A 465,936-nucleotide genomic window follows, 5' to 3' on the forward strand; every position below is an offset into this window, starting at 1 on the left:
TTGAATGAACTCGAAAGCACACATACTCTTCACCAGTCCTGTGGAAGACAAAAGCTGGTGTCCAGGCAGCCAGGACACATAACAGGCAGAAGTCTATGGGGGTACTGCCTCCCCTCCCTTTAGCATCTATTTGCCTAGTATCTTAATTAATTTGCTGCAAGGAGAATTTTCTCTCCTTTATACCATAACTACCCTAAGATTGTTTTCATGGCTGTGTCTTTTTTTTTTTTCTTCTTCTTTTCTCTTTTCTGTTTTTAACCAAAAACAAGAACACACTGTTTCTAGCACTGTGGACAGTGATTCCAGACCAGGGAAAACCAAAGGGTTTGATGACTCAGGAAGAGCAGTCCCCGAGGGGCCCAGGCTGTTTCTTTCTTGTATCCTCCCCCGTTACCATTCTCTGAATCTCTTCTTGATTATTTTTTAAAAAATTTTGCAACTTGCCCAGCCACATTTCTCACTTTCTCTTTGCGGTCCCTTCTCTGATCTCCCCCTGGTCTCTTTTCTGTCCTCTGTGGCTCTGCACTTTGGCTGGCCTGGTTTTCTCACATTGACTCAAAAGCTCATAATTATTATTATTGTTTTCTAGTGGGTAAAAAATGAGCAGAATACCCACAGCATGGTTTTTTTTTTTTTTTTTTAAGGGAAACTTCCCAAGTGCCCACTCCTGACGGGGTGGAGCCTGAGGAGGCGAGCTCGCTTGATTGACAGGGCATTGTGTGCAATCTGTCCTTCAGTCCTGACTCCCTCGGCCTTTAAATTGTGCCCTTTTCTATGAAGATGTCACCAGCACAGCTGGATAGAACAAATGTTGAATGGGGAAAAAAATTCTAAAGTAGATATTCCTAAGATCCATCCTAACATCACTAGGGTTATCACTGCCAAAACTGGCATCTGGTAGTAAAATCTTTCTTTTTCAAAAATTGATGTCTCCAAAGAACTATCCAGAAGTTGCTACTGTGTGAAGGCTCTTTAGCCATTTGTATTTTGTGGTTTTTAACAAGCGTGTCTTCAGGCAGACTGGTCTAAGCCGTCGCCCATCACTCAACGGGCACAAAATTCTGATGAGTTCATGACATTTGGCCTAAGAAATTACCTGTGGCCAAGGATTGTAATTGACATGACTAGAACATTTTACCATATGGTATGTGCTATCTCTGTCCCCGCCATATGCAATTCTTATGGTGTGACAAATTGTGGGACAACACATATTATGGACCAGACAGCCAGACAAAACACCTCTTTGGAGTTGAAACCACAGTCTATGGCCCTGAATAAGAAATATGCAAAATCACACCTGCCAGCCAACATTGCTACTTGTGTTTCCTTCTTCTTTTTTTCAACTTTCCCACAAAGAAAATTAAATGTAAAATGAATATATGTTAAGAAACGGACCTAGGGTGAGGTTCCCACATCAACTTAATTTGGACATTGATATTTTGCATCGCCTGGCTATAGATAGCTGGTGTGGTATGCCTGAGTTTAAGGGCTTTGTGATTTGGCCTTGAAACCCTGGTGTTTCATTGTCACCAGACTGAGGCAGCAGACAAAGGCCGGCTGCAGAGCAGATGTAATTGAAACAGTTATCTGTGGTTTGGGCCTTGTGATCTTTCAAAGATCAACATAGTCTAACAAAAAATTCTTGCTGCAGTTAAATTCTCATGCATTCTGCTGTTCATACCCAGTATTTATGATACTTGAAGGTAGGAATTTTTCCATAGGTGCAAGATGAGATTATTGGGAGTGGAATAGGGATGGAGGGGGCTTATTTTTGGAATTCATTCTGACATGAAAAAGTCTTAAGATTATTAAATTTCAAAACCATTTTCCCCCCAAGGGATAGATTTTCCTGATGATGTAGCAAGATGGGAATGTTCTTATGGTGACTTTAGTAAAATTTGTGGTATTTGTGTCTGCTGGGTATTAACATGTGTTATGTGCTTTGGAAGCATGGGTGCTTCCTATATTTTAAGCTATGAGAAAATGTCTACAATTTTATAGGCTAGATGTATATGTAATCTATATAAATATAACAAAGGATATATGTGACATTAATTTCTCTGTTGTTTTCACTGGGAGTATCGTAAGTTTCTATAGCAAGGATTTATTGGTGGCTGTGACAGGGTTTACACCTGCTTACAGTTTAAGAATTGTGCCACATCCAAAGCCTATTTTCTGGAGTTGGTGGTAGACCTGCAGCAGGGAACTGGTGCTTGACACATGTTTTTAGGAGCTCTATCATCATCACGGAATCAAATGCAGCTGTAGTCTTTCCAGTCCAGCCGGTCAGCTCTGTCCCAGGTTCTATTTTGCAGCCTCAGGCAGTCATTCAGTGCCTCTCAGCCAAGTCCATTCTTGGATATTCAATCCATCAGTAAATTATGTCTCTGTTACTTCAAAAGCATTTTGAATGAATTTCTCTCCAACCCAACTCGGTGCCCTCAGATGGCACCAGGCCCACCTCTCCTCTAGAGATCATAATAGCTTCCTGTGGAACCACAATTTGACCCAGTTATCCCGCTCCTTGGTATGTACCCAAAGGACTTAAAATCAGAAATACTACAGTGACACAGCCACAACAGTGTTTATAGTACCTCAATTCACAAAAGCCAAGCTATGGAACCAACCTAGGTTCCCCTCAACAAATGAATGGGTAAAGAAAATGTGGTGTGTGTGTATATGTATATATATACATATATACATATATATACACATACATACACTCCCTCTCTGGCCCCTCACTGATCCAGTGATTGCAGAGCGGTTGGAGTGATCATCAGATCGTATGCATCCGTCATGTGACTTCCTGGTGCAAAACTTTCCATGGTTTCCCACATCTCTCAGAAAACATTCCAAGTTCCTTAGAATGGTGGCATCTTATTCCCTGATTCCTGTCTCTCTCTTCCGCATTCCTCTTTCTTCCTCATCAAATCTATCATCCTGGCTCCTCTCAGTTCCTAGAACAAATCAAGCTGTTTCTAGTTGCAGGGCCTTTGTGTCTGCTGTTCTCTGTGCCCCAAAGTGTTCACATAAGTCAACTGTTGTTGTCATACAAGTCTCAACTCAGATGTCACCTCCTCCCAGTTTTCCCTCACCATTTTAAAAATTGACACTTGCTGTCATCCTGTCTGTGCCCTATTTTTTCCTTTCTAGCTCTTGCTAAATGTGTGATTATGTTACTTGTTTTCTTGTTTACTGTTTTCCCCATAACTTCATAGATCTCATGACAGTAGGAACAATATCTCCCATGTATCCTCAATGCTTAGCACAGTGTTTGTCACAAAGCAAATGCTCAACACATGCTTGTTGAGTGAATGCATGAACAGAAGATTCTTTAGAGCCTTGAAATTGGCCTCCTTACAATACCTGCTCTTTGTTCTGGCTGTTTTCCAAAGCAATGTAAGATAGTTCTACAACTTTGTGTATGTGGTCATATATCAACTCTTTGATATCCTTCTTAGGGCACCTTATTTCTTTTTTAAATTAATTTTTAATTAATTTATTTTATTAGGTATATATGACAGCAGAATGTGTTTTGATTCATTGTACATAACTGCAGCACAACCTTTAGTTTCTCTGGTTGTACATGATGTAGAGTTGCACCATATGTGCAGTCATACGTGTACCTAGGGTAATGATGTCCATCATATTCCACCATCTTTCCTGACCCCGCACCCCCTTACTACCTTCCCTCCCCTTTGCCCCAACAAAGTTCCTCCATTTTTTTCCCATGTCCCCCCGCCCCATTATGGATCAGATCACTTATCAGAGAGAACATTCGGCCTTTGGTTTTTTGGGATTGGCTTACTTCACTTAGCATGATATTCTCTAACTCCATCCATTTACCATCAAATGCCATAATTTTATTCTCTTTTAATGCTGAATAATATTTCATTGTGTATATATATCACAGTTTCTTTATCATTCATCTATTGAGGGGCATCTAGGTTGGTTCCACAGTTTAGCTGTTGTGAATTGAGCTGCAATGAACATTGCTGTGGCTGTGTTACTGTAGTATGCTGATTTTAAGTCCTTTGGATATAGACTGAGGAGTCGGATAGCTGGGTCAAATAGTGGTTCCATTCCCATTTTTCTAAGGAATCTCCATACTGCTTTCCAGATTGCCTGCGCCAATTTGCAGTCCCTCCAGCAATGTATGAGTGTGCCTTTTCCCCCATATCCTCACAAACACTTATGGTTGTCTGTATTCTTGATACTTGCCATTCTGACTGGAATGAGGTGAAGAGACAGCCTACATTTTTGGAGCAAATTTTGCAACATGAACATCAGATAGAGCACTAATCTCTAGGATATATAAGGAACTGAAAAAACTTAGCTCCAAAAAAGCAAACAACTCAATCAATAAAGAGGTGAAGGAGCTGAACAGACACTTCTCAGAAGAAGAAATACGTTCGATCAACAAATGTATGAAAAAATGTTCAACATCTGTAGTAATTAGAGAAATGCAAATCCAAACTACTCTAAGGGCACCTTATTTCTGTGCTGTGTCCACCTCACAACCTCTGCTTGAAAGGAGGCTTCCAATGTTCTCATCCTGGAAATCATTCTTTTGAAAGACTCCAGTTTGGCAACAGCCCTCATAAAAAATCAGGTATGTTCTGACCACTGCAGAGCCCAAGAGGACTTATCCTCTGGATCTGTAGTTTGCAGGGTCTATTGTTTTTTCCCCCCAACACCCTGCAAAGTAGAACATTTCCCAGGGTTCTGAGCAGCGTTCCCATTGTCCATGATTTCTCAAACTTAACTGCTAGTGGCTCTGAGATTACATCTGTGAATTTCTTTTGTACTCTGCCCTGTAATTTGTCTGCAGCTAGGGGTTTGAAATAACTTTTGCTTAGTTTTTTTCTTATCCCCTATCTTATTGTGGGCTCCCTTTTCCCCTTTTTCTGGTCTCCTTTGCTGCACATTTAGAATTCAGATTATACTGTCCTTGCTGCAGAGGATGGAATTTGAGTGTTTGGTACTTGGGGCATTTCTCACCTGCTGACATTAGATCCTCTTCTTGAGCCTGTTCTTCTCTTCTTTCTCCTTTCCTTCTTTCATTTTTCTTCTTTCATTCTCTCCCCTGTCCCTCCCTCCTTCACTCCCTTCTGACCTCTCATACCCTATTCTCTTTTAACTGAACTTACCATAAAGCACCTTGTTAATCTTCCTTGTTTCTTGGGTTTTCCATTAGCTGTGGCTTTAGCCCTTCCAGAAAAACCTTCATTTTTTTAATTTGGTTTTGGGATATGTGTCCTTCATCATAGATTGTGAACATGTCCTTTGAAATCAGGAGTTCATGAGAAAGTTCTCTGCGTGGCCACACTGGCTTATGAGATTTCTGATCCTTCTCCTTTTCACTGGGATTGTTCATTATTACATTGCCTTGGAATTCGTGTAATGCTGCCTTTCCTTGCTCTTATGGACTCCCAGAAGACCTGGTCACATTCTCCCAAGGTCCCTATAATTTCTATATTGAAACCAGTTCTTTCTCATTGGTTAAAATGATATCCAGAATACCAGTTTCTCCTTTTATCCAAGAGCTGATATTGTTAGCTAGGAATGTCAAAATTCTTTTTATAAGCGACTCTATCCATTTTTATAAGCTAAACTATTCGTTGGAGGTTAGCAAACTCTAACCTCCAACAGATAGCTAAGTCCTTTTCCCTGTCACTGCCTGCTTGGAGTTATATGCTCTCCTTCAGGAAGCTAGTCCACCCCTGGACATCTTTGGCAAACCCTCACCCTAGAAAAACTCTAGTTTATGTCACACCTGCAATTCTAGCCCGCTTCCACCTCCATTGAGATACTCTCTATACAGGAGCCTGATACCTTTGACATCCATTTTTCACATACAAGAATGCTTCTTCCTGTTTCTTTGTCTGCAGGAGTCCCCTCTCAGCTCCCCGAGAGTGCCACACTTCTTATGTTAATATCCCAATTTTTTTCCTTGCATCTCATGCTTTGTGAATCAGTGTTAGATTTTGTTTTTTGGAGGTGGGGGTGGGGGACCAGGGATTGAACCCAGAGGTGCTTACCCACTGAGCCACATCTCCAGGCTTTTAAATTTTTGAGACAGTATTCTTGCTAAGTGCTCAGGGCCTCACTAAGTTGCTGAGAATGGCTTTGAACTTGTGATCCTCCTGCCTAAGCCTCCCAACCTGCTGGGAGTACAGGTGTGTGCCACTGTGCCCAGCTAGTGTCAGGTTTTTTAGTGTGTAAGGGGTTTTCCCTGATGAGTTTCTTTCAGTTTCAACTAAGAACCGCATATGAGGTAATCCTCCAGGTTCTCATTCCTCCCATGTTTGACTATCATGTTCTCTTATCTTTGAAAAGACTGATATATTAGTGTTCCATCCTCTAAAATGTCTTTATTTATTTTGCTAATCTTGTGTATGGAAAAACCTTCCTCTTGGGCTTCATCTGCTCCTCTGCCAGCTAACAACCAAAATAACTGGTGATCACCTCAGGGCCAAATATAATGCCTCCAGCTCAAGATGGCAGGAAAAAGATCTGTAGATATCAGTTTGGCTGATGGTGTGATTTTGATAAAAAAAACCACACAACACTATAGACACAGGAAACTAACTATAGTAATAGCCGCATGCAGATTGTAACGTGGCCCCCTTCACAGTATAAAAAGAAGCTTCTGCTTTGTCCTTGGAGTAGAGAAAGTGGCTGCGGAGTAGGTGAGAAGCAGGTCCTAGGGAGGAAGAGGGATTGGAAGAGAGATGGTGGGGTGTGCAGAGGGCAGAGGCCCGCAGGTTCCCCCTCCACCATCTTGTCCATCAGATGAACCTCATTGTCCCTCTGGCTCCCTTGGGGTCAGGAGGGAAGTCCTCTGCAGATGCTCTGACACGCCTCCCCTCTGCCTGCAAGGGTTATGTCCCACCCATATGCATCCCATATCCTGCTCTACCCACCTTGGTGGCCTTCCCAGGGACAAAACTGCTTCACCTGCAAGTTGCCCAGGCCTGTGTCCACTTCCCTGCCACTCCCACCCAGTCTCCTTTGCTCCTCATGAGTCCTCTCTGGCAGCCATGTTTGTCCCACCTTGCCTCATAACCTACACCTGAGGATGCAGAACTAGGGGGTGGCAGATGCTTTTTGAGGCTCATTAAAGGCCCATTTGAAGACAGTGGGATGTGGGCAGTCACAACTAGAGGCCAACCTGGGTACTGATCCAAAAATTTCCACTTTTCCAACACTCATTTAATCATTCGGAGTCTCAGGGTCCCTGTGTACAAAATATGGATAATAAACTTCAGTGTGCATACAGACAGCACACACACACACAGACACACATACGTGCACGCGCGCTTCCTGACACTCAATGTATGCTCAACAGATGTATCAATGTTTCCTCATTTATAAAAAGGATAAAATGGCATCTACTTTTTGAATTTATTTAGAGGGAAGATCAATGGGAAAAACGAAGATGAAAAATTGCATTCATATTTAACTGCTGTTGTGGGGGAGCTGTGTGGGGTTTTTGAGGGTTGTTGGTTATGATGATTAACTTTGGAGTCAGATTAAGTTTGAGAGTGGTTCTGTCACTAACGAGTTGTGTGATGTGGGGAAGATACTTTACCTTTCTAAGCCTCGTTTTCCCCAATGCTACAATAGGGTCAATTATAAACCCACAATATAGGATTGTCAGTGTGAAACCGGCTGACCTGTGCCAAGTGTCCCATCCTCCCTTTGGTGAGGGCTTCAGAGTTGTTGTTACTGTTACTAGTGGTGTGGGTCATTTTATTCTTCCTGCCTCTCTCTCCAGCCCTGGATCAGGAAAGACTTTAGTTGCCTGGTGGGGCAGAGAGGAGGACAGTGAGCAGAAGAATCCAGGAGGCGAGAGAGGGAAGGGCAGAAAGGTCCAGGTGGGAGAGGAAGTGGCTTAGTCGGGGTAGGGTGAGCATCTGGCTGATTCTTGTCTTAGGCCTCTGCATCACGGTTCTGGGCTGAAGACGTTTGCTCCAGGGCTGTTCCACCTGGATCGCATTGAGATTGTGCAGCCTTTGCCTTCACTCAATGTTTTTCTGTCCCAGTAACTATATAAATGTTCCATTTGTGATGTAATTGTTCTGCTTCAGATTTTCTTTCCTAAACTAAAAACTTGGGTTATCCAAAACATGCGCAACAATGGCTTGACTGTAACACTTGTGTGATGAACTTTTTATTTCCTGTGGTTTACATTTCTTTTTCCTCTAGAGTCGCCTGATTTCCGATTCTAGGTGGAGGCTCCAAAGGGCAGGGGTTGCATTGAAGAGGATGGAAAGATGCAGAGCATTACTTTTGTAAAAAAAAAAAAAAATTTCCACTTTCTGGAGAGAACTGGTAAGCATAAGCTAAACAGAGGCAAATTTTACTCATTTGGAAATATAATCATGATCCTTATTTTGGTCATTTAAAATTCTACAGAGAATAACCAGATTCTGCCAAAATCACTTTATTTTGGCGAAAAAAATCTATGGCATTAGCTGCTTATGGCAGTGACTTCTCCTAGGAGCCGTTGAATTCACCTCCTACTTCTTGACTCTGCTAAATAACTGCATGGGGGAGGGGGAAGGAATCAGGAGTGGGGCAGAGTTTAACTCTGGCATTTTAAACAGAAAACAGATTGTATCTTGTTCAATGAGGAGATGAGTAGAGCATTAAATTATGTAGTGTGGTGAAGTGAAGGGGAGCGCTTTCAAAGCCCAGGGTGTGGGGTCAAGCCCCATGTATCTCTCTATTCACTTATTTTTACGAGGTGTAAGTCTCAGTGTTCTTGACCATACAATGAGAAGATAATGCCTAGATAGTAGGAGTGGCCGAGGCTTGGCAGACACTGTCGTGCAAGTGACTCTTCTCTTGAGCTATTGGTATGTGTGTGACAATATATATGAGAATTTACTTTTTCTGGCTGAAAGAAAAAGAGGCCTTTCTGGCTGTCCTGGAATTAGGGGGCCAGGAGAGGTGACAGGAAGGGCAGGAGGGCATCTGTGTCCATGTCCTTGTTCCCATCCTGAGTAGATGTTTCTGTGTTCCTCCTCCCAAGTCTGATAAAGTGAGGTTTGGAGTAGAGCACAGCCTTGGGGCCCAGGTGACAAAGTCTCTCCCAAAGATGGGGCAGAACCACTATCCCCCGATCCACCACAATCCTGTGACACCCAAGGGCTCATGGCCAACACTAGCAGTAAAGTGCTGCTGTCCAGTGGCTTGTGGGCCACTGATGGATAGTGAAGAATACAGGAGACAGAACACCATGTGTGGACTTGTTCATGTCTAATCAGAGACACCTCCCAGGACACAGAGAAGGCCCTGGAGGGATTTTAGGTAATGGGGTGGTGGGGAATCAAGGCTCTCGAGGGCCACCTACACTTTTAGTCCTATAGGTGGAGCCTGATCGTAATGGGACCTTGTGAGTCGGTGAGGCCTGGGGTCACTTAAAATACTTGTACCTTATAGGGTTTGCATGTGGCTTAAAATAGGGCAAGTCCACGGGAAAGTACTTTGCACATATTAAAGTGCTGTAGAAAAGTGAGGGATTGGTATAAAGGATGGGACCCCCTGGAACCCAGTGAAACCTGCCGGTAGGGTATCCCTGGTGGCTCTGCCAAGCCAGATACAGGTTGGAGGTAGCAGGTCTGCAGGACACAGAAATGCCTCCCAAGGAAACCTGAGAGTTTTACTGTGCACTTGCTATGCCCGTTTAGGTTTTGAAGACAAATAAGTCTCAGTCTTTGCTTTTCAGGAGCTCACAATCCAAAGAGGGTCTCTGTTTCCAGACTCCCACATTCTAAGGCCTGTGGATGTGAGTGAGAGACAGACCCCAGCCTTGCCAGGTCCAGGTTGCGGGGAGATCGCTGGGTCCAAGCAGTCGAGGTAGGAGGAGCACCATTGCCCGCTGCAGCTACACCAGCAAGGCTGCAGCTACACCCCATCAGCAGGATGCAGGTGGCAGAGCAGAGTTTACAGTCACTAAAGGGCCACCCACACACTTTTAGCTAAGATAATTTATCTTCTCAGCTTCAGACCCTCATTGTGGTTGCCTAACCTTTCTACAGAAAATCACCAGCTTCTGCCAAAGTTGGTTCATTAATACAATGAGCTGTCCAGCAAGTATTTATTGAGCAGCTCTTGGCAGGGTGATGTGTCATTCTTCAAGCTCATCACACACAGTCTGGACATGATAACTGTCCCCAGTGGCCATCAGTTGGTTCAGGGATTCTTATATTAAATTGGAGCCCCCAGAGAAGTTTGTTAACTGGATGCCTTGAGTCAAGGATGCTACAGAAGGGCCTCTTCCTGAACAGGAACACACCTTTATCAGCCTTTCAGAGGGGAATGATGGTTCTGTGTTCCCTGTGATCACTAACATGCAGAGACCTGTGGGACATCTCAGAGGAGGCCTTCAACCCAATTTCTCAGGCATAGTGAGCAAGCGAGCGAGAGGCCCCAGGCATGCGTGGGCAGATCCAAAGGGGAAAGAGTTGCTGCTGTCGGGAGCTCATAGCTAGCTGCAGGGGTTAGCAAAGTCCGGCTTGTGGATCCAATTTGGTTTACCACCTATTTTTGTAAATAATGCTTTATGGGAATCCAGACAGACCCATTTGTTTATATGTTGCTTATGGCTGCTTAGCATCCACTCTAAGGGTAATCTTAAATAGCTGAGACTGTGTGGCCCACAAAATTTAAAATATTGACTCTACTGAAAAACTTTGTCAACCCCTGGTCTGTGGAGAGAACAGTCATGCCTAGTTAACTTTAATTGTTGTCTGAAACATTTTGAAGAGGCTCCATGGTGTTGGTGGTGGTGAGTGGGGTGATGGCTGGTGGCCACCTAGAGGCATTGATAATGATGGGCAGGCTAGCCCTCGACCTTGTAGGTCCAGAAACTGGACTGTAAATTTACCTGACAGAGACCATCATGAACTAACTGACACTCAAATCACAATGATGTACAAGCTAGAAAGGCATGAGCTGTGGGTTTGCCCTTTCAGGGACCGGCATGATTTCTATGGGGCTTCCCATTGGACATCTGTGGCATGTACCCAAGTGTGGTTAGTTCCCTTAAGATTCTGGGATAAGCCCAACAGACAAGAAGCCTCCAAGATAGTTCAGATCAAGGTGAGAGCTGAGGACAAAATGGCCCCATGCCTGGCTGGATGATACCACTCCAGTGCCTAGAATCTTACTACCGTCAGAATAAAGCCCATGCCACCTTTTACATTCTGATCTACTTTCCTGTGTCACTTCCTATAATGCTTCTGCATAGCCCCCACTCTGCTATCCTCTGACCTTCCATCTCTGTCCCTAAGGGCCCCACCAGGCTTCTGGCTGGTCAGCCCTCCCCTTCAAGCTGCCCAGGACTGCTCATGACCCCCAGCAGCACGGTCCTCTCTTGAAAAAGAGGGAAGTGCTAGAACCTCCTTCTTTGGAGCCCAACCCCAAGCTTTTGCAAAAGCAGCTTTTCTGAAGCCACAGCCTTTGCTAAGGGCCACAGCTGGGGCTGGTAAAGGTGTTGTTCCGTGAGCCTCGCAGGTGCTTGTTCTTTTCCATTACATGCTGTTTTTATGGGTTCTCTCTAGGAGGGAAACGGTGCCTCCCTTGGGCTCAGATTCCCTAGGGCCACCTCGTTGTCTCCCTTGTCCACCCACCTGCACCTGTTAGCCGTGGGCTGTGCTCTAATGGAGGCTGGTCAAGATGCTATCAGACCCAGAGGAGAGGGACATTCATCCTGACTGAAGGTTTGGGGAAAGGGTTCTCACAAGAGGCGATACCAGATATAGGCTCTGCAGGGGAGGAGGGAGGCAGTCACTGGGCAGGATGACAGGAGTGTTGACCCACCAGCCAGAAGCCAGTGGGGCCCTAAGAAACAGGCACAGAGGGTAGCAGAATGGGGCTCTGGGGAAGGGAGGCGAAGTGGAAAGATCAGACTTGGAGGAGCCATGTCTGCAAGGAGCCTGGTGCGCTTGGGCTTAATTCTAAAGGCAACGGGAACATTACAAGTGTTTTTTGTCAGGAGGGAAAATATTGAGTTCCAAGGCTTAGAAAATAAATCCATCAGTCAGGGGGAAGTGCAGATTCACACAAGGAAATTGCCAAACTCCCAGGGTTTGGCAGTGGTCATGGCAAGAAGTAGATCAGGTGAGCCGTGGGAATGGAATAGAAAAGAGGGATGTGGTTCCTGAGATGGCAACACCAGGTAGGAAGCTAAGCTGCGGGGAGTCAGGTATCCTCTGAGCTTGTGTCTGGAACATTGAGGGCGTGGCACTGGTGTTAATTGAGTTGGAGCTCATAGGAACACTGACTGGGAAGAATATGATAAGTTTGCTTTTGGACAAGTTGACTATGAAGTGCCTGCAGGTCCAGCTGAAAAGCAGTTGGAGGTACAGATGAGAAATAAAAGATGAGGTAGTGTTGAAAAGTTGGGCTCATTTTCAAATGAGTGTTAGCTAAAGCAAAGGAAAAAAAGGTCATCCAGGAAAGAAGTCCAGAATGACACACCAAGTAACTGAGAATGTCCTCATTTAAGGGTGAACAGAAGAAGAGGAGCCCTCAAATGAGACCGAGGAACTGTTCATTTGTTCATTTATTCATTCAACAAATGTTTATTGGGCACCTTGTATGGACAGGTCCTGGCACTAAGGGTGCCCTGCCCTCCAGAACCTAGAGTGCAACCCTGGAGAGAGACCAGGAAAAGAGGGGAGTCAGCAGAACAGGATCTGATGCTGTTGACTGCAGGGGAGGCTTAGAAGTGGGGAGGAAGAATTGGGAAAGGGGGAGACAAATGGCAGGGGAGAGAGGACAAAGGCACAAAACGGCTCTTGTGTCTGACTCAGCCCTGAGTTCTGTCCCCTCACCCCAGAAGGGGGAGTGAATGCCCACCCAGTCAGGTGTACCTCCATCTCCATAGCAACCTCTGAGTTTTTGAAACTTTAGTGAGAAAGTTACTGTATATAAATAACCTACTAACTCAGGCTGGTGATTTTCCTTCTCTTAGAACATCCTCTAAAAGGTTTGAGGTTTTCTTTTTCCAGAATTCATTTTTCACACAATTTTTTTTTCATTTATTGGGATTCTGGACCAAAATTCATATAAATGCATACAGTACTAAAGACATGAAATTATTCTGTTATCCGATTATAAAAGTACTCATTGTAAAAAAAAAACAAAAAACAAAAAAACTGAGAAAGTAGAAAATACAAATCACTGCCTTCCCCATCACTGTTAGTATTCTGATATTTTCTCTCCTTGCTAGGCAATATATTTACTACTGTGTATTTAGAATTTTGTATTTATTTTGTTTGCTGATTATATCATGGGCATTTCTTTACCTATGTCATTCAAATAGTTATAAAACCACTTCATGACACATATGCTTCATGTTTTGACATTCTTCTATTTTAATGCAATTGTTCACTTTGATGCATATTTTTTTTGTCCCTGAATCTTAAAAATAGATCCATTCACACTTCAAAACTATCTTTGTATTCACTTTTCCTAGAATCTTTGTGTTTAATTTAACAATGTCTCATACATTTCGAAGGTATGATTAAAAGCATCTCGTCTTTTATCTCCAAATGCAAGTTATTTTGAATTATTATCTGATTATCTTATAAACTCCATTATTAAGAAATTTGACTCAAACTTAAGTAGTGACAAATTGCATTTATTTTTGTACCCAGGCTTAGTGTTTCCTTAAATTCCACATGTATAATACTGCTGGAACTCTTTTTTCTGAGTTTCAGATTTGTCTGAAATTATGAATTTCCAACTATTTCTTTTCTTGTTTCTCTCTTCACACTGAAATCTTTGACTTAGTTTTATTATGGTATATCATTTTTTTTATGAGGATTCAGTGGTTATACCAGAAAGCAATCAGGAAGTTATTTATTTATTTTGCTTGTTGGAAAAATTCATTTGCCTTCTGTAGTTTTTTCCATTGTTTGATTTTCCAACATTTGGTGTACTTCTGTTTAAAGCATGTTTCTTGTAAGAAAAATATGGTTCAAATGTTTAAAAAATCATACTTTAACTGGTAAGTTTAACTCATTTTTATTTATTATGATCATTTATGTACTGTATTTACTTATTTTTTTGATATTTGTTTCATGCTATTGTCCTATAGAATTCTTATTCCATTTTTCCCTCTAATATTTTAGAACTTATAGCTGCCAGCCTTTTTAAAAAATTTTATTTTCTCTGCTTTATTGAGTTTATATTAACAAATAAAAATTGTATATATTTAAGGTGTACAAAGCAATGCTTTGATGTAAAAATACATTGTGAAATGAGTTAATCAAGCTAGTTAACATATGAATCACACATATGGTAGGAGCATGTAGGAGCATGTAAGATCTATTTTCTTGGCAAATTTCAAGTGTACAGTGCAATATTCGTAAGTTACCTTGCAAGATTCTTACAGTTACCATAGTATATGTTAGGTCTCCAGAAACTGATATTAAAATAGGAAGTTTGTCCCCTTTGAACAACATCTTTGTCCCCACCCCCTGGTTCCTAGTAACCACCTTTCTACTCTGTGAGTACAACATTCTAATTACTCTGAGTTTGTCTGCCAGCTTTTTAATGGTTAAAGATATTCCCTTCCTCCTAAAACTTAGCATTTTAACTCTTTTGCCTTTTATGGGATATTATTGTCCAGTATTTTATTTCTATTAAAAGTGTCCTGTGAAAATATGTCATATTCAGAAGAGTATACAATATGGAAATGTCTACCAGAATGTGACTTCTACCTTAGAAGCTCAGCTACTCCACCTCTAATTTAAAGAACTTCACAAGTTAGATACTATTATTAGTGTTTCTCTTTATTTAATTTATCCACAAGGTTACTATTCTCTTTGACCACATGGTTATCATCTTTCTTGCGTATGACATCTTCTGAAGTCCTTTTCCTTAATTCTGAGGTATATATCCCTCAGTGAAGGTGTCCTTCAATGAGGATCTGTTGATAATAAATTATCTTGGCTTTTATTCATATGAAAATATTCTGTTTCATCTTCACTATTAAAAGGTAACTTTTGCTAACTATGCAATTATAAATTACCAATTATTATTGTCTCATTATTTTGAAGACATTATCATGTAATCTTTTTGACAGATTTTTGATAAGAAGTTAGATATCAAGCAGAAAGCTGTCTTTTTCTTTTCTTTTTTTTTTTTTTAACAATTTTTAATAGATTCTAAAACTTACAAAAGTAATTTTTGAAAATTCAGTGGTATTAATTTAGAAATAAACAAATAAATTTGGAAAATCTTGAATTTTTGGAAATTAAACAACACATTGTTGAATAACTCATAAATCAAAGAAGTCGTCATGTGGAAATTAGAAAATATCTTGAAATAAGTTAAAGAGAAAATACAATCTATCAGATTGGATTCATGGATGCAGATAATCTTGATGTTTATTTTTACATTATGAACTTACAGCTTTTAAGCCATACCTTTTGTACTTTACGTTGTTCAGTTTTGCCTGGAGAATAGATGTGAATATTTTCTGGATTTTTTTTAGATTCATAGAAATTATTTTATATTGTTTCAATCTAATTCTCTCTAGTCACTCTTCTAGAACTATGATCTGATGAATCTTAGAAGCTCTCAAACATCTCTGAACCTCTCTTTCATGATTTCCTCCTCTCTCTCTCTCTATATATAGGATATTCTAAGTAGTTTTTTATACACAACTTTAAATTTATTAATAATATTTTTCTGTTCTAATCTGTTCATTAACTCATATTGTTGAATTTTTAAATTTCCACTATAAGCTGGTCATGGCGGCGCAAACCTGTAATCCTAGCAACTTGGGAGGCTGAGGCAGGAGGATCCTAAGTTCGATGCCAACCTATGCAACTTAGTGAGACCCTATCTGAAAATAAAAAATTAAAACAATATATGTCAAAATAAAAAAATTTAAAAACATATAACATATATGTATAGGGCCTGGGGACTTAGCTCAGTAGCTCAGTGGTAAAGTCCTCCTGGGGGTTCTATCCCCAGTACCAAAAAAAAAAATTTTCACCATATATTTCATTTCCAAAACTTAAGGATCTTCCTTAATATTTATGACAGTATTTTGTTCTTTGATTTTGTTTTATATATTATAGCCTACTGGTCAAATTTGTCACACTTCCTTTTTTTAAAATATAGTTTGCTGGGAACCCAGGCAAGCCCGTTCATTTTCATACTGCCTATGGCTGCTTTCACACTAGCACAGTAAAGCTGGATCTTTTTGACAGAGACTATAGCTTGCAAAGCCCCAAATATACACGTCTGGCCCTTGAGAGAAAAGTTTGCCAAGCCCTGCTCTAAGTAATAATTCCCAGATCCAAAGCCTGTGTGTCTGATTCCCTGCTTGATGTTTCTGCTAACTTGTCTGATGATATCTTACTCCATGAGTGGTCTTGTGAGTTTTTATTATGAGCTCGTTTCTTTTGTTGGTGTATTATGTGTGAGAACTTTATGAAGCTTGCATTAAGAGAATATTCTTCTGTTTGTGTTTACATTTGCCAAGTGCATGGCCATTTGAAATTAATTTGGGGGGGGGGAGGGTGTTAGCATGGTTTCAGAATGGGCATAAGATGAACTGGAATCTAGCTGGAGGCCTGATTTGTGGTTATTTATTACCTCTGGTAGTTGGTAGACACTTTCATATTTTCTTCCAACTAAAATCAAGGTTGAGACACAATTTTTTTCTAGTTCCCATTGCATGGCAAATATTTTCTAGTTCACTCTTTTACTGGGAATGTAGGCCTTTGGGGGCTCATTCCAAAATTTCCATGCTGACACTGCACTACCTTGTCCCCTACACCCCCAGGCCTTATTAAAACTGAAAGCTCCAATTTACAAAACACCAGAAAATGCCCTTAGGGTCCCCTGTCTGCTTGAGCATTTACCATACTCATTTTGGATCCTGGCTTCTACCTTTTTTTTTTTTTTTTTTTGGCTTAAGGGGTTAAGATACTTTAATTTCTTACTAAGTCAACTACTCATTTTACCCAGCATTTTAAAGGTGCTTTTTAGAGGTGGATTTTCAGGAGATGGAGTCTGTCATATTGCTGGGAATAAACATCAGAAAAATTTTAAATTAAAAAAATATACAGTTAAGTTTGGGGATATAGCTTAATGATAACCCTAGCATGCATAGGGCATTGGGTTTGATTCCCAAAGCCAAAAGGAAAAAAGGAAGAAAAAAAAAAAAAAAAGAAGAAGAAGTACAGGAACAATCAGAGAAATGGAAATAGAAAAGTTGCATAACACTCTTCTGATTTATGAGTGTTGTCTCTGGAGACAGATAACCTGGGTTTGGAACCAGACTTTGCCACTTATTGTTACCAGGGATGACAGTAGACAAATGTTTTCTTTTTTAAAATTTTTTATTTTGTTATGAGACAGGGTCTTGCTAACTTATCCAGGCTGGCCTTGAACTTGTGATCCTCCTGCCTCAGCCTCTCAGAGTTGCTGGGATTACAGGCATGCACCTGTATAGCTCACTAGGCAACCCTTTCCTATAAGGGGCCAAACAGTGAGTGTTTTCAGGCCACATGCAGCTACTCAGCTCTGCCACTGTATCAAGCAGACAGCCATGATTACATAATATGTAATGAATGGATGGCTGTCTCTGTGTTCCAATAAAACTTTATTTATAAAAGCAGGCAGTGAGTTGGGTTTTAGTTTGTATATCCCAGGTCTTGGGCAAGTTAATGAACCTCTTTCAGCATCATTTTTCTCATCTCTAAAATGAGAACAATGATAATACTGTTTCATGTATAGATTGTTGTGAGCATTAAGTTAGTGAATTTATGTCAATGCTAGTGTCAGTTTTGAGGCTGCTGATGATGGTAGTTTCAAACAGTTCCTGACTTCCTAAGACTATAAGGGTGTGTCCTCAGAACATTTGGATATGTCCAATGTAGTGTCTGCAGCAACTGATGTCTCATAATAGAAAGTTAATGTTCATTAATAGGAACAAACAACCCCCAATCTCAGTGGTTTGAAAAACACAGATTTAAGTCTTGTTCATATTGTATCCATCACAGGTTGATGGGAGGCTCTACTCACTGCGGTTCCTCTAGAACCCAGGCTTATGGAACAGCCGCCATCTTGGAATTGCTGGGCCCTACAATTAAATGCTTGGTCTGCAAGTGATGTGTATTATTATTATTTTTTTTGTGCACAATTCATGGTTGGGATTGGTCACATGTTCCTCTCCCACCAGTTTTTGCCCCAGTTGCTACATGTGCTGTCAGTAGAAGCCTTTGTGATCATCCCATCCAACAGTGCTGGAGCTACAGAGCTCTCTCACCCGAGACCATGCTCATTCAGGGCTGTTCCAGGTGGAAGCATAAAAGCCCAGCCATTTCAACCCAATGTGGGACAATTCTGGTGGCCATTTGAGATCCAGATATTCCTGTGGATTTGGCTCAGTCTGGTGGGCCACTAAAATTCTCTTCTTTCCAATCCACAGAGGTGGTTCTCAAGGACACTCTTTATAAACATCCTGTACACTACACTCCATTTCAGGGTTCTTTTCAGATCACCCTACCTGTGACACTCACCACATGCCCAAGAAAAGGAGAGCTGGAAATGTCTCCTGAGGGGCACTAAGGATTGTCTCACTGAAGGGAACAAAGGTTGAAGATACAGAGAGGGGAGTCTAAAGTCAGAAAATGATAATAGCTAATTAATTGAGTACTTACTTGCTCTATACCATATTAAAATGTGTTGCTCGGATTAACTCAATCCTCACAAAACCCTATGTGTTAAAATAGCAGGTTAGACCAAATCTGCTCACACCCATTCCTTTATGTATTGGCTATGGCTACTTTCATGCTACAATGGTAAAGAGATTGTGTTATCTACACAGCAAAAATATTTACTATCTGGCCTTTTTTAGAAAAAAATTGCTGACTCCTGTTAGATATTATTTCCATTTTATAGATAAGAAAATAGAGGATTACAGAGGTATGTGGTTTATTAAATCTCAGAATGCCATTTTTTGGTTATGAAGGCAAAACATTTACAGAGCGGCTCCTTCTGCGATGGCAGGTGCAGAACCCCCCTGCCCCACACCTGGCCATTTATGGGCCTTTGAAAGTACTTGTGAATAAATATGAATGATTTTCTTCCCTTTCTACTTCCCATGATCCCCCTTAATAAAATTGGGGCCTCGTCTTCCATCTCTGTTCTTAATCCTCTCACAGTCTGGTTCTGTCCTTTACAGCTAAGGGTGTTTTGCAGTTGTGACACTGTGACCTCTCCACCAAGTGAAGAACACAAGAGACTTTCCAATTTTGATATCGTTGAGTGTAAAACTCCCAGAGGATGCTCCATTTTCCCAGAAATGGCTTTCTCTTACTGGAAGAACTAGAGCAGTAAATTGTAGAGGCTGAGCTGGCTACTAGGAAACCCTTCATGATCACTGAGAAATGATTCTGTGTGCTGAACCATAAAGTGATAAAACGAAATGGTAGCCTTGACAGATCCCTTAGACTCGAAGGCTGAGATCTTCTATTTCTAACTACTCTGAGCTGAGACGTGGTTCCCAGAAGAGCTCTGAGTAACTTAAAAACATTCCCTCATAAAAGTGATTGTTTGAGCGTGACTCAAGAGTTTCATTTCTAAACGCCCATCCAGCTGCTTACTAGATTCATCCACAACATGGATGCTCTCAAGTTCACTTCCATGCTTAAGGACCCTACGGGGAGCGGAGGCCAAGTTGTTTGAGTTTGTTCTTCCCCAAGCCTTCTACTCCCTCCTGGTACATGGATATTCAGGGTTGCGTGTTTACACTCTATAGTTGCTGTTATCTGTGCTCATGTAGATTTTTTGGCAATGATTCTTTGGCCATTAGTTACAAGAAGACTGTAGAAAGAAATTCTGCTTTTCCATCTCTTTCTCCTGTGCCTTTTTTTTTAAAAAAATATTTTTTTAAGTTGAAGATGGGAACAATACCTTTATGTTATTTTTTAAATTTTTATGTGGTGCTGAGGATCTAACCCAGTACCTCTCATGTGTGAAGCAGGTGCTTTGCCGCTGAGCCACAACCCTGCCCATCTCTGGTGCCTTTGAAAGACCCTTTTCCATGCTCTCAGAGAGAATCCTTGAATCTAATCAGGAATATTAGACCCCTAAGCAAACATGTCTAAACTTCTTTCCTTATATTGGGGAGAGAAAAGGGGAAGGAGAGGTACTGGGGACTGAATTAGAACAAGATATATTCCATGCTTGTATAATTATGTCAAAATGGATTCTACTGTTACGTGTAACTAAAAAGGACCAATTAAAAAAAAAATACTTGAAGACCACCTGTCTGCATCCCTGTCTGATGAAAAGAAAAAAGAAAATCAATTGGCTCTAAAAAATGGCTAGCAAATGGTGCATGGATGAATGAACAAGTCAATAGTCAAATGAATGAATGAAGGGAGGACTCCATCTCCAGACTCTTAAGGCTCTGAGGGCAAGGTTTGTGTTCATGATGAAGAAAAGGTAGTTGGTAGTTTTTTATTTCTTGACTCCCATTGCAATTAGGTGCCCAGAGCGACAGAATTGTTCCTTTAACACACACGGAGAGTTTACTCTGAATTGCATAGTGTGTTGCTCTGGAGATAGGAAGCACAGACCTCCGGAAGTGGGGTTAAGGCATGGAAATCAATGTGGGCAGAGGCAGCTCCACCTGGAACTTTAGCAGGTTCCTTGTACTTACAGAAGAAAACACAGGGGGAACTCTAAAGATGGACGGTGCCCTTTTTGGAAATAGAAATGAAGTGCCACATTGAGGTGGGGGATTGGAAAGGGTTAAGTGTAAAGTTCCTGGCAGCTGGCAGATGTAACCTGATCCCTCACAGCAGTAGCTTTTTAAACCTGGGCTTTAAAACCGGGAAACCTGGTGGAATCTCAGACGCTGGGCTGGTTTTACTGGTCTGCCTCTCTGTTTAGCAAATCAGGCCTTTTTTTTCTTGAGCTGTTATTTCTTTGGGGGTGTGAGTTTCCTCTGTGTATTGCTCAGTTTCATCCATATTATGTTGAGTTTTACTGGGTGCATTCTCATTCTGTCCAGGTCTCCAATAATCCTGTAAGTTGAGAAGACAACAAAAAATGTTATAAAAGCAGGGACTATTTTAATGAGATAATTCTGTCAATCTAACAGTGTTTTAATACAAATAAAAAAAAATTCTTTCTGCGTAATTTTGCAAACCATTAATTCAGGGATAGAAAACTTTTCCCCACCCTGCAGAGAGCCACTGCTTGATTTAGTTGAAGCATCTTAATTTAGGTAGGGGCAAACCTTCTCAGCAGAGCCTGAATGCAAAAATGCTAAAAACAGTCAGAATGTCTTGACCAAACCTCAGCAGTTATTAACCATATCTTGCCTCCATTCTGACTTATCTTACGAGGACCATGAATGGAAAAAACATTTTTTCATTCACAAGAAGTGTGTGATCACAAAGCAATGAGGTGCCCAGAGCGACAGAATTGTTCCTTTAACACACACTGAGAGTTTACTATGAAATGCGTAACTCCAGTCCCTGAGATGGATACTATGGGCTGCAAGAGTTCAGAAGAGAAGGTGATAGGGGTTTAAGGTAGTCCAAAGAGCTTCGTGGAAGTAAAGGATCTTGAAATCTATTTTGAAGGAGGAGGACTTGGTTCAGCAGATGAGGGTATCTGAGAATGAAGGAGCAGAGGTTTGGAAGCAAAAGTAGTTTTCTTATGTATTTTCTTCTTTTAAAGAAACAAAACAAAACAAACAAACGAACAAACAAAATTAGTGGATGAATGGAGTTGGAATAGAAGGTTTGCTTGGGAATAGCCCAAGGTTAAAATAAAGGAGGAGTCGCCCTGTGAAGGGCTTTGGGTCTTTAAAAAGCAGATAAGGCTAGGAGTTGATATATGGAGATGAAGTAGTGACCTCATTCCTTATTTTCTTCTAGTTATTTTTAAATTATTATTCTCCAGATAGTGTCTTCATCAATTTGATGGGAGGCAGCGTATATTTTTGGGAAAAAAATATTATCAGTTGTTAACGCAGGCAACATTATGTTCTTAGTGCCATCAGGTGAAGATTTCAATGTAGATACAAGCAATAATGTCAGCGATTCTCACTAGTAATGTCCTGAAACTCAAGGAAGCAATTTCCACAACCTGGACAGCATTGAAGCTGAAGCAAAGCAGGAGTTTCCTTTAAAAATTGGATCACGATTTATAAGTAGCTGTATCTGAGTGGAGAGAACATTATTGCCCATCTGGTTCTCAAACAATCTTGCAGGTGTCTGGACATCTTTGAACGTAAGCAGGGAAACTAGGAAAAGTTCCATCGACTGAATGAAAAGTCAAAGAAGTGTTTAAAACTGAGATACCAGAGTGAAATGAAAGTCATCTGGGGGACTTCTGTGATCAAAAGACCAATGTTTTATAGATTTCTTTGTTGAAGTGCATCTAGGTCCTGTACACCTCCAAGGGTTTTCCAACATACAAACTCTTTGACAGCAGGGGCAAATTTTCTGTATACCTCCTTGGCCCAGTGAGGTTTGGAGGGTGTGAATGTCAAGTGTAAACCAAGTTGCTCCAACAGCTATTTAATTATTAGGTAGTTTCACGTCAAATGTTCAGAAGTTCTGAATAAATGGACATGAAAAAAATCTCAGCAAAAGATAAATCATGGAACAGATATTGGCTGCCTGCAGAGGTGTTTTGTTGACTTCAGAACTTCATCGTGTTCTACTTAACCTTGATTGTGCAGAGGGCAAGTGACATGGGCAACAGAATAACCAGAGTGGGAAACTGGTGTACCCCAAACTTTATTCTGAGTGAGGCCCTTTTTTTGGCTCCTCTAACCTTGTAGGAAGGCAGATAACCCTTTTTCTTCTTATGGGTCTCATTTCCCACCCACAGTCCTTTCTCAATACTTGCCATGCAGGTCTTATTTACTCAGGATCTCTCTGCTGTGCTTTGTGTGCACAGAGTCTGTGTGGCCGTAGCCAGGCAATCGGGGTGCTCACTGGCCCAGGGGCTTCACTCCAACAACATGTTTAACTCTGCACTGGAAATGGAAGTCTGTTCTGAACTTGCTGCAAGGCTTTACACCATCTAACTGAAGTCCCTTTTGTTATTCAACAACCAAAGATGCTGTAAAGGAAGGGAAATGCTGGGTTGTGCCCCAGTTCTCCTTGTTCCCCTCTCCTGGGGTACACCTCATGTCTTTTCACAAGGCAGACCTACAGCTTGGCAGACAGGTCCTGGATCTTCATTGGACGAGTCCCTGTTTGAATTCTTTATCTCTAAAGCTTCATTTTATTTCTATGGAAGCTGAGTCAGTCAGGAGGAGGTCCCAGGCTTCGCATCTCTCTCATCCCTACTTTTTGATGAAATCATTGGAAGTTCAAGAGAGAGAGAGCACTCTGAAAGTGAATGGGGTATCCATCTGGGAGCCGCCTCAAGCTGAAGATTGCATCTCAGAGAGCGTGGGACTTCCTTTCTCTGCCACTTGGTCTGAGAATTGGGCAGCCAGCCACACTGTGAAGGCACAGGTTTCATTCTGGTCCAAACCTGGACAAGCAGATGTCCAGGCCAGAACTAGCTGATGTTCAAAAAACAAAACAAAACAAAACCAAAAAACCCAAAACAAAAAAACTCCCAGAATGAGTAGCCTGAGAAAATATAGCTGCATATTTGAATTCTTCTTCTCTCCCTATGTTTCCTTATTCCCCTCCCTCTTCTCCCTCCCTGTATGCTTCCTGTGTCATTGATTTCTCCTTCCTTTCCCCTTATTCCAGTTCGTTCCTCTTCCTTCCTTATGTCTACCTACCTTTTTTGCCCCTCCTTCTACTGCATACCTGTTTCCTTGAAGCCATCTCTCCTGCTTTCTACCTTGGATCAGTCAGCTTTCTGTTGCTATAATGAAATACCTGAGGCAGTCAACTTATTTTTTTTTTAATTTTTTATTGTTGGCTGTTCAAAACATTACATAGTTCTTGATATATCATATTTCACACTTTGATTCAAGTGGGTTATGAGCTCCCATTTTTACCCCATATACAGATTGCAGAATCACATCAGTTACACATCCATTGATTTACATATTGCCATACTAGTGTCTGTTGTGTTCTGCTGCCTTTCCTATCCTCTACTATCCCCCCTCCCCTCCCCTCCCCTCTTCTCTCTCTGCCCCCTCTACTGACATTCATTTGTCCCCCTTGTATTATTTTTCCCTTTCCCCTCACTTCCTCTTGTATGTACTTTTGTATAACTCTGAGGGTCTCCTTCCATTTCCATGCAATTTCCCTTCTCTCTCCCTTTCCCTCCCACCTCTCATCCCTGTTTAATGTTAATCTTCTTCTCATGCTCTTCGACCCTACTCTGTTCTTAGTTACTCTCCTTATATCAAAGAAGACATTTGGCATTTGTTTTTTAGGGATTGGCTAGCTTCACTTAGCATAATCTGCTCTAATGCCATCCATTTCCCTGTAAATTCTATGATTTTGTCATTTTTTAATGCAGAGTAATACTCCATTGTGTATAAATGCCACATTTTTTTTTTATCCATTCATCTATTGAAGGGCATCTAGGTTGGTTCCACAGTCTTGCTATTGTGAATTGTGCTGCTATGAACATCGATGTAGCAGTGTCCCTGTAGCATGCTCTTTTTAGGTCTTTAGGGAATAGACCGAGAAGGGGAATAGCTGGGTCAAATGGTGGCTCCATTCCCAGCTTTCCAAGAAATCTCCATACTGCTTTCCAAATTGGCTGCACCAATTTGCAGTCCCACCAGCAATGTACAAGTGTACCCTTTTCCCCACATCCTCGCCAGCACTTGTTGTTGTTTGACTTCATAATGGCTGCCAATCTAACTGGAGTGAGATGGTATCTTAGGGTGGTTTTGATTTGCATTTCTCTGACTGCTAGAGATGGTGAGCATTTTTTCATGTACTTGTTGATTGATTGTATGTCCTCCTCTGAGAAGTGTCTGTTCAGGTCCTTGGCCCATTTGTTGATTGGGTTGTTTGTTCTCTTATTGTCTAATTTTTTGAGTTCTTTGTATACTCTGGATATTAGGGCTCTATCTGAAGTGTGAGGAGTAAAGATTTGTTCCCAGGATGTAGGCTCTCTATTTACCTCTCTTATTGTTTCTTTTGCTGAGAAAAAACTTTTTTGTTTGAGTAAGTCCCATTTGTTGATTCTAGTTATTAACTTTTGTGCTATGGGTGTCCTATTGAGGAATTTGGAGCCCGACCCCACAGTATGTAGATCGTAGCCAACTTTTTCTTCTATCAGACGGCGTGTCTCTGATTTGATATCAAGCTCCTTGATCCATTTTGAATTAACTTTTGTGCATGGCGAGAGAAAGGGATTCAGTTTCATTTTGTTGCATATGGATTTCCAGTTTTCCCAGCACCATTTGTTGAAGATGCTATCCTTCCTCCATTGCATGCTTTTAGCCCCTTTATCAAATATAAGGTAGTTGTAGTTTTGTGGATTGGTTTCTGTGTCCTCTATTCTGTACCATTGGTCCACCTGCCTGTTTTGGTACCAGTACCATGCTGTTTTTGTTACTATTGCTCTGTAGTATAGTTTGAAGTCTGGTATCGCTATACCGCCTGATTCACACTTCCTGCTTAGCATTGTTTTTGCTATTCTGGGTCGTTTATTTTTCCATATGAATTTCATGATTGCTTTCTCTATTTCTACAAGAAATGCCGTTGGGATTTTGATTGGCATTGCATTAAACCTGTAGAGAACTTTTGGTAATATCGCCATTTTGATGATGTTAGTTCAGGCAGTCAACTTATAAGAGAAAAAGTTTATTTAGTTCATGATTTTGGAGATTCCAGTCCATCATAGAGCAGCCCAGTTTCTTTGGATCTCTGGTAAGGCAGCACATCATAGAGGGAGTGTGTGGTAGAGCAAGCCACTCCTCTCAGGAGCCAGAAAGAAAGAAAGAAAGAAAAAAAAAGAGCAACAGGAAGAGACCAGCGTCCCACCGTCCCCTTTGAGGCCATGCCCTCAATGACCTAAGGACCTCCTTCAAAGGCCCTTCTTCTGAAGAGTCCAGCACTCCAGTGGCACCACCCTGGGGAGCAGAACTTTAACAATGGACCTTAGGGACCACAGCAGCCCCGTGCTCTCCTCCCCACCCCTCAACCTCTCTCTTTCATGCTCCTTCTTCTCTTCCTTTGCATGCAACCTCTTAGGTTCCTGCTGCCTCATTCTGTCCTTCTCCCCTCCCTTTCTCTTTCTAAGAATTTCTTGATGAAACTAGAAAGAACCAAAAGGGTCTCCGTGAAATCCTTGGCTGGAAGAAAACATGGGTAGAAGCTGCTCTGATCATAGGCAGCCACTAAATTTGATTTGTAGCTGATCTTAAACGTAGGAAAAGATTTTCAATTACAAAACTCATAAAGTGTAAAGATGAGGGAACCTGGCTGCATTCTGAGTTGGACTAATGGTCTCAAAGTGCTTTAAAACGTTTGGCATTTGCCAGCCTGTCTTTCTTCCCCTAATCCTCCAACCCAGGAGTTTTTTTTTTTTTTTTTTTTATGGGAAACATAATCCTCTTTTCTGATTCATTTACACTTAGCTCATCTGAGTATTGTTTTGTGAAAACCATCTGAAGTCCAAGAAGTTTTATGAGATCTTTAAAGACTTGGTTTTTGAACCAGGAAGTTGTGGACTGCCAATATAAATGGACCCTGAACCCTAGGGGGGTTTGGGTCCGGGATCCATGGCATTAAAGTGGGTCTAGACTTGGCAAAGGCTGGTCCCCATGCCTGACAGAAACTGGGCTTTCACTTTCAAAATTACAGCAAATTCAGTGTCGTAGATGAGCGACCGTCTCATATGATAGTATGTGGGGAGCAGAGAACATTTTTCAAGGATTATCTTGCTTAGTTTTGTAAATGGCAAGAGGCTTATTTGGACAACTGACTTTGCTGCAGTCTCCCAGCTAGAGCGGGTTGCTAGCTCTCCTGCATGTTTCCATGTTAATGGCTCACAGGGGATGGTGTTTTAGGGATGGGGTTAACATTCACACTATATGTTTTGCAGATGATCAACTGTGATAGACAACAGTCTGTCATAAAGAGGGTGGTAACGGGCTAGAAAGATCCACCTCTGCACTGCTGTGGGTCAAGAGAAAGGAAAATCGCACTGGATTTTTGTTGTTGTTGTTTCAGGGATTGAACTAGGGTACTTAACCACCAAGCTGCATCCCAAGCTCTTTTTATTTTGTTTGGTTTTATTTTAAAATTTGAGACAGGGTCTTGCTAAGTTGTTTAGGACCTCACTAAGTTGCTGAGGCTGGCTTTGAATTTGCAATCCTCCTGCCTCAGCCTCCCGAGTCACTGGGATTATAGGTGTGCATTATTGTACAGGCTTGTGCTGTGTGTATGTACATGTGTGTGTGTGTGTATGATATATATATCTCATAACACACATACATATATACACATATATATTTATTTATTTATTTAAAATTTTAACTATTTTTATTTACATAAAGGGAGCACAGTTTCTAATTTCTCTGATTGTACATGATGTAGAGTCACACCATTCATGGAATCATACCCGTACATGGGGTAATAATGTTCATCTCATTTCACCATCTCCCACCTACTCCCTCTCCCCTACTCATCCTCTCCTCTACCCAATACAAAATCTCTTCATTCTTTCCTTGCCCCTCCCCCCATTATGGATCAGCAACCACTTATCAGAGAAAACATTTTTGGGGGTGGGGTGGGGAGAGGGGATTGGCTTACTTCACTTTAGTATGTATTATCCAACTTCATTCATGTACCTGAAAATGCTATAATTTTATTCTTCTTTAAGGCTGAGTAATATTCCATTGTGCATATATACCACAGTCATACTGTCCTTTACTATTGCCAGAACTTTCACTTATCTGACACCTCCCTTCTTCTCTCCTGTCTCTTCATTAATTTGTTAACTCTGCTAGACACCCTCTCCCCACTCCCACCTACTTAAATTGCTGTGGTATAATCCTTAACTGAGAGGTAAAAATCTTTGTGGATTGATTTGAGTAACAGGTGGAAAATATTTTCTCTGCATGATGTGAATTCTCCACAAGCTGTACTATGATCCAGGACCACAGAAATCCCGTCCTGCCTTGTTAAGAATTCTATTTTCTCAAAGTATTACTTCATTGGGTTTTTGTTTCTGTTTTTACACCAGATAGGAAGTTTCTCAAAGACAAAGGCATTATGCTTTATGATACTTTGTATCTCCAGAGGCTCTGCTTCTGTGTCTTCTTCAGAGCAGGTGCTTGGTGGATATTTATTAGTTTGTCTTGTATTTTTCATACAGAACCAGGTGTCTTCTTGACCCTCCTCCTTCCTTAATTTTTCTCAGCTGGTTCACTTTGGCTTAGCTCAGAGACTGACCTAGAATGATCCTGTCCAGAGGGACCCTGGATGTTTTCAGAGCTGTAGACTGTTAGGGCTGGAAGACAATTTTATTTTTATTTGTTGTTTTATTTTTTTTCCATATTTTTATTGATGCATTATACTTGTACATAATGGTGGGATTTATTGTTACCTACTCATATATGCACACAATATAATTTGGCCAATATTATTCTCCAGTATTTCCTCTCACCTTCTCCTCTTCCTACTGTCTGGTCTCTTTCTTTTACTGTTCTCCCTTTGATTTTCATAAGATCCCCCCACCTTTATTTCCCCTTTTTCTTCTCTAGTTAAAGACACCAGGAGGAAGCTGAGCTGCAGTGAGGAGAGGTGAAGTGCCCGTGGTCATTCAGCTAATCGTCAGCAGCAGTCTTAGACTGGAACTGAGTGAGGTCTCTTCCCTCTACTGCCTTTATTTATTCCATGACAGAGGCTCTCAGGACAGTGTTCTCACAGGAAACTGATGTTCAGGCATTTGTACTGAGGTCCCCTTATGCCAAATCAAATACTGGAGTTCTTCCTCCAACGTACAGAAAAAAAAAATTAAATACAGTTGCTCAAAACATTAGAATGATCTTGACATATAATACATTTGATTCAAATAGGGTATGAATTCTTATTTTTCCATGTGTACAGATTGCAGTATCACATTGGTTTTACAGCCACGTTTATACATACAGCCATATTAGTATCTAAAAAAATTTAAAAAAAAAGAAATTAAATACAGATGAATGGATTTTTATCAATTTTAAATGTCTTTTCCATTGATATTTCTTAAACAATTCTCACCTGCTACCAATTGTCTACTGGCCACTGTAGGCAGACAAGAAAGCAAAGGGAAAACGACACATAAACATGAACAAAAATCAAAGACTTGGAAATGCACAATTCTTAGAACAAAAAACACCAACAAAATACTACCCCCCCAAAAAAAAACCCAAACCCCAAACAAAGCAAAAATTGTTAAGATCAGGCTTTTCTCTTGCATTCATATAGTAAAATCATGCATTCTGCTGGTGACATCGTTTTTAATCCAAGTGTGAGAAGTAAAGATGGTATTATTTCCTGGTTTTCCCCAAAGAGCAACTCTGTCCCCTGGAACATTCTGCCTTCTCCCTTAATGTGATCTTGGATCACCTCCAGGCTGAGTGATTCTTTTGGACTGAAGTCCTGTAAATTGACCTAACTTTGAAAAATTAAAACACCAATAATGGCTTAGGGGTTCTCAGGGATCCTAAATTCTACATTCCCATCCTGCAGGACCAAGGGCAGGGCTGCCTCTGCGGTTTTCCCCATCTGAGCGGGCGCCCCCTGCTGACCACCCTGCACTATTGTACCTGCCGAGCGAGTAGTAGGGTACCAGACAGAGGTTGCTGACCATAAACTCAGTTACCGGGAATTTACAATCCCAGAGAGGACCATCTAAATGCTTTCCGATGGAAAACTCGGCGCACCCCGGATAAGCTTTTTCTGGGGCTAGAGTTGGCATTTTTAATCCAACTCCCCGTAGCAAGTAGTTGAGGAAACACGGATAAGAAAGTGCCAGGACTTCCAAACAATATCAAACGAATCCTATAGGACTTCTAGAAGGAAAGGACCATTCAGTAACTTGGCTGAGACCTTAGTCCGGTCCCGGGGCACAGACCGGGGACGGGGGGCCTCTGCCTTTCCGACCCACAGTCACAGTCTCGGTGGATGTGGAGGGTGGCGGCGTGCGCTCGGGCTCATCTCAAGCGCTCCCCAATTAGGATTTACTGCCTGACGTCACGTCTGCCGGAGATTGGCTGCTCCGATCTGACACTCGGCTCCAGCGGAGAGAAACTTTTTAAAGACTCTGCGGCGGGGTTGCCTCCAAGCGTCCCGCGCGCTCACGCTCGCCCGCTCTTGCCGGGTCCCAGGCGCGGCGCCCACCGCACCCTCCGCTGGGCGGGCGGACCCTCACCTTGCACAGCTCCCCTCGCCCCTCCCCTCCCGGCTCCGCGCTCCCCACCCCCACGCCCGCCCCCTCCTCCCAGCCACTTTCGGCTGGGGTCTGGGGCTGCTCCGCGGTCCACAGCACTTCCTCTCTCGCAACCGAGTTGGCCTTCTCCCCACCTTTCCCGGGCTCTCGGCAGCTCTCGGTGGAGCCGGAGCGCGCCGGGAAGGGCGAGGGTTGCCGCACCAGGCGAGCCGCACGGCCGGGGGCGGGGGCCCGGACGCGATCGGTGGGTCGCGCGGGCTGGGGCCCGCGATGGCGGGGGCCTGGCTCAGGTGGGGGCTCCTGCTCTGGGCAGGGCTACTCGCGTCGTCAGCGCACGGCCGGGTACGGAGGATCACGTACGTGGTGCGCCCGGGCCCCGGCCTGGCGGCGGGCTCCTTGCCCCTGGGCGGGCCCCCGCGCCCAAGGACCTTCAACGTCGCGCTCAACGCCAGGTACAGCCGCAGCTCCGCGGGCGTCGGCGCCCCCAGCCGCGCCTCGATCGGGGCTCCCTCGGAGCGGACTCGGCGCACGAGCAAGCCCGGTGGCGCGGCCCTGCAGGGGCTCCGGCCGCCTCCGCCACCGCTGGAGCCCGCGCGTCCCGGGGGCCCCAGCGCGCAGCTCTACCCCAAGTCCGGCGGTCATCCGGCGGCCGCCCAGTTCACCAAACAAGGCAGGCAAGTCGTGCGCTCCAAAGTGCCGCAGGAGACCCAGAGCGGCGCGGGCTCGAGGCTGCAGGTTCACCAGAAGCAGCAGCTGCAGGGGTAAGCCCACACCCCCGCCTAGCGCGCGCCGGGACCGCGGGGTCAGGGCCACTCGGAGCCCTGCGGTGGCTGAGGGCGTCGTGAGCGGTGGGTAGACTTTCTCTTTCCCGCCTGGAGAGCCCGGAGAAGCGCGGGGTGCGGGGAAGCCCTAGCACTTTTACTGAAGTTAAACTCGGAGTGCATTGTTACTGAGCTGCGGGCAAACACAAAAGGCATGGCTGCCCGGGGCGTAACCTCCCGTGCGCAACCCGAGCTACTCCTAGAAGATGGGCGTAAGCATGAAGTCACTACAGCTTAATCCCATAGCATCAATTAAACGTCTCTGCACTCAGTTTCAATTTTGGTCTAGTTAATGAAAATAAATGTTTTGAGGGAGGACTGGCTGTAAAGATCCAGCTCCTGTTCTGTGGCCTAGAACTTTTGGGCATCTCAGAAATTGTGACCTTGCGCTTCCCTGCACCTGTGGGGTCTGCTCTGCTGGGGTGAGGGTGGAGTCTTAGCATCGACAGAATTTTGGTTTGGAAAATTTCTGTTACTGGTTGCTGGAAGTATCCGCCCTGTACTGCCGATCCTCCTCATTAATCACAAGTTGGGATGGGGAAAACTTTTTGCTTATTTGACTTTTTTCCTTCAAGGATGATTCCAGGTGGTGTGACCTCACTCTTTTTTTGACACTTCTTTCTGAAACTGTTTCAAATTGGCCCCATATAATATGCAGAATGTTTGGCTCTACTTTAATTTTGGGGTTAACACAACCATTTTTTTGGACCTTGCCTCCTCTCTGCATAGCTCAAAGTGAAGCAGGCCTTTTGATTCTTCTACCCTTCTCTGATATATGGTCTTTAACTTTCTACTTGGGCAACTTTGAGCTGGTCATCCTGGAAACCCACTAGGAGTGTGGTAGCAGGAGGCTGGCCTTTTAGGAACCTGTTGGAAACTTGGGTACTTGGGAAGGGAGTATTACTGCTGCTGGACTCAGGGGTCTTGCTTTGTTTCAGGGTCAATGTCTGTGGAGGGCAGTGCTGCCATGGCTGGAGTAAGGCCCCTGGTTCCCAGAGGTGCACCAAACGTAAGTTGCAATGTCCACAGCAGCTCTGCACAAAATGGGTCAAAGTTGGGCTGTCCACATAGCGGGTGGAGCCCACAGGGGCCACTTGAAGGGACTGATGCTCTCCTGGGGAAGTTGAAATCTGAAATGCAGTTCACCTCTTACCTGCAGCCTTCATTGGCATTTGGGAAGGGCTGACTCAGAGTAACAACAGTGTCAGTGCCCATATCAGAGTGTTGTACAGAACCATACTGTGCATCCAAGATTTCCCTGTACTCAGCTGAGGTATTAATTACTTGGTCACACCTGTGAATCAGGAACTAGAGAAAAAATTCCAATTTGAGCTGCCCCATATGGCAGAACCTATGTAATTAATTTACACATATTATCAACAAATGAAAAACATTCTTTAAAATGATAGTAAGAGAGGAATGGGAAGTAGGAGTTTTGTTCTGGAGAGAGAGAGAGAGAGAGAGAGAGAGAGAGAGAGAGAGAGAGAGAGAGAGAATACACACACACACACACATTTTATTTAAAATTAAATAAAATATTTAATTTTTTTTTTGGTGATTCTGGGGATTGAACCCAGGATCTCAGGCATGCCAGGCAAGCATTCTGTCACTGAGCCACATCCCAGCCCAACATTAATAGTTTTTAAATCTTTCTGAAAATAGCAATCAGAAGTCTCCATCCTTGAGGCCTGATTGTTTTCTAGAATACTCTGGGGCTTTCTGTCTTGCTTCTCCAGTTAATATGCAGGCTTAGCAGTGTTTAAGAACATCTATTAATGATGTATATAGGTTTGAGAACATTGGAAGTTATTTCCCCTATGCATTGTGAAGTTAAGCATTAAATTAAACTTACCTCATCTTCTTGACAGGTGGATGCTAAGTCTGATCCTAATTGGAGATAGTTTTATTCCCTTCCCCCAAATTTAAATCCCAGTAGATGTTCTCCACACAGAGCTAGAACCATTACCATATGAATTGGAATCGTCCAAAATTTCAGCTGCTTCCCAGTATGTAGCATAACAAGTAAAATGTTACATGTAGTTTGGATTTTTAAATACTGATGGGTAAATAAAAAGAATTTCAGATACTGTCATTTGAATGACCTTATTTTTTGGAAAACACCTTCAATCCTTGGAGATAACAGGGGCTTTGGCATCATGACTTTAATTTTGTAAAAAAGAATGTCCACATGTTTTATGATTTGGCTATGATCAAGGAGTAATCGCTGATACAAACCATGAGATCAGAAATACTCAGGATTGTAGCATTTTAGATTAAATCATTATTTTTTTCAATTCTTAGCTTCTTAGATTACACTTGACAGAAATGTGCCAGCATTTTCCTGAGAATGGCTCCAGTCAAATGGTACTCCCTCCCTTCTCCCCAGTAACTCCATCTGCTCAAACCTGATGTGATATGGTCTGCCTGTAACATGGGGGTAGTCTATCTGCGATAGCACCATTCCGGTGGGCTATTGCGGTGTAAAGGTTAAACATACAGGTCAGGGTTTCAGAGACCGGCAATGTTCCTTGATGCCTATTGGAGAGAGTGTTCCAAGGTTTAACAAGTTTGCTTGGCAAAAGATATAACTGAGCGCACTCTCTGAAAAGAAGATTGTCTCTTAGTCTCTGGTTTTCTGAGGATTTGGGACTTCAAGCTGTTTAGAAGACTCAAAGATGCTCTAGAGGTGAACATCCAGATGTTGGGCATTACCTCTTGGCTTCCTGCTTCTCCAGGCAAGGGAGGCAAAGACACCCGTGTGCCTGTGTTTAGCTGGGTGTGCCCCCTGGTGATCCAGAAAGAGAAAGGCCACAGAAGACCTTGGGTCAGAGAGTTAAGGTTGCAAGGTTACTCAAGTGCCAGAGAAGGTTGCTATATTGAATTAATCTCAATACCTGCAAATGCCTGTAGCTTTTGGTTGGAAATTTCCTTCCAGCTCCTAGGAGGTAGTTCGTGGACAGCACTGGGATCTAAGCAAAGCAACATCACTTCTCTGTGATTTTCAGCATTCAAAAAACTGGCCTTTCTGACAAATGAATTCAGACCCTAATGCTGGAAACCTAAGTCACAACTCCCTTCAGGAATTATTGTATTTTAAAAAGAGCTGCTAGGATAGGTCAGTGCTCAATCCAAAGTAATATATCTATAAAGTGGGTATTTTTAATGGGGGGCTTATTTCATGTGTATCTGGTAAATCCAAAAAGATGTGGGGGACTTCCTCCTTTAGACTGGACCACTGATACTAAGAAGCTTGTGTCCATGGCTGGGCAATGTGAGGCCAGGAAGGACTGCCGACCTTAGGTTCAGAAGACCAGATTTCAAATGCTGAAGTTCTCATTAACTGCATGGCTTTGGAGAATTCACTTGACCTTGCTACCCCCATTCCATCCAGAAATGACTGTGCCAAAACCTTGCCTTCTTTGTAGGATTGTTGTACCAAGGTAAAAAAAGAGTGGATATGAAAACTTGATAAAACCAGAAACATTCTTAAGAGTTTGTATTGGTTCAAGCCAAGTAAACCCTATCTCATTTATATATTACTTAGTTTTCTTCTTTCCCTATGTTTGTATTCCTATTGGTCTTTTATTTTTCTCTTAAAAATGTAGATGTGGATAACTTTTTACTTTACAGGTTGAATATCCCTTATCCTAAATGCTTGAGACCAGAAGTGTTTTGGATTTTGATACTTTATTTTTGAATTTTGGAATATGTGCCATTACATAATGAGATACCAACCTTAAGGATGAAACCCAAGTCCAACTATGACATTCATCTATATTTCACATATACCTTATACACATAGCTCAAAAGTAATTTTATGTAATATTTTTAGCATGCCTATGCTTTCACTATGACCTATCACATGAGATCAGGTGTGGGATTTCCCTCATGGATGGCTTGTTGAAACTCAAACACTTTTGGATTTTGCAGCATTTTGGATTTTGGATTTTTTGGATTAGGAATGCACAATCTGTATAGCTTTGAAGTTGTTTGGGTTGTTTGTACCCTTGAATGACTTATTTTAAAAGAATTTTAAGAGACTAAATATATGCCTCTAGTTCTCTTTGTTTTAAAGCTTTCCACTTAGAGTAAAAGTACTCCCTGGAGTATCCATAAATTGAATGGGGGAAAAAAAAATCTCATCACCAGTGTGTGTCATTGTAATTATTTCAGTAAATAGCAGTGCTATTTAGTTGGCAAAATAAATTGATATGTTATCTCCTTCCTTTCCCTTGTCCTTAACGTGTCAAGATTGAATAGTCATCCTTGAGATGACTTATTACATGTGAGAATACAAAAATTAATGATATGTCAACATGAAGTTCCTCCTTCATAAAATTTGCATGCACATTTCAATGTACAACCTGGACTAATTAATACTAAATAATACTAATTAATTATATTTTAAGGATAATTTAAAGAGTCTGGCTGAAGAAGTTCAGTTAATATAGCTTGTCCAATTGATGCAAAGATATTTCCGCATAAGAGATTGGATATGTTCATGGTGTTCAGTACTTGATTAACTCCAATGAAGAAAATAACATGTCTCTTTGAGCCAGCTTGGATGGTTTTGAGTTGATTGAAACTTAATTTACATCTGCCATGGGCAAATGCTTCTGAAGACTGAAGATTTAGTGAACCTTAAATTGCAAATCAGAGATGTGAAACGAGCAGGCAGCAGACCCACACAGGGGCAAAGAATGTCTACGAGCATCTACCAAGGTGGTCTCAGGGCTCCAGCCGCCCAGTCCCTATGTAGAGATGCCCAATTGCATTTTAATATTGCTTTTCCAGACACCCTTTGTGTGTGGATCTCTAGGAGTAGAAATTATAGCATGGGTTATGTTTTTTCTAGTTATTAATATTGGCTGGCTGTGGATGGTGATACCTGTTTAGGGCAAAAGAGATGTTACCACCTTTGTTCTCTTTCCAAAGACTTAACATTTGTTGGAGGATTTGTGGTTTAGGGACTTTGTCTTTTGAGTGGGGCATTAAACCCCTGGTGTGTATAACATTTTTGCCACCCCCCACCATTTTTTTTCTCTGTTCATAATGGATCCCCCCATTCCTGCCTTTGGCTCTTCTAGTCTTTTTGTCCTCCTTTCTGGTAAGTGCAGATTGGAGTCATTGCCAGTGGGCTCGACTTTAAAGAGGAGATTGGACATGGGAACAGAAAACACAAAAGAATAATGGAGAGAAGAGAAGGAGGCCAGGCTGGCAGAGTGAGGTGGAGGGAAGATGGCAGATGTGAATCCAAAGTGGGTGCCTGGCACGTCCCAGGCCTTCATAAATGCATGCATGGTTCTTTCATTTATTTAACGGATATCTGTTTAGCTTTTACCATGTGCCAGGTTCTATGAATAGAGGAGAAACTCAGCCAGCTGTAGGGAGTGCAGGGTCTGTTTTTACTCATGTAACTCATGGCACATCAAATGACTTGTTCTCTCCTTAGCAAGGAACAGAAAATCGATATTCCATTGCTTTTCCACTGGCATTCAGCCCACACTGCTTTGGAAAAAAAACAAAAGCCAACCCTAGAAATGTTCCTAGAGTTATACGCAAAGGAGACCTGAACTTTTGTATCCTTGGTGATAGTAGGTGGCATCATCCAGGAGGGTGTAACACGACTGGAGCTCAGTTGACTGAGAGGACCCTCTTGGGCTATCTTCCACCCCTTTTGGCTGGGTATTGTGCGGGCCAAGCTTGGGTGAGGCCCAGGAAGAGTACACATTTTTTTTTTTTTTTGGTACGCCTGCTATTGACATTGACGGCAGATTTGCCAATGTTCTGCAGTCGGCCTACCATGGCAGCTGGTGGGAGGGCTGCCCTGACCCCATCCCTGGCCCCACTGCTGGGAGCAGGGGTGGGAGGGACTGCTGGAAAATCTTGTCATACAGCACAGACAGCTTGGGGAAGGGAGAGGGACCCAGAGGTCAAGTTCACACTGGGTCGAATATGTGTTCTCAACACTAGTTAAAACAAACATTTAGGAATCATAAATTCTGTGTTGCGATAATACTTAACCCTTCCCAGTGGAGCCCTCCCCAGGCCTGGGGGCCAGACTGAACACTCTGCTTGTCCTGGCCTGGTCTGCTTTGTCAAGTTTTTGCGGCCCAGTGAACCCTGGGCTCTTAGGAAGCCTGACTTGTCCATAAAAGCATCTGCAACAGCCTTTTGTTTGCTGTGGTTGATGTTCCAGACATACTCAGATGTGTCTGGGAGTTCAAATTAAATTTTCCTAGAATGAAGATTTTACTTCTAAGTGCTTCCTAGCAAGGGTGGGAGTGACCCAGTATGAGGGCTGTGTCACCTTCTTCACCTGACCCACATCAGCTCATACAGGAAGAGCTGCTGGTGGGGAGAGCGCAATATTCGTGGGGCTTCAGAGCTTACAGAGAGCAGCTCTTGATCTCCGTATCCTGCAAGAGTAATGGAGGCAGGCATGATTTGTCACCCTTTTCATCAGTAGGGGTCATTGCTCAGACACTGGTGCAGATTGGTGACTTTTTCTCTGGCCCTGAGCTGTCTGATGTCCAGGCTGCAACATTTTCTCTCAAGGTTTAGGTCTTTTCTCTCCAGAAAGCCCCAGCTCACCTGGGTTGCCTTCACTAATTTTTTGCTTCAAAATTTTCCAAGCTGAATTAGCTGCCATAACAACAACAAGAAGTGTACCACAACTTGGTGGCTCAGAAAATGGAAGTTTCTTGTCTCATAGTTCCGGAGGCCAGAAGCCCCAAATCATAATGTCAAGAGGGTTGGTTCTTCTGAGGGCTGTGAGAGAAGGCTCTGTCCAGGCCTCTCTCCTTGCCCCAGAGGTGGCCCTCTCCTCCCTGTGTCCCTTCACGTTGCTTTCATTCTGTGTGCATCTGCCTCCGAGTCCAAATTTCCCTTTTGTATCAGGGCACCAGTCATTGGATAAAGGCTCACTTGCTTGGCCTCCTTTGAACTTGATGACCTCTGTAAAGACCCTCTCTCCAAATCAGGTCACATTCTGAGGTACTTGGGAATCAGAATTCCTACATATCTTTATATGGGATATGGCACAATTAAGCCCATTATACAAGCCCAGGGGTATCATGCCCATGTGCTGGAGAGGTAGGCTACTCAGAGCTGCTCCTCCCAGGGCACTTGGGATTCCCCAGATTCCTGGGAGCTTGATTGGTCTCCTGCCACAGTCTGTGGCTGGATCTGACTTGGCTTCTCCCCTACTGCAAGAACTCTGGCTGCTCCAGGGAGTGTTGGGAGATATAAGGAATTGGCCACTGATGATTATAGTTTTGCCTCTGGTTAATTTTTTTTGTCCTGTTTTAAAAGAGGTTCTAGATGGGTGATGCTTAAACATGAACATCTAGCAGAATTACAGTTAAAGCACTTTAAGCACTTAACTGAATCAGAATTCAGAATTTCTGGGGCTTAAACTAGATGTCCCCTCCCCCATCTCTTATACCCATGTAGAGGTAGATGAACTGCATTTTGACACCTGGATCCAGGAGAAACCCAGGCCTAGGCAATACTTATGACAATTTTTAATGGAAAATTCAAGACCCATTTTAGAGAAATTTCTAAGGCAGGAGCAACCCTAAATATTGGATTTGCTCATTTGTGACTACTACATAGGGTTCAAAGTAGCTGCATGTGGAGTATTTCCATCCAATTTTTCTTTAGATGATTGAGCATTTGCTACATAGGTATCATTTTGTAAGACTTTGAAATTTGCAAAATTTGTTATGATACATAGATGATTAAATAATTTTTTAAAAGATTTAAACACTTTGGAACATTTGGATGTTTTTTCCACTAAATATTCTATTTTTAATTATGAAAATTTTAAATATACAATATATAGCAAATAAAGTATCTAGCAGCTACCCTTCAGGGTTATGTTTTTAAAAGCTCCCTGATGTAATAATTAAACAATGATTTATACATAAGGGACAAACGATGTCTTATCTTGCTCTAAATATATATTTTACTAATGATGGTTCCTACCTTTTCAGTGTAGAGAAAATAATACATAATTTGTTGGTGTGACACAAATTGGTTGTTTTGGTACATATGGAAAAATACATCAGAGCTATATTTATATGTATCTGCTTCTGTGTACCTATTAATTTGCCCTGGTTCTTATGGATTGAACATTTCATACACACAGTGGGTTGGGTTTGGAGACTGTGTTGTAGTGTAGACCCCAAACCACTTGATTATGAGAAGGCAATGTTCCTAGTTATTTCTGCTTCCTCCTGGTATCTGACCTGCGTTTGTGACCTTTCTCCTCTTCCTCCCCTTACTGGGTCTCAGTTTGACTTTCCCTGAACTAGAGGCAGTGTGGCTCAGTTATGTATTTGGAGTTAGAATTCAGGGCTTTTCTTTTGACCTTAATATTTCCTCATGCCATGACTTGGGTAGACAGTTGTGAGACCCTGAGTAAGGTTGAGTTAACGCTGTTTGCTAAATAGTTATCATGGCCATCTGGATGGGCATGTGGACTCCTGTCGGGGGCCTGCATGAGGTAATACAAGAAATATACTTAGAGAGCAGGGCCCCTGCAGAACCAAACTTGATAAAAATGGCTCTTGGGGGCTCTTGTTTGGTCAGGACTCCTCCCTCCTGGGCTCTACTGCCTTACACACCCTCCTCAGAGCCCTGGTGAAAATTGGGTTCTTTTTGTTGCTCTCAAAGCAGGCTCATTTCACCCTTTCTTGGTGTGGACGCAGCTTGGGCCAGGTGGAAGAGGCCTCTGTCTCCTCCTGAGTGTTGAGCTCTGAGATGCAGGATTTTCTTTGCAATTGTTTTAAGTACTTGGCCCCTCCTGCTAATTGAATTGGAATAGAATTGAACAGATCTAGCTTCTCCTATTCTGCTGTATGGTAAATGCTGTCCTCTGAATAACTAGATAAAGAATACTGCCTTCTTTCTTTGTTGTCTGTCATCTGTTGGCAGCAATCTCCATTCGTGTTTCTCGCGGCCACAGTTTCTGTGTGCTTTTCCTGGCCCACGAGACACTGCTGCTTACAACAGCTTTCCGAGGCACACACCTTACTCTGTTTTCTTCTGCCTTCTTTTGGCGAGGCTGCCCTGGCATGGCCCAAACTTTAAGATGACTTTTCCTTGCTCCCTGCCAATTTTAGAATCTTTCTGCTCAACATCATCTGATAGAGATTTGGGACTAAGTAAAATGAATGTTGTATGATTTTCCCCTGTAATTTTAGATCCCCAAATACTGCTCTTGGCCAACTACACTATTCCCTGTGGCTTTTTCACTCCACCGCATTTGAGTAATATTGTTGGCAGGGACATAAGTAAACAGTTTGCGAAACGTCATGTTTTGTAAATTAGAAGATGGATGGGCTGGTTTTCTCATACACGCTCTTGGTTCTCCTGGGCCAGAGAAGCCATGAGCCTGGACAGGGGATGGGAAGACGGGGTGAAGGGGGGAGAGTTGATGAGGTCGGCCCTCCTGCACTGATGGGATCTGTTATTTAGAGGTGAGAACATGTGAGTGGAGGGAACCCTTTAGAGGGATTTTGGTAATGAATTAAAGGAGAATCCTCACAGAGGAGATAAGAGGTAACCAGTAAAAGTTACCAGAGGAAAATAATGATTAAAAAAAAAAAAAGGTAAGGAAAATGGAACGATAAGGATCATTTGTCTTTGTAGACTTGGACAGGTTTTATTTCTCATAGGATTACCCAATAACTTCAATGTGATTTCAACCCTGTGTGAACCTGTTTTATTATTGTTTTCAATTAAAAGGTAAATCTCTGTGGCTTTCATCCATAAGCCAGATGTACATCATTTTAACTTTGTGTCAGATGGGTAGTTATGAGCTGGCATCTTCAAAACTGTTTCACAAGTTGTTGGAATTGTCCAAGACATATCATCTCACCTTGATAAATCATTTGTTGCATTGATTCCACAGTGGAAAGACTTCTGCCTCTTGATGGCTGTGAAACTTAGAGCAGATCAATTTACTCCTCTGATATTTTCCCCATCCTTCTCATAGGGGAGAATACCATGCATTTCCCACCCTGTTGGCGTCACTGTTGTGAACATCGGGCATACAGATCTTTTTTTTCTTAACACTTTTTACATTGTATCACAGTCATTGGTAAGTTTGGCTTCTCAGCTTAAAAGGAAGTTCTGTGATACTAGGGATCTGGCCATAGCTATCTTTTTATGCTTAGTACCTGTAAACACACAGACCTTTATGGTATAAATGAATGAATGAATGGATTCATTTATGGCACTTTTCTGAGCTTCTATGTATTAGGTCCTGGTACAGAAGCTTGTTAATCACTATGAAGAAAGTAAAACAGGGTAATAGGTTAGAGTGATGGGGCTGGAGTTGGGGGTAGGGGAGATCAGGGAAGGTCTCTATAAGCAAGTGACATGTGAGAACTGAGTGACATGAGAGGGACTGGGAGAGGAGCATTTTAGGCTAATAGAATAGCTAGCATGAATGTCCTGGGATGGGGCTAAGCCTGGCCTATTGCAGGGTTGTAAGGCAGTACAGGAGGGTTGTCAGCAACAGGTGACAAGATAAATAAAAACTATTTCATCTTGGGGCTGGGGTTGTGGCTCAGCAGTAGAGTACTCGCCTAGCATGTGGGAGGTACTGGGTTCGATCCTCAGCACCACATAAAAAATAAAAAAGTATAGTAAAGGTATTGTGTCCAACTACAACTTAAAAAACAAACAAAAAATATTGCAACTTGAACAAGTCTAATTAGTGGGGCTCCTCACATGGTACTAGCTAAAAGGCAAATCTTTCAAAAACTAATGGTAAAAAAATCTCATTTTGATGATCATAGAAAATTCTCAGACAGCAAATAGGATGTGTAGAAGTGGCAGTTAGACAATTTTGGAATATATTTGAATGTTGTTCTGAAGTTTGTTCACCTCCCTCAGGATATAATTTACAAGTAGGGTTGGCTGTTGGCTCCACCTCTCATCTTGTGGTAAAGACCACATAACGAGATTCATGGAAATGTTTCACCAAAGAGCCATGTAAACATAAGGTGAGATTATTAATAAGGTTTTTGTGGCTGTTCTGTGAGCATTTTTTTCTACATTGTCTTGTGTATTTTTTTTTTTTGTCTTGAAAAATAGAATGCATAAAACCACCCAATTCCAGTGGGTTTTTGACGATTAAAGAGATTGTGTCTCACTCGGGTCTTTATACTGATCATTAAGGTTACCAGCGGGTGACTCTGGGTCATCTCCTGGAAACTGGTATGAAAATAAGCCAAAACTCCTAGATGTCCACTCTTGTCCTCCACCCCTGCAAACTTGCTTTATTCTCTAAAAGTAGAGGGCAGGCAAAGACAAGAATCTTTTCGAGAAAGCCCTGTTCCTTTCTTTGTTTTTGGTAGTGAAAAGATTAAGTTAGTCCAGAATTTCTTAGTGATTGGAGGTAAAATAATACAGACGATAAGTGAATTAAAGGCAGGGACTGTGCTTTTGTTTTACTCTTTTATCTATTATGAAGTTGGCCTACCCAGAATTTTGTGTATACAATAGACCCCTCAGTAAGGTTTCTTGATTAATAAACCCTACAAGTCACATTTGTTTTTGAGTGGAAAGCCAGCTGAAATTCATTTAAATCAACGGATACTGAGATTATGTCATTAAACAGTTCTTTTTGTTTAAGGGAATGTATATTACAGCAAACTTCCTCATGCAACAGTTTGAAATGTCCTGTTTTAAGTGTTAGAGGTTCTTTTGATGGCAAAATTTCTTCATGCCTTCCTTTACTCTTTTCCACATTTTTAAATTGGTGCATTCTGCTTGTACATAGTGATGGGATTTGTTGTTACATATTTCTACATGCACACAATATAACAATATAATTTGATCAATATCACTCCCCAGCGCTTTCCCCCTCCATCTCTACCTTGGTCTGTCTCCTCTACTGATCTCCCTTTGATTTTCATGAGATCTGTCCCCATCTTTCCTTTCCTTTTTCTTTAGCTTCTGCATATGAGAGAGAAAACATATGACCTTTGAACTTCTGAGTTTGACTTATTTCACGTAACATGATGATCTTTAGTTCTGTTCATTTTCTTGCAAATGACATAGTTCCATCTTTCTTTATGGCTGAATAAAACTCCATTGTGTATATATACCACATTTTCTTGACCCATTCATCCATTAATGGACATCTAGGCTGGTTCCATAGTTTGGCTGTGTGAATTGTGCGGCTATAAACATGGGTATGTCTCCCTGTAGTATGCTGACTTTAATTCTTCAGGATAAATATTGAGGAATGTTATAGCTGGGTCATATGGTGGTTCCATGCCTAGTCTTTTGAAGAACCTCCATACTGATTTCCATAGTGGGTGTATTAATTGACAATCCTGCCAACAGTATAAAAATGTTACTTTTTCTTCTCATCTTCCAGTATTATAATAGGCAATTATTTAATAATATGTAAATAATTTATTATTATTTATATATGTTTATATATTTTTGGGGGTGTTATCTGGGGTTGAACTCAGGGACACTCAACCACTGAGCCACATCCCCAGCCCTACTTTGTATTTTATTTAGAGACCTGCAAAAACACCTATAAATGGGAGCTTCATGTGGTTAAGTCTTTCTAATTCTGTTCCTTAATATAGAAGATGCTTAAAGCACACTTCTTTATATTCTTAAAAAACTGTTTTTATCAAGGTCTGGTACTCAAGCCCCATGCATCAAAACCAACCATGGGATGTGTACCAAATGCAGTTTTTGGGGTCCTACCACAAATCTACCTAAACAGAACCTCCACGGGTAGATCCTATGACCCTTATTTTCATAATCATCCATCTGACTGATCCACCCTGAAGCTTGGGGACCCTGAGTTTAAAGTGCACATGCTCGGATAAAAGATGATAAAGACAAGGAATGATGAGAAAAATATTAGGCAGTTAATAAAAGCAACAAAAGAGTGATTGGGACATTTTATTTTAGAGGCAGTTCCTCTTTTTTAAAATAGTTTAAAAGTGAAATGAAGAGCAAGGCAGTAGCATTCCCTCACCAATAGCAGGGACAGTGCTTCCTTGTTTCAATTTCAGGAAATTCCAGCAGAGGAGAGGTGAAGAGTGGGTGCTGCTGGGTTGTTCCTTGGGATTATGCTGGTTCAATCCTGGAAGTTGCCGGAGGAAGGCATTGGATCTTTGAAAATGGTCCAGTTAAGAATTTCAACAGTGACATACTTTTACTAGATGTATTTTTAGGAAAATAATTGCCTATTACAAGACTAGGACTCTTTGAAGAAACAGTTGATGAAGGAGCTGGTATGCTTCTCCTGTGAAATGGGGAAGATTTTCCTCCTTATATATCTTTTTCTCCCTTTCTTTAAAATAAATGGATGCACAGATGTTGTGCCTGAGTATTGAAAAAAAATTTAGGTTTTTTACCTCTTTAGGTAGAAAGGTACATTTTTGGGGAAGGCTTATTTAAATCATTAGTTACTGTAGTAAAGGCTGTATCTCATTAAAAGTATTTTAATGCGAGTGGCATGTAGCTATTTCCAAATATCTGTATTTTTTAAATGTTTTAATTGTCAATGGACCTTGAGAATTGAACCCAGTGCCTCACACATGCTAGGTAGACCAGTGCTCTGCCACTGAGCCACAACCTCAGGCCCTGTAGGTTTCTTCTCATAGGCATCCAAATGTTTAAATATCATATAAAGGCCACAGTCCAAGAAAAAATTTGAAAAGACTCAGATATGAGGTATTACTTAAAAATATGGGTTTAAAAGCTGGGCATGGTGGTGCACGACTATAATCCCAGGGATCTTGGTGAATGATCTTTGTAAACTTGAGAAGCATGTGTTCTGCTGTTGTTAGATAAACTAGTAGACAGATGTCAGTTATAGCTGGTATAATTGATGGTGATGTTGAATCCCAACTGTGTCCTTACTAATTTTCTGCCTGCTGAATGTGTCTTTTCCTGATAGAGGGTGTTGAAGACTCCAGATGTAATGATGGATTCATGTTTCTCCTTGCAGGACTGCCATTTTTTTGCCTCACATATTTTGATGTTCTGAAAGTAGGTGTGTATGAACTAAGGATTGGGATGTCTTTTTAGAGAATCTTCCCCTTTACCATCATGTAATAACTATCATTGATAACTTTGTTCTGAAGTCAACTCTGTGTGAAATTAATGTAGCTATTACTGCTTTTTAAAAATTAGCATTAGCATTATATCTCTTTCTCCAATCCTGTCTTTATATTGAAAATTTTTTTTGTAGACAATGTACGGTTGGGTATTCTTTTTGCCTCACTCTGACAACCTCTGTCTTTTTTTTTTGATATTTATTTTTCAGTTTTAGGTGGACACAATATTTTTTCATGTGGTGCTGAGAATCGAACCCCGTGCCTCATGCATACCAGGCGAGCGTGCTACCACTTGAGCCATATTCTCAGCCCATCTCTGTCTTTTAATTGGTGTATTTAGACCATGGATGTTTAAGGTGATCATGAATATACTTGGGTTAATATCTACCACATTTGTTTTTATATTCTATTCATTGTCTTGTTCTTTGTTCCCATTTTTGGCTTCCATTTTTTCCCCCTGTTTTTGTGGCTTTGATTGAACATTTTACATAAATGCTCTCCTCTCTTAGTAGCTATGCTTTCTTTTATATATATTTAATTATATATAATTACCTTTTTTAGTAGTTGCAGTATATATTTACAGCTAATCCAAGCCCACTGTCAAATAACACTATGCCTCTTCATTGGTGGTGTAACTGACAACAAAATAATCCTAATGCCTGTCCTGTGTATCGCTACTGTCATACATTTCATTTATACCTATGCACATATATACATATACACACATGTATAGGTAATCAAATACATTCTTTCTATTAGTATTTTGGATGAACTCTTTTCTGTTAGATGAATTAAGAATGAGAAAAACAAAGCTTTTTTTTTTTTAGAGAGAGAATTTTTTTAAAATATTTATTTATTTTTTTTTTAGTTTTCGGCAGACACAACATCTTTTGTCTTTTTTGTATGTGGTGCTGAGGATCCAACCCGGGCTGCACGCCTGCCAGGCGAGAGTGCTACCGCTTTAGCCACATCCCCAGCCCCAAAGCTCTTCTTTATTTAGATCTGAGTTTCAAGACCTCTGCTTTTTTTTTTTTTAAAAAAAAAAAAAACTCTTGCAAGAAAGATCTACCCCCAAGAAATTCCCCCTATTTTTGTTTCTCTGACAAAGTATTTTATGACCACCACTTCCTTTATTTATTTATTTATATTTTATTTATTCTAATTTGTTATATATAACAGCAGAATGCAATTCAATTCATATTATACAAATAGAGCACAATTTTTCATGTCTCTGGTTGTACACAAAGTAGAGTCACACCATTCGTGTCTTCATACATGTACGCAGGGTAATCCGTCTCCTTCCACTGTCTCACCCCCACTGCTGAAAGATAATTTTGTAGGGCACAGAATTATTAGGTGGTGCTTTTTCTTTCCCAACCAGCTGTTTTAACTCTGTCCTGCCACCGTCTTCTTGCTGCATGGTTTCTGAGGAGAAATCAGATGTAATTCTTATCCTTGATCCTCAGTAGGGAGGGGGGCCTTCTTCTGGCCTCCTTCAAGAGCTTTCCCTTTATCTCTGATTCTCTCCAGTGTAAATATGATATGCCTTGGTATAGCTTTTTTGGCATTTATCCTTGGTTGTTTCTGAGCTTCCTGGATGTGTGGTTGGGTGGCAGATGTTAATTAGGGTGAATTTTGCTCATTTCCCTTCAATATTTCTTCTGTTTCTTTCTCTCATCTTTTTCTAGAATTCCTATTACTCACTGGTTAATCCTTTTGTAGTTTTAAGTCTTTTTTCTCCTTGTTTTTCTATTCTGAAAGTATCTGTTGACATGTCTTCAAGCTCAGAGATTCTTATCCTAATCATGTTCAGTCTGTTAATGAGCCCATCTGTCATATTCTGCATTTTGTTATCACGTTTTGGGTATGTGGCATTTCTTTTACATTGTTAGGATTTCTGTCTCTGCTTACATTGCTCACCTGTTCTTGCTTGCTGTCTACTTTATCCTTTATATCACTTAGCATATTGGTCATAGTTAAGTTCCTGGTCTGATAATTCCAATATCCCTGTCCTGAGTTTGGTTCTGATGCATCATTGGTCTCTATAAACTGTATTTTTTTCTCTTTCAGTATGCTTTGTGGTTTTTCTTGATAGCCTAATCATTATATAGTTGATAATGGTTTCAGTGGAGGTTTCTGCTCTGATAAATTATTTTTCTTGACATTTCCCCACCAGTCTCTCCATCTGTGACTTCACTTCTCTGACAGACTTAGGAAGATTGTTGATTTTCCAGGTTTTGTTCAGCTTGCTGGTTGTTAGGACGGAATCATGACTTCTAGGCTCCTGGCTTGCTGGACTGGAGATTGGAAGTGAAACTGTTATTTTACAGATAAATTACAAGTTGTAAGACTTCTAAAGCATCTCCTGATAATCCTTCCCTTTTATTCAAGTCCTAAGTTTGACCATTGGATCACAAAGCCAGATGGTCAAAATAATCCTTAATATTTTTCTTCTAAGTTGTTTGTTTTATGGTATATTTTTTCTATGGAGGGGAATTTAGGATTATGAAGACATATTTTTATATTTGTGAGTGCTTTTAGCTTTTCAGGGCAGTCAAAGGAGGGCCCCCAAGAATACCATACACAGAACCACCTACCATATAATAAAATGGAGACAGTGACTGAGCGGCTCCACACTCAGCTCAGAGCCATATGCCAGTAGACAGAGACACCAGGGTGACACTTTGCCAGATGTACCTGGACAAGCCCAAGGCTATTTCTGCTGGGTTCATTTTATTCTACTGCTGTCACTATAAGTGGTTTTGGCTATGTCTCTTTTTTCAGACATGAATAAATTTCAGATTCACCTTTCATCTTTCTGACATTTCTCATCACTCAGTCCATGGTAAAAAGCGTGCCTTTGAAAGGCCCTCTGATCTTGTGAAATCTCCCTTTTTTTTTCCAGAACAGGAGAGCAATCTCTCAGCTCAGCTGTACCTGGAGCAGTGGGCTTGACCTGTGGGCCTGTGGGTCAGGATGAGAGACCTGAGAGTCTTTAGAGGTCACGTTTTCATGTTTTCTCAGCCTCCCATTCTATAGAGGAGGAGAGTAAGTATTCAAAGAAGAAAAGTGACTTTCCAGGTTTTGTGGATTCTGGTTGGCTCTTTCTAGAGAGTTTAAAAAATTCTGCCTGTCATTTGATAACAACACATAGATACATTTTTAAATTACTTGAATTGACTTGAAAGGAAAGTGCTATGTAAATGTTGATTGCAATTAGCCTTATATTTTGGATCTTTTCATTTTGTTAAAAGAGCATTGACATAACTATTATTACTACAAATATAGAAAGACAAAGCAGTTATCATCTGGGAGGCAAGAAGACCCTGGCTTGAGAAAAAGTGGGTCCCTAAAGGGTCTTCATCAGCTGGTGGTTGGTGGTTCCTTTTACAAGAAACGTTAGCCTATAGTGAGTCTTCTTTGTGTCAGGCTCTATGCTAGATGCTGGATGTAGATTACTTTAGACATGCCCACAGTAAGCCCATGACCAGCTACCTTTTTTTGGGGGAGTACTGGGGATTGGACTCAGGGGCACTTGACCACTGAGCCACATCCCCAGTCCTTTTTTGTATTTTATTTAGAAACAGGGTCTCACTGAATTGCTTAGCACCTTGCTTTTGCTGAGGCTGGCTTTGAACTCTTGATCCTTCTGCCTCAGCTTCCTGAGATTCTGGGATTACAGGGGTGTGACACTGTACCTGGCATTAACTTCCATTTTATAGATGAGCACACTAAGGTGTGCAAGGGATGAATTCTCATAGCAGGATGCTTATCCAGAACTGGTCCATCTTCATCTTTGTGTTCCAATTGCCTTGTGGGGGAGTGATCCAAAGGTCACAGACGGTGTTTGCCCTAGCTTAGGGTCCAGCGGCCATGCCTCGACGTTACTATGGGAAAGTGAGCTTCAAGTCCTTACTTGGATTCCACTTGGGTGGAATATGCCCTCCCATCCTCTTGGGATTGAGCAATCTCATTTGGTTAATCAGGCATTACAGTTGTCCTCACAAAGATCCAGATCTTTCTCTAGAAGCTGGATGTGTAAATGCTCCCGGGGACCCCTCTTTCTCTCAATATTAGAGGCTGCTGGTAAGGTGTGTCTGAAATTGTTGAAGGGTGGGAATTGGGACTATCAGGGATGGGAGGGGCCCTGTGTACCACTCCAGGACATTTCCTGATTTTGTATGTGCTCTGTTCTTTTCTTCTGGAAACTTCAGGGAAGGCTTCAGTATTCTTTTTTCTACCCTTTCCATCTCTGACTTAGGATTGGCTTCTTTTCCCACTTCTAAGCTTCTCTGCCTGTGTGATTCTGAAGGAAAAACATGGATACTTTGAAGTGAAAAGGTTTCTTTTATCTTTTCCGTGCCTGCTACATGGTAGGTACTCAGTTAACATTTTTTGAGTGAATAAATGAATCTCTCATGTCTCCTGACCTTGTTGAGTCAATTAGGTGAGTCTTGTAAACATATAGATGGTTGAATTAAGAATTAAGAGTTATTTGTGTTCTCTAGGAAATCTAGACTCTCAGCTTCTAGGGCAGAGGAAGCCAGAGCTTTTAAGAAGATGGTGAGGAAATAGAGTGGCTGAAGGCTACTGGAGAGGCAGCCAAGGCTGAGTGCAGTGGGTTTCTGCAGGGTGTGGTTGGACGGTGGATGGTCTTGGAGGTGGTGATAGGTGGACCTGTTGATTGTGAGTGGATGATACAAGTAGCCTGGCTTTAGCAAAAGAAGCTATCTGTTGACTGATAACTAGGAGTCCTAGGGTTTATGCTGGCTTAGGGCCCCATGGGTATAGAAGTTCAAATGGTGATATAGGATTAGAACCAGCTACTTTATATGCAGGGACCAGTGAAAATTAAGGAAGCCTTGTAAAAATATTTTAAATTTCTTTCTTTCTCTCTCTCTCTTTTTTTTTTTTTTTTTTTTGTGGTGCTGGGGATTGAACCCAGGGCCTTATGCATGTAAGGCAAGCACTCTACCAACTGGGCTATATCCCCAGTCCAATATTTTAAATTTCAAGATGATGATAGCAGAGCATTTGATCAAGCACAAGGCCCCTCTAAACCCAGCACCTTGCATGACTGCCCAGATCGTGGGCCCATGAAGCTGACCCTGATCAGAATCCTGTCTCCCTCAACAAGTCTTAGCCCTGTCAACCTGTAATTGTTTTGTTTTCAAACAGGTTTTTTCCATGTAACATCAAAACAATACCAACAACACATAATCTGCATTGTCTTTAGAACTAATGATCTCAGAGGAAGACAAAATACTGCCCCTGTCTGCAGTGCTCTGATATAAGTCCCAGAGAGAATTCTGATGGGTGATTGGACAAGCTTGGTTCATGTCACCATCCATGAATGAATTGCATGGCCAGAGGCGCAGAGGGCTCTGATTGGCTCAGGTTGTAGTGATGGGCATGAGATGAGGAAGCAGGGCCAGCCCCACTGAGCTCTTAGGTATTAGGTGGGAGCATTTGGGAATAGGAGGGGAAGGTCCTTCAAAGAAGAGAGGCTGGATGGACAGAAAATTAGGCCAGCTACAGTTGGAGAGGTGGGAGACAGAAAAGTAGCTCCACATCATCACCCATCTATGATTAGAGGGCTGGGGGTGGGTACACATAAGGACGGGGGGAGGGGTAAATTGGGGAAGATGTGGTTCTTCATGAAAGGTGGGTAGAAAGATATAGAAAAATGGGAATGGAGAAGGGAATGAAATCCTAGAATTAGGCAAAGAGGAAGGAAGGAAAGTCCCTCAGGACCTCTGTCCTACAGCTCAGGGTGGCTGTTCTTGGCTGCTGTTTCCATGAGGGCATCACATCAGTTGGGACCAACATATTGTCGCCCTGGGTCAGGTTTTAGGAATTCCTATAGTTATTGGGTTTGAGGAACCAGCAGCTTCCCTTCAATTTTCTTCCTCTGGGAAGTGGAAGGAGCTCTGGAATAATTTCCCTGTCACTTACTTAGTAATCTTGGATTAATGATACTGTCTAAAATTAAACCATTAGTTTTGTCATCTGTCAAATGGGAAGCTTGATAATTCCATCATAGCAGCAGCAAACTATTAAGGTGCCTGGTTTAAACATGAAGCAGGAGTTTAGGAAATACTGTTGTTATTGCTCATGTTTGTTTCAGGATGTGAAGGTTGCTGCTACGTCAGATGCATCATTACATACTCCTCTGGAATGGCTCTGTTCATATTTACAGTGGAGAGCTTGACAGTCCTTTTGTGCTGGACAGAATGGTCCCTTCAAATACATCAGGTCCTAATCCCTGCAACCTATAGATGATAAGGGCTTTGCAGATACGTTTAAGTTAAGGATCTTGAGATGGGAAGATTTTCCTGGATTATTCAGGTGGGCCTAAAATACCATCACAAGTGTTCTTACATGAGAGAGACAAAGGAGGATTTGACGTGTATGAAGGGCAAGACAACGTGGAGACCCAGTCAAAGATGGAGTGTTGCAGCCACAAGCCAAAGAATGCTGGTAGCCACCTGTGCTTGGAAGAAGCAAGGGGCAAATTCTCCCTATGAGCCTTTGTAGGTATTGCACCTCTAATGACCCCTTGATTGTACCTAAGTGATAAGGCTGTCAAACTGTAAGCTTTGATAAATATGAAAGCATAAATTTCTGTTCTTTTAGGCCAGCCAGTTTGTGGTAATTCATTAAAAGCAGCCACAAGAATACCTCTGAAATTGTCTTGTTTAAACTGAGGAGTCAGGCAAGACCATTTCAAGATGGCAGGGGCCCATGCCATTTCTATCATACTGGGCTCCTGGGAGCTGAGAGAACCCCTGGATCCAGGCTATGTGGAAGCTCTTTGCCTCTGAGATAGTGGACCAATGGTGCAATTACTACCTGAGATGATGTACTTAATGTGAGGGCTCAAGATTGAGTGAGGGACAGATGCTCCTAAGTTTTAGGAGAGCAGTAATCTATTCTTACCGTTCAGATTTAATAGACATTATTGGTGGAATATGAGTAAGGGCATGGGGCTTATTAGTTCCTGATTGCTCAGTATTCGCAAGCATGAACACCTTTCAAGACCCTCTGTCCCACCTCCCACATACAGCAGCACCCACCCAGCCCTGCCACACACTCACTAGTAGCTGCAGTGATGGTGTTGTTTATTCTGCCATTCCTAACAAGAATAGGATTATCAGGCTAAGAGTAAATAAAATGACACTTGAGTCATTAGGTCTTTTCTTTGTTTGGGGTTGATATTTATAATTTCTCCAGAATGCTTAGAGGATGACTTTGATTTCCCCTTCCTTTCCTCCTCCTCCTCAACCCCCAACACCACCATCATCACCACCACCACCACCACTTCCTGCTCCTCTTCCTCCTTCTCTTTCATCCTTCTCATTTTCTCTCTCTTTCTTTTTGATTTAACACTTTTGTGCCACAATCAAACTTTAAATTCTAAAAGAACAGCACAATTTTGGTCCGAGATTCTGATAGTAAGATCATTCGAGAAAGACGGTGTTTGAAATGGGATGACAGTCAGGTGTCAGAACATGGCTCTGGTTTCTCATGGAACTCTAGGTTATTCCTTTTCTCAGAAATCCATGTTAAAGGTTATTTTTTAAAAAGAGGGTAAATTCATGACTTTTACAGATAGAAAATGAACATGTGCTAGAGATTTTATTTAGTGTACTAATTGATTGTGGGGTGAGATATTACAGTTGGTTCAAAGGAATGCTGGAATGAATTTATAAATAGATGCAAATGAGGCTACCCATAGGGAATACTCAGTTGAATTTTAAAGACACCTTTCATATGCATTTTTAGGATCACAAACATTTGCATCAGTATCAGTTTTCTACAATTTATGGGGCTGTTGCTTAAAGGCAGTGAGAGGCAGAGGTAACCTGAAGGAGGGTGTGGGGGTGTACTTCCAAAGTCTTTCATAGGCTTTTCTAACAGGCGATATGCTCTTTTTTCTGATCTTTGGATCAGATTGTACTTGGAATAGTACCACAGCCAGGACAAAACGTGCTGGCCAGAGGTGTCTGGGAAAGGAAGTCTGTCCCTTTTTCTTCTCTGCTGGGAGTTGCCAGTTGCATAGGTTCTGAGGAACCAATGACAGTGTATCCAGTGGTTTCCATCTCACAGGATGGTAGGTAACTAAATATTCATTATTTGGTATAGGAGACTGAATAAGTTAACATCTGTAAGGCAATTGATAGGACCTGGCATGTGCCCAGCACTAGGTATTTGTTGACTATTATTAATTTTCAATCAAGAATAGTTTTTAATGTGCTATTTCTGTAACTTTTCTATAAAGCACTATGGAGTTCCATTTAAAAATTAGCTTAGACTCGCTCTGGGTGCATTTCCCAAGGCTTTAGGTAGTTGGGTGAGAATCCTGTTATTCTTACTCTGCCTACTTAGGTGGTTTACATGAAAACTGATTTCAGGGAATACCTGTATCTGGATGATTAACCAGATACATTTGAATGTTTTTCTTTCTGTTTCTCAAAGACCCTTTTTTGATGACTGTTTTAGAAACTTGAAATGATCTTCAAACTTGAAATTTGAATGATCTTCAAATGACCTTGATTGATTCATAGCACAGCATTGCAAGGCAGCTATGTGGAGAGAAGTTACATGTTTCGTTAGTAATTTTTATGACTCAGCATGGTATTTGGAGCCACCTGTGTGCAGTGTTTTCATCTGGGTGGGAGGTGATTTACATGATGTGTGGGTCACACATAAAGGTGGGTGTAGAAGTTTTCTATGAAGAACTCAGTGCTCTACCTGTTCAGGCTGTTGCTGCTGTTCCTTCACCAGAGAAGCATGTGGCATTGGTTCATTGTCACAGATAAGCAGTTTACTTTTCAAAGATTATAATAGCTAAATACCCCGTAGTCCTAAGGATGAATGCACAGTTACTAAAGATGGCCATAGCAGATTTTTGAGAGTGTAATGACAAAATTTTAACCTGGGGAAAAAAGAAAAAAAGAACAAGCTTATTTTCTTTTGCTTGAATTTGTTGCTCATTTCATTTTTATCTCATATCCCAGAACTTTTTGCAAAAAGGTCATGAAACAGAATTATGATCTTATATTACTTTATCTTTATTAATATTTGCCCTCATAAATACCTGCAACTGCAGAGGTTTTCAACCAATACTTCTTTATAATGGACCTTCAGTGTCCTGAATGGGAGTCATCATACTTCTTGGTTCATTGTACCAAATCGTTATTATTTAGGATTCTGATTTTTTTTTCCCTGAATTATAGTTGTATAACTTAACTTTTCACTAAATTTTGCAGAATAATTGCCACTCACAATATCTAAATATTAAGATAGCTTTTGGCAGTTTTGGAAAATGTTTTAAAAAATCACAATGACTTTCGTGATAAAAATAAGGGTTTGTGATCAGAGGATGAAGTCATCTGCTTGTTTGACTTTTGACTGTTGCATAATCTCAGAGATAAGTGATACATGGATGCTTGGTTAAGTGATGTGGGGTAAGGTTTCAGTAAACTGTTCTTAGTTGTTAGAACATGACAGGACATGCTAGTCATCTTCAGTGAGTGTCCTCACAACAGGAAATGGGGAGCTTTAGATCTGATTTGGAAATAACTTAAAAAGACATCTACTCTAGCAGCCTTGTCTCTGCTCCAGCCTACGAATCCTCTGGGTACCTCTGCTACCGATCACTTAACCTGGATTTGAATCCTTCCAGGGACAAAAAACTCACTTCCTCATGAGCAGCCTGCACTCTTTTCTTTTTGGGGAAAACTTTATGAAAAAAGAAAATGGGTTTTCTTGAGCTTAAATGGGCTTTCTTAAAACTTGCGCTTTTAAAACCCACTGGTCTCTACTTGGAGGTGACAGAGTCCTCATACTCAGCAAATTCTTTAAAAAAAATCAATGAGGTAGGACAATTGCATATAATTTTGGGCTCCTGTATTTTCTTGGCATGCTTCTCTTTGATAGAACTTCCTGTGTTTGCTCAAGGCAGCAGCCTTCTGTGAAGGGACAGTAAGTCACATGCAAGGTGCTCTCCTTAGTGCTGCTGTGGGCTTCAGTGGGAAATGCGTCAGAAAGCACACAGGGATGCAGGAGGGAGACCAAGTGCCATTTGGGTTCAAAGGAGAGAGACTGATACCAAACTCAGCTGTGTTACAAACATTTCCAGATCAGGAGGCCATAGGTAGGCAGGATTTTTTTTTTTTTTCTTTCTAGAATGCACTGGGAAAAGACCATTCCAGGCAGAGACCAGGGTGGACAAGAGCCCAGAGCCCATTGAATTGTGTCCTTAAGGTGGGGATGGGGGTGTCCTGTTTGCTCGGCTTCTGGGAGGCGTGTAGAGGAAGGGAAGGTGATGAGGATGAAGCAGCAGGTTGAGCCAGGAACTGGGGCAGGCTCGATTCTCCACCTCGGCCGTTTGTGCAGCAGCACCATGACTCTGCTGAAAGAGCACAAACTGGGACTTCAATGGAAGTGTTGTCACAGAGCCTCAGCTTACTAATCTGAAAATGGAGAATTGAGTTCATTCTAAGGATTACAGGACATGTCAGTGAAGAATCTAGCACTCTGCTTGGCCCACTCCCGAGGCTTACGATTGGCAGTCATTATTACTGAATCTGAGAGGCTCAGAGAAGTAGGGGAGCCATCAGAGCAGCTTCTGCAGTGGGGTGCAGGTTAATATTGTAGAGGAAGACTGTGGCAGAGGCCACTCCTCCTGGGAGGAAAGGAGGACGTGAGTGACATCACTAGGGAATGGAGAAGACTGAGGAGGTTGAGTTGGCAGAACTGGAAACAGATTTAATGTCTGGAGGAGGAAGAGGAGATCATCTCAGCTTTGTGTGGGGGAAGGAGGGCTAGGCCAGATGGGAGGTTTGGCGTTGGGACATTGGGGTAGAGAGCAGGTAGAGAGCCCAGAGCAGCTGAACATGGGAGTCTGGGCCTCACTAGTTCCCTGAGGAGGATTGCCAGACCCAGGCAGCCAGCTAGGAACGCAGGCCAGGGCAAGCTGGGGAGGAGTGTGGAGGAGGAGCCGTCACGCCAACAAGGCCCATCTGGAAGCAGAGAAAGGAATGAATTCAAGAGACACTGTCAGAGGAAAACTGTGGAGACACCCTGACAAATGGCTCCCGGTATCTCAGAATTCTCAGGAAAACAAAACAAAACCCTTCACTTTTGTGTGTGTGTGTATACACACTCACACTCACATATACAGGGTCAATCAAAACACCCTCTATTATTTAGGCCTGTTAGTTTCCTCAGAAAAACCCTTCAGGAAATCCTCTGTGCTCCCAGGCAGTGTGTCTATATTTAGAAGATCTGGAGGGAAAGCCTATTGTTAAATTTTCATTTACTGGTAACCCCCAGGCAGCCATGGAAATGTAACCCTCACGTCAGCCCAGCCGAGTGGGCCTTTTGTTCTGTTGAAGACCATGAGGTAAAAACACGACTGTGACCTTGGTGGGGCTTCTTCCTGGCACCACGATCACGGGAACCTGAGAAGGGAGGCACTGAGAGGGACCATGTGGTCTGCCAGGTCTGACCTTCTGGGTAATGAATGAGGAAACTGAGGCACAGAGCAGTTGAACTGGTTGAACATCACACGGGGTGGAAGTGACCCACTCATTCAAGGCCAGGGCCTCTGGGCTCATGAACAAGTAGAGGAAACTCCTGTGTGTGTGTGTGTGTGTGTGTGTGTGTGTACAGGGGTTATTCAAGGACAGTCCATCTACAGAGCGTGACTGTGGGAAAGAGCAGTGGGACCTAATTGATTATTGTAATGCCCTTGTTATTTGTTAGAAGTTCTTTCTAACAACCATTCTACAGGGGAAAGTGCTAAAACAGGAAGAATGAAATCCTCGCCATTGAAATCTTTGTGTAAATTCGAAACATCCACCCATTCAAACTCCCAGTAGTTAACCTTCACTGAGGACTGACGGCGAGCCTGGTGCTAGTGTGTCTTCTAGGGATTTTGTCTCATTTTATCCTTTCAGTATCTTTATGAGGTAGGCACTATTATTATACCAATCTGACAGATGAGGAAACTGAGGCACCGAGAGGTTAAATAACGTGCCCAAGGTGACACAGCCAGAAAGTGTAGAACCAGGATTACACTCATTCTCTGGCCCCACGGTCTTTGTGCTTGATTTACTCTAGTGGTTCTCAACCTTGCTGCATGTTAGATCTCTTGGGACAATTAAAAAAAAAAAATTCCAGCTCTCAAGCTGCACCCAAAACTGGTTGAAACAGCCTCCTTGAGGGTAGGATTTTGCATTAGTGTTGTTCCAAAGCTCTTCAGAGGATCCCAGCTCCCAGCAAAGTTGAGAACTGCTGATGTCTACCACAGCTGGTGGAGATGTGTTAGGACAGCAGTTCACAAACAAATGTGCACAGGAATCTCCTGGGGGTCATTTTAAAGTGCAGATTCTGATTCAGAAGATTGGGGTGAACTGGTGATTCTGTTTTTTTCTTTAGATCCAGGTGAATGGCATTACTGGTCTTTGGGTTTCCTGTCCTGGTTGAGGGTTAATTCTCAAGATCACTTCCAACTCCTAGATTTTGTAGCTCTACCGATACTTGGAAGAACTGTCATGTACCTGTGATTGTCCTGTGAGTCAGCCTTTGGCTAAGAATGCTACAGACATTGTCTCCTGTCCCCTCACCCACCTCTGCAAGAGGCTTCATTCCCCACCATTTATAAATAAGGAAATTGCAGCTTACCGAGCTCAGCCGATTCCTGACCTGAGGCCTGCGAACCTGATAACTGTGGGATCAACTGCCCTGCTACATTGCTTTCCTCTACACACACAGGTCTTGTCACTAATAAGAAAATCTATGGCTTTGTCTTTTATAATCCATGGATTAGATTTGGAACCGTGTTAGTACATTCATGCTGCATATCATAAGGACAGTGGCTCATAAACAGCACAAATTTATTTCTTGTAGTTCTGACGGCTGGGAAGTCCAAAATCAAGCCACTAGCAGGTGAGGGCCCACTTCCTATATGGCTGTCTTCTCTTGTTACCTTACATTGTACAGGGGCAGAGGATTTTTTGGCAGTCACTTTTTTTTTTTTTTTTTTTAATAAGGGCACCAATTCCATTCCTAAGGACTCTCTCAGGACCTAGTCACCTCCTAAAGGTCTTACCTCCTAATACCATCACCTAGGTGATTAGGATTTCAGTGTAAGAATTTGGTGGGACACATACGTTCAGACCATAGTAGAAATCCCAGATCCCTCGTCCCAGAAAATCTAGCAGTTATTTAGGACTCTTCTGGCCCCAGGTATCCTCCTTCTCTTTTCCCTCAGTGTTGGAGCTGGTGATCACCCATGAGAACATTTTAGGACTTCAGTGATGGCACCTAATGAGTGGCATTTATGAAGTTCAGACTGTTTCCAGTAAAGTTTGCTATCAGTACCAGAATGTCTTATTGCATTATTTACAGGATGCAAATTCTAGGTTTGAGTGTAGTCCATACATTAGTGGTCCAAGCTAGTCCCTTGAGACGCTTGCTGAGTTATAATTCTCGGGCTTCTTCCCAGACCAGGCAATCACATGGATTAGGCCTGGTGACCTCTGTTTTTGAAAGCTCACCAAGCTGTTTTAAAGTGTGCATTAATATTTAAAAATAATGGTTGTTATTGATTGGATGTTTGTATCCCTCCAAAACACACCTGTTGAAACCTTGTTCCTCTGTGTGGCGGGGTATTTGGAGGTGGAATTTTTAGGGGGTGATTAGGGTTGGGTAAAATCCTGAGAATGGAGTACTCATGAACGGGATTAGTGGGGGATCCCAAGAGAGCTTGCTCCCTGCTCTGCTTTCAGCCATGTGAAAATACAAAGAGATGTCAGCTGTCTGCAGCCCAGAAGAGGACATTCACCAGGACCTGACTGTGCCTAGGCCCTAATCTTAGACTTCTAGATCTGTGGAAAATAAATGTCTGTTGTTTATAAGCCACCTGGTTTATGCTATTTTGTTATAGCAGCCTGAGCTTAGACAGTAATCTGGACCTGTGGGTCTAAAATGTGGTCCTAGGACCATCAGCATCACCTGAAAAGTTGTCAGAGATGCAAACTGTGGGGCCCCACCTCAGACATTGAATTAGAAACTGTAGGGTTGAACCCAGTCTTCTGTTATAACAAGCCCTTAAGGTGATTCTGATACATGCTAACAAAAATTCGATCCATGGACCAGTAGTGTCTGCGCCATTTGGGAGCTTGTCAGTAGTCAGCACCGCCAGCCCACCTCCATCTGCTGAATCAGAGTCTGTCCTAATGGGACCTGTGCACATACACAGGGGAGAAGCTGCAATGGAAGTGCATTTGAGCTGGAGAAACCATCAAAAAACTACCAATGTCCTGCCTCTAAGGCAGAATTGGTGAGGTCCCGTTAGGCTAGGCATCTAAGTTTTAAAGTTTCTTAGGTGATTTGAATTGAGCAGCCCGCGATGAGCCCCCCACCCTGTGTAAGTGTTGGTGTCTGGTTGTCAAGATCTCTGCTCTGATACTTAGGGGGAAAGGCTGTGAAAGCAGTCAGGACCCCTAAGAAGAGCCAAGATAGCCCCTGCTCTTCCCCCAGCTCAGGATGTGGCTCCAAGAGATCAGGAGGGTCAGTTCTCTTTATACCAAAGATGGAGGAGGAGGGGAGCGTGGGAATGGCAGAGGGTACTCCATCTTTTGGCCTCAGGCCACAGTGTTTCTCCTGATGTTTGCATGATGATGTGTATGTGATGATGTGTGTATGACCTCAGCAAAGCAGATTCCTGGGCTCTTATCTGTAGAAGGAATTTGCATTGTTAAGAAGCTCCCTGACATGGTTCAGATACAAAAGTCCAGGATTCTATTTGAGACAGGCATTGCTCAAGGGTTGTGATCTGGCTGATTATTAGAATTACCTGGAGAAACTAAAAAGAAATACAAGTTTTTGGACCCTGACCCCAGCTCTTGTCATTCAGCAGGCCCAGGAATCAGCATTTTTAATAAGTAGCCCAGGCTTTCCTGACTGTGTCCTCAGAAACCCTCAGGATTCCACTGAAGTACACCAGGGCCTACCAAAGGTGGAGGTGGCTCAAACCCTCACTCCTGCTTCATCTGCATCTTCTATAAAGCTTCAGTGTAAAATTCTGTTTCCACCTTCTAGAAAAAAATTTGCAAGTGAGTCCCAGTTGTCCATTGATGCAGGCCCAACTCTGAAGTTGGCAGTGTTCTCATATTTTGAGCTGCAGTTTTGAGGACAGGCTCTTTACTTTGTGACCTCTATCCTTCTTGGCATGTTGACCTTAATCCCCTGAGCTGCCTGGTACCCTGCCCATGATGCTAACCATCCTAAATAACCTGACCCTACTCACATTATGGGGTTGCTGGACTCTGCCTTTTTCCAAATTATTTTGTAGGTAACAGAATGCTGGTCACCCCAGGGATGCCCTTTGCACACCTCATGGTACCTTAAGACAGTGACTCTCTCATATGGCTGTGGCTTTCATCATTTTTGTGTGCCAGAGTCATCTGGAACACTTGATACAGTATAGATTGCTGGGCCCTGACCCCCGAGTCTCTGTTTCCTGTGTCTGAGGTAGGGCATGAGAATTTGTACTTTTAGTAAGATCCCAGCTGATGCTGCTGGTCCAGGGACCACAGGTAGAACCAGAGCCTTAAGACTGCATGATGTTGGACACATCTGGGGTCCAAACTCCTGCTAGACATAATTTGCTTGCTTGGGAAGTCCTTCCTTTGGTGATGAAATATAGGAGGAGAGAAAATATCTTTCCTCCAAAGTAAACAGTAACTAGAAGGAAGAGTCCAGTAAATTAGGATTGTGACTTAGTCCCTTATGCACACGTTAGCTCTGGCTGGGCTCACCTGCCAGGCCAGTGACCATGTATGAACTGTTTCCATGTATCGTGTTCCTTTAGATGCTAATCACATAGACCCTGTCCAGATGTGACAGTGATGAGAATCTGGCCATGGCTTCTTACTGCCCAAGATGTGGTCAGCATGTGACAAACCATTGCTGAGTACTGGATATCAGAAAGACAAATATTTTCTCCTCCCTGGGACAAATAGTAGAAGGATGAAAGTGTCCTCTATTAAATGTTCTTTTATGGACTCCATAGTCGCATGCTCTGGCTTAAAGCTGGGCACAATGATGAGGCAAACACAGGCCCAGGGTTGCCATGGTTGGAGGCAGAGGACTTTGGTCAGGTGCTGTACCAGTCACAGGTTGGAAATCCCCCTGGATTGTCCCTTCAGTTGTTGAATGTTTTAACCAGGTAAGTGACTAAATTATTTTTATATTAAAAAAAATAGTCCTCTGTAGTAGTTCAGCTCTGTGCTGGTGTATATTGAATTTCAGTTTTCATCAGTACACCTGGGCAACTCTAGTAACGGTCCTTGAGCAAATGCAGAAGTTTTGGTAATAAGGTAATTACATTTGTGCAGGTGAGGGTGCAGGCATCTGTGGATGGTGAAAAGAAAATGTGTGCATTTAATGTTCTGCAGGGTGGGGTCAGGCAAGCCCACTCTTCCCTGGAATGTGAGGCTGAGTCTTGAGCTATCTGAGAATTAGGCTAAGTATACCCAGGTGAGTGTGCACATGGCCACTGACAGGCACCGTTTGGGAGTACTTGGAAGGTTCGGCCCAGGTCTGTTCTCCACAGTGCTCTGGTGGGTGGATTTTCTAGCCCTTTTTATCCTACCTGTGGAGGGGAATTGCAGATAATAAAAAATATAAACTGTCTTGAGCGTGATATCTTCAATCTGCCATTCCTGGCATTGTCCCACATGTTGCTAGCAATTGTGGTGGGTCTCCTGGGCTCCAGGCCCTGGGCTAGCGGCTTACCATTGAGGTGGGTTCTGTTGAAATGGAGTCATCATATCAGATGTGTTGAATGAACTTGAATTACTACATGTGCTTGGCAGAGACAAAGAGATTGTATTTTAACAAAGAAACAGTGAAGTGTCATACGTAGAAGGATGTTCTAAGAGCCAGTATGTTAGTCATCCTAAGTAGACTTGCAAGAGTAATTTTGACTACTAGGGATTTTCATCTTAGGCAATGACTTTCTCACCTCTGCTCTACCTGCAATTTACAGATGTTGCAGTTCAGGCTGAAAAGGGCTCAATAACTTGTTGAAGTTCACATGGCTAGTTAGCAGTGGAACTCAGCTTTAGTGCTGAGTTCAGCACTATGCTCCTCAGCTGCTGGGCCATATAGAAGTCCCACAGAGCAGTACCGACAGTGCAGTTATCATCCTGGGAGGAGCAGCTGCAGGATTGGCTATATTGAATCAGAAGAATAGAAGTTGCAGGCAGGGGGAGGAGCTTTCTCCTCACGGTGGGAAGGGAGGCAGTGAATGGAAGCTATAGGAGGACAGATTTCAGCTTGATAAAAGGTTTTTTTTTTTTTTTGAAAGAGCTGTTCCAAGATGACCCAGGTTGTTTGAGGAGTGAAATATTTATTGGAGGAACTTGCCTTAGGCAGAGAGTCTGTAGGGGGTTAAAATCCTTGGACACGAGCTCTCAGGTTCACCCTGAGAGCCTATGACTTAAGTGTTGGCCACGGCTGGGCCAATTTGTTAGCCTCTGTCTGCATAGACTTCCTTAAGCTTCATGATAAGATATTTGAGGAAATCATCTCATGTGGGCATGATGATTTAAAAAAAAAACAGTTTTATATTGAGATACAGTTCACATGCCATGCAATTCACTGGTTTAAAATGTACATTTTTTTTTGTATATTATCTAAAAATTGTGACAATATTTGTAGAACAGTACTCAACTGTGGCTAGCAGTATCAAAGATGAGAATTTTTGTGTACTTCTTTGGTCAGGAAATCATTAGAAAGTTGTCTTTAGGTTGGATCATTTGCAGTGCTTAAAAATGCAGAAATATAGAGGCCTGTGCCAGATCTTCTCTTTGCTTCATTGGATTCCTGAGGTTATTAACCACATCTCTGGTCATTTTTATTTGAAAGACTTGCTCATACAACCTCTGTGTGTGAGTGCAGGAGACTGAGCATGGTGGAATCAGCAGAAGCCCTGGAGGGAAGGATGGTAACTTCTTCAGGAAGGCTGGGTTACCTATTCCTGCAGGACAGACCACCCTGATACTTAAAATGATATAAAATGATATAAAACAAATGCAATTATATTTGCTCCTGATTTTGCAATTTGGACAGAACTTGGTGGGGATGACTTGTCTCCTCCATGTGACATCAGCGTGAGAGGCTTGACTGAGACTGGAGGATTTATTTCCAAGGTATCGCACTCATGCAATTAGCCAGATAGTGCTGGCTGTTGGGAGTTCAGTTGGGCCTTTTGGCTGTGGGCCTCAGTTCTTTTCCATGTGGAACTGTCCATGTGTGTAGTTGTGCTTCTTCATTATATGGCAGCTAGATTCCAAGAAGAACGAAATGTTTCTGTCTGACCTTAATGCCTGGGCTTGCAAGTCTTGGGACGGCACTGCTGCATGTCATTGATTGGAACCATCCCCAGCTCAGCTCAGATTCAAGAGTGAGGGAACTGTAAACTCCGCTCTGTCTTTTGATGGAAAACACAACCTCAATTGATAGGGAGGGGTGGAATTATCTGAGGTCATCTTTATAGCCTAGTTACCACAAAGAACCCCAGTAGTCTTTTTCTCTTTTCTCCTCACTTTCACTCTATAGAAGCCTGCTCCTAATCATGATATGAGCCAATGGGAAGGAATCCAAGAGAAAAGCAATGGGTACTAGGAATACATCGAGGGGATGGTGCTTGAGAGTCAATCACTACATGCTCAGTCTGTTACAAGTTGTGAGATTTGTGATTATTGATGGATTTTTCATGGCTTTATTAAATCTTGACTTCCAAAATGGTGTAGCATTTCCTTATTGTCTTTCTCTTAATTTATATTTTCTAGCATTGATTAGGTAAAATTTAGCAGTTCTACTTTGTAAATAAAAGGACAAATAAAAGCACTATTAAAATAAGTCAGTTCATCATGACTTATTTTGAATAAGAAAAAAAGAATTATGTAGATTAAATCTTTAGAAACTTGTCTGACCATTTATTTTCTTGGAAAATATAAAAACATGAAGAGTTTGGAAATAGTAATGCCCAATTATCATCGTTATCCATTACTGAACAAATTTGGCCGCATGTTTTAGAAGGAAATAGTTCATTTATTTGAAAGTTGGCGATTTCCAACAGAAATAATTTTTGTCCTAATGATTTAAATTTCTGTTGGTATACAGAGATTATAGAAGGAGGGGTCATAGAGATCAATTAATTTAAAAATTTAAATGCATATGAAAAGCTCAGCTCAGTATATGGAGAAAAGGAACATTTTATTTATTTGGTGCTTGGAATTGAACCCAGGGCCCCTCATGGGTTAAACTAACCTCATGTTTCTACCACTGAGCTTAGCTCTCAGCCCCAAAAGGAAAATTTTAAATTCATAGTATTTACTGGGATAATTTTTTATTCAGAAGGATGTCAGAAATAAGAAAACCTATATAAAAATTTCAGATTGTACTTATTATTGTTTTGAAAACAGAGCTTTGGTCATTCCTTTCAACTCTCCCCTAGTGGGCCCTTGAAGACCACCGTTGAATTTCAGCTTAATTTCCAAAAATGGCTGTATCACATTTTCACAACAAGAGAGCTAGTGGCCCCCGGATTAGTTGTTTGCAAATGCATCCTCTGCTATTCAGCTTCATTGGCGATACTTCAGCTTTGGGGTATAAAAGTCTAATAATCCCAGTCTTTGTCCAATGTTTCCATTTCGTGGTGACACGAGGGCCATCAGTGACATTTGAGAGCATTTTTATTTCCTCAAGGAAGATTCTTGGCACGACCCGGGTTGCATTTCTTTCAGAGTTCTCCATCCTTGGTCGTACAATGTTATTAATTTACATTAAGGAAAGCTGTTAAAATAAATGGTTATTTTAAAAGTCTCTGTCTCACTTGGCTGTTCTTCCTTATTCAATTACAAAATTAGTTTGGAAATGTGAGTCTTGAATATGAGAACACTCATGTAGGGGTTTACTTAGTTCAGTGATCTCCTCTCCCATTTTTCTGCAGCCTGCATTTTACTCTGAATGCTGAAGCATGGAAAGAAAGGAAAAAAAGGTGGCTTACGTTTGATTCAGTGAGAAAGGCTGCTGTTGTAGGTTAGTGTAAAATTCCATTGGTAGAAATTGAATTCTATCCCAGATATTAAAAGTGACCTGCTTCTCCAGTGCTTCCTCAGAGTCTATTTTGGTGTGTATGTGTGGGATGAATTTGGTGCATGGGATAATAATATTTGACACCTGTCTGGCCCTACTCTGAACAGAAACTGTCCTAAGTGCTTTAAATATAATTAATCTGCAAGTAAGTCCTCTTTTTAATCATTCCCATTTTATAGATGGGGAAATTGAGTCACAGAAAGATAATAGAAAGGTATCCAAGGCCACACAGCTAGTCAGTGGCTTGATTTTGGCTGCCTGGCTGCTGTGGACTCTGGCTTGGAACCACTGTATGACCGTCCCTAATCAAAAGTAAATTGTGTTTTCTGTCTTTTGTCTTTTTTCTCCTTCATTTTAAACCAAGTTTCAGATACTTGATTCTCAAGTTGGCAGTCACTTTGGTCCTAATAAAGCTTATTTTTTTATTGCTCCGATTTTCAAAGAAGATTTTCTTATTTAACATTTTTGAATGATGAAAATAAAAGAAGCCAGCTTTTCAACCAGATTAGACATGTTGACGAGAGTGCTAGACATATTAACCAATCGCACTAAGTTTCCAAAGAAAAATACTGGAAGTTCCAATGGAGTGTGGTTGCCATAAAACCTGGTATACAGTACTCCGTCTCTCATATTGTTTATGTTGTAGGAATTATAGCCTTTAAAATTTTAACTACGTTGAAACCAGCCTTTTAAGTGACTTAACATCTCTTTTCAAAAAAAAGTATTATTGATTTTTGCTGTACTATAAAAGTACTAACAGAATATTCTAGAAAATCCGGAAAGTATAATGTAGTATAAGCAAAAAATGAATAATTTGTACAACTTCCCCACCGTAGGTAAATCATTCATGTTAGCATTCAAATAGATTCTCCTTCCCGACTTCACGCATAACACTCACTGCCACAACCATCACTTCTCGTCTTCTGGGAGCCAAGTATTCTAGGCCCAATAGCAAAAACAGCCCTTGTCTCTCCCTGTGGAGCTCATGTCCTTGATGGAGAGGCAGACGGGGACTGGATAAACAGGTGACATAAGGTCAGGGAAAAGTGCCTCAGAGGAATGGAGGCAGGGAAAGAGGACAGAGCCACAGAGTCTGATCTTTTGGAGAGGACAGGCCCAGAAAAGGCTGAGTGATGGGAACAAGGGAGGCTGTGACTATCTGGCCAAGGATATTAAGGCAGGGAGAACAGCCAGGGCAAAGGTCCTGTGGTGGAAGCGAAGTGGGCATATCCAGGGACCAGCAAGGAAGCCAGTGGGATAGGTGTGTAGAGGAAATGACAGGGGAGGAGTCGCAGAGGTGTGCAGACAGTAGAGGTGAGGGTTTCGAATTTCACAGGAGGGTTTGGAGCTGAACCACCACATCATCTGACTTTGGGATGGTTGACCATGTGGGACAAGGTGGCCAGGAAAAGGGTTTGGGGGGATGTGGTAAGAAAAATGGTCAGATTCCATAGGTATTTAAAACAGAGCCAATGGAATGTGGAGAGGAATTGGCTACGAGATTCGGTATGAGAAAAAGAGAAGAATCAACTATGATGACAGCTTGGTCTTCATTATGTGTGGAAATCCCACTGTCTCCTCCTCCGTTGAAGTCCTAACCCCAGTGCCTCCCAGCACTGGGTCCTTGTAGGTGTGATTAGTAAGGATGAGGCCGTGTGTGTGTGTGTGTGTGTGGTAGGAAGACTCATGTCCTTGTGAAGCTGGGCTCTAAGTCACAGGCAGAGGAAGGGCACGTGGAGACAGAAGTAAAGCATCCAGCGAGGACGCCTCCCGCCAGAGCCTCCGAGGGAGGAATGGAACAGACTTGCTTGCTGGTTCGGAAGGAACCAGAGACCCCTGGGTTTCAGACTTCTTGCCTCCACAACTGTGAGCCGAAGCATATCTGCTGTTTAAGCCACTCACTGTGTGGCTGTGTGACCGCAGCTCCTGCCCATGAATATACCCTCGTGCCATTAGGGAGATGCTAGGAGGGAGCAGGCCTTGGGGTCTGGGGTGGGAGAGGTTTCCTGAGTTTCAGAACATGTTAGACACCCACATGGAGATTCAACGAGACAGCTGGACCTGGAAATCTGGACTTCAGAGAAGAGGAAAAGGCCAGACATCTAAATTTGAGCACAGTCTTTTTTTTTCCCCCCTTGATACTGGGGACGGAACCCAGGGGTACTTAACCACTGAGCAACACCCCCAGTCCTTTTTATTATTATTATTATTTTTTATTTTGAGACAGGGTCTTGATAAGTTGCTTAAGGCTTTGCTGTGTTACTGAGGCTGACCTCAAACTTGTGATCCTCCTACCTCAGCCTCCCGGGTTGCTGGGATTACAGGCCTGTGCCACATGCCTGGCTTGGGCACAGTCTTGATGGAAATCAAAGCCGTGGCATTGAATGAGATCACCCAGCAAGGTGTCCACAGAGCAAGCCAGACTGGGAAGTCTCAGTGTTTAGAGGCTGGGACGAGAGAGAAGAGCCAGAAGAGACTGAAACAGCTGGCGGTATGGTAGGAAAGAGGAGGGTAGGTGCAACCTCAGCAGCCAAGGAGGAAGTGAGGAAGGAGAGACGGACAGACCCACTGGGCCAGGAGAGAACTAGAACCCTCGCTGGATCTGCCAGTCTCAGGGCCCCTGACGACTCTGACGATGTCAGAATCAGTGGAAAGGTGGGTGGCCAAGGCTGATTGGAGTGAGTTCACAAGGAAGTAGGAAACTTTTTTTTTGCATCATAAGCATTATTTCATGTCATTGAAGTCTTTTTAAACATTGCTTTTACGGACTATCACATTCTGTGATTTTTATCTCTTCTCTATTTGTTTTATGGGCAGGACGATTCTAACTTTTACCTCTACTTTACATGTAATACTGCAGTGGACATATTTGGACATAAAATTTCCTGTGTTACAAATGATAAGACACACGGGATGTTTTTAGGGCTTAATCCTAACAGATGGCCCACTGTTTTTCAGAACATCTGTGCCAGTGCACACCCCCCTCCACAGTGAGATTGTCTCACTGCACAGTTTCTTCTACATATTACCCCCGGTTGACCAGAACATTCTGAATGGTGATGATAGATGTTAGGGGCAGAATTACGTTGCCCCCAAATCCATGTTGGAGTCCATGTTAGTCCATTTTGTGTTGCTATAACAGAAAGCTGAGGCTGAGTAATGTATAAAGAAAAGAGGTTTATTTGACTCATGGTTTTGAAGGCTGAAAGTCTAAGATTGGGTGGCCCCATTTGTTTGGTCTCTGGCAAAAGGCCTCATGGTGCAGGTATGAGAGGGCCAGAGAGCAGGGAGGAGCTCTTGTGGGAACTAAGGAAGGTTCTAAGAGAACTTCCCTTCTAGGGTGATGCCCCGCCCACTTAATGACCTCCTTCCAGGCTCCACCCCTTAAAGGTTCTGCTGGGTCTCAGTGTCGCCACCCTGAGGACCAAGCTTCCTACATATGGACCTTTGGGAGACACACTCCAACCATGTTCAAACCACAGCAAAGTCCTAGTCCCCAGGACCTCAGAATGTGACTGTTTTTGGAACAGGGTCTTTAGAGAGGTAGTTAAGTTAACATGAGTTCACTGGGGTGGCCTTGGTTTAATATGACCGGGGACTTTATAAGAAGAAATTTGGACAAAGACAGACACAGAGGAAAGACTGAGGGAAGACAGGGAGAAGATGGCCACATACAAGCCAAGGAGTGAGGCCTCAGAAGAGACCAAGCCTGCCAGCAGCTTGACCTTGGATGTCTAGCTTCAAGAATTGTAAAAAAAATAGCTCTCGTTATTGAGTCACTCTGTCCTTGGTACTTTGTCATGGCAGCCCTGGCAAACCAATATGGTGGGCATCAATGTGGGTTTCCATTTTACAGAATAGTGTTCTTGTGGTCACGCTAAACCATACTGTACCAGATTACTAGACTCATTTCCCCCATAAATTTAGATCTCATTTATATAATGTTTAGAGGTGTCCAAATCTAATTTATACTTACACACATATTTGTAAGAATATTATCCTGCCTCCCACCCTGATCTCTTAAGAAACATAAATCTTTAATCATTTTGTGGCAGGATTTTTTTGCTCCTGGGGATAAATCCACAGCCTTGTTCATGCTAAGCAAGTGCTCTACCCCTGAGCTACATCCCCAGCCCTTTAAAAATTAAAAAGATTTTTTTTTTTTTGCAACAGGATCTTTTTTTTTTTTTTTTTTTTTAAAGTTCTAATCAGTTATACATGACAGTAGAAAGCTCTTCAATTCATTGTACACAAATGGAGCAGAATTTTTTGCTTCTCTGGTTGTACATGAAGTAGAGTCATACCATTCATGCTATCATACATGTACCTAGAGTAATGATGTCCATCTCATTCTACCATCTTGCCCCCTCCCCCACTTCCTTTTGCCTCATCCAAAGTTCCTTCACTCCCCTCCCCCTTGTATGGATTAGCATCCACTTATCAGAGAAAACATTTGGCCCCTGCTTTTTTGGGATTGGTTTATTTCACTTAGCATGATGTTTTCCAACTCCATCCATTTATCTGCAAATTCCATATTTTTATTCTCTTTTAATACTGAGTAATATTTAATTGTGTATATGTACCACAGTTTCTTTATCCATTTATCTATTGAGGGGCATCTAGGTTGGTTCCACAGTTTAGCAATTGTGAATTGAGCTGCTGTTAAACATTGAAGTGGCTGTCACTGTAGTATGCTGTAGTCCTTTGGGTATAGGCTGAGTCAAATGGTGGTTCCATTCCAAGTTTTCTAAGGAATCTCCATACTGCTTTGCAGATTGGTGCAACAGATTCTTAACTAAGTTATACAGACTGGCCTCCCGTGGGTGATCCTCCTGCCTCAGCCTCCTTGGTAGCTGGGGTTACAGGTGTGTGCCACCACCCCCGAATACTTTTGCAGTTTTTACTACTAATTTTTGGCCTCATGTTCTGAGGCCAGGTCTATATGTTATTTCTCTTGTCTCTCGGGTCTCTTTGTTAAGTTCAGAGTCTTAGGTCTTCTCTAACACCCTAAGCCCCGCTGCGCGCCATTATGCACTGTTCTCTTTCAGAAAGCCTCATCCTAGTTATGATCACTTCTCGCTTGGTCTTCTAAGCTGGGCTGTGAGGTCATAGGATAGAGAGGTTGTTTTCCTGTCTCCAGTTCTACCCTCAGGGCAAAGAGTTTTGTTGAATGGCTGACTAAGGCACAAGTCAAACTTGGCAATTTGCCCAAGAGCACAGAGCTGGGGGTGGGGGAGTGAGGTTGGCCTCAGACTCAGACCTGTGCTCCCCAGAGCCCAGCTCCATCTCACCCCTGCCTGCTCCTGCAGATGCGCTTGGGCAGGTTGGTGGATGGTTACAGTTTTAGATTTTCTGTCTTCAACTAGGTAGTAGTTCTTCAAGGAAGCAAACCATTTCTAATGATTCTTCGTATCCTTTTTGAACTCTTGAATATAGTAATTAACAAATATTGGTTGATTGTCCACTTAGGGCCCATCATTTCTCCTTCTAAACCTTCCTTATTACAACATGTTTTTTCCCCTATAACATTTTTCCCTCTATAACTTTTTTTTTTGTTTTTTTGCCTTCTCTAATGGACTCTGATCTTCAGATCAAGAAATTTGCCTCCATCTTTTTATCCTCAGTTCTTGGCATAATGCTAGTATTTAAGTAGAGCCTCAATGTGTGCATAATGAATGAAGATAACATAGATGGTACTAAAGCAAATTTAAAGATGAATTATTTGGGAATATATTCTCTTCCTTCCAATGAGCTATAAGGATATCAGATATAACAATACTGGCCTTGTGATAATAGTTTAGCCTGTAAAACCTAAGATTTGCCAAACACTTGTATTCCTCATCCACCCGTGTACGTACTAACGTGCATACATGAAGTACAATTATACTGCTGTTAGTGTTAAAATCAAAACAGATGAGTTCAACTTAGTTAAGTTTAATTGTGTGAAGAATGATTTGCAAATCAGACAGTCCTCAGAATCAGCACAACTTCTAAGAACTGTCTGCAACACGGGCAGGCAGCCTTTGTGGACAGAAAGCAGAAGTGAGGTACAGAGACAGCTTAATCGGTCCAGCTTGGCATTTTGCCTCATTTGAATCAGCTGCCTGTGATTGAAGCCCAGCTCCTGTCATTGACTGAGACTCAGCTCTTGGCTTCAAGAGTCTCCTCCAAAATTAGGCTTTTAGTTAAGTTTGTGTACAGGGTGAGTATCCCTTATCCAAAATATCTGGGACCAAAAATGTCTTGGATTTTGGCATTTTTCAGATTTTGGAATGTTTGCATATACATAATGATACACCCTGGGAACTGAATACAAGTCTAAACGTAAAATTCATTTATGTTTCATATATGCCTTGTACACATACCAGAAGAAATTTAATACAATATCTTTAATGCATAAAAGTTTGTAATTCAGTTTGTAATTCTAATTTTGAATGGGTATAAAACACCATATTTTGCTCCACCCGTGTGGTTCTTTTGAAATTTTTTTGTTGGTATGCTGCTGTGGATGCCTGGACCTGTATATGTGCATAATTGTTTCCTTTTTGATTACTGGGATGCATTTCTGGAAATTAGGCTACTGAAATATTAGGAGCATATGGTTAAAATGCTTTCTAAAAGGCTTGTATCATTCTACTCCTACCTTGGTGGCAATTTGTATTAATATTTTTACATGTTTTTTTAAAAAATCAAGTAGTCATAAGGTATCTTCTTGTTTTTAGGTTGTATTTCTTTGGATGACTTCATGAATATGGACATTAGTGTACATATTTATTTACTAATTGCATTTTTCTTTATTTTAACTGTCTTTTTAGTCCTTTTTTCTTTTTTGATTTTGGTCTTACTTTGTTAAAGGCAACTTTATTAATTTTCTTCTATAGAATAGCATTTTTTTTCTGGTTTATTTTTCCCTTCTTACTTTTGCTACTTTTAAAATTAAATATTCAATGTTTAAATACTCAATGTTTATATAGTCTTAACTGTAGATCTTTAACTTTGTTTTTTTTTTTTTTCATTAACTTTCTGTGACTTTAAAAAAAAGGAAACTTTGTAAAAGGGCCAGAAACAGAATCCAGAAAAATTGTTGGTTGTTTTTCATTACATGACATGATTTAATTATGTTATATTCTGTGAGTGATTTTACAGTTGTTGATGGCATCTTGTTTGGCCCCAGCTGACTGCCTACTTTAAATTAAATCACATGGTAATACTCCTGCTGAGCTCAGGCTTAGAGAACCTCAGCCTTCCAGAACACAGATCTTGGAGAATTAGGTAGATGGGGGCTGAGCACTTGACATAAAGGCTTTAAACTCCTGCATAGAGCCATAGCTTCTGCACAGGACCTTTGTGATGTGTATTCTATGTAATTCATGCTGTGCTCAGCCATTTGCTTGGTGAAATCATTACTGTAGATTAGAAAAGCAAAAGGTATAGAAAAAAGTGGTAGAAAGTCTAATTTAGAGGAAGAAGAAAACAATGAAAGTAAACACCCCCATACACCCCCATACCCCTAAAGTATTTCAAATGGATTTTTATAATGATCAAAACCCCATAAAGGTTATTCAGTGCATAATAATCAAAACCCCATAAAGTTATTCAGGCATAGTTGGTCTATCTAGAAAATTCACAAATGTGGAATTCTTCATTATTCCGGGAGAAAAAACTACCAAAATATCACAATGCCTTTTCCGTCCAGTCTTCTGGAATAATGAACAATTTGTTTTTCTCCATGGGGGTTTTGGAGGAAGCTGACCAAGAGACAGCTACAACACAAGTACAACATTTATTTGGGTTTGCCACAAGGAGCGGACAGTTAAGAGTAGATGCAATTGTGTGACCTCATGCTCTGTCTCCTGTGATCTGATATCACTCTCTTGTTATTGAGTAACTTCAAAGGGCAGCTGGGCATTGCTGTGAAGACCCGCACAGCAGAGCCGTTTCTCACCTGCTGTCTCTGATCATGGAAGACACAGCTCGACTCACATTTCGCCCCAGGACACATGTGGTAGACATGCTGCAACTTGTTTGGAGAGAAAGGCAAAGGGCAGAGAGTCACTCTGTTTTCACTGTGTGGGCTGGGACAAGTTTTAAATATAACCAAGGGTTACGTTTTTAGAATTAAAAGCGATGGAGGCTGAGCTTTAGGGCATGGGTTGCTTCCTAAAAATACAGTCACTGAACTTTTAAACAACTTTCGGATCAACTTGTCAAACTGGAGTAGATTCAAATGGGGAAGAAATCTGAGATTGTTTACCATTTGGGGCAAAAAATAGAGAATTAACTCTTTTTTTTTTTTTTTTTGGTACCAGTGATTGAACCCAGGAGTGCTTAACCACTGAGCCACATCCTCAGCTATCCCCCTTTTTTATTTATATATGACAGCAGAATGCATTAGAATTCTTATTACATATATAGGGCACAGTTTTTCATATCTCTGGTTGTATACACAGTATACTCACACCAATTTGTGTCTTCATACCTGTACTTTGGATAATAATGATCACCATATTCCAACATCATTAATTACCCCATACCCCCTCTCTTCCCCTCCAACCCCTCTGCCTTACCTAGAGTTCGTCTATTCCTCCCATGCTCCCGCTCCCTATCCCACTATGAATCAGCCTCCTTATATCAAAGAAAACATTCGGCATTTGGTTTTTTGGGATTGGCTAACTTCACTTAGTATTATCTTCTCTAACTCCAACCATTTACCTGCAAATGCCATGATTTTATTCTCTTTTATTGCTGAGTAATATTCCATTGTGTATATATGCCACATTTTTTTTTATCCATTCATCTATTGAAGGGCATCTAGGTTGGTTCCACAGTTTAGCTATTTTGAATTGTGCTGCTATATATTTTATTAGAGACAGGGTCTCACTAAGTTGCTTAGGGTCTTGCTAAGTTGCTGAGGCTGGGTTTTAACTCACATGATCCTTCTGCCTCAGCCTCCCTAGTAACTGGAATTATAGGCCACTGCACCTAGCTGAGAATACATTCAATTTTGACTGTTTCAAATGATGAAAGAATGTTTTCATATGGCTAGCCTGGTAGATCGGGATGGAACAGGATTTTGTTGCCAAATCTGCAGGGTCTTCATGTCAGTGTTTTTCTGCAAGCCCTGTGGGTACATCTTCTTAGTGGCACTTTCTACCACTTTCGGCTGACCCCATTGCATTATTACACCTTCACCCTGTGATGAGGAACAGGGATTAACTCCTGCATTTCCAATTTGCTTTTTATTTGATTACTTAAAAAAAAAGAATTCTTTTTTTATTTTGAAAAGTTGAAAAGTACAAAAGATACAATAGTAGCCATCCGTGTATCTATGGCCCATAGTTAATGGGTGTCTTCTTATCATATTTGCCACCCATTTTTTTAAAGAAACAAATATGCTCATACAGTGTCATCTTTTCTTTGCATCATTCTGCTTCCTTCCTAGAGGTGATTACTGACATAAACTTGGCGGCTTCAGTACATATTTTTTATACTTCTGTTGATTTCATAAGTATTTGTAAAAACACATGGTATTGTTTTTAAATTGGTGAGGGCAGTTACTATAGTATAAATAAGAGTATTATAAAGTAGCATCCTATAATTTTCTTTCCTCAGCCAGCATTATTGTCAAGATCTCTCCATGTTGCTTGGTACAGACCTGGATCATGATTTTAACTACTGTGTGAACATATGACGGTTTGTTCATATTTTCACTGACAGGTGCCCATATTCGTCATTGTATCCAGATGAATATTTCTGTGTATGTCTTCTTGAGTACATGCCGGCTTCAAATTGAAATTGACAGTTTCACTTGATGACTACTAGATTCTGCCACATTTTTTTTTTGCAGAGGTGGACAGAGTAGTATATAAATGTTCCCATTTCCCTACATCTTTGCTAACACTTGATGGAAACAGACTTTTTGCCAGTCCCTTGTGTGGAGCATGGGAGGAACTTTAGATAGGGCAAAGGGAAGAGAGGGCAAGGGAGGGGCATGGGGGCAGGAAAGATGTTGGCATGAGATGGACTTCATTACCCTAAGTACATGTATAAAGACACCAATGGTGTGACTCTACTTGTGTATAATGAGAGACATGAAAAATGGTGCTGTATATGTGTACTATGAGTTGAAATGAAGTTAAATTGTTTTAACTTCATAATAGATCTTAATATTTGGCAGGGCAGACTTTCCCCATGATCTTTTTTTTTTTTTTTTTTTTTGGCATTGTTTTGATCATTCTTAGCCTGTGAGTGTGCCATTATTAATTTTAGGATTGGCTTGTTAATTTTTCTGAGAAAGTCATTAAGATTTTAATTGGAATTCAAATTTATAGAAAGATTTGGAGAGACTTGTGTCTGTCAGAATTAAATCTTATAATCCACATATACTATACCTTGGTATTTATTCAGATATTTTTTGTGCTTAAATGCTTTGTAATTTCTTTCGAAAGTCTTGAATATCTTTTGTTAGATTTATGTTAGATACCTATAATTAGTGTTGCCCTTGGGAATTGTGTCTTTTTTTCCCCCACTACATACATTTAATTGCATATTCATTGTTACAGGAATAATATTATTTTTTCTAGGCTAATCCAGTAATCCAATAGGTGGGAACCTTGCTGACTTTTTTTTTTTTAATCAGCTATAATTGTTTGTAGGCTTTTTTGGTAAATATGTAGAAAATTAGGAGAATTACACCTAAGGATACATTTGTTTTTTCCTTTCTAGCACTTAGGCCTTTTATTCTCCTTGTTGTGTCCTGTTGCCTGGGACCTACAATGCCACATGGACTATTAGAGGTTATTATGAGTATTTAGATTTGTTTTCAACTTTACAGGGATTTTTCTAAGCACTTTATAATATTTGCTATTGTAATATTTGCTGTGGGTTTTTTTTGTGGGGTTTGCTGTAGATACTGTTTATCAGGAAGGCCCTTTGTATTCATAGTTGGCTAATAGTTCTTATTTGCTATCATGAATAAGTGATGAATTTTATTGGAAGCTTTTTCTGCATTCCTTGAGTTGAATTCTCATCTGCTTTTTTAACATGGGGAATTACACTGATATATCTGCTAAGATTAGAGACATATTTGTATTTCTGGAATAAATTCTGCTTGCTTTTCTGTTAAATACTGATATATCCAATTTACTAATGTTTTACGTGGATATTTTGCACCTGTATTTGTAATTTTAATTTTGTGTGTTCATTTTCTTTCTGGGCACTGTTCTTGTCTGATTTTGAAGTAATACTATGCTTTGGAAAGGTGGTTACTTCTGGGCCCTCTCCTACGTGTCATGACCCCAGCTGCTCAGAACTAGGCCTGTGCCCTGGAGTAGCTGTGGGAATTTGCAGCCCCCAGGTCCTGGGTGGTGGTTGCCGGACCTTACCTGGTGCCTCTGTTGTTTCATATCAGGCAGAGACTCATGGAGATGCTTTGCAGGTGTTGGGCTGCCTCTGCCTCTGCCTCTGCGTGCAGGTCCCTTCTCTCCAATACTCAGCCCTGCAATTCCAGCTGCTTAGCCTCCTGAGGCAGGTCTCTGTCTCCTCTGCTGGGCGAAGCCATTGCGCTCCACCCGGGTCTGTGGTCCACAGAGTGCTCTTCTGCATCTCATGGATTCCTTTCTCTTGGGAATCAGTCTTGTGCTGCCAGGTGTCCAGCGTTACAAACAGATGTTTTCTATCTTCCATCTAGCCTTCTTGCTGTGTATGACAAGAAGACTTGTTTGCGACAGTTATTCCATCATGACTTTTTACATGTAAAACTATAATTTTGCCATTGCTTTGTGTTTGGGAGGGAGGAAGGCAGTGAGGGGGTTAATTCTCTGTGGTTTCTTGAGCAGAAGTCCTGGCCTAGGATTGTCCTCTGAATTAATTGTTGGTTTCCCCCTCCTTTTCTTGTTCATGTCCACAAACTGAGTATTTCTCAGAAGCTCTCTCGTTTTTTCTGCTGCACTGAACTTCTCAGGCTAGCTCCCTCAAGGTGCTTCTGTATTGGAGGTTTAGTAACCTGTCACGGCTCCTACCAGTTAGTTATGATGTTCTTTTCTCTTTGTCTTTAACCAGTTTGTTCCCCCTTCAGAGTTCTTCTGGAACACATTGGAAATGGGCTTCTGAAACTGTTTCTATAATAAGTAACTGTCATATACTGTTAAATTTCACTGCAGACCTTGTGTGTTTTTAGTGTATATTTGAATATTAATTTTGTTGGAAAACATCTGCTTTGGATTGGAGAGTGTTCAAGTGAGTACCATGCAAACCACATCTGGAGGTATAGATCTTATTATATAATGAAATAAAAGTCATTGACTACCATTCCCTTGGCCATGCCTTGAAATCCCAGCATCATTTGGAATTAGTCAATAATGAATCTCAGAATCCTATCCTAGGTACAGAATGTTCTGCCATTTAATTGACCTCACACTTGATAATCTAGTTGGTAAATAAGAGATAACTGTAAAAAAAAAAAAGATTTAACATGCCACAGCACATGTGAATGTGAAATGAATGATAAAAGTGGGACAGGAGCTCAGATGGTGCCAAGATCCTGGTAGGGGTGGGCAGGCATTTGGGAAAAACAGAGAAGAAAAGCACTTGGGGACTGGAATTGAAGGGCATGTGTTCCTGAACAGGGCACCCTGTCTGCAGAGACAAGGAGGCAAGAATTCTAGAGCACCTGGGCGCTTATGCAGGGGTGAACCAGTAGAAGTGAGGGTGGAAAGGGTTTTTGAGTCCAGATGTATAGGACTTTGAAATTATCCCATGGTTAGTAAAAATGTAATATAAGTTTTTGAGAAAAAAAAACAAACATGATTCAAAGAGCATTTTAGGAAGACCTGTCAGCAGGTTTGGGGTAGGATTTGTTCCCTAACTACTGCTTCTCAGACTTGGCTGAAGATTGCAATCATCTGGGAGTTTAAAAAGTGCCTGGGACCCTCCCCCCAGAGACTCTGATTTAATTAATCTGGAGTTAGGCCTGGGTTTGGGGAGTTTTTTAAAATGCCCCAGATGATACTAACATGCAGCATAGCCTGGGCAGTGTGTGCCCAGCCTCACCATAAGACCTTGATGTAGCCCCAGCTGATTGTGCCTAAACACAGCTGACCAGGTATTTGCAGAATCAACAGATAGGGAAAAACTCCATTTAAAAAGTACTTCTGCGACATCACTTATAATATTCTTTATAGTTCAACACCTTAGTTATAATATAACAGTTTTCTTGTAAATACCTACAAATTTTTGCATTGGCCACAAAGTAGATGTGACAGATGTATAGACTTTTGGAAAGGACCCATAGAGATCCTGGGAATTTGATCATTGAGGAGGTATTCCCTCTTTTACATTAAAAATAAAAGGGTCTGACAAAACACACACATTTATCATAGCCAAGAATGTAATAAAATAAGAGCAATTCTAGTGCAAAAACACTAAACTCGCAATTATAAAAATATAAGTCCTCAAAACTGCTGGAGGAAGATCATCAGTTTCCAAATGTTGTATGCCAGTGGTTCTCAAACTGGAGGGTGCATCTGAATCACCTGGAGGGGACTCACAGACTCCTGGGCTCCAGGTTCGGATTTAGGTGGCCCTGGGGCAGCCCAGGACTGTGTATTTCCAAAGTGTTCCTAATGTGCTGCTGGTGGTGGTGGTCTGGGCACTGACTTTGAGAACCACCCATCTTTCTGCCCTGTAAGTAGCACTAAGGCCTGGGGGGCAAAGATTTCAGGAAAAATGGTGTGATTGGAGGACATGAGTTTTGCGCTCTCATGTCAGATAAGGGGCTTGTCTTGGCACTTAGGGCTTCTGTCACCTGTGCCCCTGTTCAAGCCAAACCCTATTCATCTGCATGCTCCAGGGGCATCCTGCCTGAGCCTGGGTGGCAGAGGTGGAAGAGAAAATTCTCTTCTCATTCTTCTTCAGAACTTTCCTGCAGAAGGGTGGCATAGCCATTCCGTTATACAGCATGTTCTTTTTCTTCAGTAGCAAACAGTGAATTTTGGGTATTTTTTCCCCTTTTATTACTGTCCTCCCTGCCCCATTACCACAGGCAGAATTTGAAGAATTAAAAAAAAAAAAAAGACTCCCCTTTACATTTCTAATCCATTTACATCCTTCTAAAGACATGTCCTTGGCACATTGAGTGGCATGTTGGATGATTTTAGTCACTGGCATCCACCCACCTAGGTGCCAGCCTCTGCAGGCTGCTCTGTGCAGATTTCCTGGTAGATTAGTAGACATTTGCAGTACACCTTGGGAGGGAGGAGAAGCGGAAATCATTCTCAGATGTTAAACTGAAACGTGTTTCTAATTGAAAGTATGAAGGGAATGTACACAGGGAATGCCTGGGGGGTGATCTCTGGCAGAAGCACAGTGTTGAAAGGGTGGCCCAGTCCTTGCTCCTGGCCGCTTCTGTTTGCTTGGGTGGAGTTCATCCGTAAATAATCATGGCTGAGCAGGGACCCCAGCATAGTATCTCAGATCCTGCAGTAGGGTTTGCTTGGTCAGTTAGAAAAGCATCTTGAATTCTGGAAATACATAGCTTTTGAATTTGAATTTGAATTCTGGAAGTCTAATATGGGGACCGTTTTAGAACAAGCAGCTGCTGTCCTTGTGATGCCCCTAAACACACACAGGTGCAGGGGCCAAGGTTAATTGACTTACTCCAAGGTCACCTAGAGAGCTCGCTGCAGTTAAAACGTTGTTTTTAAATCCTTCCCAACATGTTGAAAATTTGTCACACTGGTCTTGTGACACTCAAGGGCCATTTCTTATTGTTTGTTATAACTAATTGGAATCATACTGTAGTAAGATGGGAAAAGTGTCTTCTCTTTTATAGAAAATTTCAGGGTTAAGTTTTGGTGATTTGGCTTTTAATAACTGAGTCTCCTGTGGTTCACATCCCTTACATATTTTGTAATTGTTTTGTGGACTGTATCTGGTGTTGAATTCTATGAGAGATTTTGTAGTGTGACTTCAGGACTAAGCGCTTAAGTCAGAGGTAGACTGATAAGAGAGGGTAGTAATACATGTATTTGAACAAACAGAGAAGGGGCCTGAATATGCCCAGAGAACTGTGGCGTTACCTAATAAAACTTAAGTCAGCAACATTTAAGCTCCAAGGGATCTTGCCTATGATCAAATCCACTAACCTTGCCTATGACACATGGTCCTGCTAACTTTATAGCTGCTTGGCCAAAAGTCTGGTGATTCAAAGTTCAGGCATCTTAGCAAACGGGAGATGAAGAAGTTGTTTCTTTTTGGCTGCCTTTTGTTATAAAATTAGGGATGGTGTACAGTCCACTGGATTATTATGTAAACTAGTGGGTACCTAGAGGTGATTCTCCATCTTTCTGCTTTTTTGTTTTCTCATATGTCAAAAGAGTGGGTTGAAAAATTTAAAATAATCTCTCCAAGCTCTGATGGCCTGTGCAAGTCTGTTGGAGAGCACTATTGGGGGTTGGTAATTTTTTTTTTTTTTAAGTCTAGGCAAAAGAATTTAAACTTAAAAATTTAAAAAGAAATTTAAACTTAAGCCACAGAACACAATTTAATAATAGCAGAACATTTTCTAAAAATTTTCTTGTGTTTTCTGATGTGTTTCTGGGAGGTGTTGTAGTAAGATGATTAAACAGAATGGCTTTGGGGTCTGCTCACTTGGGTTTGAGTCCCATCTCTTCTTCTATTTACTAGCAATCCTGTGATCTTTGGCAAAATACTGAATCTTTAAGTCTGTTTCTTCATTTGTAAAATGGGCAACAGATATCTTCTAAAATCAGCTTCTGGGGAATCAAATTTGTTGGTATATGTTTGAGTGGTGCTGGGTACCCAGGCCACCATTAATAGATATTAGCTGCCTTCATCTTCATCATCATTGTCGCCATCATCATCATCATCATCATCACTGCTTAAGGTTAGCTCTATTTTATTGAAGAGCATCAGGATGCTACAGTTAACCCTTGAGAAGAATTAGTGAAGTCTACTGTGAATTAGTGAAGTCAAAGCTGTGTCTCCTGTTATCTTTTTGCAGCAAGCTGTGTTCCACCATGCCAGAATGGAGGGATGTGTCTCCGGCCTCAACTCTGTGTGTGTAAACCGGGGACCAAGGGCAAAGCCTGTGAGACGACAGTTGCCCAGGACACCTCGTCACCAGTCTTTGGAGGGCAGAATCCTGGGGTTGCCTCCTCTTGGGTTCCTCCTGAGCAAGCAGTAAAGCACACTGCATCTAAGAAGGCAGACCCTCTACCAAGAGTCAGTCCTGTGGCCCAGATGACCTTGACCCTCAAGCCAAAGCCTTCAGTAGGAGTCTCCCAGCAGATCCATTCTCAGTGAGTGTTTTGTTCTTGCCTCTGGATGAGGGACACCTTAATCACTCTCTTTTTCCTGCAGTTTGCAGAGATCACTTGAATAACAATGTCTTTCTTTCCTTTCCTCAAGGGTTTACACATCAGGCTTACATATCAAGACTCTTAAAAAAATTATTTGATATGTGCATTTAGCTTTTGCAGGGCAAATTTACCGTAAGTATGAACCATAGCAATAAACAGGATAACCAGTGTTGGAAGAGAATAATAAGGATACCTGACTATGGCAGAGTTGTGAGTTTGAAATTCTTTTTTTTTAAGGGGAGAGTGTTGTGCTGTAATGTTTTGAAGTAATAATCTGAGAAAGAGAAACTATGATTATTTTTTAAAGATAATGGGAAAGGTAGGAACACAGCTTTGTACAGAGAATGTATTCAAGTGAATGTGAGTCCTTGGAAGGAAATAATTCCTTAACCTCAGTAGCAGGTTCAGTGTATCTTCTTTTAACACCGTGCTTACCTCCCAGTTGCCACGCAGGGCAGGTCCATTTTTGGTGAATGAGCTTGCTTTCTATTTATGGAATGTGGTTTTTTTCTTAGGGTTAGGGAGTAAGCACTGTGCTGATTAAGATGAGAACTCTGGGGAAGAAAGATCATCCCTGTCCTTCTGTGAGCAGCATGAGAAACAGCCCTTTGGACGCATGGGGTCCTTACACAAATTGTCTCCTCTTGATGGGCTGCTCTACGTGAATAATAAGATGCAGATTTTACTGCAACTATCACTTGTCCTGTCTAGGAATGTAAAATACAGGAAGTCCCCTTCTTAAAAATGGACTGACCCAACAGTTCATGTGTAAGTCACTTGCTTGGAATTTCAAATGCTCTTCCCCACATAGAGACAATTTCCACAGGGTGTTTAGTATTCAGTGAGCCCACAGAGGTTATTTAATCTGGTGCTATAGATGAAATTATCCTAATTGATACTTCCCCTTCGAACTGGCCACCTACTGTTCCTGCTCAGTGGGGTCCTTAGAACTTTTTCCTTTCTCCTTTTATTCATCCCGTGGTTCTCTCTTTTTTTTTCTGTTGTTTTCTTCATTTTTGTCTCATTTCTTCTTTTCTCATAGCACTTCCGTTCTACTGTAATAAATGAATTTGGGGGCTAGATGGAAGTCTAACCACTTTGCTGGCATTTCAGTTGGAAAACTCATCCTGGAGCTCTTAAGAGAAGGAATGGTAGGTCTAACTAAAACTTAGTAAGAACATTCTATATGAGAGGGACTGTTTTAAATACTCCACATGTATTAATAATTTGCAGTTTACAATGACCCTGTAAGGTAGGTACTGTTATCAACCCTTCTTTACAGATGAGAAAACTGAAGTTCAGAGTGGGTAAGTGGTTTGTTTCAGGTCACATAGGTAATTGATAAGTGATAGTGTTAGGATTTGAAGATGGGTAGTTTGTCCTAGCATGTAGGCCCTATTGGAGAGAGTTGGCAAATATTTTCTGCAAAGAACTAGATAGTAAACATTTCCAGATTTGTGGGACCCATGGTTTCTGTTGGAGCTACCCAGTTCTGCCATTGTAGCAGAAAAGCAGCCTAGACAATGCTAGAGAAGGACATTGTGTATGGTGTTCCAAAAAAAAACTTCACTTATGGTCAGTGAAATTCGAATTTCATATAAATTTCACATCATGGAATATTATTCTTCTTTTGATGTTTTTCTTGGTCATGTAAAAATCATTCTTAGGGGCCATACAAAAACAAGCTGAGGGCTGGATTTGGCCCATGAACTGCAGTTGCTCACCCTTTCTTTAAAGGATAATAGTGCTTTTTTTGGTGCCAGATTATGAATATAACTGTGTGTCCTTGGAATGATATAAAGCTTTGATTATATCATAGCCAGACATCTCCCTTCCAGCATTGTTCTGATCTTAAAAACAAAGAACAATTCTATGTTGAACTATGCTTTGGCGATCAAGAGAGTCAGATTACTGTGCATTGCAAGTATTTTTTCTACCGTTATTACTTACATAAACTGTGAAGTAATTTATAGCAACATTGTCAGTCTCGAGTATCACCATCTACTCTTTGAATCTGCCCGTCTACTATGTGTGTGTGTGTGTATATATGTATATATATGTGCAATGTGTATATATATATATATATATGTATATGTACATGCACAATGTGTGTGTGTGTGTGTACACACACATATACATACATATATATATATATATATATATATATATATATATATATATATAAATATGGATTGTTAGTAAGAACCATTTCTTAGATAAAAGAACAACATTTCTTCTCTTCCTCCTCTTGCTTTTCTTTCTTTTCCTCCTTCTTCTTCCTGCTCTTCTTTCTCCTTTTCTTCTTCCTCTTCTTTCTCATCCTCTCCCTTCTCCTTCTCCTTGTTTCTAGCAACGTTGTAGTTTGGACAAGAATGTTGTGAGTCAAAGAGGCCAAGGTTTCAGCTCTGACTCGGCTTTGGTAAAATAAAAGTCATTAGGTAATTTGCTCTGGAGACTTCGTCTGCTGAATCAAGATGCTTTTAATGGTACTGGATTGTAGGCATGAGTACATGGGCGTGCCTGCTGTGTGCTCTTGGGTAAGAAGAGATGCCTAAGATGCTATCAATTCTGATTTACTTAATATGCTTTTATAGATTACAGGTCTTTATTTGGTCCCTGCAGGGAGAATTAAATCCTATTCTTAAGGAGATTTTGAAATAAGTGATCTATAACCTTAGAGGAGCACAAAGGAATCGACAATGTTGGCCCATTGATCAAATTAGGTAATGACACAATCATTTCAAATCGTATTTAATCAAACTGCCAAGGAGTCCCTAGGATAGGCCCATTTTGGCCACTTTTTCTTCTATTTAAAAAACATTGCCTATTTTAGGGTTTTTCAAGGTGTTGTTTATTTTAACAAAGGGAAGATTGATTAGGCCTCTTTAAAATAAAGTTGCTTAAAATGCCAGAATGTCAGTGCTAACATTCATCCCGTGGCATGTGAAGTGCTTTGGTCTTGACCATTGGTTCAGCAAGTTTTTGTCACGTATTTCCCTGTAGAGTGGGTGCTGTTCCAGGGCCTGGGGACCACTGAGCAGCCAGACGCAGTGCCTGCTTTCCTGAAGAGCACAGTCTACAGAGGGCCAGACCACTGACAAGTGATGTCATTAAATTCACGTCTGGTTGTGTTATGTGCTGTGGCAGTGGAGGCCGGAGAGTGCTGGGTGGGTGTCAGGTGGAGAGGGGCAGTGGCTTAAGACAGACTGTGAGGAATGGCGCTGATGACAAGTGGCATTTAAGGAAGAGCCTGAAGGAGGGAGGGCAGGGACCATGCATAAAGAAGAGCTGGAGAAGAGGCCTGGCATGTTGGAGAGGCAGCTTGGGCTGGTGAAACTGGATTGTTAGAATAACACATATTAGACGGATTGGTTTAACCCTTGGCTAATTTGGTTGTAGGTGCTTGACTTAAAACAGAATACTAGCAAAGTTCTGTAGGGACTCAAAGGAAGAAGTGGCTGTTTCTGGATTTTGGAGTGTTTGGGAAGTGGAGGTTCAAGGAGAGGCCTCTGGAGAAGGTGGTTTATGAGCTTGAAAAGTCAGCTGAATTCAGACACAGAATCGAGCAGTGCATTTCTGGAGGAGGCAGCGATGTGAGATCACAGCACGGGCTGTATTAATTATCTCCTGTATAACAAATCAGCTCGAAGCTTAGCAGGCAGCATTTACTGATTGACAGTCTGTGTGTCAGGAATCCAGGAGGCACATGGTTAGGAGCCCTGGCTCAGAGTCTCTCCCGAGGTTGCAAGTCCAGCAATCAGCAGGGCAGCTGTCTTCTGGAGCTCTGCTGAGCTGGGGGTCCACCACAGCACGGCTCACACCCTTGGTTTTCAGAAGGAGGCCTCAGCTCCAAGACTGGCTATTGGAACGAAGCTTCCCCTTCTCTCTGTGTGGACCTTTCCGAATGGCTGTTAGAGTGTCTTCATGACATGGCTGCTGGCCCCTCCCCAAGTCAGTGATCCCAGCCTAGGAGCGCCAGGGGAAAGCTACAGTGACTATGTAGTTTGTGGTCCTGTTGAAGGCACACCCTCACTGCCACAATATTCTGCTCATTAGAAGTGAATCACTAAGTCTGGTCCACATTCAGAAGGACTAGCATTGTAGGGAGAAATATCAAGAAATCTGTGAACATATGCACATTTAGGATATGATTCAATTGGAGCTTGATATAAATGAAGACTAGTGGTAATATAGGCATGAAAGATTGGTTGAAAACCAGGGTAATGATAAACACACACACACACACAAAATAGAAAATAAAAGCAACAGAGGGAGAACTTGTAGTTTTAAAAAAAAGCTTAAGAAACTCATTAACCGATTCCAATAGTTTTGTGCAAATGCTAAAGTTGGTTAGAAACTTGATGGTCTGAGCGAATGATGGTTGGTTTTGGCGGGTTGTGGTGATTGCACTGTGGTTGTTTGGAAGGAGGGGTATTTACAGATGAAAGTGTGTGATGTCTGAGATTTAATTCACAATAGTGAAGTGGGTTGAGGTACAGAGTAATGAGATCATCTGTGAGGTGATCATTACTGAAGCTGGATAAGGGGGTTTCTTACAAAACACTCCCTTTTTATATTTTTGAAATTTTCTGTAATAAAGACTAATAAAAGGAAGTTTGAAGTAAAAGAATCCTGCAATTTTACTTGGGCTTTGGAAGATTAGTCTCATTGTGGGATCTAAAATGGTCTTAGAAGATGGCTCTGAATCAGGTACAGTAGAGGTAATAATGCAGAGGAGGGAAATGACCTTGAGTTAGAGTCATGAAAAACCTTGGCACCTAATTGAACTTGGAAAGCAAAGGAGAAGAGAATCAGATAAGGACCTGGCTTGTGACTATGAGAGAAAGGAAGGATGTGGAGGCCTTTACATTTTGCTGGTTTTTGAGGATTGCTTCAGTAGGATCATGAATCTCCAGGGTCTTTGAAGGTATTTGGTACTTGATGAATGGTGTGGTCTTTGACAGAGCCTTATATTGGAGTAGTTGGTCATCCTCTGTACCTGACTAGAGAGTAAGGCAGCTAGGTATCAGTAGTACAAAGCTGGTTACTTGGTCAGGTACGGGTTTGGAAGGACTTTGACCAGTAAATTCTGGCATTAGTCATTAATGTAGTTGGTAATTTCATTCATGTTTTTCATTGATGTTTATTATTATCGTGTTACTTTCCTAGTCTCCTGGGCCACATCACGAATATTCCATGAAGAAGAGATCAAATATACTTATCTTGCTGTACACAAACATTTGCAGACACTTCTCTGATTCTTTACATTTTATTCTACTTCACAATACTGGAATACTTCTAGAGCCCATGTTAGCTTCAGGTTGCTATCATACTTGCCTTCTGCCAGGGGTAGCTGTCAAGGTGGTCATGCATGTCTGCTTACAAGAGCATCCCAGGTCTGTCTTTGTTTTTATATATAAAAAGATGTTAATGCTTATAAATTATGGCCAGAAGAATCCACAAAAGGGCAAAATTCAAAAATTTCCAGCTTTCTGGAGATTTTTCATTCTGTTACAGCCATTTTGACTCTCGGTGCTGCTAAATGAGGCCGTCTAGACTTGTGTGAAGTGCTCGTTTTTATCCTTGTTCATCATGATGGGTGTCACAGACACTTGACCATGGGAGCACGAGGTGAAGGTCAGAAGGGACATTCTTCAGCTGCTATGGTCTTCTGGTTGTTTAGGGAATGTTGGTACAGTGATCACTGCTTTGCCATATGGGGGAGCCGTTATCTGAACTGTGTAAGGAGGAAGCACTTTCATAGGAGAAAATGTGCCCAGTCTCCTGTCTTTGAGCTCCAGCAGGAAGTCTGGTTTTACTCAGGATGTGGCTGTCAGATCTATCTGGAGAGCTCACATGTAGCCAATCTTTCTTCCCAGGATGGCCATTTTCGTCATCTAATGGTGTCCTGATGTGGCAAAGGAGCCCTTAGTTCCTCTGGAAAATCTTTTTTTTCCCCCCTGTCTCAATCCATATGAGAGAACTAAATTTACTTAATGGCATTGATCATTTCTCTTTTCTATCATCTTCCCAGAGATGTGGCGAAGATAAAAGAAGCACATTAGAAAGTGTTCTTTTAAAAAGTGGGAATAATTAAAATGTGTTCTGTATTTATCAAATGAGTTTATAGTGTGCCAGATATTTTCTAAATATAGAGAAGGCCCTTTGAAACCCACACAGAGACGATGGGGTCTACTTTCAGAGTTCTCGAGAATCAAGTACTTGACGTTTATTCTGGGTCAGTTGATAGGAGGGGTGATGAGTGATGTCCATCATGATGAGAAGAGGGTGTGGCGCTGTGCTTTTTCTCTGCCTGGTTCTTATCTTTTAGTCCCTGTGGTTGTGAGTCTTCAAGAAAGACTGCATGCTGTGCTACCTACAAGAATGGAAGACCTTGTGGAATGTTCCTGGAAGTATTTGCCAAAGCAGATGAACTTTGAAAAGTTCTGATGAACAAGAAAACTCAAGCTCATTCCCTTTATTTGGATTTTTCACAAAAGAAAAAAAAAAAAATAAAAGCCCATTATAAAGCTAAATCAACAGTTAAAACTTCAGGGAGTGTTCAGGGTTTTTTTTTTTTTTTTTTTTTCCAGCATGAATAGTTCATATTGGGACCTTCAGGGAACTTGTTAAAACAGCTAAGGAGCTCTGTGTGGTGGCATATGCATGTAATCCCAGTGACTGAGGAAGCTGAGGCAGGAGGAACACAAGTTTGAGGCCAGCCTCAGCAACTTAGCAAGACCCTGTCCCAAAACAAAACAAAAGGGCTGGGATATAGCTCATTGAGAAAGCACCTCTGGGATTAATCCCCAATAACCCACTCACCCCCAAATTAATTCTAGAAATTAGCCAGGGAATTGGTCATCCCTCAAGTAGATGATTTCCCGAAATGGTCACTCTCAGACACAGGGAGATTCTGCTCAATGAAGAGCCCTCACCTTGGCCTCCTGACCCTCCTCTAGGTTTCTTCTCTGAACTTTCCTGTACTTACTCTGAGCTCTTATTACACAGTCTCTTCTTTCCTTATCCACAGAGAAATACAGAAGAACTTCAATAAATGTTTGCTTAACAATTTTTTTTTTCAAGTTTTGACAGTATCTAAATCCCTGTCTGCAGGAGTGACTTTTTCCCCTTTGGGATAATGCCATTTGCCTTTGTAAAGCAGGGAATACTTTGCAGGCTACTGTGCATTCCTTATTGTATATGATCTGTCCAACAAACCTATGAGGAGGATGAAGGTTTGATCTCTATGAGGTGTGGTGGGGGGAAAGACAGCAATTAGAAAATTGAAGAAAAGGAACTTAATCTAAGGACTTCATCTCTCATTTCATGATACCTTCAAGATGGGGTAAGAACCAAAATTCTGAACCAATGGTTGATTTTATCATTATATACAAATTTTAGAAAACTTTTTAAAACTAGAAATTAAATGGAAATTACAAACAAAAAAGTATAAAAATCAAAAGTGCACACAGCCTAATGGTTATTCCAAAGTAATACCAAACTCAGGGAGGTACCATCCATGTTACAGAACAGAACATTACCAGCACCACACATCCGTGTTCTAGATCCACCTTCTCCCTCCTCCTCAAAAGGAGCTGCTTTCTTGACTTTTAGCACCAGAGGTCAGTTTTGCCTGACTTTGAACTGTATGTAAGTGACACAGCTTATATTTTTCGACTTAGCATTATGTCTGGGATTCATCTACGTAGTTCTCTCTGTAGCTTGTCCATTTACTTTGCCAAAGATTATTTCATCATATGAATATACCACAATTTCTTTTTAAATATTTACTTTATAGTTTTCGGTGGACACAACATCTTTATTTTATTTTTATGTGGTGCTGAGGATCGAACCCAGCACCCCCATGCATGCCAGGCGAGCGTGCTACTGCCTGAGCCACATCCCCAGCCCACCACAATTTCTTATTTATGCTGCTCCTGAAAGATGTTTGGATTTTTTCCAATTTTTTGACTTTTTTTTTTTAAACTTCTAGCTATACTGAGGAATAATTGACAAAAATTGTCTATAATTACAGTGTGAAATGCGATGCTTTGATATACGTGTACATGGTGAAATGAGCACCATAATGAAACTAATTAACATATCTATCATCTCACATAATTACCATCTTTTGTTGTTTGTGGTAAGAACATTAAAGACCTACTCTTTTAGTAAGTTTCAGGGATACAGTAGTATCAGTAAGTATTGTCATCATGCGGGCTGTTAGATCTCCATAACTTATTCACTCAGCGTAACTGAAATTCTGTACCTTTTGGCCAATTTTTGGCTCTTGTGAGTACTGCTGTGCCAATGTGTACATGTGAGAATTCCAGAAGGCCTCTTCACTCATTAGAAAACCAACCTCTGCATATAGCAATGTCAAGGTTTGAGAAACTCATGTAAAATATGATCATATCACTAGCTGTGGGTTAGTGGTATTTTGTTTGAGGAAGACAGACACCTGGGGAAAACAATGAGAAGAGATAACTTTTTGAGGAACTGAAAACAAGGTTCTCTTGATTTTTCCTCCTTAGACTTCAAGGGAAGTGTAGATTATGGAATGGGGGTGGGAGAGACAGGTTCTGAAGGTTGAATCTGTGTTTTACCTATTTATCTGTCCCTCAAAGGGGTTAGAGATGATCTGGCAGAGAGCAGATCCCATGGTTCCAGAGGCAAGAACTTATAAGCAGGAAGAATGTCTACTTCTGTATTATGGAGAAAAGGAACCCTAGATTTGCTAATCTAGGAAAAAAAGGTTTTTGTTCAGGATTGCTATTTTTTGGACAAGATGTTTATGTGTATATGCACAATAGCAAGAGGAACCAGAAAGATCAGGTGGAATTAAATAGTGGATTGGAGACTATTCCTTTAGCTCTTTGGAGTTAGGTGGACCTTCCTGAGTAGGGTGGGAAAGTCTGCTCTCTCCTGTGTGCCCCGAGCCTGGACTTCATACAGTTCTAGAGGACTAAATCCAAACCAGGGCCCATAGCTAGAGAGACCTTCTCAAAATGTTAGTCTTCTCTTGCCTGCCTTGCCTAAGGGCCTTCACTGGCTTCTCAGCTAGTGAGGACAAAGATGAAAGTTCTCCACACTGTGGGATCGGACTTCCTGGTCTCACATCTACTCTGACCCCTGGTTGTTACCCTAGTCATAGGCATCTCTCAGAGCTCTGCTCATTCTTTCTCTGTCTGTAATGGAGCCTGCTCTAAGGAACATCCCTGAACTCTAATGATCTCAGTTCCCACAGAGAAACATCCTGGACACCTCAGTTACTCCCCGAAAGATGCTCTCACAGTACCACATGCTTTTCCTTTTCCTTTGTAGCATTCACTTCCACTTGTAAGAGTCTGTGATTTCCTCTGCCTGGCATAGTGCTTACTTGGTGAGTGAATAAATGAGGATGATATTACATGAGTGCTGTGAGTCTTAAAGTCAGACCAAGCAGGAATGCAGATATTAGCTCATCATCTAGGTGCCTCAGTCTTCACAAGGTGAAAAGAAGAGACCCATCCACAGAGCCACTGGGAAGAGTAGGCAGAAGTTTACTCAGTCATCCCAGTCACCACCGGGACAGTAAGGAGTTCAGCGATTGCATCCTGTTCTCTTGTGATATTCTAGGTGATGAGGGGACCCATTTCTTGCGCATCTCTGGGTGTTGTAAGAGTTTTGCATGGGTCAGACTATAGTTTTATTTTTGGGTCGTGTGTCCTTGACGTTGCAGAGATGAGTCTTCTTGGCCGTTATGCTTCTGAGGATTCTTCTGATGGTCATAAGGCATTTAACAAGCCAAAGGGTGACAGCAAAGCCCAGGCAGATCTTGGGAAAGTTATGACACTGTTACTATAAATCCAGTTTATGAGCTTGAAACTTCCTAGTACTCACAAGTATCAAGTTAAATATTGATTTGAACCTTAACACATTTGGCTCAAGTGCTTGTGGAAGCAAACAGGGATGTTCAGGCAAAAAAAAATTTTTTTTAACTTAGAGTTCATATAATTCCAGAGTTATGTGACTTAATGGAGATACAGGAGAGAGAGTTTATCAATATTAGTATCTTTGAGTAGAATTAATCCTGGGTACTTGTCCCTTTGAAAATTATTATTTGAGCAAAATGTAAAATAGAACAAGAATTAGGGACACTTTTTTTTTTGTGTGTGTGTGTGGTACTGGGGATAGGACCCAGGTTTGCTTTCCTACTGAGCTCCACCCCCCAACCCTTTTTTTAGGATTTTTGAGGCAGAGTCTCACTAAGTTGCCCAGGTTGGTCTTGGATTGTCATCCTCTGCCTCAGCCTCCTGAGTGGCTGAGATTAAAGGTGTGTGCCACCATGCTTGGCAATTCTCCAGATTTTTCTACCAACATAAGCCAAAGTTTTATAACTACAGGAGGCTGAATGCCTGCCCAGAGTCACTCAGAAGGTAACTGCACTGATTGAATCAGGTATCCTAACCTCTTCCTTTGTGTTCTCCTGGCATCTTTCATGTGCCGTTGTCAGACTTCTTTTACCAAAATAATGAGAAACAAAGTACTTTGGACAACATTCTTGAAGTCTAGAATACAACTAGAAAGTGTAGAGGAGTGAACAATTGCAGTTATTCCATGAATCTCAACTCATTTGACAAAAAGTTATTTTCACATTAGTTAGAGAGTCACTGCAAATGTATTCTCTTTTGTGAAGAAAACGTGTGACCTCTTTGTTACAGTAAGTTGCCACTCCCCCGTCTTTAAAAATTAGCAGGAGTGTCGTATATAGTTACAGAATGTATTTTTGAAAAAAATTCTTATTTTAGGATTTTCTTGGACACAGGTATCACTTTTTGTTGCTTTCATAGCTCTGCCTTGTATTTCTTTGTCTGATGTTGGTATTTTGCCAAGTGCTGGTATTTGGAGATTTGATGGACAGAATCTAAAGTGAGACATCATTCTTAATTTGTTCAAAGCCTCTTTCTGCAGCAGCTAATCCTTCCTAATTATATTTCTAGGAAGGATGTTCTTAACTCGAACAGGAAGATGACAGAGACATTTTGAGAAGATTAGGACACACTCTACTCCCAGAAAAGAAAATCAGAAGGAAATGTTCTCCTATCCGCATTTCTTACTTCCTGCACACAACCAACTATGCCCTGTCACCCTTTTATGAAGCTCTTTTCTCTTTCTCTCTGTTCCTTTCATTCTTGTGGTCCCTATTTATCTCCTGGCTTTTAATTAAGCTATTTTTCAGGATCCTAAAAAACGCATTTCCATTAATGAGGCAGATATTTCACAGTTTAGTTGCCTTACTCTTTTGAAAGGTGATCCATGAATCTACATAATTGGAAAATTTTGTGTGCATCTTAGAAATACTTTATATAAGGTTGAAACACTTTGCAGTCCCCTTGAATAATTTGTTACTATATAGCTTTATATCAACTTATTGTAGTGAATGGAATTATGTGAATGGAAGCATGTTAGCCAGTGACATAGGTATGTTAGATTATTTCAGATCTTTACTGTTTTAAAAAGAGTAAATATGGTTACTGATAAGTAAGACTTTGATAAATCAAATAAATGTCAGTCTGTGAAGTCTTAATGATTTTGAATATTCTTGTGAGATGTGACCTTACTGCCTGGTTCACAGAATACTTTTAGTTTGTATAGATTTTTTTTTTAGTGAGGTTGAACATTTTTCATATTTTAGAAATCCTTTGTATTATTGTTGTGTAGTTTATTAGCATTATTCACACAATATTCTGTTACATGTTGTAAAAAAGTTTTCTATATTAAAGATCCTTTTAAGCAAACATTTCACGAAGCCCCAAGGGAGGACTTGTGCACAAAGACTGTTATTAGTATTATTGAAAATTTTAATCCCCCAATCTGAAAGAAACTTCTTAAATTGGATTTTTGGAAATTCCTACTTGCACATGAGTGAGTAGAAATTTGATTGAATACAATCTCTCAGTGCATGTCTAATTGGTTGCCTTATTTTCTGATTCATCATAATGAAGATGGACCCTTAATCTTCCTCATCTCCCCAATTCAGAATTTCAATTTATAATAGTTGATTGATTCATTTCACCAGGAAATATTTATTGAGTGCCAACTACATGTCAGATACTGATCTAGGTCCTCCTATTGGAGGGATCAAGATAACACGTCTGAAAAATAGAGAATCATATAGGACAGCACCCAGTGAACTGCTAAACTATGTGGTACCTGTTATAGATTCTGCTAGAGAATAAGGAAGGGGAAGGCCAGGTGGTGATGCATTCTGGCTGGGCACAATTCAAGAGCCACTTATCAAGCAGAAAGGAACTTTATTTTTAGAACACACCCTGCACCACAAGAGCTCTTCAGGAATTCCCTCAGAGCCCAACTGCCACCACTGGCTTCCAGCGAGCCTCTCAACCCGCCCCCCGCCTCCTCCTGCTCTTGAGGCTGATTGGCTGGGTCGTGTGGGCGGAGCCAAAAGAGTCCCCCAATGATCAGCTCCGTGGTCTAAAAGGGTGGGGAAACAGCCCAATGAGCATCACTGCAGAGGAGCCAATCAGCTGGCAGTTGGAAGTTTGCTGGGGCCACGGTTAGCCAATCAGCTGGAAGTTTACTGGGGCTCCTTTGGCAGTGGCTCTCAACAAGGTGTGTCTCTGGGACTGGAGTGAGAGGAAATTTGCTAACATCTGCAGGACTTGGAGAAGTGAAGGAGAGACTGGCTTTGTGAACAACAGGATGAAAGCTATGTCCTGTTTCCATAGGACTGTTGGGTGGTTGATCTCTTTAGGGGCAATTGAAGAACAGCAAGAAATGAGATTGGGTGGGGAGGTCCAGATTATGAAAGTCCTTGACAGTTGGGCACAGAGTCTTTGAGAGGGGCTGAGGGAATAGAAAGGTGGCTCCAGCAGCCACTGGTGGACTACGAGAGGGCCCTGTGTGAAGCAGGGCCAGTCATGGTGCTGTGGAAGTGTGAGGGAAGGGGGCCCAGGTGGTCAGTGGGCAGAATAGAGAAGGGATGCCTGAGCCTCCTGCCTCTCACAGGAACTTCTCCACGGGAGAGGAAATCTAATTTCCTTTAAAACAGAAAGGATTCAGAAGACCAGTTAAAGAGAACAGGGTCCAGGTTAAGGAATTAAGTGTAGCCTGATGTCCACCTGTCCCTCTAGTTAAGTTACATGGATTGGAGAAGCAGGGGCTCTCTTAAAATGCCTCCTTTTCCTTATTCCATTCTATCCCTGGATTCAAATTTACCAATTCAAAATCTAAACCAGATTCTGTTTCCTTCTGTGCCTGTCAGCTAACCATTTTCAAAACATATTTGGTAGCAATTCATCATGCTCTAGAGAAAAATCAAGGTCTTTTTTTATCCTTCCTTTTCAGATGTTCATCAGATTTTGATTTTCTACCTTTCTTGATCTTTGCTGCCTTTACTTTTTTTGCCATAACTACATCATGTTATCTTGGCCCTTTTCAACTTAAATCTGTGTCTGTGTGCTAAGCCAGGACTGCTCTGCTCACTGTGTTCCTCCTCGTCTAGGTGACGGAAACCTTACATCTTTCATGGTGTCTTTTCTGGTGAACTGGGAATGAGCTTGGGGTAATCACATGCACACGAATACACACAGGTGTGTAATAACCCACATGTTGCCAGTCTCTAAATCTCTTTCTAGTGGGACTGCATTCTCTTTATTATTATTATTTCAATAATTTAATATAAACTCACAATAATTAAAGACTGAAACATCAATTGCATATTTATAGGTGATGTTAAATTTTAATAAGCAATGCAGTTTTTGTTTCAGACTCCACATGTGTTTAGGTTAGCTTTTAAGGTCTAAAGATTGCTAGGAAAGTTTTTATGATTTGCTTTGTGAAGTACTCAGTCCAATGACATGCTCCATGATAGAAATAACAGTATTGCCTTTCACAAAATCAGTATTGTTTTCCAAACGAGTGAGGAAATGTTGTGCATCTTTTAAAAACCTACACATATCATCTTTACATTTAAATTAATGTAGGATGTTCATAAAAAGTAATAATGTGATCAAGCTCCATTAGGAGACCTTTGAAAAGAAACAAAAAAAGATTATTTGGGACTTTCAGTCTCACATGTGTGTATTAACTGTGTGCCAGGCACAGTGCTAGCTAATGTAAATATTCTTTAATTTCAATGAATAGGCCATCCCTGAAATATGTTTTTCTTTCTTTTTCTATTATTTTTAGAACAAGTAGCTATATTGTTATAGGACAAAATACATGTAACATTATTCTCTTTGTTGACATTAAATCAAATATTTGACTGGCTCAGTTAAAGCCCAGCTGTGGTATCAATGGGCCTAGAATCAGTTGATTAAATGAGTACCTGACTGCATCATTACCTGTACTCCAGGCGCAACTCTGAATTATAGACACAGCACTTGAGAAGATTTGTCTAGACTCTATTTTTACACACTTGGAACATTTCTAGATATTCTTGGTTTGGTGAATCAGGTGAAAGAAGGGAAGATTTTTGCCTGATCTGAAACACTGAGCAATAATAGCTCAGGAGCTCCTGTAGAGTTTTTGAAGAAAGAATTAAACCAACTGTAGGAGGGGGGAAAAAAAAAAAGGACTTTAGAAAGATGTGTGTGATATTTCCCAGGAATAGCAATATCTCATTGGGTTTGCTTTTTGTATGGAGACGCTGCCTCTAGTGTTTAGGAAAAACACACACTAGAAAATAGAGCAACATTATAGTGCCATCTGTCTTGAAAATGAATTATTTTTTATCGTCTGCTTTATAGTGGTTCCCAGACGTTGGAAAAATCTCAAAGAGCTTTGGGGCTATTTTGCATATGGGCAAGTTCAGCAGGCAGAAGCCTTTAAAGTTGTATTTCAAAGGCCTCAGGAGTTATCAATTTGATGTGATGAGATTGCTTCCCATGAGACTCTTAAGGAGCCCCTGCCCTCCATTCCCTTCAGAGCTCCCTGGGGGACAGGAGAGCATGTGGAGTTGTTCCTGGTACCCTTGGCTCTAATATTCAGGTTTGTGACCTGTTTTTAGGGCATCTTTCTCTCGAATGGCATTTTCTTCCTCAATAACATACTAAATTGCTTTTGCGGGGATGACTGGATAGAGGCATCAATCTACAGGGTTCGAAGAATGAGACAGTATTTGAAAGGTGTTTTTTTTTTTTTTTTATAAAAGGCTAAATAATATGCATTTACTTTTCAGATTTTATTAGAATAAATGAAAATGAAAATGAATTCTGGATATGTTGAGAACCTATGAAAACACTGGATGATATTAACATAATTAAGATATTTCAACATTTTTAATGTTTAACGCTAACAGTTAACACATGATCAACTCATTGAGGGTTTTTTTTTTTTTCATTTTGGTTAGCTGAACTGCTACTTAAAGTTTTGTAATTGAATGCGTCTAAACGACTTCTAAACTCGCATAATAGAGTTAAGCTATTAATGTTTGGATTTACATCTGCGTGGATCCGCAAATGGATTTAGTATTCCGTATCATCTTAGAATGATGACAGGCCATGGGAACGTGGGACAATGCTGGCACATTTTCAAAGGAATTCCTCCCTGGTCTGGATACCATAATAAACACAAGTGCAGTTTGGTCGATTTATTATATACACAACATGCATAAGAGTTTGGAAATGCTTTTTTTTTTTTTTTTCTGTTAGAAGCATACTGGTTATAGCTGATTATGTATGGGGTCTGAAATGGCATCTGGTTAAAAACTTTGGGTTTGACATTTTCTCTTGAAAGAAGACTAACGAATCCATACACAATATGCAAACATCCATGCCCATCCAGTTGCAAAAGGGCTTAAGTCAAAAAACGTGGACACAATTTGAACATTTACGATTATGCCACTGGGCAGCAGGTGGCAAGCTTTGCTTTTCAATGTTCTTTGGTCTTATTTTTATACCATGGGATGCCAAAATTTGAAGAGGGTGGTTTGAGTCCACTGGAATATGTCATTTCTTGGCAGTGCAGCCTTGAACCACCTCCTTTGCTCATGGTGTGTAATTGCCTTTCTTTGGATGCTGCAGCCGATCCTCGGCTCGCCTTGTTGCAGATGGATAGGAATTAATCCATATGAGCAATGCTTTATTCTCTTGTGATTTTAGCAACATGGAGAAAATAAATTAGAAACAAATGAGTTTCTTAAGGCCGTCCCCATATGACTTATAGAGGTTTTGTTGTGTAGTTTTCCTTACTGCTAAATAATAGGTACAGTTTTTGCTTAGAATTCCACCTCCCCCCCCCCCCAATCAAATATCACCTCTTAGTAGCTGAATACCTTGATATGGAATTGAGAAATAACAAAACTGAATGGAATTCCACGAAAATGTTTGAAAACTTAGAGAAAGAAAACATTTCAAAGCCAGAATTGAAAACCACTATCCTCTCTTAGGCTATACAATGTGTTTATTTAGGATTTGGATTTTTTTTTTGCTGTGCTGAGGATTGAGCCCAGGGCCTCGTGCATGCTAGCCAGGTGCTCTACCGCAAAGCTTGATCCCCAGTCCTAGGATTTGAATTTTAAGTCAGGAAAAGAGACTAAGCTTAAAGAGGAGATGATGGTGAGGTGATGATAGGCTGTTTGTTCATACTTTCTATATAAAGACCTCTTTTTGGATTGTTACTTTATGCATTGTGAAATATTAAAAGAATGGAGAAGAATGAAAAACCACATAACTGTAAATATTTAAAAATCTACAAAATTTGCACCTGCTATGTACTCAGCTTTTTCTCCTAGGCCTTTTGGTAGAATTGAGTTCATGTGGGAGATATTTTATGTTCATGATTCTATGTATGCTCTCAACATTTTTTCTATTCTAACTCTGCATTTTTTCTTATTTAAAAATAGAAAAGATATATAATTTACGGGACATACATAATTTAAAGCATAGTAATAAAAACCCAAACTCTGTACCCACCACCCAACTAGGGACATAAAATACCGTCATTATCTTAGAGGCTTTCTATCTTTCCTAATCCTATTAGCCCCTTTCTCACCAAGTAATTTGTATTAACTGTTCCCTGCTTTTTTTTTTTTTAATAGCTTTGCCATATTGTTAGATATTTCAAAACACTGTGCTGCAGTATTTTGTTAGGCAGTTTGTTTTTTAACCAAATGTAATCATATTTGCATTTAAAACATTTTTATTGGTGCATTATTATTATTATTATCTATCATAGTGGGACTTGTTGCATTTTCATACATGCACACAACATAACAAAATGTTTTGGTCAGTTTTCTTCCCCAATATTTCCCCTTTCCCTTCCTCACATTTATATTATTCTGACATTCAGCTGTGGTAGTGGTTCTCAAACTTAAACTTGTTTAGAATCACTTGGGGGGCTGGCCGAACTCGGCTTGCTGCACCCCACTTGAGTTTCTGAGTCATGGTCTGGGTAGGGACTGAGTCTGTGTGGCTAACAGAGTTGCAGGTGATGCTCATGCTTCTGATCTGGGGACCACACTTTGAGAACCACTGATTATCCCAGTGTGTTTAAGCTGGGATTCATGTATTTTTTACTTGCTATAGTATTATTATATTACTGTGACACAATTTATTATCCTTCTGATTATGGGTATTTGGGTTTTTCCTATCATTTTTCTATTACAACAGTGTTGGGACAAACATTTTTGTATAAAGTCTTCTGTTGCATGTTTTTATAAAATGGAATAGAAAATGTAAGAATGTTAGTTGTGTTTCTTGAAACTCGTGTTTTAGAAACACACTCTACCATGTGAAATGCCTTTTTTTATAGCAAGTTTTTGTCAACAAATTTGAAAAGCTCCTTGTCTAGGGTAGTTAAATTGGACATTTTTTTAAAAAAATTATATTGTTTAAGAAATCTTCCCTTATCTTATTTCTATAAGGCATTTTTTTTCTATGATTTCTTCTAAAATCTTTTCTTTTACATTTACTTTAGTGCATCTGGAATTCATTTTGATTATGACTTTATTTTGATTTTGATTGTGACTTTATTTTCCATATGGGTAGCTTTCCGACTTAATACTATTAATTGACTAATCCCCTCCTGCCCAAATAAACAAAAAAACCCTTATGATATATTTGTGTATTCATGTTTCTAAGTATGTTTAAGTCTGTTTCTGGTTTTTATCCTGTTGTGCTGGTCTTTCTCTATCCTTGAGTCAATACCACACTACCTTAAATTCTATAATTGTATAATAAGTTTTGGTAGAAAATCCTTCCTTAAATGGGGTTCTGATAGGTATTTATCATTGAGTATCACATTTGCTGTAGCCCTTTGGCAGATTATCCTTTATTAAGTGAAGGAGACCACTTTGCATTGTTAGATTGCTGAGAATATCTTTTACAGATGTATTTGACAATTTGATCTGTTGGTTTGATCACATGGTTTCCTTTTATCTTTAATGTGGTGAATTATATTAAAAGATTTGCTAATGTTGGAACAGTTGTGTATTTCCATAATAAAGTTCACTGGGTCCTGATGTCTCTTTTAGCTTTCAGTTGGATTCTGTCTGCTCTGTATTGTGATTGGGATGGGTGTGTGATTTTGCTTTCCCACAATGTTTTGATATGATTTTGGTATTGAGATTATATTATTCTTGCAGATGTGTTCCTTCTCATTCGCTGCTTTAGAAAGTTTCTTGTCATATTGAATATTTGACAGAACTTGCTTATAAAACTCTCTGGATATTTTCTTTGTAATTTTTATTGTTATCTTGTATTTTTACTTATATTTGAATTTTTCTTGGTGTTCATTATACTCCCCCCCCCCCCCAATTTTCATTCTTTTTCAATCTCTTCTTGTTTATCCTAGGAATTTTAACATATATTTAAATCAACAAGGGTAAAGGCATTCAGTATTTTTATCTTCTGACCTAATGTTATAAGGACTCAGGACCCTTGAACTTGAATCACACCCTCAGAGGTCTGTGTTTTTTTCAAACATTTTAATTTAAAAAATTTAATCTCATAAAGTAGTTATGATATCATTCCTTTATATAGTCAGTGCTCATTTAGATTTTCCCACATGTTTACCATTTTCTTTATTCCTCATACCCACTTGCATTTTAAACATTTTCTCTGAGGCAGTTGGTCTTAAAGTGCTGGTTTAAGAAATTCCTGTGGTGAGGTCTTTAATCGTCTTTATTTCATTTTGAATTTTTCTGGGTGTGCAACTGTAGCTGGATAGCTATTTTTTTTTTTCAAAATAGTTTGAAGTCACCATTCTCCTGTCTTTTGGCCTCCTTTTTCTTTAGTTGATAAATCAGCTTGTTTTCTTTGGATGATAAATGGTCTTATTCTTGTTCCCTTAAGGTGATCTCTCGTTGCTGTCTGGTTTCTAAAAATGTATCTTGCTTGGAATTTATTGGGATTCTGATGTGAGGATTCATGTTTTATGCTTTTGGAAAATTCTCAGCCATTCTTTGCTTAGAGTATGGATTCTTTCCAATTCTTCCCTTTTTTAGCAGTATGATTAGACAACTACCATACCTCTCACTCTATCCTATCTTCTAATATCTCATATTTCTTTTTCCTTGCCCCTCTGTGGTTCATTCGGACTAATTTCTTCTTGCTTACTAATTCTCTCGTTAGCTCTGTTATAGCTGCTATCATCCTTTGGGCTTTTCTTTTCAAATGGCGTTTATTTTTTAGATCTTTTGGGCTCTTTTTCAGATCTTATCGTATATCAATAGTCTCTTATTACTTAGTCATACTTTCAATATCTACTTTATGAAGATATGTTACATATACTTGGGTAAGTTACAAAGGCAGTCGAACAATCTGTAGTTGTTGCTGGACTGTTTCTTTCATTCCCTTGTTTTTCCCTGCTAATTTTGGCTTGTTTACCTTGTTTGTTTGGTGATTTCTGATTGTAAGTAACCATTACAATTTCATTTCTAGAATTCCCTAAGAGGTAGCCTCCTCCAGAGAGCAATTGTGTCTGCTATTAGCAAGTTCCTGGGCAGAGTGGTATTTACTCTTCCAGGTCCTCTTTTAATTCAGTGGTGGGCTTGTTAATTATTTTGGTGACTCAGGTATTTTTAGTTTAATGCCATATTGGCACAAAGGTGTGCGTGTAGTCAAGAAGTCTCACTTGAGAGTTTTGTTGTTGCTGGTTTTCATGTCTGTCCACAGTCCAAACAGATACGAGGCCAGCTCTTCATGTCTCTTACTGTGGGGTGATTTTTTTTTTCTGTTTTATTTTGGTTCACTTACTGAAAATCCTATGTGGGGTCTTTGTTCCTATCGTTTATGTCTCATGGTCCTGAAGCTTGGTCCCAGAGCCCCATGCAACACACTCAAATCTGTAGTCTAGGTCTCCAGAGATGGCAGATGCCCCTCCAGGGAAAATTCTTCTGCTGCTGCCAACTCATTTCCCTGGATTCATGCTCTCTGCTCCCTCGTTCCTGGCCTCTGAAGGTTTCTCCTACTCCTCTGCCAACTCAGCCATATTTTTATATTTTGTCCAGCACTCTTAGTTGTTTTATCCTGGCAAATTTTCTCTGGACATCTAATCCTCTGTTTTGTCAGAAAGTAGAGATCCTAGTTAATTTATTTTAAAGAGGTTTATTTCTGAGAAATAGAAAACATTTGGAAGATAGACCATAAAGTTCCTTATGTTTCAAGGAATTCATATTGCAGTTGAATAACTGGACTCTGGGTCTTTGGAGAGATTCAGACATTCCTTCCCTTGTCACTCAGGACATGAGAAGTCTGATGAAAACTTGCTTTTTGTGGGAGCTCATCTGACAAAGTGGCCAACGAGCCTTGGAGATCTCCGGGATTCTCCGGGGCAGCTTCTCCCATGTCTGCCTTCTGGGGACAACTTGGCTCTGGGCTGTGTCCCCAGCCTTGTTGTCAACCCTGCCTCCTGATCCTTCATTTTGCTGAGTGGTCCCATTTGGGTAGTCCTATAAGCATGTATTTTTAGAGTACTGATTAGTGTGCCCAGAGGTTAAATTGGCCTTTGTGTGTCATAATCCCACTCTTCTCTTTGAGGGTTTGATGAGAGAAAATTGAAGTTCTGTTCATTATTACTTTGGGAGGAGGAGGATAGTAATTTGGGGGTAGGAAAAGGGGAAAAAATGTAGTTGTTGCTTCTTTTCCTGTGGCATCTGATGGGAAAGAACAGTTGCTCTCCTAAGAGAGAGTCGATGCAGAGAAAAGCCTTAGATCTTTTTAAACCATGGATACTTCTGAATTTATTCCGGTGCAGTTGTATAGCAGAAATGTTATTGTATCTTTGGGGGGTGATTTTCTTAATTTATAACCTTCAGTGTTCTGCTGTAGGCCCAGCTCTTGCAATACCACCTGCAACTTGGCAGCCTGCAGAGTGTTGCCAGCCATATGAAGACACCAAGCAAAAATCTTTTCTAACCAGAATTGAAATCAAGTATATTTTTTGGCTGACCAGTTCTAATCCCAGACTTGTGTAAATCATTGAGAAATTACATGTTATGTTTGTCAGGGGCTGTGATAATATAACCATAGGCAATTAAATTAAATTGAGGGAGCGAATGAAGCTAAATATTTTTTTGGACCCAGATTTTTCTTTTTTAGGAATCTGAGCTGGAATTTGACAACCATCGTTTTAAGATATTAGGACAATCTGGGATGATAATGGTTTGAGAGGGCAGCTCCTGGGCAAAGGAAAGCTGGTAATAGTTGTTTAAAGTTGAGGTTTCAGATGAGCAAAGCTTGGTTTTGTGTGTGATTTAAGTTGGGAAAAGATGAGGGAGGACAGCAGGTGTAGAATTCTTGTAGGGAGGCAGGGAATCAAGGAGCGGTCAGGTGAGAGAGATCTAGTGGGTCAGGTTTTGGAGTCTGGGAGTGGTTGGCAAAGGGCAGATAGACATTCCATCTTTTGGCATGGAAGAAAAATGAGCAAAGGTTATCTGAAGGATAAACATTGGGTCTGAGATCTCAGTACTAATTACAGGAGGCAATAGTCAGTAGTTAGGGAGAATCTGCAGGCAGGTAGGAGCTGCCCAGTTAAAAGCATTCATAAGAGTCTTGAGATGGGTATGGATCCAGATGTTTGGAGGAGTGAGTATCAGATACTCTGGCAGCAGAGACAGCTGGTTGCCAACATATGATGGTTAGAGTCCCTTCCTTGCTGTTAGAGAGCCCACAGTTCAGTGGGCAGTATACATTCATGCATAGAATAATAGTTCATTGTGATAAAGATAATAAGAGAAGCTTTGCAGCAGGCAACCTGGGAGTTTTAAGAAGAATATCTACCATTTCCTGCTCCGTGAAACCTAAACCTGGTCAGATATGATGGCACATGCCTGTAATCCCAGTGACTTGGGAAGCTATGGCAGGAGGATTGCAAGTTTGAGACCAGCGTCAGCAATTTAGTGAGACCCTGCCTCAAAATAACACCTGGGATGTGGCTCAGTGGTAAAGTACCCCTGAGTTAAATCCCCAGTAAAATCCAAACCCAAAGTAACACCCCCGCCTCCCCCCCAAAAAAAACAAAAAACAAAAATGAGTCTCCCCTAAGCTCTTCACAGTAGCTAACATTTATTTATGTTATGACATGTCATGTAGTTTGCACATATGATCTTATAAGGCATCAGGCATTTTGTACCCATGATATCATAATTGGTGATGTTCAAATCTATGCACAGGCATAGTTCAAGCAGAACAGAGATGGCTACAGTGCTGGGTTGCCTGCTCTCTTGGGGGTGATTCGTTTAGTGCTAATGCTGAATTTTGGGGAGGTCTGGAGTGGTCGTAGCACATGGGGAACTCAGACCAGCATCTCTTTACCATCTGCTATGGAAGAAGTTTGACAGCTTTATAATGGTAATGCTGGTGGCACCCACCAACTGAGTGTCAGGCTGCCTCAAGACCATCCCATCATTAATGATTTCTTTTTACAGATCAGGAAATTAGTTTTTAAAAGTTCAAATAGTCAAGCATGGCGGCACACACCTGTAATCCCAGTGATTTGGGAGGTTGAGATAGGAGGATCTCCAGTTCAAAGCCAGCATCAGCAACAGCGAGGCACTAATCAACTCAATGAGACCTTGTTTCTAAATAAGATACAAAATAGGGCTGGGGATGTGGCTCAGTGGTTGAGTGCTCCTAATTTCAATCCCCAGAATCAATCAATCAGTCAAAGTTTAAATAATCTACCAAAGTGACAGATAGGTTTAGGTTCAAGGTCTGATCCTTACTAACTGTTACCAAAGAATGACCAAGAGCTCTTGACCACCATACCTCATCACATGGTAAGAAGTTACCCTTGGAGTCTTGTGTTGCTCATTGTTTCCTTTGGGTCAAGCTTGTTTTCTCTAGCTTGATGGCCCTCTAAAGATACAAACCCTGTCTTTCCTATATTCCCAGGGCCTAATTTGGAATGGAGCACCTAGTAAATATCATTCTTTTTTTAAAATTTTTTTATTCTGTAGGCTATTAGTGAAAACCTGCTGTGTGTCATGCTTTGTAATGGGACATAAGCAATGAAGGCAGGAAGGGGACCCATGAGAGCTTACTGAAGTCTCAGTCTCCCCTCTGTTTCTCATCTCTGCAGATGAGCATAGTAATAAAAATTTGTAGCAGGTGCATCTGTTTGAGGAGGTCAGCTGGCACCAGGCCATATGGATGTATGTTGAACTTTGTAAGATAACTGCCAAACTGTTTTCCATGCTGAATGTGCCATTTTATGTTCTTATCAGCAGTGTATGAGAGTTCCGTCCATCCTCATCTTCATCAGCACTTAGAATTTTTTGTTTCCAATCTCTGCCACACTGAGAGGTGTATGGTGGGAGCTCGTTATAGTTACTTGTGAGTTTCTCCTATGACTCTCTTTAGATGCTTGCTTGCCATCCACACGTCTTCTTTGGTGGGCCATCTGTTAGGATATTTTGCCCATGTGTTTCATTGGGACATTTACTTTCTTATTTGTTGATACAACTGACTTCTAACAGGACTTTCTTTTCAGGAATTTGTTAATTAGATTTCCAGTGCATTTGATATAAACAGTTTATAAAGTGATTTGAAGAAGATGCTGTAGGAATGGTTACCCAGGAAACCTAAATGGGGCTTTGAGCCTAACCAGGGTGGTGAGGATGAGATTCCACTGTGTGCTTTTCTGCTATGTGGTTGTGAAACAGGACAGAGAAAAGGGAGAGAAGTAAGAACCAGGAGGCACAGAAGGGACTTTGACCTTCAGTCTCAGAAGGATGACAGGATTTCTTTTAGTTCCCAGTGGAAGTTGGAAGGGATAGGAATGGTAAAGGGATGGTCTATTCTGATGAGAAAAGCGACTAGGCAACAAGAACAAATACAGTGGTGCTTAAAAATGCTCGTCTTCCTCAACTTCTCATCGCCTCAACGCTGACTCAGGTGAGGCAAGACCAGAAGGAGGTCTCTGCTCCTGGGAAAGAAGGTTAAACTATTTTTGTAATACTGGAGTGCTCTAGGTAGGAATTGAATATTTTTAGGAATTATTTAACATATGCCTAGTATTTACAATATGTATGCAGTTCGAATATCTTATCGATAGGCTACTAAACTATATATATATATGTATATATTATATTTTAAATGTTGATAGACCATTATTTTATTTATTTACATTCAGTGCTAAGAATAGAACCCAGTGCCTCATACATGCCAGGCAAGTGCTCTACCGCTGAGCTACAGTCCTAGCCCTAAACAGGTATTTTTTAAAAGAAAAAAAAATCCTTGGGTGATTATGTAACAACTGTCTGTAAACGAGGTCTAAGATTAAAAGATTCCCTTCCTTCCTGTCACCTGACTTGTAGGCCCTGTGCCACTGGGAAAAAATAAACCAGACTCCTTATAAGGGTTAAGGCCTCTTGTGCATCTGACCCCTGGCACTGTTTGCACTGTTTTTCTATTTGAGTATTTTTTTTTTTTAACTTATGGAGAATAGTTATATGGCTCTCCTCAGCCTCAAAGAGGCCTGTAATCCCCAAGTTGCTGTGAACCACTGTTCCAGAGGGTGTGCTTGGCAAAGTCACCACAGTGATGGCACAGCAAGCATTCCATGTCCCAGCTTGAAAGCATTACAGCAGGAACTCTTGCATCAGATAGAATTAGGTATACATTAAAGTGGCAGGGTTGAGCCCAGAGGCTTTTCAGCTCTTGTCTAAGCGACTTTGATTCTCTTCCCAGCATAGAACAGTTGGCCAAGAGAAGGTTTTTCATTTGTAACAGAATTTCCCAGGTGATACATGTTCCTGATTATGTTGGTAAAATGATAAAATCTGTATTGGGTTTTAAAAAAAAAATCAACACAGCTTATAGTGTGGGCCTAATAGATGCACGGTGCTATGCTATACATTATAAAAGACAAAAAAGTATTATCATGCCAGCAGATGAGAGCCACATGGTCGGAGCAGGAAGCCCAAAGGAGAATGGGGAGGGAGAGAGCATTCTGGGCTCCAGCTGTGCCTGGATGGGTGGGTAGTACTTGGTAGCCATTTTAGTTGGGAGGAAATAGAATGGGAGATGGGGCCGAACATGCAGTATGTGGGGTGACCTGTTAGGGGAACAGATAAGAGTGAGGTGCTACACAGGTGGAATGACATTTTGAGGAAATTTTTGGTGGAGGACTAGGTGTGTGGGATGGAAGGAAAAAGACAAGAATGGAAGATGGTATTTAAATAGTTAATGTCGGATAGTCAGGGAGGGAAAAGGACTTGAGAAGGAGAAAGGAATGGCTGGGACAGCCCTTGTAGATGGGCAGGAACAATTAGGGCTTATGGAAATAGGGAGGTAGTGGGTCAGTTATTGATATATAGACTCCATGTCCACAATATAGATTTATGCCCCCCCTTTTAAAAATAAGGTTTTAAAAAATATTCAAAAGGAAAGCAGGTGGACTTTCTGTGAAATAGAGTTGCCCAAACTTTTTTTTTTTTTTTTAAGTCACAAGGGATGAACCCTGAATAAGCTAAGAGCCACAGGGTCCTTGCAGGGACAGTGTTACATGACAACACTCTGGAGTAGTGGATTTAGAGATCTGTGGTAAAGTGCACAAGAGCAATTAGGAATCCAGACACCATGGAGGATTTCAGGTTGTGAGTGTTCTTGGTAGAAAGTGTAAGAGCACATCTCTGGTACAAGGAGGCATGTGGCTGTAATTGAATCCTTTCCTGAAAATGTTAGCCAGGTAAGGGCAGGAAAGAACCAGAACCATCAGAGGATTCTGGGAGCACGGTGAAAGTTTATCCATGCTGTTACTTCCTAATAGTGGAGGAAAACATCACCAGAGCATCAGAGGCTGTCAGAGTTAAACATGGAGCAGGCTCATTGGTAATTAAGTGCTGTCTGAGGTAAGGTGCTCACACTCCAGGGGAGTATGAAAAATAGTGAGCCTTGTATTCATATTTACTTCTATTTGTACTTAGAACTTAAAACTTCACCCATAGTCAGTGGATGGACTGACCTTGGTTCCTTTGTGTGGTCCAGATGCCAGGAGCTGCTGCCTAGGCATTTCCAGGGAGATCTTTGGCTGACAGGTTGACTGTAGGCAGGTTTACCTCCACCTGCTTAGGTAGATTTACCTAATGATGACAGGGTCTCAAGTAGCCAACAAATCTTTTAGTACTTAGGAACAAGGTAGAGAGTGATCTTAATAATTTTTTTTTAAACTATAGATGCTGACTGGAGTGAATTTTTAAAAGAAGTTGTTGAACATGAATTCAGAATTTTTTCCTGCAAAAGATAGGCATTTCAAAACTGCTGGCCTTTTGAGTTATATGATATATGGCTATAAGAAGTGTTCTTGCCCTGCAGATATTTAAAAAACAAACACATATAACATGCTCTTTCAAAATAGAGTATATTAGTGAATAGAATGACCCACCCTCCCCCCCACCGCAAAAAAAAAACAAAAAACAAAACAACAACAACAACAACAAAAAAAGAAAACCCCACTTGTGTTTCAGGGAAAACATTTGTAAAATAAGTATATAAAAATAACTTTCATTGTATGTGATTTTTGTTTTGAAAACTAATACTGCATAATATGTAAAAATGCATATATGCATACTTAAAAATCTTGGAAACAGACTAAAATCTTTCAAACAAAGAGTTTTAAACCCAATAAAACATTTGTCAAAATGTAATATTTTTCAATTAGTTTGGGAGACTGACTGGGTGACATTAGGGAAAATGGAGAGTTACTAACTTTAGGAAAAATGTCTTTGAATAATTAGTGAATAAGATTGAAAAAGGAATGACCTTGATTTTGTAAGTACATATTTTTTAGATACTTCTTTTAGCTAGCTCTGAGATTAAATATTAAACGCACACTCAATTTGGAAATAAAACTTTTATATATCATAAAGTGTTAAGCTAATTTTTTTAAAGTATGGAAACACATTTACTAATGTTGCAGTCAATGAGATATATACTTTTAGTAAGAACAAAAAGGATTAATGAAGCAAAATTATTTTAAAAATTAATTTTTATTTGTCTTCTAAGTTTGTTTTTGAACATATTTTGCATTGCATGCTATAGTATTATATTTTGTTATATGTATTACAAAAATATTATATATTACCAGTAAATATACTTATTTATTTATTTGGCACTGGGAATTGAACCCAGAGGTGCTTAACTATGAAGCCACATCCCCAGTCCTTTTTATTTATTTATTTTATTTTCAGACAGTGCCTTGCTAAGTTGATGAGGCTCTTCTTAAACTTGCAATCCTCCTGCCTCATCCTCCCAAGTCTCTGGGATTACAGGTGTGCACCACTGTGCCCAGTTTGTAACAAATGAATACAGTATAACATGTATATAGATTATGAATATATGTTGGTGATTAAGTTTTTATTTTTTGCAAATATAGCACATGATAATATAGGTAGGAGGCCTTTGGTCTGCAGAAGTAAAACTGCTGGGAAGTTTTTTTACAAAATCATCTTGGTTTCTGTTTCAGTCAGTTTTTTAGAGGAAGAAAGTTTATTTGGACCCCATGATTTTAGAGGTCTCAGTTCATTGATTGCTGACTCCATTGCTCTGGGCCCAATGTGAGGCAGAACATCATGGAGCAAGAGTGAGGAGGAAATCAGCTCAGGACATGGCAATCAGAAAGCAGAGAGAGCTCTGCTTACCAGAAAGAAAATATATACCCTAAAGACATGCCCCCAGGGACCCACCTCCTCCCAACACACCCTGCCTTCCTATAGTTTCCACCTGGTTAATCCCTATTAGTGTAATAATGGACCAATTTGGTTAAGGCTGTCATAACCCAATCATTTCACCTCTAAACTTTCTTGCATGTCTCACATATGAGCTTTTGGGGGACACATAATATATAAACCATAAGAGTCTCTGAGGGGTTGAAGGATTCCATATTTTCCATTTTGTAATGATGGCAACAGAGATGAAAGAAGAGGAAGGGGTTGCAGCAGAGCTGGTAGATCAGGGGAGGGCTCTGTTCTTCTATGTGTTCTGGGTGGGGGGCGGGTTCTACCAGGGCTGGGCCAGGATGGGAGCTTTTACTGAAGGAGGCAGGACTTGCCTGCCTGGAGGGAAGGAAGAGGCACTGTAGAGGTGCTACTCAGCCTGTATGGTTTCAAACTCTGTTAGCAGTGGTTTTGATCGTAAATTTTGTCTTCAGAGCAGCACTGTTCAATAGAAGTATTATGGGAGGCACGTAGGTAATCTGAGAATTTTTAGTGGCCATGTTAAAAAAAAAGGTGAAAAGAAACAGGTGGAATTTTTAATATATTTTATTGAATACCAGACATCTAAAATATTATCATTTCATCATATAGTCAATGTAAAATATTTGATATTCTTTTGTCCCCCTTGGTAAGTCTTCAAAACCAGTATATAGTTCACACCTACAGTGTGTGTCTGTTTGACTCGATCTATTCCCAGTGTACATTAACTACTGTGTCTGATGTCTACTGTGTTGATAGTGTAGCTTTAGAACATACACTCAATAAGAAGTACTATAGCAAAGCCAGAAGAGACCTAGAGATCATACAATCAATGGACTGTCACAGCTAGCTGTATGGAGCCCCATAGGGACCCTAGGTTGGGGACAGAAGAGGAAGAGCAAGCTGGCTTTCAGGCACATCTGTCCATTCTCTGCCAAAGCCACTGCGTATTGTTTGCTCTATAATTTTACATTCTGCCCAAGATGGTGACTTAAGAAATGATTCTGAACAATTTTAACACTTGAAAGCTGATCCACTTCCTTCATCTTAGGAATGAAGAAATAGAAGCCTAGAGATGTTATATCACTTGGTCAAGGTCACCTTCATCAATAAAAGCATTCCTACCTTTAATTTAAAGTGGAGTCTGATGTATATTAAGACTACAGAATAGTAAACTAACTTGAGCACTTTGTTGGTGAGGTGTGTACCAATTCTTGGAATCTTGGAATTTTCTCCATGAGGAGGAAGATTCTGATGCTACTGTCCAGCTTTTGACATCCACCTACAAACAAGAAGTTCCTCTGCATGTGCCGTCACAGGATACCTGTGAATCTATGTTGTAACCTGAATATGCTACCTGTGATGTGTGAGAGCTCTGGTCTAGGGAAAGCCCTGGACCTGGGATCAGAACACTGTGTTCAGGTTTCTACTTTGCTCTATCCTGACTTTATCATCTTCATAAGTCAATGAACCTCTCAATTAGGTTCAATCAGCTAGGGGATGAGCATCATTCTTTGCTACAGTGTGATTGTGAAGCTTGGTGAGTTAGGCAGAGGGGAATGCTGTAGGAACTGAAGCCTCTGCAGCCTCACTGAGTGAAGGTCCACTGAGTTGAGAAGCAGTTGGGCCACCAGGTCCATTCTGACTGTGGTAGTGCTGCCCCAACTAAGATTGTGAATTCTCTGGGTGTAACTCTTAAGTATTTGCATTGAACCTGAGCACCATTCAGACCTGGATCTTGTTTCTGATGGTCAGTTGCTCTCCAGGCTAATCTTGAGTTCCCAAAGCTTGTGTAGCCAAGTTGTGTGATGTGTGCCAAGCTGCTGTGATATGTGCCAAACTGGCCTCCTGTGTGGTATGCCGAGGTCCCTGAGATGCTGGTGACTCATAATCAAAAGCCATTTTATTTCTGCTCCCACGTCTTACTAAGTCTGTTAGGCTTATAACCACCCTAATTCTTGAAGGTCTATCAGTTCTTCCTAAGAAATGTAGAACCCAAAGAAAGACATAGGCACATATTTTCATTTCTTTTTAAAATGACTATGTACCACTTCTTCTTATAATGAAGACAACACAAGCTGGTGGAATTTTAAGCAGATATATATGCAATGCTGGGCATCAGCTTTACATGTCTTAGTCTATTTTTATAATTACTGACGTCAGAGGTGCAGCCTAGTCTCAGACCTGTGTCTTAGGTGACAAGCTGATGAGGGCTTCCTTGTGCTTCTTCTGCCCAGAGAAAGGCACTGCAGGTAGGAGGAAGGCAGCTTTCTGGGTGTTCAGTGGAGGGCCATGTAATATGACCATTGCTATTAAGAATACCCATGAGCTCTTGTATTACGAAGTTTAATAATTGCCAAGTACATGGGTACATAGTATTTGAAAATTTAGGGGAAATGAATATTTGGTGATATGTTGATTCTCTGAAAGAAGTGTCTTTTAATGTTTACTTTTCCTAATTGTGAACCAATTTTAATATTCATAGCTAGCTAAGTTAATTAGATTAAACATTAGCTATGCAAAAGTGAATGAGTCATTATTATTGAAAGGTTGGAGAAAATGGTTTTTAAAAATTGTGTATAGCATCTATTATTAACACATGAGTGAGTCTAGGGACTTGATTATTTGGCAACTATTTTCTTTATTGGCAATAAGTTTGGTCTTAAAGAACCACGTAGACCCAGGATACAGTGCAAAGTGAAGAGAATTGTAATGCAAAGGGAAATTGGTTTATTGAGGAGATAGTGAAGAAATGGTTTTGTTTAATTTTTATCATCATTTTGTAAGTATGATGATATATCTTGATCAAATTCCATGATTTTTAAGTCATTTTCAATTTTAAAACTCCAGTCTCACAATGGATGAAAAACTTCCCTCTTTCTTACTCTAACTGTTGAGGGTTGGAGTTTGAGGGAATGGAGGGAAGAAGTGATACACAGTTTACTCTTTAATAAGTCTTGGAGACTGGGGTAGGGAGGAGAGATGTTTAAGATACAAGTATCCATTGGTGGTATCTATGGGCAGCAGCACAGCTGCTTTAAGTGATATCTATGGGAGGCATCTGTAGGACACAGCAAGAAAGCTCAAGGTGTTTTAATATTACCTGGGATGGGCTCAACTATGCTTAACAAATAAAATTCTAACATGACTTTAGACATCCATTCATAGTCGAGTGTGGCATAGTTGCCCACCATGACGGCTTTCCTCCAATAGTGAACCAAAGGCCCCAGTTTCTTCCATATTGCAATTTCTCATCTTCTAGTTTCATTACCTCCAGCTCTGAATTTGGGAGATATATAGAGCTTGGCAGCTCACACCCACTCTTTTTTTTTTTTTTTTTGACAGCAGTTTTAATATGCCATGCATTCTCCGCTCTGCTTCGTACTGCTCCCATATCTGATTCTGCCATGTTATCCTACTTTTCTTCTCTGATGCTCAGACAGGTGTGGGGGTTGAGTTGGGGAAGACAGAGGCCTAGATTAACTGCTAAAGTGCTCATCTGATTGGGGAACAAATGCTGCTCTCTCCTTGTCATGGGAATCCCAGATTCTTCAAGGGGGTCTCTCTGAGGGCCTTCCCTAACTTCTCTCACAGGAGGATATGACTCTCCACAAGATCATTAATTTCAAGACTCGTTTGCTTTCTTATGCTATTCTCCATCATTTGGGCCTGAGGTTATAGGTGGTGGAGGTCCAAGTATATTATAGATACTGCATTGGGGAAAGTTTAGTTTTTATGGAATATGGGAGCATTTTCTTTTATAATTCCATAGAATAATGAATTACTATGAAATGGTGGTTTAAAAACTTATGAATGTATCACTTATAATCATTTTTCTATTGGGAATATCCATAGAATTCTAGACTGTTTCTTTTATTGAACATGCATAAAAATTCCTTGGATTACTGGCACCTGATTTATTTGAATAAGTTAATATTGAGTCTGAGTCATCATATAATAACTTTTACTGTAAATGTTTAAAGCATTTGGATTAATATTACTATATTAATAAACTTTATTTTGGAATAACTTTAGATTTATAGAAAAGTTACAAAGATAACACAGGGGGTTCCAATATGCCTGTCATCCTGTTTCTCCTCATGTTAACATCTTGTATTACCGTGTACGTTTGTCACAACTAAGAAGTTTAACTTAGTTTTGTGTTACCTTGGGGTAGTATTTCTAACTAAATTATACATGTTATTCTGATTTCACTGGTTTTTTTGCTAATGGCCCTGTTCTGGTCCAGGATCCAATTTGGATACCACTGTGCATTTTGTTATGTCTACTACAATCTGTGACAGTTTCTCTATCTTCCCTTCTTTTTAAGACCTTGACCTTTAGAAAGTTTTTGGAAGTCTCTCAATTGGGTTTATTTATTGATGCTTTGTCATAATTAGATTGGCTTCTGGATTCTGGTGAAGGGCAAAGGTGAAGTACCATTCTCAACAGTCATGCCTGAGACTATATGATATCAACATAATTTATCACCAGAGATTTTAATCTTGACCATTTGGTTAAGATAGGTTTGCCAGCTTTTTCCACTGCAAAATTATTGTTTTCCCTTTCTACACTATTTTCTTTGGAAGCAAATCACTAAGCATACACTCAAGGAGAAGGAAATTAAGCTCTGCATCTGAAGGGTGGAAAGTATTTTCATTATTGTATTTTATATTTATATTATATTTTACTATATTAATATTATATTTTATATATTATATTTATGTATTATATTATTATATATTATGTTATTATATTATTTGGAATTTGTCAGGAGACTATGTCCCTGCTACCCCATTTATTTATTAAATTTTTTATATTTTACCTTCATTTATTTTATTCTTTGGGTTATATTATCATTTATTTTGTCGCTCGAATTGTCCCACCTTTGGCCTGTGGGAGCTTTTTCAGGTTGACTCTTGAGTCAAAAAAAAAAAAATTATATATAAATAAATTTAAAAAAACCTTGTTTTTTAAAAAAATTATTTATTTTGGTTAGGTATATATGACAGCAGAATGCATTTTGGTCCATTGTACATAATTGCAGCACAAGTATACATTTCTATGGTTGTATACTATGTAGTGTCACACCATATGCGTGGTCATACATGTACCTAGGGTAATGAGGTCCATCTTATTCCACCATCTTTCCTGCCCTCATGCACCCTCCCATCCCTCCCTTCCCTTTGCCCTAAGTTCCTCCATTTTCCCCATGCCTCACCCTCCCTGTTATGGATCAACATCCACTTATCAGAGAGAACTGGTTTGGAAGACCTTAATTTTTAAAGCAGTTTTAAATTAACAGCAAAATTGAGAGGAAGGCACAGAGATTTTACATACTCCCTCCCCCCATATGGGTCTGGCATTACCCATTACCAACATCCCCCATCAGCTGGTATATTGGCTGTATTTGATGACCCAACCTTGAATCGTTATAGTCATGCCAAGTCCACTTTTTACATTAAGGTTCTCTCTTGGTGGTGCACATTCTGTGCATTTCACACTTCTAAAACAGTGTGATCCCACCATGGTAGTATCATATAGACTGTGTTCACTGCTCTAAAAATTCTCTGTGCTCCCTGTATTCATAAGAAGTTAGAAAACCAGGAAGGTCTCTGTCCTTGGTTTCCAGTTACTTTGGCCTAAAATAAATTGAGACTTTTCCATGTTCTCCAAGTGATATAAGACAGTATAATCTTTCTAAATCAGTAATAACTATAAGAAATATAGATAATTTTGCCAATATTTATAAAATTGAGCATTTAGTAATGGAATATATATATCATTAAAATTCAATGATTAATAATGAAATTGTTGCATTATTATTTTATAGAGAAAGACATTGATGATGGGTTAGAGGCTAAAAGGAAATGAAAAGCCATTTATCCTACCTCCTTTATTTTATAGATGAGGAACCAAAGCTTCTCATCTATAAAATAGAGATCTGCCTGAGCAAAGCCAGGCCAAAACTCATCTAATGTTTCCCAAACATAGTACTTAAACAAATGAAGCAGTCAAGGTAGCCTTGCTTTTGTTATTTTTCTCTTCTGTTTATACAAATGAATATTCTGAAATATTTTCCAGATATGTCATCATAATTGATATGAAGATTTTTGTGGGAAGTTCAATGATATCTACTTTCTTCTTACATTTACGATTTGGGTTGATAGTTTGTATTAGCAGCACATAAAACAGTTTATTGAATTTCACATTTTGATATGATTTTTGGCACAGAAAAGCAATTTTTCTCAGGCTTTTTGGGTTATATTTTTTGATTCTAGAAATTCTGTTTAAGTCATACTCATTTAATTGCTTTTATTTTTGAGAATGGCAGCTTAAAATACTAGTAGCAGGAGAAAAAGCATTGCTTTTTAAGCTCAAAAAGTGCAGAATTTGATATGTGTGCAATGAAATGATAATATCACAAGGCAAAGATGAGAAATATGTGGGGCCAATTTGTTAATTTTAACTGGGGTTTGTATAAATGTGGGCATTTGTCTTGTTATTTCACGGCCACACACGTGATGCCACTAGGAGTTATCCTTATCCTTATAAGTGATCATCATTAAATTAAGTTTGTCTTTTAGGAACAGGAGGAGGAGAGCGATGTGGATTTTACCTTTAAAAGGCAACATTAGGTTGTGCTACATTTAAGAAGTGGTTTTTGCCTGTGCCCATAAAAAGCTATACCATTATGTTGATGGATTTGCTATGTTGTGTCCTATTAAGTATAAAATGTGACTATATATTTTGGATTCCAGGGTCTTTTCTGGTTTGTTGAGCACACTGGAGCTTAAGATGATGATTTAAATTAGTTTTAATGTACTTGGGTAATCAAGCATACAGTGCTTTGAAGCCACTAACCGAGAAAAAAGAAGAGAGCTATTTCAGCCTTCCCTAGTAATGAGACCCATAAATCAAAAGAATGAACATGGAACTTCAAGTGAGCCTTGGGATCTAATTTCAAACACCTTAAAGGGATTCCTTTTTTTGGTTCAGGCTTGCTATGACCATGCTGCCCAGAGTAAGGGCTAAACTGAAGAAAAAAAAATCAGATATGAAACAGTGAACCTCTATAGCACTAAAACAACTGAGTCGAACGCTCTCGATTTAGCCTTCAGATGGAGATCTTGCAGTTGGGAAGTCTGGGTCTTCAGAGGTGGAAATGTGCAGAGATATATTCACATAAAGCATACACGTGTTCAGATACTAAATACCTGTTATCTAAGGCAATTGTAGGTTAGATATGCAAGAGGGAGAATTCTTTCCACTCAGTACGCAAAGGACTTTTCAAAGGAACTCTGGTGCATAAAAACTTTAAGCATAAAAGACTAGACTTCAGGTAGATATATAGTGAAAAGGAAGACAAGCTGTTTTTAGAACTTTGGCAGGCAGACTAGACTTTCAGTTAGTGAAAGGAAAGGAAGAAAATTGGCAAAAGAAGTCTGGATTACCAGATCAGGTTCTTCTAGATGCTGTTGGTTCGGGCAGTATTAGGAATTCTTCATAGGGCCTCTCTTGGAGGCCGACTTTGGACTGCGCACATGGTCCTATTTTTAAACTGCAGACTCCATTTCACTCCCACATATTTTACCCTCTACTGTTCAAGTGCTAAAACCAGGGATTATTTTAAGTTAGTTTACATTCATTGCAGGCTGGGATGAGAGTGTAGGATTCTGAAATTGTGTATGAAGTGGGTTGAGAGGAAATAAATGTGGAGAGGCTAAATGATAATGACGATATGGATCTTTTTCCTTTTAATTTTCTCTCTTTAACACTCACTAGAATCCTACAAAATGCAAAGGTATTTGGCCATATCTGTAGGAATATTTGCATTCAGGATAGTTTATTTTTATTTTAGTTCTATGTTGTTTTTGATTAACTGTGGGGATAATTCAACCAAGGGGATGATTATTTTGCTGTTTAGGGCTGTACTTACATCATTTGGGGGTGTGGATGTGAGATGGCAATGGGGGTGGGCATAGAGAGGGAGGGAGGGAACTTGAAAGTGCTGTTGGCTGCACATTGAATTTAAAATTAAAAAAATATTTTTTTGTGTGTGTTTGTGTGGCAAAAAATGGAAGAGAGAGAGAGAATGAATTATTTTCTTAAAAAAAAGAAAATGAGAGTGTCAGAAGGGTTGCTGGTTTTTAAACCCCAAAAGCACAATGTATACCTTTTTTTGAAACTGATGTTTTATAATTGGAATTTTCTTATTCAGTAGCCTTTTAAGAAAATTTTACTTTCACAAAATCTATCCTGAAATACTTCTAGTAGCTGGTGAACAAATCAAAACCAAAGCTCGTTGTAGGCAAGTGCTCAATTTTACCAGATCAGGTGGTAGAACAATAGCAAAGGTCAAAAACACTGGTCAGTTTCAATCCCAGCACCTCGTTAAACTTAAGTTTCTTTGAACTTAACTTTCTTAGGTGGTAACTTTTGATAGCTATAACCCATATCAGTAGCAGCTTTTTGGAATTCTCAATTATTATTATTGTTTTTTGCAGTGCTAAGACTTGAACCTGGGCCTTAGTGTATGCTAGGCAAACACTCTACCACTGAGCCATATCCCTAGCCCATCAAGAAAACAGGAAACAGAGTCTTTGGACACTGTACTATCTTTGGTTAATTTCAGACAATTCATATCTCAATATTCATTCTTCCAGTCCATGAACTCATACATCTCCATATATGTTTATGTTCTATAGTTCTCAGTATATAGCTTTTGTACATCTTTTGTTGAACGTGTTTCTGAGTATTGTAGACTTCTTGATGCTGTGTAAATAGAATGGATTTCAACTGAATCTTAAAATTGTTTGCCATTAATATAGAAATACTTACATTTGATTTATGTTCAGTGACCTCGTAGCCTGTAAATTGGCTGAATTTACACATCTTTCTTGTAGTTCTTAAGAATTTCACAGTGGATTGAGATTTTGTCCGGCTTGCAAGTTAACATGTTAGCTTGTCCCATGTATGCTGACAGAAGATAAAAGTATCCCGTGTCAGACTCAATCTAATTGTTTCTGATGTCATTATTTGGCCAAATTAGAAGTTCAATAAATGTCAGTTTTCTTCCTGGTTTCTTCTTTTTAGTTTCCAGCTCTTGTAACTCAGTATGTAGAAGAATTTAAATCCCTTGGTTTGGGACTGAAGGTAATTCAAGTGCCCCTTATTCTTACCAATGTTCCAAGTGTTCCAAGACAAAGATGTTTTCTTCTCTCACAGAGCCTGGCTGACTTTCTTATCAATAAGGGGAATTCCCCAACACCAACAAAGATAAACAAAGATGGGCATTTGGCTCAACTCTCTTGAAGATTTCAGTAGCAAAGCCTGAGCTTTGATGATGTGGATTCCCAGTGATCCTTAAGTCCCCTGGGGGAATGCAAAGTAGCCCAGGTAGATGCCATTCACTCAGGGACTTTGTGTCCCAGTTGAAAAACCTTTGCATTCTTTAAAAAGGGCTGCTAGCATCAGGGAAATGCAAAGCAAAACTGCACTAAGATTTTCTCTCTCTCCAGTCAGAATGGCAGTGATTAAGAATACAAACAGTAATAAATGCTGGCGAGGATGTGGGAGAAAGTTACACTTATACACTGTTGGTGGGACTGCAGCCTAGTACAACCACTCTGGAAAGCAGTATGGAGATTCCTCAAAAAACTAGATGAAGCCACCATAGGATCCACCTATCCCACTCTTTGGTATTTTTCTAAAAGAACTAAAATCAGCATACTATATAGATATAGCCACTTAAATGTTTATAGCAGTACAAGTCACAAGAGCTGCCTGTTGGTAGATGAATGGATTAAGAAATTGTGATATAGATAAACAGTGGAGTTCTTAGCCACAAGGAAGAATGAAATTGTGGCATTTGCTGGTAAATGGATGGAAATGGACAAATAAATGAAATAAGCCAGACTTAGAAACTCAAAGATTGAATTTCATCTCATGTGGAAGCTAGAGTAAAATAAGGGAAAGGAGGCAGGAAGGATATGATAGTGTAAAGATACAGAAAAGATCAATAGTGTAGAAGGAGGAGATCTAGAGGCAGAGTGGAGGGATGGGAAGGGGGGCAATGTGGAATGAATTCTTAAAAAGTCATGTTATGTGCATATATAAATATACCACAGGGAATTTCGCCTTTATGTATAAGTAAAAAGAACCAATTAAATATAAATAAATAGATGAGCAAAAGGAAGTCTAGGAGAGCAGAGGAAGGAGAACAGGGGGAGGAGAGGAAGAATGGAGAAAGTGGGGGATCAGGAATTGAAATTGAATTCCATACATGTATGATTTTGTTGGGATGAACCCAATTACTATGTCTAACTATGATGCTCTTGTTAAAAAACATGTCGCTTACCAAACCTGGCCTAACATTTGCTCCAGAGGGTGATGTCATTTTCATTTTTTCTGAATAGCAAAAGAATCTTTCCTTTGCTCTAGATAGACACACCTTTATCTTAGGCCTTGGAAAGACAGTCTATGAGAAAAGCTGATGAAGACACGCAGAAATACAGGAGGCATGTGAAGATTTGTTCTGTAACTTACTAGGAGTTTCTTCTTAATTATGTCATATCAAATGTAGTCAGTTTTACTTTATTTCCAACACATACCTCCCTTTTCTTTTGCTATATTATACTCACAGCTCTACTACAGTATGAAATAGAAGCAGGAAGAATGATCATTTTTGCCTTTTTTCCCCCTGAGATAAATTATAGGTTTGTTTTAGAGGAGAGAATTTTTTAAATATCCCTAATTTGATGAGTGTTTTTCCTTCCTTTATATATTTTAAAAGTTTTTTTAAATTGTATTTTTATTTGTAGGTGGACATAATACTTTTATTTATTTATTTTAAATATAATATATATATATATATATATATATATATATATATATATATATATATATATATATATATATGTAGGAGCTCTTTTTCATGGGCAGTGAAGTGAAACATGCCTTCTTCCTATCTTAAGGATAATAATTGACTGATTAACTTTCCCCACTCTTTGGTAGACATCTTCCTCTGCTAAGATACTGAACATATGTATCTGGAAATACATTGAACCCCCATCAGTTACCCGGAGCAGTGTTGTACATTTCCCATCTTATTACATTTCCAATGTGCTTAGGGAAGTTGCGACGAAATTTTAGGTAGCAAGTAGCAGCTTGATTTGAACCTGAGTTTGACCTGGGTTTATGTTCTTTTTCATTTTTGTCGCCTGAATTACCCATTCAACTGTTTGTTTTGATTGTACTGAAGGCATTTTCATTTGAGGGTTGACCAACACGCAATGTGAGAGGTCAAAGTCATTGAGGGAAGTTTTTTTTTTTTTTTTTTTTTTTTTATTACTTCAAGTTTCAAAGAGAAGGGGGGCCACACCATGCCATACAGGGACACATGAGTAAGCACCAGGTTTGGTCAGGAGGCAGAAAGAAAAATGCAAGTGTGACTGGGAACATTGGTGCATTTTATGAAAGGAAGCGGTGAGGCAGATGAAGCAATTGTGTATGTTATATATATATATATAGTTTTTAGTTGTAGTTGGACGCAATATCTTTATTTTTTATTTATTTTTATGTGGTGCCGAGGATTGAACCCAGTAACTCACTTGTGCTAGGCAAACACTCTATCTCTGAGCCACAACCCTAGCTCTTAAAAGTAGTTTTATAAGACCGGTTTTATTTTTGAAAGGTTTGATGGAATTAACTAGTGAGCCATTTGGGCCTGAACCTACATTTGTGGAAAACTTTTTGATAAATTCCTTGCTTTTATTAGGTACAGAACTATTTATATTTTCTGTTTAATCTCAGGTCATTATATTGAATTTTTATTTGTCTGATATTTGAAAATAGTGTCTGTGTTTTAAATAGCTGTTTGGATAAATATTCATGGTAGATGGCTGCCTGCTCTTATACTCTAATCATTTCACCTCTGAACATTCCTGCATTTACCCAGAGGCTTGGGGGGACACCTCATATTCAAGCCATAACATATGGTAAAGGACATGCTTCCCTTGACCTCATTTACTGTTTTCTGGAGCTCACTTCTGAGGTGGCCCAAGTGCCTTGGATCTTATAGGACAGGGTTAAGGATTCAGACATACAAGGGCTAGGATTCCTGCTCTGCTCTTGCCTGGAGGTAGGACCATAGGAAAATAATGTAACCTATTAGAACTTGTTTTCTCACCAGGGGATAATAATGCCTATATCCATAATGTTATAGAGAGGGGATTAAATTTAAAGCCCAAAGGGCATTGCCATGGACAGTAGCAGTCATTTAATAAATGGTGGTGGTTATAATAATAACCTGCAATCAGGTATCAGGGAATGTGTCATTTGTGACTTCATTGACAGTAAATGAACTGGACTTAGGCAAAATTACAATGGGCAATGTTGATTTGTGTCATCTCAGATACTTCTCTATTGATGTTTCCTCTCTATCTTCATGCACCCAGTAGTGGTCTGCTTTCTTTCTATTCCCCTTCCACAAATGAAAAGGACTGGAGTCTGACCATGACATAGTCATGCCGAGGAAACCAAACATTAAAGTGGGGTCAGCAAGCACTGCCAACTCCCTATTTTTATATGGTCCATGAACTAATAAATCTTTTTTACATTTTTAAGTAAAATACATCAAAAGAAGAGTATTTTGGGGACATATAAGGTAAGAATAAATATGAAATTCAAATTTCAGTGCCTTAGGTAAAGTGTTGTTGTATACAGTGTGCTTTTTTGTTTACATGTTGTCCATATCCAGGGCAGAATTGAGGAGTTGAGACAGAGGTGGAATATAGCTCTTTTGCACTTTGCACTGCTCCTTGACATGCCAGGAGTCAATAATGCAGTTATAACCTGTGTATGTATCATCACCTTAAAATGACATGAGCTTATTTTTTTTTATTGTTATTATTGGTGCATATCCTTTTGTTTGGGGCGGGGGCGGTGTACCGGGGATTGAACTCAGAGGCACTCAACCTCTGAGCCACATCCCTAGCCCTATTTTTTTTTTTTAAATTTTTTATTGTTGGTTGTTCAAAACATTACAAATTTCTTGACATATCATATTCCACACTTTGATTCAAGTGGGTTATGAACTCCCACCTTCACCCCCCTAGCCCTATTTTTTTATATATATATATTTTTAAATTTAGAGTCAGGGTCTCACTGAGTTGCTTAGTGCCTCATTGTTCTTTTTTAATTTCTTTAGTACTAAGGATTGAACCCAGGGATGTTTTACCATTGAGCTATGTCCCTTACATTCCTGGTCCTTTTTATTTTTTATCTAGAGGCAGGGTCTTGCTAAATTGCTTGGGGCCTTGCTAAGTTGCTGTGGTTAGCCTTGAATTTGTGATCCTCCTGTCTTAGATTCCCGAGTCACTGGGATTATAGGTGTGCACCGTGTGCTTGGCTGATGCGTGTTCTTGATTTCAAAACAAGAAAAGAGAAAAACAGTTTTCAAATGTCCTACTTTACAGGCATGGGGGAGTTTGAGTTATTTTGTTTTTGAATTAGATAGCAAAGCATTGTGTTTATTGTATAATGAGACTCTGACTGTGCTAAAAGAAATATGCATCATCAAACTAACATCACAATATTCCAGGAAACCAATGGTGAAAAATTAAAAAATCTACAACTGAATATCTTATTATAGAAGAATTTCTTTACAAAGATAAAAAGTGAAAGTAATACTGCAATTAAAATAAGTGACTCCTTTGTTAGCCAAGCCAGGAAAGCCATTTATTGATGGCAAGCTGATTAAATCATATTTGATGGCAGCAGCTGAAGAAATGTGTTCAGAAATACAATATTGTTTAAAACTATTAACCCTTAGTAGAGAAGAATTGCTGGAGTTGTTGAGGATGTTAGGCCCAATGTCATTGGTTAATTAATGTAAACTGAATGAATTTCCCTGGTTGTTGATTGGTCAATAAATATTACCAATATTGCTAAATTATTGTTTTCCTTCTCTCTCTTTGTGGTGCTGAGAATCAAACCCAAGGTTGAACATGTTCAGCAAGTGCTCTACCACTGAGGGATCAATGTAGAGCTTTTAAGTGACTGGAAAGTTAGGTTTCATGAAGGTAGAATAGCTATAAGTGAGGATGTTTTCAAAGAAATCACAAAAACATGAATCTAATATAATTTGAAGTAGAATCTATTAAGATGGTTTATAACTGATTATGATAAAAACATGGGGAATAGAAAAGACTTGTTAGATAGGTTTACAAAGCTTGTGAAAATTTAAGGTATTTATAAGATATATGGATATTTTTTGTTTTTATCACCAGGTACTTAGATTGTGTGTGTGTGTGTGTGTGTGTGTATGGATGGATGGATGGATGGATATATTTAGATTGGGGTCAGCAAACCCTGCCAACTCCCTATTTTAAATATAAATAAATAAATATATGTATATGTATATACTACATACATGTATATTTATTTATATCAGGGTGAAGTTTAAAATTTTTGATCAAATAAACTGCCTTTAGCCACTATTATTAAATATTAAGTAGCTTTGGAAACTAGATTTTTTTTTTGCTGCACAATTGGTAATGAATTTAACATAAAACTATAAGACAAAACAGGGCTTAACTTAATATTACAAAATTTATATTATATATTGAGTAACATTGTTTGAATCACTAGTAATGTCAAGCTTCTTTATACGCTTCCCATGCCATCAAAAATTTTGAGAGTTCTGTTCCCAAACCAATTTGTAGTAAATAGATTTTCTAAACTCAAGCTAAGTACTAGCAGTGCTTTTTGGAACTCAATGTAAGTACAAAGAAAAATTCACATTTTAGAATCCTTTAACTGTGCAGTTGAGGAGTTTCCACCTTATTTTAATTGCAAGGAAAATATCTGAAGTATAGTAACATGCTAAAAGGAAAATATCAAAGAGAAGAATCTAATAGAAATTCTTCATTGTCATCTAAGAGAGGTATGTACTTAATTAAAATCATATGCTCATGGATATCATTTTTGGTAGTAACTATTTATGTGAAAATACATTTTCAAAGATTAAATAGGTAAAATCACAGCACAAATCAACATTAACAGAAGAATATTTGTAATTCTATTCTTTTATTTTTAAATTTTTTTTAAAGAGAGAGAGAATTTTTTTAAATACTTATTATTTAGTTTTCGGCAGACATAACATCTTTGTTTGTATGTGGTGCTGAGGATCGAACCCGGGCCACACGCATGCCAGGCGAGCGTGCTACGCTTGAGCCACATCCCCAGCCCCTTATTTTTAATTTTCTTTTGGTGAGTAAACATGTTTTTATTTCTCTAGAATACATGCCCATGACTAGGAATAGAATTGCTAGGTTATATGGTAGTTGCATACTTAGCTTTTGTTTTTGTTTTTGTTTTCTTTTTAGGTCAGTTTTAGGTTCACGGCCAGACTGAGGAGAGGTTAAGAGATATCTGATATACTTTCTACTCTGACATATGCATAGTTTCTCCATTATATACATCCACCACCAGAGTGGCACATTTGTTACAATTGGTGAACCTATACTGACATATCATAAATCATGCAAAGTTCATAATTTATATAGGGTTGATTCTGGATGCTGTATATTTTATGGGTTTGGAAAAATTAGGACATATATCCATGTATCATACAGAGTATTTTCACTCTCCTAAAAGAATCATCTGTGTTCCGTTGTCCATCCTTCTCTCTTCCCTAACCCTTGATAAACACTGATATATTCACAATTTCTATGTTTACAATTGATTTTGATGACAGGTAATATTAACTTTGAGCCCCCAAAAAGCAAATTTTTATTTTCCCCAAATATCATTCTTCATATTAGGAGGCTTGTATTACAAATAATTGTACTTTGACAAACTTAAAATTTAAAAAAAAACTGCTTATAATAACAATGACAAATTTGTGGGAAATTATTTCTTTCGTTATTTAAGTACCTATATAATAGCATCAATACTGCCTCTTGGTCTGTACTTAAATATATACTCTATGGCCCTTTATTGAAAAGGTTTGTTAACCTCTGATTTATATCAATGTTTGATTATTCTAACTGTCCTTATTCAGGGAATGAATGTTTTCAGGTCTTGATAAAGGTCTATTTCAAAAACCAGTGGTTGTGAGGGGAATTTTGTTTGAAGCCTAGGTTCTTTTACCCTGAAATTTACTCTCATTTAGAGTTGTCTCCTGAGCTGGGGGTGTAGCATAGTGGTAGAGCAACTGGCCTAGTATGTGTGAGGCTCTAGGTTCAATCCCCAGCGCTGCAAGCCCAAAAGCCCAACCCAACCCAAGAAACATTCTCTTAAGTTTTATTTATTTTATTCCTCTCCCTGTACTTATTAGGTAACCCGGGGACCTTGAGAGGACAGACTCTTTCAAGTTCTGTTTTCTGAAAACTTGCACTAAGGAGGAGGACGTCCATGGCTCTAACTCCTTCCTTCCCACTCTGTTGATATTCCCACCCCTCCAGTATGCTCCTATTCCTTCCATTCTTGGGAATATCTGTAGTCCCTCAATTCCCAAACCTTCCCATATCAAGTGCCCATTCTTCTCATTCCCTCTGGACAGTCCCCTTTGGTTTGGAAGGTGGTGTTATCTTCTAAGGAGACAGGGAAGTCACATGGCCTTTCCCTCAGTTTGTCCTCTATCCTCAGGTGTGTCTGAGCAGAGAGGAGTAAGATTACTCTTCAGAACCTGAACTCCAGGTTGGCTGTGTATATGTGCACACATAGCTTGACCTTCTAGGTTGGGATTATACTCAGGCCTCATAGGTTTAGGTTCCTAGCACAGACATCTGCTCATAAACCAGTTTTCTGCTCACAAAAGAAAACAGTGCAGTTTTAGTGTTTGCCCCTCCATTCCTCCTCTTTCCCCATTTCTTAACCACCATGAACACTGTCTTTACTATTTTGTGAAATATTAATTTCTCTGGCATATTTATGGAGGGCATGTGGGCACAGTGCTTCTCACTTGCTCAGAGTGCAGGACTCTGTTCAGGGAGCTCTCGACAGCTCACCGTCTGTAGGAAGCTCTGAGTATTTGGTCTGTTGATCATGTTGAAAAGTGAGCATCGCTTTTGTGGGGAAGAAAATGACTCATGGATGTGACTTCACCATTGCCCTTATTTTAAACTTCTTACGGTGAAAGCATAACCCAATTCTAACAAAGATTTTCAGCCAGGGCTAGGCCTGCCTTTGACTCAGTGATGTGTCACATTCTCTCTGCCGGAAATTCACATTCTTAACACCAGTCATCATGGTCCTGGCAAGAAACCTTTTGGAGAGGTGTTGGTATTTGGTGGATTTATTTTTTTTTCCAGCTGCCCACGAAAAACAAACTCAGAAATATCTATGCTTTTTTTCTTTGAAAAGTTGGTTGGAATAGTTTGTCGTTTCTCCATCTGGACTTGTTTGTTGTTGCTCTGCCAAGGGAGTTTGCTTAGGGCCATGGCAAGGTGACTGTGGCCCTGAATGAAGGATAAGATAAACTGGGGCAGCATGCCTGTGTGGGACTGTGGAACCTCGTAGCTGGTGTTAGTTGGTGGGTGGCTAGCCATGACTGGTGGCCACAGATCCTCACTTCAAGTGTGGCTTGGATTTGCTTAAAGAAGGCCTTTGAGTTCTTTAAGTGATGTCTGCCCAGTTACTCACCCAACTGGATAACTCTTTACTGTTCTGTGGTTTTGTGCCAAGAGAATGCCTGGGCTTGCCAGCCCACACTGGGACCTTCCCAGAAGCCCAAGGGCCACACCTCATTTGCAAGAATTGGAGTCCCTATTCCATTCTTCAGTTTATTCTTATGATTTATGAAAGAGGCAAGCTCTAACGGGCTCCTTTACTTCCAGTTCACAGATTCTGTGCAAGTGGCTTCTTGAAGGCAGGGTGTGCCTTTCTCGTGTGTTTCCCCATAGTGTTCAGTCAGAGGAGACCCCAGTAGAGGAGGCAGAGTGGAGTGGGGGAGTAAAGCTGTCTAGCAGTCAGGGGTCTAGATCAAGACTCCAGTTGACTACGGGCTGCAAGAGATGGGCTCTGATAGTTCATTTCTCTGGGCATCTCCTCTTCCTCTAATTACTAGTTTGAGTGAGAGATTCTCCAAAACAATGGGTTTTGCTCCTGCTATGCTTCAGACTAAAGCATGGGCTTTTTAGTCTTTAAACGTATATGATTGGACCATACCCTCAAAGTGAGGTTCAGCAGGTCTGGGAGGAGCTTGGAGAGCAGAATTTTTTTTTTCTTTTTCGCAAATTTCCTTGTAGCCAAGTTTGAGGACTCCTATTTGCAAATCTTCATGTCCTTTATGAATAAATATAACAGCTGACCAGATAAATATAACAACGGACCAGCAGAGACTTCACCCTGATTGTGGTGGAGTTAACTCCACTTCCTAGACTGCTCCCTCACGTGGTTTTGGGTGGGTCTCAGTTCCTTGCTGGCTGTTTCCGAAGGCCTCATTTATACCTTATTATCTGAGTCTCTCCTTTAGGTAGCTGTGAAGCTAACTGGCTTCCCCAGAGTGAGCTGGAACACGGACAAAATGGAAACCACAGTCTTTTTGTAACTTAATCTCCAAGGTAGCATCCCATCATTTCCCCATATCTACTCATTGGAAATGAGGCACTTGATCTGCCTCATACCCAAGGGCATGTGATAATACAAGAGCCTTGAACACTAGGAGTTGGGAAACATTGGGAGTCATTTTAGAGAAGGCCCAGCAGAGCATGGAAAAGATGGACTAAAGAATGGGTTCTGGAGGAGGAGCAGGAATAGTGGGAAGGCCCGTGAAGAATCAAAAGGTAATGGTGGGGCTGGGCTGTAGCTTAGTGGTAGAGCATTTGCCTAGCGTGCTCAAGGTCTTGAGTTCAGTCCCCTGCACTGCAAGGAAAGAAAAATGAAAAAGAAAAAGGTAATGATAGAAGGACAGAATTCAGGTATAGGTAGGTAGTGATGTGGTAACAACTCATAATCTGGGGGGCTTAGAGTAACAGATTTATTTATTCTTCATGCAAATATTCATTATAAGTAGCTTTGGGCTCTGTGCCATATAATCATTTCTGGGACACATCCATTGCAGGTCATTTGGGGATTCTTCTTCACATTGTTTTTTCTGGGACCCAAGCTGACAGAGCAATCATGATCTGAACTATTGCTGGTTGCCATGGCAAAGGGAAAAAGTTATGGAGAATCTTGCAGCAACTCTTCAAACTTCAAACTTCATCCCATGTTGTTTTCTTTCACATTTCATTGGTCAAGATATGTCATATGGAGCAGGGCATGGTGGTGCACACCTGTAGTCCCTGCAGCTCTGGAGGCTGAGATAGGAAGATCTCGAGTTCAAAGCCAGCCCCAGCAATGGCAAGGTGCTAAGTAACTTAGTGAGACCCTGTCTCTAAATATAATAGAAAATAGGGCTGGGGATGTGGCTCAGTGGTTGAGTGCCCCTGAGTTCAATCCCTGGTTTCCCCCCACCATAAAAAAAAAAAAAAAGAGAGAGAGAGAGAGATATGTTATATGGCCTGTTGCCACTTTATAGGGGATGAGGATATGTATACATCATGTGTCCTAAGAGTAGAAATCCAGAGATACTTGACTGGCATTAATGACAACCCTGGGAGGAGCAGTCAGTATGTCACCTTATGCACAGGGGGCCAGCATTCCTACTGAACGTGGTATTTGAATTGGCAGCAACATGAGGTCATTGTTAATCCTCATTCTGGCCAGGGCATGGTTGTGAAGAGATGCCACATCCCCTGACTGTGGTGGAGTGAGGTGAATGGGAGATGAGAACTTGGAGAGAGCTAGGAGGAAAAACTGTAGACATTTCTTATGAGGCAGGAAAGAAACTTGAATCACGGGTCTTTCCTCATTCTTTTTTAATTTAATAATTGAACAGTGTCATGGTACATTATTCGGTTTATTTACTGTGTATCAGGTACCTGCCAGCAGATTCTTCCTTACTTCTAATATACTTTCCATATTTATGCTTTGATAAGAATCTCAGAAATGATCAGTAGGAGTTGATTTGATTTTGTGTGCTCTTTTGATATTGCATTTAAGCAAGAAATTACAGTTTTTACAATTTTCCTCTTATGCCTAAATAAGGGAATTACAAGAACTATAAAGCTTTTTGAAGAAACCTACTATGCATCTGTTGTTCTTTTTGTTGTTTTTATTAACCGTTTTTGGAAGTTTGGAAATAATTAAATCTGATTCTGTATCTAAGTCTACTCTGAAACATCAGTTTTCCATTTTTACTGAGTTCAGTTTTTCAACCAATATGTGTAAGAACACTTGGTAAATTATAAATTGATATGCAAATATAAGATTTTTTGGACTAATTTCCCCATTAACTTTGGCCAAGTAGTAATGTTGTGCACATTTTATTTGTGAGCTAATGGTCTGAAGTCAAAACTACACAATGGAGACATTGGTTATTGTCTTCAGAGAATTTAAAAAAAATGGATTTAGCATATTGTGGGTTGTCTTGAACAATAATTAGCAATTTAAATAATTGGCACTTCAGTAGCATTTAAGAATCAGTAGAGGATAAATAGAGCTGCAGGCAAGGGCCCTGCACAGCAATGATGGTTTTTGCCACCCCTTTCTTCCATTGCCAATGCCTTTTCCACTTCCTTCTGCAGAACTTGCAGTAGATTCAGTTACCTCCCCTCAGCCCTGCACCAGAGAGAAGGACGGAAAGCGAGTCAGCATTACTTATATTCAAGGAGGCTCAGAAAAAGAATGATGTAGTGGCAGTAGAATTCCAAATAACAGAAAGGGGCCAGGGAAAGCTGATTTCTGAGCATCTTTCATGTTTTTCTTAGACACCTGCAGTTCTGTTTCTGCTAACCTTATGCAGAATGGCATAACATGTCAAGGAAAAATTAATTTTGAATCAAATCTTTTGAATTATCCCCACATGGCAGGGATTTGGTAACCTGTGAATAATTGAGATTTGGTATATGGATGATTAAAAAAATATTTGAGGCGGGGGGGTGGTTAAAATCTTCCAAAAAGTGAATATTGAGTATATATTTTGATTTATTCCTAAATTGACATTGCAGTATTTAAGGTTCAAAATTTAAAATTCAGTAAAGTTATTAGTATTATGATTGGAAAATAATGATCTTGAGATCTCTACAACAAACATTTACTTGACGGTCCTATCAAAGGAAGAGTGACATTATTCAGCTATGAGAATTATGCTGGAAATGTTTATGAAAAATTCCTTCTTACTTTTTGGCAAGATGCAAAAATGATAGGCTGTAAAACCAAACCTTTTAAAATGGCTTTATGTGTATTTGAACCAACATCTGACTTTGAAGTTACCCAACAGCATGTTACCAATTTACCTGTTTTATTGGGTGTTATTTTTTTTTCAGTGGGGGTTATTAAATCTAAGACTCCAAGTTAGTGATATAATCCATACTTCTTAGAACATGATGGTATTCTGACAAAAAGTCACTTCCAGGTGTATCTGAGTGAAATGCTTTAGCAGGCAAATCCTTCTATATTTTTTTTTTTCTAATCGATACAATGCTTATTTTTCTAGGCATTGGATCTTTTTTTTAGATTATTATGTATGTTGTTCAGCTATTGAATTATTTGCACATGGAAGCAGGGAACCAATATTCTCTTATTTTCTAGTAATAAACCTCTTTAAGTTGTTGAAATTATTACTGCCTGTGTATAATATAGGAAAAAAAGTATCTAGAATATATTCAGGATTGTCTGTTTTGGCTATGAGTGGTTGGGAGAGGTGAGTCTGTTTTCATCCTCTGCCAGTGGAGATACATATTCCTCGCGCTAGGGAGGTGTTATTGGTCTCTGTTACATAGGGAAGACAAATTGTGAATTCTAAAAGAGAACATGGTCAGCCCTGATAGTATAAGATGACCATATGGCTAATTGAGATGGATGTCATATATGCTTTCCAAACCCAAGTCCAGGATCCTGGGAAAATTGTTGCATTTCTGGATTAAATTCCTTCCTTGAGCTGGATGTGGATGCATGCCTGTAATTCCAGTGGCACAGGAGGCTGAGGCAGGAGGATCCAGAGTTCGAAGCCAGCCTTGGCAAGACGGAGGTACTAATCAACTCAGTGAGACCCTGTCTCTAAATAAAATATGAATAGGGCTGGGGATGTGGCTTGGTGGTCTAGTGCCCCTGAGTTCAATCCCTAGTACAAAAAAAAAAAAAAAAAAAAAAATTCTTTCCTTGAGTCTAGCTATAACCTGGACTCCAAACAATTACTCAGGGTGATACAGAACTTCTTCCATTTGCTAATTTGCTTTTGAAGAAGCATTATTCTCTAGTTTTGTTTTAAAACAACGTTGACATGTTCTGTTTTTAAAGAAAAGTCCTGTTGGGATTGCCATATAGGTAATACATATAAATTGTGTTCTTTTGAACTAGATTACTGTAGCATCCTTTTGGTGGATTAGTTTAGACAAGAGGTGTGTAATGTGGGTATTAGTTCACTGAAGAGAGGGAACCCAGCAGGAGGGGAAGCTGATAAATTCCCTGTTGTGGATTCTGTGGTTGAGTGACCTGCAGGATGTTCATTCAGGTGGAGATGCAGTCGCAAATCCTCAGAGCTTGGAGGGAGCCCACATCTAGATGCATAAATTTTTTGTAACTGAAGCCTTGGAAATGGGTAAGGCGGCTCATTAATCATGAAATGTGATAACCACTGTAGAAGCAGCGTGAACTTTGTGTTAATCACTCCCCAAAGCAATATTTTTAAAGTGATATTAAGGGGTGGGAAAACAACCAACATTTTCTCTCAAAGGAAATGAGAAGGCTGCATCTTTAACCTCCCAAATAAATATGCTGGAGGGTAAAGGGGACATGATTTGAGTGAAGCAGCCATACAATTAGCACAGGCCTATAGATTTGAATTTTGAAGCAATTAGACCTGGCCTAAAATTAACCATGCTATTAGTAGAGTGAACAAGAATCAGTGACTGATGTTAAAATCAAGCTCATTTTGATGACATGGCTCTTTATGTCTGAGGAATAAATGTGGGAATAATTGTCAGAAAAAAAACTGGAGGAGCAATAAACATCCTTTATAGGCATGATTATTTTTAATTGAAAGCAAGATTACACAATAGTGTTTTTAATCTAATCTGATTTTATAGTCATAATTTAACCAAAGGTAAGCTTCAGTTATTTTAATGAAATTCTATAATACATACTTACGTTTTAGAGTAGATATTTAAGAGTAGTATATCCCTGAGCTGGAGTCAATTCAGCAAGGTGATTATTTTTGCCTCCTGTGGGATTGAGATAGAGCAATTATTTTTGCATTTTACCCTCATTTGTTTTCATTGTTTTCGCTGTGCTTCTTTTCCAGTTGATGTTCTAAACACTGTTCAACATTTTTTTTTTCTTTTTAATTTTTTATTGTTGGCTGTTCAAAACATTACATAGTTCTTGATATATCATATTTCACAATTTGATTCAAGTGGGTTATGAGCTCCCATTTTTACCCCATATACAGATTGCAGAATCACATCAGTCCCCTCCCCTCCCCTCCCCTCTTCTCTCTCTGCCCCCTCTAACTGTTCAACATTAATTGAGCACTTACTTTGCATCAGGGATAGGAGATACAAAGGCAGGTACGTGAGGGTGTTAGGCCTCATGGATCAAACATTCTGGGGAGGAGGCAGACAAATAAACCAGAGTCACAGAAAGGGGCAAGAAGTGCTGTGATGGAGGTCATCAGAGAGGAATGGGCGCCACAGGCGCAGGGGCAGAGGAAGGCTCCTGGATGCTTCCAGCTGTGTTGCACTAAAATAATGTATTGAGATCATAACAACTCATTTATTCAAACTGATCATAGGTCTTAAAATATTAGGAAAATCAGGCCATTTGAAGAATTAATAAAAAAAATTACTATCACATTTGTAAATTCAGTGTTAGAAAGGATGCCTGTAAGATGAATGTTGGCTACTCAGGCATTTCCATTCTTACTGGTGACAAAATCTGGTCCTTTTGAGTGAAACTGTTCTAGGGATGAAGCATGGCCCTGTCAAGATGGATATAAAGGAGATATATATATATATATATATATATTTTTTTTTTTTTTGTACAAGGCATTGAACCCAGGAGTGATTTACCCATGAGCCACACACCCAGCCCTTTTTATTTTAAAACTGGGTCTCATTAAGTTGCTTAGGGCCTCGCTAAGTTGCTGAGGCTGGCCTTGAATTTGCAATCCTCCTGCCTCAGGCTCCCTAGTCACTGGGATTACAGGTGTGCATCACCATCATGCCTGGCTGAAGAATCCACTTTTGAAATACTTTTAAAATGAATTGCACCTGTGTTTTGTGGCATTGCAGATGTCCCCTCCCAGTTCTTTCCAAAGGCACCCAGGCTGTCCTTGGTTGATGGCACCACCTCCAGGTGGTGTCACAGGGTGCCATTCACAACTTGTTACTCTGTCACCTTTTTCTTGCTCCTTAGGTAACTCACCTTTGTTTTCCTTTGGTTTAAACACTTTCAGTGCAGTCAATTCTCTGGCAGCATCCCCCCCCCCCCCATGTTTTTTATAATCCATATACCCTTTTCTTTGCTCTTTCTTTTTTTGACCTGTTCTTCTTTCTTTCCCTGTGTTTAGAGTAGACTAAATAACCCCTAATCATGACTAACAACACTAAAGCTAATATAAATGATAATGCTATAAAAAATAAGAAGGTAGACTGCATGTTTTGAGTCAATACCCCTATTTGCATATGTCCTTGACAAGACTCTGAAGTTCTATTTAAAATCTGTCATTATCTGTTTTTTCTATTGGTCACTTAAATCTAATGTTCTTCTTATATCTGTGTTCAAGTAAAAAAATCTAATATTCATTTCTCTTGTTCATTTGTATAGTCTTTTAAAAATATATATATTTTTGCATGATCACATATTGTGTGTTATATGTAAAACACCCTTGCTATGAAAGACCGTGTCCTAGCTTAAACAATTGATATAGAAATTAATTCTTGAAAGAAATGGGTTCTATTTATGTATTTTCTTTTTTTCATTCATTTATTCACTGGATAATTATTGAGTACTGGGCACTCAAATCTCAGCTGAAAAAGTCAGGCTGCATGCCCTTAACAAATTTGACTTGGGCTAGGGGTGTGGCTCAGTGATAGTGCTTACTTAGGAGGTGCATTTGATCTCTAGCACTGGAAAAAAAATTGTCCCCAGGTAAAGCATGCACACACAGGTATGCATTAGTATCTTCATGTACTTCCTGCAAACACACATGTAAGTGTATATCTTACCTATACACATATGCACACGTGAGTCATGGTATACATGCATACACCTCTGTCTCTCTCCCCATCACTCCTAATAAAGTGATATTTGAGTTAGGAGTTGAAGGGTTGGTAAGAGTAAATGGGTATTTAAATGGAAGGGCATTTGCTGGGGGTTCTGCTATGCTCCAATGCACTAGGGTAGGAGATCTCAGGTTCCAGACTGTCAGAAGGACTTGGATTTATTCACACATTTGGTTCTAAACGAGGGATTAGATGCAGCTGGAAAGATGGGGACCTGGGAATGAGTCTTGGTCTAGAAAGTTGACAGTGGCAAAAAGTATGATTGATTTTTTAAAAATTTAATTTAATTTATGTTTCAAGATGTTTTCTGACTGTGCCGTGGGGAGCATCTTACTGGCGTTAGAGGTCCTGTCTCCTAAGTCTTGTTCTGTGGGTCTGGAAGTGTACATTTGCCAAGTCACTGGGTGAGCATCTGGTGTTCTTCTTGGCTCATGTAACTTACTGTTGAGACTTAAAACCTCCCCGTCCTTTATCCCGCTGGGCCTGTGCTGTGTGAGAGGCTGCTGGCTGCCGAGAAGAAGAAAGCTCTTCTTTCCTTGGTCTTATCCCCTTCCTGGCAGCTCTGCTTCTGAGCTCAGAACCACCTCCTTGTCTCTCCTTCCTGCCGGCTGTGGTCTCCTTCTAATTTTGGTAGACCCTGGCCGTTCTGGCTGGGTGACTTGCTCTACACATGAGAACCATCTCCCATCTGTGGTCTGGCTTCTGGAAGTCAGTTGGAAACATTTGTAGACTAGTTCTGCTGCTTCCCAGCCACATCCCTCTCCAAGACAGTCAACATAAGGACCTATTCCTAGCTTGAATCAGGAGGAAAGATGGGGGATGTGCCAGGAGGAAGGGTAAAAAAACAAACAAACAACAAAAAAACACACACAACTGGTTCAAGTCTCAAAAATATTATGTATTCTCCTCCTCTCCAATGGTATGGTCTCAGATGAGGAGTCTTGCATATCAAATTTAAGAGTCTGTTCTTCACTGGGAAGATTACAGGAAGGCTTGAGGGACCTGGAGTTGGGAAGCAACACATGATATGACTCTTCCCAAAGCACAAGTCCTGAATCTTTCCCAACAGTGAGAACCATACAGGAGAGGGAGGAGTCTGGAATCAGGCAGCCCCTGAAGAGGCTCCCACTGTGCCTTCCCCAGGGTGCTCATTGTTAATTTCCCTTGCTCCAGAAGTACCTCAACACAGCATAGTGATAAGTCCAGTTCATACCCTGTGGGTCTCACCCAAGGGTGTAAGGAACTCTTATCTATGTGCTGTGTTAAGGCAGAGCTGTCCCTAGTGCAGAATGCCACCATTTGAATGGGAAGCTTCAGAGGTCAAGAAACAGTCACTGAAAAGGAAGTTACAGAAGGTCATTCACGGAGGGAACATTCTTTGCTTTGGTGACCGCCTGATGCACTGTCACACAGAGGAAGCTGAGATGCCTAATGGGTTTCTTGACCTGAAAGGACATTGGATACTCCAAAAGAGGAAACTGCTCTAATAAGGCTGGGGGCTCTCCTGGTAGGTAGGAGTTCATTAACTTGGGGAGACCTTGTTAATTAAGTTTGCATTACAGGTGGAGGAATCTGAGGTCTGGAAATACTTTCTCATTCCATTCAAAGAGGGAGCTGTGAACCTCCAGGCCTCTCTTTGTGACTCTTAAGAAAATAGCAGACAAAGAAGGCTTTTGTAGGATAAAGAAACATGGAAAATTTCTTGGTGAAACTTGATGATTCCACATTTGCAGCACATTCATGTATCAGATGTTTGTGTGTGCACTCAGATGGGCATTTATACTTTTAAAAATTTCAACCGAGTCTGATTACCTAATTAGTTCAGATTGGCCTCTTCTGGGGGGTGAGGACAGGCAGGAGAGAGGCTTTGAAGTGGTGAATGGGACCATGAAGCAGGCAGGCCTCGGGCTGGGAAGGGACTCCAGCGGGAAGTGTCTGGGAGACTTCTGTCTTTATCTGCAGCGGTCCTGGAGCATTCATGCAGGGGACCTCTTATGATCCCAGGCTATGTCAATAGTCTGCTTTTAGGGAACTCTCTTGAACAGGCTGCAGTCAAACTGCTGAGAAGGGTGTAGCAGAGAGAGTAAGGGTCTTGGGTTGGGGTTGTGGCTCAGTGGTAGAGTACCTGCCTAGCATGTATAAGGCCCTGGGGCTTGATCCCCAGCACCATATAAAAAAGATAAATAAACTACAGGTATTAAAAAAAAAAGAGTAAAGTTCTCCATCTCTGACAGCCTCCTGCTCTCCTTTGCCACAGCTCGGTCCAGCTCAGCCCCTTCCACAGCTACAGAGTAGTCCACTGTGGTCCAGTTTGTTGAACTGAGTTTCTTTCGTAAACAACTGAACTGTTTCTGGTTTCCATTTGCTAGTGGTTTGAATGGTGCCCCCATCCCCCAAATAAAAAGATATCTCCACATCTAAATTCCAGAACCCGTGAATGGGACCTAGATGGAAAATTAATTGCAGGGCCCAAAGAGAGATCATTCTAGTTTGGATGGTCCTAGATCCAATGACAAGTGTCCTTATGTGAAATGAAGAAGAGACAGAGGTAGATGGAGGCAGAAATTGGAGGCAAGGAATACCTGAAGTCCCTTGAAGTTGGAAGAGACAGGAAGGGTTCTCTTAGAACCCACGGAGGGAGCGCAGCTCTGTTGACACCTCGATTTTTGGTCTCATGACTATGAGAGAATACCTTTCTGTTGCTTTAAAGCACTCAGTTTGTTGTAATTTGTTACAGCAGCCCTAGTAAATCAGCACACGGCCCCAGCTTCCCTCAGTGAGAAAATGAGCACCTTCTCCCCACACAGCTGTGCATATCTGCTGAAGTTCATTGTCATGACTGATTTCCAGAAGGGAAATTCTGGTTCCAAGTCTTGATGACCTCTCCCCCCGTCCAATGTACTACATGCATCCTCGCCTTGGGAATAATAATGCAAGTAATAGCAGCAGTAGGCTCATGTCACATGCTTTTAAAGTGTGCTGAGCATTGTGCCTTCACTAGTTTACTTAATCCTCAAAATATCCACGTCACACATAATTTTCATCCTCCTTTTTTTGCAGATGGAATACTGAGGTTATGAATATTGTAATTACTTACACAAGATTGTGTGCTCACGGAGGACTTTGGGACAGGAGGCATACCAACCTCTGTTTAGCCTCAAGTTCTATGTTTTTAGCCATGATGCTAGGAGAGAAGATAAGCTACCCTTTAGAATTCTTGGCTCTGTGTTGTATGGATGTGGTCTGGGAGGTTCTGGCCACTGGGAGATGGATTCTAGGAGGAGACAGACTCACTGCAATCAGAGGAAGAAATGTGGTTTGTCCAGCGGAATGTGGAACCCATAGCATACTGGGAGACTGGTGGAAGAGCACCAGGCAGACGCTGCTTTTGGACTAAAAGGACCCTGATAGGTAGGCAGAAAATCCAGGAGTCAGAGCATCAGTACTAATTACAACAGGCTTTAGGTCATTATTAGCTCTTATTGTTCTAAGTGTGTTATGTGCATTCGCCTGTTGTGAAGCAGGTACTATGTTAGCACCTAAGGGGACTGCCAGTAAGCCGGAGCTGTGACTGCTTGGTATTCAGGCACAGTTAAGGTCCTGAGTAAGGAGACTACAAGACAGGAATGAAGGCATACGAAAGAGACATCAGCTTGGGCTATCAGGTGGGTACCCAGTGCATGGGATTGCATGATGGAAATCTCATCTCAGGACTGAGGTGGAAGTCTAGTTCCTGGAACTGGGGCTGGTAGCCAGAGGTGAGTGTGTAACAGGAATGACTTATACCAAGTCCAGAGGTCAGCTGGCCCCTGCTCTGAGGAGGATAGCAGTACCAGCTGATGGTGGGGAATAGGTGGAGCTTGACCTTGGGTTCCCAGGGTTATGACCTAGTGGCTATGGTGACATTAGTTGTATAAGTCCTCGATGTCTGTGTGTTCTGTTTTCATTGCAGCTAAAGAAGGGAGGGTTTGGCACTGCAATGTGTGGGCAGCATTGGACAGTATGTTCTCTATAAACTTAGCAAAGTAATCTGGTGTTTAATTTTTAAAAAATATTTATTCTTAAGTTTTAGGTGGATACAATGTCTTTATTTTACATTTATGTGGTGCTGAGGGTTGAACCCAGTGCCTTGTGCATGCTAGGCGAGCACTCTACCACTGAGCCACAACGCTAGCCCTGGTTAATTTTTTATCTATAATAAAATCATTACCTGTACTGGCTTTATTGATGCCTTTTAATTCATTAGTAGCATTAAGAAGACACGTTTCAAGTTGGGGATGCGACTCAGCGGTAGAGTGCTTGCTTAGCATGTGTGAGGCCCTGGGTTTGATTGTCAGCACTATGCAAAAAACAAAAACAAAAACCAGTTTCTGTTGGTTTAGCACCAGAATCTTTTTCACTTCCTTGTCTCGTTGGGCTGTGTGCCATCTCTTGTTAACTTCTGGCAAAGGCAAATGGAATAGCAGATTGTCTTTTTTTTTTTTTAATTTTTGGTGGGAGAATATCCCCATCTTGTGGTTATTTGCATGGTATTTTACAGTCTACAGTTGTAAATAGAAAATTGCTTGGTTTGAGTGTGCTTTGGCCTCCAGTTTTGTCCTCATGCTGGATTCTAAACAAACAGCCCCTGGGCATCTCACTTATGCTCTGTTTATCTTTATCCCATAGTACCTTTTAGAATTTTCAAAGTCTTCCCAAAATAAGTTTCCTTAGCTCTTCTAAATAGTCTTAAGGAGTATCTTATACTTTGTGGGAAGGAATTCGTTTTAAGATGAGAGACTTTGATCATTGTTGGACCCAAGGCCAGAAATCTCTGATTCTCTTGCCTCCTTACCCCCACCCAGCCCCAACTTCAAGCAGGGGAGAGAACAGACTATGAATGATAGCAGTGTCCCAAACCATCATCTAGAAAGCTGGCCTAGGTTATTTTTTTAAAATAAAATGCCAATGATGTTCATCCAAACAGAAAGTGCTTTTCCTTAATTATTTGTTAAGTGCATCCCCCAATTTATACAGATTAAACTGAGTTTACTTTATAAGCTAGAGCAAAATGTCCTGATTATTATTTAGAGAAACTAGAGAACTCCGAAAACAGTATATGACTTGAGGGTAAAGTGTATGGTGCCAGAGTACAGATTAGGATATGGACTGATTTTTTTGTTTGGTGCACAAGAAGAAATTCCATTAAATATAGTTTAAGTGAGTTTTTAGAATTTGCTAAAATAGTAAAAGTTTAGTGTTAAGGAATTCCTTTTGGTGGACTTTATGGATGGTACTAGGCATATGAAGTGCTATTTAAAAAGTTTTTACATAGAAAAATCTAAAGACTCTACCAAAAAAAAAAAAAAACAAAACTCTATTAGAATGAGAATGGATAAATATGTTCAGTAAAGTGGCAAGATAAAAAACCAACATGCAAAAATTGATGGCTTTTCTATATAGCAATAATGAGCTCATTGAGAAAGAAATTAACTACACACACATACACACACACACACAAATGGAACAGAATAAAGTGATTCAAATAAATCCGTGTATCTTCAGCCAACTGATTTTCAACAAAGGCATCAAAAATACACACATTTGAGAAAGGACAGGCTTTTTAATGTATGGTACTGGGAAACCTGGATATCAACATGCAGAAGATTGAAACTTGTTCCCTACTTCTCACCATACAAAAATCACCTCCAAATGGATCAAAGACCTTAAGGTAAGATCTGAAATTCTGAAACTGCTAGAGGAAAGCATTGGGGAAACACTTCAAGATTGTCATAGGCAATGATCTCCTGCATAGGACTCCAAGAGCAAGAATCGACAGATAGGATTCTATCAAATTTAAAAGCTTCTGCACAGCAAAGGAAACTAAACAAAGTAAAGCGACAACCTTCAGAATGGGAGGAAATCTTTATGAGCTATTATCTGACAGAATTCATATTCAAAATATAAAGAACTCAAAAATACAACAATGAAAAGACAAGAAATCAAGTTAAAAAATGGGCAAATGATCTGAAAAAGTACTTCTCAAGAAATTCAGTGGCCAATGGATTTGTGAAAAAAATGCTCACTAGCTCTAGTCATGAGGAAAATGTAAATCAAAGCTGCAGTATTCCACCTCATCCCCAGTGAGTAAGGTTATTACCAAAAAGGAAAAATAAAAAAGATACCGGCAAGGATTTGGAGAAAAAGGAAACTTTATTTATTTCATCACTGGTGGAATGTAATATAAATTAGTATAGTCATTATGGAAAACAGTGTGGGAGTTCCTCAAAACACTAAAATTAGAACTACCATATGATCCACCTATCTCACTTCTGGGTCTCTCTTGGAAGAAGTTGAAGTCGGCACACACAAGAGATAGTTGCATACCCATGTTTATAATGGAGCTATTCACATTAGCTAAAGTTTGGAATCAGTCTAGGTGCCTGTCAACAGATGAATGGAAAAATCTGATATGTATACACTATGGAGTATTACTCAGCCATAAAGAAGAAAGAAATCCTGTCATTTATAGGAAAATGGATGGAAGTGGAAAGTATCATGTTAAGTGAAATAAGCCAGACACAGAAAGACAAGTATCATGTACTGTCTTTCATATGTGAAATTTTAAAACAGTTGATTTTAAAGTTAAAGAGGGACTAAATGGTACTAGAAAGGGGATAGGGGGAAGAGGGATAGAAGGGCAGAGGTGAGAGGCTAGAAGTAGGTAGGATGGACATGATCAATGCATGATGTGTGCATGAATAGAAAGATCACAGTGAATCCCATTAATTTGTACAATAAAGGTGTTAACAATAATTTACAAAAATTGAAAGTAGGGGATTTGAAGTGCTTACCTGCATTGCATAGAATAATACAGAAGTCGCTTCTTGGTAAATATGGACACTGCATTCCTTGATACAGTACCTTGAAACAGCGCTAGAGTGGATTCTTAATTTGAATGCGCTGACACCTTCAGGTTTTGCATTCTTTTGGGAAATACCTCGTTAGACTGTAAGTTTCATGAGGCCAAGGACTTTGTCAGATTTGTTCATTGCTGGACTCCTCGGCCTAGAACAGTTTAAAATAGGGACTTAGAATCTCTTCATGAAGTAAATAATGAATGAGTGTATTAAAGGTGGTGAGAAATGAAGGTAGGTGTTTATCAGTGACAAATAAGTGACACTTAAGATTCAAGATTTAGGGACTTATATGTTATTTGATTACTATCAAATAAGACTGCATCATTTAGAATATATCATTTAAGTATTACACATAGTAAATTCACGACAAGGTGGGTCAAGCTTGAGGTTTTGAGCTAGAAAGAGTGCTCTGATACCAGATTTTCTTATAATGAAAATAAAACATGGTTGTGAGACTGAAGATGGTGCAGCAGAACTCCTAGCAGAATCCCTGGCATATAATAGCACAGACCAATGATTTCCTGTTCTCTTTAGTGTATTTCAAATAAAACGGAGGAACAGTCATGTATTTCATTGTTTCTTGACCAGGGTGATTTTTCTGTCCAAGTGACAGGAGGCAATGTCTCAAGACATTGTGATGGTTGTGACTTGGGGGAGGGCATTACTGACGTGCAGCGGGCAGAGGCCTGGACTGCTGCAAAGCCTCCTACAGTGCACAAGGCAGACCCCACGACAGAGTTATCTGGCAAGGTATCAACAGTGCTGAGGTTGAGCAACCTTGTTCTGGTCACTTCTGAAGTTAGAATGTTAAAATATTGAAGGCCTGGGGTGTAGCTGAATGGTAGAGTGTGTGCATGCTTAGCATGCATGAAGCCTTGAGTTCAATCCCTGGCAGGGGTGGGGGGCATGCATATATCTTTTTTGGGGGTGGGTGGGTGGGGATTAAACCCAGGGATGCTTAACCACTGAGCCACATCCCCAGCCCTTTTCATATTTTCTTTTGAGACGGAGTCTCACTAATTTGCTTAGGGCCTTGCTAAGTTGCTGCAGCTGGCTTTGAACTTGTGAGTTGCTGGGATTATAGGCATGTGCCACCACACCTGGCCTCATTGTATATATCTTATGTTGAACCAGTTGTTGCTTACTAAAGTCTTTAAATATGTAGTAAATCAGTGATTTTTTTCTTTTCTTAATACTTTGGTTCCCAACCTACATGAGTTTTGTTTTTCACTGATGGTTTCTATCAATGTCAGGGATTTTTTAAAAATAATATATGCTTTAAAAATTGTTATTTGCTTTTTAAACAGTGAAATAAGCATATACCTAATTAATCCTTACTAAACTCAGCACACAATGTAATTTAATATAGTTGCAGAAGCCACACAGGAATGGAGCTCAGCTTGCCAATAGTTTGACCAAAATACACTTGGCCAGTTTATTGATATTTATTGAAATTAAACTTAGGTGGCGTTATCTCATGTGCCCTTAACCTGCATTCTAGACCTGGTAGTTTTTGAAATAATAATAACAATAATAATTAATAATACATAGAAAGATTTCTATTTCCTGTAGAAGAGTATTGTGTATTTCCATGGCAGAAGAGAGCTGGAAAATCAGGGTAATTCCATTGTTTCATTTACTTTCTCATTTGGACATTGTGAAATGTGTCATCTTTGAATAATTGGAGAGTGGAAAAGACTTTGAAGACATTCTTTGTGTTTGTTATCCTTGGCTTGAAAGTTGACCCTTTTTCCTGGACATCTTATGACACATCAGTAACTCACTTGGTAGGATCATAGATGTTGCTTTTGGAGGCTTGGAGCGTCTCATTATGAGGATCAGACACTGAGGCTTTTCATGCTTGTGGCATTGTTCTCAATGCATGGGTTCTAGCTCAGGATGGTGTCTTGTGATGAAAGTTGGTGGCATTTACTGAGTGCATAGTTTGTGTCAGAAACTGTCCTCTTTGTGAATTGCCCACTTTATCCTCATCACAATCTCACGAGGTGGCTACCATTATGATTTTCATTTTAGAGATAGGAACCCAAGACTTGGAAAGGCTTAGGTGACTCACCCACAATCCTAAAACTAGGCAGGAGGGAGGCCAGACTAGGTCCTTACCCTGCTAATCAGCTTTGCTGTCTTCATAAGGAGGGGCTGAGGCAGAGGGAGTACTTGGAGTGGGGTAGCACATAGCAATTGGACCTTAGCTCTAAATTCCAGCACTGCCACTTCTCTGCAGGGAGAATGGAGACGCTTGCTTGTAGAAGAGGTGGGGTTTAAAGGGATTACCTTGTTAAGTCTTTTTTTCCCTCCTGTTTGCTAACAGTTTGGGCAAAATGTGCACTTGGTGTACCCATGATGGTGTATCCCCATTGGAATATGGACTTGTAGTAACACACGTGACCTGAGGAGAAGCTGCCTGAGTCAGGTTTGGCTTCTGGTCTAGATAAGATCTCTTTATGCCATGTGTTGCTCTAGTTGTGCCTGAAAAAAACCACTTAGGATTGTACCTCTGGGTAGCAGCACTTTTGTGATATGGAGGCTCCATTTCTATATTCAGGAAGCTCTGTGAAATGAGGTTTGTTCTGTATTTTGTGTGTCCATGCACATTTGCATCCCCCCATTGGCAGTGATGTGCAGGGTGGACCCTCCTCCCTTGTGCACTTGGTGTACCCATGATGGTGATCCCTGTTGGGACTATAACTAGTTAATTATTTGTAGTCCTCTTAGGTCCATGAGCACCTCAAGGATAGCTGTTGGGTGTGCTAGTCAGATCTCTATCGCTGTGACAAAACACCTGAGATAATCAACTGAAAAGGAGGTAAAGTTTATGTTGATTCATGGTTTCAGGGATTTCGGTCCATGGTTGCTTGGTCCTGTTGCTTTGTCACAGTACATCATGGTAGGCATTTGTGTTGGAGGAGGCTGGGAAGTAAAGAGAGACAGGAGGGACCCAGGTCCCAATACTCCCTTCAAGGGCATCACCTCACTTCCTTGCCCTAGCTCCCACCTCCAAAAAGTTCTGCCACCTCCCAGTAGCACTACAGGCTGGTGGCCAAGCTTTTAGCCTTTGGGGGACACTCCAGATCCCACACCATAGCTGGGCATTAATACTAGTAGCAAGAGACCCTTTGTGTTCTATTCTTTCTCTGTTTTACTCATGATACAATTGAGCCAAAGAGGGAGAATGACCCTGAGAGTACTTAGCCAGGGAGCAGAGAGCTGGGGTTCCCACACAGGACGGTCTGATGCCAGCACCTGCACCCTCTTCACTATCCTCTGCTTTTATCTTTGCATCTCTGGCACCTGGTAATTAATCAGTAAATGCTAGCTGAATAAATGAATGTTGCTTTTGAACATTTCTAGGTGGAAGCAAAGCATTACTTTTACCTTAGTATAATGCAGAGTTGTAAGACCTTCAGTGATAGTGGCAAGAATCTCTAACTTGGCACTTCACTAGTGGCCAGAAGGAAGCCCTCTGTTCTCAGGAACTCTGTCTTACTTGGGACTCTCGAGTCTGGATTTCCCAGTCCAGTTTCACAATATGCCTGCTGGGCCCTTCCAGGAAATCTTTCTGAACTTGCCTGAAGCATCAAGGTCTTTCAGTTTCAGTACGAGAACTCATTCTGACATTCCCTGAATTCATTCTTTCCCTATTGCTCGGGAAGGGAGGTCCTCACCCCACCCACCTCCAAGTAACAGTGCTGGTCAGGTGTGGCCACCACTAGCTTTGTGACTGTGGAGTGTGTTTGGTCTTTTTGCATTTTTAGTTTCTTATCTACATTGTAAGGGGCTTGAAGTAATAGGCAATCAATTTCTATAGTTCTTTGGCATTTTTTTCATAAAGAAGTGTGAACTACCTTTAAGAATGCTAAAAACACATATTTTACACACACACACACACACACACACACACACGTGCGTGCACACACAATTTGTCACATAATTCCATGGGACTCAGGACACCCCCTGTACCATAAAGCCTATCCATCTGCTAGTTACCGCATATGTAGAGGATCTATTCTTTATTGGGCATTATCTATCTTTGACAGGCTATGGTATGTCATGATGAAGTTTCTTTTTGATTGCTAACTTTATTTATTTATTTATTGTTGGTTGTTCAAAACATTACATAGTTCTTGACATATCATATTTCACACTTTGATTCAAATAGGTTATGAACTCCCATTTTTACCCCATATACAGATTGCAGAATCACATCGGTTACACATCCACTGTTTTACATATTGCCATACTAGTGTCTGTTGTATTCTGCTGCCTTTCCTATCCTCTACTATCCCCTCTCCCCTCTCCTCCCCTCCCATCTTCTCTCTCTACCCCATCTACTGTAATTCATTTCTCCCCCTTGTTTTTTTTTTCCCTTTCCCCTCACTTCCTCTTATATGTAATTTTGTATAACCATGAGGGTCTCCTTCCATTTCCATGTAATTTCCCTTCTCTCTCCCTTTCCCTCCCACCTCTCGTCCCTGTTTAATGTTAATCTTCTTCTCATGCTCTTCGACCCTACTCTGTTCTTAGTTGCTCTCCTTATATCAAAGAAGACATTTGGCATTTGTTTTTTAGGGATTGGCGAGCTTCACTTAGCATAATCTGCTCTAATGCCATCCATTTCCCTGCAAATTCCATGATTTTGTCATTTTTTAAAATGCAGTGTAATACTCCATTGTGTATAAATACCACATTTTTTTTATCCATTCATCTATTGAAGGGCATCTAGGTTGGTTCCACAGTCTAGCTATTGTGAAATGTGCTGCTATGAACATCGATGTAGCAGTGTCCCTGTAGTATGCTCTTTTTAGGTCTTTAGGGAATAGACCGAGAAGGGGAATAGCTGGGTCAAATGGTGGTTCCATTCCCAGCTTTCCAAGAAATCTCCATACTGCTTTCCAAATTGGCCGCACCAATTTGCAGTCCCAGCAGCAATGTACAAGTGTACCCTTTTCCCCACATCCTCGCCAGCACTTGTTGTTGTTTGACTTCATAATGGCTGCCAATCTTACTGGAGTGAGATGGTATCTTAGGGTGGTTTTGATTTGCATTTCTCTGACTGCTAGAGATGGTGAGCATTTTTTCATGTACTTGTTGATTGATTGTATGTCCTCCTCTGAGAAGTGTCTGTTCAGGTCCTTGGCCCATTTGTTGATTGGGTTATTTGTTTTCATATTGTTTAACTTTTTGAGTTCTTTGTATACTCTGGATATTAGGGCTCTATCTGAAGTATGAGGAGTAAAGATTTGTTCCCAGGATGTAGGCTCTCTATTTACCTCTCTTATTGTTTCTCTTGCTGAGAAAAAACTTTTTAGTTTGAGTAAGTCCCATTTGTTGATTCTAGTTATTAACTCTTGTGCTATGGGTGTCCTATTGAGGAATTTGGAGCCAGACCCCACAGTATGTAGATCGGAGCCAACTTTTTCTTCTATCAGACACACTGTCTCTGATTTGATATCAAGCTCCTTGATCCATTTTGAGTTAACTTTTGTGCATGGCGAGAGAAAGGGATTCAGTTTCATTTTGTTGCATATGGATTTCCAATTATCCCAGCACCATTTGTTGAAGATGCTATCCTTCCTCCATTGCATGCTTTTAGCCCCTTTATCAAATATAAGATAGTTGTAATTTTGTGGATTGGTCTCTGTGTCCTCTATTCTGTACCATTGGTCCACCCGCCTGTTTTGGTACCAGTACCATGCTGTTTTTGTTACTATTGCTCTGTAGTATAGTTTGAAGCCTGGTATCGCTATACCGCCTGATTCACACTTCCTGCTTAGAGTTGTTTTTGCTATTCTGGGTCTTTTATTTTTCCATATGAATTTCATGATTGCTTTATCTATTTCTACAAGAAATGCCGTTGGGATTTTAATTGGCATTGCATTAAACCTATAGAGAACTTTTGGTAATATCGCCATTTTGATGATGTTAGTTCTGCCTATCCATGAACAGGGTATATTTTTCCATCTTCTAAGATCTTCTTCTATTTCTCTATTTAGGGTTCTGTAGTTTTCATTGTATAAGTCTTTCACCTTTTTGTTAGGTTGATTCCCAAATATTTTATTTTTTTTGAGGATATTGTGAATGGAGTGGTTGTCCTCATTTCCATTTCAGAAGATTTGTCACTGATATACAGGAATGCCTTTGATTTATGCGTGTTGATTTTATATCCTGCCACTTTGCTGAATTCATTTATTAGCTCTAGTGGTTTCTTTGTAGACCCTTTTGGGTCTGCTAGGTATAGAATCGTGTCATCTGAAAATAGTGATAATTTAAGTTCTTTTTTTCCTATTTTTATGCCTTTAATTTCTTTCGTCTAATTGCTCTGGCCAGTGTTTCGAGAACTATGTTGAACAGAAGTGGTGAGAGAGGGCATCCCTGTCTTGTTCCAGATTTTAGAGGGAATGCCTTCAATTTTTCTCTGTTCAGAATGATGCTAGCCTGAGGCTTGATTGCTAACTTTATTGAAAAGATATCTTTGTGTTAGAAATTGTAAAATTCACAACCTTTGAAGCTTCGGTTTGAAGCTGAATATGGAGATGTAGAATTATGGTCTAGATTTTCATTAAGATGATGACCACTCCAGACAGTAAGACTTCTGGATTATTCTTCACTCCCTGCCCTCTGTTTACACCACACTCCTGACATCTGTATTCTCTGCAAAACATGGGATGAATCTTTTTTTTTTTTTTTCCTGGAGGATAGAATAGTGGAGAGATGTTTCGTAGGTGGAGTTATAGCCTTAGATGGAACATTGGCAATTTATCTTGTTTTACATTAAATAAAGTCAATGGAAAAAGTATTTGAGGCACTCCTGAGTTCCACAGAGATCCTTTCTCCCATTGCTCTTGAATGTCACAGAGCGGCTATCTCTGGAGTCCCCATTTTGAAGACCCTAAACTGTCCCAAAGTTTTTTCATTGCCTCCCAATCCCACACTCCCAGCCTACCTGGACCTGTTCTTGCCAATATATTTTGCATTTTTCTACTGGGGATGGAACCCAGGGCCTTGCATATGCTAGGCAAGTGCCCTACCACTGAGCTACACCTAAAGCCCCAGTATTTTATTTTTTATTGTACAAATCCCACCCACACTTAAGGGGCTGTTTCACAGACCAAGGCTCCTTCCTTTTAGGGGGAAAGTTTCAGGTTTCAGTCTCATAATTTCATATATTTCTTTTATTCCTGTCCCAGATAGGGGGCAGGAAACCCAAGGGGTTTGAGAAGGAGACCACCCCAAAGGGTGTTCCAGTGTGGAGGGACAAGTGGTCCCCACACCAACTCTAGCAGCTATTTTCTTAAGTGGAACATAGCTTTCAACAAACCAGCATTTTGTTCATGACATTCTAACCAATCCCTGGTATATTTGAATCAAGTCTTTGTTTCATGTACATATATTTTCAAAGGGAAATAAGTGAGCAAAATCAAATATTTGATTTACAGCAGTTAAAATGGTTAAATGCAAGCATTTCAGGCTTTCCCCCTTACCCCCTCCATATTCTTTGCCCCTGCCCTCCCTCCCATTCAGGGAGATAGCCCGTTGCTCAGGGACTCCAATGGGATTTTATTTACTGCTTGTTGGAAATAGTTGAAAAAATTACATAGTTAGAACAATCCAAGCATTTTGAAACATTTTCTTGGCAGTTTTCCCCCTTTATTGGCAGCTGGGATATGCCTGCTCAAAACATCTTTTATGTTTTACTTCCCTTGGCTCTTCATCGGCTCGTGTAAATGTTCCAAATTGTTCTCTTCATTTCATTCTTAAGATTCTATGCAATGAGTATTTTCAGTGTATGTGTATATATTATGTGTATATGTATATATGTAAACAGAAATTACTCTTGCTTCTTTGGTTTAGAATGTGATTATTTCTTTCAAGGAGGAAAAAAAAAGATTGTGATGCTTAGATGCTAGCTTGGTTGAATTCCGTGGAGGGGAACTGTTATAATGATATAAAATAATGACAATGGTATTGTTAATGATCTCATGGGACTTGCTTTGACATTTATAGAAAAATCTCTTGATAGCAGTACCTTTTAGAGATGAGGAAATCATCAATTCTTTCTATTTTCTTTTCTACATTTCAGCAGATAGGTTGGTAATTTGAACTGAGTACCTCCTAGGTCCCATAGGGGTGCAGTAATATGGAATTGAAAGATGTGACAAGTGATTTTAGTAGGATACATGGATTCTGGCAATATATGGGAATAGGGAATTAATGTATAAATTTTCAGCAGAGCTTTTTATAGCTTTTCAGATTTGCTAACGATTTACAACTATTTTTATTGATCATTCAGCAAAACAACTGTTTTCGAATAAGTTTACTTTGCTCTCTTTCTTCTTTAATGATATAGAAGGTTAAATGCTTATCATGCCAAACGGTGTCATAATTTGGGGGGTTTTGTGTGAGTTTCTTTTTCCCTTAAGACTTTTGTGTCTGTAATTTAATTTTTTCCCCCTCTTTTTGTTGCATCTAGGAGAAATACTATAAGATATTGGAGCAAGCAGTTGGCTCTAGGCTTGTTTCTGCCATCATTGACAGTTCTTTAATTTTTTGATGTTGAGAAAATTACTTCATTTCTCTGACCCTCGGTTTTTTCATCTGTAGAATGAGATGGTTGGACTAGATGATATCTCAAGTCCCTTTTAGCAGTCTGAACACTGCTTTTCATCAATGAAATTATAACTGGCCTCTTTGAAGAATATAGAATACCAAACCATTATCACATGAATTATAGATTAAGCTTGGGGAATAGCATGAAGCCATTTACAGTAATTGGCTTGCATTACATATCTGTGAGTACCATGTAATGATGTTGTTTTATTGTTCAATGAATTACAGCTTAAAGATTCCCCAGTTGCCAGAAATGTGATGAATCCCTTTGCCCTTGGCGAACAGACTGTTTTCACGAGTTGCATTGCACATGGTTATAAACCCTGTGGATTTCTGAGCTAATATGTGAGGTAACGCCATCTTCCACATGAAAAAAATTACATTTCCTCATTCCTTTAAAGAGAACATATTTTCCCCACTTTAAAAGTAATCCCATTACCAAATGTAAACATGCATAATAAGATGATATCATTTCCAAATTTATACCCTATATTTTGATTCTAGTGCAAGGAAATAGTTGCTATGAAACTGAAAACAGATCTTTATGACTCCTTAGGTAATCTAATTACTTCAGGATTAACAAGGAATGTTTCTGTTTTATGCTTCTTCAAAAAATATGTTAAGAATCAATATAATAGTAATCCTGAATGAAAAAAATTAAAAATACAGATGAGGTAATTTCTTGTTATCAGACTAATTTTACTAGTGATAACATTTACAAATTCTGTATAAAATATAAAATCAACTGTTTGGAGGTATTTGAAGGACAACCAAGAATAGATAGAAATTGGAGGAGAGTTTACTCTGAAAGAAGGTGACCCAAACATCTGTATATAAACTCTGTCCAAATTATTGTCTACTTCCTTTGGAGACTCCAGAGTTTCCACTGAAAAGCAACTGGTGGAAAGTTGAAAGAACCAAACAGTTCTAGCTATAGCAAACTGTAGGGTAACAGAACTTAGAGTCTGAGTCCAGCCCAGTAACTAGCTGCCAAGAGCAACAGAACAATCAGCATTCGAAAAGAAGATCCATCTATGGTGACTATGATCATAATGTCCTACACATAGTAACAATCATGAGAAAGAAAGGAAATATGACTCAGAGTCAAGAGATAAAGTAGTCGATAGAAAGGAACCCGAAGATGACTGAGATGTTTGAATTAGTGTAGTAGGACTTTAACTTGAGCTGCCAAAAATATGCTTAAGGACTTTAAAATGTGGTCTTCATGAAACAACAAGTGAAGAATTTAATAGGAAAATTGAAAACCAAGAAAACAAAGAGGAAGTGGGAAAAGAACTTGAAGATAGGTGAATAGAAGTTATCTAATCAAGAAAACAAAGAAAAAATTATTTAAGAAAAATGAAAAAAGTCTCAATGCTGTTGGGATAATATCAAGCAATTTAATGTAATGTCTCAGAAGCAAGAAGAGAATAGGAAAACAGAAGGAATAATGGTGACAGTTGCCCAGATAAGGTGTGCAGACCGAAGATGTTCAGCAAGCCTCAAGCAAGATGAATAAAAAGGACACTGCGCTACTAGACATTGCATAGTAAAATAGCTGAATATCAAAGATAAGGGAAAATCTTGAAAGAGGCATAGTCCAAGGATATATATTTATAGGGGAACAATAATGTCAATGATAGGTCACTTTTTTTTTTTTTTTGGTACCAGGGATTGAACACAGGGGTGCTTAACTACTGAGCCACATCCCTGGCCTTTTTTATATTTTATGTAGAGTCAGGATCTCCTGAGTTGCTTAGGGTCTTGCTAAGTTGCGGAGGCTAGCTTTGAGGTTGTGATCCTCCTGCCTCTGCCTCCCAAGCTACTGGCTTTACAGCGTTCGCCACTGTGCCTACCTGATAGGTAACTTCTCATCAGGAGCAAAGGAGATTATGAAATGGTGGCATGACATTTTGAAAGTGCTCAAGAAATGAGCTATCTTCAGAATTGTAGAGCCAAAGGAGAAAATCCCTCAAAAATGAAGGTTTGACTCTAAAGGTATTTTTCATAAATGTGAAAATGGAGGCAGTATGTTCTAGCAGATCTGTACAATGGGAAATTCTGAGGGAAGTCCTTTGGTTTATATCATAAAAGTATTGTGTCCATCTACATCTAAAAAAAAAAAAAGTATCCTGCTTGGATGTATCCACCATGGTTTCTAAACTTGAGTTACATGTGTGTATCAGCAAAACTGTTTTAGTAAGTGTTGCAAGTATGTAGCATATGAACTTTTGAGATAATATTATTATCCCACTGTACCAATACATGCATTCTCGTGTTTATAGCACCATAATTTACAATAGCCAAACTAGGGAACCAGCCTAGGTGTTCATCAACAGATGCATGAATAAGGATGTAGTATATATGTACAATGGAATTCCATTCAGCTATAAAGAAGAATGAAATTGTGTCATTTGCAGGAAAATGGATGAAACTTGAGCATTATGGTAAGCAAAATAAGCAAAACTTAGTTCAAGGGTCATGTGTTTTCTCTCATAAGTGGAAGCTAGAGAGTAAAAAGGAAAAAAGGTGATGGTGGGGAATCTCATGAAAATCAAAGGGAGATCGGTAGAATAGAAAGAGAACAGGAGGAGGGAAGGGAGGGGAGGGGAGGGGAGTGATATGGGCCAAATTATATTGTTATATTGTGTGCATGTTCAAATATGTAACAACAAATCCCATGATTATGTACCAGTATAATATACTGGTACATGTAAAAGAGAAAAAAATCATAGGCATCTTTAAAATTCAAAATTTATGTCTTTAACTTCTCTTCCCCACTTTAACTGTATCATTTCCCTTCACAAATATCTAATATTAATAATCTGGTGGATAACCTTCTGCTTTTCTCTCCAGTCTATATATAATAGCCCCCTTTATCCTTGGGTGATATGTTCTAAGAATCTAGTGAATGCCTAACACTAAGGATGATATTGAATCCTATCTATGTTTTTTTTATACATATATTCTTATGATAAAATTTAATTTGTAAATTAGGTATAGTAAGGAACTGAAAGCAGTAACTAATAAAGTAGAACAATTATGCCAACATACTGTAAGAAAAGTTATCTAAAACTTATAAATTATTTCTGGAATTTCCTATGTATTATTTTCAGACCATGGTGGATAATGGGTAACTGAAACTGAGGAAGGTGAAACTGGGCATAGAGAGGGACTACAGTAGTCATTTTTAACTTCTTAAATTGCATAGTAAGTGATAGGGAGAAATATATATTTATTTATTTATTTTATGTATATATACACATCTTGATTTTTCTCAATAGGGCATAAAAATCCTTCCAAGATATTGATCAAATTTATTTTTAGTGGTTACAAAATCTTTTATTTTGTAAATGTGCTGATTTATTGAGTCATTCTTTTTTATTTTTATTTATTTATCTATTTTTTTAAAGAGAGAGAGAATTTTTTAATATTTATTTTTTAGTTTTTGGTGGAGACAACATCTTTATTATTTTTTTTTATGTGGTGCTGATGATTGAACTCAGCGCCCTGTGCATGCCAGGCAAGCATGCTACTGCTTGAGCCACATCCCCAGCCCAAGTCATTCTTTTTTTTTTAAAAAAATATTTATTTATTTTTTTAGTTGTAGTTGGACACAATACCCTTATTTTATTCTTTTGTGGTGCTGAGGATTGAACCCAGAGCCTCTCATATGCCAGGCGAGCGCTCCACTACTGAGCCACAACCCCAGACCTTGAATCATTCTTCTAATAAACATTCAGCTTATTTCTGATAATTTAAAAAATTTATTACAAATAATGATTCAGTAAATTTTTAAAAAATGTATGTCACATCTAGGACTTTTATTTTCTTAGATTATAAGGAATGTGGTCATTAGGTCCATAGATGTGCATTATTTGAATTTAAGTTTTTGGTTTGGTTTGGTTTTCAAACTCAAAATTCCTATTTTTACCAGGAATCCCTAAGAATGTACTTCTACTTCTTCTTCTTTCTTCTTCTTCAAAGTGGATACAAGGTTAAGATTGTCAGGTTTATATTTTCTGGAGTACTGATGTGGTTGGGCATCTTTTCACATATCAGGATTGTTTGGATTTATTCTTGAGTGAGTCGCACATTTGTGTCCTTTGTCCATCTCCCTGGGCCCCCTTTGGGTTACCCATTTGATTTCTTATCAATTTGTAAAATACTTGTGTATGCCTTTATTTTTCATGGGCATTGTAGATATTTTCTTTTAATCTGTCATTCAGCTCTTAACTTCATAGTGTGGTTTTTATACACCAACCATTTTTATTTTACCCATCCAAAGGCAAATTTGAATGATTTGCTTAGCAATTACAATGCAAAAAAAAAAAAAAAAAAGGGCAACTAGTGTCAGAACAAGCTTTGCTATTGTAGATGGAAACCAGAGGCACTGCTTTCACCATGCTCTGAACAGCAGACCTACCAAACTTGGGCTTAAATCTTACATACCTAATCAAAGTTAGGTTATGAGCCCTATTGTGTTGGTATGGGAGCATCCAGTATGGGAAGATTTCTCTGTTGCTCTTATAGTTTCATACTTATTGCACTGGAGACAACTGAAATAAGCCATAGTTTTTTTCACCAACTATATTGGCTTTAGGAAAAAAATATAACATTTCTAGCAGTGTTATAGGATCTTGCAGGTCCTGTAGGGTAGTGGATATTTTCTTTCAGCTGGATCAAGCCCTGAAAGAGGATTGGAACAGATGTTTGAATTTGGTCAAGTGCTTTCAATATTTATTACTTAGGTGACCTAGTTTAGCTGCAATTGTAATAGAAAGAAAAAAAAAAAACAAGGCCATTTGGGAAAAACAGAGTTTATTGCATTCACCTTAAAAAATTGAAAGAATTTTCCCTATTTATTTAGTTTATTCTATTTAGCTTGACTGTGGGAAAATAAAACCCTGAGGTATTTTCTTCCTACTTTGCAGAGATATCTACATGTATATTACATTTAAAAATGTTTTCCCATATGAAATAGTTTTTAGTGTGACTGGAGAACAGTTTTGAGGCAGGAATTCTTGATGTGCTGGTTTAACTTTGAAAACAGGGACTTTGGAGGTCATGTCCTAGAGCCCTACACTTTATAAATTAGGAAACTGAAACTTGAAGGGATTTGGTAATGTTTGGATCGGGGCTCTCAGAAGTTCAGTGGCACAGGCAGAAATATGATTTGAATTTCCTAGATCCTGCTTTGAACTGTTCACCTTCACCTTGAGCACCCTGCTGCTATATACCCTGTCCTGGAGATGGGGTTACGTTATGGGAGATCTAAATATTCACCATTGACTCTTTGGATGTTTATAATAGTGCTTAATGCAAGGAAGATGCTAGCTGTTAAGAGGGAAAATTGTGAAAGAACAACTTTTATGATATGTTCACTCTACCCTTTTCATTCCTCCAGTTCACTAGGAGCGAGAGGGAATGCAGAGTTAGTATCCAAAGCCCAGATCCGTGCTTGTCTCTTCCTGCCTCCCTTAAGGTGTGGGATGGAGAGTTTATTAACACGTTCATGGAAATCAGTAGCTACAGCAGTGCAGTGGGAAGATTTTGGAGAATGAGCAAAGTTGGGTATGAAGGGCCTTCCAGGCGAGTGGATAGAGGTTAGCTCACACATCTGGCAAATGGGATGTTAGGTCCTTAGCAGGACCCTGAGAAGGGGGAGGCGGTCACAGGAGCAGAATGTGTTTTGGCCACAAAGGCTGAAATCTCATAATGTGATTCACGGAACAACTGACCGAGTGAAGAGCATAGGATGAGGGGTGAAAATATCCAAGTGGTAACGCAGGAGATAGAACCATACACTCGCTATTGCTGGAGAACTGGCATCTGACACAAATAATGGCCCAACAGGGGACAAAATGTATGTGAAATGTGTGGAGATAAACAAGCCTTATACTGTATCAAGGATGGAGTAGGGAAGTAATAAACCTGCCCACTTCCTCTCTCATTTACTGTAGTGTGTTTTCTTTTCTTTTAAAAAAACTAACTTTTTAACTTCACATATAAAAATTTATGGAATTCATGTGATGTTTCAATGTCTGTATGTATTCATGGTATAATATTCAAATCAGGGTAAGCACATCTGTCTTTTCAAACATTTATAATTTCTTTATGGCAAAAACATTCAAAATCCCTTCTTCTAGATGTATTTTTTGGTTTTTGTCGTACTGTAAGGGTCTGGCGAAGCGTCGGAAGAAGAGACCACCAAGGGACTGCGACTCATGCAACAGCAAGTGGGGTTTATTGAGATTCCAGCATGCTGGGGCTCCGTGCTCACTCAAGAAGGGAGAACAGCCCAGAGCCCAGAGCAGGGGTAGTGCAATGCTTAAGTACACTTTTTGGGGAGGGTGGGACTTTACATACATCACAGTCTCCTTTAACAAATCACCATACACCGCGGGAAAATCAAACAACAATTCTTAGACTTGATTAGTACATACATTGGCGGGAACAGGTCGGGCGGGGGTGATAGGTCAGTTCTAAAGCGGGGTACATATTCAAACTGATTGGTCCAGGCCCTGCCATGCCTACGTGCAAGGCCACACAGAGCCCTAAGTTACTAAACAACCAGGCGATCAGGGGGAATATTTACTGGGCAGTTCGAGTATTGTCTTAACAGCTACAGGAATTTCAGGTTTTACATGTAGCATAGGAACTTAACAATACCTGGTCCTTTACATTTTAACTCAGGCCTTGGAGCTTAGAAACTTTACAATGCCCGGTCTTTTATACTTTAACTTTTACACTTTAACTTCAATTTCTTTTACCCTTACAGTATGAGATATTTGGGTCTAAATTTTTAAATGTAATTTAAAAAAATTGTGGTAAAGCGTATACCATAAAATTTGTGATTTTTAACTACTTTAATAGTTTATTACATTCATTAATCAATTACTGTTGTGAAATCATTACCACTGTTTACAAAATTTTTCCATTTCCCCCACCCAAACCTTCTATTTATTTATTATTATTATTTTTAAAATTTATTTATGACAGCAGAATGCATTACAATTCTTATTTCACATATAGAGCACAATTTTTCATATCTCTGGTTGTATACCAAGTATATTCACACCATTTCGTGTCTTTATACATATACTTTGGATAATAATGTCCATCACATTCCACCATCATTTCTAAACTCATACGCCCTCCCTTCCCCTCCCACTCCACCCTATCTAGAGTTTGTCTAGTCCTTCCATCTCCCCCTCCCTACCCCACTATGAATCAGCCTCCTTATATCAGAGAAAACATTTGGCATTTGTTTTTTTGGGATTGGCTAAACTTCACCTAGCATTATTTTCTCTAACTCCATCCATTTACCTGCAAATGCCATGATTTTATTCTCTTTCATTGCTGAGTAATATTCCATTGTGTATATATGCCACATTTTTTTTATCCATTCATCTATTAAAGGGCATCTAGGTTGGTTCTACAGTTTAGCTATTGTGAATTGTGCTGCTATAAACATTGATGTGGCTGTGTCCCTGTAGTATGCTGTTTTTAAGTCTTTTGGGTATAGACTGAGGAGAGGGATAGCTGGGTCAAGTGGTGGTTTCATTCCCAATTTTCCAAGAAATCTCCATATGCTTTCCATATTGGCTGCACCAATTTGCAGTCCCACCAGCAGCATATGAGTGTACCTTTTTCCCCACATCCTCGCCAACACTTATTTGTCTTCATAATAGCTGCCATTCTGACTGGAGTGAGATGAAATCTTAGAGTAGTTTTGATTTGCATTTTTCTAATTGGTAGTGATGATGAACATATTTTCATATATTTGTTGATTGATTAAATATCATCTTCTGAGAAGCATCTGCTCAGGTCCTTGGCCCATTTATTGGTTGGGTTATTTGTTTTTTTGGTACTTAGCTTTTTGAGTTCTTTATATACCCTTGAGATTAGTGCTCTAACTGATGTGTGAGGGGTAAAGGTTTGTTGCCACGATGTAGGCTCTCTGTTCACCTCACAGATTGTTTCTTTGCTTGAGAAGAAACTTTTTGGTTTGAGTCCATCCCATTTATTGATTCTTGATTTTAATTCTTGCGCCAAAGGAGTCTTGTTAAGGAAGTTGGGGCCTAATTCCACATGATGGAGATTAGGGCCTACTTTTCCTTCCATTAGGCGCAGGGTCTCTGGTTTTATTCCTAAGTCCTTGATCCATTTTGAGTTGAATTTTGTGCATGGTGAGAGATAGGGGTTTAAATGACTTAACATTACATCTCAAAGCCCTAGAAAAATCAGTAGACGACAGGAAATAATTAAAATCAGAGCTGAAATCAATGAAATGGAAACAAAAGAAATAGTTGAAAAAGTTGACAGAACAAAAAGTTGGTTCTTTGAAAAACTAAATAAAATTGGCAGACCCTCAGTCATGAGAGAGAAAAACTCAAGTTACTACCATACGTGATAAAAAAGGAAATATCACGACAGGCACTACAGAAATACAGAAGATAATTAGAAATTATTTTGAAAACCCATACTCCAATAAAATAGAAAATATCGAAGGCATCAACAAATTTCTAGAGTCATATAATTTGCCCAAATTAAATCAGGACTTTATACACAATTTAAATAGATCGATTTCAAATGACGAAATAGAAGACGCCATCAGAAGTCTACCAACCAAGAAAAGCCCAGGACTGGGTGGATACACAGCCGAGTTCTACAAGACCTTTAAAGAAGAACTAATACCAATACTCTCCAGTTTATTTCAGGAAATAGAAAAAGAGGGAGCACTTCCAAACTCATTCTATGAGGCCAATATCACCCTGATTCCAAAACCAGGCAAAGACACACCAAACCTTCTATTTCTTAAAAAAACAAGCACCTCTCCCCCAACCTGCAATAAACTGTGTTCTTTTTTTCTGTCTATGAATTCATATGGTCTAGGGATATATCTTCATGTCTTCCTATAAATGGAGTCATACAGTATTCTCCATTTTTTGTCTGTCTGATTTCACTTAGCATGTTTTCAGGGCTCCTGCATATTGTGGCATGTATTGATGTTTTGTTCCTTTTTGAGGTTGAATACTAATTCTGGTGTATGTACACATCACATTTTATTTATCCATTTATTTGTCCAGGGGTATTTATGTCATTCTTAGCTTTTGGGCTGATATAAATAAAAATATAGTGAAAATTGGAGTACAAGTATGTTGGGTCCCTACTTTCAGTGTTTTTGGGTGTATTTCTCAATGTAGAATTAGGGAATCATATGGTAATTCTGTGTTTAGCTTTTGTGGAGTTGTGAGATGATTTCCCACAGTGTCTGTGGTGCTGGGTTGTTTGACTTGCAAACGTGTAGGGGTAACAGTATGAACCACTGGTCTGGAGACTATGCATATTTTGAAGTCCTTGTTTATAAAATGCACTAAAAATTTTTCAAGTTTTGATTAATAAGATTTTAAAACAATAAGCTTTGCTTTTAACTGTACAAGTTCAGGCAGTTTTTGAATACAAACTCTAATATTATTAAAGAAGTAAAATTCTGTTTTGGTGTTGTCCTTATGGGAAGAGGGCAGTGAGAGGGTTTAACACCCTGTGTATCAGGTATTGTGTTAGATGTTTGCACAACTTTTCTAAAATAATCACATCTCAAGACTGTTTCCACATTAACATGGTGACACAGACACAGTTGCCCTTACGTTGCAAGGAAATTAAGGTAATTCTCCCTTTCCTCCCTAGGATAAGTGGTTGAGCTAAGATTCCATTTAACAGCTTTGCAATTGGCATTTCCCCAGTAGGCTAGGGGCCTTCATTATTTGTTAAACTGTCCACATTTTAAATTCATTTTTTATTAGTTAGGTTTCCTTTGAACCCTCTGAATTAGATAAATAGGAGGACATGGCTACAATTTCTTTTCCATTTGAGTTCAGGGAAGCTGACCCAAGTAACCAAATGTAGCAGTTCTTGTTTGATAAAAGCAGGACATTAGTTATTAACAACATTCCCTTCATGGTTACTTGTTAAATAACAATTTGGTTCAAGAATTTGATGATTTCAGTCTTCTGTGTTTTTCAGATCTTTTGAAAACAGTTACCTCATCCTTTGCAGATAGGATATGTTTCATTAGCATATGGCTTTGATAATTAAAACAAGGAGAGATAGGGTGGCATGGCTGGAATTTCCTTGCCTTTTCTTCTTTTTTTCCTCATTGGTTGTTTATTTGATTTCTTTTTTTCTGTGTGTAATATTGCTATCTTACATATGTAATGTTTTCTACTTTGCAAAGTTCTTTTTAAAAGTATTATCTCATTTGAAAAATGGCAAAAGGTAGTGACATGATATTTATATTTTGTGAGCTGTTATAGTTTATGAAAATGTAAAGAAATGTAAAATGTAAATATAAAAATGTAAAGAAATATGCAAGTGTAAAGAAAATAGTAGAAAGAAACTGCAAAATAAGCATTTTGCATCATAAATAATCATCAATGCACAGCCAGTTGTATTTCTTATATATTCTCATTAGCTTCTCTTCTCCCAAGTTTATCTTGAAGGCAGTCTGTAAATCTTTCAACATGCGTCTATAAAAGATAAGAGCTCTTAATACTTCAAGGCCATTCTCCTGTCTAAAATAACAATAATTACTCAGAATTGTTAAAAATCGAAGGATTCAAATCTCCCTTAAGAAATTTTAACAGCTTATTTGTTTGTATCAGGATCAAAATAATGTTCACCTATTACAATAGGGTGGTGTCTCCTAAGTCTCTTTTAGTCCCCCTCTCTCTTTTTCCCTGACATTTCTTCACTGAACAATCTGTGGATTTTTCTAGTGACATGCCTATAATATCAATACATACTCTATCCTCAGAATTTCCTGTATATAGGTTTGATCAGATTCAGTTTTAATTTTTGCTTAGACTCCTTCATAATATTGCTGTGTTCTTCTGTTAAGGTGTACAAATGTCTTGTCTGGCTTTTTGTGATGTTGGTGGCCATTGATGATCATTGTCTGGATCTTCTAGGGGTTGCAGTGAATCCCAGGGTTCCTGATTATGCAGATAAAGCCCCAAAGTGGTCTGCTGGAGAACTCTCTTGCTCAGGGAGGCTGCTTTTCCTTCCCTTCTCTCCCTTCCCCTCCTTCCTTCATGTTTAGACCTTCATCTGATTGGATGAGGCTCATCACATTTATGGAGGGCTGTCTGTTTACTCACAAAAATTTAGATGTTGATCTTATCCAGAAACGCCCTCCAAGTTGATATTGCAAATTTAATCATCACAGAGGTGGATAATATGCTTGATTCTTTCCTTTTATTGATCAATTTTTAAAATAATAAAATATTTAATATCTCCCAGAGGTTCTTGTGATATTTTTGAAGGACCGGATGGATTTAAATGTATTAGAAAGACCTTAATACAGTTCTTCTCACTGATACTAAAGTGGTTCCATCTTTGGCCAGTGAGGGTGTCTTCAGGTTGGTCCATTAGACCCTATGACCCTCTTTGTCTTCAGGGATGTTACTTTTCTTATTCTGATATTTTTATATTTCAGTTTAGCTGGAGATTTATCAGTTTTACTGATTTTAAAGAAACAGTCTATGGTTTTATTGTTTTTATTTTCCCCTGAATTAGTTTTGTTATTTTATTGATCTCCACTTTGATCTTTATTGTTATTATTCTCTTTGTGCTTACTTTGGGTTTCACTTTTACTTTTCCCCCCTTCATTTTCTATGGAAGCTGATGTCATTGATTTGAAATCTTTCTTCTTTTCTAATAATATTGGTATTCAGTGCTACAGATTTGTATCTTGGTATTGATTTAGTGGCATTCCATAAATTTTGATATGTTACATTTTTAGTTTTCATTCAATTCAGAATAATTCCTAATTCCCAATTCCCAATGTGATTTCTTCTCTGATTCACTGGATATTTATGGTATTTATAGTTTTCAAATATTTGTGGATTTTCCAGAGATTTTTGTCATTGATTCCTAGCTTAATTCTATTATGGCCTGGAAATATACCTTGTGTTTCACATCCTTTAAAATTTATTGAAACTTGTTATATGTCCCAGAATATGGGCTATCTTGTTAAATATTCTGTTGCACTTGGAAAAAAAAAGTATATTTTGCTGTTGTTAGGGAGAGTGTTCTATAAATGTCAATTAGGTGAAGTTGGTTGATAGTGTTATTAAAACCTTCTTTATCCTTGTTGATTTTCTACTTGTCTCAATTATTTTATGAAGGATGTTGAAACTACAACTATAAGGTTTTTTTTCTATTTCTTAAGGACTTTTTTTATGGCTTTTGTTTCACATATTTTGATGTACAGTTATTAATTAGGTATACTAGGGTTTAACATTGTAATGTCTTCTTGATGAATTGACCATCCTTATGAAGTGGTCTTTTTTATCCTTAGTAATATTCTTCACTCTAAAATATATTCCTCCCGCTTTTAACATAACCGTTCCAGCTTTTTTGATTCTTATTACCATGTCATGGCTTTTTCTATCCTTTTACCCTATCTGTCATTATATCTATAATGGGATTTTTGTGTTGTATAGTTTGATCTTGCTTTTATCTAATATGACAACCTTTTTATTTTTTATTTTTTTCTGACAACCTTTGACTTTGAATTGAATTGGTCAGACTATTCACATTTTTCAAGCACTTGCAAAGAAAAACGAAGCGGGAAGAAACTATCTCTTAAAGTGTTATTCATTTTATTAATCTTCCAGAGAACAGGCCTTGTTTTCTGTGCTTCTTGTAATGTCCTCTCCATTAAAGCTTTAAATTAAGAAAAAATCGATTGTAGTTTCATGGGAAACTTACCATCTTGACCATTTTAAAATTTACAGTTCAGTAATGTTAAGTACATTCACATTGTTGTGCAACCCACTTTTAGAACTCTTTTTGCCTTTATAAACGGAAACTCCATATCCATTAGCAAAAACTCCCCACTGTCTTCCTGGAAATCACTATTCTACTTTCTGTTTCTGTGAATTTGACTGCTGATCTCAATACATGTAAATTGAGTTCACTTGTCCTTCGTGACTTGCTTATTTCACTCAGCATAACATGTATTTATATTGTGGCATGTGCCATTATGTTCCTTCCTTTTGAAGACAAGATGTATTTATTTGTGAAGGAATAACCAAAGTGGTACAGTTGATTGGATCCACCTTCCTAAGAAAGCAGTCCAGGGCCTGTTGTGATGGTGCACACCTGTAATCTCAGCGGCTCTGGAGGCTGAGAAAGGAGGATCATGAGGTGAGTTCAGAGCCAGCCTCAGTGCAAGTATGGTGGAAAGCAACTTAGTGAGACCCTGTCTCTAAATAAAATACAAAATGGAGCTGGGGATGTGTCTCACTGGTTGAGTGCCCCTGAATTCAATCCCTAGTACCCACCCTCAAAAAAAAAAAAAAAAGAAAGTAGTTCAGGGACTGACCATCTGTTATTTTTCTACCACGCCTTCAGGGATGGCATACCTTCATCCCAGTGCTAAATGGTTTAATAAAGGTTCCTTCCAACCACGTGTTGTAGTGTTGCTGCAAGCAATTCTATTACGTATGGTCCCCCAAGTCCTGTGCACCCCAAGGTTTTGGTATGTTCTAGCTCCCTTAGCAGATTGCTACCCAGGCAACTCAAGTGCAGGGGCTGCCTTTCCACAAGACACATGAGGAGGTAGTGCAGGTTCAATCTGTTTTGAGTCTTAACTTCTTGTCTGTCTGGGCCCATCATTTCTATAGACCTCTTGGAGGCCATTGGCTCTTTACTCTTGTATCTGTTATGACTGTTTGGTTTTAGGAGCCCATGTTTAGAGTAGGATTTCACAACCCTGGTGCAATTGACATTTAGGGTCAGATATTTCCTTCTTGTAGAGGGCTGTCCTGTGCATTACAGGATATTTAGTAGTGTCCCTGATTTCTCCCCACTAGATGCCCATTTGTCATCTCTAAGTCTTGATACTTAAGCATGTCTCCAGACATTGACGGATGTCCCTGGGGAGCATGTTAAGAGCCACCAGTAAAAGAAAACTGGTTCCCAAGCTACTTGGTTGTGTTGAATATGTTTTTCAATGACCACTACTAAAGCTCCCTAATTTTCACACCTTCCCCCTCCAATGGCTCCTTCTTTACTTGTACTTTCTCAATCTCCCCGCCCCTCTTCCTCCTCTTCCTTCTTCTTCTTTTGTCTCTTTCATTTTATTTGAGGGCTGGACAGGATTTTTTATGGTTTATCTCCCGACTTGTGTTTTCCATGAGATCTCTTCTTTCCTGCTGTCCTCAAGGCCTGCGGTTGCTTGTTTTGTGTTCTTTTGCCATGTTGACTCTGGCATGCTGTGGTTTCCCTCCTTCTGTCCCTGGCAGTCTGTCTGTGCTGCCCTTGGTCACCAGCAGCCTCTGATCGCCTGCTTCTTTTTGGTCTCGCAGGTCATTTGCATGACGGGGTCCACGGGCCACGCCTCCCGTGAATGCATGCACACGTGGTGCGTCCTTGTGACATGCTCCCAGGGATTTGCTTTATCCTCCATGTGGCTATGGTTTTCTCAAAACATAGCTGGCATTTTTCCTCAGTGGTCCACTTCTCCTTGAGTAGCATGCACTTGCTCTTCCCAGCACCTTGATGGCTGTGGGGTCCCCATGATGACTTGAATTTTACATAGGAAAACCAGTGCTGGGGGTAATCTCCGTCACTCTTTCCTCTTCTGTTTTTTTTTTTTCTCATTCCTGATTATAAACCTGAGGACACTCCACATGGGGAAAGGATTAGGGTGGATTAGGGTTTCCCACCTTCTGTGGGAAATGTTCTAAGGCCTGTTGGGGGCTCCCTTCTGTGAGGTCCAGAGCCCTTGTCCGACATGGAAAGGGCCATGTGTGGTGCCAGATCCTCCCACCCTCTCACAGGTCAAATAATGGATTTAGTAGAAATATGGAAAAGTTTAGTTCATCTGGGCGCCAGAACTTGCCACTCAGAAGGCAGCCGTGTAAACAGTGAGTGACTAATCCTTTCTTCCAAGGAAGGCAGTTTTGTGCAATTGTTTCCCCTCTGTTTACAAGATACAGAGGGTTTCCATAGATTCAGAGCTCAAGGGCCAGCCTCGTCCCGACCTCTGCCTTGTTCGCTTCACGTTTCTTTTCCGTGTGTGTCACCTATATCTCCGCCATCAAGCCCTTCGCTATGCGAAGTCATGCTTTGACTCTGACTGCTACTGACCCCACACTGTTTGTGTTGCCAGTGACCCACGACCAAACCCTGGAGCCTTTTCTCATTTCATATGTCCTTGTAGCAGTTTGCAGGTGATCCCCTCTCCTCTCCCTTCCTCCTAGAACCTTTCTTCTACTAATCATTTCTGGACCTATGTTATACTCGTTTTTCTCCTCTTCGGATCCCCCCCACTATATTCTCTTTATCCTCATCATTAAGTCTGATTACCCTCCAGGATTTTGTGCTTCCAGGTTTTTTTTTTTTTTTTAATATTTTGCCTTTGAAGACGTCACCCCTCTTAGAATGGCCCTGTGCCTAAGGTTGGAGGCTTTCCCTGACTGTTCCCTGGAGATCCACTCATGTTTCTGTCTCTACAGCCAACGTCTTCATCATTACCACACACTGATCTTTCCTTCCCCATCTTTCCTTCTGATAGCCATGAGTAGGCTCACCTCTTTATTTAACTTTGCCCCTTGGCCTTGAACCGAAACCACCCTTCCAATCATTCAGACTGGAAAGCTTCAGGTCTTGTTAGAACTTTTCCCCTTGGTTTCCCACTCCTTGCTTTCAGACCTATAGTTGTTCTGGTAGTTGTCTCCATATGGCTACTTCTTGATTTATTTACTGTGAATGTTTTCTCAAAACTTCTTGTCATTGTAGGGGAAGATTTAGCTTATTTATCTGAGCCCTTGTCCCCCAGCCTTCTTCATCCCAAAGTCAGTATTTTGTGTTGATCCTTTTCCATTTTTTTGCCAATGCAGACAGTGCATTTAAACCTCGATTTGTTCTTCTGTCGACATCATCTGTTTAGGTCATGAATGTTATCCCATGACCTTCCATGTGGAAAAACGAGGGTAGTGGATCTCTCAATCTCTTCTTCACTTCCTCTTCCAGACTTTCCAACCTTCTCCAGCTAATTCTGTGATTGTATCATCAGAGGTGCTAATATGGGTTGCTTCTAACAGTTATAGCATTTGCACTATTTTGTCTGTAAATGTACCACTCAGCGCAAAGTCAAATAAGATGCTAGGGTTTCTTCTTATTCTTACTGTGCCAATTGCCAACATCCCTGTAGCTCCTGAAGGAGAATGTTCCTAGCATCATGTTTGAATGGATTCTTCCTTTCTCAACTCTGCCAATTACATTTATTACCATAGAGTCAAGCATCTACAAAAATCTCAGTCATATTTTGCATTCTAATGATTCCCCCTCTCTTCCTTCCTTCCCCATCTAAATCACCTCTGTTCCCTATTTTCCTGGTCACCTGCAGAATTCCTTTTAGGGGAAACATAGGTGAAACCAGTTGATATACGAGGGGGTCTCAAAATGCCAGAACAAGAGTTTTTCTCTAGAGGAGTAACTTTTGTGGTTCACCCCAGATAATTTCATTCTTTTAGAGAAAACTGTTCTTTTTTTTGCCTGCTGAGGGAGATAAAAATCTGAATTTTGAATAGTTTTCCTACTAGAGTGTCTTCATATATAGATCTTCAATGAAGAAACTAGTGTTCAGTCCCACTTCTCATTATCACCCTTTGCCTTACATGATTTCAACATCTAGAACTGTTCTGTGGTCCCTGGGAAAAGAACCTCCTCTACGTCTGTGTGCTCAGAGTGATTTTTCCACCAGTGTCCTTGAGCCACTGGTTGCAACCCAGTAGGGAGTGATAAAGTCAGGATATAAATGTAGAACAGCTTGAGATGGTTAAAAAATAGAGGAGAAAACATCAGGGTGTCCTATACATAGTAAGGTAACTGTTGTTTTGTGAAACTTGTTTCGGTTATATAAGATCACAAATTGTGCAGATCTTCATGTAAAATGTACTTTTTACTATGGGTTGAGGTAAAAGAAGTTAGAAAAATTTTGTGAGGAGTCGGGGCTTCTACCCCACTTCAACAGTCAGTGTTTCTCAGTGCACCTTGAATCTCTTACACATTTGTTGAAGGGCTTCTTGTTTGTTTAATAATGGGTGATCAAAACCTATTTAGTAATCTGTATGGAACAGGACCTGACCAATCAGAATGAGTGCTGGAGCAGAAACCCAGAGATTTCTATCTCAGTCAAGTGAACTCTTTTTTTTTTTAATTTTAATTTTTTAGTTGTAGATGGACACAATATCTTTATTTTTATTTATTTACTTTTATGTGGTGCCGAGTATCAAACCCAGGGCCTCATGCTTGCAAGGCAAGTGCTCTACCACTGAGCTACAGCCCCAGCCCAAGTGAACTCTTTATGTACAGGATTGATGGACTGTCTCGGGAGAGGGCAGTGGATAAGGAAGTCCCATTGGAAGGACACCGAGGAGCTTGACAGTTGCTCTTCACAAACAGAGTATTTAATATTTTAAACCACTGGTGTGGCTGTGCTGTGATGTAGAGTCAGATATCAATTCTGGATTTGTATCTTTTTTCCTTACCTGTAATTTTAAGGGCTTCTTTGGAGGAAAGGGAATATGTGGGTGCTCCCAAATATTTTGAACTAGAGGTTTTAACTTTAAATTTTTAAATTTTCTTTTAATAAGATTAACTCCTCTTAAAGTTACCATTCTATTGCTGTGATGACTGTGACATTCACTTGTGATAATTAAGCCTTTTTTCCCCCCTGGAAGCATTGGAAAAGGAAGGAAATCCCACTTTAAATACAGAGCAAAAGAGGAGGGGGGTGATTTTTTTTTTTAATAGTTGGATAAAAGAGAAGCAAAAGAAAAGACTTAACGAGGATGTAGGAGGTCCAAGGTAGAAATAACTGCAAGTGATAAGATTGAAGGAAAAGGTGGGTGCCAACAGGAAGGAGTACCTGATGAGTTTACCTTGCATTGTGTACCTGAAGAGTGACAGGCACTGTCCTTCCTGCTCCAGGGGCGTCTGCTTATGGCTTTGCTTCTTTCTTGGTGGGGCTGTGAGGCAGATGGCCTGGGTCTGTTGATGGCAGGCTGTTATTCCCTGACACTGGGGAAAGGGGAAGAAGTTGGGGGAACAGGGCAGCCGTGTTTAGCTCCATGTTTGCAAAGTGTTTGTAACTCGGGGGCTATTCCCATGGTCTTGATTCCCGATTTCCTTCAGTTAGTTAGTTCCTTAAGTTAGTTCTGGCTGAAGGTTCTCAAGCCCTCGACCTGGTAGAGCTTGTTGGTCTTAGTCATTGGTTTATCATCTTTCTATTATGTTTAGGGAAAAGGAGCCCAAGTGTACAGATATTTTCACTTCATTTCTTGCTGCCTGCTACTTCTGCTAATTCAGGGGGAAGAGAAGGGAGGCAGACCCACAGGCTCACCTTTCTGGCCTGGGTCAGGGTTGGAATTCGCTGTGGCAGCCTAAGTCTCCTGGAATGTGGAGTTCTCCTGTTCTGAACAGGAGCTGGTCCCTATGCCTCTCCATGGGTCATAGCACATAGTGACAGGGTGACAGCATGGCTGGAGAGCAAGTTGCTTCTGAGATGTGGGGGAGTTTCTGCTTTTCCACGAGGGCTGACAGATTAGACTTGTGACCGCCAGATGTATCCAGCTGTTTCACCGTCTATTCCATCCCAACAAAACATACTTAAAGTTCAAAACAACACTTACATCATCAAAACAGAAGTGTTTACAATGTGAAGCCCTAGGCTTTTAGTAATCTAGTTGTTAGTCTGGTGACAAAGGGAGTGTTCTTGCATGGCATGACATCTGGGAAAATCCAGGCTCAAGGTGAATTTTTCAGGTGTTCTGTGACTAGAGGGTTTAAAGGGATAGGTATAGCTCCTTGATGAAGAGGGAAGCAACCTGACCCAGCCTCTTCTTTTCCTTTCTCTGTTCTGAATGCCTTGTCCCTTGGGATAGTTCTTTTCTTAGCCCAACTCAGATAATCCAACAGTCAGTTTCTTCAAGGTTCTTTTACTGCTTGTTGAGACACTGTAGGGTGGTGTCTTGGGCATCTTGATAGTTTACCCTCTGTGCTGAGCTGCCATTGTGTCCCGATATTTTCCTCTTCTGTTAGTCCCTCGTTAAGGCCAGTCTTTTGGGTCAGATCATGCTGGGGAGCAGGTTTCCTTACAAAGGCTCAGTTTGCTGCTCAAATGTACTTTCCTAACAATTTCAGTAGCAGTTTTGCATATTCTAGAAGGAGTTGTTGTATCTTTACATTTTTCCCTACTTATTAGCTTTACTTTGATGATGATTTACTTTCTGTCCCTCAGGGAATGACTGAATCTGGGCAAATATTTATTATTTTGTAGTATATATATTAGATGTAGTGGAAGAAAACTGTCAGAGAAGATAAAAGGGTGGGCCAGGAGGGTGAAAGCAGAGCAGTCATGTTCAAAGGTCCCACAGATCCTCTCTTGTGTGATTGAAATGATAACTAGAGCATGATTAGATATTCTTAGCAACTAGTGATCCTAAACCATTTAACCCGATCATTATAAAATACAGCATAAAAATTAAATGTTTCCCTAAGGCACCATCAACATTTATGTTTAAAAAGGGAATTCAAATTATTTATTCTTTTTTTTTTTTCAGTTTAAGTGTATTCACATTTTTATAATCATTTTCTTTCTCTCAGCCCTGTGTAGCAGAGATCCTGGGCAAAAGATTAGGAAACTGAGACTTCAAGAGATCCACCAACGAACCTGCCAGATTAGGCAAATTGGAAGGTCCCACTGGCCCATACTGACTCTGTTTTTAGTTGATTTTGTTAAACTGACCAAGATGGGAATTTCTTGCATAATCTCCTTCCTCTACTCTTTCTCCTTATTTCGCCCCCCTCCCTATTCCCCGTGATATCCACTTCTTCATATTTATTCCCATCCTTTTCTCTAGTATAAATGCTATGCATTTTGCAGGAAGGCTCATGGTAGCTATGTCCTGAACTCGGATAAAATCCTCCTGTGGCAACCTGTTTATCATCGAGCTTCTTGACCAGACAGGCAGTCCCCCTTTATGTTGGAGGCTTCCAAGGGGAAGCACTTAATCCTTCCTTCTATGCCATGAATGATCAGTTACAGTATTTGAAGGAGCAAATGAGCTTTGTATGGAATTCGTGCTCCTTTCTAAGCGTACCTAATTTCTTGTTCTTTCCTTCTTAGTTGACTTTTTAAAAAGTCTATTATTTATTTTCTTACCCTCACTTTGTTTCTTCCCAGAGTGACGCCCCTTTCCTCACAGAATGTGATGATTCATCATGGCCAGTCCCAGGAATATGTGCCCAAGCCCAAGTATTTTCCAGCTCAGAAGGTGATTTCGGGAGAGCAGTCCACGGATGCTTCATTCCCATTAAGATATGGGCAGGACCACGTTGCCTCACCTTTTCAGTGTGAGTATTGTCCAGTCAGCCCTTTACCTAAGTTATAGTTTCACAGTTTGGAAACACTTTCTTGTGTTTAGCTGGATTTAATGTGTCACAGTCGATAAAATTCAAGTCATTAAAAAAAAACCCCCAAAACCCACATTGGTTCCTAAAACAACCAGACAAGAGCTATTTAGCATGGCTTCCTTATTCTGAGGAAAGACAGTTTCCTTAGATTTTGGAAAAAAAAAAAAAAAAAAAGTCTAAAGTGGCCTGCTTGTGATTCTGTTTCTGCAAGATGTCTCCATTTCAGAGACATATTTGCTCTAATTTTGGGTACAGTTGTACATCTGACATGTTTACATTGATGAATGTTTTCTTTAGTAAGCTAGCCAAGATTCATTCCTGGCAAAATGTCTGAGAAGTGTCCTGCTTTACTGTCTGAGGTTTGCTGCAGTGGATATTTTTATGTTATTAGGTCCACCTCCTTTTTGGTGTATCAAGCAGATGGCATGGCAAATTCTACTCTGCATTTGTAAAGGACTATTGTATCAGTGGCCAGCTTGGTCAATATCTGTGCTATGTGGGGAGCTCAAGGACACAGGCCCTGGCTCAAAGGATGGGGAATGTGATGATTTGTGGTTTAGGTATTACAGAGTGTCTGCTGGCAGCATCTGTAGAAAACGTTCTGGAGCGAGGCGCAGACCATCCACAGGCGAGAGCTAGACACATGCTCTCTTTCCAGCAGCTTCCTGCCCCGTCACATCGCGTGTTGACTGATTGCCTGAACCCTAAGTAACGAAAGGGAATGCCAGTCCTGAGCTGGGAAAGGACTGGCTTTCACCACCAGGAATAGTATGAATAGCTCAGATAGAGTTTGGCTGCTGTTTGACACTTTAGAAATTCCTATCTGCTGTGGATTTGATTCCCTGCTGCTGTCCCCACCTCCCAGTTTCTGAGAGTGATTGACTCTTCCCTCAGAATTGGTCGTTTAACAGAACATCTAATAGGTTTGTACATCTACTTTTCATCATTTGAGAAAGTTCTGTGTGGTGACTGGTGGCTAGACCCCAGAGCAATAGTTGTTCGTTTATTGGGATGATGATGAAAGGAAACTCAAGGACCTTAAGGAGGAATATAGAAATCATTTAGATTATCTCTTTGCCCTTAGGCAAGGTCACTCCCAAGTAATTTGCAAAAGAATAGATGTATCACATTGGTTGTAAAGATCCTTTGATTTAAGTACAGTCTGCCACTTAGTTGTGAATGTCCCTTGTTGTAATGTTTTTCTACTCCCAGTATTAAAAATAAAAAGAGTTGCATCTTATGTCCTTGGGATCTTACATAGATTTTTTTTTCTTAGAAGCTCTTTAAAAGTAGAATATGTTGGGAAGAGAATTTTTGAAAGCTTATGATCATATTGACATAGAGAATTTTGTACTATATAGAAGTGACAGGATGGTTTGAGGGTCAAATAGGAGGTTTGGTGTGTTATCAATAATTTGTTATTGGAATGAAATATTTCTGCTCTGTGTGTGTGTGTGTGTGTGTGTGTGTGTGAGAGAGAGAGAGAGAGAGAGAGAGAGAGAGAGAGAGAGAGAAAATGAATATGTGTGTGGTGTTTTAAACTCAAGCCTTGGTTGAACTGGAAGTTGAAATGACATTTTAAAAGAATGTGAAGAGAAGTTTCTTATCTGTAATATCTTTAACTTTTCCACCTATCTTATTTAAATACTGGGGAGATGTAGACTAACACGTTGTCACAATAATGGAATTCTTTGCTCCAGCTCTCCCAAAGATGGCTGTTGTTCAAAAAGAAGCTCAGGAATTGACCGATGGGATTAGGCATATGGGAAGGACAGGGAAGGAGAAGTGGCTATTTTTGCTGAGGCCTGAGCTTTTCGGAGAGCTGGAGGTCTAATTGGAAAGTTTTGAAAAGGGGTAATTTGACAGGACTATTAAGGATGTTGAAGTAGGAAAATCAAGTTAAAACAACAACAACGGGAAGACTAAAACTAGTAAGAAGGACCTGAAGTGTTCTAGTCCCCCAAATCCCCCAAACCCTCCACTCCGCATCAAGTAAAAGAGGCTCCATGGCTTATGTGGAACTGAAAGGAAGGAAAAGTCAATTATGGAAATGTGGGGAAAAGCAGAAGCTTTTCATTTTCATTGAAGAGATAAAATGCAAACAGATTAACTTCTCATTGTGCTGAAAGATTGGAAGGTCAATAAAAGCGGATGATTTTGAGTCTGTGGAAAAATAGAAGAGATTAAGATCATTTGGGTATGCTGCATTTTGGAATGAAATTGAAGAATTGATGTGTGTCATTCTGTAAGGGTCCCGCGAAACGTCGGAGAAAGAGACCACCAAGTGACCACTCATGCAATTGGCAGAAGGGGGATTTATTGAACCAGCATGCTGGGGCTCGTGCCCACTCAAGAAGGGAAAGCAGCCCAGAGCCCCGAGCAGGGGCTGAGCACTGCTTAAGTACACTTTTTGGGGAGGGTGGAGGGCTTTGTATACATCAGAACAAATCATCATGAGGCGCGGGAAAATTGAACAACAACTCCTAAACATGATTAGTTCATTCATTGGCGGGAACAAGTCAGGCTGGAGTGATAGGTCATTCCTAAGGAGGGGGTTACATTTAAACTGATTGGTTCAGGCCCTGCAATGCCTATGTGCGACCACACAGAGCCCTTATTAAACAATCCAAATAGTCAGGGGAAATATTTACTGGGCAGTTCTAAGCATTGTCTTAACAGCTACAGAAATTTCGGGTTTTGCAGGTAGCATAGAAACCTAACAATACCTCCTTTACATTTTAACTCAGACCTTGCAGCTTAGAAATTTTTACAACACCCGGTCTTTTACCCTTTAACTTTTACGCTTTAACTTCAATTTCTTTTACCCTTACAATTCCAGTCCACAGTTATTACTTTTTGAGAAGCTAGTGGGAATGGAGAAAAGACTCAGGTTGATAAAGAATACATCAAATAAGTCGGTTTATCATAATCAATCACCCATTAGTAGGTTTAAATTTGATGTCTTGCGAGCAACAATCATGATGTATATTCAGAGTTGAGTGTTGTGTAATGTAATCAGTGCATAATAGGAGGAAACAGTGTTCCTACAAGCCCAAGTGAATACTGATTTGCTGTTGACACTTGGGAAGAGAAAAGAATAAGCCGGGAAGAGATGTGGCTGGGGTGGTGGATTTAGTGAAGTCAAATATGCTAATGTAGCAAGTGTAGCATTCTTCAGGTGAAACAAACTGGATAGGGGAAGCAAACCACCAAGTTGCTAATGAGGTGCTGTCTTTTTGGAAGAATGAATATTTTGTTGGAATTTTCCCGAGTTTCAGCAATATATCTCAACATGTCCAATGTGCACACACGACCTTTTTCCTATTTGGATTCTCTATGTTTACCAGTTTTCTGAGTAAACTCCTGGGTCCTTGATATCTTAGGACATGTGGTTTCTGGTCACCGATAAAGGACATCTCTAGTGATAAATTAATAAATTGGCACTCTGCTTGATTCATTGATCTTTAATTTGCGTGAGTATCATCTAGAGCAGGAGTCAGCAAACTTTTTCTTAAAGGATTGATAGTAAATATCTTAGGCTTTGAGCTAAGAAGAAAATTGAGGATGTTATATAAGTACATTTACCAGCTATATAGTTATTTAAAAATCATTCTCCAAATCATTCTCATCTCAGAGACTTAAAAAAAAAAAGAATAAGATTTGGCGGCTGAATCTGGATGGACTGTGGTTTACCAATTCTTGGTCTAGAGACTCAGTCTTTCAATCTACTAAACATGTCTAGATTTTGGACTTAATTGACTGATGCCTAGGATATGACAGTTGAACCCAAAGCTGCCCAAAATACCTGCCTGTAATTAACTAACCTGTAACTAACTGTCCTTCATCATCAGTTTCTCCATCAATGCACCCTGTGTGCCTTGACAATTCTCAGATACATCTTCACTCAGTTTAGAGGCAGCCAGAAAAGCATAAACTACCAGGAAACCACTTGTATCAGATAAGACTAATTTATTTTAATATTGGAGTGACCAGACACAGGGCATTTGGTAATTAATGGAGGTTATCCTGATTGTTTACAGAAAGCCTTTTGATGTTGGTGAAAATAACATTTTCTTTGGATGAGCTGGTAATGGCTGTGTGGCTTGACTGCATAATATTAAGATACCACCTGAATTTCTCAGCAAAGTTAAAAATGAAATTCCTGGGTATCCAGCAATTCCACCTCTTAGGTATATACCCCAAATAACTGACAACTTATTTCATACAATGATTTGAACATAAATGTTCAACACAGCATCATTCATAAATACCGGGTGAGAACAAACCAAATGTTCATCACCTGATGAATGAATAAACAAAATGAGGCATTTCTATACAATGGAATATTAGCCATAGAAAAGAATGATATACTAGTACTTGCTACAACCTTGAATACATGCTGAGTGAAAGAATCCAGACACAAAGAATCCAGACCATATATTGTATGATTCCATTTATATGAAATGTCCAGAATAGGCAAATCCACTAAGACAAAGAGTAGATTAGTGGTTGCCAGAGGCTGGGGAAAGGCAGAGTGAAGAGGGACTATTTATAGGTGAGAGGTTTCTTTTGGAGTGATGAAAATGTTCTGGAACTAGATGGTCATATAGCTGTACAACTTTGTGAATATACTAAAAAGCACTGAATTATACACTTAAAAAGATTGAATTATATGCCATGCAAATTTTATCTTAGTTTAAAAGATACACATTTATAAAGATGTTTGACAATTAGGTAGTTCTAAAAAACTTGGCATCAGCTCCAAGGAATGGAGTTCTTACTTCCCAGGGTCCCCTGGACAGTATAGCTTAGAGGAGTGAACTGCTTTATCCAGCATCTCCCTTGGTAACTTGTAGGAAAACATTCAGTATATAAACCAAATTCTCTCATACTTTGTTTAGTAGTATTTTTAACAGTTACAATGACATAACATTTGAAGGATAATATTATAAAAATGGGTCAATTATTAGATTATTAGAAAAGCATATGCTTAGGAGCAACTTACACATGGAGAGACAAGTTTGGCACACCCTGCTAGGAAAAGACCTTGACAGCAATAGGTGTCCACGTTATACCTTCTTCTCTTGTAAAAATACCAGGGGATGCTTGATATTATCAAATCCAGGAAACAATATCTCTGTTATAGACTGTGGTAGGACTTCTTTGCCATTAGGATTATAGAACCCTGAACAAATTACTGGGGTAGACTATCGAGTTACTGGAGAACCTCAGGATGAGCAGAAAATATACCTAACTAAAATAGTTCTGTAGGGCCACAGGTGTCCAGACTTTGTGAAAGGGAATCTCAGAACCAAAAGACTCTCCAATTTAAATATCCACCCGCTTAGTTCTTGTTTCTGAACTCTTTTTAATATTTGGGGAGAATTAGAAAGCTGAGCTTCTCATAGTTGAATTTCTCATTGCTAATTCCAGTGGTTTTCTCGTGAAGATGGGTGTAGATTTTAAATAGATTACTTATATTTTTCAGCGTCATCTACTAAAATTTTTGTTCTTAAAATTCAACCAAGCAGGCAATTTCAGAAGAAGGCAGATACCCATGTTTTATGTATTAAAAGTCCTAAAGATCTTCATACAGATAGGGCTCAGGCATAAGAATTGTTGATTTATCTTTTGATGTGAGAGATAGGGGTGGGAAAGAAGGGAGGGAGAAAAATGACAGGCATTGCAAACATGTGGTACTGTTAAATTGGAAGAAAAAAAAAAAAGAGAAAGGAGTGAGAAGTCCATTCCTAGAGTTTAACACGACTTCCAGAGAAACACATTTTGTAGACCTGGAAGCCTCCCTTGCATGGAGACTGCCTATAGCTTGTGTGCAAATAAAGGTGTCTTTGAGATTGGCCCCACCCTGACTCAGTGGGTACTAAATGGCAGAATTTGGAGCAACCAGAAATTATCTTACAAGGAGCTGTTGAAAACCAACAAAAAGTGAATATGCATTTAAGAGGAAAACTAGGTGTGAAAGCAGACTGCTTTAGAAAGAAGGATGTACATCTAGCTCCTTTTTTTGCCTTGCAAAATCAACAAATTCTTGAAGCTATTTGGTCACCTTTGCACAATGTCATGTGGGAATTAGGAACCTTGAACCAGTTTTTCAGCTGTGTTGCATTATGGGTATTCACACTTACAATGGCTAGAAGAAAATCACCTAATCTTAGATGGTTTCTGGCAAACTCTTTGGTTTGAAAGCTTAGATGGCCAATCATTATTCTGTGTTCAGACTGACCCTTGAGAAAGTGTTCTGGTGATTGTGGATGAACAGGGTATTGCTAAGCTGTTATCCTTGGAAGTCTAGATTTTATTGAAAGACAGGGTATAACCTACTGCAAGAGATAGTCTTGCCACAGACATTGCATTCAGTGGGCACAGGGGGAAAGATATGTTTTTATTGGAGAGTTGTTTAATTGCATCCCAGTCCAGGAAGGTATGTGAATGTGAATGTTTTCTGCCTTCTGATTTGGCTACATGAAGATTAAAATAGCTGGGAAATGGTAGACATGGATTGATTATCAACACTTCCAAGAAGCTTTTCCGTAAATATGAAAACAGAGATGGAGGAAAACCTTCCAGACAGAAGGATTATGTAGTTTAAATTCCTCTACAGGCAGTCTTTAGTGCCAAAGAAAAAATTTCATTCTAGTAGCCCAAGATTTTATAAGAAACCCACAAATTCAAGAACATTTCTGGGCATTGAGACTGAGTTCAAGATATTGAGAAATCAATACTTATGGCTCCAGAATATTCTAGAATCCACCTGATTTTTTTTCCTCCAGTGGGAAAAAATAGCAAAAGTGAATTTACAGCTTGCATGGGGGAAAACAATATTTACAAAGCAGTATTTGGGGAGGACAGAAACTGTATTTGGGGAAAAAAAAAAACAACAGAGATGGTGTATTGTATTAGAGTTGTGTTAGTTGTATTGTATTAGAGTTGAAATGTTAGTTTTGATTCAAAATAAATAAGATTATGCAACATCCTGAGATGTTCTCAAGGCAATTAAAGTAGATGCTTTGTCTTCTTGGGAGTTAGTCCCTTAATATAAGAATTCCCTAAATGCTGAAAATGACTGCCTTGCTATGAGTCTGACCCCATGTTGACATGAGGATCAGTCCCTTTCTTAGGTTTTTTTACATGACATTTTTTAGGCTTTGTAGTATGGTTTTTCTATGTTCTGCATTGCCTGTTTTTTTCCTTCCTAAGAGGCAGTTGCAATCTGTCATATTTGATTAATTCTTCCGACAGGCAAACCTTAAACCAAGAAATGTGTTTACATATGAATGATGGATATTTACCTCACATATATGTCATGTAAATATGCATGTGTATTTTAAGTTGTCATCTTTTGAGCTTCTTTTGTTATCCATAAAGGAAGTATCAAATTTTTGATAAATTATCCTGACTGTACAAGTTTGCTTTTCAAGGTTCTAGATCCCCTGCACCCCATACCGAGGATTGAACCCAGGGATCTTTTCCCACTGAGCCACATCCCCAGACCTTTTAATTTTTTTTTTTTTTTTTTTAAATTTTGAGACAGGATCTCATTAAGTTGCCCAGGCTGGCCTTGAACTTCTGATCTTTCCAACCTCAACCTCCTGAGTACCTGGGATTACAGTGTGCCACTGTATCTGGCTGAGGTTCTAGTTCATTTAACTAAATGAAAACATTCTAAATAGGCAGGAGTTGTTTTTGTGAGAAGCGTCAGAAGTATTTGAAGATCCATCTATCCTCGAAACAGATTGAGAAAGCTTTGGTGAAAGAAAGGGCACCCGTACAGCAGGTGAGAGGGCAGTGGTCAGGGTTGGGCGCTGGCCCCAGGCGTCTTGTGTGGGATTGAGTGCTCTCCCCTAAAAGGCTGGAAACACACGCACCCTGCAGCTGTGCTCCTTTGCCTGATGAACGCCTCTCAATGGCTACAGGTGCATCCCAGGATCGCAGCCACCCAACTCAAATCCAGCAGCAGCCAGAGCGCTTCCTCCCACGCTTCCAGCCTGCATTCCACAGAGTAGCCAGCAAAGCAGGCATCTGCTTTATTTTAGAGGGTTATGGAATAATTCTCCCTTAAAACAAAATCTTTTGGTTTATATTTTTTTCCTTCATTGATCAATCAAAAATATTATGCTCACTTTTGTGATTTAGTTAGGTAGTTAAATTACTGGTCTCTTGGCAAGTGTAGATATTTAATGAAAATGAAGAAGTATTTAAGTGTGCTTTAGTTTGTTTTCCTAGGGAGAGAAGGAGGTGGATATATTTTTATAAAGAATGATTCTCTGACCTATTTAACTTTTTCCCCTACATTTTATTCATCCCAGAATAAATAATAGCAGTGGTAGATTGTATTGTTTATGCATAATTCTTTGTTCCCTCTCCTCTCTTGCTGTGGCTTTCTTATGGGTACAGCGGCCTTTCCCCCTGCTCCTGCCCTTGACTCTGGGCTTGGCCTCATGACTCTCTTGACCAGTAGAGGGAAGGAGTGGAATTAGCACCAGTTCTGAGTGCAGGCTGCGAGAGCCCTTGTGCATTCTACTCTTCCTTCTTCCACCTACATCTGGTCAGCTGACGTGCCAGCTCTCGGGAAATCTGTTGTTTTTCTTAAATTACCATTTCAGCAGGGCAGAAGATTGTTTGGAGCAATTTGGACAAATCAACTGAGGAGTTAGTTTCAGTAGAGCAAATGATACTGTTGTAATCAGGCAGGATATATCTAGGTAGAAAAATGCCATTGTGGGTGACCTCACCTTCTGACCACAGTGGACTGGAAAATGAATAGGCACTTGACCAAGTAAAACCAATCTGAGGCTGGCTGACTGCCTATATGGTGGCCTGGCAGATGAGCTTTCCCAACCAGGGATGATGCTGACTAAATTATATTAATCAGACTCTCTCTTAAAGAATTTGTAAGTTAGAGCTGAGCACTGAATAACTGGAACCCGAGTAGAATACCAAAAGGAAGCAGAAGCAGCCCGACAGAGCCCTTCTGCCACATTGACGTTGGGCACAAGAATGAAGTTCAACAGCATTTCTGAAAGGGATTGGGGATGGGCCGTGTATAATGGGTTTCTAAAAGTACTGTGGTTTCTTAATATCTTTCCAGTTACTGAAATAACTAACTGGAATAATAAGTCCCAGTCTCTGTGAGGTCTGGCTTATGGAGCTGGTTTTTCCTGGGTTCTCCTGAGACTTCTACCTCCCTTATTGCTGTGCTTAGCCTTACTAGAACATTCTATGACTTGGGATAATGTGCACTCTGCTTATTGTTTGGTAGACAAGAGACCTCAGCTAACACGTGTTCTATTTCTACCCTGCTGTCTAACAGCTGCATGCCCTGTTTATGAGAGATTGACTTCTAGAGAAGGAAAACCCAGCTGCTTGACTTCTTTTCTTCACTCTCTTTATAACTCTTACTTCTCTCCAACCCCCTCATTTCTAAGAAAGCTTGGGATGGCTTGACAGATGGGGCAAGGAGTGGGTGGGTTGGCTCCATCAGTTCCCTGAGATCCCTAGAACACTTGGAGAATTGTTCTGCTTGGCTTGGGGGTCAGTAAGGTTTGATGTATTTCCATATCCATGTTTGAGGACCCACTGGGTTTTTCCAGTTGGGGCTCAGGAATTCTTGCTTACATGGAAGGGAGAATGCCCAGTTTCAATTCCTTAGTGAAGTTGGTTTGGGGAACTTTTTAAATAAAACTTCTGAAATCCTATTATACCTCCTATTCATTCATCTTTATTGGTGTGGATTTTCTGGCAACCACATGTGGCATATGTGTAAATACCCATCAGGCATGCTCTGCCATGACTTGAACTAGAAATATAGCAAAATTAGATGCCTCTTTGAAGGATATTTTCAAAGACTGTTAATGGAGAAAGTGATTCATAATGTTTCTTGTCAGAGATCCCAGTTTCCAAACCACACCTTAATATACCTTGAGAAAACCTCTAAAACCTGTTGGAGGTGTTGTAAATTGTGATCTTGATCACCAAAGATTAGGTAGCTAGGAAATTTGGATAGAATCTCTTATCTGTTTAGCTATTCTGTGTGCCAACCACTGTATTAAGTACTTTGTATGCATTAATCCAACATGTCATTATAATACTCTCCTACATCACTTAATGGTAGGAATATGTTCTGAGAAATGCACTATTGGGTGATCTCATCACTAGGCAAACATCATGGAGTGCACAAACCTAGATGGTAAATGTCAGTCACTTGACATGACCTCTTGATGCAGCCAAGGAATACGGGAAACCAAGAGGTACAAGGCTGCTGCAGGTGGAACACAGCATACTTTACAGCAAAATTATATTTTTTATAAGTAGAAATGCACTGAATAACAACAAGTATAGTAAATACATAAATCAGTAACATAGTCACTTATTCCATTATTAAGTATTATGTACTGAGAATGATCGAATTTGCTATGCTTTGTATCACTTTCATGTGACGCATAGGTGTGTGTATACCAGCATTGTCACAAACAGGCAAGCAGTGCGTTGAGCCATGACATTACACAGTAACTAGGAGAGTGGATTTTTCAGCTCCATTTTAATGAGATCACCATCATTTATATGGTTCATTGTTGACTGAAATATCACTGCGGGGCATATGGCTGTATTACTGTATTATTTGGCTGTTTAAAATGTGCCCTATATATTATTCATATAAGTTAGGAACCAAAAATCTGAATTAAAAATGGCCCCAAAAGTGCCAGTTTAGGTCTTTGTGTAAATTATTTTTAGGTGAGCACAAAGTTAATATTTGCTTCTATTTTTACAATTCATCAATTTCATTGTATGTGAGACTTTCAAGACAATAATGTGTTTTAAAAAGTATCTGAATACAGAGCTACTGACAAGTTTTGTTGAGCTTAAGAAAAATTATTTGAATGTAAAATAAATCTTTCCGATCAGGAGGTTTCTGCTACTGGTTGAAATCCATTTTGATACCTTTGCAATGTAGCTGTGTGCAGAAATTATGTAGCAACCAAATTACTCAATAGAATCATGCTTCATTTTATAGTCTTTAGTAATAGTTTTGATCATGGAAGCAAACATCTTGAGATGAAAAATTTTTCTATATTTAGAAATATTTGTAGGTTTTGTTTTATATAATATATAATATATCATGGGTGAGTGTCACTGCTGGTTTGAGCTTTTCCTTCAGTTGCTGCATTAAGAACTGACCACATGTAATGATACCCTTTTGCATTTGCATAGTAGATTATAGTTTATAAATGATGTCCATACAAATTATTTCATATGGTTCCTGCCACAATCTTGTGAGGTAGAGGCTTGGCTGGCATTATTCTGTGTGTATCTTTTTCCTCTCAAGATTTCAAGATGTTCTGCAGGGTGGAACTTATGAGTGATTTTACTGTATCCTATCCCTTAGCTTATGATTACCAGTTTCTTTGTCAAATAAAATTTTTTTTAAAAAAATTGGTACATTATAACCATACAAAATAGTGGCATTCCTTGGACATATTCATACATGCACATAGCATAATTCGGTCAATTTTATTGCTAGTTTTACCACTTATTCCATTGGAACTGTTATGAGAATGCAGCGAGACGAAGGATATAAGCTATTTTGAGTACTGCCAAACACATGATGTAGAAGGTGCTCAATCTGTGTTTGCTTCCCCCACCCCCCATCTCAACCTCCCCAAATGTCATATAATTTCTACAGGAATATAGGAAAAGCACTGGGGTAGGGAGGAAAGAACAAGGCGTTGTCTTGAAATCTCAGCTCTGTCTAACAAAATGATCTTGGCCAAACTTCTGCTGTACATCTCTGTGGTTTCCTTATCTGCAAAAACAAGGAAATTGTAGCTGACATGATTGTGGTGCGCATTTGAGCTCTGTAGCTTAAGTAGGCACCCAGCATGTATATGCTTCTTGCAGACGGTTCTATCATCATGCCAGCATAAGGTCCATAATTTCTGCATCTCTGTTCTCAAAATCTTCTCAAAAACAAAAGCAGAGAAGAAGAGGAGCACATGTGTGTATGTTCATATTATGTTAGGTAACAAATTGCTCCAAACCTTAGTAGTTTAAAGCATCAGGCATTATAACTTAGTTTCTGTGAGTCGGGAATTCTGAGGTACCTTGAGGTGCCTTAGCTGATTTGGCCTGGCTCAGGTTCCTTCATGAAGTTTCAATCAGAAGATCAGTAGGAACTATAGTCATCTCAAGGCTTGACTAGGGCTGGAGATGGCTTTCAAGATGACATCCTCACACAGCCATTGACAAGGCCCCTCCATGGGCTACTGGAGTGTTCTCACAGCATGGGAGGTGACGTCCCCTATAATGATCCAACAGAAAGAGATCAAGACAGTAGCTGTAGCACCTCTTTTGATCTCTGAAGTTGCAACCATCACTTCCATTTTATTGTATTCTTTAGACTTCACCTCTTGAAGAAAGAAACATCAAGGAATTTGTGGATGTATTTCAAAATCATCACAGTATTCAACAGGGGAGAGATTATCTTGGTGAGAGTCAAAAACAAGAAAGGAAGTTGAAAATGAGTAACCTGAAAAGAATTAGCTGACAGCTGGAGAACTTAACAGTGTGTAATTATACATCAGTAATTTATTTTTTATTGGCAACTAAAAATTTTAAATCTTATTTATCACATGATACTGAAGCAGATCTAGATATATGATGACTTTGAGAAAAGAGAAATTTTTCCTAATGATGAGATCTATTGAATTTGGCAGTAATCCCTTGAGGGGAGTAGTTGGGGCCATTTGATGGAGTCATTTAAAAGCTGAGCCAGGGAGAAAAGTTTATACTGAGGGGGAGAAAAAAAAAAAAGGCAAATAACAGCATTGGTTTTTTGCAAGCTTGGATTCCCTGATGCTATAGTTCTAAATTCAGAGATTGCAAAATGCCAATTTTCTATGTAACTAATTGCTTCAACAGATTTTTTTTTTTCTGTCAGTTGAATTCATCAAACAAGAGTTGTTTTGGCAGTTGCGATAATGTTCTTATCTTCAACTTCTTCATTGCTTCTTAAAATAAAATGCATTGAAATGATAACTTTATTTTTTTGTTTGCTTTGAGTTTTTGTTGCCTGCACGAAAGAATTGGAATCCCCTAGAGGCACACCAAGGTATCAGAGGTATCAGGCATCTACTTCTGGCCTGGCAGCTGCAGTGACTCAGAATGCCTGTTCAGGCCCAAGAGGTTTTTGTTTCCTTCTCTGTCTTGTCTTTTGACATTTTTTTTTCTTTAAAGTAGAATTTAAATTTTTGTACAGTATAGTAAGTCAATGTCTTTCCTTGTGTCTGCTTTTGGTGTTAGAGGGACATTTCCAAGCCGGCTTCATGCAGGCCATAGAAGCCTGAGGGTGTTCAACTTCTTTAAAGTTTTGTGGCTTCCAGGAAATAATGGTTGGAGTTAAAAATCATTCCTCTGCCCTTTGCATTGTCTGTCTTCCCATCTGTTCCTAGCCTGAGTTTCTGTCACTTTTGATCACTGATCATCATTCCTAGCCCCTTCATTCTCTTCCCATGTTACACTCCTCTTCCTGTATACTCTTTTCCATTCCCAAAGAGGGAAAATCACCAGATGGGATATTTGTTATAGATAGAAAAGGAAGATAAGAATACAAACTATTTTCTTTGGCTTACATGAAGCTAAAGGAAGGTGGAGAAAATAGAAAAACACACAGATACAAGTATGTGTGGAGTCAGGAGAGAAGGGAAGTTGTAGCTGTTGGCTGCGCCCAAGGTGGTTGAGGCCGGAGGGAGGGAGCAGTTTAGTTGAGTCAAAAGGATGGATGGTGGGGAAATAGGGCTGAGGGGACTATTGGAGGGAGGGAACTGCCTGTGAAGAAAAGAGGTGCGTGAGTGAGGACCATGGGACACTTTAGCCTGACTAATGTCCTGAGTACATGTGGGCGTGGCCAGAGATGAGTCCAGGTTGGGGCTAGATATAAGTATATAGATTATGTAGAATCCTAATTATCTATGATGGGAATAATCTGGGGTCGTTGGGATGAATGGCCCCTTAAGCTTGTGAATAAGCCATCAGATTTGTTGCTTGGTAACTAGCCTAGTAGCTGCCCCTTTAGTCAAACTTGCCCCTCTAACATACAACTCAGATGCTATTTATGGAAATGATGAGTGATAGACTGATAGCAAATGCCTCATTGACTTGCCCTTTGAATAACAACAAATGTGGGGATAAATAAAACCTAATTCCATTCCCAAATTAAGGGACAGAGAATGTGAGTCACGTGAAGCACATCTAACCTGCTATTTCTGTAGGGATCCCCTGCAGAACAGCCAGAGTGTGTGAGTGATAGGGACGGAAGACAGGTGAGTGGTGACTGCTCTGCCCCTCTTTCTGCTTCTGGACAGCAGTGAGGTCATCTTGTCAATTAAATGCACACTTCCTCTACCCGCAAGGACATCAGGTGGGACCCAGAACTATGCTGCTGCAAGGTCTGCCACAGGGTCTTGATGGGGGGCAGGGCCTAGAAAACTTTTTTTTTGCATATGAAATGAAGTCTCTTTTCAATGGCTTTCCCCCTTGGGAGAAAAGCTTTTAGAAAGTAACGTCTTCAACCATGAGGGTCTCACCTCCCTCCAAAAATTCCAGGGCAAACTCCTCGAACTGTCCCCATTATCTTGGTTCCCAAGATAATCAGGATTTCAGAACATGGTTGTGGGTTACATTCTCAATCCCGAATTGAGAAGATGGGGACATGGAACTCACTGTCTTTCCTCCTTCTTTGCATGAACTTTTGGAGAATGTGTTTCATCCACTCTTAAATCATAGAATTTTAAATGCCATTGTCTGTTCTGAGTGGGACACACTGATAGGTGCCCTGCTTTTCAGGATTGGGAGCAGAGGAGGGGTTTTCATATGTATTCTAGCCAGTTTTAAAGGTTCTGTTGGAAGGACACTACAGAACTTGTGGAGTCACACATCAGGGCCAAGGTATGTGCCCCATCCTTGCCTCTAGTTAGTGGGGGACAGCAGCAAAAGATCAGCAAGCAAGTGCTGTCACCTCTGTCCCTGGACAACAGTCCGGAGCCCGTCCTGAACCCTAAACGTTTCTTGTCCTGAAAGCATACAAGTCTGCCTGGACTGGCGAATCCCTTCAGGGTCTATGAGGTTAAAGAAAAGTATTTTACAAAAAAAGGTCAGAGAATAGAAATGTCAAAAAGCCATTAGGTTTTGTTTTGCTAGTTCTCTACTTTATGACCAACTGTATTTTCTTTTCCCAAACACTGGGTCAGATCCTGCTGGGTGAGCAAACTCTTTGTTGGGTAAAAGTTAGTCTTTTGACTATAAAATAGATTGTGCCTTCAGAAATATTGGATTTCATGCCAGGGATTAAAAATAGGACCTTTTCATATATTTATAGAGAAGAGATTGGTATTTAAACTCTAAGGAGAAAAAGGAAAGATGAAAACAAAGCCAAAGTCTCAAGATGCACTTTCTAAAGTCCAGCTGGGGGCACTTGAATCTGCTGGCAGGACAGGATTGATGGTGAGAAAATTCCAGGTGAACACCATAGTCCTTAAATCTCCAGTCAAGGTAAAATAAAGAATAAACGATTCAAACAGGAAATTTGACCTGACTCCTGAGATAAGTGGAAATGTTGATAGAATCTTCTATCTTTATTACTGTACCTCTAGTTTGTCCCTTGACTAAACTGGGAGCCAAAGTGTGTTTCTCTTTTGGGGTGAATTTTATAGCTTAGTGACAATTTCATTAAGAGTTTCTGCATCTGGGGCAGTGGTGTGCTGAATTTTGTAGTTGCTCTTCATCTAACAAAAGCAATGAATACTTAGCAAATCAGAAATATGTTGAAAATTAAACACCTTAAATATTAGCATGGGATTTTATCGATAAATTAAAGGAAATTTCCATCATGTGTCAGTATGATTTTTGCATAATATATTGTGAAATTTTGGTAGTAAGTAATTGTTTTTCTTTTGAAAAAATGCTTGAGAAATTGCTATTTCCTGTTGTTTACTCCATTATTCTCTTTGGCTCATTTAATATAAAAACTGTTTTACTTTTTAAAAGTATCATTGGCTTTTTTTGGGGTAATTTTTTTAATGATTCAGGGAAAAAATATGTTTTGTAATGATTGAGGGGTTTCCAAGTCCTAATGCTTTGTGCTTTTCCTTGATCTGAGATGTTAGTGATTTAAATATTTCTATATTTCTCTTTAACACACACACAGAGACACACACCACACACATACACACAATTTCATTTTTGTACTGGGGATCGAACCCAAGGGTGCTTTGCCACTGAGCTACATCCCCAGTCCTTTTTATTTTGAGTCAGGGTTTAAGTCACTGAGAATCTCACTAAGTTACTAAGGTCTCCTCAAAGTTGTGATCCTCCTATCTCGGCCTCCTGAGTGGCTGGGATTACAGGCTTGTGCCACCATGTCTGGCACAAATGTGTTTTGAAGCTAAAGCTTTCATAGGACAGTTCTTTTCTTTCTTTTAAAAAAATATTTATTTTTTAGTTGTAGATGGACACAACACAATGCCTTTATTTTTATGTGGTGCTGAGGATCGAACCCGGGTCCCGCCCATGCTAGGGGAGCGCTCTACCACTGAGCCACAACCCCAGCCCCCAAGAGAGTTCTTTTCTTTTAACTGTATTACCAGTTACCCTATAGATAAATGTTAGTATTTATTTAGTTTTCTGTCTGTGAAGTATATTCACTCCCTTCATTATTAGTCTTTGAATTCTTTACTGTGAGATGCTTGTCCTCATCAAATTTATGTTTTTATGTTAATAATAAAAATTACATAAACAAGAAATGTAAAGCAGGATAAGGGTCGGGAACGTGGGGAGGTGTTGCAGTTTAACTTGGTTGGCAAGGAAAGGCTTCCCGAATAATGTGACGTTTCTGAGAATTTGAAGGAGGCATGGGAGGAAGCTTTGTGTATTTGGAGAAGAATATTCTAGCAGAGGGAACAACAAGGCTTGAGGCAGGAATGTGCATGTGTTTCGGGAGTAGCAGGGAAGCCAGAGTGGAGGGCTGGGAGGGCTGTAGGAGATGAGGTCTTGGAGGTCACAGGGGCCAGTTGGTGGGAAGCCCCAAAGATTGTCATGAGGCCTTTGGATTCTTCCATCTTGGCTGAGATACTAAGCCACGGGAAGGAGGAGGGCTACAGTCTGACATACATGAGTGCCATATGGAGGAGAGGCTCCAGGAGGGCATAGGTGGAGGCAGGGAGTCCAGTTAGCAGACTGTTGAAATAATCCAGATAAAAGAAGATGGTGGGGGCTGTGGCTCAGTGGTAAAGCACTTGCCTCGCACGGATGAGGCTTTGGGTTCGATCCTCAGCACCACATAAAAATAAATAAATAAAGATATTGTGTCCATATACAACTAAAAAAAAAAAAAAGATGGTGCATTGCACAAAGGCATTTGCTATGGAGCTGCTGAGAAATTGTCGTCTTCTGGAAAAGAGCCAATGTGATTTTCTGTTGTACTGATTGCAAGATGATGAAAAAAGGTGGTGAGGGGGGCAAGAAAAGACTTGGGGAAGACTTGAAGAGGAACACATTTGGACTTGGGTACAGGAATGAATCAGAGCTTCATTTGCATATGTTTTGTTTGAGGTGTCCATTAGATACCTACCTCACAAAGTCCCATAAGCATGTTACATGTGCGTATGTGTGTACGCATATATGGTATACATGTACACACATATATGCACATACCTATTTATAGATCCTCCAGTACATGTAGGGACAGACATATATATAAGGTAGAGAGTGGTCCAGGTTAGAGTTATACATTTACTATACAGATGTCTACTAGTGGTATTGGAATCATGAGATAGGACAGGATGATATCATCAAGAAAGCCAGTTTAGAAAAGAGAAGGCTACAAAGAGTTCAAGGTCCTTTCTTACAAGGAGATGTGAAAGAGCCACAAGAGAGTAGGGTAACCTAGAAGCCGGGAGAAGAATATGTGACACAAAGCAGAATGTTTTGCTATGTCAAGTATGCTGAAATCTTGAAAAAGAGAGAACCAGAAAGTTTGCCATTGGATTTGGAGGCCTGGAGACTATGCTGACCTTCCTAAGGGCCGCTCTAGTAAAGTTGGGCAGAGAAACACTGGCTGCAGCTGGTTCTGGACAGACTGGGAGGGGTGGTGGTGGAGACAGCTAGTATAGATAGCTTCTTTGAGGAGTGTTGCCGTGAGAACAGAGAAGTGGAGCATTCTGTGCAGTAGACTGGAACGGGGTATTCTTTAAAGATGGAAGCTGTCCAGGACGTCTGCATGCTAACAGGAATGACTGGAGAAGTCTCTGAGCAGGCACAAGCAGAAGGAGTGTAGTGCCTGGTAGAGGAGGGTGTCCCTCAGTAGGACCAGGTCCTTCATCAGGAGGAAGGCAGACCCACCACAGGACAGATCAACAGATGGGTGTGTCTTGTAGCTTCTGTTTTCTCAGTGAAGCAACAGGTGAGGTCATGGTTGAGAGTGTGAGATTAGGTAGCTGTTGCACATCTCGGAGATATTTTGGGGCTATATTTGCATTTTAAAGCACGGTGTACATTTGATAATTGCTTTTGATGAGCAATAAACACTTCCTTAAGAAATTTAGAATGTAGCCAGAAATGTATTCTTAAATTAGATTTAATATAGCCTTGTCTTTGCCTGACTATAAGACTCTCTCCTTAAATGTGTACCAATGAAAGAAAATTGTATATGTATGTGTGAGAGAGAGACAAGTAGTGACATTAAGTTCCCTCTAGTGACTGTTATAGGAGAAAAAGCTGAGCTGTCTTTCACCTGGATTTATATCACCTGCAGTCCTGGAGATCTCATCTGAGGTTCCCTCTGGGAGGGTTTTCTAGACTAGGGCAGTTCATTGAAGCCATAGATCTGATATTTATTTTTATTTACATACTACTTTTCCTGAGGAGCTTGGAGGACTCTGTGAACATCCTTGTGATAGTCCGAGAGGAGTTAAGCAAGTCTTGAGAGCTGAACAATAAAGTCTTGTTATTCTAAGCATTGTTTAAAACTATTATGATTTATCCCTCAAAGAATTCTTGGCCTTGGGGCAAACGATGGACTACAAGTGGGAGCATGAGCTATTAGCTCAGTTTCCCTCACACCCAGAACGTGTGACCTGTGCTGAATCAGCTTGGAGGTCTCTTTAAACTGGCCGCTGCTAATGGGCAGGGTGATGGCTCTCCGCCACAGAGAGGCTGCCTCTTCCCGGAGGACGTTGCCCTTGTCTGTTGGTCCCTGCTGTTTGAGTTGGATGAATGCTAATGTGCTGTCGCAGCGTTCTGGAGGAGGCTGTATTTGTTCATGACATCTGATGTGAGTCTTGAACTTATTATATTTATGTCGTTGGCTGCCTTCGCTCTGGTCACATCTTGGTCTAATGACTGAGAGATGGCAACTGTACACTTTTCTAGACTGAATTCTATTTGCAAGAACAATTTTCATATTTTTGGATTTTTCTTTCATTAACGATTGTGCAGCAAAAATGAAAAAAAAATTTAAAAATATCTTGGGAAGGTATCAACTTTACTGCCATCCCGTTCGCCATTCACTCTGCATATCTGTGGTTTGTTTTAAGCCATGTGCCAGTGCCTCTTCTTGGAGGTATAAATTCACACAGGGCCTGGCAGAAGCTGCAGACAGGATGTTGACTCTTGAGTGTCTCTGACTGACGGACTAGGAGGCCCCCTTGGAGGTGCTACATGGCTCCAGGCAATCTATGTTTCTAGCCAAGGTCTCTAAAACCCAAGGTTTTAAAGTGCTTGCTTAAGATTTCTGGGGCTGATTTACCTACAAGAATCTAAAAATTACATTTTTTTCTTTCAGAGAGACCAAGCATGAAAGCTGTCCGATGGTTTTCACGTTAACTCCTGACTGGCCTAACTTTTGCTCCTCGGATTTGTAATTTCTAATCAGCCAGGTGGGGCCCCTAGCAAGGGCCTTCTACCATTGGTTACTCCTGGGGTTGTCTCCTCACTGGTGAAGCAGGGCCTTAGACTAGAATGACCTCTAGCATCCTGTGAGTCCCCTGATCTCTGTGGGGTTTGGCAACCACCCTTGACCCATGGACACCTTCAGATCACCTCATTTATTCCTTGTGTGTTGGTTTCTATATGCAAGACACCAGAGGTCCTTGAGTGTCGGCTTATACAAAGCATTCAAGGAATATCCTCTTCCTCATTCTTCAATGGCCTCTGGAGGAGACTTTAGTGAATTCCTGTTAGACTCTTAAAAGATGACTAGTATTGTATTCAGCTTGTCATGTGAGGAATTTGAAGTTCAGAGCAGTGGGCCTTAGTTTTGTGCACTTAAATAAAACTTAAATTCTTTACACCAAGCCCTAGTTAGGAGGAAATGATTTTAAGAAATAGGAATGGAAGAATGTATTTTCTAATCTATTTAATAATTACAGAGATCCAGTTAGAGATCTAAATGACAATTGTTAATTTTACTGTCCTTTACTACTGATTTTGAAAAGCTTGCCATGGGAACCTAAAGCTAATTATGAAGAGTTAAATGCTTCATGAAGAAACAAGAGGATCTGCCAGAAATACAGGTGTCTGTCTTAGAATTAGATTGCTTTATAGCAGAATGCTTGTAAAACACAAGGGAAAATATAAAATGTGCCTTCCGCTTCTAAGAAGATGTGAAGATTGTAAAAATCAGAATTAAGTCATATGAAACTGTCTCTGCTCTTTGAAAATGCAGACCATTCCATGCCAAAATAATATTCTTTTGGCAAAGAAATACAAGTTTTTAAAAACAATAGCCCCAAGAATCTCAAGTGCCTATAAAGTGACTACTGTAGCTGAGAGGTGAAACTGGAATCCTGGTTCAGAGCCTGCTTTCTTTGGATGTCTCAGTTTCCCCAAGTGGGCATAGTTTAGGTGACAGGGCATCTGTATGGCAGCTGCTGGTGCTATGAGTTAATGCCAGAGAAGACAAAATTGTTGGCAGACGGCTTCTAATTTCATTGTTGTGCCAAGGCCATAAGAAATAGAAGTTTATGTTCTTTTGAAGTGGGAAGATGTCATATTCCCCCCACCCCCTTGGGCTTCACACACTTGTACACACAGAGCATCCTCAAGATGTTTATTAATCATAGTCTGACAACACAGAGCCTAAGCTGATTTGTTTGTGCTACTGTTAAAAAAAAAAAAATTGAACTAGTAAAATTTGCCTGGTTTTGGGAACAGTATTTTATTGCATTAAAAAATTTCTAAGGTAATAATTATAGATAATTTGAAATGTCATATAAGCATTAAAAGCAGTGGGCAGCAAACTGTGTTTCTTTAAATAAAGGCTTATTAGAACTCAGCCACACCCATTAATTTGCATATTGCTTTTAACAGGCTGCTCTCCAGTCACCAAAGCAGAGTTGAATAGTTGCAACAGTGTCCTTTTAGCCTGAAGTGCTAAAATATTTATTATTTGGCCCTTTCTAGAAAAGGTTTGCTAACCTGTGAGTTAAAAAGCCTTGGAAGATGTTCCTGTTGGGGGCCATTTTGCAAGGTGCTTAAGTCCTGTTTGGCCACTAGAATATGTTTCCCCACTTCAGACAACCCTTCTTGATCCCCAGAGTTATATTCACAGGGGAAGGAGAAACTTCTTTTGGAAAATTAGCAGAAAAGAATGGACGGAATTTTTCCTCTGGAGGAACCATTTTAAGAGTGCCAGCCCAGCCAGTGGCTTCAACTCCCTCTGACTTTAGCCTTCTTTGATTATGTGGCAGTTGTCTTTGACTATTTGAAGGGCTGTCACGTGGAAGAGGTGTTAGCTTGTGAGACTGTGAGGAACTACATTAGAATGAATGGGTGCAATGTTACTTACTGTGAGAAAGTCTTTCAGCTCGAGGAAGAATCACACTTGCTAGGAGCCCCTGTACCAAGAATGTGGTTTAGTGGGTAATGAACTCCCTGTCATGAGAGAGATTCAAATAAAGGCTGATCACTTGGTACATAGAACATGTACAGTGGATACAAAATGGTTGTGCCCGAAAAGTTCTGAGTCCCTACTCCAACCTTGAAATTCTAATGGCTTCTTTGGTTCAAGTTTTGTTTCCAGGCTCAGATTGTAACCACGGTTTAATTGGTTGTGGGTCTCTAGAGGCATCTTGGATGGTTTTCTGAAAATGTAATACTGGCCAAACCAGAGGAGTACCCAGGGGGAGAAACTTTTCTGGGGGGCAGAGATGGCAATGGAAAGGTTGGCCTGGAGCCAGTCTCCCCTTGGGCCACTGTAGGAACAGAGTGGCAGCAGGAAGGGTGCTATTTGTCACCAGACCTAAAGCCTCACGCCGACATCTTTGCTTTCTGCTTAGGTCCCAGGAAAGAGGAAGGCCTACGCTGGGGGCATATTACACACATGGAAGTTGAAACAGGGCTTTTGTATTGCAGCCTTCCAGGGCTTAGATTGGGACCTGAGTGTGAAGGGCAGGTCTGGGTGAAGTCATTCAGTGTCTTGTGATGCTGCTGTGCTCCTGTAGTATGAAAGCAGCCATAGACAGTAATATAGGAATGAATGAGCGTGACCGTGTTCAAATAAAACTTTATTTACAAAAATAGACAGTGGACTCAGTTTGGCCCCCTGGACCAATAGCTTGCTGATTTCTGATAGAGACTTTGAACATCAGAGCTGGCTAGAAAATGTCAGCTCTGATTAATTCCTTCATGTTTTGGAGAAAAGGGAAATGACATGTCCAAAGTCACACCAAGGTTGAGCCAAGATGACAAGCCAGAATGTATTTTTAGTTGAGTGCCGATTTTGGGATGCTGTGCTACCAAATGCTATGGTTAGGTTATAGCATTTGGTGTTGAAGAGAGGACCTTGTGAGAGAAAGCAATACCTGCTTCAGGTACGTTGTGAATAACAGTTTTGAGAGCTGAAGGATGGTATTTTACCGGAGGCAACCTTCTATCCCTCAGACCTGTCCTAACTTTTTCTTAGATGGGTTCTGTTCACAGGAAAACAAAATATATGTTGCATAAATTCACAGGGAGAAATAACACCCCAGAGTTGTGAAAAAGCAATGGGCTCCCGCAGCTGCGTCACAGGATTTGATCACTTCAGCTGAGAGTGCCAGGAGATTTGAGACAGATGTTTTCAGACATGCCGCATGCCTAAAACATTTCCAGGGGTCGGACTGCAAAAAGTGACTTAATAAGTGGAGAAACAGGGAAAGTATGCAAGTTGAGGATACAAGAGTTTATTCACCACTAGGTGCGTGGCCAACCTCTTTGCATTACATCTGCCTGTCAGGGTTGGCTCTTTAATCTCTCGTGCCCTCGGTATTGCTCTTTGTCTGCCCATGAATAAAGTGCAGCATTGTGGTTAGTAATCCCACTCCAGTGACTCGACTTCAAATGTGGTTTTGGAGTGCATCCCAGAGTTCTGTTTGCTAAGCTCCCTACTCCTGTTTCAGAGACACCACTGGATACAGAGCAGCGAACACTGAAGGCTTCCCTCTTCCTTAAACCTGTCGGGTTGTGGGCTCTCTCTTTCCCCCTCTTGCTGCTCCGTTCTTTTCTTTTCTTTTTTTTTTTCCCCCTCATTTTTTTTTTAAGCCTTCCAAGGCAAGTTCATGGATACTAAGCTGATGTGTTTGTTGTTCTTTTTCTCCCTGCCTCCGCTCCTAGTGAGTAACCACACTGGCCGCATCAAGGTGGTCTTTACTCCGAGCATCTGTAAAGTGACCTGCACCAAGGGCAGCTGTCAGAACAGCTGCGAGAAGGGGAACACCACCACTCTCATTAGTGAGAATGGCCATGCTGCCGACACCCTGACGGCCACGAACTTCCGAGTGGGTGAGTTCCTCCACGGTCCCTGACTGTCCTTCCCGAACAGAGTTTTATGAGATTGTAGCACTTAGACACCCTTGCATTCACACTGCCTGCCCGAACATGTTTCTGTCTACGAGTACAAATAAGCTTCTTTCACTAGGTCTGTTGAATTACTTTCGGAATAATTGCTAACCTGACTTTTGGTTTCTTAGAGAGATGGCAACTAGGATATTTCCCCTTACTGCTTAGCATTTCCCCAGCCATGTGGTGATGGGGATCTATAGAGGAGAACAGAAGGGCATAGGCTTTAGACTGAGACCCCCAATGCACAATTTGTAACTGCTCAGCTGCAAATTTTATCAGCTCCTTGCTAAACAGAATGGGCATTAAATTTGACGAATGCACAATTTGGAAGGTGGTGATGAAATTTAGAATTTCACTTTATGAGTAACCAGCCTCTTTTAAAAAAACTTTTTAAAAATTGTCAAAAACCTGTGCTTTGGTTGTAGAAAAAGGGATACAGGCTGGCATCCTTTGCCACGTTTCTGCTTTATATCATGAGACTGAATTATAAATTGATAAATTGATGGATCTGAGGGAGGAGATACTAGTGGAGTATGGCCAGCACTGAACAACAGTAAATTAATTTAAATATGAACTGGTAGTGACCGACTGCAACAGAAGCTTTTTGTGTCTTTGTAAATTTTTGTTTTTTACTTTTTCGTAAATGGAGAAGGTACTGCGGTCTACTGAAAGCTGTCATAGTGCCATGTTGTCATGCAATACAGTATTTTTGTCACAGAAAAAAAATGTCTTTTATTATTTTTTGACCAATTATGGTTTGTCATATGTACTCACATAATCACAGACACCCACGTTACTTTACGAGTTACTCACAAGAATAACCCAAATGTCAGACAGATAATAACACTGGCTAGATCTAGTCTTTTTATGGAATATTGCTGTTTAGTCTTGGGACTGTTTGTCTTGGGGGGGGGAGTGAAGGAAAGGGGGTGTCTATTTCAAACTGATTTCCATCAAGACAAAATACAAAGGGCAGCTCCAAGCTTATGAGCTCTTTTGATTATTCTTCTGCTGTATTGCGAATCCTAATCCTTAGGAGGCGGAAGCAATATTCTCGTTCGTCTGTACTTGGAAAAAGCATGTGCCCCTGGATACGATTTAAGAAGGGTATTGTGACTTTCCTGGCTATGATAGGCGTACTTTGGACATATTTTAAGAAGAATTTAGCCGTTAGATGCCAAATGGCATATTATGCTTAGCAGGGCAGGGAGCCGAGTCTAATGGGAAGTGTTGAACTGACGATCAGGAAACGGGGCTCTGGTCCTGGTCCTGGTCCTGCTGCTCACAGCTCACCCACAGGGCATTCCAGTTGATATTTCTGGGCCTTGGGTTTTCTCATCCATAAAATTATTTAGTGACCTCTAAAATTCAGTCTGCCTCTGAGAGCTTATGGCTTTTTATAAGCAATAAGTAATAATAAGTAATAATGCCTTTTTTTTTTTGGAGGGTTATAGACTAGGAGAGGAAGGGATAAGGTAATTCCTAATAGGTTATTCTGAGCTTAGTGGCTACCCCCCTTTTCTTGGTTGTCTTTCTCACTCACTCACTCACTGCTTCCTCTCATCCACCACCGCCAACTGTGTCTGCTTTTTCTTGTCTTTATGGTGTGTCTTTACAGTAGCAGCGGCAGAGCAGTCCAATGGGTGGTAATTTTTTGGCTTACAGTGTATTCATTCTGAAACTAAATATTTGAAGGCTTTGAGAAACAGAGGAAGTCTGCTTGTTAAAACACGGTGCACACTTTCCTCTCTGGCATCCAACCAGATGTTTAGGAGCAGAATACACACAGCCTATTCAAAACACAAAGTGGAGCAAAATTATTCACAAAAAGCATTTTCAAAAGCAGAACTCAGCCTTCCACAAAAGGATTGGCGGAGCAGTTTGGTTTTTTTAAGAAATGTTTTATTGCAACTTTAAAAGTTAACTTAAAAAAAAAAAAACCCGTTTACAATATGTTGTTTCACAATGGGAATCGTGGGAAGCATTTCATTCATATCCTGAACTATTTCCCTCTCCTGTTTATATTTTTGTTCAAATATTAGATAGTTGGAGGGACAAGTTTTGTGATTTTTATTTGCTGTAGAATGATAATTTTGTCAAAGTTACAGATCGTGATCATTCAAAGATTCAGAAAAACTTCATTTGTAGGATCATTTTTGGATGAGTTTAGTATGATTTTTCTATTTACAAAGGGTAGTTTTCTAACTCGTTTTTCTTTCTTATATATTTGTTTATAATATGTTACATCTTTTGATAAATAAGATATGTGCAAAGAAGTATAGTTGGAGGCAGATTCAAATTATTATAATTTGTTAGTAACTCTCTTTGGCCGTTGATGTTTAAGGGTTCTAAGGGGTGGCGGCTGGCAAACTTTCTGTACAGGGCCAGTTAGAATACAGTTTAGACTTCGTGCGTCCTGCAGTCGCTGTTGTAACTGCTCACCCTGCCATTGTAGGGAGAAAGCAGCCAGAGACAATAAGCACAAGAACGGGCAGAGCTGTGCTGCCAGAACAGTCGGTGGGCCAGCGTTGGCTGAGTTCTGTCCTTTGCTGACCCCTGCACCAAGGAGTCCAAATAATGCAAGGAAAATCATATGGACTCCTTAGTTAAGGCACCTTAATATTAAGTAATTCATCTTGATAATCAGAACAACAGAAATGATTTTGAACATTTGCAGAGTGATTTACATGTTTTATTTTTGAGGGGGGAGGTGGCATGGATCTTATCGTCACCCATTTTTTCAATATGGAAACTAAGGCACAGAAGGTTAAGTGAGCTGGCCTTAGTTACACAGAGGCACTTAGCTAAGACTAGAACTTAGGGCTTATGGCATCTCTACTTTTCTGCCTGGAGTCTAACCACAATGTGTGGGAGGGATATGTTGAAGGGGCTTATGGAACTGGGTCTTGTTGGAAGGCTGGATGGTGTAAGAGAGAAAAAGCAACTGAATCCAATGGATGTGGGTTCAAATCTTGAATTCATGATGGCCATTGGGTCAGCTCTGTTCCTGTTCTGGGCCTAGGCTCATGCTATTCAGGCACTAATAGATGTACAGAGGTTCTCATGGGCAGAGCCCTCCTTCGCCCATGCTGCTTCTGGGGCATCTTCTGCCCCATAGTGACTGTGCCTGGACTATCTAGATGGGAGAGGCAGCGGGTTCTTCTCTCATGATCCTGAAGTCTAATGGTCTCTGTTCCTTGAGTATTCAGTGGGAGAAACAATAAGTAGAATCTCCACTTAGTGAGACTCTAAAAGTGAGGCCTCAGTGAAGGTGTTTTCCAAGAGAAGTACTCTTCTAGATTAACTCTCTTTCATGAAAGGTGATATGGAGATATTGCTATTATGTACAGAATAGTTATGTTAAATGATATTTCCAAAAAAGCAGACTTCTATTTATAATGATTTTTTTTTCCTCCCCGGCAGTCTGAGCTTGTTTTCTCCCTGTTCTCCTCCTTCCTGGCTTTTTAAGAAATGGAAACATTTCCCCAGTTGGGTGGGCCAGCAGGTTCACCAATATTGTTTTAATGGATTCTTCACATTTCATAGGGATGTAATAAAGATGACCTTCTGGGATTTTTAAGTTGTTGATGAAGTCTAGGTTTCCTCTCACAAGAAGAACATAAGAATTCATGTTATCACAACTAGAGTATTTTAAAGATAATCACACAGTCACTCAGCAAAACTCTTTTTGTAGAGACATAGAAAAACAGTCATGACTTCTGAAATAACACATTTGGTTCATAAGATGCTACTTTCTCTGAGGAATTACCAAGGACTCAAGTTCCATGAGCACCAATTGAATAATTATAAAAACGTATTTGATAGTTTAAAAATTATGTTCCTATGTGTTATTTTATTTGATGAGAGAGGTCAGTGGTAGTATCCATAATTTGCAAATATGAGAACTGAGGCTTTTGTGGCTTGATTAAAGATAACTTTAGGGCTGGGAATGTAGCTCAGTGGTAAAATGCTTGCCTAGCATGCGTAAGGCCCTTTACTGTTTAAGAGCACTTTAAGTTAGTTTTCTTATTCTAATGTTCTGGTGTCTTTGGCTGTCCCACATTACCCCCATGACCATATATTAAGTGATTATATATAAAACATGGTTTAAGATTTTTCATGATAGCCAAGTCATAAATCTGCCTTGAAAGAGCTTATGTTTTGAGGAGGAGATAAAGAGTATATATAAATAGCCCTAAGTCAAGGAAGAAAGCTCCTACCAGGAGCCTGGCAGGGTGGTAACAGTTCCTCCTAGGGAGGATACTTTGAGAGGAGATGAAAGAGCATGCAGTGCTTCTGTTAGTCCACCATGCTGTCCCACCTCCTGAGCACATCATGGTGAGTGAATGCTGTGGCCCAGCCATCGACTACTGAGGACAACTGGAAATATCAGAAAGCCTGAAGTAAAGGTGGATGAGGGATGGGGAAAAAGAGGTAAAGTTGATATGGGAAGGAAGGATTAACCCATTAGAACTGGGCATGGAAAGAGGAAGGTGTAGGTGGTTTGGGGGAATTGAGAGCTGTTATACTTCATAGTAGATGACGGGTCTGGGAGGGTACCTGGAATTTTAAGCTTGGACTCCACTCTTTCAGTACTTAGTAATAAAGTTCCTTGAAAAGGAGATATTGATATGGATTATTTTGAAAAAGGTGAGGTGCCCTCTTGGTGTTTCAGTGGGGAACCAGTTTCCAGACGCTGTTTGAGTGCCCGTTCTAGCCTCCTTCAGCTCTCCTGAGGCTCGTCTGGTGCCCTGCACTGGAAATCTCAGCGATTGCACAGAACCAATTGCCACTGCAATGCTTGAGGAGCACAAGCAGTTCACGTTGTTAAACTCATTCTGTTGGTTATCTTCACAAGGGGGAAGAAAACTTCCTCTAAGCCATGCCTTCGATAAACTGATGTGACAGCTGGAGGTCGGGGAGCATTTAGATTTTTTTTCTGGCAACTTAGTTCAAACACCAGGTCATTCACCTCTGCCTTTCATCATGGTTTGAGGCCCTGGTGTTTATCAAGAAATCAGTGAACATGCTGGTGGGCCACTCCGATTAATTTGTGACTACATTTTACCCTCAATGAATTTCACAGCTGGATCTTATGTATTTTAGAGACAATTTAATATAATACTAAAAGAAAGTAATTTTAGTATTCTATTGCATTAGGGCAATTTAGAATGCCTAAAACTTGTCAAAGAAACTACTCCCAAATATAGTCAGTCTTATCAAATTATTTTTCTAACACCAAGTAGATATAGTAAAACAGAATATTTAGAGCACCCACAAAAGGCTATTGGAACATCCATTCATTTAACATATTTACTAAGCACAAACTATGTGCCAGAGATTGGTTTAGGTATTTGAGATACAGCAGTGAGCCAAATAGATAAAGTCCTTGCTCTCCATTAAAAATGAGATATATATATATATATATATATATATCTGTGACATGGATGAACCTTAAGGATGTTATGATAAGTGAAATGAACCAGTCACAAAAAGACAAATCCTGTGTGATTGCACTCTGTGAGTAGTCAAATTCTTAGAGACAGAAAGTAGGATGGTGGTTGCTGGGGTGGGATTATAGGGAGGGTGGAATGGGGGTTGTGTAATGAGTATGGAGTTTCAGTTTTGTAAGATGAAAATTTTCTAGAGATGGATTGATGCACAGCAATGTGAATGTGCTTTATGCTAAATGAACTGTGCATTCAAAAATGGTGAAGATAGTCCAGTTAGGTTACACGTGTTTTACCACAATCAAAAATTTAAAAAGTAGAAATACGTATGTACACTACTATCAAATGTATGGTACCAAAAATATATTGTAAGAAACATGAAATAATGTCATATGGTAGTGGTAAGTACTATGGAGATGACATCAAGAAAGGGGCTAGACAGGGGGGAGTGTCGGTGGGGGACACAGATTACTATTTTGACAGCTCAGGGAAGCCTCTCTGGTGAGACAGCATTTGAGCAGAGACCTAAGTGAAGTGAGGACAGAGCCCTGTGAAGGAACATCAGCAACTTGATCACTGAACAGTGTGACTGAGCTTTTAATTTTGTCTACACCATGGAGCGTGTCTAAAAGGCGGGTGTTAGGAGCGTCCATTCAGACTTTTCCAGTATGTCATCTTGGGTTAGAATTTATCGATGTGTATCGTATCAGGGAATTGAATTGATAAGATCCATGGATAAGAGCCTTATCCACAGAGGATGGAGGCAAGCAGTTCTTGTCCTTGGGGTGCAAGAAGGAAATCATCCTGGGATTATTGTAGAAGTCTTGGTGATTTATAATAAAGAGATGAAAACAAGCCACCAAACTGTCCCCTCTTTCTCCTACATTCTTTTCACATAAGACAGATCATATGACTTGGGCATGAAGCTTCTTTTAAGGCAGGGAAATAAAATTGTCCTACCTGGGGTGTGTGTGTGTGTGTGTGTGTGTGTGTGTGAGAGAGAGAGAGAGAGAGAGAGAGAGAGAGAGAGAGAGATTGAGACAGAGAGACATGGGAGTGTACTGGGTGGAGGAGAGGTGTGTGGAAAAATGGTTCTGGGGTCAGGAAGGACAAGGCAGGACAGTTGGTTGACTTTAAGAGTGAAAGTCTGGAGAGAACAAAATCCAATTTGGTTGAAGGTAAGGGGTGTCTGGGTGGTGGGCTAAGAAAGTATGTCTGTAGCCAGGACAGTTAATATTTATTTTTTTAATTTAGGTAAAAAAGGGTTCAGCCGTTGGCTAAATCTGAGAGAGAGGCCCATGTGCTAGATTGCCCTTTAAGCCACGCCTGGCCTGCCTCCTGGGAGTGGATGGGGGCTCCTCCAGGGTTGTCTAGGCTAGCCTGGAATAAATAAGCTTTAAAATTTCCTTGGAGGCTAACAGAGTCACAAAGTGTGTACTCTTTCCTGGTCTGTCAGTTTGGGCACATGAAATGCTCTTTGGAAAAGGCCAGACTGGTTGGTGTTAGCATCCAGGCCCCTCCAGGATCAGTGGCTGCTGGCTCCCCAGCCTTTACTTTGGCTGTGTCCCTTTATCCACCTGATGCTGTCTTTCTGCCAAGCTAAGCCTCGGGGATACCAAAGGTCCCTAGTGCTCCAGGCCCTCTATGCCTCTATTCACATGGCTTCCTCTGCCTGGAGGGCACTTTTCCCCACCCACTCTGCCTGGACTGTCACCCACTTTCCTTGTGAGACTCAGGCAAGTGATGATCATGCTACAGAGCCTCATGGTCCTTGTTTGTTACTCTACTGTCTCATCACTGTACTGTACACTGCTAGAGAACAGGGGCCTGTCTACTCCATCTTGGCATTCCCTGAGCCAGAGGGCCTCACTTTGGAGATGCTTAATGGTGGATTTTGTTGACACCAAATTGTAAACGCTGGTGCCTATATCATGCAGGCATGCAGAGACCTCTCTTGCAACGGTTCATCCTTAATTCTCAGACAAGTAAAATCATCATTATTCCCAGAAGGAAAATAATCAATTGAGAAATTTCAGTAGAGTTTAGGGGCACACTGACCACAAGATGCATGATAAAAGGGATCCCTCATAATACTTCACCTGGATGTAAGTTTTTAGCACTGACCATAATGTACTTTCCACTCAGGGCAAGATTCAGTTAGATTTCCATGCCTTGTGTCCAGCTGCTCCTCCAGACATGGAATTCCAGGTCCCACTCCTGCGTCTACTAAAATGCTGACAGTCTTGTAAGGAAGAACCCAAGTTCTGTTTCAAAAAAGTGCAGTTCTCTTTTCTCCCTTTCTTGTTATCCTTCCAATCTTTACCATGTCGTTTGACACTTGGTGGTCTAGCTCAGGTGTGCTCTGGACTGGCTCCAGAACTCTGAGTTGTGATTTCATCTCTCTGATTCTCAATGGCCATGGTGGTAAAATGAATAGGATAAGGGCTGACTTTTCTTAGAAAGAGCCGGCTGTGGGCTCCTTGGATGGATTTGACGACCTTTGTCTTTTTCTGTAGGCAGTCAATCCTCTTAATTTGCAAGCTGTAACTCCTGTGCTGTGGAGTGGAGGCCTGGAGGGTGGAGGCTCGTCCTTGTAGCTTCTGGAGCTTGGATAGGGTCCTTGTAGCTTCTGGAGCTCCTGTGTACCCCAGAGACAGAGGTTCCTTTATTTACTGATTCTGAGAGCACAGTACTGTAAAGAAAGACAGAGAATGTTTCTGTCACTCCTTTACTTTGGCATCTGGTACAAGTGCATGGAATCTCTATACTTGTTTGCATCTAAGCTTCCTCTCGGGAGGTTAGACTTTGCACAGAATACTGTCAGGTGGCATCACCATGTGGCCACGGCAATGCTGTAGCACTGCGTCCTCTCTGCCTTGTATCATGCTCCTCCTCGAGGAGTTCACTTGTGTACACAGGAAGTTCTGTTGCCAAACCTGCTGGCAAGGGTTGGAAGTACTTTTGGAACCCAACGCTGTGGTCAGGAGGAAAAATAATCAACCTGAATAGATGGGGGCATCTCCAGTGATGTGTGATTGTAACATTTAATCCTACTTTGTTCTCTTTACTCTGCTGTCAGTGGTGTATTGACCTCTGGGCTTCGAGCTTAGGGTAAATTTTAAGGAAGCTGGACCTACCAAATAGCTATTGTAATCTCACTTACATGACACAGTATATACCTACAGCATTTGTTGGCATACAAGTGGGGCCTGATTTTGCACCTAGCGGATATGTCCGATATTGGTACCAACGTTTAACTCTCAAGGTATGTATAGATTTTTTTCCAAGTGGGGAAGGAAGAATGAATTTGTGTGTTGTTGGAAAAACCTCCTGGAACTAACATCACAGATGATGTGAAAATGTTTCTAGGGCAGCCACACAATCATCTTTAGGCTAAGCAGTCCAGGAAAATAAAATAACTACCAAATGGGGGAAGAATAACGTTAGGAAGTTGGAGATTCGTTCTCCCAAGTTATATCACAAGTGAAAGAAATTAGAGGAGCCAGATGCCCCTCCGTTGCCAATTTCATGCAATGCTGTCATTGATACACTTATTAAAACTCAGTGTTTCTACGTACTGGAAGGGTCTGGGCTTAAGGAACGGTTTACTGCTCAACGTCGTTATCTTGAATCTAGACGCATGCAATCATGACTGAAAAAATTGGCCCGTCTGCAGCGTTGGCTCCTCCAAAGATTCGGTGGGAAAACAACAACGACAACGACAACTTTTGTACACTAATGAGAGGTTTCTTCACTCTGAGACCAGACTTCAGATGCCCATCAGATTCAATGAGAATTTGTTCTGGATTACAGAGACTTTCTAAGTTTTCCTAAACTCGGTTTAATTTTCATCAGATTTTTTTCCTGGAAGAGGTAAAAGGGAAACGACATGAAAGTCTCTGGCAGGGAGGAAAGCCGACCACTGCCCTTTTCCTGGCAAATCAGGAAGTGCACTCGAGAACATTCTTAGCTAAAACCTTATTTAGCAAGAATTAAAATGTGTCACTTTTTGCCACTGCATTGTCCCTTTCTGAAGAAAGGGTGATTTATGAGCCCTCTGGATCTTCTTGTGGTATTAATAACATCTTGAGCCAGCTGTTTTATTGGGTGTACACAGAGGGTAATTAGAAACATCTGAAAATTCCATGATGTGCCCAGAAAATCATGCCATTGTATGGAATAGGGGAAAAAAAAATAACATTCATGCCTAACTTGTGTACTTGGTAAATAGATGAATCCACATTCAACATTTACTTTTGTTCTATACCATTTTCCAAAAAAGAAGCTAAATCTTCAGGTTGAAAATGTCCTTTCATTGAAATACACTCACTGCAAAAATCATGGCCTTATTTGGTAAAAGACTTCTGACTCGGCTGTTCTTACAGTAATTACTGTTTCCCTTCTGTCAAACTTCATCACATTATAGATGGTTTTCTGCCAGAAGAAGAGTTTCTTCCTTTTACCTGGCAGGTTCTTGAAAATCTTAGAATTCTGAGGGATCTCATTTAAGAAAACTAACTCTTAAAAAATATACTGTACCAGGGACTCCTCGTGTCCATTTTGGCTAATAGTTGATCTTAGAAGCCGGGTAGGGACGCCGGACCTTAGGTTCCACGTTTGCTGGTTTTTTTTTTGAAATTTGATCAGCTCCAGTGGTGGTTGTGCTGGAAGTCTGTGGGTCTGCAGCAATAACGGCAGCTGAGTCAGGGCCTGATTTAGACCCCTCCTTCCCTGCTTCCCTCCCTCAAGACAAAATTGAGACAAGAAAACCTAACAATCTGGTGGTGGCTGGTGAATGGTTTGCTTTTATCTTCATTTCCTAACAAGTCCTTCTAAGAAGTCAGTGTTGAGTCCAACTGATGCACCCCAGGCAGATGTGGGCAGGGTTCAAGTGGGAGGCCTCTCGTATCTTTCAACCTGCCTCCCTTCGCACATCCTCACTGGGCAGGCTGTTGTGGTTCTCTCTGATCATTTGAGTAGGATTCCTCATTCATCATAGAGAAAGAGCTGTAGCCAGTTGTGTTTTGCTAGAGGTTCTGGGTGACCTGCATTTCTAACAATCTCCCAGGGGATGCGATGTGACTTGCCTGTGGGTTGTCCTTTGAGTCAGGAATGTCTAAAATATTAATCGTGAAGAATAATGGTTTCAAAAAGATACATTATTGTCATGAATTCATGATTACTTATTGAGTTCTCTATATGAACCTAATACTATTAGGAAATGATTTTATAATAGCCAGAAGAGAATCATATAATCGAAATATGTCCACTTTTTGCAAATTTCCTTTTTCTGTTCCTGTCTTTCTTACAGCTGAGATTTCCTCACCCTGCCAGGTAGCCTTTTGGGCACAGCACCACCAGAATAGCTCAAGCCTTTGGTGGCCTCATGCATCTTTACCACACCAAATGCTGACAGTGCTGGCTGCCCTGTCTCTTCACCCTACTATTCATCTTGCTTCAGTGTGCCGGCTTCAGAATTTTTCCCAAGACAGTCAGAAAGTCTCTTTGTTCACCTTGAATTCCAACAGACATGTGTCAAGCTCTCCAAAGAATTTTTCACCTTCTCTGCTGTAGCAGAACAACCTAATTTCTATGGCCCAGCCAGTATCCTAGGAAGGGAAGTGACGATGACCTCCTTTTGTCCTCAGCTCTGGGATGTAGCCCAAAGAGTTCCCTTGTCTTTACAGCATTCAGTGAGACATCACTGCCTGTGTGAGGTGCTCTGACTTGGAAGGATGATGCTGTTGGTTTACAGATATTTGAGTTTTTCCAGGAGATCCAGAAGGGGACATATTGTTTGCATATTCTCATCCTTTGTGTTCAAGTCTTGCTTGGGATTAATAGTAAGCATTTCAACAATGTATGAATGAATATACAGTCTTTAATTTGAGATAAGGGCTTTTTGGACTAATACCAATTAATCCAAACCTGTTACAAAGCCATTGTCTTTTCTGATATCAAATCTCTATGCTGAACTTGCCTGCTTGAAGTGTCCCGATTTTGACCCAGGAACATGAGAGAACCTTGAACACACAGCAGTTGAATTAACAGAAAATAAAAGAGTGAAGGTGAATTCATGAGCTAGTGTAGTAGAGCTGAAACTTCTTCCCTGTGCCACCCAAACCCTACTGCCTTCCTTCACCTTATTCTGGCTGCTTCCGCTTTCCCACTCAGGCTCTTGATAACTAGATTCTGTCTCTCATTCCTGATTCTCATTCTCTTTTCTATCACCTGCCTCCACAAACATGTCTAGAGCTGAGTGCCAGCTCCCTCTGTCACTCTGAAATGTCCAGTTCACACCTATAATGCACATGGGAAGAGGAAGAACTGTATAGAATAATGTTTTTCAATCTGGGGAAGTTTTGTACCCCCACCCCCAGGAGAAACATTTGGCAACTCCAAGACACATTTTTGGTTGTCCAGACTGGGGTGGGATGGGGAGGTGCTCCTGGCATCTAAGGGGTGGTAGAGGCCAGGGATCTAAACAGCTTAATAATTCATGGACATTCCTTATAGCAAAGAATTATCTGGGTCCTAAAAGTTAAGAGTGGCAAAGTGGAGAAACCCTGCTCAGAGGATTGCCATTTTTCTTTGTGGACATCTTAGACCCTCTCTGACATTTTGTACAGGTCCATAAAAAACCCTCCCTTTTAGCCTCAAGTGATTTCTGTAAAACAGAACGGCCTGCATTTTGTACTCTTTCAGGCGTGGCCCTCAAATTCCCAGCTTGCCTTTACCCATCCTTGTACTTGAGTACAAGCAAACTAAGCTGGGGCTCCTGGAGGCTTGATTTACATTTCACAACATACAGCTCATGGATTTCCAAGGATGCAAGGCAGAGATGGTATGGGATTCAGGGTCACTCAACCAGCTGGCTTGATTGACTTTTACTACAGGTTTTCTCTGGACATTGAAGCTAGAAATAACAAATGGGAAAACAGAACAGAAGGTGTCTTTTGGATACTGTAGAAGTGCTTGTATAATAGAAACCACTTTTCAACACTTAGCGCTGCTACTGTGGACGCTCACGTGCAACACGTATGAGCTATGGTTGCTGCAATAGGAGAGAATGCTGAGTGTGTTTATTTGAACGATAGCATCATTGCATGATTAAATAAACCTAGCACCTTGGGAGGGTATGGTTTTGTTATTTCTAACCCAAACATCTTCACACATGCCGTTCGAAGGGTCATTTTGCCAAGTTTGAAAGAGGGAAAAAAAAAATCCAAGCTTTAAAAGTCTGACTTTTAGCTTGTTGAAAAACAAAATCTTCTTGAGGGGAAAGGGAAAAATAATACAAGGGGGAGAAATGAATGACAGTAGAGGGGGTAGAGAGAGAAGAGGGGAGGGGAGGGGAGGGGAGGGGGGATAGTAGAGGATAGGAAAGGCAGCAGAATACAACAGACACTAGTATGGCAATATGTAAATCAATGGATGTGTAACTGGTGTGATTCTGCAATCTGTATACGGGGTAAAAATGGGAGTTCATAACCCACTTGAATCAAAGTGTGAAATATGATATATTAAGAACTATGTAATGTTTTGAACAACCAACAATAAAAATTTTAAAAAAAGAAAATAATTATTGAAAATAATAATAATAATTATTATTGAAAATAACCCTCAGAGTTAGGACAGGACTGTAAATGATGTTTTATAATTAGAGTTAGAATAACTAGTGGATGAGAACTTGATCCCTTATTTCTTAAAATCAGCTATGGAGCTGGCTGGATTGTTAAATATTACTATTGTTAAAACATTAGTGACAATCAGAACAAATGGCAGACATGGTAATCATCATTTCAGAACACCTTCATTTGTTTAGTCATATTAAATAGGAAAAACAGTATGTATTTTGAAAGTGTTTTAGAATTTGGGTATCTATATATCCATAACAAAAGGACTGCTCAACACTATAAGTACCACCATTTAACTAGAAAGAAAAAGTATTTATCAAATTATCTCTAAAATAACATTAATTGCAGTTACCAAAGGTGAGCCACCATATCCTTAAGCATTCACTCTCTCCACCCCTTAGTTCCTTATGACCTGTGAATATAAAGTGTGTATATATGTGTGTATATATGTGTATATATATATATATATATATATATATATATATATATATATATATATATATATATATATGCTCAATAATATGTAGCTTTGGTAGCTTATCACAATCTGCTGAGGTGAGAGGAAATACCTTAGAACTAATGACTGAACTCTGATAGTCTATGTGCTTTCAATAAAGTTCAAGAAAAGCTTAAAAAAAAAAATCTTCTTTGGGGCCAAAACTCTCTAGGTTCTCTGGACAATGATGTATATCCTGTTCTTAAAGCATTTATTTTTGGACTGAGTATCGGCCCTGGAGAGCAAGGAAAAGACATTGCCCCCACCTGCTCACAGCCTCGTGGAGCAAATTTTCCTTATGTTTTGGTCATCTTGCCCAGGAAACTTGGAATTTTCACAATTGTGTCTTTTGTGCCTTTTACTTGAATGAAATGCCTGTTGTTAATTCTGTCAATAGGAGAAGATTATATTTTATTGCTTATAAGACACCAAACCCACAATTTACAAAGGTTTCTCCTGCCCCAATTATCTGTTTTTTGAAAGTTGCGGTAAAATATACATGATATGAAATTCATCATTTTAAAAGTATACTTCTCAGTGGATGTGAGTACGTTTCACAGTGTGGTACAGCTAGCTCACAACCGATTTGCAGGATTTCGTCATCTGAAATAGAACCCACACCCACTAAATGAAAAGTCCCCATTCCTCTCACTCCAAGTCCCTGGTAGCCTCTCTTCTACTTCCTTTCTCTTATGAATTGGAGTATTCTGAGTGATTCACATAAGTAGAATCATACAGTATTTATCTCTTGATAGTTAGCTTATGTGACTTAGCAAAATGATTTCAAGGTTCCTTCGTATTGCAGCCTGTTCCAGATTTTCCTTTTTAAAGCTGAATAATCCAGTCTGTGAATATACGACCTTTTTATCTATTCATCCATCAATGGACATTTGGATTGTTTCCGTCTTTCGACCACTATAGATCATGCTGCTATGAAAGTTGGTATACAAGTATCTGTTTGAGTCCCTGCCTTGAATTATTTTGGGCTTACATGTTGAACATCCTTGACCTGAAAATCTGAAATCTGAAATGCTCCAAAATCTAAGACTTTTTAAGCACCAACGTGACATGCAAAAAGTTGTGGATTTTGGAACATATCAGATTTTCAGGTTAGGGATTCTCAAACAGTAAAACCTATGCAAATATGAAAAAAAAAAGCTTCTGGAATCTGAAACATTTCCCAAGCATTTTGGATTTTTTGGATAAGGGATATTCAACCTGTACCTAGAAGTGGAATTTCTGGCTCATATGCTAATTCTGTGCATAACCTTTTGAGGAACTATCAACCTGTTTCCATAGAGGCTGTACCATTTTACTTCCCCATTGGCCTTGCTCTAGAGATCCTCTTATTTATTTATTTATTAAGGAATATCCTTCCTAGTGGGTATAAAGTGGTAATTCATGGCTGCATTTCTGATTTGTATTTTTCTAATGATCAAGGATGTTGGGCCTCTTCATGTGCTTATTAGCCATTTATATGTGTTCTTTGGAGAAATGTCTGTTAGGTCTTTTGCTGAGTCATGAATGGGTTTGTTGTAGTTGATTTTTTAAAGACTGGAATTTCCATTTAGCAAGCCACAAATTACAGCATTATCTCAGGCTGATATTGTTGTTAATCTTTTGGGAGATTTGAGTTCTGGTCCAGTCACTTGGATAAGACTCATTTTTGAGTCTTAATTTCTTCATCTATAGAAGGAGGAGTTCAGGGACTAGAGGTTCGAGATCCCTGGAAATCCTAAAATTCTATTTCGTTACTAATATCAAACCCATCTAGGAGGAACACGATAGAGTGTAAATGGGATTAGACTATCCTCCGTGTGCTTTACTCTGAAAACACTGTGATTTCTAAGCATGTACAGTGTGTTCCCTTTTGTACTTTTTTTTGGCTCTGCCTTCCACTTTGAATCAAAGGATGATTTTATTCAACTCTAATGATAAACGGTGTGGTGATGTGTTGTCGGCCTGTCAAGTTTGATCAGAAAACTAAAGACCTTGAAACATTTGACTAGCGTACAAATGACTCTCAATTTTTCTTGCTTAGTTTTAAAAATCCAAGTTCTCAGAAGAGTTTGGCCAGAAACAGAATGACTCCATGGTGGCCCGAAGGAAGCACAGCTTGTTTGGAGTGGGATGAAAGGATGGGGTTGGGCTGGGCCAGGAAGGTTGGAGAGCGCTGAGTTGCTTTGTTTTTTTTTTTTTTTTAAAGAAAACTGAAATGAGAACCTGCATGCCATAGAATGTGCTAGCTCGGGTCCTTTTACAAACTTCGGCACATGGATGGTTCAAGAGTGAATATCTGAGCTGAAACAATTTAAATGACCTCACTAGAGGAAAAAGTCATAAGCCAATTTTAAACTTAAGGAAAATAGTTTTTATAGTAATTGAAGAGGTTATTTTTCTGATACATATTCGAGTTCATTTATCTGTGGCCAGTTCCCAGGATTGTCTTTATTTACTTGGATTAGCAGTTCCTTGAATGTGTTTTCTTTGGGTAGATTTAAGGAAAAGGCTGACAGGCAGGCTTCCACTGCAGTCCAGGTGTGGTGTTTACCACCACCCTCCTCCCTGGAGGGAGTGGCTCCCTTTCCCAGGAGGACACTGGAGGGTGGAAGAGAGAGAGGTTGGGTTCCACTCTTGGTCCCTCCTGCAGTGTCTCTGGAGTTCTTTGTGTCCTTCTCTCAAGGTCACAGCTGCAGTTGGGGATGCTGTTCCTGCCAGCTCTCAGCTTTGCCATTCAGAGTTTTCACGGTGAGTTTCCCAGAACTGCCACTGTACCTACGTCAAGAGCCTCTGTCTTAGACATCTTCATTTTCCCCTATTTGAATGTGCCTGCTTCCTGACTGGCCCTTACCTCATATTGAAATTACAGTCGCTTATACCTGAAGGTAGTATTCTGTAAAAAGTTGATTTGTATGTCATATTAAAAAGACAAAATTAAAAAAAAAAAGACAAAATTAACAGGTTTTTTTTTTTTTTTTTGAAATACATAATACATGGCACAAAATTTAAACGGGAGAAAAGATTTTACTATAGACTGAAAAGTAGAATTTCCTCCTGTTTCTATCCTCTCTAAATACCTTGTCTTTCCTAGAAGCAAAGAGTCTTTCCAAATTCTGTGTCTTCTCCTGGAATCTGAATGTACTGGTGTGTGTATGTGTGTGTGTGTGTGTGTGTGACATCATGGAAATTGCTAGAATATTTTATTTATTGCACTGTGCTTTGTTCACTTAACAATACAAATCACTGCGAATAAATCTGCCTTGCTCTTTTTAAAGGCTCCATAATATTCCATTTAGGTATGTATTAGAAACTGTTAACCTGGGTGAGTTATTGGACATTTGTCTTTTCAACTTTTGCCGTTACCCACACTGCTGTCAGTAGTGAATGTTTTAGTAAATCCTTGTAAATATCTAAGGATTAATTCTTACCAAAGGGTAGGTACATATTTAATTTTAACAGATATTTGTCAGATTATCTATATGAAGATATTTACCAATTTTTCTGTATACAAGTGGAACTAATTAACATTTTCAACACGACATGAGATTGTCTCTACCACCATACTCTTTCCATATAGATTATTAGACATTTTGATTTCTGACTCTCTGATAGGTTGGAGTGTGAATTTGCATTTTGCTTGCAGATGAGATTGTCCTTTCTTGTGTCTTAAACAGAGTTTCTCAGTCTGAGCATGGTGCACACTGAGTGGATCATTCTTTGTTTCAAGGGCTGTCCTGTGTGTCAGAAGAGGTGTGATGTATGTCAGGACAAGACCCATTAGATTGAACCCACTTCCAAGTTGTGACAACCAAAGCTGTCCCCAGTTAGTGCCACATGCCCGCTGGGGGACATGTTGCCCTGGCTGAGAGCCACGGATCCAAAAGATTTTCCCCTTTGCCTGTTTTTCTTTTCTCCTGGATTGTGAGTGGTTTAACCACATTAATGTTTTTTTGTTTGTTTATTTGTTTTCCTTTTTAGGCCATGCAAACATTTTGAATATTTATTTAGGTACCAGGGATTGAATTTAGGGGCACTCGACCACTGAGCCCCATCCCCAGCCCTATTTTGTATTTTATTTAGAGACAGGGTCTCACTGAGTTGCTTAGCACCTCACCATTGCTGAGGCTGGCTTTGAACTAGCGATCTTCCTATACTAGTCTCCCAAGCTGCTGGGATTATAGGTGTGTGCCACCACACCCGGCAACATTTTGGACTTTTTACGTGGTCACATTTATCTATCTGCTTTTTTCACTTACAAACAGTTGATAGAGAAATTTATTTTTGATAGAATTTTGTTAATCAAATCCAGGTGCCATAGCCTTCTGCCTTTAGTTAGCTATTATATCTCTTCTTTTTAATCTTAGAGAACAAACTCCTAGTGAGAAATCAGGATAAGCCCTAAATTTTGGTGAAGAGTATACAGATATATTAGCAAGGATCAGAAAAATGTGTAACAACTAGCACTCTACTGAGCGCCTTCTGTATTCCCAGCACTATGTTCAGTGTCTTGTATATGTTATATTTTAGCCCTATAGCACTTCCCTGAATGGTCAGGCATCTCTGGTCACTTTATAGATGATGAAACTGAGAACTAGAGAGTCCCATAACTTACACAAGACCACAGAGCAAACAGGTAGCACAGCTCGGTTCCAAAACAGGTCTCTCAGCATCCCAGGGTCATGCTCTGACCCGTGTGTCTCCTGTTCACCTCTCTGTGCTGAGGTTGGCGGGAAGCCTCACAGAATTCTTGGGGCGGAGACTACATTTGGATGGGCCTGTAAGATCCATCATTCCTCTGCTTGGCTTGGACAGAAGCCAAAGAGTACTTTCTTCCATGGTATCTGACTCCAGCTGCTCCCAGAACCTTGGACCTTTCTCTGAGCTCTATCACCTACATGAGTGAACTGTTGAGTCATCTGTAGAATGAGAAGGACACTACCCACCTCCCAGAATTATTGTGAGACCTAAATGAAAGCCTGGTTTGCAAAAAATGCTTTTTGATGATTAGAGCAGTGTCCATATATAAGGTGTTACTATTAATTACGTGATTACCATAATATATTAGATTACATCAAAATGAAAATTTATTCAGCAACATCAGTGATTATCTTTTAACATATTGTAAGATATAAGAGGTTAGTATTTTCAGTATATATTTACTTTCTTGTGTGCATTAAATCAGATTTATGAAATACTGTAAATTGGCAACATTGCTTAGTACATTAATATTTTTATGTCATCTAGCTACAGTTTCAGGTCTGACACAAAGAAATTATCTTTTATTATATATAGTTTAATAAATTTAAAAGAATCTGGAGAACTTTGATTCTATTTTATTTACTACTTAGAGTTTTCATCAGGAATTAAAAAACTTAGACCTTCCAGAAAATGACAGATTTCCCACCCTTGGTAGCCCTTCTATTGGTGACTAAAAAGCAAGATTTTTGTCTAGAAAATGCCTGCAGTCTTCATCGCCCCCAGACTCCTGGGCCTTGGAAATTTAATATGCAATTCCACCTTAAGATTGGAGATGTAAAACACATGTAAGTCAAATATCAAAGGCATTTAGATCCTGGACATTCTGTGTAGTCCATGATAGTTTAAGAAGTTGTTAATGGAGATGGAATTGAGTTTCTGTTCCTGGTGCTTGTTTGGGAACAAAAAGCCACACAGTGGCTCCTCTCGTTTCCTTGGGGTTTCCAGTCAAAAGCTGATGCTCCTCCCATTGTACCGCATGATCCCTGCAGGCGCAGTGAATGTTTTGTGGAAACCCATGGAGGATTGTTTGGAGAAGTGAATGGGAGACCTGTAGAGCTGAAAGTAGTTCAGAGAGGACCCAATTCCTCCTTCTCATTTTTAGATCAGGAAATCCAGGACAGAGGGAAGTCTCTGTCTCAAGGTCACCATGGGTGGCAAAGCTCAGATTCAGACCCAGGTACCGGACTCCCATTGCGCTGCCCAGAGACATTGTTTTTGTAAGGCTTTTATAGCTGGAGAGTTTTTAAAAGTGGCTTCTGTAGGACCACGTTACTACGAGGAGATTTCTAGAGCAGTTTATCAGTATACAAGAGGGGGATTCTGGCTCATCTGCTGAAGTCCAAATATCATTTTCCTCATTCCCACCCAAATAAGGAGAAGGCAGGAGTCACAGGGTAACTTGGAGAAGTCGAGATGGCCATACTAAAGGAAAATATATATTTCTCAGTCACTGTATTTACCTTTGTTCAATGAAAGAATGAATAGATGTATGTGTCTGTGTGTGTGTGTGTGTGTGTGTGTGTGTGAACTTCAGATGGTGATTGATGTATATAGAATATCAAATCTAGATATCCAGAGATTCAGAATTTAAAATGTAAGTAGTCATTGCAGAAGAAATGTCCCTGGGTCTTGGCAGCCAGGTCCTGCTGTCCCAGGCACAGAAGGCTGCTTACATCCAAAAGGAGCTCCAACAGGACCTGGGAAATGTGGACACCAACTCTGTACCATTTCTGGTGTTAACCCAGAGAAAGAATTAAGGCAGGACATCTCATTCCTGTTGTGCCCAAGTCAGGGGAGACTTCCTTCCCCATGACTACTTCTTAGAGGGGTCCTGAATGAGGTTTTCTTAGACCATTGAAAGAAAGTACCTATGACTCATGGACACTGTGGTTTTCGAAGGAGTCACCTTCTAGCCAGAAAATGGAAGGTTTCTTTCCAGTGATTCACATATATTACCCAGAACACTTGGAATTCCTAGAATTTAAAATATAAACTCAGGTCTCTTGGCAATAACTTTTTAAACACTGCACATCAATGAATCTTCCCCTGCTATCTCCCTCTCCCCTCTCCCCTCTAACTCTGATCCCCGACAAAGGATTGCAGTGTTAGGTAACTGTGATAACAAAAAACTACTGGTCTTCAAAACATAGTATGTACCTTTTTTCTTTCCTGCAATCCTGATGACACATCCCCTGTCTAGCACATTGTATAATGAAACAGGAAACGCTTTCCTTTTGAGAGCTCAGCTAAGGTGAGATGAAAATGTCTATTGTGTTCGTCTCCTGTCCAGACGGAAGGCAATGAGATGGGAATGTAGGGGGCTTTGGGTCTGCTTAATCCCACTCCTAAGCCAGAGGAACAAGGGAGCCAAGCAGCAGCCTGATGAGCTGTGGCCACGGGGTGACAGCTGCATGAGGCTCGTCCGCCTCTCCTCGGCCCCGGGTGCTGCTTGTCTTCACAGTGACCAGCAGTCTGCTTGCTGCTGTTGCCTCTGGATTCAAGGATGTTCTATCACAAATTATGAAGAATTTCCAGGCAGCCTCTGAGTTAATAACACTATCCCCTTTGAAACTTGGGTGCTTGCTATAAAGTCAAGCAAGGTCCAAGTGATCTGGCAGCCACATAACCAAGCTATCAAGTTTGAGTTAATGAAAAATCCATCATTTCTTACAATTCCTGTATAATACCTTTTACAGGTAATATCCCAGAGAAGGAATTTTTCTTCCTCCCTTCTTATTCTTTATGCCTAGTCATTCACTTCATATTGGTAAATTGTATTTTTAAATAATAGAAAGACTAGAACTCTGGTGGTTGTACTTCTATTTAATGACACCCCCCCCACCCCGCCAGAGACCAACTGAAGTCATTTCCTTATTCTGCCTCTGGGATCTATTTAGGCATTAGTTAGTAGTTCACTTTAGGTTGATTTTTCTGTGTTATAATCTATGGGATTATTGGGGAAGCAAAATCACAGAATACATCTGGTTCAGACATATGAGAGGAAAACTGATGTGTATTGAGTACCTTCTGGGTACCCAGCATAATTTTAGGTATTTTTGCTGCTGCTTCCTTCCTCTTGAACATGACAGACACCCTATTTTTATTTACTGATTTTAGAAAACTGAGGCCTACTCAGTTTAAGTAGAAGACTCAATCCCGAGAAAGAAACCAACTATAAAAATAACTATGGTGGACAATCTCCATTTCTGTAGCCACATAGAGAAAATTTATTTGGGTCTCGAGGAGACTTATCCTTTTTAATTGTTGGGAGATGAATAGCAAAACTTGAGTTTAATAGAATCAAAGTGCCTTGGAAGGATTTTGAGCGGGTCATTCATGTGGTTAAAGCAGCGCTACTTCCAAAGGAATATTTTGATTGATTGTGTCAGTGTCCTTGGGTGGCCCTCCCAAGAGCCCAAATGCCTGTGTAAGCTTGGTTTCTAAGCTTTTACAGATGAGTCATCACATCTCTTTATTTTGCTCCTATAATAATTGTCAGTATAATAAGTTCAACAGTATGGGAATTCATCACAGTTTGGTTGACTTACTATAGAAATATAGTACAATTCAGCTCTATTGACAGCTCTATAACTAGTTATAGTTATCTATAACTAGATCTTATAAATAAAAGTACTGCCAACTAGATATTTGGCCCTGGTGAGTAGTAGCAGTTTCTGCTTTATTATTATTTATTGGCCAATGCAGTGCTTAACTGAGGGATGCAAGTAGATTTTATTTTATGCACCAATCCTACTCGGCTGACCAGCACTGTTGTGTTTTGAAGGATTCGGAGTCTACATGTAGGCCCAGCAAGAGCCATAATAAACAAGCATTTTTTTTTGTTACAGAAGAGGAGCGCGCAGTACCTGCCCTATAGCTGCTCTTCCCTTGGCTGTGTCCAGCCGCCCCCCTCTGGTCATCCTAATGAAGATCAACCCTTTCTGGCCCCTCTTGGACTCTTCAGGAGTTAGTAGGATAATGTGCACACTTTGGAGATAGCATGGCACCCTTTTGAGTGTTGAGTTTGTCATGTGTTCATGGTATGCTTTGGGAAGAATACCCTATGTCTTGGAATCTCAGTTCTCTTCTGTATCTTGGGGTAAAATGACATCATGTAGAGGACTGCAGAGAGAACAGATGAGATAATGAATATAGTGCCCTGAAGAAAAAGTAAAAGTCTGGCAGTTGTTATGCCTTTCCCTTACACAGAGATCAGAGGGGCAACTTCCTGACTGAGTTTATCAGCTTCTTGTTGTTGTGACCAAAGTATCTAAAATGAACAAATTAGAGGAGGAAAGATTTATTTTGCTCATGATTTTAATTCATGACTTTTGGCTCTAAGGCAGAAACGTCATGGTGGAAGGGCATGGTGGTGGGAAGCTGCTCAGTTTACAGCAGCTAGGAAGCAGAGAGAAGGAGCAAGGAAAGGGCCAGAGAGAAGCTATGCCCCAAAGGGCACACCCCTGCAGTGGCCTACAACCACACCCCACTTGACTACAATTTCTACTTCCTCCCATCCTCCCACTAGTCCATTCATATTATTAATCCATCAAGTGGATTAATCCACTGATGAGGTTAGAGCCTTCATGATCCAATCACTTCCGCAAAGTCCCACTTCTGTATATTTCCACATTGGGGACCAAGTCATCAACATGTGAGCTTTTGGGGGAGATTCCAGATCCAAACCATAACACTTACTGAAGCTGTGTTGTCCTTGCCTGCTGCAAGAAAATTTTTATATTGATGAGTGAATAATGTTAATATTGGCATTAAAGCATTTTAAAGTAAATATTGTTATTTCCATCACATTTGTGTACTAAATGTATTAGCTACAGGGGGTTAATGTATTTTGTTTTATTAAGAAAGAAAGAAAGTGGAAACTTTCCAATATGTTTATATTGGGCATGGTAAAGATACTGCATTTTAGACTCAACATTCCAATGATAGCTTTTACTGATGCTCAGTCTTAGAAATTATGAATCATTAGGTTAGTGACTAACTATTCCCTTCTGTACTTTTAGGCATATCTCATTCAACTCTTTATTTATCCCCCATGGCTTTTGAATCGCTTCTTTCAGATGAGAGTGGAGTAACTTGCCAAAGTGGGCATACTTGCAGGCACTCAGTGATAGCTTCATAGGAGCCTGAGAAACATATGCTGAAGAACTTACTTGATAAACACATCATTTTTAGAATAGACTGACAGTCATGGAAAAATCATTTCTGTGCTTTATCTGTCTCAGAAGAGCAAATTTGGAGTCAGTGATAGTGTCCTATCTACCTTTTTGTAGCTGAAGTGTTGAATTTAATGTGCCACAATGAAGGATAAGTCTACCAATTCTGCATGTTTATTTAATAGATTTTCATTTACTTAAATGTGTGTCAGCAGATTTATACATCATAAATGAGCACAAAGATGGTCATCAAACAACATCTGAAAAATCAAAATTAGTTCATCCTTAATGATTATTTTTCTTACTCATTTTAGGAATTCTGGACGGATGACTTAACTGTATATCTTAATAATTACTTGAAAAATTCTATCAATTTCTGGCTTTTCCTTTTTCCATGGGGTGTTGGGCTATGAAAACGAGAATTTTCCATTTTAATCACAAGAACTCTGAATAGTTTTATGCTAATGGTGAAAGCAGAAATTTTGTTCATGTCTCCAAATCAAGTTTAAACTTTCCTAATCTAGACCATATTGATTAAACATATACTTAACAAGTGAGATTAACTTGTGAGATTATCTTTCATCTTTTTGGCTGTTGGTCATCTTGCTAGCAGATGGAAGATCTAATCATAAATCAGTCATGAAGATTATGAGTAAGCTGTAAGTTTATCCACATGGATAGCCTTTCTCCTCCAATGATAATGGAAACTTCACATTCAAGAAGGAAGTTAATGATGTAATTTATTTACTTACTCTATTTTTTTTTTGAAAAATGGGAATGAATAATTTAAGTGAGCAATTAATTGAATTTTGTTGGAAGGGTTCAGAAGAGACCTGCCAGTTATAGATAGGAGCCATTGTCTTTAGAACCAGGGCCCAACAGAAGTGGCACAAGTGTGTGCTCGAAGCAAAGCAAAGGGTTTTTTTTTTTTTTCATCTTATTTTTAATTTATTAATTAAAGTATGTATTTATGACATAAATGAATAAATAATTAAATGCACATACAGTGGCAATATGTGCACATTTAAAAAAAATGATGGTGGTGGGGTGGATCTGGTTCACAGCTAAAGTTTTTCATTATATGTTTAGAAGGCTGCAAAGTATATAATTTCTTTCTGACTTTTTTTAAATTTTTTATTGTTGGCTGTTCAAAACATTACATAGTTCTTGGTATATCATATTTCACAATTTGATTCAAGTGGGTTATGAGCTCCCATTTTTACCCCATATACAGATTGCAGAATCACATCAGTTGCACATCCATTGATTTACATATTGCCATACTCATGTCTGTTGTATTCTGCTGCCTTTCCTATCCTCTACTATCCCCCCTCCCCTCCCCTCCCCTCCCCTCTTCTCTCTCTGCCCCCTGTACTGACATTCGTTTGTCCCCCTTGTATTATTTTTCCCCTTCCCCTCACTTCCTCTTGTATGTACTTTTGTATAACTCTGAGGGTCTCCTTCCATTTCCATGCATTTTCCCTTCTCTCTCCCTTTCCCTCCCACCTCTCATCCCTGTTTAATGTTAATCTTCTTCTCATGCTCTTCGACCCTACTCTGTTCTTAGTTACTCTCCTTATATCAAAGAAGACATTTGGCATTTGTTTTTTAGGGATTGGCTAGCTTCACTTAGCATAATCTGCTCTAATGCCATCCATTTCCCTGTAAATTCTATGATTTTGTCATTTTTTAATGCAGAGTAATACTCCATTGTGTATAAATGCCACATTTTTTTTATCCATTCATCCGTTGAAGGGCATCTAGGTTGGTTCCACAGTCTAGCTATTGTGAATTGTGCTGCTATGAACATCGATGTAGCAGTGTCCCTGTAGCATGCTCTTTTTAGGTCTTTAGGGAATAGACCGAGAAGGGGAATAGCTGGGTCAAATGGTGGCTCCATTCCCAGCTTTCCAAGAAATCTCCATACTGCTTTCCAAATTGGCTGCACCAATTTGCAGTCCCACCAGCAATGTACAAGAGTACCCTTTTCCCCACATCCTCGCCAGCACTTGTTGTTGTTTGACTTCATAATGGCTGCCAATCTAACTGGAGTGAGATGGTATCTTAGGGTGGTTTTGATTTGCATTTCTCTGACTGCTAGAGATGGTGAGCATTTTTTCATGTACTTGTTGATTGATTGTATGTCCTCCTCTGAGAAGTGTCTGTTTAGGTCCTTGGCCCATTTGTTGATTGGGTTGTTTGTTCTCTTATTGTCTAATTTTTTGAGTTCTTTGTATACTCTGGATATTAGGGCTCTATCTGAAGTGTGAGGAGTAAAGATTTGTTCCCAGGATGTAGGCTCTCTATTTACCTCTCTTATTGTATCTTTTGCTGAGAAAAAACTTTTTAGTTTGAGTAAGTCCCATTTGTTGATTCTAGTTATTAACTTTTGTGCTATGGGTGTCCTATTGAGGAATTTGGAGCCCGACCCCACAGTATGTAGATCGTAGCCAACTTTTTCTTCTATCAGATGGCGTGTCTCTGATTTGATATCAAGCTCCTTGATCCATTTTGAATTAACTTTTGTGCATGGCGAGAGAAAGGGATTCAGTTTCATTTTGTTGCATATGGATTTCCAGTTTTCCCAGCACCATTTGTTGAAGATGCTATCCTTCCTCCATTGCATGCTTTTAGCCCCTTTATCAAATATAAGGTAGTTGTAGTTTTGTGGATTGGTTTCTGTGTCCTCTATTCTGTACCATTGGTCCACCCGCCTGTTTTGGTACCAGTACCATGCTGTTTTTGTTACTATTGCTCTGTAGTATAGTTTGAAGTCTGGTATCGCTATACCGCCTGATTCACACTTCCTGCTTAGCATTGTTTTTGCTATTCTGGATCTTTTATTTTTCCATATGAATTTCATGATTGCTTTCTCTATTTCTACAAGAAATGCCGTTGGGATTTTGATTGGCATTGCATTAAACCTATAGAGAACTTTTGGTAATATCGCCATTTTGATGATGTTAGTTCTGCCTATCCATGAACAGGGTATATTTTTCCATCTTCTAAGATCTTCTTCTATTTCTCTCTTTAGGGTTCTGTAGTTTTCATTGTATAAGTCTTTCACCTCTTTTGTTAGGTTGATTCCCAAGTATTTTATTTTTTTTGAAGATATTGTGAATGGAGTGGTTGTCCTCATTTCCATTTCAGAGGATTTGTCGCTGATATACAGGAATGCCTTTGATTTATGCGTGTTGATTTTATATCCTGCCACTTTGCTGAATTCATTTATTAGCTCTAATAGTTTCTTTGTAGACCCTTTTGGGTCTGCTAGGTATAGAATCATGTCATCTGCAAATAGTGATAATTTAAGTTCTTCTTTTCCTATTTTGATGCCTTTAATTTCTTTCGTCTAATTGCTCTGGCCAGTGTTTCGAGAACTATGTTGAACAGAAGTGGTGAGAGAGGGCATCCCTGTCTTGTTCCAGATTTTAGAGGGAATGCCTTCAATTTTTCTCCATTCAGAATGATGCTAGCCTGAGGCTTAGCATAGATTGCTTTTACAATATTGAGGTATGTTCCTGTTATCCCTAGTTTTTCTAGAGTTTTGAACATAAAGGGATGCTGTACTTTGTCGAATGCTTTTTCCGCATCTATCGAGATGATCATATAGTTCTTATTTTTAAGTCTATTGATGTGGTGAATAACATTTATTGATTTCCGTATATTGAACCAGCCTTGCATCCCAGGGATGAATCCTACTTGATCATGGTGCACAATTTTTTTGATATGTTTTTGTATCTGATTCGCCAGAATTTTATTGAGGATTTTTGCATCTAGGTTCATTAGAGATATTGGTCTGTAGTTTTCTTTCAAAGCAAAGGGTTTTGGTGGAGAAACTTGGAGAGTGTTCCTTTTGGATATAAGAAACAGGAAACTTTAAGAGACTTTAAATCATTGCTTGATATTGGAAATATTTCAGTACTCTAAAAATGATGGAAGGAATACAAAATATGGTTTCAAAAGTAGTCTGGATATAATGTTAGATGTGTAAACATACTCTGAGGCTTGTGGCTAAGGTTACAGCACTGTTAAATTTTTTGAGGACTGCTACTATCTTATAGTAGGAAAAGCATTCTAAGACACCTTAGAACACTAGCTGAAAGTTGTGCTTCCCCGAAAGCATTATTTCGATGTTGTTTGGAATTTTTTAAAAGGTCTAAAAAATTGTAGGGAACAATATTCTTGTATAAACTAGAGAGAATTGACCTTTGGGTTTTCTAGCCTCCATCAGAGGGCTGAAGAATTGGTACTGCTGAGGCCCATTCAAAACATTGACAATTATGTGGCTGCTACACTGCATGTCCCAAGTAATTTTCTAGGTACCCTTGAAGTTTGCATTTAGACCGTTTCTGTATAAATGTATGTTTAAGCAGATTGGTATGGAGAAACAGATAGGCCTAAGCCTTCAAGGAGTAGAAGGCCTTGCCGAAGGGAAGGACATGGGATAGCAAGCAGTAGGGCCAAAAATGGGGGAAGGAAGAGAGAAAAGAGGAATTCTGTTAGATCCTAGCCAGAAGGATGGCATGTGCATTGGCATGGATGTAAGACAGTGTGGTCTGTCCCAGGAGCCACAAGTAGTTCAGGTTCCTGGTCTCAAATGCCCAGAGCAGGATGTGGGAGGGAAAAACCTGGCTGGGGGATAAAATGGCAGCACCCAGTATTTAAACACTGATGGTGAACCAAGCCTTTAACTCTCATCAGAGACCCTCTGAGGCAGAGGCCATTAGCCCAGTTCTACTGAGAACGCAGGACTTATTTCTTCCAGGCGCTGGAGAGCCATAGAGAAATGGTGTGAGGAAATGAATGATAGTCAAGTGTATATGTCAGAAAGTTCTTTCTCCAAGTGGTAAGTAGGAGAAAGTGGTATATAGTGGAGGGAGGTAAAAAAAAAAATGGTGGGAGTTGGGGAGACTGTTGAGGAGCTTTGCCAAAGTCTATGAAAGAACAGCCACCTGAGCCTGAATGATGTGTTGGGAAGTGGAGAGAAAGGAACCAGACCCTGAGGAGGGGACAGCAGAGCTTAGTCACGGTGATATCGGGTAAGGGGCAGGGAAGAACCGAGGCACCATAGTTTATAGCACATAAGGAGCATTCTTTATCATTTAATAGAATATTGAACCATGAACACTTAGCATTGAGAAGGAAAGGGACATCAGTTAGATCTGTCATTGTACCAATCATAAGATCAAATCCCGGAGAGCTGGACTGAGTTGCAGGAGGTCATTCGGCTGTGTGATGTGGACCTAGGACTGGAGCTGAGATCTTGGTTCCCTGTACAGGGATCTCCTCACACGCTGGACTTTAAGCTTGTACAGTAAAATATCTCTGTAGTACAGGTGATTCTATTAAATCCAGGAGACTTTTAAAAATTGTTGTTATTATTGTTTTAGCAGGCTGGGTCTCTTTCTTGATAAAAATACTGGATTAGAAGGTATGAATTGTGTTAAAGTTTGCTTATTTCAGTTTCATGAACATAGTAATAGAATTTAAAAGTGCAACTAGCAGAAATGCTTTGCTCCAAATGACTTGTGGAAATATGCATTTAAAAGCTTTGATGGTATTGAGCCTATTAGTAGGTGTAGAATGCTTCCTTTATTATCCATTAGCCTTTTTTTCAAGATACTAGTTCAGTCTTGGACATTTCCTCTTCTACAATAGCCTAACTCTGAAAGTAGACACACATCCCTCTCTGAGGAATGTATGAATTTTCTTCCTTATTGTTTCCATCAGATCTGCCACAAATTATGCAATTTCATGTCAAAATCAATTTAGTAAATTTTTTATTTTGTGTAAATTAAAGCAATGATTGGAGTTGGTAAAAACTATTTCATTTTATTATCAATTTAAAAAATCATTGTATTTACATTTTAATTCTAAATCAAAACATCCTTATAGAATTGCCCTAATTTCAGTGCCTCGCCATAAAAGGAAAGGAGAAAGAGAAACAGCAATCCTTAGGAACCAAGTTTCTGAAATTTTTCTTTGTATATCCAAGTAGTCCTCTGATGATATTTGGTTTATTTGGGAGTGTTGCCAGAAGGATTTGGAAATTTTTCTAGTCCTGATTAATGATAGTAGTTTTAATTTACTTTTCTTCCATGTCTCTGATTCTTATCCTGTGCAAAATCTAGACTTCTGATTGTTTTATTGCAGTAACTGAGTATTAGCGTATATACTAGGATGTTTCAAAAGTCAGCTTAGTCTAAGTCTGAGCTACATCGCAAGAGAGTTAATTAGAAACATACTCACTGGCCAATACTGAGGATTAGAAGGAATTATCTTCAGGAAGTCAGTTTTGATACATATTGTCTTGATTTAATGGAATGTTCCAGATTCAGGAAGTATATATGGAGCCCCAAGGAATGAATAGGGATATTTTAATAACCTGAACTTGACATATCAAGTTATTTAAGTTAAATGGAAGGAGACATCTTGGCTCATCTCATCAGTCAGTAATGAATCACATGGCTTTGAATAGCTTTTGCATTTGACTCTGGAAAGTTCTGCTGTGTAATTTTAAGCAGTGTGTAGTAGAAGCTTTAAAATTACCTCCACATAACTGATTTTCCAGAATAACCCACACCTTCCATTCCCTCTTTAAAACACACTGATTGATGACCAGGGCATCCTGGATCCTTCTGGGTTCGCTGCATACATGACAGCTCTCAGGTCCAGGCTGTGTTCCCACCAGAGTCAGTTCATTTGTTTCTGATCTGCAATCGCACTATTTAATTAAATGTTACATAAACTAATGAAAAATGAGAACTGTTTTTATGAAAATTTAGGTGGATAAGTTGGAAAGACTTAATAAAAATGAATCACGAATATAATGTGGACTGCTGGTTTAGGGCCAGACAAGACAGTGCTAAGGCATTAGAAAGCAAATTATAAAAATCTAGGATTTGGCATTCTAGATGACTTTTCAAGTTTTTTTTTAAGTGTTTAGTTAAAAGCTTATTTATTCATTCAAAAAATATTTATTAGGTACCTACCATGAAATAAGCATTTTGCTAAATTCTAGGGATGGGCTGATGAAAAAGTAGAGGTCCCAAAGACAAATCTTTCTTCTTCCTGGAGCCATGAGCTTTTGGAAGAGTTAGAATGAACCCAGACAATTACAGTTCAACTCTGTGTTATGTATTCATTTGTTGTTTTGCACATATGTGGCAAAGATGGGTGCTACTAGCTTTTCCCTGGCCAGTGGGAAAGGTCTTAAGGAGGAGGTCAAAGCCTGTGTGGACCCACACAAACTGGGGTGCTTGCAAGAAACCAAGTGTTGGGTGTGACTGGAACTGAACAGAACATGTCGGCAATAGCAGGAGGTAAGGTGGACAGGGAGCAAGAACTAGATCAGGAAGAGCCTTTCTTCCATGATTTGGTTTAAATTTCTTCCATTGGTGATACAGAAACTCCGTAAAATAAACAGGAAATTGGTGTGTTTGGCTTTTAGCTCAATGAACCTGTATTTCAGAAGGAATGATTCAGTTAGAAATCTTTAGGGACCACTGTGCTGTCCCCTGAGTTGATGATAGTATCTATAAATCGCCTTCTACTTCCTGTTTGACATTACTTTTTCTTTTTTATGTTTTGTGTTTTTTTTTTTTTCTGGGGGTCAGGTACTGGGGACTGAACCCAGTGGTGCTTTACCCTAGTTCTTTTTTTTTTTTTTTTTTTTCCAATTGACACAGAGTCTCACTAAGTTGCTGAGGTTGGCCTTGAACATGCAATCCTCTTGCCTCAGCCTGCGGAGTCACTGGGATTACAGACATGCGACTCTGTACCTGGGTGTTTTGTCACTCTGAGTTTTCATTGTTTTCTGTGCATAGTCACAAGAACAGATAAACAGTCTGGATTAATTTTTTTAATCTAATAGGTTATGAAAATAAAGCTTGTGATGTAATCTGAACAAATGTTTAGTGGTATTTGTAAAGAGCCATTCTTTCACCTCTGACTTTTATTCCTTTAACTGAACATCCAAAGGCAAACAAATAGAAAAATGACTTATTTTCTTATTAGCTGAAGTAGAAACCAATATCTAAATCATGAAGGCAGATCTCAATCGATTATTCCATCCATTTTAATTCTGAGCAGTTTAGGCACACTATAACCTGCGTGTAAAACTTTGAACCTCATCAGCATTTGGAATAGCCTACCTACCAGTCTAGAGAGGCTAAAACCAATTTTCCCTGAGAATTTACCTGGAGATTTTAAAGTCACTATCAACCTTGGACTCCTTAGCATATAAAAAAGGCCATCAGAGCCTGGTTTCCTCCTGAGGATTTTCCAGTTCAAGTATCTAGAAAGACCTGAGGCTGATCTCAAATATATGTCTCTCCAGCAGGTACCCAAGCTGCTGTGCACCCTTTCGATGCTCCTTCCTTAATCACGGAGTACAAGTACCTAACCTTGTACTTCATCACGGCCTCACCTACCTATATGCTTGTCAATGACAACTAACCATTGAGAAGAGAGGATTGAAAGGGACCCTGCCCTTCAAAAGAAAGAAAAGACTTGGGCAGAGAAAAATGCCTCTACTGTGGTAGCTGTTCTGTGGGAGTCATGGGAAAGTAATGATCCATGGAGGGTGGGAATAAAAAGTAGCTGTAGCCGGGCAATGCAGATTTTTGTTTATAGTAGTGGTTTCTAAACATTGTTCACCCAGAATTTATTCCTTTTGGCATCTGACTGAGTTTTACAGACCCCATTTCATTTTATTACCCAGCGCGGTTCTTCTTTCATGTCCCATGGGGAATGTCTCTCTGCTTTTGTGTTAGTCCTAGCTGGTCTCTGTAATTCTTTTTTATCCTTCATTCTTCCTCTGTTCTCCTGTTCCTCACTCACCCTAATCTGCCAAATTTTATTTCTCTTTTCTACCACATTATGTCTTCATCTACCTTTTGAAGATTTCTGTCCACGAAAACTGCTTATGTTTAAAAAAAATGAGAAAGGAAGTTTCATTTAATAACTAATATTAAGATATTTAGATAACAATTTGAAGCCAAAGTAGTAACAATTCATATAGAGGGCAAAATCTCCAGATGGAATGAGTTAAATAATTAAGCAAGAAAGAGAAGAAAATAATCTAAGGCCAGCATGAAATGGATCATATACTTGGAGGTGTAGTAGCTTCTTAAGGATTGAAACAATAGATCGTATTATAAGAGAGAAGAGCTTCAAGACTTCATTATATAAAAACAGTAAATATAGTAGAATTGTGTATCCAAGACCAATTAAAATGGACAGGAGGTAGATTGACAAAGATCAATTATTTGATCAAGGGGACAACTAAAGTCTTAAAAACCTATTATGCATAAAGACCATCAGGAAATGATTTAAAACATCATTAAGATTCCAAGAGACAGGCAAAATATATGGATAAAAAGGACATGCAAACAAGGAGATATCAAAGCAGTAAACAAATATATGGGGAAATCTTCAAAATCTTTAGTAAGAACAGGCCAAATCAACATTGCAATACTATTAGATTGTGGGTGAAATATTTAGAGCTCAAAAGTTATCATTTTGAAACTGGTAAATTAGTAGAAATAAAATCCAACTTTGACAAACTGGATGGAAATTTGATATCTTAATATACTGCTACTGCTCTTATTAACTGTCATTTATTTAATTTAATACATTTTCCTATTGTTGTGCTGGGGATTTCCCCCAGGGCCCTACATCTGCTAGGCAAGTGCACTACCACTAAGTCACATCTCCAGCCCCTTAACTGACATTTTCTTTTTGGAAGACACATCTGCTCATAGGTCAGCAATTTAATAGCCTTGCACTCAATTCCAAGAAGGGCAGTGGACGAAATAGTGTTCAGTCTGTTGTATGACCTGCCAAGCTGTAGGATGTGTGTGTCCCTCCCTTGCCAATATGCAGGTTTGACTTCCCCTGCATCTGCTATAATAATCATGACTTTGATGATGAAGGCTGAGGATTGCAGAGTGCTTACCTACATACTGAATTCTAATGTTTCTAATATATGAACTCATTCAAGGCACATAACAATCATGAGAAGTAGGTATGATTCTTATTCTCATTTCGTAGATGAAGAAATGGGGCAGAAAAATGTTGAATAACGTGCCCGAGTTCCTATTAATAAATTATCAAAATGGCATTCAAACTCCTGGAGGTCTGGTTCTGAGCTCTTGATTTCATGTCTCTACTCTGTCCTCCCCATGATAAGATGGTTACACGAGACTATTGAGCTCATATGTTTTCCTTTCTCACTGTATCTTCTAGCATATTGTCTAGTGCATACTAAGCAATCAATAAATATTAATTGAAAGCCTGAGGAAATAATTTACTAAGAAGGATTGAACTATATACTTGAGGATATTGCCTACAGTTTTATGGGCAATAGTTTAAAAAGAAATTCAATCTAAACAAATAGTAGAGAAATGGTGATGAAATCTACCATCTTTCAAATATTTTATATCTACTAAAAAAATCTCAATTATTAAAACTTTGTAGCAATATGTAACACCTAACAGTATGAAGGCTATGTAGTTATAAAAGAACACAGAGGTAAATGGTGGTAATTATAACAAGCTAGAACACCCCTCTAGGCTTTACTAGTTTATGGCTATCGATAATATAATAATACCAAGCCAAATTATGCCCAAATTCTTGCTTGCTTACCTGCGTCCCCTACGAATGGTTCCAAGGATCCCCAAGAAGTGTTGCCCAGTCCTACCCCATGCTGGTGAACTACCACATAAGCATCACCCAGGGCTTCCTGTCCAGACTCTCCGAGGTCAGCTGCAGAGAGAGTCTCAGGGGAGCCCTACCACTGCTCTGTGGAAGGTCCCCGAATGCTGAGACATGCTCTACCTGATGTCTCTTCATGCTCCCTTCAAGTGCCCAAGGGCTGTGTGGTAATCCACAGAACAGATAGAATAGCTTGTTCTCCAACACCATCCTGCCTTTTGACTCCTGGACCCCAAAGCAGCACTGCTTGTGTGGCCATCATGATGAGATGACAGAAGGCAAGTGTCAGGAGGGCAGGGACTGTGTCTATTTTGTTTGCTGAAGTTTGGCAAGTATTAGAACCATGTGTGGCCCATACTAGGTGGACAGCAAATATTCACTGAATGAGCAAATCCTCTGTTGGAACATCTATCCAGCTTACCACTCTGGAGCTCAGAGGGCCAGGTGATGGACCCACAGTGTGCAGTAGAACCTTCTTCAATGCTGGAAATGCTGTCTACACTCCCCAACAAATGGTACCTTTCTCATTTCATTGTTCTTGACTCGACTCTTACTCTTCCTCCAATGCCTGTGCCCCAGAAAATTCCTTTGTTCTTCTTTTAATAAACAAAATGTTCTAATGTGAACCAATTCGTATTTAGATTCCCAGCAAAGATCCTAAGTCTACCTGCTCTGGAAGGAGCCAAACCCTAAATCTCAGTTAAGGCTGTGTTTCCATACCCTGCTACCAGTTATGAAGAACAGGTACCTGCTGAAGAATACTGAAACGGGATTGGCATAGACTATGTGATGAGATGTGAGGGCCACCAGGAGCCCCTGCTATCATGAGAGGTGTATGGGAGAGAGAACTGAAACAGAGTTGAGGAGACCTGGGTTCTTAACCTATTTCTGTTACTACCTCTGTGATATCCTAAATGAAACAATCTTGGTATCTCATCCTCTATAGAATAAGGCAGTTGAAGTAGATGATTTAGGGTTGCTTTAAACACCTCTGTAGGAACCTCAGCAATTTATGGACATAGTTTGAAAACTATTGCTCTAGTGTATGTAATGTCTTAATCCATTTCTATTGCTGTAACTAAATGCCACAGGATGGGTAATTTATAACAAAGAGAAGTTTATTTAGCTCATGGTTCTGGAAGTCCCAAAGCATGGCACTGGCTTCTACTCAGCATCTTGTGAGGGCCTTCATGCTTATGGAGACTTTCTGCAGTCCTGCATCAATGGCAAGACAGAGTCTGCTTGCCAAAGTGGGTTTCTCTTCCTCTTCTTAGAAAGCCACTAATGCAATCATGGAGCTCCACCCTTATGACTTCATCTAATCCTAATTACCTCCCCAAGGACCCACCTCCAAACACCATTAACTTATGACTTTGGGGATTAAGTTTCAGACATTCAGAGCACAGCAGCTAAAATTATATTTTATCAGACCAAAACAAAACAAAACAAACAGAAGTGTTAAAAGAGATGCCGACACACTTCCCCCCCCCCAATCTGGAATCTTTACAATGTCAATATTTTTTTTTCCTCCGAGCTTCTATCTGTAAAATGCTATGCTATGAAGCATGGAGGATTCAAAGATGAAAACATTATTGCCTCTTTCATACATATTCAAAATATAGTAGGAGAAAATGGAACAGAATAATTAGAATACAGGGCAGATTGTTAAATGACACAGAAATGAGGTTATATCCCCCACCCAGGTTTTGGCTGTCTTTCGGATTCCTTTTTGTCTTCTTATTCAGCACCCCTTTTTCTTCTTTAAAAGAAAGTTTCTATTTTGGAGTCCATATTTGGGCCAGACTTTAACAGCTACAAGAATTTGGCTGGCTATGATGTCAGAGGGTTTTATTGCTGTTTTGTACACTTAAGTTAGATATGTGTGTTGAGGTTTTGACTTTGCAAATATTTAAAAATTCTAAATTTAGGTTCATCGCAAGACCTTTTCAGAGACTCAGGAATAAATAAATACCAACCAGATATTAATGAACTTGGAGTATGAACTTAGTCTCTGGAGGCGGCACAGCCGAGTTTGCAAGTTGTAGTGGTGAAATGAGCTTTAAAAGACTTTTATGGTTATTTTGAATATTACTGTATGTAACTGAGGCTTAAGCCATATTACTTGGTTTTTGAGAGAGCATTTTTGCAAGCATATTAAAGAAAATGCCAGGCAGCAGTAACTGAAGTGGTAGCGTGTCCCTTCAGATGGTTGCAGCGATACTGCCTAAAAAGCAGAATCTGTGGCACTGAAGCATGTCACTGTTTTTATGAAATCGATTTCACTGCCTATTATTGTGCGGCATTATCATTTCTCCTACATGACATGTTTATATACTTCCTCAAAGTAAAGTCAGCTTTTCCAAGTCCACAACATTCTTTTCACTACTTTGTCAATAAGTATGAAACTTATATGTGAATCAATGTCTGATTATACATTAAAAATCAAAATAAAACACACCCCCCTCAACAGATTAACTCCAGTCCCTTCAATTCAGGCTGCCAGAGACTGGATATACATATGTTTCTATTTTAAAATTTAAATTCTGCCAATCACATTAGATGAGATGAGGAAATCTGAATTTCACTGTTTTTACTAACCTGGTTAGAGTTTTGAGAACCACAATTTCAAGGATGAAAAAGACTCTATGTACTGAACCCATTTATTTCATTTTATGGACAGGGATGCTAAAATCTACAAAGTGAGATCATTTGCCCCAGAGTTTTTGAAGAAGGCCCCAAACTCAAGATGTCTGGGATTTACATGCTTACTATCCTGTACAGATTGCTACACTTTTCCTAAAGGAAAAGAGATTGGAGATTTTGGAAACTACTAGGAGATAGCAGGAATGACAGCTTCTGGGATGGAGAAAGTGAAGTGGAATTTGGTGATGTGCGCCATGTACTGAGTTCCTTAGGTTATGCAAAGTGTAAAACTAGATTGAATTAAATATTCACAGCTGGCCTGAGGTTGATGATAAATGAGCAGAAAATTATAAACAAAGCTAAGATGATGAATGGCCCCATCCCAAGTTGGAAGCTTTGGTGTGTCTGGTAGGGCTTCATATCTCTTGGATTATAAACAGAATGTGATATTGAAGAATGTCCTAATGCCCACCAGCATTAAAATTAGTGACATTCTTGGCATTTTTGTTTGCATTCAGGTTGATATTTTGCACTTGTTAAAAATCTCTATTTACTTTAACATAGGTGCAGTGTCCTCAGTGTTTGATAAGTAGCAATGGATGAAAGGGTCATCGTAATTTTTAAATCTGATAAAACAAAGATATGCCGGGTCAACTAAACCAATGATTAAAAATAACCCTCCCAGTATCTCACCACTGTGTTGTTCTGTGAAGATAATGGTCTTGGCCTTCCATAGGTGACTGCTATGAAGGACCTTCTTATAATGATTCCTTATGGTGATACCCCAACACATGCTTACACTGTCCTGCATAGCTTTTTATTATTATTATTATTATTATTTTTAAGTTCCCTCTCCATGTAAGTGTAACTATGAATATTTGTGAAATCCCGTTGTCCTTGTAAAGTATGAAATTGAAAACACTTTAAGCCAGATGTGCAGCACACACATGTAATCCCAGCAATTTTGGAGGCCAAGGCTACCCTCAGCTACTTAGTGAGACAAACAAATAAATAAATACTTTAAAAAATAAAAAGGGCTGAGGATGTAGCTTAGCTCAGTGGTAGAGCACCCCTGGATTCAATCCTCAGTGCTGCAAAAAAACAAAACAACAATAACAACAAAACACTCATTACAATACAATGTAACCATAATATGTATATTATATTTTCACATCAGATGCCTAATAAATGCACATAACTCTAAAAAAAAAACCAAAGATGCTTCCTAGCTAGGGGAATGTGGTGGGTACATTTTTAACTGTCTAGCTTTAACTGTCAGATCTCTTTCAAACTCTATCTTCCTCTTTTGCATGTGCTAGGGAGACTAGTCTCTTCGCTCATGTGTTAAAATTTTTTTTCTTATCTTCAGAAAGATTATATATCGAATGAGTTTTATATTAAAACTTATAGAAATTTCACTGGAATCAGACTTGTCATTTAAATATGTAAAATAAGGCTCTGAAACTCAAAGCCAAATTTATAGCACACATTTAGCATATAGACAGTGGCGGATCCCCAGTTTACTTAACCTTGCTCTTTTTTTCCTGGTTCTGTCTCCTGTGATTCATTTTGCCCTCAGTTTTAACTTATTATGTTTTTCTGGAAAGATATAAGGCAGCCCCTGTGCCCTGTGTCTGGTCCTTGTCTGTCTCTTCAACACACTCTGTCTCCCTTTCTCCTCGCCTCCCATTCTCCAGCCACACTGGCCTCCTTTTAAAAATGTTCCGGGCCTTTGCAAACTAGCTCACCTAAGAGCTTAGCTCATGTTATTTGTTCTTTCGCAAACACTCCACTGCCAGATTTTCCCATCACTGGATTTGTCTTGGTTTCTCCATTCCAGAGTCAGAAGCAGGTAACCATTTCTTGCCTCTCAGCTCCATTTGTTCTTTTTTGGAGGGGTTCATATGGGATTAAAAGTCAAGCATACCCTTGTTTTGTTTGGGTTCCGAAAGCAAGCCCTAGTTTCCTGAAGTGGTTTTGCTTTGCTGTGCCAGGGATTGAACCCTGGACCTCATGCATGGTAGGCAAGTGCTCTGCTGCTGAGCTACATCTCTATCTCAGTGTTTAATTATTACATAACCTATTTGATACCCTCAAAGCCTTGCATAGCTACAGTATTCACCGACTTTCTTACTAAAAAGTGGGAGAAATAAGGGAATAAATTTTACTTCCTAAAAAAATTACTGTTGTTCCCTACCCTGCTCATGCTGCAAGGCATTTCAACAAGAATGCTGAGGTCCTTGAAGGGACATTATAATTCTAATTGGAAACAAGCAGGCAAGTTGAAGTAGCTGTTCAAATCAAAAGTGTCTGTTCTGTGAAATGACAGATGTGGGTTTCCTTCATATGGAGCTTGTCATTCTCTGTCCCGCCTCAGCCATAAGAACTTGAAACCCTCTGTCTGCTGGCACAGAAAGCCATGGGTGAGTAGAGTAGCCAGAGTCTGCAGCACAAGGCTGGAGAATGTTCTCAGAGCACCTTTTGGGATCAAGTAGCTTAAGTATTTTTATCATCAGCTGACAAGAAAAAAGGGAGGTATTGTGTACTATTTTATAATTGAGACTGTTAGAAAATACAGTGTGCTTAAATTAGAATGTAAGTCATTAATATTTGCTCATTTAAACTAGGTTCTGATTTGCAGTCTAGAATGCATAATTCAGTCAGCCCAATTTCTTGAGTACCCACAAGCGTTTTACAGACCAAACTGAATGGTGGAATGCAACTGAGACGCTTGACATATTTGAAACCTCCAACTTGCTGTTCTTCCAGCCTGAATCTTTTGGCTCGTTTGACCTTTTATAGTAGTATCAGGAGTTACTTTGGGAGTTTGTCATGAAATTGCACTTTCTGGAATAACAGGCTGAAAGCCCACATACTTCTTGTTATTTGCAATAGTTCCCAGATGACCATATGATGCAATGCTGTGAGTTCCCGAGATGGCCGGCAAAATGTCACAGTGACAAGGTTATGGAATTTCTCAGCCCGTATTCTATGTTACACCTTCTAGTTCGATTTTTAAAAATATATGTGCCATAGCCAGACGTACAGCCAACATCCCTCAAGCTTCTCAAGTCAACCCGAAAGATAACTTATTCCTTTTCCTCTTTATGTTCTGAGGAGGTTTTATAGAACATTGGCAGCGTAGACAGTACATCACTCTGCAGTGTTTTTAGAGTGGCATGAACTCTTGAAACAGAAAGAAACTATTCATACCTAAATCCTAACATTTGTAGGTTGGTTTTAAATTTGTTTTCTTTGATACAAAAAGACTATTTAGGTGTAAAAAGATTACCTGCCACAAAGGGCTCAACGTGCAGTTATGGAACTGAGGCAAAGAGCTTTTTATTATAGTTTAGATTTTAGAAAATGCTGGAACAAGAGAATGGATATTTTATTTCTCATTCATGAGTGGTTATGAATAGTGGCCTTTTATTGGTTGAAATAAGTCAAGCAGAAACTGTTTCCTTTATGACTGAGGAGACACAGTTATTGGAGTTCAGGAATTACTGCTGTACCCACAGGCTAGTGAGTCCTTGCAACAATAGCACGGAAGCTATCTCAGGGTTTAAAGGTAGATTTAAACAAGGTTCATTAAGTTCATTCTAGATTTAAAGTCTACTATGATACTGGAAATGTCTAAGAAAAGTCAATTGGTTCATGTTTCTTTGTAAAAAGGACGGTTCTAAATAGGAAGTTATTCTAATATAGAATGTTGGAAGTCCTCACTCTGCATCTTAGTAATCAATGGACACCGTAGAAGTAGAAACCACTGCCGCAGAGACACCGCTGTGCAGCTGCCCAGATGTGTTTTCTCCAGGCGGGGCTACTTTCGCTTGCCCTTTCTACCGTCACCCACAGGTCTTTTCTCGGGGCAGTGCTACCACCGGTGCTATTGCTGCCAACTGGTTCTCCGGGTGCCACTGCCAATCACTGCTGCTGCTGACCCACAGCCACTGCCCAGACAACCATGCTAGAGGGCCTGCAGGTTTGGTTACATGCAGCTGCCTCCATCGAGGGACTCAAGCCAGGATCTGGGGGGCCAGGGGGCCCGCGGTTTGCTGCCACCACCATCTTGGGGTGCAGCCACCTCTGGAGACACTGGCCAAGATCTCGAGGTCCAGTGTGAAGTGCCTGCAGGTTGGCTGTGCCTGGGGTCTTCCTGTTGGGAGTGCTGACGATCGCCGCCTTGTAGCTTCCTTTCAGGGTCGCTCCTCTAAGGGAGCCCATCTTTGGTGATCTCCCTGCAAGTTGAACCAACGTGGAGATCTTGACTGCAACGTGGCCAACCTTGGGGTATCTAAAATCCAGATCAGTGGCATAGTGACTGGGTCTGTGTAGGCCAGTCTGGACCTGGCAATCTCATCAAGAATCAGAGACAAGCCTGAGAAAACTTCAAACTCTGAAGCAAACAGTTGTTGAGTTTTCCATTGAGGTTTTTTTTGTTTTTAAATATTTTTTTTTCTCTTCTCTAGTATCTTTGCTATTTCTGGGACCAGGTATTTTTCATGCATCAGTTTTTTGAGGACTGTGGTGTATGATGGTATTTAGCAGTTTTGTTGTATATTCTTATATTTTACATTTTTTATTGTATATATTTTTCTTTTTCCTTGTTTTCCTGGATTCTCTATCTTTTCTCCGCCCAATGGTCAGTCTCTGTCAATTCGTCTTCCAGTCTTACTACAGATTTTTGCTTCTGTCTTCTCTCCTCCTCCCTCATGAACTTCTGTTCTCTCTTTGTCCAACATTTGGAAATGTGAACCCTTTTAGCAAATTTACTGTGTATAGAGTGGACGGTAATTGAACTCATTGTTTCTGTTTGTTGCGAGAAAACTGTGGAAATCTTGACAGGATCTAGTGGGTTTGGGGCTGTGTGTTGTTTGTAATGGGTGCTGTTGATGCTGGTCTCCCCCCTTGAAGGAGAGTGCTGGAAACCTTTAGGGACACTGTAGGTCTGCAGGGTAAAATTTGTGCTGCCTTAGATCAATACTGCTAGATGGGAAACACATGAATAACATGAAAAACTAAGGAAATAAATGCCCCAAACAAACCAAGATGCTCCAATGACAGAATCCACTGACAAATAGTAGAAGAAATGTCAGAGAAAGAGTTTAGAATATACATGGTTAAATGATCTGTGAAGTAAAGGATAGTATAACAGGTGAAATTAAATAAAAAATACAGGAAGTGAAAGATTACATCAATAAAGAGTTAGAGATTGTGGGGAAAAAAAAGAACCCAAGCAGAAATCCTTGAAATGAAGGAATCAATAAACCAAACTATAAATTCAATAGAAAGTATAACCAACAGACTAGACCACTTGGAAAACAGAACCTCAGGCAATGAAGACAAAATAATTTTGAAAATGAGTTGACCATGCAGAGAAGATGGTAAAAAACCAAGAACAGAACAGCCAGGAATTATGAGATAACATGAAAAGACCAAATTTAAGAGTTATTGGGATAGATGAAGGAGCAGAGCTATGAACCAGAGGAATGCACAATTGTTCCAATGACATAATATCAGAAAATTTCCAAAACCTAAAGAATGAAATGGAAAGTCAAATATAAGAGGCTTAAGAACACCAAATGTACAAATTATAGCTGACTTACACCAAGACACATTATAATAAGAATGACAAACACACAGAATAAAGATAAAATCTTAAAGGCCGTGAGAGGAAAAAATCAAATTACGTATAGTGGGAAACCAGTTCGGATTTCAACTGATTTCTCTACCCAGCCCCCCAAAGCTAGAAGGTCCTGGAATAATATATTTCAAAATCTGAAAAAAAAAATGGATGCCAACCAAGAATTTTATGTCTAATTTAATAACCAAAATTAAGTTTCAGATTTGAAGATGAAATAAAATACTTCTGTGATAAACAAAAGTTAAAATAATTCACAACTAGAAAGCCTGCTCTACCAAACATTCTCAACAAAATATTCCATGAGGAAGAAGTGAGAAAAAATAGTGAGGAACCAGCAAAGAGAGGAATAACACTAAAGGAATGGTCAAGGAGAAACTAAGGGTCTGGGGTTGTGGCTCAGTGTTAGAGTGCTTGCCTAGCATGTGCGAGGCACTGAGTTTGATTCTCAGCACCACATATAAATAAATAAAATAAAGGTCCATTGACAACTAAAAATACTTTTTTAAAAAGGAGAAACTAGGTCAAATTAAAAACCAGAAATAAATCAAAATGTCAGGGAACACAAATCATATCTCAATAATAACCTTGAACATTCATGGCCTAAATTCATCAATCAGAAGACATATACTGGCAGATTGGATTAAAAAACAAAACTGTTTAAAAAATATGCTGTCTCCAGGAGACTCACCTCTTAGGCAAATACATCCATGGACTGAAGGAGAAAGGATGGGAAAAAACATACCACCCATGGATTGTGTAAACAAGCAGAGTTTCTATCCTCATATCAGATAAAGTGGACTTCAAGCCAAAGTTAATCAGAAGAGATGAAGTAGGAAATTTAATACTGCTTAAGGGAATTATACATCAACAAGACATAACAACTATAAATATTTATGCCCTAAACAATGGAGTATCTACATATATCAAACAAACCATGCTCAACTTCAGAAATCAAATAGACTACAACACAATAATACTGTGGTATTATTATACACACCTCTTTCACTACTGGATAGATCTTCGAAACAAAAACTAAACAAAGAAACTCTAATCTAAACAATACAATCAATAATTTAGACTTAATGGACACATATAGAATACATCATCTATCAATGAGTGAACATACTTTCTTCTCAGCAGCACATGGATCCTTCTCTAAAATAGACCATATCTTATGCCATAAAACAACTCTTAGCAAATACAAAAAAAAAAAAGAGAGAGAGAGAATACCCTGCATCCTATCAGATCATAATGGAATAAAATTAGGAATCAAAGATAGAATTAAAAAATCGAAGCTACTGTAACAGCTGGGGACTAAATAATATGCTATTGAATGATGAGTGGATAACAGAAGAAATAAAAATCTCTGGGACACCATGAAGACAGTGCTAAGAGGAAAGTTAATTGCACCGAGCTCATTCATTAAAAGGATAAAAAGTCAACAAATAAATGACCTAACGCTACAACTCAAAGCCTAGAAAAAGAAGAATAAATCAACACCCAAACCAGCAGAAGATAGGAAATAATTAAAATCAGTGCTGAAATCAATGAAATTGAAACAAAAGAAACAATTAAAAATTGACAAGACAAACAGTTGGTTCTTTGATAAAATAAATAAAATCGATAAACCCCTAGCCACACTAATGAAGAGAAAAAGAGAGAAAACTCAAATTACTAAAATACGAGATGAAAAAGGAAATATCACAATGGACATGAATGAAATACAGAAGATAATTAGAAACTATTTTGAAAATTTATATACTAATAAAATATAAAACCTTGAAGACATCGACAAATGTGAATCAGGAGGACATGCATGGTTCAGACAGATCAGTTACAAGTAATGAAATAGAAAATGCCATTAAAAGCCTAACAATCAAGAAAAGCCCAGGACCAGACAGATACTAGCTGAGTTCTACAAGACCTTCAAAGAAGAAATAATACCAATACTCCTCAAATTATTCCATGAAATAGAAAAGGAGAAACTCTTCCAAACTCATTCTTCAAGTCTAATATCACCCTGATACCAAAACCAAAGATATATCAAAGACAGAAAACTTCAGACCAATATCTCTGATGAACATAGATACAAAAATTCTCATTAAAATTCTGGCAAACTTATACAAAAACATCTTAAAAAGATAGTGCATTAAGATCAAGTGGGGTTCATCCCAGGGATGCAACTGGTTCAACATATTCGAAATCAATAAATGTAATTCACCACACCAATAAACTTTAAAACAAGAATCATATGATCATCTCAATAGATGCAAAAAAAAAGCATTTGACAAAATACCTGTTCATATTCAAAACACTAGAAAAACTAGGTATAGTAGGAACATACCTCAATATCATAAAAGCTATATATGGTCAATCTAAGGCCAGCATCATTCTAAATGGAGAAAAATGTAAAGGATTCCCTCTAAAAACTGGAGAAAGACAAGGATCCCTCTTTAACCTCTATTCTACATAGTTCTAGAAACTCTAGCCAGAGCAATTAGACGTGAGAAAGGTGTTAAAGGGATACAAATAGGAAAAGAAGAACTTAAACTATCACTATTTGCCGATGACATGATTCTATATTTAGAAGAGCCAAAAAATTCCACCAGAAAACTTCTAAAACTCATAAATAAATTCAGCAAAGTAGCAGGTTATAATACATCAGTGATGAATCTACTGAAAGAGAAATTAGGAAAACTACCCCATTTATAATAGCTTCAAAAAATAAAAATAAAATACTTGGGAATCAATCCAAAGAAAGAAGTGAAAGATCTATACAATGAGAACTACAGAACCCTAAATAAAAAAAAAAATCAAAGAAGACCTTAGAAGATAGAAAGTCCTCCCATGCTCTTGGATAGGCAGAATTAATATTGTCAAAATGTTCATATTGCCAAAAGCGTTATACAGATTTAATGCAATTCCAACTAAAATACCAATAACATTCATATATATATATATATATATTTTCATTTATGTGTATATATATATATATATATATATATATATATATACACACACACACACACACACTGTTGATGGACCTTTATTTTATTTACTTATTTATATGTGGTGCTGAGAATCGAACCCAGTGCCTGATACGTGTGAGGCAAGTTCTCTACCACTGAGCTACAACTCCAGCCCCCAATGACATTCTTTGTAGAACTAGGAAAAGCAATCATGAAATTCATTAGGAAAAATAAGAGACCCAGAATAGCCAAAGCAATCCTTAGCAAGAAGAGCAGAGGCATCATAATAACAGACCTTAAACTATACCACAGAGCCATAGTAACAAAAATGGCATGGTATTGGTACCAAAACAGATACATATATACACCAGTGTTACAATATAGAAGACACAGAGACAAACCCACACAGTACAGTTATCTCATGCTAGACAAAGGTGCCAAAAACATTCACTGGAGAGAAGAGAGCCTATTCAATAAATGATCTGGGAAAAATTGGAAATTCACATGTAACAAAATGAAATTAAATCCCTATCTCTCACTCTACATGAAACTCAACTCAAAGTGTATCAAAGACTAAGGCACTAGACCAGAGACCCTGCACCTAGCAGAAGAAAAAGTAGGCCCAAATTTTCACCATGTTGGCTTAGGATCCACCTTCCTTAAGTAGACTCTTAAAGTGTAAGAAGTAAAATAGAATCAATAAATGGGATAGAGTCCAACCAAAAAGCTTCTTCTCAGTAAAGGAAACAATCAATAATGTGAAGAGAGAGCCTACAGAATGGGAGAAAATCTTTACCTCATGCACCTCAGATAGAGCATTGATTACCAGGATATGTGAAGAACTCAAAAAACGTAACACCATAAATAAATAAATAAATAAATAACCCAATCAACAAATGGGCAAAGGAACTGAACAGATACTTCACAGAAGAAGAAATACAATTGATCAACAAATACATAAAAACAATGTTCAACATCTTTAGCAATTAGAGAAATGCAAATCAAAACTACTCTAAGATTTCATCTCATCCCAGTCAGAACGGCAATTATCAGGAAAATAAACAACAATAAATGTTGGCAAGGATGGGGGGGAAAAGGTATACTCATACATTGCTGGTGGAAATGCAAATTGGTGCAACCATTATGGTAAGCCATATGGAGAGTGGAACCACCATTTGATCCCAGTTTCCACTTCTTGGTTTATACCCAAAGAACTTAAAATCAGCATATTACAGTGATGCAGCCACATCAATGTTCATAGCAGCTCAATTCACAATAGCTAAACTATGGCACCAACTTATGTGTCCTTCCACAGATGAATGGATTAAAAAAACGTAATATGGTGTGTGTGTGTGTATTTATATGTATATATGTATGTCATACATATATATAATATGATGGAATATGACTCAGCATTAAAGGAGAATGAATGATGGCATTTGCTGGTAAATGAATGGAGCTAGAGAATATCATGCTAAGTGAAATAAGCTAATTCCCCCAAAACAAAAGCCAACTGTTTTTTCTGATACTCGGATGCTAATTCACAATGGAGGGGGGGGGGGGCTAGGGAAGAATAGAGTTACTTTAGATTAGGTATAGGGGAGTGAAGGGAAGGAAGCGGGCATGGGAGTAGGAAGGATAGTAGAATAAATCAGATATTATTACCCTATATACATATATAACTATGCAGCCGGTGTGATTTTACATCATGTACAACCAGAAGAATGAGAAATTATCTCCATTATATATGATGTATCAAAATACATTCTACTGTCATGTATAACTGGTTAAACAAATAAAAATTTTAAAAAATCAATGGAAAAATTCAAGTTCTGTGACCTTCAAATATTTTTGTCAACACATAAAAATCTTTTAGTGTAGGTTGTAAATAAACAAGGAAATTAGGAAACCAGGAACATTTCTATTTATTTTATAGTCTGTAATTTAAATGTCACAAACATTGAGAATTAAAGTATTTTATTTCTTGGAGTAAAACTAATCAAGAATAATTAGAACTTGTTTGCCTTCTTCTCATTGTATAACATGAAATGGACCATCTCTCCTTCCCTTGAGGGACCTGTCATCTTCCATTTTAAGTTTGGACAAGGTGTTGGAAGCTGATCCAAAGTTGGGAAGTATCTGACACAACCACTTTTAAATTTTACTTCTAGCGTTGCCACTTTTCATTTCTTTGCCCCATTGACTGCGTCGTTGGCCCATATTGTCTTTTGATGATATGCTTTTGTAAAACATTCTGTGATTTTCTCACTCTGCTGTCTGTGCCTGATGTGGGGAACAGGTGTGTCAGTGACCCATCACCAACAGACTTGGAATGAAGCGACACTATTGGTCCGTGGTCATGATGCACATCTGTTATTCACTGAGCACTTTGTGGACCAAAGAGCTATCGGTGAAATTTGTACTTATTGCAATTACTCAGTTAATATACTGTGATAGTGGAAGTTTGAACCATGTTGTTGGGGGATTGGCATTATTTAAATTGTGGCGTGCAAAGTAAGGACTGTCTGTATTCCCGTTATAATTTGTTTGTAGGACACTGAAGTCTGGGTCTGGCTCCTCTTGCTTTTGCCTAGTACACATTGAGCCCATCCGTTGTAGCCAAGCTGTGATTTAGAAATTCAGCTCCGAATTGTACTGTTGTGTCATTGACTCATCCTTGGAGTCAGCTTTGACTTCTTTTCTTACCAAGACCTCACAGAGTAGATCAGGCACTAGCAAAAAGTATTTTCCAGACCCCATCTAGCACGGATAGTTTTGACTTGATCTGCAACTTAGGCCCTGAACACAGTTCTGGGTAAACTACCAAGGGGGCTTGGTAAGTTTTTCCAACCCTCTCCTTCGTTCTCTACCTTCTCCTGCCCTTTTCCTCCTACTGTCTGTCTCTAGAAGTTCTGCTGATCTTCTCCCACCCCCAGCATTAGATTACTTCATGCTTCCTTCAGTGGTGCCTCTGGCCATCATCCTAATCCAGGCGTGTGTGTTTTTAACTCGTCTTTCAGTTATTATCATAGTTTCCTAACTGACTTTCCTCGGGTTGTCACTTTCCTTTTCAGCTAATCCCATATGCCATCACCAGAGTAATCTTCCTGGAACACGCTTTCAGCCTTGCTTTAATCCTCTGCTTGAAGCCTCTGAAGTAATTTACTCATTACAGCATAAAATCCCAACTCCTCATCAGGCCTTTAATAACTTCCTTTGTCTGACTCAAGCCACCTCCTTCTAGTTTATCACCTGATCCCTTCCCTTCCCTCAAGAGCCAAGGTTTCCACCAGACAGATTTACTCATTGTCTCCGCGTTGTGGCTGCCTGTCTTCTGTGTCTTCCTAGACTGCACTCTTCTGTGTTCTATCCCATTTCAAAGACTTATTCTAAATGATCTCTACTGTGACATCCTTTTTGAATTCTTAGAAATGGCTTTTTTTCCTCTCTGAAGCTCTGAAGGATTTGTATTTCATATTTTCCTGTTATCCTTTATTTGCTACTTGTTAGTTATTGTACATTAGTCAGTTTCTTTGTTAGTGTTTAAGCTCTTGAAGGGCAAGGATGGAATCTTCTATGTTATATACAATAGCGTTTGACAAAATAGTAGGCACAAATCTGTTCGTTCCTTCATTTGGTGTTTGTTCAAGCCTTAAGCATTTTTTTTTCTAGACTCTGATCTACATTCTAGGGGTAAAACATTACAAGACAAATTCCCTGGCCTCATAGAACTCCAGTTGAGTAATACATCCAGAAAAGTAGTCAGACATTTGTTATATAATAAGATACCTGACATGATACATAATGACTGAGCTTCTGTGGAAGCAGAGATGAGAGGCAACAGGTAATGTTAGATTCCAGGGTTAAGTGGAATCTAATAGAGAGGTAGGAAGTCAGGTAGTGGAAGGGGGGGAGATGGGAGAATGTTCCAGGCAGAGGACTCAGCCTGGAAAAAGGTCTAGACTTGGTGAGGGATACTGAATAAAGTTGAATATAGCTATATTATAGAGAATTAGGTGAGATTCATAAGTGATGAGGTTATGGAAGGAACAAAGGCATGGTGATGGAAAAAGAACTGGATGTATTTGATGAATATTCAGAAGGGAGGAATTCCAGGACTGGATGTTTAAACAGGTGAAGCGAAGGAGGGGATTCTCAGGTTTTGGTAAGCACCACTCTGGGTAAAGGTATTTCAAAGAAGACAGTGAATTCAAAATTTAGACATTTTGAGTTTGAGGTGCTTGTGGAATGTCTGCATGGAAATATACAGTAGACAGTTTGAAGCTCAGCAGAAATCTTTGGCCAGGAAATATAAATTTGAGTGACTTCAGCATATGACAGGATGAAATCATAGTAGAGCCGGTAGAGTTAGCTATGAAGATTTCAAGACCAAGCCATAAAACATTTAAAGAAGAAGTCAAGAAAGCAGTCTGCAAAGAATATTAAGATAAAATACTCAAGGAAGAGAGAGCAAAATAGATAAGTGAGGCGTCGTGGAAACCAGTGGAAATGGAAATCTGCCCACTGAATTTAGCAACATGGAGACCATTAGGGACCTTAGTGAGGATAGTTTCTGTGCAGAAGAGTGTGGGGAAAGAGAGGACTTATTCTGATCCAAGAAAGATTGCAGTGCATTGAGAAGCGAACAGACAGTTCTGGGAAGTGTGGTCACAGAGGAGAGGATTTAGAGAGGGTAAAAGCTAGAAGAGTTGAGGGATTATTATTTTTTAATTAGTGATGATGAGGTTGACCGTAAAATGAGTTTAGCCAGAGTTTAAAACTCTTCCTAAAATTCGTCACCTAATGTGTTCTCTTATGTTTTGATATTCCAAATAAGTTAACTCCAAACTAATAATCCCTCTGCTACTTGAGATGTCACCTGGGTCATGTTACTCCAAATGAGATTGCAAATTCCCATGAAGTGTGTTAGAGGGTGTCCTGGTTTTTGTTACTGGTAGCACTGAGTTCAGTGTCTTACAGAGAATGAAATTCCCACAGATATTATCTTTATCACTCTCATATTTTCGTTTATCCATTCTTTGAGCAAATATTTATTTCATACCCACACAATGTTGGACATTGTTCTAGGTACTGAGAACATAAAGGTTACTAAGGCAGATCTCTTCTCTTCTCAAGGAGTTTATAATCTAGGAAGACAACAAAGTAGTGATTAAATAGGGAAACAAAGTAATTACAGATCGCCAGGGTACTTAAAATGTCACTGTGATAGACAGTGAGTCTGTGTGGCTTCCTTATGTTCTTTTCCTGAGGATTCTTCTTTCCATTCTTGGGGGAGAATCATCACAAAGTTTTACAGAGTTAAATGTCTTTAAGATGGCAAGAAAATGGTAAGGAATAATAGAGGCTGTCTTTGGCATAATGTTTACTCCTCAGTTTACATTTTTATAAAGTTAACGGGAAGAAAAAGGCCATATTAGGCTGTGTATTTGGGGGGTTTCTTGGTTGATTGCTACTCAACTATCGAGAAACTAACCCTCCACATTTTCTCTGTTCCATTTCAGTGATTTGCCATCTTCCGTGCATGAATGGTGGCCAGTGTAGTTCAAGGGACAAATGCCAGTGCCCTCCAAATTTCACAGGAAAGCTTTGTCAGATCCCGGTCCATGGTGCCAGTGTGCCGAAACTTTTTCAGCATTCCCAGCAGCCAGGAAAGGCATTGGGGACCCATGTCATCCATTCAACGCATACCTTGCCTCTGACCATGACTAGCCAGCAAGGAGTCAAAGGTAAGTTTTATAGTCTCATTTTTGCCCATTTGCAGAAATCTGTTAACCTGTCAAACCCATATAGAAGCCGCGTCTCAGCGGATGGCCAGGGCTGGTATTGACACAGAAAGGAGTGTGTGATATGTGGCTGAGAAATAGCAGTGGAGCTAGGATGTGGGACGAGGGATGCAGCTGCAGGACTTTCTAGGCCATACACAATTGGTATCTAGGAAAGAAGAAAATAGCAAGGAGTCCATACTGCTCTAGGGACTCCTACCAACAAGGACTGATTAATGTGATTGTCATTGTTCTTGAAAGGCCTGGGATGTAGAAAGAAGTGCTCTGGCCCTGACAGCATTAACAAACTACTGGATCACACGGTAGCTGAATTTCATAGTTGAAGAGTGTTTGGTTTTAGCTCTAAATAATCATTTAACCTCACTGGGCTTTGATTTGTTCATCTGTAGAGGAAGATAAACTAGGTCACTTGGGGCTTAAAAGTTCTATGACTAATTCATTCTTTTAAATTTGGCATTTTTTTTAAATGCACAATTTTAAAAATGGGGTCAGAAAAGTGTTACTGGCTTTTATTCTTTAAAACCTGAGTCTTTGCATCCAAAGATGAGATTTTGTTTTAAAAGAGAAGAAAATAAATCTTGTTCTAGATGTAAAATAACACACTTTGGTATTTTGTGTGTGTGTGTGTGTGTGTGTGTGTGTGTGTGTATTATATCATTTAAGGGTAAGTGAATTGTGCTTTGTGAACTTGGCTTTCCACTTTTAGTGGAAAAATGTAAATACTAAATTTCTACAATAGAAATTTTGTGAGAAATTCAAAAGTAATCCCACTCTGGAATCTTTCTTATTACCATTTGATAAGATGTACCTATGACAGCACTGATTTCATAGTTTTAAGACTCCAATGAATATTTTTGTCTCTTTAACATATTTTGTGAATATGTTACCATTAGGCATTTTAATGCTTTATACAATTGTAGTTTTATTTTTTTTAAATATATAAATTCTGATTTAAGGGCTGGGGCTGTAGCTCAGTGGCAAAGCACTTGCCTAGCATGCGTGAGGCACTGGGTTCGATCCTCAGCACCACATAAAAGTTAACAAATAAAATAAAAGCATTCTGTCCATCTACAATAAATTCAGATTTAATTTTCATTTTGAACATGCCATTTGCTTCTCAAGACTTTTGATGTCTAGGTAGCAAAAAGATATGTATTTTATGTGTATAATTTATTCTATAGTCAATATGTATGCATACAAATATGTGTTTGTATTGTTTATTTTCATATTTAAATCCTGACGTGCCTTTTAATTGTTCCTAACTAATAAGTTTTCCTCCCAATCTGTTTTAGTGAAATTTCCTCCCAACATAGTTAATATCCATGTGAAACATCCTCCTGAGGCTTCTGTCCAGATCCATCAGGTTTCAAGAATTGATGGCCCAACAGGCCAGAAGGTAAAAGAAGTTCAGCAGGGCCAATCCCAAGTCTCTTACCAAGGGCTTCCCGTCCAGAAGACCCAGACTGTGCATTCCACATACTCCCACCAGCAGGTCATTCCGCATGTCTATCCTGTGGCTGCTAAAACACAGCTTGGCCGGTGCTTCCAGGAAACCATTGGGTCACAGGTAAGCACCATTGTCCAGGCTGTTTTAGTAATGCATTCTAGACCCGGTATCATTCTACTAAAAAAGCCAGGCTTGGTAAAAATTATTTTCTGTAGAAGAGGTTTATAAACTATGACCCATGGCCAGTTTTTATAAATAAAGTTTTTTTGGAACACAGCCACACATTCCTTTATGTATTGTCTATGCCAGCTTTCATGGCATGATGGCAGAATTGAGGATTTCTAACAAGAGCATATGATCTGCAAATACTAAAATATTTACTGTGTGGCGCTTTACAGAAAAATCTTGCTGATTTCTGATATATCAAATATTTTTACATAGTGAACTTCCAGAAATGTTGTTGGAAGTCCATAATTTTCTGCTTATATTTTTTCAGTTAGGATAATCCATGTGCAAAACATGTCAGTCCTGAGATATGGGTAAAGAATATATATTACGCAAAGACATTTGAAAATTTATAGGTTAGTAGGTATAGGAGGCTGATGCAGGAGGATCACTTGAACCCAGGAATTCAAGGTCAGCTCAGGCAATGTGCCCAGACCCCATCACAAACAAGACAAAAAACAAGACTCACCATTGAATGTGCATAGCGAAGGCAACCTGAGAGTTTTGGTTTCTTTGTCCTAACCACTTGGTGTTGCTGTACTTTGGGATGATATGATAACGATGTAAGCTTTGTCCTGTGGTTGTTTGTCTATCCTTTGGTTATGGCTTAAACAGATAGCTCAACGAAAGAATAGGTGAAGTGAATTTATTATTCTTTTTGTTCTTTCCTGAATACTGCAAAAATTGTGTGTGTGTGCACACATGTGAGAGAGGGAGTGGGGGGGGGGGGAGAGAGAGAGAGAGGAGAGAGAGAGAGAGGAGAGAGAGAGAATAGCAGAATCAATTGTTACTACTTTAGAAACCTGGAAAACACTTTCAAGTACTAAGTCAATGTAGGATTATCACTTTTCTTCTAAGAGAAGAGGGGAAGATTGGTTGGTAGACCTGAATGGAGGAAGCACATGGGAATGGAAGGAACATCTTTAGAAAGTTAAGAGACCTTGGTTAAGGCCCTGGGCCCAGCATGATGGTGGGGAATCAGTTTATTTCTTTTTGTTTGTTTGTTTTTTTTGGGTGGTGCTGGGGATTGAATCCAGGGCCTTGTGCATGTGAGGCAAGCACTCTACCAACTGAGCTATATCCCCAGCCCTCAGTTTCCTTATCTGCAAAGCAGAGGCAAAAATATGATACTTATGGATTTTATGATTAAACAAGATACTTAATGTGATTCTTACTTTACAATTGTCACAGAACTATGCAAATATTTCCTTGAAGGATACCAGTAAATTCAAATGTTTTAGGGGAGAAGAACACATCATTTTATTAGTCAGCTTTTTCACTGCTGTGACCAACAGACCTGACAAGATCAACACAGAGGGGGAGTAGTTTAAAACTCATGGTTTTAGGGGTCCTGATCCACAGACAGCCAAGTCCACTGCTCTGGGACTAGGTGAGACAGAACATTATGGTGGAAGGGTATTGTAAAGGAAAGCAGCTCAGGACTGGACCACCAGGAAGGAAAGAGAGAGAGAGAGAAAGAGAGAAAGAGAGAGAGAGAGCGCGCGAGCAATGCTTGTGCTTGCACTTGGGTGAGTGCTCTGCTCAGCAGGTACAAAAAACATACCCCAAGGGCATGCCCCCAGTGATACACATCCTCTAGCCACACCCTATCTGCCTACAGATTACCACCCAGTTAATCTCTGTCTGTGGATTAATTAGATTTAGAATGATTAGATTTTTCATCTCATAATCCAATCATTTCACCTCTGAACTTTCTTGCATTGTCTCACACATGAACTTTTTAAAAAAATATTATTTTCAATTGTAGTTAGACACAATACCTTTATTTTATTTATTTATTTTTATGTGGTGCTGAGGATCGAACCCAGTGCCTCACATACACTCTACCACTGAGCCACAATCCCAGCCCCTCACATATGAACTTTTGGGGGACACCTCATATTTAAACCATAGCAATCACCAATTTAAATTTAGCTTAGAAGTAGAGACTGGATTTTTGTGCCGAGGGCAGGTTTTCATAGGAACTGTCAGGCTGAGGATAAACTTTACACACTTTATAGTTTTGCCCCAGACTAATCTTGGAGAGTGAGGCTGAATTTGGTCCATTTGTATTGTTTAGTCATTCCAGTTTAGGTTGGTCATAGAGAAAGGAAAAAGCAGATCCTTTTAAAACTGTTTGCCCAGTGCCTTTCTCCCCAGTTTCCAAGTTGGAATACAGATGATAAAAAGCAAGAAAATAAGGCATAATAGACTTGTTATTCTTTTGTAATAATTAGGCAGATGACTGCTAGTGAGAAAAGATGAAGACAAATTATATACTTGAAAGTCTAAACTGGACTGTACAGTGGAAATTAATAGGATAATTGATGGAGTTACCCAAATAATTCAAATTCAGTGGAATAATTTTGCCTTATCTGGATACTGCTCTGACTTTTGGTCTGAGTGATCCAGACAGTGATCTCAATTCTTAATTCATTTTTCATGTGTAGTCACCATCACACAACTTCAAAATACCACCTGTTTTCAGAAAACGTTCTCAGCATTTGCCTTCCTGTTCATGAGAAATGTTGCTAGATGCTCATGATTACCCAATTAATTTGTGCAAGTAGGATAACCCAATAATTTAAAAAATGCTTTATTGGCAAATAATCAATAGTATATAGATGTCCGGAAAAGATGCTTGAAAACATTTGTAGTTTCTTACTATGGTTGGTTTGCAAACATAGATACAGCCAGGAGGTATAGGTAGATTTTAAATGAATGACAAAGAAAAAAAATCTGCATGTAAGCGTTCTTATTAGTTCTAGGTTTCACTTATTGATATTTGTAATGCAGTAGTTATCAATAAGCACCAATTTTTATATATTGACATGAGAGGTCATCTACAAAATAAATTCGGCAGAAGTCCTTGTTTCTGTGGCACATTATAATATTTAGGCCATTAATTTGGGATTGAAAACCCAAGGAGAACTGTGGCCAATGCATTTAACTGCAGGGAAGCTTCATGGAATAAGATTTTATTTGGATGGTAGAGGAAAATGGACAATTGTCGAAGAGACCTAATTCACACAACATAATCAGAGAAAAGCTAAACAGAGAAAAGAGAGTTTTGCAGGAAATGGATAGGGAAGAAGTATAGGAAAAGATCAGAGAAGCAAGGTAGCTTGGGGTTGATAGGCTTTCATACAGTTATTAAGCCTCTTAAATTGGGAGCACAGTGCAGTTTAAATAACTTGATGGCAAGGTCAAAATACCATGAAGTCCCCTTGATGAAGGAATCAAGCTAGGGATCATTAATAGTGAGGCAGCCTGACATCAAGGGCAGGGCTACAGATGTGTACAGTATGATGTTCACAGAATCGCCCTTGAAGTGTTCCTGCCAAAAATCAAATCAAGACTTTAATCTGAATCTAATCAAGATTTTAATCTGAATCTAATCAAGACTTTACCCGACCCTTCAGCAAATATGGCATACCAAGGGTAAAGGAAGAAGCTAAGAATATCACACAGGTGGAAAAATAGATACATAATGCAGAGTATTATTGCCTGTTTTCTTCAGAAAATCAAACCCTGTAAACAAAAGTGAGATGACATTAAGAAAGAGACTACAGAGACACAATGATAAATGTAATATATGGACCTTAATTAAATTTTAGTTTTAAAAAAAGATCAGTCCTAAAAGACATTTTGGGAACAATTGAAGAAATTTTAATATGAATCTGGTTAATTATATGTTATTCGGAATTATTATTTTCTTAGATATGATATTAGCATGGGATTATGTAGGAGAATGTCCTTATTTTAAAGAGCTGAATCCTGAAAAAAGTTTTAAGATGGACGTTTATGTGTTATAAAGTCTATAATTTACCTTCAAATATATTTCACACACAAATATAGCAAGAAGGTTAACGATTGTTGACTTTGAGGGTTCTGCATGCAGATGAGCCATTGTGTTAGTCTTCGTCTCAGCATATTTGAAAATTTCTTATGAGAAGAAGGGGGAAATATTAAAATTCCTTGGACTTATAAATAGAAAAATGTATTTTAAAGATGGACTTAAAAGCTTCATGTAACTTTAATACATTTAGTGAATTTTGAGAAAAGAATTTTAACAGTTTTAACTCTTGATTGGGCTGGCAGCGGGGAGGGTGTGGGCTTGGTGAACACAAAGGGCCAGGGAAGGGATGTTGGCCTTAGTTCAAGTGTGAAATGACCAAGTCTCAAAATAAAAAGTACAGATGAAAATAAAGAGATGAACGTAGAGGATTTGTGAAAATCAGGTCTCAGGATTCAATTACAGGCAGGTGTAAAGAAAAACATTGTGATGAATTGTATCCTGTTAATTTTCTTCCTTCAGATAGCAGGTAAATGCTCATGGTTGATTGGCTGATCATACAACAGAATTGTGGAGGGAAGAGGAGCAGTTACATCTTTGCTATGAGCAGCCACGACCTTAGTGGATGTTAAGAATGGTATATTCTTGAATATCAGTCAGAGAATCCAATGCTGCTTTAGAAGTGGAATAATAGAGAATTAATGGAGAAAATTCAGTTTCAATAAATAGATCTACTTATGATAGTTAAGCTCTCAACGACAGAGGTCATTTCTTTGGGCAATATTATGGTGAGAACAGAACAAGAATAATGGGATTGAAAATTTTCTATATTTTTCATCCTTAACAGAGAGTGCCAAGATGTAAGAGGAAAATATCATTCCTACTGTTTTACTATTGTAGCAAGTGATGTTTAATCTTTCAGGGTCCAAAAACTACTTTCTTGTTTTAAGGTCATGTAAAGTATTTATTTTTATGTGCACCAGGCTGGCTATAGACATCACTAAATTAATTTTATTCAAAGAAAAGAAATTAGTTAAACAGAGTGGCTAAGAGGAATAGGTTTTGTGAATATTAGTCAAGTTTGAAATAACAGGCAGGTCATAACTGTGGCAGTCTTAGGTTTCTGTGCTGGGTGAAGTAAATTGTGGTACTCCATGTGTATTTGAAAACATTTGCTAGAGTTTGTTCACAATCAGGTTAGAATTACAACTCCAGTGGTTACAATTACTAAGTCTGTTCAGGTCTACCTTGTAGCTTTCATCTCTGAGAAGAGGCCAAGTTTCAGAAACTACCTCTCATATAGCACCATAGGGACATTAAATATTACACCTTTTCTACCATATAGGGTGTTCATTGTTTTACATTGGTTTTCTTAACAGTGACCTAAGTTTGAAACTTACTTGGGAATCTGAATTTTTGTTTTTTTAAAACATGTTTTATTTATGGCCTCATTGTTGGAAACAAACATTTTACAGTGACCAGATGGTATGAAAAGGCCTTGCATATAAAGTGTTTAGAGTCACAATATAGAGTTCAGGGTCCAGTTTCCATGTGGGTCTGCCATTGCCTGGTTGCACAATCATGGGTTCTGTTGAATATGGAAACATGCCCTATAATTAGGCACAGGCAATACACAGGAGCCAAAAAAAAGTTCAAGTGCTCCAAGACCTTCCTATTGCAAATGCTGAGAGAATAGACAATTTCACATATAGACACCAGAGATAACCAGGAAGCACAGAAAGATCAGGAAACCTAGAATCAATGTAAGCAGAAGAGAATATGGATTTTGAACAGCACTGTAGCACAGATAAAGATGATCAAATAACATACAAAAACCCACTTTCATAGTTTGTAACTATGAAAAACTCTCATAAAGTTTACACAAAAAACCATAAGAAATAAACTCTTAAGATTTAGGTCTCTGATATCTATTTTAGAGAAGAAAATAAACTTTGTGTAGATTAGGAAGAAAAGAAAGAAATAGTACTTGATGTGAAATCCCCAAATCATTTATTTTCTTTCCTTTAATTATTCATCATATAAATAATAAGACACGGGGACAAGGTTTGGTTAAAGTGACCCAAGAACTATTTGAAAGTTTCTTAGATATGCCAAAAGTTGTTCCAGTGGTTCTCTTTGGGTAGGAAAAAAATGGAAACAGAATAAAGCATTGGAGAAAAAAAAAAAGGAGATAGGTCTCTTTTGGCAGATATATTCAATAACATCCTCAAGCTTGAAGGCTTTGGCACTGGAACAGATACCTCTACCCCTACCCCCATTGTGAAGAGACAAATAGATGCACTTTAGCTTTTGCTTAAAGAAATAGGCCTCATTGAGAGATTAACAGGAAAGTATGAGCTCATCAAAGTGGAAAGTATCCTAATTATATGACTAAAAGTACTTTTTAAAAAATCTCAATACCTCTGTCACAAGACTTAGAATGAAGACCAAATATTTCTTGGTTTCATTGCACAGAAGCCAGAGAGAAAGTGGGAAAATCGATGTGATGTCTCTTAGTTCCAGGAGGCAGGAAGAAGAGAGATGGATGTATGGATAGATGGATGGATAGATGGATAGATAGATGGATGGATGGATGAATATAAATGTGGGTGAGACACTCTGCAGACTTTCAAAATCTTTTCTCAGTGATAGGAAATGAATTTATTGCTTGTTTAAAGAGTTGGGACATTAAGCTGTGCTTAGAAGCCTGCTCTTGAATTTCCTTCCACAAACTCTTTCATCCTGTTGATGTGGGTATTACTGGGGTGAGATCTAAAATTGTAATGAAAAACTAGTTTTATCCTGACAGAAAAACTGGAATTATCCCAACACTTTTCACACTGGTTATTCCCCTAAACTGAGTCCATAAACTACATAAGTAGATGAGAAGTCTGAAGAAGAATGCTAATAAAACAGTACTAAGGATTCTTGGCCTCTCACTTACGCAGTATCCCTTATGTGGAAAGGAGAACTGAGTCAGTCAGGCTGGGTTGGCAGATGGTAGAGGTGAATTTGTGGGCCTGTCCCTCTTCCTGTTACCTGAGGCTACGTGCCCTTAACACCAGGGCCCTCCCAGGTGAGATGAACTAGGGCCAGGGCAGTAGCTTCATCTTTTGGAGGTGCCTCTGGGCAATGATAAGGGTCCCTCAGATATCTGCCTTCCCCAGGAGCAGAGAGCTCCGTCTGGGTGTGCTGATTGCATTTATTGAGACTTGGCCTCATTCAGGTGGAATAAGTCATTAACACCAGGCACTTCCTATGCCATCTGGGTTTTTCTTCAGTGTCCCTCTCAAGCACTCCTTTGACATAATCTATGAAACATTTAATTGAGTGTTAGTGAGTCTGGTTGTCTCCAGTGGCTCTAACATGGCTGTTCCTAGTAGCCATCCTTGCCAAACCTTACCTGTGTCAACAGAGGAGGGTATCATTGGAGGGGGTGTGCACATCTCAGGAATAGGTGCTGGGGCTCTTAAGTGTTTGCTGGTCGTGTTCCAGCAACCTCTGCCAGAATGAGTTCGTGAAAGGGCCCTCTTGCCTGGAGTCAAGAAGGATCAGTAAAGACAGGGAAAAGATCCAAAGAGGAAAAATGCTGCATGTGAAAGGGGACATGTCTGCATGTCACTGGGCTTCTGCCAGGGAAGGGGAGAAGTTGTACTTGGATTAGGAATGTGGGGCTGAGACATTAGGATAATCAAATTATAAATTCTAGGAACTGGAGTAGAATACTTCAGAGAATGGGTGGGACCCAGGCATTTCCCTTCCCACAGCCTAGCATCCAGTCTTCACCCAGGCACATGTCTTCTGGGAACTCAAGTGTCTGTTAGCTTCCAGTGTTTGCTCTCCTTAGCCTGTTCAATAGAGAAGCAAGCTTGAGCTTTTTCATTGGTTTTCCTGACCCTGCCTTTATCATGACATAGAATATCAAACTTCCATATTTTATACCTCTAGGACACACTAAAATATTGTGCCTATTAATTATTAGACTCCTGTTTTTACATTAAAGATAATTATGGACCAGCTCAGGGGGCATGAAAGTGGCAAGATTTTATGGTCATTATATTTGAAGATAACAGTTCTGAGCATGTTGGAAATAATTTTCAGAGACCATGGCTTGAATCGAAGGTCAATTTAGGCTCTGTATATTTGTACAAAACAAAGGTTTAAAGATTCACAGCTGGTATTTCCAAGATCTGATGTTGTTTCTTGGCTGTATGCAATCCCTTGGAATTGAGATTTGCTAAAGTGAAGTGGAATCATCTGGATTACTAACAAACCAATCCTCCTGGATTTGCCCCATACAGTTGTAGTGAGAAGTGGTATTGCCCTGTGCTGAGATGACAAAACTGTACCCTCTTCTCTGCCCCTCACCTTGCCCAACAGAATGCTCAACAAACGATAGTACTATTTTTCCTTTCCTATCCTTACATTCTGCCCCCTCAGTTCTGATTCTTTCCTTGTATGTATGAAATAATTTATATATAAAATTGAATATTCTGTTTCAATGAGGTCTCTTCCTGAGACTCTGCATTTAATCTGATGATGGTTAATCAAGGTTAAGTGAAGTCAGTTTCGACATGGCTGGTTTAAAGGATTTGTTTCCAGAGCCCAAGAAAATTAGTTTTTGCTGGTCTTTAGCTCACTCATTTGCTTTAGTTTTAATGAATCTGAAGGCTTCCAATGATCAAGTCAACTCTAGTGAGCAAGGATCTGCCACCGCTGAGGATAATTAAAACACATTTTCAGTTCTGAAAAGAAGTTTAAACTTTGAACAGAGGAATTCTAAATATTTTGAACAAAGACAGCAATTCCTCCAAGATGACCGCTTCTCAGAGGACTGCTTTAGAATGGGCAGGCTTTAGTGAATTTAAGAATACGGTCTTAGCATTCTGTGGCTTTGGGGCAAGCCTTTTAGTAAAACAGTGTATTTTTGTAAAATTGATAGATGGTAGACCATATTTTGCATGTATGACCATATTTGACCTTCAAACAATACGAGGGGCAGGAAAAGTAGGTATTCTTGTCTCCCATCTACTTATATGAAACTCAAAGCTCAGAGAGGTTGGGACTGGTTTGTACAGATATGCCACATCATAGCTCTCATTCCAGTTGAGCAAACTCACCACATCTCTTGCTCCCAGTTTCTTCATTTTTCAAATAACTGGATTAGCATAGAAGATTACCAAGCATTCTTGAGCCCTGCATTACTCTAATTGTGATGATTTTGTCATCTTTCCTCTTTTCTAGAATCTTAGATGACACTGATACTTATAACAGTCTGTGTTTCTATAGCAATCTATAAAAACATAAAATATAGTGAATATATATTTCAGTTTCTCAAAGCTAGGCTGATTTCAGAGACTCCTCTCAAGTGTCAGTTGCTCCAGAAAGCTTTCTGGTACTTCTTCAATTCACACTGTGCTCTTTTCCCTGAATTCTTATTGCATTAGAGTCTAATCAGACTATTTTCAATTTAATCATCTTAAAGTTGTTGTTTTTGTACCTCTTTGCTCTTCTCCACAAGCTGTGCTTTTCAAATGGGCAGTGTGACTTATGAATTGAGCTTAGTACAGGGCAGAGATGAATCATTTTAAAATATATTCTTATTCGTCAGGTTAGGCTAGGCTGTGCTGCTAAAACAAGTAAACATAACAAAAGTTTACATTTTGTATGCATTAGACAGCTGATAGGCAGGCAGAGGGTCCTGTTCAGAGATTTGGGCTAAGGGTAGTTTTATCATGTTACTTCTGTGATATTCAGAATACTTGATCTCTCAATTCTACATCAAGGGAAGAGGGGTGTTTCCAGAGACACTCATTCCTTTTCTCAGTCTTTTGTTCAGAACAGGTCACATGGCCCTGTCTGCTAGTGCTGTGGACTGAACTGTGTCCCTAAAATCAATATTTTGAAGTCTTATCCCCCAGTGTAACTGGGAAATAGAGACTAAAAGGAGATTATTAAATGAAGTCATAAGGGTGACATGATAGGATTAGTGTTTTTAGAGGAAAGGACACCAGAGTGTTTGCCCTCTTTGTTTCTCTTCCTGCACATTCACAGGAAGGTGAGGTCCTGAAAGCACACAGCCAGATAGCTACTGCCTACCAGCCAAGAATTGGCCATATTTATACCTTGGTCTTGGGCTTTCAGCTTCCATAACTGTGAGGAAATAAATGTCTGTTGTTGCAACACCTCATTTAAAGTTTTTTGTTATAGCAGCCAAGCTAAGACAATTAAGATACGGGGAAACACGGGGATACAAGTGGCTCTTCGGTGAGCACGATTGTTCTTACCACAGTGTCAGGGCAGTGGACAAGACAGACATGGTTCCCAGCTCCCAGGGATATAAATGAACCTGTTACTTTTATTTGTGGCTTTCAGTTTTTCTACATGTCTTGCAACAAAACCACAGGTAATTAGTCGTTTTGAGTTCTGTGTAGTTGAAACAGAAGAACTGAAAGCTTAACTAAAGAAGAGACACGTGTTATAATTTCACATATAGTGCTATGAGTCCTAAAATATTTTTAAATTCCTTTCATTATCTCTATATAGTCAAAAAGGGACCTAAATATTTTTAAATTCCTTTCATTATTTCTATGTAGTCAAAAAGGGATCTGGCAAGCAATGAAGCTTAATAGAAATTTTTTTTCAATGCAGTCATAGAAATAAGCCCTAGGGGAAACAGGCTCTGTGCTCATCATTTTGGAGGTGATCTGGTTGCAATAGTAATAATACATGCCTATCTGCCCATCTTTATTTCCTCTCTCAACATGAGTCCTTCTTTTTAGACATGTCCTTGGCCATGGAACTCAAAAATGTTTGATCTACTCACCATCAAGGCTAATGGGAATTTTGATTGTCAGAATAGAATTATGACAATACTTAATTATTCTTCTTGCAATTTAGGAACAGCAAAATCACACATATCGCATACTCAGGCTGACTTGACCGTTGAAGTATTTAAATGACTGCAGAGGTGGAGAAAACCGGCAGCCGAAATTTGATGTTTTTCTTTAGAAAAGATGTCAAGCGCAATCATAAAGTTCCACATTTAAGAATTTTTTTCCCTCTGTATGTTAACTTTAAAAACCATTTTTGCCTTAGAGTAACTTACAAAATACCGTTTCATAAACTGAAATAGTTGCCTGGAATTCCTTGAAGCCCATGGTTTGGCTTCAGTAGGCTTTAAACAAATACCCTGTCAGAAATCAATGTGGATACATTTCCAGCAGTTAATGCCCTAGTCACAGTAGATACTTTATAAAATCAATACCCAGAAATATAGAGGATTATGGTTGTATCAGATACCCCAGATGCCTAACATTGTTTTAATTACTCTAATAAAAGAAAGCTGGGTGGACTTTAAAAAATTTTTTTTTTTTTTTTTTTTTTGCTTATAAAGAATGTTCTGCTCAAGCCAAAGCAAATTTTTTTTTACAAGTTCTTTTAGAAAATCTGGAAGTATTTAAGCATTTTCCTCTTCTTTTTATGAGACAATGCCTGTTCTTCAGCCAGTGCTCTATCATACAGAATTCTCCTTTATGACAGTGGACCTGCAGAACAAGCTGACTATGTTGCTCTAGTTGTATTAGTGATAGGATTCAGAGATTTGGAACTCTCTCTTGTTGGCCCACAGAAATAAACATATTCATAGGGACGCTGAAGAGTTCTTAGGAGGCTTTCCAGTTTAATTTGAAGCCATAGTTGATCCAAGGGGCTAGAAGAGTGCCATTTTGTTCAGAAGGTTGTCAAAATGGAGACATTTTTCTCGTGAAGAGATTGAAAATAGGAGTAAAGAAAAGCTGTGATAGAAGTTTAGATTAATCCAATCCCTTTATGTATAGTCAGTGCTTTCCCCCTCAAGGACCTCATTCTGGTTCTTATGAAAAGAAGTCTAAGATTTCCAAAAATGGGACGACTCACATTCCTCAAGTAGAATCATAATAGTCAAGAGTGTAGCTTTGTTTGCCAGAATAGCTCAAGGTTTTGTGATGAGTTGTGGAAGCAATGAGCTTCTGAATATGAAAGGAGGTGAGGGCAGCGCTTGCATGGGTGGATAATTTATCGGACATGCCTGTACAGTACTCATTAATGGGCCATCATGGGACTTTTGCATGCATGCATTATAACCTACAAAACCTTCATCTCACTGACCATCGTGTATAATTCCTGAGAACATGCCTATTGATAATAACATAATTTTAATTATTCATTATAATCTCAAAAAGACCCATTGAAGATCCATACTTATTTTCAGATAGGTAGATCTGCCTTTTTCTAAAAAAACATTATTTTAATTAGGTATATATGACAGCAGAATGCATTTTGATTCATTGTACACAATTGCAGCACAACTTTTCATTTCTCTGGTTGTACACGATGTAGCATCGCACCATATGTGCAGTCATACATATATCTAGAGTAATGATGACCATCTCAAGATCAGCCTTTTCATGTGTACAGGTTAACAGGAAAGGGCTGGCATCAAGTAGGGTCAATAGAATCCATTAAGATTATCACTCATCATGTTAGTCCAGATCAGAGTAAAAGGATCAGGCTAAGCAACATGTGGCCTCATGGTATCTGGTGTAGCAACCTGAAGGCAGGAAATGTCTAAGGAATGCTGCTTCATAGGGTTGCCCTGACATAGGAAACATGTCCACCACTGCTCCCTGGCTGCCCTCAGCCCTGGAGCCTTCGAAAAATCATAGAATTTGGGAACATAAATGAATACTAACTATTAGTCTGTCTTAACAACCTTCTTGATGAGGAGACTAACTTCTAGAGAGTTAAGTTACTTTGCTTAATGTTCTCTATTGAGTTTGGGACTGGTAGGGACCAAAACTGAGGCTTTTCTGTGTTTTTTTTTCTATTCTACCCCATGTTTTAGGCCATCTCTGCTCAGGATAGAGGACTCACCAGAAACCACAACTATCTAATCCTATAAGGACAGATATATTCTCTGGGACCTGTCTTGGCTAGACAGTCACATGGTCAGTGGGGCTTTTTGATCAGGTCATGGACTATTGAGGGGAGGGGAAGTTTCTGGCACTAAAACATGGCACTATAATAAGGAGGACCTTGATGTTCCCAAAGTGAGTTCATCTGCTGCTTGAATACTGGTTTTAACAGGTAGAATCACGATTCAGAGATATCAGGTACTTCTTGAGCATTATTAAAATGAGGTCCATGTAATTATTAACCTTTCACATCATTTATTCACTGAGCATTTGTTATTTTACTAGACAGAGCACTTTTGAGAAAATCTCAATATTCTCAGCAAGGTCTCAAGAGTATCTTCTTTTTCTTCTGTTTCTATATCTAATTTAAATATTTATGTTATACATTTCTTCCCTGTTAAGTTGAATCTATGATGTTATACCTTCAGTAACTATTGGATTACTTTTTCCTTTTAAATAAATCCAGAATGGTAGAGAAGAATCCTGGAAAAGAAGTGTAATATTGATGGGGAGCCTGGTGGTGCCGGCCTTATGGCTTTCTCCAGGAGAGTCTGTCTCACATGTATGTCTCAGTGTTCTCAAGAGAAGGAAGTAGAGGTTGAGAGGTTTACCCACAGTCCTGTAGGTGGTAATTGGTAAAATGAGGATTTGTGAGCCATGTTTGTCTCTTTGCAAAAACTATTTACCAGTGACTCAGTTATGGGTCAGTTTTATATTACTTTCCACTGGGCCCACACAGAATGAAATTGTGTAGAAAGTTCAATTTCTCCTTCATAATGCACCAGTGCTGGCAGACAGGTGGATGTCTGGGAATTCTCTTGAAGCCTCTTTACTGCAGATGGGTGGATTTGTTGGGGAGAGAGTTCATATGTGCCGAGTTTAAAAAACTCCCTTTTGCTATCTGTTTGTGGAGAAGTATAGTTAATGGGTCTTTAATCCAATTTCATTTTTTTTCCTTGCCCTCTGATTATTTCTGGTCATATTTATCTTAAATATAATTTTTCCCTATGAATGATATACTCTATCCTGATTGATTCTTTTTTGTGTATAAAGGGAAGTATCAAACATAGAAAAACAATCTTTTTCTCCTCTTATTAGTTATTTAGTTAGAAGCAATCCAAAACTTTAGTTGGGAAAAGAAACTATGAAGCTTCCTATCCCCTGTCTTGTGGATGATTTTAGTGCCCAACTAGCAATCACATCCCAAATATGGAAAACTCTCCATGGTTTAGCTCTACCTCATTCTCTGACTTCCTGCACCCACTTTCTTTATTCCTTCACATTCAGCTTGCCTTTCTCTGTCTCCAACCCCCACTGACACACACACACACACACACACACAGTCCTCCCCTCAGTTAATATGGTGTAGTGTTTAGCTAGAGCTGCTCCATCTCTCTGGAATCTCCTCAGTAGCACCATTGAGTCACTCTTTGTTCCAGCTCTTGCCTAAACACAGTCCTGCTTACCCTTGCAAGAGACAGTGAATCAGACTTCTATTTTATTTTGTGATTTTCTTCAGTGCCAATTCTAAGAATGTTTTTAAGAAGCTGAATTACTTTAACACTTGTAGTTATGTTTATTTGCTCCTTTGGCTTGGTAACTTATTCTGATTTGAGAAAATGTTCTTTATTCAAGCTTAAAGTATTTTATACTTTGTTATATAATGGCTCCTGATAAGAAAATAAAATGAATAATATATATAATATATACATTATATATATATATATATATACATTATATATATATATATATATATATATATATAAATAAATATATATGAATGAATGACAAGGGTGATTTATAAAAGGTATTTCATTATTATCATTTTTAAATGACTACAAGTAAGACTAAAGTCATTTTGAGGGAGAGGTGGGGAGGGGGGAGGGTGGAGGATGGGAAAGGCAGCGGAGCACAACAGACACTAGTATGGCAATATGTAAATCAATGGATGTGTAACTGATGTGATTCTGCAATCTGTGTATGGGGTGAAGGTGGGAGTTCATAACCCACTTGAATCAAAGTGTGGAATATGATATGTCAAGAAATTTGTAATGTTTTGAACAACCCACAATAAAAAATTAAAAAAAAATAAAGTCATTTTGAAAGGACTAAAGTCATTTTTAAAAGACTTTACAAGTAAGACATTGTGGATGTCTTCATGAAGTGGTTACTTTTTTTATTGTTACGTTTCTGAACCCTTTAGCAAATGCCTCCTGAGACTCTTATCGTATGAATGGCAAGTTAACGCTGATGACAGGTTTTGCAGGGGAGGGTGAATTGAGACCACACTCTGCTTACCAAACTCAGTGTCTCGGATACATTCCAAAAGATTGATTGCCTTTTTCTAGTCCCATCCCTGCTTGTACCTGTATCCTTCATTCTCACACCTTTTGAGGTCAAGATTCTTTTCTCACTGTCTCATTATTGGCCCAGAGAGGCAGGATGATCTGCTGGAAATCTCACTGGCAGTGAGAGAGCTGGGATTTCAATCCAGATCTTGTGACTTTAGTCCAGCACTCTTCCTTTCTTATACTGCTGGATCTTCCTCCTCCAGGACTCTGTACAGGACAGCAAACACTGCTGGAATGATGGTGTTGTAGGTGCCAGCAATTTAAGGCTTGAAAACTAAGCCTGACAAAACCACACTTCAATATCTATCACAGCATTTCCAAGTTACTGTTCATGTCTGAAACAACTCCAGTGGTGAGTTTTTAATTGACAAAAATTGTGAGCACTGGCTCCTAAGTGATAAGTTTTGAACTTACATTCCCCTTACAAATTCATAAGGAAGTCTAAAAGCAGCTGTCACCACAGCTTAGCTTTGAGAATCAGGAAAGTGCTACTGTATTACCTCAAAATTGAGACTAAAGTGTGAAGATGCATATTTTTAATCAGGCTGAAGTCTTAAAAAGTCTTTTCACAGTAATTTTAAAATGTTTGGCAACTAAATTAAAAGTTTTCAAAATTGGGTTTTTACATCATTGCTTGTGATTATTTTGTGTTACAAAGGTGATAACATGGATATTTGTGGAATAATTGTAATGATTATTTTTTAAAAAATACATTTTTTAGTTGTAGATGGACACAATGTCTTTATTTATTTTTATGTGTTGCTGAGGATCAAACCCAATGCCTCACACATGCAAGGCAGGTGCTCCACCACTGAGCCACAACCCCAGCCCTAATTGTAATGATTCTTGAACAGCCTAACCTTCTGAAGCACAGCGCAAACAGAGTTATGAAGATAGAAAGGGTCAATGAATTATTTTCATACACTCAGTTTTCCAGTGTCATAGCCATAATACTGATGCTTCAGGGCCAGGAGTAGTTCCAGTAGTTTTTCTGTTTTGTTTGCATAAAGCTAGTAGGTGGAGGCTCAGATGGGGCGAGCACCTCTGGAGATGTGGAAATGAGGGAGGAGGAGATAAGGCAAAAAGGAAGTGGTTGGAGGTGCATCTGTCAGACCCAGTCCTGTTATAGACCTGAGAACAGCACAGGTGTGTGAATTTGGCTCCAGTGTGTAGTAATGGATTTCCTAAATGGAATGATGTAGCCTACCAGGACATATTGACCATAAGGTTTTTTACCTGGCAGAAATCATGGAGGTCATTTGTTAATAACCTGGGCATCACCAAGAGGTGATCCATTAGGCTCAGCTCCTGGTGAAGATGTCAGCAGCTTCCATTATAGAGGACATCTACTATTGAAAAGATCTTCTACTTAAAGAGTTGAGTCTTCTCTCCTGTGGTTTGTCACCTTTTGTCCTGCTAGTTCCTTCATCATGCAGCAAGCTTCATCCTGTGAATGGATCTCAATGCTGCCACCATGTCCACATAGTCTTCTTAGCTCTACTTTTTTTCAGTTGATTCTCATAGGGCCTGCTTTCTAGAACCTTCATTGTTCTGCTTGTCCTGCCCTAGCTGGGTCATGCATTGGCTAGAACCTGGCAGTTGGGGGGAGGGTTATAGTGTCCCTTAACCAAAGCCCAAGTTCTGTGAGCTTTTTAAGGAGTTAGAACATGTTGGTTGTTGGACAGGATAGTTTTTTTTTGTTTGTTTGTTTCTGACTTGACATAACCTTGTATTGGGTTGTAAATTTAACACATTTCTCCTGGATTGTTTATACCTAGGATACATCCTGAAATGATAGACAGCCTTTCTCTGAAAATGTGATGGATGACTCACTTGGGAGAAATTTCATTTTCGTTTTTAACTTGTAAAAAACTCATCTCAGCCTGAGCATATAAATGTAGTTAGAGTGAGTCTATAGCCACATGACTATGTCTCACCAAGAAGTAGAACTTACCAGTCTTAGAGAAGAACATCCCATGTCATTCTTCCTGGTGTGATCTTTTGTCCTACCTTCTTTTCCTCTAGGTCCAAGTGAAACCTGGTGGTGTTCTGTGACCTCTTAGGTAGAGATTGAGTAGGGCTACAGGTGGCACTTCTGAATGTACAGGCACGCCTTTTCATATTTAAATAAGCAAAGGGACTTATGTAAAACTTTCTGCCTTGTAATCATGACTTCATCCCTTGTAGCCCATTCTTATACTATGCAGACCCAGTTTTGAGGCGAACACACAATGTTGTGGTACCACCTACGCTGCCATTTATTTCATCGATTTGGATGGCTTGTGCTGCTCTTGGCTGTGGACCCGCAAAAACAAAGCCACGGGATAAAGCAGCCTGAATCATGTAATGAAAACCTTGTACCTTATTGGAGGCCCAGTGGAGAGAAATGATTTATTTTTATCCAACCAAATAAAACATTCTAAGAATCCAAGGTGAAAATTGGATTTTAACTGCTACTAACATTTTGAGCATATAAAATCAGCAAGTGTTGAGTGTTTTGCTTGATTAAGAGAAGAGCCTAAGGAGTCTGGTCGAGGAATGATCTGCACAGGATGTGGACTGGTGTCTTTTGTAAACCTGATTTACAAAATAGAAATAAACACTAAGCACATTTTGGCAGCCAGTTTGTAACAGTGGAGATCTCTGTTTTTATTTAGTTCCCAGTCTTACACCCTGATCATTGTTCCCCCCTTCCTCTCTGTCCTTCATGCTTCAGGATTAAGCCTTCTGTGATTAAGCTCAAGGAGTCTGGGAACTACCTGGAATCAGTTTGTTCTCATGTTGATTGTCTATTCCTTCTGTGGGTGTGTGTATCCCACCCTGTCTCTCTGCCTGCCTGCCCAGCTTTTAGCACATTGTTTTGTCAAGTCTTCCTGTCATCTCTGAGACTGTTCACCTGTGGCCCTGGTACTTCTCCAGACCCAGGGGCTTTGCTGCACACCTGGTAGTGCCCATACCTAGCTGAGGACTCCGTCTGAGTCAGTGAGTTGGTGTCTGGCTCACAACAGGCAGTGGTCACTCAGTAAATGTTTATCCAACTGGGTTGTTGTGCAGACAAGATCCCTTGTCTGTCTAAGGAACACATGTTGTGTCTCTGCAGGAGTGACAGCCCGGCTTCATGAGACTTATGATCCTTAGCCCTTGCTTACTTGGATTAGGCTCTTATCAGTGCCTTGTCCAGAGTTGTATGTCCTCTCAGGTTCATCTCAAAACTTTTACCTAATTCAAAAGGTCTTTTACACTAATTCCTATTTCAGGGAAATTCATTTTGTCCTATAGAGCCATTTCCTGTGGAGTCTGGGTACTTGAGACACCAGCCTATTGGACTGGGCACCCACAGTTCACTCCACCTTTGCCTCCTATTCCCTGGGGTATCTGACAGACAGGAGGGCTCTCACAAGGACGTCTGGAACAGGGAACTTTTATCTATAACAATAATAAATGATAATGGCAACTATAGCTTTGTACCTACGTGTGTCCGGCATAATGCTCAGCCTTGAACATACATTTTCCTTTTCACTTTCCATGACCCTATAAGAAAGATACTATTATTCTCTCTATGTTATGGATAAGAAATTAATCTAAGATAAAGCACATGTGGAGTCTTACCACAAGGGTTCATACCAGACCTCTGTAACTCCTGAGTTACACTCTTTGTTGAGGTGAGGGGGATTGAACCCAGGGCTTTGTGCACATGCTAGGCAAGTGCTTTACCACTTGAGCCCCAGCCCCAGACTATGAGTCACTTCTGATTTTTAAATATTTTTTTAGTTATTGATGGTCCTTTATTTTCTTTATTTATATGCGGTACTGAGGATCGAACCCAGGGCCTCACACATGTGAGCCAAGTGCTCTACCACTGAGCCACAACCCCAGCCCCCATGAGTCATCTTTTTAACTGCTTTGTACTGCTTTTGGAGAGCACACGGCATGCTGTCAATCATTAAACATAATAAAAACCTAAGGACATCAAAGCTATAATTTAGCTAAAACTTCATTAACTGAGTTGGGCCTTCTCTGGTTAATTTTATGATTTGGATATGTAGTCATTTACAGCCTCAGTCAGAATGCTGCTTGTCTGGGCCTGGCAGGAAGGAAACGCTGCCCCAGGAGGATTGCCAGCTGAGTCGTGTCTACCTGCTGCCCTTCTTAGGGTCCCCACCTGCCTGGACTTCCCATCACCGTGGGGCATGTATGCTCACTTCCGTTGGTTTGTCACATAGCTATTGCCTACTTGAATGGACTAAACTAGTTTAGTAGTTCTTTCGGTTGTTCCTTCCTTCAGTGTTTACTGAGCATTAGCTATGCGTATTGGGAGGTAAAGCTAGCGGTATACATATGCTTGTAACTAAAATGCACAGCAGAGCAGTGGAACTATGTAGAAAGAGTTGTGGAGTCAAGAGGAAATGGGAATGACTGGGACTGAATTGAGGGGAGTCTCTTCAGAGCCAGGTCCCATGGGATGAATACAGTTTGGGTGAAGAATAAAGGAGAGAGCATCCCAGGGTAAGGAAAAGCTTTTAAAAAGACATGGCTGGTTCAGACAGGGAAGGGTCCTGTGGCGTGCCTGAGGGATAGCAGAGATTGCCAAGGTACTTAGAAGGTACGGAGGACCTTCTAAGTCATGCTGGAGTGTGCAGTTTTCAGACAATGAAGAGCCACTGGAGATTTTTAAGCAGTAGTGTAATGTGATCGGGTTTGTCTTTGAAAGAATGACTCTGGAAACTGTTGGGAGGATTTTGTAGGGGTTGAGGTAGAGTGAGGCAGGATAGTTCCTTTGGTGCTCTCTGTTTATGCACAAGGCAGGATGGTAGTCGGCTTAGCCTATACAGCAGGCGAGGAGAGTCAGGTAGGCCTCCCTGCCCACCTGGCCTTTGGATTGCTTTGCAGAGCAGGGTCTGTTTTCTTCGGCCCTTCCTCACCCTAGTAGGACATCTATCTTCAGGACGGTGCCACTCAACCCCAGCTGACCTCCTGTGGTTGACTAAGAGTCTCACCTGTTCTTAGTATTTAACAACAATGTTGTTCCAGTAACTCCAAGCCTGGCTTTTCTGCCTCAGGCTGATCTTGCTTGAACCTGCCAGCACTTTCCTAGCTTGGCTGACCTCTCTGGGTTAGACTGCTTGGCTGTCTGGAGGCTTTGTCCCTGCCAGAGCTGATCTGGCTCAGCCAACAATCATTTCTTGTACTGTCCTCTCATGTCTTATTCTTGCTTAGGCCTCAGAGTTATAGGAAGACCAGAAACCTCTTGCAGGTGGGACTTGTAGTGCATTCTCCAGTGTTACACACACACTACAACCTCATAGCTCTGTTCTCTGATAATTAACAAGAGAGATTTAAACAGCCAGTAACAACTAAAATTTAGAAAGCTTCTATTAAAGACGGAGGGGCCAGGTGTGCTGTGGCACATGCCTATAATAATTCCAGTCATTCTGGAGGCTGAGGCAAAATCACAAGTTGGAGGCCAGCAATGTAGTCAGACTCTAAAACAACTTAGTGACTTTGCAAGACCCTGTCTTAAAATAAAAATAAAATAAAATTAAAAAGGGCTGGGGATGTGGCTAAGTGGTTAAGCACTCCTGGGTTCAATCCTCAGTATAAAAAAAAAAAAAAAGAAAACATGGCTGGGGTATAGCTCAGTGGTAGAGCACTTGGCAGGGTATCCACAGCCGTGGGTTCAATCCCCAGCATTGAATGAACAAATAAATAAATAAATAAATAAACAAACAAAAAGGTTTATAATGATTTTTTTCAATTATAAATTTCTTTTTATGAAAAAAAAGACACTGGAAACTTAAGTTTTATAAAGTGCTCTGAGCACTTTATAAAGTTCAAAAAACTTTAAAAATACCAAGGTGCTCCTTTTTGGAAATGTGCTCATTCACTTTTGGGTTGCATTGGTTCTGGTCCTGGTATTTTGTTTTAGTTTTATAGTTGTTCTTTTCCTCCCTAATTGTGTTGATAACAAGGGAACCGTTTTATGACGTGATTGTGAAGCACAGCAGTGCTCCTGAGCTGAGCATCCTGCTCTCAATTAACCTTCTTCATATTTCACACCTCATCATTGCAGTGTGGCAAAGCTCTCCCTGGCCTTTCAAAGCAAGAGGACTGCTGTGGAACCGTGGGTACCTCCTGGGGCTTTAACAAATGCCAGAAATGTCCCAAGAAGCCATGTGAGTGACGTTTCATCATTCCTTTGTAGATGAAGGGAGCATACCTGTTTTCTTGTGACTGCTCTTTTAATGATGAGACAATATTAGACATTTAGAGAACTCTTGCTGTATTCTAGAACACAGGGTTATGCTATATACTCCCAGAAGCCTTGCACGTCTGTATGCAGAGTTTTCTTATTAGCTCTGTTTTTTTTTTAATAAGCACAGTTAGCAGTTGCCTTCTCCTGTTGGATTCTGATGGGGAAAAAAGTCTTCTAGGAGGTGATAAGCTAAAATGGGCTTCCTTATCTCTGGGAGGGGGAACATAAGACACCTTTTGGAATGGAAAATAAGTACAGGTATTATTTCTGAAATTAAATTCCTCAAATGAAACTTTTATTACTATTCACAACTCATGCTATAGTTTCTGTGATAGAATTTTAATTTTCTTTAAAAGAGAGACTAAAATGAGGAAATGATTGGTTGCCAATTGGTTTATCAAAAAAGAAAAGAAAGTTTTCTTTGCTAGGACACAATACTTTCCCTTTTTCATAGAACTAACTTTATACTGACACATGCTTAGTAGCAATAATATATAACAACACCTTCATGCTTTGAGTTGTCTTTAAAGAGCTTTTGAGGGGCGGGGGTTGTAAATCAGTGATACAGCGCTTGCCCAACATGTATGAGGCACTGGGTTCAATCGTCAGCACCACATATAAATAAATAAAATAAAGGTATTGTGTCCATTTACAAATAAAAAAAAATTTTAGAAAAATAAAGACCTTTGCAGAAACTGTTGATTTGAATAAACTCAGGTTACACCTTCCCATTTCTTTCTTCTCAACAGTAGTTCATATTTTTAAGTTTTTGAATGAGGTGTTAACTCTGGATCACTGGTTTCTAAGGAATACCTTTTGGACAAGTGATTTGTTTTAAGCTGAACTTTCTTACATTTCCTCGTTATGTTTTTGCTAAGAGAGCAAGTCACATTTTTCTGTCATCTCCTTTGCCTCATGTAGCTTAAGAGTTTTATAATTGCTTTTTATTCTTCATGCTGCAAGCAATTTCTCATTTGCTTCAACTGGACAATTTTTACTTCCTTTTCTTAATTATCTGTTGATTGGATCCCTATTCTCAGCTGCCTTTTAAATCTATGTTCAATCTCAAGGCTGCCATCTTGGAATTATTTCTGTGTATCTCTTTCTTATGTACTATTTGTTTCTCCAGCATACTAATTTGTTTGAAATAATTGTCTCTCACTTGGATTTCCTTACCTCTCAAACTTACAAGTCCTCTAAATGCCTAAAGCTAATTTCAGTTATTTTCTTGATACTGCTCCCAGCTTCCTATAGAGGACTACCTTGTGGAAATGCCTGATGTAGTTCCTGAAACTTAATGAGTTCATCATTGAGGGAGATATCACATAATAAGAATATTCCATAGTGAGAGAATTTTCCAAGTAGGCTTTTCACATGGACTGGGTGATGATTCACAGCATGGATTTTTGGGAGTATGTTGGATGGAGATGGTCTCTCCTCAATGGATGATCCATTTGCTTAGAATTATTTTGACAGTTTGACCAAAGGGATCTCTAGTATTTACCTGGAAGGATTTAAAGAGCATAGTGCTTAGAGCTAGAATGAATTTAACTCCCAGCTCTGTCGTTTGCAATTTTTAATTTTTATTTATTTATTTATTCTAATTAGGTATATATGACAGCAGAATGCATTTTGATTCATTGTACACAATTGAAGCACAACTTTTCATTTCTCTGGTTGTACATGATGTAGCGTCACACCATATGTGCAGTCAGTCATACATGTACCTAGGGTAAGGATGTCCTGTCATTTGCTGTTGATTCTTATGGGCCATTAAACTGTAGTCTATATCTAAAATGTCCAAAAACAGCATCGTCACCTACCCTTCATTTACCATGTGTGTTGTCACAATATTTCGGAAGGTGACGTGTTTCCTGCTGTCAGGTCTAAGGACTGAGGATGAGACAAGTTCTTCTAACTGTTGTGGGGAAGGGTGCCAAGTTTTCATTATTTAGCACTTTCTCTATCTTCTCTCTTCTTCTTTTTTATTTATTTTTTATTTATCTTTGAGTATTTATGGCTTATCTGCTTCTCTTTCCTCCCTTCTCTAAAGCCTAAAGCAGCAGAGAGTGGCAGACATTAAGGATAAAGCCTTTTTTTTTTTCTTTTTATTATTTAACTTCCATTCCTGACCCTTTGTCATACTTATCTACGATTGCGTTATCTAGGAATGAATTTGCCACTTTATATGGTTTTGTTAGCTCTCATTCTTAATCTAGATAATGATTTAAGTTGTGTGTGAAAGTATGAGGTTTCTGTTACTTTTAACTGAATGTTGATGAAAATAATTCATCTGTTGGGTCATTTAATGTATAAAGTTGAAGAGACTGGTTTCAGCTGGAAGGCTAGTGTGGATTATGAATGAAGTAAATTATTAACGTCTTGACATTTATTCTGTTTGCACCATCTTGAGTGACTCACTCCCAAGAAACACACTCAGGGTCACATTCTTCCTGTGTCATTTAAAAAACTTTCCTTCCCCCGGTTGGTTCTAGTCTCTAAATCATATTCATTTTGGAAGAGATCAGACTTTCCTTGGCTTTAGATGTTACACTTTGGTGTTCCATGCCTTTTTTTTTTCATTCAAAGTAATTCAAACTTCAGTTTTCAAGTGGCTTTTATTTAATACTTGAAGTTTTTGTTTAGCCACAAACAGAAAGATCTTTCATTGTTCATCATTTTCTTTAGCTGTGAAAACTTAATTTTAAATCTGCAAATGATTTCATTAACTAGTCTGTAGTCTATTAGAAATGTGCTTTGTGTGAACAAGTCACTTGTCCTTTTAACACTTTTAGAACAAAATTAACGTAGAATCCTAAGCTGAAGAGCACTTTTAGAGATCATCTGGTCTGGCTCTCGGCCTTGAAGTAGATTGCTGTAGAAACTTCTAAAGCAAGTTGTTTTCTCTTTTGTCTTTGAAGAATTCACAGGCCAGAGATTGTCCACCATCTCTGTAGGCAGCCTATTCCAGTGTCTTCATTATATGGGACCAGACTAGGCATAAGGCCAAGTGGCTGGATGTGGCGATTTCCACATGACAATGTCTCCCCTCTTGTAACCTCTTGCTCCCTGAAGTTAAGCACTGGGGAGGAATAGATAATTGGTGATAGAAATATTTAATAACCTCTTGGAAGGAAATAGAAAATATTTATGTGATTCTTTCAGTTAATATAATCAGTTACTGACAATTCTACCTATCACAAAATAAGTACTAAACTGAAAAACAAGTATCATGTGAATGAAAGCAATTGTGGAACTCTGCATTGGTATTGGTATTGGTATTTTTCTGATGAATAAGTAAGTCCACTGATGCCCTGAATGACTTTTATTACCACCTCTAGAAGTTTGGGGGTCATAGAATTGAAACTAAGCATGTAACAGAATTGTTTCTTCCCTTACAGCCTATCATGGATATAATCAAATGATGGAATGCCTACAAGGTTATAAGCGGGTTAACAACACCTTTTGTCAAGGTAAGCTAGCTCAGTTCATTGGTATGGACTCAACCATTGTTTTGACCTTTTAGAAACTTGAGTTGTTTTGTCACATGTTGCTTTTGAGCCAACCATGTGAAGCTCACACAGTGAACCACTTCTTGTTCACTCCATTCAGCTACGGAAATATGGACATATAATGCCTACTTTAGTATATCCAGTTAGTGTATGGTTGCTGCAATGGCTTCACTATCATTGAAATTTTATAAAACTTTTTTTTTTCTTTGGTAGCACTGGGGATTCTACCACTGATCTATGTCCCCACCCTTCCTTTTTTTTAATTATTATATGATAATTATACTTAATAGTGAGGTTCATTGTGATATATTTGTACATGTGTGAAGCTCTTTTACCTTCTATTAAATTGTGATAAAAAACACAGGAGTTCAAGAGCAACCTGTGCTCTCTGTGCTGGTGCTTAATATCAACGCATGGCTGCATGCACATACATAGGCATGAATGTTCACCTGGTAGTGCGACTTCTGTGATGACACATCATTGAACAACAAAAGTTGAATAGAATATCCCTGGCCACCTCAAAATATTTGGATGCTAAATATCAGAGCAAACACTTTTCCTAGGCAGTGGGAAAGCTACAAAGTTAAATGGGAAATGCCCTGAGTGCTTTTGCCAAATTTATTTTGAGCCATCAGCAGAGTTATACAAATGGAGGTACCTCAGAGTTCCCCAGTATTGTGTCTATATTCTGTAAATGAGGAAAATAAAACTCAGAGAGGTTAAGTGACTTTCCTGTGGCCGCAAAGAGCTAAGATTGTGACTCAGGTTCACCAATGCCTAGTTTAGTGTCCATATTATGAAATTTAGTTTTAGTTGTTTTGTGGGATATCCAATTAATGCTCATCATTTCCCTTTATACATCTAGGGCAAGGGTATTATTAGTAATTTGGTTATACATGTACATTGAAATAAATAGAGTCTCACAGACTCTTACTACAAACCATGTGGATAATTGACCAAAGAAGATATTTGGTCTTGAAGTTTATTTGTAGAAAATATTTTAATTATGGATTGAATTTCTTTAATAATTACTATATTATTAAGATTTTCTATTTCCCTTTTGTATCAGTATCTAGTTTTTTTTTTTTTTTTGCTTTAGAAATTGTTCATTTCATTCAAAGTTTCAGATTTATTTATTTGAAGTTTATCCTTAATATGCTCTTAGGGTCCCTTTGATACCTAAAGCAACCCCCCTGTTGGTTATGGTATCATGAGTTTTTTTGTGCCATATTCGTTTTTTCTTGATTAGGCTTGCCAAAAGTTTATCAGTGTTACCTATTTTCTGTTTTGTTGAGAACACTTGTCATGTATTTCACTGCTTTCTGCTTTTGGCTTTCGTTTCTCTCCTCCTTTCTGTTTGGTTTGCAGCTGCTTCCTGATTTCTTCATAGTGGATCATTGATGTCAGCAGTTCTTCCTTTGTAGTACGTTCATTTAATGCATAAATTCTTATCATCCTGGCTTCTGACAGTAATGGTATCCCCCAATCCTGTGTCATATTCCTATTTTGTTTAAGTTAAGCTAAAATGTATTTTGAGTTCTTTTTTGGCCCTTAGGTTTTTTAGGGATGTATGCTAAATATCTAAATATTTGTGAAAACGTTCTTATTTGTTAGTTGTTGAGAGAGTGTTAAAATCTACTATCATCAGGGGATGGATTTTTCTCCTTTCCTATCTGGAAAGTTTCAATGTACATTTTTCCATGTATAGTAATTCTCTTGTGGACAATATATACTTGGGTCTAGCTTTTTTTTTTTTTTAATACATTCTGATATTCATCTTCTTAATTGAGGTGTTTGTTGCATTGAAATATAGTATAAGTATTTGTAAGGTTGGATATAGGTTGACCTAAAATCTCTGTCTCCTCAGGACTTTATCTTGTTCCTATTTCCGTTTTCTTGCCTTCTTTTGCATTATTTGACTATTTTTTAGAATTTCATTTAAATGTATCTATGGGCTTTTAAAATATCATTTAGCATTATTTTCAAGCGATTGCTCTAGGAATTGTAATACACATCTTCAACTCATGGTTGGCTACTCAGCACTTCACAAAAAAACATAAACCTCTGCTTTCAAGTAGATCCTGATCTAGGCTTGGGGTTTGCTCTCCTACTTAGACTCCGTGCTACATCTTCACTGATAATTGCCATGTGAATCAGTCCCCCCACAGCATCAGGATCTCCTCCTACATTACTTTGAAATTGTCTGTTTACATAGTATGCTAAGTAAGACCCAGAGAGGTGAAGTAGCTTGTACAGACGTAGATAATAAGTACTCAGCATAGGGGTCTAAGGTAGACCGAAGCCAGAACAGAAGCTAGCCACTGTCTTTTTCTATTATAGGGAAAGGGAACTGACATTTGTGGCTCACTTACCATGTGTTTGATCATATGATTATGCACTTCCTTGAATCTTTGGAATGATCCTGTAGCTTTAGGGCTCAACACCAGTTGGAAACTGAGACAGAGAAAGAGTAAATAACAGTCATACAGATAATTAGGATTACACTCTTAAGACATGGGAGTGAGGGTGGGGGGCGGGAAGTACTAGGGATTGAACTCAGGGGCACTCCACTCCGGAGCCATATCCTCAGCCCTATTTTGTATTTTACTTAGAGACAGGTCTCACTGAGTTGCTTAGCAACCTTTATCTGTTTTATATATGTTTGTAAGATATTACTAAGGTAGATAGTAGGCAATTAGTACAAAAGATAGAGCAATTGATGTTGTGAGAGCTAGTAGAAGTCAAAGCAGTTAATATTAATTTGGTTTTAATTTTTTAAAAAGATGATTCTTCAATATATTTCTCCTACTGGCCAGTTCCAAGGTTCACTTATTTATGAATGTATCACTTAGAAATGAAAATTTGCAAGTAATCACTTCTTATGTTAGTTAAGAAAATTAAAAAAAAATACTTCTTTTAAAATACTGCAGATTTTTGCATTTTCCTTCTGTTGGTATGGCCAACAGAGACTTTAGCAAGTCTCCTCATGCTGAGCATATCAGATGGTTCCACCTGATTATTCCCACTGATAGTTGGTAACATCAAAGAATGGCTAATCTGGTCTCTGGAGGATGTTTGCAAAGCAGTGTTACACTTTTTGGCAAGGATTCTGAAGTGAAGTATCATAGAAAATTCTATCCCTTGGGCCTTAAGAAGGTACTGCTAAATTACACTACAGAGAAGTTTGACTCATAAAAATACTATGATTTCATTCAGCCTAATCTAGTAAAATTGCTTTTTTGAGAAGGGCTTAATTTCACACCCTTTGTGATATTATTGGTTGATAAAATGAAATAGAAATTTCTCACATTATGTATGTACCCCTTAGTTTCCCTAGAGCCTTGAAGCTATTTGATTTTGTTATCCCTAACAAAATTTTCAAAAGGAACCCATTAAGCATCCAATTACTTGTGAGTTTCACACTGGGCTTACAGTCTAGTGTCTTCTCAGTTTACAAAGAACTTTTAAAATGAAAGTGATTAATAACTAGAATTACATTGTTTCCTTCAACAAAGTGAGCTAATGCTCTAATGTGTGCGCTGTAACAAAGGACCAACTGTGTACAAGTTAATTTGAGGAGCTTTCAAATAATTGCCCTCGAAGTTGTTTTTTTCCCCCTTCTTTCTAGTGGTCCAGCAATTATCTTTTCAAAGGAATGATTTATTAAGTGTCCACCCATGGAGAGCTAAACCTTGCCTCTCTACCTTCAACATTATGAAATTGTTATAATTTGTTTCATTTATCATATCAAACAATACAGTAATATTTCCTGGTGCATCTAGAGTAGCATTTGTCATTTGATTATTTTGCTCACAGTCTGATTTAGAACTGGAGAGATGAAATATTGCCTTGTGGAAATGGAAGAACTTCTCACTTGCTGTTTTATGCTAAAGCTCAGTGGTTCCCTGCATCTGAGTATTTCTCCCTTGCCCATAACTTTGCCTTAGGATAAGTGCATTCTTAAAAAGTCAGATGTAAATCTAGGTTTTAAAAATAGGATTTGTTTCTAAAAGGATATGAGATCAGTATAGTTAGTAAAATGTTTTATTAATGGCAAATGTCTCTTGACCTACTAAAATCACTTATTAGTTTTACAAGTTTATGGATAGAAAAATCAACTTAGTATTTTCTACATGTTTAGCATGTGCCAAGGGGTTATAGGTAATGTCAAAATATGATTGGACAACATCTACACTTTTATAATCTGCTGCCTGTATGTTAGTTTTTCATGGATAATCTTGAAAACTTTATTTTATTAGTATTCTACAAACATGAATTGATGGCGTACTCTAAGCTATAAACTGAATATATGATGGATTGTGAGGAAGACATTGTTCCTATCCTTAGAATTTAAAGCAATTTGAATTTATTTGGCATCGTTTTATTATACTAGTTGTTTTGCCTTAATAAAATTAATTTACAAAACTGATAGATCAGGGCACAATTATACTCACTATCAAAACTTTCACTGAAGGGTTTCCTTTAGAAACCAAATTTTATTTGAACAAAGGAAAGAGAATGAACATTTCCTGGGGCATATCTCTGTTATTAAATGGGATTCTCCAGTCTTGATCAATATTCCACATAAATGAGCTATACACAGGCCCTTATGGTTAGAAAGAGCTTGCTTGCATTTCAGTTCTCTTAATAACTACAAAATGTTGAGTGTGAACTTCAGTGTGAAGAGTAGGCAGGGGAAGGCTGGTCTTTGATTTTTTTGAGAAAAATGGATAAATAATAACTAGAAAGTGCAGTTGAAACCCTCAAAACCTGCATGTCTGGAGGAAAGAATATTTATGATCTATAGCAAAATGCTGGATTCAAATAGGTAGGGTGAGAGATGAAGTGATTAAGAATTTTAAGGCAAGTCTCTTGTAATTAATCACATGCACCATTTGCAGTAATTATTGGCAATAAATTGTGCACTTTGTGGGAAACAATTGTTGGATTTATGCTAATTTTAACATGGTGTTAAAGAAAAAATATTGTTTATGACATCTGTTAAATAATACTAAAGCAGTGCTTACTTCAGGAGCATACATACAAAAATTGGAATGAGAATAGAGATTATCGTGGCCCCTGTGCAAGCAAATTCATGAAGTGCTTCAGATTTTTGAAACATCCCATGGTATTCCACAGCGTCTGTAATTTTTAATGTGTTGATTAAAAGAATAAGAAGTAATAAATGTCTAGATAATAAAATAAACTCAAAGATGGAGTGCTTGGCCTAGCTTGTATAAGGCCATGAGTTCAGTTCCCAGCCCTGCTAAATTAAAATAATAATATCATTCATATGAAAAAAGAACAAGGCTAACTTTATTCAGAGGGACTATTGCTATAGTGCAGGGACAACCACGAGGGGGTTTTGCAACAGGAAGAGAGATTAGGCTCAACTTGGAATACAACAAGAAAAGTGGAAATTTATAGCCCAGGAGTGAGGGTCGGGTGTCAGTGGATGGGAAATTACTAAGAGGAACATCATTACAAAGGAGATTCTGACTAACCCAACCAGGAGATGTTTTTGCTGAAGGATATACTCAGACATCCCCTGGGAGATGGTGGAAGATGCAGCACCCACTCAGATATTGAGACTGGAGGATTCTGGCTAAACTGACTCAGCAGGATTTTTTTTTTGCTAAAACTGGACAATACACTGAAGCCCAAAGTCAGGGCCTAGTTGAGAACAGAGGAAGGCCTGACTAGAGTTTGGTCCCGCAGGGAGTCTTTGTCAATGGAACGCCCCCCAAAGGCCTTTATGACAATCTCTTGTGTCTTTGAAAGAATGTGGATCTGTGGCTTAGACAAGAATCTTCATCTTACAATAATTTTCAGAGGTATGGTTAATGGAAATATAGAAAGTTTTTATTTCCACTCATTTAACATTACATGAATTCACAGACTTTTAAAAATTAATTTTGGCAGTTGGCATTATTTTTTATATCCTGGGCTTACTTCCTGTAGTCCTTTATTCTTTGGGGAGGATTTGCCAGATGAAACAGAAGATCCACTTCTGAATTTTAGATAAACAACAAATAATTGCAGACTTACACAAAAAGTATTTATTTATTTATTTATTATCTGAAATTCAAATTTAACTGGTCAGTCTACATTTTTTATTTGGCAAATCTATATTTTGAGATTATATCCTTTAGCACTTCTTTTATAAAATTAGGGTCACAGGGACACATATACTTTACATGTCTGAAAATATCTTTATTTTTGCACTCATTGTCTTAGAAGACTAGCCATATGCAATTCTGGATTAATAGTTCTTTTCCAAAAGTACTTCAATTACATTATACCAATATCTTCTGACTTCCAATACTTTTTTCCTCTGTAGGAAAAAATCTTTTCTGTGTTTTGAAATCCTCTCTTAATTCATGTTCTGCAGTTAGATCATGTGTCCATATTTGGATTTATCTTTATTTTATTTAGTAGAGTAGAATGTCAGTCTGAAAATTTGCCTTTCCTCAAATTTAAAAAATGGTCACCTATTATTTTGTATCATTCCTTTCTGCTGAAATTCCTATTAGACAAATGTTAGAGCCTCTACTTTTCATGTCTCTTTAAGTCTTTGTGCTTTTATTCTCCACTCTGCTCTCCTCTCTGTCTCTTTGCTGCATTTTGAATGAATATCTCAGTTCATCTTCCAGTTTTCTAATTTCTGCCTTATTATGTCCATTTAGGCTTTATCCCCTCTGTTGCACTTTTAATTTTAAGAGTGTTTTTATTTCCAGCATTTCTAATAAATTATTTTTCATAGCTACCTGTTCTTATTTCATATTTTTAAGTAGTCATTTAATGTCTTAAGCATGCTAAAAAAATCTTTAACTCTTCAAAAAATTTTGTGAGATTATTTATAAAATCATTCTCACATGGAGAATATTCCTGTTCAAATCATTGATGCTGATTATTTTCTTTCTTTTCTTCTTGATGTCCTCAATCCAATTTATTAATTAAGTCCTCAGTGATGGGGAGGAAGGGCTATAGCCACACCCTCCCACTGCAGACCCTTTGGTCATCTTGATAGCTTCTGCTTTCATCTTCTCCTCTGCTCTGCCTTGGTTTCCCCACAGAGAAGGGGCCTCTTCTGCTCTCCTCTGTGTCCTAAAACTAATACCTAAGCTGAATCTAGAAATACTCAGATAGTTTCCCAGCTCTCTAAAGAAACAGCTAGGGACAGAGTGGTCATAAAAATCAAGACCAAGCAGGGCAAACTGGAGCAGAGGGTAGGACAGACCAAAGTCCTTTACCACAAGGAGAGAACCAAACTTCAGGGAGGAAGTAAATAGAGGGGCCCAGGGCAGCAGAATCCAGGCTCCCTGGGTTGTAGCAACTGTAGGAGCAATGGCTGATTGGGTGCCCCTGCACACTGGCTGCAGGTCCCCTGCCACCTCAGCCACCAACGAATAGATGTTTGTAGGCCTTGTTCATCTGCTCCAAGAAGATGAAGATGAGGATAGTGTGGGGGCCCAGGTGGGCCTAGTATGGTATGAAGCCCTTCCAGAGTCTGAAGAAGCCCTCACAGTGGACAACCTTCATCAGCCCATTCAGCCTACTCTTGTATTCTGGCTTCCCATCAATCATTTGCATGTTCTGGATCCAAGTCTTCACAATGTGCTGATGAAGGTTGGCAGTGGTGAGGAGGCCTTTGATCATGCTGGCACAAAAGTGGCACAGGATTTTGTCAGAGAAGTAGCCTGAGTTCAGTAAGAAGTGCTTAGATTGGGAGTAGGAGGCAAGCTGGGCAGCCTGAGCCACTGTAGAGATACAGCCCCGCTACAGTATGGGGACTCCCTCTTCTCAGGCAGGTGGACTCTGGGCATTAAACATGTTTTTGTAGCATGGTGTCTGTCAGCTGGAAGCTGACCATCCAGCAGTCATACTGATAAGAGTCTCCTTGGCTAGTGTTCCTACAAAGGCACCAGTTGTACCTGTGGTCATGCCTATCAGGACCTTCATGAAGCAGAAAGTCAGGGGGTGTACCATCAGCTCTGGTCAGGCACTCAAGAAGCAGGGTATAAATGCCAAGGCAAGTAGTGATGTAGGTGGCCTGGCACAGGAGACCAGCTGGCAGTCCAGTGTAAATGCCTATTAGTCCTTTTCCCTTCAGGATGCTTTGAGGGCATGGAAGCTGATTTTATACTCTCTTGTCTTGGCCCCTTCCCTGCTTAGCTGTATCCAGTTCTTCACTAGGTCTAGAGGCTGAACAAAATCTGTAGCTCCCATCCCGGGGAAGGCAGGAATGGAATCGAGTCAGATATTCCAGATGAACTAATGCCTGCTGGAGCCCGGCCAGGCCCACAAACAGGAACTTGATGGACTTAGGAAAGATATGAGGCTTCCACTCCATCCTACCTATTCTGGGACTCACCGTCATTGCCATTGTCACTCAGTGACCCTTGTCTCCAGGACCTATGCACCTGTGCAGCCCTGCTTGAACCCAAGGTGACACCAAAGGTGCATCACACCCCTCTGCTCTCAGGTCCAGCACCAGCACAAGCTCTGATTGCTTTCTTAATAAACAAGCATTAGAATTTTTTGCGTGTGTGACTATTGGTGGGACTCTAAATTGGTACAAACACTATGGAAATCAATATGGAAGTTCCTTAAAAGATTAGGAATGGAACCACCATATGACCCAGCTATATCACTCCTCAGTATTCAGCCTGAAGAATTAAAGTCAGTATACCACTGGTATGTGCATATCCATGTTTATAGCAGCACAATTCATAGTAGTCAAACTATGAAACCAGCCTAAGTGTCTATCAACAGGTGAATGGATAAGGAAAAAAATACACACAAACACAATGGAGTTTTATTCAGCCATGAAGAAAAATGAAATTATGTTATTTGCAGGAAAATGGATAGAATTTGAGACCATTATGTTAAGCAGAATAAGTCAAACTCAGGTCAAGGGTTGTATGTTTTTACTCATATATGGAAGCTAGAGAGGAAAAAGGAAAAGAAAGGTGGGGGGTTATTACATGAAAAGCAAAGTAAGATCAATAGAATAGAGAAGCAGGGGGAGGTGGGGGAACTCTTAGGGAGGGATATTGGCCAAACTATAGTGTTATATTGTGTGCATGTACTAGTATATACCAACAAATCCCACCATTATGTACAGCTATAATACACATTAAAAAAATGTGGAGAAGAATAACAAAAGAACTGTGTGTGTGTGTGTGTGTGTGTACGTGTGTGTGTGTGTGTGTGCATGTTCAACCCCTAGGTTGAACCCAGACCCTTGTGTATACTAGGCAAGTGCTCTACCACTGAGCTGCACCCCCAATCACATAAATATTAGAATTCTTAAGTTCACCTTGAATTGGAAGTTTGTTTTCACAGTAGTAATTTGGTAACCTGGTGGTTTTATTGAAACTTCTACTTGAACTCTAGGTCCTCCAGGCTGAAGTCATATTGTAAAGTTGACTCTTGACTCTTGACTAGTGGGACTTTTCTTTTTATGGTATTCTCCTCCTTTTCCAGAGGAGAAATACCCTGACTCTTCCAACCATATGGTATTATTTGCATAATGCTGATTTGATAACTCTCCCTTTCTTAATATTAGTAAATTTACTTCTTGCTCATTATTCCTAGACATCATTTTTATCTACCTACTTACATATTGTGCTAGCTTTGGGTACAAGTTAAGTAGTTTCATTTGTTTGTTTGTTTCTTAACTAATAAACTGAACTCTGAGGTTAAAAGAATAATTAAGTAATGGAAGATCACAGTTGGAAAGTGGCAAACTCTGAAGACCAGTTCTTCTTTGTGTTACTAACATTTGTCAGCTTATGAAAGTACTTTTAATGTGCATTTTTATCTCATTAATTTCTTACAACACCGCATCTCCTTTTTACAGGTGGGGAAGCCATAACTTAAAGCTTTGCTCTATAAACACCAGCATTAGGAGGATATAAGATGCTGTCTGGTACTTTTGCTATCTCGATTTAACTCTTCTGTTAGCCTATTTCAGTAGTTGGCTTGAAAGTCCTAGAGTTCTCTAAACTTCCTTGTTTATTTGTATAGCAGATTTGCTTGTCTTAAATTGTCTATTTTGTAATTTTAAAATGATCTTTCTCTCTATCAATAGGCTGTTTACCTCCTTAGTTTTATTCTGAAATCTTTAACAAGTAGAATAGTTATAGTCCTAGAGGTTTTTGTCTATTTTTTAAGTTTGACTCCTTTGAATTCTGAGATGCTCTTCTCAGACCACTTTTTCCCCCTGGCCTTATTGCTTAACAGTGTCTTTAATAAAGCAATCATGAATTAACTTTCATCCTTCCAGGAGACAGCTGGGACAGTTTTGCTGAGCTGGGCCAGGCATGGTTGATTTTGACTAGGCTCAGTCATGCATCTGCGTACAGCTGTTGGTGCCAGGAGCTGAAAGGTCCAGGATGGCATCTGCTGGGATGACTTGCCTCTCCTCCATGTGGTCCCTCATCCTCCAGGCAACTAGCTTGGGTTGTTCACATACTGGTGGCAAGATTCCAAGAGAAACAGTGGAAGCACACAGTATTTTTCAGGTCTAGATTTGGAATTGACAAAGCTGCTTCTGCTGTACTCTAGTGACAAAAGAAAATCACAAAGCTAGCCTAGAGTGTCAGAGGGTGGGGAAATAGACTCCACCTTTACATGGGAGGTGCAAAGTCATGGCAAAGAGCCTGGATATAGGGATGGATAGAACAGTGAGACATTTAAAAGATCCATTCACTACACTCGGATGGTTTACAGTGACTTAGCAAGTATATGTGGATTTTGCTTGAGAAAAAAACCAGATTGAAATCCTTATTTGTGTGACTATGAGGTCACTTTACATTTAAATGTAAGAGCCATATTGTTCCTACATTTAAATGTTTTGGTGAAAAAACAATTCTGGTGATTATACTGAGAATGGAATAATTATATTTTAAGATAAACTTTATAAAAGTATAACCTGTGTATAGAAAAATGAACAAATTATAGGCGTAGAATTACAGGGGTGTAGAGTTCAGTGAGTTATCACAAAGTGAACACAATGGGGTAGTTTTCTCCCAGATCAAGAAATAGAGTATAACCTGTACTCCTGAATTCTCCCCCTTTGTCCCTTCCCAACCTTTAATTTCTCCTCCTTTTCCAAAAGTATCCAATACCCTGACTTTCCCAACCACAGGTCAGGTGTTTCTTTTTATGAATTTTCAAATCCAGTGCATGTTCTTTTTTTGTGTGGATTCTCACTCAAATCTATGTGACCAATGCAATGTTAATGTTTGGAATTCTGGCAAGCAACATGATAATATCCATTAAGGGTTTTATTAAAAAAAAAATCCCTGTAATGCTTTTTCCCATTCCTTCACCATGCTTTCCCTCAATCTCTTTATTTATGAAGCATTGATGCTCATTTATAGCATTGTCTCTAAATTTCCCTTCAGCTCCATTATCCTAAGGGAATTCTTCTGCATATTTATTTCTAGAAAAAAAAATGGGAAATACTTATGAGAGTAAGGTAGGTGCAAAGAGATGAAACTTAGATTCTATTGTTCTTGCTATGTATTTTGGGATGCAATAGTAAAGAATCTATTGTATAGGATTTGGGATGTAATTGTAAAGAACCTATGAACTAAGACTAGCGTCACCTTGACTTGATGTTCCATACTTTAAAAATATAATAATATTCTTTTTGTTCCACCTACCAGAGGTTTATCGTAATGTCCTGCTATATTGAGTGATTTAATATGAGAAAGTGTGGAGTACTTAATGAGTCTTCAAAAAATTTTAACTTTTTATTAATGCATTATAGTTACACATAATAGTGTGGTTCCTTCTGAGATAATCATACATGAATGGAATTTAATTTGCTCCATTTCAGTCCCCAGAGCTTCACTTCTTCTTTTCCTCCTCTCCTCCCTCTCCCTATTCCTCTTCCTCTGCTCTAGTGGTCTTCCTTCTATTTATTCATTTTTTAAAAAAATTGGTGCTTTTTAAAAAATTTTTTATTGTTGGTTGTTCAAAACATTACAAATTTCTTGACATACCATATTCCACACTTTGATTCAAGTGGGTTATGAACTCCCAGACACTAGTATGGCAGTATGTAAATCAATGGATGTGTAACTGATGTGATTCTGCAATCTGTGTATGGGGGGAAGGTGGGAGTTCATAAAAAATTGGTGCTTTAACAGTATACATAAAGGTGGAATTTACTGTGGTATATTTATACATGCACATAGTGTAATTTTGTCAAATTCATTTCACATTCCTTTCTTTTCTCCTCCCTCCTTCCTCCCCCTCAGTCTCCTTCTGCTCCACTGATCTTTTCTCTGTGTCTGTGAGATTCAACCCCCTTCTTTGCCCTTGACTTTGCTCTAGCATCCGCATACCAGAGGAAACTTTGGATCCTTGACTTTCTTTATATGATTCTAAATCATATTTTCCAATAGTCAATGGCTCAGGGAGAACTGGTAGGTATTTAATTGATTTGAGGTTGCTATCTTACTATCCTAGGTATCCTCTTAGAACTAATCATGCAGTTTCTAGTTTAAGTCAGCTTAGTATTTTCAGTAAAAATTTCAACTGTTTTGATCTGAGTTTGTAAGCCAGTTTGGGACCCATTCCTATGCATTTTAGAATCAGATTTCTGGTTTGTCCCCTTACTATGCTCATATCACTGGGATTGAATTCAAAACGGAAATGTCTGCTTATTTTATTCACATTTCCTCAGGATAGACAGTGGTGAAGTGAGTCATTAGCACATTGTATTTTCCCAAAGCTCTTTGACCTTAATCTCTGAGGCTATAACATCAACGGGCAGATGCCTGCTGTCTATAAGTGATGAGGAGGGCCCCTGATGGATTCATAGTTCGGTAAATGTTTCAAGGAGAAATTAGCGAAGTGTCTATAGACTGTAGTCAGAAGTCCAAGACCAACAGAGTGTGTGTGTTATTAGCGGCCGAGTCCATGTGAGGCACATATGTATCAAGAAATAAATACAAGCTGTTCTCTGGGCTCTGACAATCCTTTTATCATGTTACCCTGAAGTCAGACAGATTGGAAGGAAAGGGAGATGCTCCCACAGTGGTTTGACTCCTTTCAGTGAGTCTTGTGATTGAATTCATCCTGTGGTGGGCTGTCGTTTATAGTGGTGAGACAGTCCAGAGGGGAGCCTTGGGCAAGCAGGCAGGCCTAAATGAGGCCAGTTTAACCACATCTTTGTAACCCATACAATAATTTTTGGGGCCAGCCTCAGAGAGCAACATTTCACAAAACATACCCCACAGACCACCAATTCAGAAGGATGTTAATAGATTGTGTGTGAAAAAAGGTTCCACAGCCAAATCTGTAGAAAACACCAAGTTAAACAAAGAAAACCAGGAGTTCTTGCCAAAGGAGTTCTTGAACTCTTTGTTGTGCTATGTATACAGAATATGCAGTTTCCCCAAACATATTTGGCCACAGGGCCCCTCCTGTAGCAGAAGCCTCACAAAGCTTGTGTTTTGTTAAAAATCACTTGGGTAAAATTGCTCTAGAACATTGGTGTTCAAAGTCTTTTTTTTAAAATCATTTATCTCCTAAAATAATTTTGGAAAAACTCACACATTTATTTGCATTTTTTAAATAAATTGAATGAGTATGATAGATTCATTTCTGTCATATTTATATTATACATACAAGGCAAAGCTGGGCCTTTCTGTGAAGTAAATAATCCTCAAGGAGGATGTATTTTAAAATAATTTATTTGTTAGGTGCCTATGAGAATTTTACCCTGCAGGACACTGTACCTGGGTAGTCTAGAAAGGTTCTAATTGGATAAGAGATTGCCTTTACTTGGGAAAGAAGAGGGTGCTAAGCAAAGGGGAAGATAGATACGGAAGAGTGGCAGATGTATTCTTAAGAAATCACTTTTTAAAAAATAATTTCAAAAGGAAACATTTGAAGACTTACAACCTAGAAATTGCTTCCCTTAAAAGTACTGGAATCTTGTGCATCCCTGTGGAATGTCTTCATGTTCCTTCAGGGGGACATGTACCCCGTGTAAACCTGCTTTTTTGAAAGTTTGAGAAATACCTATGTCTTCTTGGATAGTGGTTTCCTTCTCTATTAAGTGATCCTTCTTAAATAGCCAAATAGTCCATCTGGCTGGGGAAAGTATTTATCTCAAGAGGTATTTTTTTTCCTGCTTTCAAGTGGAAGTCATACTGCTAATGGAATTCCATAATGGAATTTCTATCCATCAGCAAAAGCTGAACATACACAGCTGAGCCTCCAGAAAGCCTCATAGCTTTACACAGCATAAAGATCTTCACATACTGTTCTCACCTTGTACCTAATTCCTGTTAGTTACTAGACATGCCTCATTTCCTGTATAAACTTGCGTCACTGAAAAAGCTGAAAATTATGACTTTGTTAAACATACATACTTTCCTGTAGGAGAATAGATGCATGAAAGTCCATTTATTTCCCATAAGAGCACTTATGCTATTTGTAACATTTCATGCATTAAATGTCATACTTTATTTATTCCTTGGCATTTTTGACCCTGGCAACTTGCAGATTGTTTTGAAGTCAAAGAATATTTAAGCTACAAGTAACCACGGGGATTATTTGCTTTAGCCCTTTTGACTTACAGGAGAGGAAACTGAGGTCAGGAGAAATTAAGTGAATTGCTCTGGGTAACAGAAGTTAGTTCTTGGTTGGTGGGATATTGCTTCTATTAGGTTCCCCATCCCTTAATCCTTTTGAAAAATAGGATATTGGACAAAATTATCTTTATAAAATGGTATTAGCTATTGTTGCTATTGCTATTGTTCACCTCCAGAACTGTTATCCCTAACAGTTCCAAGGAGATCAGGTGTGCTTTACCAATATAAAGGAGAGGAAGACCTGTGCCTCACTGTGCTACCTTATCAGATCATTTCCTGGGACTGAACCCATGGGCTTTATTTTAGGTTGTTTAGGTTGTTTTAGGTTGTTTAAAGAGACTCCTTGTTATGCATATTTCTTGACTATTCTGTATTTTTTTATGCCCTCTAGTTAATAGAAGACCAGATATCTTATTTCTTTTGTGTAAGGTTGAACCGTAAAACATGGTTCTAGAATATTCAACTATTTTAGACTCAGAAGAAGAGCAGTTTTGTATTCTTGAACTTAATATTGGTCTGAGGCGTGTCATAGCGCCTATAGGCTGAGACACTCTATATGTATTCAGAAGGTGGAGAAGGGTGTGAATCTGCATGTCACTGTAGCTATACCAGCTTTGTCTACTTTAGAGGATCGTGGGAGCCATTTGAGCCTCTCTCCATGTTTCTGCTTCTGTAAACTTCTAGATTGCCCTTACCCAGCAGCTAGGATGGAGAAAGAGAGCAGGTGACTGGCTCTAGGACAGTGTAGCTCCTTCAGTTTGGCCTTTGTTCTTTAACCCAGTGAGTGGAGTTACCTACAGTGGCAACACCATTCCTGTCAAGGATGGAATTCTAGTTTTCCAGAAAAATTCAGTGGTCTACAGAGGGGGAACAATAAATAAATTCATTCATCTATCCATTTTTTTTAAACCAAGTACTAAAATACTTTTTACATCATCAGAATACATTAAGGAATGTTGGTTGATCCTGTAAAATGCGAGACTTCTGAAATTCTACTTGGCAACTATAAATTATCTGTAAAATTACAAATATTGTCATAAAGATAGGAGCTTTTCTTTTTCTTTCTGCAGAAGTGGGTGTGTGCACATGTGCACACATGGTTCTGGGAGAAACTTTTCCGAAAGAAAATAGACTTAGGAATGAAGTCTCAGTAAAAATTATAACTCAGTTTGCCAATCACGTTTCATACCACAGAACTTGGCCCGATATGGCCTTCTCTTGAAATGTTCCTTGAACTTCTCATATCCAGATATAACAAGTTCAGTTTGGTCCCATGTTTTTTTTCTTAATGTATTTTTGAATCTTCCTTTTGTTCCATTTGTCTAGAAAGGTCTTAGAGAGTTTGATCACCTCAGAAACTCTTTTCAACAACTGCTCATGTTTCTTATTTCCGAGGTTCTAAATTAAAAATTGTGAGGGATAAGCTTTTTATTTTTTAATTTTCTTTTAATATAAAAAATATAGACTATCGAGCCACCCACAAACGTCTCAGGAACAAAGCAGGGTATGGCAGAATTAAGTGGCAAAAAATCAGAGAATCCCTATGTAATTTTTAGATGTAAAAATTTACCTTTGGGTGCTGTTAACAATTTATGAGTAGAATTCTTTTCAGAGTTTAATTTGTGAGTTGTTGAAACTTGGAACATGATTTGTCAACAGAAATAATTCAGATCAGTGATTTTCCACTCCTTAACCCTTGCCGTCTTATAGAGCTGGTCTTCAAGCAGGAGGAAGGAGACTGCTTTACTTAAAGCAGCTATGCTGGGTGTTCAGGATCCAGGGACAGGTCTGCAGGGCCATCTTAGGTCTCATGAACCCTGTTGGGGTCCTGGTCTGACAGGGTAGCACTAAAACTGTCTCTCTGGTCACAAGCCACCAAGCTCTGAAGCCAGCAACTTGGTGGGCCTGGGTTCTGTTTTGCTTCTAGGTGAGCCACCCATTTATCTTGAGGCCAAGACACAGTCTCAGAACAGCAGGGAAATGTCCAAAAGTAGAAGATACGGCAAAGTCAAGTGAACCAGACCCTTCAAATCTTTATGTAGCCAGCTCCCACCTCCGTCTTGCTTTGTTCCTCAGAAAACCTCATTTCAAAATGATCTCTTTTGCTTTTAGAAATTCATTTTTTTTTCTCCTCCTCATCACATCTGTGTGTTTTTCAAGGAGGACTTTACTGACATTTCGGGTAGGAAATTCCTTGTCAAGGGGGCTTTCAGAATTCTGAGCAGAAGAATGTAATCATGAGCAGGCTCTAGGAAAAAAAAAAATCAAATCATTTATCTTACTTTCAGAATTTTTAATATCCCTAGTGTTCATTCAGTGTATTTCCTAGTACCTAATGGCAGCCCCAGATGTCCCCTAGGTAAGAATATTGTACTCACTTAGAAAATCACCAATGAGTTCTCCCTGAGTGCTGAGAAGAAAACAATCTTATTAACCTATAACATTCCTATCTATGTTTAAATTTTAGAAGAAGAAGTTTTTATATTGAAATAGTTAATAAATGTATGAAAAATGTTCATTGTCATGACTCATCAGAGAAGTGCAAATTAAAAATACAATGAGATAACATTACCCTCTGCCAGAATGACTAAATTTAGTAAAAAGACTAGTACTAGGTTAACAAGGATGTGTTAACAACTGCTACTGGGAATGGAAATTGGCTTAACTTCTGTGGACAACTATTTGATAATTTATTAAAGTAAATAAAGACCTTCTCTAGTGATCTGGAAATTCTACTCCTAGTATATACCAAATATATATATATGTGATATGTAACAAGACCTTTTAAATACATACATGTAAGAATGCCCGCAGATCATTATTAATAATAGCCTCTAATGCGAAATAACTCAAATATCCATCAATAGAATGGATAAATTAATTTTGGGATCTTTATACAATGAAATATAATATGAATTAACTTCATGCAACAACATTGATGAATTTTATAACCATAATAGTGAGTAAAAGAAGTCAGATAAAAGAATATATACAATTTTCTTTATGTAGGAAATTGTATATAACTTTCTTTATGAAGTTCAAGGACAGGCAAGACTAATGAATGATAAAAGCCAGGATTATAGTTAGCTGTGGACACAGATATGTTAACTAGGAAGGGGCTTGAAGAAATTATACATCATGAACTTGGTGATCAGACAGTATGTGCACAATATGCACACTTAAATATGTATATGTAAAAAATTATCTAGCTATATAGTTAAGATTAACACACATTGATGTATACAAAACAAAGAGAGGATACTTGGAAATTTTTTTTTATTAGCTACACATGACAGTACAATGATCTTCACAATTAATACATTTGAATCAAATGGGGTATAATTTCTCATTTTTCTGATTTAATGAATCTCTTATGGCATTTCAGAAAATATGACTTTAAAAAATCAGACAACTGAAGGAAACAGCTCTTTTCTAGAAATTGTGAGCCTGTATGAGTAGGAAAATCCATCCTCCTAGGTTCCTAGGACCAATCGGGGTGGTGTCAGTGCTAGCGGTACTGCACAAGTCTCACTCTGATGAGAGTGTGAATAGAGGAATCTTACATGATTCTCCTTCCTGGTGAACTTTTTGGTTTCTTCCTGTTCAGACCCACAGACTTGCATAGTCCTTATTGTTTTTCTTTCTTTGTCTTAATTCTTGTTTCCCTTTCCGGGGGCATCATGGTTAGGACTGTGAGCAATGTTGAGAGGACTCCAAGGAGAGGAATTGGAAGAAGGCACAAAGCAGTGGTTATGAATTGGGCATTTCTGAACGGGGGACACCCTTCACCTTAACAGGCAGCCAGCAGTGGGGCTGGGATGGTACTGCCACACAAAGTTCCTGTGCTGACTGTGGTAGTACACCCCAGCAACCCCAGCTACCCAGGATTGCAGATTTGAGGCCAGCCTCAGCCACTTAGTGAGACCCAAAATAAAATGAAATAAAACAACCAAAAAAAAATGGGTGGGGGATATGGGTACTTAGCTCAGTGGTAGAGTGCCCTAGTATTCACAAGGTCCTGGGTTCGATCTGGGGGTGGTGGTGGTGGGGGTGGGGGTAAGCAATAAGCAAGCTGGAAGAAAAGGAACCTCCTAACAACGAAAAATTCTGCGTCCCAAGAATGTGATCATGGAATGTGCAGTGGCACAACCAGTGAATGAGGGGTACAGACCATTTAGGAGAAGAAAGTTGATAATTATACCCTAGTGGGAACTTGAAGGGAAGTAGGAGAGGAGAAATTTGGTCCAGTCTTTTTGACCACAACTGGCTGGTTACCCAAGCTTGAGGTTTTGCTTGGGACATATGATAGGGGCTTCACTTGGACCTCGTAAGCTCCAGCTGGACTTGGCACTCTTCCTGCTCCTTCATGGTGGTTTTCCTAAGAAGAATGAGTTATGGGGGAATGTTTTCAATTACATGTTGCGTGTAAATGTGCCTTCCAGCACAACATGCAGCCTGATAAAGAACACGATCAGGTGCTGGGCCAGGTGTGATCTAGCTGTCCCTATTTCCAGCTGCATTCAAGTTGGAGCAACAAATATGCATTAACTAATCGTTTGACTATCATTACAGATGTTATATTTATCACTGAAATTAACTTAAAAACTGCCTGGTTTCGATAAAAACTATGCATATAGATAGCTATGGCTTCTCAGAATGTGAAGTATGTTTAAATTGCTTGAATAATGATTTAAATTTTTTTTTAAATTTGTTTTAACTTACATGACAGTGGACTGCTTTTATAAACTTTGATATATCATATATAGATGGGACATAATTTCTCATTTTTCTGAGTGTACAGGTTGCAGAATCATATTGGTCATGTAGTCACATATATACATACAATAATAACGTCTGTTTAATTCTACTGTCTTTCTTATCCCCACATCCTCTCTCCTCCCCTCCCATCACTTACCTCTACCTAATCTAAGGTAACACTATTCTTCCCTAGTGCCCCCGCCTTATTTACTGAGGACTGTGTTTGCACTTTATGTGATGATTCTGCTAGTATTATTTTGCTATTGATGTGTCCAATTTTAATTTAGCAAATTAATATGCTTAATAAATGTTCATAGAAGAGTCAATGATGGGAGAACATAAATATTATCTGAAATGGAAAAGCTAACAGCCAAAGTCTATTAAGCCTCAAGGGTCACACTGGATAGAATATAAATAACAACCAATTTTTCTTTTAAAATTTATCACATTCCTTTTTGATTTTTAATTAATTACCTTTGCAAGTGACTTAAAAAAATCTTTTAAAAATCATCAATTTTTGTCTTTCCTCTCACATAATTTTGATTTTTTTCTGGATTGAAATGTGCTGATGATCTCAAGTCCATGTTTTCCTCTTTTATTTTTTTCCAGAATCTTCCACCATTGCTGCTGAATATTTCTATTTGGGTATCCCAATGTGACCTCAACTCTAAAACTGAATTCTTCATCTTCTGGCATTCTTTGTGTCTCAGAACTCCTTCCACCACACCAACAGTGTTTCCCTGCTCTTTTATCTGCTCTTTTCTAAGATGTCTCTGACTCCTTTCTCCTACTTTCCAGTGTTGTGATGCCCAGTCAAGCACCACACATTGTCAATTCTTAATTCAAAAGAAAAAAGTACAAATTAGTCACTCCTTATCTCCCTGATTACTTTCACTGTCACCAACCTGGCTTGTCACCAGCCGCCTACCTGCTTTATATTTCTAGTGATCAGACTTGCAATGTCTTTTCACCAAGCCATATGCTGGCCAGGTGATTTTTTCCTAAAGCCTGCTCTTGATTACATCCTTCTGCTCAGAATCCTTTAGTTTAGCTCCTTGTTCTCAATAAAATTGAATCCAAACTTAGTCTGGCTTTTACCAGCTCTGTCTCTAACTATTTACCTTCCTGAAATTTCTTTTCCAGCCAAAGGTTTGACTCACCATTTCCTGAGCCCCTTCCCCTGGCCAGTCTCTGCTTATGCTTTAAGTGTCCACCCACACCATTATTCCTTCCCTTTCTCTCCATCCATCCAACCTGCCCCCTCCCGCAAGACTTTTCCACCTCCAACTTCCTTTAGTGACTCTATATAGATAATTTCATAATTGAATGTCTTCAAGTTATGACTGTCCTTATAATAACTTTTTACTTTTTTAGTGTTTCATATATTTGTATGCATAGTTAGACTGTCAATACCTCCAGGATAAAAATCTGTCTTACCCGTATGCTCTTAAATACCTGACATACACTAAAACCAACATGTAAGTTCTGCAAAGCCTAGAATTTTGTTGTTGTTGTTGTTGTTGTGCAGTTTTATTCACTAGCAAATTTTTAGCATCTAAAACAGAACCTGGGATATGGTAGGTACGTAAGAAATATTTGTTATGTAAATTAAATAATTCTTCAGTAACTTGATTTTAGGTCATTAGCACCTGCTAAACACTGCCCCCATCCTTTTCTTACTCTAAGTAAGAGATTATAGTGAAAAAGAAAGTGAATGCAATCTATAGCTAGAATCTGCTCAACAGGGCTCTAATGGCTTCATCTAAATGACTTTTGTTTTCCTGCAGATATTAATGAATGCCAGCTACAAGGTGTATGCCCTAATGGTGAGTGTTTGAATACCATGGGCAGCTACCGATGTACCTGCAAAATGGGATATGGGCCAGACCCTACCTTTTCAAGTTGTGTTCGTAAGTATTGATCACTTTTTTGTTCCTATTTTGGATCAGTTGCCCTTGGGGTTTATCCAAAAGAAGGGAAATACTCAGTTGTCAAGTGAATATTGTAAATATGCAGGAAAGCCTCATAAATTAAAATGACCAGAGAGAAGGCACCAGCTTGACATGGTAAAATGCATCTGTATTACAGAACCTTCTTCAAAATGCATTTAGGAAAATACAATAGCTAAAACTCAGAGAATGAACACACTGAGGAAATAGACTTCGGTGAAAAGAGTTAGTTAAAATGATCATATCAACCATTTCTGGTACCTGAGAGATGAAAACAGGTTTTTCCCCTCATAAATATTTAAGCATTCTTCGGGCTGAATTAGACTTTGTCTCAGCTTCTGCCTTTAATTATTCCAAATTCTGAGTCACTGGAGTCTGATTTTATGAGGTTTCACTGTGCTTTCTCAGTTGGATAAGTATGGAAAATAGTTACCAAGGCCCTGCATTTCAGATTTTCTATTTCAGTTCTAATTTCAAATATTCTACCCTATTGTCCTCCCAAACCACCAAAATGCCTCCGAAGTTATGCTGTTTTATTTTACAAATGTTTCTGAGATTTTCTTTTGTGCACAGGAAGGGTAAAACCCTCCACCAAACCACATGTTCTAATATTGGTTCTGAAAATACACTACAATTACTACATATCATGTGCCCATTAGCAGTGGATACATTTTAGGTAAAAAGTTCTCAAATGCAGAATCTTAAAGATTACCTTATTTTCAAAAAAAAAAAAAAAAAAAAAAAAAAGATTACCTTATTTTCAATATAACCATGGCCATTATTACGGAAGTAGGTAAAAGCTGCAGATTTTTTTAAAGCTACACACAGTTAAAGTTTAACCATCTAAAACTCACACACAGCATAAGACTGTTAGGATGACTTTAAGAGAAATTCTGTATTTTCTTTCTGTCCTACTATAGATTAATTTTAAATTTTTTAAAAATGTGGTTTTGTTATATGCTGAACTGCATTGTTCTTCCTCCTAGTTTTAAACTGGCAGACATTCTTCATGAAGATACTGTTGCTCGTTTTTAGCTGAGCTTCTTTCTAATTCTGTCCCCTGAACAGCAATGCAGTTGAAATAAAGATAAATGTAGGGAAATAAAAATGACAGTCTCATTTATTTATTTATTTTTTTTTTTTAAACTTTAATTTTCACTTAATTTAATAACAAAATTCCAAAAAGTACACAAAATATCACAGACCTTAATATCATAAAATATTAAGAAAAACCAATCTTGTGATGTTGTAAAGCCCCTAAGTCACTTTTTTTTTTTTTTTTAAGATGGGTTTGTTGAGTCTTTGGAAGCATTGTTACTAATCATTACTGTTTTTCTTTAAAAACTGTCAAATGCAGATTAGGAACTTTTGCACGTAAGTCCTTTTTTCTGTGTTCTTTTGTAGACAGTTCTGATCCTGAAGCAGGCAGACATCTAATTTTAGGGCTTTTCTTAGGAGGTGACCAAATTAGCTGTAAAATTAAGTTTGTGTACATGGTGTATTTGAAAACTGATGTAAGGACTTGGAAACCTCAGGTCAAAAATTACAGTGTTAACAATATCCAGATAATTTAGGGTAATTTCCAGCTGATTTGAATTTCATAAATAAGTATTCTAAATAGTTTTCCAATTTAGGTGTAAGAGATTATAAAGAGTTTTGAATATAAAATTTGTTGTAAATGTCTCCCTACCTCCCTTACATGATTTGACTTATCTGGTTAAAATTCTTACGTTACAGATTGCAGATTAGGTAAACTTGGAGAACTGGTCACTGAGTGTTTTATGAAACTTTGACTAGATCTGATGTCTAGCATTAAGGGCAGCCATCCAGATTTTAATGAGATTGTAGGGACCTGCCAATGAGAATTTTGAAACACTTGCACATTTTCTTAGTATTTATTTTCCCTGTCATTGCCCCAATAATTCTGAACTTATTAAACAATCATCTATTCTTATTTGAAAAGTAAATAATTCAATTTTACGGTTCAACTCCAACAGCTGAAATGCTAAGTACTAAGAGACGTTTGTTGCTAGTTAAATGTTCCCGTTTAGAATTTGAAGGTCAAACCTGGGCTCTTTTGCAGAGTTGAGTAGGGAGGTCTCTCCGTCTTTCCTCCAGATTTATGATGTGTGATATCACAGAGATATGTGGAGTTCCTTCAGGGTTTGTGATTTGGACAAATCTAGCCTAATTTGTGGTAGACTCTGAAGAAATTGTTGGGGGAGTCTGAAGACATTTGGGAAGGATCAGGGAGGAAGGTGGTGGTATCCTTCACTGCCATGCATGATGATAGCAGGAGGTGATTAGGCATGATAGAGGTGTTATTTAACATTTGGAATATATGCTCTCGAGAGGTATAAAACCAGCTAGAGACAGAGCATGCAAGCAAATGGTGGAGACTAGCAACATTTGTTCAGGCAGCATGAATTTAGGGCATATCCAGGCCATAAAAGGTGTGGCCGACTCTGTGAACTCCAAGAAATGCACTTGGCAATGGCTGAGGAGCCATGGGAAGCTCTCCCTGTTCTTGCACCGAGGTGAACACCCTCAGAATTCCTTGCCTCTAGCCAAAGGCTGCAGCTATTTCACTCTCTCTCCTTGCCCGCTGTCTGTCCTGGACTTGGCCAAGCCAAAAGGAAGAGAGGAGGAGGGTGCTGGCATGTGCTACCCCTGATCTCTGTGTCTGTGGCTTAGGATGTAAACAGTGTTCAAACCTGCCTCCACCTATCTTGTGGGGAAAGGTGAAAATTTTAGGACTTGTCGGAGCAAATTCAAGAAAAGTAGACTAACCTTTGCAAGTGGAACAGGAAGGCTTTTTGTCTTTGAGCTGCCATTAATTTTCTTCAGGAATTTAAGAGTTCTAGGGTGAGCGTTGCTGAGGGTGTGTCCAGTAAAAATGCCCAGATAAAAGAATCCAGGCCTGGGCTTTTACAGTTTCAAAGTCTTCTCGACTCATGGACTTGGACTTGATGGATAGGAAGAGGTTTGGAGAGAAGATGTGCTCACAAACTTCTGCTGCAGCACTGGAAGTCACAAGATGAAGGGAAGAGTCCTCTGAACACCATTCACATTTATGTGTATGATTTATTTTTAATTTTCCTAGCCTCTTTATGAGATGTATTGTTATTCCTATGTTGCACCTTGAAAGATGGAGGCCAGGTGAATTTAAGAAATTTCTCAAAATCACACGGCTAATAAATAACAGTTGAGATTTAAAACCAGAATTTTGCCTCCAATTTTAGGGTTCTAGATCAGAGGCTGGCAAAGTATAGCCCATGGGCCAAATCTGCTTCCTGTGTTTGTAAATGAAGTTTTAGTGGATCATGATCATGGCCATCTATGTTTCTTTGCCTCAGGCTATTTTTGTGCCCCAGTGGCAGAGTTGAGAAGTTGAAACAGAGACCATATTGCCCATAGAGCCCCAAACATTTATCATCTGTCCCTTTTCAGAAAAAGCTTATTGACCCATAATACTGTTCAGTGGCATTTTCCATGACCATGGGAATGTTCTCTCTCTGCTGGTACAGGAGCCACTAGCTATGTGTGATCAATATGACTGAGGAATTGAATATTTGGTTTTATTTAATTTAAATTTCATCCAAGTAGCAACGCATGGCTAGTTCCTAATGTATTGCACTGCGTAGATCCAGGCTATTTTTTAAATAAAGTGAATGGGTAAATTACGACTACTTTTCCTGCTTTCCCCTTAAAGTGTGCCTACCTTCCTGGCTTGGTGTGGCTTTTTTTTGTTGTTGTTGTTGTTTTTGCCCATGATGACCTTCTCCCAAGCACTCAGGTGGGGAGCCGATCAGCTTTCACTATTTCATGTCTTTTTGTTTCCAAGGAAGCCATTCAACCTTCATAATTTGTCTTTCTGCCTTTCCTTTCTTTCCCCCTCCTCTTTCCTTTCTTTCCTCCCCTCGGCATAGGCCTCTGACTTCTCTGATCTGGAAGTTAGACATCTCTGTGCAGATGGTTTGCTCCTAGTTAATAATAGTAACAACAAAACCCTGACAATAGTAGTCTTATTACACACTTAATAATGCCTGGCACTGCGATAAACACTTTATGTGATTATTACATATAAAATTTACAAGATCTTTATGAGATTTGTACTAATATTCTTCCTATTTTAGAATTGAAAGGAATGAGGCACAGAGAGTTGAGGCTTCTTTCCAAAAGTTACACCGCCTGTAAGTTATGCACCCGAGATGTGAAACTGGAACTATCTGATACCGCAGACTGGGCCTTTAATCAGGAAGAGGGAACTGGTCTGAATTGATGGTACTACATCATTTATTTAAGGAGAGCTGCTATTTAGTGTTACATGAGACATTGAAGAATGCATGGCCTAACCTTACAATGGCTCTAGACTGTCTTTGATTTTGATTCTCCTAGGCTTTATTTTTAGTAACCCATTTCCCAAAAAGGGTTCCCTGTGGTTCTTTCTCCCTGGGAAGGCCACCTCTCAGACTCAACAGAACAGCTTTACCTGCTCCCCACACATGCACTCCTGCTCATTCTCATAGAAACTTTAAGATTTAAAGGGAAGAAAGTGTAATGTGGAATTTCATCCAAGAATTAAATGAAGATGTTTGGATGGGAGTGACAGCAGACTTATAGGAATGGCTAGTTTCTATGTCCTTGCTATCTCTGAAGTCCTTTCTAGTTTTCAACTTCTTATAAGTACCAGATTGATTTGTATCTGCCTAGTGATATTTATCATTCACATTTTAGTACATCAAAGTAGCATATCTTTGAGAGTATAATGAGAGTTTATTGTACAGCCCTGGAATTAGGACTATCTTTAACTATTATCTCCTTCCTTCTTTCTTTCTTCCTTCCATCCTTCCTTCCTTCCTTTCTTTTTTTTTTTTTGACTGAAGCTAGGGCCTCATTCATGCTGGGCACCTATGTACACGGAGAATGAGTCTTTTAATATACCAGTGAGGAACCCAAATAATAGAGCTACAGCATTTTACCTTTTGGCTCTGTTTTGTAATTGAACTGCCACCAGCATTCAGTGCTGGGCTTGGAATTAGAGCTATATATGTGTTTATTACCATTTTGAAGAATTGTCTCTAGCCAAGAGCAAAGAATTTGTCTTCCTGACACATGTGGTATTTCTAGTAGGTTTTATATCTCTGAAATGTTTTTCCATTTAGTGTATCTAAATCTTTTCATCCTGATTTTAGCAATACATCCTGCAAAAAATACAATCCAACCAAGTGCTATTTTAGTGTACCTTCATATAAGAACATACACATACCCTTTCTATTACTACTCTGTCCTGCTCTGCTCCAGACCCATTCCCACCTATTCTTTAGAAATCTTTTGACAGCTCTGACTCTTTAAGATAATATAAAACCTTAAGACTCAGTAGAAATGTATACTATATTTTACATAATATATGTAGTAGACCTAATGAATTATTCTTTACAACCAGCCTTCCAGTCTGAGGTCACAGACACTTAGACGCTATGAAAACCATCTTGCATTTTCTGGGCAGTAGTCATTCCTGGATTAATGTGTCATGTTGACCAGAATGTGACAGTGCTGTAGGTGGTTAATAAAATAAATGGGATTGCTATGCAAGTTATTTGAAATGATAAAAGAATAATAAATAATTTAGGTATTAAGATAGAGGTAGTTTTAAAATGTATGTGTAAAATAGGCTCTGGTAAGATGACCTGATGTGGCTTCTTTGGAAATATGATGTGTAAGTTATGGTCAATTTGGGGAGAAAATTCTGGAGCAAAATCCTTTGTGAGCTATCTAAGAACTATGTGCATGTTCTAAAGATTATATAACCTACAGCCACACACACACACACACACACACACACCCACTCACGCATGCACATACACACTATGTAAGTGCTGCTCAATTATTACAGGGATTTATTAATAACTATGCTCTTAAGTTTTCTTTTACTTTTGGTCTGTGACTTTTTGATTTTTTTATAACTTACTTATACAGAATCCATAAAGTGAGTAGGAGAGGAAAAGACCCAGGTTTCTCCATGCCCCCATGTTTTTAGGAGCTATGGCAGAGCTGGCCTTCCTAGACATATAGTGTGAGGTTTTGTTTTGTTTTGTTTTACAATGCTGAGGGTTGAAGCCAGGACCTCAGGCAGGCTAGACAAGTGCTTTACTACTGAGATACACCCCATCCCACGTGAGAGTTTTGAAGCTTCAGGAAAATCTCTTCCTCCAACCCCCACTTCACCTATAACATCTACGTTTAACTTTTCTTCATGTTGGTGAACTTCTGCCACTGAGCATTGATCAAGTTGGGTGCAAATGTACTCAAGAGAATGGAGACGTCTGGTTTTATTTTCTGTATTTGAAATTATTTATTTTAAATATGAGTGGCTGATATATATTTTGTGTCTACTGTGAATCAAGGCTTCTGTTGAAATTGTTTATTTTCACATATGCATATATACTGATTTAATGCTTGCTAAAAGGAAAAATGTCCAGACAGGACCATCACTGTTACAACATTTGGTGTTCTAACTCTAAAATTCATTTGGTAAATAGATTCCTAATCAAGGAAGGTGATTAAAGGTGATAAAGCTAGATGGATTGATTCTAAAGTATTGATTCTGAAGTTTCCAATCCTACTTGAATGTTCATTTTTCTTTTGCTTGAAAAGTCATTTAGTTTTCATGCATGACATCAGACTTTGTCTCTGCTTCAGCGGATCCCCCTGTGATCTCAGAAGAGAAGGGGCCCTGTTACCGGCTTGTCAGTTCCGGAAGGCAGTGTATGCACCCTCTGTCTGTTCACCTCACCAAGCAGCTCTGCTGTTGTAGTGTGGGCAAGGCCTGGGGCCCACACTGTGAGAAATGTCCCCTTCCAGGCACAGGTAAGACATGCCTACTGAGCACTCATGAGCATTCACAGCCACATGAGTAGGCAGGATGACTTTGGTGCCTTGGGTCATTTTTTACTTCTGACTTCAAATTTAGTCTTAAATAATACAGTATGTTTTTATGATTTTTGTAGAACCCATAGACATACAAGGATGAATCAGTGGGGAAAAATATGTGCAAAGAGATCTTACCATTTTTCTGGGTTTCACTAAACTTCTTTTTGAATATTAAGAAAAGTCTTAACATTTTATCTACAGCTTCAAGGACTTTTAAGTCTGATATTTAAGTATAAAGACCAGGAAGTTCCATAGGGCCATGTGCTGTCCTAAGCATTGGCCATTCATCATTTTTACAGCATCTAAAACTTGAGCAGATTGACTTAGTCCATTATTTATTGAATACTGTACTTAATTTCTTTAATTGAAAATGGAGGGAATTGTATTTATGACTGAATTCATGATTGAATTTATACTATAAAGATTAATAACTCCAGAGCAGATCTTGCCAAACCCCTTTGAACTATTAGGAAGTTGATACTTTATCCTTTAATTCGGTACATTATTTCCCAGTGTCCTGAAAGGTTAAATTTCTCTAAGTACTTCTTCTTACCAAGGGATCAGCAGCTTCTCAAGTGGGATGAAGTAAAGTGAAACGGAAGAGAAAAACAGAACCCATAAACATTGGGCGTGATGTGATCAAGGAAATAATTTCTGTTTCACTGGCTCAGGGTGGACATGAGAGTAGTCCATGGAATTGCTTAGTTGACAGGATGCTTCCCACCTAGGGAGGGGCATTAAATCTCACAGGGCCATGTTATGTCTTTAAGCCATAACTTAAATGATAACAGAGTTTAGTTATAAATGTATCATGACCCACTTTGTTGGTGGTCAGAACCAGGAAGAACAGTTAAGGTGAAACATAATACAATGTGATGGTTAATTGGTAGACTAGATAATTTTAGACACCTCTGATAGGTTCCCTCCCGTGCCATAACTCATTATTAAAAAATGGCAATGGAACTGGGAGTGGTGGCACACACCTGTAATCCCAGTGGCTCCAGAGGCTGAGGCAGGAGGATCACAAGTTCAAAGCCAGCGTCAGCAACTTAGCAAGGCCCTAAGCAACTTAGTGAGACCTGGTTTCTAAATTAAAAAAAAAAAAAAAAAAGGGCTGGGGGCGTGGCTTAGTGGTTAAGCACTCCTGGGTTCAATCCCTGATTCAAAAAAAAAAGACAAGTAAAAAATCATTATAACAGACACATTTCAATGAAGTTCAGTCTCAGAGTTTTGCAATCCTAATATGAAGAATGTAACTCAGGCTCCCCCCTCATTGTATAATAATTGATTTTAAAAATAATACTAGTATTTTTTGTACTTAATTAATTTTTGGTTATATGATTTTCATAAAATATTTAGTTAATGAATAATTCAAAATTTGGTAGAAAAACATGTTTTCTTCTGGAAACATCTATTTTCAAGTAAGAATTCTGATTCCTAGTTCAACATAAGAACAAGGCTCTACCGTTTAGCATGTGATCCTTGGAAAAACAATATTTTAACATGCTTTAAAGGAGTATTTTAGAGTTCCCTTTTTATTGAGAACTAATTTTAGGTCCAGAACATTCAATAGAAGATGTCTTGTTCAGTGAAAGTGAGAAATGACTTCTTTTACTTTCAATTTTAAAAGTAGAAAAAAAAAAAGGGACCATAAGCTCCTTGGTGTCTGCATTTTGGTAATTTGTCTCCAACACCAACAGCAAAGGGATTAGGTGGATTTTTCCTCCCAGGCCACACACTACCCGCCAGCCACCCTTGTCTTTCCCCTTCACTATTCCTGGGGATTATGCAGTGGAGGATAGCAAATCACACATGTCGAGTTCATTTTTTTTTTCCCTTTTTTTTTTTTTTTTTTAAGAATACAGACCACTTTTTCTCTGGCAAGGATAGTGATTCCAGGGCACAGAATATTTCCCTTGTCCTCTGGGTAATTAAAGTGACTGGTCCTGGCCAGGCTTTGCCCCGTCGTCCCTTTGCTGGAAAATGACTGCAGGCTGAATGGGCGTTGCCTTTCTGCCTTGACCTCTGTCTGCCATCTGTTCATCGAGTCTCACTTCCTGGGAGAAACACTTTCCCTTTCAGACCTTCGTAACCAGCACCCCATACCAGGGGACACCCTCCATGTGGGCTGTGCCCTGTGCTTTCTTCAGCTGGGAATAAACCATGAGGACTGTTCCTCTGAGTCATGCTATTTCTTTTCTCAGTTTCTTTTTCTTTTCTTTCCCCTCCTCTTTCTTTTTTCTTTCTCCTCTCTCTCTTTCTCTTCTTGCTCATTCTCTAACTTGAAAGATGTCACCAAGCTCTTTGTTAATAACTAATGAAAAAATTATATCAAAGCAGGAGGAAAAGAAGAAAGTGTGATTCTTGTGGATTTAATGCATGTTCACAAATGAGATTATGTAACATATGCAATGTCTTCTATACATAAAATGTCTCCTAATATATTATATATATTTAAAATGTAACATGACATACAAAAATGGTATGCGTAATATCTCCTAGTTGGTTGTTTTTTTATTTATATATTATATAATATAAAATACATACTATATATATATGTTATTTCTAAATGTCCTGATTGCATAGGATGAGAAATGAACAGGTGAATATATTGAAGAAAAGAAATGTTATATGTTAAAGAAAAGGTTGGATTTTTTTTTCCTGTTACTATGCAAGTTTATCAGAAATTAAAGCAATTTGCTTACATTTTGCATCTGTTTTTAAAGTCTTAAATGTACCTATTTTAGTGATGATTAAGAGATATTCATCATGATATTTTCCTCTGTATAAGTTTGCACTGTTAGATTTTTAAAAGGAATATTTTCCCATCCCAAATCTAGCTGCTTTTAAGGAAATCTGTCCTGGTGGAATGGGTTATACGGTTTCTGGCGTTCATAGACGCAGGCCAATCCATCACCATGTAGGTAAAGGACCTGTATTTGTCAAGCCAAAGAACACTCAACCTGTTGCTAAAAGTACTCATCCTCCACCTCTCCCAGCCAAGGAAGAGCCAGTGGAGGCCCTGACCTTCTCCCGGGAACACGGGCCAGGAGTGGCGGAGCCGGAAGGTGAGAAACAGGATTGTGGACTCTAGTCATCTTTCTGTGTTCTATACTTTGGTTTCCCTATTTGTACCCCTCTAGCACAGGGTTTCTCAGCCTCAGCACTGTTGACATGTTAACTTGGATGATTCTTGGATGAGCAGGGAGGCTGCTCTGTGTATTATAGGACGTTTAGCAGCATATGTGACCTCTAAATGCTAGGGAAATGCCCCCACCTTATTGTTATCAAAACCAAAAAAAAGATGTCTAAACGTTGCAGATGTCCCTGAGTGAGGGATGTAAAGTTATACCTGATTAAGAATCACTGCCCTGGAATAATATGTACAGAGCAGGTAATAATATTCCATGTTGCAAAATTGACCAAGTTCTGCTGTTATATTATGAGCATGAGCAAGAATGTAACAAGCCCCACTATTATGTCTAATTCTAATACACCAATAAAATACATATAAATATGAAAATAAACTATATTCCATGATAATTTGAGACACTTTGGGTGCTACTTTTGCTTGATTCTTTCTGCAGAGGCATTTCGATTCTTGAGGGAACATTCGTGATTCATTTCTAAATGAATCATTTAGCCATTTACTAAATCCTTGTTTAAAAAGTGGAATCCACAGTCTTAAAATTGTTAATGCATCAGCTGAGCTTCCATTAAAGAGTGTAATGGGCAGTCAGGGATAATGGGGGCAAAATGCCAATGGGTGGGAGATGCCTAGGGACAGATCTGGGAGATCACCTATTAGAGTCCTCTGATCTGCCTTCTGAGAACCTGAGACCTAGAGAGGAACACAACAGCCACATGTCACACACAGAGTATGTAATGGTGCCCATGATCAAGAGTGTATTTCTCCAAGGAAATTGTTAAGGCCTTATATTTGAGAGAGTCTAGAGGCAGTTGATCTTGACAGTCTCTCACACTGAGGAAGAGGGATTATCTCTATGTTTTTATATAAACTAGCATTTCCAAGATTTTGAATATTTTGATTACCACAAAAATTTTTCATTCCAGAGAGAAGGAATACTAATTTTAGCTCTGTATGAAATATGTATATCTACTCTAAAAAAAAGGTCCTATTGACTTTTCACTGCAGAGGCTTAGGACAGAATTTAGGGTGTCCACACTGTATCTTGAGAGGATATATGCTGTCCAGGTTAGTGAAGAGTGGGGGACTTGGTGCAGCCTCCTTCCTGGGAGGCAGGATTTTTCTGGGCTCTGGGCATTGGTGCATTCTGGCCTATTAATTCCATTCTTTTCACTCCATGAACTTCTTCCTTGGTTAGGCAGAGCAAATAGGGCCTCACGTGAAATTGCCTCTGTACACTTGGCATGGCCTAGTGCTTGCAGTGGGGTTTGCTCTGATTCTGCCTCCAGACTTTCTTGACTCTGGGTTTGGGAGAATAAAAAGTTAGTTGACTTTTCCAACCATAAGATACCCCAGCAGTGATTTGAATATATTGGGTATCCTTTTTGTTTTAAGGAATTAATGCACCTTCCCAACATAATCATCAGCTGATGATTATGGAGACACTGACACAAGAGAAAAATCTTAGTGCATGTGAGCCCGAGGCTTAGAAACTAATACTGAAGATAGATTCGTGCAAAGCAAGTCTTTCAAAGTACAAAGGCACAAGAACATTCATGATTGTGTAGTATATAATTTGCTCAGTATATTGATGCTAATCTCCAATTCAGCTCTTATTACTTGAGTTCTCCCCCATAATTTAGTTAGCAAGTCTTCCTCAGAGTGCTTTGGAAGTTCATTAAAGAATAGACTACATCAAGATTGTAGCATCCATTCTTATGCCTCTTATTGAAAAAGTGACATTTCTTTTTTAGCATTGACACCAGAAAGCATTTTGAATGTTACATATGAGATTAAGGATAAGTGTTTGACCCATTAATGAACATGTTTGTTTTCTAAGACATGGGAAGTTTTACAGAATTAAGAATGGCATGAAATAATGTACCAAAAGTATTGGATAGTTTAACTTTTCAGTTTATTTACCCTAATTTTGAATGATAGATTTTGAAAGGCTTTTTCTCATTTGCTCTCTCAATTCCTGGAGTTGAATGAAATACCATAGAAAGTTCTCTCTTGGTCCTGTGTAAAATTCTTTAAAATGGCAGATGACTGTAATTCTTTGTTTTATTCTTTAGTTTGATTCTTAATGTTTTTTGCAGAGATACTGGAATTTATTGCTTTTTAAACATTGAAATATAATGAATGAATTATCCTAATGCCTTTTTTCTTTTTTGATTTTAGTGGCAACTGCACCCCCTGAGAAGGTAATTTATTCATTGTTTGCAAGTCTTCTCCTTTTTTTTCTATCTTTGAAATTTTTCTTTTGTAATATATGTGGGTTTTTAAAGTTGAAACCACAATAAGATGTACTTTATGCATCATTTAGTTTAAGGAATTAAAGCATCCATTCATTCAAGAAATATTTACTGAGTATCTGAAATGACTGGCACTGTCTTTAGTGTTAAGAAAATAAAGAGAACAAATCAGACAAAACTCCTTATTCTCATGGCACTTAAAGTGAGAAGAAAATGGTGGGAACTGATGGGAATCAGGGACATAAAAAGAATTCAAAGAGTTGATGGATTACCTGGCCCACCCAGGGAAAGAAAGGCCCTGACATGTTCATGTAACTGTGTGTTCTTAGAGTGCATGTAAAATAAGTCAGGTATTTGCTAATTCAACTAAAATTTAACATGCATGTTTAAGTTGAATTAGAATAGAACCTTGAAAGCTGCAATAAATATTGGAACATTGTTTCTTAGAAATATTACAGAAATGTTTATTGATCTGGTTTGGGGGCATAAAATGACACTAAAAGTTGTGAGGCTAGATTTGCTAGATTGAAGTCTTATTTATGTAATATTGTACTTTCCTTGGATTTTGCCTTGTCTCTTTATTAATAACATGAAAATTAGGTAATTATTGAATGTTTATACATTTAAGCATTCATTCAGTTGATAAGAGAGTGCATCAAGTATTAGGAGTGATACATAATCTATTATAAATAGTTTTAAAAATTGCTAGCTTACAAATATGGGGTAAAGTAACATTAATACCATCATGTATGTGCTAAAAGAATCCAGAAAAAGGAAATTATGATTTTTGATAGCACTCAAGGAAGAAGTTATGGTATATTGAGCCTGAAAGAAATACAATAGATATGCATATTAGACATGCACATTTGCAGCTCCTAGCTAGTATCTCTAAAGATTAGTGGTGTACGGTAATTTGCAATGTTGGTGATTTTGAATTTAATTCTAGCTGATACATGAGAAGAGCCATTTAGCTTAGATGCAGGCCTGTCAACTTTCTGAGCCTCATCGTAACTCAGCTTTGTTATTCTGTTTGTGATTGAGTTTATGGTAACTGTCGTATTCTTTTAATTACATTTTATTTCCAGAGGAGGTAGTGGGGAAAATGCAGTCATATCTCTGTGGTCTTGGTACTCTACAAAGGTTTCAAGATGTTGAAGATGGATGAAGAGAAAGGAGCATGGTCCGGGGTGGGAAATCTATATGTGTAAAGGTGTGGAAGATTGATGTTAAGAGTTATGAATGACTTGGTTAGAGAGAGAATCTGAGACTGCTTTTGGAAGGTTTGGAATACCATCTACAGTTGCAATCAGCAGGGAAATACATAGCTCCTCACCTGGACCCTCCCTGTCAGGTGGAGAAGTGACATTGGTCAGGAAGGCTGCTGCCTCATGTTGTTGGGTGAAATCATGTCTGTGAACTACAGGAGTGGGATGCCTCTTGATCATGATCTGCTCTTTGTTGGCCTTGGCCACAAGCTGCAGGGAACAGGGTGTAATTGAGACTGAATGAATTAATCTCTGATAGGTACTAGGAAGCCAGTCCAAAGTTCTTAAGGAAAGAGGGATGTGTGGGAAAGTGTAATTAGTGCTCAGTGTTTCTGGAAGATGAATCATGACAGGCTTAACCTAGTTAGGGAGAGAAAGAGCCTGAAAGGTCAATTAGATGATTACAATAAACTGAAGTTGAAAGAGTAAATCCAGACTGGGATGATGGGGACCACAGATATGGAAGAGTGAGCAACCATAAGGAGTCATGCAAATGAGCAGGAGTTGGAATGAAGATTGGAAGAGGGAGGACTAAAAAGTGACTTCAAATCTAGATGGGATGGATCAATGACTGGTGTTGACAGAAACGATGATGTTGGAATGGCAGCCCGGATGATTTTGTGTGTGCAGGGGAGTGGGTTTGAGAAATCTGTGGAACAGTGAGATGAAGTTACCCTTCAAGCACTTGTGCTTACAAAACTGAGTCTTCCAATGAAACGTTCAATCAGGCTATTTTAGAAACAGAAAAGAGGTGATAATTGAAGCCAGGAGAGAGGATAAGAGGCAAACAGAAGCTGAGAAAGTGAGCTTTCTGAGACATGGCAGTAGTTAAAGCCAGAGGGGGAATATATAGGGTAACAGTGAGGAAGTAACTTGATGAGTACTTTTGATGAAGTGTTGTTATGAGCTCCCTGGCCCCAGGGTGGGCCAAGGCACGGATCCTTAACTAGGCTTAATTGTTCAGTTGGCATGAGCCCTACGGAGCTGTAACTGGGAGCTGAGCTATGGTGATTGATTGTTTCTTTGCCTGAGGTCCAGGGGACAAGAACTGGTAACAGGATATGTTTGGAAGTCTCAAGTCCTCCTCCAAGACCGCAGCTCCCGTGGCTGTGGCTGCCTATCACTGTTCAGGGAGATGGAGTTGTCAGGTTATTAGCTGTTGGTTAATGGGGGCCATGATGACTGACTGGTTTAAAATATGGTAGCTTAGCACGTGTTCTTTGTTATGATGTCACTGCTGTATCCACTGTGTAATCTGTAAAGGGTGGCCGGCCATCTTAGTGGGCAGAGCCACAGGTGAATGAGACCAAGGTTTAGGCCTCACTTGAGGTACCTGTTGGAGACCAAATATGGCCCCTTGGGCCAAGGCCATTGCTTTAAAGGTCTGACTGAGCCCCAAGGAGGTGACTGAGAGTGTATGTGTAGATCAGCACTTCTTGTAAAATTCAAGGGCTAACGGCACAATTTTTTTTTAATGCCACACAATTATACAGATTTATATCTATGGTGTTTCTTTGCTTTCCTAAAGACATTATTAATTAAACAAAAATGGTCCTATGTGTGAAACTGAAAGTAATTCCCACATTCAATTTTCATCTCTCCCCCTACTAATACAACTACCCAGGAAATACCTTCATTGGATCAAGAGAAAACCAAACTTGAGCCTGGTCAACCCCAGCTCTCCCCAGGCATTTCAACTATTCATCTGCATCCACAGTTTCCAGGTAACTTATGTTGATCTGTGCTGTTTCTAAGAGTATTCAGAATAAAAGCAGAAGATGGGAATTTTTGTGTGCCTTTGATTTTGCTTAAGAATCACTGGAGTTCATAATTGAGTTTAAATGTAAAAAATGCATGTTAAAGCATTTTGTTCCTATGCTTATATAATGTTAACATAAGCAAAATACTGTAAATATAATAGAAAAGATGAGCTTTTACTCTTTGTTGTGAGGAGTAGTATTTATTATTCAAAAATTATTATTATTGAAAGTCATTATTTGATGATTGGTCATTATTTGTGACTTCTCAGTTGCTCTCAGATATTCTTGCTAAATATTGAAACCAGAGCTGTGAATTAATACCATGAGCTCTCAGGATCTATGACAGTTCTTGATATCCAGGAGCTATTGTGATATATTATTAGACTAAACTGTGCTTACATTTTGAAATGGGATCTCCATGCACAGGCTTTAATTTCCTTTTTATCCTCCACTTCCTCATGCAGTGGTAATTGAGAAAACATCGCCTCCTGTGCCTGTAGAAGTAGCTCCTGAGGCTTCTACATCAAGTGCGAGCCAAGTGATTGCACCTACTCAAGTAACAGGTCAGTACTGTGTTTGCCATGTTACATATCCTGTGGAGACATGTGTTTGAATCTATTTAAAACTGTATATCAAATTTTAAGCTTTCTCGTGGTACAGTTAGTCATAAAAGCGCATATTTGGAAATAATATGATTTATTAAAAAGTATGGATAAATAAATTACAATATGGTATATACAATAGAATATGACATAATTATTAATGTTTTAAATGAATATTTAATATGAAGAAATGCTTATGGCATAATGTTTATTAAGAAATATAGAACATGATGTAATGATTCTAATTTATTTTTTAAATGTCTATAAAAAGAGAAAAAGAGACAGAAAGGAAATGTATCAAAGTGTCAACTATTACCACTCAATGGCATCATGAATAACATTTATGTTCTTCATTATATTTTTATGTATTTCCTAAATTCTTTATAATAAACATTTTAATTGTTAGGTTTAAAAAGATTTAAAAAATATGCATTGTTTCTGAAACAAATGCAAAAACTTAAATAGTAACATCCTTAATGTATATTGAGCTCTTACAGTTTGGCCAGGCACAGTGGTGCTTACCTGTAATCCCAATGACTCAGTCAGTAGAATTGCAAATTCGAAGATAATCTAGGCAACTTAGTGAGACCCTGGGTTCAATCCCCAAGAATGGGAAAAAAATGTTGAAATGAGCTCTCATAAATCAACAAGAAAAATTACTTATGAGAAATGGGGAAAATAATGTAGTCAGAAAAGTCATAGAAAAATAAATAATACCAACGAACATATAGGAAATTTTATGTAATAGAAAAGATGAGCTTTTACTCTTTTTGTTATGAGGAGTAGTATTTATTATTCAAAAATTATTATTATTATTGAAAGTCATTATTTGATGATTGGTAAATACATGTAAATTTAAATAGGATAATACTTTATTCTTATCAAATTAGTGGCTGTGGCTGCCTTCCACTGTTCAGAGAGCTGGAGTTGTTATTAGCTCTGCAGTTAAAGGAGGCCATGATGACTGATCCAACAGAACTGTTTTTATTAGGGTGAAATTGAGACTTTTACCCATTGCTGAAGGGTTTGCCAGAAAAGCATAACCCAAAGGATATACTGAGAGACATACAGAAAGAGCTTTATTATGAGAGATCAGTTCACAAGATTCTCAAGCCTGAGGAGTCCCACAATCTGTTAACTGCTGGTTGGGGGCCTAGGAAAGCTAGGGATGTGGTTCTAGTCCAAACCTGGGGGCCTGAGAACCAAGGGAGCCAGAAGCATAGGTCCCAAATGGAGTTGGAAGGTCTGAGAACCAGGAATACTGGCTTCCAAGGACAGGAGAGATGATGTTCTTCTATGCCTTTTTGTTCTATTTGGGCCCTGCCCTCAGTGGGTGGAAGAGGTCCACCTGTATTGTCTACTAATGCAAGGTGCTAGTTTCTCCTGAAAACCCTCATGCACAAACACCTGGAAAAAGTGTTTTACTGGCCATCTGTACATCCATTAGCCAGTCAAGTTGACTTATGAAATTAGTCATCACAGTTTAAGTAAATTTGATTCAGCTTTTTTAGAAAATGGACCCCAATATGTATAAAGAACTGTATAAGCGTTCAGAACTTTTGACTCAGTAATCCTATTTTAAGATATCTTATATAGGGAATAAAAATTTCCCCAAAGACTGTGATGTTTTATATAAATGGTTACTTATCATAACATGATATATAACAGAAAAAAATAGAAATAAGCTAAATATTTAGGTTTAGAGAAATAAATAATCATGTTATATCTATATATTGAAAAAATATTATTCCACATTATATCACTACCAAATATAGTATTTTTGAAGAATTTTTACTACAGTATAGAAGGATATGGTCACAAAATATGGGTAAATTTAAAATGAAGGATATAGCAAATGAAAAATATAGAGTATTATACCTTGTAAATTAAAAAAAAAGACTTATATACCTTAAGGAAAGCTGGGAGAAACTGCATTAGATATTAGTAGTGATTATTTCTTGTAGTGAGACCTAAGAGGTTTACAGGTTGATTTCTTGTTAGAAATTTTTTTTATTTCCTACTTTTTGTAAATTGAACACAATTTTAGAGTTAGAAAAGAATGTCACTATGGTATTCAGTTAGAGAGGAGAAATAAATTTAAGAGACGTATTGTTCAACATAGTGTAGTTAATAATAATACATTGTATTCTTAAAAAGTGCTAAGAGAGCAGATTTAAATGTTCTTATCACAAAATAATAACTATGTGGTGTAATGCCCATGTCAATTAGTTAGATTTAGTCATTTAACTATCTATCTATCTATCTATTTATCTATATCTGTCATCTCAAAACATCATGTTATATGCAATAAATACATAAAATTTAAAGGTCAATTCAGATAAAAACATATAAATTTAAAAAGATTGTCAAGCAGCATCATATGAACTTATTCTAACTACCCTTATGATACCATTGCAGGACAAAATTGGTAGTGTGTAGCCAGAATAACTAATAGAAGAGTGCATTCTCCTTAAAATATTCCGTCCTCAGAAACATATGCAGCATGTTACATTTCAAATGTTATGTGTTTAACTTTAAACCATTTTCTCAAACATGTGAATGTACCTGTATTAGCGACAGCAGGCTAGAAATTGCTTATAAAAAGCACCTCTGAGCTGAGGTGAAAGGCCAGGTGACTAAGAAGAGTGGAGGCACTCGGTGGTCAGTGCATTTCCAACTAGTCTAGTGATAGAATCAAGGCACATCTGCTGCAGAGCTCTCAATTGCATGGCAACCACTCTTTGATTTTACTATTAATACTGAGGGGAATGCTACAGAAATGTTAGTGATTCTGAGTATTTTGGGAGTCATCCAATGAAACGATAGTGATTTTAACAAAAGGTATGACTAAAGTTGTCTATTTTGAGGGCATATATGAGTATACTTACTTTATTAAACACATGTATGCTACTGTTCTTTGCAAAGTCTCCCAGTTGGTAATATACTCTCTTGGTTAGCAAGGATCTCTTAATTATTTACCTTAAGGTTAAAAAAAAAATATATATATATATATATATTTTTTACAATGAAGTGTGACAGTGTAATTCACTAGTTTTTTTCTAAATAAATACTATATTTCCATTTTCCAATTTGAAGATGAATTTAGTTGTGAATGGGTATGGCTAACTTCAATGGACATACTTCTTGCAAAATAACTTTGCAGAGGCTAATTAAGTTTGGCTAGATGAAGGCAGTTTCATCCTTTAAAGGCAGCTGTGTGAGAAATAACAAATAGAAGTTGCTCGACTTCAACTGAACTGTGGAACTGATTGAAAAACATGAAAGCAGCCCTGCCGTATGAAGTTGTCAGAAGACTGTGTAATTGGAGTCTGGCAGAGAAACAGGGCTAACATCTGCTGTCACATGTTTGAAGCACAAATATTTATTTCCAAGAAACAAATGATGCTGAATTTTTTTCTCATGTAGTAGTTGTAAGTATTTGCATTACCTATAGTAAAAAAAAAAAAAAAAAAAAAATCTTAGTGAAAGAATCAATGAGGAGAAATTATACAGTCCATATAATTTAAATCAAAATGTAGATGGTCCCATTGGTTGGATATGGGGACCAAACATAGATCTTAGGAGCAAACTGACCAATGTTTTCAGGAACATTATATAATTTTTTTTATCAAAAACACCGAGGCAGTAAATTATTGTTACTGTTAGTTTCTCCCATATCTGAAGAAAGAAATAGAATAATTAAAGTCTAAAATAAATATGATCAGCTCTATATTTCATAGTGATGATATCTTTATGGTGGTGAGATTGGAGGTAGGCTTTATAGATTTTTTTTAGCCAAACACACTTTGACATGTAATAATTATAAAGTGAGCTGCATATTTGCAGGAAATAAGAGTGATATTTTCCACTCTTAACAGCTGACTTGGTGGCTTGCAACACTATGGGTGTACTGTTTCCAAATAAATTATACGTTTCAGCATATAAATTCTTGATTTAGCATAGGGTCTTAATAGCTGAGGGATAGGTTGGAAAATCAAACCTTTATTTCTCTGGCAAATATTTACAAAGTGGAAACATCTGTTTCAATTGTTGTGGGCAATTTATGCTCATTGTGGGGCAGTTAGAAAGCCAGGGCATTTTTGTAAACCTTGCCATGAGTTCACATTTGATGCCTTGCTCAGACTCTTCCCGAACTTTCCCCGTGGCCCTTGCAGACCAACCAGAAATTATTCTTTGTCTCCTTCACTGCCTTACAGAAACCTCTGTAATTACGATGGCCCAAGTATTTTTAAAGCTATTTGCTCATCCAGTTTTTCCAGAACTCACAATTGACCCCTTTAAAAATGTTTGTCCCTGAAGCATATTCCGAATGTCATTACAGTCTCAAGAAACTATGTATGCTGATGGAAAATGAACTCTTTTAAAAACAAAATGTAGAATCATCTCGCTTTAGTGTTTCCAGACGCCATTTTTAAGGCACTGATTCGTTTGCTCATTCATTCATTCAAGTCATCAGATGATGGATGACCTGGAGGTCAGCACACTCATTTTCACATTTTGCCAAAAGCTTTCTTTTTCATTTAATTTTAGAAAATAAAGATATACTGCTAAATCCACCATTGGCCTTGCTGCTGGGGTGAATAGAGCATTTGGTTTTTCCATTGGCTTTTGGTCATGGTTCTTTTTCCAAATTCTAAGTGGACTGCAGCCAAAGAAACAGAGTGAGGTCCTTGGACTGGTGAAGGTGAAGTTATTTCAGGGGCACATATCAAAAGAAAGGGTAGGGCTGCCCATGAACCCGGAGGCATATGGATGTTATGAAGCACACATGAAAAAGTCCAGTGGGGACACTTGCTTGACGGCCTCTCTGGGAAGCCAACCGTGCTGAAGAAGAAAAGCCATTCCCAGTTGCCAGGGTAGTGCTGGGGCTGTGCTGTCTGTGGGAGGCTCTGCCTCTATGGTTTCCAGGGCTTGTGTTGACAGTTTGCTCTAAGTGTCTGTTTCTCCACAAACTGGCCCATTCTGGGAGGATAGGTTCACATGCCGATGTGTGAGCGACCTCCTGCAAAAATATAAAGCCGGGTATCTTTGTCCTAAACAATAGAAAAAGCAGAAAATTCATCCTGTTCTTCAGGACAGCACCCCCAGGACTTGCCTTTCTGTGTGCTGTCGATGTGCTTGAGAATGAAAACATAACAGGGGAGTGGGGGAAGCTCAGCGACAGATGAGGAGACATACTTTAAAAATTTTAAATATGGGTAACAGTGTGGGTACGATGCCAACTAACTCTTGGATGCCCAGTGAGTAGAAAGCAGACTGAATGTCTTGGGGGCATTGTCCTGTCTACCTGGACAGGTGAGCTTCTGCCTGGCATGTGGCTGAAAGGGATCTCTGAGGTCAAAATGTTGAACGTTAAAGTAGCTGATCACTTCTTTCAAAAGGACACAATCAATACAGAAGTCAAATACGATATATAAATGTCCTTTCTCTCCCTGGATGTGTCTCTTAGTACCCTCTAGTGGCATCAGCTTAGCATTTTCAAGCATATGTTCATGCCCTGCCAGCAAGGATCACCATTTTCAAACTGTCTTTCTCTATATTGAACTATGAGAAGATCAATTAAAATCCCTCAACATTCTTTACCAACATAATTTCAATCTCATAACTTCCATTTAAGGTATTGAAGTGGAAGGAAAGGCCACTTTTATTCATTTCATTTCCTACAACAAAAGTTTTATGATATATAATATGTAATTTAAGAAATGATAAAAATATGTTGGTAAATTGTTATGGGAACATATTACACTTGAATTAAGCATCCATATTTTTGAAGACTTTTGTCCATATATGTTAAAAACTCCATTCTAATACTATGCCTGAAAAATGAGAAATAAATATTTGGTAATAGAGAAGAAATTGGTGTGTGGGGGAGGGGGGCAGTAACTATGGATCAGACCTTTCATATAAACTCTGGATTTATAGCCTTTTAAATTTTGGCCTGGATCCTTGCCCCTCATACCTTAATTCGTCATTTAAAGATTTTACTTTCCTTTTGCAAATATGACCAACATGTCTTTTCTGTTTTTAGAAAATGGCAGAAAAGAATACAAAGGAAGGTCGGTAATGACAAAGAAAACTAAGAAATCTAAATATGAATCATTTTCATAGGAGACATCTACCAATAATATATAGAGATGTTTAGAGATGTATTTCTCAAACTTTTCAACTAAAAATTCCTATAGAAAAGAAAATTCTTACCTGAGTGTCTTAGAGTATCACCTGGTGAGGACTACTTTTACCTTCAGATTTTTGGGGCACATAAAAATGGAACTCTTGAGGGAAGACTTTTCTGATTATAAAACTACTAATTACATGCTTGTTGTAGAAAACTTTTTAAGATACAGAAAAAAATATATAAATAAGAAAATAACAATCCAATAAACTTGGATATATTTTCTTCTAGCCTTTTTTTCCTGAGTGTATCATAATTTGAAATCAGGGTCTATATTGTGTTTTTTACCTAACTATATATTTTTTTCAACAAATAAGCATTTCCCTCTCCTGTTAATGATTGTATAACCTGTGTTTATAGTTATCAAAATTCATTGTGTTGTTATTGCCAGTTACTTAAATTGAAGTGTTCGTGTTAATCACTCAATGTTTTATCCTCCTGAATCATTTTAGTTTTTCTAGAATTGGGTAATTTACTAACTATAAGTAAGTATTTTTCTAATAGTTAACTAGCATAAATGAACTCATAAAAGATATTTAGATTGCAGGTCATGGTTGTTTGCATACCCTCTTCATACATTACAGATGATGTTGTTTTAAGTTTTACAGTTCCTGTGTTCCCCTTTCACAGGACTTGCTTTGAAATCTTAAAGTTATAGCACTGTGAATACTTTATGAAAAATGAAGACCGTGGTTGGGGTTTTGGAGAGCAACCTCAACCCCAGTGTAGTTCATTTACATGGTGAAGTTTTTGGTAAAGCATGATTTTCACATGCTTAGAAAATGGCAGAAAAGTGCATAGTGGGTCATTAGTGACAGTAACCCACTTGTATTTCTTCTTGTTCAAGCCATGGTCCCTCTTACAAAACTGTGCCATGGATTTGTTACACTCAGAGGCCTCAATCTACTTCTCCTTGGGGGGTTCCTTCGTCTCATCAGTGCCAGCATTTCTTTTAAGCCTTGTTTGCTATATGATAAGACTGAGATAATTATAGCCCAAGGTAGTATTGGTATAAATGCGCTATTTCTTTGTTACATATTCTTAGGTGACTTCAATACAAATAACAGTGATAATGATAACGTTTATGAATATACTTAATGTGCCAGGCATTAGGCTACATGCATTTAGGTTTTCTCAGTCTAATACTTAGGAGTTGGAACTCTGACTAGTTCCATTTTACACTTGTAGAAAAGTGAGGCTTATGATGGTTAAATAACTCACCCTGGACTAGAGAGCTTTAAAGGGTGACAGAATTTGTACCTGTGCTGACTTCAAGTGAGTGCTTCCAACCACCAGCTGTACTACCTCCTCTGTCGTTGTACCTTCCATCAGAGGTCATTGAAAATAAAAAATATTAGAGAGTAATTTATCTCAGAAGGCCACTTTTGAGTCCTGTGTCCTTTAGGTAATTAAGCTTATGTAGATGGACTCTTATGAACCTGTCTCCACCATAGTGCATATCTAAGTGGAGTGAGGACTTGAACAGGCTGCATGGAAGAAACAGGTCTCACGTAGCCATCAGTAAGAGAGTAAGGGAGGAATTTAACAGAGAAGATTTGGAAGATGATACTTTACTAGTATAAATAAAATGTGCTCACATTGGAAACTGGGAAATTGAGAGTTAGATATACTTGGAAGTTTGCTTTCATTAGGAGGGAGAACTCTTTCTTCGGAATTAATGAGAAACTTTGGAGGAGTTTGGACCTAGTTGTTGGAACTGAAATTTGACCTGCTAATGAATGGAAAATTACCATTTATTTCTTATCAGAAGAAATAACACAATGATTCAAACTCTGTCATCTATGGTGAAACAGAGTGGATAGAAATGTATGCATAGGCCATGTTGGAAGTTGTTTTTTCTTTTTTTGGGGGGAGGGGGTTGCCAGGGATTGAACTCAGGGGCACTCAACCACTGAGCCACATCCCCAGCCCTATTTTGTATTTTATTTAGAGACAAGGACTCACTGAGTTGCTTAGTGCCTTGCTGTTGCTGAGGCTGGCTTTGAACTCACGATCGTCCTGCCTCAATCTCCCTAGCCTCTGGGATTACAGGCATGCATCACAGCGCCTGGCTTGGAAGTTGTTTTGTTAAGAATAGATTTCCTTAAAACTTCCAACAGGCCTCTTTCTGAGTTTCTACCCACTGCAGTTGTTATTAGTAACTATTAATGATCTTGAATAGGACTAATCAATATTGTGATCACATGAACTTTTATTTGATTTCAGAGGTTGGCTTTGTCTTCTAAGTACAGGATTATGTCAACATTATTTAGCTAGTCAAGAAACACAAAGTAATGATTTGTAAATAGCAGTGAAATCTTTATTTCTGTGTTTCTTTTTTCACACTGTGTTCTTTTCTTTTAAAGAAATTAATGAATGTACTGTGAACCCTGATATCTGTGGAGCAGGACACTGCATTAACTTACCGGTGCGGTACACCTGTATCTGCTACGAGGGCTACAGGTTCAGTGAGCAACAGAGGAAGTGTGTTGGTAAGAGGCATTTAGGACAGACAGTTATTAATTAAATAGAAGATATTTGTTATGTGTAAAACATTTTTCTTAAACAAGTCGATTTAAACATGTCAAGAAAATGTTACTATGTTTAATTTTTAAAAGATGTTTATACTTTCTCTAAGAGAGCTCAGAAAAAGGATCTGCCATACTTCTGGGATTCTCTTCTTTATTCAGTGGTACCTACCTTGTCAAATTTGATATATTTACCTAAATGTGGAATAATTTATGAAAGTTTTTCAGATAAAGTAGATAAGAATTCCAGAAAGAGCTACCTAAAAACTTGTATTTAGCAAAAGCAAGTTAATATTAATGTCTGCTATAATAAAGAACTCAATGTTAATGTCTGCTATTATAAAGAATTCATTTAAGTACACGAAATATGATTTCTAAATTGGATTTCTAAATGGAGGACCTGTCTGTGCCCTGGCAGGAAGCTATTAATGAATTTATAAGTAAGAGATTTCATATACGTTGCTTTGGAATAAGAGGTATCTCAGAGAGAGGTTTAATAGAGTTAAATCAATCATTTTAATGCATTTACTATAAACTTAATTTCCTTTTTCAAAAAAGGGAGATTTAGCACTAAGTTACAAGGTGTTGTCAAAGTAAACAAAGCAACAAAGGCAGATGTGTGAATTTTGTGCATTATGTAGGGCAGGGAGGAGGGGGGGAAGAAGAGCTAATCACACTGCTCTATTACATGTTTCCCCTTCATTTGCATACATTGTATTCACCTTTAGAACCCAAAATATGAAGTAGAAGAGGCAGTAGAGATGTCTTAATCCAGCTCCTGGCCTGTGCACAGTGAAAGAGTCTCCGACTCTCTTGCTGACGGCACATTCCAGTGCTTGATGACCCCAGTTATCCGCAGAATGCTGGTTTGACCTGAAATCTGTCTGCAACATCAATGTTGTGGTTTTTAGTTTTAACCTTTGAGGTTATACGCAATAAGCTGCTTCCTCTTCCCACTCACCATCCTTCAAGGATCTTGGCAAGACAGATCCTGTCTCTTTTTACTTGTTCTCCTCAGTTGTAAAGGTTTGTGTCCCCAGGGAATGGCATGCTGGTCTTTTACAGAGCAGGGAGACTGAATTCTTGCTACACAGCACTAATCTTTTTCTATTTGTTGCATTAACAGATATTGATGAATGTACTCAGGCCCAACACCTCTGCTCCCAAGGACGCTGTGAAAACACCGAGGGAAGTTTCTTGTGTATTTGCCCGGCGGGATTTATGGCCAGTGAGGAGGGTACTAACTGCATAGGTAATGGCAGTGTTCTTCCTAATGTATAAATTCTCAGACCTGGGGTTTTAGGTGTCCCAGGACCCTATCAGTTCAGTGCTCATTAAGACAATCCAGAAGTTTTAAAATAAGCGTTTTGTTAGGACATGGCCATCTGCTAGGCACCGGCAGATATAAGTGAATTTTTTTTTCTTTCCAACACTTCTGATGGAGGAATGTCAAAAATGTACAGACACGGTGTGTAACATGTCACTTCTGGACCCCTTGTGAATCAAACCTCTGTGATTTGGAAGCCTGTTGAACAATCCAAGGGGTGATAGTAGATTTTAGTTATCTCACAATTATGTTTGAACTAAGCTGGGAGAGGTGTGAAATGATACTTTGGAAATTAAACCTTGACAGTGTTTTCTGCTTCATATAGACGTGGACGAGTGCCTGAGGCCTGACGTCTGTGGGGAGGGACACTGCATCAACACCGTGGGGGCCTTCCGGTGTGAATACTGTGATAGCGGGTACCGCATGACCCGGAGAGGCCGTTGCGAGGGTGAGTCTGCTTAGAGAATCAGGATCCTGGCGCCTGCATGCGCTGAGCACAAGCGCCCATGAAACACAGGGCTGGGTCTGGACTCCAGGGCCGTAAGCACAGCCTGGTTGCTGTTCTCCTCCCTGATTCTGCAAGATACCAGTGTATCCAGGCTCCCACACTTTCTGGATTCACAGCCACTTTGCCTCATTTCAGTGGCTCTGTCTGGATTATTTTCCATCTTCGTGTTCTCATTATTTTTCACCCTGGTATCTGCCTTCCCTGGTATTTGGAGTGAGATCACTTTAATTAATTGCCGAGTATCCTCGTACAAACCCAGTCTTAATTAGGACGTCTGGCTTGTTCATCTGGAAACATAGTGCAGGTGGAACCAGTGTTGATTTTTCGTTTTCAACTTGTTGCATTCCTTTGTCTCAGCTGCCTTCTTTTACACGTGTTCTGGGACTTTCTTGCAAACTTCCCACAGAAGTATTGTCTGACCAACTTGGTCAGATTCCAGTGGTGCTAAATAAAATTCCTTTCTTACTGACCATAGCCATAAGTTTGCCCTCATCAGGGAGATGTAGCTCAGTGGTAGTGCCCTGCCTAACATGCATGAGGTTCAATCCTGAGTAGAAAAAAATATATATAGAAAATATGTATTACATGGCCCAAATTACTTTCCAGTTAATAGTTCTGTCTATGTAGATGTCGAGGTTGGGCAGGTACTTTTTTGAAACTGCTGCAGTACTTTTCTGTACTTATATTCCTGAAGAAATACATTAGCTTCTGTTGAACTTCTGTCATGGAGATGTGAGGGCCAGGGCACAGGGGTCTCAGGCTGGTGTTGAGTAGTTTGCATGTGAGAGTGGTTTGGGGTCCTAGGGTTTCCTGCTTGGCTGCCAATAGTCTGCCTTTTGTTTAGCTTCTAAAGTTAGGGAGTGACAGACCAGGTGGGCCAGTCTGCTCTTAGCTGTCCCTTGGCTTCTGCCTGTTGGTTTTCTTCACAGCTCCAATGACCCAGAGAGCTAATTAGACATTTTTGTTGGCAGCTCCCACCTGCCCTTCAGTTCTGCATACAGTCCCAGAATGGAAAGAGAAGATATTTCATCAATAAGGAAAGAAGGGAGGAGACAAGAAATTTGAAGATTATAAAATTAAACTGAAAGCTCATAGAATATTCAGGAATACTCAATATATGGAAATTATTTAGCTGAAATATCACCAGGGTTCCCTGAATAAGTAATATATCATTCTATCCCCCGTGAAAAGGCTAGCGAAGCAGAAGGAGCCAAACAGTGTGGCTGTTTTCTACTTTGGTCATGGACTAGAACCAAAGGTCCCTGAGCTCCTGGCTCACAGAAGATTTTCTCAGCTGTCACTAACGAAGCTGCTTTCAAACAGCACCAGTCTCCAAGGAGCCTATTGTAGTTTACAGACATTATCTCATTCATCCTTGCTTTATTCCGTAAAAGCATTACAGGGCAGGTAGTCCCTCATTTATAGATGAGGGAACAAGTGAGAGCAGCAGGAAATTCAGGGATGTTATCTTGTATTGCTCAATGTTGCACTGTATTTATTGGGCCAGCCTGGCTCAGTGACATTTCTCTGATTAGCAGTTGTATTTTTATTTATTTTTTTTAAATTCCCATCCAGAGGAGAATGTAATGCTTTTTGGAAATTGAAACTGGCAAGCATCATCTTTTTTTTTTTTTTTTAAGAACAAGAAGTCCCAGAACATCTGAGCTTAAAAAAAAAAAAAATCCACAAACATCACTGTGTGTTATTGTTTATTAGTAGCAATTTTTCACTGATAAAAGAAAAATTACAATGCTGACCTGGTGCTTATTTTTTAATATCTTCATTTTTTTTTTTGTTATTTTTAAGCATTCCTGCCCTCCCAACAAATATGTAGTGGAGTGGAGTGGGAGAAAAGTTTTAAGTGTACCAGAATGAATACATGAAATACCTATGGATGTCTATTTAGTGAACTAGTTATGTATTTTTTAAAAGATATTTTTAGTTGTAGATGGACACAATACCTTTATTTTGTTTATTCAGATATATGCGGTGCTGGGGATCAAACCCAGGGCCTCACGCATGCTGGGCAAGCGCTCTACCACTGAGCTACCAACCCCAGCCCCAGTTATATATTTTTTTCACTTTCACTTTTCAGGATATGCCCTGAAAATCTATTCATGTGCTAAGTATGTTTAAAGGTCTATATACCATTCATTTTGTATTAGAGCACTTAGATACAAATTCAAAATCCACCTCCAGAGAAAGCACTTCTTTCAAATGCCACTCATTTTCATCTGTTGAACTCCTTCCTGTATTTTAGTTTCCTTCATTTTCTTGTTTTTAACCATTCTTTAAAAATAACTAATGCTAGTGTTATAGTTATCTCTGCTGCAGCTCCCACCAAACTTAGGTGATTTTTTTTCTTTCCGGTATTAAAAAGAATGATTAATAATTTCAGTTAGCAGCAAATGAGAGAAAAGGTCTATTTTTACCAGAAAATAGTCACACAAATTTAGATTTAATATCTAAGTGTCCCAATATAAAATGTAGGACCTCTAAACACCCATGTTTTTCTGGAAAATCTTAAAAGTATACATGAGTTCACTCTCTCCTAACGTTCTTTTCTTCCTCCAAGGACTTTCTATCATATGAAAGGTTTTAAATTACTCAAACCCAGGATATTCTTGGTTTATAAAGCCAAAGTGAAGATTCCCTAGAGCATCTAATGTCTGCAGAGAAAATTCTGGCCAGGTAGATATATGGCTTCCTCACTCTCGCCCCCATTCCTTGTATTTCTTTCTGGCAAGCTGTGGTATTTCTTGAAAGATTTGATGTTCAAAAAGTGACCTCAGAAGACTACCAACTCCCAGAGTGGAGAGGTCTGACGCTGCCAGTTGAAGAATTGGGGCCAAGTTCTTCCTTGGAATATGTTGTAAATATTTTAATCCAGGTATACTTCACCATGCATTATTGCCATATGTTTAAGTCTAGACCCACCGTCTCACCGAGTTGTTTTCTCCACTGAAATGCAGATCTAACCTGCCTTTCCTCTACTTCCTCATTAAAGGAAGGTTTCACTGTGGTATTGTGATGAAATTTCAGTTGATGACCTACCTCTTTGGCCTTTCAGATATTGATGAGTGTTTGACTCCAAGTACTTGTCCAGATGAGCAGTGTGTGAATTCCCCCGGGTCTTACCAGTGTGTCCCCTGCACAGAAGGATTCAGAGGCTGGAATGGACAGTGCCTTGGTAGGTATCAAAGTTTTTCTTTCTTCTGTACATTACATTTTCTGATAGAGTGTTATGTTGACAGTTTAGTCCTCTCTCAAAATGAAAAGCAAATGAAACATAATAAATTTACATCATTCTCGGAAAAGTTCTAAGTAATTTTTAATCATGGACAAAATAAGAAAATAGGTTCATATGTTAAGATGTAAGATTCTAGATGGAACAAATAATTCTAATTGCAATGAATTGTTATCCCTAATCTGATAAATACAACCAAATAAAATAGTAAATACAACATGGAAAAGAGAGATAAGGGAAGCATGAGAAGTGAGCACGGACTAATCGAGTAGGAAAGATACACCTGAACTTGCAATAGAAGTAGAGGATGTTGTAGTTTAGGCACAAGGGAAGATAAAGTTACCAATTCGCTGTGGTTCTTTTTCCTGTGTGGATCTGTCTACCATATGATCTTTTTCTTAAAAGTTGAACTCTTTTCCATTCCATGCCAGAACTCTGAATAAGTGGGCTAAATGTGTCATTAATTCGTTCTTTTCTTTCCCTGGTGCATAAGAATTTACTACTATGCCCAATATTGTACTAAGTTCTGGAATACAGTGAGGGGCAAGAAACAAGTCAAAAAGAAGAAAGGGGAGCTGCTTCCTTGTGATTCTTACATTTTTGGTGGGGAAGACTGGCCCACACCCAAATATCTCACAAGTAAAACTTACAAAGGCTAGGAAGGAAGGGTCAGTGATATTACGAGAATTTTTGAGAGAAGGAGTGGCCCTTAGAAAAAATTCTAGAGTTGAGACTTAACTAGGGGAGAAGGTGGGAGGGTGGAGATTTATTTTAGAGGAGGCAAGGATAAGTAGGTGGCAGAGGCACACTTAATACTAAAACTTTTCTCCCATCACCAGACAGCAGATCAGCCACCAAGGCTGGTGGAGGTGGTCCCCGAGCCCATGTTCCTATCCCCAAGAGTATCTCCTAACAGAATCATGAGATGCAGATTTTTGAGGAACAAAAGAAAAAATATATTCATTAGTCGTTTATTGGATAAGCAGTTGTTTATATAATTGGTTTTCATCAGAAAGTGCATTTGGTTTTAATTTTCCCATTTGGCACAAATTGCCTAGTTACCTATTAAAGTTCTATTTGTCCTGTCATTTTTACACACTGATGCATGATCCAGGAAGAGTGCCTGAAGTCTACCTTAATACTACAATTTGCTGTAGTGTAAACACAGCCCTGATTCATGAATTTACTAATGGAACATGGCTGACCAAATTGGCAAGTGATTGTTCTTCAATATAGATAATACTAAATGTGTTCTCGTGTGTATGTGTGTGTGTGTGTGTGTGTGTGTGTGTACACACACATATATACACATATTTTGTTCTAAATTAATGGAAAATACACAGTACCTTATTTAAAAATAATTTTACTTTTGCCAACCAGATGAGTAGAATCATAAGAAGAAATATTAGGTCACTATGTTGCTCAATTCAACCAAAGTCACACATTTAGCCTCTTGTTCCAAGCAATAGCTTTTGTTTCTACACTGCTGAGGTCATGCATTTCCTGTTATTAAGAGCAGGAATGTTTTTTTTTCCCCTTCTGCTTTGCGTGAAATTTTAGGCTGTATGTAATCTACACATCAAGCCACTCTGCCACCATATAATTGCTATTCCATCCATTGTTTATATTGAGATTACAGTTCTTTTAAATTTCTGAGGATTTTTGCAAATTATACTGATAGAGATTTTCCATCTTAATTTTTATGAAAAGAACTTTCAAGTGTTGAAAAGTTGAGAGAGACCAAAGGCAGATTTTGCAACACTCCCTGCCTCTTGTATTAAGCCAACAAGCGGATTGAATTTTTCTGCTAAGGGTTCACTGTGCTAATGAATACTCAGGCCTATCTTCTTGTGCCTTTATAGGTCTTAGTTTGTCACCTTTATACTTTCATACCTTTTATACCTTTATACTTTCATCCTCTCAAATGCTTTTCAGAAGGTACATCTTAAGCCTATCTGCTAGTTGAGCTAATTGATAGCACATGATCATTTGTTCATTTAAACAACCACAGGGGGCACCTTATGCATGCCAGATGTTTTGCTGAGACACTAGGGGTTGAGAGTGAGCAAAGTTGCTCCCCTCATTGTACTTACATTCTAGTGCTTACTGTTTAACAAGTGAGCACGTAAAATATGTTGGATATTAACAGGAAAAATGAACCAGCCTCCGAGAGAGGGCAGCATTCTAATTGTTTTCATCTCTAACTGTGACCAGTTTGGGGCTTTTATATATCCTTTTCATCCAGATAATTTAGGATACATTGGTGAGATTTTTATCCTAATTTTTTAAAAGTTTGTTTTAATTAGTTACACATGACAGCACAATGATCTTGACATATCACACATTTGAATCAGATGAGGTATAATTTCTCATTTTTCTGAGTGTACAGGTTGCAGAATCACATTGGTCATGCAGTCATGTATGTACATACAGCAATAATAAAGCCTATTTTATTCTGCTGTCCTAATTTTTAATCGACAATTTAATGTAATAACATTAAAGACTTGACCATTTCCTATAGTCACACCTTTTGGACAAAATCCTACATTTGGCACTTGTTAGTTGTCATCTGTAGAGATGACAGTCTCTACCTCATATGGCTGTTGGGTTCCAGATATCTTAGTTGTTTTTTTTTTTTTCCCTACAACCCTCCTCCTGGCTGTGTAGGTCTGCATGTTATAATCAAATACGTGCAAGTATCTGTGTAGTACACAGACTAATACTTAATTTGGCATTATGTTTTTGTTTTTTTTCCTTTAAGTTTGTCTATCTTCACATCATTTTGATTCTCTTTTCTTTTAAAATGTTCATTAAGAATTGCTACTCTGACCCCAGTGTTCTGCAGGGATCTGGTGCCAGTTACACTTTGTTTCTTTCACCAGCTAAATGATGAACTTGCCGAGACCATTAATGCTCTCATTATATTCACGCCAAGGAAGCTGGGTCTTACTGATGGATGCTTCTCTTTGATTTGTGAATTAGAACAGAAATTGTTTGTGTAGAAACAGGTAAAATGTGAGCAGGTGTTGTCCGAGGAACGACATTTTTTTCCTGGTATTTAGGGCCTACCGTCTTTCATTCTGGGTCATTTATTGTCCACGTCAGATATCCCTTTCCAACTCTTCCTAACACATCAGCCCTCAGAGTGTTTTTGGCAACTCTTGTTGGCTCTTCTGTTAATGTAGCTGCTTCTGGCAAGTTGTGGATTTTGGTCTCCTCTTGAGAGTCCTGTCGTCATTCCACACAGTACGCCTTGGGCCTGACGTTCAGCGGGGACCTGCTGCCCACTTGATCCCTGCCTTGAATGGCTCTTTCATCACCCTGGGTTCTGGCCAGTTCCAGCTGGCTGCTTTGACCAGGACCTCTCTGAAGGGAAGCCAGCCTGACAGGTACTCACTTGATGGGTTTCTCTTAACTCATGGGGAGCTGGACTCCCTCAAACCTGATAAGAACCATCCCTGAGGATGTTGCTCTAACATTTCATTATTTAAAGGTACACTTGCCATCTCTGATACAGAGGTCCTGGTACCCTGAGGTTAGATGTATTTTGGGCTGTGTGACCTCTCTGATGTTTTGTTTCATTGCCTGTAAAATACCAAAGAAGGATTGAAATAACTTCTTTGTAGGATTTATTGCCAGAATTAAATAAGTGATAGAAAGCACCTCATGAGGGCTGGAGTGGTGGCTCAGCAGTAGAGTGCTTGCCTAGCACATGTGAAGCCCTAGGTTCGATCCTCAGCACCATATAGAAATAAATAAATTAAATAAAGGTATTATGTAAAAAAAAAAAAAAAGAAAAGCAAAGAAAAAGAGAAAGCACTTCATAAGGTATCTGACACAAGGTTAGACCCAATAAACATTCTAACTATTCTTCCTCTAATCATATTACCCTCCTTTTTATTGCCCTTGTCCTGAAATACTAAAAAAAAAAAAAAAAAAAAAAAAGTAGTTAAGTTACCTACTAACCTACGATACCTGTTTAACTGTTCCATGTCTCTATATAAGTATATTCTCTTGGGCTTTCTTTAAACTTCCATCTTATAGACTTTAACTCTCCCTGTGTCGCGGGAACTTTATTTTATGGATTTGAGAGAGAGAGAGAGAGAGAGAGAGAGAGAGAGTGTGTGTGTGTGTGTGTGTGTTTGGTTGTCCTTTAATTTCTTAACATTTTTATTTAGCTAGAATTTACTTCCTGGGAACTATGATACTTCTCAGTAGAGTCATTAACAATTCCTGATAAGTGATGAGGCTTTCCATAACAATGCTGCTGTTTCCACTCTTTGGGAGAATATCATTTCCTTTGCTCACCTTCACATACATAAATGTGGCATGAGTTTCCGTAGCCAGGCAATTAGCCCTTTTTAGGTTTACTCTGTTGTCTTGCTTTGTAGTTAGACTGTGACAGCCCCTGTGACCTGGGAACCCAACTCCAGTTTTATCAGAGCGTTCCTTCTCCATTAACCCCTAAGTGGAGGCTTACTATCTGACTTCCATGTAAGCTTTCTAAATGTGATCACTCCTAGGTATTGGAAGACCCTAGTATCATTCAATCCACTGGAAAACTGGTTAGCTACAGTCTGAACCAGAACCAGGCACCAAGAACTTGCAGGTTGAACATGGAGAGCTCATTGTTCTAGAAGTTCTCTTCATATTAGGATTCATTTTCAGATTTCGAGATTCATTTGAACCTTTAGGGAATACATGAACATTCACAGATTTATCTGAAGTTGAAGGCCTTTGTACTATATTTTTTATATAAGATGACAGCTGGGCACAATGTATACCTTTTGCAAATTTTCTAAAATGTACACTCATCAGCCCTAAATTATCACATGCTAAAGGAATCCTCTAATCAATCACTAAGCTATTTATTGTGCTATAGACTATGTGTCTACTAGATGCCAGGGATACTAACTTAACGTCTGCTAGGTGCTAGCAATAGAAATAACAACAAAACCTACTTTTGAAGGCAGGAACCATGCAAGAAAATTTGTTTTAATAAAAACTTCTCATTATGTAGTTTACAAAGGATTTTGACTTGATTGTTTCCTTTGTTCCTCACAGCAGTCATCCCTGTGGAACAGATGTAAAAATTGATTCTCAAATAGGTTAGTGATCTTACTTAAAGTCACAAATAATAAATGGCAGAACTTGTCAGAACCCCGGGTCTTTTATTCTACAAATCCAGTGTTTTCTTTTGTCTGTTGTAACCCTCACATACACATGAAAAAAAAAAAAAAAAAACGCAATTTAAAGAAGACCATAAGGAAACTAACTGTGTAGAAAGGAGAAATCCTTGCAGGCTGGAATCATCTCTAATAAGGATTGGTGATAAGGGATGAGGGAGTCTAGAGTTTGAGAGGACAGGTCTGCACAGTAGTGACTGTAGTTGAGTTTTTCTGGAAGGCAGAAATGTTTCTTTGGAAAGGTGAGATAGGAAGCCAGTAATTGGGTGGGATTAGTGGGTTGGTTTTCTGAGATCATCCTTGGCTTTACGTAGTATGTATACAACCTTGGCTCTTCTCCAATTTCTGAAAAGCAGTGATGATTTTTTTGTGGATTGCATAACAGATTTTTGTCAGCAACTCTGCTACTACATATTTTAACTTCATTGGAATTGACAGAGAAAGCCTAAGATCCTACAATTTACAGTACCTCACCTGCAGTTTGAGGATGTCTTTTCACACTGGCTTGACCGGCAGTCTGTCTTCTGTTTGCCGATTTTGCTTTTCTGTCAAATATATTCTCCCAACATCTTTAGAAAAACAAACAAACAAACTATGTGTGCAGAACAATTGAGAATCAACAATTGTGCAGAATCTTTGAAGTAATAGTACACTTGTGGTGGATACTCCTGTATTTCCATGTAGTGCTAGAATAAGATTCTTTCTTCCCAGTTCAAATGAAGTCCATAGAATTGACTAAGGACTAAGTTGTGGTTGGATAGGCTCAGAGAAATGATTGGTTCACACTAATCAATCACTAAGCTATTTAATTTGTTGACAGATTCATCTCCTTGAAAGGACAGGGTGTAATATGTGTAAATTATTTCCCTGGGACAAATTCTGGCCAACTCCTCGGAGTTGATAGGTGAAGTGTAAGGGGTCACAGCCCAGGGAGAATGTGACTGGGTGAAGTTAACCTCTGAAGACCCTTTCCACCTGGTAGGTCATGCCCACCAGGGAGGAGCTTGAGTCAGTCTTGTGTATTCCCAAAACATTAGGAAGGGAAATGTAAAAAAGATTTCCAACCCAGATAAATTGTACCCCAAGGCAATAAGAGAGCCAGCAAGGTGGTATTGCTTGCCAGTTGGGAGACACTGTTGTGAAATTATGGAGAATGGAAAGTTGTCAGGGAGCTAGAAGGAGGTTAATGTTCTCATTTTCTTTGAGAAAGGATAGAAAGTGGAGTCAGGGTATTCTTGACCACTGATCTTGGTGTTGACCTTGGCAAAGAATCATAGAATGCATGCTTCAAGTGATGAAGTGAAATGCTTTCAAAAGGAAGGACTGATCATCAGCCAGGGTTCAGTAAGGACAAATCATGCCAGACTGTCCTCATTGGCTTTTCTTTATGAAATTATTAGATGAGTAGCCTAGGAAATCCTGTGGGTAGGGCATGTCATTTCAATAAGGCATTTTTGTTTAGTCTCTTGGGGCATTTTAGAAGAGAAGGATCACCTATGTTGGGTGATAACATAGCAAGATAGATGTATAAACTTTTGAGTAGTCATATCCATGAATCCTGACCTTATAAACCTCTGGCCACTTTGTTACCCTGGGAGATTCATTAATTCACTGGATGGCAATTGTGCCCTAATAGTTTATTGGTAAATTGGAGCTCAGAACCCAGTTTTCTATGAACCCAGTGATTTTTCCTAAGTTTCCCACTTGAAATGGGAAAGGCCTTTTGAACTCATTATATAAATGCATTGGAAGAATTGGAGTGATGTGTATTTTTTATAGACTGTGTCTTAGAGTAAGATGAATTTTGAGCTACAATATGGAAAACCAAAGACATAATCATCTCCCTCTGTTATCGGGGTAAGGTGACCATAGTGTGGTACATGTGTGATGGGTAGGTACCACCTAGCTTTCATGGTATTGATGAGAGATATCATCAAGGAGTAGAAATAAGAATTACAGGGGCTAGGCCTTTTGCTTTTGTTACTACCAGGACACCACAAGTTTTTGTTGTCACCTATGTTGGAGAACACCAGAAAACCATTCAAGTTTTTTTTTTCACCTTTTTTTTTAATTGGTTGTTCAAAACATTACAAAGCTCTTGACATATCATATTTCAAGTTTTTTAAAGTAGATAAGCAATAACATTGATCAGATGTGTATTTTAGAGTTTACTCTTGCTGCAAGCCAGATAACGGATTAGAGATGGCAGGACAGACATCATTATCCAAAGTACATGTATGAAGACATGAATTGGTGTCAATATACAATCAGATATAAAAAATTCTGCTGTATTTGTATAATAAGAATTGTCATGCATTCCGTTGTCATTTATTATTTTTTTAAATCAATTTAAAAACTTTTTTTTAACAAGGAGTTTCCTGCATAATTAAAAAAAAGTGAGATGGTAGTACAGAAAAACAAATTAAAGATTATGGCAGTTCTCAGGTAAAAGGAAGTGGAAGTAGTAGGAATAAAATGAAGTGAGTGTATTGAGAGATATTTGGAAGGTAGATTAATTTGATTTGGCAACGAATTGTAGGGAAAAGAGAGTGAAGGTTTCAAAGGGATGACTCTCCAATTTCTGACTTGGGCATTTGAGTAGATAGTGCTGCTATATATTGATATGGGAAGCAACATGTCACATTGATATGATATGGGGAAAAGGCAGGGGAGGGGGTTAAGGGTCAGTTTTGGCTGTGAAGACCGAAAGGAGCCTGTGGGACATCAAGGGGATTTCCTGTAGACTGACAGCTAGGTGCATGAATGTGCAGTTTAGGAGAGAATTCTGGACTAAAGATATTGTGCTGAGTTTACTTCATTCCATTTGTTCCATCAATTGTTTTTGTGAGGCCGATCTGAGACATCTTTCTTCTTTGTAGGAATTCTTCAGTGATATTTTTCTACATAGTTATTTCCTCCAGAACATGATCTCCATGTAGGCCACGTCTTCCTTCAATCCAAACTGTATTTTCTACATATAAATTATTGGCTTGACAGGATTCTGGTTCCATGCAATTTTGTCTATCATAAATATAGAAAAGAATAAACATATCAAGCTACCCTAGACACTTCACTACATTATGCTTCAACATTAATCATGGTAGTAGCCTTAAAAAAAGAAGTTTTATAAGCATCTCATGAATGGTAATCTCTACTGTCTGTTAATTTACTTTAGAAAAATTGATTTTTCTGTTATTCTTTAGCCTATAAATCACTTTCTCTGGTCATGAATAATTAAAGAGAATAATCCATACATTTCTGAACTTGTTAACATTTTTGAAACCAAACCAGATACTAGACATGACATTTTCCCCTTGCCGTCTGGAATTTCCATGCCTAGTGTCTAGGCTCATTCTGTTCCATTATTTACTTTGGCTTCAGTACTTGGCTTCTTCTTTCAAGTTGTTTGCTTCCAGTGTTTACAAAAGTGGATTCCCACAAGCGAAGAGAGAGTGGATAATGAGTCAGTCTGGAAGTGCTATTTTTGTTGCCGTGGACTAACATCATTTCACCATAATTAGTGATGTTTTGTGAGAGCAACACAGAACACCTAGGCAGTGCCTATTCCTTGCCTCTTCTCCATAGGCACATGGAACACACAAATGCTTTACCATATTTTAGTATAAATCTCTGAATTCTATTGTAAGACAGATAGAATACAATTCAATCTGAATCCCAAATTGCCAAATAAAGACTGTGTTGCTTATGTGCTCTCATTCTCTGCCTCAAGAGGAGAGAAATCTTTTATTTTTTTCAGATGTTAGAGAAAAATCTTTATTACTTTTGTGGTGAGCACTAAAAATATGAAATGCATGCATTCAAGGGCCTTTCCTTCTTTTTCTTCATATTGTTTATCAGCTTTATGATTAAGGTGTTCAGATTGAGTTATAGACTGATATAAAACAGCCTAAATTGTGACGTTGTGTGTATAGTTACTGTGGTTTCAGTTCTTCCTCTTTAAGTTTTTGGTTATTAATGCTACACTAGTGTCTATACAGTAGACTCGCCCAGGGCCATTCAAATGGGGTGCAAAATTCAAAAGCTTCTTTCTTTTTGAATAACTGAATTCCAATAGGAACTTAATGAATGCTGGTTAAATGAAGTCAGTGAAAATGTAAATGATTATTTTCAATATAAACACTGTGTTAGAAAATAATAATTTTTTAAAAAACTCATTCATTCTCTTTTTAGGTAGCTGTTTCTATCCATAGTCTTTGCCTGTGATACAGACTTATTGCCAGGTTTAAAAAAAAATGGGCTTTGAACAAATCTGATTCAAATCTCAGAACAACCATTTTCTAAATACATGACCTTGGACAAGTTATTGAACTTCTCTAAGTCTAATTTCCTTCCATAAAATGGCTAGTCCATAAAAATTTTGTTAGAACTAAGTGAGATAATATATGCCAAGCCTTTAGACCCTATGTGCAGTAAGCATATGATAAAGATTAGCTGCTGTGATTATTATGATTGTTACATCTGCTTTCTCAACCTGCACCCTACTTTCAGATTGACCAAAAGGCAGGCTCTGTCCCCTACGTTGTTTTTTGTTATACAGATTCACTGCTGTGTTAGGGTGTTTCCTTAGAATTGTTCTCCCTTTCTGTAAAAGCTTGCTTTCATGGGTCATGAGTTACAGCCTTTGCTGAGAGGACCCTTCCATCTTGCTGAACTCATCAATTTCCTAAATGGCCCCTAACCCATTCTTTGATACTTTGGAAAAATTTACTTTCTGGGAAACATTGCTCTAAACCTACCCTTTCTCCCTGTCCCCTCTACAACAAGCTTTCCGTCCTTCCTGAATTTATTCAGGTAGCATATTTGGTCTCTTTTGGGTCACATTGGGAAAGTAACTAAGGCACAGAATCACGGTGCTTGCAGCTCACAGCAGGGCTGCTTTCCTTCCTCAGAGCCAACTTGACAGTTATCTTTAAGAATCTGCCTCGTCTTCTGAAGGTCTACTATTTCCATTTCTAACCACATTTAACTTGATTCATGTTTTATTTTTATGTCTTCTTCTCTTTTTTTCCTTTTTATTACGCAACATCCCACAAGATGTGGACGAGTGTCTGGAGCCAAATGTCTGCACAAATGGTTCTTGTTCCAACCTCGAGGGCTCCTACATGTGCTCCTGCCACAAAGGCTACAGCCCCACGCCTGACCACAGACACTGTCAAGGTAACTGCCTCGATTGTACTTCCCATTGTATTTGAACTTCATACAAGGGTAGATTAGAACGAGTGGCTTTAGAAAAAAAACAAACAACAACAACAAAAGTGCTACCTGTGTTTGTTTTGACTGAGCTACTTGGAACACATTTTAATTGGGATCCTTAGAATGTACACCTCGTGATGTTTCAAAACAGAGCAGATCTAAATACATAAAGCCAAATGATATGTTTTTAGAGAGTATCTATAAACCACATCTCTATTAATTTAAATTTTTCTGATTATAAAAGCAATACATACGAGAGCATAACTCTGTATTAAAAACCATTGAACTGTGCACTTTAGGAGAATTATATCTCGGTAAAATTGTTATTAAGAAACTAATTTAAAAAATTGTCAGTAAATAGCACAAAGATCAGTGGAGTATAGGAAAGGAATGGGGTAGGGAAGGAGAGGGGAAGTACTACAGACTGAATTAAAGCACATTATAATCCATGCTTTTTAATTATGTCAAAATGAATCTGTAGGTTATGTGTAATTAAAAACAACCAATAAAAAATATGAACCCCAAATAAAGAAAAGAAACCAACATTTATTGGTTGTATAAAATCTAGTAAATGCAGAAAGTTGAAAAAGCAATCTCTCATAATCTTATTCATAAATATTCAGCTCATGGTTATTATGTATAAAGATGTACAATTTTCATCTCTTGCTTTCTGTCAGTTTTATGAGCTTTTTATGTTCTATTACTGACTCCTCAGACATTGTTTTAAAGACTGCATAATATTCCAGTGTATTACTGTGTCCTAGTTTTCTTGCTCTTCTTTGAGTGTTGAACAAAAACATTTCTTCCAACTTCTCATCATTATGTGAAAAAGGTTGTAACAGGCCTCTTTTCTTTTGTAAACCTTTGTCTGAATTATAGAATAATTTCTTTATTCATAAGAGTGGAATTATTAGGTAAAATGGTCTGAATGATTTTTACTATTTTAATAGAACATTAATTTCTAATTTTTAAAATTGTATTTCTTTTAATCTAAAAGAATTAATTGCTATTTTAAATACTAATTTCCTTTAATAATTCCCCAGACACTTATAATTATTAAACATTCATTTCATATTTATTAATAATTTATATTTCTCCATTTGTAAATTTCTTTTAATCTTTTCTTATTTATAAATTATTTTTATATCAGTATATATGGTCTCTTTATATACATACATATATAAACCTTTACTGTTTTTGCAGTACATTGTTATAATTTATCCAAGGTTTCAGTAGGTTTTCTTTTTTAAATTCTTTCCTTTTTTTGGTGCCAGGGATTGACTTCAGGGGTACTTATAACCACTGACCACATCCTCAGCCCTTTTTATTTTTTGTTTTGAGATAGGGTCTCACTAGATTGCTTATAGTCTTTCCAAATTGCTGAGGCTGACTTTGAACCTTCAGTCCTCCTGCCTCAGCCCCCTGAGCTACTGTGATCATGGGTGTGTGCCACCATGCTCAGCTCTTTTTATAATTCTTTACACTTTTAATTTTTTTCCATGGTCAAATCTATGGGTTGTAATCTTTCTTTCTTTCACTTCTTTTGTACCTAAAAACATGTTCTTTCAAAGGTGAAAAAGAGGAAATAAGTAAAACTTTTCTTCTTTCCCAAGTAAATGTCTTGATTTAAGTGCAAAAGCTAGAGTGATAATTAATTTCTCATTGTGAATATCTGGGTTCCCCCCTTAAGAATTGAAGCATCTTAAGCGAAATAAGCCAATCCCCCCTAAACAAAGGCTGAATGTTCTCTGTGATATGCAGATGCTAACACACAATAAGGGGGCAGAGAGGGAAGAATAGAAGTTCCTTGGATTAGACAAAGGGGAATGAGGAAAGGGAGGAGGGATGGGAATGGGAAAGACAGTAGAATGAATCGGACATAACTTCTCTATGTTCATATATGAATACACGACCAGTGTAACTCCACATTGTGTATAACCACAAGAATGGGAAGTTACACTCCATATGTGTATGATATGTCAAAACACACCCTGCTAGCATGTATACCTAAAAAGAACAACAACAACAACAATAAAAAAAAAAGATTTGAAGCATCTTCTGCTGGCAATAGGAATTAAAAGACATCTGAATTTGGTGCCTTTCTCCTTCATGCAGTGGAACACCAGCCACGCTGGGGAGCATCTAAAGTGGGCACATCTTTGTTTTCTGCTTCTTCTTTTTCTCGTGGCCCACATTCCAAATTTATTTGTCACTTTTGCATTCTTCAGCTTGTGTTTTTTGACCCATGCAGGCTGCTGCCACAGCTGCCCTGTGAAGACTTCTGCTGGTTTGGACACAGGCCCTTCCTCATGAGCATCTCACCTTTCAGATCCATTTTCTTTCTCACCATTTCCCTGAATCATGGCTCTTCCTGTGGTTCACTGTGCAACCTTCAGTATATAATCTCAGATTTCCAGACTTCATGTCATTCCTAAAATTAGAGGACTAGACTCTCTTTAAGGGATAATGCTCAGAGTAGGCAAATCTTGAGTAAATGACTCATTGCCTCTGCCTTGCTCTTGGCCATTGCCAAACCAGTTGAGCCTCTGCTCTCTGATAGGCTTCCTGGAGCCCAGGAATTCACACCATCACCACCAATTGGTGCCACCTCTCAGAACACTGGTCTGCAATCATGGGTGGCACTCTTGGGGGTGGCTGCAGATGCTGGTCTTCCTCTCACTGTGTATATCAAGGATCCAGCATATGGCTGGCATGATGCTCAACTGTGTGTGCTATGGAGAGGTTGCAATCCCTCAGAGAATGTTTACTCACTAGAAGAGATGCACAATCTGCCACAGATAATTAGAGATAATAAAATATATTGAAAGGCAGAGTAGATAGCCACCCTAACCAAGTGATGAAAGTCAGCTTTATCACAGATGTCATGTGAACCTCACGTACACCTAACATGGTGTCTAGAGCTCAACCTCTGTGCTGTTCTTTCCCAGAACCTGTGATCATGAAAACAACATCAGACAAATTCTGATTTGGGACATTTTTACGGGATTCTGGCCTCTACTCCTTAAGACAGCTAAGGTCATGAAAAAGAGGGGAGACAGTCTTGGAAGAAAAGACAACTAAACACAATCTCGAGTCCTAGATTGGATCCTGGAACACAAAGAGGATATGATGAGAAAAACTTGTAAAAATTAAAATAACTCGAGTAGAGTTAAAAAAAAAAAGTTTTAGTAGGAGAAAAAGAAAAAAAAAAAAAAAAAAAAGCCAAGACTGAGGGTGTAGCTCAGTGGTAGAACACATTTAGCATGTGTGAGGTCCTAGGTTTAATTCCCAGCATCACCAAAAAAAAAAAAAAAAAAGCCCAAACCCAGACAGGCAGTATATGAGATCCCGCACTTGGAGGGTACATGAGTTTGGCTAAGTTCTCTTGCTTCCCCAAGCTTCACTTTACTTTTATCACATGCACAAAGGGAAGGACCTTCTAGAGTCCATAGAGAATTATATGAGATGGTACCTGGATGGAGGTAGTTGGTGGAGAGTGAGCGAGTGCAGGGGCAGAACTTGACACAGTAGCCCCGATGCTGTTTGTGAATTAGAGGATTCAACAGTTTGTCAAAGCAGAGATGTGTGTGACTAGTTCTGCTAATGTGCTTCCAGCAAAGTTTCACAGAGTTGTTGCTGCTCAAATTTGGTCTTAAAATATTGAATCCAAGGGGAGAAAAGCTTAGCAGGCAGAGGAAACAGCAAGGGCCAGGTTCTAGGGGTAGAAAGGGGCTGCTGACTCTTCCTGATGCTCAGCCTTGCCCTTTGCTCTGGTTCCAAGACTTCATCTGGGATAGGAGTGAGCAAGTCCCCATCTTCTGCTTTAGACACCCACTTGTGCACTCCTTGTTCCCTTTCTTCCCCCACCAAAGCCTTTTTTTTCTTTCGTCTTTAATTTTCTCATAATCTCTTTTCAACTATAGCAGCTCATGGTAGTCAAATTTAACCTGGCTTGCAAATCTGCTCCTTTTCCAATGTCCTACCAACTCTTACCAATCTCACCTTGTTAATAGTCCTTAATATTGATTTTTGTCTTCACCTCATTAAATGTACTAACAATCTTTTTTTTCAGATTTTACATGTTACCTAATGTATTAATTCATTACTTTTTTCTCTTGACATTATTTTCTCATCGTATATCCTCCATTTGTAAATAACTAGGGATAATCTCTATCTTAACTCTGCACTGGGCTCATCACAGTAATATGTGTAAAGTTTCTTTAAAGAAATAGGATAATGTTTTCTATTCATCTCTTGGAACAAAATGAAGACATTTGTTCGGCATCCTATTTTATTAGAAAGCTTTTTCTTTTTCTTTTTTTTTTTTTTTGTCTCAGGAATTCTGTCCCTCCTCAGAAAATAAAAATGGTTTTTATCTTTACAATTAAGCTGCTTCTGTTCCCCCTTGGTCATTTTAAAGCCCTGAAGATCACCTTGTAGAAGATAACTGTGTTGCCTCAAGTTATTCCAAGCATATGTGTCATGACTTATAACGAATTGCTTCTGACAGTCTTCCCAACATAAATGAGTAACTTATGTGAGATGTCTGGCACAGCCTGACAGTACTTGGAATAGAGGGTATGCCCTTACTGCAGACATCTTCACATGGGAATGTTTAATTTGTCATCTTCTATAAGAAAGTCAAAAAGAGTCCAAAGTACTAAAAATGTTGTCAGACATGATGTGAGATCCAACCAGCTCCAAGAGCTGTTGTTGGTTTAACTTCGTGAACTGATGCCTCAAGTGTTATAGAGTGTGCTGAATTAAATATAGTGTAGGCAAATCCTTACCACTATTCACTCCCGAAGCTAACAGACGAGGGTATCAGAAAGGGGTAAAATCATTCTTAAGATGAAATTTGGGCCGGGTGCCATGGCATATGCCTGTAATCCCAGCAGTTCAGGAGGCTGAGGCAGGAGGATTGTGAGTTCAAAGCCAGTCTAAGCAATTTAGTGGGATACTGTCTCTAGATAAAATATATTTTTAAAAGGCTGGGGATGCAGTGCAGTGGTTAAGCCCCCATGAGTTCAATCCCTGGTACCACCCAACCTCCCCCCCCAAAAAAGGGTGAAATTTGGCTTCATTATTAAATTTCTCTACAGATAGTCAATAGTTGGTAGCCAGGAATTATTTATAAATAAAAGGGACCAATAATAAAATTAGTGAAACAAGTCAACTAAATGCTGTGAAAAATTAAATAAAATAAGAAGCAGATTCTAAACTCCAATTAATAACTGTGCAACCTATTTCAGGCAACATGAGATAACTTGACACTTTATATATATTAATTAATGCATCAGTAGGGGTTAAGAGGGAAAATGTGACTTTTCTCAGGAAACACAGATCATTGTTAATAATATGGAGGGAAAGAACTGTGTAGCTAATGAGTTTTCCTGGCAAAAACTTTAAAATGCATCTTAAATAAGCCAAACAACAATGGTGCATTGATTTTTTTTTTAGGACATAATTTCTTTAAAATGCACAGTGCTCATTTTATTACTCTGTTTAGATGAGGGCCCCTTTCTCTTCTTTGAGGATAGGGCTAGTGTAGTTTGCATCTATTTCCTCCTGTGATCTTCACACACACACACACACACACACAACAAAACAAAACAAACAAACAAAAAAACCCTGTGGTCCTGGTGGTGAAGACAATCCTACCATGTTTTATTAATCACAAACTTGCTTCTACCAGAAGTGTTCAAGTTATTAATGAAGCCAGTTTTTTCCTTCAGTTGTATAACTTCACGGACACCACATTTCCTAGGACATTTATTAAGAACTATATTCTTTCTCAGTCGATGCCTTTTTCTTCAGTCAAGGCATTTTTTAGACTCCTTGCTTCTCACTTTCCCTTTGGTATGCCACCAGCCATCTTGACTGTACCATTTCTCTTGGCTTTCCTTGTTACCTTAAAAAGAAGCTCAGAGTTTTTTCACACAACTCTTTGACTTCAGAGTTTAACTTCTAAATAAAGTAAAAATGGCTTTCATCCTAGAAGTGCCTACATTTCAATTTGTTTTTAAAAACAAATTGTAGTTTTACTTTTGCCTTCTTGCCTGTAACTCAACAGATCTACAAACTGTCTTGTAACCATTATTTTGTGTTTCAAATTCTGTCTTTTGTTTTCAACTCTAAACTATTTTATAATGTATTTCTGTTACATGCAAAGTATGTGAAAGAGGTGGTCAGGAGCTTGATGCTGTCTTATAAGTAGCTCTTTTCTCATAAGTTTATTGTTTATTTGTAATAATTTCTTTTCTGCAGTTCAACATAGCGTGGTTAAGAAAGGAACATTGGTGAGCTAGTATGTTCTGAAGTTTGTAGTGCCTCACACAACAAGCCTTTTTTTTGTGACAATCACCCCAGAATACATTGCAGAGAGCACAAATTCTCCTAGGTCATCTCTTTCTCAAAATAGCTATTGTCTTTTGTGTTAACAGATATTGATGAATGTCAGCAAGGGAATCTATGCATCCATGGGCAGTGCAAAAACACCGAGGGTTCCTTCCGATGTACCTGTGGCCAGGGGTACCAGCTGTCGGCCGCTAAAGACCAGTGTGAAGGTAGGAGTGTGGAAGCTGAGATTTCATTGTAAGGCACCTAGTCTGAAAAACTGTACACTCAGTGAAGTGAACGTGACTTATAGACATGACATAGATGATTGCATCATAGTACCAGAAAGCTCAGGACTCAAACACAAGTCAGATAGGTTGATAAAATAAGAGGAGAGTTGAATCTGAAAAGTAAGGCATAGGTGACTAATGGTTAAATAAATGTTAATATAGGAAGAAATAGTATTAAGAAATATCTGTAATTCTTTACTACAGAAATTCATTTCCACTTTAACCATTAAATTCACTAAAGGTTTCACATACTGGTATTTCAGTAGTTAGGAGGTCATTATATTGGCCTGGTATTATGCTGTGGAATGTTAATGATCTTAGTTTTTGTATATATTTTAGCTTTTTAAATCTTCTTTTTAAAGAAATCTAAAGAAGACTTGTCAGTAAGATTGAAATGATGTTCCCCATACTCTCAGAGGTAAAATTTGTGAAAAATGTCCTGTTCCTAAAGGAAAGGATGAGGAATCTAGATTTGCTGGGGTTGACTTTTTAAAAAAAGCATTTCATTGAATTTCAGACAGAGGTATTTCACTTCCCCTATACACTTATGGTCCCTGAGTTTGAAGATATTATGATAGTACTTGTGATGAGCACAAGTGTTTAGAATTCTTGAAAATAAATGCCATTTCTTATTTGAGAACAGAATCCATACTATATATGATTTGTTGTTTTATTATAAAGAAACAAATCACATTCATATACTATATAAACTTTGAATATTTAATGAGAAAAAAAGTCTCCTGAAATAGTATTATAAAAGCGAAAGTATATGGTGGTAATTACAAAGGCATCTACCAATATTCTCATCACCTCCCCCACCATTTCTCTCTAGGACATGGAATGTCATTTCTGAACCTAATAAGGAAGTAGAGAGTGGTGGAATACTTACAGAACATGCACATGTGCAGATAGACTAAGCAACTTATACTGGATCTTATGAATCCCTCTCAAAGCTTTTATCTTTACTTTTTGATTCTTGGCCCCAGTTGCCTCAGTATTTAATGAGTACCTACACCTATGCATAGAAAACTACAAATGAATGAATGAGAGATCTACACATGGTATAAGGCTACCATCTTCATAGTACTTTCTTTTGTAAAGCCCGTGACTTAACATCAATGAGAAGTCAGACGGAGATAGAATCACCTATCAGATTATCTATAGCACAGAATTGTTTTAGGTGCCAAATACTGTGACATCCACACTGATGATGTGATCAGAGTAGGGGAGAACAGTGATCCAGGGTCCCTGGGGTGGGGGTGGGGGGTTGATGTGTGTACTGAATCCTATAAAGACACATTGAAGTGCAAAAGCTCTCAAATTTCATAAGCAAAGTCCTTCAGTGAGCAACATGAACTGAGTGCCTGTTCACTGGAAGGTGTTAGGATATCTACGGAGAAATAAAGGATGTGGTAGACTTAGTTCTTGCCTTCAGGAAATCTATTATTATAATCTAATAATGAAGGTAAAATATTTGGATACATGGAATATATTTTGTGTCATCTATGTGTGGGTGGAACCGATGTGTATGTGTGGGCCTAAACATGGGACTGTGGAAACAGAAAAAATAAATGATCTCTAACCTGAGGATGTGTGATTCAGGAAGAGTGATTCAGGGGGGCATTGTTGGTATCAGAAGGCCCAAGAGAAGGCCTTCTAGATTTTGTTCACTAGATCTTTCCAGAGGATCCTTGTGATAGAAAACTAGATAGATAGGTAGATAGAGGATATGAGAATGGGTGAATGGATGAATGGGTATGGAGCCCAATTGCTAGGGGCCCAAAGAATTAACTAGTGAAAAGATGTGAAGAGATGTGCACTTCAGATCAAGGGTTGGTAAACTCTTTCTGTCAAGGGCCAGACAGTAAGTGAATATGTATTAGAAATCCAAGAAGCTAGGGTGAGGCTCACAGATTACAGTGAAGTGTTTACTACCCTGTGGTGAATAGTGGGGTAAATATATACAGATTCCTAGATCCTTGGTTAATTTTTTTTTAAAGATTATTCCCTTCTGGAGAGTTACTGACCTTTTATTAGAGGTCATTTTAAGCCATAGAATGAAAGCTCTAGTTTCAATTAATTAATACCAGATAGTTTATAGACCTCCTCTCCATGGAGGATTGAAAGGGTGTTCGGAGCACCACTTCTACTGTTTCCTTATGCTCTGCTACTCACAGATATTGATGAATGTCAGCACCACCACCTTTGCACTCACGGGCAGTGCAGGAACACAGAGGGCTCCTTCCAGTGCGTGTGTGACCAGGGTTACAGAGCTTCTGCACTTGGAGACCACTGTGAAGGTGAGAATTGCTTCTGACTTCAGAACCATAAAATGCCAGAATCCCAGTGTCATCTACATGTCGTCTCTGCCCCTGTCCATGAACTTGACCTTTGACTTCACAGTTGAGCACCTTAGGTCCCTGCAAAGTGTTTTCCCCAGGGTTCACACAAATAATCAAAGAAAGTAGAGTTCAGGTTTTCTTAGCACTGTTTGGAGTGTCTTTTAGAATTGAGGCAGTGAAAGGAGTAGAGAATCAATTTATCCTGGCCACGTAGTTCTGAATTTGAAACTCCTTTTATGCAAGACTGATTTCCAAGTGTTCCAAATAAGGAAGCACAACTTAATTTTTCAGATAATAGGAAGATTTTTTAGGAGCTGAGCTATTTGTGTAAAACCTTTGTTCGAGATATCCCACACATGCAGCATTGTGTAGTCATTAACCACGTTCCCTGTGCCATGCTCAGAACCTGTCTGTGACTCTCAGCTCAGCATATGGAGAGGACACATCTTCTCCTGGCCTGCTCTTGTCCCCTTGACTGCCACCCTGTCACCTGTGAAGGTTCAGTGTGTTCCATATCCACCCAATGAACAGGTTTTTTCCAGCTCACTTGTTGCTTTGCTGCACTTCCAGCCCATTATTTATAAAACCAGAAACATGAGCATGACAGGTGTACCCCCACACCAGAGTCAGAGTTTTGAAGTGAGGATCTGGACTCCACCTAGAAGTCGATGAGCTTTTGGAGAATGGTTTTGTGATATGCCTTTCAAGAGCCCCAGATCCTTTTTCACCCCAGCCCCATTAATTGGGGGAAGGATCCATTGTAGTTTAGAACATGCTGCATTTTTGATTGGAGAACTTGGCACAGCAGGCCAAAGGAGCTGAGTACCATACCCTTCTGTTGCTGCTGCGAGTGGGAAATGACTCAGCCCTTTTGGAGGGCAATTTTGGCAGAATTTCAAAGGCCTCAAAATGTATATTCTCTGTGAACCAGTAAGTCAGGTTCTAGGATATTATCCTAAAATAATAATGTTCTCCAAAGATTAATAACATCATTGAAAAATTGTAATCAATCTATGTATTGAAAAATAGGCAAATAGTCAAATAAGTGATAAATATGATTACATCAGAAACATTGTGTTTGGAGAACTCTCCAATGTGTTGTTAATGATTTGGCATATTGGCTTCTAAGGCAGAAGTGTCAGTTGTGTTGTAGGGAACTAGGAGTATAATCTTCTGCTGTAGAGGGAGATAGGTAGTAAGGAATATGTGAAAGCCCTGGAACCTAATCTGACCATCATGTCTCTTGTGCCCTGATTCTTGGCCAAGCTAAGAGAGTAATCATGCCATAAATCATGGATAATAGATTGGAGAACCTGTTCTTCTATCTTGGCCTTAACCATCTCATAAGAACTCCAAGGTTTTTATTCTAAAATCATCCATTATATGAAAAGTCAAACAAAAACCCTTTTGGCCAACTTGTTCTTCATTTTTAACATATATGTTTTTAAGATACAATTGTGTTACATAAGAAAACTTCTTTTGGGAATATGTATAATGAGGCTCTTTTCTCTTCAAGTCAGGACTAATTTCCCTAGTGTTTTGGGATATAAGTAAGAGTAGAGTTTCTCCAACTAATTTGGAGCTCGCTTTGAAACTTCGTTAGCACTTTAGCCTGCTAATTCCCACCCAGTTCTGTTTCCAACCCACCCCCAGTGGTGTTTAGCCATAATTAACTGAGCTATGACAGTTTACATGCCTCTCACAGCTGTGGGAGGAAGAGCCATAGCTCTTGTTGGCTTTTATGTTTACATGTGTAATTTTCCTCTAATAAATAACTTTGGCTGAGACCTCCTTTTCTTACTGTTACCATCTAGGGGTGCTGGGTTTGTTGTCTTTTTTCAGCAAAGAATTGAAGAACAGGACACAGAGGTAGCAAGCAAGAAGTAGGTTTGTTGCAAAAGTGGCAGAGAGAGATTTCTCTAGAGAGAAGGGGGCCCAGAGCTGGGAATCCAGTGGGGGAATTTTGGCCTGTTCTTTTTATGGTCTCTGGAATTTCCTCCTTTCTTTTTCTCCTCCCTATGTCCACACTCTCCTCCCTATTACTGATTGGTGCAATAATAATAATAATTGTCCATGCATTGGTTTTAGTTTTTCTATTGGGTTCCCTGATTAGGAAAGTGTCTTTCTGATTAGGTCCCCTTTTTGTGTCCATGAGCCCTTTCATCAAGCAGGAAGTTGACCTAATCAGAAGACCCTCTCCATGCTCCTCTGTTTTGGCCTTGCCCCCAGACTCCTCACTTGCCATCTTGTCCTGCCTGCCTAAGCCCTTCTATGTTTCCTACATTACAGCATTATCCTACAGTCCTGCTGGCTTCCTCTTAGAGTCAGAACCCCATGTTGTGCTCCTTGCTGAGTGCTTCTTAGGCCAGCACACTCAGTCTGAAATGGCCTCTGTTGTCTCAGTTCTCAGCCATCCTGGCCTTCGAAGCCTCCTTGCCCTTCTAGGCAGGTCTTTAAGCACACATCTACCATAGCCCTTCCCTAGTACCTCACCAAGGCTGCTCCCTGCAGATCCCTTGCAAAGCCTTCCTCTGGCCCATCAGTTACTCACTTCTATATAGACGAAATCAAACACAGAAATCCTAGGATATCCTTCCAAGTCAGAATCATTCATTTATTCATTAGTGTATTTATACACAAATTTTTATGCAGAGTCAAATATGTGCAAGGTACTGTTCTGAGTCCAGGGCATAAATTAAGCAGAAAGAAATTCCTGCCCTCTTCAAGTTTACATGTAGTGAACCATAAACATGATAAGCAAACTGTACATTTTATTAAATGACAATAAGTGCTCTGGAGGAATATTAAGGGGGATATATGAGCAGTGCTGAGGGAGGGTGGTGATTTGGAATAAAGAGGCAATTAGAGGCTTCCCCAAGTCCATGGCATTTGATTATTAATAGGAAGAACATTACATTGAAAAGAATAGCAAATGCAAAGGCCCCAAGGAGCAGGCTTGGTGGACGAGATTAAGGGCTCCCCATGAGCACTTGTAGTTTAGGCTTTTCAGTGCCTAAAATGAGTATTCAAATGACAATATCTAAAACAATGGGATTCAGGGTTGAGTCCTGCACTGGGAGTCCTCAGTACATAGACCATATTTAAAGCCATGGACAGGTTCACAACTCTTAGAAATGAGGAAATAGGTAGCAACCAGCAAAGGAGACTGAGGGAGAAGTGACAAATGGAGAAAGAACATCCAGAATCCAAGAGGAGGAAGCGTTTCAAGGAGGGGAGACGGTGATGCTAGGTAAGAGGGCGACCAAAAGTTGACCACAACATTTAGCAAGGTGGAGGCTATTGGTCCTCTTGAGAAACTCAGTAGAGAGATCAGGATTCACTGTTGCTTTCCTTAAGACCTATCCCTCAGTTCCTAGGAGGACCATACAAGGTGATGGTGTAGAACAGTACCGTGTTGGGTTCTCTTTGGTTTTACTTTGAAGGTAGATAAAGATTTTTTGGGAAAAATTTTTTTTATACTAAACCTGACTCTCATACTCTAATAGAAGACAAAGAGTTTAAGAATTTTTACAATAATTTTGCTGGTGCAGTGGCACATGCCTTTAATCCCCAGTAGCTTGGGAGGCTGAGACAGGAGGATTGGAGCTTCAAAGCTGGCCTCAGCAACTTAGCAAGGCTGTAAGCAACCTAGTGAGACCCTGATTCAAAATAAAAAATAAAAATGGCTCAGGATGTGGCTCAGTTGGTTAAATGCCCTTTGACTCAATCCTGAGTACAAAAAAAAAAAAAGAATCTATACAATAATTTATAAACACTTAAAATAATGTTGCATTTCCCTTCTCATTCACTGTTTCTCTTAGCTTTGGGGAAATGAATGTAAATCAAATTAAAGTAGTATGAACAGAGCTGATCTGCTTCTGTATGCTGCAGCAAATATCTAGGTTATACAACATTTCTCTTGTTGCTGAAGTGCATATTCTTCAGATTCTCTGTGATCATTTTTGAATGATGCCAATGATTAAATATGACTCTTCTCCCTTTATCTGCATTTCCTAAGGGGCAAAGAAGAAAGGTCCATATAAAAGCTGCTCACTTATTATGTTCCCATTAGAGTAGTTGTGGAGCTATAGAATTAATGTGGAACAATTATAGGTCTCATACACAGCTGTGGAATATAAAATGGTACAGTCTGTTTAAAAAGCAGTTTTTTTCAAAAATTGAATATAAACCTACTATAAGAAACAGCCATTCTATTCCTGGGTGATTACTCAAGGAAAGTGAAAATGTACGTTCATACAAAGTCATACATAGGTGTTTATAGAATCTTTATTCATTGTGACCAAAAATGAGCACAAACGAAATGTTTATCAAAAGGCAAAGGGGTGAACAAATTGTGGTATATTCTTTTTTTTTTATTTTTTATTTTTTTTTTATTTTTTATTGTTGGCTGTTCAAAACATTACATAGTTCTTGATATATCATATTTCACAATTTGATTCAAGTGGGTTATGAGCTCCCATTTTTACCCCATATACAGATTGCAGAATCACATCAGTTACACATCCATTGATTTACATATTGCCATACTAGTGTCTGTTGTATTCTGCTGTCTTTCCTATCCTCTACTATCCCCCCTCCCCTCCCCTCCCCTCCCCTCCCCTCCCCTCTTCTCTCTCTGCCCCCTTTACTGACATTCGTTTGTCCCCCTTGTATTATTTTTCCCCTTCCCCTCACTTCCTCTTGTATGTACTTTTGTATACCTCTGAGGGTCTCCTTCCATTTCCATGCATTTTCCCTTCTCTCTCCCTTTCCCTCCCACCTCTCATCCCTGTTTAATGTTAATCTTCTTCTCATGCTCTTCGACCCTACTCTGTTCTTAGCTACTCTCCTTATATCAAAGAAGACATTTGACATTTGTTTTTTAGGGATTGGCTAGCTTCACTTAGCATAATCTGCTCTAATGCCATCCATTTCCCTGTAAATTCTATGATTTTGTCATTTTTTAATGCAGAGTAATACTCCATTGTGTATAAATGCCACATTTTTTTTATCCATTCATCCATTGAAGGGCATCTAGGTTGGTTCCACAGTCTAGCTATTGTGAATTGTGCTGCTATGAACATCGATGTAGCAGTGTCCCTGTAGCATGCTCTTTTTAGGTCTTTAGGGAATAGACCGAGAAGGGGAATAGCTGGGTCAAATGGTGGCTCCATTCCCAGCTTTCCAAGAAATCTCCATACTGCTTTCCAAATTGGCTGCACCAATTTGCAGTCCCACCAGCAATGTACAAGTGTACCCTTTTCCCCACATCCTCGCCAGCACTTGTTGTTGTTTGACTTCATAATGGCTGCCAATCTAACTGGAGTGAGATGGTATCTTAGGGTGGTTTTGATTTGCATTTCTCTGACTGCTAGAGATGGTGAGCATTTTTTCATGTACTTGTTGATTGACTGTATGTCCTCCTCTGAGAAGTGTCTGTTCAGGTCCTTGGCCCATTTGTTGATTGGGTTGTTTGTTCTCTTATTGTCTAATTTTTTGAGCTCTTTGTATACTCTGGATATTAGGGCTCTATCTGAAGTGTGAGGAGTAAAGATTTGTTCCCAGGATGTAGGCTCTCTATTTACCTCTCTTATTGTATCTTTTGCTGAGAAAAAACTTTTTAGTTTGAGTAAGTCCCATTTGTTGATTCTAGTTATTAACTTTTGTGCTATGGGTGTCCTATTGAGGAATTTGGAGCCCGACCCCACCGACTGTAGATCGTAGCCAACTTTTTCTTCTATCAGACGGCGCGTCTCTGATTTGATATCAAGCTCCTTGATCCATTTTGAATTAACTTTTGTGCATGGCGAGAGAAAGGGATTCAGTTTCATTTTGTTGCATATGGATTTCCAGTTTTCCCAGCACCATTTGTTGAAGATGCTATCCTTCCTCCATTGCATGCTTTTAGACCCTTTATCAAATATAAGATAGTTGTAGTTTTGTGGATTGGTTTCTGTGTCCTCTATTCTGTACCATTGGTCCACCCGCCTGTTTTGGTACCAGTACCATGCTGTTTTTGTTACTATTGCTCTGTAGTATAGTTTGAAGTCTGGTATCGCTATACCGCCTGATTCACACTTCCTGCTTAGCATTGTTTTTGCTATTCTGGGTCTTTTATTTTTCCATATGAATTTCATGATTGCTTTCTCTATTTCTACAAGAAATGCCGTTGGGATTTTGATTGGCATTGCATTAAACCTATAGAGAACTTTTGGTAATATCGCCATTTTGATGATGTTAGTTCTGCCTATCCATGAACAGGGTATATTTTTCCATCTTCTAAGATCTTCTTCTATTTCTCTCTTTAGGGTTCTGTAGTTTTCATTGTATAAGTCTTTCACCTCTTTTGTTAGGTTGATTCCCAAGTATTTTATTTTTTTTGAAGATATTGTGAATGGAGTGGTTGTCCTCATTTCCATTTCAGAGGATTTGTCGCTGATATACAGGAATGCCTTTGATTTATGCGTGTTGATTTTATATCCTGCCACTTTGCTGAATTCATTTATTAGCTCTAATAGTTTCTTTGTAGACCCTTTTGGGTCTGCTAGGTATAGAATCATGTCATCTGCAAATAGTGATAATTTAAGTTCTTCTTTTCCTATTTTGATGCCTTTAATTTCTTTCGTCTGTCTAATTGCTCTGGCCAGTGTTTCGAGAACTATGTTGAACAGAAGTGGTGAGAGAGGGCATCCCTGTCTTGTTCCAGATTTTAGAGGGAATGCCTTCAATTTTTCTCCATTCAGAATGATGCTAGCCTGAGGCTTAGCATAGATTGCTTTTACAATATTGAGGTATGTTCCTGTTATCCCTAGTTTTTCTAGAGTTTTGAACATAAAGGGATGCTGTACTTTGTCGAATGCTTTTTCCGCATCTATCGAGATGATCATATGGTTCTTATTTTTAAGTCTATTGATGTGGTGAATAACATTTATTGATTTCCTTATATTGAACCAGCCTTGCATCCCAGGGATGAATCCTACTTGATCATGGTGCACAATTTTTTTGATGTGCCTTTGTATCCGAGTGGCCAGAATTTTATTGAGGATTTTTGCATCTAGGTTCATTAGAGATATTGGTCTGTAGTTTTCTTTCTTTGAAGTGTCTTTGTCTGGTTTAGGTATCAGGGTGATGTTGGCCTCGTAGAATGAATTTGGAAGTTCTCCCTCTTTTTCTATTTCCCGAAGTAGCTTGAAAAGTATTGGTATTAGTTCCTCTTTAAAGGTTTTGTAAAACTCTGCTGTATACCCATCCGGTCCTGGGCTTTTCTTAGTTGGTAGTCCTTTGATGGTTTCTTCTATTTCCTCAATTGATATTGGTCTGTTTAGGTTGTCTATATCCTCCTGACTCAATCTGGGCAGATCATATGACTTAAGAAATTTATCTATGCCTTCACTATCTTCTAATTTATTGGAGTATAAGGATTCAAAATAATTTTTGATTATCTTCTGTATTTCTGAAGTGTCTGTTGTGATATTGCCTCTTTCATCCCGTATGTTAGTGATTTGAGTTCTCTCTCTTCTTCTCTTCACTAGCATGGCTAAGGGTCTGTCGATTTTGTTTATTTTTTCAAAGAACCAACTTTTAGTTTTGTCAATTTTTTCAATTGTTTCTTTTGTTTCGATTTCATTGATTTCAGCTCTGATTTTAATTATTTCTTGCCTTCTACTTCTTTTGCTGTTGTTTTGCTCTTCTTTTTCTAGGATTTTGAGATGAAGTATGAGATCATTTATTTGTTGGTTTTTTCTTTTTTTAAGGAATGAACTCCAAGCAATGAATTTTCCTCTTAGAACTGCTTTCAATGTGTCCCATAGATTCCGATATGTTGTGTCTGTGTTTTCATTAATCTCTAAGAATTTTTTAATTTCCTCCTTGATGTCTTCTATAACCCATTGATCATTCAGTAACCTATTGTTCATTCTCCAAGTGATATATTCTTTTTCCTTCCTTCTTTTATCGTTGATTTTCAGTTCCATTCCATTATGATCAGATAGGATGCATGGTATTATCTCTACTCCTTTGTATTGTCTAAGAGTTTCCCTGTGACATAATATATGATCTATTTTTGAGAAGGATCCATGTGCTGCTGAGAAAAAAGTGTAACTGTTTGATGTTGGGTGGTATATTCTATATATGTCAATTAAGTCTAGGTTATTAATTGTGTTATTGAGTTCTATGGTTTCCTTATTCAACTTTTGTTTGGAAGATCTGTCCAGTGGTGAGAGAGGTGTGTTGAAGTCTCCCATGATTATTGTATGGTGGTCTATTAGACTCTTGAACTTGAGAAGAGTTTGTTTGATGAACATAGCTGCACCATTGTTTGGGGCATATATATTTATGATTGTTATGTCTTGTTGGTGTATGGTTCCCTTGAGCAGTATGTAGTGTCCCTCTTTATCCCTTTTGATTAACTTTGGCTTAAAATCTATTTTATTTGATATGAGTATGGATACTCCTGCTTGTTTCCGAAGTCCATATGAGTGATATGATTTTTCCCAACCTTTCACCTTCAGCCTATGTATGTCTTTTCCTATCAAATGCGTCTCCTGTAGGCAGCATATTGTTGGGTCTTGTTTTGTGATCCATTCTACTAGCCTGTGTCTCTTGATTGGTGAGTTTAAGCCATTAACATTTAGGGTTATTATTGAGATATGGGTTGTTCTTCCAGCCATATTTGTTTATTTATGTTACTAAACATGGTTTGTTTTCCACTTTGATTATTTTCCCCCCTTTAGTGTCCTACCTCCCACTGTTGGTTTTCATTGTTATTTTCCATTTCCTCTTCCTGTAATGTTTTGCCAAGGATGTTTTGAAGAGATGGTTTTCTAGCTGCAAATTCTTTTAACTTTTGTTTATCGTGGAAGGTTTTAATTTCATCTTCCATCCTGAAGCTTAATTTCGCTGGAAACACAATTCTTGGTTGGAACCCATTTTCTTTCAGTGTTTGAAATATGTTATTCCAGGATCTTCTAGCTTTCAGAGTCTGTGTTGAAAGATCAGCTGTTATCCTGATTAGCTTACCCCTAAATGTGATCTGCTTCCTTTCTCTTGTAGCTTTTAAAATTCTCTCCTTGTTCTGTATGTTGGGCATCTTCATTATAATGTGTCTAGGTGTGGGTCTCTTATGATTTTGCACATTCGGCGTCCTGTAGGCTTCTAGGATTTGGGGTTCTGTCTCATTCTTCAAGTCTGGGAAGTTTTCTCGTATTATTTCATTGAATAGATTGCTCATTCCTTTGGTTTGAAACTCTGTCCCTTCCTGTATCCCAATGACTCTTAAATTTGGTCTCTTGATGTTATCCCATATTTCTTGGATGTTCTGCTCATGGTTTCTTAACAGTCTTGCTGAGCTGTCTATGTTCTTTTCAAGTTGAAATACTTTATCTTCATTGTCTGATGTTCTGTCTTCTAAGTGTTCTACTCTGCTGGTAGTATTCTCAATTGAGTTTTTAAGTTGGCTTATTGCTTCCTGCATTTCTAGGATTTCTGTTTGTTTGTTTTTTATAACCTCTATTTCCCTGTATAGTTGATCTTTTGCTTCTTGGATTTGTTTATGTAATTCATTGTTGAAGTGATCTTTCATTGTCTGATTTTGCTGTCTGATGTCTTCCTTGAGACTCCAGATCATCTGAAGCATGTATATCCTGAATTCTTTATCTGACATTCCATCAGCTGCAGCTATTACCTCTTCTAAAGTTGAGTTGACCTGCAATGCTTGTGGTCCTTTCTTTCCTTGTCTCTTCATACTGTTCGCTTTCCTTTCTTCTTGGTGAAACTGTTGTGCTATTGAATTTTCCCCCTATATATTTATATTGGTCTTGTATAGTTGCAAAGTCTCCCTCGCAGGCACGGGCGGCGGCTCTGCCCCTCCGCCAATTGGGGCAATGTGCCTACCACGCCGGCAGGCCGCTGGGCCTGCTCTGCCAGTCGGTAGCAGGTCCGCCGTCCTTGCAGGCGCGGGCGGCGGCTCTGTCCCTCTGCGGGCCGCTAGGCTTGTTCTGTTGGTGGTCGCCGTTCTGCCTACTTTGCAGGCGCAGGCAGCGGCACTGCCCCTCTGCAGGCCTCTGGGGCTGTACTGCCAGTGGGTCGCAGGTCCGCCTACTTTGCAGGCGTGGGGGGGGGGCGGCTCTACCCTTCCTCAGGCCACTGGGCCTGTTCTGTCTCTCGGTTGCAGGTCTGAGCTGTTCTGATGGTGGTCTCAGTTCCGACTACCTTGCAGGCGCAGGGGGGAGGGGGCGGCTCTGCCTCTCAGCTGGCGGCTGCTCCTCTTCTGCCGGTGGGTCGCAGGCCCGCCTACCTTGCAGGAGTGATTGGAAGCTCTGTCCCGCCGCGGGCCACTGGGCCTTTTCTGTCTGTGGTCACCCTTCCCCTACCTGGCAGGCGAGGGGGGTGGGGGGCGGCTCTGCCCCTCAGCAGGCCGCTGGGCCCGCTCTGTGTTTGGTCCCAGTTCTCTCTACTATGCCGGCGCAGGGGGAGGGGGCGGCTCAGCCTCTCAGCAGGCGACTGCTCCTCTTCTGCCGGTGGGTCGCAGGCCCGCCTACCTTGCAGGAGTGATTGGAAGCTCTGTCCCGCCCTGGGCCACTGGGCCTTTTCTGTCGGTGGTCACCCTTCCCCTACCTGGCAGGCGAGGGGGGTGGGGGGCGGCTCTGCCCCTCAGCAGGCCGCTGGGCCTGCTCTGTGTTTGGTCCCAGTTCTCTCTACTATGCCGGCGCAGGGGGAGGGGGCGGCTCAGCCTCTCAGCAGGCGACTGCTCCTCTTCTGCCGGTGGGTCGCAGGCCCGCCTACCTTGCAGGAGTGATTGGAAGCTCTGTCCCGCCCTGGGCCACTGGGCGTTTTCTGTCGGTGGTCACCCTTCCCCTACCTGGCAGGCGAGGGGGGTGGGGGGCGGCTCTGCCCCTCAGCAGGCCGCTGGGCCTGCTCTGTCTTTGGTCCCAGTTCCCTCTCTGTGGTATATTCTTACAATGAAAAATTACTCAGCAATGAAGAGGAAAGAACTGTCAAAACTCTCATCAGCTTGGATGAATCTCAGAAATATTATGCTGAATTGAAGATGGCAAACACAAAAGGGACAAGAGAGACCCTGCAAGAGTGGTGGACATGCCTGTATCCTGAGTTCAGTGGAGGCATCCATAAGGAGTATACCCAATATTGTACACACAAGGTGTACACACCTTAAAACTCATTGAACTAGACTCTTAAAGTAAATGCACTTATCATATGTAAATTACACTTCGGTGAGATTAAAAAACAACAACAACACACTAAACAAAAAGCAATTACTTGCTTTAGTTGAGACAGCCATGTCAACTCTGTTATGTTTTAGGAACCGTATTCTGAACATTTTAAATCTGTGTACTAACTTGTTTTTGTTTTGATCTAATGAAATGATAAGGCACTCTTTTCTGCCCAGTAAATAATACAGAAGCCAGTTAACTGGTTGATTTGGTTCAGAGAGGAAACTTGAATTTATTGTTCCCATACTTGAACAAGACAGCAGGATAATGAAACAGCCTCCGTACTTACTTCTTCCTGGAACCGTTCTGTGTTAGCAGCAATCATTATTATTTGCAAGAAATGCCATAAAGTGCCAAATTCTGAGAAAACAAGGTTTTCCTCCTTAGCTTTCTTCAGTGCTAATTGTTTAAATCCTGCACAGACACACCAGAGGGGGACTCATGAAGTGTGTTAGGAGTCGTGAGCTCTGACTAAGAGTAAATGTAATAAACAGCCCTGGAAGAAGACCCGCCTGACCTGAGGGGCATCTTTAATTGTCTCGCATGCTCCCAGCCAGAGCTCAGTGCTTTTACAATCACTCTTAGTTGTACATGTGCTGTGAGGATATATACTAAAAAGGAATCTAGGCAGCCCTGAGTCTGTTTTGATAGCCCCTGAGTGACAGCTAGGTTTTGATCTTGATGCTTGATGGTTCCTCTTTCTCCAATTCCCTCTTCTTCCCTCCTCTGTATTCTACCTGCTGTCAAGATTCCAAGTAAATTCCCTCTGTTACAAGAAGACTTTTTTTTTAACCATTAAAATATCTTTTCTCTAAATTCAGTGACCCCTAAAATTACTATGATTGTCAAATAATTATAGTTTATGACAGTTCTTAGAATGTTAAATTGTTTGGGGCTTATAAAGTAATTTAAGATGTTTTTGTGTTCATTTAAAAAAGGTATATATTTCTCTTTGTAGTCAGGGACCTTGCCAAGTACTCTAAAATGTTTCCTATAGTGCGTAATGCAGGATATTATAGAAATAGATCAAGTATGTTAAGTATGCTTAAAATATAAATTAGCAATATGTGTTTTAAAAATATTGATTCTCTACCATCACCAAGAACATTACCAAATTGTTTGTTGAAAATATTTGATTGATTTGTTTTCTTCTTCCAGTTAGTTACATTTTTATCACACACACCCCCCCTTTTTTGTTGTTGTTGTTGTGGTGCTGAGACTGAGTCCATAGCCTTGTACGTGCTAGGCAAGTGCTCCATAACTGAGCACCACCTACAACCTGTTGATCACAGTTGTTGTCTAAAACTTTGTGTATTGTTCAATGGTAAAGTCCTTTCAAGATGTTTCATGTTAAAAATAAAACTCCAAAAGTTAAAAAGCTCTGATCCATTTAAAATCACATGTACCCTATAAATGATATAAAATAATGCATATTTGTATGATTTTGGTGAGTAAAGTTAAGAAAAATGTCTGTTTCTTATATACAGTTAATTTTGTCTTTTAAACTTTTTTACTGGGTTTATAGATATCAACGAATGTCTGGAGGACAAGAGTGTGTGCCAAGGAGGAGACTGCATTAACACCCAAGGGTCCTATGACTGTGCTTGCCCAGAGGGATTCCACCTAAATGACAATAAAGGATGTCAAGGTAGCGCGCTCTCTCTCTCTCTCTTGTTCTGTCATTATTTACATAGTTTTGTTCTGCAGTGCTTCCTGGTGATAGTCTGTGGTTTTATGTCTTCTTTCATATATAAGTGATCTATGCCAGTTTGTATTATTGAGGTGTATTACTTGGGTTCACATCAAGTACTGGAAGGTCTGGCTTTTTACTGTACAGTGTTGACCAGCACGTCAAAACCATACCTGGCTTTGCCTGGTTCTGAGATCACCTATCCTTTGCTGTTCCTTCCGTGGACCAACCTTAGTACTTGATTCTTGACTATCTTTCTAGCTTTTTCATGTCTTTCATGGACATATTTCATTTTGTTTCAGAGAAGTGATATCTGTCTGCCCCTTTCCTGTTCCCTGTTTTTATTCAGTATTCCCTTGCTTTACTATAATTTGGTTGAAATTATGAACAACAGGATTTTATATTTTTTCAAAATGCTACCAACAGTGACTCTCCCAATCAGAACTACACCAAGATTTCATCTCGCTCTAGCCATAATGGCAATGATCAAGAATATGAACAACAGTAAATGCTGGGGAGGTTGTGGGGGAAAAGGTACACTTGCACATTGTTGGTGGGACTGCAGACTAGTGCAACTGCTATGGAAAGCAGTTTGGAGATTCCTCAGAAACCGAGGGATGGTTCCCTAGGAGTGGGATACCAAGGAATGAGAAAAACCATGTGGCCCAGCTATCCCACTCCTTGGTATTTTCCCCAGAGATCTAAAATTAGCATATTATAGTGAAACAGTTACATCAAACAGCTATTCACAATAGCTGAATTATGGAATCAACCCAGATGCCTATCAATAGATAAACAGACTAAGAAATTGTGATACAGAAAGAATGAAATTATGGCATTTGCTGGTAAATGGATAGGCATGGAGAATATCATGCTAAGTGAAATTAGCCAAACTCCAAAACTCAGAGGTGGAATGTTTTCTGTCATATGCAGAATCTAGAAAAAATAAAGAAGAGGAGGGAAGGATAGAATAACATAAAGAACTAATCAAATATAAATTAATAGATGAGTAAAAGGAAGTCTAGTAGAGCAGAGGAAGGAGGAGTAGGAGAGGGAAGGGGGAAGGGAAAGGGAGGGATCATGAACTGAAATCAATTCTCATGCATGTATGCGTTTGTCAGGATGAACCTGACTACTATGTAAGTTTTTTTTAAAAAAGTTATATTGCTAAAATTAAAAAAAAATTACTATCCCTAAAAACAGTATAGTAGACACAGGGAACAAATAAGATCATAGCAGCACAACTTAAGTGTCTGTGGTTTGATATCAAATTCAAATATGTGACTGCTCCAAATATTCAGGGTTTTATTGACTACCAATCATTATTAAATTGATTCAATTCTCTGTCACGTTTATTTCTGTTTTCCAGAATAAATTACTATGTCTGTTTGAGAAGTATAAGTCCAAATAAATGATAGGTATGAAGCAGGTCTCAGTGCTGTTTAAAGAATAATGTGTATGACTCTGTCATTCCCCTAAGGCCGATTGTGAAGGCACACACATTCACCTTGCTTTGAATGATCTCTTTTGGCTCTATTACTGGAGACAAAAGTTGATTTTTCACTCTCCTTGAAGTTAGTAGCCTACTTTGCTCTAATCCCAGGATCACATCAGCATTCTGTAGATAGGTACTGATACCTGAGTTTGTTTTAATGCCGAAAACATAATTGATGGTGATGCTATAACCACAGGACATAGCATTTTTCTGCAGTGCTGGGGTGGGACCCAGAGCCTCAGGCATGCTGGGCAAGCACTCTACCACTTAGCTACTCCCCCATCCTCAATCATGGGACATCTTGGAGTAACCACACTTGATAGACATAAACTATATATTCTGAAGATAGTCCTGTATTCAGTGAGACACTTTTAGTTGAAAATTTCGCCTCACAAAACTAATGATGGTATGTAGACGTATGGAAATTCCTTGTTAATAGTCTCTTTAGGAATGTGGCAGGATATATTTGAGATTCGGAACACGCTTCAGTTTCATGTTTTGACTTATACATGCCAAATTGTGAATTTCTGTGGAATCTCGGACCCATGAAAGAAACCCAACCTAAATATCGTCTGGCTTTCAGCTTGGAGTTACTAGCAGCATAGTTTAAAAATGCCTCAATAAGTACAATCCAAATTGAATGCATATGTCTCTCTAGTTCCAGATATTCATGTTGTTCTTTCTTAGCAGTTTCCTGGAAAAAAGTCTGGGAATTCATCTTCAGTTCCTGTCATCAAACTTTTTAGACAGTTATTTGTTAATCAGTGACTTCTTTTGAAGCAAGAACTTTGTACACAATATTCCCCATGCAGAGTTTTAAAGTGGGTAAGCTTTTGAAGGACCACATTGAGGCTCAGGATAAAATAAAAAGGAAGGCTTGGGAAATTGCCAGATCTCCCCAAGATGGACGTGGATTTAAGTTGGTTCTCAGGCCAGTAATACTTTCTAACACCTTCCTGCTCAGATTGAAGTAACTCTAGGCAGCAGGTTGGAGAGAGAGGAATTGAAGCCTAAAAGGAGGTTCAGGTTGCCAATCTAACTTCTTCCTAGACTTTAGATAGAGTACAAACATGGAAATATCAGAGATTTTATAAAAGAAGTGAAGCGTTTCACAGGGTGAAGTTGTATTGAGAAATAATTAAGTAGAAAATGATTCATCGCTCTTCCTTGAAATATCTGAAAAATATTGACAGTAACAAAAATGGAGAGTTGTTAAGAAAATATGATTAATTCATGCCTGGTTTTTTATGTTGGTTCAGCAATGAATAGGCCAGATAGTCTGAGTTATATGGTACATGAAGGGTAAAGAGGTTAGAATTACTGGCGAGGGGTTTGGGTGGGAGTGGGGAGGATAAATCAATAATTGCCAGTTTCTATTGCACAGTGAAATCAGCAGGGTAACAAGGGTGAGCTCAGGGGATCCTGAATGAACAGAAAGAGGTGACTTCTTTGAGGAAGAGAACCACATGATTGGTGGCTCAGCATGTTCTCTAAGTCACTAGGGAGAACTCTGTACCATTTCCCTGTCCCCAGTAAGCTTTGGAGTTTTACAGGGACCTCCCCAGTTCTGTTGTAAGCTTCATGATGGGCAATGGCCCCTTCCTACTCATCCTGCTTATACGAAGCACTAAGAGCATATTTTAATTGAATAAAAGATGGACTTCTGAGATGATATATTGAGGCCCTCTTCAAGAGGCGATTAAAGAGGGCCTAAGAGACTTCAGGAAAATGATCTTAGTGGATCTACAGACTGGATGATGACAATATGTGACCATTTTTATGACCTCAATTAGCTTAAAGAAATTTAACCAATTGTTTAGTTCATAGGCAATGAACATAACTGAGAAATTTTGTGGTGGACAAACATCCATAAAACACTATCAATGTACAGTACCAAGGATTAGGCCATCCTCATCCTTGAGTTAAGATATACAGTCCTTCTCAAGGAGAGAACAGTATAATGAGGGATACGGACGAGTAAACCAGGAATTTGAGCAGAGTGCAAACAGGCTGTTGCATGCATCAGTACCATTATGAATAGGTCAGCCACCCTCTGGGTTCTCTGTGCTGTCATCTTGGGCACTGTTAGTCAACATAACTAGAACTGGTTTGAAAGAACACTTTACTTATTGAATACCCTGTGTGTTATCAGTGTTTAGGAGTGCCTCATGACCCTGGGCAAGGAAAGCATAATCACATTGAAGACAAGCAGAACATAAGATGGCCCCACAGGTTTATCTACAGCATGATCTGGTCATGAGTCTTCAGGATAATTGGTACCACTTTGTCATGTGTAGCACTATGTTAAAAAACATCACTCACTAATTTCGTTGTCATAGACTCATGCAAACAGTGGCTTCCCTGTTCCAAAAGGCCTTCTTTTTCTTTTTCTTTTTTTAATTTTATTTCTATTATCCATTTTAAATGAAATACAGATTAGATTCTATTTCATTTATACATTCAGTGGACATTTGGAAGGGATATTTATGAACCAAAAACTATACTTAAGACACAGTCATCCTTGCCCTTAAGAAGTCCACATCCTAGGGTTGGAGAGGCCAGATGTGACAGACTATAACAGAGATGTGTGTGGGCAGAGGAGAGAGAGCACAGCATTCACAGATGAAAAATATTTTTCAACATTATTCTGTTGGGAATTCCTTGCACCTCCAGTATGCCTAAAACAAGGGTAGCTTTGGGTCTAATCTTTGACATGGCTATTTTTGTAGGTTGAAAGGTTGAACATTGGCTATTACACATGACTCATCCTAAATAGTTTCTCTCTCTTAACAATTCAGCTTGTCCTGTGGCTTCTTTGATGGACAAATGCTATACTTGGACTGCAAAATAAATGTCTGACCATTTAAAATAGCTTTTCCTTATTGTATATCTGATACAAAAACAGAAGAGCTTTTTTTTTTTTTTTTCCCGCAAGCATTTGAAACTCTTTTAAATTTCAGATATTAATGAATGTGAACAGCCAGGGCTCTGTGGGCCTCACGGGGAGTGTCTAAACACAGATGGTTCTTTCCACTGTGCCTGTGAGCAGGGCTTCTCCATTTCTGCAGACGGCCGCACATGTGAAGGTAAGATAAACCATACAAAATCGTATTGCTGCTGTGTGATAAAGCAGACAGGAGACTGTTTTCCATTTAAACAGGTCAAGACTGAGACTCTAAGAGGTGCTCGTAATTCAAGGCCTTGAAGCTTATAGGTAGCAAGGTGACTTATGCTGGAAAGCACAACTCAGGAGTCGCTGGGATTTACAGACTGGATAACCCAAAATGATGGTGCCAACAACACTCACAGGTGGTTTCAATAATGGTACTAAATTAATGAGTCGAAATATGTAGGAGCCAATGCTTTTCTGTGCATGTTAGAAACCTGAAGGTACATGGTGGCACCTTCCCTGTCACCTCCTTAGACCCTGCCTGTTTTAATTGTACTTCATGTAGACCATCTTGATCATTCTGTTTCTTAAAAGTGATGTCTCGTTTGATTTCTCTGTACCATTTGTGCAGAGATTTTCTAGAATTATCCCTCTAATATCCTTACCTCTAAGCTAATATATTTTTCTTACCTGTTAGTATTTATAATCACTGAAAGCTCTAAATATGTTGAAAGATATTGAGCTAGCACTGTTGCTTTCCCTTTGCAATCTCTATGTTTGCAGGGATACAACAATGATCTTGAGAGTTGTGTTCTTGATGACTTGTTCCAATTTGATAAATGGAGGAGTAATTTATCTGAATCTTTTAAATAAGTATACTGAGAATATTCCCACAATTGTCCCTTCAGTCCATCTTTTGAGAATCTAGTTGATTGAAATCCAACTACATTTTAAAAGAAGTACATTGCAAAAGTTCTGTTCTAGGCCTACAATAGTACCCAGAGTCTTTGCTCTAAAAAAAAAAAAAATACTGCAACAGGATATGTCTGCTTTCCTTGCTAGTACCACAGTGAAATCATGCCAAGGGCCAGCGACCAGGTTCAGCTGAAAACAATTATTATATTGGGAGGAATAAACTGATCTTCTAAAAAGCAGGAGATTGTTGAAATTGCTCTCCTGCTAAGCAGACAAAACATGGAGGCCAGATTTGGCTTCAAGTGGAAGAGAGATAGTGCAGGGAGGGGTTAGAGCAAACAGATCGAGAGATTTGGAAGGAATCAGAAGTTGGGAACAGAGGGAAGCATCACAATAATGTGGGCGATGAGAGATTTACAAGGAATCCATGCTTCAGTGGTTCACGTTTTATGTTGTTTATATTTAGCGCTCCTAGAGTACAGCTTTTAGAAAAGACCCCACGTGAATGCACACGTGCTTCTGAAGAGCACACTGTTCCTCAGCTGAGGAGGGTGCTAGCCTATCTGGGTGACCAGTAAAACAGATCTGCAGTCCCCACATTCCTGAGAGGCCACTTTGCTTCTTTACTTAGCTCTCAATGATGAGTTTTAAAGTCTTCCATCTCTGAGAAGTGATCCAAGATACAATGGCTGGCTCTTGTGCCATGAAAAACTATATTCAGAAAAAAGTAAGTCACATCCAGTGCTCACGAATCAAAGCTATTGTTCCAGATGAATACACCAAACATAAATATATCCATATTTATTTTGTCTTTTGTACTCAACTGATTTTTCTTCTGTAACTTTCTAAACACTGATTTCTGCAGCCCAAGAGTTATATAATCTCTCTAATTTAGTTACAGTTCTAATTTTGTTGGTCATGTACTTGGCAAAGACTTGGATTTAAAAATGTGTCTTTAGAAACCTTCTAATGCTTTATAAATTACTCATTGAGCATTCTCTCTTTGATACTTGGTCTGTATCTTATTCCAAAAACTGGACAATTTTATGAGTAATAAAATAGGTAATTTAGTATATTATGCTGATATATGGTAGTATAACTAGAAATCTTCCTAATTATTAAGCATGCTATCCTCTTTCTTGAAAAAGTTCTGCAAGGATTTCACTTTTTATGGGCTTGGTCTAGTGTACTAAATTGGTCTAAATTTTCTTTTGTTGGACTTAGTCTGAAGCTTATGGCAGTAGTACTATGTCCTGATTCTACCCCTGGCTTTGGTGTACGACAAAGCCAGCTCATGTGATCAGCATTTAGTAATGGAGCTGATGTGCACAGTACTTGAATTAACACTGACAAGTGGCTGGCACCCTTATCACATACCCGATCGCCAGCTTCCCTCCAAGCCTCTGGTGAGACTGGCTGAAGCACTGTTGGTGCAAGGGCTGGCATGTCCTGCTCCAACAAGATGAAGAACCCAACATAGCTGAAAGGAGAGGGGTCCCTCCTTGATTACCCATGCCTTGGACAATAGAAGGGCAAATTCTGTCATTCTGAACAATCTGAATTAGCACGATAAGTTCTATAGAAACATTAGAGGTACCATGGGGTCCTCCTTTTCCCTTGCTCCTGGGAACAGTACATGGGGTGGGAAGCAGAAATACCTTGGTTCTCTCACATGAGATAAAGAACAGTGTCACTGGAGTTCTAGTGACGTGGGAAGAAGTAGGTCGGTGAGTTCTTGTTATCATTTTATTTATTCACTGAAACATTAGCTGAGTGTGTCTGGGGCCAGGCACAGTTCTAAGGGCAGAACACACACAGTTTGTGTCCATAGGGAAACTGCATTCCAGGAGAGGCATCCAGGACACATACATAAATAATACATGTAAGATAACTATGTGTTTAAATAATATGACATTGTTGCACTTTGTGGATACAATTAAGTATAGGATGTGACATACCATATATAATAAAATGGTTAGTTATTTTTCTCAAACCCCAGAGTTGGATGCCAGGAAAACATGTGGCAACAGGAGGCTTTGGATCGAGGTCCTCCTCTGTGTTCATGGGACATCTCTCAGTTGTAGTTCATCTCCTCCTGCCACCTTCTTTTCATGCTGTTTTAGTTGGGTTTTTTTTTTTTTTTTCTGCTGTGACTAAAGGACCCAACCAGCATAATTGTAGAGGAGGAAATGTTTATTTGGATTTCAGAGGTCTTAGTCCATAGAAGGCTGGCTCCATCCCTCGGGACTCAAGGTGAGGCAGGACATCATGGCAGAAGAGTTTGGCGGAGGCAAGCACCTCACATGAAGACCAGGAAGCAGGGAGAGAGTTCACTTGGCACATACAAATACATACCCAAAGCCACACCCCAATGCCCACCTCCTCCAGCCACACCCTACCACTTCAGTTACCACTCAGTTAACCCCTACCAGGGGATTAAATCACTGATTGGGTTAAGACTCTTACAGCCCAATCATTGCTCCTCCAAACCTTCTTGCATTGTCTCATTGTGTGAGCTTTTAGGGGACACCTCACATCCAAACCATCATACACCCTCTAGCCAAAGCTTTTGTATTGTGGATAAAAAGGAAGTTTTTCAGTTCTTACTCCTTTCACTACCTTGTACCCCATCTTACCACATCTACTTGTTTGAAAAAAATCCCCAGTTCTTTTGCTCTTTGCTTTTTCCTGATGTCATGGAATTTTAATCCATAGAAGATATTTGCCATTGTGTTCATAAGCTGAGTCTGGGGATGGTTTTCTCATTATCAGCAGAATGTGTGTGAGTGGAAGAGAGGAGCAGTCGGATTCCCAAGGGTCACCATGTCTGCCCCCTGGTCTCTGATTTTGTGACACTTCTGACACATGTCCCCTTCTACCCTGCACTTGGCTGGAAGTGACTGTGCCCTCCCCTTTATTGTGTGCAGTTGAATGAGAGTTTGACCCCAGTAGAGTTGGGGATATATCTGTCTTTGAGTTTTAGAGTGCCCTCCAGCCCCCCATTCCTGTGATAAAGTGACCATGTTGGTCTCAAAGGGACCCTGTGGTCACCCAGCCACTTGATGGGGCACCACAGCTTGCGGAAGTTGGGCATCTTTTCCTCCACTGTTTGCCCTGCTTGGCCATCATGATGAGGTGGGCTTCCAAACTTTGCTGAAATCATTTACCAAGTCCTGATCTTTGAAAGGCATTCTCATTCATTCGTATATCCCACAAATACTTATTGTTAATGATGTGCCAGCCACTGTCCTAAGTACTGGGGCTATGCCACTGAACAGCAACAACACACACACACAAAAAGGTCCCTGATTTCTTGGAGGCAGTAAACTGATGATGAGTAAGACATATAAGATGTTAGAGTGATAAAGCTCATGAGAGAAGGAAAACAGAGTTAAGTAAGGAAGAATTTGAAGGTAGAAGGGATGCTGGTATGATACTAACTAGGGAGGTCAGACCTAATCAGTGCATTAATCCCCTGTTAGGGATTAAGTGGTTGGTAACTGAAGGCAGATAGGGTGTGGCTGTAGGAAGTGGGTCCCAGGAGCCCTGCCTTTGGGTTCCTATGAGCAGAATTCTCTCTTTGCTATCTGGTGCCATCTCCTGAGCTGCTTCCCTCTGTTGTGTTCTTCCACCATGATATTCTCCTCACCTCTATCTCAAAAGTATAGAGTCAGCTGACCATGGACTAAACCTCTGAAACTGTGAGCACTGAATAAACTTTTCCTCCTCTAAAATAGTTCTTTGGTCACAGCAACAAAAAATTTGACCAAAACACTGAGAGACAGCAGTGGGGGAGAAGAGGATCTATGGAAACTATAATTTTGTTAGGAATCTAAAAAGCTTTTTAAAATAGTCTGTTTTAAAAATCAGACATCATTCTGGCATTAAATAATTTTTATTGGAAAGGAAAAAATCAAAGCCTTTCATTTTGATTCTGTATTTCACTCCTGTGTTTCCCTCCCCTGGATGAGGATGGTGTTATTGTTTGTCGTTTTTCAAAATAAGTACCCTGGACTGAGTAAGCGATAAGCAGGTTCAGCTCATAGTTTTCAAAACTATTTTAATGTTGATTGTGAATTTGAGACCTACCAGACTGAGGGGGGACTTGTTGTAACATTCAGCCAGAATTCTAACTCATACGGCATTTTACCCAGAGTATGCACAGAATTAAGTCCTGTCATTAAAGACCTGTAGAGATTCTAACCCTGTAATCCTTTAAGGTATTTCCTATGAAATCACTCATTGATAATGTATTTATCAAAAAGGGAAAACATAACAAAAGCACTTGGTAAAGATGGTTGGCTTCTTGAACCTTACAGAGAGCAGCAGTGTCAGTAGGACTTAGGCTCCAAACTCTCAGGCTAATTTTGTGTTCATTGACAACCAGAAAGCACAGTAAGCGCAACTTCACTGCATCAAAGAAAGAGTGAATTGGGAGCAAGTGTGGTTTGTGTTCATATCTTCAGGTACATTTTCTATGAACAGTGTAGAGTGAATGTCTAAAACCCTTCTTGACCATGCTCCAAAGCAATTGGTGGTTTTGTGGCATGAAGACAGAACTCATATCCATCACTAAGAGAAAATATTTTTGAAAATGATTTAGCCAAGTAGGACACCAAAGTGTTCTGACACAATAATATATTACATCTGGCTGCTTGGCCCAAAGATTTTTAGGGTTTTTTTTTTAGTAATTTTAGGGTCTGAAATTGAAAAATCTAAGTGAATACAAATTGAGTGCTTCTTACCTTTCTAAAGGGAGTTTGACTGTAGGATCCACTGCCTCTCACATGTAAAAAGGAGAAAGGCTCAGTCAACATTCCAGGTAAAGGAAGGGGCTTCGAAAGGGCTCCTGTTCACACTCACTCTTCCTGTGAATGTACTTCTGCAGAAGTGAGTGGAAATGGATGTTTAAATCATTAGGGAGAGAGCTGAGGAAATTTTGCTGGAATAAGCTGTTTTTGGGCCTGGAATACAGATTTTCCATGCATTGCTTGTCTTCTGTATATCAACATTGGTATGAAGAAATTCATAACAGAAGCAAAACACCCAAGAGCTCTCCCCTAAGCCTTTTCATCACTGCTGACCTTTTACGACCCCAGAGCTATGGAAAATCAGCTCTTCATAGAAGGAGAAGTAAACACTTTCCTTGCAGCCAAAAAAAGTAGACATGAGATTGCCAAAAAGCAAAGCCTGTGAAGAGGCGAGCTGACCCTGTGCACCTCAGACACACCCGCCCTGCCCTGGGCACTGGGCTTTATACAGCTTGTTGGTGAGTTTATGTCAGTTACAACCAAAGCTGTTAATAACAACAGAAGGTCATAGAAGGCCATTGTGAGTAGTATTTTAGTATTCTAGATCTAAATTGTAATGTGTCTTATGTCCATTCCAGAAACTGTAGCTTATTAGGCATCTTACTTATAGGCCATTCAGTTTTATTCTCTGGATGAGTGGACTGGAGGTAGTTTGTATATTTTATTCCGTGACTTTATTAAAACAATAGCAATGATGATGATGATGATGATAATACCGTCTAGCATTCATTTAGTTGTTGTTCTGAGCCAGGTACTATGCTAAATGCATTATACCTTTTATTTCCCATTTAATTTTCACAACAAACCAAAAGGCTAAGTATTAATCAATATGCTTTTAGCTGCAATAAACATCTTGAAATGAGGAAATTTATTATGCTAATAAGAAGTACCAGAGATTGCCACTTCTCATATCCTTGGTGTCTTTATTCAAATGCTGCTTCTCAATGAGCCCTTTTCTGACCTCCTCTTCTCAGACTGTCTCTCCTCTTAATGAATTCATTCACTTTCTGTTTCTCTTTTTTGTTTTTTATACTTATTGCCACCTTATTCTACTTCTTTTTGGATTTGCTATTCATTGTCAGGCTCTACTGCTAAATTCTTAAAGCCAGGGAGACACGGATCATATTCTGTACTGTTCAGATCTCTTTATGCCACTGGGAATAGTTAAGTTAGGAATATTTGTGAATGGATGAATGAAGGGAGAAAGAGTGATCTATAGTTCATCCTGGACTATTAGGAAACATCTGTAATAAGATCACACATCGAGTGTGTTGTACGCTTTTACAAAGCCTTCCCTATTTTCTGAAGACATAGTTCCGTAAAGCATACCCTGAATGACAGTTGGGTATAGTGGTAGTTGAGAAGTTCAGTTGTAGGGTTTTGAGTTCATGAGTTTGAACTCTTGCTCCAGCACTTGTAAGCTGTGTGAGTTTGGATAAGTTTCTAAAGCCCAAGGTGCCTCCGTTCCCTTCTTGTAGAATGAGGTTAACAGTAGCCCCTCCGTGGGCTTGAAGTGCACTGGCACACATCTACCTGGGGTGGAGCCTGGCCAGATAACATGCTCAGTGATCATAGTTATTGTCACTACCTTAGGGCTGGGGATGTGGCTCAGTGGTAGAGTGCTTGCTTGGCATGTGTGAGGCCCTGGGTTCAATCCCCAGCACCACAAAAAATAAACATAAAAGTTATTGCTATTCTTATACTGGTACCTTACTTGCTTCCTTAGTATGTGGGCATCTAAAAGAAGGGAGCATTTAACACCTATTTATTTTTTGCATTAGCAGTGCTTATAAAGTAGGCAACGTATTTAGGTTAAGTAAACACTTGTGAATGAAATTGGTAGTTACAAGTCCAGACCTGGATATCAACACATTACCATTTTTAAACTCAGAACTTATTTAAAGTCATGGAAGAGAGCGTAGTGACTTGTTTATATATAATTTTCTGTAATTGTTCATTCTTTGTTTCCCTTTGAGTTTCATATGGCTGATTTTCTCCATTTGCCCACCACGTGTTTCAAGTTTGAGATGATTGTTTCATGTGTCAGTTGCTGGTAAATTGACAGCTAATGCTGATGTTGTTTGCATTTGAACATTGGAGCTGTTATTTCTAGAGGTACATTGCCTACATTCTGTGGTTTCATAACTGATCTTTCTTGGCCTCCTATTTGAATATAGAAGGAGAAAAATTAGAATAGTAAAAAAATGACAACTTTTTTGGCTGATTTTATATTGCCGCAGGGGCCTATGTGTCAAAAAGATAAATCTGGGGTTTGGTATGTTTGGCTGATACTAAAGGCTTTCTTCTAGTCCTCATTAGCAGCACCTCTTAGCATAAGAAAGACTATATGAAAAGAAATGCACAGCATGGCTCTACATTTAGAATAAATTTTTTTAAAACTTTGGGTATAAAAATGCAAAGCTATTAAATCAATGCAAATATAAAAACAAAATATATATTTAACATATGTTGTCTTTTGTGTTAGAGGAAACATGCAACTGAAACTCAGGATATTTTCCGTTAGTGTCGCAAGAACTTTTTCTGAATAGCATAGAATTTATTTATAATGGAGCTAAAACACTCTACTTTTTGTGACAGTCCATTATAGAATAATAAATTATAATTCACTCCCTATAGGAGTATAAAATTGTTTTCTTTTTTTCTAAACAATTTGAAGGTGTGGTTTTATGTTTTTCCATTAAAATATTTAGAAATACTTCATTTCTGTGTAAATTTAAATCCTTTGCACACACTTCCAGTTTTCATATAATATTCTCTCAGCCTTGGTGGGAAGAAAGAGGAAGAAAGTGTGCATTTTTAAAAATTCATGAATATACTCTGATTGTTTTTTTCCTCTAAAGAAAGACAGATGACTGTGTTTACAAGTTTTGCATTTGTGAAAAGAAAAACTGTTTTTGTGTTTTATTAAAAATATACTGCTGGGCTGGGCTTGTGGCTCAGAGTAGAGCACTTGCCTAGGATGTGTGAGGCACTGGGTTCAATCCTCAGCACCACATAAAATATAATAAAGATATTGTATCCACATATAACTAAAATTTTTTTTAAATATATATATATTATACTGGTTTTCTCAACCTAACTCAGAATTTTTTTCTTTAACCAGATGCTGAGTTTGGGCATTTGAACATGTAGTGTCAGGCTCTGTTGTACCAGCACACACATCCAGCGGCTTCCCCATGTAGCACCCTTAGCTCTACCCTGTATCTGTTCCCTTAGAAGGGATGATCCCAGCACAACCTGGATGCCTTTGAAGCTGCTTAATGACACAAATGACCTTTCCAGATATAAAACCTGAACTTTGCAAGTTCCCTCAGTGAGTAAAACTGTTTGGGTCAGACCACTTTTTCCGTTTTCTTGGTCATTTACAGAATGAGCTTGTCAGTATAGTTTAAATTGTAAAACTTGACAAACTCATTTTGGGTTTTATTTTCAAGCAGTTAATGTAGCATGACTTCATTCCTGAAGACTTTTATTCTTGACCTTAGTTTGGATGAGACAATCTTCTGTACAGTCATCCTACTTCTAAAGCCTATTGTGAATGAGAATCAGGAGTATATTTCACATACTTAAACCAATTTTAGGATGCTTTTGGGTGTTCAAAAAAAATCACAAAGTTTAAAAAAATCATTGATTCTATATTTTACCCTTATGTAAAATAGCATTTTACTAACTGTTTATTTTCAAATGTATGAATGTGCATGTGGAGTGGGGAAGGAGGCCAGGACTAGGAGCCACTTTTAGGGGCTCAGTGGGCTGTGGGAAGGGGCAGGGAGGTGAGTTCCCTGGGGAGCTAGGCTGATCCATCTCAGCACCTCAACATGAATGCTTGCCCATAAAATATGACCTACCTTCTGAAGGTGAAGTGAATCTAACTCCACTTCGCACTGTTTAAATTGTCATAATTCCAAAGCCCCATATACTAGAATATTAGGGTTTCAGTCTATTCTGAATCTATAACAGTACTATCATAATTCTAAAATGGTGATAAAATGATTCTATCATAGTTCTCCATCACTTCTACAAGACTAAGAAACATTAGAATATTTGTTCACAGTATTTAAATAATGTCCTTGCCTTGCAATGGATAATGTAGAAATGTAGGTAAATTTTTAAGGAAAAATCTACTGAGTTACATATGTTCTCTTATTTTTGGTTGTATCCTTAAAAAAAAGTACCTTAACTTTATTTTGCAGTTAGAGAAAGATAAGTTTGGAATGACTTAAAATAAGCAGCTAGGAAGTGGTGATAAGGGTTATCATTCAGAGCTCCCTAATATTGAATCCAGTATGTAATCCACAATACCTCTTACCCATGGGAAATAGAGAAACAAAGTGAGCTTTTGAAATGGTAAGGCTTTTCTTTAGCCAGGAAATGCAGCAGTGTAGATTAGCTTCTTTTTAAATTGATGTTTGAAATGCATGTAGAAAAGTGCATAAATCATAGGGTACCACTTGCTAAACTTTTGCAGAGTCCCTCTGATCCATCCCTCAAACTTCCTGATGATACTTCCTACCCTCATTCCCAGTTTCCCTGTGCCCCATTAACCATTGTTCTGACTTTATCACTATGGTTTCATTTTGTCTGGTTTTGAACATTATATAAATGGAATCATGTAACATGTTCTCCTTGATGTCTGGCTTTCTTCATTCAATATTATGATTATCAGCTTCATCAATCTAGTTTGCTGTGTCAGTTCATTTTTTTCACTGCTATATAGTAATTCATTTGATGAATATTCTATAATTATGCATCTATTCTACAACTGATGGTCATTTGAGTTGCTTTAAGCCTGGGGCTATTGTGAATGAAGCTCCTATGGATATTCTTGAACATGTCTTTTGAGAGATGTGACCACTAATTTCTGTGGATATCGCCTAAAAGTTATATTGCAGTATAGTTGCTGGGTTCTAGATATAGCCAGATTTTCAGAGTAGTTCATGCTGCCATTAGTAAAGTGTGAGAGTTCTAGATCCACATTCTTGTCAGTAATAGGTACGCCATTCCTTTTCAGTTTAGCCATGCTAAGAAAAGGTGTCTTCTTCTAGTGCCAGTTCACATTTCCCTGCCGAAGACTAATATTTAACCACTTTTCAAACCCTTATTGAGTGTTGTTTCAGCTGTCAAATGCTACCTACTATACCTCATCAAAACAAAGCACACAAAAACAACTCTCTTAATGATAACCTCAGATAAACCCAAGTTCTTAATTTTAAGGAAATCCAATGTTTTAATTATTTCATTTGAGATCAGTATTTTGCATGTCCAAAATCTTTGCAAACCCTAAAGTCATTAAGAAACTTTTTTTTTTTTGGGGGGGGGGGGGTTCTGGGAATTGAACTCAGGGGTACTCAGCCATTGAGCCACATCCCTGGCCCTATTTTGTGTTTTATTTAGAGACAGGGTCTCACTGAGTTGCTTAGAGCCTTGCTTTTGCTGAGGCTGGCTTTGAACTCTTCATCCTCCTGCCTCAGCCTCCCAAGCTGCTGGGATTCCAGGTACACACCACCACACCAAGCAAAGTATTCTTTTATGTTGTTTTCTGAAAATTTTTTCCTTTGAATTTTACATTCAGATTCATAATTCACCTGAAACTGAGTTTTGTTTTTGCCATAAAATCGAGATCATGATTTCCTTTTTTTCCTAGATGAATGTCACATTGAGTCACCAGTACTTACTGAAAACAGTGCCCTTTTCCCACCAATTTGCAACTGTGCAAGAGGTCAAATATCTGTGAGCCTATTTCTGGTTGACTCCATTCTATAGGTTTATTTATTTATTCTTGCACCAATATCACATTGTTGGGCTGGGATTGTGGCTCAGCGGTAGAGTGCTCGCCTAGCACGGGCGGAACCCGGGTTCAATCCTCAGCACCACATAAAAAAAATAAAGGCATTGTGTTGTGTCCATCTACACCCAATATCACATTGTCTTAATTATAATAGCTTAATAATGGATTTCAGTATTTGTTGCTGTAAGTGATAAATTCTTCAATTTTGTTTTTTAGTTTGTCATAGATGTTCTTGGCCTTTTGTATTTCTACACAGATTTGATACTCAGATTAACAGTTTTCAAACACAGATTTAAAAAAAAAAACTATCCTGGGAATTTTATTTGAATTGCATTGAATCAGTAGACCCATTTATAGTGATTTAGCATTTTACAATACTATCTTCCACTTCATAAATATAACACATTCCTCTATTAGGGCTTTTTCTTTCTCTTGGTGTTTTGTAGCAGTTTTTGTGTAAAGTCTGCAAACTTTCTTAAACACTTATTCCTAGACATTCAGTATTTTTATGTTGTTGTGAATAGCATTTAAATTTTTTATCTTTGTAATTATTTTAGTATAAAATTTGTTTTTTGCACATTGACCTTTTATCCATGATCTTATTAAATTCACTTAATAATTCTGTTATCTGTAGATTCTTCTGGATTTCCTGCTTATACAATTATGTTTTACAAGTCATGCTAGTTTTATACTTTCTACTTTTTCTTGTCTTAGAGCACTACATAGGATGTCTACTATAATGCTTATTACAAGTGATGACAGCTAGTTTTCCCATCTCACTTCCGATCTCAGCAGAAAAAGTACTCAATATTTCTTTAAGTATGATGTTCACCATAGATTAAACAAAAAGATATTTTATCAGATATGGAAATTTCTTTTCATTTCTGATTTGCTAAGGGTCTTTATCATGATTGTTTTGAATTTTAATATATCTTTTTTGCATCTATTGAAATAATTACATTATATTCTTCTTTTTCTGTTAACATGGTGAATTATATTAACTAGATTTTTAAATAAGAGTTTATTTCTGGGCCCCCATCTAAGCACAAGTGGTCTAGTGCTGATGATGTCAGTCTGGAGTACTGAGACCCAGAGTATATCTATCTCGTCACTGCTATTCTTGACACATGGTTTCTACATAATGATCCAAGAGGGTAGTTTTAGTGGCCCCCATTACATACATAGATAGCCATATTCATTATTTAAAGTGAAATCCCCTCACATTGTTATAATAAACCCAACAGTCATGATATGTTTTCCTTCTTATATATCATTGGGGTCAAATCGCTAATATTTTGTTTAGAATATTTATATCTGTACTCACGAGGAAATTTCATTTACTTTTCCTTCCTTTTCATATTCTTATAATTTGTGGAGTAAAGGTTGTTCTAGTCTCATAAAATGAGTTTGTAACTGTCCCCTCTGGTCTAAGTAAAACATTGTGTAAGGTTGGTGTTACATCTTCCTCAGATTTCTTGAAGAATTCACCAGTGAGGTAATTTGTGTCTGGAGTTTTTGTTTGTTATGGATATGTGTTGTGAATGACTTTTACTTGCAGTTAATATTTCTTTTCATAGACTTTAGACTTTTGACTTTTCTTCAGTTTGGGAAAGTTTTTTTTTCAAGGAATTTATCCATTTAAGGTAAAATGTCAAGTTTGCTGGCACAAAGCTGTTTATAATACCTCCTTATCTTCTCTGTAGAATGTGTAGTAATGTTTTTCATTTTATTATTTCAGTAATTTTTGTGCCTTCTCTGTTTTGATCTTAACCAGTCTTCCTAGGAATATTAATCTTGGCAAAGAAACAGGTTTTATTGATTTTTTTCTCTATCTTTTTTACTTTGTTATTTTCTGCTTTTTTACTTATTATTTTTCCTCTCTGCTTTCTTTAGGTTGAAATGGACTTTATATCTACATTCTTACAATAGATCCTTAAACCATCAGTTACACATCCATTGATTTACATATTGCCATACTAGTGTCTGTTGTATTCTGCTGCCTTTCCTATCCTCTACTATCCCCCCTCCCCTCCCCTCCCCTCCCCTCTTCTCTCTCTACCCCCTCTACTGTCATTCATTTCTCCCCCTTGTATTATTTTCCCCTTTCCCCTCACTTCCTCTTGTATGAAATTTTGTATAACCCTGAGGGTCTCCTTCCATTTCCATGCAATTTCCCTTCTCTCTCCCTTTCCCTCCCACCTCTTATCCCAGTTTAATGTTAATCTTCTTCTCATGCTCTTCGTCCCTACTCTGTTCTTAGTTACTCTCCTTATATCAAAGAAGACATTTGGCATTTGTTTTTTAGGGATTGGCTAGCTTCACTTAGCATAATCTGCTCTAATGCCATCCATTTCCCTGCAAATTCTATGATTTTGTCATTTTTTAATGCAGAGTAATCCCCATTTCTCTCCCCAGCCTCAGTCACTTATTACTTTTTAATCTCTCTCCCTCTCTCTCTCTCTCTGCCTATTTGATACATTTGTTTTTATAATCCTCGTATCTAACTGTAATTACATGTCTTTTCCCCAACCTCTCTCCATCCCCTTACCCAATCATCTCAGCCTCTGGTATCCACCTTTCTACTCTTTACTTCTATGATATTAACTTTTTCAGTTCCATATAAGTGAGATCATCTGGTACTTATCTTTCTGTGCTTGGTTTAATTCACTGAACAAAATATCCTCTAGGTTCATCCATGTGATTTATATTTTTAAAGTATATATCGTACAGGATACTGGTTAGAAAGGGGATTAGAGGCGCAAGAGAAAAGTCTATATTGTCTTCATAGTTCCTCCCAGACACACTGGTCACTGAGACTACAGGAGTGACCCTACTGATCCCATTAATCAATGGAAAGAAATGGATGTCTGAAGAAATGTTTTGGAGATAGAAAATGATACTGGTTTAGAACTTAATGTTGGATTGAGTACATGGCATGAAGGAGAAAGAGCATTGATAGACCATAGATTCTGCTTTAGCAAGTAGATATTTGGCAGCACTATTTGCTGGCGTGTTTCAAAATGAAGCAGTTTTTTTTTTTTTTTCAAGGGTATGATTTGAAGATATTAAGTTGCAGTTACTTACAAAATATTCATGGGAATGTGTCAAGTGCCAATCGAACCACATTAGGTCTAGTGTTGAGAAGTCTGAACTGGAGGTAAAAACTGGGAATCATCAGATTAGAATGGATGAGTCCACCAAAAGAAATCATAGAATGAAAACAAAAGAGGGTTGAGGATTAAACCCTGAGAAGCTTCAGCATGTATGTGTCAAATAATGAAGATTGTCTAGGGGTAGATCAAAGATTAAAGGGAAACCTAGGAGCTCATGGGAAACCAAGGGGAAGAGATACTTCAAAAAGAAGATCTGGGCCGACTGTACTGAGTACTACTGAGAGGCCTACTAAGGTGACAATCAAGAAGAATCCTTTGGGTGATCTCATGAAGAGTCATTTCAGTGAAGTTTTATATTTAGGAGCTATCCAAGCGGGAATGAGGACTGAAGGAGTGGGCAACGTGCGTAGAAGAGTCAAGAACCTTGGTTTTGTAAAGGTGGGGGTGAGAAATACAGATTATGGTGCAAGGAGACTGATCATTACTTTTTAAAATGAGAAACAGCAGAAAATGTTTGATCCTGATGAAATGATCCAAGAGAGATAGATAGACAGGGAAAGTTGGAGATGCAAGGAGAAGGGGGCCAGCTGGAAAAGCAAATAACTGGAGAACATAAGCATGGACAGGCTTCGCAGGAATGTGGCCAGAGCCCTTTTACTGTTATCCATGGAGAAACACTGAAAAGATTTATGCAGAGAGTTATTTAATTAGATTATTTTAATAGGTAAATCTTTCTGTCATTATGGGTGATGAATTTGAGGTCCTGATAAGTGGCTGAAAGCACCCATTTGGGAGACCATTGCAGGAACCTGGGTGAGAGATAGTAAGGCCCCCAAAAGGTTGGAGCATAGGTGAGACTGGGGGTACAACCAAGAGATAAGTCAAAAGAGTGTGGTGATTGGATACTTCCCACATTTTTAGATAAAAATATAGATGTCTAGGCTGATTTTCAACAGAATGTCTTTATGAATGAGGAATATATGTTGGCAAGCGAATGGTTGATAAAAATCAGAGGAAAGTTGTTTTGTTTCTTTGGTACTCACAGCTGCTTGCAGAAATCAAATGGAAGGCTTGTCTCTCTAATTTTTTTTAAAGAATAACTTTAAGTAAATCTCTTTGAAGGTAGTATATCTTAAAGCTATGTGAGGAAAATCTCTCATTGGCAGCCTTGTCTTCTAGAATTTAGGCACTAGAAAGTTGACCTTGAAATAATTTGCTACCTCTGTCGTTTCTTATTGCTTATCTCAGGCCGCTGGCTTTTAAAACAGACTTGTAACCATCAAGGTCACCACGTTTTTTTCCTGCACTTCTCTATCAGGCAATGGCATGGTGGTCAGACCCTGCACAATGACATCTTTTCTACTGTTTTCTGGCTCGTCCATATTTCTCAGAACTAAGTTATTTTCCGTAACACATAACGGACCGTATTCTCCAGACTTCTTGATGTTGCCAGACCTCAGTGGACCTTTTTTAAAAAGTTCCACAATATCCTATTGTATTGTCTGGACTATCTCCAAATCCAGTTTTTAATTTCCTATTGGCTAAATTTTATTTTATTTTATTTTTTTCTTTTAGGCCCTGCGCTCATCTTCTGCTTATTGCTGGCTTCCCTCCTGTGCTGTGAGAGAGACCTTAATCTCTTTTGGGCCAGCAGCCATGCCATTTAAAAATTCCTTTGGGCAGCTCTTCAGCTGGTTTTGCATCTCGTGGCCCCATTTCTTGGCTGGGCTGTACTTTCTCCTTCCTGGCCTCTGTTCCTTTCAGCAAGGAGTCTGAGGGCGGCATTTTCCCTAAGCAGAAACCCTACATCCTTTCCAATGTAAGGCCCTTTTTTGTATCTGTTTTCCTAAGATTCTGGCATCAAATATTTAACCAATTGCAGTTGGGTCAGGAAGCTCTTGGCTGAAACAGTGGGTCATTTCCTTTTAATAAAGAGACTGGAGAACACCAATGCTGGATGTGGTCCTGGTCTTGCTGAGGCTGGCACGCTGTTGCTGCCTGCCGTGCTGTCTTCTGAAGGTCTTCTAGAAGGTCATTTTCTTTGGGGCCTACCACACCTCTGGTGTTTTTATTTTGAGTATGATGATGCTTCTAGTTTTAAGGACAAAGATGCTGAGAAGAGGAGGTCCTTGACTAAACAACCAGTCAGTAAATGATGAGTCAGTGAGTAGCAGAGACTATATTCTGACTCCCATCTTCATAGTGAACAGATGCCAATATGTGCTTTTTGGGCTCACAGTGTGGTCAGTTCTATTCATCATGCAGGAGGAAGCTGTTCCAGCAATCACTGTGCTAAGAGCTGGTGGATGGTTTAGAGCCACCAACTTTGATTCAGAAGATTGTTCCTTGATAAGACTCCATTCCTTACCCAGCTCTGCCTCTAACTCCTGTGTGATCTTGATGTGAGTCCATTCCCCTTATTAGATCTCAATTTTATAACTCTTAAAATAGAGAGGCTGAACTAGATAGTCCCAAGTTTCCTTTTAAGTCAAAATGGACCGTGTGATTCATCTAAATATGTTCTAACAATATTAGAAAACAATGTTTTTCTCAGCTGAACAATAACTATGGAAATTTTCTTGTGAACAATTCATTACCAAAAATAACAGTCACATCCCACCACCCAGGTCCCTGGAGTATATCCTGGCAGCAGAAGGGAGGCTCATTAGTGAGTTCTTCCCCAATAAGAAGGTGTGTTCTGTCAGAACTGGGAAGAAGGAAATCAGCAAAGTGCAAATGTTGAGCAACTGAAAATTAAAATTAAAAAAAAAAAACTAATGAATGTGCCTTTAAAAAGACACCACTTTGCTAACAAAATGGACACAAATATATCTTTCTTATGATACTCATAGATTTTTCCAAACATATTATAGGAAATATTGTACAGTTGGTGGCACCATTGATGCTTGTTATGAAGTCCATTGTCAGGGTCTTTAAACACTTTTTTTTTAGTTTCTTAGATAGTAAACAGGTTTAACTAGACTCAATCCCCTTTACAAAATGAAGCTCTTTTTTCATACTTTTTTTCTAATTTCATAATTCACCTTACCAAATGTTTGACCTTAACCATTACTTAAGATTGGGGTGCATGATTAGAGTTCTGTTCTAATATGTTGAATCCCTGATAACAATTAGTAGGTTTTGAAAAGTGTATTATTATTGAGAAAGTGTATTAAGTAAAAAAACATGTGGCATAGCAAACTTGACTTATGAAACAGGTCAGTGCTTAAGATCCTCAAAAGTATGAATCTTTCAGTCATTGACAGCATTGTTACTTTTTTCCTGCATTTTTATTAGTGCATTATAATTGTACATAATGATGGGATTTATTGTTACACATTCGTACATGCACACGATGTAATATAATTTGGCCAATAGCCCTCATTCTGCCACCCCTCCTATCCTCTGGTCCCTTTCCTCTCCCTTTGATTTTCATGTGATCACAACCCATCTTTCCATTTCTGTTTCCTAACTTCCACTTATGAGAGAAAATATACAACCCTTGACCTTATGATTAGCATAGTGATCTCAAATTCCATCTATTTTCCTGCAAATGACATAATTTCATTTTTCTTTATGGCTGAATAAAACTCCATCATATACATATGTCACATTTTCTTAATCCATCTGTCTGTCAGTGGATACCTATGCTGGTTCCATAGTTTGCTATTGTGAATTATGCTGCTATAAACATTGTTAAGCATGTATCACTATAGTATGATACTGACTTTTTAATTCTTTAGGATAAATACTATGAAGTGGTATACTTGGGTCATATGGTGGTTCCAATGCCTAGTCTTTTCAGGAACCACCATACTGATTTATAGTACTAATTTATAGTCCTCCAATAGTATGAAAATGTTCCTTTTTCTCAACATCCTCTCCTGCATCTATTATCGCCTGTATTCTTGATGGCTGCCATCCTAACTGGTGTGAGATGATTTGCATTTCTCTAGTTGCTAGTGATGTTGAACATATTTTCATATATTTATTAGCTATTTGTATTTCTTTCTTTCCTTTTTTTTTCCCTTGGAGAAGCATCTGTTTAACTTATTTGCCCATTTATTAATTAAGTTGTTGGGGTTTTTTTGGTGTTGTTTTTGAATTCTGAATGTATTCTAGATAATAATCCTCTGATAGCAGAGTAGACATTACTACTTTTAAAATGAGCTACTCGTAGTTCCAGTCACCTGGAGCTGTGTTCCACTTCTACAAATTTAGGTAATTTGTTACTGAGGAATTTACATCAGTGGCCCACTGTCCTTGCTCAGTGTATTCTTTCTCAGTTTCAGTTCCATTAAGTTATGAATATTTTTATCCATCTTTTCCAGTGACTAATATAAAGAACAAACACTTGCATGAGAAATCAGAAAGTCCTGTGATAGCATACCTAATTTGTCTATGTTGACAACCGAGAGGATTGCTAGAAATCACTCCAACAGGTCACATATCCTTGGTATGACTAGGGATGATCTCATTCATGACTATTGAAGATACCTAAGCAAAATTGCTCTAGTAGTTTTAACATTAAGCAAAAAGAAAACATGATATTGAATGAGTCAAAATTTAGTTTCCTGTTCCAAATTCAGCTTCAGCAAAACAGGAAAGCTTTCACTTGTTCAGAGTAACAATGGAAAAATGTTTCAGAGAACTCACATCATCAAAGAAAATTCTAATGGAATAATGTACTTTTTATATAGGTCATTAGAGAAGTGAAAAAAAGTGTTGTCCTCTTATTAAGCTATTACCTCACCTCATTGTTGAAAACATGAAACTTCGGAGAGCTACATTATATCATTTTTATAAAATATTAGTTGTTGAAGAGCTAGAGTCCAGCAGGCATGTCTCGTTATTTTTTCCTATTCATTCAAATCCAAGGTATTGCTCATCTAAACTTTCTCGGTTAATCACTGTTACAGTAAGTCTGAGTCTGCAAGACGTCCAATAATTCATAGGCAGCTTGGGGCTTGTTCATCTTCAGGTCAATTATTCACTTCCTGTACTAGTGATTAGTAATAAGAAATACTCATCTGCTGTAATTGTGTAGAATTAATACAAAGAAAGCCAAGACATTTTACTTTAAGAATCTAGACCCAAATGCTAGTTGGTTTTTAGTGGCTGCTTTTCTTCCCTCCTCCCAGAAATAAACTGCTGGTGAGGGTTAGTCAAAGGCCCCCCACATTAAAAAAAAAAATAGTGGCCCTGATAAACATAACAATAACACAAAATGCTCTGGGAGCAGAGAGGAGGGATCCTGAAATCCGCCCACTGGTAGCTAAAGAAAGTATCATGGAAGAGGTGTCCCTTGGGCTGACTTGGAGTTTCTGAGTAAAGCCAAGGCTGATAGGGGTAGGGATTCAGCAGGAAAAGGAGTGTGCACCAAGTCAGTAGGAAATTAGAGACACTTGGTTTTCAAAGAACTCTAGCACCCCAACAGGGCTGGTGTGCAGCTTGGGAAGGAGGTTATCTACGCACTGTGACCAGAGATGTGCACAGGAGCCAGATGACAAAGGAGGCTTGTTGCTTTCCTAAGGAGGCCGTGGGGGGTCTCTAGCCAAGTGGAGATCCTAAACGTTCTGAGTAAGGGGATGGCGTGGGCAAGGTCATGTTTTAGAAGGAGCACATTTGGCTGGGAGACGGACAATGAGGAGTGCCAAGAGATACAAGGGCAGGATAGGATGAGAAGGTGGAGAGAGGGAAAGATGACATCAGAATTTCTGGTTGGGTGACTGGTTGGATTCACTAATGAAGGGAACCTAGGGAGAAGTGGAGGCAAGGTGATGAAGGGAATGATCGGAAGTTATCATGGACATGTCGAAGGTTTTAGATAAACAGCTTTAAAGACAGATGTTCGAGGCTTGGGAGAGACTGGGACATCATCAGTATATAAGTGCTACCTGAAGTTTCCAGCCTTAATTCCAGTGGTTCAAAGAATAACACAATCTGTTTGACAGTTGCCCATTTTAGGAAGTCTAAAATTAGCAGTGACCTATGTTAAGTGTTTAGACTACACAATACAGTTCCTGCTCACCACCGTATCAGTAAACAAGTTGTAATACAGTGTTGGGCTAGCTAACATTCAAAGTCATCCAGATCAGATTCATTGAGTGTCTTTGTGTTAAATGCTGTGAGGGAGATTCATGTGTTTAGATATTTAAATAATTCATTTGTTTCAGTGATTTCACTGAGTTTTCAGTTTGCCTTAGGGAGATGAGCGAGAGGCAAGAAGGGAGGAATTGGAGTGAGAGAAATTTCCCACTAAGGGCAGAAAGTGAGTATTTTAGTAGGACAACAATGAACTCAACTTCAGGCTTGATAAAGTTTGACATCGCAGGAGCAGATCAAATAAAAATAATTAAGACTAAGAAATATACTTGGGAGAAGATCCTGGCTGAGAATGAAGATTTGGGATTCATCCCAAGGGTTGTGGTCACTGAAGTTAGAGAGCCTGGGAAGGGGGGAGGGGGGAGTACTGAGCTTGCGGCAGATCCCAGGGGTCTGAGCCTTGGCAGACATCCTCCTTGGGCTGTGAAAGGGCAGTGGCAAGCCAGAGTGGCTAAAAATTAATATTAATATTCTGCTATTGAACATGGAGAAGGAAGTGCTCAAGAACTGGGTGTTCACCAGACTTAGAGGTCAAGAGTGAGGGACTGGAAAATGATCAGCGGGTTTAATGAGTCTGTCATGGGTGCCTTTTCTCATAGGAGTTTCAGTGGGATAGAGAGGTAAGGAGTGAGATTGTAGGTCATTCAGGAGGGGGAGAAAGAGGAGCAGTAAGGGTAACATAGTTGGTGTGTAATGGATTATGCTTCTACATTATGCTTCTAAGCACTTTGTACATATTTTGTTTAATCCTCACAGTAATTGTAAGAACCAATATTATTATTAATATTATGCATCTTGTGACTAATATTTCTGTATTACAGAGAAGCTATATAGTTAGCCCTTTGTAACTAATAGATCTGCATCTGGGGTTCAAAAATATTTGAAAAAAAATTGCAGCTATACAGAACATGTACAGATTTTTTAAAAGTGTCATCATTATTTTCTGAAGGATAGTTATAACAACTATATAGAATTTATACTGAATTGGGTATTATAAGTAATCTAGGGATAGTTTAAAGTGTATGAGAGGGCCTGGGGTGAGCTCAGGGTAAAGTACTTGCCTAGCATCTGCGAGACCCTGGTTGCCAAAGTGCATGGCAGGATGGACATAGGTTTTATACGAACACTGTGTCATTTTATATAAGAGAGTTGAAAATCCTTGGAACCAATTTCCAACAGATACCCAGGGATGACACATTGGGAAGTAAAACCAATGAGTGTGGCTGGTTCTTTTGAGACTTTTTGCAGAAAGGTTAAAACATGATCAAGTGAACACTTTTCAAGTCAACAGTTTTGAAGACAGCGGAAGGTCCCAGAGTGGAATAATAGAAGGTGGTAGAAAAGAGCACACAGGTGGAACTAGGGACCAGAGACCAGTCAGGATGGGAGAAAGGCCCATCCTTGAAGCCAGAGAGGACCATTATCTTCAAATTGAGAAAATCAGAAAAATGTTGACGCAGTTACTCACATTTTGCAATTCAGAAGTGTGATGGTGTGAATTTATGCTTGATAACATCAGTGTTGGAAAATTAGGAAGTCAGGCAGCTTCTGAAAAATTATTGACTTATCTTTGTATTCTTCCAGAAAATTTCTTCAACTTAGCTTTAAAAACTTTTTCGAAGAGAAAAGCTTGATTTTAATAACATTAACTCCTCCTAAATTCTGTCATGTGAAATTTAACTTGTCATTCCCTTCATCATCTGTTACCTGATTTCATTATTTAAACATAAAAGTAAAATCTTCTTCACATATTTGCATTTCCTTAACTGTTTCTTTGAAAAACCTATATTTTGGGGACTAAATGAAGAGGTGGCAACTGGAAGTGTACAATGTGACTGTGAACAAGGACAAAGGGAAGGAAGAAGTATGAAGAAAATTAGTAACTAAGGATCAAAAAGAAGAGCCCCCATCTAAAAATCCGCTGTAACTTTGTAATTAAGAGTTCCTGTTTATGAGAGCATTTTTATTAATGGAACGAAAAAGGTGCAGGGTCATTGTCTGCCATTAAGTTGATAGAGAACAAAATGAGTTCATAATCAGCTATTCACTTCAATAGCACTGACATTTAGGACCTCGAGTGGCTATAACTTAGGGACAGGAAATCTTTTCTCATGAGTAACTGCGCCTGGCTGGCTATTCTGCTGAATTCATCAGATCCTTTCTTGACTTCACAGGAATACAGTGTAGAAAAGATCAAGGTTGTCTACAGGGTTGAGGAACCATTGCTTCTTGCTACCCACAACTCTGCCCATAGAGCAGTTGTTTTCATCTTTTCCTCCGTAGAACTATAACTCCCCTTGGAAATGAAGAGTGGAAAACATTTGGGAAATGCTGACCATGGCACTTGCAGCAGTCATTTCGATTTAAAAACATTTCCTGAGGAAAAGCAAATGTTTTCTCACAGACCCCCAACGTTTTGCCTATTAAACCATTTTTGTCATCAAAACATTTTATTAATATGTAAAATGTTTGCAAAGTTCTTTCTGTGTAAACATGATCATTTCATACTAATCAGGTGTGCTGAGTACCTCTGCTCATCCATTAATATCCGGTGTTTGTCAGCCTGTGTTTGTTTTGTGTCTGATGTTAAATGTCTTTCTTGCAGATATTGATGAATGTGTAAACAACACTGTTTGTGACAGTCACGGGTTTTGTGACAATACAGCTGGCTCCTTCCGCTGCCTCTGTTATCAGGGCTTTCAAGCCCCACAGGATGGGCAAGGGTGTGTGGGTGAGTTTTTAGAATTTTTCTCCCAACATGTTCCATGTGTCCCTTTCTAAAAGTTATCAACAAGAGGAAATTTTAAACAGCAATCTTGGGCAGAATTTGCTTTTATCATATAAAATGAGATTGGGCAAATCCTGTGGCTTCTGAAATGGAGAGGAGCATTGATAATTACAGAAGTATGACTTTAAATTGAAGTATGTTTTTAAAGGACATGTGTTTAAACCCTTAGTTGAGAATGCAGCACTCTGTAACCCTTGTGGCCCAGGAAGCAGAGTCTGCAGCTTCTGGTAGTCCATCATGGGAATCCAGCTCCTCAGGCGGTGCATTTAAGGAAGAGCGTTGGAAAGAACTTCGGTTTCCAGGAATGACACCAGTAAACTGATGCACTTGATTGTGCAACTCTATTCTTCAGTCCGTTTTGGGATTGATGGTGCTGGAAAGAATCTTGAATGTCATCAGATGTCCTAAAATATCATCCAACACATGCTCCTAGAGAAGAGATTTTGTGTTTCATTTTCTGATCAGCTGATTTCTGCAAGTCAATGTCATTATGAAACATGCTTGCAATTAGAGTGATTTCTTGGGAAACAGAAGAAAGGTTATAAAATCTGAAACTTCATGCATTAACAAGGCTTTTTCTTTATACTTCTTAATGGAGAAAAATAGCTCTGTTTACTACAGGGCAAATGGCACTTGAGGTGAAGTCAATAACTCATTGGTTTGAAAATTTGCAAGGAAAACAAGTTATTTGCCATCCAGATAATACTGGGAAAACAAAATCTATTTAGAGGTTAAATGATACCACTTGAATAAAAACTGCTTTTCTGGGATTAATTATGGAATTTAGTTAATTCACAATCATATTAGTTAATTCCCAACTACATTAAAAAATAGTCATGTAGTTTTGAGCATAAACACAGCTAGCCAAGAACACATATAATTATTCCAGAATTAGCCACAGGAAGACATCTTGGCTATCTGATAATACAGCCAAGACTATTCTAATCTCTCCTGCTTCAGTCCCCTTCCTACCAAAACCAAAATGATTAAAAATTGCCTGACATTTGCTTGTACTGTGACTAAATGGGCACTGTGATTTGACTGAAATTAGGTACCATCTCCAGACCCTGTCCCTGCTCCCTTCCTTGCCCTCAAGCTGAGCTTTAACCCTCTTTCTGTTTCCAGAATACCTTCAGCAAATTCTATCATAGCACTTACAATCTTTTGGGAATCATTTATTTGTGTATCTGCTGCCTGCAGCCTTCTTCTCCAAGTCCACAACCTGCATGTGATTGTGAGCTTTCTGTCTCCCTTCCCTGGAATGGGCACTATGGTTGGCCTACTCAGTAAATTGTGTTTAACTATTAACTGATGAAATATCAGATGTTGACTCCACATGGTCCCTGAACCCCTGTTTAATATTCCTTTCCAGCCAACCAGATGAGCACACTGACCTTTTGTTGATATTTCAGTATGGCACACAAGACACACCCTTAGAAGGGGATATTTGTTGTCATTTTGGTGAACTCAACAAATGTCATTTTTTCTTTTTTTGGTCCTATTAACTGAGGACTGGGGATGCAGCTCTGTGTAGAGTACTTGCCTACCATGCATGAGGTCCTGAGTTTAATCCCCAGCAAACCTCACCCCCCAAGATCTATCTAACCATATCTATAGATACACACACACAAACTGAGCACCTATTATATGCACTTCACCACACTGGATGTTGTGCAGCATTTCAGAGATGAGACAGGTTTGAGGCCAGTCTTGGGCTGTCTTCTTTCCTCTGCTTAGACCCTACACACCCTCCTGCTCATTGTCACCTACTCATCCTTCAGATCTGGGCTACAATGTTAATTCTCTAAACCACTCTTGCATGAAAGAACCACTGTTCCCTACTTCACAGAGCTCTGTATTTTTCATTTCTGGCACTAACGAAGCCTGTGAGATTTTCTTGCTGATTTCCCTGAGGGCAGGAGTTGGGCCTGACTGACTCATCATTGCTCTCCCACATACAGGCTGGGCCACATGGCCTGGCCCATGTAAGTAAGTGGGAAATATTTCTTGATTAAATGAACGTATCTGGTGGGAAAGAGCTCAATAGCCATGTAAATAATATGAGTTGGAAAGTAGAAAGTTTCATATGACATTTACCTAAAATTGATAAATGTGAACTGGCAAATTCCTAAAGTCAACTTTTCTGGTCTAAATAATAACTGTCTGTATTGATTAAATATTCCAGTTCTGCTTTACTTTATGTTATAATATCTTTTTATAAATGAAACCCAGCTCATTGGGTTTATATTTGTTTACAAACAAAGTGAAATGGGAAGCTGAGGTTAATTATCTAAGTAAGTCAAAACCCATAAACCTTTTGTCCAATAAACTGGATATAGCAGGGGAAATAGGATTTTTTTTTCCCTGAATGGTTTGGAAAACTGCTCACATTTTTAACACTGTATAAACCATCTCAGAGTGTGCTCATGAAGCTGGTGTGTGTACATGTTTAATGCATAAGACCCATGAGCATTTCAGATGTCAAGTGAGGTACTTTGCTGAACAGGACAGCCATTAATAAAACTTTTTGGAGAAGCAAGGTAAAATGTACGATGTAGTGATTGGCCTTTCTTTAGGGTATATTGCACATCCTTTAATAAATCATATTCACAATGAGATGACTTGACTATGTTGTAATTATATATATTTTAAGCACAGAAAAATAATTCCACAAAATAGAAATTACACTGTGGACATCGACAGAATTTGAAAAGGTATAGTGAAACCAGTATTAGTTATTGGACCAATTTGGTTCACATGAAGATTAATGCACCCTGATAAATGCTTATAGCTCTTACAACCCAAATTCTAATGTTAATTTATGGACCTTTTGGCTGCTAGTAAACTGTACTTTCAGACATTTAAGTAGATTTTTAGCATTTAAAATGAATTTAAAGTTTCTAAGCTTGCTGAAGTGCCTGTGCTTCTAATTTTTTCTGGATTTAAGGACTGAGAGTAGAGCGTTGGGCCATTTCTGACTTTGAATATATTGAAAAGTCATGGAAGACCAAACTAGATGTTCAAAGGGCAGATACTATTATTTCCAGTGCAATTCCAGGGTGTCCCTTAAAACTAGAATTGGAATTTAAACCATTATTGTGCATGTTCTCAGTCCTTTCATACAGACAGCTACATGAGCTCTGCCTTTAGGAGCCTATTCCCTGAAAGAGCAGATGGGGTTGGCCAGCTTCCTGGAGAGCACCTCATTTCCGGAAGGCACTACTGGCTTTGGCAGTGCTGGCAGAATGAAGAGCTGTCCATACTGACACACGCATCTCACTCGCTCTTTACTCCCTTTGCCAGATGTGAACGAGTGTGAACTCCTCAGTGGCGTATGTGGTGAAGCCTTCTGTGAAAACGTGGAAGGGTCCTTCCTGTGTGTGTGTGCTGACGAGAACCAGGAGTACAGCCCCATGACTGGGCAGTGCCGCTCCCGGGCCTCTGGAGGTAAGTCCCAGTGGTACTGGGCAGGGCACAGAGGGCCCTGCTCAGAACCTGAACCTGATGGGCGTGGGCCAGACACTCCAGGAGTGAGGTGAGGAAGAGCCTAATGTCCTGGCACAGTTCTGAGGCTGGAAGCTCCTGTGTCCATCCCATCCCCTCATCAGTGGAAATAGGATGTGGGTCATGACTGTTTGGGCTAGATGGCTTCTAACAAGCTTTCCAACCCAAGACGTCATGAGCAGAGTAAAGGATCCAAAACAATGAGAACATTTGCTGGGTCCTGCCTGAGACTTAGGGAGCTATCAGCTCGGGTTTAATATGGCATTGTCTCATTAAGTTACATAATCCCCCTTTCTTGGCCCATGGAGAAATGTATCTTGACACTTCTTTAAATGAAAATCAACATACAGGCCTCTCAGGATCTACAAAAACTTCCACTTGGAATTCTTAAGGTGTTTCTCCTGAATCTGGCCTATAGAGTTGCCATGTTTGCATTTATTTAAAATTTGATTTAGACTGCGTTGTCACTGTACAAATTGAAGTGGAGAGCTGAAAGTTTTCCAGATAAATTAATCAACTTGCAGATCACAGATCACCCTTTTAGTTGTGCCATGTAGTTAAAACTTGGTTGTATTTTAAGACAAGCAAAAGACCAAATGGTCCTTTGAGAGCCAAATAAAATGAAACTTAGACCATTTTAATTTATTCCTAAATATCAGTCAATTTTATCTACGCTCATATAATAGCTTTTACTAATCCTCTATAGGGGACACTTGTCTTGTGTAAAATAGCTATTTTCACAAGTTATGGAGAATAAAATATAAAAATATGTTCATCCCTACATTTTATGTTTTGATTACTAAGTATAGTCAGGCAAGGAGGTACAGAATTAAATGAGCAGACAATTCAAATACATTGTCTGTGGAGGGGAAGAGGAAGGTTATTGCTGAGGTAGCATTGCTGTTCATTCAAGTGACCACCATTGTGGTATGCATGCCATAAAGAAAAGACATTTAATCTTAGTTGTACCCATGATAGCAAAACATGAAAATCTGGTTGGCCTAAGTAATTACCTTTCTCTTATTTGTCTTTGGTTCCATAGGGTAGCACTTCACCCACAGTATTATTTTGAATGAATAACAATATATCATAATATTGTATAATCAATTTTTAAGGGATCTATAGGAAGATTAAGTAGTCATAATAAATATAAATGCATATGATACAATGTGAAGTGAAAAAAGCAAGCTATTCTAATGATCATATTCTGCAGAGAGGGGGAGATTGAGGATACAGAAAAAGATAATTTATATCTTTATGTAACTTTTAGTTTTTTTCCTTTATTTTTCAAACTTTCTGTAAGACTTCAAATGGGAAACCCAGTGATCTGGTCCATCATCTCTTTCTAACTGTGTAAACTTGGGCATCTCAACATCTATGAGATTTAGTTTCTTGCCTTTAGAATGGAAAAGTTTTATTTACTTCACAGAGTTTTACACATTCTGTTTATTTATTTTGCCCATAGTTATTTTTTGATTAATTTCTTGTAGATTTACAGAGTGGTGAGATTCACTGTGGTATATTCATATATGTAAGTAGGAAAGTTATGTCAGATTCATTCCACTGTCTTTCCTTATTCCATCCCCGCCCTTCCCTTCATTCTCCTTTGTCTATTCCACTGATCTTCTATTCTTTTTTTATTACCCCCCTCCCCCCCTTTATTGTGGATTAGCTTCCTCATGTCAGAGAAAACATTCAACCTTTGGCTTTTGGGGACTGGCTGATTTCACTTAGTCTCCAGATCTGTCAATTTACCAGCAAATATCATAAAGTCATTCTTCTTTACAATTGAGTAATACTCCATTGTTTACACATTTTTAATGAGATCACATGTGTAAAGTCACTTGTTAAGAGCCAAGTACAATTCAAAGTCTCATACTCAGCCATGTCCCAGACACAGCAAGGCTATTTTTCATCCTTTCATGGTCTCTTCTGAAGTGGTGGATCTTTTGACTACAGTTATTTTTGATCCAGGTCATATAACCTCATTAAAGTACATATCTTGGCTCCCAAAGTTTGCTCATTTCTTTTTTTCAGACATTAATAATGCCTTAAGAGGATCATGAGGTAATCTGAACCATTTTTGCTGAACTGGAGCAGCTCACTGTAAATTGTGCTTATTATTTATTTGAACTTCTGGCAGCTCTTCTCATAGCCTTGCTCCTCATCTCTACTTTTTAAAAGTTCCTAACACCTATTCTGCCTTTTTCCTTTTAGTCTGGTTGCTCTCTCATTGACTATCTGTTTCTGGAATGTTCTTTCAGTCAGAGTTCACTAAGTACCCTCCTGCTTTTTCAAAGAACATAATTTGGAATACCTTGTTCTATAATGTTGGTCTGACAATAAATACATAGTGGTTCCTTCCTTTTAATTTATCTAACATTTCTGGATTTTTGCATGTTTTTTACCATAGTTCTCTGGCTTCCTAAATACCACACACAGCCAATGTTTTGTTGGTTCATGTATGTATGATAACAACAATCAAAAACTGGTTGAGCTTACTAAGCTGCATAGTTCTTGGCATCTCGGACTTCTGCCATACCTCAATTTGTATAGTTTTTGGTGAAAATCAGTCTTAAGACTATCTTACTACCATCTGTATTTAAAACAATTTCCTATTGAAACTGGTCTTGAAAATCAGGATCGGGTCCTCATTCCCCTGGTACTGAAGACTGAACACCCAAGAAATGCTGAGACAAGAGTAAAAAGTTTTATTTAAAGGATAGAACAGAGAGAGACTCCTCTGGAGAAGAAGGAGTATGGAGCTGGTGCCCAAGGGAATTTGAGAATTTCTTGCCTCTTTTATAGATTTTTGGCTTCCTTTCTTCTCATGTCCTCTCCTCCTCTTGTCTTGCCTCTGTGACCAAAAGGGCAGGAAGAGAGCGGTCCAGGGGATGATTGCTTAGGTTAGAAAATGTAATCCTTCCCCTCCCCCAGAAGTTGTTAGCAACCAGGTGATGGCGAGTGCTATCTATCCATTTCCTTTTCTTTGATAATTAGCTAACTGTCCTTTGCCCTGGTCTCACTACCAGTATCTGAAAGACAGAGTTTATCCCTGAACTTCAAGGAGAACTTCACTTCATTGAGCCAATACTTGATCAGTTATTTGAAAAGGGTGATTAAAACTGGAAATTATTAAAAAGATAATATATCTTTTAGATATTTAATTTCTAACTTAAAGCATAAAAAATGTACATTCATTCATGAGTCTTTGAAGACAGGCCACTCTTGGAATTCTACATGGCTCATCTCCAAAAAACTCTATTTCTTATGCATCCTCTACACTGCCTACTTTAAAGCAAGTGAGAATTTAAAGACTTTTACAAAGCAAATGAGGATGAATCCCTCTAGATTTTTAGTTTTCAAATGTTTTATGGTTATCTCATCCACACCTAATTTAGTTGCATTCTTTTTACTATATCTTTAGTCTTTCTAAAGCATTTGCTTGAGAAACAAATCTTATATTCACATTTATATTTTGCTGATATATGTATTGCTTAATGAGGTAAAAACAGTAATTAATACACTGGCACAGAATGTTTGAGAATAAACATAGCCGAGTCTTGGTTGGCATACTCCTCAACCTGCAGAAGCAGAAGTATGTAGACCTCTGAGAATAGCCAACTGGTTGTGAGCATTGCAGGATGTCCCCAGAGGGACATCTTTTAACTCAACACAAGTACATGGAAATTAGCTTAAAGAGTTTGCATCATACCTCAGTCAAAGAATCTACTGTTAACGCATTTTGTACCAAAGCTTTTATTTAGGATTCCAATTAATTTTATTATAGATATACTAGTAACTCAGATCTCAACCTTCTTGAAATGTGATTTGGAAAGGAAATAAAAATTTGCAATGTAGCCAGCAACAGTTTTACTCAGCTATACAGTTTCTCCAGGACAATTCACATTCCCATAATGAGCAGAAAAAAAAAATCTAATGTCTTATTGTACTGAGTACAGAATTTAGGCTAAGGGATGGGATGCCAGGAAGGAAGATTTCAAATTAGTATCCAGAAGAGCTTTCCCATAGCTAACCAGAGCTAGTCAGTGCACATCTCATACAGGGTGTTTCCCGTGGAGGTATTCAAAAACAGGTGAGGATACCCATTGGCAGAAGAGCACCTACTTTCAGCATGAGTCTATTTCTTATGATCTTTAAGGTAGTTTTGAACTCTTAATATCCTAGGATTTTTATTTCTACACAACTTATTGGCTCCCATATAGTTTTTTTTACGTCTAGTCTAATGTTTTTCACTTCTTGGGCCTTTGGCCATTAATTTACATTGCTGTACATTGCCTAAAAGAATCTGAAACAGAAATAACTAAAAAATGTCAATACCAGGCCATTCATCACATTTAAGAGGATATGGATATGAAATATAGTCTGATGCCTTTATTTCCTTAGTGCCTGTGATAATTGCTCAATAAAAACTTTATGTCTTTGGGCACTCTAAAGGAAGCAGTAAATATTTAGTCTTGGCAACCATAGCCTTCAAACCTTACCCACAAAATGCTGTTCTCTTCCTTGATTGGTGAACAGAGGATATTCTGTGGTAGGAATAGAGTCTTACTCTTAAAACAGAAGGTATAATGAAAAGAACACCATGAAAAAGATGTATATTATAATCAATGCATGTGTTCTGCACTTTAAGAAAAGCAAATAAAATCGAAAATGATTAAGTGTATAGACTGGGGTGGTTATTTGTATTAAAAAGTAATTTTTGCTTTCACATCAATTTAAATGCCAGGCTTATCTAATTTACTTATGAGCGTTCTCTCACATCATGAGCTTGATCCTGGGCTTCTACATTTAGAAACTACCTTAGTGATTTTCCAACCCAGCTTCTTTATTTATAGGTAAAGTGACTCTGGGCCAGACTGAAGCTCTAAATGTTATTCTTGGGGTCATACAGCTAATACATGGCAGAATTGGTACAGGAATCCAACTTGGGGAATTTCCCACTTCATTATTTCCACTTCTTGGGGCTAAGTACCCCAAGAGACCAAATTTTTCTAAAATTTGACTTCCTTTTCACTTTTTCCCCCATTATTAAAATAATACACATTCATCATAGAACAAGGCAAATACAAAACTATATCTAGATGAAAATCCCCAGCATATCATCATCCAGGATGATCTTGGTCACCATGTTGACCTTCTGATTCTTTGAGGTGACACCCGTATGCCCCAAACCACAATAGGACCATCTCCCATTTACTCCTCATGGCATTGATATCAGGCCCTCTAATTCTACTTCTACGTGAAACTGCTTCCTCTTGGGTCATCAGGGAGCTTTGTATACCAATAGCCTTCAGTCTCATTGGAGACTTCAATTTGACAGTGATTTCTCCTCTTCTCCCCTTCTTTTCCCTGTGATTTATTTCAGGACACTAATCTTCCTCTTGCCCTTCTGCCTTGGACGGGTCTTTTCCTGTCTCATTTTCTTTCCCATCCCTTCAATATTGATGTCCCAGGGAGTTGCATGCTTGCAACAACCCTCTTGTTTTCTCTGTGTTTTTCTCCTGGGATATTTTACCTGCTTCTGAGTCAACTATTACTCTTGTGGTGTTGCCTGTTTAAGACTCTTCTGCCCCACCTGTTTGCTGAGGGCTACACTCTAATTTCCAACAGTCTTTGGACCTTTCTCCCAGGGGTGTACTTGTAAGCATCTCTGGCTGCCAACTACCCAAACCCAAATTAATTGCCAAGACTCTCCCTATGTGCACTTAATAATTGAGATCAGTACTGGAAATCTCAAAGTGATGCTTTCATTTTTATCCCCATCTGTCTAAACAACCAATCCATGCCACCATAACATCCTGCCAATCCCATCTTCAGAGTGCCCTCCATAGCCCTCCCTGGTCCTATTCCTGTTGCCGGAGCCTGCCCTTCAGCATCACTTCCTGGACCACTGCAGTAGCCTCCTGACTCCTCTTCCTGCCTGTCCCATCAATTCCTACACCACATTTTGCCAGAGTTTATATTTGTTTATTCATTCTAATTTGTTATACATGCTGGCAGAATGCGGTTCATTTCATATTACACATATAGAGCACAATTCTTCAAGACGCTGACTGTACACAAAGTATTTTCACACCATTTGTGTCTTCATACATGTACTTAGGGTAATGATGTCTAACTCATTCCATCATCATTCCTACCCCTTTCCCCGCCTCCCTTCCACCCTCCCCTTTGCTCTATCTAAAGTTCCTCCATTCCTCTCATGCTCCCCGCACATCACCATTATGAGTCAGCATCCTCATCAAAGAAAACATTCGACCTTTGTTTTTTTGGGATTGGCTTACTTCACTTAGCATCATATTCTCCAACTCCATCCATTTACCTGAAAATGCCATGATTTTATTCTCTTTTAATGCTAAGTAATGTTCCATTGTGTATATATACCACATTTTTTTTATCCATTCATCTACCGAAGGGCATCTGGGTTGGTTCCACAGTTTAGCTATTGTGAATTGTGCTGCTATAAACATTGATATGGCTGTGTCCCTATAATATACTGTTTTTAAGTTCTTTGGGTATAAACCAAGGAGTGAGATAACTGAGTCGAATGGTGGTTCCATTCCCAGTTTTCCAAGGAATCTCCATACTGCTTTCTAGATTGGCTACATCAATTTGCAGCCCCACCAGTAATGTATGAGTATCCCTTTTCCCCCCTACATCCTCTCCAGTACTTATTGTTGTTTATATTCTTGATATCTGCCATTCTGACTGGAGTGAGATGGTATCTTAGAGTAGTTTTGATTTGTATTTCTTGCTATAGATGTTGAACATTTTTTCATATATTTGTTGATTGATTGCATATCTTCTTCTGAGAAATATCTATGCAGTTCCTTGGGCCATTTATTGATTGGGTTATTTGGTTTTTTGGTGTTAAGGTTTTTGAGCTCTTTATATATCCTAGAGATTAGTGCTCTATCTGATGTGCTTGTGGTAAAGATTTGCTCCCATCCTGTAGGCTCTCCATTCACCTCACTGATTGTTTCTTTTGCTGAGAAGAAGCATTTTAGTTTGAATCCATCCCATTTATTGATTCTTGGTTTTAATTCTTATGCTATAGGAGTCTTATTAAGGAATCTGGGGCCTAATCCTATATGATGAAGGTTTGGGCCTACTTTTTCTTCCATTAGGCTCAAGGTCTCTGGTTTAATTCCTAGGTCCTCCATCCACTTTGAGTTGAGTTTTGTGCATGGTGAGAGATAGGGGTTTAATTTCATTTTGTTCCATGTGGATTTCCAGTTTTCTCAGCATCATTTGCTGAAGAGGCTATTTGTATTTTTAAAACAGATCTGGTTTCAAATCCTCCTTCAATCTATCAACTTCTTGTCACTGTCTACAGCATAAAGTCCAATTCCATTAGCAGGTAACAAAACCCACTAGAATATAACAAACCTTTTTAGTATCATCTCCCAAATTGTTGTTTGTATTCTTAATAGCTTCCATTCTGACTCGAGTGAGATGAAATCTTAGAGTAGTTTTGATTTGTATTTCTCTAATTGCTAGCGATGATGAACATTTTTTCATATATTTGTTGATTGATTGTATATCATCTTCTGAGAAATGTCTGTTCAGGTCCTTGGCCCATTTATTGATTGGGTTATTTGCTTTTTTTGGTGCTTAGCTTTTGGTTGGAAATTATGGTGGAATGTGATGGACACCCCACCTTGCTCTGCCATAGAAAGTTAAGTTCAGTTGTACTTTTTGCTTCTTACCCTCTGACACCTTGCTTGTTGACTTTTTAAAAAATATTTTCTTCCTTAATTTATCTTTCAAAACTTGGCTCAGATGTCACCTCTCCAGACAGCCTTCCATGATAGCCCTGTGTACCCTGGCCTGCCACAGTATAGCTTAGGTATATGCATCCAGGAGTGGACTCTATGGCCAGCCCATGGCCAGTCTACTGGCCCAACTCTGTACTCACATCACCTCTTTAAGAACAGGAACTGTGTGGAGATATTTTCTTCAAAACATGTTAATTCCTGTGCTCTGTTTTTTAAACTTAACTTTGATCACCTTTCTCTGGTCTTCTTTTTTATTCACATTATTTCATATCCAATCCATTTCTACGGTCAGTACTTCTGGAACTTACTGAGGAGGGCTTTCTCCTCAATCCTGCTTTAAATAATAGATAACACATGTCTCCATTGTGTAAGTTCTTGAAGATGAGAGCTTGGAAAAAAAACATAAATGAATTTCTAAGTTCTTTTTTTACTCCCTCTTGAAATATTATCTGAGAATTCCTTTTCTTATAAAAACACGAAGTGATATAAACTGAGTGTTTCTTGAGATTTTTAAATTTAAGAAAGGAGTACAGCTTCCTGGGTGCATCTAGCAGAAATAATTTCCTGACCATTACCACTCTCACAGACTTCTGTGCACTGACCTCTTGTCCACTATGGCTGGTGTTTCACTGGGCACTCTTTACTCACACCCATTCACTTTGTTACTCCTGGGTCATTTTGGTCTAAAGGACATAGAGAGGATTGGCTCAGAAGACATATAGAACACATTGCAAAAAGCAATGCAGACAAAAAGCAAAGACAAAAGCCTATTTTAAAAGCTCATGTGCATTTTAATCAAAAAGAAAAAACTTTGGGGTTTTCTCACCCAATAGCAGTCCTTGCAGTTGCACATATTTAGGGAAAGACTCTGCAGTTTGACAGACCAAGGGGAAGGAATTCCCAGGAAGGGCTCTCTATGGTGGCTCTAAGCCCCTCTGTCCTGTTCAGAGCAAGGGACATGCTGACATGGACAGGGATCATTCATTTATCTCAAACAAAGCTACTTGAGATTAGTAGGATGCTGTGCCCCGAAGAGGGGTTCTGGGGAAAGAAAGCCATGGACACAAGCCACTTGAAATGAATCTCAGTTTTCTCTTCCACAACAGGAGGGTGCTGTGTTACCTGCTCCCTCTATAGGCAAAGCTAGTTATTCTGCGTTTCATGTGAAAAGGCCTTGGTAAAATTTCCTTCAGAAAAGAACTACATGGGACTAGGGATGTAGCTCAGTGGTAGAGCCCTTGCCTAGCATGCACCAGGCTCTGAGCTTAATCCCCACCACCAAAATCAATCAATCAAACAAATTGCTATGACAAAAAAGAACCACATGTAAAATGTCCAAAAAGTCACTTTTTTTGTTATCACCAAACCATACCCCTAGGATTAAAATGCACAAATTGATATTTATAAACAGATGTTAAGCCAGCCTTTTAATAAAAATAGAAAAATAAAATCTGAAAATACTGGAGGAGAAATGATATATTTCTTAGAAGTCTGTAGCATGTGATGTGTGGTGTGGTTAATCTTATTTATAAAATCTTTAAGAAAAAGAAAATTTATTCTTTTTCATGCTTTAGCCCTTTCCATAACCAACAGAAAACCTCCAATCCAGAAGCAATGACTTAAACTCACAGAAATTCTTCAAATTATGTATATTTACAGATCAGAATTTTACCCCAATGGAAAAATTCTCAAGGAAGTTAATTATTTAAAGGTTAGGAAGATAGGGAAATTATAGTTTTTCCCAGAATGACCTTTGTGGACCAGTTTTTGAAAAAGAATTTGCATCTCTTTTCAAACATGGATAAGGGCCTGCCTTACCCTCCATTTCAGCTGTGTAAACATTGAATTTTCAAATAGCTAGGAAAGAAAATAAGAGCAGAACTAATGTAAAACCAAGTAATACAAGTATATTATTGATTATCTCCCTTATGAAATAATATGAGTTTCCTTCCACAGAAAAGGCAAAAAAACAAAGGTAATTTTGTTTCTTAGTTTCCATGAGTGCAACATCATAGAAAACTCAGTATTTATTCTGTGTGTGTATCTTTATATGTGTGTGTATGTATCATTTTGACATGCATGACTTTGGAGAGAAGCCTGTGGTTTTTGATTACCTATGAACATAGCAGTCTTCATTGAGACCCTACTACATAGTATTACATTTTATAATAAATGCCAGACATACTTAGAACTATTTGTACACAAGGAAAAAGTGATTGATTCTACTTTTAGTACAACTGTAAACTAAACCTTAGTTTGTAAAATTCCATGTTGCTTCCTTGATTTGTATTTCTGAACACATTTATTAGTAGTTAGCTGCATTTTTAGGCCAGTGGGGAGGGGAAATATTTGAAGAGAATTGTTAGTAGTAACAGACTGGAAATTTATTCAGAATGCTGGGGAAAAGTTTGCAAAATTTTCTATAGGGTTTTGTGTGAAGGGTTTAATAATAATTTAAAATACACACCCTTAGTTTCCAAAGAAAATTCCATGTCTGCATGACTAGGGAGGTGTGGTGGGTTTTATTCAGTTTCACACACAAGGGAATGATTGAGAACTGCTACATGGAAATCAGCATTCCAAGTTTTTTCCTATACACTTGATCTGTTTCCTATACACTTGAATTTATCATCAGATAGTCCTACTAAGAGTGCAAGCCAAAAATCTATCAAAGAATAACCAGCGTGTGGCAAGAATAAGGTGGGTGAAGGATCTTTTGATGTTTTCATTCATACTCTGTGCTCTGAGAGTTTGTACTTGAGAGGTTGTTTATTCCTTTGCTTGTTCTTTAATGCCACAATAGAACATTAGTTTTAGAAGAGGGGAGTAGGCTTTTTGTTGTTGTTGTTTGTTTTTTGGTGTTGGGCTCAAATACAAGTCCTCGTGTAGGCTAGGCAAATGCTCTACCACCAAGCTACCTCCCCAGCCCTCTGGTTGAATTTTAAGAACTTTTATTTTTAAAATGCTTTTACTATTTAATATTAATCACATTTCCACAGTCAACTTGGCCCTGCCAAAATAAATATATAGGAAACTATTGTAAAATAACTCATTAAATCTTTCCTAACATAATGATCTACCAACTTCAAAAGAAGGGTAACTAGGGGTTGACATTCAAGTCTCAGACTCATCTTCATTGGAAAATGTTTTCCCTTGTTCCCTGTAGTTTCTTTGGGTCTAAGAATCTGGAAACAATATAAAGTTCTGATGAAATCATCTCATTAGAATTAATCTAAGTAATTGTAATGACAGTAGTCAGCTTTTTATTTGATACAGCATGAAATGAAAACAAGTAATAAATTCTAATTGGATCAAAGGCAGTCATTTGGACTCTATGGCATTTGGTAGAAAAGGAATTGGGTTACTTTCAAGTCCAGTCACAAAATACGGATCAAAGACTTGTTCAAGGGTGTTGAGTCTGATAGAATTCAACCATTTGTATTATCTGAAAGTGGGTGGGTTTTGTTCTCATTTTTTTTTTTTTTTATCATTTTGTGTTTGTCCCAAGGAGACTGAGTCTGTTAGAAGGCATTTTCTTCTAGGACACACACATGAGGTGGGACTAGAACCCAGACTTGGAATTCTGTGCTGAGGCTTAGCTGGCACTCATTATTTCTTTCAAAGTCATATATTTGCAATAATTTAAGTGGCTAGATTTTCAGTGATGAAAGATTATTTTATGGGCTCCAGGTTACTGCAGTATTTTCCTACTTCTGCTGTATACTGCTCAGAAAAGATTGGGGGCATGGTTGATTCAAATAGCCACCGAAGGCTTCAATATTATGTGTGGCCCCAGATCTCTGGTCAAGTGTTGGGGAACATTTTCATTGATTTAAGTAGGTGTTACAGCTCCATAAAGAATGGCCCTGTGTTTGGCAAGAAAGTAGAGATGGAAACTGTACTCACAGCCAAATTTACAAGAATAAAGTAATTGGTTAACGTCAAAGGAAATGGCTTCGACAGATTTACACTCTTGGGGTGTGTTAGAAATCCACCAATATTTGGGATTTAAGTGCATTTTTATCCTGAAGTGGAAGAGCCTGACGCGGAACGTGGAAAGCAGTTAAGGGGACTGCCATGAACATATCCTGTCACTTTTTCCCATGGTGGTTTCTGCCCTGTTGTGTCCTAGGTAGATCTGAAGTGTCCTCCCGATGGTCCTCTTACTTTCTCTCCTCTGTTTAGATTTAGATGTGGACCAGCCTACAGAAGAAAAGAAAGAATGCTACTATAACCTCAATGACGCCAGTCTCTGTGATAACGTGCTGGCCCCCAACGTCACCAAACAAGAATGCTGCTGTACATCAGGGGCCGGGTGGGGAGACAACTGTGAGATCTTCCCCTGCCCCGTCCTGGGGACTGGTAAGAAGCAGCCCAGTGTGACGTTTGCACTTGTGTTTTTACATGTGGTGTCCACGGGCCTGGGGAGGATTTCATTTTGTTTCTTACTTTGAGGCCCTGGGATGATGTATTCACGGCCATAGTCAACTCGAGGGCAAGTTACCTTATGGTGACTGTAATTCAGAGCTAGAGCCATCACCCTCTTCCCACTTCAATATGAATTCTTCAACTTCTGTCTCTCAATGGGAGTGCTGAGACACTTGGGTGCTGTCAGATGCTTTGGCAAAAAGATAATTGTTTTATTCCATTTTAAAATTAAGATCAACCTCTTTTGCCAGCCATGACACAGCGTTAACTGTAAATAGAGCTTGGATATTTAAGCTAAAATTTTGCTTTATGGGCTTTTATTGATCCTTTAAAATACTAGACACCACAATAGTGCAAAAATAATAGTCATAATGTCCAGTTAAACATGGGTAAATAAAACATGGGTGAATTGAGAGCTTTAAAAAAATGTTAGTAAATTTATAAATAATGTAAGTATATAAATAATATGGAATAAGTCATTAGATTTATTTGTACCTAATCCAAAATAAAGGGGATTGTTCTGAATTTATTTGCCTAAATTGCTTAAAGATACTGAATCTGGGAAAGTAAAACTGATTTTAAAATCTGCCTGCAGGGAAGAGGTTGATTCTTTGTTTTTATTTTTCAACTTATTTGCTTTTTGGTTTTTGTCTGTTTTAAATTCAGCTGAATTCACGGAAATGTGTCCTAGGGGGAAAGGTTTTGTCCCCGCTGGAGAATCCTCTTACGACATTGGTGGTGAGAACTACAAAGGTCAGAGTCAAGTGGCTGTGAATTTGCAACACCTGTCAGAAGTTCTAGTTAGAAGTGTGGCTTGGGTTACACAGAATGAGGGTTCTTTGGGGCCATGGAAACTAATTACAAAGCCCTTAATTCTATCACTGGAAGAAGGTTTCTGATCTCTGATCAGAGATGAGGCTTGGGAGTCAGAACACTCATGGCTATGTGACCATGGGAGGTCACTTCACCTTCTGAGTTGTTGTGTGCTCATCTGAGAGATAGAAATGAGGTTATAATGAGGATTAAGTGAGATAATGTGTGTAAACCACTACAAAATTCTGCATTGAGTTCATACTTAAATTTGTCCAGTTATCCTCGGGGTGTATTAGAAGTCATGTAAATTATGACCCTGTGAGTTGGGCCATTGACATGTGTGTTTCTGTGGTCATCAATAGAGTCAAGGTTCGTGCCTTTTTAGAATTAACCCTACTATTTCTAGGACCTTGTACTAAGAGCCACACATTCATAATGAGGAATGGAAAAGAAGAAAACAAAAAGTAGATGTTTTAGGACTGGGGATGTAATTCCATAATGGAGGGAAGGCCCTGGGTTCAGTCCCCAGTATTGCAAAAAACAAAACAAAACCAAAAAGGAAGTTTTACACATTTAATGCTGCTATCATATAACTCTAAAGTAAATATGCAGCCTCTTAATTTTTGTGAATATTTTAATGGATGAATATTTTCTCATTAAATGCTTACTTTTGACATTTTCATAGTAGATATATTATAACCTTTTATGCACAAAGTGATTGTTTTTCATTGTAGTTTAATATTTAAAACTACTAAGTGGGTGGAAAAGAGACTATAATAATATTTTTATTGTTCATCCATTTTTGGAAAACAAGTGTTTGAATAATATGGAATAATTCAGTAGCTGGATAAGAAATTCCATTTGTGTTTTTAAAATACATCTATGATTTAGTCCAATTGAATAACAAGACTTGGTCTGTAATATGTGTCAAATGGTTTTCAAGTTCACAATTATCACATACTATATTTTTACAGGGATGTAGTTAAATTTCACTTCATGTTATGGAACAGAACCCTAGTTCCACCATAAAGCCATCCTCTCTTATATAAAAAATAAGTGCCTCCTCACCCTGCCTGAATAGTGCTGGAAGTGGTTGGAAGAAGACTGGGTTCAGATCCAGCCAGCCCTAAGTTCACTGCACTTGGCTTTGCCATTTTCCATGTGTGTGAATCTGAACAAGTCATCTATGGAGTCTCTAATTTTTGAAATGGGTGCTAGCTGATATTAGCTGTGAAATGCTAGAATTGAGCATCTGCCCATGCCTGAGTGTATACTGAGTCTGCCATGTGAATTATCTTATTTAATCCTTTCAATTTTAATCAAGGCAGTATACCCTTATTTTCAGTTTATCATTATGTAAATTTAAGTGATGGCCAGGAGACCTTAATTCTATGGGGGAATGGGTCTGCCAACCCCTTTAGCAATTTATACTTTTGTTAGCTTATCTTTATAATCATGGAAGACTTTGATCAGGTTCCATCAAACTCTTGTTGACAGCTCTACACATTTCAACTAGTGAATGGGCCAGAATATACATTCCTAGAAAGGCACATTTCTTAAAAGGTCTATTCTTTAGAAAATATCCTGGTAACAATATGGAATCCATAGATTATTTCATCAAACTTAAAGTAGTATCTCAGGTGCTGTATTACAAATATACCTTCTCTGATAATGTTTTGGGTCATTGTTCCACAGACAAACCACATCTGCTTACATTTCTGTATCTATCAATTATACCTAATTTTAAGAATTTGTATATTCTGGGTCTTTAAGATTCTTTGGAATGTAAATAATATAATATTTCATTTGAAGCTCAATATTAGTTTCTTCTTGTGGGAAGATTAAACTATCTCCTCTTTGGTATTTCTCAATTTTCCCCCATAGATGCCGATGAATGCCTACTTTTTGGACAGGAGATCTGTAAAAATGGTTTCTGTTTGAACACTCAGCCTGGTTATGAATGCTACTGTAAGCAAGGGACATACTATGATCCTGTCAAATTGCAGTGCTTTGGTAAGCTTTAAGAGGATATCATATGGTGTGAAATATACAAATGGAAAAAATAAGTAATGCTATGTAGTAAAAACAATTTCTTTGAATCTAAATCACATGTTAAAACAATGTATAAATGTTTCATGGATCTCTTTCTTAAGCAAGATTTTTGAAATTTAAGAAAAATAAAACCACCAACTATTTGAATGGATTTCAAACAGTTAATATTCAATGTGGAATTATAATTCCGGTCACTGGTATAACTGAAATGTCCTTTTGGTCTGTGGAGCCTCCTGCTTCATCACTCATACCAAGCAAGTGAAAGTCACTTTAAAATGCTGACACAGACTCTAATGCTTAAAGCAGAAAACCATATACACTAGGCAGAAAAGCATAGAAAAGGAAATAACTTTAAAAATATCATAAAAAGGCATTTTATCTTAAATTTCAAAACGTATCCTGTTCATAGATGTTTTCTTTCCATATTTAATACCAGTGGTGGCGGCAACATTATTTTTGCAGTCAGTACAACTTAACGTTTTTAGAGTCAGAGCCGTTCTCTTTTGGATGATGATTTGTAGTTAATTAAACTTGCGGCAGCCTCTGGAATCTGGACTAAATTTAGCTATGTGTTAACTTGAGTAAGTATATGAGGTACAACTGATTGCTGATTTGCTTTAGTAATTTTTTTTTTTCTCTTCAGATATGGATGAATGTCAAGATCCCAACAGTTGTATTGATGGCCAGTGTGTTAACACAGAAGGCTCTTATAACTGCTTTTGTACCCATCCAATGGTCCTGGATGCTTCAGAAAAAAGATGTATCCGACCAACAGAATCAAATGGTATGTTTGGATATGAGATGCAAACTTATGTCTAGATAAATACCATAAGGTTTGTGTTTTGACCAAAGTGTGAACTACTAAAAACTAGAAAAATTGATTTATTGAATATTTTGAAATAACTAAAGTGAGATTCTAAGAGAAATAATAAGATGCATATGATTGACATGTGAGAGCTTTAATGTTTTGAACATACTCACCAACCAGGCAGCAGGATACAGAGTAGCACAGAGCAGAAGGCAGAGCTCTTCTAAGCCCGAGGTCATCATACTTGACCTTCAGAGGCAGATGAGGAAGATGTAAGTTTAGGGAAGGCTAATCAGGGACATACTGTGTCAAATTTGAGAGCTTTGGTAAGCCTTAAGACGATATCATATGGTGTGCTGTGAAAATATACAGATGGAAAAATAAATAACACTATGTAGTAAAAACAGTTTCTTTGAATCTAATCTGGAGGGAAAGACACAGATGAGGCTAGGTAGAAACAGAGGGTGGAGTTCTACAAAGTGGTAGGAAGCCCTGAAATCCATTGGTAGGAATCCCTGTTCATATCTGATGAAGTGACATGCCATTAATAATAGGCATAGCTGGGCTGGGGTTGTGGCTCAGCAGTAGAGCACTCACCTAGCACGTGCAGGGCCCTGGGTTCGCTCCTCAGCACCACATAAAAATAAATAAGTAAAATAAAGGTATTGTGTCCAACTACAACTAAAAAATAAATCTTTAAAAGAAAATAACGGGCATAGCTAATCAATCAATCACCATATTCAAGAGATTGCTTTGGGTGAAGTCAGTTGAAAGGTAGAAAGATTAGAACTGAGGAGAACTGTTCTCGTCCAGAGTGCTGGCAGATGAAATAAGTGACAAAGCATGAATCAAAAAAGAAGAAAAAATTAGAGAGAAATGGTAGGATCTGACAAAGGAGTAAATGTGAAAAAGTGAAGACTGGAGGAAGTCTCTCAAGGACAAGATAGTGGGTCACTTTATATGACAATGCAAGCTATGGAAGCAAGGATTTAGTTGGAACATGATGGGCAGTCTGAATTTTAGCTGGTGGAATGACACTCAATTGGAGATGACAGAGGTTTCATTGTGGAAAGACCAGGCTAGATTCAGACTTTTATTTGGAAGTCACTCTTAGTAGTAGGAATGGAAACTTTGACGCTCACTGGCTTCCACCACAGTGTTGATGAAATAACAGTGCAATTGTCAAGGAACCATCGCTTCCCTTTTAGAACAAATAGAAGAAACCGATGTCTACCAAGATCTGTGCTGGGAACATCTGAGCGAAGAGTATGTGTGTAGCCGTCCTCTTGTAGGGAAGCAGACAACATACACCGAGTGCTGCTGTCTGTATGGAGAGGCCTGGGGAATGCAGTGTGCGCTTTGCCCCATGAAGGATTCAGGTAAGCCCAGATCCACTTTTTTTCTGCAAGAAACCTGCAGCAGGTTCTTCTCACCTCCTCTGGAGCCTGACGTTTCTCTTTTATGTCTTCACTCCTTGGGTCTTACTTTATCACAGGTGTGTATGTACATAGGATTGGATAAGTCTATGGCTTCTGGTTGGTTACCTGCATGCCAAACCCTGTCATGAATTTTTGAAACCATCATTCTATTTCCCAAAAGAATGATAAATGACCTGAAGAAACAAAATTTGGCCATTGGTGACGTATGTCTGTATATTTCCTAATACTTCATTTATTTTCTATAATCCTCATTCCTAGCAGTTTCTACATATAGCAAAATATATTAGATCCTTCTAGGTCAAAGTCCAAAATTTAACCTCAGCCTGTATTGAGAAATACCAAACCTGACAATCCAAAGTCTGAAATGCTCCCAAAAGTTCAGATTTTAGAATTAGGGCTACTCAACTGGTGAGATTCTATGCAACTATCCCCAAATCTGAAAAACTCCAAAATCTGAAACACTTTTAATCCTAAGCATTTTGGATAAGAGATACTCAATCTGTATAAGAAAAGGATTAGAACAAAAAGGAAAGAAAGTAGAAGTAAATGAAAAATTATTTAAACAAATCTGCTTTCAAGTTTTAGATCTGCCATCAAATCTTTGGTCAAATGGAAAAAATGAGACAGGCTCAGGCCCCAGCTTTGTCCCACCTCCTAAGTGTTGGAGGGCGGCTAGAGGGGCTTGTGCCAGGTTTCCTGGCTGGGCTGTTCAGTGTCTGTTGGGTTGTCCACCAATGGTTCATTTCCCTCTTAACCACTTCTCATTTAAAAGAAAGGCACTTGAACGTGTTTGGAGTATCATTTTGTGAAATTGATGTGTTAAAGCTAGAAAAACAATGTGTGGGTGTAAAATGAAGGGTTTTGTAATGAGTACATTCTCAGGATAGTTAAAAGAAGAAGAATTTCTTGAAGAGAGAAATTGCATTAACTTTCAGTTAATTCAATTAGAATTTTTCTTTCAAGCTATTTATTAATTAACTTTCCGGCTTAGAAATAACTTAAAACCAATGTAGCATGAAAAAAGAAAATAATTTGAAATGCCACAAAAAGAAAATGAATACCAGAGGACAAAAAAATTAATAAATAAAGGCATAGATGGCAGCCAGCTATTGGCTCTGGGGCCAGATGGGCTGAATCTGAAATCTGCCACAGCTGCTGCATGCTCAGAGGGAAATTGCCTCACCCTGCGTAGCTCATTTGCAAAGCTGGGCCACCTATTTCTCCCTTGCTGGGTTGTTTGTAAAGGCTGGGAGGACTTGGGCAGAACAGGGTGTGGTTACTAGTGCTTCTGTTGTCTTGTGCCCGAGAGGCGGATGCCCTAGGAGATGAAAGTGAAATTAGTAGAGTGAGCACTTAAAGTTTGGGTCATTTTCTCACAATGTTCTAACACCTCAACTTTTTTTCCTTTGATCTTTATGCAATATTTTTTCATTTTAAAAATGATACATGCTTCTTTTTTTATAATTTCTTTTTTTAATATTCATTTTTTTTAGTTGTTGTGGTTAGATACAATACCTTCATTTTATTTATTTATGTTTATGTGGTGCTGAGGCTCCAGGGCCTCGCACATGCTAGGCCAGTAGTCTGCCGCTGAGCCACAACCTCAACCCTAATACATGCTTCTTCTAAAGAATAAATAATCAAAGATATTATGTTCCCTTCCACCTATCCCTTCACAGGTGAACTTCCTACCTTTAAGATGCTCATCCTTGAAAGCTGGGTTTTTATCCCCTTAGATTTTCCTACACATTGTTATTATTATGAGATATATATATATAACAGAATATTGAAAACTGAAATCAATGTCACCAATCTACATTACACTTTGTTTTTTTGTTTTGCACTATCAGATGATCGCAATTTCAGCATCTCTGAAATTGGAGTCATCTGATAACCAGTGGCACCTGAAAATGGCCACAGGCCATCCTGTTACATGTTAACATCTGGTGATGGGAGGACATTTACAATCTGGGGTATCTTAAAATGGGTGAAAGATGGTAACTCGAGAAGCTGTGCAGAATCTGTTGTATAGATGCCCTGTGGTTTATTTACCACATCTTGTGCTAGCCATTTGTGTAATTCCTCCCCAACCTTTCCCCACCCCAGTCCTAATTTGCTGCTATAAATAATGCTGCAACGAGCCTTCACATAGGCACCTGCAGGAGTGCCTTAGGAAGAAAATTCTTATAAAGATACTGGGTCAAGAAGTATGTATGCTTTCAATTTATTTCCTGAAAATATTGTAAAAGTTCACACTTATATTGGCAGTATTCAGAAATGCCTCCTTCTTCATTTGCTTTTATCAGTGTCTTTAAATTTTGTTGTTCACGCTGGGGACTGAACCCAGGGCCTCATGCTTGCTAAGCACAAACACTTATCACTGTGCTATGCCCCTAACCCCTTTAAAATGGTTTCTATCAGTTGGGTGCAAAGGTAGTCTAGGAAATTTGAACATATTTTTTCATGTTTATAGTTGATTTGTCTTTCTCAGTGAATTATTCATCATATTCTTTGTCCTTTTTTGCTGAATTCTATGTCTTTTAAAAATTTATTTATAAGTTTTTTGTACATATTCTGTTTATAGCCCTGACATTTGGGTGACAGTATGCTTTTGGTTATGGGAACTCCTTTATGAAAAGGTTTGCATATATTTACATTTTATTCTGTCTCTAACCTAGTCCTATGATATAAATATTTAAATATTAAAATTTTAGTGCCTGTGTCTTTGATTAGGCAGTTCCTTTGATAATCAAATTTAATTGACTGAGTTTAAAAAAAACAACAAATATTCAACTAGGTGTCTCTGATCAAATGCATTTTTAAATGTAATTAAAATCTAAAGATAGTACAGTTTCCTAGTAGTATCATAATATAGCTAGGGAATCAAGAAATGAATTTCAGAATAATTATCAATATTCTAAACATGAATTCTATTTTAAATATGAAATCTCTTCTAAGATGGATTTTAGAATGGTGCATCAATTATTTTCAATGGAGGTTTTAAGAAACACATTTTTAATTGCAAATTCGAATGAATGAATGTGAAGAAATGTATACTGTATCATACTTTAGGTTCCAGGGAACACATTGGAAACCATTGTTCTACATGTGTCAGTTGGAGTAAAGGAATTTGTTAGGCAGCCCAGAAAGCACATTTATTTTATAAGACCAGAATTATGGTGCTAGAACTAAAGTCAGGAAGAGTGTATCTGAGAGAAGTCCATGCCCAAGTGGAACAGGTTTTCTGAAGATCTGATGAAGAGTTGGCATTCCGTTGGTTAAACCTGATCTTCCAGTCACAAGTACACTAAACACCTTCTGTTGGGCACATTTCTCTGCAGTACTATAGCTGAGAGGAATCAGGGCATGGGCTCTGGAACCAGATTGCCTGGCCCCAAATCCTGGCTTGGCAACTTCTTATGTGCATGACCTTGCTATCTCGTCTCTCTGTGCCTCAGTTTCCTCATGTGAAAATAACATCACCTACCTCACAGGGTTGTTTTGATAATTAAATACTATGATAGTAAAGTGGTAAAATAAACATGAAATAGTGCTCAATATATGATAAGACTTCAGAAAATATAAACAGTTATTACTACTACTGCTAGGTGTCTCTGATCCAATGCATTTTCAAATGTAACTGAAATCTAAGGATCTTATAAAATACATGATTACGTCATAGCACCTGTATATGAACTGAGGATTGACAAATGCATAAATAATTTTTCTCAAAATAAGTCTCTCTTCTAAACCACTGATTCATAACATTAATGAGTAGGTCAGTTTTCTGGGGATTGTATCAAAAATCAGATTGCAGTTCATTGTAGAGGTCGCGGGTGCAGGATTCTGCATTTCTATCTAAAAGTTCCAAGCATCAAACTGCTGCTGGTAGTCCTTAGACTACACTAACAAGGCTCCAAAGACATTGAACAGCACCTGACTTTTTGTTAAAGCCTACTTTAATGCTGGTAGTTATTACTTGTTGAGAGGAAGCAAAGAATGTGTGGATTTTGAAACTTAACTCATATGCTCATAATTCCTGTCTTTGTGTCTTTTAAGCGTGCTGTTTCTAGATGTCTTGATATTGTGATGGACCAGGTTATGTGTTTGTTAACCTTAACACTGGACTAATCCCACCCTGCCAGACACTGAACTTTGCAGTTTCTTAGGAAGCAGCACTGCTTTGGGGAACAATTAGTTACTGATGGAAACAGTGCTGGTGGAATTTGAAGAATAAATCGTACCACTTGTCGTCAGGTTTGAGCATTAAAGTGCGGTGTAAAGTAAAGCTTTGGCTCTGGAGCTGGCTTTCACACTTCGGGTCCAATAGGTCACGGGCATTAATTCTTGCTAAAGCCGCAGCCATACCCGAGAATAGTGGTGGGTGGAGGAGGCAGGAGCGGCTAGCTCCCTCAGTGGCGTTCCCTGAAGTTAGATGGCATCTCGTGGGTTGGTGCTACATGCAGGGGAAATGAGTGGAAGGTGATGGATTGTGTCGGGGTAACTGTACATGAGGACAATTGCCTGATTGTATAATTCAGTACATTTCTAGAATCGCTTGAGATCTCATTTCAGTCCTTAGCTAAAGTCACCAAGGTCAAACAGCAGGCTATAATTGGAGAAAGTTCCAGGTTATTTGTGGTGGTGGTCAGTTTTGCACAGTGGTCATGGATGGAGCCTCCCCTCCCACTTCTAGAACTCTGGAAACTTCTCTTGTTCTATTCCTGTCCCTGCTTCTACTTTCTCTCCTCTCCTCTGATCCTTCCCACTCTTAAAATTATTTTGGTAACTGAATTGCATTGGAAGGATCCTCAGATTTGATCTCTTTATCATACTGTCATACGAGTCTCTTTAAAAAAAGCTATTAGGAAAACAAACTCAAGAAAAACAAGTCAATTACTCATATCATAAATGAGAGAGGGTGGTAATTGATCTTTCCTTGAATTTTTAGTACCATGCTAGAAGGAAATCATACAATTATTGGAACTTTGAGATCTTGGTGGATATGGAATTTATTGGAGTATGAATTTCCTGTGGCTTGGGTTTTTGGGGTCTCAGCTATAAAATAACATACATATAGTACTGTGCCAGGCACTGTTTAAAATACTTTCCACCTATTAAGATATTTAATTCTTCAAGCCACCTTAAGTATATAGTTATGTCCTATTTCTGGAAGAGGATCTGAGTCACAGAAAGATTAGGGTAACTGCCATAGTCAAATATCATGAAATGACAGTCAAATCCAGGCATCCTGGATCTAGAATCTGTGTTCTTGCCACTTCAGTGTTATCTGAGTCCCTTTTGCCCCAAGGCCTGGAGATACATCTTAAATAAATAGTGTACTTTAAGATATAAAAGTAACAAAGTGCACTACACCCTAAAAGGTCCTTAATAGTTCATTATGATGATAAGTCATCCTCAAAACTGGGTTGATATCTTGTCATGAGAACTGTCTTCATACAAACTCTGTTTCAGAGTAAAAATTTCATCTACCTGAACATTTTTTTTTAGCAATTTATTTTCCTATTGGCTACTAGCTTGCGTCCAGGGGAATAATTTTACGATGGACATGCAGTTAAATATGTCACACAGTGTCCTAATCAGTCCTTCTTGGTGTTGCTGCCATATTGTTGCTGGGTGGGGAGAGTACAGATATTTCCCTGTGTGTGTCTGTGGGTTCACCTGAGGGGAGGGATGGGGAATGGATGTGCTTTCTACATATTATAAAGACACATTGAAAATTTTTTAAAAAATTAACGTGAAGAAATAGAGATTTAAAATTTTTTTCATGTTGTGTGAAAAACCACCATTTTAGTTATAACAGTGAGCATAGCAAAACCAGAGTTGATGTGTCATCAAGTCTGTATCCCTGAACATGTTGGTGGGCATAATAGAGAATATATGTTCAGTCAACTAATGAATTAAAGCAAGTCAGTAATTCTTGATAAATCAAGATGATGGTGATGCTTATCATTTTTAAATGAGTTTTTAATGTTTTTTATTGGCACTCTTAAAAGTATAAACTTAGAATTTCTGGAACATACCTGTGAATTACAAGATATATAAGGTATCTCACAGAAATAAAAATCTTTTGATCAACAAATGAAAGAAAATTAGGTACATGAGCTTTCTTGATAGGGCCTCTCTACTGTGTTGAGAGTGCCACCTATTGGTAGTATGATATTCTACAGTACAGGTGTCCACCTTTGAAGCACTTGGTGTGTGTGTTCCTGGGGATTGAACCCAATTCCTTGCACATGCTAGGCAAGCATGCTGCTTCTGTACTTCATAATCAGTTCTTTTGAAGTGCTCTTGGTGAAAGAGTTCAGGTATAGAAAGGTGATATTGGTTGTTTTTTTTTTAAAAAAAAATGTCCCAAAGGAGACAGAAATGGCACAAAAGAAATTGAAAACTCTTACAAATTTTAAAGAAACACTAATGATGATCAAAATATATAGAGAGAAGTGGGGCCTATGTTTTGGAATTCTTTCCTCTAGGCTCTTTGCTGTCAGAGAAAACTATACCCTGTTTACTTTTTAAGTTGGATTTTCTTTTACCTTCAGTCAAATGCAATCCTCACTAAATCAAAAGATTTTTATTATCTTTAATACCAGTAAAATTGAAAACAATTTAAATGTCCATTAACAGAGGACGGGGTTAAACTAATATGAATGTACACTCATTCAATGAAAAAGATGAATAAGGAATGTCTATATGTATTGATGTGAAATGATCTTTGAGTTACATCATTAAATGAAAAAAAGCAAGATGGAAAACAATGTACCTGGCCTTCTGTCATTAGCAGAGGCATGTGCTACATAATGACAGTTCAGTAATGATGGGCTGCAGAGATAAAAATGGTCTCATGAGATTATAATGGAGCAGTAAAATTCTTATCATCTAGTGACATAGTATTCATTGTAACATCAGAGCATGATATATTACCTGTTGGTGATAACACTGGTATAAAGAAACCCACTGTCCTGACAATTGTATAAAAGTATAACTCAAATAGTTATGTACAGTATATAACACTTGATAATGATAATGTTAATGGTTTATGTATAATGAATACTATACTGTTTGTTTTTATTTTGGAGGGTACTCCTTATTAAAAACAAACAAACAAAAAATATATATATATATATATAGAGAGAGAGAGAGAGAGGTCTGGGTCCTCTGTGTTTCAAGGAGAACAGTATGAAGATATGTATAGACACATCTAATTAAAAAATTCTAGTTCTGGGAATTCATCCTATAGATGTACTTGAATGGTAGAAAGAAAATATACTTACAGCTTAATAAGGAAAAATTGGAATCAATTCTGTCACTTGGAATTGGTACATAAGTTATTGGGCATCTGTGCAGTGTAAAAACTATGCAGTCATTTTTAAAATGAGACATCTATAGAACCTAATGTAGAATGATTTCTAATTCACATTTAGAAAGGCATAAAACATATACTTAGTAAACCATCCCTTGCATAAAAAATGGAAAGGAAGAACATATTTAGCTAGGTGACTTTATCAGTTGATCCCCTTTTTACTATTTGAGTTCTTTTTTGCAATGTGAATGTTTATGCATTCAGAACAGTTTCTTAAATGCTAAAGCTACAAGCACTAGAATGGTATAGGAAAAAGGTCACGAGCTCTGGGGAAGATGTTGAAGGACATAGCTTCCACTTCCTGTGTGGTAACCCTAATGTGCTATCCGGAATAAAGGGCTCTCAGCACCTTGTTTTCCTCAAGATGTAAATTAAGAGAAAATTCTAACTAGGATTTGAACCCCGAGGGCACAGATTATGTGTAGTTTGTTCATTGCTGTATCCCCATGTTAATGTTAAAGGAATCATTTTTGAAAAAATGGATTTTTATTTAGTGCCTGTGAAATAGAAGAAAAAAAGCACAAAGCCATGCTGTAGATGTAGACTTAGTGGGGATCTATTAAAGAAAGCTATGTCAGAATTCCTAATTTCCTTCTGTTTAGGTGGACTATTCTATAAGGGAATGAAAGGTATTTGTAAGAATTATTCCTACTTCTTGTTTTCCTAAGAAAAATTATTACTGCATGTAAGTTATGCACATCTTACATTTTATAAGAAGAGATAAATTATCTGAATTGAACTCTCAATTATTTATAATTTACCTGTTTTTGGTTTTAAGTTATTTATATATTCCTTCATCTTATTATTTATTGAACACCTCCTATATATTAGGCAAAGAAGTTTGAACACCTGTACAGTTTGTATCTAATGGAATGGAAAAGGAAATTTAGAATTAGGATATTTTTATTCCTACATACTATGTCATTAAAATGTACAAATGACACCCTTATTTAATAAATTCACCATTTGCTATCACAAAATTTTGGAATACATTCTAATAGCTAATCTAGCCCAGTATGTCCATAGAGTTTTGAAAAAATGAAAACAATTTGGAATCTGCATTAAAACAATTGGGGTAGTGATTTCCTTCATAGCCATACACGGCTCTTAATGTTCCCAAAGATCTAAATGTAAGAAGTTTCATAATACCCTTAGAGGTGTGAAGGAATACAGGGATTTGACTCTCAGACTGAACTTGAAAAAATATTATAACTGGGCAATAGTTGCAAAAGGCCTCTCAGCTGTCATGACTTAAGGCTTTTCCAAGAAATATGTTTCCAAAGAATGTTAATAACTTTGGAACATCCTACATGTGAGACACAGCAAATGGTCACCGCCTCTGGGTCAGGCGGTCCAGGGATGTTGTGTTTTTGTCACGGGTCTGCACATTGCACTGGACAAGCTACTTCAGTCTCCTTTATCCAAAATTGAGACCTCTTTGTAAGGTTATGATAATTCATACTGTCTTAGTATGAAAGTATTTATTATTTTGATCAGAGATCCTGAGCATTATGTAGCTATTAAATCAATTGTAATGGAAAATTAAACTAGAAGGATATAGAAGTCCTCCTGAATGGAGTGGCTAACGTGTCTGTGGACATAATGTAAACACACCGTGCCCACTGGGTGTATTCTCAACAGACAAATGGTCCACCTCTTAGATGCCATATGGAATGGCCAGTGAGCAATTTATATTGTTCCTCATTTTAAAATATTATTGATTTAGAAAGCTTCCTTTTGCCCCTCCCAATGGAAAAGTGCAAATACTTTTCCTTCTATAAAGGGATTGTTGCAAAATCAAATTCAGTCATGAATTATGCACATACAGCTCTTTGCTGTAATGTGATGATTGTTAGTTCTCCTTTGTAAAGTGGCATTATCCACACCTGCCGCGGGGGGTCGCTTGAGGGTTAATTGTGATGATGCAGGTGGGAGGCACACAGTAAATAATACTTCATAGGTGTTAGTGATTATGATCAAAGCCTGTTCCAGGAAATACGTTGTACAGATGCTTATTTCACAGGGCTACCTGGTTACGCAGCGCTAGAAGTCTTTTTGAAAGGAAACAAGAAACAAAAACGATGCACAATGCAAGGGATTCAGGACTAGCGCAGATTAGAATCACACTGCAGACTTGTAGGAGAGCTCCACGTGTGTCCTGCAGGCTCCTAAATTACCAGTTGACGGTGATGTCTGAGTGAGGCTTATGCAACCATTTACTGTTGGATTTTGAAAGAACATTTGACACATCCATTTTATAAATGTTAAAACCCAGATTTTAAGAAATTAATATACCCATTTTTATCATCCACCTCTATGAAATAGATTTTTATGCTTTCATTATTTATGTCTCAGAGAAGAGATTAAACTTGTTCTTTTAGACATAACTTCTGACAATTTCACGAAGACTTTGGTCTTCACTTACACATTTTATGCATTTGATCTTAAGTACTTTATTTGGCTGAAAAGGGCAGCCCACAATCTTAGTAAGCATTTTCTTCTTAAATATTTAAGCAGCTCTTATAAATCTGGTAAATCAAACTTAATTACAACAAATTGAATCACCTAATAAATTTAAATCAAATTCCCTTAATTCTTATTCAACGCATATCCTAACTCTAAAATCAATTATATTTCAAAGTGAAGTCACAAAGCCTGTCTGATTCTTTTATAGGATTCTCTTAGAAACAATAGCTACCCATAATAATAAGGAAGAAATGAAACCAAAAAACTTGCTGTTAAATTTTTAACAGAAAAGTGTCAGTATTCTCAGATTAATTTGCTCCATTATTTTTGTAGCAAAATTACCACGTTTGGCCAGCTGAGGTTACCCGATGGAGAAATTCAAAACTGATTGAGTCAGTCAATAGAGAATTAAAATCAGGACGTGAGACCTCCAGACTCACAGTGTGAGTCTACCCAGCCATATGTGAGACATAGAATGTGTTCTTAACGTTCCCATGGTAACAGGGGACCCCCAAGTTGTTTCCATGTATGATTGATATATATTTTACAATCAGCATCTTCCGCTGCAGTAATTTTGGTTATGGTTTAGATCTGGAGCAGTCATGTTCAGAGGTGGGGCTTTGGGGAAGTAATTGGATCAGGAGGGCTCTGACCTCATCAGGGGATTAACTCATTGAGGGACTCATATCTGATGGCATTATTGAAAGGTGCCTACAAACTGTAGGCAGTGGAACCTAGGGAGAGGAAGTAGGTGGGGGGGGGGGGGCGCTTGCCTAGGAGGATTTATCCTGCCCCTCCCCACATGCAAACAACCCCCGACCCTCCTCTTCCTGGGTGCCTTAAGCTGGGTAACGTTCCTCTTCCATGTCCTTCTGCCATGATGGGCCTTTCCTCAGGCCCAAAATAGTGGAGCTGATCATGGACTGAAACCTCTGGAACCGTGAGCCAAAATGAATCTTTCTTCCTTTAAGTTGTTCATGTCCCATATTTTGGTCAAATCAACAAAAAGCTGACTAACACAATTCTCAAGGTAATAAAAGGTCAGGAAAAATAAAGCCTTTTATCCAATTCCCTTGAGAATCAGATCTACTCTCCTAAAAGGAGGGGCTCATCCCACTGGGCCTCCCTACCACCCTGATGGATCCCAGCCAGACAGGGATTACGTGGCCCTTCAGAGCCTCTGTTCCTACACTGGGAAAAAGATACTGGACTTGTCGAAGGGGTGAGGCAAATGGGAACAAATAGCAGAGGAGGCAAGTACAAAGATGGGACGGAGTGAACTTGAAAAATACAAGAAATAAAGCTAAGGCATGGATGTATTTTTTTTTTAAAACCTGTGTTTTGGCAGTGCAATGGATAAGGAAAGAAGTCACATTCTGATTGTGATCATATGGCAGTCACTGATTAAAGGTATATTAGGAGAAAAATAAACATAGTTTGCCTCAGAGTCAGGAGAGTGGAAAAAACAAACCCTGGTAAAGGGAAAACATACTCCTTCACTTCTTGTTAAATTAGTGAGGACAAAACTCTGCACCAGTGTCATGGAGTGAGTTGCAGTTCCCAAAAGCCAGTTCCCTGGATATGGGTGAATCAGTGAGCACGTGGAACACCAGTGAGAGAGGACCAATGGGGATTGGTAGACGGCAGCTAACATACGCATGAACTCCATGTTGAAAAGTGGTTGGAGCCAATTGTCCCAATGTCCTCAACAACAGTCACCAGAGCAGTCCAATGAGAGGGGAGTTTGATGAACAGATTATACATGGCGACATGAGCACTTCTGAAATTTTAATATTTGTACAGCTTGGATTTAGGAGTGTCTCTTTGATTCCTATTTATTTTCCAAGAGCCATGCTACATGGAGGTGCTGGGAAAGTATTTGGCCACACTACCATATAAAATATCCGGACTCGAAAATAAATTTCAATATGATTACAGTCTCATCAGTCTCATTGATGGCCTATTAGAATCCAATTTTGAGCCAAAATGGAGAGATAAAGGCATGCATGTAAAGTAATGTGATCAAAAAACCCACTTTTAATTAGTAAGCAGTCTGATTTATCTCAAAAGTAACAACAGCTTCTACTCTTTCTCCTTTGAAATCAGGGAGTATGAATAGGCATTTGATGTTTTAGAAATGCCCTTTCAGTATCATCTTATACTAAATGATTTGTTCTGTAGTGAATTTTATTTTCACATATGTTAAATACAATTTCCTGGGGGATTTTTCCTCTTGAATAGGAGGGATAGTTGAAGTATACCCTAAGATGAACGGTGAAGAGTGGAGTAAGAGAGGATACCTCTGCGCATGCTTGTTTATTAAAGTCTGTTCCCTGATTGAGGTTTTTTTAACTCAAATAATGTGTATTGATTTTGACCTCTTTTTAGCCTTTTATAAGACAACTATGGATAGAGCAAAGCTGCTGGCTACTGGCTTTTAAATGCTGACCTCAGGGCCAGAGCAGGCAAGCCTGGCAGAGTAGGGGTGAGGAAAAGTTTATCTACTCTCTCTTCGGATAGATTGTGCCCTGGTTGATTGAGAGAAAAGCATGTACAAAGTGCTTAGAAAGCAACCAGGTCCTTGAATTTGCACAAATTTGCGGGGAGTAGAGGCTAGGAAGGTCATGGTTTGCTTAGCATCAGTAGCCAATTCCTTAAGAAAGAAGCAAATTACAAAAAGAGTAGCTCATTGGGAGGATTCCTGACACAATGAAGCCTTCCTTTGTGCTTCCTTCTGAACTTCAAGTCTCAGCGACAGGCAGAGCTCTCATGTACATTTGTGCTGGTTGCACACTGCTCAACCCCAGAAGATAACATTCATGGTAACCTCTGAGCCCCTACCAAGGAGAGCCAAAGAAATCACTGCCAGAAGTAGAAGCTACTAGGACTGTAAACAGATCCAGGGGGAAGAGGAGAGTCATCTCAGGTTAAGGTGAATAGCAATGTATTAAAAAAAATCATAAAAGAAATCAAAGATCTTAAAATAGTTCCAGTTTTCAACTTAGCAGCAATGTCTTATTTCTTATAAGTGAATGAAAAACATGTTCATGAATAATCATATGGACTCTGTTTAGGGTTATTTTAATGTTACAGTAATTACCCAAAACTTGCTTTTCCAATAATGGTTATAGATGCAGAGAAACATCTTCATCTTTTCAAAACCTTGAGAGCTATATTTGATATTAATTTGATTTCTCTGCTGTAAAACTTTGAAAAATAAGCAATGTTAAAATATACTTTAAAACATAATTGTCTTTATCCTCATGTTTTAATAATTTATTATTTTTAGTTAATGACTTGACCTTCAGAATACCATTAAGTGTCTCTAATTCTCAGTTTCCTTGGAGCAGCCTGTGCCTGCTTCCTTTGGTTTGTTCAATTCCATGTCAATCAATTACTCTGAAAACCTCCAGATGGGCAGCACTTGGGGGTAACAGTGCCATCTAGTGTTGATTATCTCATATTGCAGCTGCAAGTTTCAAGGACAAATTATCTTCCCATGGTTTTCCCATCCTAATGGTGAGAGTGTTTTCTGTTTGGAATCATAGGATGTGCAAGTTTAGAAGGGACCTGGGGGATTTTCTAGTCTTGTTTTTTCACCTTATTGTTTAAAGGCAGGTTAGGTGACTCTCAGGATTAATATATAAAAAACACATCTTCCCCTGTATTTTTTGTTTTTCTAGATTTTTTTTAAAACTGGTAGAAAAACTCACATAACCTAAAGCAACCTAAGGTTTTATTTTAAGCACATGCCCAGTTTCTGTTTTTAAGTAATTCTTAGTTAATGAAGAAAAAATGAAATACACTCCTGATGGATAATAACTTCTCGTTGACTTCTTTGAATATCACTTTGAAGTGACAATCTAAGACCAGGAAAGGGGCGGAACTGGTTTACCTGTCCTGACAGTTGATGAAAGAGGAAGCAGGTTGGAAGTTTTTAAATCCAGGTTTTAGAACACAAAAGGAGCCTCCATTTGGGGATTTGTGCCCAACAAATCTCTGTGTCAGCCTGGCTCACTAAATAGCCATCTTTTGGACAACGCAGGAAGTGACTGGACTCAAAGGGTAACATCAGGCGGAGGCTGGGGTGGGCAGAACTTGGCTGGTGTATGGCCACAAGTTTCCTTAGAGCATTAGCGTTTCAGGAGTCCCACAGAATATAAACCCTGCCAAAAACTTTAGACTTCATTACTTCCCTGTCCTCAACAAGTACAATTTAATTGAACATTAAGCAATTTGATCTCTTTCACCTAATAAATCGAGCAAATTCAATAAACATAAATCCTGCTAATGATAGAGCTGACCCTGGTGGAGCTGAGCTCATCAGCATCATGGTTATGACTCTCCATGGAATTTTACTCACAAATGCTTATTGCCGAATGAAGTACTTACCTGATGCTTGGGGTCTGGGGAGCGCATTTAATAATTTTCCTAGGGTGTCAGAAGGACAGTTGTGGAATAGGAAGAACATGGTTTGGCAGAGAGACCATTTGAGGTTCAAATTCTTTACCTGACCTTGGGTAAGGAATGTTATAAACCTTGGTTTTCTTATGGGAAACAAAAGGAGCTAATTACAGTTATTTCTTGGGTTGTTCTGAGATTTAAATGAAACTGAATACAGAAGGGTGTAGTGCCTGGCACAGAGGAGCATAACAGTGCATGCTAGCTAGCTTTCCTTTGTTCAGTTGTTCTTAAGCAGGGACCTGCAGGAGCCAGTATTGCCTGGTACTTCAGTTTTCCTGATGCTTTCTTATCTGTAACATATGCCTGGGACACAAACCCCCATGCACCCCCCACACACACACACACTCTCTCTCTCTCTCTCTCTCTCTCTCTCTCTCTCTCAAACATTTTCTCTGCTTCTTCATCTGGCACTCACCTCTTAGGTGAAGTTCCCCCAGCTCTTCCAAGTTACTTCTGTGGTTCTAACAGGTGTTGCTCCATGCCTTAGTTTGCCATTGCTGTATCTGTCCCCTCCCCGCAACCTGAATCTGTTCATACTCTTCTCAGCCTCTGGTTGTATGAATGAATGAAGGAGCCCACTCCGTAAGTCCCTGACTGAACAGTGAGTGAACACCTTTCATACAGCTGAAGCAGAGTACCATGATCCTGTCCAGTAGATGGAGGGACTAACGCGTGAAGAAACACCTTCAGAACAAGGAAATAGGAAGTAGAGAATTTGAGACTAGCACCCAAGTCTTTTTTTTTTTGGGGGGGGGGGTGCAGGAGGGGTTACCAGGGATTGAACTCAGTGGCATCGTACCACTGAGCCACATCCCCAGATCTATTTCGTATTTTCATTTAGAGACAGGGTCTCACTGATCTACTTAGTGCCTTGATTTTTCTGAGGCTGGCTTTGATATCATGATCCTCCTGCCTCAGCCTCCAGAGCCGCTGGGATAACAGGTGTGCACCACCATGCCTGGCTAGCACCCAAGTCTTTTGACCACAGGTCTTTTCTCTTTTTAGAGTATCCAATCCTCTGTTGTAACTCCACACATTTTAATTTGGGGGAAACAGGGTCCCTTCCTATTCTGTGGGGATCAAGGGTAAGAGTTAATTCTCTGAAAAGGAGTAGAAGGAGTGACACCCAGGCAGATGTCCAATTCCACAGTGTCATTTCAGTACCAGCAGAAGCACCTCTGTCACCTTCCTTGACCATACCAGATGAAATATTCTGTAACTGGTCAACTTTTTAAATTTTTATAGCTTTTCAATTAATAATCCATGTTTAAACCTGTGGGAAAAACACCTGTGCAGAAATTTGAGTCAAGTATGACCTGTTTTTATCAATGAATAAGAACTGGTCCTTGTTTCTCCTGCATATGCAGTTCAAACCCTAGGACACTGAATTTTTAGTTCTGGTTATGTAGAGGCTGAGATGTAGCCTCTGCTTCATTTCTGAGAGCAGCTGAATTTAATCTGCCTCAGATGGAACTAAAACTTCACCTCCCACTTTCCTCACATGCCAGAGTGGCACTGTGACATGTGACTGTCCAGACCAGCCCTGCAGATGTGTGTGTCACCAACAACGGAGACATCCTGCCAGGATATAGTAATGTGCTTCCCATTGCTGCTGACAGCAGAGGCCCCAGACCTACCGGCTCTAGGGGGTAGTTTAAAAAACCTTTTTTTTTTTTTTTTTTTTAATTTAAAGTAAAAAAATCAAAGCAGTACCATCTGTCATACGAATCTGCTATGCCAGGGAAATTAGTGTGATCAGTGGCCTGGATCTTGTTCAGAGCACTCAGGGATGGTGTCCCATACCACCCCACGTGTCCCCTTCATAGCTTTGATCGAGAGCTGAGCATTTGTGCTTGGGGAGGAGGGAAATACCATGGTGGAGGAGGGACTGTGAGGTGTCAATAGTTCCCTTTCCTGTTCATTTCATGTTGGTGTTTGGTGAGGTTCCAGACGGACACAGTGTATGGGCTCTCAGAAACAGCACTGTTTCACCAAGTGTGCCTTCCAGGACAGGCCCCGCTAAGCAACTGCTCCTCTGCACCGAGCCCCTGACAACTGGGTGATTCATTGTTGCTAACGTGCATAAGTAAGGGGTGTTTTGGAAAAGGAAAGAGACTCTAAGGACAGAAAATATGTGTGCATGTCCACACGCTGAGCTGGAGGATGCAGCAGCCAGGAGATTCTCACAGTTCTCATGGGAAGTTGTGGAAATAAGTCAGGGATCTGCTCTTCTTGGTCTCCCTACCTGAGCCAGCCACAATTCACTGCCATCCCCATAGCAGTGACCCAGCCCTAGGCACACAGAGGCCCAGCAAATGCTAGAAGGTTGTCTATTTCAAGATTCTGAAGAAGACACCTTGCCCAAAACTTGTCTGAATGTTCTGTGCTGTCCCCTTTGCCCCCCTGGAAGATAAATAACACTCTCCCCTGTAAACCTGCTCTCCACTCAAGACCTTTCCAATCTGTTCAAGCATGTGCCAAGAATTAGTGAACATCCTCTTTTCTCAATAATTTGAGTTCCATTGGTCTAATGTTAAAATGGGCTGCTGGTCATTCTTTATCAGAATAGTTAAATTGGCCAAGGCAATCAGCAATTTTGTGCCTTGTTGTTGAACATGAAGTTTGCAAGGACTATTTTTTCTTTATTTACTGAGCTAGAGTTTGCCTTCATCTGTGTAAAAACTCCAAATAATCTTGGAATAAAGTTAACCAAAAAAAAATTTTTTTAAAATACCTGGACTATGGAAACTTGCTCTTAATTTACTGTACATTTCTTTGCAAATTGACAACTTTGGGTCTTAACATTAAACTGTGTATCAGTCACTTATTGTAATACTGTCTCTGAAAAATCTCCATTTGTTTCCAGATGTTTAGTAGGGACTTTCACCTACAAGAAAAAATGATAACGTCTGTTTTCTTGGTGCTTCAGAATTTATGAAGAGTTCAATAACATTATCTCATTTTTCATGTCAGTAACACAGAGGTGGACAAGTAAGAATTATTATCCCTGTGTGATAGCTATGGAAACTGAGGCCTGCCCAACATTACTAAGCCAGAAATTAAGCAGTACAATCAGGACTGGAGCCCCTAGTTCCTGCCTCCAAAGCCCACATTCTTTCCATATTCCCACACTTACTTCACCCTTGACCCTGGCCAGGAATCAGAGCAGATGTGCGCCACAGAAGAGGCAGCATGGATAGATTAGGATGGACCCATCCATGCTCCCAGAAAAATAATTCAAAATACATATCCTAGTGATGATGGGATGCAGAGCATCTTCAAATACAAGAGAGAGTGTATGTAATGCAGAAATGATGTATGGGTAACTGACCAAAATTGTCTTGAAGTCTGGCCACTTCATGGACTGGAGAAAGTGAAGCCATGACGGTCAACCATTTCTTCAGTTGTAAGAATAAAAATGCATGGTGGGGAGTGCAGAAGGAGGAGAAAGAAGATACAGTGAGTCCCAGAGGTACCACCCCACTGTTTCTCTCTGCTGCTCCCTCACCAGCCTGAGTCAAATCAGACGCCTTCTTTAGGAACCACTTGGTAGTTTCCAGACTCAACTTACTTTCCTTTCACAATGCCTTTGGGTAAGCCCTTTAAAATCAATCCCAAATATCTTTTCCCTTCATGTAACTCCTGGTCATAGTTAGAGTTGGGAACAACTTTTGCAGGAAGCTGTTTCTGAACATTGCACAGGAATAAAAGCCTTCTTTTCCTCTTCCCTTTTATATTGAGTTCCTTTACTTTGGTATTGCTAGATGGAGAGAGCTCGGAACATCAAGGTGGTTTTGTTTATTTGGTGGAGGAGACACAGGACTGAGGACTGGGCAGCCCTGGCCAGGCCCTTTCTGTGACCTCAAGTCTCGGCGAGGCTTCCCTGATGACGGACAGATATCTGAGGGGAGGATTCTTAGCCATCTCTGGATTTAGTTTTACAAACTAAGTACATGAATGAATTCATTTTAAAATCCACTCTTGATCCTACTGTGGCTTCGATATGTTGAACAAGTCTCCCTTTCACATGTGCAACAAATGTATATAAAGCCATGAGAGAAGATGACCTCAGCTCTTGAAACTTGTAAACATTTGAGCCATCTCCCTCTCGAGGGAAAGCCCCCCAAAGAATTTCAAACTTCAAGCAGAACTGACAACCATTTATACTCTCTGTTTGAAGTTGTAATTTTTTTTTAAGCCAAAGATGATCTTACGGGTTCAGCCATTTCCTTAATGAAATTAATATTTCTCACTGAATGGTTTCATGCAAAAGTGCTGGGGATGTCTGGGGTCTGGATGTCATTCCTGTGATTTTTCTACATAAGGAAAACTGTAAGCAGGGGCAACCACTATCCAGGGGTTCAAAATCTTTTATGAACTTCATGCTTCCTTTGTGTGGGTCTCAGAGAGAATGGAATTGTGTGTGTGCATGTGTGGATACAAGTGACACACCTCTGACTCCTCACCCTCACGCCTCAGGTAACTTAAGCAAAGGGATTAAAGGCTTCTTCAGAATTCACACTGTTGCTTTAGTGTTGTTTTTAGTCTGGAACATTCCAAAAGAGAGGAAATCTCTAGGCAAGTGTGACTGTTGCCTTCTGTGCCCCAAGATGTCTGTCCTGGGGTCTGCTGCTCGTCCTGCCTCTCACAGTCCTAGTAGAGCTGTTGACCTTGGGGAGCCCCAGAACTTTGACCAGCTGCTAGAGGTATCCTTGGACAGAGTATTTCCTTTAAATTATACATTCAGCACAGGAAGCTCACCTTTCTAAACAACTTCTCTCAACTGCAGGGGAGAATCTGAGATCATGACATGCATTTAAGGCTCAGGAACTCCAAGCAAGGTGCTGTGTGCTGGGTCCTGAAAGGAAGTTTAGGGGTCTAACAGCTGGCCCAGTGTGGAGTGGGACTGTGGCCTCAGGAAGTGGTAGCCGCAGGTGAATCTAGCTGGGGTGCAGAGAAGGTAAGGACAGAGTTCCAGAGGAGCGGAGATGGTTGAAGGAGAGACGAATGTTCCGAGTGAGCACTCTAGAGCTTCGTTTCTGACTTCTGATCTGGTACTGCCACATAGCAACTGTGAGTTCACCACTCTGTGCCTTTATTTACACATTGGTGAAATGCGGGAAGATAGAACCTCTTCTGAGGGTGGTATTTTAGAGGACTTGTGTGTTAAATGCTTAGAATAATACCTACGTACAGCAAGCACTACACAGCTGTTAGCTGCTATTATCGTCACCACCATCACACTTACCCTCATTAATGTGATCACAGCTGTAATGCTATTCGTAAGCTCTGCAGAATTATACAGTGCCATAATAGAGTTATGACAGTGGCTACTCCATTCAAGCCAGGGAACTGGAGCATCCTGACTTGGATTGGGTTGAGTGGTACATCTTTCCTATTTCTAGTGTGTGAAAAAGTAACTGCCCTTAAGAATGACCTCTTATCCCTTAAAGATGTTTTTTGTTTTGATAATTAAAAAAACAAAACAAAACAAGTCATTCTTTCAACAGGCCCAAAGCACTCTCCCCGATGGCTCACCTCAGTTCCTTACCATTCTGGGATGTGTTCTACCAATTGTTCCTCAACTATTAATTATGCTCCACAGTATTCTTATAAAGTTCCTGTAGAAATGTCTTCAGGGTCCCAGGGGCAGCAGAGTGTGAGAGGTGGAGACGGTGGAGACCCTGCTGCTGAGCTGTGAGGGGTATGTCCGGGTGTGATCCAGCACCCACTAGGTCTCACGCTACTGCCTGTCCTTTCCTTCCTAGATGACTACGCCCAGCTGTGTAACATCCCTGTGACCGGTCGCCGGCAGCCGTATGGACGGGACGCCTTGGTCGACTTTAGTGAACAGTATGCTCCAGAAGCCGATCCCTACTTCATCCAGGACCGTAAGCAAAACTCTTTGGTTATTTTGAAATTGAATTGTGATTAAAGATTACTCAGTGGTTCTCAAAATGTGATCCTTGGGAACTTGCTTGGAATGGAGATTTACCAGGCTCAGAAGGCTGGTTCTACTGAGGCCTCTGAGTGACCTGTCCCCACGCTTGATCCTGAGAACCAAGGAGTTCATGATTGGTCTTGCTGGTCCGGGGCACTGCTGTGTTCACTTTCCTTTCGGTAACAAACATGATCTTATTGTTACAATTGTTACAGCAAAATCATTTCTTTTCATGGTAGGAGGTGGCCTAGTTCCAGGGTTTCCTTGACAGCCTGGTTGTATTGTAGCCTTTGTTTTATACGAGGAAATGACAAATGTTAACTGAACCAAGTTGATCTTTACAAGTGTTTTAGAGTGGGAGGTCAAACAAAGAAAAACAGCTGTCTTGGTCAGAAATGAATTTTGAGAATACACTTGTGAGGGGATTTATTAAGTAAGAAATGATGTGTGCCAGCTTTTTTTCTGGATTCGTGAGCAGAGCTCTTCTGGGGGAGGTGGGAGTGAGTATGTGCCAACAGCATTCTCCCCGCTCCCCTAGGGAAGGAAACGTCCTGGAGTGTGGGCCGAGGCCCTGGCTGATGAGCCTCACCCACAGGCTTGATGTTTGCACGGGGAACTTCAGAGCTTTCAAGTCGAGAATAAGGACTTCTAGTCTGAAAAATGAGCAGTTCACAATGAAATATTGGCAGATAATAAATTGTCTCACTACAAGAACAGTAATGGGGAGATAGGGAGTGCTAGTTCAGGAGCCCATCCTCATCCCAAGGGGGCACGCATCCCAGGTGTAGCTTTGCCACAGTCTCAGACAAGGAGTCCCTGTGGACTTTGGAGGTAGGACTTTAGGGATGCTGCTGAATCACAAAGTACATGAAGCCTTTTCTTCTGGGCCTAATCGCTGGTACAGAAAGCCAGTCCTCTAGGACTGGGCCCTTGAGGAGCTCCAGGGGTGCTGTGGTTGCATTTGGAGACTCTTTCCATTCCAAGTCAAAAGAGCTTTTTCTTTTCCCCTTCTCCTGGTCTTTTCCCTCTTCCTCCTGACCTTTGGTTCTTTAAGGCATAGGGGAGGGAAGGCCCCACCTGCTCCCCCTAGTTCCTACGTGGTCTCTTTGGCTAGATCTAAGAATCCAGTTAATACAAGTGCTGATGAACAGGAGAGAAGCATAATCGTTTTGTTAAACTTACATGTACCTGGGGATCTCTCCAAGAGAGCAGTAAGAAGAATTGACCAAAGCATGATGCTTTTAGAGTTTTTTTTTTTTTTTTTAAGACAAAGAACAGTAAATTAGTGAAGGAAATGATGAGATGAAAGGCTATCTGAACTAGGATAGTAAGTTCTAGGGATGTTACTAAGGAATGTCTGGGAGGGGAACACAGAGGCTAGTGGAAGACAAGAGACATTTCAAAATTTGTTTATCCAGGTTCTCTGTAGCTCCCATCACCAACCTCTGGTGATCAGGCTGTTTTCCAACATTGGGTATGTGAAGGTCATTCCTCCCGAAAGAATCCTTATGGCCTGCTGCATGTGGGGGAAAATAGGCCCATTCTGAAGTGACAGTTCCTCAAGTGATTTCAGCTTGAAATAATCAATATACCAACTTGGCTTATTTTGAGACAGCACAGCCTACACTCTTTCAAAGGATGCTGTGTACTGATCACCCAGCAGGATTGGGAATGCCTTAGAACATGCATGGAAACAGTATTCCACTAATCCAGCTAGGTTGAATAGCAGCCAGATCAAGAACTGGTGCCCTTTCCCAGGCTACCTGAGGGTAACCCCCATCCTGCCTTCTAATGCCATGGGTTAGCAACATTTGACCTTGTTCTACCTCGTGAAATGGTGCTGAAGGTGCTCACAGCCAGAAAACTGAGCACCTGTAGTTTATACACATCACTGCATGAGTTCAAGGTCAGTAAACATTTACATTAAAAAAAGGAATATCAAGATTGAATGAAATCCTAGTTTGCTCCATAAATCCAGAAAACAGTCTGTTTGCAACTCTCGTGCAACCCATGGCTTTTATGTGTGTAGCCTCCTTCATATTATAGATCTGATTCCAGGATTTTTAATTTTGTTCTAGTTTATGGACCTTCTTTCTAATGCTGACATTGGACTAAAGCTCTTTTTCTTTTCTTTTTATAATTCACTAAAAATGATAAGTAAACATTTTGGTGTCACATCAAGCCATATAGGAAGTTGATATATAGTTACGGTTTGGACTCTATAATGGCCTTTAAAGGTCTTACAAGTTGCAAAGAAATCTCTCCCCCTCCCCAGCCAGTTTTCTGATTAGCAGCAAGGGTTTTGGGGCCCTGCTGCGGAGAGGAGCAGATTGAACAGATGGTAACAGAGGAGGCTGTGGGAGGTTCCTCATCACCTTATGGTCACCATCTCTGTTACCTTCAGCTGCAGCAGTTTCCTAAAACTGCAATTTATTAGAGCAGAGATGAACATATTTTCATAATGAAGGGCCACGTAGTGATGTTTTTAGAATTCACAGTCCCTATGGTCTCTGTTGTACTTATTCAACTCTTCCCTGATACCACTAAAGCAGCTACAGACAGTCCTGTTAGCCAATGGCAGTGTGTACAAAAACAGGCATCGAGCCTGCTTACCTGTTTAGAAGCCTAAACAAGTATTATCTCCTTGTTGTGTATGGGTGTTTCATGTCTTAATTTCTGCAATAAAAAATAATTTTACTAGCTATAAAGTATAAATGATTTTTTTGGTTATACATTGAATTTTGAAGTATTTTGTAGAAAGACTTCATTTTCTTAAGTAAGCATTTCTCAAACTGGCTTTGGGTATCTGCTGTCATATTCTGGATAGCCTGTAATATTTCTTTTCCCTTTAAATTTTTGAAAAGAGCCCATCATGCATGTACATGTTACTTAACTTTTAAAGGCACCAACTTAGACCTTATAGCCTTTCCTCCAGAGCAATATTTTGCTGCCCCCTGTGGTTCCACTGAAGAATCACTTCAAAGGCCAGATAGAAATACAGCGAGAACTTTCTGCACTATTTTTTCTGAAGGAAATTTATGGTGTGGAGCCGAGATGCGTAGTGGTGTTCTTGGGTCATTGTAGATTTATATTTACAACTTTCCTTTCTAGAAAGCGGGCTAAACACTCTCAATGCCTAGTTAAATTGTTTTTATATTATTCCAACTCTAAATGTCTTCAAACTGATTCAGAGCTAGTTTCTAAACAATAAAAAGAGCCAAACAAGAGTTTCTTTGTTTCCTTTTTAAAAGCCTTTTGGTTTTCTAAACACAAGTCTGATGTCCTTTCCCATTTATCAGGATGTTTGGAATCCTTTTTACTGCCTTCAGCCTTTGATCCCTTGTGTAAGGCCCTTTCCAAAGCCAGAGCAAACAGACACTGAGAAAGGCCAGCCTGGCTTTTCTATGGTCTTGCAAACCCCCATTGAAGAAGCATGTCCTCACACTCTCATGGAGCTTTTTAGCAAATGCCTGCTGAGCTCTGATTGTGAATCCCATTGGTTCCTGAAAGATTTTCTGACATTTGCCATTCTGACAACTTAGGAATTTGGAAATGAACATTTTTCATAATTAAGAGCGAAGCCAAAAACCATACTTGCTTTCTCATTTTATGTGATTTTTAATATAAAACTTCAAAATTCAAGATGTGGGACAATTCTGTACAACGTATACAATATTTTAAATATTTATATGCTTTATATGCTTAATATTTGGCAGGGCTTTATTTAGTATTGACTTAAATTCTAATACTAGCTTGAAGGTATCTTGAATGTACAATGAACCTTAACCTTAATAATAATACAGTTAAACAGTATATAGGAGGGCTGAAAATTTCTAATCTGGCTCCTGTTGTTTCTTTCTAGGTTTTTTAAATAGCTTCGAGGAGTTACAGGCTGAGGAATGTGGCATCCTCAATGGATGTGAGAATGGCCGCTGTGTGAGGGTCCAGGAAGGTTACACGTGTGATTGCTTTGATGGGTACCACTTGGATATGGCCAAGATGACCTGTGTTGGTAAGAATGAGTGGCCAGACCCCAGTCAGTTGAGTACATTGAAGATATATTTGTAGTATCAGTTTGGGAAGATGAGAAAAGTCCTGGAGATTGCATTAAATACAGTATCATTAACTGTACTTAATGCCACTGCACAGTACAGTTAAAAATGGTTAACATGGTCACTTTTATGTTCTGTATTTTGTACAATTAAAATAAAGGTTGATACCTCATTTAAGAACCTACAGTGAGTGGGGTCAGAGGCATAGCTCAGGGTTCTAGCCCAGTAGATGTAAGCCCTGGGTTCAATCCCAAGCTCTGCACATGAAAAAAATAAATAAATTCAGAGTGGTAAATATGGAGGAAAGGCAAGAATATCCCAGGTAATTACTTTGACTCTTAAATTTAGCTTTTGACTATGCAACAGGAAATGACTACTGAATACTTGATACAGACAGAAAGGAGAGTAGATATCTCAAAAATATATTGCTTCCATATCATTTTGGATAAAACTTCTACTGAAACCATCTTTCACCCCCACCTCCCACTTTTGAGGTGAATAGGAAATATGCATTTGGCATCTTCTGTGTAACTCTGATGTCTTTTAGGCCCTGTTTGCGTTGGATAAAAGACCTGTGACTTGACACTTCTGCTATTTTTCTTCTCCTTCCAGAAGTGTTCACTTTGCCCACCAAAGATTTTTGTGATTTTTAATTTGTGGTGGGTCTGGAAAACATGTAGCCTAGGTTCTTACAGGTGTTTTGGGCACTTGGCATCGAAACAGAACTCGTGTGGAAAGATATCAGAGAGTGTCAGAATAGAAGGCTCTAGAGAGGCTTCCCTGAGAGTTCTCTGCTTGCTCACTTGGTTCCTTTTCATAAATCGATCAGTCCTAAAATTTGGGAAGGAATTTTGAAGTAATATGGTTCCTCCAACTTTCTTGAGGTTTGGCTATAAAGTGTCAAGATAAAAAAAATGTTCATGTTATATTAAATATCAGGGAAAGACATTCTAGAACCTCCCCGATATCTACCTTAAGATCACGATTGAAACAGACCATAATAGAAAAGTCCATACAGACTATGGTTGGTGGGGAGGTAGGTACCTGAATGCTTCTCATTGAGTGTAGGTTGGGTTTCTCTAAGGAGTGATCTTAAAGATTGTTGACCTGCATGGTTTGGCTTATTGCAGATGTAAATGAATGCGACGAGTTGAACAACAGGATGTCTCTCTGCAAGAATGCCAAGTGCATTAACACAGAAGGTTCCTACAAATGTTTGTGTCTGCCAGGCTACGTCCCTTCTGACAAGCCCAACTACTGCACTCCGTTGAATACAGCCTTGAATTTAGAAAAAGACAGTGACCTGGAGTAAAAGAGAATCTACGTAACCTAAGCCCATATACTCTGCACTGTGTAAAGGAAAAGGGAGAAATGTATTATACTTGAGATATTGCACCTAATCCAGAATGTTGGAAATACGGAAACAGCAGAGAGTTGTGCATCCTCCAAAGACAATGAGAGGATTTGGTATGAGCCTGACTGGTGTTAACAGACCAAAAGGACATTTCTCTGAAAAACCAGTATATATAGTCTGTTCATATGTAAAATTCAATGGAAAAGAGGCAGAACAGTGCTGTTATTTTAAACAGAAGTTTGTATTATTATGTTGTTTAGTTGGTTTTTTTTTCTATTGCTTAAATTTGGCATTTAAATAGTGGTGGAAATGTTTTATATAATTTTCATTTTTTGGTTATGCAGTTCCTTGGCTACTGTTTTTCTTTTTCTTTGTTTTTTTTTTTTTTTTTAAATCTCAACTGCAAAAGTTTGATAAAATATTGTTAAGCTGTATTATAAGTATTGTGACACGGGGTTCTGCTATTCCTGGTCTGGAGCATTTTTAAAATTAAAATTGTCTGTCCTGTGGAGCAGGCAGTGATCTTGTTTCAAAACTTTTATACACATTTGGAGAAAAAAAACAAAACTTGATATTTTCAGTGTGTTGTCTGATCTTCCTGTCCATTCTAAGCCAAGCTGCTAGCAGGTTTCAATTGGATACATTGAGATGGAAGAATTTAGGAGCTTACAATAGTATTGTGATATGTAAAGTAAGTCCAGCAAATTTTCAAAACTTGATGATCTCCAATATACTTAACATTGTATGTTAAAGCAAAATAAATCACCATTTTTGTAGAAAAAATTCTACCTGAGAGTGATTGTCAGTGAGTGCATCTTAACACCTTGTATCCCATCAAGCTACCCCCAATCTAACAAAAACAATGATCTTCTATTAATGTAGATTTTTTTTTCAAGTTAATCACAAGTTAATCATTAGTTAGATGTTGTTAAGGGCTGCATTGTTTCCCCCCATCTAAAATTCATTTGTTAAAGTTCTAACCCTCAATACTTGAGAATGTGCTGGAGATAGGATCATTAATGTTAAATAAAGTCAATGGGGTGAGCCATATCCAATATGGCTGGTATGCTTATGAAGAACTGCTACAGACACAGACACACACAGAGGAGAGGACTTGTGAAGATACAGGGAGAAGATGACCACTTACAAACAAAGGAGAGGCCTCAGGGAAAAAAAGAAGAAGGAAATCAGCTCTGCTAAAATCTTGATCTTGACCTTTTAGAGTCCAAAATTGTGAGAAAATAAATTTGTTTAAACCATCTAGTCTGTGGTGCTTTGTTACAGCAGCTCTAGCAAACTAAGACAGACGTGTATCACAAGACTAATGAACAATAACTTTCAAAGTTCCATTCCTTGCTTACTTAATCCACATCAAGAGTAATGCAATTTTTTCCTAACTTAAACTGAAATTCAGAATCCATTTTCATTTAATTATAGCATCTGTGTTTAAAACAACAAGAACAACAACAACAACAAAAAACTAGGTACAGGCACACATTGTGCAGAAAAATCCCCCAATTTAACATTTCCCTTAGGGCTTTGCTTTTTTTCTATCTATAGTAAGCAGAATAATCGCACTTCAGATATCTGTGTCCTACTCCTAGGAACCTGTTGAGCAAAGGAGAAGTAAGGTTTCAGATAAGATTGCTAATCAGCTGGCCTTAAAATGAGGAGATTATTCTGGATATAGAATATAAGTTATATGGTTGAGCTCAAAATGATCACAAAGGTCCTTTACAAAAAAAGAGAACCTTAAAAATAGAAGGCGGCAGAAGAGAATCAGAGAAAGTTGTGAATAGGGAAGATGTCAGATGCAAAGTGGAAAAAGACTCAATCTGCCATCTCAAGCTTTAAAGATGGAGGAAGCAGAAAGGCGGCACTAGCCAAAGAATGCGGGCAACTGGAAAAAGAAGCTTTCCCTAAAGCCTCCAGAAAGAAATGAGCCTGGTCAGCACCTTGAAACCTTTAAGTCCAGTGAGACTTGTGTCAACTTCTAACCTATCTTCTAACCCCATCAGGTGGGGAGCCCTGGGCAGGTGAGAGTCAGGTGTGGGGCCTGGACGCAGGGCACAACGGGAAGCTGTCCCTCTGCTTTAAGAACTAGGAGGCGAAGTGGGGGACTCGGACCTGGCAGGCAGGGCCACCCCACAGCTGGGTTTCAAGGTCTTCGTGGTTTGTTTGCTGGTGTTTTTTGCCGCGCTGGGGATGGAGGCTGGGGCCTCGTGCGTGCAGAGCACCCTGCCTCTGAGCTGCACCCGGCCTCCAAGCCCTCGGAGGGACTGTGGGCCCTTTTTCAAAACAGAAAGTCATTTAGGAGCTCGTTTTCCCGTTTGCCCGCAAATGCAGATTCATGGCTGGCTCATCCTGTCATGGCTGTCCCTCGTGGTGCACTGGGGTTGGGGCATTGAGTGGGTGGGACACCGAGGGCCTGGGGAGGTGCCTGCCACGCGGGAGCTCTAGTGGGCTGCTGTCACCCACACCCTTGCACCGAGGCTGTGCCCCACCACCAGGCAGACTCTCCTCGTCCCCCGGCCCCCGGGAGGCTGGAACGTTCCAGCTCGAGCCCCAGGCCAGGGTCTTCTGGATCTGCAGCCCAACAGAAGAGACTGAGTCTCATTATGGCCTCACCAGCAGCCGGGGCCTCATCCCTCCCGCTCCCTTAATGAACTCCACTTCGCCTAATTGCAGCTTTCACGAAAACGATCCGGTGGGGCCGCCCCGCCCCAGCCCTGGGTTCGCTCCAGCAGCAGATCTTCCTCCTCCTGCGCAGATTTCAGGCAGCAGCTGCCCCTGCGTCCTGGGAACTGTCGGGCCTCGGGGTCCCACGTGGCGCCCCGCACCCGTCACACAAAGCAGCCTCTTGGCAGTCCCTCCCTCCGTCAGTCCCTCCCTCGGTTAAGTCTTGGCAAGGTCGTGAGACGGGGCTGGCTCTCCCCTTGCACAGGTGAGGAAACTGAGGCTCCGGGAAATGAGCGGCCTCCGAGGCCAAGGTCCCGGAAAAGTGCAGGCAGAAGGCGGGTCTCTGACAACAGCGGCTTGTTCAGAGCCAGGGACCCTGGGTGATGGCCCCCAGGGAGCCGGCAGGTAGGTCAGGGTGCGCTCAGCTGCTGTGCAGACTCGGGGGGGGGGGGGGTGCACAGGGTTGGGGGTTCTCCCCCAGGGGACACTCGGGAAGGGAGCGTGCCTGCTCTGACGGGGCTGTGTCAAGGGACACAAAAGTTGATCTCCCTACACGACCCAGAGGCTGCCCGCCAGCCAGCACCAGGGGGAGGGACATGAGCCATGCCTTTTGGGACAGGACAGGGACATCCTCACATGGCTCCTGCCCACTGCCCTGTGGCCAGGACGTGATCACATGGCCAAGCCGAGCTGCAGGAGGTGGTGGGAAGTGGAGACGTCACCCGGAGGCCGGAGGCCGTGGGTCCGCTGTCAGACCTCCTGGGGCTGCAAAGCAGGAGAGCAGCATTGAGGCGGCCCCCAGCCACTGCCTGTGCTCTTCTGGGCACTTTCAAGGTCAATCTGACCTTGATTTCCACCTCTTGAGTGGACTTCAGGATTTAGCCACAGAAACAGGTTCTAGAAGTCCAATGCAGTCAGCAGTTCCCAACCCTCTGACCCCCCCAGAGCCAGAGCTGGTCCATGGCGAACCCCAGGGTGTGTGTGGATCGTGCGAACACAGGGAACCAGGGGTCCCCCGAGGGCTAGGGAGCAAGGCCCAAGTTCACCTGCGCTGGCGGCTCCACCACAGCAGCCAGTGCAGCCTAGGGGTGTCCCCTGCACAGCCTTTGTCCTTGGATGATCAGAAGGGCCTGCACTAGGTCTGTGTGTTCGTCTTCTGTGACAAGGGAACAAATGACACCACCCCAGTGGCTTCAAACAACAGAAATTCTCTCCCGGTCAGGAGGCCAGAAGTGTGGAGTCAGGTCGTCAGCGGGCTCGAGGGAGGACCCACCCTGCCTCTTCCCATCTGTGCAGAGCCCAACATCAGGGGGCGTTCACAGGGTAGGGGTCCTCCCCCAGGTGACAGTCGGAGGTGAGCTGCCTCCTCCGCCCCAGGTGTCCCTGGGCCTGTGTGCACACTGCTCCCGCCCCTGGCTCTGTCTTCTGTGGCCCCCATGGCGTCCCTCCACCTCCCTCACCTGCCCCTCGTAAGGACGTGCCTCACCCAAGGAGGCACCGTGACTGAGGGCCTTGACTTAATCTCATCAAAGGAGACCCTTTTATTCTCCCAAATAAGACGATTTTGGTAAAGGTCCATATCTCTGGAGGGGTCATCATCCGAGCCACTGTAGTCACCCTGGGCTTGCTGGGCATCCTGCAGGGGCCTCCTGTCTGCCAGCCCTGAGCCAGTGGCTGGAAAACTGGTGATGGGCACAACAGAGTGGCCCCTGCCCTCACAGTGCCCAGCCTAGCCCGGGGGGCTGGTCAAGGACCAGGTGATGAGGGTGTCGAGAGTAGAGGGACATGTCAGTGGCTGTAGATCCCAGAGGAAGGTCAGGGAGGGCTTCTCAGGTGACTTCTACACCAAGTCCCAGTAGGTCAGTAGTGGCCACACTGAGAGACGGCTTTACCCTGGGGCAGCGGGAGCCCCCTAAGGTCCTCAGGCAGGAGAGCAGCAGTGCCCAGCTGCCGGGGACTTTGCCTCCTGCCCTGCATCCTGACATCCGGGGGCACTCCTCCCACCCACCGTGGGCAGCCCTCAGCAGGGACCCCGCCTGGCAGAGCACAGCCCTGTGCAGAGTCTGAGCTGCAGAATCCTTGCCTAATGTTTGAGCCTAAGTGATCAGTGTGTAAACCCTGAAGGCCTTGGACCTGCAGGACTGAGGGGGCATGGCGCTCACTTGCGCTGTCACTTCTAGTTATGTAGTGAGAGACAGAAAGTTAGGTGTCTGCTTCTCGAGCAGGGGACTGGTTCGAGCGTCTGCACCAGAGAAAACACAGGAATCTCTCCCAGCAGTGGCCGTCACTGTTAGGAGACATGCTTGAACCAGGCACCAGAAACCAGGCGTCCCTCACAACAGCTGGAAGCCATGGGCTGATATCCCCATGTGATAGAGGAGGAAAGAGGCTCAGAGAGGTGGTGACCTTGCCCAGGTACAGACACCAGGCCACATGTGCCAGCTGGATTCGTTTTGATGGAGTCAAGACAAAATTCTGCATGGAACCAAGCGTCCCATCCCTGTCCCCATCCTGGTCTTTGTGTCCTGGTTTTGGATATACTTTTATGAAGCAGATGTGTGTATGTTCTGCCTTAGGTCATCAAACTGTTTGCTGTAAGCGTTGAATATACTTACTTCAAAACAAAACAAACAAACAAAAGTAACCTGACATCTGTACAATAGCTTTGCTTTGGAAAAGGATCTCAGATCATTTCTCAGCGAACACCTAGGATGCTGTAGCCAGGAGCCATCTTGAGAAGTGTGCTATTGTCTGAGTTTGGATTTCTCTAGGGGTCAGAAATCCTTGCATATTCCCATCTTTGGGATTCCACAGACATTCCACAACACTGGTGTGGGGGTAGCTGTTTTGTGAACCCACTGAGGCCAAGCAAAGTTATTGTAACCTAAGCCATGCATTGTAGGAGACAGGTATAGCAATATGAAGAGGAACAGAGCGCACCACCATTGAGAACCAGGACATGTGGTCACTTGCTCTCTAAGAATATGTATGTGTCTAGTCAAGTAAGGACTCCACCAGTGCCAGGATTTAAGGCAGGCACTCACATGGTTTTCAGTGCCTATCTTTTGGCCCCTGTGCCATGCTCAAGTGCCTGTTATAGACTGGGCAGGGAGGGACCACTGGCCACTCTGCTGCCCTGCCCTCAAGCTGGGCTGAGGGGCTGTTATGGATATAAGATACCCCCAAAGCTCCCGTGTTTATACAAGAATGTTTGGAGGTAAAATGGTTAGATTATGGGGGGAATAACCTAATCAGTTCATCCTTGTTTGAATGGTCTGGTATGGTAGTAACTGTGGGCAGGTGGGGCATACCTGGAGGAGGTGGGTCACTGGAGGTGTGCCCGGGAAAGGTGCATTTTCCCTGTGAGCCCCTACCCCTCTCTTTCTCTGCTTCCTGGGCACACCATGAGCTGAGCAGCATTTGTTCACTGGACCCATCCACCATGATGTGCTGCCTCATCCTGTACCCAGAGCAATGGATCAGCCACCTATGGATTGAGACCTCTGAAACTGCAAGCCCCAAAGAGACTTTTTTTACTCCAAGTTGTTCTTATCAGGTATTTTGATTACAACGATGATAAGTGACAAAAACAGGGACCTTGAGTAACTCTGTGACTCCATCTGTCATCTTGTCCCTGGGCACATGCTACAGCTAAAGGAATAGTGGGGATAAGCCCTAGCTCTAACCATTGTTCTACCTCCAGGTGCCCATAGCCAAAGAGGGTATAAGGAATTTTTTTCTACAGTTCTGTTTTAGATATACACTGCCACCAGATGTACACTGCCACTGACACTATGATTCCTACTGTCATTCCACCTATGTGGATCCCACTACTGCCCCACCTCTAAGTGTAAATGCTAGAGAAGGGTAGATAGGGTTCCTACCACTGTTTTCCCCCTTGTAGCATCTTGTCCCATACCATTGACTGAACAATGGTCAAATGCATCAGGCCCCCACCACTGTTGAGGCTGCCAATACCAGAGGCCCCTTGTGGTAGCAGAGCTAGAATCAATATTGCTTAAGGAAATTCCATCACCTGATAGGGCCACCACTATCATCCTTGTTGTGGCAGTAGACACAGAGGGAGCTCCCCACACCCATTGCTGTACTACCCTGCCAGAATTGCTAGTGTCCATTCTCTTGTATGGCCCCAGAGACAGTGGGCCTCTCTGACTCCACTGTGCTACACACAATACCCAAATTCACTAATCATGGCCAAAGTAGTTATAGGGAAACTACACTACAAGACCCAGCTGGAAACAAAGTCAACATTGCATGACAAACTGACACTCTTTTTCATAACCAAAGGACATATCTTAAGGATGGCCTTTTACTAAGGACACCCGTGGAAGTGGTAGATATACCTTATCCACCAGATGTGCAAATCTCACTGTAGAAGCACAGGAATATGAAAACACAAGATAATACGATGACCCTGAAAGAACATAACAAGTCTCTAGCAAAAGAACCTAAAGAAATTGAAATTAATAAAGTGCTGGCAAGATATGGGAAGTTGATCTCTTCTCCTCTTTCATACTTACCTTGTTCATCTTCCATCTGACTATTCCTGAGTAGTAAATATAAACATATTTTTTTAAAAATTGAGATTTGCTACTAAACAACAACAAAGAAATCTAATTCTGAGATTCAAGACAGTAGAATACAGAAAGACTGCATTTCAGGTGCTCTGTGGCTTCGAATTTAAGCAGTGGGAGTCCTGCTTCTCAGAAAGGTGCTGGGAATCCATGGGTAGAGACTCTGATGCCTAGCTAAACCCAGCCAAGAGACAGCACAACTTGTTCCATATACCACTTAACTAGACTCAAACTTTAGTAATACTTTAATACAAAGAATAGAGGAAACAAAACCCCCAATCTAACAACCAGGCTCCAAGTTGGAACAATGGGGGTGGGGTATGTGTGTGTCACAGATCCTACTAACTGACATGCAATTTTAAGCAAAAAAATAGAATTAACACAAAGGCTATGGATACCCTCACACAAGAGGTCTCAATCTAGATCGTATGAGAACATTTTGGCAAGAGAAGTCTCTCATATAAGAGTGGAAGAGCAATCTATCCCAACAAATGCATGAAACTAAACATAGGAATGTAAGAAATATGAAAAAACAAGGTAACATGATACCTCCTAAAATTCATAATTCACTAGCAAGTGATTCCAAAGGTACTGAAGTGAAGGAAATATCAGATAAAAAATTCAAAAGAATGACTATTTAAAAACCATCAGAGAATTTCAAGAAAGCATGAAAAAAAAACACAACTGAATAAATTAAGGAAGTTAGTTCAGGATGTGAACTAGAAATTCAATGGGATAGAACTATTGAAAAAGAACCAAGCAGAAATCTTGACAATGAGAGACATAACAAATAAAATAAAATGTTCATTCGAAGATCTCTCTAATAGAATAGATTATATTGAAAACAGAATCTCAGAGCTGGAAGACAGAGTGGCTAGACTTGAATATTCAGATGGTATTAAAGGAAAGAAAATAAGTAACCATGACCAGAATATGCAAGAACTCTGGGATAACATTTAAAGACTAATCATTTAAGAATCTCTGGAATCAAAGAGGGTTGTGAGATGCAGGCTAATGGTATGTATAACCTCTTCAGGAAAATACTAAGAGAAAAATTTCCAAACCTTGAGAATGAAATAGACATCCAAATATGGTGGATCCAAACCACAGAATCCCAGGTAGACAAAAATCAAAAAATCTCTCCATGGTATATCATAATTAATATGCCTAACATATAGAATAAAGATAGAAATTTAAAAGCCCTAAAGAGAAAAATGTCAGGTCACATTTAGAGTCCTGCCAATCAGAATTATTTTTTATTTCTCAGCACAAACTCTAAAATTTGGGAGGGCTTAGAATGATGTGTTCTAAGACCAGAAAAACAACAACAACAACAACAAAATATCAACTAAGATTGCTATATACAGTGAAACTAATAATCAAAATCAAGGAGGAAATAAAAACCTTCCAAGGTAAGCAGAAGCTAAGAGAATAGGACTATAGAGCCTGTACTACAGAAAATACTTAAGGAAATATTATACACAGAAAAATAAAAAATAAACCCCAGAACTCACAAACAGTCAAATCATTTGAAGAGAGTTAAGCAAATGAGAAATCTGCTTAAACACTAGAAATAAGTCAACATGCCAGAATTACTAAATTTCTCTCTATAATAACATTAACTGCAAATGGTTTCAACTCTCCAATTAAAAGACATCGACTGGCAAAGTGGATTAAAAAACAAGACCCAACTATGTGTTTCAGGAAAAGATGGCCACAGGCTGAAAGTGAAGGGATGGAAATTGATAAGATACGCAATTGGAGCCTGAAAACAAGTAGAAGTAGCTATTCTCCTATCTGACAAAGCAAACATCAAACAAAAATTGATCAGAAGAAACAAAGGTTACTTTATATTGGTGAAGGAAACAATGCATCAAGAAGATACAATGACAGTAAATATTTATGCTCAAATATTGGTATACCTAATTACATAAAACAGGTACCACTTGAATTAAAACCCCATATAGATATAGACCCCAGTACAATAATACTGGGTGACTTTGACATACCTCTCTTACCACAAATATGTCATCTAGATATAAACTAGGTAAAGACTCTTCAGACATAAAAAATATTATAAATCAAATGGACTTAACACATATTTATATACTGTTTTGTTCAACAATAGCCAAATTCACTTTCTTTTTAGCTGCTTACGGAGCCTTCTCCAAAATAGACATATCAGGCCACAAAGCAACTCATATAAAAACAAAACAAAACCAAAAAAAAAAATTCCTTATATCTTATCTGATCATAATAGAATAAAATTAGAAATCACACACACATACACACACACACACACAAATATCCTACAGGAAATATAATAAACACATGGAATTTGAACAATACAATTTTGAATGATGAATGGGTAAATAGAAGAAATCAGGAAAAATTTAAAAATCCTTAGAATCAAGCTGGGCACAGTGGCACATGCCTGTAATCCCAGCAGCTCAGGAGGCTAAGGCAGGAGAATCATGAGTTCAAAGCCAGCCTCAGCAAAAACAAGGCGCTAAGCAACTCAATGAGACCCTGTCTTTAAATAAAATACAAAATAGGACTGAGAATGTGTCTTAGTGGTTGAGTGCCTCTGAGTTCAATCTCTGGTACCAAAATATATATATTTTATATGTATTTGATATATATATATTAAAATCAAATGAGAATAGTGATATAAAATGTCAGTGTGGGAGACCAACCTTACACGTGACTGGGTTACATTCCCCGGCTGGGTGCTGAGGCGCTCAGTCGCAGAAATGTGGCAGAGCTTTCCCCACCCTTCTTGGGTGCGAGGGTCAGTGTCTTGGACATGGGTGTGTCTTGTTACAGCCCCGTGGGTGAAGCTATGCTTTGTAATATAATCCCTGCCCTGTTTAGGATAGAATCTTCCATGGAAGTGCCTTATGTGTGTCCCCTTCTCTTACTGTGCCCTTGGGTGTGGCCTACCCAGGTGTCAGTCAACCTGCTGACAGTGGACATCATGAAGATAGACTCAGTCCCCTGAAACCAGACCCTTTGCCTCATTTTAATAGCTTCTTCTCAATAAAAGGGATCAGCGTGTGCTCTTGCTCTCTCTCTTTCTGCAGACCCTTAAGGTCAGAGGAGTTGACACAGCGACCCCAAAGAAAAAGGTATTTGTGTCTCTTGTGTGGGTATTTCATGCAGCCCAATTAGCCCAGTTTATCTGGAGTGAACCCTGAGCCTTTTAGTCACGAGAACAGAAACCCAGCATGTCAGAACCTCTGGGATACTGTGAAGGTGTTTCTAAGAGGAAAGTTTACAGCTATGAGTATCTGCATAAGAAAATTTAAAAGATTCTAAATAAACAACCTAATGACTAATGACACATCTCAAGTTTCTTGAAAAACAAGAACAAACAAATTCCAAAACTAGTAGAAGGAAGTAAATAATTAAGATCAGAGATAAATCAGTTAAATAGAGAATAAATAATACAAAGGATCAGTTAAACTAAGAATTGGTTCTTTGAAAAAATAAACAAGATTGAAAGACCCTTCATAAAACTAACCAAGAGAAAAAGGACAAAACGAAAATTAGAGATGAAAAAGAATATACCACAGACATCACAGAAATCCAGAGGATAATTAGGAACTGTTCTGAAAACTTACACTTCAACAAATTGGAAAATTTAAAAGAAATGGATATACACATATGACCTGCCAAAATTGAATTAAGAGGAAATAGAAAACCTAATAACCAGCAATGGACACAGCAATAATAACAGGCTTTCTAACAAAGAATAGCTCAGGACCAGATGGATTCTCAGCTGAATTCTACCAGCCTTTAAAGAACTAATGCCAATGCTCCTCAAATTATTCCACGATATAGATTGGAATGGAATGCTTCAAAATTTATTCTATGAAGTCAGTATCACCCTCAGATAAAAACTAGATAAGGACACATCAAGGAAAGAAAACTATGGACTAATATCCCTGATGAGCTTTGATGTAAAATTCATAATAAAATATTAGTATATCATATTCAACAACCTATTAAGATGATTGTACATCATGACCAAATTGGTTTTATCTCAAGGTTGCAAGGGTGGTTTAATATACCCAGATTGATAAATGTGATTTATCAATTATAAATTATCAATTATTTTGTTATAAATAAAATTAAAGACAAAAATCACATCATCATCTCAAGAAATGCAGAGAAAGTCTTTGACAAAATTCAGTACCCACTCATGATGAAAAATGTCTGAAGAAACTACGGATAGAAGAAACTTACCTCAACAGTATACATGCTATATGTGAAAAAACCCACAGCCAACGTCATTGTGAAGGGAAAAACTGAAAGCATTTCCTTTGAAATCCAGAATAAGATGTTCCCTCTGACCATTCCTATTCAGTGAGAAACCAGGCAAGAGGAGGAAATTGAAGGGATATAAATAGGAAAAGAAGAAGCCAAATTATCTGTTCGTTGATTACATAATCCTGTATCTAGAAGACCCAAAAACTCCACGAAATGACTCTAGAGCTGACAAATTAAAAAATCAACATACAAAAATCAATGTCTTTCCTGTATACCAATAATGAATCTGCTGTGAAAGAGATCAGGAAAATGATTCCATTCACAGAGCCTCAAACACACACACACACACACACACACACACACACACGAACAAATCTAACCAAGAAGGCAAAAGACATCTCTAATGAAAAACTAGAGAATATTGAAGAAGGAAATTGAAGAAGACACAAGAAGATGGAAAAACCTCTCATCTTCATGAATAGGCAGAACTGATATTATTAAAATGGCCATACTAAATACCAAGCACAGTATACAGATTCAATGCAATCCTATCATTATCAATGACATTCTTCACAGAACTAGAAAAAACAGTCCTAAAACTCATATGGAAGCACAAGAACCCTGAATAGCCAAAGCAATCTTGAGCAAAAGGATCAAATCTAGGGGCATCATAATTCTTTTTTTTTCCTTTTTAAAATTTATTTCTTACATACATGACAATAGTGGAGTACATTACATTCATGATTATCCATTCACAACACAACTTTTTGTAACCCTGTATATAAAGTATGTTCATGCTAAATTATGCCATTATACATGAGCTCTCATTTTTTTGCATACAATTTTTAATACACCTTTATACCACCATTTATCATATCTCTATTTGTATATAAGGTATGTTGACACCAAATCCACATCTTCATACATTTTGTATAATGAAGACCTTCTTCTTCCACCATCCTAGCATCATTATTCTTGATATCAAGACATATTACAGAGCCATAGTAACTAAAACAGCACAGTATTTGCATAAAAAAGAAATGGCAACAATTTCACAGAACAGAGGTCACAAAATAAACCCCTTCATTTATAGCAAACTCATTCTCAACAAAAACATCCTACTTTGGAGAAAATATAGCTTCTTCAATAAATGGTGCTGAGAAAACTGTAGACCCACATGCAGAAGACTGTCTCTCATCCTGTATAAAAGTCAACTAAAAATGGATCAAAGCCTGACATATAAGACCTGGAGCTCTGAAACTACCAGAATAAAACAAGATATGGTTTAGGTAATGATTTCCTGGATAGGACTCCAAAACCAGTGGAGAAAAGGCAAAAATAGACAAATGGGATTACTTCGAACTAAAAAGCTTCTGCACAGCCAAGGAAATAAGAAACAGAGTGTAAAAGCTACCTATGGAAAGGGAGAAAATATTTTCTATCTATCTATCTGACAAGGAGTTGATATATAAAATATAAGGGATTCCAAAAAATTTAATACGAAGCACCAAATACCCTGATTTAAAAATGGAGTCTAAATCTAAATAAACATGTCTCAAAAGAAGACAAATGAATGGTATGTGAAAAAATGCTCAACATTAATCATTATGGAAATGCAAATTAAAACCACAACAAGGTATCACCTACCTCAGTATATTATCACAAAGACTAAAGAAAACAATGGCTGGCAAGGACATGGAAATAAGGGAACCCTTACACATACTTGTAGGAATGTAAAATAGTACATCCATTATGGAAAAGTATAGAGGTATCTTAAGAAACTAAAAATAGATCTACCATAAGATCCAGGAAGCCAACCTCTAGATATAGACCCAAAGGAAATGAAATCAGAATGTCCAAGACACATCTGGACGGCCACGTTCATTGCAGCACTATTCGCAATAGCCAAGAAATGGAAACATCCTAAGTGTCCATCTGCAGATGATCAGATTAAAAAAAAAAAGTAGTACACATACACAAGGGCACACACCTCAACTATAAATAAGAATGAAATCCTGTCATTTGTGGCAACATGGATAGATCTGTAGATCATTTTGTTAAGTGAAATAGCCAGTCACAGAAAGACAAGTACCACATGATCTCACTCACATGGAAACTAAAAAAGTTGATCTCATAGAAGTTGAGAGTAGAATGGTGGTTTCCAGAGGCTGAGAGAGTAGAGTGGGGTGAGGGATGGGGAAAGGTTGACTAATGGGTCCTAAGTTATAGGTAGACAAGAGGGAGGAGTTCTAGAGTACAATAATGAACTGTACATTTCCAAACTCTAGAAGAATTTTGAAAGTGTTCACCATAAAGAAAAGACAAATGTTTGAGAAGATAGTTTTAACATCATTTAAACATCATACAGTGTATATACATGTATCAAAAATTGCACAGTACCCCAATAATGTAATTTTTATGTTTTAAGTATCAGTTAAATAATAAATTATAAAAAATAAAATTTTTTTATTTTTATTTTTTAATTTTTTTAATCCTTTTTTTAATTGGTTGTTCAAAACATTACAAAGCTCTTGACTTATCATATTTCATACATTAGATTCAAGTGAGTTATGAACTCCCATTTTTACCCCAAATACAGATTGCAGAATCACATCGGTTACACATCCACATTTTTACATAATGCCATATTAGTAATTGTTGTATTCTGCTACCTTTCCTATCCTCTACTATCCCCCCTCCCCTCCCCTCCCATCTTCTTTCTCTACCCCATCTACTGTAATTCATTTCTCTCCTTGTTTTTTTTCCCATTCCCCTCACAACCTCTTATATGTAATTTTGTATAACAATGAGGGTCTCCTTCCATTTCCATGCAATTTCCCTTTTCTCTACCTTTCCCTCCCACCTCATGTCTCTGTTTAATGTTAATCTTTTCCTCCTGCTCTTCCTCCCTGCTCTGTTCTTAGTTGCTCTCATTATATCAAAGAAGACATTTGGCATTTGTTTTTTAGGGATTGGCTAGCTTCACTTAGCATAATCTGCTCTAGTGCCATCCATTTCCCTGCAAATTCCACGAATTTGTCATTTTTTAGTGCAGAGTAATACTCTATTGTGTATAAATGCCACATTTTTTTTATCCATTCATCTATTGAAGGGCATCTGGGTTGGTTCCACAGTCTAGCTATTGTGAATTGTGCTGCTATGAACATCGATGTGGCAGTATCCCTGTAGTACGCTCTTTTAAGGTCTTCAGGGAATAGTCCGAGAAGGGCAATAGCTGGGTCAAATGGTGGTTCCATTCCCAGCTTTCCCAGGAATCTCCACACTGCTTTCCAAATTGGCCGCACCAATTTGCAGTCCCACCAGCAATGTACAAGAGTACCCTTTTCCCCACATCCTCGCCAGCACTTGTTGTTGTTTGACTTCATAATGGCTGCCAATCTTACTGGAGTGAGATGGTATCTTAGGGTGGTTTTGATTTGCATTTCTCTGACTGCTAGAGATGGTGAGCATTTTTTCATGTACTTGTTGATTGATTGTATGTCCTCCTCTGAGAAGTGTCTGTTCAGGTCCTTGGCCCATTTGTTGATTGGGTTATTTGTTATCTTATTGTTTAATTTTTTGAGTCCTTTGAATACTCTGGATATTAGGGCTCTATCTGAAGTGTGAGGAGTAAAAATTTGTTCCCATGATGTAGGCTCCCTATTTACCTCTCTTATTGTTTCTCTTGCTGAGAAAAAACTTTTTAGTTTAAGTAAGTAAAAATAAAAATTTTGAATGCAAAAAAAGAAAGAATGTGTTCTTTGAAAAGATAAACAAAACAAACCTTTTGTTAGAATAAGAGAGAGAAGGAGATGTTACAACCGATACCACAGAAACACACAGGATCATTAGGGATTATTAGGCAAAACTATATGATAGCAAATTGAAAACCCTAGAATAAATGGAAAATTTTGGGGCACATATGAACTGACAAAATTAAACCATAAAAAACCTGAATAGACCAATAACAAGTGATGAGATTGAATTAGTAATAGTTTCCCAGCAAAGAAAAACCCAGGACTTGCAGGCTTCGATGCTGAATTTATCAAGTTTTTAAAGAAAAATTAATACCAACTCTCAAACTCAAACTATGCTACAGAATTGAGAGGGAGGGAACCCTTTCAAAGTCATTCTATGAGGCCAGCGGTACCCTGCTAATGAGACCAGATAAGGATACAACAACAAAAGAAATAAATAAAGCTATGACAAACATCCCTGATGAACAGAGATTCAAATTTTCTCAACAGAATACTAGCAACATATGCAAATGGATGATTATAATGTATCCCATCAATAGAATAAAAGATAAAAATCATGTGATCATCTCAGTTGATGCAGAAAAAGCATTTGATAAACTTCAACAACTCCTCATGATAAAAGCCCAGAACAAATTAGGTATAGAAGGATCAAGCCTCCACATAATAAAGGCTATATATAAGAAACACACAGTCAAAATCTTGCTGAATGGAAAAAAGTTGAAAGCATTTCAGGATCAAGACAAAGGTACCCACTCTCAGTGCACTTTATTCAATATAGAAGTTTTAGCCAGAATAATTGGGCAAGAGAAAGAAATAAAAGTCATAATAAATAGGGAGGAAGTAAAATTATCCCTGTTTGCAGATGATATGATTTTATAAATATAGAATAACCTTTTAGACTTCACCAAAAGACTATTAGCACTGGTAAATGAATTCAATAAGGCAACAGCATACAAAAACCAACATACAAAATCAATAGCTTTTGTATACAACAACAATGAATTACTGAGAAAGAAAGTGTGAAAGCAATCTCATTTACAATAGCTATCAAAAAAATAAAATGCCTAGGGATAAAATTAACCAAGGAAGTGAAAGACCTCTACAATCAAAATTACAAAACATTGATGAAAGAAGTTAAAGCAAACAAAAAAAGTTGGGCAAAACACAACTTGTAAATTGAGCAGCTCCTAGAACCAGACTTGAGATCTCCAACCTAAAAGACAGCATTTATAGGAAAACAGAGGCATTGCATAGAAGACAACTCAGCTGACGGCAGCCTCGTGAGAGAGCCAATTACTTACACCTTGCCTAGGTAGTTGTTTACAGCCCAGTTAGTTTATTGGCTATAAGGCTTTCTGCAACCAGCCAAAGCTCAGTTACTGTGATGAAACTCTATTGGTTTGGTCTGTTATGTCCTGAGAAGGTGCTCAGTCCAAGTCCATGGTTGCCTAGACTATTTTATTTCATTCCACCAAGACGGTGACCACTCAGGTTGTAGTCCCAGTCCTGGGCAGGGAGCATTCCACAACCCTGCATCTACATGCCTTTCCATGATCTCCTTTCCCCAACAGTGTAGCTGTATTTACTGATTAGTAGTTCTGTGCCCAGTCTGCCCTTTCACTTCCATGATGAAGCATAATTCTTGTTATGAATGAGGAAAACTGTGGCTTGAAAAGTTTAGGAATCTTGTCTAGGGTCCCATAACTAATAATAATATGAGTTTCTAGCCCATATGGGTCCCTATTACACATATGGACTGATTTTTCTCAAAGTCTTGCTTAGGAAGAAAAACACACACTTCTCAGGTTACAATAGGAAATAAAAATTCACCACAATCCAAGATCAAATTTCTTCTGCCAGAGAGGTTTCTTTGGCAAAGTCCCTCAGGGCATACCCTTCATCAGGCTTCTAGGCAGTCAGCATTAGTGAGTTCCATGTCACAAAAGTTAAGCAGGATGTGAGGCTGAGGGGCATGCATCCTGTCCCATCCATCCATCCATCCATCCATCCATCCATCCATCCTCTCAATAAAGGTTTACTGAGTTCCATAAACTTTGGTGCTGGTCAGTGCACAGATGCTGGGACCCAGTCAGTGGTGATCTAGGAAAAAAACATCCTGTCCTCATGGAACTCCCATTCTAGTGGAGGGACAATAATAGCAAATATAAAATCAGGTAATGAAAACTCTGAAGATAACAGGATGACAGAAGGAGGTTATTTTATGTGAGATCAAGAAAGTCATCTAATGGGATTCTATTTCCTCAAAGGCCTCAGTGAAGCAAAGCAAAGAAGCCTGTGGATATCCTGAGGAAGAAGTTTCTCTCTGTTGGAGGAAGTAAAAAGGAGGACCTGAGGTGAGAACATCAGGGGAACTTTAGAACCAGAAAAGCCAGTGTAGCTGCAGGTGAAGGAGAACACAGGGAAAGTGGCAGGCGATGTGCTTAGAGAGGAAAATGGAGGCCCCCTCAGGTGAGCTTTATGGACCACGTAGTTCTCCTGGCTACCAACGTATTTTTAAAGTTCCCCTTCAACCTTGAGGCATTTCACCTTTTTCAACCCATTCCTAGACTTAAATTTCTTTGAGTGGTGAATCATTTTTTTTTCTGCTATCCTTAAGCAAACTTTTCTTTTTCTCTCCATAGGGATTATTTCCTCTTCCTTCCCTTGTGGTTTTGAGAGCCCTCTGCAGTTATACTCAACTGTAAATATCCCAGGCCCTTCTAAGTAAGACACATTCAGAACAGGATGTCATGTTGCTCCTGAGCCCCAAATGGAATGTCCTGCTTTTGGAAGAGAAAATAGCCCTTTTCTCTTACTATTCACAGAGGCTCAAAGAGCAAAATTAAAAAGATAATGAAACCCTCCTAAGGAAATAACAAGGGGGCAGCTATTGGGGAATATGCCCAGCTGGGTCACCTTCAGCCCCTTTCCTTTAAGACAAAGAATTCCTAGCAGGTGGGATCCTGGGGGTGTTGTGTGCTCACCAAAGTATACAAATTCACAGGGTGGGAGGAACAGAGGAGAAAGTGATTGAAAGGGGGAAATGGTTTGTTCAGAACTTTTCCATTGAAGAGAACTAGGTAGGTACTAATTAGCTTCTGCTGAGATTTTAACAGTGAAGGTGTTGCCACTGTGCATTTAATTTGTTCCATAAACATTTGTTAAATGTATTTTGTAGGAGACATTGTGCTAGATTCTGGGAATATGAAAATAAATAACTCGTCCTATTGGACCCCATACTTCGCTCTGAAGACAGATGGGAGCCCAAATAACCATAAAGTGCCAGGGAGAATAATCTCATGGAAGTTAGAATTAAGTGTTCACACACACACACACACACACACACACACACACACACATCTTATTTTGCTTGGGGGTGGTGTGAGAAGTTCTAAGGATAAAATAATGTAATTGAAATTGTATGGATCTTGAATTTCACTAGGAAAAGAAAATAAAAGAACACGGTCACTTCACCTGTCCCTTTCTCTAATGTCCCATTATATGCTCTTAGTCTTCAAAGAACAGTGGATTTGGTGTTTTAGAGCACCTTCCTCGGTCTTAACTTCTGCCTCTTCCACAGATAGCCATCAGATCTTGAGCAAGTCTCTATCTCTTGTAATTTATTTCTCATCAACAATGAACTCTGATATTCCAACCACATCAAAAATTGTCCAGTTCTTTACTTTTTGTTTGGAAAGCTGCAAACTATAAATGGACTTCCAGGAGATGCATAGAACAGGGGCAATGGCTGGAGCTATGCATGGTGTTCTGTCTTTTCATTCTCTTAAACCCTTTGCTTGTAGGTCAACTTTCCTTTCTATAACAAATACCTGAGATAAATCAACTTAAAAAGAAGAGAGGATTATTTTGTCTCATGGTTTCAGAAGTTTCAGCCTATGATCAGTCGGTCCTGTTGCTCTAGGCTGTGGTGACGCGGTACTCATGGCTGGAGCTGGTGGTGGAAAAGGCTGCTCACTTTCTGGCAACAGGAAGCAAAAAATGAGAAACAGGAAGGGGCAAGGGTCCCAATATCCCTTTCAAGGGCCCGCCCCCGTCCACTAGGCCCTATCTCTTAAAGGTTAGATCACCTTCCAGCAGTGCCACAGGCTGGTGACCAAACCTTTAATACGCCTTTGGGGGACATTTCCAAACCATAGCATGTACATTTTAGAATCAGTTTGTCATTTCGAAAACAAAACCACAAGCACACCCCCATTGGAATTTTGATTAGAATAATATTGATTGCATAGATCAGTCTGTGGAGAAATAACATCTTTATAATAATAAGCCTTCTGGTCCATGACATTTATTTAGATTTTCTTTAATGTCTATTAATAAAATTTTATAATTTTCTTCAAGAAAGCTTTTATAAATATTTTAGTAAATTTATTTTCAAGTATCTTTTTTTGGGGGGATGCTATTGGAGATTCTCTTTAAAACATCTGTTTAATAGTTTATTTCTGATGTATGGAAATATAATTGAGTCATGTCAATCAGAATCTTATTAAACTCTCTATTCAATTAAACAAGTTAAGGTGTTTGAAGTTTTATTGTACCTTCTATAAATAACATTAGTTTTGTTTCTTCCTTTTCAGTCTGCATAGTTTTAATTTTCTTGTCTATTAGTTAAAACTTTCAAGACAACACTGAATTAGGGAGTAGTGATAGCAGGCATCCTGAGTTTAAAAAAAAATCTTTTTACTGTTGTTTTATTAAATATAAGCTTGAATAGTTTTATGTATACCTTTTATAGTGTAAAGAATGTTTCTTCCCAGTGGCTTAGGAGGCTGATGCAGGAAGATTATGAGTTCAAAGACAGTCTTCGAAACTTAGTGAGGCCCTAAGAAACTTGGAGAGACACTGTCTCAAAATTTAAAAAAAAAAAAAAAAAATATATATATATATATATATATATAGATAGATAGATAGATAGATAGGCTGGGGATGTAGCTCAGTGGTTAAGCACCCTTGGGTTCAATTCCCAATACCAAAAAAAAAAAAAAAATGTTTCTTTTTATTCCTAATTTGGCATATGGGTTAATAGGAATGTAAATGCAGAATTTATTAATTTTTTCTCTTGGCTAAAAAAGAAATTCCTTTTGGCTTTGTCACCCAGGAATAAACCTCTTAGTCTGAAACATGCCTGAATGGACCTCTGCTTGAGAGGACAAATGGGTCATCCCAGAAACTCAGGCCACTTAGGATTATTTTTTTAAATGTCATTGTTTGAGATAATAAAATATTTTGTTATTTCCCTCTTTACCCAGGCCTTAGTCAATACCTAGCTATTATAACTTGACTTCTCTTAAATAACACACAATTCCAAATATATACCAAAGTGCAAAGTGAAAATGATGAGTCAAACCTATTTCCAGGGGGTTGGGGTCGTGGCTTAGTGGCATTGCGCTTGCCTAGGATGTGTGAAGCATTGGGTTCAATCCTCAGCACCATATAAACAAATAAAATAAAGTTAAAAACAAACAAACATATTTCCAGAGGAGTTTGTCTAGGACACATTCAGCTCTGAGGCACTGAACAGTTGAAGGTAGTGTTCCGGCATCTAGGAAGCCCAGATATTTTCTGCACTCTGACATCATGCATCCTCTGCCCCTCCCCCATTCCAATGGACTCTGAAGATGAAAGGCCCAGCAGTGCTGGGAGTGGGTAAGAGAGGAGCAGAAAATGGGAAGAAAATAGTGGCAGAGCCAGCAATGTTAAACATCAGAGCAAAGTGGACACCATCCATCTCAGGGCCAAAGGGGCGCTGCTGTGAAGTTAGCACCCAGGTGTCTTGCTGAGTGTTTTATATTAAGTTTTCACTGACACCCCCCCCACCCCCCACCCTTGGCTTCATGTGCTTTGCCTACTGTTAGGAAATTATTCATATGCATTCTGTCTTACTGAGTGATTTGTATTAGGTATTATAAAAACTTCTTTAGATTTATTTAATGTCATGATTTATTTTTGGTTTACGATATTCATTGGAAGTTTCTATTTCTATCAATATTTCACGTGGGATATGGGATTTCATTTACTAGTAAATTTGATTTTTTTTTGTAGTCTTCTTAGTACCAAAAATCACAGACACTAATATAGTGCTGTTTAATCATCTGATTCTATATTTTTTCAGGGTTAGTAGGATATTGCTGCACAACTGAAACCTGTAGCTTTCATCTGAATTCCTATGTATGGCATACTGCAGAACCACTAAACACCCAACTTTCCTTATAAAACTGTCATGTTATATACTCCAGTAAAAGTGATATATATTGTCCTCGCATTATATGCCCACTGTGTGCTGTGGTTTTCACACCTTTATGAATTAAACAGGTAGAGTTTGAAATTTTTGTTGTTGTGCTTTGGTTTGGTTTTTGGTCTGGATCTGTCCCTGGGAATCAATTGCTCAAGACCAGTGGGCACAAGCAAAGTCTTGGTCTCTGAGTCTTTACTGATAGACCCCACTTCAATGGACTACAGACCTGTAGAAGAAAGGAAACAGAGATCTGGGTGGTGTTTTTTTTTTCAGAGTCAAGAATGCAATCTGTATACGGGGTAAAAATGGGAGTTCATAACCCACTTGAATCAAATGTATGAAATACCATATGTCAAGAGCTATGTAATGTTTTGAACAACTAATAAAAAAAAAAAAAAAGAATGACATCACAGCCGGAGATGATGACTGCGGACCAGCTGATGACTCCCTTGACCTTAAAACACAAAAAGTTCAACCCTCGGCTAACAAGTCAAATCACAAGCACACAGAGAACACGCTGCATTTTAAAAGTAGGAAACATTAATGCTTTTATGAGCTTTATATGCCTTGGATGATGTTCATCAATGCCAAAAATAACGCTTTATAAAACTTAATGACATGCGCTGGCTGGTTAATTTTCTTTTATTCTAAAATCTTATGATAATAACTTTATTATTTTCCTCCAGTGAGTTGGAAAAGGCTCTTGTTTGAAATCAGCGACCGCCTCTTTTTTTTGTTTTTGTTTCCATGGGTTGGCTCTAAGTAGTTCATTTGGAAGCCCAGAATCATCAAAGCACAGATAAAAAAATGGGTTGGTAATGCCCAGTAGAGCTGGTTCACACTCCACAAGGGTGTGTATCACACTTCACAGGGGTGTGTATACAGGGCGGGCTAGGGAGAACAGGGTGTGGGTGTGAAATCAAGATGAGGGCTGCCTACATTAAATTATACTCTCCACAGCTTGCCAATGGAAGCCTGTGTATGATCTTCTGTTCTACAAGAAGAACGAATGAAGTTATGCTTTTCAGCATCTGGGAAAACATAACACAAAATATCTCTAGGTCTTTCAAGGTGAAGTTCCAAAGGCCTTTGGAACTTCACCTTGAAAGACCTAGAGATCGACTTTGTGCCATGGTTTTCTGAAAGCACCACCACTGGATGGCAGTAAACATCCTCAGATTTCCCTCTATGCTTTCTTTTTTAAAAAGCTCATTGGCTGGGCCGGGGCTGGGGCTGGGGCTCAGTAGTAGAGTACTTTCCTTGCATGTGTGAGGCAAGGGGTTCGATCCTCAGCACCCCCAAAAAAATAAATAAATAAAGATATTAAATAAATAACTAAATAACTAACTAAATAAATTTATTCAACAACAACAAAACCCTTATTGGCTAACCCTTCTTGCCCAGTTAAAACCACCATCCTTTCACAGTTGATTTTTACAGAACACCCGACTGTCCACTAGACTCAACTGCAAAAATGAAAAACAGGGAAAAATACAATTCACACAATAAAGATGATCTGGATGAACACCAAAGTCAGGCAGTTTCCCTATCAGTTAAAAGCAATACACAGTCATTATGCCATCTAAACATCAAATTAGGTCCAAAGTGATGAGGTGTTGACACACAAGGTCTCATGGTGACTTCTAACTTCTAAATACTGGGGGGAATAAAAACATCAAGTTAAGGATAGAGGAATTATCTTTTCACTGGTTACCTTCAGAATTGAATGAAAATTTATGCTATCCCCAGAGAAGGTTTTCCAAAGAACACTCACAGGCACTCAAAATTCTCCATATCCAGAAGTGAATTCTTTAATTTTCAAGCTTACTCATTCACTCATTCACTCACTCATTCATTCATTTATTCAACAAACATTTATTGAAACCAATAGAGGAGGACTGAGTATAATATAATAGTCTCTGAGACAAACAAGGCCCCCACTGCCATGGAGCTTAGATGTCCCCTGCCTTGTCTTTTGTCAAACCAGAATCTGAAAGCTACTCTTCCCTCCTCCCACCCCATCTCCCACAGCCAATCAACAGCAGGCATTATTAATTCTACATTCTAAATATCTCTGGATTCTATCCAACTGTCATCTTTCCCATTTCTACCCTATCTAACTGGTCTTCCTTCCCCTTGTCTCATCTCCCTCCTATCCACTTTCCACTCAGCAGCCAGGGTGGTATTTCAAATATGTAAACCTGATCAAATTTACTCCTTTGCATAAAACCATTATGTGACCTTCCATTGTCTTCCAGATAAATGTCAGTGTGTCTCTTGCTTATCTTCTCCATCTCACCACATGCGTCAGCCCTCCAGGAATCAGTCACATGGAACATTTAATCCCATGATGATAACTCACTCTCTTCTTTGGGACCTTCCTAATACCCATTTTACCTTGCTTGGAATTCTCCCTTTCTTCTTCCTGCTGAGACTCCTTGAACAAGTACTGCTTCAGTGTCAGCTTAACTGTCACTTCCTCAGGGCATCTTGCTTGACCCCGTGAACATTAGGTCATTTTTTGTGTTTCCCCATCATACTCTAAATTCCCCCTCTCATCATCACATTTTATTGAAATTTGCTTAATGTTGACCTTTATCATGATACTGATGGTTCTCAACCTTGGGACTTAATAAAAATATTGAGGTTGGTACTCTGCCAATGGAATCACTGGAAATGAGATGAGGTCTGGTCATTTTAGTTTTGGAACTTTCTATTTTGATATAAATTAAAATTTATTGGAAAATTGCAAGAAGAGTATAAATAACTCCCCTACACCTTTGACTCAGATTCATGGGTTACTTATATCTTCCTATTTTTCTTCCTTTCTTTCTTTTTCTAATCCTGCAACTCTCCTTGTACATTTTTAAATGAAACATTTGTAATTAAATTGAAGATATCATGTGTCTTGACCCCCATTTACTTCAGCATGTGCTTCCTAAGAAAAAGGACATTCTCCTAAAAACACAATTATAAGGGTTAAACATCAGGAAATTTTACATGAATACAATTCTATTGCCTAATCGAGAATACATATTCAGATTTTAATCAGGTGTTCCACTAACATTCTTGTTGAAGGATGGGTTCCCAGGATACATACTCTAGATTGGAGATTAGTGTTAAGGAATTTTTTTTTTTTTTTTTTTTTTTAGGATTGATCTTGGAATAAACACTAGAGAAGGCAAGGGAGTCCTGAGTACTGGACAGAAAAAGAAACTGGTCTGTGATGCAGTCTCAACAAAGGTGAGACCCTCCCTTTGGGCTCCCTGACAGCTGTATGACCCCTTAATATTGTTCTGAGATAATGTGATGGCCTGGGGGCCTTTATATTTTCACTGACCACCTATTGGATCTTGGTTGCTCCTAGAGAAAGGCATGGCATTGTGCAAGGCAAAACTTCCCAGTCTAGGATAATTTCTAGAGGGCTGATAGCTGAGAACTATTAATAGCACAGCTTTCAGTCTTAAAAGATATCAGAGTAGCACATCTCAGCTTCCACCACAATCTCTCATTTGTACTACTCAGATCTACTTCTTCATATAATTTCAGAGAAGCACTCTTAAGAGCCTGTTATGCCTCTCTTCCTGGGGAAAATGTGTAAGAAGATTGTTAGTATAGAATAGAGTTCTGCCCACTGCAATTGGAGCCACACTGGTACTCACCATTTGCTACTCATTCTAGATTGTGTCATTCTCAGCCACCATCTTTGCCCAGGAGATGGCCTCCCTGTTGGCATGATCCAGATCCTTGTTCCTGAGACCTCTGAGCTCCTGATTACATTTCTTAAACCTGACACCTTCTCAAGCTTGACTGCTGTGCTGATCCTTTCACAAAATGGGCAAGGGAATATCAATAGGTGCCGGTGGATTACCAGGACCCCAACATTCTCCTCTGTTCCATTGAGGAGCTTCAGCCCTCACCCTTCTGCTGATCAGCCTCCTTGCTACTAGCCAGTTGGTGGGCGGCAGCTTCGGAATCCCATATCAGTATGTGCTTTCTTGGACGACTCTTGCTGCAGCTGCAAGTTAGTTTTCTTGGAAATCAAACTCTGAGATGGAGATCAGCACCCAGGAAGGAGGTGAATTAGGGAGTGTTCTTAGGAACACTGCCCCTGTATGAAAAGCAAAGAAATCAATATTGTGTAGAAGAGGGACATGATATAATTTCAGGATTCTCCACCCCATTACAGCCTCATAAAGTCCTGCTGCTTTAAGGCTGTTGTTAAACCAACCACATCAGTAACTTCTATGAGTGTCCCCCAGCATCAATTTCTATGTGCATAAGCCCCCCATCAATGAAACACTGGATACACAACATGGAGATTAATGTCTCTGCCAAGGTTTCCTCAAATCTTTCCTTTTATTCCTCTGCAAAAATGCCTTTCGTTCTTCCCAATATAGCAGTTATACTTCAACATTTTCCCCATAAAACATTTTTTTGACTTATGAATAATTTATCATTGGGATATTCTTTAATACAATTTTTTTCCTGAAGTTCTTCAGAAATGGAACTGTTAAAATAAAACAGAACAAGTACCATAAACAGAGTCATGTTAGAAACATTTGTATTTTCACCCAAATGCATGGCCAATACTGAGTAATTTGTTCTGATATTTGTTTCTTCACATCTCCAACAATGTTTTCTACGTGACTTCCCCAAAACGGTGCTGACAAAGGAATATGTTTTAGTTGTTTGATCTTTTGTTTTAGAATTATTTCAAGCACTTTTCACTGTGGCAGGATCAACTGGAGAACTGGTGGTTTGTGGCTTTTGTTGCTTCATTGTAAAGTTAAAAACCCTAAAAGAGATTCTAAGCAATTATCAGTACAGTACTAGTTTCACAAACTAGTCAACAACTCAGTTTGTTCTCTATGATTGTGAATGCCTGAAAAACTGCTGAAGTTTTTCTTCCTTTTCTGAATATTTGGTTTTTAGATATCTTGTAAACCACAATGACTTCATATTATTACAGTTAATATCATGAGACATAATCTACCAGCCAACTAGCAAGAATTTTATCATTAATGGCAGTGAATATAAATCCATATTTCAGATGGCTTTCTTGGTAATTTTTAGATTCACAGGAACTATGTCCTGCTGGCTTAATTATAATATTTTATATATACATACATATGTGTGTGTGTGTGTGTGTGTGTGTGTATATATATATATATATATATATATATATATATCATCTTTGCCACTTTTTATACATATAAATATATATTATATTATTAATATATATCATATATGTTACATATATAATATATATATTTTATCCATTTATAGGTTAAAACTATAAACATATATTTGTATACATATATTTGTATGTATATCTATAGTTTATCCTATATTTATAGCATATAATTATTTATATGTAGATTTTTTCCATTTTTTTAATCTATGTGGCTGATAAAGAGTTTATATTCTGAGGAGTAGAGTTTACTCAGAATTTTATTTAGGTTTATTTGTTATCCTTTTACCAATTTGTTTTTTGTTTATGCCATTCTAGGGATTGAGCCCAGGGCTTCCCCCGGGCTAGTCAGTGCTCTACTACTATATCTCCTGTCCCCCGTTGTTATTTTTCTTTCACCTGTTTTTTCTTTTCCCCCAGAAATCTTTCAAAGTCATTTTTCTACTGTGAAGGTTAACTTAATTAAAATTAAACTCTTATTATCTAAAATTCCCTTACCAGGCACATGTTAATGGAAATATCTTAAGACTTGCTAGAAACAATTAATAAAGCCAGCACTGTCATCTTTGCCACTTCTTTCTCCACAGAATATTTTAAACCCACGGAGGCTTAGGAGTTGTAATTATAACAGGTTATTAGCATAACCTGACTGATAGGACATCAATAACAAGATTGAAGAGTATGGGTTTCTGTTCAGCCAGATCTTCCCAGTCTTGACTTCTGAAAGTGGTGTTTTGGAGCTCAGTGCAGAATTTTACCTTCGCCCCTATTAATTTCATTTTCTTTCATTTGTCTCCTTTAGCCTGTTGTGATATTTTGAGATTCTGATTCTGTCTTCTAATGCGAGTGCTCACTCCCTCAGGTTTGCATTCCCTCTTTATCTTTCTTCAAGACATTTATATAAACATTAAGGAGTATATCTCTTTAAGACAGGAAAAAAGAAGCAATATCAAAAAAAAAAAAAAAAAAGCAACTTCCTTTGCTCAAGTTGCTGAGCTCCTTGTGGAACTGACAATGGCAGGATGGTTTAGTCTGTAGTCTCCTTGGGGTTTCCTGCCAGGGGACTTCAGGATTTCAAGATCGGGCAACATGAGTCAAATAGCTCCTGGAGCTCTTTGTTCTCAAACTCCCCTTGCAAATCAGAGCTAGAGATCTTCGTGATTCTTTCTCAGGTTCCTACTCACCAGTCTTGCCCTGTCCCCGATTCCCTCAATTTTTCATAACTTCCTTCTGAGAGGGACATTTAAAGAAAAGTCTTTCTCAGATTTCCCTGTTACCAATTTTTTTCCTCCAACTCTGTAACAAGACCTCATTTTATTCACTGATATGTTGCTGATTATTCAAACAGTGTGAAACCAGTAGAATCAAGAAGGGAAGATTCTAGGACTTCAGATTGCCCTTTGTGAAGGCTACACTGAAGGAATCTAGCACTTCCCACCTACTCTCCAGGGGAAAAGCAGTTAAAATGAGGTTGAATCAGTCTTAAGCATGGTGAATTTGAAATGCTTGGGAACGTCCACATGGAGATGATGAGAGACCATGGAACAGATCATGAAGTCTGCCTGGGCGTAGTACTCTACTGAGCAAATGCTGTCACTACTTTAGTCTCAAGGCTATCTTGGTCCTCAGAATAGGCATGGGTGGCCAGAAAGAGCTACAAGGGAGGAAAGGCGCTCTTTGCATGTCTGACTCTATGACATGGACAACACATTAGGAATCATGCTACATGTTGCTCCTAGAACTCAGTGACCCAATCTAGACAACCCATGTGGAGTTTGCCCTGAGATTACTGAACCAGCCTCACCCGCCCAGTAATTTATGCATCAGAGCAGGATAGCTCTGGGTTGAGGAGAGGGGAAGAAGTTGGTAGGTGGTAGATAATTTTCCTCAGCAATTATCCTAAGCCTTCTATCTTGCTCCTGCCCTACTCTTATGTTGGTTGTGTCTCTGTGCAACTTCAGCCTTCTAACTTTGGGATCACTGTTCCAAATCCCATCTCTGATCCTTGCATTTGGAATTTGAACTTGGTCTCCCTGATATTTGAATCCTCAGTTATCCTTAATATCAGTTACCATAACAGTTTATCTTGGAAAGAAGTATCTGTGTTTTAGTAAGGGTCCATTCAGAACATAGAAACCATGTAAGTAGAAAAATGAACAGGAAAATTTTAATATAAGTAATCATAACTAGATATGAAATTAGCCTAGGCTTAAATATGCCCAGGCATAAATTCTTTGAATAACAAAGGTTCTTAAATTGTCTTTCAGGAAAAGCCTCCAGAGATTTTGGAACCAGCTTTTCGAGATAACATAAGCTCAAATCCCCCTGCACAGAACATGATAACTCCTTCTGAAAAGAAGCATGTGACCTGTAAAGAGGCATGATAACCATTTATGCTTGTGCAGAAGAACCTTCAAAATCTGTCTCCCTTGCTTTAAATTCCTCTGCTACCAGCTGATTGAGGAGGTAGATTTGAACTTTTTTTTTTTTAATTAAATCCTGGCCTCCTTGGAGGTTGACTGCTCAATAGAGCTTTTTCTTTTTTCACAAGAAACTTGTACCCAGTACTGGCTTCTATGTGTGTTAGGCAACGAGTCTGTTATGGTTTAAACATGAGGGGTCCCCCAAAAGCCCATGTGTGAAACACTGTAAGAAAGTTCAGAGGTGAAATGATTGGCTTATGAGAGCCTTAACTGATCAGTGCATTAATCCCCCGGTGGGGATTATCTGGGTGGTAACTGTAGGCAGATAGGGTGTGACTGGGGTTTATATTTTGTGCCTGGTGACCAGAGCTCTGTTTCCTATCGCCGCATCCTGAGCTGTTTTCCTCTGAAGGCCCCTTTGATGCTGCCTCTCCTTTGGCCCTGGCAATGGAATCTGTCCTCTATGGACTGAAAGCTCTGAAACGGTGAACTCCAGATTAACTTTTCCTTGTCTAATTAATTAATTGTTCTTCTCAGGTGTTTTGGTCACAGAGATGAAAAAGCTGACTACAATAGAGTCTTTGCTCAATAACAGGTCAAAAGTGGTTCCCTAGGTAACCAAGAATAGAAAGGAGAACTCAGGTATCACAGAGGTAGTGACTGCATTGAAGTAATTACCAACCCTTCCCCCAAAGGAACTAAAGGGAGAGGTTGGAATCATTCAACTTAGAAACTAAAAGCAGGAGTCCTGGGGAGGAGAAAGTCAAGTTTCTCAGGAGGTAGCTCTAGCTGACGGAGGCTGATGTCTCTAAGGAGGTAGCTTTATCTATGGGACAAAACTGAAATGTAATTGTTAAAGCTGTGGGAAGATGGTCCTCTGCCTTGGTGAGGAAGCTTTGCTCGGGTGCCACCCGAGGAATGGGGAGCAGCAAGTCCTCTCTTCCTCTTCCAGTCTTGCAGGCTCCCTCTACCACCCCTGGAGGGCCTCACAGGGATCCAGCTGGAAAACTAGAAATGCCAGCCACACTCAGCAAAGTGCAGAAGGGAGTTTGGACTTGAAAGTGAACTTAAAACTGTACTGCTTCAGGCTCACCAAAACCCAGATTGGACACTGATTGCTGGGCCAGCTCCTACTCCTCCGCAACTCACTACCCTCTCTGCTACTGCCAAGATAGAATGACATTTTTGTCATTTCCCACTTAAGCTCTCAAAGTCACTGCTTTTGCCCTGCCAACTGGGGACAAAGTGTTATCGCCACTGTTCTGATCCATGTTACTGCGTGAGTAAATGATAGTGGTCTCGAGGCAGGCGTTCACATTGCTAGTTTCACCCTGGTGAAGACAGACAGGCTGCCTGACAAGCAGAGATGCCACTAGCTTCAGCAACTTCAGGATCTTTCACCCACCGCTATGCCTTTCTTCAGAGAGGTAGTTCCAAGAATCTCTTGGGCTCTCTTAAGCAGCTTGTTGTTCTTGGGCTCTGGTCTGCTGGTGGAATGTTGCATAACAAATCACCCAAAGCAGAGGCATAAAATCACAAGTGTGTATTTGTTGTCTCTCATGGTTTCAGGGGGTTGGGAATTAGGAAGCAGCTTAGCTGAGCTCAATTGGGGGTCTCTCAGGAGGTTTCAAGATTGAGCTCATCTTGAAAACTTTTGGTGCTTGAACTGGAGAGACTCAAGATTCTGGGGAGAGGAACACCTTGGATTCCTTAGGACTCCATCTATATATTCTCCCCATGTGCTCCTTCTTAGCATAGCTAGATTGTTACATGGAAGCGGACTTTTTCCCCCCAGAATAATCATCCTTGAAGGAGCCAGTAGCAGCCATATGCTTTCTCTGATTTCACTTGGAAATTTCACACCATCACTCTACCACATTCTGTCCTTCAAGCCAGCACAAAAGCTCAACCAAGTTCAAAAGCAAGAGACATAACTCTATCATTTGATGGGAAGAGTGCCAAAGAATTTTGCAAACATTTCAAAAATCACAACAGACCCCTATAATTTGGGGCTTGCAGAATACTCTGAACTGTTGTTTTTCTCATCTCTAGAATGCTACCATGTGGCATGCTATATCACCTGTACATGCCAAAGAACAGAAGAAAGGGACATTCAGTCATGACACTTGAGGCCCAATGGTGGTGCAGGATCAGAAATGGAATCATCAGAGGGTCCGATTTTGTTCCAGGAAGGCCTCTGAGTATTGCTGCCTAAAGAGTTAATTCCCATGTGGAGCCTACAAAGCATCTGGGGGCAGAATGCAAGTTACTGTCACTAATTACAGTCACCAGTCTATCCTAGCACCTCTGGGTAGACACACAGCTGTCCAGATATTGTGCTGGGGCATGTCACATCATATATGGGACCTGGCCTGAGAAGCACATACCCACTTCTGGAAAACTGAGGCTTCTCAGGCTCTACCAATGGAAGGAAATCAGAGCAATTTCCAGGTTTGAAGCCATGATGGAAGTAGAGGTGTGATTAGAATTAGAGGCACCAGTAACAGCACCAGAGCTTCTATATGTGGCTTGGGTGTGACAACTCAGTTGGGAAGGAGAACCTGGGAGTTTGTCTTGAACATACTTTTTGCATAACCAGAATCTAATTTTCACTTAGATTGTTCTGGCATGACTTTGATGGTGAAGGTTAGAGAATGTCATGAGAGCTAAAGACCCACATGAGTTATCCCTTGGTGCTGTGAATTGAGCTATTACATTGTTTTGAAAGCCAGGGAATGGTTCAGGAAGCCCAGTTACCTATCAGCCAAAGTTTCAGACTGAGACCTCCATATATCTCCATGCTTTCCCTGCTTCTTCTCAGCCTCAGGGTCCTTACCCCATCTAATTCTTACTAGGATGCTTTCATCATCTAGAGGAGAGATGGTGCCTCTGTGCCCAGAGAGCATCTTCACAAAGTTAAGCATGTAGAATACATGTCCCTGCCAAGAGGAAGTGCTTGCTTTCTGAGCTCAAGACTTCCATAGCTCCACTGACACAGCTAGTGTTGAGAGTTCATGGGACCCTCTTCCTCCCTAGTGGCTGAACCATTGCTCTTTATAAAGAAGAAGGTTTCCAACTCTTCCCAGCTGACTGTGGCTTCTAGGGATTTCCTCTCCATGTCTGTACCCATTGTCTTATCCTTGACATCCAAACCTACTGTTTAGCACCTGGATCTCCATGAAATTGTACCTTTAGAAGAGAGGGAACATTGTGAGGATCTTGAGATGCACTATGGACTGAATATGTCCTTCCTAGATTCATATATTAAAACCTAATCACCAAAGTGAGGGTATTAGAAGGTAGAGACTTCAAGAGGTGATTAGGTCATGAGGGTGAAGTCCTCATCAACGGAATTAGTGTCCTTGTAAAAGAAGCTCCAGAGAGATGTCTTTCCCCCTCCCTTCTGTCAGATGAGGACTAAGTGAAAGGGCAACTTCTATGAGAAAGCAGGCTCTCAGCAGACACTGAAACAGCAGGTGCCCTGTTCTTGTAAGAAATAAATTTCTGTTGTTCATAGGCTAGTTAGTTTATGGTAATTTATTATAGCAGCTCGATTAGACTAAGACAGAAGGCAACACATGTAAAGCCCCACCTCAGTTGTGCCCTGTGTCTGATAATTGCTGCATCCTTTGCATTGATTTGGCCACTTTCTGAATGCCAAAAGGGGGAACCCTGTAAGAACCCATAGATCTACGTGACACTATTCTTGCAAACAAGTAATCCCTGGAGATTCCAAACACTTTTCACATGCTTGTACACTTAAATATAAGACATGTCTGATCCACTGGGGTAAACAGAAGACTTTTCTCGACTGGAAGAGTATTGACCTCAAACCCTGCTCTGCTTTTATAGTAACCTATAAGACTTTGGTGCCCTTCTTAGAAAATGCGGCAAGGCCAGAGGTCTGGTAACAAATGACCACAAACTGGGTGACTTAAAACAACAGGAATTTATTCTTACCATTTTTGAGGCTAGAAGTCTAAAAGCAAGGCATGGGAGGGAACATGCTCCCTCCAGAGGTTTAGGGGGATTTCCCTGTTTGACTTTCCCTAGCTTCTGATGGTTCTAGGAATTCCTTGGTGTTCCTTGAATTGTGGCTACTTCACTCTAATCTCTGCCTGGTCTTCACGTGGCCTTCTTCTTCTGTGGTTTGTATGTCCTCTCTCCTTACAAGAACATGGGTCCACCCTTAAATCCAGGATGATTTCACCTTGAGATCCTCAACTAATTACATCTGTAAGGCTCTCCTGTTTTCAAATGAGACCACATTCTGAGTTTCATGAATGAACATAAATTTTGGGGGTATACTAGTCACTCCTCTACAAATGTACAACTTAAAAATCCTCCTCTGTGGCTTCTCGGTGTTGAGCAATTCCTTTTTTATTATGTCACTTTAATATTCAAACATTTTGGGACTCTGTACTTATAACTACTTTCAAGTACAAGTCAAAACAAAATTTTCATTTATATGCAAACAATACAGTGAAATGAATATGCTTAAACTTAATAATATTAATTTAATGTGATGGATGACATTTTCTAAGATTAAATTGTTCTTCACACATGTGACTTGTACTGACTGTTCTTGCTTGCTAATATTACCATTATTTCTTTCATCACTTTTATCTCTTCTAACTTTAATGAATTTGGGCTGATACTTATTCATTCTCTGGGTACAAATGTGTCCTCTACTTATTTTCTTATACGAATTCATTCTTTTAAATCATGTGGCAAAATTTAGTTAAAGGTTGATGATCAGTATTTTATGTTAATTCTTTAAAGATTACATCACTTAAATTACATCCAAAATCAATTTTTTCCTCCTAGAGAATTTAGACATCTACATGTGAACCCCATTTTGAGAAAACTGATGTCTGGCCCTAAATCATTAGAGTTCCTGTTTGAGTGCTCTCCATACAAATTGCAATTGCATCTTCTCTGGATGAGGATTAACAAAAACCACTTTAGGGAACCAGAAATGGAGGCCCTGAGCTAATTTATGTTTAGCTCTACAGCTTGAGATTCCAGTCTTGGTAGCAACAGGCCTGGAGTAGAAATTCCCTAACATGTTATCAGCTAATTCCTGGGGATTTTTAGACTCAGCCTGAGATTTTCTGTTCTTTATGTCCCGCTAACCAACACAACAAGAAACAGAGCTTCTTTGCTTGAATACCAGCCACCAGATCAGAATTCTGAGAACTGCGAATTCTTCATCATTGTTTTGGCTTATCTTGATTTAGATTTTCCTCTAATCTTCAAAGCCAATGTCTTTGGTATATAGGTGGGAATAGGAGGCATGTTCTGGGCTCCATTGTTTTGTCTGGCCAGACCCCTTTCCACCTTCCTCTCCAAAAGAATCAGCCTCTTTGACTTTGGTGATGGTCATGAGACTCAGGCAAGGCCAGTTATATTACCTCATTTCTGGTTACAGTGATTGTTATAAGAAGTGGCCAAGCCAATAGGAGTCCTGCCACACAAGTTTTCTCACTGAAGGATGAAGGAGGGAGCCCTTTCTCTCTCGGTTGCTGTGAGAATTGAAAATGTTTGTCCAGAAGAGAGACATTGCTAATCTCATGGAGAATATAATCTGAGAGTTGGAAATCATGATGAAAACCAAAGAAAAAGACTTAAGATAGTGTTCCAGTATGGGCTCCAGATATCTTAGTGCCCCTCCATCTTAGCTTTTCCATAAAATCGCCCCCCCTTTTAATGTAAACTAGTTAATTTTGGATCTTCTCCCTTGTAACAATCGACTGTGAGTGATTCGTTGATTTTTAAAAAAGATACCTCACAGCTGATATTTTACCCTCTACTTCTAAAATAAGCTGGTCTCTCTGCTCATGTTAGCTATCTTGAATTG

General features: G+C 39.3%; 1 protein-coding gene and 1 pseudogene across 6 annotated transcripts; one reads left to right on the forward strand and one right to left on the reverse strand.

Moving 5' to 3' along the window:
* Positions 1 to 30,648: 30,648 nt before the first annotated feature.
* Positions 30,649 to 432,165, forward strand: Ltbp1 (latent transforming growth factor beta binding protein 1). Of its 6 annotated transcripts, none has more exons than XM_027933415.2 (34): positions 30,649 to 31,139; positions 32,138 to 32,208; positions 81,510 to 81,807; positions 171,133 to 171,302; positions 195,024 to 195,191; positions 246,267 to 246,491; positions 247,841 to 248,115; positions 269,392 to 269,494; positions 272,976 to 273,047; positions 294,253 to 294,375; positions 301,117 to 301,284; positions 304,188 to 304,415; positions 306,677 to 306,699; positions 309,640 to 309,739; positions 310,240 to 310,338; positions 318,937 to 319,062; positions 320,225 to 320,350; positions 320,751 to 320,873; positions 324,004 to 324,123; positions 334,422 to 334,544; positions 341,024 to 341,146; positions 343,384 to 343,506; positions 356,305 to 356,427; positions 360,925 to 361,050; positions 384,213 to 384,338; positions 387,699 to 387,842; positions 399,887 to 400,063; positions 400,796 to 400,882; positions 402,827 to 402,955; positions 403,638 to 403,778; positions 405,011 to 405,181; positions 425,324 to 425,446; positions 429,359 to 429,508; positions 430,679 to 432,165. In XM_027933415.2, exons 1-34 carry the CDS (start codon positions 30,649 to 30,651, stop codon positions 430,858 to 430,860), a joined length of 5,157 nt encoding a protein of 1,718 aa, XP_027789216.2. In that variant the 3' UTR covers positions 430,861 to 432,165. The 6 variants fall into 6 exon arrangements, with proteins under 6 accessions (XP_027789216.2, XP_027789218.2, XP_071457580.1 ...); XM_027933417.2 differs by having other exon boundaries at positions 304,347 to 304,415; XM_071601479.1 differs by lacking the exon at positions 384,213 to 384,338.
* LOC114091063 (mitochondrial 2-oxoglutarate/malate carrier protein-like) lies at positions 280,482 to 281,472 on the reverse strand (annotated as a pseudogene).
* Positions 432,166 to 465,936: the final 33,771 nt, after the last annotated feature.

The sequence above is a fragment of the Marmota flaviventris genome, chromosome 14 (genome assembly GCF_047511675.1).
Source record: "Marmota flaviventris isolate mMarFla1 chromosome 14, mMarFla1.hap1, whole genome shotgun sequence".
Taxonomy (NCBI): domain Eukaryota; kingdom Metazoa; phylum Chordata; class Mammalia; order Rodentia; family Sciuridae; genus Marmota; species Marmota flaviventris.

What these genes read in the sequence shown, in the direction of transcription:
- Ltbp1 (XM_027933415.2), top strand. Translation starts at nt 30,649, where the DNA reads ATGGCGGGGGCCTGGCTCAGGTGGGGGCTCCTGCTCTGGGCAGGGCTA. An exon ending in CGCTAAAGACCAGTGTGAAG is followed by an intron (nt 341,147 to 343,383) that starts GTAGGAGTGTGG and finishes TGCTACTCACAG; the next exon opens with ATATTGATGAATGTCAGCAC. An exon ending in CCGACCAACAGAATCAAATG is followed by an intron (nt 403,779 to 405,010) that starts GTATGTTTGGAT and finishes CTTCCCTTTTAG; the next exon opens with AACAAATAGAAGAAACCGAT.